The sequence below is a fragment of the Bos javanicus genome, chromosome 3 (genome assembly GCF_032452875.1).
Source record: "Bos javanicus breed banteng chromosome 3, ARS-OSU_banteng_1.0, whole genome shotgun sequence".
Classification (NCBI taxonomy): Eukaryota; Metazoa; Chordata; class Mammalia; order Artiodactyla; family Bovidae; genus Bos; species Bos javanicus.
This window is the reverse complement of record NC_083870.1, coordinates 80,578,630-81,004,339: the sequence shown is the minus strand read 5'-3', so window position 1 is coordinate 81,004,339 and position 425,710 is coordinate 80,578,630. Positions and strand designations below refer to the sequence as shown.

Below are 425,710 nucleotides of genomic sequence, written 5' to 3'. Positions count from 1 at the left end.
GCTTTGTTTTGTGTGTGTGTGTGTTTCTATTATACAGCAAAGTGAATCAGATACACACACACTCACGTTCTTGATTCTATTCCCATATAGGCCATTACAGGGTACTGAGTAGAGTTATACAGTAGGTTCATATTATTTTATATATAGAGTGTGTATGTATCAATCCCAGTCTCCCAACTTGTCCCTCGCCCTCACTTTCCCCCTTGGTAACCATAAGTTTGTCTTCTACTTCTGTGATTCTGTATCTATTTTGTAAATGGGTTCATTTGTACCATTTTTTCTTAGATTCCACATATAAACACTATCATACATTTGTCTTTCTCTGTCTTACTTCACTCAGTATGACAATCTCTAGATCCACCCATGTTGCTGTAAATGGCATTATTACCTTCTGTTTATGGCTGAGTAACCTTCCATTGTGTATATGTACCACATCTTTATCCGTTCCCCCATCAGTGGATGTATTGCTTCCATGTCCTGGCTATTGTAAATAGTGCTGCAATGAACATTAAGGTATATTATCTTTTTGAATTATGGTTTTATCCGTAGATATGCCCAGGAGTGGGGTTGCTGGATCATATGGTAGCTCTATTTTTAGTTGGTTAAGGAACCTCCATACTGTTCTCCACAGTGGCGTACCAATTTCCATTCCCACCAACAGTGTAGGAGGGCTCCATTTTCTCCATACCCTCTCCAGGACTGATTGTTTGTAGATTTTTTGGTGGTAGCCATTGTGACCTATATGAGGTGACAACCTCATTGTAGTTGTGGTTTAGTTTTTGTGTGTTGGGCTGTGCTGGGTCTTCATGGCTGCACACAGGCTTTCTCCAGTTGTGAGTGGGGGCTATGCTCCCAGTGTGGTGCACAGGCTTCTCGTGGTGGCTTGCTGCCGAGCAGACTCCAGGAGCACAGGCTTCACAGTCATTGCAGCACTCAGGCTCAGTGGTTGTGGCTCATGGATTTCGTTGCTGCATGGCATGTAGACCTTCCCAGACCAGGAATCAAACTTGCACTGGGAGGTAGATTCTTATCCACTGCATCACCAGGGAAGTCCTCGTTGTAGTTTTGATTTTAATTTCTCTAATAATGAGTGATGTCAAGCATTTTTTCATGTGCCTCTTGGCCATCTGTATGTTTTCTTTGGAGAAATGTGTATTTAGATCTTCCACCCATTTTTTGATTGTGTTGTTTGTCTTTTTGATATTGAGCTTCATTAGCTATTTGTATATTTTGGATATTAATCCCTTCTCAGCTGCTTCATTTGCAAATATTTTCTCCCATTCTGTGGGTTGTTATGTTGCTTGTTAAGTCTCTCCTGACGTCTGGGAAATGGGGGGGGGCAGGGAGGGGGTCCCATCAATCCCTCTCATTCACAAAGGCCTCTTACCATCTGTAGCCAAACTTGCTTGTCAGCATAGACAACTACCAAGAGCTAAGGGTGTTCCAGGTTACCTTACACAGCTAGACAAGGAATTTCATATTTGTGGTCCCAACAAAACACTGTTCAGACTCATACTGGTTCTTGTGGCAGACAATTATCTGCTTTTTGGATACATTTACTTTGGGGAATGTGGCAGTTTTTCTCCCTCTACTTCTTGATGGAATTTGGATGTTCAACTAAACCCTATTAATATTTTCATTTGAAAGACTTTGTACAGTGTACTCTGACAGGTTTATTTTGCCTGTTAGAGTGACTAGTATGTGGGAAGTCCTGGAAGATCACTTAAGCTCGTTTCTCTGTGGCGATGGCCTGCTGTAATGATTACACTTTTTAGAATACATTTATGCTAGAAAAATCAAACAGAACAGCCTGGGGTCATCTTTGTCCTCTGTGAACAGAGGAGTGGTAATCTTCTGCCTGAAATCAATGCTGTATTCAGAATTTTTTCTAATCTTTCAGTGAAATAGTTGAAAAACATTTCTCTGTGGCTATTACTTATAACTATGTAAGATGATCTGTTTATAGCCAACATGTATGTGTGTATCAATATATGTAGATATATAGACACCTGAGATTATTCTGGTTTTCCTCTAACCTCTCTGTTCAGTCCTAAATTACAAATTAGGGCTTCTTCTTCCCTTAATTCAGTGTTTCTTAACCTTTTTTTGTGAATGACTGTGTTGATGGAAGCTCTTCAGCATTTGTGTATTTCTTTTTAAAAAATATTTATTTATTTATTTGGCTGTGTCAGGTCTTAATTGTGGCATACAGAATCTTCACTGTGGCATCCAGAATCTTTTTTTTTTTTTTTTTTTTGGTTGCAGCCTGTGAAATTTTTAATTGTAACATGCACTCTTCTTGGTGGCATGTGGGATCTAGTTCCCTGACCAGGGATCAAACCCAGGCCCCTGCATTGGGAGCATGGAGTCTTAGTCAGTGGACCACCAGGGAAGCCAAACATAACTTTTTAAAAATTCATTATTGCAACTCTCTTAAAAAGAAAATTTTATTTAATTAAAGTTCACCCTAACAAGAGAAATGAAATACCAGAGGGTAAGATCTGTCATAGCTTTAGAGGGCTGCAAGCCATTGTAATATCTGGTTCCTTTTACTTCACCAAGACTCCATTTTCACCCCTTTGTGGGCAGTATCTACCCTATTTGAGATTGTTCTGTCCTTTGCTTGAGAAGGTACAGCATTGAAGTCGGAGCAAGGAGGCCTGGGGCTCTGATCCAGGTTCAGAACCCCTTGAATGTCCTCATCTCCCTCTCATTTCACATCTGGTCAGTCTCCAAATCCAGAGTCTTTGAGCAAAAAATATCATTCACCTTCATCCATTCTTTTCCTTTTTTTGTGACTGATTATATATATTATTATTGTATATATTATATATTATTATTATAGCTATCTGTATATCTCTGCTGAATCATTGGCCTCTAACCTGGCTCCCTAGACTCTCTTTACCACACGTCTGTACTGCCCTAGGAGCAGGAAGGGATTAAACAGAACAATCCCCTTTCCCAATGAACATAGAGCTGTCAGTGGGTAATGGGGCTAGCTCCCACTCTTCCTCTATTGTGAAGCAATGAATGTGACTGCAGGAAATGACCTAAATCAGTGGGTTGGATTTCCTACTAATCCAACTGCAATCATAAATTCATCCTACTTATTGAGTCATAAGCTTAGACTTAAGGCAACACAGCATAAGGCATTCCTCCAACATAAGGGAAGATGTGATCTACTCTGAATCCCACCCTCCTTCTGGGTCCTTTGTATAAGACCATTTGAGTTGACTTTATAATATCTGCACCTGAGAGCATCAGTATCAGCATTAAGCAGGAAAATACAAAAGTATGAGTCAAATTTCAAATATAACTATTTGCTGTAAAGGCTAAGGAGGGGTGATGGACAAAGTAACCCATGAGGGAGAGTATGGGCCAGGAGAAAATCAGCTTTAGATTAGGTGCTCATGGGGAGCCTTTAAGAGGGTGATGTTGAAGCTGCTACTTAAGAATGGGGAAGAGTGGGACAACAGGGGAAGGGGACAGTGGGCAGGCTGACGTTTCCAGCAGAGGGGAGAGCATCATATCTAGAGCACTGGCCAGCAAAGGGGAAGTGGAATGCGATGAGAATGAAGAGATAGGAAAGCAGGGTCCTGTTGGCCATGGAAGAGAAGACTCTTACTCCCATGAAGTAAGTGGGAAGTCAATAGGATCTTTTAGGGAGAAAAAGGCTATCTAGTCTATATTTGTAAAAGACCATCCTGAGTTTAAAATTATTGTGGGGTAGGGAACAGAAATGGAAATCTGGATAGGAAGCCATTACAGAAATCTAGGTGAGAAATGCAGGTTGATATTAAAGATGAAGGAAAGCAAAGTGGTGGAAAATAATTTTGGAAGAAGAAAAGGAGCAGAGGTGGTTGGTTCTGGAGAGTGATGAGACAGGGGTTCCTGGTTGAACAATTACCACGCAGTGGTGGCATCACTTTCTGTGTTGAGGAGACTGGAGCAGGAGGAGTTTTGGAAGGAGAGTAAGGGATGTTCTGTACGCTGGGTGTGAGAAGGCTAGAGATGTCAAGTTCATCCTACACACTCCCACCCAGTAACCACTGAAGACTTTGACTCACATGGAACATTTGCCCCATGACAGTCACTGTGCTAAGGTGTTCTCATGAGCTACCTCATATGCTTTAGCTCTGATCAGTCAGCACCATTTAAGAGCTTTAAGCCTTACCTCTTTCCTGGCTTCTGTTGGCAATGTGCTCCATAGTTCATATCCTGCTTATATTCAGAACCTCATCCTGCCTTTGTTGTTGTTCAGTTGCTCAGTCCTGTCCAACTCTGTGCGACCCCAGGTTTCCCTGTCCTTCACCATCTCCCAGAGCTTGCTCAAACTCATGTCCATTGAGTCAGTGATGCCATCCAACCATCTTGTCCTCTGTCATCCCCTTCACCTCCTGCCTTCAATCTTTCCCAGCATCAGGATCTTTTCTAATGAGTTGGCTTTTCACATCAGGTGGTCAAAGTATTGGAGCTTCAGCATCAGTCCTTCCAATGAATATTCAGGGTTGATGTCCTTCAGGATTGACTGGTTTGATCTCCTTGCAGTTCAGGGGACTCTCAAGAGTCTTCTCCAACACCACAGTTCAAAAGCATCAATTCTTAGTGCTCAGCTTTCTCTGTGGTCCAACTCTAACATCCATACATGACTACTGGAAAAACTGTAACTTTGACTATACAGACCTTTGTCGGCAAAGTGATGTCTCTGCTTTTTAATACATTGTCTAGCTTGGTCATAACTTTTCTTCCAAGGAGCAAGAGTCTTAATTTCATGGCTGCAGTCACCATCTGCAGTGATTTTGGAGCCCAAGAAAATAAAGTCTCTCACTGTTTCCATTGTTTCCCCATCTATTTGCATGAAGTGATGGGACCAGACGCCATGATCTTAGTTTTTTGAATGTTGAGTTTTAAGCCAACTTTTTCACTCTCCTCTTTTACTTCCATTAAGAGGCTCTTCAGTTCCTCTTCACTTTCTGCCATAAGGGTGGTGTCATCTGCCTATCTGAGGTTATTGATATTTCTCACAGCAAACTTGATTCCAGCTGTGCTTCATCCAGCCCAGCATCTCACATGATATACTCTGCATATAAGTTAAATAAGCAGGATGACAATATACAGCCTTGACGTACTCCTTTCCCAATTTGGAACCAGTCCATTGTTCCATGTTCCGTTCTAACTGTTGCTTCTTGACCTGCATTCAAGTTTCATCCTGCCTATCACTTGTATATACCTCTGCTATGTTCCAGCCAACTGGTCTACTGGCCAGGCACCTGACTTTCTTGATGTAATACATGTCTTTGTTCATGCTTTTCATGTGTGTATGTGTCTGTGGTTTTTATTTTCCCCTTTCAGGTTTACTGCGGTATGCCATGCTAAGTCATTTCAGTTGTGTCCGACACTTTGCAACCCTATGCACTGTAGCCCACTGGGCTTCTCTGTCCATGGGATTCTCCAGGCAAGAATACTGGAGTGGGTTGCCATGGCCTCCTCAAGAATCTTCCTGACCTAGGGATCAAACCTGCATCTCTTAAGTCTTCTGCATTGGCAGGGTTCAGTTCAGTTCACTTCAGTTCTGAAGTGTCTGACTCTTTGCGACCCCATGAATTGCAGCATGCCAGGCCTCCCTGTCCATCACCAACTCCTGGAGTTCACTCAAACTCATGTCCATCGAGTTGGTGATACCATCCAGCCATCTCATCCTCTGTCATCCCCTTCTCCTGCTCCCAATCCCTCCCAGCATCAGAGTCTTTTCCAATGAGTCAACTCTTCGCATGAGGTGACCAAAGTACTGGAGTTTCAGCTTTAGCATCATTCCTTCCAAAGAACACCCAGGACTGATCTCCTTTAGAATGGACTGGTTGGATCTCCTTGCAGTTGGGCTGGAAGAAGCACAAGCTGGAATCAAGATTGCCAGGAGAAATATCAATAACCTCAGATATGCAGATGACACCACCCTTATGGCAGAAAGTGAAGAGGAACCAAAAAAGCCTCCTGATGAAAGTGAAAGAGGAGAGTGAAAAAGTTGGCTTAAAGCTCAACATTCAGAAAATGGAGATCATGGCATCTGGTCCCATCACTTCATGGGAAATAGATGGGGAAACAGTGGAAACAGTGTCAGACTTTATTTTGGGGGCTCCAAAATCACTGCAGATGGTGACTGCAGTCATGAAATTAAAAGACGCTTACTCCTTGAAAGGAAAGTTATGACCAACCTAGATAGCATATTCAAAAGCAGAGACATTACTTTTCCAACAAAGGTCCGTCTAGTCAAGGCTATGGTTCTTCCTGTGGTCATGTATGGATGTGAGAGTTGGACTGTGAAGAATGCTGAGTGCGGAAGAATTGATGCTTTTGAACTGTGGTGTTGGCAGGGTTACTGAGGTATAATTGGCATATAAAACGGTATGACATTTAAAGAGAGCATCTTGGTGATTTTATGTACATATTCATTGTGCAAGGATTTCACCTTAGCTAACTTGCATCACCTCAGGTATTTGTCTTTTGTGAGGGTAGGTGAAGGTAACAACACTTAAATTCTACTCACTCAATAAATTTCAGTTGTTGTGGTCAAAATAGTCACCATGGTACCCACTAGATCCTCAGACATTATTCATCATACAACTGAAGGTTGGTATCGTTTTACCAACCTATTTCCTCAACCAACAGCCCATTGCAACCATCTTTCTACTCTCTTTCTGTGAGTTTGACTTTTTAAAAAATATTTCAGTATTTGTTTTTCTCTGTCTGATTTACTTCATTTAGTGTCTTTAGTAGACAGGCCTTTAAAATGATACCTATATATTAACACAATAATTTTTTGACACCAGTACCTATCTAAGAGCAAAAGTAATTCCTGTTGGCTAATTTATATGAATAGTAACTTATCTAATATGCAGTATAGTTTTAAATAGCATTTCTTTAAGAAAGAGCTTACATCTGGAAGGTTTTCAAATCCTTCTCATAAGACTTCTTGTATTTCTTTCACACTCTTCCCATTCTATTTCTGGGTGCTGCTTGATTAAAGTGTTTTATGTAACACTATACCCACCAGGATTACTGCCTGAGTTCTTACTTTGGCACTGGTGCTTTTGGAAAAAAAAAAAAAATTATGTAACAAGAAGCCTGGCTCTGCGACAAAGGTATGTTCTTGACTTTCAGGGCTCCTTGGCAATCCTTTACCCAGGGCCAGTTTACACTTCAGTACACTCTCCTGAAAACACGTTCAAACGTTTCCACGTTCTCCAGCCCTGTGTTCTGTGGCCACCCTGCAGCGGCCACAATTCTACCCTCTTGTTTCATTGGAAATCCCACAACTTTCACATCAAAATGGCTTTCAGACCTCATTCTCTCTTTCTATAAAATATTTTACTTATGTATTTATTTGGCTGTAGTGGGTCATAGTTGCAGCATGCAGAACCTTTTTAATTGGAGTGTGAGGGATCTGTTAGTTGCAGCATGTGGACACTTAGCTGTGAGACGCAAGACCTAGTCCCTGATCAGGGATTAAACCCAGGCCTCCTGCACTGGAAGTCTTAACCTCTGGACCACTAGGGAAGTCCCCAGACCTCATTCACTTAATGGGCTCTCAGAGGAAGAAAGGTGCCTGCTGCTTCCCAGAGCCAACCCTATGCTCTTCAACCAGTTGTATCCAATATTCATCTCCTCAGTCCCCCTCCCCCAGTCACTGGCCGCCTAGTCTATAATTATAAACCATCTTTAAACTTGCTTTCCCTTCAGATTACTCTTAGCTGATTCTCTATCTGGACCAATATTTCCAAATCGTAGTGTTTACTCAAAACCTCACCCCAGCCTCCATGCTGTCTCCTCATTGCATCCCCTCCTGTGAGTTCATCCTTTGCTGTGACTTCAGCTAGAAGCTGTAGACGCTCTGCTTCCAAGGCTGCACCCTCATCCTCGGCGCTGTCTCTCCTTTCCTGAAATCCTGATCCCCTGTCCATTAGCCCAAGATTTGCCACATGGATGTTTCTCAGGCCATTCCAGCACCAAAGAGCCCACGGTCCCTAGTCCAAGTCATTTTCCTTTCTCACCTGGACTCCTGCAGTGGCTTCACCTCTGTTCTCCCACCTCCATTCTTGCCTACCCCACCCACCATTTACTCTATGTGGAGGTCTGAGTAATACTGTTTTTATGGAATTAAATTTCATGGACCATAAAGGTAACCATTTTGAAGTATACAATTCAGAGGCATTTACTGCAGTCAAAATATTGCATAATTGTCATCTCCTTCTAACCCCAAAACATTTTTGCACCCTCCAAAGGGAAACTGCACCCATCAAGCTGTCACTCTCATTTCCCCCTTTCCTTATCCACCAGAAACCACCAATCTTTGTGTGTCTGGCTTTAGCCAGTCTGAACGTTTTGTGTAAACACAATGTGACCTTCAATACCTGGCTTTTTTCACTTAGCATAGTGTTTTCGGGGTTCACCCATACTGTAGCATGTATCAGTACTTGGCTCCTTTTTTGTGGCTGAATAGCATCCATTCCATTGCATGGATATACCATATTTTGTTTATCCGTTCACATTTGAGGGACCTTTGTGTTGTCTCCATCTTTTGGCAAATGTAGATAGTGCTGCTTGGAGCATTTGTGTACAAGTATTTGTTTGAATACCAGTTTTCACTTCCTTTGGGTATACGCTGCATAGGAATTAAATGGTTTAGTCATCTGGTAATTTTGTGTTTGACATTTTGAGGAACTGCCAGACTGTTTTCTAGAGTGGCATCATTTTACATCCCAACCAGCAAAGTGTGAGAGTTCCAATCTATTAACTTCCTTGCCAACGTTTATTTTCCTTTTTTCTTTTTCATTATAGTCATCCTACTGAATGCAAAGTACTAGCTCATTGTGGGAGAGCGATCCTTCTGAAAATGTAAAATTAAAATCTGTGCTTACTTATTTAACGCATTTTATATTTTGCCATTGCCTCCACTTCCTTTCTGCCCTTGGGCTAAAGTCGCCCTAGTTCATTTGGCCCCCAGCCCCTTAATTCCTGATGTCTTCTCTTAATTTCTTGAATAAGCCTTGCTCTAGTCTGCCTCAGGGCCTTTGTGCATGCTGTTCACGCTGCCTGGGATGATTCCTCTCCAAGTCCATTCTTCCCAGCCCCATCCCTCACTGTCGACCCCTGTCTGTCCTTCAGATCTCCACTTCAATGCCACTTCCTCAGTGACTACCCATGCAGCATTAGCTTCCGCTGTTATATCCCTCTGTGAAGGGAAAAACTGACCATGGCTGCTTCTGCCTGCTAAAAGAGAAGGTAGCATAATCCTTATCAGTGGAAAATCCATCTTTATACTGGCCTCTTCCACTTACCAAGGGGACAAAAGGCTATACTTTTGAATCTTCTGCCAGCTTTTCCTGTGCTGCAAAAGGATGAGTGAGATTCTATTGAAATTGATCTGCGTAGTAAACTGGAGTAAACGGAGCTTCTGAAGGGTTTGGAAGACAAGAAGGTGGGAGATGTCTGGGAAGTCTTAAAGCAGAAAGAGGACACCAAATGGCTCTGGGATCCATGGAGAAAGGTGACTGCTGAAAGGTACACCAGGCACCAGGTGGTCAGAAGGCTAAAGGAGTGTCGGCTTTCAGTTTGCCTGTCACAGGTACACCCCCACCTCCCCACAGCTTCACCGGCGTTGCATAAACACAAGCCTTGGGTGAGAATGAACCAAGTTCTGACCGGTTAGGATGGAGCAGAGAGTGGAGGACAGTTGCTGGCATAAGAGACAAGCGAAACAATGAACTGAGGGGAAAAAGTCAGATCCAGAGGCCACAAAAGCCCCGAGGAATTCACTGGACAGTCACTGGACTTCCTACAGGACCTGGGCTAAAAGCCCCAAGCCAATTTTATTGACGTCTCCAAGCTCAGTTTGACCTCACCTGACATCTGGATATTGTATTGTCTGCTAGGTGTCTCCTTTGCACTCACCACACTTTTGTTTTATGCCTGTCTTCCCTGCCAGACTGAGTGCTACACAGTCCTGGGTATCTTTCTTTCTTCCAGAAAGATGCATCCTGGGCCCATCTCAAGCAGGCACCTAATGATGTTTGCAGAGTGAATAAACTTTTTCTGACCAGAATTTAAGGTGGTTTAAAAGAAAAAAAATGCTAAAATGGGATCACTTCATTTGTAGCCCCCAAACTGGAAGCAGACCAAAAGACACAGTTGAAAATCAGATCATATCAGATCAGTCGCTCAGTCGTGTCCGACTCTTTGCGACCCCATGTATCGCAGCACGCCAGGCCTCCCTGTCCATCACCAGTTGAAAATGGAAGATACCTAATGTGATAGGACTCAGTTTATTTGCTAAAAGATTGGAAGAGATTGGAAATGGCTCATCAGAATGTTTCACGCACATCAGAATCAACCTATCAACTATAAAAAATATCAGAAAGAACTAAAACCCTATGCTTCTGACCTTGGTGAAAGACTTTTTTTTAAAATGGGATCTAAAAAAAGCAGAAGTCATCACTCAAAGATTTCAAATCTCTATACTACAAAAGTAATTTTAAAAAAGAATTTTGATTGCAAAAAAAAAAAATAAAATGAAGGCTTGGCCTTGAGAATAAGAATATGTATTAAAACTAACCAATTAGTAAGGAGAAATTACCTAATGGAAAAAGTAGGCCAGGAGTTCTTCAGTGAAAAGAAAACATAAATAGTGAGTAAACATATACAGAAGTATTCAATCTTTCTAGAATTAATGAAATGCATGCTGAATTGAGGTAAGATTTTTTTCACTTATAGATTGGCAAAAATTTCCAAGTTGTATAACATTCCCAAGTATTAATGAGGTATGTAAATTGGTGTAAGTACTTTGAATATTGAAATTTAAATACACTCTGACTCAGAAATTCTACTTCTCCACATCTGTCTGACTGAAACACAAACTTGAATGCACAAGGAAACTTGACAAATATTTATACTGAAGCTTTTGTTGGAATGGAAAGAACTGGAAACAAGCTCAGTCATGACTAAATAAAATGTGGAATATCTATATTATTAAATACTGTGCAGCAGTTTTAAAAATAAGGTGGACCTCTGCACAAACATGGTTATATCTACAAACATCTTGTTGGGTAAGGAAAGCAAATTGCAAAGAGTTACCTATAATGTGGTAACTACTGTTTTGAAAACCATGATAAACAATCTTACATGTTTTCTCCTGGGATATACACATGTATGTGAATGCATAGAAGGGGGAAGACTAAAATCATCTACACCAACAGATCCCAGGAAGCAGGGGCCGCAGTAGCCAAAGAATATTAGACTTTTTACCTATAATGCTTGAAGTTTTTGCAAGAAAAAAGTATGTTGTTTGTATTATTAAAACAATTTCAATGCATAACAGCAAGACACTACTCAGCAATGGAAGTAATGAACGACTGATATGCCTACATCGTGGGTGGCTCTCACAGGCAGTAACTAAGCAAAAGAAGGCAGACACAGAGTGTTTTCTGAGCAAGTCCATTGTGATGCAACTCCAGAACAGGCTTAACTAGTCTATATGGAAAAAGTAATTCAAAGCTGTAGTTTCTTCTGAGAGTGCAGGAGACTGCTGAGGGGCACTCAGTTCAGTTCAGTCGCTCAGTCGTGTCCGACTCTGCAACCCCATGAATCGCAGCACGCCAGGCCTCCCTGTCCATCACCAACTCCAGGAGTTCACTCAGACTCATGTCCATCGAGTCAGTGATGCCATCCAGCCATCTCATCCTCTGTCATCCCCTTCTCCTCCTGCCCCCAATCCCTCCCAGCATCAGAGTCTTTTCCAATGAGTCAACTCTTTGCCAAAGTGCTGGAGTTTCAGCTTTAGCCTCATTCCTTCCAAAGAACACCCAGGACTGATCTCCTTTAGAAATGGACTAGTTGGACCTCCTTGCAGTCCAAGGGACTCTCAAGAGTCTTCTCCAACACCACAGTTCAAAAGCATCAATTCTTCGGTGCTCAGCTTTCTTCACAGTCCAACTTTCACATCCATGCATGACCACTGGAAGAACCATAGCCTTGACTAGATGGACCTTTGTTGGCAAAGTAATGTCTCTGTTTTTGAATATGCTATCTAGGTTGGTCATAACTTTCCTTCCAAGGAGTAAGCGTCTTTTAATTTCATGACTGCAATCACCATCTGCAATGATTTTGGAGCCCAGAAAAATAAAGTCTGACACTGTTTCCCCATCTATTTCCCATGAAGTGATGGGACCAGATGCCATGATCTCCATTTTCTGAATGTTGAGCTTTAAGCCAACTTTTTCACTCTCCTCTTTCACTTTCATCAAGAGGCTTTTTGGTTCCTCTTCACTTTCTGCCATAAGCGTGGTGTCATCTGCATGTCTGAGGTTATTGATATTTCACCCAGCAATTTTGATTCCAGCTTGTGCTTCCTCCAGCCCAGCGTTTCTCATGATGTACTCTGCATATAAGTTAAATAAGCAGGGTGACAATATACAGCCTTGACGGACTCCTTTTCCTATTTGGAACCAGTCTATTGTTCCATGTCCAGTTCTAACTGTTGCGTCCTGACCTACATATAGGTTTCTCAAGAGGCAGGTCAGGTGGTCTGGTATTCCCATCTCTTGAAGAATTTTCCACAGTTTATTGTGATCCACACAGTCAAAGGCTTTGGCATAGTCAATAAAACAGAAATAGATGTTTTTCTGGAACTCTCTAGAGGGATAGAAAAACGTGGGTCATGTGAATGAACTCATTTGTTAAAATTGGGCAGTTGTGATCTGTGCATTTTAGTGTGTATAAAAAAACATTTAAAAACACATTCAACTATATATAAACTATACATAGTTTTATCTGTCGAGAAACAATGATTAGATTTTTTCATTTTGCCCCAAATTAGATTGGCCCTTCCTCAGACATGCTCATCCTCTGTTTCCCATCTCTGCACTCTCTCACTGATTACTGGTCACCCAAGCTCAACCCAGAGCCCAGATGAGGATGGCCAGGGAACTGTGAGCACACATGGGCGATGTCTGGGGAGAAGAGGAGTGTGCTCCATGTGTTGAATGGTGGTGGGCAAGGGTTTTATTTGTGGAGAACGTGCCATGTGTGCTGCTGGGCCAGCGCCATGAAGGAGACCCAGGCAGGACAGGAGCTGTGAGTCATTTACGCTGCTAAGTAATCAGCACGTGTTTCGTGTTCAGGAATCAGTTTACGGAGACGGGAAGCAGAATAGATGAATAGGAAAAGGATACTAGTTCAGCCTTTTAATTATGAAAAAGTTGGAAAGGGCAGAGGAGCAAAGCAAACAGGCGTGTGCTCTGAAGAGAAAAAGATGCCACCTTAGAGCTGTTCTCTGCTGGCCCCCAAAGGGCCCAGGTCTTGGTCTTTTCAGATATCTTATAAGCAGGGATGCAAATGTGGAATTTCAGTAAAGCGGGGACCTATGCTGGGGGTTGAGAAGATAGACCAAGCAAATATCCTCCTCACAGTCTGATGACTTGAATTCCTAACAAGGGAAGTTAACTTTCAACCAAATTAATGATAAGATTTAAAATATAAAATACTTGAAATTGTTATGAGGGTTCAGTGAATCTTTGCATTAGAAAAATTTCCTGGTATTCAATGGCACTCGTAAATGTTATCTAGAAGTTGTAGCAGCAGCCCAAGCAAACTGAGATTCAGACTATTTCAGCTTTTTTTTACAAACAATTCTTAGTTTTAAAAACTCCAAGCTATCTGAGTTGGGAGGAAAGACAAAGAGAGAAACATTTTTATAACTTGGTCCAAATTGATAGGGGATGTGGTAATTTCCTCCTTTAGAGATGGAGGGTGTAGGCAGCCTGGAGACCCTGACATGGGGGAGGTTGAGGCAGACAGCGAAACAGCATTGAGGCAGGAAGGCTAAGGGTGGCATGGAGGCCAGAGGACCTTGCACCGGACACGTTTGAGCTGTAGGCTCTTCCCTCTCCTCACTGTCTCGTCCATTAATGGATTGGCTGGCTGACCCCTGGTATAAAAGAACTGGGTCCCGATCTATGTGTATACTTTCCTTTTTTTTTTTTTCTTTTTGACAGAAGTATAATTAATCTACGTTGTATTAGTTTCTGATGTACAGCAGTGATTCAGTTACACATGTATGTTCTTTTTCATATTCTTTTCCATTATGATTTATCACAGGATATAGAATATAGTCTACTGTGCTATACAATAGGACCTTGTTATTTATCCATTCTGTGTAGAAGAGTTTGCATCTGCTAGCCCCAAGCTTCCAGTCTTTGCCTCCTCCACTCCCCTGCCCCTTGGCCACTACACGTCTGTTCTCCGTGTCTGTGAGTCTGTTTCTGCTTTGTAGATAAATTCATTTGTGTCATATTTTAGATTCCACATATAAATGATATCATATGGTATTTGTCTTTTTCTTTCTGACTTACATCACTTAGTATGATAATCTCTATGTCCATCCATGTAGTTGCAAATGGTATTATTAATTCTTTTTTATAGCTGAGTAATATCCTCATGCGAAGAGTTGACTCATTGGAAAAGACTGATGCTGGGAGGGATTGGGGGCAGGAGGAAAAGGGGACGACAGAGGATGAGCTGGCTGGATGGCATCACTGACTTGATGGACATGAGTCTGAGTGAACTCCTGGAGTTGGTGATGGACAGGGAGGCCTGGCGTGCTGCAATTCATGGGGTCGCAAAGAGTCAGACATGACTGAGCAACTGAACTGAACTGAATATTCCATTTATATATATATATATATGTTTGAAACATCTTCTTTATTCATCCATCAATGAACATTTAGGCTGTTTCTATGTCTTAGCTATCATAAAGAATACTATTGTGAACATGGGGTATGTGGGATACTTTTCTTTTTTTACTAAAAAAAGTGTATTATGATAAAATACATGTAATATACAATTTGCCATCTTGACTTTTCTTAAGTATACAATTCAGTGGCATTAAATACATCAGCAATGTTAAACAGACATCATGACTATCTATTTCCAAAACTTTTCATCAGCCCAAAATGAGGGTACATTTTACCTCCCCTGCTTGCAAAATAATTCTATAAATGAATACTAGAGCTGAAGGACTTTGGAGGATATCACCAATCACCTCCTTGACACAGATAAATTGATGCTCTTAAAGGTTCATTCAAGGCCACAAAGCTAGATGTTGGCAAAGCTGGAACTCAAATTCAAGATTCTTGATTCTTAATGGAGAACTCAGTCCCCAGGGAGCTGTTACTACCAAACACTCTGTTCTGCTTCAGCTTCTTCTATTTTTCCAGATTAATTAATCTAATGATAATGCCAAATGCCCACCAAAGCCTACAGTCACTTGATAGAAATTTATTAGATATTTTTGAACAAGTGAATTAATATATCTGACAACCTGAAGATGTTAATAAACCCCCTACCTAAATGTGAGTAACCAACTGTAATGTTATTACCATACAGACTGCCAGCTTTAAAAGAAAAGCCAAAAATTTAGATTTGTATGTAAAGTGTTTTAATATTAAACAGTATTGGTGTTTGGAGGCCATAGTCATTATTCATTCAAGCCTCTGTACCTCCAGAAATCCAGTTATGCCATATAAGAATCACCAGAGAAATGAGTCTCCAGTAGCATGTAATAGACACTAGATAGATGTTTACTGGATAAGTGAATTCACTTCATCGCATTTCCTCCTCAGGCTAGGGCCACTGGAGGTAGTCAAGATAAGCCTTTAAGAAAAGATTCTTGTGTTTAATGAGAAGCGAGGAAATTGACCAATGAAGTAACATTTACTTATTCATTGATTTATTGCTTCACAAGTTCACCGATCATATATGGTATACAACACGATGCACTGTGCTAGATACTAGATATATGCAGAACAGGAGTGCACAGCCTCTGCCCACCAGGAACCCACAAGCTCTCATGAACAAATATAGCACTTTGTTGTAACTGTTACTGGAAAGATAGTGGCCAGTGCAAGCATGAGGGAAATGCACAGGTAGGGAGTATTTGAGGGGTCCAAGGTAAGGGTGGAAGGGATCGAAAAAATGAGGAACAGTTTACCAGTGATAGGCTACAAACAGAGAGTAAAAAAGAATAGGCAGTTGGGTGGATGGTGATTATTACTCTAAAATTTAACATTTCTCTTGTCTATATTACGAATGTTGCTCATGAGGGCCAGTAAACCTAGTTGTTCCATTAAGATTTTACTCTACTTCCCTGAGAATATGGATATTAATGTCTCCAAAGCTTTGTGTTTTTCTTTCCTTTCTAATGACTAAATGTAATAATTAGAGAAGTATATCAAGATTATTTATGAAAATATTTACTATCATATTATCTCATGTTTTTCAATAGTGAAAAATCAGAAAAGAGAAAATCAGAGAATTGATTAAAGAAATCATTATGCAATGAACTATTTTATAGTCATTTAAAATTGTTTTTTAAAGAGTACATAATTACATGGGAAAACACATAAGATATAATATTAAGTCTTGAAGACAAACTTATGTTTAATATTAGAGTTAAAATGTATATATGGAGAGAGAAGTTTACATAAACAAAAGAGTTAAAGTAAATATTCTAAAATGTTAGCAGTAGATTTTTTAATGTTGCAAATACAGATATGTTTTCCCTCTATATTTTTCAAACATTCAGCAATGATTATTATTTTCTTGGTTTAAAGAAAAAAGTTAGTTTGCAACATTATTTTGGATACATATTGAGTTATCTATCCAGCCAGATAACTTGTCTTGGAAGTGTTCCCAAACTTCCACCCTAAATCTACCAGGTTATGAAAATGACTCCTGAGACCCAGGAATGTACAAAATAACTTCACCCCCTTGGCTACAGTCAGCTGGTCCACAGGTGAGCATCTGACCCAAGCTAAACCAACTGGATTACATTTCCTGAAAATTTGGAGATAAAAATGATTCCCAAATCTGGTGTCCTTTTGAAGAGAAGGGATATAAACATGAGAGCCAGAGGGTAACCATTTTTTTCTGCTTTGTGAGCTAAGGAGTTGAGAAAGGTAGTCTTAAAAGGAGAAAAGAAATGTTGCTGATGTGCAGAAAGGGAAGGGAGAGACAGCAACCACGTGTGGCCAGATTGCCGTGACATAGGTGACTAGCCTTGAGGCTCTCAGTGCCACCCAAATTCCAAGAGATAGCGCTACGCTTTATAAGAAATTTCCCTTTTTTGCCTAATCTGAATTGACTTGGCTTTTATTTCTTGAAACTCAGAGTTCTATCTAATACAGATATCTCTGGGAGCCTAAGAAGAGAAACCAAGCTCACTAAGAGAGTTTCAAAATGGCACTGCTCGGACTTCCCAGGTGGCCCAATGGCTAAGACTCCAGGTTCCCAATGCATGGGACCTTGGTTTGATCCTTGGTCAGGGAACTAGATTCCATGTACCACTTCTGAAAGATATTTCATGCTGCAACTAAGGGATCGAAGATTTTGCATGCCACAACTATTACTCAGAGCAGCCAAAAAACAAAAAAAACTTTTTTAAAATGACACTGCTACTCTATGAGGCCAAGGACAACATTCCTCAACTCAGGTTCTCATCACCTGACCCAACGTTGGACACAGGGCTGATGCCTGACACAAGCTCCCTAGTGACAGCCTGCAAGAATAAATGTTATATTACTCTTCCTTTATCCTACATTGCTATTTAGTAATTAGCAAGAATGTACCAGGAGTGTTGAAAAGAACATTTGCAACCCATCTCCCCTTCTTTTTACGGGAAAAGTGCTCATGATATACAGAGCCTGGGAAATACCATCCTTTGTTCAATTCCACAATAATTTCATCAACACTCAAATCCACTTGTAATTAAAGCTTAGGCATAGCTGAAAACTTCTCTTTCATTCCTAATGGACAAAAAAAAAAAGCCTCATTTGGAAAACATAGAGTTTCTTATCAAAGGAAAAGAATACACATTGACATACAAATGTAATTAGAAGGCACTTTCTACAAGTTCTTATTCCTTTGTCAGACAGTCAAGAGCAGCCACAGAATACAATTTGCTGCCAAGTCCTTCTCTATTTTAAACACCATAGCGAGTTAGAGAAAGTGCAGAATCATTTGAATGAAGTCTTTTCTCCAAGGCAATAGGATAAAATATGTATGGTATATAAATAGGGTAACTTATAAAAGTTTGGGGTTTTTTAAAACTGTGAAACCAGGTCAAGTTTCTGAAGCTTCCTGTAACTCCCAAATCTCACTTTGGAAATAGGAGCATATGTTTCAAAGCTGCGAAACCAGTGGCATTAACAGCATTACCAAATGTTGGTAACAGTGTGAAGTCTTTAAGAAGTTGTCTGACCTACTAAATTTAAATAGGAGGTTTAAAAGGTTCTGGTAATTGTGTAATGTACAAATTGCAATGTCAGGCTGTCAACTGATAGATTCAACTGCTAATTGAAAACTCTTCTACCACACATATGGCTTATATAACCCTGAAGGGAGACGTTGGTAGGGACTGTAGCAAGAAAAAGGAAGCTGTGAATCACAGCCATCCAAATATTTTAAATGCATCAGCTTTGACTCTTTGGAAAATAGACCTATAATTTTCACTCAAACAGAGCATTAAGAGCTGAGGATTAATACTTGCGTTAAATTCCTCTCTAGAATCACAAAGGTGTAGGCTGAACCCTGAGAATACACTGATAAATGAATAGGACAAGCTCTGCTCTCACATGGCCAAGCTGATAAATGATGTTCAAGATAGAATCTGAAGGATGAATAATAGTCGCACAAACAAGGAACGGGAAGGAGTTCCAGGTGAGGAAAGAGCATACCAGAAGGCCTGAATGAAACAGAAAGCATAATGAGTTATAGTTTTAAATACATGTGTAACTGTATTAATCATATTTTTTATTTTCTCTATTTTGTGGTGATGTGATATCTTGGGGACCAGGGGAGGGACTACTTCTCTCAGTGTTAGCTGACTTCTAGAGAATGCAAAATTGCCTTTGATATAACAAACTAATCAATCCTCAGTCCACGACTCCACCTACCTCATTTTATCAGGCTCCTGCAGTCCACGATACTGTCTGCCTGCCCTAAATAATCCCAGAGCCAGCCACCTCTACAGCCCTGAACCCACTGAAATTATTCAAACTAGCCAGCCAGTACCCTGCCTTACCCTGGCTTTTCCCAGAGAAACCAAAATAAAGGCTCACAGACAGAATCTTCCCCACATTCCTTCTGCCACCTGACCAACCCTGGTGTTTCCCCAGTGGGCCCTGCATGACTTGCTACTTTTCTCGGGAACAGTAACAAACCATATTTTCCTTGTTTTGTTGAGATGCAGTTGACATGTAACATCATGTTAGCTTTAGGTGTAAAACATGATGATTTGATAAATGCAAAGATTACAAAACAACTACCACATTAAGCTTAGTTAACAATCATTGAACTGTCTCTGAATTAGTAGCCATCTCTTGCTCTTCTGGCCTCACCATGTTGCTGTTGTTTAGTCACTCAGTTGTGTTTGACTCTTTGTGACCCCATGGACTGCAGCACGCCAGGCTTCCCTGTCCTTCACTATCTCCCAGAGTTTGCTCAAACTCATGTCCATCGAGTCAGTGACCAACCATCTCATCCTCTGTCATCCCCTTCTCCTCCTGCCCTCAATCTTTCCCAGCATCAGGGTCTTTTCCAATGAGTCAGCTCTTCACATCAGGTGGCCAAAGTATTGGAGCTTCAGCATCAGTCCTTCCAATGAATATTCAGTATTGATTTCTTTTAGGATGGACTGGTTTGATCTCCTTGCTGTCCGAGGGACTCTCAAGGTTCTTCTCCAGCACCACAGTTAGAAGGCATCAATTCTTCCCCATTCAGCCTTTTTTATTGTCAGCTCTCACATCCATACATGACTATGGAGAAAACCATAGCTTTGACTCTATGGACCTTTGTCTGCTTTTTAATATTCTGTCTAGGTTGGTCATAGCTTTTCTTCCAAGGAGCAAGTGTCTTAATTTCATGATTGCACCTGGTGCATTTTAAAGCAGTACCTAACTCGCATGTACTGTGCTGTGCTGTGCTAAGTCACTTCAGTCATCTCGCATATTGTCATAGAATAACCAAAACCATTAAAAAAACCATATCAGAATAAATACTGACCAAAGAAATATTAGTACACACACGACTAAATATATTTTGAATGAAAAATGAGAAAATTCCTCTGGTAAAAATGCCATACAAAATAGAGAGACGGGCATTCATTTATTCAGCATGTATTTGTTGAGCACACTATGCATCGGCAGTGTTCCGGGTAACTGGATACAGTAAAGAACTAAACAAAGATCTCAGTTCTGTGGACCTTGTAATCTAGTGAGGAAGAGAGGGAAAAAAATGTAGCCATAAAATGGGTAGCTATAACAATATGTTGAGTGCTAAGGGGAAAAATATTTCATGAATATGGTGGTCAGGGTGGGACTCATTGAGGAGGTGAAATTTGATCATGATCAGAGATTTGATGGAGATGAGGGTCATGAGGGTATCTGAGGGTAGAACCATTCAAAGGCCGTAACATGGGATCAGATCAGCAAGGCTGGACTGGTGTGGCTGTAACAAAGTGAGTGAGAGGGGAAGGCTGACCAGGGCAGAGGAGTGACAAGGACAGAGAAGCAAGAAGCAGGAGGTGGAGGAAGGGCAGACTGTGGCAGGCTTTGTGCCCCATTTGAAGGACATAGGTTTTCACTCTGAGTGAGATAGAAAGACACCGGAGGGTTTGGAGTGGTGTGAGCTCTGGTTTTTAAAGGCGAACTCTGGATCCCATGTTAAGAATATACAACAGAGTGTGAGAGAGAAAGAAGGGAGCCTCCTGGGACAACTAACTTAATAATCTAGGCAAGAGATGATGGGCATTCAGACGGTGCTGGAAACAGTGAAGACAGAGAGAAGGGATCTGGGATGGATGTATTTTGAAGGTTGAGTCAAGAGAATTTCCTGACAAAGTGGAAGTGAAGTTTGAAAGAGAAGAGTCAAGGGTGATGTCCAGGTTTTGGCTGAACCACTGGAAGGATGGAGTTGCCATCAGTGAAGATGAAACAGATTGTGATATGGAGACAAATGAAGCTCAGATCTGGAGAAGAGAGTGAGGTCCATGTGGGTGATATAAATTGGGGAGCTGTCAGCATATAGACCAGTCGTAAGACTGGTTGAGAATGACTGGAGATGGGGAAGACATAACCAAGGACCTGGGGAGAAGAATTTTCATTCATGATGAAAATTAAGTGATCAATAGAAGGAAATTACGCTTATTGATGTGAAGAGATAGTAAGAATTCATTAAAATATTTACAGCCTACAGAAATAAAAATATTTATTGCCATGGGAACAAAGCAATATATAAAACTGTATCTAAATATTGTTGTGTATATATATATATATAATATACAGTATTATATTGTTATATAATATAAACTGTATACAACAGTATAATGCAGTGTTGAAATATGTATATAGATACGGATATATGGTAAGTATGTATATGAATTTATGAGGAAGAGAGAGGAAAGACATACAAGATCGTTAACATTATTTTTCCCTGGGTGGTAAAACTACAGGTTATTTGCCCCTATTTTCTAATTTACTATATTTTCCACATTTTTTTTTCAGTAAATGTGCATTATATTTGTAATCAGGGAGAACTTTTTTAAAATGCCTTTATTTTCAGGAATAACAAAAATGTCACTCTTCCATTAAAATCATATTTTTTCTTTAACAATTTTTTCAATAAACTAAAGTACCTATGGGTTACTTTAGAATGTTTATGGATAGTTTGTCAATAATTCAATAATAGCTATTGAATTCATGTTATTAAAATTATTTTTAATGGCATGAAACAAATGTCTTTCTCTTAAAGTGAAATTCTGGTGTCAAATCTTGCTTTGAACAAATTATGGAGAGCATCTGATCATTCCCTACCTGAAAGCTAGGCCACATGAAGTCTTCCCATGTCTGTTGATAAGCACCCCATTCTTCTAGTTCTTTAGGCCAAACTTCATTTCCCTGTTTCTCTCACATTCTATCCAATCCATCAGAACATTCTCCTGGGTGTATTTTCAGAATAAATCCAGATCTGATTACTTCTCATCACTTCTGCTGCTCTTTGGTTCAAGTCACCATCATTTCCTCTCTGGATTACTTGAACGAACATTTCACTAGTCTCCCTGTCTCCTGTTTCTTCCTTGATCCCCTGGTATTTTCTCCCCGCAGCCAGAGTGTGTAGAACTAGGCTCAGACAATGGCACTTCCCAGCCTCAAAGCCTACCGTGGCTCCCATCACAGTCGGTGAAAAAGCCCTGCAGTGGTCTGTGTGGTCCCGTGCAATCTGTTTTCCTGCACACAAACTCTCACCCTACTCCAAGTCAAGGTTTTATGTCACTCATGTCCATTGCCCCCCATCTCACTGGCTCTGCGTCAGCCACACTAGCCTTGTGGTTGTTTGAACACGCCAGGCATGCGTCGTGCTCTGTCTTAGGGTCTTCACTGCTTGTTCTTAACAATATTGACTGCTCTTATCCCTTTCATGTTTTTTCTCAAATGTCATTTTCTCGGTACAACCAGTCCCCTCCACCTGAACTCTAAATTCCCTGTATCCTGCTTTCCTTTCCCTCCCCCAAATATTTATTATCTTCTAACATATGATACACTTTACTAATTTATTATGTTTATTCTCTTTTCTGTCTGCCCCTACTGGAATGTAAGCACCACAGGGGCAGAGATTTTTATTTTTGGCCATCGATGTATCCTGTACACCTAGGACAGTGCCAACTTGTAGTAAATATTGATGGTTGGATTACCCCATTACTACCGGGTGCATTTTATACAGGCCGTGTAGCAGACCATCAGTTACCTGTTGACCCCTATGATTCTGTCATGCCTGACTCTTTGCAACCCCATGGACTGTAGCCTGCCAGGCTCCTCTGTCCATGGGGATTTTCCAGGCAAGAATACTGGAGTAGGTTGCCATGCCCTCCTTCAGGGGATCTTCCCAACCTAGGGATGGAACCCAGGTCTCCCGCATTGCAGGCAGATTCTTTACCAACTGAGCCAGCAGGGAAGCCCAGAAAAGAGATAACAGCCTTCAGGTAAGTTAGGATAAAAATAACAACTAGCACAACATTGTAAAGCAACTATGCTCCAATAAAAATTAAATAAAAAATAATAATTACAGTTAAGACTTTCTAGGTGCTCACTGTGGGCCAGACACTGTTCTAAGGGCACCACGTGTTCATTCTCTCAGTAGCCCTATGGGGAGGGTGCAATCATTGTTCTCATCGCAGAGGAGGAAGCTGAAGCCCAGAGAGGTTAAGGATGATGTCCATTGTCAAACAGCTTCTGAGTGGCAGAATTAGCATTTAAACCCAAACAGTCTAGAACCAGAGTCTGTGGTCTTTGTGATTACTCTACACCTCTCAGAAGCCCATGTTTTCAGAGAATAAAGCCCCTACATGATTCTAGATGCTGGGTGTAGCATGACTAATATTTGTTGAATAAAATGACATTCTCTTGGCATCATCCCCCAAGTATTAAAAAATTAATCAGAATTATTTTCATTCATGGAATTTTGAAAAATCAGATTACTAATGATTTTTTTCAATATTTTAACACATCTTAGCTTTTTTCTTACTAGAAGAAAAAACTATTTTCATTTATTTCTATTATTCATTTATTTTATTCAGTAAATACTTTTTCCAAGTCAAATTCTTGATTTTGTTTAATAATTTTTGCATTAGTGAGAAAGTGATTTTTTAAGAAAAAATGGTATTTTTGTTAATAATAATACTAAATTGAATATATATCCTGGGGTATAATTGAATACATATGCCTTAGAACCATTTTTTGACTATGAAGTAAAAAGTGGTAGAACGTGCCTAGCAAAACTTATTTCCACAAAATGGAAAGTGTTTGGAAATTTTTATAACTATACTAGCAGGAGAATTTATATAGTTTTTTCCTTCTGTGTTCATCTGCCATGATGATTAAATATTTAAATAAGTTTGCCAGTAGCCCTGTTTGGCAGCTGTTGTGCCTATTAAATAGAGTGCACCTTTAGAGCATTCCACTCACTGCTAAGCGGGAAGAATTTTAAAGAAAACTAATCCAGCAAGCTTTGCTCACTCACCCACCACTCAGCTCCTGCTGTGGGGCCTGGTTCCTTACAGACCATGGACCAGTACCAGCCTGGGGCCTGGGGGTTAGAGACCCTGATCTATTACCTCAATACTTGGTCCACGTGAAATATCTACATATTGTACAGGTAGGTTATTGAGGATGGTTTTGATGGCATGTAAATAAGATTATAAGGCTTCTTTATAATCTATTTTCATATTCCTCAGAAGAATAAAAAATGCTATTCTACCTTGAGAGAAGCACTATAAATGCATTTAGGAATTAAAAATTTTTAGATAGTAATATGAAATTAATACTAAGAAAAATTATATCATCATACATAGCTAGTGTTTTAATTTGTCACTAGTATTTAAGGTATGATATAAGGAAAATGCTTCTGCTGCTGCTGCTAAGTCACTTCAGTCATGTCCAACTCTGTGCGACCCCATAGACAGCAGCCTACCAGGCTTCCCTGTCCCTGGGATTCTCCAGGCAAGAACACTGGAGTGGGTTGCCATTTCCTTCTCCAATGTATGAAAGTGAAAAGTGAAAGTGAAGTCGCTCAGTCATGTCCAACTCTAGCGACCCCATAAGGAAAATATTTGTTTCTAAAAATGAGAGTTAGGCTGGCTAGATAAGAATCACTCAGAGAGTCTTTTTTTTTAATACAGAGTCCTGGTTCCACTCCCAAATATTCTGATTCCATAGGCTGGGGTGAAGCCTAGGAATCTGAATTTCTAAAAGTATGCCCAACTTGATTCTAATGTAGAACCGTGAAAAAGAGCCCATGTTCAAAGACTTTCATATAGTCACATTATAGACCCCCAATTGCTATCCACTGTGAAGATGGTAGGCAATTTGAGAAGAAGGACCACCTTACCTATTATTACATCCACTTCAGTGCCCAACACCCAAAGGTATGTTGAGTTTATTTGAACTGAATTGCTTTGACATGGGAGGTGATGCCTGGAAGTGAACACATAGTCACTGGAGAGCTTTATCCCCTCTGCAAATTAATTGGCCTTTGGCCCAAAGTATCCTGTTCAGTAGGTGCCCCAGCCTAATCACTCCTTTGGGAAACAGCCTATATTTGAGAGTCATACAGACCTGTGTATAAGCATTGATTCTGCCTTTGATGGTATGTGTACTGTATACTTAACCTTTGTCATCCTGTGTCCTAATCTGTTAAATGGGTATAATAGTAATTATACCATAGGATAGTTATAAGGATTAGGTGAGAAACTATGTTAGGTGCTTGCCATATATTATGTCTCCATTGTCTTCTGTGTGGAGCTGAAAATCATGGTTCTATCATGAGAAAACATGGTGAGAGGACAGATTCTGAACCAGGGACATTCTACCAAATCAAAAGGCAACCTGCCTCTGGATTACTGTAGGAATTGTAATTAAAATGATCTACTAACATGGCTACTATAGCTAACCTGCCTCTGGATTACTGTAGGAATTGTAATCAAAATGATCTATTAACATGGCTACTATAGCTATGCTATGTAATTTCAGTAATGGCTATACACAGAATTTAACTGTATTCATTTCCCAGGGCTGCTAAGTACCACAAACGTAGTGTCTTGAAACAACAGAAATGCATCTTTCACAGTTCTGGAGGCCAGAAGCCTGAACTTAAGGTGCTGGCAGAGGCCCCCACCCTCTGAAAATGCTTGGGGAAGGATCCCTCCTTGCCTTTTCCAATTTCTGCTGTCTCCTGGTGCTCCTTGGCTTACGTCAGCATCATTCCAGGCCCTGCTTCCATCTTCATATGGCCTTTTTCTCTATGTCCTTTCTTTTCCCAGTAAGAAAACCAGTCATGATTTCATCCTGAGGTCCTTAACTAATTATATCTGCAATTTTAATTTGGAGGTTCAGGATGGAAACAAACTTTGGAGGGACACTATTCAGCCCGGTACACTGCAGCATCTGTGCTATAGATTGCTTAATATCCCCCAAACGTGTTCTTCCTTTCTTAGTAATACAAACCTCAGTTTTTAGTTAGATACAGAGCTTTCCAGAATAAAGCCTCCATTCCTAGCCTCACAGCTAAGAGTATGATTGTGTGACGACTAAGTTCTGGCCAATAAGATGCAATTAAAAGTGCAGTGTGAACCCTTAAAAGGAAGGAATGTGCTGTTCTTCCCTTTTTCTCTTTCTTGCTTGTTAGAATGTACACATGATGAATTGAGCAACCACTTTGGACTATAACGTGACAAAGTATGTTGAGGACAAGAACCTGGGTTGCTGACAACATCCTAAAGCTGCTCTACCCTGGACTGTCTCTTATCGAACTTCTGTATACTAGAGAAAAATACTTATGTCTTGCATAAGTCAATGTTATTTGGGATTTTTCTTTTGCAGATAGCTGGACTTAATCCTAGCAAGTACACCATCTGTCTTCTCTTATATGATAGATTTGAGATTTAAAAACTCAGACCAAAAACTCAGAATTATATTAAGCATTTTAGTAAAAATTTGGATGTTTCCAAAGGGATTCAGCCCTTCCTCTTAGGGTCTTCTTGTCATTATAACTATATTGACTTAGTTAATAATTTAGTGAAACACGTTATAGTTACTGTTTTTATTTACTTCCTAACCTTTTTCTTATGAGACAAATCAAATAAAACCAATTTCCAGCTATACCTCTAGCATTTGGCTGAGCCTGGGTACTGCTCAAACCAGGAGTATCATTCACAGTGTAGTCTCCTCAGAGCACCAGTGCAGTGTGAATAGTGCCCCTTCAGTTCAGTTCAGCTCAGTTCAGTTGCTCAGTCACGTCCGACTCTTTGCGACCCCATGAACCGCAGCACACCAGGTCTCCCTGTCCATCACCAACTCCTGGAGTTTACCCAAACTCGTGTCCATTGAGTCAGTGATGCCATCCAGTCATCTCATCCTCTTTCATCCCCTTCTCCTGCCCTCAATCTTTCCCAGCATCAGGGTCTTTTCAAATGAGTCATCTCTTCGCATCAGGTGGCCAAAGTATTGGAGTTTCAGCTTCAACATCAGTCCTACCAATGAACACCCAGGACTGATCTTCTTTAGGATGAACTGGTTGGATCTTCTTGCAGTCCAAGGGACTCTCAAGAGTCTTCTCCAACACCACAGTTCCAAAGCATCAATTCTTCGGTTCTCAGCTTTCTTTATAGTCCAACTCTCACATCCATACATGACTACTGGAAAAACCATAGCCTTGACTAGACAGACCTTAGTTGGCAAAGTAATGTCTCTGTTTTTGAATATGCTGTCTAGGTTGGTCATAACTTTCCTTCCAAGGAGTAAGCATCTTTTAATTTAATGGCTGCAATCACCATCTGCAGTGATTTTGGAGCCCAGAAAAATAAAGTCAGCTACTGTTTCCATTGTTTCCCCATTATTTGCCATGAAGTGATGGGACGGGATGCCATGATCTTTGTTTTCTGAATGTTGAGCTTTAAGTCAACTTTTTCACTCTCCTCTTTCACTTTCATCAAGAGGCTCTTTAGTTCTTCTTCACTTTCTGCCATAAGGATGGTGTCATCTGCATATTTGAGGTTATTGATATTTCTCCCAGCAATCTTGATTCCAGCTTGTGCTTCTTCCAGTCCAGCGTTTCTCATGATGTACTCTGCATATAAGTTAAATAAACAGGATGACAATATACAGCCTTGTCGTACTCCTTTTCCTATTTGGAACCAGTCTGTTGTTCCATGTCCAGTTCTAACTGTTGCTTCCTGACCTGCATACAGGTTTCTCAAGAGGCAGGGCAGGTGGTCTGGTATTCCTATCTCTTTCAGAATTCTCCACAGTTTATTGTGATCCACACACTCAAAGGCTTTGGCATAGTCAATAAAGCAGAAATAGATGTTTTTCTGGAACTCTCTTGCTTTTTCCATGATCCAGCAGATGTTGGCAATTTGATCTCTGGTTCCTCTGCCTTTTCTAAAACCAGCTTGAACATCAGGAAGTTCATGGTTCATGTATTGCTGAAGCCTGGCTTGGAGAATTTTAAACATTACTTTACTAGTGTGTGAGATGAGTACAATTGTGCGGTAGTTTGAGCATTCTTTGGCATTGCCTTTCTTTGGGATTGGAATGAAAACTGACCTTTTCCAGTCCTGTGGCCACTGCTGAGTTTTCAAAATTTGCTGGCATATTGAGTGCAGCACTTTCACAGCATCATCTTTAAGGATTTGAAATAGCTCAACTGCAATTCCATCGCCTCCACTAGCCTTGTTTGTAGTGATGCTTCCAAAGGCCCACTTGACTTCACATTCTAGGATGTCTGGCTCTAGGTCAGTGATCACACCATCGTGATTATCTGGGTCATTAAAATCTTTTTTGTACAGTTCTTCTGTTTATTCTTGCCACTTCTTCTTAATATCTTCTGCTTCTGTTAGGTCCATACCATTTCTGTCCTTTATTGAGCCCATCTTTGCATGAAATGTTCCCTTGGTATCTCTAATTTTCTTGAAGAGATCTCTAGTCTTTCCCATTCTGTTGTTTTCCTCTATTTCTTTGCACTGATTTCTGAGGAAGGGTTTCTTATCTCTCCTTGCTATTCTTTGGAACTCTGCATTCAAATGGGTATATCTTTCCTTTTCTCCTTTGCTTTTCACTTCCATTCTTTCCACAGCTATTTGTAAGGCCTCCTCAGATAGCCATTTTGCTTTTTTGCATTTCTTTTTCTTGGGGATGATCTTTGTTCCTGTCTCCTGTACAATATCACGAACCTCAGTCCATAGTTCATCAGGCACTCTGTCTATCAGCTCTAGTCCCTTAAATCTATTTCTCACTTGTACTGTATAGTCATAAGGGATTTGATTTAGGTCATACCTGAATGGTCTAATGGTTTTCTCCTGCGGGTGTGCGATGCAGTGGCTCTGCTGCTAGGCTTTGTGCACTATGGAGAAATAAAAGAAGTAGAAGATGCTTCCCCTCATTTGAGGACCAATAATGAAATGGCTGGATGGCATTACCAAGGCAATGGACAAGAAGTTGGGCAAAATCTGGGAGATGCTGAGGAACAGGGAGGCCTGGTGTGCTGCAGTCCATGGGGTCACAAAGAGTCGGACACGACTGGGTGACTGAACAACAACAATGATCTCATAAGCTTAACAGTGTTTAGTTTTTAAGCTGTGTGTCAGTGTCATATTCCTGGAAATAATTGCTTGAGGCTCAATCACAGACAATAGGATTTACTCAACACATTTTTAGGGAAAATGAGATGACTTACTGGATCAATAAGATGGCCTGGGAGGTACTGCAATAACAGACATCATTTTTATAAAATAACCAAGGTTTATTTCTCACTCATGGTATGTGATAATCGTGGGTTGACTGGAGAATCCATGCTGTGCCTTCATCATTCCAAGCTATTGGAGCAATTGCTCTCCATGTATGTTCAGTCACTAAGTCATGTCCAACTCTTTGTGACCCCATGGACTGTAGCTTGCTAGGCTCCTCTGGCAAAGATATTCCAGGCAAGAATACTGGAGTGGGTTTCCATTTCCTCCTCCAGGGGATCTTTCTGACACAGGGATCATAGCTGTGTCTCCTGTTGCTCCTGTATTGACAGACAGATTCTTTATTACTGAGCCATCTGGGCAGTACAACCACTCAGAACATTACTCTTAGCCGTTGGCAGAAGGAGAGAGGTGATGTTTATTATTTCATTGGCTCAAGCAAGTCATATAGCCAAACCCAACTCCAAGGGGTCAGGGATGAGCAATCCTACCACCTTACTGGAGAAGCACTAATTGCTTACCTGATCACTGGAAGGACTGGAGGAGGGTGCTCTAGTTTGAATTTCCAGAAATGACTCTCCAAACCACACTGTAGAGCTGACAAGTTAAGGACGCTGCTGCCTCTGACACAGTTGGGAAGCTGCAGCCATGACAGCTGACTCCAGGACCTCTCTGCCTTAGCTGCTCTGTTTTTTAAACACTCTGCTAGGCTTTCAGTGCACATCATTAACCTCCAAATACCCTCAGAGTTAAGGACCAGATACCAGAACTTAAGCTACCACTACAGAAAAAAGTTAAAAGCCTCTAGAGAGAATTGGCAGATGCATGTTCACCATCTCCAGATGGTCAGTTCCATCTTCCAGTCTTTACTTAGATGTATCTACTTGGTGGAAGTGAGGTCATATATGGAAACTGAGCTGTAAGGGGGTCTCAAACCTCTAGCTTTGAGCTTTCCAGCCTCGACTGCTCAGTAAAGACCTGGACGAGGGGATTAGAATGGAGTTGAGTGAGACATTCTCTGTTTCCGTTGCGTGTACGGTATTAATTTATCCTTTCAGACATTCCTCCTATTGTTTCTGGGTACCATATTAGATGGTTGTGGGGGAGCAAAGTTGGGGAGCATGTCAGGAGCTGAGATGAAAATAATGGCCTAGTTTTTAATTATGATCTATGAACATCTTGAGATCAGACTTAGCAATCCACACAACTAAATTTGGAAACAAGTTTGAAATGGAGCTGAGGAAACACATCTTTTTTACACATACCACAGGAAGTTGCTTTAAAAAAAAAATATCCCAAGTTAAATAATTTAAAATGTGTAGAAATCAAAAGGTTCACACATCTGGAAGGGAGAGATGTTTGTTGCTACAGCAAAGTATTAATACTTAAGTGGGAGCTGGAGGACCAAAAAAGCGCTTAGCAGATGAGTTCATTATAAATGACAACCAATACCTTTAGGGGTTTTCCTACTGTAAGCAATGAAATCAACTTTAAAGCTACTTTAATGAGTGGGGTAAACAGTACCAGGATAGCAAGTTAAGACTCTTTTGTTTCCCACCAAGAGAATAGAACTATAGAGAATAGTTTTATTCTCTCTAATAAAACTATAAAACTAAAGGGGTTTGTATATTTTTAGAGCCCTAGGAACTTATCTGTTCTGTTGAGTGAAAAACCACAGCTGCCCAAGAACCATTATTATTCATCAGAGACAGTGTTGCAATTCTTTTTTTCCTCCATCACCAATAGAATGAAGAGTTTCCCACTTCCTACCAGCATCTCTTGAGAGAATTAAATAATCAGGACTAACATCCAAAAAAGATGTCCTTTTCATTATAGGGGACTGGAATGCAAAGGTAGGAAGTCAAGAAACACCTGGAGTAACAGGCAAATTTGGCCTTGGAATACAGAATGAAGCAGGGCAAAGATTAATAGAGTTTTGCCAAGAAAATGCACTGGTCATAACAAACACCCTCTTCCAACAACACAAGAGAAGACTCTATACATGGACATCACCAGATGGTCAACACTGAAATCAGATTGATTATATTCTTTGCAGCCAAAGATGGAGAAGCTCTATACAGTCAGCAAAAACAAAACCGGGAGCTGACTGTGGCTCAGACCATGAACTCCTTATTGCCAAATTCAGACATAAATAGAAGAAAGTAGGGAAAACGACTAGACCATTCAGGTATGACCTAAATCAAATTCCTTATGATTATACAGTGGAAGTGAAAAATAGATTTAAGGGCCTAGATCTGATCGATAGAGTGCCTGATGAACTATGGAATGAGGTTCGTGACATTGTACAGGAGACAGGGATCAAGACCATCCCCATAGAAAAGAAATGCAAAAAAGCAAAATGGCTATCTGGGGAGGCCTTACAAATAGCTGTGAAAAGAAGAGAAGCAAAAAGCAAAGGAGAAAAGGAAAGATATAAACATCTGAATGCAGAGATCCAAAGAATAGCAAGAAGAGACAAGAAAGCCTTCTTCAGCGATCAATGCAAAGAAATAGAGGAAAACAACAGAATGGGAAAGACTAGGGATCTCTTCAAGAAAATCAGAGATACCAAAGGAACATTTCATGCAAAGATGAGCTCAATAAAGGGCAGAAATGGTATGGACCTAACAGAAGCAGAAGATATTAAGAAGAGATGGCAAGAATACACAGAAGAACTGTACAAAAAAGATCTTCACGACCCAGATAATCACGATGGTGTGATCACTGACCTAGAGCCAGACATCCTGGAATGTGAAGTCAAGTGGGCCTTAGAAAGCATCACTATGAACAAAACTAGTGGAGGTGATGGAATTCCAGTTGAACTATTCCAAATCCTGAAAGATGATGCTGTGAAAGTGCCAGCAAATGTGCCAGCAAATTTTGAAAACTCAGCAGTGGCCACAGGACTGGAAAAGGTCAGTTTTCATTCCAATCCCAAAGAAAGGCAATGCCAAAGAATGCTCAAACTACCGCACAATTGCACTCATCTCACACGCTAGGAAAGTAATGCTCAAAATTCTCCAAGCCAGGCTTCAGCAATATGTGAACCGTGAACTTCCTGATGTTCAAGCTGGTTTTAGAAAGGCAGAGGAACCAGAGATCAAATTGCCAACATCCGCTGGATCATGGAAAAAGCAAGAGAGTTCCAGAAAAACATCTATTTCTGCTTTATTGACTATGCCAAAGCCTTTGAGTGTGTGGATCACAATAAATTGTGGAAAATTCTTCAAGATATGGGAATACCAGACCACCTCATCTGCCTCTTGAGAAATTTGTATTCAGGTCAGGAAGCAACAGTTAGAACTGGACATGGAACAATAGACTGATTCCAAATAGGAAAAGGAGTCCGTCAAGGCTGTATATTGTCACCCTGTTTATTTAACTTATATGCAGAGTACATCATGAGAAACGCTGGACTGGAAGAAACACAAACTGGAATCAAGATTGCTGGGAGAAATATCAATAACCTCAGATATACAGATGATACCACCCTGATGGCAGAAAGTGAAGAGGAACTAAAAAGCCTCCTGATGAAAGTGAAAGTGGAGAGTGAAAAAGTTGGCTTAAAGCTCAACATTCAGAAAACGAAGATCATGGCATCCTGTCCCACCACTTCATGGGAAATAGATAGAGAAACAGTGAAAACAGTGTCAGACTTTATTTTTCTGGGCTCCAAAATCACTGCAGATGGTGATTGCAGCCATGAAATTAAAAGACACTTACTCCTTGGAAGGAAAGTTATGACCAACCTAGATAGCATATTCAAAAGCAGAGACATTACTTTGCCAACAAAGGTTCATCTAGTCAAGGCTATGGTTTTTCCTGTGGTTATGTATGGATGTGAGAGTTGGACTGTGAAGAAGGCTGAGCACCAAAGAATTGATGTTTTTGAACTGGTGTTGGAGAAGACTCTTAAGAGTCCCTTGGACTGCAAGGAGATCCAACCAGTCCATTCTGAAGGAGGTCAGCCCTGGGATTTCTTTGGAAGGAATGATGCTAAAGCTGAAACTCCAGTACTTTGGCCACCTCATGCAAAGAGTTGACTCATTGGAAAAGACTCTGATGCTGGGAGGGATTGGGGGCAGGAGGAGAAGGGGACGGCAGAGGATGAGATGGCTGGATGGCATCACTGACTCGATGGACGTGAGTCTGAGTGAACTCCGGGAGTTGGTGATGGACAGGGAGGCCTGGCGTGCTGCAATTCATGGGGTCGCAAAGAGTCGGAACATGACTGAGTGGCTGATCTGATCTAAATGGGTTTGTTTTCCTTCAGAAATGAAAAGTTGCTATTTGAAAACCATTTCATCAGACATATAATCTCTCATTCTCAGTGAATTCCTTTTTATTAGCACTTAAACATGACCAAGTCTCTCATTAAAAAAAAAAAAAATCCTTCCTCTTAACTCCATGCTTCCTTCCAGCGCCACCTTCTCCCTCTCTGCCCTTCACAGCCACAGTTCTGGTGGGTGCTTGCTGTGATGACTGTCTCCCCCTCCTCACCCCCCGCTCACTGTTAGCACTGTTCCCTGACTCCTTCTCCACCCTACTGCTTGGACCATCATCGATGAGCTCATCACACTTTCCCCAACTCCAATGCACACTTTTATACCCTTATTTTTCTTTATCTCTCAACAAATTCAAAAACAGCTGAACACTCATTTTTCTTTTTTTATTTAATTTTTAGTTTATATTGGAGTAGAGTTGATTTACAATGTTGTAGTTTCAGGTGTTCAAAAAAGTGATTCAGTTACATATATATGTGTGCATGTGTGTGTGCGTGCGTGAGTGCATGCATAGTCGCTCAGTCATGTCTGACTCTTGTCACCCCATGGACTGTAGCCCACCAGGCTCCTCTGTCCATGGGATTCTCCAGGCAAGAATATTGGAATGAGTTCTCATTTCCTACTCCAGGGGATCTTCCCAACCCAGGGATCAAACCCCTGTCCCTTGCAACTCTTGCTTTGGCAGGTGAATTCTTTACTATTGCACTTAGAACGCCATAAGCCTATCTTTAGCCCATGAAATGTGGGCAGAAGATACATGTCACTTCTGGGTAGGAGGTTGAAGAGTCAACACAGGTTGGCCAAAGTTTTTTCCACCTGATGTGATCATAGAAGCATGAGTCAAGAGGGAGTCTCTATCAGCCTGGGTTCCTGAATGACTAAGATATATCGGTAGAGTCCCCTACTAACCCATAACACATATTGAGTGAGAGTATATCTCTACTGATTTAGGAACTGTTGTAGCATAACCTGGGCTTCCCAGGTGGTGCTAGTGGTAAAGAACCCGCCTGCCAATGGAGGAGGACATAAGAGACTCGGATTCAATCCCTGTGTTGGAAAGATCCCCTGGAGGAGGGCATGGCAACCCACTCCAGTATTCTTGCCCGGAGAATCCCATGGACAGAGGAGCCTTGAGGCTGTAGTCCATGCCGTTGCAGAGTCGGACATGACTGAAGTGACTTAGCAGGCATGCACATAACATAACCTACCCATCTTGACTTATACAGGAGAGCCGCATGACTTTAAAAACCCAATTCAGGAAGCGGGCTGTGTGGAACTTGGTTACCCAGCAAGATGAAGGTTAAGGGGAATTTTGAGGGATCCACTGGACAATGGATTTTCTGAGTCAAGGAAGAATACACTGTAGAGATTTCCAGATGTTTGGGGGAAGATGAGGGATAAGTATCTTTAGCGAGTTCACGAAGTCCTCACAGGAGGAAAACCTTTTTAACATCTGTCATGGGAGAGGGTATTTGACAGGCACCTACAAAGGAAATACTTTTGTTATATCTTCTCTTATCTCACTTTCCTGCATTAACCTGGCAGGAACCAAGAAATGAAGAGGGGATGGAGGAAATATGGTACAAAGAGAGTGAGAGAACAGACCACACTTTGTCTCTACTAGGAAACTGTGTCATCCTGGAGCTAGAGGAGGGAGAAATCTTGGACTAGAGGTAAGCTTTTTGGGGGGGGAAGAGAGGATTTGGAGGCTGAATTTTTATATTGAAGTATAGTTGATTTGCAATGTTGTGTTAGGTTCAGGTGTTCAGCAAAGTGATTCATATATGTATACATTTTTTATATTCCTTTCCATTATAGGTTATTACAAGATATTAGGTGGAGTTCCTTATGCTATACAATAGGTTCTTGTTGGTTCTTTTATATACAGTAGTAGGTATATTTTAATCCCAAACTCCTAATTGGATGGAATTTTTTAGATGGAAATTTTAATTTATTTTCACTTATTTAATTTAAAAGCCAGATTGATTGATCGATTTTTGGCTATGGTGGGTCTTTGTTGCTGCACACAGACTTTCTCTGGTTGTGGCGAGGTGGGCTATTCTCGTCACAGTGCCCAGACTTCTCACTAAGGTGGCTTCTCTTGTGGAGCACAGGCTCTAGGCACGTGGGCTTCCGTAGTTGCAGCGCGCAGGCTCAGTCGTTGGGGCACACAGGCTTAGCAATTGTGGTGCATGGGCTTAGATGCTCCACAGCGTGTGGGACCCTCCCAGACCAGGGATCAAACCCATGTACCCTGTACTGGAAGGCAGATTCCTAACCACTGGAACACCAGGGAAGCCCCTATTTAAGTTTTTTGGCCATGTCACACAGCCTGCAGGATCTCAGTTCCCTGACTGGGGACTAAACTCAGGCCACAGCAGTGAAAGCCAGAATCCTATACACTAGGTCACCGGGAAACTCCCTGGAAGTTTTCATTTAACTTGGCCTGGACATTTTCGTAAATAAAAATAAAACTATTTGAGTACTAAGAAGTAAAAAAAAAAAAAATGAATGGAATGTGCTTGAGATATTGTCCAAGGTGAAATGGTTTGAAGGCATTGATAGAAGAAGAATAAAGCTATTTTCTGAGTATACCCTTTGCCGTTTTTCAGTTGCTCAATTGTGTCTGACTCTTTGTAACTCCATGGACTGCAGCACACCAGGCTTCCCTGTTTTTCACCATCTCCTGGAGCTTGCTCAAACTCATGTCCATTGAGCTGGTGATGCCATCCAACCGTCTCATCCTCTGTTATCCCTTCTCCTCTTGCCTTCAATATTTCCCAGCATCAGGATCTTTTCTAATGAGTCAGCTCTTCTCATCAGGTAGCCAAAGTATTGGCGCTTCAGCTTCAGCATCAGTCCTTCCAATGAATATTCGGGATTGATTTCCTGGTTTTGTCTCCTTGCTGTCCAAGGGACTCTTAAGAATCTTCTTCAACACCACAGTTAAAAAGCATCACTTCTTCTATGCTCAGTCTTCTTTATCCCTACCAAGTCCAACTAATTCAATGAACAAGCTCTGATTCTTAAAATCTTCACTGCAGATAATCTTCAGGGTTTTCTCTTAGGCCCTCTTCTCACACACTGTTTGCATAGATTTATATGGCTGGAAATTTCCAAGGCTATGCTTTTTCCTAAACTTGTTTTTCAGGCACAGACCACTTTCCTGATTACAGAATTGATAGACACAATTGCATTGGCACTTGAATAGGTCGTAGGAACCCATGCCAACTGGACTTATCATCCACCTTGGCTTCCTAAACCACTCTTCTGCACGGCTTCCTCCCTGATTTCGGTGCCTAAAGTAGAACTCTTGATTTTTGCCCCTGCAAATCTCCTAACAGTCAATCAATCACCAAATCCTTTCTGCTCTGCATTCTAAATATATTTCAAATCTGTTCACTTCTCTCCATTGCCCCTGTGACTACATTGGTCTGAGTCATCTTCATCTCTCATGTGAAGATCTTCCATGGTCTCCATCTAGACTCTCTGCTTCTAGTTTCACTAAATTCCAGTCTATTATTTTCATTGTAACTACAAGTGATCCTTGTAAAATGAATTATTTGCCCAACAAATCTGTATTGGATCCGTGGCATGTACCAAGACATTTTCTAAGTTCTGGGGATGGGAGCAAAGCACAAAATAGAGGCCCTTGGTCCCATGGAATTTACCTCGTAATGGGGAGAAGGTAGTATTAAACACAATTATCTGAAACACTTTAATACATGATTTATTTAATATTTTTTACCTTATTTTGAAGGATAGCTGATTTACAATGTTGTAATAGTTTCAGGCAGACAGCAAAGGAACTCAGCCATACATATACATGTATCCATTCTCCCCTAAACTTCCCTCCCATCCAGGGTGCCACGTAACATTGGGTAGAGTTCCCTGTGCTATACAGTAGGATTTTGTTGGTTATCTATTTTAAATATAGCATGTTGATCCCAAACTCTCTATCTCCTCCCTCCATTCTAACCCCTGGCAACTGTAAGTTCATTCTCTAAGTCTGTGAGTTTATTTCTGCTTCATAAATAAATTCATTTGTATTATTTCTTTTTAGATTCTGCATATAAGGGATGCCATACCATATTTCTTCTTCTCTGTCTGACTTATTTCACTCTGCATGACACTCTCTAGGTCCATCCATGTTGCCACAAATGGCATTCTTTCATTTTTTTAATGTCTAATATTCCATTATATAGACGCACTACATTTTATTTATCCATTCCTCTGTTGATGGAATTTCAACAATTTTGAAAGCTATAATTATGTAGTTAAGTACACCTGGAACTTTTCCATATATTATGTGCATGTTATATTAGGATAAATGTAACATTAATTTAGTGGGTTTAGAAGAATGTGTTGAGCCAATAAGGAAGTGTATACGATAGAGTGAATTGTTTATGTTTTTACAATCACGTAATTGAGATAAACTCAGAGCAGGAGGTTCAGTTCAGGCTCAGTTGTGTAGGAACCACTCCCAGTTGCCTCTGTTGCAGGCCTTGTATCCCTTCACCAACCCCCTTCATATTAATTAATGAGAGTATAGTGAAAAGAACCATGTGCAAGTGAAATAAACTATAGTCAGGGAGGAGCTATCTCCAAAACTGTCTAGTGATTGAAGACCTGTTATATCTCCCACAGATTTGATCATAACTAGTATAAACAGCGGAGAAGGCAAAGGCACCCCACTCCAGTACTCTTGCCTGGAAAATCCCATGGACAGAGGAGCCTGGTAGGCTGCAGTCCATGGGGTCGCTAAGAGTCGGACACGACTGAGCGACTTCACTTTCACTTTTCACTTTCATACATTGGAGAAGGAAATGGCAACCCACTCCAGTGTTCTTGCCTGGAGAATCCCAGGGACGGGGGAGCCTGGTGGGCTGCCGTCTATGGGGTCGTACAGAGTCGGACACAACTGAAGCGACTTAGTAGTATAAACAGACTTGTGCTAAATCACTTCAGTCTTGTCTAACTCTTTGCTCCCCCAGGGACCATAGCGGGCCAGGTCCCTCTGTCCATGGGATTCTCTAGACAAGACTACTGAAGTGGGTTGCTATGCCCTCCTCTAGGGGATCTTCCTGACCCAGGAATTGAACCAGTGTCTCTTACGTCTCCTGCATTGTCAGGCAGGTTCTTTACCAATTGTGCCACCAGGGAAGCCAAAACAGACTAGGTCTTTTTTTTTCTAAATTGGGGTATATTTGCGTTACAATGTTGTGTTAGTTTCTGGTGTGCAACAAAGTGAATCAGCCGTGTGTGTGTGTGTGTGTGTGTGTGTGTTTGTTTGTGTGTATTCCCTCCCTCTCCATCCTCCCTCCTACCCCCTCATCCCACCCATCTAAGTCACTACAGAGTATTTTTAATCTACTGTTCTGCCTGGCAGCATCACTTCCTAGAAGGAACCTTGGATTAGAAAACAGAAAAGCTTACTTTCCTAATGGCTTTAATCAATCAGCTTGGGTTAGAAACTGATACATTGATACCTTATTGCCCTCCCACTGGTACCAACCCAAGAAGTGTCAAGTTTCCCAAGGGGAGTAAGGAAGATACATTAACAGACTAGGTTTGCTACAGCAACCAACTGACCTCCAAATTTCAGTGACTCAACATATGCAAGATTATTTGTTATTCACACTACGCCCGATTCAAAGCAGACAAAGACATCCTCTGTTTTACGCAGTCAGTCAAGGCCCCAGGCAGTGGAGGTTTTACTATCTAGAATCTTCAGTTCAGTTCAGTTCAGTCACTCAGTTGTGTCTGACTCTTTGCGACCCCATGAATCACAGCACACCAGGCCTCCCTGTCCATCACCAACTCCCGGAGTTCACTCAGACTCACATCCATCGAGTCAGTGATGCCATCCAGCCATCTCATCCTCTGTCATCCCCTTCTCCTCCTGCCCCCAATCCCTCCCAGCATCAGAGATTTTTCCAGTGAGTCAACTCTTCGCATGAGGTGGCCAAAGTACTGGAGTTTCAGCTTTAGCATCATTGCTGCTGCTACTGCTACTGCTAAGTCGCTTCAGTCGTGTCCGACTCTGTGCGACCCCATAGATGGCAGCCCACCAGGCTTCCCCGTCCCTGGGATTCTCTAGGCAAGAACACTGGAGTGGGTTGCCATTTCCTTCTCCAATTAGCATCATTCCTTCCAAAGAAATCCCAGGGCTGATCTCCTTCAGAATGGACTGGTTGGATCTCCTTGCAGTCCAAGGTACTTTCAAGAGTCTTCTCCAACACCACGGTTCAAAAGCATCAATTCTTCGGGGCTCAGCTTTCACAGTCCAACTCTCATGTTATTGGTCCCCTTACTCACACTTCATTAGTTTCCACTAGCTATATGCTCTACATTATTTAAAGGGACCCAAGAAGCAGAGCCATTCCTATGCTTGGTTTAGGAGAGCAGTACTGGAAAGATTTTGGTAAGTGTTAGGGAGGTTTCTACCTAAGCCCATAGTCACTTGTTCAGACAGTCTTTTCTTATCAACATTTACCAGTTTCCAAGTAAGAAGTTGCTTTGCTTTGCTTCCATAGTACTTTCACATCCTCTGATATTATCAGCTGTAGTCCCCATTATCCACAGTCTCCATTACCCACAGTCTGAAAATATTAAATGGAAGATTTCAGAAATAAATAATCCATCTATTTACATTAAATTGTGTGCCATTCTGCATAGCATGGATGAGATTTCCAGCTGACCCACTCCATCCCACCCAGGGTGGGAATTATCCCTTTGTCTAGCTGATCCTGCCTATGAGTCCTTTAGTAGCCATCTCAGTTATCAGATCAACTTTTGTAGAATCTCGGGGATTATGTTCAAGTAACATTTATTTCACTTAATCCTGGCCCCAAAGCACGAGAGTGGTATGGCTGGCTGTTGAGATGTACTGAAGAGTAGCCATAAAGTTCTTCCTGTAAGTGAAAAGGTGAAAGTTCTCAACGTAATGAGAAAAGAAAAAAATGTGTATGCTGAGATTGCTGAGATCTATGGCAAGAGCAGATCTTTTATCTGTGAAATTGTGAAGAAGGAAAAGAAGCCATGCTAGTTTTGCTGTTGTGTCTCAAACTGCAAAAGTTCTGGCCACAGTGCCTGATAAGTGCTTAGTTAAGATGGAAAAGGCATTAGATTTGTATTAATACAATAAGATATTCTGAGAGAAAGATTATATTCACATAACTTTTACTACCATATATTGTTAAAATTGTTCTGTTTTATTATTATCACTAATCTCTTACTGCGCCTAATTTAGAAATTAAATTTTATCATAGGTATGTATTTATAAGAAAAAAAACTGTATATATACTACTATCTGCAGTTTCAGCACACTCTGGCGGGTGTTGGAACATACCACCCTTGGATAAGGGGGACCAAACGTACATATTATTTTTACTTCTTGTTTAATTGTTGTCTTGCCTTTTTATATCTCACCCTTACCTACACCCTTCTAAAACACATTTTCATTCTACTTGGTCTAGCTAACTCCTATTTATCCTGTAGTTCTTAGTGCAAACTACTTTCATTAGTCAAGGAGAAAAAATATAATATAAATCATAATTTACCCTAACCATAGTTTTTCTCCTTACACATTTTTTAGATAAGGGAATTAGGGTCCCTTGGAAGGTATCTGATAGCAGATTTCAGAGGAGGAAAGAGCAAGAAGAGCCAAATATATCTTGTTGTTGACAAAAACTGAAGGGGTTTTTTTGTTAATGCCTAATTCCAGTTGAGCTATTCCAAATCCTGAAAGATGATGCTGTGAAAGTGCTGCACTCAATATGCCAGCAAATTTAGAAACTCAGCAATGGCCACAGGACTGGAAAAGGTCAGTTTTCATTCCAATCCCAAAGAAAGGCAAAGCCAAAGAATGCTCAAACTATGGCACAGTTGCACTCATCTCACATGCTAGTAAAGTAATGCTCAAAATTCTCCAAGCCAGGCTTCAGCAATATGTGAACCATGAACTTCCTGATGTTCAAGCTGGTTTTAGAAAAGGCAGAGGCATCAGAGATCAAATTGCCAACATCCGCTGGATCATGGAAAAAGCAAGAGGGTTCCAGAAAAACATCTAGTTCTGCTTTATTGACTATGCCAAAGCCTTTGAGTGTGTGGATCACAATAAACTGTGGAAAATTCTGAAAGAGATGGGAATACCAGACCACCTGACCTGCCTCTTGAGAAATCTGTATGCAGGTGAGGAAGCAACAGTTAGAACTGGACATGGAACAACAGACTGGTTCCAAATAGGAAAAGGAGTCCGTCAAGGCTGTATATTGTCACCCTGTTTATTTAACTTATATGCAGAGTACATCATGAGAAATGCTGGACTGGAAGAAACACAAGCTGAAATCAAGATTGCCGGGAGAAATATCAATAACCTCAGATATGCAGATGACACCACCCTTATGGCAGAAAGTGAAGAGGAACTAAAAAGCCTCTTGATGAAGGTGAAAGTGGAGAGTGAAAAAGTTGGCTTAAGGCTCAACATTCAGAAAACAAAGATCACGGCATCCAGTCCCGCCACTTCATGGGAAATAGATGGGGAAACAGTGGAAACAGTGTCAGACTTTATTTTTCTGGGCTCCAAAATCACTGCAGATGGTGACTGCAGCCATGAAATTAAAAGATGCTTACTCTGTGGAAGGAAAGTTATGGCCAACCTAGATAGCATATTCAAAAGCAGAGACATTACTTTGCCAACAAAGGTTCATTTAGTCAAGGCTATGGTTTTTCCTGTGGTCATGTATGGATGTGAGAGTTGGACTGTGAAGAAGGCTGAGCGCCAAAGAATTGATGCTTTTGAACCATGGTGTTGGAGAAGACTCTTGAGAGTCCCTTGGACTGCAAGGAGATCCAACCAGTCCTTTCTAAAGGAGATCAGGCCTGGGATTTCTTTGGAAGGAATGATGCTAAAGCTGAAACTCCAGTACTTTGGCCACCTCATGCGAAGAGTTGACTCGTTGGAAAAGACCCTGATGCTGGGAGGGATTGGGGACAGGAGGAGAAGGGGACGACAGAGGATGAGATGGCTGGATGGCATCAGTGACTCGATGGACGTGAGTCTGAGTGAGGTCCGGGAGTTGGTGATGGACAGGGAGGCCTGGTGTGCTGTGATTCACGGGGTCGCAAAGAGTCGGACACAACTGAGCAACTGATCTGATCTGATCTGAAATAAATGTTAACAATGATAGGAGAGATTAGTCACCAGGCAAAATGTGATCAGATCAGATCAGATCAGTCGCTCAGTCGTGTCCGACTCTTAGCGACCCCATGAATCGCAGCACGCCAGGCCTCCCTGTCCATCACCAACTCCTGGAGTTCACTCAGACTCACATCCATCAAGTCAGGGATGCCATCCAGCCATCTCATCCTCTGTCGTCCCCTTCTCCTCCTGCCCCCAATCCCTCCCAGCATCAGAGTCTTTTCCAATGAGTCAACTCTTCGCATGACGTGGCCAAAGTACTGGAGTTTCAGCTTTAGCATCATTCCTTCCAAAGGAATCGCAGGGCTGATCTCCTTCAGAATGGACTGGTTGGATCTCCTTGCAGTCCAAGGGACTCTCAAGAGTCTTCTCCAACACCACAGTTCAAAAACATCAATTCTTTGGCGCTCAGCCTTCTTCACAGTCCAACTCTCACATCCATACATGACCACAGGAAAAACCATAGCCTTGACTAAATGAACCTTTGTTGGCAAAGTAATGTCTCTGCTCTTGAATATGCTATCTAGGTTGGTCATAACTTTCCTTCCAAGGAGTAAGCATCTTTTAATTTCATGGCTGCAGTCACCATCTGCAGTGATTTTGGAGCCCAGAAAAATAAAGTCTGACACTATTTCCACTGTTTCCCCATCTATTTCCCATGAAGTGGCGGGACTGGATGCCATGATCTTTGTTTTCTGAATGTTGAACTTTAAGCCAACTTTTTCACTCTCCACTTTCACCTTCATCAAGAGGCTTTTAGTTCCTCTTCACTTTTTGCCATAAGGGTGGTGTCATCTGCATATCTGAGGTTATTGATATTTCTCCTGGCAATCTTGATTCCAGCTTGTGTTTCTTCCAGTCCAGCGTTTCTCATGATGTACTCTGCATAGAAGTTATGGGTGACAATATACAGCCTTGGCGGACTCCTTTTCCTATTTGGAACCAGTCTGTTGTTTCATGTTCAGTTCTAACTGTTGCTTCCTGACCTGCATGCAAATTTCTCAAGAGGCAGATCAGGTGGTCTGGTATTCCCATCTCTTTCAGAATTTTCCACAGTTTATTGTGATCCACACACTCAAAGGCTTTGGCATAGTCAATAAAGCAGAACTAGATGTTTTTCTGGAACTCTCTTGCTTTTCCCATGATCCAGCGAATGTTGGCAAAATGTGATAGGTTTGGCATATAAAATGATCACAATAATTGGAAGGTGTTGAGTCTGTCAAAGGAGCCATGAGTCCATGATAGTTTTCTAAAGGTAGAGGTGATTTAAAATATCTGCTAAAAGGAGGGTACGAGATTTTAAAAATATTTATTTATCCAATGAATGAATGAGTCATATTTTAATTTACATAGAAAACGGTCATTAACATGAAAATAACCAGGGGCAACTTGGAGAATATGTTTTTTATTATTGTTGTTCAGTCACTAAGTCATGTCAGACTCTTTGCAACCTCAGGCTTTGCAGCACACCAGATTTTCCTGTCCTTCCCCATTTCCCAGAGTTTGCTCAAACTCATGTCCGTTGAGTCCACAATGCCATCCAACCATCTCGTCCTCTGTCACCTCCTTCTCCTCTTGCCCTCAGTCTTTCCCAGCATCAAGGTCGTTTCCAATGAGTTGCTGTATTAAAAAAACTTAAGCATTTTTAACCTCTGTATCAGACTTACAATTGAAAAAACAGAGATAAGCTAAAACAAAGGGACTTGTATATTCAAAGAAGGAATTGAAATTCCTGGCTGTTATCATTGTTAAATTCTAGAGTAAGGTTGTTGACTCTTTCTTGGGAAGATTTTTCCTGTCTGGGTGTTTATGTACAGTTCTGCCCGAAGGCAGGAGAACACAGCACAGCTGACTTCCTAAAACTCCTTCAGGCATATAGTTCTCTAAAGTGGTCATTATGAAGCAGATACAGATATGCTTGTGCTGTGTTAGACTCAGTTTAGTGGAACCTTAGCTGAGGTTTGTGAATGGACATTCTGGAAGCGGAATATTTACAGTTGCATTAAGAATGTATTTGCATCAGAGATGTAGGTTTCTATAATTTTAAGCACCTGGGAAACTCACCAACAGTATGTATGGAATTAGCACTAACCTACTTTACTGGGGTTTTCTTTGTCATGCCTTATCTTGGAATCTTTTTCTGTGTGAGAAATGAGTTCACCAGCTGAAAAGTATATTAGGAAAAAGATCTGTGCTCATGTGAAAACTATTCTAGAATCATACAACTTCAAAGGTTGAATTTCTCTTACTGGATGAAGAAAAGCAAACTGCTGCCCATAAATGGACAATTGAGTGCAAAAGCAGAAGGGGTAATGGAATATTACAACCAAAAAAGAAATGGAAGAGCTGGCAAAAGAACTAGAATACAGCAAAATGGAGGGATATAAAATTAGCTGAAAACAGAAACAGTTGTAGAAACACTTCTTTGAGTGGGTAGCTCAAATGCTAATGATTCTGTTAAAAATTCAGGCTTAGAAAACTAGATATTCAGATCCAACAATGTGTTTGGGAAGGTATGGGGCATATTAATTTGAAAACCCCCACCTCAATTGGCTCAGAGGGAAGGTGGAAATGTAGAATCTGTGAAGGGAAGTTTAATATGTTTTTTTAAAGCTGTCTCTTAAATGAGACCAGATGATTTATGCACTGACAGTGTGAAGCATTTGTTAGCTTGGCTTCAAAAGCGGTAATTGTCCAAGGACTGTAATCCATTACTAATCAGTGATAAGACAGTTGTCAGGACTGAGCTAATTAGATATGGTCTTAAACGTGTTTGAATGCCAGATTCCAGTATAGATTGACAAACAGAGCGTGGAAATGTGCCAAAGGCTGGAGACTAAAGGAATAAAGCCGAGGTGGATTAAACAAGATGGCAGAAGAATAAAACAGAAGGATGCACATATATCAAACTTTGTAGGGAGCTCTAGATATACCAAAACTGAAACAACAATTTGTCTCAGTTTGGGTCCTCCAAGAAGCAAGACCTCAAAATAGGATGAGATGGGAAGGAAACGTACAGAGAGACAGACATGCTTGTGAAGGAGGCAGGGAGAAGGAGTAGCTAGGGTGGGCTCCCTGTGAAAGGGGAGAGGAAAGCAAGGAAGCTCTTGTAGAAGAGCCTCAGAATGCAGTGCAGCATGGCTAATGGTAAGTGCCCTCGCCAAGGCTGCCCGTTGGAACATCCTGTGCTGGGGAGAAATGGCCCAGCCCTAGTAGTGCCACTGAGCTCAAGCATTATCTGGGGGGCAGCCTTGGGGGCAGCCTGACTTCAGCATGAATGCTGTGCTGATTTGCAGAATGCAGCAGCTGGAGATGGCCAGGCAACCTCCACCCTCCACAGCAGATTGTTTGGAAGGGAGATCTGATGGCAGACATATCTGCCTGTTCCAGTCTACCCCTTGTGCCTCACAGCTACCCTTCTCTCTTTCAACAAAGAAACTTTCAAGAAGGAAGTTAGGGGGATAAACTACACACCAAGATGCTATAGCTGGTTTCAGCTGTAACTAGTATTCACTGTCTCCCTCCTCCACTGTGTCCTCTGAATCCGTCTCACCCTCAACTCACCTCTGTTGTTGCTGGTGGCTTTTCTGATGGTATAGGGCCTCCCTCATAGCTCAGTTGGCAAAGAATCCACCTGCAATATGGGAGACCTGGTTTCGATCCCTGGGTTGGGAAGATCCCCTGGAGAAGGGAAAGGCTACCCACTCCAGTATTCTGGCCTGGAGGATTCCATGAACTGTATAGTCCATGGGATCGCAAAGAGTTGGACACGACTGAGCGACTTTCACTGTCACTTTTCTGATGGTATAACCCAAACCTTCATTCCTGAGGGACCTGATTCTGTGGGAATCATCTCTTCTCAGGCCAACATGGCTACACATGCCCATTCATGGTTTTAATCAGTCATGGGATTTACCAAGAGGCTTCCAAATGGATTACCTTGTTGAAATGCAGCCTACTTCCTTCATGTGCTCTGAGTTTACTACTCTGGTGAGGATGATGACTTCTCTTCTTGCCTGCTGGTTACTGGATACAAGGAGTCCAAATGCTTGGGAAGCTGCCATGGCTTGTAATTAAATGGAGCCTTCACTGTCCCCCTGGCAAGAGTATGCTACTTGAGGGAAGAGAACCTCACCCCTCTGAGCTCAGAATTGTGGGGATAGGAAGCAGAAAGGCTTCCAGTGTCAGAGAGAGTAATGTCAGTGGGCCACAACTGCTTCGACCCTTGGGTGCCTGCGTATTCTTTCAGGTGGAGACCCAGTGACACACAGGGGCCTCTGGGTTGTTGTATATACTGCATCCTGAATGATGTCCCCTATTCTTGAAGAGTATTGCCTCTGATGGAATTGCAGTGTGCTTTAATTAGCTGTTCTGACATTCTATCAAGCTGGCTACTTAATAATGGTGAGGAATCACTGGATTCTATGGTCAAGGGCTCACTCTTGCAGCTCCTTCACTGTGAAATGGGTTCCCTGGTCAGATGTTTTGCAATGTGGAAATTCATGCCCATGAATCAAGCACTGTATATGCTCTTGGATAGTGATGCTAACTGAGGCATCTGGAATAAGTATCTATTGCTGTGAAGACAACTTCTGGCACTTCCAGGACAAAAGAGCTCATCTCACTGGTACCACGTGGCTCTTGGTCTCCTTGAGGACTAGTGCCATAGTAGGTCTCAGTGTTGGAGTGGGTGGCCTCCACAGTGTCGTTCTCTGCTGCTGGCAGATTGGATGGCTGAGGCAGCAGTAAGTAAGTTAGACTGACCTTAGTAAGTAGATGTTTATGCTGTGTGGGCCCTACATAGACACAGTTGCTTTGATGCCATAGCAATTGCATTCATGTGCCCATTGTGTCTATTCTGGAATGGCCAATAACGAAAGCTGGCTAACATTAGCTAGTCAAGTACTTTTTAAACATTTTTATTGGAGAATCATTGCTTTACAGTGTTATGTTAGTTTCTGCTGTACAGCAAAGTGAACCAGTTACATGTATACATATAGCTCCTCTTTTTCTCATTTCCCTCCCATTTAGGTCACCACAGAGCATTAGGTAGAGTTCCCTGTGCTATAAAGTAGGTTCTCATTAGTTATCTATTTTATATGTAATAGTATATATATGTCAATCCCCATCTCCCAACTCATCCCACCTCTCTCCCCTCCTTGGTATCCATAAGTTTGTTTTCTACATCTGTGTCTCTATTTCTGCTCTGCAAATAAGTTCATATGTACGGTTTTTCTAGATTGCACATATAAACAATAATTATATTATATTTATTTTTCTCTTTCTGAATAGTCGAGTAATTATAACTAATTGGTTCTTCAGTGCCTTTTTCAAAGTAGATGCTCTCTGATGAGTATTAACATGTAATACAAAAATCTTTATGCTTCATGCCCATTGTCATACGTTTGTTCACATGTCTCCACTGCAGACTTTCTCATCCCTCAAATTCCTGGGGTAGGAATGTTTGAGCTACAGACTACACTTGCTGCAAAGCTCTTTTACGCTCCAGTTTCTCTTCAAAACTGGCAGCCTTCCATGTCACAACATCTACCAGCTAGAATATAGTTCATACAGTTCAAGTATTAGGTGTAGATCAGATTGCCTCTAGAACCCCAAATAAATCTTTTTGGATTTGTGCTCCCAGGAGATAGAAGACAGAGCATTTGTCTTTTACTTTAGAGGCAATGTCATGACTTGCCCCTAGTTAAGGAACTCAAAAACTTCCCTGAAGTGGCAGGCCCCTGAAGCTACATGAGTTTTTATCTCCCACCTTCTGACTCTCACATGCCTTCCCAAGGCCTCCAGCATACAAACCAACTTTTGCTCATCCTACCAGATCAGCATCAGACCAATAATGCTTTGGATCAATGTGATGATATAGACCCTTTGATCTATGTTATGACAAAGTATGAAGAGTTAACACAGCCTGGAGCAAAACTTTAAGTTAATCCTGTTTCATGATAACGTGAACTATTTCTGATCCTCTTTTCTGATTAGTATAGAAAAGAATGCAATCATCAGCTCAATGGCTGCTTATGACACAGCTGAGACCTTCACAATCTGCTTTACCATCAACAAGTCTAGCAATGCCACTGCAATGGAGCTACGACTTGGTTAAGCTTGTGGAACAAAATCTGTAGTCATTGTCCAGAATCCATGCGGTTTCTGTACGTGTCAGACTGATGAATGAAATGGAGATAGAATATGGACAAACACAACGCATCCTTATCCTCTCTTTTTTTTTTCTGTCAAATTTTTTATTAGGTCAAAATCAGATCTTTTTTCAGATGTAGTATCTGTGAGATAGTTACTTAAATTATTTTCTTGAGTTTCAGTAGAAGAGTATCTAGGAAGCCAAAGTGAAAATGAAAGTCGCTCAGTCCTGTCTGATTCTTTGCAACCCTATGGTCTGTAGCCCACCAGGCTCCTCTGTCCATGGAATTCTCTAAGCAAGAATACTGGAGTGGGTTGCCATGCCCTCCTGCAGGGGATCTTCCCGACCCAGAGATGGAACCCAGGTCTCCTGCATTGCAGGCAAACTCTTTACCATCTGAGCCACCAGAGAAGACCTAGGAAGCCAAACTGGCAAGCAAATGAGAAGGTCCTGATAAACACCCCTTGGATGGCCAAAAATAATTTGGTAAAATGAAGGAGAAAGGGTAATAAGATGGTAAACTCTTAAACTATTCTTGGAGGTCCCGTAGTACTGTTCCCATCAGTTAACTTTCTCTTCTGTAGTAAAATAAACATGACATTCCCTACCAATTTCATATTATTTTCCTAAGGCTACCATAACAAATTACTACAAACTTGGATGGCTTAAAACAACAAAATTTATTCTCTCACACTTTTGGAGGTTAAAACTCTAAAATCAAGGTGTGAACCCTGCAGGGAAGAATCCTTTCTTGCCCCTTCCAGCTTCTAATGTTTATCTGATGCCCCTTCTTTAAACCTTTAATGGTGGCTGTATTAGTCAGCGTTCTCCAGAGTAACAGAACCAAGAGGTATATGGTTGTTCACTCACTCTTTGCGACTCCATGGACTGTAGCATGCCAGGCTTCCCTGTCCCTCACTATCTCCTGGAGTTTGCTCAAACTCATGTCCATTGAGTCGGTGATGCCATCCAACCATCTCATCCTCTGTCACCTGCTTCTCCTGCCCTCAACCTTCCCCAGCATCAGGGTCTTTTCCAACGAGTAGCCTCTTTGCATTAGGTGGCCAAAATATTAGAGCTTTGGCTTTAGCAACAGGCCTTTATCAACAGTTCCAATGAATATTAATGGTTGATTTCCTTTAGGATTGACTGCTTTGATCTCCTAGCTGTCCAAGGGACTCTCAAGAGTCTTCTCCAGCACCACAATTTGAAAGCATTCATTCTTTGTACTTAGCCTTCTTTATGGTCAAACTCTTAAATCCATACATGACTACTGGAAAACCCATAGCTTTGACTATACAGACATTTGTAGGCAAAGTGATGTCTCTGCTTTTTAATATGCTATCTAGGTTTGTCATAGCTTTTCTTCCAAGGACCAAGCGTCTTTTCATTTCATGACTGTAGTCACTGTCTGCAGTGATTTTGGAGCCCAAGAAAGTAAAATCAGTCACTGCTTCCACTTTTCCCCTTCTATTTGCCAGGAAATGATGGGACCAGATGCCATGATACTAGTTTTTTGAATGTGGAGTTTTAAGCCACCCTTTTCACTCCCCTCTTTCACCTTCATCAAGAGGTTCTTTAGTTCCTCTTTACTTTCTGCCATTAGAGTGGTATCCTCCACATATCTGAGGTTGTTGATATTTCTCCTGACAATCTTGATTCCAGCTGTGATTCACTCAGCCCTGCGTTTCACATAATGTACTCTACATATAAATTATTATAAATAAGAAGGGTGGCAATATACAGCCTTGACATACCCCTTTTCTAATTTGGAACCAGTCAGTTGTTCCATGTCCGGTTCTAAGTGTTGCTTCTTGACCCACATACAGGTTCCTCAGGAGACAGGTAGGGTCATCTGGTACTCCCTTCTCTCAGAATTTTCCACAGTTTGTTGTGATCCACACAGTCAAAGGCTTTAGCATAGTCAATGACATAGAAGTAGAGGTTTTTCTGGAACTCCCTTGCTTTCTCCATGATTCAGCAAATGTTGGCAATATGATCTCCGGTTCCTCAACCTCTTCTAAACCCAGCTTGTACATCTGAAAGTTCTCAGTTCATGTAATGCTGAAACCTAGCTTGAAGGATTTTGAGCATTACTTTGATAGCATGTGAAATGAGTACAATTGTATGGTAGTTTGAACATTCTTAGGCATTGCCCTTCTTTGGGATTGGAATGAAAACTGACTTTTTCCAGTCCTTTGGCCACTGCTGAGTATTCCAAATTTGCTGACATATTGAGTAAAGCACTTTATGAGCACTATGTTTTAGGATTTTAAATAGCTTAGCTGGAATTCCATACTTCCACTAGGTTTGTTTGTAGTAATGCTTCCTAAAGCATGAAATCTTCCTTTGATATCTCAAATCTGAGGTCTCTAATCTTTCACATTCTATTGTTTTCCTCTGTTTCTTTGCATTGTTCACTTAAGAAGGCCTTCTTATCTCTCCTTGCTATTCTCTGGAACTCTGCATTCAAAGGGATATATTTTTCCCTTTCTCCCCTGCCTTTCACTTCTCTCTTTTCCTCAACTATTTGCAAAGCCTCCTCAGACAACTACTTTGCCTTCTTGCATTTCTTTTTCTTTGTCATGGTTTCAGTCCCTACCTCCTGTACAATACATGTTACCAACATCTGTCCATACCTCCTCAGACACTCTGTCGACCAGATTTAATCCTTTGAATCTATTCATCACCTCCACTGTATAATCATAAGGCATTGGATTTAGGTCATACCTAAAGGGTGGCTCAGATGGTAAAGCGTCTGCCTGCAATGTGGGAGACCCGAGTTCAATCCTGGGTTGGGAAGATCCCCTGGAGAAGGAAATGGCAAGCCACTCCAGTACTCTTGCCTAGAAAATTTCATAGATGGAGGAGCCTGGTAGGCTACAGTCCATGGGGTTGCAAAGAGTCAGACATGACTGAGTGACTTCACTTCACTAAAGAGTCTAGTGGTTTTTCCTCCTTTCTTCAATTTAAGCCTTAATTTGGCAATAGGAACTCTTGATCTGAGCATGGTCAGTTCCAGGTCTTGTTTTGCTGACCATGTAGAGTTTCTCCATCTTCAGCTGCAAAGAATACAGTCAATCTAATTTCAGTATTGACCATCTGGTGATGTCCATGTGTGGAGTTGTCTCTTGTGTTGTTGGAAAAGGTGTTTGCTGTGACTAGCATGTTTTCTTGACAAAACTCTGTTAGCCTTTGCTCTGCTTCATTTTGTACTCCAAGTCCAAACTGGCCTGTTATTCCAGGTATCTCTTGAATTCCTACTTTTGCATTCCAGTCCCCTATGATGTTGTAGTGAAAGGGCTTGCATAACTCAATGAAGCTATGAGCTAAGCCTTGAAGAATCACCTAGGGTGGACAGGTCATAGAGAAGAGTTCTGATAAAACATGGTCCATTAGAAGAGGAAATGGCAACCTGCTCCAGTATTCCTGCCAGGAGAACCCTATGAACAGTATGAAAAGGCAAAAAGATATGACACTGGGAAATAAGCCTCCAGGTTGAAATGTGTCCAGTTTGCTACTGGGCAAGAGCAGAGGGCAGTTACTAATAGCGCCAGAAAAAATGAAGTGGCTGGGTCAAAGTGGAAATGATGCTCAGTTGTGGATGTGTCTTGTGGTGAAAGTAAAACCTGATGCTATAAAGAATAATATTGCATTCCAGGTTAGGTTCATGAATGTTAGGTTCATGAATCACAGTAAATTGCATGTGGTCAAGTGGGAGATGACAAGATTGCACACCAACATCTTAGGAATCAGTGAGCTAGAATGGACAGGCATGGGTGAATTTAAATCAGAGGATGGTAAAGAATCCACCTGCAATGCAGGAGGCCTGGATTCAATTCCTGGATTGGGAAGATTCCCTGGAGGAGGGCATGGCAACACACTCCAGTATTCTTGCCTAGAGAATCCCCATGACCAGAGGAGCCTGGTGGGCTACAGACCATAGGGTGGCAAAGAGTTGGACACGACTGCACAACTAAGCCCAGCACATTATATCTACTGCTGTGCCAAGAATCCCTTAGAAGAAGTAGAATAGCTCTCAGTCAACAAAAGAGTTCAAAATGCAGTTTCTGGGTGCAGCCTCAAAAACAATAGAACGATCTTGGTTTGTTTCCAAGGCAAACCATTCAAAATGATAATAATCCAAGTTTATGCCCCAAACACTGATGCCAAAGAAGCTGAAGTTGACTGGTTCTGTGAAGACCTACAACATCTTCTAGAACTAATACCAAAACCAAGAGAATAGCCACAGATGAAGATATACATACAAACTCAGACTTATTCTTAATAAATATATTTCATAAATACAGGTTTAAATTAATGTTTAGAAAACATTTAATGTTTAATGTCTCTTGTGATTGTGGAGGCTTGGAAATCCAAACTCTGATGGAGGAGACCAACAGTCTTAAGGCTCAGGACTGAGTTGCATCTCTAGCCCAAACACAGCCTGCTGACAAACCAGGAAGAGCGGGTGTTGCAGATGAAGTCCAAAGTCAATCTACCGGCATAATTCCCTCTTGCTCAAGAGAGATCAGCTTTTTGTTCTATCACTTTTCAACTGATTGGATGAAGCCCATCTGCATTATGGAGGGTAACCTATTTTACTTAAGCTTACTGATTTAAATCAAAGTCTTATCCAAAAATATCCCCACAGAAATATCCAGAATAATGTTTGACCAAGTATCCAGGCACTACAGCCCAGCCAAGCTGATACATAAAGCTCACCATCACAGTGGTACTAATCTCTGCCTTCATTTCTGGGATGCGATATTACCTTTGATTCAGGATCTTAAGTTGGGAAAGTAGTCGTTTCAGAGGCCTCCTTTTGGTCTTCCCTAATATGATGGTTCCTACTCTGCTTGTCAAGGACTTAAGTAAGTCAGACTGCCAGGAATGGTAATCCTAATTTCCCATAGGATGGGTGAAATTATCGACTGACTTTATGGACCCAGCAGACCCACCATAAACTGGACTTCAGCCAGCCTGCTTATGTTGCTGGGTCCCAGCTCCAACAGGGGATCCTGAGGACACTTTAGGTTTTCAAGTATTAAGACCAGCTTTGAAAATATGTTCAAAATCCTCAGTGTGTGTGCTTTTCCTTTTTCAAGTGTGTAATCATCTAAGTATATGGCTGTAGGTCCCTTTAGAGCAGGACTGGGGAGATCAATTTAGTTAACACTTGTCATGGACTTGCAGTCTTCTTCCTCCTTGAGACAGTCATTGCTCAGTCACCGCATACTGGGTCTCAAAATTTTCTCAGGTCCAAGAACTGAACAAAGAATCATGAATTTTTACTGGGTCAACTACCCTTATCCTCCCATTTCTCTGTTCTTGCCTATTTCTGATTATAGATGTTAAATGGTGTTCTCATTGGTTACCCTTCTATTTTACCCCTAGGGGCACCAAACTATTAGCCATTTCCAAACTTCCTGTGAGTCGGGCTCTCTTGTTGTTTAGTCACTCAGTCATGTCTGACTCTTTGCAATCACATGGTCTGCAGCCTGCCAGGCTCCTCTGTCCATGGGATTTCCCAGGCAAGAATATTGGAGTTGGGTTGCCATTTCCTCCTCCAGGAGATCATCCTGACCTGGGGATCAAACCTGTGTCTCCTGCATTGGCAGGCAAATTCTTTACCCCTGAACCACCAGGGAAGCCCACCAGTTATTCCAGTGTTGCTGGTAGTTATAGTAATGGTTGTTCCTGGTTTCTATTTGCTTGCTTATGCGGCTTATTTTGGAGTGCAATCATCCTCATTGCTATTAACAAGCTGATGTTTGTGATAACCTCATCCCTGGCCTGCAAAGAAGGCCACCACTAGACTTTTAATGATGCTGGTGCATTCCTGATGGCCTTGGAGAATGATGTGTTCTCTGGGCCCTGCTGTGGAAACACAATTTTCTAATGGGACCTCTGGTCCCATGCTATAAATCCATTACAGCTCACCCCTTCACACAGCCTTCCTCTATCATCTGCCATGGCAATGCAGGCATTTTCACATCGGCATGGCCATCACTTTTTCTGAATTTCCAAGAGCCAGACTTCCCTAAAGTGAGTGTGCTCCATCCCCTGGGTCAGGGAGCATCCTTGTAATGGTGTTAAATCCCATTTTCCAAGAAAATGTTCCAAGTCAAACAGGCTCTGTCTCTCACATTGTGCCTGTTCCTGCATCATTACTTCTCAGTTTCTCATGATCACTCCATAGGGCATCAAAAGAAGTTTGAAATAAGCAGTCACCACCACCACACTTGAAGGCACACTCATATCTTGAAATGCCTACATCTTCAAACTAGAAGCCTCTTCCCTTCTCCCAGGACACATTCCCAGGTCATCACCAGTGAAATCTTTAGCAATTGGGGGGGGGGGTCCACCTTTTGCCAAGGACTATCCATTCCCCACATTGCACTCAGGATGTTGTCCAAGTTGGCCAAGTATGAGTAAACAGTCCTCAAACCTAATTTTACTGCCTGCTTTCTTGGGCCACTTTTTGTTGACTGTGTTAATTAGGCTTCCTACATAGCAGACACTAAGCCAAAATTAGATGTGCAAAAGATATATAGGGGAAACACCTGCAAAGTATAACGGGAAGGGGAACAAGAATAGGTAGGACTGGTAAGTGTCCAGAGTAAAGTCTGGACACTTTAAATGACAAAGAAGGTCAGATACTTGTGTAAGGAGAGAGAGAAGGGAGAAGATTGGGTAGGAAGATCCCCAGGTTGCCACTGTATAGCCCTGAGAAAGTCTTGGCCAGGTGATTGAGGGGCCTGGGAAGATTGCCCAGAAAGAGGCATAAAGTGCCTGGCTACAATATCCCCACTGTGTAGTCATTGGCAGGGAGCTTCCTGGGGAGGAGAGTAGCCTCAGTGTGACTGCTGCAGAGCTGGAGGGACAGTGGCTAGCTGGAGGTGGTCAGCCAACTACAGGGCTTACACTAATTGAAGGGAGATCTGAGTGGCACACCTCTACACTCAAGTCTAACTGGCAGGAGCAGGAAGAAAAGAAGCCAAGGCCAGGAGGCCACAAGGAAAATAGAATGAGAGCCTACAAAGGAACTTTGTGGATAATAAGCTTGGGCATGTGCACATTTATCTTTGTTTACCTGTACATGGGTTTGGTGAGCTGGTTAATGTCACCAGAGACATGAATGAGTCCACACAAGTATACAGGCCTCCAGGAGAAATGTGCGTTGACAAGAGAGGAGACAAGAAAAATCTATGAAAAGCAGACATAAAAACTAAGAAGGCTAGCTTTATGGAACCATTTAATTTAGGAGGAAATCATCCTATAAGCCTCAATATGCCTAGAGGGCAATCATGCTATTATTGAAAGCATCAAAAAAAGGATAATTCATGTTGAGTATCATCTGTTTTATGAAGTAAATATATACTCTTTAATATGTACACTTTAATAAGATTTTCAACAAAATGATTTTTAAAATGTCACATAAATGGTAAGTTCCTCCATTCTACACAAAAACCTAATAATAATTTTAAGATTTATTTCCATGCCAGATAGCAGGCCCTTCCATCCATGGGATTTTCCAGGCAAGAGTACTGGAGTGGGGTGCCATTGCCTTCTCCAGGGTTATACTTTATTATCTATCAAATATCATGCTCCCTGTTCTATGGCTTTTTCTATAATTTTATAGCAACCATTTTTTAAAATTACATATTCGATTAAAAGTATACTACTTCCTTAGGCTTCCATTAATTCAGCAAGCAGGGTGACAAGAGAGTCAACTTCAACGGCAAAGAGTACAATTCTTTTTGTATTATTCAATACAATTCAAGGTTCAAGGGAAATGTTTGTAGTTTACATACTAACAATTTTCAAAATATCTTTTGTAACTTTAGAAATAAAAATAAACCTAAATTATAGCAAGTTTGTAAATATTTTAAAGATATGTTTAGAAAAAACAGAAAGAAAGTTCATAAATGCTATGTTGTGGCTACATTAAAACTAAGAAAAATAACTTGTACTAACTAACATCATTTAACTGGTGTTAAATTGTGTTTAACATTTAGGGTGGCTCAATGGTAAAAAATCCACCTGCCAAGCCGGAATGTGGGTTTGATCCCTGGGTCAGAAAGATTCCCCTAGAGAAGGAAATGGCAACACACTCCAATATTCTGGGAAATCCCATGGGCAGAGGAGCCTGGCAAGCTACAGTACATGGAGTCACAGAGCTGGACACGACTTAGCAACCAAACTAAGGGACTGTGTTTTTATGTCATAAAGTTAGACATGAGGCTATGACTTGCAGTTAAATTTGGTGTAAAAACATTAATTTCTGTGGTATCATTTGCACTACCATCATCTGATTCATTTTAGTCATTATTACCACTATTATGTACTTATATGTGAGTAATAGTATTTATAATACTACCACTATTATTACTATCACAACACTTTCACATTCCATTCAGAGGCTACTCTAAATCTAAATGCAGTAAGAAAAGCCATAGAATTAGGATACAGACCTGGGTTGAGTTCTAAATTTGTCTCACATCAGCCGTTTGACTTAAATTCACTATATCAGTTGTCTAATGTATGACACAGGGATAACAATACCCACTCTAAATGGTGGTTGTAAGAATTAAATATATATAAATCACCTGTGTAGACCACGAATTTTAACTTTCCACTAAAATCTCCTCACTGTCAGAAGGTGATCTCCTTTCTGCTTCATGGGGGAAAGTAGAGGGCATAAAGGTTATCTCACCAATTCTTTTTCATAGACTTGTCTCTTGTCTCTACCAGTTTCTTGAAGTTGCTGTCATTTAGAGACACCAGGAGCTTCCCAAATGCCAAATCCAGTTACCTCCTTTTCAGTCCTAATTCTCTGTCCTCTCTGCTGTCTTGACATGTTGACCATTCTCCATTTTGAAACGTTTTGATTTCTTGGCTTCTCTGAAGCCTTTCTTTCTAGTTCAATATATATTTTTTTCTTTCTTATATGGGGTTTCTTTTATGGCTGGTGTGTCACGGAATGTAAGGTCAATAGCAGAAGACAGTGAGTGGTGAGTGGGTTCAGCTTGTAAGCCAAGAAAGAAGTTAAAAAAAAAAAAAAAAAGATCAATCCTGTGAAGACACAGGAGCCAAGAAGAGGACGTGAAGAAGCTGTAAAGGAGAACTGGTGCTACAGAATGGATCAGGAGCTAGAGAGCAGCCTAAAGTAACTACAGAGAGGAATACAGGGAGCTCTACCTAATGCAATCCAACTATTTTTGCCTGATACCTTTTTCACTTTCACCTGGCTTTCTTTTCTTGGCCTGGACACATAAGTAGTATAAGCAGAGACTAACAGGACTACCAAGTACAAGACCTTCCACTTATTTTCCTTGTGGCCTTTAAATACTGTCTTCTTTCTTGGACTATTTCTTGGACTTCCCTTTCAATCTACACACTCAGCCTCAGTGACCTCATCCAACCTTATTTTTAAACTACCTAGGTCTGTTACAAGTTATAGTCGGTCGACTGGGTATTTTTATCTATATGTCCTGCAGTATTTGAAGCTCAGATATCTAGACTGAGTTTATCTTTACTTCCTAAACTGTTCCCTCTTTCAGCTGCAGCATCACCCCCTGCCCCCATCTAATCTCTCATATTAGAAATCATGCTATTCTTAAACTTCTTTCTCTTTGACGACATTCAATGAGACACCAAGATTTTTTTAAAAAATTAATAATTATTTTTATTATTATGAATGCCTTTTTATACAGACCTTGAGCTAAGCACCCTACTAAGCCCTTTATATATATTACCTCATCTAATCCTCATAATGGCCCTTAATAATAGCCTTATGGGGGCTCTTATCTATTTCAGAGATGAAGAATCTGAGGCTTGGCATATTTGAAGTATTTACTCATGCTCCATGTGGGCCTCCCTGGTGGCTCAGATCATAAAGAATTATCCTGCAATGCAGGAGACCTGGGTTCAATCCATGGGTCGGGAAGATCCCCTGGAGAAGGGAATGCAACCCACTCCAGTATTCTTGCCTGAAAAATCCCACGGACAGAGGAGCCTGGCAGACAACAGTCCCTGAGGTAGCAAAGAGTCAGACACAACTGAGTGACTAACACTTTCACTTTTTTTTTTTTCACTTTCTCGTGCTTTAAATAACTCACTCCAGTTGCAAAGAATTGAATTCAGATATTTTAACTCCAGATCCTACTCTGTCCACTGCTGGATTCTGCTTCTACTTTATTCCACTGTGTTTCTCTCAGAAAAATCTTATAAGTGCAGCCCCTCTTCCAGCTACAGTTACATGAGTATACATACCTGGGCTCCAAGTAGATGGATCTGCATTGGAATCCTGGGGCCCCTGCCTACTGTGTGACTTTGGACAGGTTACCCTCTCTGCCTTCCATTCCTCATTGGTTAATAAGTGTGTGCTAACTATGTCATGAGTTGATTATAGAGTTTACAAAGAAAAAAGAAAGCTTAGGTAACCCATGTAAAGCTCTATACACTTAAGACCTACGTGAAAGCTTAATCCACTTGTTATTTTTATTATTCTTCTCCATATAAGTCCTTCGAATGCTTTCACTGTCTCAGAAGGCTTCCAGTTGATCTCCCTGACATGATGCCTCTCCATTGTTGTCAGAATTGTTTTTGCAAAAGCTAAGTCTGATCTGATCATCTAATTTCTCTGCCTAGGAGACTCTGATATTCCTTTTCTCTATGGGATTGCCTTTCATGCCATACTTAAGCAGTGACTTAAAATGAAATCAACTTCTTAAAATGGAATGACATCTGTTACCTTTCTCATATATTTCCTGCTACTCTCCCCAAAGTAGCACATCTTTTATTGGCACCAGACTTACTGTTCCATGGGCATGCCAGTCCCTCTGATGCTTTTTGGTCTCCCTCTGTTCCCTGTTTCAGTACTTGCCCCTTATCATCTAGAAGACTGTTACCTGTTCTTCATAGCCCCTCAAGATATTTTCCCCTACATCAAAATCAGTCATCTCCATTCGGAGAAGTCAATGGCACCCCACTCCAGTACTCTTGCCTGGAAGATCCCATGGATGCAGGAGCCTGGAAGGCTGCAGTTCATGAGGTCACTGAGGGTCGGACATGACTGAGCGATTTCCCTTTCACTTTTCACTTCCATGCATTGGAGAAGGAAATGTCAACCCACTCCAGTGTTCTTGCCTGGAGAATCCCAGGGACGGGGGACCCTGGTGGGCTGCCGTCTATGGGGTTGCACAGAGTCGGACACGACTGAACTGACTTAGCAGTAGCAGTCTATGTTGTTAAGAGTATCATATTCATAGTCTTTTTCATGCTGAATTTACAAATTCTGAATTTCAATGACTTTCCCCAGGGAAAAGGCCTTTTTTTGAATAAAAGTCAATCAAATCTGCTGTGCTGTAGAGTATCTGATACATTGTAGGCCCTCAATATATATCACTGAATAAATAAACGGTCGCTAAAAGTGTATTGTTCTTACAGTTTTCACATATTTGTTTTCATCACATTGTCATATAAGCTTAAGATTTTGTTTGGATACCAGGGGCTGTATTATTATCATTATTAACTGAAATGTATTAAACCTTTCCAACATTTTGCTCAATTGCAGTGCTTTAAAAATAGCCACCAATAATTTTTAAAATAAAGGCAAAAGTGAGCACACGGCTCCTGTGTTAAAAACAAGGTAATTATACAGCTCATGATAATTACCTGTGGGCATTGGTAAATACCTGTGGGTATTGGTAAATATGTTGCAGCTTGATAATTGTACTTCACTGCAGGTTCAGATTAGAGTGTTCCTTAAGTTTATCACAGAAGCTGCTATTTAAAGAGTCAGGCTAAAACCTGGAATGAGAGGAACTCTTGGGACGCATAGCAGCATTTCCAAGTCTTTGCAATTTCCATCCATTTCTTTTATGTGACAGTAACAATCAATTCAGTTAAATATTTTAAAATCAACAGATTATATTATTTCCCTGAATTCCTGGAAAACAGTTGAGCCAAAGTAATGAAGGAAGATAGTTAATTTGAAACCTGGACCACTGTTTAACAATGAGTTAGGACTCATTAGTGGCACATGAAATCAATTTAGCATGTCACCCTCCTCCCAGCAATTTTTAAAAAGTGGAATAGAATACAATAAAAAATACTAGAGTATGCTGCTCCATGGAAGGGTATATTGTTCTGTGAAATCTGTTTCAGTTGTATGTATGTGTGTTTACTGGTTTGTAAAGTAAAATACTTTTCCCAGTGAAAGTGAAAGTCATTCAGTCGTGTCCAACTCTTTGCAACCCTATGGACTTTACACTCTGTGGAATTCTACAGGCCAAAATACTGGAATGGGTATCCCTTCTCCAGGGGCTCTTCCCAACCCAGGGATTGAACCCAGGTTTCCCACATATGTGGCTGGATTCCTTACCAGCTGAGCCACAAGGGAAGCCCAAGCCTATTGGAGTGGGAAGCCTATCCCTTCTACAGCAGATCTTCCCGACCCAGGAATCAAACCGGGGTCTCCTACGTTGCAGGCAGATTCTTTACTAACTGAATTATGAGGGAAGCCCTATATTTCCCAGTGTGGGATATATTTCCCTCTGTGGTATACATGTTTCCCACTGGTTTGAGTCAAAAAGGTTTTAAAGTCATCACTGTATAGGACACAGTAATATTGTTCAAGGAGTGGGATCAATTCCATGTAGCCACTTAATAAAATTGGTTTAATAACTTGATAACATTGAATTATGTATCACTCAGGACAAAAAAACCCAATTATATAATTAAAATCCCAAAAGCATAATCAACACCTGCTTCATTCACCAGACTTGGCTTCAGAAAACATATTATTAGTTCAAAAAATAAAACCCGTCTCAAAGGGATGAACATTCACTACTACAGAAATTGTGCACGAGGATTTGTCATAAATTCTGAAGTCAATACCAAAAAAGCATTTAGAAAAATATTTTCAGCCAAGGCAAGAAACTAAAATTAGACCCAGATCACTATTTTCCAGGGCAGCTCCTGATGTTTCTTCCTGCATATTTATCATATTTAATTCTTGTATAATTTTTTTCTCGAGTCCTTATCATATAGAAACTTTTATTATTTCTGTATTCTTAATGCCTTTGTATATATTGCCTAGTACAGAAGAGACATTTTTAAATGTTTGTCAAGAAAACGGTACTCATTTAGATAAATATATGTTCTCAAACTTAATGACTGACTCAAGGTCCGAGTGAATGCTAAGCCTATTCATGTTTCTTGCTCACTTTAAAGGATATACATCTTAAAGTCTCTCAGCTCTTTGGAACAGCACTTGATTGGAGCTTACAACTCATAACTTTTAATCAAAGAAATAAAATTTAGAAATTCCCTGGAGTCCAGTGGTTAGGACTACTCGCTCTCACTGCCAAGGACCTGGGTTCAACAATCCCTGGTTGGGGAACTAAGATCCCACAAGCAATAAAATTTAAAACCAAAATGAGACATTATTTTGATATCAAATTATCATGGATGCAAGCAGGAAAATGAGCACTCTCATACAGTGTTTGTGATGTGGGGAAAACTGAGAAAGGTAGTTGGAAATACATATCAAAAATCTTCATATATCCTAATTTTATTAATGAAGATATACTGCTTCTAGTTCTTTATGGAAAAATCACAGATCTGCAAATATGGACACAGGATATTAATCTCAGTGTGGTGTACAGTAGATAAAGATGTCTACACATGAACATCACCAGATGATCAACACCAAAATCAGATTGATTATGTTCTTTGCAGCCAAAGATGAAGAAGCTCTATACAGTCAGCAAAAACAAGACTGGGAGCTGACTGTGGCTTAGATCATGAACTCCTTATTACCAAATTCAGACTTAAATTGAAGAAAGTAGGGAAAACCACTAGACCATTCAGGTATGACCTAAATCAAATCCCTGATGATTATACTGTGGAAGTGAAAAATAGATTTAAGGGCCTAGATCTGATAGATAGAGTGCCTGATGAACTATGGAATGAGGTTCGTGACATTGTACAGGAGACAGGGATCAAGACCATCCCCATGGAAAAGAAATGCAAAAAAGTAAAATGGCTGTCTGGGGAAGGCTTACAAATAGCTGTGAAAAGTAGAGAAGAGAAAAGCAAAGGAGAAAAGGAAAGATATAAGCATTTGAATGCAGAGTTCCAAAAGAATAGCACGAAGATATAAGAAAGCCTTCCTCAGCGATCAATGCAAAGAAATAGAGGAAAACAACAGAATGGGAAAGACTAGAGATCTCTTCAAGAAAATTAGAGATACCAAGGGAATATTTCTTGCAAAGATGAGCTCGATAAAGGCCAGAAATGGTATGGACCTAACAGAAGCAGAAGATATTAAGAAGAGGTGGCAAGAATACACAGAAGAACTGTACAAAAAAGATCTTCACGACCCAGATAATCATGATGGTGTGATTACTGACCTAGAGCCAGACATCCTGGAATGTGAAGTCAAGTGGGCCTTAGAAAGCATCACTATGAACAAAGCTAGTGAAGGTGATGGAATTCCAGTTGAGCTATTTCAAATCCTGAAAGATGATGCTGTGAAAGTGCTGCACTCAATATGCCAGCGAATTTGGAAAACTCAGCAGTGGCCACAGGACTGGAAAAGGTCAGTTTTCATTCTGATCCCAAAGAAGGGCAATGCCAAAGAATGCTCAAACTACCGCACAATTGCACTCATCTGACATGCTAGTAAAGTAATGCTCAAAATTCTCCAAGCCAGGCTTCAGCAATACATGAACCATGAACTTCCTGATGTTCAAGCTGGTTTTAGAAAAGGCAGAGGAACCAGAGATCAAATGGCCAACATCTGCTGGATCATGGAAAAAGCAAGAGAGTTCCAGAAAAACATCTAGTTCTGCTTTATTGACTATGCCAAAGCCTTTGACTGTGTAGATCACAATACACTGTGGAAAATTCTGAAAGAGATGGGAATACCAGACCACCTGACCTGCCTCTTGGGAAATCTGTATGCAGGTGAGGAAGCAACAGTTAGAACTGGACATGGAACAACAGACTGGTTCCAAATAGGAAAAGGAGTCCGTCAAGGCTGTATATTGTCACCCTGCTTATTTAACTTATATGCAGAGTACATCATGAGAAACGCTGGACTGGAAGAAGCACAAGCTGGAATCAAGATTGCAGGGTGAAATATCAATAACCTCAGATATGCAGATGACACCACCCTTATGGCAGAAAGTGAAGAGGAACTAAAAAGCCTCTTGATGAAAGTGAAAGAGGAGAGTGAAAAAGTTGACTTAAAGCTCAACATTCAGAAAACTAAGATCATGGCATCTGGTCCCGTCACTTCATGGGAAATAGATGGGGAAACAGTGGAAATAGTGTCAGACTTTATTTTTCTGGGCTCCAAAATCACTGCAGATGGTGACTGCAGCCATGAAATTAAAAGACGCTTACTCCTTGGAAGGAAAGTTATGACCAACCTAGATAGCATATTCAAAAGCAGAGACGTTACTTTGCCAACAAAGGTTCATCTAGTCAAGGCTATGGTTTTTCCTGTGGTCATGTATGGATGTGAGAGTTGGACTGTGAAGAAGGCTGAGTGCCGAAGAATTGATGCTTTTGAACTGTGGTGTTGGAGAAGACTCTTGAGAGTCCCTTGGACTGCAAGGAGATCCAACCAGTCCATTCTGAAGGAGATCAGCCCTGGGATTCCTTTGGAAGGAATGATGCCAAAGCTGAAACTCCAGTACTTTGGCCACGTCATGCAAGAGTTGACTCATTGGAAAAGACTCTGATGCTAGGAGGGATTGGGGGCAGGAGGAGAAGGGGACGACAGAGGATGAGATGGCTGGATGGCAATACTGACTTGATGGACGTGAGTCTGAGTGAACTCTGGGAGATGGTGATGGACAGGGAGGCCTGGCGTGCTGCGATTCATGGGGTCGCAAAGAGTTGGACACGACTGAGCGACTGAACTGAACTGATTCAGTGTTTACTTAGTACTTTCACAATATTGGACAACTGCTGCCTCTGTCCAAATCCAAAACATTTTCATCACCCCAAAAGGAAACCTATATCCATTATGCAGTTGCTTCCCATTCCCTGTTCCCTCAACCCCTGGTAACTACCAGCTCCAGTTCTGTCTCTATGGATCTACTTATCAGAATACTTCATATAAATGTAATTATGTAACGTGACCCTTCTTGTCTGGTTTCTTTCATTAAGCACAATGTTTTTGATGTTTACCCACCTTGTAGCAGTACTTGGTTTTTTAAATACAGCTGAGTAATATTCCATTGTGCACATATGCTGGAGAAGGAAATGACAACCTGCTCCAGTATTCTTGCCTGGAGAATCCCAGGGATGGGGGAGCCTGGTGGGCTGCCATCTGTGGGGTCGCACAGAGTCGGACACGATGGAAGCGACTTAGCAGCAGCAGCAGCAGCAGCAGTGCACATATGCTATAATGTATTCATTAGTAGACCTTTTAGGTGGCTTCTACCCTTTGGCTATTGACAATAGTGCTACTAAGAACATGAGTGTAGTGCAGAATCATTTTAATGATACAAGTATTTGTTGGCAGGAATGTTAGCAATTTTGTGATGGAGATATGACAGGTGAGTCTTTTTATGTTACTAAGAGCGTTGGGCTTTAGAATTAAGCAACCTGCCTGTTGCTTCACGTGTAAAGTGAGGAAAATAAAACTTACCTAATTGAATTATTGTGAAGTGGAAATGAAACATTTGTACTTAGACGTTTGTGGGGACACAAGTACTGAACACATAGAATATTTTTTAAAAACCTTTTTTGTTTTCACTTTTTGGTGACATTTACTGAAAATATTTCACCCCAACGCAATAACATTAATGTTATTAAACAGGCTTTGGTGTTGTTTGAGAGTGTATTTGTATGCCATGAACTTAAGATGCACGTTTCTCTTTGCTCACAGTTATTTGGGCTGGTGCCAGTCAAAGGCTCCCCAGTTGTTTGATGTGATAACATCACTTTGACTTAGTTCTAAAATGTTACTCTCCCTCCAAGTTTCAATTAAAATAATGTTCCAAGTAGCGTTTTCTCCAGCCCTCTGCCATAGATCGTCTCCATTTGTCCTTGTTTCGGCACCCCTTTATGCACTGCATATGCCACCATCCAGGTTTTACGTTTTAGGAAATGTACAAAAGAAACGGAGGGACGGGTCAAGCTTGGGCACACGCTTTCTCATAGGTACAGCCAGGAAAATACTTTGCGATCAGGTTTTTCCAAATATAAAAAATTGCCTCCGGAACATCTTTCTTTGTACTCCCTAGAAAACCTCACATTTTATTTTTCACTGAGAATTCTTAATTTCTTTGCCAAATGTGTACACGTTGAGCACGGCGGAAGGGTCACCGTCCGGGGTGAGGAGGGGCCTCCCCGGGTTTGCAGGGGCTGAAGGCGCGTCGTGAGCCCCGGAGCTATCCCAGCGCGGGAGTTTGGAGGGGAGCTCGGGGACAGTTACGGTGTCACGTGGGAAGGCCGCGCGGGGACAGGCGTTTGGGGCTCGAGTGTCCCCGGGGAAGCCGGTGCCAAAGGGCCGCATACCTAGTGTCCAAACCTGGGAGTTCCCTAGGGCTTTACGAGGAGGGGAGCGCGCCAGCCCGCGCCAGCACAGGTGTCCGCGGGGCGGCGCCGAGGCCCTCGCGGGCGGGCGGGAGGGGCGGGCGCTCCAGTGCTCCGGGGCCCGCGGCCCGAGGGGAGGTCCCCGCGAGGTGGTTCTGGGCTCCTCCTCGGCGCTCAGGTTTCCTCTTCCCGCCCGCCGGTTGCTGGCGGCGGCGCCGCCTCCGTCCCCCTTCTCCCTCCCTCCCCGCGGCTGGGCCCGCTCTGCGGCCTCCTCCCGCTCGCTCTCTCCCTTCCCCTCGAGCCTCCGAGGAGCCCGCAGCCGCGGGGCGCCCGGGAAGATGGCGGCGACGGGAGACGGCGGCGGCGAAGGGGGCGCGGCGGCGCCGGGGTCGGGACCGCGCGGGCCGAGCCCCTTCTCCGAGGCGCGCGGCGACGCCCGGGGCCCCGTACCCGCGGCGCTGCACCCGGAGGAGGTCGCCGCGCGGCTGCAGCGGATGCGCCGGGAGCTTAGCAACCGCAGAAAAATCCTGGTGAAGAACCTGCCCCAGGACAGCAGCTGCCAGGTACGGGGACGGGCTGCGAGGCGACGCGTCCCCGGGGGCTCCGGCGCAGCAGCTGCAGAACAGAGCTGCCCCTTAGGTGTCCAGGCTGGTGCCCAGCGTCTGCGAGCGGTCCGGGGGAGGAGGGGTCGTGCAGAGTTACGAGCACCGTCCGTGGCTTTTGCAGAGCCCCCCCGGTTCCTGAGCCCGCGGTCGCCCCTCTAGGGAGGCACGTTAAGAAACTGAGGCTCGGAGAGGCGAAGGGGCTTGTCCAAGGTCACGGGAACCCGGAGCGCTGTCTCTTAAGTCCGGCGGGTTCCAGGATCGTGTGTCTCGGGAAGGGTTTGGGGGAGTAGATGAAGGAGAGTGGCGGTGGGCTGCGGAGCACAGTTTGGGTTGGGAGGGGGCGGAAACCAAGGCTTTGGGAGCAAGTTGAACGGGCGCAGGGTCCCGCAGAGTCCTCGGGACCTGGGTGTGCCATGGGGGCGGGGTCACGGGAGAGCGAGGAGTGAGTTTTGCTGCTGTTGGGAGCACTTGCCCGAGTTTGTATGAAACAACTCTGTACCCTCAGTCTGCTAAGACCCTGGTTATAGAGGTTATCGTAGCGCTCTGGGGAGCCTTGCTGCCGTCTTACTGACTCCGAGAAGGCTTCGAGATAGGTTTCTCTGTGTCTTTGAACCAAATTAACTGTTGCTTTAAGTTCTACATCTAATTGACTTTACCATCACCACCCCCCACCCCGCCCCCGCCTCCTGGATTGCCAAATTAACATGCTCGTTTGCTCATTGTAAGAAAACTGGAAAACACAAAGAAGCGCAACGCAGGGTGGGAGTGGGATAGAAATCACCGGTATGTTTGATATTTAAAGATAACACCGTTAACGTGAAATACTATCTTTTCATGTGTGCCTGCATTTTTTTTTAAACCAAAAAAACCCCGAATTTCTTTTGACTGTTCAGGGTTTCTTAATTGTCTAGATGTTCACGTATATTTAACATTTAGCTAGAATTTCTATATTTTGTGGGGTTGGGGAGGGTGGGCTGTCCTGGTGGTTGCAGATTTGAGGCAATTAGTGTAGCTCCCTCCTATACTGGGATGCATGGTATTCCGTGTGTGTGGTGGGGCGAGGGGGGGGGCGGGAGGAGAGTGCTGCCTATTGATAATTGCAGCGGTTCTTCCATTAGATCCGTTAAATAATGAGACCAGTGCCTCGCTGCTTTGTAATTAGATCTTACATAGCCATTCACAATAAATGTGAGCATGTAACCTTGTAACCCATATGCATGAAGGGGCATTTTGTTTCAAAAAAGCAATGTAAAAAAGTCTCTGTCAGTATTTGTACATCTCATCCCTCTTTCAACTCCTTCCATTATTGTCCACTTCCCCTCAAGCGGGTAATGTTTTGTAATACTGTAAGGACAACTGCAATGGACTGATTTCATTGAAGCAACTTTCCCTTGCCCACGCAAAGAGAGGACAGCAAGTGAGCTCAGAAAGAGGGAGGCTTGGAAAAGGCAGATGGCATTAAAAAAAAAAAAAATTGAAGTAATAGTTTTATGTGTAGGTAATCTAGAAGAGAGAGGAGTGTCTTGATTTCCTTTGTAGAATGTCAGCTATTTTTGCTATCACATTTCTTTGCATTAATTCTAAAAATATTTGAACCATAAATTTTAGACATTTCTATTTTTTCTTTGTTGTTGGTATCTTTCTCATCTCCTGTCTTAAGAGACTTGGAAAAAATATATCAAAGAGTCCAATAAAAGGAATAGTTAATTACTTGTTAGTGATGGAGAGAGGTTTTATGAAAATTACACTGATTTATATTTTTGAGATAGTCTCCCTCTGTTATGAATTTATGTATAATCTCAATTTTAGGATTTTCTGTAAGATAGATGGAATTTGAGCAAACTCTGGGAGAAAGTGAGGGACAGGGAACCCTGGCGTGCTGCAGTTCATGGAATCGCAAAGAACTGGGCTTGACTTAGTGACCCAACAACAACGATAAGGTAGTTAGCATAAATTATCAAATGAAACTGGTATAAGATCTGTATATGTAGATGAATCTTTTACTGACAAGTAAAGTATCTTAAATTTTTATGTTAAGTTAAATTTTTATGCCAGGTTTTTTGAGAACTGAAGAGTTTCATCTGTAAGCAACAAAACAAACCGTTATTAGCACCTGGAATACTGGTTTCCAGACTTGTCCTAGTCTTTATTTTTTGTATGATCATTTCTATAATGAAATATTTTAAGTATTTCTGATAGTGCAGTTTAAAATTTAAACAGGTCAGTGTTAGATTACAGATAACATTTGCTCGAGTAGTGTTTTTTTCTTTTTTCTATTGTCTTCAGTACTTGTACTGTTCCTAGGTTTTCTGATCACAGTCATAACTATCAATGGTCTGTGTTACATAAATAAGTAGAGTAGGCCAAATATGCTAATTTTTAAAAGCAATTAAAAGACACTTTTCTTCAGAATATTTAAAGTGAAGAATTGCTATTTTTACTAGTCCAATAAAATTAACATTTACTTGATCTACTTCTCAAGTTGGACTATTTCCATGAATATGTTCTGTAAATATTTTATGTTTTATTTCCCATAACCATTCTAATTCTGATTTTACCTAGTGGCTGCATTTTACTGTCAACTTTACTAGTGAAGGATTAAGTTTAATTTTATTTTGTATTGTTTAGCCAGTATCACCTAGATAAACTCCTATTTATTCCTTATAAAGTGACTAACATGGTTAAAAAAAGTTAAAAGACTACTTTTTGTCCAGTTTCTAAGTAATGAGATATTTTAAATACCCAAATTCTTGTTCTTTTCTAGGAGAAGCTATGTTGATTCATTCATTTATTTGGTAATATCACATTAAGGATCAAAGTCATTCCTAACTCGAGTTCTCAAACTGTATAGTCATGTTTCTAGAAACTCTGTGTTGGTGATTGATCAGTAGGAGCCCAATGATTTCTTCTTAACATTTTGAAAACGTGGACATTTTCTTAATTAAACATAGTTTCTTAAATCTTACTCATGTTTTGTTTAATTTTTGGTATAAGAGATTTACAATACCATCCCACAGCTATACTCTTCCTATGATTAGAAGACATACAGTGTTATTTTTAAGTTCAAGCTTTTAAAGGTACAAATATCAAATACCTTACAGTAGTAGAAATACTTGCTCTAAAAAAAGGAACACCTTGAGAACTAATGAGTTCTCAAAAGAATAGTTACCACCATCAGTCAGGTGCTGCCTGGTGACCATCATATGCTTTCTGGAGTCCTCCCAGCCCTCTGTGTTCTCATAGCTTCAACTCTGGTTCATATCCGTTTCATTTCTTGCACAAATTTACAACTTTTCTGTTTGTTGCCTACGCTCATTACTGTGCTATCTTCTATATTTTAGCCCATCCTGTTCCACTTCCCTGAGAGAGCGACCCAAAGCACAAATCTGACCATGTCACTCTCCTATTAAAACAACAACAAATCTTTGGCTCCCCATTCCCATTCCCAACACTGATTCTCAAACTTTCCTTCAATTCTCCCTTATTTGTCTCTCTTCTTCAGATTGTAAGGAACAGTGAACCTGAATTAGCCTACTGCAAGAGTGAAATTCCTTTGAAGCTTCATGTCCTGTCTGAAAAATTCACATTGATTTTATGTTCTAGTAAAGTTGGATTTAATATAAAAACAATGACTTAAATTCAGTTAACTTCCCTCCAGATCTTTTTTTCATAAACTTGACACTGAAGGAAGATCCACTGTCTTTATCCTGTGATTTTCCACACTCTGGTATTACCATGGAGTACTCAGACATCACTTGAGAAGCATGACGTACTAGGATAGAAATGTAAGGCTCTAGCTTTTTGTGACTTGGCCCCTGCCTACACTTCTAGTCTCATTTTTTTATTGGTCCTGCCCTGGATTCAACTCTAATTTTTTAAAGCTACCTCAATCCCTGAGTACTCCATCCCACTGTGATAATGATATTTATAGTTATGTCTTTGAATGTATGTGTTGTGGAATGTAATTGTAGTGATTGATTTATTATGACTAATATTTACAATAATTACTATCATTATTTATAATGAATAATAACGATGCTGTGAACACTGGTTCTTATTCACTGTAGCCATTGTGTATATGTGTGTGTCTATATGTGTGAATAGTCTTTTGCAACTCTGACTTTAGAATTTTGATTAGTTAAGGTAGTGCCCTAATACGTGGATTTTTAAATTGTATTTCTATAAATTGTGTATATTTTATGATTAACCTGATTCTGTTTCAGTAGCATTGTTACTAGGGTTTCAAAATGGAGAAACAGTGGTATTTATTTCCTATATTGTTTGAGTTCACTCAGGTTTCTTTCTTACATATCGTATGCGTGTATTTTGTCTTTGTTGTATTTATTTTAAAATCTGAAAGACACTGTGTAATTAGAAAATGTGAAGTACTTGGGCTAATAGCCAGGATTGGTAAATAGAAAAAACACTCTGTTGTCTCACTTTGGATATTAGTAACTGTCATTTCATGGCAAATAGATGGGGGAAAAATGGAAACAGTGAGAGACTTTATTTTCTTGGGCTCCAAGTCACCACTGCAGGTGGTGACTGCAGCCATGAAATTAAAAGACATTTGCTTCTTGAAAGAAAAGCTATGACCAACCTAGACAGCATATTAAAAAGCAGAGACATCACTTTGTCAACAAAAGTCCGTCTAGTCAAAGCTATGGTTTTTCCAGTAGTCATGTATGGATGTGAGAGTTGGACCATAAAGAAAGCTGAGCGGTAGAGAATTGATGCTTTTGAACTGTGGTGTTGGAGAAGACCCTTGAGAGTCCCTTGGACTGCAAGGAGATCCAATCAGTCAATCCTAAAGGAAATCAGTCCTGAATATTCATTGGAAGAACTGATGCTGAAGCTGAAACTCCAATACTTTGGCCACCTGATGTGAAGAACTGACTCATTGGAAAAGACCCTGATGCTGGGAAAGATTGAAGGCAGGAGGAGAAGGGGACGACAGAGGATGGGATGATTGGATGGCATCACCGACTCCATAGACATGAGTTTGAGCAAACTCCAGGAGTTCGTGATAGACAGGAAAACCTGGTGTGCTGCATTCCAGGGGGTCACAAAGAGTCAGAAACAGCCGAGCAACTGAACTGAACTTTGATTTCAAAGTGCTCTATTATGGTAGTCAATTGAGAAGCTTGTTGGTTAATTCATGGAGGCCCATTTGAAAGCATAGCACTTTTTTAGAATAACAAACCACTAAATGTAGGAAACTCTGGTTGATTTTCTCCTTAAATGCTATTTATTCCCACTTTTTTTTTTAATGTTAGAAACCAATAGAGTTTTCTCACATACTTTGTGTTCTTTAACTGTGGGATTTAAAAATATACCTTATTTGTTTTCTTTAACAATATATTCAATAATTATTGCCTCGCTTTAAGCTGGGGCTGTTAATTCATCACTTTTTCCTGACAATAGCAGGATGTTTTTACATTATGATATCATTCTTTTTCTTACTGAGGATGTCATTTTACTTAATTCAAAAGTTACTTTTCTTAGTATAGTGGTTTCTACTACTTAAAAGTTACCTATCACGTTTTCTTTTTTTAGTGTAATCACAACTGACTATATTGTGGGGTTCTATGTATTTCCTGTGTCCCAGTGTAACAAGGACTGAAAGCTGCTAAAAGAATATATTTCTACATTTCTGGGACACCACTGGCTCAGTGAACTTCTAGTCTTGGCAGAAATTCTTAAAAAGTGTTTCAGCAATGCTTATTCTTGCTCTAAAAACACATTTGAGAAGAGGAGTACTTTGTGGTTAGCATCACAATGCTGAGTGTTAAGGAGCAATCTAGAGAAGTTTCAGGTGATTTATAGACCATTCCCTAATTAATGAATGAGTTATGCTTATAAGGTATTTTTGGACTTGCAATGTGTTTTCCCATAGAAGGGATATAGTAGGTGGTATTTAGCTTTGCTGGTTAGCATTTTAACATTTATTTAAGCTATGATGCTTCTAAAGTGTAAGATTACTCTAAATAGTACAATAATATCTGGTTAGCTTTGTGCTGGAGCAGAGACTTCCAGTTTTCAGTCATTGATAGGCGCACCTGTGTCTTATGTGAGATGCTCAAGAAGGGGCTGCATTTAAGGGAACTGTTCTTTAAATAAATAAGATTCAGAAGATCAGGGCAACATTAAATGAGATCAACTCCAATCAAAGGCTGTTGCTGCTAAGAGGTTTACTAACCCCCTGAGTTTTGTCTCTTGATTCTTCTATTTGCACTTACTGTCCCTATATTACAGCCAGTAACCCTTAAGGGTCTCCAGGGCTCATGTCTCATCTGTGGGCAAAAAGCTTTGTGCTTAGCCCAGCTAGAACAGGCTAATGGAAGAATGTTATAATATAAATACAGAAAACCAGATCATCTATAAATTTAAAGATCTATAATTGCTTATTAGAAATCCTGGGTGTGTTTTTACTTCGTTTGCCTAAGAAGCAGTTGCCTTACTCACAGGGGATAGTGTTCAGTGAGGGTTACTGAATGAGAAGTGGGAAGATCAGACGACTTAGAACATGTGTGTGTGTATTATCAATTTTGGCTCATGATTATCTGCAGAAGACCGTCCTTGGTTGCTATACCGAATATCTTCCACTTGTTTCTCCAGACCTTTCTCCACCCTTATCACCTGCTTTGTGTCCTTGGAGGCTGACTGCTGTGGGTTGCACTAACAGGGCTCTCTCATTCTCTGGTTTCTGATTGCATTTGGCCAAACCTCTAGTGGGAGATCAAAGGGTGGAGGAGAGAAAGAGTGAGGCGTTTATTCACCCAGTTCCCTATCTTCCAGATTACCTGGGGCTTGGTTGGTTCCTCTTTCAAAGGTCACAGTTTCTTTCCAATGGGTCTCTACATGCAACCAGAGGTGGCTCAGCTGGTGAAGAATACGCCTGCAATGCGGGAGACCTGGGTTCAGTCCCTGGGTTGGGAAGATCCCCTGGAGAAGCGAATGGCAACCCACTCCAGTATTCTGGCCTGGAGAATTCCATGGACTTGTATAGTCCATGGGGTCACAAGGAGTCAGACACAACTGAGCATCACTTTTATTCAGCTAGGCTACCTGGGTGGTTGTAGTCACTCCCCTTGCCTAATTAGGCCTGGGGGTTGTAGTGGACTGACTGTTGCTAACCATGGGCTTTCTGTGAATTTTTAAAGATAGTCTCTTTCAAAAATTCTCTCCAGCTGCTTAGGTTTTGAGTGTGCCATCTGTTTCTTGCTCAGACCCTGATGCTGTTGCCTACCTTCTCAGTCTCCTTTTTTCTTTTTGTTTTCCCTAATAGCGCCCAGATCTTTCTCTGAGGACCTACCCCTCCCTTATTTAGAGATGTGATTTGACTGGGTTTGCTCTCTGTCCCCATCTGTGCAAGTGACATAACCAATGAACGGAATTCTTCGCTTTTGCCATTGTAAGTGTTTAAAGGATGGGCAATAACCTGGACCTATGCCAGTCAGCACAGGGGAGTCCTTTGGCCATGGTGATTATTTCAGCCTGGTATAATAAAGAAGCTTAGGACTCTGGTTGTTAAGGTAAGTAATTCTTTCTTTGCATGGAATATGAATGCAGAGACTCATTGCTCTGATTCAGCTGACATTATGAGGACAAAGCAGACATCCAAAGGAGAATTGACCTGAAGAGAAAGAAAGAAAGGAAGGAAAAAGAGTAGAGAAGCTGAGCTAGAACCCTGGTCAAACTGTGTCTAAAACTTGACCTACCTTTGAATTTCTTAGTTATATAAGACTCTAACTTCCCTTCTCCTCCTGCCCTCAGTCTTTCCCAGCATATCAGGGTCTTTTTCAATGAGTCAGCTATTCGCATCAGGTGACCAAAGTATTGGGGCTTCAGTATCAGTCCTTCCAAAGAATATTCACAATTGATTTCCTTTAGGATTGACTGGTTTCATCTCCTTGCTGTCTAAGGGACTCTTGAAAGTCTTCTCCAGCACCACAGTTGGAAAGCGTCATTTCTTTGGTGTTCAGCCTTCTTTATGGTCCAACTCTCACATCCATATATGACTACTGGAAAAAGCATAGCTTTGACTATTTGGACCTTTGTTGACAATTTGTTGGCAAAGTGATGTCTCTGCTTTTCAATATGCTATCTAGGTTTGTCATAATGTTTCTTTTTCCAAGTGGATCTTATTACAACCAATAGTATCCTAAATAATACAGAATTTTAATTTAAAAAACATGAAACCTTAGTGGAAAGGATGTCAGAAGACATTTTATCTAACCCTTTTGTTGAATAGTGTGTTAGTTGCTCAGTCTTGTCTTCACAACACCATAAACTGTAGCCCACCAGACTCTTCTGTCCATGGAATTCTCCTGGCAAGAATACTGGAGTGGGTTGCCATGCCCCTCCTCCAAGAGATCTTCCTGACCCAAGGATTGAACTCGAGTCTCCTGCATTGCATGAATACAATTTGCAGGGTCCTAAACACATGGATTCTAGCACATTTTTAACACATTTAGTGTCAAAGAAATCACTTCTTTGTAAGATATCCTGCTCCATCTTCAGACAGCTTTTGTTGTTATAAATGTCTTATTTATATTAAATATATAAAATCTATTTCCCTGAAATTTTGATTTCTTGATCCAACTTTTCTCCTCTAGTAGCATGGAGAAATTATGATATTCTCTTTTTTAACTTATAACCTTGCTTCCTTCAAACCACTCCATTTAGAACATGAGTCTGAGTTGCCTCACCGTCTTGTTTATTTTTCTCTAAACACACACCACTATCATTTTGTTGTTGGATCTCTTAAAATGTGGCACTCAGAGTTGAATATGGTAGTCTAGTTGAAATCTCCTTATCATCCCTCAGCTGGAGCAAAGTCTCTTTTCTCTGAATTTCTATAATAATGATAATAACCTTTGTTTATTGGAGGCCTGCTGTGGTGGCGCAGTGGTAAAGAATTCGACTGCCAGTGCTGGAGATGTGGATTCAATCCCTGGATTGGTAAGGTCCCCTGGAGAAGAAATGGCAACCCACTCCAGTATTCCTGCCTGGACAATCCCGTGGACAGAGGAAACTGGAGGACTACAGTCCATGGGGTTGCAAAAGAGTTGGACAGGACTTAGCAACTAAACAACTGTTGCTAGGCACTGTGCTGCTTTTGCATTATGTTTAATCCTTTTTCCAAGGCTGTAAGATCAGAATTTTTCAATTCTCATTTTATTGATAGGGAAACAGAGGTGCAAAATTAATGTCAAGCAGTCCGTGCAGTCATTCAGCTTATTGGTAGAGTGGAGAAAAGCTAATGTCTTTTTGATTCCAAAGTTTATATTTTTAAGCCGCACTGTGTTATGATTGTAATCCCCATACATACACTGTATCCTAAGTGTTTCAAAGGACAGGGGTTATGTAATATTTACCTTGGTGTCATCAGTGTTTAACCTAGAAGCTGACACATTGTTCCAAGGGAAGTTTAAAACAGAAGGAGACTGCCCACCTCTTTTTTCTAAAATGCTATGCTTCTGTTAATGTGTCTGGCACATGGCAGGCTTTCAGGATTAGTTTGTAAGATGAACACATTTTGCGTTGTAAGATTGCGTTAGCTTTTTTGGCAGTGAACTCCATTCACATATAATTATTCTATCAGTCAACTGTTTATGGCTTGTGAATAGGTTGAAAGCTGTAAACCCTCTCTCCGGAAAAGTTCTAATGACCATGTGCAGGTCCCTCAGTCATGTCAGGGTCTTTGCGACACCATGGACTTATACAGTCCATGGAATTCTCCAGGCCAGAATACTGGAGTGGGTAGCCTTTCCCTTCTCCAGGGGATTTTCCCTACGCAGGGATTGAACCAGGGTCTCCCACATTACAGGCAGATTCTTTACCAACTGAGCCACAAGGGAAGCCCAAGAATACTGGAGTGGGTAGCCTATCCCTTCTCCTGTAGATCTTCCCAACCCAGGAATCAAACCGGGGTCTCCTGCATTGCAGGCGGATTCTTTACCAACTGAGCTATTAGGGAATCCCCTCTAATATTCATAGGCACATAGAAATCTGCATGTAAGTTAAAGGTGCTATGGATCTCTTGCAATTTACCTCTGATCTCATTCTGGGAGATTTTATACCTATATTGAGGAACACCTTCCCACACTGTTATAGTTTTGATCATGTTTTTGGGACTTCACCTGAGTATGGACCGCTTGAACAGGTCCAAAGCTGCTTCTTGAGAAGAGTTTTCAGCAGAAACTTCTGTGGGCCACATTTATGCATAGGTGGCACGGTCCTCTTTCTGGGCAGGAAATAAATCAGGCTTCTTAATTTTCTTTTTAAGAAAGTCACCTATGTCACTTACGTTTGATGTCAGTGTTCGTTGTTCTCTGCTTATGTAGTATTACTAACATTTTACATAGTATGCCTGGCACAGAGTAGATGTTCAGAATTATTTTTCTTAGAGTCTAAGATACTATAATGTATTATTTCCCACTTAACATGTGTGGATGCAAAGGTTTCTTTTCTAAAAACATATCAAGGCTACTCACAGTAACTGTTGCTCTGATAAATTTCTTCTTTGTTAGATTTCTGAGTCCTAACTTATTGTGTGTCCCTAAATTTGTTTTCTAGGCATTTTATGCTTAATTTTGAGCTTATTTACCATCATTATCTTTAGATTTCCTTCATTCCTATGCTTGTACATATGCCTTATGAGTTTGAAGCTTTCTGTTAAACTTTTGTTACCAAAATAGCATTAGAGTTGCATCTGTTTGAGCCTGTATTTGCACATATATTCTTTGCCTCTTTCCTGTCATCACCTTTCACCCAGCCCCACCTCACTTCCTTTGCCCTAGCCAGTTTTTATATCTTTCCTTAACCCACTATAGAGATTATCTGCTTATAGTTCTCAGTTTGCCTTTATTTCCTGAACTTTGAATCTTCTATTACCCTCAAGTTCAGCTGCTTGCTTTTGATTTCTGATTAGTCTCCATCTCTCTGACTTTATATCTTGTTAGTTTTTTGCATCCTGATCTAGAATAGATGTAACAGCAATAAACAAGAACATGTGAATCTGGGAAGTTTTAAATTTTGAAATAATCACAAACTTACAGAGAAGTTGTAAGTACAAAGAACTTATTTTTCCTGAACTGTTTGAGAGAGTACTGACCTACTTTCTATCAACCTGAGGACTTTTATTGTGTATTTCTTACAAATATGGACTTTCTCCAGCATAAACACATTGTTACCATGAAACTTTGTGAAACTACCATGAAAAAGTTGGCTTAAAACTCAACATTTAAAAAAGTCCAGTTCAGTCACTCAGTCGTGTCTGACTCTTTGCGACTCCGTGGACTGCAGCATACCAGGCCTCCTTGTCCATCATCAGCTCCTGGAGTTTACCCAAACTCATGTCCATCGAGTCAGTGATACCATCCAGCCATCTCATCCTCTGCCGTCCCCTTCTCCTCCTGCCCCCAATCCCTCCCAGCATCAGGGTCTTTTCCAATGAGTCAATTCTTCGCATGAGGTGGCCAAAGTATTGGAGTTTCAGCTTCAACATCAGTCCTTCCAATGAACACCCAGGACTGATCTCCTTTAGGATGGACTGGTTGGATTTCCTTGCAGTCCAAGGGACTCTCAAGAGTCTTCTCCAACACCACAGTTCAAAAGCATCAATAATTAGATTAGTTCTGCATAATTAGATTCATGTTATGTAGCCTTGGCAGGAACATCACAGGGTGGTACATGTAGAATTTTCCCATTGTTGGTAAAGTTATCTTGATCCCTCTGACTTTTTAAAAAGTGGTATCTGCTGGGCTTCTGCAAGCAGATTTGTAATTCTGTTTGTAATTAATAAGGATTTTGAGATGACATACTTCAATTAAAACTCAATTAAAACTGGCATACCTCATCTTAGTGTACTTTGCTTTATTAACACTTCACAGATACTACATTTTCTTTACAAATTGAAAGTTTATCAAGCAAGTCTCTCAGCACCATTTTCCCAACAGTATTTGCTCACTTCGTGTCTCTGTAACACATTTTGGCAATTTTTGTAGTACTTCCAACTTTTTCATTGTTACATTTGTGATGATGATCTGTGATCAGTGATCTTTGGTACTACTGCAAAAAGAGTATGATGTGCTAAAGGCTCAGATGATAGCAATTTTTTAGCAAGTTCAGTTCAGTCGCTCAGTCGTGTCCAACTCTTTGCGACCCCATGAACCGCAGCACTCCAGGCCTCCCTATCCATCACCAACTCCCGGAGTCTACCCAAACTCATGTCCATTTAGTCGGTGATGCCATCCAACCATCTCATCCTCTGTCGTCCCCTTCTCCTCCCGCCCGTAATCTTTCCCAGCATCAGGGTCTTTTCTAATGAGGCCAAAGTATTGGAGTTTCAGCTTCAGCATGAGTCCTTCCAATGAACACCCAGGAGTGATCTGCTTTAGGATAGACTGGTTGGATCTCCTTGCAATCCAAGGGACTCTCAAGAGTCTTCTCCAACACCACAGTTCAAAAGCATCAATTCTTGGCACTCAGCTTTCTTTATAGTCCAACTCTCACATCCATACATGACTACTGGAAAAACCATAGCTTTGACTAGACAGACCTTTGTTGGCAAAGTGATGTCTCTGCCTTTTAATATGCTGTCTAGGTTGGTCATAACTTTCCTTCCAAGGAGTAAGCATCTTTTAATTTCATGGCTGCAATCATCATCTGCAGTGATTTTGGAGCCCAAAATAATGAAGTCAGCCACTGTTTCCCCATCTATTTGCCATGAAGAGATGGGACCAGATGCCATGATCTTAGTTTTCTGAATGTGGAGCTTTAAGCCAACTTTTTCACTCTCCACTTCCACTTTCATCAAGAGGCTCTTTAGTTCTTCACTTTCTGCCATAAGGGTGGTGTCATCTGCATATCTGAGGTTATTGATATTTCTCCCTGCAATCTTGATTCCAGCTTGTGCTTCCTCCAGCCCAGTGTTCTCATGATGTACTCTGCATATAAGTTAAATAAGCAGGGTGACAATATACAGCCTTGACGTACTCCTTTTCCTATTTGGAACCAGTCTGTTGTTCCATGTCCAGTTCTAACTGTTGCTTCCTGACCTGCAGGAAGCAGGTTTCTCAAGAGGCAGGTCAGGTGGTCTGGTATTCCCATCTCTTTCAGAATTTTCTCCAGTTAAATATTTTTAAATTATGTGCTTTTTAAAGACAGTGCTACTGCACACTTAATATATGGCAGTATAGTGTAAACATAGCTTTCATATGCACTTTTTTTTGGAAGGCCAAAAAGAAATGTGTCTCACTTTGGATATTCACTTTATTGAGTGATCTGGAACCAAACCTACAGTATCTCTGAGGTATGCCTGTATTCCCTTTCTAGTGTTCAATATATTAATTTATTACTTTATATCAAAAGTAAACTCTTGGTTTCCTATGTTGTTCAGTGAGTTATGCTCCATTACTATCATTACTTAGTTTTATGCCTTAATTGTTTTACATTTGGATAGTGGGAACTTCTTTAAGCTGGCTCCTATTTCCTTTTTTAAATAAACTTTTTATTTTGCAATAATTTTTGATTTACAGAAAGAGTTACAAAGGTAGTACATGGAGTTCCCATATATTCTCTACCCAATTTCCCTAATGTCAAATCTTGTAATCAAGGTAAACTAGTCAAGACTAAGGAAGTAACATTGGTACATTATTATTAACTGAACTATAGACTTGCTTGGATTTCATTTGTTTTTTCACTTATGTCCTTTTCCTGTTGCAGGTTACAATCCAGGGTACCACATTCAGGTATCACATCTCCTTAGTCTCCATTATACACCTGTTTCTTAGTCTTTTCTTTGTTTCTCATGACTTGATAATTTGGTCAGAAATTTTTTAGAACGCCCTTCACCTTGGGTTTGTATAATCATTTTATTATGGGAGAACAGGGTTATGGAATTTGGGGAAGAATTCCACAGAGGTGAAGTCCACTTCTGATCACGTTGTTTGATGGGGTACATGTCATCAGCATGACTTCTACTGGTGATGTTAACCTTGATCACTTATTTAAAATTATGTCTGCTACATCACTTCTTTGTAAAGATTCTCTTTTTTTTTTCCTGTTCACTGTTCTTTGGAAACAAGTCACTAGTTCGGTTCTCACAGTTAAGGAACGGGTCCTTTTTTTTTTTTTTTTTAATAGTTGATTTGCAATGTTATATTAATTTCAAGTGTACAACAGAGTGATTCAGTATTTTTATAGATTATACTGCATTTAAAGTGATGAAATATTAGCTATATTCTAGCTATATTCCCTGTGTCATATATTACATCCTTATATCTTGCTTATTTAATACATGCTGCTTTGTACCTCTTCCTCCCCTACCCCTGTCTCTTGCAGCCTTTCCCCATCTCTCTCCCCCTTGGTAACCACTAGGATGTTCTCTATATCAGTAAATCTGTTTCTGTTTTGTTATATTCATTTCTTTCTTTGTTTTATTTTTTGAATTCCACATGTAAGTGATAACATAGTATTTATCTTTCTCTGTCTAATTTTCACTAAGCATAATACCTTCCAGGTCCAAGTATGTTGTAGCAAATGGCAAAATTTCATTATTTTTAACATTATTTTAAACTAATTATTAATCATTATTTTAAGCTAATATTCCATCGTGTGTACATATACAGTATCTTTTTTACCCTTTTATCTTTTCATGGATGCTTAGGTTGCTTCTATATCTTGTCTTTTGGTCTGATATGCTTTTGACGTGTCCCTGTCGTTCACTGAGCAGTTCCTTTGTTTTTGACACGGTAAGGTGATGTAGCTTGTTACTTTCTGTGCTTTAGCCCAGGGATCTCAGACCCCAGGGCTGTGGGCTGGTACTGCTCTGTGGCCTGTTAGAAACCGGGCCGCACGGCAGGAGGTGAGTGGTGCACAAGCAAGGGAAGCTTTACCTGTGTTTGCAGCTGCTCCGGATCGCTTCCATTACCACCGGAGCTCCGCCTCCTGTTAGATCAGTGGCGGTACTGGATGCTTATAGGACCACAATAAATTTAATGTGCTGTAATCATCCCCAAACCATCCCCACCCCCTGCCTGCTCTGTGGAAAAATTGTCTTCCACGAAACCGGTCCCTGGTGCCAAAAAGATTTGGGACCACTGCTTTCACCCTTGAATCATCCATTTCATTAGGGTTGTGTTCCCCCAAATTTATGTGTTGAAGCCGTAAGTGCCAGTATAGCTGGGGTCTTTGTGGAAGTAAATAAATTTAAAGGAAGTCATAAAGGTGGGGCTTTGGTCTGATAGGATAATTGTCATTGAAGAAAAGACACCAGAAAGCTCTCTTTCTGCTGTGTGCCTCGCCCCCAGCCCTACCCCAATGAGTGCAATCACCAAGGAGAGGCTATGGGAGGACATAGTGAGGAGGTGACCATGTACGCGCCAGGGAGAAGATCTCAGCAGAAGCCAAACCAAGTAGAACTTTGATCTTGGAGTTCTAGCTTTCAGAATTGTGAGGAAGGTAAGTTTCTGTTGCCTGTGATATTTTGTGGTGACAGTCTCAATGACCATTACAAAGCCTAGTTTTTTTTAGGGGAAATGATGTTAAGAAGCCAGGATCTGGGAGCTAGATGTACTCATTGCCTTTGAGATGTCACTGCTGTCAATTGCTCTTAGTAGGCAAAGCTCAAGAATATACTAGCATATGTATCATGTCGGAGAAGGCGATGGCAACCCACTCCAGTACTCTTGCCTGGAAAATCCCATGGATGGAGGAGCTTGGTAGGCTGCAGTCCATGGGGTCGTGAAGAGTCGGACACGACTGAGCGACTCACTTTCACTTTTCACTTTCATGCATTGGAGAGGGAAATGGCAACCCACTCCAGTGTTTTTGCCTGGAGAATCCCAGGGACGGGGAGCCTGGTGGGCTGCCGTCTATGGGGTCGCACAGAGTCAGACACAACTGAAGCAACTTAGGAGCAGCACCAGCATGTATTATGTACACACATACATTTCCACCTTTATCGAGAGTAATGAGTTCACACTGATGTATTAGATTGCAGTCTAACATAATGGATTTCTCGCTAGCTCTCTCCCAATCCATATTTGTTCCTTCTTTTTCTGACAAGGAGATACCTGATGTTCATGGTCCTTAACATATTTACTTATTTGAACAATTCTCCTGTGAGTAAGTAATCTCCCATCACCACTGTGAGGAAACTGTCTCCTCTTCCATGCAGATGCCCGCCTCATCCAATTTAAGCTCCTTCTTCCTGCACTGGGCTGTTCCACTGGCCAGAAGGCCTTCTCACCTTGCTTGAGTTCTTGACACTCTGAGCTGGGTTTCCCTTCTGGGCAAGTCTCCTTCTCACCTTGCTTGAGCTCTGAAACCTGAGGTATTAAATAAGATGTTTTGTGTAAGTATGTTTAAGGGACAGTTGTTGTTTAGTCGTTAAGTCATGTCGGACTCTTTTGTGACCCCATGGACTGTAACCCACCAGTCTCCTCTGTCCGTGAGATTTCCCAGGCAAAATTACTGGAGTGGGTAGCCATTTCCATCTCCAGGGGATCTCCCTGACCCAGGGACTGAACATGCTTCTCCTGCATTGGCAGGCAGGTTCCCTACCACTGAGCCACCAGGGAGGCCCAAGGGTACAGTGGTATCTATTGTTAGTGATTGTTGTGGGCAGAATTTAGAAATAGCCCCCCAAGATTTCTAATCCATGAAACCGTGACTATGTACATAATACATATGCTCGTATATTCTTGAGCTTTGCCTACTAAGGTGTCACATGTGTGATTGTTACATACATGACAGAAGAGAATTTTTGCAGATCTAATTAAGGTTATTACTCAGTTGATTTGGGATTATCAAAAGGGAGATTATCCAGGTGAGACATATCTGACTATACTAGTCCTTTGAAAGCAAAATTTTCTCCAGCTGTTAGCAGAGGGAGAAGTCAGATGATTTGAAGCACAGGAAGGATTTGATGCACTGTTGCTGGGTTTGAAGATGGAGGGGTCCACATACAAGGATTTTAGAGCCGTCTCTAGATGCTGAGTGTGGTCCCCAACTGACAACCAGCAAGAAAATGGGGACTTCAGTTCAACAACTGCAAGAAACTGAATTCTGCTAACTGACTTCATGAGTGGAAGTGCATTCTTCCTTAGAGCTTCCAGATAAGAGCTCAGCCTGCCTAAGACCTTGATTTTGGCCTTGAGAGACCCTGAGAATTCATTTGAGCTTGCCAGAACTTTTGACCTACAGTACTGAGAGATAACAAATGGGGGTTATTTTTAAACAATTTAATTTTTGATAATTAGTCATACATCCAGGTGATGTTTGAAAAGAAAAACACGTGTGTCAGAGAAGAGGAGATTGTAGTTTCTGTCTGGCTTTTATTTGGGAAAATAAAGAAATTTTCTTTGGTTATCTAAATCTATTAGATTTAACAAATCTATCTACATTTTCTTTGGTTATCTAAATCTATCTATTGGGGATGTCTGTAAGCAAGAACTGCTCATGGAGAACCTCTTATTGCTGCTGCTGCTGCTAAGTCGCTACAGTCGTGTCCAACTCTCTGCGACCCCATAGATGGCAGCCCACCAGGCTCCCCCAACCCTGGGATTCTCAAGGCAAGAATACTGGAGTGGGTTGCCATTTCCTTCTCCAATGCATGAAAGTGAAAAGTGAACATGAAGTCACTCAGTTGTGTCCGACTCCTAGCGACCCCATGGACTGCAGCCTACCAGGCTCCTCCGTCCATGGGATTTTCCAGGCAAGAGTACTGGAGTGGGGTGCCATTGCCTTCTCTGCCTCTTATTGCTAGACATATAATATTAATTAATTTGAGGTATGTTAATATTTTCTTTTAAAGAAGTAAGTTATGTATTAGATTAGTGTAAAGAGAGTAATTTTTTGAGCACTTTATTTTTTCTTTTTGCTCAGAACTTTTTTTAAATGGAATACAACTGCTTTACAATGTTGTGTTAGTTTTTGTTGCACGCTCAAGTAAATCAGCCATATGCATACCTATATCCCCTCTTGGACTTCCCTTCCAGTGCCCCCCACCCAGCCGCTGCCTCAGGTGCATCTAACTGAGCTTTCTGAGCTTTATAGCAGCTTCCAACTAGGTGGTAGTATATATATGTCAATCTCAATCTCCCAATTCGTCCCACCCCCACTCTTTCCCTTATGTCCATATATCTGGGTCTCTATTCCTGGCTTGGAAATAGGTTCATCTGTACCATTTTTCTATATTCCACACATATGCATTAAAACACAGTATTTGTTTTTCTGACTTCACTCTATATGACAGACTCTAGGCTCATCCATGTCTTTACAAATGACCCTATTTTGTTCCTTTTAGTGACTGAGTAATGACTCAGACAGTAAAGAATCTGCAATACAGGAGACCTGGATTTGATCCCTGGGTTGGGAAGATCCCCTGGTGAAGGGAATGGCAACCCACTCCAGTATTCTTGCCTGGAAAATTCCATGGTCAGAGATGCCTGGGGGACTACAGTCCATGGGGTTGCAGAGTTGGACACAACTGAGCGACTAACACACACTCAATATTCCGTTGTATATATGTACCACACCTTATTTATCTATTCATCTGTCATTGGACATTTAGGTTGATTCCTTGTCCTGCCTGTTGTGACTAGTGCGGCAGTGAACATCGGGGTGCATGTGTCCTTTTGAATTATGATTTTCTCAGGGTATATGCCCAGTAGTGGGATTGCTGGGTCATACGGTAGTGCTGTGTTTAGCTTTTCAAGGAACCTCCAAACTGTTCTCCACAGTGGCTATATCAGCTTACATTCCCACTGGCAGTGTAAGAGGGTTCCCTTTTCTCCACATCCTCTCCAGCACTTATTGTTCGTGGATTTTTTGCTAATAGCTGTTCTGACTGGTGTGAATTGATAACCTCATTGTAGTTTTGATTTACATGTCCCTGATAATTAGTGATGTTGAGCAGCTTTTCATCTATGTGTCTTCTTTGGAGAGGTGTCAGTTGAGGTCTTCTGCCTGTTTTTGACTGGGTTGTTTTTCTGATACTGAGCTGCATGGGGTGTTTGTGTCTTTTGGAGACTAGTCCTTTGTTGCTTCATTTGCAAATATTTTCTCTCATCCTGAGGATTGTCTTTTCATCTTGTTCATGATTTCCTTTGCTGTGCAAGAGCTTTTAAGTTTAATTAGGTCCCTTTTGTTTATTTTTGTTTTTATTTTCATTGCTTTAGGAGGTGGATCAAATATTTTCTTTCAAAGAAGTGAGCTATGTATTAGGTTGGTATAAAGAGTAATTTTTGAGCACTTTCAATATATTGGTTTATGTTTAGATTGTAAAATAATCTCAGAAAAGAATGCTGTATTGGAGTTGATCAAGATGATATGTAGAAACAAATATGCATTTAAATATTCAAAGTCTGCTTTTTGCTAGACGTTGGAGACCTTTTTACGAACAAGGTCAGATGCATGGTATTTGCTCTTTACTAAGCCTGCAATCTAAGGAAGATTCAGGTATATAAGCAGTTAAAATACAGATGATGGGTGCTGTGAGTGTTGTGATGGGAAAAGTAAAAAATGCTGTGGGGGCACAGAAGAAGGATATCTACTCCACACTTGAGAGAGTCAGAAAGGCTTCTTAGAGAAATTCATTAAAGTTGAAACCCAGGGGGAGAGAAATAAACTAGGGGAAAGGAGCTAAAGAGAGGGGTGAGGAATATCCATAGCAATACGCAGAGTTTGAGAAGGGTAGTGATTCAATTTAAGGCTAGCACATGAAGCAGGACCAGATGATTGAAAGCTATTTAAGAGAATTTGAATTTTATTTTAAAGAAAATGAGAGTCTATTGAAATATTTAAACAAGAGAGTGATGCATTCAGACGTCTGCTGCTGCTAAGTCGCTTCAGTTGTGTCCGACTCTATGCGACCCCATAGATAGCAGCCCACCAGGCTCCCCCGTCCCTGGGATTCTCCAGGCAAGAACACTGGAGTGGGCTGCCATTTCCTTCTCCAATGCATGAAAGTGAAAAGTGAAAGTGAAGTCGCTCAGTCATGTCCGACTCCTAGCGACCCCATGGACTGCAGCCTTCCTCCATCCATGGGATTTTCCAGGCAAGAGTACCAGAGTGGGGTGCCATCGCCTTCTCCATTCAGACATCTAGCTGTCAAAAAGTAAAATTGTTGCTTTTATCTCCCAAACGTTGTTCTTAACCCTGATCTCTGCTCTAAGGTTAGGAGGTTAGTGATATAGTAAGCGTTAGAAATGTGATGGAAATGAACAGTTCATAGATTTTATTTTTGTATCACTGATACTTAAGATTTAGAATAATTCAGTGTGTTTGGTCTAAAGTATGTCAAATTGTGTTTGAATCCCAGATTGATTATATATTGTCTGTACAAGTTCCTTCTTAGGCCTTAGTAACCTTGGCTATAAACTCCATAATAATATCCAACTTAAAAATCCAGACCAAGGGGTTGTTATGGTTAAACAAGATTATTTCAGTAAAAAGCCTGGGATAAAGTAAATATTCAGTAAATTATTATTATTATTATACTGCTAATAAAAAATTGAAAGTTTACTAATCTTTTTAGGCCATGTCAAAATGTTCCTCTGGCAAAAACTTGGTATTCAAATGAACTTTCCAGCAAAACAGCTGCATTGAAAGCTGTTAAAAATTTAGCTGAGTTAAATTGACACCACATTTACTCAGTCAAGGTGACTTTCCTGGTGGCTTAGACAGTAAAGTGTCTGCCTACAGTACTGGAGACCTGGGTTCAATCCCTGGGTCAGGAAGATCTCCTGGAGAAGGAAATGGCAATCCACTCCAGTATTCTTGCCTGGAAAATCCCATGGATGGAAGAGCCTGGTAGGCTACAGTCCATGGGGTCGCAAAGAGTCAGACACAACTGAGCAACTTCACTTTCTTTCACAGTTTACTCACCCAATATCATGAAACGTATATGGCCTTGTGTTGGGCCAAAAAAAAGTATTATCAGGTGTGTAACATTCAAAGGACCGTGAACTTCCTGATGTTCAAGCTGGTTTTAGAAAAGGCAGAGGAACCAGAGATCAAATTGCCAACATCTGCTGGATCATGGAAAAAGCAAGAGAGTTCCAGAAAAACATCTAGTTCTGCTTTATTGACTATGCCAAAGCCTTTGACTGTGCGGATCACAATAAACTTTGGAGAATTCTGAAAGAGATGGGAATACCAGACCACCTGACCTGCCTCTTGAGAAATTTGTATGCAGGTCAGGAAGCAACAGTTAGAACTGGACATGGAACAACAGACTGGTTCCAAATAGGAAAAGGAGTACGTCAAGGCTGTATATTGTCACCCTGCTTATTTAACTTCTATGCAGAGTACATCATGAGAAACGCTGGACTGGAAGAAACACAAGCTGGAATCAAGATTGCCCAGAGAAATATCAATAACCTCAGATATGCAGATGACACCACCCTTATGGCAGAAAGTGAAGAGGAACTAAAAAGCCTCTTGATGAAAGTTAAAGAGGAGAATGAAAAAGTTGGCTTAAAACTCAGCATTCAGAAAATGAAGATCATGGCATCCAGTCCTTTCACTTCATGGGAAATAGATGGGGAAACAGTGGAAACAGTGTCAGACTTTGTTTTCTTGGGCTCCAAAATCACTGCAGATGGTGACTGCAGCCATGAAATTAAAAGACGCTTACTTCTTGGAAGGAAAGTTATGTCCAACCTAGATAGCATATTCAAAAGCAAAGATATCACTTTGCCAACAAAGGTCTGTCTAGTCAAGGCTATGGTTTTTCCTGTGGTCATGTATGGATGTGAGAGTTGGACTGTGAATAAAGCTGAGCACCGAAGAATTGATGCTTTTGAACTGTGGTGTTGGAGAAGACTCTTGAGAGTCCCTTGGACTGCAAGGAGATCCAACCAGTCCATTCTGAAGGAGATCAGCCCTGGCATTTCTTTGCAGGGAATGATGCTGAAGCTGAAACTCTAGTACTTTGGCCACGTCATGAGAATAGTTGACTCATTGGAAAAGACTCTGATGCTGGGAGGGATTGGGGGCAGGAGGAGAAGGGGACGACAGAGGATGAGATGGCTGGATGGCATCACTGACTCGATGGACGTGAGTCTGAGTGAACTCCAGGAGTTGGTGATGGACAGGGAGGCCTGGCATGCTGCAGTTCATGGGGTCACGAAGAGTCGGACACGACTGAGTGACTGAACTGAACATCCAAAGGTAGTTCTAAGCAAGCAATGGCATACATAGGTGTGGCTCCTCGGAGAGACATCTGAGGTGGAAATAAAATTTGGTGACCCCTGGCATGAAGATAGGATTTAAGTCATTGCAATAGATATAGAAAAAACTACTGATAACATTTAATATCCATTCATAATAAAAACTCATAGCAAATAGGAATAGAAGATTCCCAAACTTAAAGAATATCTCCAGAAACCAAAAAGAATCATATTCAATGGTAAAATATTTAAAAATTTCCCTATGAGATTAACGGCAATACCAGAATCACTTTATGGCTGGAATAATGTAGCTAACTCTAACGGACTAAAAACTAAGTGAATAAAGCATTTTACAACTTTTGGGAAACAGTAAATTATATATAATATTTATATTAATTTGTATTTATATACATACATGAGCAAATATGCCAGCAAAATGTAGTATGCCAGCAAATTTGGAAAGCTCAGCAGTGGCCACAGGACTAGAAAAGGTGTTTTCATTCCAATCCCAAAGAAAGACAATTCCAAAGAATGTTAAAACTACTGCACAATTTTACTCATCTCACATGCTGGCAAAGTAATGCTCAAAATTCTCCAAGCCAGGCTTCAACAGTACATGAACCATGAACTTCCAGATGTTCAAGAATTTAGAAAAGGCAAAGGAACCAGAGATCAAATTGCCAGATGTTCAAGGATTTAGAAAAGGCAGAGGAACCAGAGATCAAATTGCCAACATCCGTTGGATCATCGAAAAAGCAAGAGAGTTCCAGAAAAACATCTACTTTTGCTTTATTGACTATGCTGAAGCCTTGGACTGTGTGGATCACAACAAACTGTGGAAAATTCTTCAAGAGATGGGAATACCAGACCACCTTACCTGCCTCCTGAGAAACCTATATGCAGATCAAGAAGCAACAGTTAGAACTGGACATGGAACAAAATACTGGTTCCAAATTGGGAAAGGAATAAGTCAAAGCTGAATATTGTCACCCTGCTTATTTAATTTATATGCAGAGTACATCATACAAAATGCTGGGCTGGATGAAGCACAAGTTGGAATCAAGATTGCCCAGAGAATTATCAATAACCTCAGATATGCAGGTGACACCACCCTTATGGCAGAAAGTGAAGAACTAAAAAGCCTCTTGATGAAAGTGAAAGAGGAGAGTGAAAAAGTTGGCTTAAAACTCAGCATTCAAAAAACTAAGATCATGGCATCTGGTCCCATCACTTCATAGCAAATAGATGGGGAAATAATGGAAACAGTGAGAGACTTTATTTTCTTGGGCTCCAAAATCACTGCAGATGGTGACTGCAGCCATGAAATTAAAAGACGCTTGCTCCTTGGAAGAAAAGCTATGAGCAACCTAGACAACATATTTAAAAGCAGAGACATTACTTTGTGGACAGAGGTCTGTCTAGTCAAAGCTGCGGTTTTTCCAGTAGTCATGTGTGGATGTGAAAGTTGAAGAAAGCTGAGTACCTAAGAATTGATGCTTTTGAACTGTGGTGTTGGAGAAGACTCTTGAGAGTCCCTTGGACAGCAAGGAGATCCAACCAGTCCATCCTAAAGAAAATCAGTCCTGAGTATTCATTGGAAGGACTGATACTGAAACTGAAACTCCAATACTTTGGCCTGCTGATGCGAAGAACTGACTCATTGAAAAAGACTCTGATGCTGGGAAAGATTGAAGGCAGGAGGAGAAGGGGACGACAGAGAATAAAATGGTTGGATGGCATCACCAACTTGATGGACATGAGTTTGAGCAAGCTCTGGTAGTTGGTGATGAACAGGGAAGCCTGGGGTGCTGCAGTCCATGGTGATGCAGAGTTGGACCTGACTGAGCAACTGAACTGATCTGACATACATAGACAAGTTGATTGGTTGATTGAGGGGGCGGCCTAATCTAAAATCCGGTGAGGCATACCAACAGGTTAGAAACTCAGGCAGGTGTTGATGCTACAGTCTTATTTATTTGGCTGCATTGGATCTTCCTTGTGGTGTATGGGCTTCTGTCTAATTTGGCCCAGGATCTAGAGTGTGTGGGCTCAGTAGTTGCAGCACATGAGCTTAATTGCACCATGGCCTGTGCAGTCTTAGTTCCCTAACCAAGGATAGAACCTATAGCCCCTGGGTTGGAAGATGGATTCTTAACCTCTGGTCCACCTTGGGAGCCCTGATGCTACAATCTTAAGGCAGGATTTCTTCTTCAGAATACCCGTTTTTCTCTTCAGGTCTTCAGTTGATTAGACGGGGCCCACCCATATTATTAAAGGGGATCTCCTTCACTTTAGAGTAAGCTGATTGTAGATATTAACCATATCTATAAAATACCTTTACAGCAACACCTAGATTATTGAGTTTAATAACTAGATTCTTTAGCCAAGTTCACATATAAAACTAACCATCACAATGCCCTGCCTTATTAATCAAGGGAGTGCAAATCAAGAGCACAAGGAAGTATGACTTTATATCCACTAAATTGACAAAATTTAAGTATCTTCTAAGACCAAGCATTGTAAGGACTCTCATATATTGATGGGAATGTAAACTGTAATAGTCATTCTGATAGAGAAGTTGGCACTTTCTTATAAAGATGTATATATAGGACGTTCATGCCTTCAGAAATTTTTGCCCATGAACACCAGGAGATATGTAAAGTTTACAAGAAGGTGATAGTAATTGTAAATACATATATGTAAAAGTAGCAAAACAACAGCAGCCTGGAAACAAATCAAGTATTCATTGATAGAAAAGTGGATCAGTAAATCATACTGAAGTCACAGAATGGAATAAATATTCCATAGTATAAATAGTCACAGAATATTCAGTAGTGAATAAATGCGCAGTAGCCATGTGGATCGTGAGTGAATTTTAAAAACATAATATTGAGTATAAAACACAAGGCACAGAAGATTAAAATAGCATAATACCATTTTTATTAAAGCTCAGAAACAAACCAACAGAATATATTGTTAGGGAATACAGACCTGTGTGAGGACTCTAGCTATGGGGGATGGGTCAGTGAAGGAAGACATAGTGGGATAGAACAGTGTTAAGTGTGCTGTTGAACTCCTGGGTGCTTATTTCATTATAATGCCTCATATTATATGTTACAGATAATCCTTTTGTATTATCAAATCATTTTACATTTTATAAGAACATAAATAAAAATATTGGGTTGACCAAAAAGTTCATTTGGGTCCCATCTTACAGAAAAACACAGATGAACTTTTTGGCCATCCCAATATTTTTTTCATTCCAAAAAAAAAGTGAAATTTTAAAGAAGAGTGTTTTAATATATGAAAAGTTGTTTTTATAGTCTTTCTCTCTCTCTCTCTCTCTCTCTATATATATATATATATATATATATATAGCTGATTTAAAGTCTATGAAGGGCTTAGAAGACAATGTGATTCAGATTTAAAACTAAGGCTGGCTTTCAATCAAGAAGAGGTCCAGATGAGCTGAAACAATGGTTGTTTAACTTTTGGGGGTTTATTGTTTGACTGCTTTGAGCTGAAAGTTATTGAACCTCTTCCCAGAAAACACTTCATATGTGGAAAACTTTTCAGTTCCAGGGAGTGATGGTGAGTCTGGTCTGGAAATAGATTACTAAAGCTATCTAACAGTTACCAGTTTTAATGAGCTCATCCTACTGTAAGAAATGTATAGCAGATATTGCTAGTCAGAGGACAAAGAGTCTTCATCAAATGTGCAACTTCATTCCTTAAAGTTAGTTTGTAAATTCATAGAAGTATCCTAAAGCTACATTAGAAGAGGGAGACGTGATCTTAGTACTTTCAGTTTTGTGTGATGTGTATCAGAGTCGGATTTTGGCAAATGGTTCAGGACTCTCTTTCAGGTTTTAAGTTTTTAATTTGGCCAACTTGCCAAGGCTCAAATTGAGGAGTGACCTACTTTTTCCTGGGTCAGAGCAACCAGGGCATGGGGAAAAATAATTCTTTTTTTCTTTGCAGGAAGTTTTGTAAACTTTCTGAGTTGGCGAAGTTTGTATTCCACATCTGATACATGGGAAAGCTGTGCTTAGAAATATGGGTACTTTAAAAATAAAATTTTCAACTTGCAAAAATGCATCCTTGAAAACTTAAGATCTCTCTCAGGTGGTTCTCTCAGCTAAATGAGTAATATAACATGTCATTGTTTTTGGATACTTGATAAAGTGAAGAGCGGTATCATGTTTTCTTTGGCATTTGACAGCTGTTAACTAGTGAAATGAGAGATTAGAGTTTGTGCAACTGAAAGCATACACTTGATGCCTTCAAACAAAACTGTGTCACCTTCTATATAAAGTATTCAATGAGCCTGTTAGCAAGATGTGTAGGGTATGCTATTGAGAGAGTTACGTTTTCTTAGTGAGTTTCTTATGCTGTTTTCTAAGTCCAATAAGATGTTGATGCTTACAAGATCAAAACTTATCATAGTTATATATAAACTATATATTGATCGTATTACCATATAATTCATCAAACAGTATTTTACACAATTGGTAAGTATATATATTTTAAAATATTGACTAATAAAGAATACTAAATTATCAACTTTACCTTTCTTATCTTTCTTATATAAAAGATGATTGTCTTTTTTTCACCCAGCTTGTTTTATACTATGCCTGTTAGGTCAGTTTCCCCACCCCCTTGCATTGGGTTGAAAGACAAAGTGTTTCTCAATTTGAAACTACCCTCTTATTTATTTTTCATTTCCAGTTGATCCCTTATTAAGGCACTAGAGCTATTGGTCTTTTAACTATCTGTGGCAGTGTACTATTTTTAGATAATCCTAGAAGGAATAAGTCAGTATAGCATAGCGGTTAAGAGTACAGTTCCCTGGAACCTAACCAGTTGGTGAATCTACACTCAGAAATTGACTAAGTGTAAGACTTTGGCAAGTTGCTTGAATTTTCTCTCTTCTGTGGTTTCCTGTGTTTTTAATAAAAGGGTGACTTCAATGCTCTGGTACCTAGTAAAAACTGAGTGAGTGTTAAGTATAAAAATAGCAGTAATAAGAATTATTATTCTTGAATTAATTATTGATAGGTTACAGACTTAACACCCTAGCACTTATGTCTGTCTAGTGTATTTGTTTGTAGTTCAGAACAGGTTGGCTGTACCACTCTCTATCTGGGTCCAAACGTCCAGTAATGTGATAGTTCAATTCCTTTAAAAAGTAATAGTGATATCTGTTGTATATTATGAGTAAACTTTTCAGGGCCTAATATCAAATGAATGGCAAATTATATTTACTTTAATGTTTATGTGAGTGCTTAGTATATTCAAAGCAATATGGGTAATATACAGATAAAATATAGTTCCTGTACTCAAGTAGTATCAATTTAATAGAAGGTATTAGAGAAATTGGGCTTCCCTGGTGGCTCAGAGGTTAAAGCATCTGCCTGCAGGAGACCTGGGTTCGATCCCTGGGTTGGGAAGATCCCCTGGAGAAGGAAATGGCAACCCACTCCAGTATTCTGGTCTGGAAAATCCCATGGACAGAGGAGCCTGGTGGGCTACAGGCCAGGGGGTCGCAAAGAGTCAGACACGACTGAGCAACTTCATCTGATTAGAGAAATAGACAAAATATAGTGTATTTTCCCAGGTGGATGGAAGTTATGATATCAGAATTTAAGAATTCAGAATGGACGAGTAATACAAGCTGAACAAACCAGAAAACCAGTTTAAACATCTTGGGGAACTGAGGGGAAAGAAATTGGGCTGCATACTATAACTTGAGGGTTATTGCTTCATTTCCAGGGATCTCTAAGTTAGGTTTTATTTTATGTTTATTTATTCTTTATATTGGTATTACCATCTACAGATATGTGTGTGCTTAGTCACTCAGTTGTGTCTGACTCTGTGACCCCATGGACTGTAGCCCACTAGGGGGATTCTCCAGGCAAGAATACTGAAGTGGTTTGTCATGCCCTCCTCCAGGGGATCTTCTCAACCCAGTGATTGAACCCAGGTCTCTCACATTGCAGGTGGATACTTTACCATCTGAGCTACTCGGGAAACCCAAGAATACTGGAGTGTGGAGCCTATCCCTTCTCCAGGGGACCTTCCTGACTCAAAGTTCCCCTTTGAGTCCCCTTTGATTTGAACCAGGGTCTCCTGCATTGCAGGCAGATTCCTGAGCTACCAAGGAAGCCCTCTACAAGTGTAATACTCGTTAAAAACTCAGTTTGTAGTACCCAAATAGAAATGTTTAACATTTCTGTAAGAGAGGCATAAAGTATGACCAATGTTAGCATAGAGGTGATGTACTGTGGGAAAGAATTAGAAAAAAAATCTTCATAGAAAAATATTTGAGCTGGGATTTCAAAGGATGCATGTGATTCCAGGTGAATTTGGGATCTGTAGTAGTTGTTTGCCCCATGGAAGTTCAAGGTGTCAGCATAAATTCAGAATGAAGATTGTACATGGTATACTCTTGAGAGAGGAGGTGTTCATCTGAGCAGGAATGTGGGCATATGTAGGAGTATGTTGGGAGATACATTTGAAGAGGTAAGTTGGTGCCAGGTCTGGTGGGCCTTGAATGCCTTTATTTAAATGAGGGATAGAGAACCACAGAAGACTTTTACGTGGGGAATGGTGATGGTAGTGGTGGTAGGCTAATACAGGTGGATTATCCACCAACTGCACTCGTGTGTTCATTGAGTTCATGTTTTGTCTCTTTCAGGAAGTTCATGATTTATTACAAGACTATGAATTAAAATACTGTTATGTGGACAGAAATAAGCGAACAGGTAAGAATTCTGTTCTAAGCACCTGATTTTATTTTAATTCTGCATGTTGCCATTATAGAGCAAAAAAGCTAAGTGTCTTTTTATTCTTAAACTAATCTCTGAATTTCTTAAACATTAAATCATATACATGTTACATAATTTATTTTCTGAAGGTAATATAATTATTCTAAATTTTAGTCACATAAATTAATGCAGCTTTAGGGAGTTCATTCTACCATATGGACACTGGTGCTGGCAAGAACCACTTTAGAATCCTCCATCTAGGTTATTAGTGTCTGACCTGGCCCTGCTCACCAACCTTTCTGGACCACTGCTGGGATGCATCAGGCCAAGGAACTAACAGGGTAGGAACACAGCCTCCCTAATCAATAGGCAGGTTGCCTTAAGCCCCCTTGAGCCACCCTGGTGTCAGCCATCCTGACGCCAGGCCCTGTCCACCAGAGCAACCAGGACCCAGTTCTACATACCAGTAGCCCTGGGACCCCTGGGGCCCTGCAGCCAGCCACCAGTGGGAAGGACCCCCTTGGGCTCTGGCTCTGCCCACCGGTGGGCTGGCTGTAGCCTCTCAACCAGCCTTATTCACCAGTGGGCAGACACCAGCCCCAAGCCCACCGCAGCCCCATAGCCTGCCATGGCAGGACCTAGCCCATCACCAGCAGTCTAGCATCAGCTCTGAGACACCTTGGACCCCTCAACCAGGTTCCCTAGAATCCAGCCCCACCTACCAGGAAGTCAATACAAGCTTTAGGACACCTAGGACTCCAGAGCCAATTGTATTGGGAACCAGCCCCACACACCGATGGACTAAAACCAGCTCAAGGATACTCAGGGCCCTTCAATTGAAGATCCTGGGACATGACTCCATCCACCAGTGAGCCATCACTAGCTCTGGGACCCCTTGGGCCCTGTAGCCAGAGACCCCAGGACACAACTCTGTCTACCAGTTGGCCAGCACAAACCCCAGAACCCAGCTTTACCTACTGGTGGGCCAGCACCAGTCCTGGGAGTCTCTGGATCCCAATCCTGTCCACCAGCAGGCAGGCCTACATCAGCCTCAGGGCCACATCACTGCAGCCTGCCCTGTCAGAATTTAACCAATACACAACAGGATGATATCAGCCCCAGGACCCCTCACACCCTGGCTCTGCCCACCACCAGGCCAATATCAGTTCTGGGACACCTTGTGCCCCTTAGCATGCAGGATCCAGCACCATCCACCAGTGGGTTGACACCAGATTTGGAACTCCCAGGGCACTGCAGCTGAAAAACCTGGTTGGGGGAGAGGGTGATGCCTATCTTTGTCTGCCGATGAGCTGGCACCAGCCCTGGGACACCCTGGGTCCCAGCTCCGCCCATCAGCAGGCCAACACCAGCTCTTGGACTACTTACCCAGTTGCCCAAGAATCCAGGCAGTGGAACAGCACCAGCTTTTGGACACCCCAGAACCTACAGCCAGCCATGTCAGGAAGCAGCCCCTCCACCAGCAGTCCAAAACTAAATCAGGAACCCTGGTCCTGCAACCACCTCTTTCCCAGAACTCATCTTTGCCCATGAGAGAGCCAGCACTGGCTCCTCAGCTTGTGACATGGTCCCACCAACCATCGTCAGCAGCTTCTTCACAATGCAGGGCCTGGCAACCGGCTGGACCAGGTAGCCACACCTACCAGACTTCTGCAGTGGTCAGCCTGCCACAACAGAAGGTTGCATGCAGCTCACATAGGGGGCACCCCTAGGGCGTATAGCTCTGGCGGCCAGACAGGAGTGCACTGTCAGTACACATAGGACGTCTCCTACAAAAGGCCACTCCTCCCAAGTCAGGGTGTAACCACCCTACCAGATATGTAGGGAAAAAAACAGCAAATTAGACAAAATGAAGTGCCAAAAGAGCCTGTTCCAAAAGAACAAGCGAGAATAAAACTCCAGTAAGAGCTATGTGAAGTGGAGATAGGCAGTCTCCTTGAGAAATCAAGGTAGTGATTGTAAAGATGATCAGAGAACTTGGGAGAAGATAGGTTATACAGAGTAAGAAGTTAGATGTTTTTAACAAAGGATCAGAAAATTTATAAAAAGAACCAAACAGAGATAATGCAGTAACTGAAATAAAGAATAGCAGGATGGTGGATTCCTTCTACTACGCCAGAAGGGATCAAAAGTAAATTAAATGATAAGAGGAATGAATCAATGAGCTGGAAGACAGGAGTGGAAATTACTGATGCTTAACAGAAAAAAGAATAAAAAGAAATGAGGACAGTTTTAAAGACCTCAGAGGCAACATCAGGCACACTAACATTATAGAGATCCCAAAAGGAGAAGAGAGAGAAAGAGGCAGAGAACATATTTGAAGACATAATAATTGAAAAGCTTCCCTAACCTGAGAAAGAAAACAAACATTCAGGTACAGGAAGCACAGAGAGTGTCAAACAGGGCCAACCCAAAGAGGACCACAGCAAGACACTTTGTAATTAAAATGGCAAAAAATAAAGATAAAGACAGTATAAAAAGCAGCAAGGGAAAAGTAGTAAGTTATATACAAGGAAACTCCTGTAAGGCAATCAGCTGACTTTTCCACAGAAACTATGCAGGCAAGAAGGGAGTGGCACAATATATTTAAAGTGATGAAAGGGAAGAACCTACAACCAAGAATACTATAGCAAGAAAGACTTTCATTCAGATTTGATGGAGAGATTGAAAGTTTTATGGGCTTCCCTTGTGGCTCAGCTAGTGAAGAATCTACCTACAATACAGGAGACCTGGGTTCGATCCCTGGGTTTGGAAAATCCCTGGAGAAGGGAAAGGCTATCCACTCCAATATTCTGGCCTGGAGAATTCCATGGACTATGCAGTATACTGTATAGTCCATGGGGCCACAGAGAGTTGGACATGACTGAGAAACTTTCACTTTCACAGTTTTACACACAAGTAGAATCCAAAGCACCAGTTTGGATGGGTTCACAGGTATTTTTTATTAAATGTTTGGAGAAGAGTTAACATGTATCCTTCTCAAACTACTGAAAAAAAATTATAGAGGAATGAATATTTCTGAACTTATTCTACAAGGCCAGCATCACCCTGATAACAAAACCAAAGATACCACAAAAATTGAAAAGTACAAGACAGTATGACTGATGAACATGGATGTAAAAATCCTCAACAAAATATCAGCAAACTGAAAGCAGCAATACACTGAAAAGATCATATACCATAAGCAAGCAGGGCTTATTTTGGGGATGCAAGCATAGTTCAAAATCTGCAAATTAATATGATAAATATATTAAATTGAGGAATAAAAATCGTGACCATCTAAATATGCAGAAAAAGCTTTTAACAAAATTCAGCATCCATTTATGGTTAAAACTCTCAACAAAGTGGGTAAAACCCTCAACAAAGAGGGAACAGACTTCAAAATAATAAAGGCCATCTGATAAGCCATGGCTAACATCATATTTAGTGGTGAAAAGCTGAAAGCATTTCCTCTAAGATCAAGACCAAGGCAAGGATGCCCAGTATTGCCACTTTTGTCCAACATGGTATTGGAAGTCTTAGCCACAGCAGTCAGACAATAAAAAGAAGAAAAACCCAAATTAGAAAGGGAAAAGTAAAACAGATGACACATGTTATACATAGAGATTTCTAAAGATGCCACCAAAAACTCATCAATGAATTTGATACAGTCTCTTCAAGAAATGATGCTCAGAAAACTGAACAGTTCTTGTAAAAGAATGAAATTAGAGCATTTTCTCATACCATATAAAGAACTAAACTCAAAATGGATTAAAAATCTAAATGTAAGACTGGAAACCATAAGATCCTAGAAGACAACATAGGCAGAACATTCTTTGATATAAATCCCATAGCAGTATTTTTTTTGGCTATCCCTCCTAAAGCAAAGGAAGCAAAAGCAAAAATAAACAAATGGGACCTAATTAAACTTAAAAGCTTTTGCATAGTGAGGGAACCATTGATAAAATGAAAAGACAACCTACCAAATGGGAGAAATATTTGCAAATGGTATGACTGATAGGTGGTTAATATTCAAAATATATGAACAGCTCATACAACTCAATATCAAAAAAACTAAACAATCCAATTAAAATGAGCAGAAGACCTGAATAGACATTTTTCCAAGGGAGACATATAGGTGGCCAAGAGGCAAGTGAAAAGATGCTTAGCATTGCTAATCTTCAGAGAACTACAAATCAACATCACAATGAAATATCACCTCACACTTATCAATATGACTATTATTTAAAAAAAAAAAAACCCAAAAACAAACATCAGAAATATGATGAAAAGGCACTCTCATACAATGTTGGGGATTTGGATTTATACCAATGTAAATTGGTGCAGCCTCTGGAAAACAGTGTGGAGGTTCCTCATAGAATGAAAAATTGAGCCACCGTATGATTAGCAACTCCACTCCTGGCTAAATAAGTGAAAACACTAATTCAAAAAGGTACATGCACCCCAATGTTCGTATCAGTGCTATTTACAGTAGCCAAGTATGAGGCAACCTAAGCATCCATCAACAGATGAATAGATAAAGAAGAGGTGGTATACACACACACACACATATGTATATACACACACACAATGCAATACCATTCAGCCATAAAGGAAAAAATGAAATTTTGCCTTTTGCAGCAACATGGATAGACCTGCAGGGTCTTGTGCTTAGTGAAATAGTCAGACAGAGAAAGATAAATACTGTATGTTATTGCTTATATGTGGAATCTAAAACTAAAACAAACGAATATGACAAAGCAGAAACAGACTCACAGATATTGAGAACAAACTAGTAGTTACCAGTGTGGAGAGGAAACAGGGAAGGGCAAGATAAGGGTAGAGGATTAAGAGGTACAAACTATTACACATAAAATAAGCTGTAAAGGTACATTGTGCGGCACAGGGAAGTAGCCAATATTTTATAATAATTTAAATGGAATATAATCTGTGAACATTTGAATCACTGACATACACCTAAAATGATACAATATTGTAAATCAACTATCAGTTCAGTTCAATCGCTCAGTCGTGTCCAACTCTTTGCGACCCCATGAATCGCAGCACTCCAGGCCTCCCTGTCCCTCACCAACTCCCAGAGTTCACTCAGACTCACGTCCATTGAGTCAGTGATGCCATCCAGCCATCTCATCCTCTGTCAGCCCCTTCTCCTCCTGCCCCCAATCCCTCCCAGCATCAGAGTCTTTTCCAATGAGTCAGCTCTTCACATGAGGTGGCCAAAGTACTGGAGTTTCAGCTTTAGCATCATACCTTTCAAAGAAATCCCAGGGTTGATCTCCTTCAGAATGGACTGGTTGGATCTCTTTGCAGTCCAAGGGACTCTCAAGAGTCTTCTCCAACTATACCTCAATAAAAACTTAGGCAAAAAATGGAATTTTTGTAGGTTTTTTAAAAATATATATAATATTGCCAGAGCTTTATGAAGTTTTATAATGAATGTCCTAATGTTATAACATTTTAATGAATGTTTTGAATTTGCTTAGTATTGTTCATTTTTAAGAATATATTATTGGATTTAGTGAATAAATTATGTAATTTGACCTTTAGTTATACAAATTGGGAAAATTGTTTAATTTTTCTGCATGTGTTATATCTGAGATTAAAAACCTAAATTAGATTATTTTCTCTGTGTACATATGATATGTAAATATTTAAAAACATCTCTTTGAGATGACAAAAAAGTAAAGAAATGTCTGAAGGATGATATAACCATCAAATGTGTGTGTGGGGGGGAGGTGGGTATTTAGTCTCTAAGTCGTGATACTGACTCCCAAATTCGCAGGTTTTTGGTTTTTTTTCCTGGCTGCACTGGATCTTCACTGCTCTGTAGGCTTTCTCTAGTTACAGCACATGGAGTCTTCTCTAGTTGCAGTGCATGGCATCCCAGTGCTTGGTTGCCCCAAAGCATGTGGGATCTTAATTCCCCAAGCAGGGATTGAACCTGTGTCCCCTGCATTGGGGCTACCCTAAAGCAATGCAGGAGTTCCTGCTTTCAATGCAGGAGATGCAGGAGACTCTTTGCAACCCTATAGACTGTAGCCCACCAGGCTCCTCTGTCCATGGGATTCTCCAAGCAAGAATACTGGAGTGGGTTGCTGTGCTCTGCCCCAGGGTTTGACCCTGTAGCTCTTGCATTGCAGATGAATTCTTTACCTTTGAGCCATGGGGGAACCCTATTATGTTAGATACTTGAAACTAATTTTAATGTGTTGATTATACTTCAATTTAAAAAGACTTTGAAGTATTTTTGTCATTAAAATATTATATAGATGCTAGATCCCTAATGTAGTACTATTAAGTGAATACCTCTGATAGTATGATAAGAAATTCTGCATTTGCTTTTTGTGACTTAGAAATATAGAAAAGAACACTACAGTTAAAAATGAAATCAAGTTTTTACTTCTCTCTGACTCCATTCCCACCATCCCTCCTTGCCAAAGGGCAAGCACTAAAAAATTTGGTGCACAATTTCCATCGGTGCCATTCCATTGTGGTAGTTATTAGAGCTGTTCGCAGATTCTTTTTGTTCCTGTCATAGGGTAAATAGTGCTTCCCTGTCTCTCTTTGAAGTTACCAGTGGACATGTGATTTGGCTTTCGATGAATGAAGTGCAGTGAAAGTGACATGTATCCCCTCCAGGTAGAAGATTTCAGAGCTGGCATGTGATTGACTGCTCACCGCGCAACTTGCTAAAGTGATTGAGGAAGGTTGTATGTCCTCTTTAAACAGTCCTAGAGTGGCTATGAGCAAAGCCTCCTTCCTTCCTTTCAGCATGGGATATGCATGATGAACAAGGAGGAGAAACCCTTCTGTTTTGTTAAGTCTTTGAAATTGTGAAGTGGTTTCTTATCAAAGCATCCCAACTAATGTCTGAAATTCTACTATATGTAAAGTTAACAGTGTTGTACTTGGTGTTTTTTAAACAACATAAATGGTATTCTCCTGTATTTTTCATTTAGCAACTAAATGACCAGATGTGGCATTGTACATATAGCTTTAGTTCATTGATTTAAACTACTACATATTATTCTGTCCTGTGAATTTATCACCACTGATAAATCTGTTCATTACTAACAGGCATTTAGGAAGCTTTAACTTTTCCAGCATTTCAAAAAATACTGCAATGAGTATGCTTTTACTTTCTTTTGATAGACATTGCAGTGGTTTCTCCACAAGTGAATTACTGGGTTTGTAAGTTATGTTCAACTTTAATGTTAAAAATATTGACAAAGGCTTTACAGCTCACTTTTAGCCAGGAATGGTGCTATTCCTACCAGCTAGGATGATAGACATCATGATTCATGGTTGATCAGGAGTATTCAAAAATGTTTTGTTTCAAGTGGAGAAAATTAACTCTAGACTAACAATGCTAAAAATTTTAAAGTGAGACCTGTAAGGATCAAGCTCATTCCCGATAACTTAAACACGACCCAGAAAAAAACCTCAAGAATATTTGCTTGAATATAAAAACATCCAGTACCCAACAAGGTAGAAATTTAGTGTCTGGTATCCAATTAAAAATGACCAGGTATGGCAAAGAAGCAGAAAAGTACAGCCCATAATGAGAAATCAATCAAAACTGACCTGGAATTGAAATAGATATATTAAAACAGTTTATAACTGTGTTTCATATGTACAAGAATTTATAGTAAAAATTGAACATATTAAATAGAGGATGGAAGATGTTAAATATACTTAATTCACACTTTTAGAAATGCAAACTACAATTTCTGGGATGAAAAACGGGATGGGTAGATGGGATTCACAGCAGAGTAGACATTGCAGAGGAACAGATCAGTGAATGTGAATACATGGAAACAGCCAAAATGAAACAGGAAAAAAGAACTGTAAAACATGAACAAAGTTATCCATGAACTATGGCCAACTTCAAAGCCCTAATATTGGAGTAATGGAGTCTCCATATGAGAGAGAAAGTAATACAGAAAAGACAGTTAAAGAATTACTAGCTGAAAATTTTCCAGATTTGGCCAGAACCCAGAGATCCTCAAAGCTTAACCAACCTTAAGCATAAAACGTGAAAAACCTACAATAAGGTACATTTGTAATCAACTTACTTGTAATTAGTGATAAAGAGAAAATCTTAAAAACAGCTGTCCCCACCAAGGACATGTTACATTTAGATGGACAAATAGAAATATGACTACATATTTATTGGAAACAATACAAATGAGAAGACCATGGGGCAACATCTTTCTTTGCTGAAAGAAAAAAGATCAAAAAAAGATCACTTAATAAGACACTTATGAAAGATACTGAAGAAGTGACAAATAACAGAAGGTATTCCATGGTCATGGAGTGGAAGAATTAACATTGTCCACACTACTGAATCTTAAAGGAAATCAACCCTGAATATTCATTGGAAGGACTGATGAATCAAGCTGAAGCTCTAATACTTTGGCCACCTGATGTGAAGAGCCAACTCATTGGAAAAGACCCTGATGCTGGGAAAGATTGAAGGCAGGAGGAGAAGGGAATGACAGAGGATGAGATGGTTGGATAACATCACTGACTCAGTGGACATGAGTTTGAGCAAACTCTGAGAGATGATGAAAGCCAGGGAATCTGGCATGCTGCAGTCCATGGGGTCACAAAGAGTCAGATATGACTAAGTGACTAGCACACCACCACCACCACTCTACTTGATGGGAGAAAATATTTGCAAATTATATCTGATAAGGAGCTAATATCCATAATACCTAAAGAACTCATACAACTCAATAGCAAAAGAATAATATAATTAAAAACCTGGCAGAGGATATCTAAAGAGACATTTTTCCAAATTAGGCATACAGGTGGGCAACAGATTCATGGAGAGGTGTTCAATATCACTAATCATCAGTTCAGTCAGTCAGTTCAGTCGCTCAGTCGTGTCCGACTCTTTGCGACCCCATGAATCGCAGCATGCCAGGCCTCCCTGTCCATCATCAACTCCCGGAGTTCACCCAGACTCACATCCATCAAGTCAGTGATGCCATCCAGCCATCTCATCCTCTGTCATCCCCTTCTCCTCCTGCCCCCAATCCCTCCCAGCATCAGGGTCTTTTCCAGTGAGTCAACTCTTCGCATGAGGTGGCCAAAGTACTGGAGTTTCAGCTTTAGCATCATTCCTTCCAAAGAAAGCCCAGGGCTGATCTCCTTCAGAATGGACTGGTTGGATCCCCTTGCAGTCCAAGGGACTCTCAAGAGTCTTCTCCAACGCCACAGTTCAAAAGCATCAATTCTTCGGCACTCAACCTTCTTTACAGTCCAACTCTCACATCCATACATGACCACAGGAAAAACCATACCTTGACTAGACGAACCTTTGTTGGCAAAGTAATGTCTCTGCTTTTGAATATGCCATCTAGGTTGGTCATAACTTTCCTTCCAAGGAGTAAGAGTCTTTTAATTTTGTGGCTGCAATCACCATCTGCAGTGATTTTGGAGCCCCCAAAAATAAAGTCAGCCACTGTTTCCCCATCTATTTCCCATGAAGTGATAGGACCGGATGCCATGATCTTCGTTTTCTGAATGTTGAGTTTAAGCCAACTTTTTCACTCTCCATTTTCACTTTCATCAAGAAGCTTTTTAGTTCCTCTTCACTTTCTGCCATAAGGGTGGCGTCATCTGCATATCTGAGGTTATTGATATTTCTCCTGGCAATCTTGATTCCAGCCTGTGCTTCTTCCAGTCCAGCGTTTCTCATGATGTACTCTGCATATAAGTTAAATAAGCAGGGTGACAATATACAGCCTTGACGTACTCCTTTTCCTATTTGGAACCAGTCTGTTGTTTCATGTCCAGTTCTAACTGTTGCTTCCTGACCTGCATATAGGTTTCTCAAGAGGCAGGTCAGGTGGTCTGGTATTCCCATCTCTTTCAGAAGTTTCCACAGTTTCTTGTGATCGACACAGTCAAAGGCTTTGGCATAGTCAATAAAGCAGAACTAGATGTTTTTCTGGAACTCTCTTGCTTTTTCCATGATCCAGCAGATGTTGGCAATTTGATCTCTGGTTCCTCTGCCTTTTCTAAAACCAGCTTGAACATCAGGAAGTTCATGGTTCACATATTGCTGAAGCCTGGCTTGGAGAATTTTGAGCATTACTTTATTAGCGTGTGAGATGAGTGCAATTGTGCGGTAGTTTGAGCATTCCTTGGCATTGCCTTTCTCTGGGATTGGAATGAAAACTGACCTTTTCCAGTCCTGTGGCCACTGCTGAGTTTTCCAAATTTGTTGGCATATTGTTATCAGAGAAATGAAAATCAAAACCACAGTGATATATCACCTCACACCTGTTAGAATATACCTGTTACCAAAAAAGCAAGACAAAGTGTTGGAGAGAAGGAGTGAAGGAAACCCTTGGACATTGTTGGTGGGAATGGAAATTGATACAGTCACTATGGGAAACAGAATGGAGGTCCTTCAAAAAATTAAAAGTGGAACTACTATATTGTCCAGCAATTCCACTTTGGGATATTAATTTGAAGGAATTAAAAACATTATTTCAAAAAATATAGAAACCCCTGTGCCTATTGCCGTGTTATTTACTACAGGCAAGACATGGCAACTCCCTAAGTGGTTACTGATAAATGGATAAGGAAGATGTCATATATGCATAGACAATGGAATATTATTCAGCCTTAAAAAAGAATGGAATCTTACCATTTGTGATAACATGGATGGGCCTTGAGAGCATTATGCTAAGTGCAGTAAGTCAGAGAAATACAAATACTGTGTGACCTCACTTATAGGTGAAATCTAGAACAAAACCAAAAAACCCTGAGCTCATAGACACAGCCAGAGGCTAGGGATGGGATGAAATGGGTGAGGAGAGTCATAAAGTACAAATTTCCATATAAAATAAGTCATGGGGATGTAATGTATAGCAGGATTACTACAAAGAACAGTACTGTAGTGTGTATTTGAAAGGTGTTAAGGAAGTAGATCTTAAAAATTCTCATCCCTTTCCCCTGAATTTTTGTAATTATGTGTGGTGACGGATGTTAACTAGACTTATTTCACAATATGTACAAATATTGAATTATTAAACACCTGAAACTAATGTTATTTGTCATTTATACATCAAAAAAATCCCATGGAATTATTTACCCACCAAAAATATACTTTAAAAGTAAGGATGATTAAAGATATTTTTTAATCATATAAAAGCTGAAAGAATTAATTACTATCAGACCTGCTTTATAAGAAGTATTTAAAGAAGTCCTTTAAGCAGAGAGAAAATGGTGCTAGATGGAAATCTGGATCTACACACAAAAATGAAGAATATCAGATGTTTTCTGTGTGTGTATAAAAACTGTTTTGTTAATATTCAGTTCTCTTTAAATGGTTTAGTAAAAATAAGAACACTGTTGTGGAGGTTATAACACCTGTAGAAATAAAATGCATGACAACAATACAAAGATTGAGAGGGGAGAAATGGAAGTATGCTGTTGTAAAGTTTTTGGACTATATGCAGAAAGATCAATATCATTTGATGGTAACTGTTAAGTTACAGATGTATACTACAAAGCCTGAATCACCCACTAGAATAATACAGGGAAGAAGCTCAGTAGTTATATTAAATGACATTGCCTTGAATTACATTACCTATGGTGGTGTTTGAGGAAACAGATAATAATAGTTTAATAAAAGTGGCTGCAGTTATAAACCTTAAAATCTGAGCTTTCTGTTGTAGATAAGAAGAAATAATTGTTTTAGAATAGGATACATCAGATGTTTAAGCTGGTTCTAGAAAAGGCAGAGGAACCAGAGATCAAATTGCCAACATCCGCTGGATCATTGAAAAAGCAAGAGAATTCCAGAAAAAATATCTATTTCTGCTTTATTGACTATGCCAAAGCCTTTGACTACGTGGATCACAATAAACTGGAAAATTCTGAAAGAGATGGGAATACCAGACCACCTGACCTGCCTCTTGAGAAACCTGTATGCAGGTCAGGAAGCAACAGTTAGAACTGGACATGAAACAACACACTGGTTCCAAATAGGAAAAGGAGTACACCAAGACTGTATATTGTCACCCTGCTTATTTAATTTATATGCAGAGTGCATCATGAGAAACGCTGGACTGGAAGAAGCACAAGCTGAAATCAAGATTGCAGGGAGAAATATCAATAACCTCAGATATACAGATGATACCACCTTTATGGCAGAAAGTGAAGAACTAAAGAGCCTCTTAATGAAACTGGAGAGTGAAAAAGTTGGCTTAAAGCTCAACATTCAGAAAACTAAGATCATGGCATCTGGTCCCATGTCTTCATGGCAAATAGATGGGGAAACAGTGGCTGACTTTATTTTTGGGGCTCCAAAATCACTGCAGATGGTGATTGCAGCCATGAAATTAAAAGACACTTACTCCTTGGAAGAAAAGTTATGACCAACCTAGACAGCATATTCAAAAGCAGAGACATTACTTTGTCAACAAAGGTCCATCTCGTCAAAGCTATGATTTTTCCAGTAGTCATGTATGGATGTGAGAGTTGGACTGTGAAGAAGGCTGAGTGCCGAAGAATTGATGCTTTGGAACTGTGGTGTTGGAGAAGACTCTTGAGAGTCCCTTGGACTGCAAGGAGATCCAACCAGTCCATCCTAAAGGAGATTAGTCCTGGGTGTTCATTGGAAGGACTGATGTTGAAGCTGAAATTCCAATACTTTGGCCACCTGATACAAAGAGCTGACTCATTGGAAAAGACCCTGATGCTGGCAAAGATTACGGGCGGGAGGAGAAGGGGACGACAGAGGATGAGATGGTTGGATGGCATCACCGACTCAATGGACATGAGTTTGGGTAGACTCTGGGAGTTGGTGATGGACAAGGAGGCCTGGAGGGCTGCAGTTCATGGGGTCACAAAGGGTTGGACATGACTGAGCAACTGAACTGAATATTAGAGAACAAGTTTTTGCATACTTGCCATCAAATGTGTGCAAATAATAAATTTAACTAATAGAGCAGCCATGGCAAAGGATAAATAAAATTGTGACTTGTGAAAGGATTGGGACCAATGTTGAATCTTAAAATTTTGGTAGGAAAATGGAAACAGAACTAATTTCCAAATGCCTTATAGTGTTTTCTCTGTAGGGTGACACCTTCCACTTCCACAGAGTCAGTGTGAAAAAAGTCGGACTTTTTTTTTTTAGAGACTTTGTGGACTTGAAAAGAAATGGAAGAAACTATAGAAGAGAATCAATGACCTCTTTTCCCTACTGCCTGGAGTTTTAAATTTGCTTCATTATGTTATATAAATTCTACTACAAAATATCTTATTTGGGTTGAGCAAATGCAGATACCTAAGAAAAGGAAAATGAGAAGTTGTCAGTTTTAAAATGTACTAGTTAATCTATGCATGTATACATTCATCCATTCAGCTGACACACAGGCTCCACTGTGTGTCTGACAGTATGATAGCTGATGGAGATATATTCTATAGCAGCTTAGGGATCTCACAGTTGATAGGATAGCAGACATCTAAACAAAGGTTATAATACATTGTGATATGTGCAATAATCCAGTCAATGTTCAAAATACAGAGGGGTAGTAAAACAAGGATTAACTAACTGGAAGACAGTATCAGAGAATGCTTCCTGGAGATCATGATACATTAACCCCTGGGCTGACTTTGAAAGGCAACTAAAAGATTTGAGTGGCTAAAGATATGGGAGAGATCTTGTAGGCAAGGGAATGACATGTATAGATGCTTGAACAAGGTGATACCTAGGGAACTACAAGCAACTCATTGTCGGTGGAGAATAAAGAAGTGTGGCGGGGAAGGGAAGTTTGACAGTTAATGAGGCTGGCGTCAGATCAAAAGGGCCTGGTAGGGCATGATAACTATGCTGGGTCTTGGCTTCATTTTTCATACTGAATCATTGCATTTTAGGCAGTAGACAGACACAATTAAACTTTCATTTTTGAGAGTTTGCTTTATTGTCATTGAAGCAAAAAAAAAGCTAGAAGAATGAAGGAAAGAGGATGGATCTAAGACCTATTTGGAGGGTGAAATTTGAGGATTCCTTTAAGTGAGGGGTAAAGCAGATAGGGTCTCAGGTAATTCCCAGGTTTCCCTTTTGTGAGTGTGATGCTAGCAGCTAAGACAGAGAATGAAGGAAGCTGAGCCATGTTGAGATTTTAGAGGAACGGAGAGGATGAAGATCATGAGTTATGTTTGATCATGTGTGAATCAGCATGTGAATATATATGGAACTAAAGGACTAGAAATGTAGTTTTGAGAGTTGACAAGAGAATAAGAGGTTTTCTCTGAGTCCCCAGACTAGCCATTTTGCTCTATTTAGTTGCTTTCATAGCCCCCATACTTCTTGGTAATATCACAGTTGTAGTACTGCTGCTGCTGCTAAGTTGCTTCAGCTGCGTCCGACTCTGCGACCTCAAAGAGGGAAGCCCACCAGGCTCCTCCGTCCCTGGGATTCTCCAGGCAAGAACACTGGAGTGGGTTGCCATTTCCTTCTCCAATGCGTGAAAGTGAAGTCGGTCAGTCGTGTCCGACTCTTAGCGACCCCATGGACTGCAGCCCACCAGGCTCCTCTGTCCATGGGATTTTCCAGGCGAGAGTACTGGAGTGGGATGCCATTGCCTTCTCCAATCACACTTGTAACTCTCTGTCTAATCTGTCATCCTCTACTGGATTGTGGGGTCCTTGTTGAAAAGGATCTTACTTGTTTTGTTGACCCCCTCCTTTCCAGTGCCTAACAGAGCCTGGCACGTGAGAAATGAATACATGGGCATGGATGTGAGTGCCCAGGGAAGGGGGCATAGACAAGGATTTATGGCTCAGGGTTGCTGGGTACAGTCACCGGCTGTCACTGTGTGTGCTCCTGCCAGGAAGGAACCTTTAGGATTACTACCTTACAGGTGTGAGTGGAGAAAAATATAGGAAAGGGAAGGAGGAGTGCTTAGGCAAGTATGAAGAAAATCAGGAAGGACTTTATTAAGGAAGTTAAGGAAGGGCATGGTTAACAGTTTCAGATACCCGGAGAATTCAAATCAAATATGAACTGATGAACTTATGAGATAAATATGAACATAATCAATATTTACAAATGATTGTTGACTTGTTTGCTGGTTTTAGCAAAATACCATTAAATGGTATTCTATGTCAGCATAAGGAAAGAAAGGCATAGAATCAAAATAACTCAAGTCTTTTATGAGGGCTTATTGGAAACCAGGAGATAATCTCTCAGTAAGTGCAGCAAAGCCATTTTCCCCCTAGTGCTGGAAGAGTTAGCTATTCCTCTGTAAGTAGTTTCCTTGTATGTGGATATCATGTTAAATAAAAAATGTAATTCTTTAAATATTAGCATCACACTCACTGTGGAGAGATGCTTACAGCCTGAGAGGCGCATGGGCACTAAGACCAGCTAAGGAAGAGCAGGCTGAGTGAGATGGCAGGCAGGACTGTCCATGCTGTTTAAATCCTTTCCCTCTTGCTCTGTGCATATTTGCCATGTTGTTATCTTTGCATCTGGGTAAGTTGGGTACTCCTATGGGCACCTTCACCGTGTGTTCCAAAGAGGGCGAGAAGAAGGAGCGGGAGGAAGGTTGAGAGAATGGTGTGTTTCTAGTTTGTGGTTTGTCCTCTGTTGTTTCTTTTATCTGGGGTTTTAAATTTTTCTTATAATATTGCTCAAAATCTTATCAGATACACATGTGTGTATGATATTTCATTGATTTAGAATTTTATATTTGTATCATGTTTTAGATTTTACAAATTATCATGTCTATTTGTTGCTTAATGCTGGAACAACTTCATTAGGTAGACAGGACATTTTTTTCCCCCCTTTGGTTTGTTCTACAAAGATTTGAAGGTAAGCTACTTGTCTAGTATCATAATCCTGTGATCTTTTCATACCATATTGTTCATCCCAACAGTATACAAATTATATGTGTATGTATTGTTTCAGTGTAATTAATTTTATTTTAAGGAAACATGTACATCAATTGGAGAAAGATTTGGCTTCCTCTGGGCATCTTGGTGTCTTTTGGTTTTGCCTTTGTTCTTTTAGGTATTCTATTTTTAAATAATTTAAAAATTACCTATATTTTAGGTACATTTTAGGTATTCTTATTATCAAAGAGGGCCTTTGAGAACTCTCTGAGAAGAAAGAATAGTTCATAAAATTTTATCACATATTATTGATGGAAAATATCAAATCTGTGTGTAGTTTAAAAAGACTACCATCACCCCTCCCACAAGAAGTGGAGCTCCTAAAATATGTTGTCTGTTTTTTGAGCTACTGGTCATGAAATTGTTTAAGTGGGAGTATCAGCACTTAAAAACAATGAAATAGCATAGAAAATATCAGAATACATTACACATGATAGGTGTTTTGCTTCCTGATACTTTTGTTTCAGAAATACATATATCTGTGTATATATGTGTGTGTGTGTGTGTGTGTGTGTGTATATATATATATATATACACGCGCATATGTGTGGGCTTCCCTGGTGGCTCAGAGAGTAAAGAATCTGCCTGCAATGCAGGAGACCTGGGTTTGATCCCTGGGTTGGAAAGATCCCCTGGAGAAAAGAGAATGGCAGCCCACTCTAGTATTGTTGCCTGGAGAGTTCCATGGACAGAGGAGCCTGGTGGGCTACAATCCACGGGGTTGCAAAGAGTCAGACATGATTTAACGACTAATGCACTTACATATGTGTACTGAGGCATAGGTATAAAATCTGTTTCTTACTGTGGGTCATGATCAAAAAAGCTTGAAAACACTGGCTCAGAAAACTCATTCATTTTATCTTCTTCCAGCTTTTGTTACCTTATTGAACGGGGAACAAGCCCAGAATGCAATTCAGATGTTTCATCAATATTCTTTTCGAGGAAAAGACTTAGTAGTCCAGCTCCAGCCAACAGATGCTTTGCTATGTATCACCAACTTGCCCACTTCTTTTACATTAGAAGAGTTTGAAGAACTTGTTCGTGCTTATGGAAATGTCGAGAGATGTTTTCTTGTCTACAGTGAAGTTACTGGCCATTCCAAAGGCTATGGATTTGTAGAATACATGAAAAAGGACTTTGCTGCAAAGGCTCGATTGGAGCTATTGGGTAAACAGTTGGGAGCATCAGTTGTCTTTGCACAGTGGATGGATGTTAATCTACTGGCCGCAGAGCTCATTCATTCTAAGTGCCTTTGTATAGATAAACTCCCTAGTGACTATAGGGATTCAGAGGAGCTGTTGCAGTTTTTTTCCAGTATCCATAAACCTGTGTTTTGCCAGGTATGTATTTTTAAGGTATTATTTGAAATATTTGAAAATATCTACATATGCATCAGCATGCACTCACATATTTATTATACCTATGTAAATATCACCATGCATAATCTCATTCTACTTTAGTTTGTAATGAACACTTTAATATGATGGTAAATTTTAAATTAATTTTTTTTGTTGATGGGCCAGACTATATTGTTTTTATATAATTATGTCTTAGCAAACCCATCACTTAATGCATCCACCTTCTCCTTCCATCTGTTCTTGACCATTCATGCGTTTATCACTTCATCCACCCACATTTGATTTGTCACATTCTCAGTGCCAGATACCATACTGCTAAATGTCAGAAATATAACAAATGGAAAGATATTCTCTCTATACCTCACAGTTTTGTAGAGTACACTGACAGATAAGCAAATAACTGTACATCCCATATGAAGAGTGAGATAATGCAAAACAGAAAAATGTTACATGGTGTAGAAAGAATGCTTTATTGTGTCTTAGTGGGGTCATGGTAAGTGAGACATTTAGAGAAGATCCCTGAAAACTGACAACATTGGTAAGAATTTTCAAGCACTTTATCAGAATAAAATTGAATAAATTCTACCAAATAGACAAAAATATATACTGTATACGGCTCCTTCCCATACAGATTTTTATAGCACCTGATGAAATCTTTCTCTTTCGCTTCCCTTCATTTCTTCCTTCTATTTATTCTCTCCTCCTTTGCTCCTTCTTATCTCCCATCTTTCCTCTGCCACCCTTATTTTTCTGTTATCATACATGTATTGAATCTCTACTCTTGCAGTAGAAAGTTTGAAATTTATTATAGTTTATTTAATTAAAATGAATGCTACATCTTACTTTTTCTTACATTTTTGCCCCTCCAATCCCAATATAATCATCAAAGAAAGTGTCCATGGAGCTTCAAAAAATTAGAATACTTTGTGACAAATCTTTGCCAAGTTATTGAAAGTTGTGTTACTGATATGCTGTTCTTGAATACTAAGAATTATATAGTGATATCCTGTGGCCAAACATAATTCTTTGTAGCTTTAGTTGAGGCCTTTGAAGCAAATATAAGGGGAAAGCTGTTTTTTACATATTGTATTTGAATTATGAACCTTGGTGTTAGAAGGGACTTAGGTTATCTGGTCTTGTTTTCCATCTGGTTAAAAAAGAAAAAGATTTGTTACAATCATTGTAAATGATCATTTAGCTTTTGTTCAAATATTTTTAAGTAATGGAAAGTTAACTATTAATAGATCATAAGTCATGCCGTTGCATATTTGAATGGCTCTCATATTGAATGGAAATATTGCTCTTTAAAATTACCAGTGCTATGAAACTGTAATGATATTTTCTTTTGAAAGACTTAAAATGATTGTATAATTTATTTGGCATGAAGATTATATAGTAAACTAAGAATAATAAAAATATTTTAGAAATTTTCAAAAGCTTAATAAAGCCACTTTAAATGCCTTTATCAGTAAATCTGTTAAAGTCAGGCTCTCCCGTTTGGTAGGTTGACATAGACTATACGGAAGACACAGTCTTCTTACCTTGTGATCAAAAAGGACCAAAGGGACTAATGGCTTTTACAAATCGAAATTTAAGATTTGGTTTGGATAAAAGGAATGAGGTTGTAGGAGAAATATTTGGAAGAGGTAGATATTTTCCCTTTCTCCCACGTGAATGGAAGAATGTTTTATGGAGGAAAAGACATTTGAGGACAGTTTTAAAAGGAAGAAAGGATGAGAAGGGAAAAAAACAGAAATTTGGTCTATATGAAAAAGCTTCAAAAATAAGAGAAAAGAAGCTAAAAAATGACTAAGAAATGATGGAATTGTATACCAATTTATGAGATCCCAAGTCCAAACAGAAGTTTTGTAGATATTTCTATTGAACTATTTCTGTATTTCGGAGACATACAAAGCTAAATTTTATCACATTTATCACTAGATACAAATGTGTTTAAGATGATTCAGATATGTTCAACACTTAGAAACTTTTTAGTGTTGTATTTTTTTCTTACTTTTGTTCTTTGTACCAGTCTTTATGGATCCAGGGCTTTAGTATCTTCCTTCACACTCTTACACATGGGTGACTGGAAATAAATTGAGTTCTGCATTGCAGTTTATTTAGGGCACATTCAGGAAAAGGTTGTGTCCTGCATATGGTATTTTAACAAACCTGGGGCACAATTTCCTAAATCAGGTTTACTTTAGTATACTTGACCAAATTCCTGGTATCTACCTAAAATATTGAAATAAAAGTTGAATATGTTTCCTTCTACTTTTGTTCTCTTGATAACGTGTATAGATACATGATCAAATGTATCTATTTGATCAAATAGATACATGATCAAATTCAACAGGTTTCATCTTTAAAGAACAATTGTTGTGTCCCCACATTTTTCTATAGATTATTAATTATATATATATATATATTAATACATAGGAACTATGATCATTTGAACATTGACTTTTAAAATAAATCAGAGATTCAAAGAAGCAGAAAGAAGCTTGACAGAATCTTACTTATCTTCCCATCTTCTAGAAAGACTGTACCTACCCAGCTCGTAAACTTTTATTTTTGGAAAAAAAAAAAAGGAATGCAATATTTTCACCAGTAACATGCTTTGAGACATTTGTCCTTGAATTTACAGATGATATACTTGTAAACACATTCTAACTAAATGTTAGAATTCCCTTTTTAATAATTGTATCACATCAGCTTGCACAGGATGAAGGTAGTTATGTTGGTGGCTTTGCAGTGGTTGAATATAGCACTGCAGAGCATGCTGAAGAGGTTCAACAAGCAGCTGATGGTATGACCATCAAGGGAAGCAAAGTTCAAGTTTCCTTCTGTGCCCCGGGAGCACCAGGGCGAAGTACCTTAGCAGCACTGATAGCAGCTCAACGTGTGGTAAGTTGTTCTTTTTTAAGAACATAGAGAAATTCAAGTATCCAAACTAATCATTGATTGGACTTCCATTATATTTTTATTACATGAAGACATTCTTCTTCTTTTAATTGACTAAATAATACTTCTGCCAAATCAAGCCAGGAGTCAGTAAAATACAGGAAACTGTGTTTTGTAAAGTGTATTCATCTCAAGAATTGAGGAAATTTTTATTTATTCGTTTAATGTTTGAGTTCCTGTTCTGCAAGGTTTGATTGCAGCATGCCCCCCTTTTCAAAAACTGTTCATAAGTGTGTATGTTGGACTGACTTCTTTATTGGAACTGTCTCTTATTACTCCCCTCTCTACTTCTCTGGTTGAAAACTCCTTGTAGGGAGCAACTATTCCTGCTTCACAGTTTCTTACTCCTTGCACCTAGAATAGTAAATACCCATTGATCAAATGAAGGGAGAAACACACTTTTGAAGGGTCCAGGGAAGACTTCAGAATTGCAAAGGTGACATTTGAATATAACGTTAAGGTACAATTTTGAAATGTTGATGGGGGTGGAGAATAGGATTGCCAGATGAATACAGATTTTGCATGAGACATACTTACATTAAACATTATCCATTGTTTATCTGGCACCCTCTGTTTTCACTTGCTGAATCTGGTACCCCCAAGCAGGGAAAATGAGTGATTGAACATCCTCTGGTTGTGACAAAACCTTTCCAGCAGTAGGAGGAGACGAATTTTCATGCTTAAAAAGTGGAAAAGGTCTAGGTAGGCTGAGTGTGTAGAGATGTGTGGTGAAATGGTAGCTCGATACAAGCAGAGGGAGGGCTGGGGCACTCACAGCTTAGGTGGAACTTGATAAGCGAGGTCAAGTTTACAAATTCCAAAGGGACTTTATAAAGTATATATACACGGTATTGACAAGATCATAGTTAAGACAACAAGAAATCACCTAGTCTGGAAGTGGTTTGTAAATGAAGTGGAGAGAGAAGGACAATCAGGGGAGAGAGGGCGGGCAGAAGAGATGACAGATTTCACTGGTACCCTACCATCATTTCACTTGCCCTCCTCCTCTTATTCTTTGATCTCACCTCTGGTCCTGGATGTCTTCTCCCTTTTTGTTTTTTCCTTCCCTTCTTAGGTTCTTCTGTCATCTGCCGGGGACCAGCCCCGGCTGATCCAGGGTATTCGAAGGGGAGACGGAGTCGGCGACTATTTACATATTTATCAAAGATATAAAGAGTAATAGAATGAGGATAGCTCAGTAGGAAAATTCAGTGGAGAAAAGAGGCTGAGTAGCTTGGTTTACGCGGGAGACCAATAAAACTTCAAGACAAGTTTGCACCACTTAGGTAGGCCGCAGGCGCCCTCTCGAATAGCGGAAGGTGCCCCACCCTAGACACCTTCTCGAGTGGGTCTTAGAAGCCCAGGCATAATTAGTAAGCATGGTGGGTTCCACGCTCCAGGTGGAGACTCAGCTGGAAGTTAAAGGGAAGAATGACATGGGGAGACCAAGCGTTGGTGAGCAAGGCCCGTAGCTTTATTTTTAACAGGGGCTTTTATACCCTAAGTTACACATAGAGGATAATAGGGGATGCAAAGTCAGCAGTTTTTGATCCTTATCAAAAACCAGGGTTTCTTTCCTGCAAATTTATCGTATACAAATGGTTTAGGTGATTTACATCATCTTCTGGCCAGAAGGCCTATTAACATTTTATGACTCTTGACAAGGACTTATCAACAAAGACTTCTTTTCTCTAAGAGTAATTATTTTAAGGTTTGGCGCCATCTTCCAAAGATAAAATTGCATTCCTATAGGGCGGATGTGTAATGGGTTTACAACAAAGGAAAGAATTTATTACCTTAAGGGTCTAAAGTTACTAACACCAAGGCCACTACTTATTTTTTCTACATACCAACTATTAATTAATACACATTCAAGGATACAATTCAGTGGATGTAAAAACTTGGCAACAAGCCTTGGCTCATCAATGAAATCCTTTACTAGTCTTATTCTGACAGTTTCTAACTTACTGAGAGGCTCTAAGCTATTTGAATATCTTAAGCTTCCTGTGCCTCTCGAGGCTGGGAGACTGTAAACAATCGTATGCATAGCTGTAGGAGTCCCAGTAAACTTGTCAGGTGAGTTAGAGAGCCATCTGAGGGGTTTGGATTTAAACACTCCTAATTGCCCAGGAACTTTATTAATTGGAGCTGTAAGTTATCTCTTTGACAGAGAGAGCGAGATGGTGGTGGGGGACAGCCCCCAGTAAAGTCAGAGGTGAAAGCACAAAGCAATAAAGTAGGCAGACTCTGGTTTTTGAGGGGAAGATGCTTGAGAATATCCGGGGAGACTCCCGAGGCTCAATCCCGCCTTTGCGTATGCCGAGCCTCCTTCCTCATGACCTTTGTCACGACTGGAATGCCTCACTGGCTCCCGGCAGTCATCCTCATATCCTTGACTGGCATAATTCATGACTTCAGCCATTCTTTCATTGTCAATTTCATTGCCTTTAGTCAAGTTGTCTCTTGATTGGATTGGATTTGCGGAGTTTCTGAGTCTGAATCCATCCAGTCACCCACTTTTGCAGTCAGCATACTCTGTCTTCTTGGAGAAAAACAGACAACTAGGTGACTTAGTGCTTCTTCAAATGTCTGACATTCTAGTTCAAATCTTCACTCTTTTCTAGTCTTTGTCCTTCTTTCTATCTGATGGTCGTGGCTGCTACTTTATAGAAATATACAGGCCATGTGCTGGACTCATTCATTACTTTCTCTCACACTCCCTGAGCAAAAGTGCCCCACTTTTTACTTCTTTTTTTTCTTTAATAGCATGCATTCCATAATTACTTACTGGTACATATTTAATTACTAGTACATACGAGATGTACTAGAGGTATTTAGGATTCACCAGTGAACAAAGGTCCATCTAGTCAAAGCTATGGTTTTTCTGGTAGTCATGTATGGATGTGAGAGTTGGATTATAAAGAAAGCTGAGCACAGAATAATTGATGCTTTTGAACTGTGGTGTTGGAGAAGACTTCGAGAGTCCCTTGGACTGCAAGGAGATCCAACCAGTCCATCCTTTGTCTCTGTCAAGGACAGGAAAATCCCTAACCTAATTCTGAGGTCCTCAAATTCCACAGGCATTGGTTTGAAAATGTTTTATTTAGGAAGCCATGTGGTAAAGTTTTCAATAAAACTGTTGCTCCCCAAACAGTAAAAAAAAAAAAAAAAAACCAAAAGGAAATCAGTCCTGAATATTCACTGGAGGCTGAGACTCCAGTTCTTTGGTCACCTGATGTGAAGAACTGACTCATTGGAAAAGACCCTGATGCTGGGAAAGATTGAAGGCAGGAGAAGGGGATGACAGAGAATGAGATGGCTGGATGGCATCACTGACTCAATGACCATGAGCTTGAGTAAACTCTGGGAGCTGGTGATGGACAGGGAAGCTGCAAGTGTGCTGCAGTCCATGGGGTTGCAAAGAGTCGGACATGACTGAGCGACTGAACTGAGTGAACAAAACAAAGATCCTTGCTCTCATGGAGGGAGTGCTCTGTTGCCCTCCCACCAAAGCAGGGGCTCATGCCCCCGCCCATCCTCAAGGATCTGCCTCCTCTACTTTCTACTTGACCTGTTGTTCACAACCTCCATCCCATTTGCTTATAAACACACTCAAATCTTTTCCTTTCTAGATGCAGGCCTTTGTAATACTTTTTCTTCACAACTGGAGCTTCTTGAACAATTAGATCCCACTAATCACCTTTTTTTTTCTTTCCATTTCTCATTTCCTTCCCAGCCCAATGCAGTGTAGTTTCTGCCTCTACTATTAAGTGATCTGTTCTCTTTAAGATTGACAGGAATTTTGTAATCAAGTCACATAGGTACTTTTCAGTCTTTCTTTGCCTGGTTTCTTTGCAGCATTTATTTTATTATTATTTTTTTAATATAAATTTATTTATTTTAAATGGAGGCTAATTACTTTACACTATTTTATCTTTGCAGCATTCAAAACCAACTGCCTACTGCCTTGAATTCCACCTATCATTCTTTTCCTCTGAACCTCTCCTTTTCTTTCTAGTCATGGATCAGTTTGTATATAGTAGGGATTTTCTGTTCTTTGAAAGTTTGAGAGCCTCATCTATGAAACCATGTAGACCTAGTCCTTATGTCTCTCCCAGAAGGAAATCATTGATTACCACTTAAGTTTCTTCTGTGAATATTAGATATATTAGTTTTATTTTTCTCTATGTGGTATATGTGGCATTTGATTGTAGTCTACAAATTTATCCATGTAGTCTGAGTTTTAAAATTTACTGACACATAGCTATTTATAAAATTTTATTTTTTAAATGTGTCATGTCTAATCTCTTCTTTTTCATTGTATGTCTTACTTATTTGCATTTTCTTTCCCCCAATTAGTCTTGCAGACTGTTTTGCCTTTCAAAGAAACAGTTTTTATTATTTGTTTTTTCTATCTGTTGCTTATTCTTGCCCTGTCTTTATAATCTTCTTGCTTCTTTCTTTGGACTTACTTTTTCTTTCCCATCTTTATTAATATCAGTAGTTAGCTCCTCTGTTTTCAACCTACCGTTGTTTCCTGATGAATGTAGTTAAAATAAGTTTACTTCTGTAACTAATGCTATACCTATGTGTCATAAATTTTATATTATGTTTCAATTTTTTAATAATTTCCTTTTAGTGTAATTAATAGTTTTTCGCCAGGTCATAGCTACCTAAGAATTTTTAAAAGCTATTCTTCTGGTATAGATTTCTTTTGATATATAATTGACATACAGCATTATATTAGATTTTAGATGAACTTCTAATGATTCAGTATTTACATATACTATGAAACGATCTCCTCAGTAAGTCTAGTTAGCATCCGTCACCACACATAATTATAGATTTTTTTTTTCTTGTGTTGGGAACTTTTAAGATCTGTCTCTTGGCAGCCCTCAAACGTGCAATAGAGTATTATGCATGGTAGTCAGAGTCACTGTGCTGCACGTTACATTCTCAGGACTTGTCTTCACACTAGAGTTTGTACTTTTCACCCCCTTTGCCATTTCACTCACTCTTCCCCCAGTCCTTCTGGCAGCCATCAGTCTGTCCTCTGTATCTGTGGTCTTGGTTTGTTTTTGTTTTGAGATTCCACATATAAGTGAGATCATACAGTATTAGTCTTTCTCTGTCTGACTTATTTCACTTACCATAATGCCCTCCAAGTTCATCCATTTTGTTACAAATGACAAGATTTCGTTCTTTTTGTGGCTGAGTCATACTCCATTGTCTGTATACATATACATACCACATTTTCACCAGGGCTTCCCTGGTGGCTCAGATGGTAAAGAATCTGCCTGCAGTGTGGGAGACCTGGGTTCGATCCCTGGGTCAGGAAGATCTCCTAGAGAAGGAAATGGCAACCCACCCCAGTATCCTTGCCTGGAAAGTTCCATGGATGGAGGAGCCTGGCAGACTATAGTCCATGAGGTCTCAAAGAGTTGGACATGACTGAGCAACTTCACTTTCACCACGTTTTCTTTATCCATTCATCAATTTTTAGGACACTTATGCTGTTTTCATATCTTCAGTTCAGTTCAGTTGCTCAGTCGTGTCTGACTCTTTGCGACCCCATGAATCACAGCACGCCAGGCTTCCCTGTCCATCACCAACTCCTGGAGTTCACTCAAACTCACGTGCATTGAGTCGGTCATGCCATCCAGCCATCTCATCCTCTGTCGTCCCCTTCTCCTCCTGCCCCCAATCCCTCCCAGCATCAGAGTCTTTTCCAATGAGTCAACTCTTCGCATGAGGTGGCCAAAGGACTGGAGTTTCAGCTTTAGCATCATTCCTTCCAAAGAAATCCCAGGGCTGATCTCCTTCAGAATGGACCGGTTGGATCTCCTTGCAGTCCAAGGGACTCTCAAGAGTCTTCTCCAACACCACAGTTCAAAAGCATCAATTCTTCGGCGCTCAGCTTTCTTCACAGTCCAACTCTCACATCCATACATGACCACTGGAAAAACCATAGCCTTGACTAGACAGACCTTTGTTGGCAAAGTAATGTCTCTGCTTTTGAATATGCCATCTAGGTTGGTCATAACTTTCCTTCCAAGGAGTAAGCATCTTTTAATTTCATGGCTACAGTCACCATCTGCAGTGATTTTGGAGCCCCCCCAAATAAAGTCAGCCACTGTTTCCCCATCTATCTGCCATGAAGTGATGGGACCGGAAACCATGATCTTCGTTTTCTGAATGTTGAGCCTTAAGCCAACTTTTTCACTTTCCTCTTTCACTTTCATCAAGAGGCTTTTTAGTTCCTCTTCACTTTCTGCCATAAGGGTGGTGTCATCTGCATATCTGAGGTTATTGATATTTCTCCCAGCAATCTTGATTCCAGCTTGTGCTTCTTCCAGCCCAGCGTTTCTCCTGATGTACTCTGCATATAAGTTAAATAAGCAGGGTGACAATATACAGCCTGGATGTACTCCTTTTCCTATTTGGAACCAGTTCTGTTGTTCCATGTCCAGTTCTAACTGTTGCTTCCTGACCTGCATATAGGTTTCTCAAGAGGCAGGTCAGGTGGTCTGGTATTCCCATCTCTTTCAGAATTCTCCAAAGTTTATTGTGATCCTCACAGTCAAAGTCTTTGGCATAGTCAATAAAGCAGAAATAGATGTTTTTCTGGAACTCTCTTACTTTTTCCATGATGTTTCATATCTTGGTTATTGTAAATAATGCAACAATGAATATGGGGTTCCATATATCTTTTTGAGTTAGGGTTTTTTTGTTTCTTTGGATAAATACCTAGAAGTTGACTTGCTGGGTCATATGGTAGTTCTATTTTAAATTTTTTGAGGACCCCTGATGTATTTGCTAACACTTGTCATGTTGTCTTTAAACTTTTTTCCTTTATTTTTGTTTCCCATTTACTATTGAAAAAATTAGAATTTTCTTCTGCTTTAAAAGTGACATGTTTTCTTTTATCCTATGGGTGATTATTCCTAGCTTATTAACACCCAAGGCTGATCAGTATCTCTTTCTTCCTTCCCACATAGTTCATTCTAAATTCCATCCTGCTGCTTCCTTCGATTCCACCTTCCACCATATTGAGAATACATAAAGTACATCTTTAAGATTGCCTTAATTTGTGTGTTTTTTTTCTTTTTGAGGGGGTGCCTAATACCATGCAGCTTGCAGGGTCTTAGTTCCCTGACAGGGATTGAACCCAGGTCATGGCAGTGAAAGCACTGAGTCGTAACCACTGGACTGCCGTTCAGTTCCCAACCTTAATGTTTTTGCTTGCTTTTATGGTCTTGGTTTTTGTATACATGATTCAAATTAGCTGCAGTATTACATATCTTAATTTCCACATATCATGTAAAGTCATGCATTTATTCTTATTTTAAGAAAGCATATGCATGTAGTAAAACTTTTGAGACTGTGTATGGCTGGAAATAGTTTTTATTTCTTTTCCACATTTAATAGCTTAGCTGAATACAAAAATCTAGATTCAAAGATTTTTTTCCTGCAGCACTTTGAAAATATTAATTTGTTCCCTTCTTAAATCCAGTGATGATACATTGAGAATTAAAATGATATTAATCTGCTGCTTGTTTTGTTTTGGGTTTTTTTTTTTTTTTTTTTTTGAGATATGTTCTTCCTTACTGGAAGTTTTTACTGTTGGGGGCGGGCAGGGCTTTGATGTTCTTAATTTTATGCCATAAAATGTGAGCAGGTGTGTTTTTTTCTGTATCGTAATTGGAACCCCTTCATTTTGTGGTCTTGAGTTTTTTTTTTTAATTCTGGGAAATTCTCAGCCATTATTTCTTCAAAGATTTCCTTCATTTCTAATCCTTCAGATACTCCTTTTATGTAGGTCTTAAGACTTCCAGTCTCTTCATTGCCTTGGTTTTTTCTTTTGTTTGCATTTTTCATTACCATTTTATTTTGTTGTTAGTTCCTGCTTTATCCTTTGCTCATATATTCTTTGATCTTTATCTGACCTGACCTTTCAGATCACTGTTTTGTTTTTCAGTTGCATATATCCTACTATTTAACATATCTATTAAAGCACAGAGTAAAGGTTAAGAATAATTCTTTATGTGTTTCTTCGATTCCCTCACCTGTAGAATGGGGGTATAATACCAACCCTGTAGAGTTGCTTTTGGGCATTAAGTGATTTAGTCCATGTAACAGGCTTAGAACAATGCCAAGTATATACAGTAAGTGATGGCTGCTATTATTTTTTCCCAAACAGTTGTGCTTTTTGTACATCATATTGCCAATTGGTATTCTTTATAACTGCTTCTCCATGATTCATGTTACCAATAAAAATCTGTTATCTTTTTTTAGGATATCTGCTTAGTTTAGTTAACATTCTTACTATTTCCTATCATCTCTTATAGGTGCTTCAGTTTGTTGCCTTTAGTTTTTGTGGCTGCATTTTCCAAGTATCTACTGTGATTACATATTTCTTTTGGTAGTGGGGTGGCTATTGGATTCCTTGTATATGAGTCTGTAGATGTTGAGGGGCTAGAGGATGGACAAGGAGAGCTGATTTTTAAAAACTGAGAACAATGTCATATATTTAGCTACCCAGTTATATGTATATAAAGCCCATCCATCTTTGTTTCATATTAGAAGATTAACGAATCAAGACCTTAATTATAAGAAGACATTGCTTTGTAAAGCATCCCACATTATTAAACTTTAGATCAACATTATAGTAAGGTTCTTCTGTAGTATCAAAGAATTAATGTTGTGTCAGGGCACCTCCCTGTTAGTAAATTCAGATTCCCTTGATATCTTGCCCCTTGCATGAAGAGGTTTATCTGACTAAATTGTTAGTTCTCTTAAAGCTAATTTCTATTTCACTGAAACATTCTAAGGATTTTGGTGTATGTTGCATGAATATCTTAGAATGCTATGCTGTGCTTATTTGCTCAGTCGTGTCTGACTCTTTGTGACGCCATGGACCGCTGCCCACCGGGCTCTTCTGTCCATAAGCATTCTCCAGGCAAGAATACTGGCGTGGGTTGCCATGCCCTTCTCCACAGGACCTTCCCTACCCAAGGATCAAACCCAAGTCTCCCGCCTTGCAGGCGGATTTTTTACCAGCTGAGCTACCAGAGAAGCTCATATCTTTTTATAATTACGAATTGTGGTAGAATGTATACAAGTGTATGACTAGAAATAAAACAAGTTGTGTTTATTATAAAATAGATCTAATTAGACAAATGAGAATTTCCGAAAAAAAAAAAAAAAGCCTTTACAGTTTCATCTTTGTGCTTACCCATGTTCTAATTTTTGTATTTCTGTATTCATCAAAGAGGCACAGTAATCAAAAGGGCTTACTTCCAGAGCCAAATCCAGTGCAAATCATGAAAAGTTTAAACAACCCTGCCATGTTGCAAATTCTTCTACAACCCCAGCTCTGTGGGCGGACTGTTAAACCAGGTAAGCATCACGTGTACTAATGACATGTAGAATATTGGCATGAGGTTAATTGTACATGAAAAACACATTTAAATTAGTCCACAGTATTTATTTTTTCTAGAATTTATCAATGAATTTTAATTAATGACCTGAGGTGAAAATATGTTTTGACTCTTTTTGGTAGGCACAAATTGCTTATGGATTTCCTGATTTTTTTAAAACTAAGTATTAAATATTAAACCTTCAAGTGTAGATACTGGTTGCCATGAATTTCTAAACCAGGTTTCACATGGTTTAATAAGGTAATGTTTGACATACTACATTGTTACAGCTCATTTTAGCAAAGGATATCATACTTTTCTATGTAATATTTTTGGCAGAATTACTTTGTTGGAAAGTGCTAAGGATCAGTTTCCTCTCTGCTGTTATCTTTTTTTTTCATTGTGAAATTGTTTTACTTTGTTGAAAATGATGAAAACAATATCATTTTCTTGAATTGTAGAAATTGTTATAATGTTGGCATGCATTAAATATCTGTCTATTTAGTATTCATTGGAGGCGTTTGTCTTTGGAAATGCATAGCTGTACATACACAAAATGTATACTTTATCATTAGGAAGTGAATGCCTGTATTCAACATTAAGCTTTATTACAAATGTTTAGATTAAATGTATCATTCTGTTTCAGCTCCATCTGGTCTAACACCAACTAGCATACTACAGTTCTATTGTAGCACTAACTGCCTAGAGTTAGGACGGATGCTATGAGTGAGGGCTTAAGTCCCCAACAGGTCTGCCCCTACTTCATACACTAGCCACACAACAGAGGTCTCCAGGCCTGTTCTGGCTAACTCGCTTCAAATTTGGGAGTTCCTGTGACACTACAGGTTCAATAATGTGTTCAGTTCGTTCAGTTGCTCAGTCGTGTCCAACTCTTTGCAACCCCATGAATTGCAGCATGCCAGGCTTCCCTGTCCATCACCAACTCCTACAGCTTGCCCAAATTTATGTCCATCGAGTTGGTGATGCTGTCCAACCATTTCATCCTCTGTTGTCGTCTTCTCCTCCTGCCTTCAATCTTTACCAGCATCAGGATCTTCTCCACTGAGTCTATAGACTCCCATAGCTTAGGAGAGCACTGTACTTAGTAGTACAGTTTTGTTACAAAGGATGTAACTCAAAAACAGCATAATCAAGAGACTTAGGGCTGTGGCTTGTAGGTCCAAACTGCAGAGGTTTTATGTTCTTTCCCCGTAGGATCAGAGCATATTTGCCTCCCAGCACACCAGTGTATTAATTAACCAGAGATCTCTACTGAACTAGCTTCAGTGTCTAGAGGTTTTATGGGGGTTTTATATGTAGGCATGACTGGCCATGTTATTGAACTCTTATCTGCAGTTCTCTTCCTCTTCCTGGAGGTCAGGAGGCTAGGCTAATACTTATCTTGGAGAGACAGCAGTGAGCAGTCCTGAAGAGAGATCTTAGTTCCCTGCTCAGGAATTGAACCTAGGAAACCTAAATGAAAATCAGGAATCCTAGCCACCAGGCCACCAGGAGCTAGGTGCTAGAGGCAAAATGGCCCTGTCTCTTGCCCCCATTTGAAAGCAAGAATGTTTCAAGGAGGCAAAAACTATTAAAAACAGGTATAAAGTTTATTATTAGAGTCACAGCACAATGTATGGGAGAGCACATGGAGAAATAGTGTATTTAAGACAGAAACAAGGCAGAAGTACACATCCAATGAGGAGTGCAGTGAAGACATTTAAATCACATAGAACATTGTTTCCCGGTCTTTGTTTACATCTGGCCAATTATTATTATTTTTTAAATTAATTTATTTATTTTAATTGGAGGCTAATTACTTTACAATATTGTAGTGGTTTTTGCCATGCATTGACATGAATCAGCCATGGGTGTACATGTGTTCCCCATCCTGAGCTCCCTGCCACCTCTCTCCCCATCCCATCCCCCAGGGTCATCCCAGTGCACCAGCACTGAGCACCCTGTCTCATGCAGCGAACCTGGACTGGCAATCTGTTTCACATATGACAATATACATGTTTCAGTGCTATTCTCTCGAATCATCCCACCCTCGCCTTCTCCCGCAGAGTCCAAAAGACTGTTCTTTACATCTGTGTCTCTTGCTGTCTCACAAATAGGGTCATGGTCATTGTTACCATGTTACCATCTGACTGATCCTTGGACCCTCCCCCAGATGTGTGAGCACCTTTTTGATAAGATGGATCCTACCACAGAGACCTATGGGTACATGTCCACAGTTATTATGGGGTGAGGCCCTCTCCCTTTTTGACCCCCTAAGAAGCCTCCCTGCACACATGCAGATAGGGAAGTCTTCCTTGACCTCAGGCACCTTATCTCTTTGCTTTAGCAGAATTCAGCTTGTGCCACTAGCTTTGTCCTTGCGTGTCTGGGTAAGAGCAAGGCTTGAATTTTACTCTACTTGACAAACACCAGCTGCCCACCTACAGGCCCATCTATCTTCTACCTCAATATCACATGGCTCAAAGCCCCCATTCAATAATCACGTTAGGTCTTTTAAGTATGACCAGTCCCCATTCCGAAGCCATGTAGGGGCCTACCCTGAGTCACCTCATTCATTAGCATAACAAAAACATTCCTATCCACTGGGGATGTTCCAAGGGTTTGAGTTTCCCCTCTAGGAACCAAAGACAAAGACCAGTTAAATTTTTTATTATACCAATAATGTTCATATTAAGTACTTAATATAATCATCAATTATTATTTTGTAAGAAGTATCTTCAGAGGTGTCCAGCTCAGCCTATTATGCAGTCAATTATCCCTCCTACAATTTTTTTTTTCAGAATTAGATGAAACTTTCAGTTCAGTCACACAATCATGTCTGACTCTTTGTGATCCCATGGACTGCAGCACGCCAGTCTTCCCTGTCCATCACCAACTTCCGGAGTCCATCCAAACCCATGTCCATTGTGTCGGTGATGCCATCCAACCATCTCATCCTCTGTCATCCCTTTCTCCTCCTGCCCTCAATCTTTCCCAGCATCAGGGTCTTTTCCAATGAGTCAGCTCTTCTCATCAGGTGGCCAAAATATTGGAGTTTCAGCTTCAACATCAGTCCTTCCAATGAACACCCAGGACTGATCTCCTTTAGGATGGACTGATTGGATCTCCTTGCAGTCCAAGGGACTCTCAAAAGTCTTCACCAACACCACAGTTCAAAAGCATCAATTCTTTAGCACTGAGCTTTCTTTATAGTCCAACTCTCACATCTGTACATGACTACTGGAAAAACCATAGCTTTGACTAGATGGACATTTGTTCGCAGAGTAATGTATCTGCTTTTTAATATGGTGTCTTGGACTGCAAAGAGATCCAACTAGTCCATCCTAATGGAAATCAGTCCTCAATATTTGTTGGAAGGACTGATGCTGAGGCTGAAACTCCAGTTTTTGGCCACCTGATGTGAAGAACTGACTCATTGGAAAAGACCCTGATGCTGGGAAAGATTGAAGGCAGGAGGAGAAGGGGACAACAGAGGATGAGTGGTTGGATGGCATCACCAACTCAATGGACATGAGTTTGAGTAAACTCCAGGAGTTGGTGATGGACAGGGAAGACTGGTGTGCTGCAGTCCATGGGGCCGCAAAGAGTTGGACACAACTGAGCAACTGAACTGATGTACTCCTTTCCTGATTTGGAACCAGTTGTTGTTCCACGTCCAGTTCTAACTGTTGCTTCCTGACCTGCATACAGATTTCTCAGGAGGCAGGTCAGGTGATCTGGTATTCCCATCTCTTGAAGAATTTTCGACAGTTTGTGGTGATCTACAGTCAAAGGCTTAGGCAGAAGTAGATGTATAGTCTATAAGGCAGAAGTAGATGTTTTTCTGGAACTCTCTTGCTTTTTCAATGATCCAACAGATGTTGGCAGTTTGATCTCTGGTTCCTCTGCTGTTTCTAAATCCAGCTTGAACATCTGGAAGTTCATGGTTCATGTACTGTTGAAGCCTGGCTTGGAGAATTTTCAGCATTACTTTACTAGCATGTAAGATGAGTGCAATTGTGCGGTAGTTTGAGCATTCTTTGACATTGCCTTTCTTTGGGATTGGAATGAAAACTGACCTTTTCCAGTCCTGTGGCCACTGCTGAGTTATCCACATTTGCTGACATATTGAGTGCAGCACTTTCACAGCATCATCTTTTAGGATTTGAAATAGCTCAACTGGAATTCCATCACCTCCACTAACTTTGTTCATAGTGATGCTTCCTAAAGCCCACTTGACTTCACATTCCAGGATGTCTGGCTCTAGGTGAGTGATCACACCATCGTAATTATCTGGGTCGTGAAGATCTTTTTTGTATAGTTCTTCTGTGTATTCTTGCCCCCTCTTCTTAATATCTTCTGCTTCTGTTAGGTCCATACCATTTCTGTCCTTTATTGTGCCCATCTTTGCATAAAACGTTCCCTTGGTGTCTCAACTTTTCTTGAGATCTCTAGTCTTTCCCATTCTGTTGTTTTCCTCTATTTCTTTGCGTTGATTGTTGAGGAAGGCTTTCTTATCTCTCCTTGCTATCAAATGGGTATATCTTTCCTTTTCTCCTTTGACTTTCACTTCTCTTCTTTTCTCAGCTGTTTGTAAGGCCTCCTTGGACAACCATTTTGCCTTTTTTCATTTCTTTTTCTTGATATAGTCTTGATACCTGTCTCCTGTACAATGGCACAAACCTTTGTCCATAGTTCATCAGGCACTCTGTCTATCAGATCTAATCCCTTGAATCTGTTTCTCACTTCCACTGTATAATTGTAAGGGATTTGATTTAGGTCATACCTGAATGGTCTAGTGGTTTTCCCTGCTTTCTTCAATTGAAGTCTGAATTTGGCAATAAGGGGTTCATGATCTGAGCCATAGTCAGCTCACAGTCTTGTTTTTGCTGACTGTATAGAGCTTCTCCATCTGTGACTGCAAAGAATATAATCAATCTGACTTCGGTATTGACCATCTGGTGATGTCCATGTGTAGAGTCCTTGTGTTGTTGGAAGATGGTGTTTGCTATGACCAGTCCATTCTCTTGGCAAAACTCTGTTAGCCTTTGCCCTGCTTCATTCTGTACTCCAAGGCCAAATTTGCCTGTTACTCCAGGTGTTTCTTTACTTCCTACTTTTGCATTCCAGTCCCCTGTAATGAAAATGACATCTTTTTGGGGTATTAGTTCTAGAAGTCATGTAGGTTTTTATAAAACCATTAAACTTCAGCTTCTTCAGCATTACTTTTTGGGGCGTAAACTTGGATTACTGTGATATTGAATGGTTTGCCTTGAAAACGAACAGATCATTCTGTTGTTTTTGAGACTGCATCCAAGTACTGCCTTTTGAACACTTTTGTTGACTGTGATGGCTACTCTATTTCTTCTAAGGGATTCTTGCCCACTGTAGTAGATAAAATGGTCATCTGAGTTAAATGAGACTTTAAAGATAAAGCTTTAACTTCCTGCAATTTTAATGGCATAGAGATATCCTTTGTATGTCTTGACTACTCAAAGCACAAGCAGCTCATTATTTGCAAGGCAACTATTCCCTGGTTTGACAAATTTAATTACTAGGTTTTTTCTTATATTAGATGGTAATTTCTATCACTTTTAGCTGCTTATTCTAGTTCTTCCTATGAAGAAACATAGAATAAATCTATCCTTCTTCCGTAAGAATAGCCTTCTGATGTTTGGAGATAACTATCATGAAACTGTAGTCATCTTTGATTTTCTTTGTTTTCTGTTCTGCAGACAAGTGGTGTCCTTTTGTTTATTTTTTGTCTATGCATTCTATCAGTGAAGTATATTTTTAGTGGAACCCCAGTATATACAGTTTACGTATCACATGTGTCAATTACATAAACGCACCTTTGTCAACCCATATATTAAGAATTGATAAAACTAAATATTTTTATATTTTAAGATAAAAATATAAATAGTCTCTTTTTAGAAGCATTTTATTTATTTTAATTTTACTTTTTTATTCAAGTATAGTTGATTTACATTGTTGTGATAGTTTCAGGTATACAGCAAAGTGATCCAGTTATGCATGTGTATCTACTTCTTTCAGATTCTTTTCCCTTAGGTTATTACAAAATACTGAGTGTAGTTTGCTTTATACACCTCTTCTACATCTTCATAACCTATAGTTCCGTACTTGACTTTCCACAACAGGTCATAGGATATGCTCTCCAGAGCCCCCAGTAAGTTTTCCTCTCCTAATATGTTATCTTGGTTGCCTTGCAGAATGGCATACACAGACAAATTTATCCTGTCGATGGGTTCTAATCACCACAAAATGCAGTGGGATTTCCTTCCTATCATCATCATATTTCTGTTAATACAGTCCAAGATTGTATCAGTGTTTAAAGAAGTATATTACACTTGTGGGTCTATTCGAAAGTAATAGTTCATACCTGGGCTATCTTTAGTAACTTCTCCCCCAAATTAATTTTTCTCTTCTTTGTATCTGAGGATATGTATTCTCCCCCTCTGCTTTTCTCCTCAGGTTGGTATATGACCATATGAGATTATACTTTTTCACTTTAGTGCTACTTTTATAGTTTTAAGAAGAATATTTCAGTATTATTCTGATAACTTTTGCTTTATTTAGAATGGGAAGCGAAGAGGGTTAAATACCTTACTTGAACACATGCAAAGCTTCTGGAGAATGTGTGGAAAGTTTGTTGGTGTTCAGGAAAGACAAACTATCTTGTTAATCAAGAAGTTTCATTTGTTTTTTCCTTACTGTGATTGTTACTACATTTTAACTATATTCCTTATATCCTAAACTCTTCACAGAGGCCTCTGAGCAAACTAAAATAGTTACAAAGGGTCATAATTCTCTGAGATTATCCTTATATTGTAAGATACATATATATACAAGTGTGCCTTATTTTATTGTGCTTCACAGACACTGTGTTTTTTTTTTAAAAATTGAAGGTTTGTGGCAACACTGCTTTGTCAGATGATGGTTAGCATTTTAAAACTGAGGTGTATATATATTGTTTTAGATATGTAGCATAAACATAACTTTTTTATATGTACCAGGAAACAAAAAAAAATTGTGTGACTTACTTTACTACGGTAATCACTTTCTTGGAGTGACCTGGAACCAAATCTTCAATGTCTCTGAAGTATGCCTATATGATATATTTGTATTTAAACCCTTGTGTTACTTCTTGCTCATTGTATCATTTTTTTTTTCAAGTAACTGACACATATTTACTTGTTTATTGCCTTTTCTTCCACTAGAACAGAGAAGGCTCCATAAAGGCAAAGATTTATCTGTTTTGTTCCTCTCAGGCACCTAGAACAGACCTGCTATTTAGAGTAAAAAGTACTTAAATATTGTTTACTGATTAAACTCCTTCCTTTACCTCTCTGTTGCATGACTTGTACATACCTGGTGATATATGATCTACTCTGTAAATTTTTAACTACCTTTCTTGTCTGCCTTCTTTTCTGTCTAATCTGTGCACAACCATCAGGTTGATTTTCCTCCCACACCCACTTTATGTTACTTGAGCCATACTGATCTTTTCTTTTCAATCCAGACGTTTGAACTACCTTAAAAAATGCAGTATAATGTAAATATTGTAACTTATAGTCTAAATTGTAGTTTTAGCAGCTTTCAGTTCAGTTTAGTTGCTTAGTCGTGTCTGACTCTGCGATCCCATGGACTGCAACACGCCAGCCTTCCCTGTCCACCAACTCTTGGAGCTTATCAAACTCATGTCCATCGAGTTAGTGATGCCATCCAACCATCTCGTCCTCTGTCATTCCCCTCTCCTCCTGCCTTCGATCTTTCCCAGCATCAGGGTCTTTTCTAATTAGTCAGTTCTTCGCATCAGGTGGCCAAAGTCTTGGAACTTCAGCTTTAGCATCAGTCCTTCCAGTGAATATTCAGGACTGATCTCCTTTAGAATGGACTGATTGTATCTCCTTGCAATCCAAGGAACTCTCAAGAGTCTTCTCCAACACCACAGTTCAAAAGCATCAATTCTTCAGCGCTCAGCCTTCTTTATAGTCCAACTCTCACATCCATACGTGACTACTGGAAAAAACCATAGCTTAAACTAGACGGACCTTTGTTGGCAAAGTAATGTCTCTGCTTTTTAATTTACTGTCTAGATTTGTCATAGCTTTTCTTCCAAGGGGCAAGTGTCTTTTAACTTCTTGGCTGCAGTCACCATCTGCAGTGATTTTGGAGCCCAAGAAAAAAAAGTATGTCACTGTTTCCTTGTTTCCCTATCTGTTTGCCATGAAGTGATGGGACCAGATGCCATGATCTTAGTTTTTTGAATGTTCAGTTTTAAGCCACCTTTTTCACTCTCCTCTCACTTTCACCATGCTTTATTGAGGTATAATTGAGGCACAGTCATCTGCACATATTTAAATTGTACAAATTGGTAAACTTTTCCATTTATATGACCCACGATCATCATAATCAAAACAATGAAGATATTCATTACTTTCAAAACTTTCCTTTTGCCTGTTTTTAACCCACCCTTCTCCTCATCCCCAGGAAACTACTGATTTGCTTTCTGTCACTAAAGTTTGTATTTTCTAGAAATGTCTATAAATGGAGTCAAACAGTATGTACTGTATGACTTCTTTCCCTCAGCTTATTATTTTGAGATTCATCCATGTTGCTTCATGTTATCAGTAGTTTTTTTCCTTTTTAACTCTGAGCAGTATTCTGTTCCACAATTCGCACTTTCATTGATTTGTTGAACATTGGGTTATTTCCTGTTTGGGGTCGTTAGAGATAAAATTGCTCTGGACATTTGCTTTTATTCTTTATTTGGCTGCACTGGGTTTTAGCTGTGGCACAGGGGATCTTGAGTCTTTGTTGCAGCATGCAGGATCTTTAGTTGTGGCACGTGGGACCTAGTTCCCTGATCAGGACAGAACCTGGGCCCTCTGCATTGGGAGTAGAGTCTTAACCACTGGATCACCAGGGAAGTCCCCCACCTGTTTTCTAATGTGTTTTCTGCCCAATTTACATTCTCACCATCAGTGTCCAAGGCTGTAGTTCACTCAGTGTCCTCACCAACATTTGACATACTGACCCTTTAATTTTAGCCTTTCTGTTTGGTTTATATCTTATTGTGGTTTTAATTTGAATATCCCTTTTGACAAATGGTTTTGAACATCTTTTAATGTACTAATTTATCATCTTTATATCTCCTTAGTTAATATATCTTTTGAAATATTTTGTACATTTTTTGTTTATTTATTTATTTTAAATTTAAATTTATTTATTTTAATTGGAGGCTAATTACTTTACAATATTGTATTCGTTTTGCCATACATCAACATGAATCCGCCACAGGTGTACACGTGCTCTAGCTGTTGATCTTCTTAAGTTGTTAGAGTTCTTTATTCTAGATACAACTCCTTTATTGGATATATTTGGGTTTACAGCCACTCTGTAGGCTGTCCTTTTATTTTCTTAATATCTTTTGAAGAAGAAAATTGCTTATTTTGACAATGTCCTGTTTATTATTTTTTTATTTTCTAATTCATATTTCTTATGTCATGTTTAAAAAATCTTTGCCAAATTCGAGATAACAAAAATGTCCTCCTGTGTTTTCTTCAAGAACTTTTATAATTTTACCTCTTAAGTTTAGGTTTATAAATGATTTCAAGTTAATTGTTATTTACAATATGAGGTAAAGGTCCAGGTTAATATTTTTTTTGCAGTTGTTCTAGCATAATTTGTTAAAAAAGATTATCCTTTTTCATTGAATTTCTTGACACTTTTTTCAAAAATCAATTGATTGTATACATAGGGCTCTGTCTCTGGACCCCCTATTCTATTCCATTGATCTAAATGTCTGTATTTATACCAATACTGCATTGTCTTGATAGTTTTATAGTAAGTCCTGAAAACAGTAAGTGTAAGTGCTCCAACTCTATTCTTTTTCTATTTGTTTTGTCCATCCTGGGTCCTTTGTATGTGCATATAAATTTTAGAATCAGCTATCAATTTCTGTGAAAAATGTCTGCTGGGAATTTGGAATTGTGTTGAATCTGTATGCTGATTTGTGCAGAATTGACAACAATTTGCCATAAATATATCTCTCCGTTTATTTAGGCCTTCTTTTATCAACAATGTTTTGTAGTTTTCAGGGTGTAAATCTGACGCATATTTTTTCAGATTTATCCTTAGCGTTTCATATTCCTTGATACTATTTTTTATTGTAATTTTGAGGCAGACGTCACATAACATGAAATTGATCATTTTAAAGTCAATAGTTCAGTGACATTTGGTACATTCACAGTGTTTTGTAATCACAAACTCTGCTTAACTTTAGAAACGTTTTCATGACCTCAAAATAAAATCTGTACCCATTAAACAGTTACTGCCCTATTTTCCCTCTGCCTAGGTCCTGGCAACAGCCCATCTGCTTTCTGTCTTTTGTTTATTCTGGGTGTTTCATATAAACAGAAGTCACTGTGTATCTGGCTTCTTTCACTTAGCATGGTGTTTCTGAGTGCTGTAATATATGTATGAGTTCTTCATTCCTTTTGTGGCTGAATGATACTCCATTGTGTGCATATGTCACAGTTTGTTTATTCATTCATCATTGATGGACAGTTTGAGTTGTTTTCACCTTTTGACTATTATGAAGAGTGTTGTCTATGAATGCTCATGTACAAGCATTTGAACATCTGTTTTCAGTTCTTTTGAGGTTATATACTTAGAGCCAGACGTGGTGGATCATGTGCTTACTCTCTGTTTAACTTGTTGAGTACCTGCAAGCTGTCTCCACAGTGGCTGCACCATTTTACACTTCGAAAGCAGTGTACGAGGGTTCCAATTTCTCCATATCTTCATAGACTCTTGTTACTTTCTGCTTTTATTATTTTAGCCATCCAAATAGGAATAAACTGGCAACTCATCATAGTTTTGATCTGAGTTTTCCTAATGACTATGTTGAGCATCTTTTCTTGTGCTTATTGTCTGTTTTTATGTCATCTTTGGAGAAACGCTTAATCGAGTTCTTTGCCTGTTTTTAAACAGAGTTGTATTTCTTTTTGTTGCTGCATTCTTTATACATTCTTGATACTATTTTAAATAGTTTTACTTTCTAAATTTTGGTTTCCTGTTGCTTGTTGCTAGCATATACAAGTACAGCTGATTTTGTATATTTATCTTGTATCATGCAGACTTGCTTTTTATCTCTAGTAGATTTTGCCCTTAGGATTTTCTGTATAGACTATCATGTCATCTACAAGAAGTTTTACTTCTTCCTTTACAGTATGTATACCTTTTATTTTTCTTGCTGTACTGCAGTAGATAGAAATCTCAGGAAAATTTCTGCATTGAACTTTTGAGAGTGGACATCCTTGCTTTCTTCCTGACCTTACAGAGAAAGCATTCATTCTTTTATTATTAAGCATTATCTTAGCTATGTTTTTTAATTTACAGATTTTTTTTCCAAGATGGGAACTTATTCCTATATTGCTGAGAGATTTTGTCATAATAATTTCTGGAATTTATCTACTGCTTTTCTCCATTTGTTGATATCAGCAGTGTGGCTTTTTTATTTTTGGTCTGTTATCATGATGAATTATGCACACTCAGTTGCTCAGTTTTGTCTGACTCTTTGCGACCCCATGGACAGGTCAAACCCTACCCAGGCTTGATCCCTGGGTCGGGAAGATCTCCTGGAGAAGGAAATGGCAACCCACTCCAGTATTTTGCCTGGGAAATCCCATGGATAGAGGAGCCTGGTGGGCTACAGTTCATGGGGTTGAAGAGTTTGACATGATTGAACAACTAAAGAGCAACAGCATGCTATCAATTATTGAGGGGAGAAGAGGCTGAATGGGAGACCTAGCCAAGGTCTAAGGGTAAAGGCAGCTAGATGGGAGACTGTGAACATTTTCAGAACATTTTAATTCTAGTTGTTACTGTTTTAAATTGGGAAATACTATATTCACTAAAAGCTGTGAAAAAAATTTTAATGTTTTTTAACAAAATGCAGTGACTGGAAAATGAGGGGAGGAGGTATTGAAACCTCTTATCATAACTGTGGATTTGTCTCCTTTTCCTTTCAGTTTTAGAAATTGTTGCTTTATATATTTTGAAGCTTTGTTAGGTGCACAGACATGATTGTTGATCCCCTTGATCTCTTTCTATTTATGAAATGACCATCATTATCCCTCTTTTCTAATAAACAGTATTTTCCTTCATCAGCAACTTATTCTGATGATCTTAATTTTCCCATCACCTATCAGGAAACTGGTTTATTCCAAAGAAAGTACTTTCTAATGGTCAGTTTTCCAAAGATGTAATGATCTGCCTCAATAAGAAACAAAAATTTGAAACAAAGTTTTTAAATCATAGAGTGAATTTGTAGTGATATTATATATAAATTTCAAATATGTTTCATCATTGGATTACATGCTTTTTGAAGTACTTTCTAAGCTTGACCTTCTGTAATTCTAATTAATTGTATATTATGACTACTTACATCTAATAATTAGATGAAATTGCTTCATATATTTTTTATCTCATGAGTCTTTTTGTCTGTATATTGTCTATTCTTAACATGTCTCTTCTGATACGTACTCTGGTCTTTGTACTCTTAGACAATCTTGATAAAAAGCATGCTTATCATTTATTTGTCAACTATGTACAGTATTGTTTCTTTTTTGTTATGAAGTGTTGTTTAACTGTACCTATTAATATAATGTGTTCTCTCCTCAATTGGATTATAAGCTTTAACAACAGGATTGTATATTTTCCTTCCCTTCCCATCCTGACTCTCTGCCAAAATACTCAAAAAAACTGACAGAAACACTGAGCAGATAACATGGGTTTAATTAGTATTCTGTTTATTAAAAGATATCATTAGTTTGCTTGCACTAAGTGCTAAAGAGAAAGACTAGGTTTGGTGTTTTGCTGTTGAGACAGAAGGTATTGGAATTTTAAATTCTAGGGTTGAATGACAAGGAAAGAAACCTGTCACTTTTTGTACAGTGGCAAGATTAGTATATCATTGAACATCCAGTGAATATGTTGAGTGTGTTAAGTAATAGTCATCTACCCTTTTTGGAGTTTATTTTTAATTCCATATATGTATATCATAAAGATAAATTTTTGCTTTTATTTTCTTAAAGCAGTTCTTGGAACACCTCACAGCTTGCCACATCTGATGAATCCATCCATCTCCCCTGCATTTTTACCCTTGAATAAAGCACATCAGGTATACAAATAGCATTGAATTGAAACATAAAAAATTTGGAATGAATATTTTGTTTGTTCTTAACACTTAAAGTTCTCAAGGAATTAGAGTATTTTGTTTTTAAATAAAGTTCTTAGTAATAAATGTACCTACATAAAAACAGAACTCAATGAGGTAATCAAAGCAGCATCGCTTATATATTTATTGAGTCCTATTTGTAGGACATTAAGAAGTAAAGAGGTATATTTTGTGGTTTATTTTTCTAGAAATAAATCAGTAGCTCAAAGCAAGTCTGATATGGTTTTGACCCAAAAACTTACAGAAAGAAAAATAAATGAACAATAGCTCTATTCTTAAAACTTAATCAGTGTTATGCATGAGACAGGGTGCTCAGGGCTGGTGCACTGGGATGAGCCTGAAGGATGGGATGAGGAGGGAAGGGGGAGCAGGGTTCAGGATGGGGAACACATGTGCACCCATGGCTGATTCATATCAACGTATGGCAAAAACCACTACAATATTGTAAAGTAATTAGCCTCCAATTAAAATAAATAAATTAATTTTAAAAATCAGTGTTATAAAGATAATTTATATATGAGTGAAAAATATCTTTCTTACCTTTTTCAGATAAGTATTTTAAATATGTTTGTGTACATAAATATCCATAATATTGGAGATAAATATTACCTACTAATTTCAGGTGCTATTTAAGGCTATATCCATATAGAAGCATAATTACAAATCAAACCTAATATTAGTATGAAATAGATGGTTGTTGTAGTTTGAGTAAATGAATGTCTGTTCCTAAACCCAAGTTTTTTTAAATTTATTTTTTTAATTGAAGGATAATTGCTTTACAGAATTTTGTGGTTTTCTGTCATATGTTAACAGGAATCAGCCATAGGTACACCCATGTCCCCTCCCTCCTGAACCTCCCTCCCTTCTGCCTCCCCATCCCACCCTCTAAGTTGTCACAGATCCCCTGTTTGAGTTCCCTGAGTCATACAGCAAATTCCCATTGGTTATCTATTTTACGAATGGTATTGTAAGTTTCCATGTTACTCTCTCCATACATCTTACCCTCTCCCTCCTCCCCTCCGCCCCGGGTCCATAGGTCTGTTCTCTATATCTGTTTCTCCATTGCTGCTCTCCAAATAAATTCATCAATACCATCTTTTTAGATTCCATATTTAGGCATCAGTATACAATATTTATATTTCTGTTTCTGACTTAGTTCACTCTGTATAATAGGCTCTAGGTTTGTCCACCTCATCAGAACTGACTCAAAGTTGTTCCTTTTTATGGCTGAGCAGTATCCCATTTATATTTTTATATATATATATATTTATATATATATATATATATATATGTAGCACAGTTTCTTTATGTATTCATTTGTCAGTGGACATCTAGGTTGCATCCATGTTCTAGTTATTATAAATAGTGCTGCAATCAACACTGGGATACATGTGTCTTTTTCAGTTTTGGTTTCCTCAGGGTATATGTCTAGGAGTGATCTGGATTGTTAAATCATATGGTGGCTAAACCCAACTTTTTAAGGGAAAGGCCTATTATGTATTTTTCATTCTTAGAATCTAACATAGGACCTTATGCATTACTCATTCATTTACTCAACGTGTACTAGACACTCTGTTAGCCATTCATGCTATAGCATTGTACAAAATATTCACAGTCCATGGGGTCGCATATAGAGAAAACAACCAGTTAATTACAGTAAGGTTTAAAGTGATATGGGAGAAGAGTCCAGAGTTTGACAATACTCATTTTACTTTAAAGACCAAATGTTTAAAATAAAGACTGAAAGAAGTCTTTCTTGGTGGCTCAGATGGTAAAGAATCCACCTGTAATGCAGAAGACCTAGGTTCAATCCCTGGGTCTGGAAGATCCCCTGTAGAAGGGCAAGGCAAACTACTCCAGTATTCTTGCCTGGAGAATCCCATGGACAGGGAAGCCTGGTGGACTACAGTCCGTGGGGTCGCAAAGAGTCAGATACGACTGAGCGACTGACACAAAGACCAAACTGCTTAATATGGCCTTGAGGGCCTGTCCAAACTGGCTTCCCCTGCCTCTCATACACCTTAGGTGTCCCTGTCCCAGCTATAGTGAACTGCTTTTGGTCCTTGAAGGACTTTCTTCTCTTCTCCTTAGGTCTTTGCTCCTGCTGTTCCTCCTGCTTGAAATCTTTCCCATCCCAACACCACCTCATTTCCCCAGACTTCACCTAGTTATTTCTCTGCAGCCTTCAGATCTCTGTGCATGAGTTAGTTACTCAGGGAAACCTTCCTTGAATTTATCAGTCTAAATCAAGTTCCACTACTCTTTGTTCTCATCACTCCTTGTATTTTTCCTTCATACACTCATTGCCATTATTAATTGTATATTTTTATAATTAATGTCTCCCTTCCTCAGGGGACTGTAAGATCCATGAGGGCAGATCATATTGTTTTCCTCTCTATGTATCACAGTGCCTGGCATATAGAAGTGCTCAATAAATTTTTGCTGAATGAATAAAATGAGCAAATAAATGATTGAAAGATACTGATATCAAAGCCAGAAGGGAGTGAGGAAAAGGGAGAAAGGATGAAAGAAAAGAAGGAAGAAATGTGGAATTAGTTTCATGACTGCATGGTCACATCTGGTATGTTACTGAAAGAATTAATTAGTGTTGCCTGTAATTGGAAAGTAGGATAAGAAGCTGTTGCTTGTGCTCAGATCAATGGGGGAATTCAACTTTAAAATGAATTGGCTTACACAACAATTACCTCTTCAAAATTAAGCTAACTTAATGTTTTGTCATTTTCACAGAGCTCACTTATGGGTAATACTTCTAATTTATTTCTTCAGAATCTTTCTCATGTACCACTGGCTCAGCAACAGCTAATGAAGTTTGAGAATATACATACTAATAATGTAAGTATGGAATTTTTTGTTTTGAAATGAGTTCACCCCTTTTCTGTAGTCATGCTGTTGGTCAGGTGGTTTATGAATTTTCACATGTACAGTTTTTTTATTAGGTTATATCTTGCTGCCACGAGCAAAATTCTTTTTTCTTTTGCAGAAACCGGGCTTACTTGGAGAACCCCCAGCTATGGTACTTCAGACTGCCGTAGGGATAGGGTCACCGCTTCCATTGAAAACAGAGCTGGGCCATCTTGGAGAAGTACATAAAAGTAAATGATGTGTATTTGCTGAGACGTCAGTAAACAGTCAGATTTGAGATTTAAAGATAGTGTACCTGTATTCTACTTGTATTTACAGGAAGGTCAGATTTGAGTTTTTTTAATCATTTAAAGTTTCAAGAGCCCTCTGGGCTTTTCTATTTTTAACATTAGAATACTATTGATAAGTTATGTATTGATGGAGTTGCTTCTATGCCAAGATAAGACTTTCTCTGTTGGATATGCGTTAATATTTGATGATGATTCATAGAAGCATGAGGCAAAGACATAAATGCATTGAGACTGACATGCTGCCCACTGGGCTGACAGCACATTGCAGAGTGATCCATTTAACTTTTGCCTGGATGAAGAAACTGTTAGCTTTTATTAAGAAATATCTGGTAATTATAAATTTAAAGTTTGATTATTAAGAAATATCTGGTAATTGTAAAGTTAAAGTTTCATTGTTTGTATAACTTTTAAAATGTGAACTCCAACATAGTAGCAGAAAAAAATGATGTACTATGTACTTCTAAAATATGACAAATTTAAACAGAACAATTATTTTTCTTTTTAGAATAACACCATGGTAGTATACCAAGACTTCTTACTTGAGTGTGATTTTGAAAGGCATTTTCAGTTTGAAGTTTCACTGAAATTTGTTCAAAGTAAGGATGCTGAGGGGGAAAAAAGAGAAAAGCCGTCATGAGTGATTTTTTTTTTAAGTCAGTTAAATATGGGTAGCATGTTGAACCTCTTGTACATGAAGCCAAGTGAAATAGTTAAATGATCAATTCAGACTATTGAAATTGGGCAAAAGTTAAACCAGTATACAGACAGGTATAGAAATTTTTATGGTGTGATGAGTCCTAAAAATTAAATTTTGTATGCTTAAAAGCTTATGCAGATATTTATTATTTATATTGGGTTAAATAACTAGCCAATTGCTTCAGCATTGTTGCTTTAAGAACATTGAAAATTAGAAGTGTCCAAGTAAATATATTGCTCAAAAATAGAACTAAGAATCTATCTACAAATAATAAGTACTAAAATTAAGAAATTTGTTTAGAGAATTTTTAAAGTCTAACTTTGATTTAATTACAATAGTTATCAAAACTAGTTCTTTTCGTTTAGCTTTGACCTATAGATTTTTTAAAAATGGAATGATTCAGAATTTTCCTATTAAAACTTCTATTCCTTTCAGAATTTCTTGTTAATCCCTGTAAATAAAAATGTAAAACTTTCATGTATTAAACTTTCATTTGGTGCTTATCCATTCACAAATATTGATGTTTTTTAAACCAGTGGTGTGCTGATGTTTAAAAACCAACTCTCTGAGTTAAAAAAGAAATCTTGATTTGTAGTGTTTGTGGACTTGTGTTTGTAAACAGTCCAACCAAGGCTGATTTCAGGTTACCCATGCAAAGATGTTGAACTTAGGAGCTGGGAGGAGACAGTGTATTTGACTCATGAGTTGGTACAAGTCAGCTGACTAAATATAATTATTGGATTAATGTAACTTTAATAATTTTTGACTGTCAGGGAATTTTTTTAAACTGAAGGCATATTTAATTATTCCCTTCAAACATAGAAGCTGGCAAATTACAGTGGGCATTTTTTTTTTTAAAGGCACTGATATAACTTAAATGCAAAAATGTACATGCTGTCAACTTCTAAAGTGTGCAATTAAAACTTGGAATGAAAGAGTATAGTATCCTTGAGATTATACTGAAAGTTGCTGAAATAGGAAAAGTGTGATTCCTATTAGAGGTTTTTGTTTTTCCATACAAGATGCTGCTAATCTACAACCTTTAACCTCACATTTTAAATTTAACTGTTTTCTAATAGATTAAAAAATAGGTTTCTGCACATTTTGCCCACAACTTGACAAAATCAAAAGGACTATTGTGAATAAGCCTCATCTAACCAAAATTTTTTGCATTTATGATTCACAGCAGCACCTAATTTGATTCCAACTCAAACAACTATAACAACTGGCATGGGCATGTTACCATTCCTTCCAAATCAGCACATTGCTGGACAAGCTGGACCAGGGCATGGGAGCACTCAGGAGAAACAGCCAGCATTGGTGGGAATGGCAGAAGGAAATTTCTCAGGGTCACAGACTTATCTGCAGAGCTTTCCAAACCTTACTGCTGGTGGCTTGCTCACAGGACATCAAAAGCAACAACAAAGTCAGCCAAAAGGCCTGGAGATAAGTTCAGGGGTAAGAAAACTCTGTGTGTGTGTGTGTGTGTGTGTGTGTGTGTGTGTGTGTGTAAAAGAGAGAGTGTGTGCATGCATGCATACACATATATATAAATGCACACATGTATCTACATGAAGTATATATATGTATACTACATGTGTGTGTATACTACCAAGCAATATGTATATATTCCTTTTTATTTGTATCTTAAATGATTCTAATTCTAGAGTATTTAATTTTTTGGTTATTTTACAGGTGTTATAATTTATAAAGCATCAAGTAATCTGAACTATTTTTGTATTTCAAAAGAAGTTGATAATATACTTAAAGTATATATTACAAACTGCATAATTCCTATGTCAATGACATGCTGACTGTTTTCATAGTGTGCATTTGCTTCTCAAAAGAAGAAAATATTGGACCCTTAAAAAAAGCTATTATTATAATATCTTTTGATAAGTTATGCCAAATGATGTTTGGGATTCTGCTTAATTACTTGCCAGTTTGTAAATAAAATATATGTATAAAATGGTTTTTAAATCTATCATTATAAAATGTTTAAATATGAATTCTTTATTCCTGTAAATGTTTACTTTTCTAAAAGTCTTGGGATGTGCATAATTTTCAAATATACTGTAATATAGGTTCAAAATTTTGTAGTTTAGGAAAGCATAGGAGTACCATTAATACTTATCCAATTATATAATATTCTTTATTATATAATTAGTAAATGATAATGCTATTCTTTAAAATACAATATTATTTCTAAAATATATATATTTTTGTAGCTAATTAAGTATTATTTTAATATTTAAAAGTAGAATAAATTCTAGTTTATCTGAAAGATTTCAAAGCTAGTTATTAATCTCTGGTGTGTTCAAAAGAACCTAATCTTGGTTTTAATTCTGGAGGATTTTACTCGAATTTATTGGTTCATAAACCACTGACATTTGTAAATATTATAATTGGTAGGTAGAATAAAGTACATTTAATTTAATTTTTTATTTGTATCTTAAAATACCATTTTGAGCAAACTTCAGGAGATGGTGAAAGACAGGGAAGCCTGGCATTCTGTAGTCCATGGGGTCGCAAAGAGTCTGACATGACAACAACAAAAAATATTGTTTGATTTAGAAGTGACATGTGAGGGAAAAAATTCTTGTAATTGGCTGTATTCAAATCTCAAAATGATACTATTGACTTTGTAAGAGGTTTTGTTGTCACCTAGTCATGACAGGAGGTATGGGTAGAATACCTATAATTGTTCATTGAGAAAACTAAGGTGGTTCTTCATAGAATGAAGAATTTTAAATGTTTATTTGAAGGATTAATTGCTTAAGTTATTAAGGGAAGTTAACTAAAACTCATATATAAATACTCTGTTTCTTTTTGCACAGACCTCTTAATGCATGGAAAGTACCAGGACAGTGGTCCCTAACCTTCCTGGTACCAGGGACTGGTTTCATGGAACACAGTTTTTTCCATGGATGGGGGAGTGGGGGTGGGTTTGAGATGATCCAAGTGTGTTACATTTATTGTGCACTGCATTTCTATTATTACATCAGCTCCACCACAGTGCATCAGGCATTAGATCCCAAAGGCTGGGGACCTGTGCACTAGAGTCTTTAGAAAAACTGGACTTGAGATATTCACATAATGGACAAGTGAAAGTGTGTCTGGTAGAAGACAGCTGAAGTAGGGCAGAGCCTAGAAAACAAGTCCCACGATGAAGAATTGAGGGAAATAGATATATGGAACTTGGCAAGGGTTGACCAGCTGTCATTTTATTTGACGTTTAAAAAAAAAAAATTCACAAACTAGTCTAGTCACATAGTATTTTATGTTTCTTTAGTGGGCAGAATTAGTCTAATAAGTATGACAAACGATAAAGCTGATTTAGGCTTAATATAACACAGAACAATTGAAGTTTTAAAACAAAGAAAAAGTTCACACTTTCACAAGGATATGAATGCCGTATCACTGAAGGCAATTATGCAGACCCTGGTGAACACCTGTACATATTGTTGTAGAAGTGATTCTTCTCTACTGAAAATAGGGACTTGCTTGGACCAGGTAGTTTCAAAATATGTTTTCTAATTATGTAGCAAGATTTTGGACTTTGTTAAACAGTTGGTTAAACTTGGATGCAGAGTTTTAGACCTGCATCTTTTACATTATGTTGATTAGTGATTCTTGATTCTGTCTTTCTGTCAGAATCACCACTATAGGTGTCGAGGGTTAGACTCTATCTTCTTCAGCCCTGAGAATTTGATTCAGAGAAATAGGGGTGAGATCTGAATTTTAAGTGTACAACTCAGTGGCATTAAGTACATTCACATTGTTTTACAACTGTTGCTACTATCCACTCCAGAACTTTCTCATCATGCCATACTGCAGCTCTGTACCCATTCACCAACTCTCCCATTTTCCCTTCTCCCCAGTCCACAATAAGCACTGTTTACTTTCTGTCTCAGAATTTGACTATTCTAAGTACCCAGTGTAAATGGAATGATACAAGACTTAATGATGACATTACTCTTCAGTGGTCATCCATGTTGTGGCATTAATTGTATTGGAATTTCCTTATTTTAAAGGCTGACTAGGATTCCGTTGTATTTATATACTACATTTTGTTTATCCATTCATTTATTGATGGACATTTGGATTGTTTCCATCTTTCAGTTCAGTTCAGTTTCTCAGTCGTGTCTGACTCTCTGCGACCCCATGGACTACAGCATACCAGGCCTGTCTGTCCATCACCAACTCCTGGAGTCGACTCAAACTCATGTCCATTGAGTTGGTGATGCCATCCAACCATCTTATCCTCTGTTGCCCCTTCTCCTCTCACCTTCAATCTTTCCCAGCATCAGGGTCTTTTCAAATGAGTCAGATCTTCACATCAGGTGGCCACAGTATTGGAGTTTCAGCTTTAACATTTGTAGGCTCTTGTGAATAATGCTGCTATGAACATTAGTATATAAATATCTGTTTGAGTCTTTGTTTTGGTTCTTTGGGGTATTTACCCAGAAGTGGAATTAGGGGAATCACAGGGAGTATCAGTTTAGTTCATTCATTCAGTTGTGTCTGATCCTTGGTGACCCCATGGACTGCAGCACGCCAAGTTTCCCTGTCCATCACCAACTCCTGGGGCTTGGTCAAACTCATGTCCAAGTCAGTGATCCTCTGTCATCCCCTTCTCCTCCTGCCTTCAATCTTTCCCAGCATCAAGATCTTTTCTAATTTTTTGAGGAACTGCCATTCTATTTTCCATAGCAGCTGTACCATTTTATGCTTCACCCTCAAAGCATGAGGGTTTTGGTTTCTCTACATCCTCACCAACATCGTCTCTCATTGTGGTTTTGAATTTGCATTTCTTCAGTGATTAGTGATGTTAAAAGCCTCTTCATATGCATATTGGTCACCTGTATATCTTCTTTACAAAAATGTCTATTCAGATTCTTTGCTATATTTTAATTAGGTTATTTTTTTCTGTGCTATTGAGTTCCTGTATATGGTTTGCAAATATGTTCTCCTGTTAACCTTTTAGTCTTGTTGTTTCCTTTGCTGCAGAGAAACTCTTTAGTTTTTTGTTCAGTCACTAAGTCGTGTCTGACTCTGCAGCCCCATGGACTGTAGTATGCCGGTTTAGCTTTTTAGCTCTTGCTTAGTTCTGCTTTTGTTGTCTATACTTTGGTACCGTAAAATGATATTAAAAAATGATTACTAAGACCAATGTCAAGTAGCTTTTCCTCTATAATTTCTTGTAGTTTTATGCATTCAGGTCTTATTTTTAAGTCTTTAATCCAGTTTGAGTACATTTTTGTGTACATATTGTGTAAGATCAAGATCCAGAGTCATTTTTTTTCCATATTGACATGCAGTTTCCCCAACACCATTTATTAAAGAGAGTATCCTATACCCATGTGTGTTCTTGGTGCCCATTTCAAATGCTAGTTGACCACATATATGTGGCTTTATTTCTGGGCTCTATTTTTTTCATAATTCAGTATGTCTGTTTTTATGTATGTACCATACTGTTTGATGACTATAGTTTTGTAATATAGTTTGGAAACAGGAAGCATGATCCTGCCAGCTTTGAATTTTTCCTCAAGATTGTGTTGGCAAATCAGGACCTTTTGAAGTTCCACATAAATTTTAGGATTGTTTGTTCTATTTCTGTGAAAAGTGTCATCGAAATCCTGACAGGGATTGCTTTGAATTTGTAGATCACTTTGGGCAGTGTGGGCATTTTAACAATATTAATTCTTCCAATCTGTAAATCCAAGATATCTTTCCAGTTATTTGTGTAACTTTCAATTTCTTTCATCAAAGTCATATAGTTTGCAGTATAGATCTTTCACCTCCTTGGCTAAATTTATTCCAAAGTATTTTACTCTTTTTGGTGGTATTATAACTAGCATTGTTTTCATAATTTCTTTTTGAATAGTTCATTGTTAGTATATAGAAATGCGATGGATGCCAACAGAGATGGTTTAATTCCTTCCTTTTTGATTAGATGCCTTTTATTTCCTTGTTCTTGCAAAATTATTCTGGCAGACTTCTAATACTGTGGTGACTAAAAGTAGTAAAAGTGGGCATACTTGTCATGTTCCTGATCTTAGAGGAAAAGCTATCATGTTAATTGTGGAGTTGTCCTTTATATATAGCTTTTATTATGTTGAGGTATATAGATTTCTCTATGCTGGAAAAGGTCAGTTTTCATTCCAATCCCAAAGAAAGGCAATATCAAAGAATGTTCAAACTACTGCACAGTTGCATTCATCTCACACGCTAGTAAGGTAATGCTCAAAATTCTCCAAGCTAGGCTTCAGCAATATGTGAACCATGAACTTCCAGATGTTCAAGCTGGTTTTAGAAAAGGCAGAGGAACCAGAGGTCAAATTGCCAACATCCGCTGGATCATGGAAAAAGGAAGAGAGTTCCAGGAAAACATCTATTTCTGCTTTATTGACTATGCCAAATCCTTTGACTGTGTGGATCACAATAAACTGTAGAAAATTCTGAAAGAGACGGGAATACCAGACCACTTGACCTGCCTCTTGAGAAACCTATATGGAGGTCAGGAAGCAACAGTTAGAACAGGACATGGAACAACAGACTGGTTCCAAATAGGAAAAGGAGTACGCCAAGGCTGTATATTGTCACCCTGCTCATTTAACTTATATGCAGAGTACATCATGAGAAACACTGGGCTGGAAGAAACACAAGCTGGAATCAAGATTGCCGGGAGAAATATCAATAATCTCAGATATGCAGATGACACCACGTTATGGCAGAAAGTGAAGAGGAACTCAAAAGCCTCTTGATGAAAGTGAAAGAGGAGAGTGAAAAAGTTGGCTTAAAGCACAACATTCAGAAAACCAAGATCATGGCATCTTGTCCCATCACTTCATGGGAAATAGATGGGGAAACAGTGGAAACAGTGGCTGACTTTATTTTGGGGGGCTCCAAAATCACTGCAGATGGTGATTGCAGCCATGAAATTAAAAGATGCTTACTCCTTGGAAGGAAAATGATGACCAACCTAGATAGCATATTAAAAAGCAGAGACATTACTTTGCCAGCAAAGATCCATCTAGTCAAGGCTATGGTTTTTCCAGTGGTCGTGTATGGATGTGAGAGTTGAACTGTGAAGAAAGCTGAGCACCAAAGAATTGATGCTTTTGAACTGTGGTGTTGGAGAAGACTCTTGAGAGTCCCTTGGACTGCAAGGAGATCCAACCAGTCCATTCTAAAGGAGATCAGTCCTGGGTGTTCATTGGAAGGACTGATGCTGAAGCTGAAACTCCAATACTTTGGCCACCTCATGTGAAGAGTTGACTCATTGGAAAAGACCCTGATGCTGGGAGGGATTGGGGGCAGGAGAAGGGGATGACAGAGGATGAGATGGCTGGATGGCATCACCGACTTGATGGACATGAGTTTGGGTAAACTCCAGGCGTTGGTGATGGACAGGGAGGCTTGGCGTGCTGCAATTCATGGGGTCACAAAGAGCCAGATGAGACTGAGTGACTGAACTGATGCTCAATTTGTTCAAAGTTTTGATCATGAAATGATGTGAATTTTGTCCAGTATATTTTTTATATCTATTAAGACAGTCATATGGTTTTATCCTTTATTATGTTTATGTGGTGTATCACATTTATTGATTAGCCTGTGTTGAACCATTATTGCGTCCCAGGGATAAATCCCACTTGATCATGGTGTACAACCCTTTTAATGTGTTGTTTAATTCAGGTTGCTAGTATTTCATTCAGGACTGCTAGTACTATGTTGAGGATTTTTGTATATGTGTTCATCAGGGATATTGTTTTTCTTTTCTTGTAATGTTTTTGTCTAGCTTTGGTTTGAGAGCAATGCTGGCCTCATAAAATAGATGAGGAGGTATTCCTTCGTCTTCAGTTTTTGGGAAGAGTTTCAGAAGGATTGATGTTAATTCTTCTTTAAATCTTTGGTGCAGTTCACCAAATTGCACTTGGTCCTGGGCTTTTCATAGTTGTCAGATATTTGATTACTCTTTACTCATTATTGGTCTGTTCATATTTTCTGTTTCTTCTTGATTTAGTCTTGGTACCTTGTATGTTTCTGGAAATTTATCCATTTTTCCCTTTAGGTTGCCCAGTTGGTTGGCATGTATTTGTTGATAATAATCGCTTATGATCCTTTGTATTTCTGTGGTATCTGTAGTTTTAATGTCTCCTCTTCCATTTGTAACTGCAGTTGACCCTTAAACAACAAAGCGGTTAGGAGTACTGACACCCAAGCACTCAAAAATCCATGTAACTGAAACAGTTTGGATAGAATCAGGACTCATTTTTTTTTTTAATTAAAAATATTTTTAATTTCTTTTACAAAAATTTTTGGTTGTGCTGGGTCTTTGCTGTGGTGCACGAGCTCTTCGTTGCTGTACACGGGCTTTCTCTAGTTGTGTGAGCAGGGGCTGCTCTCTGGTTGCAGTATGCAAGCTTCTCATTGTGGAAGCTACTCTTGTGCCTGAGCATGGGCTCTAGGGCATGTAAGCTGAGCAGTTGCAGCATGCAGGCTCAGTAGTTGTGGGCCTGAGCTTAGTTGTCCCACAGCATGTGGGCTCTTAGTTCCTGGACCAGGGATTGAACCCGTGTCCCCTGCATTGGCAGACAGATTGTTGACCACTGGACCACCAGGGAGGTCCCTCAGGGATCCTTTTTGATTACACATGTTGTGATCTCTAATTGAACACAAATTTCCCCACGCTTAGTTAATTCAAAGATCTGTAAAATGAAAATATAGGTATTATGTTTGCTTTTAAGAAATCCATGTGTGAACCTGGACAATTCAAACTCTTGTTGTTCAGGGGTCAATGATATTTACTTGAGTCCTCTCTTTCTCTTGGTTAGTGTAGCCAAATTTGTCTATTTTGTTTATCTTTTCAAAACACCTACACTTAATTTCATTGATCTGTCTTGATAGTGCTATTTCATTTATTTCTGTTCTGATCTTTATTAATTCCTTTTTCTGCTAATTCTGGGCTTAGTTTGTTCTTCTTTTACTAGTAACTTGAGGTGTAAATTTAGATTTTTTCTCTGAGATCTTTCTTTTTTCTTCATATAGACATTTATTGCCATAAACTTCTCTCTTTTTTTTTTTTTTACTTCCCTGGGGCAACATGAGAGGCTCCCTGAGTTCCCCATCATAACTCAAGAATAACCCCAAACTTCCCGCCGCAAGTCGAGAAAAACCCATAAACTTCTCTTTAAAGCTGCTTTTTCTGCATTCCATAAGTTTTGATTTGTGGTGTTTCCATTTTCATTTATCTCAAGATGCTTTTTGGTGTCTCCTCTGATTTCTTCTTTGGCTTATTGGTTGTTCAAGAGTATGTTATTTAATTTGTACATATCTCGGAATTGGTAGTCAGAACAACCCTTGATATGATTTCAGTACTCTTAAATTTGTTAACATTTGTTTTGTGGACCAACGTATGGTCTTTTTTTTCTTTTTTGGCTTCTGGTTTTTTTCATCTCTAAGAAATGGTTGACAAATCTAGTATTATGAAGCTTTTTACCTAAGTTTTTCTTTTAAGATTTTTAGTTTTAGCTCTTACTGTTAGGTCTTCGATCCATTTTGAGTTAATTTTTATATATGGTGTTTGGTGAAGATCCACTTCATTCTTTTATGTGGATATCTAGTTTTCCCATTTTTGTTGAAAAGACTGCCTCACTGTATAATTCTGACACTCATGGAAAATCATTTTATCATATATACAGTAATTTGTTTCTGGGCTCGCTATCCTAATCCTTTGGTTTATATGTCTGTCTTTATGCCAGTATCGTAGTATTGCAATTACTACAGCTGTGTAATAAGTTCAAAATTTACAAAATATGAGCCTTCCATTCTCATTCATCTTTTTCAATATTATTTTTACTGTTTGGAGTCCTTTGATATTTCATGTCAATTTTAGGATTGAATCTTCTATTTCTGCCCACAAAAGTTAGAATTTTGATAGGGGTTATATTGAATTTGTAGATCCCTTTGGTTTGTATTGAAATTTTAACAAAATTAAATCTAATACATGAAAATAGGATGTTCTTTTATATATGTCTTTAGTTTCTTTCAGCAGTATTTTGTAATTTTAAAAAATATTTATTAATATTTATTTATTTGGCTGCACTGGGTCTTAGTTGGAACTTGTGGGATCTAGAAATAAGGTGTGGGATTTGTTTCTTCTTGTGAGCATGAATTCTCTCCTGATTCAAATAAGAAGGTTGTACAAGATGACCTTTAGTTCTCTTTCAGTTCTAAAGTTCTATGGTTCTAGAATGGTTTTTTAAAGAACTAATTGGAAAAATAGTAGCAGGTGAAATGGATCATTTTAATCAGTATCCATAAATATTTCATAAATTTATAGCTTTAAACATTGTTTCACAAATTTTTGTTACACTAAACCACATTTATTGAAGAATAAGTATTTCTCTACACTTTCTGCATTTTAATTTTCTTTTACCTCTCATTAAGCACTCACTCTCTTTTTTTGATAAATAGGCTGCCTCTAAGAATCAGACTTCACTCTTGGGAGAGCCACCAAAAGAAATTCGGCTCAGTAAAAATCCATACTTGAACTTGGCAAGTGTGTTGCCCAGTGTGTGCTTATCATGTAAGTGAGAAGCTCACTATTAGTATTTTGGAGTTGTACTGAATACTTTTCATAATGAATTTTACTTTAATTTTTAACTTAATGAAAGCAAATAATGCCTGTTAACCAGCTAAAGTCTAAGTGATGACCTTAGTCCTTAAATTGAAAGAATAATTAAATTAAAGCTTTTAAAGTACATTCTATTTTATTTAAGGAAAACATCTTTCATAATGTTTTCTTAAACATATGTTTATTGAATTGCTTGATTCATAATTGAATTGCATAATTGATTCCATTATGAATTATGATTACTTTATGATTCCATTATGAGTTATAATGGAATCATGATTGAAAATAATTGGATAAAGGAATTATTTGGCAGTGCTATAATTCTTTATAACACATATAGAATCATATTTCTAAAATATGAAGTTCAATCTTCTACATTATCTAATATATTGAGCGTATTTGCCAAATACGCTCAATATATTAGTTACTAATAATCAGCAAAAGTGGAATTCTCATTTGCATTTTAGAGGACCTCCTAATGCCTTCAATTAGTAAATTAAAACTATTAATTCAAATATAGTTTTAAGGAAAAAATCACAAATGTGTTGTTTTCTAGGCGCTAAGATATTCACTGCAGCATTGGTTTTCAATAATGAAAAATTGGAAAGTGCCTTAATGGTCATCAATAGGGGAATGATTAAATAGTTTGTCATAAAGTGAAATATATAGTTGAGGAAGCACTACATATACTAATATTAAATGATCTCTAAAGCAAATTGTTGAATACAAGAAACAAATGTGTTCATAGATTGATTCCATTTGTTTATTTAAAGCTATGTATTCTTTTATGCATGTACTTGAATGTGTAAATGCATAAAGTTAAATCTGAGAAAATACTAAGCTGTTACTTCTGGGAAAAAGAATAAAATTGGATGAAAAGAGATGAAAGATGAATTTTGTTTTTAATATACATTCTTTGTATTTTATGAAGTATCCTCTTGAACCTAACCATTAATTTATAATTTTTTAAAGCCAGAAAGAATTTAATGTGCTTCTGATATGAAAGAAAGAAAGTGTTAGTCACTCAGTCATGTCTGAGTCTTTGTGACCCCATAGACTGTAGCCTGCCAGGCTCCTCTGTCCATGGGATTTCCCAGGCAAGAATACTGGAGTGAGTTGACATTCCCTTCCCCAGGGTATCTTCTCAACCCAGGTATTGAACTCTGGTCTCCTGCATGGTGGGCAGATTCTTTATCATCTGAGCCACCAAGGAAGTAGGCTTCTGGTATGCCTACTCTATTTTTATCTGGTCTAAAATTTGATGGTTTCAACTGTTGCATTAATAAGAATGGTTAATTTACATTTTGAATGCCTCACTTTAGAGATTAGATGTATACTTTTTAAATGTTTCCATCAAGATTATTACTCATAGAGCAGGTTTCCATTTTTAGTTGTTTTAAACAAACTAGATAATATCATATACTGTATATATATTTTCCCCTAGGAATAATAAAGGGCTTCCCAGGTGGCACTAGTGGTAAAGAACCTGCCTGCCAATTTGACCCTGGGTTGGGAAGATTCCCTGGAGGAGGAAACAGCAACCCACTCCAGTGTTCTTGCCTGGAGAATCCCGTAGACAGAGGAGCCTGGTGGAATGCAGTCCTTAGGGCACACAGAGTCAGACACAACTGAAGCAACTTAGCACACACACAAGAATAATAAATGTAGATCTTTACTGGCAAACTAAAATTTGTGTTCTACTTGAGAATATGCTGAATTAATGGGCTTTGTACTCTGTAATTATTAATAAAACAAGCTAACTAAAATTTATATATTGATTTTGCCTTAAGCCCCTGCAAGTAAAACCACTGTGCAGAAGACTGGAATTGCAAGCAACATTCTGGATACAATCTCTCAGGGAAATGAATCACAACACACATTGGAGAAGTGCATTGCTTATTCTCAGCCTTTTGGTGATTATGCACAGGTACCTCATTCTCAGGTTTTGATGATATATAGAACAATTGCTTCAACTATATACTGAATTCACTGTATATGAAACTGTGATTCTTGTAACGTCATAAGGCAGTAAAGTTGCACTGATTTATGCAGTATTTCTTGCCCACTGTATGTAGCTGTAGGACATGTTCAGAAGATTGCTAAGTATGATTTTGCCCTAGACATTTGTTCACATTGTTTACTCTAGTGGACAGCAAACTGCAGGGCCAATCCAGCCCACAATCACAACCTGTTGTTTTAAAATAAAGTTTTATTGGGATACATCCACATCCATTTGTTTGCATGTTCTCTATGATACTGTTGTGCTACAATGTCAGAGTTGAGTAGTTACAGCAGAGACTATGTGGCCCACGAGATTAGATATTTACTATCTGGCTCTTTACAGAACAATTCTGCTGACCTCTGGTTTACACAGGTGTAGACCTGACTAAGAAACCTAAGGAAATACCTCTGTTCTTATTCACTGCTTATGGATGTGGATACATGATCATAACTAGCACTATTATGACTATTAAATGACTATGACTAGCACTATTTTGACTATTAAAACAGTCAAAAACATTAAAATATTACATTCAAAAGACACACCGTGTCATTACTTAAATATGTTCATTTTTATTTTCGGGCTTTTCTCCTTCAGCTTATTCTTAGTGGTTTAACACTCAGAATGTATAATCATGTATACTATATGACCTTATGTAATAACAAGAGTCTTAAAAACTAACAATTCTGATTCTTTCTTATTTCTCACAGCAGTTACCTCCTCAGCTCTCTCCTGTCTATGGGAGCAATACTTACACTTTGCTTTCTTTAGAACAACTGTGTTGGTCTCTAATAAACTTAGAAAAGAAAACCTATACAAATTCACTTAGAAGAGTTGATGTCTGATTATGTTTTTGTGATAGGATACTAGAAACACAGGTCAAATGAATTCTGTAGAAATAGTGAAGCTGGATATAATAAAGTCTCCTGTATGCTTGTGGAAAAGATGGAGAAATATGAATCGGAAGATGATGCAATTAGATGGCAACATACCTATATTTAAGGAACAATAATGAATTGATGCAGTCTGGAATGCATCCTCTTCTGTGCTTCATAAGGCTTCATCTTTGTTCCCTTATTTGTTAACGTTTTAAGTAATGCTTAGGTAAGGATATTAATTGTATGCTGATTATATTTACAAGTGACAAAGGCAAGAAATCATCAGAGGTGTGTAAAATCATCTATGAATAATTTATAGTTTTGAAAATTATAAATAACCTAAAATCCCAATAGTCTGCAGACTGAAGAAAAAAATTGTCATATTTATATCAGGAACTATAATGCATATATTAAAAATCATGTAAAACTATATATAAATGCATGATAAATTTTCATAATTTATTAATCTTTAAAAATTATAAAATATAGTCCTATACAATTCTAACTTTTTGGGTTTTTTATAAGGAACAAAATTTACTTTCACAAACAAGAACCACAATAAGTTTTTTAAAATTTAGTTAAATGTGTGATTTAATTTTTGAAAGTTATTTTTCATATTTACCTTTTCATTTATTTCAGTTTTGAAACCTGTGTTGCTTTTCTAAATAGCAGGTTTGCTTGTTAGATTATTGTGTTTTATTGCACACTTATATCCGTAGAAAGAAAGACCTTTCCCATTTACTCACGGAGAAATTCTGTGATAAAGATGCCTCTGTGTTGCCAGCCTTCCTCCTCCCTGTGCTCTTGCTTAACCAGAGAAACTGTGGAGATGTGGATCCTGCCTGGACTCAGTGTCTCTTTGGACAGTCCCTGCTGTCTCATGCTTGTTCATAAAGTGAGATTTGTTCTCTCTCCTTGTGTTCTTTCATCCTTATAACTTAAACTTAATTAAATGTTACTAAGTGAATAGCTAGTAAAAAATGGTCATTTTTTAAAATTTATTTTTCAGTTGGAGGAAAATTGCTTTACAATACTGTGTTGGTTTCTGCCATATAACAACACGAATCGGCCACAATTATACATATATCCCCTCCTTCTAGAGCCTCCCTCCACTCGCCTATCTCACCCCTCTAGGTCTTTACAGAGCATCAGGCTGGGCTCCCTGTGTTACCTAGCAGCTTCTCACCAGCCATCTGCTTTACACATGATAGTGTTTATATGTCAATGCTACTTTCTGCATAAATCCTGCTGTCTCCTTCCACAACTGTATCCACATGTCCACTCTTTACATCTGTGTCTCCATTCCTTCCCTGCAGATAGATTCATTAGTACCATTTTTCTAGATTCCATATATATGCATTAGTATATGATATTTGTTTTTCTCTTTATGACTTCACTCCGTATAACAGGCTTTAGGTTAATCCATCTCAATAGAACTGGCTCAAATGCATTCTTTTTTATGGCTGAGTAATAGTCCATTGTGTATATGTACCACATCTTCTTTATCCATTCATCTGTCAAGGGACATCTAGGTTGCTTCCATGTCCTGGCTGTTGTAAATAGAGCTGCATTGAACATTGGAGTACTTGTGTCTTTTAGAATTGAGGCTTTTTCAGGATATATGCCCAGTAGTGGGATTGCCGGGCCATAAGGTAGATTTATTCCTACTTTTTTAGGTATTCTCCATACTGTTCTTCATAATGGTTGTGTCGGTTTGCATTCCTACCAACAGCATAGGAGGATTCCCTTTTCTCCACATCCTCTCCAGCATTTATTGTTTGTAGATTTTTTGATGATGGCCATTCTGACTGGTGTCAGGTGGTACCTCATTTTAGTTTTGATTTGCATTTCTAGTAATAAAAGATTGTCATGTTTTAGGAATTCCCTGTGTTTTCACTGTTTGAATAGAGGAAAAGGTCCAAGGGAAAGGAACCAAGATTTGTTTTTAACATTTACTATATGCTTTGTAATATAAACATTTGATCTTCTTAACGACCTTGTGATTTTTAAATGACCACTTTCATAATATAAGTGGGAAAGCATAAAAGGGTATATCATCTTTCAAGTTTATGCAGCTAGTAAAGGATTTCTCTGGTTCCAAAACCCTCATTATTTTCATTATACTATGGAAAATCTTATTCAGGCATGGAAGTAGTGTCATGTAGAAACTGATTGTTTGCTTTGTACTGGCAGCTGTGCATAAGGAGTAGGAGAGATGGCTATGTTGAGATATATGTTGCTATAATAATTTTTATTTCCAATGAAGCTATCACATTTAAAGAGATGACTATGTCAAGATATATATGGCTATAATAATCTTTATTTGCAATAAAACTATCACATTTAAATATTATAATTGGAATTCCAGTATTGGTGAAATTACTGGTATTGGATTATCCTTCTTGCAGATATTAAAGTTGTATCAAATATGAAACAAAAATATTTGAAGGCTCTGAAGAATAACCAAAAGCAGGCAGAGACTGAAGAAGAGCTGTTCCTTGAAAGAGGAAAACTGTATTGGATGAAATTTATGTTTCTGTGACTTTTTGCCTAGTACCACCCCACCTTATTGCCAGTCTATACAGAAAGATACAGCCTTACCAGCTTATGGAGTCAGAGAACAGAGTTCAGAACTGTTAGCAAGGCTGGAAAGTGAGGGGGAAATCACAGAAAAATCTCTATGTAAATTCAGTCCAAATACACTTGAGTGACTCTTGAACTTTGTGTGGGGGAGACTCCAGGGGACCTTGGCAGCAAACAACAGATGGAAGGCTAAAGAGCTGTGAAGAGATGTAACTCCTTTCCAGAACAGAGGAGGTGATTTGAAGTTTGAGTTCATAAAAGTTGACTCTTTATCAACACAGATGTAAAGAACAGACTTTTGGACTCTGTGGGAGAAGGCAAGGGTGGGATAATCTGAGAGAATAGCATTAAAAGATGTATATCACCATATGTGAAATAGATCGCCAGTCCAGGTTTGATGCATGAGACAGGGTGCTCAGGGCTGATGCACTGGGATGACCCTGAGGGATGGGATGGGGAGGGACGTGGGGTGGGGGGTTCAGGATGGGGAACACATGTACACCCATGGTTGATTCATGTCAGTGTATGACAAAAACCACTACAGTATTGTAAAGTAATTAGCCTTCAATTAAAATAAATAAATATAATAAAAAAAGTTGACTCTTTCTCAATAAAAATTAGCAACCTTCAGAGGAAGATGATATAATCCATAATATCTACAAGTATATCATCCACAATATTTAATAACCAAAAATAATTAGAAAGTTGAAAAAAACAAGAAAACATGACCCATGATTAGGAGGATAAGCAATTAATAGAAACTGACCCCAAGATGACCCAGAAGTTAGTGTTAGTAGGAAAGACTAACTTAAAATAACTATAATAAACAGGACTTGGAGAAGGAAATGGCAACCCATTCCAGTATTCTTGCTTGGGAAATCCCATGGATGGAGGAGCCTGGCAGGCTGCAGTGCATGGGTCGTCAAAGAGTCAAACACGACTTAGTGACTAAATAACAAAAAGCCACCATCTTATGAGCAAATGCATACCCACATTGGAACCTTATGTTTTGCAAGATTTATCTCTTGAACAAGGTACAAGTTAATCCTTTTTGAGCTGTTTTTTTAATTGATTCTTTATCCTGGTGTTTAATAAGATTTTGTTTTTACAAAGTTAAAAACAGAGGACTTGAGGGGAATAGGTAAAAATGAACAGATGGAGACTTTCAGGAAGAAATATAAACTTAAACAATAGAAACTTTAAAGTACAGTATCCACCAAAAAATATGCACTGTATAGGCTTAGCAGAAGTTTGGAGGAAGAAAAAAAAAAAGGTTCAATTAAGATAAAGACAAATCAAAAGAAATAATTCAGTCTGAAGAACAGAGAGAGGATGAAAACCAAATCCTTATGGACCTAAGGGACAATATAATAAGTGTAAGGGACAATCTAAAATAAGTGTAATTGAGTCCCAGAAGGACAGAAGAAAGATAATTGGGCATAAAATATTTGAAAAAATCATGCTAAAAAATTTCTCACGTTCAGGTTTTAAAAAAGTACAGATTTAACAGAGGCAGAGACCTCCCTGCAAAGCAGAATAAGTGGAAACAAAAAATCAATATTATGTTGGTATATCAGTTAATACACTGAAAACCAAAGCTATAAAGAAGTTATCAACCAGATAAAAATAATACATTTTAAGACAGTTTCTCAGCTTTGGCCCTATTGACATTGTACGCTGGATAATTCTTTTTTCAGTGGGCCAATACCGTATGTTGTAGGATGCTTAGCAGCATCTTTGTCTTCTAACCACTAGATTGCCCCTCATTGATTATAATTCTGATTAAACAACTGATAAATATATGGGTAGGACTTGTCTTGTAGCTCAGTCAGTAAAGAATCTGCCTGCAATGCAAGAGACCTGGGTTTGATTCCTGGGTCGGGAAGATCCCCTGGAGAAGGAAATGGTAACCCACTCCAGTATTCTCAGCTAGACAATACCACGGGCAGAGGGGCCTGGCAGTCCATGGGGTCGCAGGAGTCGGACTCGACTTAGTGACTAAACCACCACCAAATATTTGGGTAAAGAAAAAAGACTATATATTTTATCTTTATTAAAGTTAATTAAAAACAAAATTGTAACATTGCATGATGGGGCTTGTAATGTATGTAGATATAACATTTGACAACAGTACTACAAAGGACAGTATGAGGTGAATGAAATTGTTTACAGGGTAATTACATTTTACCTGAAGTAGAAAAATATTAACTCTTCAGTGGAGTGTGGTAAGTTAATGAATGTATATTGTAATCCATAGAGCAAACATTTAAAAATTCAAAAAGTATACCTAAAATGTCAACAGTTGAATTATAATGGAATTCTAAGAACATTTGATCAAGCCCAAAAAAATGTCAGGAAGAAGAAAAAAAAAAAAAAAACAGGATGAATAGAAAACAAATAGCTAAGTGGCAAACCTTGAATGAATGATAATAATAAAGTAAAAATTAACTACGTGCTCCAATTAAAGTAAAGAGATGATCAGAATAGGCAAGACTGTATACTTTTTAATAATTCTATTTGCTTTTACTTTTGGCTGTGTGGGCTTTAGTTGCAGCGAGCAGGGGCTACTCTCTCTAGTTGCAGCACACAGGCTTCTCACTGAGGTGGCTTCTCTTGTTGCGGAGCACAGGAGGCTCTAGGGCACATGGACTTCAGTAGCGTCAGCACACGGACTCGTAGTTCTGGCTCCCTGGATGTAGAGCACAGGCTTAATAGTTGTGGCACATGGGCTTAGTTGCACCACAACATGTGAGATCTTCTCAGATCAGGGATTGAACCCATGTCTCCTGCATTGGCAGACGGATTCTTTACCTTTGAGCCACCAGAGAAACCCAAGACTACACTTTTACCACTTCTATTCAACAATATAAACTTGGAGGTTTTAGTCAATGAAACAAATAAAAATATATATGAAATAGGAAAGGAAAAGTAAAAATGTCTTTCTTTGTATATGACATGACTGTTTACATGAAAAATCCTTAAGTAGCTAAAAAGCAACCACTAAATATAAGAAGTAAACTTTTCAAAGTCACAAGGTAAAAGGGCAGTATGCAAAGTTCAGTTCAGTTCAGTTCAATCACTCAGTCGTGTCCGGCTCTTTGTGACCCCATGAATCGCAGCACGCCAGGCCTCCCTGTCCTTCACCAACTCCTGGAGTTCACTCAGACTCACGTCCATCGAGTCAGTGATGCCATCCAGCCATCTCATCCTCTGTCGTCCCCTTCTCCTCCTGCCCCCAATCCCTCCCAGCATCAGAGTCTTTTCCAATGAATCAACTCTTCACATGAGGTGGCCAAAGTACTGGAGTTTCAGCTTTAGCATCAGTACTTCCAGTGAACACCCAGGACTGATCTCCTTTAGAATGGACTGGTTGGATCTCCTTGCAGTCCAAGGGGCTCTCAAGAGTCTTCTCCAACACCACAGTCCAAAAGCATCAATTCTTCGGCTCTCAGCCTTCTTCACAGTCCCAACTCTCACATCCATACATGACCACAGGAAAAACCATAGCCTTGACTAGATGGACCTTTGTTGGCAAAGTAATGTCTCTGCTTTTGAATATGCCATCTAGGTTGGTCATAACTTTCCTTCCAAGGAGCAAGCGTCTTTTAATTTCATGGCTGCAATCACCATCTGCAGTGATTTTGAAACCCCAAAAAATAAAACCTGACACTGTTTTCACTGTTTCCCCATCTATTTGCCATGAAGTGATGGGACCAGATGCCATGATCTTAGTTTTCTGAATGCTGAGCTTTAAGCCAACTTTTCACTTTCCTCTTTCACTTTCATCAAGAGGCTTTTTAGTTCCTCTTCACTTTCTGCCATAAGGGTGGCGTCATCTGCATATCTGAGGTTATTGATATTTCTCCCAGCAATCTTGATTCCAGCTTGTGCTTCTTCCGGCCCAGCATTTCTCATGATGTACTCTGCATAGAAGTTAAATAAGCAGGGTGACAATATACAGCCTTGACAGACTCCATTTCCTATTTGGAACCAGTCTGTTGTTCCATGTCCAGTTCTAACTGTTGCTTCCTGCCCTGCATATAGGTTTCTCAAGAGGCGGGTCAGGTGGTCTGGTATTCCCATCCCTTTCAGAATTTTCCAGTTTATTGTGATCCACACAGTCAAATGCTTTGGCATAGTCAGTAAAGTGGAAATAGATGATTGTCTGAAACTCTCTTGCTTTTTCGATGATCCAGCAGATGTTGGCAATTTGATCTCTGGTTCCTCTGCCTTTTCTAAAACCAGCTTGAACATCAGGAAGTTCATGGTTCACGTATTGCTGAAGCCTGGCTTGGAGAATTTTGAGCATTACTTTACTAGCGTGTGAGATGAGTGCAATTGTGCCATAGTTGGAGAAGGCAATGGCACCCCACTCCAGCACTCTGGCCTGGAAAATCCCATGAATGGAGGAGCCTGATGGGCTGCAGTCCATGGGGTTGCTGGGAGTCGGACACGACTGAGCGACTTCACTTTCACTTTTCACTTTCATGCATTGGAGAAGGAAATGGCAACCCACTCCAGTGTTCTTGCCTGGAGAATCCCAGGGACGGGCGAGCCTGGTGGGCTTCCGTCTATGGGGTCGCACAGAGTCGGAGATGACTGAAGCGACTTAGCAGCAGCAGCAGCAACAGTGCCATAGTTTGAGCATTCTTTGGCATTGCCTTTCTTTGGGATTGGAATGAAAACTGACGTTTTCCTGTCCTGCGGCCACTGCTGAGTTTTCCAAATTTGCTGGCATGTTGAGTGTAGCACTTTCACAGCATCATCTTTCAGGATTTGAAAAAGCTCAACTGGAATTCCATCACCTCCACTAGCTTTGTTCGTAGTGATGCTTTCTAAGGCCCACTTGACTTCACATTCCAGGATGTCTGGCTTTAGGTGAGTGATCACACCATCGTGATTATCTTTGTCGTGAAGATCTTTTTTGTACAGTTCTTCTGTGTATTCTTGCCACCTCTTCTTGATATCTTCAGCTTCTATTAGTTCCATACCATTTCTGTCCTTTATCGAGCCCATCTTTGCGTGAAATGTTCCCTTGGTATCTCTAATTTTCTTGAAGAGATCTCTAGTCTTTTCCCATTCTGTTGTTGTCCTCTTTTCTTTGCATTGATCGCTGAGGAAGGCTTTCTTATCTCTTCTTGCTATTCTTTGGAATTCTGCATTCAGATGCTTATATCTTTCCTTTTCTCCCTTGCTTTTCGCTTCTTTTCCTTTCACAGCTATTTGTAAGGCTTCCCCAGACAGCCATTTTGCTTTTTTGTATTTCTTTTCCATGGGGATGGTCTTGATTCCTGTCTCCTGTACAATGTCATGAACCTGTGTCCATAGCTCATCAGGCACTCTGTCAGTTCTAGTCCCTTAAATCTATTTCTCACTTCCACTGTATAATCATAAGGAATTTGACTTAGGTCATACCTGAATGTCTAGTGGTTTTCCCTACTTTCTTCAATTTAAGTCTGAATTTGGCAATAAGGAATTCACGATCTGAGCCACAGTCAGCTCCTGGTCTTGTTTTTGCTAACTGTATAGAGCTTCTCCCTCTTTGGCTGCAAAGAATATAATCCATCTGATTTCGGTGTTGACCATCTGGTGATGTCCAGTGTAGAGTCTTCTCTTGTGTTGTTGGAAGAGGGTGTTTGCTATGACCAGTGTGTTCTCTTGGCAAAACTCTGTTAGCCTTTGCCCTGCTTCATTCCATATTCCAAGGCCAAATTTGCCTGTTACTCCAGGTGTTTCTTGACTTCCTACTTTTGCATTCCAGTCCCCTATAATGAAAAGGACATCTTTTTGGGGTGTTAGTTCTAAAAGGTCTTGTAGGTCTTCATAGAACCGTTCAACTTCAGCTTCTTCAGCGTTACTGGTTGGGTCATAGAGTTGGATTGCTGTGATAGTGAATGGTTTGCCTTGGAAATGAACAGAGATCATTCTTTCATTTTTGAGATTGCATCCAAGTACTGCATTTTGGACTCTTTTGTTGACCATGATGGCTACTCCATTTCTTCTAAGGGATTCTTGCCCACAGTAGTAGATATAATGGTCATCTGAGTTAAATTCACCCATTCCAGTCCTTTTTAGTTCTCTGATTCCTAGAATGTTGATGTTCACTCTTGCCATCTCCTGTTTGACCACTTCCAATTTGCCTTGATTCATGGACCTAACATTCCAGGTTCCTATGCAAGATTGCTCTTTACAGCATCGGACCTTGCTTCTATCACAAGTCACATCCACAACTGGGTATTGCTTTTGCTTTGGCTCCATCCTTTCATTCTTTCTGGAGTTATTTCTCCACTGATCTCCAGTAGCATATTGGGCACCTACCGACCAGGGGAGTTCCTCTTTCAGTATCCTATCATTTTGCCTTTTCATACTGTTCATGGGGTTCTCAAGGCAAGAATACTGAAGTGGTTTGCCATTCCCTTCTTCAGTGGACCACATTCTGTCAGCCTTCTTCACCATGACCTGTCCGTCTTGGGTGGCCCCACACGGCATGGCTTAGTTTCATTGAGTTAGACAAGGCTGTGGTCCATGTGATCAGATTGACTAGTTTTCTGTGATTATGGTTTCAGTGTGTCTGCCCTCTGATGCCCTCTTGCAACACCTACTGTCTTACTTGGGTTTCTCTTACCTTTGACGTGGGGTATCTCTTCACAGCTGCTCCAGCAAAGCGCAGCTGCTGCTCCTTACCTTGGTCTAGGGGTATCTCCTCACCGCCACCCCTCCTGACCTTGAATGTGGAGTAGCTCCTCTCCACCCTCCTGCGCCAGCGCCAGCGCAGCCACCGCCTCTTGGATGTGGGATTGCTCCTCTTGGCCACTGCCCTGACGTCAGGTGTGGGATTGCTCCTCTCGACCACCGCCCTAACCTCGGGTGTGGGGTTGCTCCTCTCGGCTGCCGCTCTGACCTCGGGCGTGGGGTAGCTCCTCGTGGCCATGCTTCTGCGGGGTCCGTGGCAGTGGGCGTGCTTCTGCCACGTGGTCTGTAGCAGCCGGCGATCGCTTCTCAGCCTTTTGGCTAAGATCAAGTGTAGTATCAAGTGTAGTATGCAAAAATGAACTGTATTCCTGTGTACTAGCAGCAACAATTGGAAAATAAAGTTTTTAAAAATTTTCCATTTATAATAGCACCAAACATGAAATACATAATAATAAATTAAGAGAAGATTTATAACCTCTCTGCAATGATAACTAGAGAACAGTGCTGAGAGAAAGTAAAGAAGATGCCTATGAGTGGAGTGCTATACCACATTCATGAACTGAAAGACTTAACACTGGTATGATATCAGTTCTTCCTCCCAAATTAATCTGTTCAGTTCAGTTCAGTCGCTCAGTCGTGTCCAACTCTTTGTGACCCCTTAGACTGTAGCATGCCAGGCTTCCATGTCCTTCACTGTCTCCCAGAGTTTGCTCAAACTCATGTCCATTGAGTCAGTAATGCCTTCCAGTCATCTCATCCTCTGTCACTCCCTATTTCTCCAACCTTCAATCTTTCCCAGCATCAAGGTCTTTTCCAATCAGTTGGTTCTTACATCAGATGGCCAAAGTTATTAGAGCTTCAGCTTCAGCATCGGTCCTTCCAATGAACATTCAGGGATGATTTCCTTTAGTATTGACTGGTTTGATCTCCTTGCTGTCCAAGTGTCTCTCAAGAGTTCTCCAACATCACAGTTCAAAAGCTTCAATTCTTTGGTGCTCAGCCTTCTATATGGTCTAACTCTTACATCCATACATGACTACTGGAAAAACCATAGCTCTGACTATGTAGACCTTTGTTGCTAAAGTAGTGTCTCTGCTTTTTAATATGCTGTCTGGTTTGTCATAGCTTTCCTTTGAAGGAGCAAGCGTCTTTTAATTTCATGGCTGCAGTCACCATCTGCAGTGATTTTGGAGCCCAAGAATATAAACTCTGTCAGTGCTTCCACTTTTTCCCCATCTATTTGCCATGAAGTGATGGAAGCAGATGTCATGATCTTAGGCTTTTGAATGTTGAGTTTTAAGCCAGCTTTTTCACTCTCCTCTTTCACCCTCATCAAGAGGCTCTTTAGTTCCTCTGCTTTCTGCCCATTAGAGTGGTATCATCTGCATATGTGAAGTTGTTGACATTACTCCTGGCAATCTTGATTCCAGCTTGTGATTCATCTAGGCCTGTGTTTCACAAGATGTACTCTGCATAGAAGTTAAATAAGCACGGTGACAGCATACAGCTTGTTGTACTTCTTATTCAATTTGGAACCTGTTCATTGTTCCATGTCCAGTTCTTACTGTTGCTTCTTAACTCACATACAGGTTTTTCAGGAGACAGGTAAAGTGGTCTGGTATTCCCATCTCTTGAAGAATTTTCCAGTTTGTTGTGATCACACAGTCAAAACTTTAGTCAATGAAGCAGAAGTAGGTGTTTTTCTGGAATTCCCTTGTTTTTTCTATGATCCAGTTGATGTTGGCAATTTGATCTCTGGTTCCACTGCCTTATTTAAATCCAGCGTGAACATCTGGTAGTTCTTGGTTCACATACTGCTGCAGCCTAGCTTGAAGGATTTTGAGCATTACCTTGCTAGCATGTGAAATGAGCACAATTGTACCATGGTTTGAGCATTCTTTGACATTGCCTTTCTTTGGGATTGGAATGAAAACTGAGCTTTTCCAGTCCCATGGCCACTGCTGAGTTTTCTGTATTTACTAGCATATTGAATGCAGCACTTTAACAACATCATCTTTTAGGATTTGAAATAGCTCAACTGCAATTCCATCACCTCCACTAACTTTGTTCATAATAACGCTTCCTAAGGTCCTCTTAACTTTACTCTCCATGTTGTCTGCCTCTAGGTAAGTGACCATACTATCTGGGTTATTTAAGACCTTTTTTGCATAGCTGTTATATATGTCCTGGCCACATCTTCTTAATATCTTCTGCTTCTGTTAGGTCCTTACCATTTCTGTCTTTTATCTTGCCTATAATGAAATTTCCCTTTGATATCTCCAGTTTTCTTGAAGAGATCTCTAGTCTTTCCCATTCTGTTGTTTTTCTCTATTTCTTTGCATTGTTCACTTAAGACTTTCTTATCTCTCCTTGCTATTTTCTGGAACTCTGCATTCAATTACGTATATCTTTCCCTTTCTCCCTTGCCTTTTGCTTCATTTCTTTTCTTGGCTATTTCGAATGCCTCCTCAGACAACCATTTTGCCTTCTTGCATTTCTTTTTCTTTGGGATGGTTTTGGTCACCGCCTCTTTTACAATGTCACAAACCTCTGTCCATAGTTCTTCAGTCACTCTGTCTACCAGATCTAACTCTTGAATCAACAAATATTGGACCCTAATTTTAAAACTCAAGCCTTAACTGTACTAAATAGAGGAAAGAATTTCCATTTATTATTTTAGAGATCTTAAAATTATCTGATGATAAATGAATTAAATCAATTATTCAAGATCTAGTTAATTAGAAGCCAGTTTAAAATGGGCCACTCCTCCCAATTCTGTAGTTGATCATAATAATTAATGAGAATTACCACTGAGCTACAGTTATCTGTTTTTTCAACAATTACAATTCTTAACTGTTTGAACTGTTGTTGAGAAAATCAGAAATAGAGTAGTTTAAAAGTTTGTTTTGCACACTCTCACAGTGATAATTATAGTCAGCTATATAGTCCTGTTAGTTTGAAAGTACCAGTGAAGTTTGGAAAGTCAGGTTCTGAGGTGGAGATAAATAGGTACATCTGTGTCAGACAGTTGAGAGGAGCCACTGTAAAGGAGAAGCCTTTGAGCTGATTTATTAAATATTTTTCAAACACCTAAATCTAATATCTAATTATAATCTGTAAAAAATAAGATTCTTATTAGGAATATAGGTAACATGCCTCTTAAGCAGCTTTTGTTTGACATAGTCATTAGTTCTAATAACATAAAAAATAACAACTATTTCATGTCTTTCTAAGTTGTGGTTTTGGGTTCTCGTTTAACCCTTGCCATGCTGGTGTGCCCTGAATTAGGGTGGCACCATTTACTTGCATGTTGTACTCTCCTGTTGCCCATGGTTACAGGGATATTTCCTGCCAGGAATCGGACCACCTGTTGTAGGGAATTCACTACAGAATGTATGATGAGATGGTGTGATGAGGGAAGAGGAAACAAAAACAAAAAACTGAGCAAAAAGGCCTGGCGATGTTTTGTCCTTTCATGTAGAGCCTAATGCTGCCCTCTAATGGGCAGATGATGCAGAGACTTGACAAAACGTTTTGTGCAATGTGATAGGTCAGAATTGTGTGACAAACACTAACAATATGAAGTATTTTTAAAAACCTCAACCTACTTTAAACAGAAATTACTGAACCACAGATTATATTAGCCCAAGATAGTAACTTGGAAAGTACATTAAAAATGATTTTTGCTAAAAATTAGAATTAAGGAAAGCAAGTTGTTGAAATGTAAAGTTACTATCATCACTTTAAAATCTTTTTTTTTAATAAAACAGTCTTTTAAGTGTTTGAAAAAGTCAACAAAAGAAGAGTATACGTATGAATAAATCTAAAGAGAGGTTTGAATTGCTATTCTATATGTTAGTCTAAATTTTCAAGGGATTTTAATGTTTAATGTTTGATTTTTTTAAAATGCTTTTTAAATATACTTATACCTAAAATATATAACTTGTACAATTTGATATACTGAAACTGATTAGGTGGTGATCAAATTTTGCTTCATTAAATGTAGGTGAATTTAATTCAGACGACCATTATATCTACTACTGTGGGCAAGAATCCCTTAGAAGAAATGGAAAAGTCCTCATAGTCAATAAGAGTCCGAAATGCAGTACTTGGATGCAGTCTCAAAAACGACAGGATGGTATCTGTTCATTCCCAAGGCAAACCATTCAGTATCATAGTAAACATAGTATCATGGTATCATATGCCCTGGCCACTAATGGCGAAGAAACTGAAGTTGAACAGTTCTGTGAAGACCTACAAGCCCTTCTAGAACTAACACCAAAAAAGATATCCTTTCATCATAGGGGACTATAATGTAAAAGTAGTAGGTCAAGGGATACCTGCAGTAACAGGCAAGTTTGGCCTTGGAGTACAAAATGAATCAGGGCAAAGGCTAACAGAGTTTTGCCAAGAGAATGCACTGGTCATAGCAAACACTCTCTTCCAACAACACAAGAGACAACTCTACACATGGACATCACCAGATGGTCAACACCGAAATCAGATTGATTATATTCTTTGTAGCCAAAGATGGAGAAGCTCTATACAGTCAGCAAAAACAAGATCAGGAACTGACTGTGGCTCAGATCATGAACTCCTTATTGCAACTTAAATTGAAGAAAGTAGGGAAAACCACTAAACCATTCAGGTATGACCTGAATCAAATCCCTTATGATTATAAAGTGAAAGTAACAAATAGATTCAAGAGATTAGAGCTGATAGATAGATTGCCTGAAGAACTATGGATGGAGGCTTGTAACATTGTACAGGAGGCAGTGATCAAAACCATCCCCAAGAAGAAGAAATGCAAAAAGTCAAAATGGTTGTCTGAGGAGGCCTTACAAATAGCTGGGAAAAGAAGAGAAGCAAATAGCAAAGGTGAAAAGGAAAGATACATCCATCTGAATGCAGAGTTCCAAAGAATAGCAGACACAGATAAGAAAGCCTTCCTAAGTGATCAATGCAAAGAAATAGAGAAAAACAATAGTATGGGAAAGACTAGCAATCTCTTCAAGGAAATTAGAGACACCAAGGGAACATTTCATGCAAAGACAAACACAGTCAAGGACAGAAATGGTATGGAACTAACAGAAGCAGAAGATATTAAGAAGTGGTAGCAAGAATACACAGAAGAAATATACAAAAAAGATCTTAATGACCTAGACAACCACGATGATGTGATCACTTACCTAGAGCCAGACATCCTGGAGTGCAAACTCAAGTGGACCTTAGGAAGTATCACTACAAACAAAGCTAGTGGAGGTGATGGAATTCCAGTTGAGCTATTTCAAATCCTAAAAGATGATGCTATTAAAGTGCTGCACTCAATATGTCAGCAAATGTGGAAAACTCAGCAGTGGCCATAGGACTGGAAAAGGTCAGTTTTCATTCTAATCCCAAAGAAAGGCAATGCCAAAAAATGCTCAAACTACTGCACAATTGCACTCATCTCACACGCTAGCAAAGTAATGCTCAAAATTCTCCAAGCCAGAGTTCAACAGTATGTGAACTGTGAACTTCCAGACATTCAAGCTGGATTTAGAAAAGGCAAAGGAACCAGAGATAAAATTGCCAACATCTGTTGGATCATTGAAAAAGCAAGGGAATTTCAGAAAAACATCTGCTTCATTGACTACACTAAAGCCTTTGACTGTGTGGTTCACAACAAACTCATGGAAAATTTTAAGAGAATAGAATACCAGACTACCTGACCTGTCTCCTGAGAAACCTGTATGCAGGACAAGAAGCAACAGTTAGAACTAGACATGGATAGTTCAAGGACTGGTTCTAAATTGGGAAAGGAGTACAACAAGGCTGTGTATCGTCACCCTGCTTATTTAATTTATATGCAGAGTACATCATGCGAAATGCTGGGGTGAATGAAGCACAAGTTGGAATCAGGATGGCAGGGAGAAATATCAATGACTTCAGATACACAGATGATACCACCCTTATGGCAGAAAGTGAAGAGGAACAAAAGAGCCTCTTGATGAAAGTGAAAGACGAGAGTGAAAAAGTTGGCTTAAAGCTCAACATTCAGAAAACTAGGGTTATGGCATCCGGTCCCATCACTTCATGGCAAATAGATGGGGAAACAATGGAAAAAGTGACAAACTTTATTTTCTTGGGCTCCAGAATCACTGCAAATGATGACTGCAGCCATGAAATTAAAAGATGCTTGCTCCTTGGAAGAAAAGCTATGACCACCTAGACAGCATATTAAAAAGCAGAGAAATTTACTTTACTGACAGAGGTCTGTGCAGTCAAAGCTATGGTTTTTCCAATGGTCATGTATGGTGGTGAGAGTTGGACTGTGAAGAAAGCTGAGCACCAAAGAATTGATACTTTTGAACTGTGGTGTTAGAGTCCCTTGGAGACTTGAGAGTCCCTTGGACAGCAAGGAGATCAAACCAGGCAATACTAAAGGAACTCAGTCCTGACTATTCTTTTTAAAAACTGAAGCTGGAGCTGAAGCTCCAATACTTTGACCACCTAATGGGAAGAACTGACTTACTGGTAAGGACCCTGATGCTGGGAAGGATTGAAGGCAAGAGGAGTAGGGGACGACGGGATGAGATGGTTGGATGGCTTCACCAATTCAATGGACATGAGTTTGAGCATGCTCCTGGAGTTGGTGATGGACAGGGAAGCCAGCGGGCTGCTGTCCATGGGTCACAAAGAGTAGGACATGACTGAGCAACCGAACTGAAATGTAGTATAGTACCTTTTTTGCTGTGTGTGGGCTTCTCGTTGTGGAGCATCATGGGCTTTAGGTGGACGGGATTCAGTAGCTGTGACTCCCGGGCTCTGGAACACAGGCTCTGGTGTGGTGCATGGGCTTAGTTGCTCTGCAGCATGTGGAATCTTCCTGGACCAGGGATTGAACCTGTGTCTCCTGCATGGGCAGGTGGATTCTCCACCACTGAGCCACCATGGAAGCCCTGGAGGATCAGTCTTTACATTCACAGTTAAGACTTAAAGTACTCATAAAGAAAGGCAAGTGGCTGAGAGGCAAAAAGGAACATGAAAATTGAACACATCTGCATATATATATACAAAAAAGAAACATTTTATTGTTACTCTTGAGAGTCCCTTGGATAGCAAGGAGATCAAACCAGTCAATCCTAAAGGAAACCTGAATATTCATTGGAAGGACTGATGCTGAAGCTCCAATACTTTGGCCACCTCATGCGAAGAGCCAACTCACTGGAAAAGACCTGACTCATTGGAAAAGACTCTGATGATGGGCAAGATTGGAGGAGGAGGAGAAGGGGACAACAGAAGATGAGATGGTTGGACGGCATCACCGAGTCAACGGACATGAGTTTGAGCAAGCTCCGGAAGTTGATGATGGAGAGGGACGCCTGGCGTGCCGCAGTCCATGAGGTCGCAGAGAGTCGGACACGACTGAGTGAGTCAACAACTACAGTGTCACAGAATGAAGCATGTTGGTTTTAAAACATTTTTTAACAACTAGGAAAAGAATTACATTGTTTAAATAGAACTTTAGAAGTGAACTACATTAAATGCATAGAAGATAATCAAATTAATTCTTATTTCTTTAGTTATGAAGTCTAAAGGCTGGACTGGAAACTATAAGAAAGGTTATTATGGGTTTGACTCAGGCCTTAGGTGAACTAGTGCAACCGGTCATTTCAGGTTTTCCATCCCATCTAATTCCATTCAAGAGTCAAGACCTAGAAAAGATAAAGTGGGGTAAAGGAGAAGGTGACACTGAGGAGTCCTATATGAGCAGAATTTTCTGAAAACCAGTTTGATTTTTGTATTTAGGAATTTATGTGCAAAGTAGTTATATTTATTTTAGGAGAGCATTAAAGGTAAAGAAGTATCTTTAATTTGGACTGTAGTAGATGACCCTAATCAAAATCACACTCAGCATTAACATATCCCAAAGGAATCTCCCTGAGGAATATTCAAGATTCCAGTTTCTCAAATTCTTTCAAGTACTTTTAAAATAAGCCTTTAGTTCAGTGATTGAAATGAGCTTAAAAATTGAGCTTAATATACATTGTAAGTATCAAACTTTGGCTGTCACATGGAAATAAAACAAGTTAGTCTATATTTACATGAAGATAAAAAGATTCACTTTAATAAGGGGAAGAAAATGAGATTTCTTGTTTAATCCAAAAATAATAACTGCATAGTTACAGAATGGGTTTCATAGTAAATGTGTGCAAACTTTGGATTTTTAAGAATAAGGCAGATTAGAATAATGGTGGGAATAGTAAAGTGAGAAAAATTGAGCTGGATTCATAGTCCTAATGTTGCATTGTATGAGTAGTGAGTATTGTCGCAGTTATGTTCAAGTTTTTGTGACCCCGTGGATTCTCTGTCCATGGAATTCTCCAGGCAAGGATACTGGAGTGGGTAGCAGTTCCCTTCTCCATGGAATCTTCCTGACTCAGGGATCGAACCTGGGTCTCCTGCCTTGCAGGCAAATTCTTTACCATCTGAGGCACTTGGGAAGTCTTGTGATTTTAGTCAAGTCACGTAAGTTTTCTGAGCTTTTGTTTTCTGATCTCTTCAATGGAGATAATAATTTCTTCCTGTTTACTGCACAGATCCGTGATACAGTGTAGGACATCATCAAATTACATGTTATCAGTTCATACCTTTCCAAATGTACTATGGTTTGGCTGTTTTGTTGATCTGATTTCTGCCTGAATACTAGACATGCAGAACTAGAGTTATAGGGCTTCTCTCAATGTCTTTATTCTCTTCAAAGCATAAATGCCTGTTGAAATTGTTTTCTTCAGATTTTCTAAGTATGCCACTTTGTTCTTTCTCATCTGTAAATTCCTTTGTAAATGCTAAGCAAAAATTTGAATCACGTGTAATCTGTGTTTGCCCACATGCATATATCTAAAAGCATGGACAAGTTCAGTGGCCTCCTGGAGAGACCTTCTTATGCCTGTCTCCTTCATTGCCACATTTTTTTGTAATGAAGCTGCTTGAAATGAAGGGAAGTGAAGTCGCTCAGTTGTGTCTGACTCTTTGTGACCCCATGGACTGTAGCCTACCAGGCTCCTCCCTCCATGGGATTCTCCAGGCAAGAGTACTGGAGTGGGTTGCCATTGCCTTCTCTGAAGCTGCTTACTAACCTACAAATTCTAAGATGAAGCATGTCATTCTGTGTTTGTAATTAATCAGGTGTTAGCCTAGTGTTTCAGCCTGTCCATGACTTGCTTTTCCAACCTCATTTGCCACTGCTCTCTTCCATGGGCCAGCCACTGGTGCCCTGTCACTGGTGTGTGGTTCATGCCATCTGGTTTGTCACATATTTCCTTTCTCCTGGAGAAGGCAATGGCACCCCACTCCAGCACTCTTGCCTGGAAAATCCCATGGATGGAGGAGCCTGGTAGGCTGCAGTCCATGGGGTCGCTAGAGTCGGAAACGACTGAGCGACTTCACTTTCACTTTTCACTTTCATGCATTGGAGAAGGAAATGGCAACCCACTCCAGTGTTCTTGCCTGGAGAATCCCAGGGATGGGGGAGCCTGGTGGGCTGCCGTGTATGGGGTCGCACAGAGTCGGACACGACTGAAGCGACTTAGCAGCAGCAGCAGCAGCAGCAAACTGGCCATCCTGTGTCTCTTCCTCATATCTGACCTCACCTCCAGATCTTAACTCAGATGCCATCTCATCCTGAAACATTTTCCCATATTGCTCAACACCCCCACTTCCATTTTCCCATCTCTGAAAAAGCTTTAGCACTTCATGTTTCTCTTTTGTATGGTGGCATGTCCTTTCAGAATTCTGTTTTGTTTTTTTCGTTTTATGTGTATATATATATACAAACACATACACACATATTATTTTTATTTATTTATTTGGCTGTGCTGGGTCTTAGTTGCAGGATATGGGTGGGACCTTTGATCCGTGTTGTTGCATGTGGGATCTTTAGTTGGATCTTTAGTTGTGACTTTCAAACTCTTTAGTTGCTACATGTCAGGTCTAGTTCCCTGACCAGGGCCTGAATCCAGGCCCCCTGCGTTGGGAGCGTGGAGTCTTAGCCACTGGACGACCAGGGAAGTTCTTGTTTTGTGCTTTTCTTACTTCCCCTCCTAGGATATGAGCTCTTGGAGGTTTCATTCATCTCGGTAACCTCATAAGAGAGCCCAGTGCTCTCAACATTTAGTCTTTGAAGGAATAGATGTTTTATATCCTGCAAATATGAAATAGAAAGAAAAGCAGATGCTTGCTTGGTTTTATTTTCTCCTTTTTGATGTTTCTTTGATACCAATATATTTCTCCCAGAACACTAAACTTTGTTTCAAAAATCTTAATCAACAACAACAAAAATCTTAACTATCATCATTTCCTATTTAATTCATCAGTTCTTACATTAGAAGATAGATATCTTTGGTAGAGTGTATTAGAAGGATTATCTTTCTTCCCTTATCATATGGGCTACCGTAACATTCATTTTCATTTCCTTTTCTTACTTACAGTTTCCCATGTGTCCTGGTGAAGGTTTTTGCTGAACTCATGCATCCCAGCAGGTTCTTTCTGTGAATGGTATAGCACGATTAGGAAATCCTTTGAATGAAAGTATCTAATAAATTTCCCAGCTGGTTTTTGAGAATGAAGATGGTATAGAAAGAGAGGAACACTCAGGTTGCTGTTGTGCTTTATACTCAGACATGACACATGGATTACTACACTGCAGGAAGAATCAGGGAAGAGAGCTGAGAATGTGAGATTTCCAGACTTCAGAACGACGTATCTGTTGTTTCTTGCCATCTTTGGAAAATGAGTTAGTTGAATTATACAACAGCTAGCTTTTCAAAATTAAACTAGATGGATTGATCATTTATTAGAGGAAGAAGATTAAGGAGGAAAAAAGAGTTCATTATACTGAAGCTAAGGGTGTGACAACGTTAGTGGCTATGGTCCAAAATGCAGAAAGATCACCAGACCAACAAAGGGATGAAAATAGAGAAGACAGCTGAAGAGAATGATGAAGAGGCATGATAGTGGAGAGCGAGGACTCAGAGGGAGGGCGTCCAGCTAAGTCGGGAAGCATGCGGTTTTGTTGCTGGCAGCCCTTATTGAGGTGGAATAGCTTTTTTTTGTTGAGGTGCAGTTGGTGTATAACAGGAGTTTCATATGACAACATACTGATTTGACTTTTGTATATTTTGTGAAATAATTACCACAGTAAATCTAGTTAACATCCATCACTGCAGTTATTTTTTTTTCTCTTGTGATGAGAATTTTTAAGAGTAATTAACTCTTAGCAACTTTCAAATATACAATAAAATATTATTAATTATAGTCATCTTGCTGTACGTTATATTCCCAGGTCTGGTTTATTTTGTACCTGGAGGCTTGTATCCTTTGACCAGTCTCCCCCGTTTTGCCAATCCTTTAATCCCCACCGCTGGCAACGACCAGTCTGTCCTCTGTGTCCACGAGTTAGGGTCAGTCTCTTTTGTTGTTTGTTTTTCAGATTTCACATGTAAGTGGGGGCGTACAATATTTGTCTTTCTCTGACTTATTTCACTTAACATAATGCCCTCGAGGCCCATACATTGTCATGAATGGCAGGATTTTCTTTTCTGTGACTGAATAATATTCCTGTGTGTGTATATCCCACATTTTCTTTAGCATTCATCCATCGGTGAACATTGAGGTTACTTCTGTGTCTTGGTTATTGTAAATGATGCTGCAGTGAACACAAACTTTTCAAGTCAGGTTCCCCCCACCACCACCTTTGAATAAATACTCAGAAGTGGTATCTCTGGGTCAAAGGGCAGTTCTATTTTTTAATTTTTTTGAGGAGTATTCATAGTGTTATCCATAGTCACTTGTTGTTTAGCTGCTGCTGCTAAGCTGCTAAGTTGCTTCAGTCGTGTCCGACTCTGTGCAACCCCATACACGGCAGCCCACTAGGCTCCCCCGTCCCTGGGATTCTCCAGGCAAGAACACTGGAGTGGGTTGCTGTTTCCTTCTCCAATGCATGAAAGTGAAAAGTGAAAGTGAAGTCGTTCAGTCGTGTCCTTCCCTTAGCGACCCCATGGACTGCGACCTACCAGGCTCCTCTGTCCATGGGATTTTCCAGGCAAGAGTACTGGAGTGGGGTGCCATCGCCTTCTCCGTGTTTAGTTGCTGAGTCATGTCCAACTCTTTTGTGACCCCATAGACCCTGCTAGGTTCCTCTGTCCATGGAATTTCCCAGACAAGAATACTGGAATGGGTTGCCATTTCCTTCTCCAGGGGATCTTCCCAACCCAGAGATGGAACTTGCCCATCCTGCATTGGCAGGCAGATGCATTCTTTACCGCTGAGCCACCAGGGATGTCCTCATAGTGGCTACACCAATTTGTATTCCCACCAGCAGCGTATGTTGCTGTAGTCGTTCAGTCACTAAGTCATGTCTGACTCTTTGTGACCCCATGGACTGCAGACACGCCAGGCTTCCCCATCCTTTATTATCTCTCAGAGTTCGCTCAAACTCGTGTCCGTTGAGTCAGTGATGCCATCCAGCAGTCTCATCCTCTGTTACCCACTTCTCCTGTCCTCAATCTTTCCCGGCATCGGGTCCTTTCCAACAGTATATCAGGGTTCCATTTTATCCATATCCTTGCCATCACTTGTTATTTCTTGCCTTTTTGACAGTAACCATTCTAACAAGAATGAGGTGATCTCTCATTGTGGTTTTGATGAGAACCACCCTAGTAATTAGTGATGTTGGATATCTTTTAATGTGCCTAATGGCCATTTGTGTATCTTCTTTGGAAAGTGTCTATTTGGCTCCTCTGCCCATTTTTTAATGTGGTTGTTTGTTTTTTAATATTGAGTTGTATGAGTTCTTATATATTTTGGATAGTAACCTCTTGTCAGATACCTCATTTGCAAGTATCTTCTCTTCTCCCATTCAGTAGGCTGTCTTTTCATTTTGTTAATGGTTTCCATTGCTGAACAGAGATTTTTAGTCTGATTTAGCCCCATTTATTTATTTTGGCTTTTATTTCCCTTTCCCGAAGAGACACATCCAGAAAGATATTGCGAAGAGCATACTAATATGTCAAAAGAAATACTACCTATGTTGCCTTCTAGGAGTTTTATGGTGTCGGGTCTTATATTCAAGTCTTTAATCTGAGTTGATTTTTGTGTCTGGTGTGAGACAGACGCCTAGTTTCATTTTTGTTTGCATGTGGCTGTCGTTTTCTAATCATTTATTGAAGAGACTGTCCTTTCCCCATTGTATATTCTTTTTCCTTTGCTATAAATTAATTGTCCATGTTTGTATAGGTTTATTTCTGTGGTTCCTATTCTGTTGCATTGATCTATGTATGTGTTGTTGTTGTTTTTTAATTACTATAGCTTTGTAATGCAGTTTGAAATGAGGGTGTGTGATATCTCCTACTTTGTTCTTACTTCTTAGGATTGCTTTGGCTGTACAGAATCTTCTTACAGAATCTGTAAAGATTCTGAATAGATGTTTACAGAATCTGTTCCATGTAAATTTTAGAATTTTTTCTTCTATTTTTCTGAAAAGTATCCTTGGAATTTTGATAGGTATTGCATTGAATCTGTAGATTGCTTCAGGTAACATGGACATTTTAACAACATTAACTCTTCCAATTCCATGGGCGTGGAATATCTTTCAATATTTTGTGTCTTCTTCAGTTTCAACAACATCTTATAGTTTTCACTGTAGAGATCTTTCACCTCAATTGTACTTTATTCATTTTGTTGTGATTATAAATGAGATTGTTTCTTTAATTTTCCTTTCTGTGAGCTCATTGTTAGCGTATAGAAGCACAGCAGACTTCTGAATGTTGACTTTGTACTCTGCAACTTTACTGTCTTCATTTATTATTTCTAATAGTTTTTTGTGTGCATGTGGTCTTTTCAGGTTTTCTACTTGTAAAATCATATCATCTGCAGATAATTTTTTTGCATTTTTACTTCTTTCTTTCTGATTTGGATTCCTTTATTTTTCCTTGCCTAAATGCTTTGGCTAGGTGTTCCAATAGTATTTTGAAATAAAAGTGGTTAGGGTGGCCATCCTTGTCTTATTCCTGTAGATTAGCTATATTTTTTTCATATATGGCCAGTATTATTCTGAGGTATATATTTCTGTACACATTTTATTGTGATTTTTTTAATCATAAATAGGTGTTAAATCTTGTCAGATGCTTTTTCTCATCTATTGAGATGATTTTTGAATCTGTGTTCTTCACAGATACTGGCCTTTAATTTTCTTCCTTTGTGTTATTGTCTGGTTTTGATAACAGGGTATTATTAACCTTGTAAAATAAGTTAGGAAGCACTTCTTCCTCTTTAGTGTTTTGGAAGAATTTGAGAAGGATGGGTATTAAATCTTCTTTGCATGTTTGGCAGAATATATCCTGGACTTTTTTTTTTTTCCCCTTGGGCTTGCCTGGTGGATCAGACAGTAAAGAATCTGCCTGCCAGTGCAGGAGACCTGGGTTTGATCCCTGGGTTGGGAAGATCCCCAGGAGAAGGGAATGGCTACTCACTCCAGGATTCTGGTCTGGAGAATTCCATGGACAGAGGAGCCTGGCGGGCTACAGTCCATGGGGTGACAGAGAGTCAGACATGACCAAGCAACTCTCACACACACACACACACACACACACAGAGTCAGACATGACCAAGCAACTCACACACACACACACATGCACGCACGCATGCACGCACACTTCTGATTACTGTTTCAATCTCATGATTAGTCTATTCAGAGTTTTCTAGAGTCAGCATATAGTTGAGTCTTGTTTTTTAATCCATCTAGCCACTCTGTGTCTTTTGATTGATGAATTCATTTATATTTAAGTTGATTATTGATAAATGAGTACTTAGTATTGCTTTTTAAAAAATTATATGTGTGTGTTTTTTATAGATATATATGGCTATATATTTCCATTCTTCCTTTTTCCTTCTGTTTCTGTCCACTATTTTGGTTTAGCGGTTTTCTATGTTTTTCTCACTCTCATCTTTTGTTGTGTTGCTTGTCTCTGCTCTAGATTTGTTTTGTGGTTACTGCAATGCTTGTATACATCGTCTCATAGGAAAAACAGTCGATTTTCTGCTGATAGCGTCTTATCTTCGCTTGCCTAAATAGGTTTCATTCTTGTTTGCTTCCCCTTTTATGTTTTTGTTGTCTGAAATTATCCCTCTTTATGTTTTGAGTTTAACAGATTGAAGTGGTTATTTTTTACTGCTTTCCCCCCTTTAACCTTTATGCTATAATAAAATATTTAAAAAGTTATTCTGATATAGAGTGGCAATTTTCTGATATTGTTTATCCCCTTACTCAAGGATTTATGTACCTTTGCCTTTTTTTCTGGTAGAACAGTTCCTTTCAGCACTTCTTAAAGGCAGGTCCATTGTTGATGAATTCCCTCAGCTTTTGTGTGTCTGGGAAAGCCTTTCCTTCTCCTTCATATCTGAATGATAACTTTGCTGGATAGAGTATTTTCTGCTGGCAATTTTTCTTTCAGTATTTTGAGAATGGCCACTCTTCTCCTGGCCTCTAGAGTTTCTGCCAGGAAATCTACTGATAATCTAATGGGGGTTACTTTGTGGGTTACCATCCTTGTTTCCTTGGCTGCCTTTAAAATTATTTGTCATTGACTTCTGACAGTTTTAAGAGAATGTGTCTTAGGGGAAGTCTTTTTTGCATTGAGGTAATTAGGCATTCTCTTAGCTACATGGATTTGTATACCCAGTTCCTTCTCCAGGTTTGGGAAGTTCTCAGCTACTATTTCTTTAAACTCTCTGCTGCCTTTTCCTTCTCTCCCGGGATACCCGTTATCCTAATATGACCCTTCCTGAAAGAGTTGGATAGTTCTCATAGATTTCCCCAGTTTTCTCTAGATCTTAATTCTCTTCTTTCTTCTATCTGTATCATTTTTAGATTTCTGTCTTCAAGCTTGCTGATTCTCTCTTCCATAAAGTCTGCTCTATTTCCAGTGCTTTCCAAATTCCATTTCTCATCTCATTTATTGAACTCGTCAGCTCCAGACTTTGTTTGGTTCTCTTGTAGAGTATCAGTCTATTTAGTAAAATATTCCTTCTGTTTCTTAATTTTATTCCTGAGCTCACTGAATTTTCTTGAGTTTCTTTGTGACAGCTATTTTGAATTCTTTTATCAGTTAGATCACAGTATTCTATGACTTTGATTGATAGAGAATTGTCATTTTCTTTTTTGAATACATCACTATTGTGGGTTTTCATGATACTTGATGAGTGTTCCTCTGCCGGAGCATCTGAAGTAATGGACATCTTTCTTCCTTAGGTAAAACCTTTTTTTTTTTGGCTTGATTCTAATGATTCAACAATTTAGAAATTAAAGTGCCTCTTTTGTCTTCCAGTAGGTGTCACTATAGCACAAGACTTTTGTTTTCTTCCCTGAGGTGCTTCTGGTTATCTGTGAGTCAGCCCTTTACCTGTCTGTCAGAGGTGACACCTGCCCCCTGCCTCCCTTGGCACTGCTTGTGCCTCTAGGCTCTTGGTGCCCTGCTGCTGCTGGTGTCACCTCCTGAGGACTGGGATGGTAGACACTTCTGCCATGTCCCAGATCTGAACTGTAGGCTCTGCTACTGCAGGGGAGGTAGGTGGAGAGGTGGGGTCACAGGTACCTCTACCATGTTGGGGGCATTGGGTTTCTCGGGTGCACCACTGTGGATGGGAGTGAGTAGGGGGACTGGGGCTGGAGTCATGGGTGCCTCTGTGCTTGAAGGGACAGAACATAGCCCTCACGGCCACCGCTGCCAGGTTACCTGTCGCTGTGAACACCACTGAGGCCAGGAAACTGGAGTTGGGCGTGCTGCCTCCCCTGCGCACCAGGTTTTCCGGGCCTGCAAGCTCACCTGCTGCGGCTGGGAGGCAGGATGGCAGGTGCTGCCTCTGCTGTTCCCTGGTTCCACCTGTTTGTGTTCCCGTCCACCCACCTTTGGGCTTCCCAGGTGGCTCAGTGGTAAAGAATCCGCCTGCCAATGTAGGGGACACAAGAGACACACGTTGGATCCCTGGGTGGGAAAGATCCCCTGGAGTAGGAAACGGCAACCCACCCCAGTGTTCTTGCCTAGAGAATACCATAGACAGGGGAGCCTGGCCGACTACAGTCCATGGGGTCACAAAGATTTGGGCACAAGAGCACGTACACACACCACCCACCTTTAAATGTACAGGTGTGTGGAATTCTCCAGCATCCTGGTGTATTGGGCAGATGTGGCTTTGTTGAGTTGTGGATGTTTTACTGGTTATAGATTAAAGAGGAAAGACAGAGGGAATGTCTCACTCCAGCAGGATGCTGATGTCACTCATGTTTTGTTTTTGATGTCACAATTTACAGCTTATGTGTCCATTACCAATTATTGTAGGTGTTTTCACAAAGTTCCTTTTTTAATGTTCATGCTAGCTTTGTAAGTGACTACTTCAGTGTCTTTACAACATTAGATTATTCTGAATTTTACCATATACTTAACCATTACCCGTGAGATTTGTACTTTCGTATGCTTTCCTATTAACTAAATGGTACCATTTCGTTTCAGCTTAAAGAAGTACCTTTAACATTTCTTGTAAGGCTGGTTTCATGGTAATAAAATCCTGTAGTTTTTGCTGTCTTGAAAATTCTTCCTCTCTCCTTCAATTCTGAAGGACAGCTGTGCCAGGTAGAGTATTCTTGGTTGGCAGGTTGTTTTTTTTCGTTCAGCACTTTGAATATATCATGACACTCTTTTCTGGTCTGAAAGGTTCTGCTGAAAAATCTGCTTATAGTCTTATGGGGTTTCCCTTGTATGGAACAAGTTTTTTATTCTTGCTGTTTTAAAGATCCTCTTCTTGTCTTTAACATTTGATGTTTTAATTATCATATATCTTGGTGTGAGTCTCTTTGGGTTTATCTTATTTGTAACTCTTTGGAATTCCTGGATCTGGATGTCTGTTTCTTTCCCCAGGTTAAGGAAATTTTCAACCACATTTTTTCAGATAAATTTTCTGCCTCTTTCTCTCTCTTCTCCTTTTGATAACCTTGTTGTTATCCTTCAAGTCCCTTTAAGGTATCTTCACCTTTTTTTAATTCTTGTTTCTTTTTGTTGCTCTGATTGGATAAGTCCCATTGCTGTATTTGAGTTCACTAATCTTTTCTTCTGCTTCATGTATCAGATGTTGAGCCCCGCTATTGTATTTTTCAGTTTCATTACTAAATTTTTCAGGTCTGTAGTTTCTGTTTGGTACTTTCTTACATTTTCTACCTCTGTTGAAATTCTCAATTTGTTGATCCATTGTTCTCCTGAGTTTAGTGAGCATCTTTACGATCATTATTTTGAACTCTTTATAGAGTAAGTCACTTATGTCAGTTTCATTAAGGTCTTTTTCTGAGGCTTCATCTTGTTCTTTTATTTGGAACATATCCCTATTTCTTCATTTTCCTTGATTCTCTGTGTTGGTTTCTATGCATTAGGTAAAATCTACGCCTTTCCAAGACTTGAAGGAGCAGTCCTGCCCTGGCTCTTGGTTGTGTCTTGAACATATGATTGTCCAAGCAGCCTACTTTATTCTTAGTGCCTCCAAGGAGTTGAGCGTGTGCCAGACCTGTCACTGTCCCCAAGAGGGCAGATCTTAGCACCTGGATTCAGGCTGATTAGAAGCCAGAACTTCAGGTTGTTGTGGCTGCTCAGTCACTAAGTCGCGTCCAGATCTTTGCAGCCTCATGAACTGCAGCACACCAGGCTCCCCTGTCCTTCACTGTCTCCCAGAGTTTGTTCAAATTCATGTTCATTGAGCAGTTAGATGATATCTAACCATCTCATCCTCTGAATTTCCACACTAGCTATTTTGGGGGCTCATCTCTCAGACACAGAACTTATAAGTTGAAGTGCCAACCAATGTTTAAAGCAGCATTATTTACAATAGTCAAGCCATGGAAGCAACCTAAATGTCCATCAACAGATGAATAAATAAAGAAGAGGTGTATATATACACCGTGGAATACTACTCAGCCATAAAATAAAGAATGAAATAGTGCCATTTCATCAGCATGAGTGGACCAAGAGATTATCATACTAAATGAAGGAAGTTAGACAAATGTCATATGATATCACTTATATGTGGCATTTAAAATATAACACAAATGAATCAATCTATGAAACAGAAACAGACTCATAGACATAGAGAAAAGACTTTGGTTGCCAGGTGGGAGAAGTGGGTAGGGTAGGGGAGGGATGGGAGTTTGGGATTAGCAAATATAAATGATTATATTAATCTATAAAATGGATAGACAACAAGGTCATTACTGCATAGTACAGGGAACTATATTCAATATCTTATAGTGAACCATATGGAAAAGAATATGAAATACAGCACACACACATACATACACATGATAATAACTGAATCACTTTGCTATACACCAGCAATTAACACAATACTGTAAGTCAACTATACTTCAATAAAAAAATTTAAAAAGTTGAAGTACCAGCTTGGGTTCAAACCTTTCACTTCTTAGGGGGATGCTCGGGGTTGTGAATTCCCGCCCAGTTATGAGTTGCTGCTCTGAGGGTGGGGTTTATGGTGAGACAGTCTCTCAGCCTCTCCTCCCCATTGTGGTGTGGCCTGTCTTTCTTTTTTCTCATTTGCTCAATGTGTAGGAGTAACTTATCTCGTTTTTTGGTTTCTTTCAGAGGAAACTGTTCCATATGCAGCTGTAGATTCGGGGTGTCTGTGGGTGGAGATCAGTTCAGGATGCACCTGTGTCACCGTTTTGAACTGGAACTGGTGGAGTTTCTTGTACCCACTGACACAGTTTTAATGATTTATCACCTCACAGCCAGGCTCCTCTCATCTTTACTCCCACCTGTTCCCTTTCCCATTATTTCAGAGCAAACATCAAATATATTATACACTTTATCACCTGGAAAAATTTTGACACAGGAGTTAAAACCAAATTCTTTGCTAATCTGTTTCACTTTGTGAAACATTCCTTTAAATGCCTATGTGAAGAAGGATTTTACTGGAGTGTCACAAGAGTAGACTACATCAAAATAAAGTACCAAGGTAGATGGATTTCTGATTTCCAGTCTTCCATCATCTTTTTAAATTTTTTAAACTTTTATTTATTTATTGGTCGCACTGGGTCTTCGTTGCAACGCACAGACTCTTCATTGATGCATGCAGTTTTGGTGAGGGGAAGTTGCTCGTCCATTGTGGTGTGTGGCCTTCTCGTGGTGATGGCTTCTCTTGTTGGAGAGCGTGGGCTCTAGAGCTCAGGCTTTAGTAATTGTGGCCCATGGGCTTAGCTGTGCGTAGTATGTGAACCATGAACTTCCAGATGTTCAAGCTGGTTTTAGAAAAGGCAGAGGAACCAGAGATCAAATTGCCAACATCTGCTGGATCATCAAAAAAGCAAGAGAGTTTCAGAAAAACATCTATTTCTGCTTTATTGACAACACCAAAGCCTTTGACTGTGTAGATCACAACAAACTGTGGAAAATTCTGAAAGAGATGGGAATACCAGACGACCTGATCTGCCTCCTGAGAAATCTGTATGCAGGTCAAGAAGCAACAGTTAGAACTGGACATGGAACAACAGACTGGTTCCAAATAGGGAAAGGAGTATGGCAAATCTGTATAACATCACCCTGCTTATTTAACTTATATGCAGAGTACATCATGCGAAATGCTGGGTTGGATGAAGCACAAGCTGGAATCAAGATATCTGGGAGAAATGTCAATAACCTTAGATACACAGGTGACACCACCCTTATGGCAGAAAGTGAAGAACTAAAGAGCCTCTTGATGAAAGTGAAAGACGAGAGTGAAAAAGTTGGCTTAAAGCTCAACATTCAGAAAACTAGGATTATGGCATCCGGTCCCATCACTTCATGGCAGATAGATGGGGAAACAATGGAAACAGTGACAAACTTTATTTTCTTGAGCTCCAGAATCACTGCAGATGGTGACTGCAGCCATGAAATTAAAAGATGCTTGCTCCTTGGAAGAAAAGCTATGACCAACCTAGACAGCATATTAAAAAGCAGAGACATCACTTTGCCAACAAAGGTCTGTCTAGTCAAAACTATGGTTTTTCTAGTAGTAATGTATGGATGTGAGAGCTGGACTATAAAGAAAGCTGAGTGCTGAAGAATTGATACTTTTGAACTGTGATGTTGGAGAAGACTCTTGAGAGTCTCTTGGATTGCAAGGATCCAACCAGTCAATCCTAAAGGAAATCAGTCCTGAATGTTCATTGGAAGGACTGATACTGAAGCTGAAACTCCAATACTTTGGCCACCTGATGTTAAGAACTGACTCATTTGAAAAGATCCTGATGCTGGGAAAGATTGAAGGCGGGAGGAGAAGGGGACAACAGAGGATGGGATGGTTGGATGGCATCACCGACTCAATGGACGTGAGTTTGAGCAAGCTCCGGGAGTTGCTGATGGACAGGGAAGCCTGGCTTGCTGTAGTCCATGGTGTTGCAGAGTTGGACACAACTGAGTGACTGAACTGAATTGAACTGAAGGCATGTGGAATGTTATTGGACAGGAGTGAACGTGTGTCCCCTGATTGGCAGGAGGATTCTTAGCCACTGGACCACTAGGGAGCTACCTTGCCTCTTAAAAAAAAAAAAATTCATTATTTTATCCAAGTTTATTGAAGTATAATTGACAAAATTGTAAGTCATTGAAAGTATACGGCAAAATGATAATCTGATATACATGTACATTGTGAAAGAGGTCTCCTCATTGACTAAATTAATGCATTCATTACCTCACTTTACTTATGAAAACATGCAAGTTTTCCATCTTAGCAAGTTTCAGTTGTACAATACAGTGTTATCAACTATAGTCACCATATTACAAATTAGATTTTCAGACTTTATTCATCTTATAACTGAAAGTTTATGCTGTTTTTCTAACCTTGTCCTATTTCCCCCACTCTGTAGCCACTGGCAACCACTTTTTTACTCTGTTTCCATGAGATTGACTTTCATTTTCTTACTTCTTTAAAAATATTTCATTTAGCATAACGCCTTCTGGGTTCATCTGTGTTGTTACAAATGACAAGATTTCTTTCTTTAAGGCTAAATAATGGTCCACTCTGTGTACATATATGTGCTCAGTCACTAGGTCATGTCCAACTCTTTGCAACCCCATGGACTATAGCCCACCAGGTTCCTCTGACCACGGGTTTTTCCAGGCAAGAATACTGGAGTTGGTTGCCATTTCCTACTTCAGTGTATGTATATATACATAGGGAAATGCAAATCACTACACACATGCCACATTTTCTTTATTTTCTTCATCCACTTAGGTTTTCTCTATACCATGTCTATTTGAATAATGATTTTATGAATGTGAGAGAACAAATATCACTTCAAGTTAATTATTTTGCTACCAAAGGAAATCAGAATATGTTCAGAAGTTGGATTGCTGGATCAAATGGTAGTTCAATTTTTAATTTCTGCACTGTTTTCTATAGTGCCTGTACAAGTTTACATTCCAACAGTGTACAGGAATTACCTTTTCTCCCATATTTGCCTGCATTTGTTATCTCATCTTTTTTTTATAATAGACTTCTAACCTGTGTAAGGTGGTTTCAGTTTGCATCTCCCCAGTGATAAGAGGGCAAGGAGAAGTGAGTGACAGAGAATGAGATGGTTAGATGGCATCACAGACTCAATGGACATGAGTTAGAGCAAACACCAGGAGAGGGTGAAGGACAGGGAACCCTGGTATGCTGCAGTCTATGGAGTTGCAAAGAGCTGGACACGTCTTAGTGAATGAATAACAATTAGTGAGAATGAGTACTTTTTATGTATCTGTTGGCCATCTGTATTTTTTTATTGAATCATGTCTATTTAGATGTTTTACCCACTTTTAACTGGGGATTTTTTGGCTATTAAGTTGTGTATGTTCCAAGAATATTTTGAATATTAATCCCTTAACAGATATGTGGTTTGCAAATATATTCTTCTGTTTCATAGGTCGAATTTTCATTTTGTTGATGGTTGTTTTTGCTGTGTAGAATCTTTTTAGTTTGTAAAAGGATTAGGAATACTTAGGAGTAAATCACATTAGGAATACTTTAGGATGTAATCACATTTATTTTTGCTTTTGTTACCTTTTCTTTTGCTGTTAAATACAAAACATCACTGCAAAGACCAATGGCAAGTAGCTTCTTACCCATTATGTTTTCTTATGGGAGTTTTATGGTTTCAGGTTGTACATTCAAGTCTTTAATCCATTTTGAGTTGACTTTTCAGTATTTTGTAAGTAGTGATCCTGTTTCATTCTTTTTCATATGGTTATCCAATTTTCCAAACTCCTTTTATTGAAGAGGTATCCTTTCCGAACTGTATATTCTTGACTCCTTTGTCATAAATTAATTGACCATATAACATGAGTTCATTTTGGGGGTCTCTATTCTGTTCCACATACTCCTTGGAGGAAAAGTTATGACCAACCTAGATAGCATATTCAAAAGCAGAGACATTACTTTGCCAACAAAGGTCCGTCTAGTCAAGGCTATGGTTTTCCAGTGGTCATGTATGGATGTGAGAGTTGGGACTGTGAAGAAAGCTGAGCACCGAAGAATTGATGCTTTTGAACTGTGGTGTTGGAGAAGACTCTTGAGAGTCCCTTGGACTGCAAGGAGATCCAACCAGTCCATTCTGAAGGAGATCAGCCCTGGGATTTCTTTGGAAGGAATGATGCTAAAGCTGAAACTCCAGTACTTTGGCCACCTCATGCAAAGAGTTGACTCATTGGAAAAGACTCTGATGCTGGGAGGGATTGAGGGCAGGAGGAGAAGGGGACGACAGAGGATGAGATGGCTGGATGGCATCACTGACTTGATGGATGTGAGTCTGAGTGAACTCCGGGAGTTGGTGATGGACAGGGAGGCCTGGCGTGCTGAGATTCATGGGGTCGCAAAGAGTCGGACACGACTGAGCGACTGAACTGAACTGATTCTGTTCCAGTGATCTATGTGTCAGTTTTTATGACTGTATCATACTGTTCTTTACAGACATTTCTCTAAATCCATTTTCTGTACACTTTCTCTCCCATTCATAATTAGTTGTGCAGACTGATGAGGCAAAAAAAAAAAAAAAAAAATCCTTAAAGAAAACCTCGATCCTATTTACATCACATGCAAAGTGAGAATTTTAAGTAGGTGTCATGGCAGAACTGGTTAAAAGTAAATACGGTCAAGTGACAGATACCTTTACCTTTCCAAATAGAAGTCCTTCCCCACTCCTCTCTGGGAGAAATAACATTTTCAGGGCATAGACCGTGAAACAGCATGTAATGCAAAGACAGAAACAAATAAAAAATTTTTTATATTTGCAGCTGTTGAGACAATATTTCTGAGAGTTGAGGTTACCTCTAGCAGCAAAACCAGAGCCAGCTATTAAGCAGTTAGAATGCTGTAGTAATTGAGTACATGGCCATTTCTCTTTTAGCACGTTCTTTGGTCTCCTCTTCTAGAAGTTGTAGGTGTCTGTTTAGCTTGATTATCTGTTGTCTTAATGAAGCTGCATCTACAACTGTCAGTCCTCTGAAGTTCCTTTAATAGTTGCGTCCGTATTTGAAATGCCATACATGGAGTCACTTCTGACCAGCTGGCCATTTTGGCTAACAGCATTTTCCACTCACAGAGCGCTCTTTTTAGGCTGCCAGCTACATGACTTTCTTCATTTTGAGAGGTTGGAGGAGGTCTTTCTAAATCCAGAAAATTTAGTGATCTCTCACTTAGCATAAGTACACGATGTGGTATTTTTAGTGCCATAGCCTTAAAGGGAGTTGATTGTATAAGGTCAAGGTCTGCTTGTCTTGAAAATGGAATTCTGGCTACAACAATTCTCTCTCGAACTGCAGAATCACACTAGCATTTGAAACTCCTTCTTGGAATCCTTGTTCCAGGTCAGCATTTGGTGGTGCTACCTTTAATTTTTCCAGGACCCTCATTCACTAATGCCTTCAGTGAATGCCATTTCATACTGAATTTGACTAATGTCTGCCATCTGAGCAGCAGTGGGAGAAGGAAATGCTTCCCTACTCTAAATGTGTACCAACTACTGCTTGCTTTTTGGCACTATCTGCTTCTGTGCCTCGTAATAAATCTTTCGACTTGTCTCAATATGCATATGCTGGATTTTGTTCCCCTGGGCCCACTGGAGGGTCCCTGGTGAGGGCTACCACCTGCTGGCTCCCTGTGCACTCCTGTAGATGGTCTCAGAGGCCGCTGGCCCAGTGCATGGAGATGCCCAGGCAAATCACTGGCCAGAGAGCCAGGTTCCAAATTTTAAGATTTTTTCTATTTCTATGAAAAAAGCCTTTGGCATTTTCATAGGAATTGCATTGAATCTGTAGATTGCTTTGGGTTAGTTCAGTTCAGTCACTCAGTCGTGTCCGGCTCTTTGCAACCCCATGAACTACAGCACGCCAGGCCTCCCTGTCCATCACCAACTCCTGGAGTCTACCCAAACCCATGTCCATTGAGTCGGTGATGCCATCCGACTATCTCATTCTCTGTTGTCCCCTTCTCCTCCTGTCCTCAATCTTTCCCAGCATCAGGGTCTTTTCCAATGAGTCAGCTCTTTGCATCAGGTGGCCAAAGTATTGGAGTTTCAGCTTCAACATCAGTCCTTCCAATGACCACCCAGGACTGATCTCCTTTAGGATGGACTGGTTGGATTTCCTTGCAGTCCAAGGGACTCTCAAGAGTCTTCTCCAACACCACAGTTCAAAAGCATCAATTCTTTGTCACTCAGCTTTCTTTACAGTCCAACTCTCACATCCATACATGACTACTGGAAAAACCATAGCCTTGACTAGACGGACCTTTGTTGACAAAGTAATGTTTCTACTTTTTAATATGCTGTCTAGGTTAGTCAGTATGGACATTTTAATAATAATAATACCTCCAGTCCATGAACACAGAATATCTTTCCATTTATTTGTGTCATCTTTCCTACATTTTCAGTGTACAATTTCTCACCTTGGTAAAATTTATTCCTAAGTAGTCTTAATTTGTTTTTTGGGTAATTCATTGTTAGTGTATAGAGAAGAAGTTGATTTTTTATATTGATTTTGTACTCTACAACTTTATTGAAATTGTTTATTATTCAGTTCAGTCGTTTAGTCGTGTCTGACTGTTTGTGACCCCATGGACTGTAGCATACCAGGCTTCCTTGTCCATCACAAACTCCCAAAGCTTGCTCAAATTCACGTCGATCAAGTCAATGATGCCATCCAACCATCTCATCCTCTGTTGTCCCCTTTTCCTCCCACCTTCAGTCTTTCTCAGCATCAGGGTCTTTTCCAATGAGTCAGTTCTTCACATCAGGTAACCAAAGCATTAGAGTTTCAACTTCACCATCAGTCCTTCCAAAGAATATTCAGAACTGATTTCCTTTAGGATGGACTGGTTAGACCTCCATGCAATCCGAGGGACTCTCAAGAGTCTTCTCCAATACCACTGTTCAAAAGCATCAATTTTTGGCACTCAGCTTTCTTTATAGTTCAACTCTCACATCCATACATGCCTACTGGAAAAACCATAGCTTTGACTAGATGGACCTTTGTTGGCAAAGTAATGTCTCTGCTTTGTCTAGGTTGGTCATAACTTTTCTTCCAAGGAGCAAGTGTCTTTTAATTTCATGGCTGCAGTCACCATCTGCAGTGATTTTGGAGCCCCCAAAAAAGTCTGTCACTGTTTCCATTGTTTCCCCATCTATTTGCCATGAAGTGATGGGACTGGATGCCATGATCTTAGTTTTCTGAATGTTGAGTTTTAAGCCAGCTTTTTCACTCTCCTCTTTTCACTTTCATCAAGAGGCTCTTTAGTTCTTCACTTTCTGCCATAAAATTGATATTTCTTCTGGCAATCTTGATTCCAGCTTGTGCTTCATCCAGCCCAGCATCTTGTATGATACACTCTGCATATAAATTAAATAAGCAGGGTGACAGTATACAACCTTGACATGCTCCTTTCCCTGTTTGGAACCAGTCTGTTGTTCCATGTCCAGTTCTAATTGTTGCTTCCTGACCTGGATACAGATTTCTCAGGAAGCAGGTAAGGTGGTCTAGTATTCCCATCTCTTGAAGAATTTTCCAGTTTGTTGTGATCCACACAGTCAAAGGCTTTGGCAAGGTCAATGAAGCAGAAGTAGATGTTTTTCAGGAATTCTCTTGTTTTCTCAATGATCCAGCAGATGTTGGCAATTTGATCTCTGGTTCCTCTGCCTTTTCTAAATCCAGCTTGAACATCTGGAAGTTCACAGTTCACATACTGTTGAAGCCTGGCTTGGAGAATTTTGAGCATTACTTTACTAGCATGTGAGATGAGTGCAATTGTGCAGTAGTTTGAGCATTCTTTGGCATTGCCTTTCTTTGGGATAGGAATGAAAACTGACCTTTTCCAGTCCTGTGGCCACTGCTGAGTTTTCCAAATTTGCTGGCATACTGAGTGCAGCACTTTCACAGCATCATCTTTCAGCATTTGAAACAGCTCAGCTGGAATTCCATCACCTCCACTAGCTTTGTTTGTAGTGATGCTTTGTAAGGCCCACTTGACTTCGCACTCCAGGATGTCTGGCTCTAGGTGAGTTATCACACCATCGTGATTATCTGGGTCATGACAATCTTTTTTGTACAGTTCTTCTGTGTATTCTTGCCACCTCTTCTTAATATCTTCTGTTTCTGTTAAGTCCATACCATTTCTGTCCTTTATCGAGCCCATCTTTGCATGAAATGTCCCCTTGGTATCTCTGATTTTCTTGAAGAGATCTCTAGTCTTTCCCATTCTATTGTTTTCTCTATTTCTTTCAACTGATTACCGAGGAAGGCTTTCTTATCTCTCCGTGCTATTCTTTGGAACTCTGTTTATTCTTGGGCTGGTCAAAAAGTTCACTGGGGTTTTCCATAAGATATTACAGAGAAAACAACAAACTTTTTGGCCAACCCAATATTTCTAACAGTTTTTTTGTGGATTCTTTAGTGTTTTCTAAATACAGTATATCATCTGCTAACAGTGATAGTTTTACTTCTTCGTTTCTAATTTGAATGCCTTTTATTTCTGTTTCTTGTCTAATTGCTCTGGCTCCCAGTACTGTGTTGAATAAAATTGGTGACAGTGGTGTCCTTGTCTTAGAGGAAAGCTTTCCGCATTGCACCATTGCGTAGGTTGTTTTCTGTGGGTTTGACATATATGGCCTTTATTATGTTGGTGTGCAGTGCCTCAATACCCAGTTTGCTGACTTTTTAAATCACAAATGGTTGTTGAATTTTGTCAAATGCTCTTTCTGCATCTATTGAGATGATGATATGATCTTTATCCTTTATTTTGTGAATGTGGTATATGTCATGTTTTATTTTATTGACATGAACCATCCATGTACCGCTGGAATAAATCCAATTTGATCCTTTTAATCTATTGTTGAATTCAATTTGCTAATACTTTATGAGGAGTTTTGTAACTGTTCATCAGGAATACAGGCCTGTAGTTTCTTTCTTTGTACTGTCTTTGTCTGCCTTTGATAAGGTAAAGCTGACCTTGTAAAAATAATGTGAAAGTGTTATTTCCTTTTCTGTTTTTTTGGAAGAGATTGAGATGGATTAGTATTAATTAGTCTTTAAATGTTTTGTGGAATTCACCAGTGAAACTGTCTGTCCCTGAACTTTTTTTTTTTTTTTTGCTGGGAGATTTCCGATTACTGGTTCAGTTTCCTTACTAGTAATTTATTCTGTTTGCCTGTTTCCTCATGATCCAGTCTTGCTAAGTTTTTTCTAGGAATTAGTCCATTTCTTCTAAGTTATCCAACTTGCTGGCATGTAAGAAATTCATAGTGGTCTTTATGATCTTTTGTATTTTTGTGGTATCAGTTGTAATATCTCCTTTTTCATTTATGTCTTGATGTAAGTTCTCTTTTTCTTAGTAAGTCTGATTAAACGTTTGTCTAGTTAATCTTTTTTTAAAAACAGCTCTTAGTTTCATTAATCTTTTCTGTTGTCTTTTTAATCTCTATTTCATTTATTTCCACTCCCTGTTACTTCCTTCCTCTTGCCTAGCTTGGAGCTTACTTTGGTGGGACTGGGCTCAGTCCACTCTTTGCAACCCTATGGACTATATATAGCCTGCCAGGCTTTTCTGTCCTGGAATTTTTCAGGCAAGAATACTGGAGTGGGTTGCCATTTCCTCCTCCAGTGGAACTTAGTTTATTCCTCTCTAATTCCTCAAGATATAAAGATAGTTGTTCAAGATGTTCTTTCTTCATGTAAGTGTTTATCACTATAAACTTCCCTTTTAGAACTGCTTTTGCTATATCTTGTAAGTTTTGCTATGTTTTGTTTCCATTTTCATTTGTCTCAAAGTATTTTTTTATTTCTTCTTTGATCCAGTGGTTGTTCAGGAGTATGTTGTTTAATGTCAACATATTTGTGAACTCTCCAATTTTCTTCTTACAGTTGATTTCTAGTTTCATACAATCATGTTTGAAAAAGATGCCAGATAGGATTTCAATCATTTTAAATTTATTAAGACATGTGGCCTAACATATGATGTATCCTGAAGAATGTTCTGTGTGAGCCTGAGAAAAGTGCGCATTTGATTCTTGTTCAGATGGAAAGTTATGTCTTTCAGGTTCATCTCGTCCAACATGCAGTGTAAGTCCAATGTTTTCTTGCTGATTTTTCTGGCTAAATGATCTGTTTTTGAAAGTGGAGTATTTAAGTTCCCTGATATTACACTGCTCTTTTTCTCCCTACACAATCATTATTTGCTTTATATATATTTAAGTATTCTTGTTTGGGGCTCATATTTACAACTGTCACATCCTTTTGATTAACTGGCTTATCTTTTATGACCTTTTTGTCTCGTTAAATTTTTTAGGTTGAAGTTTATTTTGTTTAATGTAAGTACAGCTACCTTTGTTTTCTGTTTTCATTTGCAAAGAATATGCTTTGACATCCCTTCACTTTTCAGTCTGTGTGTGTCCTTTAAGCTGGTGAGACTCTCAGTCCACATATAGTTTGGCTTTGATTTTTTTCCATCAGGCACTTTGTCTTTTGATCAGACAATTTAATCCATTTACATTTCAAGTTTAAAAACTGTTTATTGAAGAATAGTTGATTTACAGTACTTAGCTTCCGGTGTATCACTTTGTGAGTCAGTGTTTGCAGATTATACTCTTACAGATTATTGTAAGATAAATCACTATAATTCCCTTTGCTGTACATTATATCCTTGTTGCTTTTCTGTTTTGTATGTATTAGTTTGTTAACCTCGTACCCCTAATTTGCCCCTCTCCCCTTCCATCTCCCCTTTGGTGACCATAGTTTATTTGCTGTACCTGTTAGTCTATTTCTATTTTGCATATACATTCATTTGTATTATTTTTTTAGATTCTATTTATACGTGATATTATATAGTACAGTATTTGTCTTTCTCTGACTTACTTCACTCTCCATAGTATTTCCTAGGTCCATTCACATTGCTGCAAATAGCAGTATTTTATTCCTTTTTATGGTTAAGTATACATATAGTATATATACATTGTATATACATATACATACACACATACATACCTATATGTGTGTGTTTATATATAGGTAGATTTTGTTGGTTTTTTAGTCACCAAGTCATATCCAACTCTTTGCAGCCTCATAGACTTTAGCCCATTAGGCCCCTCGGTCCATGGGATTGCCCAGGCAAGAATACTGGTGTGGGTTGCCATTTCCTTCTCCAGGGTTCTTCCCAGCCTGGGGATTGAATCCACATCTCCTGCATTAGCAGGCAGATTCTTTACCACTGAGCCACCAGGGAAGAGGATAGATAGAGATATGTAGAAAACACATCTCCTCAATCCAATCATCTCCTGATGGGCACTTGAGTTTTGAGTTACTTCCATGTCTTGACTCCTAGTTAAGTTCAGTCGCTCAGTCATGTCCAACTCCTTGCTGTCCCATGGACTGCTGCGCCCTAGGCCTCCTTGTCCATCACCAACTCCCTGAGTCCACTCAAACTCATGTCCATTGAGTTGGTGATGCAATCCAGTCATCTCATCCTCTGTTGTCTGCTTCTCCTCCCACCTTCAATCTTTCCCAGCATCAGGGTCTTTTCAAGTGAGTCCGCTCTTTGCATCAGATGGCTAAAGTATTGGAGTTTCAGCTTCAACATCAGTCCTTCCAATGAATATTCAGGACTGATTTCCTTTAGGATGGACTGGTTAGATCTCCTTACATTCCAAGGGACTCTCAAGAGTCTTCTCCAAAACCACAATTCAAAAGCATCAATTCTTTGGCACTCAGCTTTCTTAGTCCACTCTGAGTCCACTCTAGTCCACTCTAGTCCAACTCTCACATCCATACATGACTGCTGGAAAAACCATAGCTTTGACTAGATGGACCTTTGTTGACAAAGTAATGTCTCTGCTTTTTAATATGCTATCCAGGTTGGTCATAACTTTCCTTCCAAGGAGTAAAGCGTCTTTTAATTTCATGGCTGCAGTCATCATCTGCAGTGATTTTGCAGCCCAAAATGATAAAGTCAGCCACTGTTTCCACTGTTTCCCCATCTATTTGCCATGAAGTGATGGGACTAGATGCCATGATCTTAGTTTTCTGAATGTTGAGCTTTAAGCCAACTTTTTCACTCTCCTCTTTCACTTTCATCAAGAGGCTCTTTAGTTCTTCTTCACTTTCTGCCATAAGGGTGTCATCTGTATATCTGAGGTTATTGATATTTTCCTGGCAATCTTGATTCCAGCTTGTGCTTCATCCAGCCCAGCATTTTTCATGATGTATTCTGCATATAAGTTAAATAAGCAGGGCGACAATATACAGCCTTGGCATACTCCTTTTCCTATTTGGAGTCAGTCTGTTGTTCCATGTCCAGTTCTAACTGTTGCTTCCTGACCTGCATACAGGTTTCTCAAGAGGCAGGTCAGGTGGTCTGGTATTCCTATCTCTTTCAGAATTTTCCACAGTTTATTGTGATCCACACAGTCAAAGGCTTTGGTATAGTCAATAAAGCAGAAATAGATGTTTTTCTGGAACTCTCTTGCTTTTTCCATGATCCAGCAGATGTTGGCAATTTGATCTCTGGTTCCTCTGCCTTTTCTAAAACCAGCTTGAACATCTGGAAGTTCACGGTTCACGTATTGTTGAAGCCTGGCTTGGAGAATTTTGAGCATTACTTTGCTAGCGTGTGAGATGAGTGCAATTGTGTGGTAGTTTGAGCATTCTTTGGCACTCTTGTTTAGTAATGCTAATATGAACATTGGGGTGTATATAACTTTTTAAATTTGTGTTTTTGTTTAATCCCAACCCAGGGAGTGGAATTGCTTGGTCCAATTTTTTATGATAACTGTTCTAACATGTGTGAGGTGATGTCTCATTTTCATTTTGCATTTGTTATATTCATAAATTTTGTGATTTCTATTTAGCAATTTTTAATATTTTCTATCTTTGTTGCAATTCTTTGTTCATGCATTGATCTTTTGACCTCGGTGAGCATTTTTACAACCACTGTTTTGAACTCTCAGGTAAGTCACTTCGTTCATTAGATCTGTTCTGGGTATTTATCATGGCACATCTGGAACATTACCTTTCTTTTTTATTGTCTCTATGCATTATACAAAACAGCCACCTCTTCCAGTCTTGAATGAATGGTCTCTTGTAGGAGATGAACCCTGTTGCTCAGCCCAGCCTGAGCTCTTAATTGGCTTTCAACCTTTTGTGACTATTTTCTTTGAGCCTACTTCTTTGCCTTTAGTGGCTTATTTAGAGGATATGCTAAGACTTGTATATCCAAAGGTGGGGACTACAGTTAGCACCTAGATGCAGGCTGATTAGATCCTGGACCCTGAGGCTGCAGCTGAGAGCATGTAGTTAAGCCCTGTGCAGGGAGAAAAGGAAATGGGCTTTTTTTTTTTTTTTTTTACCTGTTCCCTTTGTGCTGAGCACAGGTGTACAGTCACTAGGGATTAGGGGTGGTGGTACCTGCATCCATTAAGAATTGTATTTTGTTTGCTATAATCCTGTAGAATTCACGAATGCAAGCCCCATTGGCTTTCAAAACCAGATGACCCAGGGACAGTTCCTTGGGTATCAGACATAAAAGTTGGGGCACAGTGTAAAAACTCCTTCCAGGGAGATACTAGTGATTGGAGTGGGCTGGAAGGAGATGGGAGAGGTGTCCTTCAACTTCCCCAGTCTCTGGGGAAGGCTGCAGCTGCCCCTAGCACCTGCTAGATTAGGAGCTAGGTCTTAGGCAGCAGCTTTTAAAGCATGTGGATAAGCCTTTTACAGGGGAAGACAGGGGGATGGACTATTTTACCTGCTTCCTCTGCACCTGGCCCTGAGGGTCAGGTCACAGTGAGCTGTGACCATCAAGAATGTTTATTTTCTATAGCTTTGTGGATCTCATAAACACATGCCCTGTTGGCTTTCAGGGCTAAGGATTTTGGGGAACCTGTACCTCAAGTGGGAGCCTTCAAAGTTAAGAGTACTAGAGGTGGAGTCTGAATGCTTCAGTGCTCAGGGAGAAGCTAAGAACTGGGAGTTCTCTCCTGATGCAGTGCTGTGCCAGGGTTGGGATGTATCATGAGAGTGATCTCAGCCTTTCCTACTATTTTGGTATTTTCTCGTTTGTTTAATATGTAAGAGCTGCTCAGCTAGCTTCTGGATCTTTTTTAGAAGGAACTGTTCTACATGTGTGTACATCTGGCATATCCATGGGAGGAAGAGAGGCGCTCTAGAGCCTCCTTGGTCATCTTTACCTTGGGTGAATTACCATGGGTGATTGAGAATGGCTTCATCTACAACGGTAGACAGACTCCTTGTCTGTCCCCTTTGAAGTTGAATCTGGTTTTAAAAATTGTGGCCATTATTGTTAATTTTAATTGTAATGTGAGAAGGCTCTTCTGCACTTCTAGACGCCTTCCTTATGAGTCATTTCTACATTCTTTTTTTAAATGTTTTTAATTGGAGAATAATTGCTTTACAATATTGTGTTGGCCTCTGCCATACAGCAACATGAATCAGCCATAGGTATATATGTCCCCCCTCTCTTGAACCGCCCCCCACCTCCCCCGCATCCCACCCTTCTAGGCTGTCACAGAGCACTGGGTTGCACTCCTCTTGTCACACAGCAAATCCCCACTGGCTGTCTATTCTGCACAGTAATGCTACTCTCAGTTCGTCCGTCTCCTTCCCCCGCTGTGTCCACAAGTCTGTTCTGTGTCTCCGTTGCTGCCCTGCAAATAGGTTCATCAGTACCGTCTATCTAGATTCCATATATATGTGTTAGTATACAGTATTCTCTTTCTGACTTCCCTCTGTATAATAGGCTCTAGGTTCATCCAGTCTCATTAGAACTGACTCAAATGTGTTCCTTTTTATGGCTAGTATTCCCTTGTATATATGTACCACGGCTTTTTTACCCATTCATCTGTTGATGGACATCTAGGTTGCTTCTGTGTCCTGGCTACTGTAAATAGTGCTGCAGTGAACATTGGGGTACTTGTGTCTTTTTCAATTATGGTTTTCTCAGGGTAATATGCCCAGTAGTGGGATTGTTGGGTCATATGGTAATTTTATTCTTAGTTTTTTAAGGAATCTCTGCACTGTTCTCCATGGTGGCTGTACCAATTTACATTTCCATCAACAGTGTAGGAGGGTTCCCTTTTCTCCACACCATCTCCAGCATTTATTGTTTGTAGCTTTTTTGATGATGGCCATTCTGACCAGTTTGAGGTGATACCTCTTGTGGTTTTGATTTGCATTTCTCTAATAAAGAGCAATGTTGAGCATCTTTTCATGTTTATTGGCTTTCTGTATGCCTTCTTTGGAGAAATGCCTATTAAGGTCTTCTGCCTACTTTTTAATTGGGTTGTTTGTTTTCTGGTATTGAGCTGCATGAGCTGCTTGTGATTAATCCTTTGTCAGTTTCATTTGCAATTATTTTCTCCCATTCTGAGGGTTGTCTTTTCACCTTGTTTATTGTTTCCTTTGCTGTGCAAAAGCTTTAAATTTTAATTGGGCCCCATTGTTTATTTCCATTACTCTAGAGGATCTTGCGTATACGTCAGAGTGTTCTGCGTATGTTTTCCTTTAGGAGCTTTATAGTTTCTGGACTGACATGTAGGTCTTTAATCCATTTTATCTTTGTGTATGGTGTTAGGAAGTGTTCTAATTTTATTCTTTTTACACCCAGTTGTCCAGTTTTCCTACCACCAGTTACTGTAGAAATTGTCTTTTCCCCATTGTTTATTCAAGCCTCCTTTATCAACGATAAGGTACCCATAAGTGTGTGGGTTTACCTCTGGGCTTCTATCTTGTTCCACTGGTCTATATTTGTTTTTGTGCTAGTACCACACTGATTTCTACATTCTTGTGTATTAAATACTATGTGTGACAGACTTACTAAGGAATATCAAAGTTACAACTGGGAGGAATTAGGTGGTCATGAGTTGTGAAACATAATCAGATTTATCGTATCGATTACTGTGACTACTTGTGAGGAACATTTTGGCCCCTCTTATCATGAACACTTCTGGATTAGAATATCTGAGATAGAACTCAGAAATGTGCATTTTAACAGGCTTTCCAGGTGATTATTTTGTAGACTAAAGTTGGAGTTCCTGCGGTCCTCTGGAATGTTTCATTGTGCTATTTTGTTGACATCATTTGCTAGTTTTTGCACCTACTAGTTTATTCTCTTGCCACGTCTTTTGCTACTAGATGAACTTCACATCTAATTTGATATGCAGTTCAATTCCTTAGGCACGCTCCTTCCCCAGAGGAATACTGGTATTCTGATTCTACGAACCAACAGCGGAAGCAATACAGTGTCACTTTTTCTGTCCCGAAAATGTGGGGAGTCGGGGACAGAGGGCATTAAGAAGCTGCTTTGTATTTTTCAAAAGTTCCTCACGTGACTTTGATATAGAAACTTTTGTATAGTTTTTTTACAACTTTGTTATTTATCCTGCTATTCTGTTTTTATACCAAATCACAAGTAGAATTGCTTTTCTTATAAATATCTTTAACAAATCAACCAATTTTAATTTAGATTTTAGCATTAGTTATGGTTTCTTTTTCTAATAGGTCTCATCTTTAAGAAATGAAAAGCGAGGCTCATCATATCTCGTCTCTGCCCCAGAAGGTGGTTCAGTGGAATTTGTTGACCAGCATTCTCAGGGCACAGGAGCATATTACATGGAAACCTACTTAAAAAAGAAGAGAGTGTACTGAGTTAAGTTCTCTCCTTATAAACTCATAAGGTTCTTTGCAGTATCTCTGCTGTTCATCGCTGCCTTAACTACATTCAGACTAGCCATATCCTTTAAATTACGGGTTTATAACTTCCCAGAACGAACTGTGTTGTGCAGCAGGCAGAATTGCCAAGTCAAAAAAGTAAGTAGCAATAAGAGACATCAGTTGAGGACATATTCCACTAGAATTAGACACATCTTAATCAATGTGCTATTAACTTAGTCCATTGGGGAAATTAACATATATTCCAATATTCCTTGTTTAGGACTGGGAATAATTTTGACACCATATATAGAAGTGTGAAGCAATAAAATGGGAAACAGTCTTGGTTTCCCAAGCCTTAGAATAAATTTCTGATAAGCCAATGTGCATTTCAATTTACTTTATCTGGAAGTAATCTCATTCACAAATTTTTAGAACTTTTACTAGAATTAGAGTGCAAGTACAAAAATGCAGTGACTGGTAATATTATACTCTATATGAAAACTTCATTATCACCCCCCCCCCGATACCAGTCATGTGTTGTAAAACTCAAACACAGAGGTGACATCCAAGGTATATACCACTACCGATGCTTTACGCTTAATATATTATTTACCACTAATACCTCTTGTAGGGGGGAAAAGGTATTTTTTTAAGTAGCTTTGGTGATCTAGTAATAATTTCAGGGGTTGGCAAACTACTCCCTGTGGTCAAATTCAGTCCTCCACCTGTTTTTGTACTGCCTGCAAGCTAAGAATGATGTTTACATTTTTAAATGTTTGGAGGAAAAAAAAGTATGACTTGAAATTCATATTTCAGTGTCCATACATAAAATTTTATTCAAACACAACCATGCTTATTCACTTACATATCATCTATGGCTAATTTTTGTGCTACAGTGGCAGAGCTGAGTAGCTGCAAAGCATAAAATATTTACTATCTGGCCCTTTATAAAGTTCACAGACTCCTGATCTAATACCATTCATTCCCTAATCCTTTTATTTTACACCTACAAAAAGACTTAAATTTTGCAAGTAAGTGGCAAGAAACATAGGTTTCTAAGTCTTGTTTCGTATAATAGTGATGATTAATTTACACGTTTTGGTCATCAAATGCCCTATTTCCACAGTAAAGCAGTCAATTCTGCCATTTCTAAAGGGGTCTTATGAGGTAACAGTATTTATAACCATTCTTAGATAATAAGCTATACCTCTCTCTCTGCTTTGTTTCTTATTCAGTTGCAGTGTGTTAGGCTGAAAAATTACCCAGGTGTTTAACCCAGTTTTATCCAGCTTCCTTTCGAAAGAACTGTGTTTACTGCACATAACTTTTGACATCACCATTTCCTGAAGACCTTGGTATTCAAAATGCATGAGAAACCCTTTTGCTATCCAGAATGTCTAAGTTTGTTCTTTGTTATGAGACACTAATTGATGATGTAGAATTGAGGGGTCTCAGTGATCCTAGTCTTTTTGAAATCAGATCTTTAAGTATCTTGTATTTGAGGGACTTTATAATAGAGGGTATCACTCCTGTTTTAGAAGTTTAAAACTGGTATATATGATTTGTAATGTATTGCTTATATTAACTTCTACTGGCAAATGACAGCTAGAAAGTTAAACTAAGATAATTTCCAGTAAGTATACTACCTATAAATAACCAAATCAGGATGGGCATCACTCAGTTCTGACTCAGCAGATGAAAAATGGGTTCCCCATGCTCTGCACTTCTTGTTTTCCTGTTGCACTGAGCCTCTTCAGTGCTTTGTCATAACTCTATGACAGCAGAAGAAAGCGAAGATGGAAATTGTAGAAATATAAGCAGAAAGAGGTTGAAAGAACTAAAAGGTACTTTGAGTTAACAGGTGTGGGTCTGCCATCCATACTGGCCTGTGCCCCACTGGGACATAAGAGACATGACACATGACTCAAGTGGTGTTAGTATAAGGACCATTACCCATGCTCTCCCCACCAGTCCATACTGTTTTTCTATGTAAACAAATTGTTTGTAATGCTTTGAAAATGAACTCTTAATATTAAAAGGCATATGCATGTGAAGGCTCCATATATTTATTTGTATAAAGAGTAAACAAAGTGCATAGAGAGTGGCCACAGGTTTGATACAGACAGAGACATTTGTGATGCAGGGTTGTTGAACAGATTTATAAATGGCAAGTTTATTGCTGCCATCCAATCAATACATAAAACTCTTTTCAGGATCAAGGGGGAAAAATAATGATATCAAACAAATAATAGACAGCATCAACAGAAAGTTTTGCAGACTCTTGGTCAAAAAAGATCTACAGTTCACATTGAATCAGATTTGACATTTTGATTACCCAGCAGTCTCCAAGCAAACTGAAAACCGCCTAGTGGATCCTGAACTCCATAGTCTTCTGGCTGGGTCTTTCAAGTTTTGCACAATAGGGTGATGATGGTCAAAATAGTGATCGACTCTTGTAGATGGATGGTAAGTACTGAAACACTCTAAGAACAGTGCAATGTACATGGTATATATGCAATCATCAGCATCCAGAACCAATGCTGGAACAGCTTGCCCCAAAGTGGTAGAGTTACAAAAGGATATACACTGACATTTCTGAAAAGCATGTATGCAGGTTGTTGGCCTCGGTTCTGATTAAAGGGTATACTGTTTAGGGAAGCACTGGCACAGGTTTAGTTCTCAAGAATTAATGTCATGCAGCAAAGTGTCTATTCCACAGCTGCCCCTCTGGGTATGTATGACCAGTCTTCTCAAAAATGGGTACCGCTGGTCACCCAAGGGGACAGGAGCTAAGCCACTGCAAAAAACAACTCAAAGTTAATGTCCTACTGTTGACAGGAATACACTCATCTTTGTATAGAGACAATAGTATACTAACTGGTATCTATATTTCAAGAATGTTTCATCTATCATGGTATAGATATTGAAATTTGAGGGCATATTAGAGTATTGGCTAAATTCATCAATCCTTATCTTTAGGTGCCAGAAAATATTTATTTCATATCAACTGGCAGCTAAGAAAAAGCAATCATCTTGAGACTCTACTTTGGTCAGCTCCTCTTGTTTTGAGAAATCCCATTCTGGTTTTCAACTGTGATGGTAAACTAACCAAACAGTGATATAGTCTTTCCAAAAGGAGGAGTGCTTAAGTGCTTTCCAATATTTTGGTTGTCACTATGTTACAGGTATCAAATTTAAAGAGGAAGTACTTACACATGTTAAGCATGTGTAATATGCTTAATATGTGCCTTATATATGGATACGTACCCTGGTATCTTTTTAGACAGAATACAAACTTTTTCCAGTAACAATTTTTGTAAATGGCTTGGGTACTGGTTGGGGGTAGGAGGACACATTAGAATTTAAATGTTACTCATGCTTCTTAGAAGTGCTTCAAATCCTTCAATAAGGTTCTGAAAGGTTGTCCGATTAGATGGTTGAAATTCCCAACACTTTCGCATATGTTGATAAACCTATTTAAAAAAAAAAACAGTAAAAAAATGTTTAGGAGCTTTTTTTTTTTTAAGTATAGAAACATCAAGAACATAATTTTGAAAATGTGAATGAGTTTCCTTAAGTCCTACTATAAAACAAGAGTATTTGAATAACTTAAAATATAGAAAATGTGGCACATCTATAAGTATTAAATATTAATACTTAATATTATTCATAAGTATTTTAATATTTGAGAAGTTCATGGCTTAACTGACCTTGCAAAAAATCCAGGCCACAAATTACTGTAAGCCAATTTAAGGGTGACGTTATAGCTCAGTTTAGACTACAGATTTCCATACTGGCTGCTTCATTCTTTGGCTCATACATACTACTCAATGTACTTAAATAGTCTAAAGAATTAGTCTTAAAGCAGTTCAGTTAGAAATACAGAAAACTGATTGTCACAATAAGGTAACGTCAAAATACGCTCCTCTCGGGTGCTCACTGAGGTAAGCCTACTGTTGAAGGGAGTTCCTTCCTTGAACAGTGTGTGGTTGTCATTTCATTTGCCCCAAAGATGGTTTTCTCAGGTGGCCGAAATTCAGCATCAGAAATCTATTTTAAAATGCAAGCAGTGAAAACAGTTTTATTACTGCGAAATGGCCCATAAATACCTCATCTGGACAGTTCGGTGGACATGGCAAGCGTTTTCCTTCTTTTAATGTATTCACGAGTCTTGTTACCGTCATCTGACCATGAGTTGGGCCTATCATTTTCAGGAACAACTATGAAAAATAAAAATCAAATGAAATATTTTACTTTTTGCACATATTTATATAAACTCCAGAGAGGTTAAAGTAGGATTTCTAGAATTGGAAATGAAAACAAACAGGCTTTTCTCCTTAGTAACTCAAAGTCCAGGATGCTTTTCCTTTCCATTACAATACACTGACTGATTCTTTATGAACTAAACTTACAAAGTAGAGGGATGGACACATTTTCATTGGGGGCCAGATTCAAACAAAGGACAAGTCTGACTTACGGCCATGGGACTGGAATCTGAATCACAGTAAGTAAGCAGCTCATGCAGAGTCACTCCGAAAGACCAGACATCAGAGGCGATATAGAACTTACACTGAATTAAACATTCTGGAGCATACCTGAAAGAGAGCAGAACATGAAACTTCATTTCCTGGGAAGGACATACCAAAAAACATGAGAGTAACTCAGCCTAGAGAGCTGACTTCTTAGAATATAACATTCGAAGACACGTAAGTGTATGCTACATGTTAGTCACACATCTGCTGCCCCGGTGCACACCTGGCGTGAACAGTATCCCTGTGGGCCCTCAGTTCACACAGCACAGGCTCTCCCTGGGGAGGGGTGTGGGAGGAGGCGATGACCACAGGCCCAGATTTTATCTGCCTGCAAGGTCACAGTGAGTGAGTAGTGACCTAACTGCCCAGTCCTCTTACAGTATCTGCTGCTTTGGTGAATGTTACCCATTGCCTGAGCCAGAAATTGAGATATTCCCATATCCGGTCTCAGAAATACTTCTCAAACCTACTCACTGCTCCTAAACCCCACCATCACTGTCCAAATCACAGCCCTAGTTCATGCCGTCAATGCCCCTCGCCAAATCAGACTCCCAGCTTCAATCTTGCTCCTCTCCTTCCCATAGTGATCTTTTTATTTATTTATTTTTTCCATAGTGATCTTTTTAAACAGAAGCCCCATCCTTAATCCTTCTAACAGCACCCCAAAACCCCAGCTCCAAAACTCAAGTGTCTAGGGCATTGCCTTAGCAACTGCAGAGACCTTTTATCATCCAGGCACGTCGAGCTGATTCCAGTTCCTGGGACAGCCACTGCTCTCTCTCACTCTTGCCAACACACACATGCCTCCTTCTACCCATCTTTACAACCCTCCAGGAATCTTTTAAGGACTTAGCCTAACAGAACTTCCAGAAAAACCAAGCCCGAACACTTCTATGATTATGGCACCATGAAACTAGCTGCCTCACCCATTAAAGTCTAAACTCGCTCATCTTATTTACCCTCGAATCTCTAGTACCTGGCACCAAGCAGGGCTCCTAGGTAGTCCTTTGAATAAATGAATTCATGTATCCACTGAATATGCAATGAATAAATGGAGGTTTGGCGTCCTTGGGTGGGAGAGACCCAGCTCGCCCATGTAGGATGCACCCACAGTGCTGGTCAGTTCTACAGGACAGGGCAGAGTGCAGGCTTAGCAGCTTCTCCCGTGGACAGTGTTCCAGACTGAGAGGGGTCCAAGTCAGGGTGCGGCCTTCCAACCAGGACCTCCCATGGATTTTCCTCTGCTCTGAGTTCTCCCTGAATCTGCCAAAGCCTCCTCGTCAACTCATACTTGCCCTCCAGGCTTCCTCTGCATGGCTGTGACTACTCTGGCTACTAACAGTTTTAAGAACTGTCAGAGGAATGCCTTCTCAAGGGAAGACAGAGATACTGACTGCTGTTAGGTTTCTTCGTTGGAAGATGTTGTCTTTGAAACTCAGACACTGGCTTTCAGTGAAACAGCTGAAGAGCTGTTTCTTGAAGGCAAAAATTAGTCAATTCCAAATGATCTAAGTCTTTTCTAATCTGGACTAATAAAAGAATTTAACATATCTAAAAAGGACCTATCAGAACAGTGGAAGCCCTTTGAAGCACTGAGGAAATCTGTTTGATTCAGTTACCAAAACACAGGGCTGTCCCGGTCGTCCTTGACTGTGTAGTACTCCTTATCAGTTTCGATGGCTTTGGTGAGACCGAAGTCCCCGATTTTCACCTGGTGCTCACTCTCCACGAGGACGTTTCTTGCTGCTAAGTCCCGGTGAACGTACTGCCGAGAACCCAGATAGTCCATCCCCTGTGGGAGAGAAGCAAGGCAGAGTGCGCTGTGAGAACAAATCAGGCGGGATTTTGTCTCTGCCGCTTTGTAACACACACAGAGATACAAGTGTCATTTCATTCAGGTAGCACTTTGTTTGTTTTCACTTTTACGCAAAAATAGTAAGACCAATCTGATTCAAAGAAACACAGATTTAAAGAAACCATCACTTTCTTAGTAGAGGCTAATTTCAGTCCACATCAAGCAGAACAAAACAAACTCAGTATAATTATCAGAAAGTTTCCCACTTATAGCCTAATTACAAACCAATTACTCAGGACAGACTGCCTGATTTTTAAATTTTTACCATGTTTTTTCTTTTTTCTCTTTTTACCTTACAAATCTGAACGGCATATTTTAATTGCTGTTTGAGGTTAATTTTGTTCTTATTCTTTGGAAGATATTCCTTAAGGCTCCCTGAAGGCAGAAACTCCATGATGAGCTTAATACCGTTTCCACCTGTTTAGGGGGGAAAAAACCCATCAGTTGTTGTTCAGTCACCAACTCGTGTCCAACTCTTCACATCCCCATGGACTGCAGCGTGTCAGGCTTCCCTGCCCCTCACTATCTCCCAGAGTTTGTCCAAGTTCATGTCCACTGAATCAGTGCTGCCATCCAACCATCTCACCCTCTGTCGCCCTCTCCTCCTGCCCTCAATCTAACCCATCAGTACAAGGCAGTCAAATGAAGGAAGAGTACAGGGCACAGGATCTGGAGACAGAGGACCTGAACTGACTTCAGCATCGACCCTGAAACCACAGGCAACCACAGGTTAACCTCTGCTTAATCCCAGAGGTTCCAGAAACTTGGGATCCTCAGGAGTGACCAGGGTACCTACCCCAGGGTTGTCACCATTCACTCAGACAACGTTGTGTTCTGCAAAGCACTCGGCAAATGATTTTAAAAAATCATGAGCCACATCATTTTCACGACAAATTTTCAAGTACAGTAACATGAGCGCTGTAGTGGCTTGTACAAAGATACGTTTACTAGTAAACACTACTTGCCACTTTGATTTAGACAACCAGAAAACTAAATGCCCTGCCTAATGTTGGTCAGAAAAGCAGATAAAGGAGAGGAGTGGGTGTCAGTTTCAACTGGCCTAGTGTGCTGAGTATTGGGACAGGGGAAATCTAATCCCCAGTGTGCGTGTAGTAGCCACCTAAAGAAACAATGCTGGAATCATCCCTGCCTAGGAGGGAGGCTGGGTAGTCTTCTCGGAAGCTCTGCAGCTGCTGAGGGATCTGACAGTGCGTATGGCTTGCAAGTCCTAGAGCTCTGGCGGTTATCAGCTAGCACTCAGGCAGCCCAGATGAGGCTGAGGGCATGGCCTGCTCGGCACTAGCCTTTATGTGACCCCAGACAGCCGTTTAGTCTTTAAACAAACCACATTTTGCATAACATACCATCTTCTGTGCAGATGCCTTTATACTTCACAATGTTCTCATGATAAAGATTTCTTAAGATTTCAATCTCCTTCTTCAGATCAGCGATGTGGTTCCCTCCACTCTCGGGCTTCAGGGATTTGACAGCCACTTGCTCCCCTGTATTGTCCCCCTCAGGGTCATACCTGCAGAGCTCGACCTTCCCAAAGTGGCCCTGGAGGGAAAGATGCACATGCTTGATCAGAGAGGCCCCAGCCTGGGTCAGCAGGACACACTCAAAGATGAGGCTTGTTCCTCTGAAGGCCGGGGAGGGCACACAGAGCCTGACCCGCAGGTAACAAGCTCTAACCTGGTCTCTTCCTACTCCCTGTGCCCTTCCCCCTTAGCTAACATGCCATCCCTTCTTCTGTTATTGCGCTAAGACAAGAAAAGGCTCTGGTGACTGGTGAACCGACACATCAATCCTAGTTTCCGTGAACGTGTAACTCACAAGGAAATGAGGTGTCAGGTGGTGCAACCATGGCATTCTTTGACAGCCCCGGGTCCACGCTACAGGAGGCATCACAATGTGGCTACAAAAGGCAAGGCCTGAGTCTTCAGAAGATGGAGATTAGAGCCCAGCTAAGCCACCTACTGGTGAGGTGGGCCTGGTCACCCAGTCTTCCGAGCGGCTCCAGAGGTGCTCGTGTACACACTGGTGGTAAACCCAGGGATGCTGTGAGGAAGCGGGACCACTGTGCCTGCAGAGTGCCAGCACCCGGCCTTGCACAGGGCACCCGAGATGGGACAGTCTTTATAAACTACAGGAAATCTGTATGAAGATGCAAATCCAGTAGCTTCTCTAGTCACATTTACTGTTAGGGAACTGCCATTCAAGGTCCTGAAGAAAAGCTAGCATTCTATTTCAGTGTTCTGTGAGGTAAATCCACCGTTCATTTAAGCAGCCTCACAGGATACATATTCCCAAAAAAAGTCAGAGGCAGCGATTGTTCTATTTCTACCATATCTATACCCATCCCCTAGGCCTCTCCCTTTATATTCTCTGTCCCTTATTAAAAAAAAAAGGGACAGCGGCAGCTCCTGAGGGTGCTGACTAATGTCCTGTGTGCATGAACAGGCAGGCATGTGCATGCTGCCACTCTTTGTCAGATGGAGAAACACACAATCCCTGAGAAAACACTGGAAGATGCTTCCTCTTATAAACTTTGACCTGAAACGAGAGAGAATGGAGAATGGCTCTAGATGTCCAGAGAGGTGAATGGTCAGGAGTGAAACTTGCCTCTCCCAAGTCACGGATCCTCTTTAAGAACCGCTTTTCAAAATGTGTGGGATCCACTTCAGTTGTTGGCTTTTTTTCTGATACAATGTCTGGATCTAACAGAAGAGAGAAAACATGTTAAAAAAGAGTGAATGCCCCTCCAGGCTTCAAGTTGTCACCCCCTCCCCCGGGCCCTGGCTGGTCTTGGTTAAACAACTTAAGGCAGTCTTACTCTGCTCCTCCAGCTTATTGATGTCTCTCATGATGGCTCGGAAGAAGGGTCTCTGGTTGGGGTCATAGTTCATGCAGCGGGTCATCAAGTCAGCTAGCTCCTTACAAGATGGGGTCACTGGCCTGCACCGGCTTTCATAGAATCTCTCTTTCTGCAAAGAAGAGGACCATGTTGAAGAAACCAAAGGAACCACCCACAAACCTTTTAACCCCAGGTCAGAAAGAGTTACCTAACAATCCCTAATTTAATTCCCAACAGCTCTGCTTAAGGGTAGACTTCATAAATGTGAGTGCTGCTGTTGCCTTTTTTCACAGCTGTGGAAAATCTCCTGATACAAAAATAGTCTGAATTCAAGGAAAATACGCAGTATATCCTACCCAGTCCCAAATAAGCTGTATTCCTGCAAAGTCATGCAACCTTCTGGAATATGACTTGGCAACATGTGTAGAAATCTTCAGATTCTTCAAACTCTTTGACTCATTAATTGCAACTACGGAATGACTCACAAATAAGTCAGATATAAACAAAGATTTATATTTAAAGATATTCCCTGCAAAATTAAACAGAACATTACAAATATGAAAACAACCTCAAGGCCAAGTATCTAATTTTAGTTAAATTAAGTAAATTAGAATTTAATGAAACAATGAACTCTTAAATCAATTTAATCATATAGGATATTACATTAAATGAAACAATTCAGCATGGTCCCAATTCTGTTTAAACTGATAAAAACAGACAGGAAGACAATATGCCAAAGTGTTAAATATTAGTCAAGGGTGACTGGAATATAGTGATTAATATTTTCTTTTTTAAAAATAGTTTTCTCTATTTCCCAAATTCTCATCAAGTGGTTACTTTAAAATTCTGAAACAAATGATTGATTTATTTAAATCATTAAAAAAGTTCAGTAAATTTACTACGCTCCAGACTCTGGTCTGTAGCGGAATCTCAAGGGTACTGGTTTCTCTTGTGGTCCCTGTGGATCCTGCGGTAGGGGTGGGGCGTTGGGCTCCAGAGGAGAGGAGGAAAAGCGAGAGAATGAGGGAGCTGAGGGCTGCCCCTGCCTTGGAGTATCGCTCACTCTTCTAGGCTCCAGTGCAGACCTTTGCTTACCCTGTCTCCATATTCTACTCAGCCCCGGGTAAACACAAGGTGCTCAAACATACTGACAGCAAATGGTATGCCGTTTTGTTTCCAAGGAAGTTAAAATTACTCCCAAAAGTCCTGCCTGAAAATTCCAAATAGCAGATCTACAGAGGTGCTGATTTCTCCATGGGTTTTAGCTTAATTCCTCTTGCCCAAGTCTTGCACCACGTTCATCTGTCAGAAGATTAACTGGTTAGAGGTTCTTTAGCCTCTTTGGTATCTCCTCCAAGCGCACCCTCCACACTGAATCCCCACTGCCACTTCCTGGCTCAGGCTCTCACCATTGAGCACCGCAGGGGACTCAGTGCCCTGCCCTCTCCTCAGCCTGTCCATCTAACTACCGTCTAAGCGCGCCGTGCCGGTGCGGCCTCCAAGCCCTTCACCGGGCCTCCAAGCCCTTCACCGGGCATTTAGGGCCTCTAGAAACCTAACCTCACACAACCCTTCCCACCTGTTCACCTGTCACTCCTCTCCACACTCCAGGCAAATGGAACCACTTACTGTTTCCTGTAGACGTCTGAAATGCCACCTTCCCCTGGACTTGGATCATTCCCTCCCAGCTACAAGTGACGCCTGCCCCGCTAAACACACAAAGCGCATTCCAGAAAGCAAATCAGTGAGTGGGGATCAGTGGTCCTTCACTGTAACTGCTACTGCAGTATCCCTTTAGAGTTAGAAAGCTCTACTAGCTCTCTGCAAGTGAACAAGCAAGAGTTAGCCTTGAAGTTGTGCATCCTAGCTGAATAACCCAGGCCATGAGCCACCTGCATCTCGGTTACCTGACCTGTAAAACAAGAGTAATGACACTACCCTACCCAACACGCATGGCTCTTTGGGTGATGGTTTCAGATCCTTACTGCTAGTGTAGCCCAATTCTCCTTCTAGACCCTAAGGTCACTACGGGCAGGTAAGGCCTGTGTCTCTTTCATTGTGAACCCCTAGCTTCAACTTAGGACAATGCCTGGTACACAGGCAGGACTCATAAATACTTGTGTGTTAATCCTGAGATGCTAGAATCAGCTCCTGAGCTCGTATTGTATACCTGGCACTCTACGTGCATTATTTGATTAATCGTCGTTAACAACCCTGCAAAGTAGGTACTCTTTATCTCCATTTCATAGATGATGAATCCAGGCCCAAGGAAACTAACGTGTGAGGTTACACAGCCAGTAAGCCTGTGGAGGAGAGTCAAACCCGTGACCGTCTCCTCTCACAGTGTGGGGTTTCCTGATAATTCCTGAGACGCCCCTGTGTGTTCAAGGGGCCCTCACTAAGCTCCCAACTGGAAAGCAGGCGCTCACCTCAATCAGCGTCTTGTCTTTCAAGGGGATCTCGCCATTGTAGCAGATTTCCCAGAGTGTGGTTCCAAAGCTCCACTTGTCAGCAGCCACACTCAGATTCTTGGAGTCTTCAACACACTCGGGAGCAATCCAGGGGATTCGTTCTATGCACTCTGGAAAAGCCAAGAGGCGTTCACAGATCAGTGTCTGCAATACCTGGGGAGTGTATCACCACCACTGCAGCAAGAACTGGAAGTTAACAAAGAAATGCCTTCAAGCACTGTTTTCCAAACGTAGGCCGTGGCTGGACTGGGCCTGTGGAAAGCTTGTTAAAGGGGCAGTTTTCCAGCCCCTCAGCCCTGGCCCTTCTGATGCACCTGTCTGAGACAGGGCCTGCAGATGTGTCTGTTTAACAAAGACTCCCCAGGAGGGGGTGGGAGCCCATCTTCTGAAGCTTTGGCTTCAAAAACAGCAAGTCACCCCCGAGTGGAGGAGGTCACATGGACAAAGGGTTAAGAAAGGGAAGGCCAGGGAGAAGAGGCCAACACATGCAGAGTGAGCACAGGCTAACCTCCCCTTCCCCCCACACTCTGCACCATCCAATGTCACACTTCTCTAACGTGGGTTTTCTTTCATTTGAGAAAGAACAAAAGAAGTCACACATCTCTTGCACCCAGCTGCTGACCAAGGCCAATAAGCTGTTTGGACCCCCTGCCACGTCCACAGAAATGGCCCTGAATGAGCTCAGTGGCCTCCTGGAGCAGCCTCTCAGCCCCTGATGGAAACAGGCAAGAAGCCACTCCCGAGCTGGGCAGTGATGCTCAGGCCTGGTGGCCCTCCTTCCCGCCTTCTCACGTCCTTCCTCCTGACAGACAAGTGCAGGCTGGCCCTAGGACCGTGTGCCTACTGTCGCCTTGCTGCCGGCTCACCTCACTGGCCTATAAGGCCCAGATGAAACCCACCTCCTTGCTGATTCACTCTCTGGGCCCCCCGGATGTCGTCTCTCTCCTCTGAATTTTACTGGCCCCTCTTGCAGCATCCCCAGGCTTCTCTACTTGTTCTAGAGTCACCGGTGTCTGTGTCTCAGACCCTTGCTGATAATAGGACCCCCGACAGGTTCAGGGCTGGGTCCGTCTCAGGACTGCTGGACGATGGCCAGGCAGTAAGTGTCAAAAGGTGCCAAAGGATGCTCCCTGCTCCCCTTCCAAAGAGTGGATGATTTGGGTCTTATTTGTGAGGCCTGTCCTTCATCCTGGTTTCCTTCTAAACTCAGTCCATTCCTTGACTGAATGACTGAGCAAAACTCTCACTGCTGAAGACCACAGGCCATGGCAAGTGGGGGGTACCAGGCCCAGGGGCGCTCTGGGACCCCACGTGGGCCTAGAGACAGAGCACGAACTATGCGGTACCACGCAGCGTTTCAGCTGACGGGTCTGCCCACTCCTCTGGAGTTGTCGGCTCAGGGTGACTCATTCAAAGACAAGATGCCTCAGCAATGCTAAGGCACCTCCCCAAACTGCTCACTCGCTATAGGGGATTTCAAAAGGAACACAGGGAGGACCCAGGGCCCATTCCTCCTGACACCCCTCTGACCACCCAGGACCCACAGCCTCCCTCTGAGCAAGGTGCTACCCCTACACCTCAAACAAGCTCCTTCATCACCAGGACCAGATATGTCTTGGCCAAGTGGTTTCTTCTACTTCACAGACAGCTCCTTGAGGTCAGAGACCAACCCTCCCCCGCACAGCATCTCCTCCACCCCCAAGGGCTGGGCAGGAGCAACAGACACCTTTTGCAGAAGTATGCTTTTTAAAAGGAGAGAGAACCCCAGCCCAGCCCCTCCCCAGCTGGCCTGGACCTGCCTGCAGGGGGTGGGGAGGAGATGGGAGGGAGGGGGAGCGCACCTTGCCTGGAGAGCACAGTGATGGGGATGCCAGGGTCACTGAGCTTGATGAAGGGGCCGCACTCACTGTCGATGCCCTCGCGGGCCAGAAGGAGGTTTTTAGTGCACACATTTCCGTGGACCAGGTCTTTATCCTCCTGCGGAGTGAAAAGGCTGACTCAGCAGAAATGGCAGTGCTGCTCCCTCCTTCCCGAGCCCCCTCCTGTTTCCAGCCCTCGGGTCGTAACCCACATTCCCCCAGCCTCAGCCAGACCCGGGCAGCCAAGAGCTCCCATGGATGATCTGTGCAACTTGGGCACGTTCTATAACATCCCTCTGCTCTACTTCCCTCATCAGGGAGACAGGGATGACTAGGGTCGGGGGAGGGAGGTGGTGGGTGGGCAGGCTTCATAAGGCTTTTGTGAGAATTAAAGTGGTGAGAGCCTAAAAACACATGCACAGCTGAAGCATGGTAAGCACTCAATAAATGTGAGCTACTGCTGATCCCAACAGATTCATTCACTCATTCAGCAAGTACTGTAATATTTCTACTCTCACCATACAATGCAGTACCCAAGTCAGTCTTCTGAAGGGATAAAATTTCCCTCTAAGCAGGATCCATACGTAAGCACACAGAACAGCCCAAGATGGTGGTTTTCACTAATCACCAGGCACACCTGTATAAAGGCACACAGCCCGGGCCCTCCAGTCTGCTTGGTTAGTACCTCCCTCCTGCCTCCCCTACTAGGAATTCTGGTTCTTGGCTGAGACGACAGACATCAGAACATACTTACCAAGTAACTCAGGGCGCTGGCCAGCTGTTTGGCAACTTTAAACTTCCAGGGTGTGGTGAGGACGTCACTTTTCCGATGCATGAAGAGGTCCAGGGGTCCCCCCTCCACAAACTCTTCCACCATGATATCTACAAACACAAAAACGGCCACATCTGCAACCTGACGTCCATCTGGGACAGCACCCTCGCCGATTCCCTCACGAGAGCCTGGTTTACTGACTGGTACTCAGCTTGAAAGTCCAAGTGGCACAGTGCTTCAGAGTCGGACAGGCTTGGGTTCAAGCCCTGCCTGACGCTCCTTCTACTCTGACTCTCTGAGCAATGAACTCAGCCCACCCACTCTCCACTTCCAGTGTGGGACCCAGAGCTGGCCAGAAGTAAACATTCAAGAAATCAATGAAAAACAAATGAGATTTACTTCCATGTCCACTACTAGCTTAAGCAAGTGACCTCCTCAGCGCTTTGCATTCCTTGATTACAAAAAGAAAAGCAAGAAGCCTGAGCAACATGAAGTAGATGTCAGCTCCCAGTCATCTTCACAGCAGCCATGCTCCCCGGCCAGGACCACCCTCCCCTTCCAAAGAGAAACACTTACTCTCCACATCTCGGACGCAAACCCCATAGAGGTACACGATGTGTTTGTGGGAGACCTGCCTCATCATGCTGGCTGCCTCAAAGAAGGCCTGTGGGAGAACAGGACAAAGACATGTCAAGGGCAGGCCTCCACTGGCCGGACCCTAAAGTGGCTCAGCTGAGAGGGAAGGCAGTGGATCCCAGGGAAGCTCACCACTGTCCTCGTCCAAAGGCCTGGCCTCAACTGCCTGGAGGCACTGCCAAGCCTCTACTGTGAGTGTCACCTGGCTGGGACATAGGACTTAGGTAGAAACCCCATAGGACACAGTGCTGGGCTGGTGGGCTAGGCTGGCAGCAACTTCCTCATTGGATATTCATGTCCACTGCTGCTTCCTTCAAAGGTTGCGAAGTAACAACGTTTGACACTATATTAGAATAAAAGGAAAACCAAGGCAGCAGATGTCTGTCGAGACTCGGCTTTGTCTCTAACAGGATGTGGGAATCGTGGGTCAGTCATTTGACTCCTCTGGGCTTTACTTTTCCAGACTCTGGGTGATAGCCTGGGCTGCATCAGGGCTTTTGAGACCACTCAGCTAGTGTCCAAGGCGCCACGGCCGCCACGTGGACCTCTAGGAGGACACAGGAGAGAGTGGGACAGACAGGGAGGGACAGGCCAAGGTGGGGGGACTGCTCAAACCACCGTATCTGTACTCCCTCGCTTGCTTCCTATGCCGCGTTAACCCAAGATTCTATTTGAAGAAAGGAATCTTGACTGGAAAACAAGGCCAGAATGGGCAAGGGTTCCTCTCAGCCCACTGTGCTCTACTGGCTGCACAGATGGGGGAGGGCGAGGAGGGTGACACTTGCCAGAGAAATGTCCCTGTGGCTGGGGTCTAAGACCTTCAGGATGACTTTTATTCTCTTCTCTTCAGAAGTCCCTTCATCATCCTTGTAATCCGTGAGGGTCCCAGAGTAGATGTGTGTCCGCGTGCCTCTCCCAAGGTGCTCGCCCTGAAGGGGGAAGCGGGAGGTTAGTGTGACCCTCCCTGGGGCTGCAATGATGCCGGTCTGAGTCCTCTGGGGGGCACACACACACACTGCTCGGGTGGGACAACAGCAAAGGGGCCCCAGCAGCTCACATCTCTCGGGGCCTGGGCCTGTCAGGCCTCCAGAGGAAACAAAAAGCTACTTGGCCCAACACAGCGGAGGCACTTCCTGGGCCCCAGGAGACAATCCTCTTATTCTCTGAACAACAACCCGCTGTATCTCCCTCCAGGAACAGCCTGGGGCCAAAATATAAACAGTGACCTTTCGTACAACTTCCAAGGGTGCCCTTAATAGCCACCAATGCTGGCCCCACCCTGGGCCTCCAGAGCAGGACCTCGCAGGAGGTTCCTCCACCCACAGGCTGGGAAATAGGAGAACAGGCTTGTGAGTCCTGGCCCTACTGCTTATTGGCCTTTGGGGAACTTGCTTTCATCACACTCAGTCTGCACCCGTTTTCTGTAAATAGGTTAACAGTATACCTGTCTCCTAGGGTTGGTGTTAATTATCAAATGAAGAATTAGGTAGAAAAGTTCCTGGCACACGGTGAGTAGAAGTCAATCTGTTGGCCGATGTGTTTTGTCTAATCGCCCCCTCGCACCTATTCATTTTCTACCCATCTATCTGATACACAGGTATACGTGTGCATGCTTTCAAATTAGCAGTACAATTTGTACATGCACATGCCCTAGCAATCCCTAGAGGAAGGTGACTCATAGCAGAGGCAGACTCAGGAGGGACAGGCCTCAGTTTCCCCACATATGAAAAGGTAATAAAACCAAATCAGCAGCATGAGAACTAAATGAGATCATCTGCTCAAGGCCCTGAACATACAACAAACAATGATCTGTCTTTAAGGCCCTTTTGGCTTAAGCTTAGACTCCACCTGCAATGTGGGAGACCCAGGTTCGATCCCTGGGTCAGGAAGATCCCCTGCAGAAGGAAATGACAACCCACTCCAGTATTCTTGCCTGGAGAATTCCATGTACAGAGGAGCCTGGCAGGCTGCAGTCCATGGGGTTGCAGAGAGTCAGACATGGCTGAGTGACTAACACACACACACACAGAGATTAAGTTTTAATAATTCTGAATTAAATACTCTTACTATTTGGAGTGAATCCAAATGTGAGTCACGAATCTCAGGCATTGTCAAGCTAATGATATTAACCCCACAAAACGTGTAACTGGGAGTTCTATCATTCTACTGATATGTATTATTCTAGGACCTCCTCTAAATGCAGAAGATGCTTTGTGGCTGACTCCCTAGGCTGATTTCTGTCTCTCTTAAGAATGTACACAATCGTTAATTTGGTATATTAATTTGCACAAATGCCACCGTTTGTCATCTGTCACAGCAGAATGGTGGTACATCTGCCCTGTCTACTGTATCCTGGCAAGGCCCTGTGGCTATTCATTAAAGCTGCATCTGTCATGAAGCGATTCATCAAGCTTATGGGAAGTTGTGTTCCCAGAACATCCTGTAAAAGCCATATGCTTTCAGAATAATTACTGTTCCCCCAGAAGCGTTGCTTATTCCGGGGGCCAAGTCACAGCACTGTGTGGTAAGGATTCCACAGCAACTGTGTGTCCCACTCCAGCCTCCCCCCACACTGCGCCCTGTCTTTGCTGAGTGCTTGTCCATCCTCTGGGGCTCTGCTTTGATGCCACTTCTCCCAGGACACCACTGCTGTCCCAAGACCAGGCAGCATGGTCGTTTGACAGACCCACACCCTGCCGTACCTCTCTACTCGGGACTTGTCTCCTGATAGTTTAATTATCTACTCAGGATAGATAAGAATCTGCCTCCCCCACCGGACTGTGTGCCTGCTGAGGGTGGCAGTCATGCCTGGCACAGGGAAGTGCTCAGTCACTCTTGGCTAAATGAACACTGGAGGCACAGAGGATGGCACAGAGGCCCAGAGGCTCAAGGGGAAGAAGAGAAGGAAGACCCTGGGTACACATCAAGTTCCAGGAAGAAAAGAGGCTGGGGTGCTGCCCATCTCTGGACACAGCTCTGATACCCTGAGGGACAGAACAGTGAGATCTGCCCTCAGGAAAGCATTTACATAGTGAAGCAGGGCATTTTCCCCTGTGGACTTCCACTCCCTCAAGACCTCCTCAATCACTTCAGGAACTGATTTCAAAAAGCAGATGAACAACCCAGCCTCAGGCCTGCTACCCTTTGCCTGGTCCTCAACGAGTGAGCCCACGACTCGCCCTCCAGCACCTCCAAGATGGGGCAGCCTCTCTGGGGCAGTAAGCGGCCTGCACAGATTTCCTTCCCTCCCAGGCTGCTGGCACACTGGCTTAGTCTCCCCCTGTGTCAGGGGGCTTAGGTGGGGGGTACATAACAGAAAGTGGGGGTTCCCTGGATCTCATACCCTACAAGGCCCAAGGGCAGCTACGAGGAAAACTGGGCCTGCCCAAGCCTGCAGACACTGGGCCACAGCCCTCCGGAGGCTAGAACCCTGGTCTGAGGTGTCAGTTTCTGGGCACAGCTCTCTCCTTCAGGTCTGAACTGTGTGTCTCCTGCTCCCTCACTGTGCTCTGTGCGCCCTCAGCTTTGTTCTGTCTGGAAATGTCATCAGAAAGCCCAGGACTGAAATTCAGAAGCGCCTTGTCACAAAGCATGTTTTGGGGCCATGAGAGTCATCAGCCTATAATCCCCTATGGAGATCTGTCAACATGCCCACCAAATTCTCCAACTACTTCTAGGGCTGGTCCCTACAACTACAGGAACCGGGAATGGAAGGTCTCTGTAGCCCTCGATAACCATTCAAAAATTGACTAAGCCAGGTCCTTCAAGGAGAGAGTCTAGGGTGCATCAGCAAGGCTGGGTGGACAGCAGGGCACCTGCTGGCTGACCAGCTTCACCTATGAAAGGGAAGTCCCCTTGTTCATCAGGATCTCTGCAAACATGACTTTGTTCTCCCCAGGTTCCCCAGGCTTCTCCACTGTGAGGAGGCAGGGCCAGGTCTGTTCCCAGGAATGGCAGCAATGACTCACTTGCGTAATATCTTTCTTGAGGATTCGATCGAAACTCAGCTGGCTCATGGTGTAGACAGGCTGCCACTCCTGGGCTTTCTTGGTGGCCACCAGCAGATTGGAGATTTCTATGGAAGAAAGAAAGAGAAGTCTGAGTGGAGCAATGAAGGTCTAAGGTCCCAGTTGCCAACATCTCCTCGGCCATGGGCTTGCTCAACACATACATGGGCACTTGTTGGCTCCGTCACTCAACAAATATTTACTAAGTACTTGATTCCTGCCCTCCAGGAGCTCATCAGCAAGGCTAATAACAGAGCCAATATGAATCAAATAATCAATCAAAATCTGTGCCACTACTCTTAAAGGGCAGGCACTCTGGGGTTGACACAGCAGGATCTGTACTGGTAAGAGAAGTCAGGGGAGGAAATGAAATGTTAGAAGCTGAGAACAGAAACTCTATAAGGTAGGGCCTGTGTCTGTATTATTTCCTGCTCTGCCTTCACAGCCTGGTACACAGTAGGCACTCAACAAATACTTGTTAAACATATGAATGAAGAACAGAGTGTGGGCTGAAGGATGAGAACTGAGGACAAAGGAAGCACACCAGAAGTGACAGGAACCAAAATGGGAGGGTTAAAACCCCAGGTTCCGTGAAGAACAGGGTGGGTGACCCAAAAAAGAAGGCTGTGCCAGAGGCTTTCTAGTTCCAAGCAGTGCCGACAACATGGAGGCATTTAATGAACTGCTGGCTCAATGTTCAGATTTCAAGCAGACCATCCCCCAGATTCTACTGATTCAATAACAAACTAGACCCCTTATAAAATCTGCTAAGTCAGGGTGAGCACAGGTGGCATGCAAGTCGCCATCCCACCATGGAGCCACTCTGAGTTCCAAGGTTATCGTGAGGGAAGAAAGCACCTTCCAGATCGGACCAGTCACCAGAGTATTCATCCACTGTCCTTAAGCAATGGGCCAAGTGACTCAAATTCTCTATCCTGCCAGGCAGGATTTGTTATTTTCTTTTGTTTTTTTTCAGCTCACACTTTCTGACTACCTTCTCTGTGCCAGCCACTGTCCTAAGGAGTTTTATACACATTAGCTCCTTCCCTTATGACAATCCTATGAGATATATAGTATTCTTATCCCCTTATAGATCAGAAAACAGATTCAGAGCTATTAAATCATTTGCCCAAGGTCAGGCTCTGGATTCATGCTGCCTTCAGGGCTGGCTCCAGTCTCTTGCCTCCACAGCATGCCTGGCCCTAGTGGAAGGGGTACGAATCTGGGAGCCAAAAGCTTGTTCAGATACAGGCTCCCCCGTTATCATACCTTGAGTACCCCGTTTTCAGACTCTCCTCCATTCTGTTATCCTGACTCTAACCCCAGTTATCTGGGAAAAATCAGCTTCAAGCAGGCAACTCTGGAGAAAAGACATGAAGAAAGGGCCACCTGAGTGGTGCCCAAGGGAAGGGTGTAGGCAGTAGGGCCACTGAGGAAATCAGAGAAGAGAGTGGGAACAGGGGCCATTTGTGGGCCACTTCAGAGAACATGGAACTGGGATCAAGAGTGGGGAAAGCTGGTAAACGTCCATGAACCTGTTTCCCCACTACAAAAATGGGGGACACAGTTATGTTCCTCACTGGGGTGCTGTGAGGGATAAACGAGATGATGCTCATGGAGGGTCAATGCCTGGTGGGAGGTGACTGCCCCGTAACTGGCAGCCCCTGTGACTATGAACGGTGTCACATCGGTCAGCACCTTCATCTGTGTTGCACCACCTGATTCCTGGAGCTTTGGCAATGATCTGCTAAGTCCTCAGTGTCAGAGCTGAACCGTGTAGAAATCAAGCTCCAAGATTTGACTGCACGGATGAGAACATGAGAGAATCAGTGGTGACTGGTCAGTAGTTCCCCATCTCTTAACACGGTCACCCTCAGACTTGGAGAGGGACAGCAGCACTGGGCAAGGCACAAGAGAAGTAGACTTTCTTGACTATCACACTCATTCTGAGGGGCCGCCTGATTTTATTTATTCCATGAAGTTTCTTGGGTGCATTGAAGTGTGAAACCCAGGCTGGGCTCTGGCCATCGGAAGCCAGTGCTCAGAAGGGCTGAGGCGCTGAGAAACTCAAAATGACACTCTCCTCAGTTTTCACAATTGCGCCACTTCTCTAATTTGCAGGTGGCAGAGGGAAGACGAGGCTTCTGAGGGCATACGTGGAAAAGCCACCCACATACGCATAGTCTCGCTCTACCCCCCACAGCACCCCCCGCCAAAGGTCAGGAGAACTGACCCTCACCCCAGAGTCTCGGGCTGGTAACTGCACTTGTAACTCTGCAGAGGGTGTGATACAGGGGAAAGAGCACTGTGGTTGGAGTCGGAAAACATGAGTTCAAATTCCCATGCCTCCTCTAACTATCGAAGCAATCTTGAGTAAGTATAATGGATAACAACATACTATGGATCATTATGAAGATTAAACAACTTAAACCATGAAAGAACCTCAATGGGTGGCTGGCAAACTTAAGAATTACTCATGTGATAATAGATGACAGCAGCCATTATCATCACCATTATTATTTACTGCTACTTTTTTTTTTTAACTGCTACTCTCAGTGTAACCACTAGGGATACAAACAGTTGTGTGATTCTGAACAAGTTAGTGAATATTTCTGATTCTCAATTTCCTCATATTTATAATAGCTACAAAGAACTAACTTAAAAATGCAGATAAACTGCTTGGGACTAGTAGGTACACACCAATGTGGTGGCTCCTACTGTAACTATTCACTCGACATGAGGGAGTGCCCATTCTGTGCTGGGGGCTGCCTCTCCCATGAATCATCGTGGTGAGACCCAGATCCTGTCTTAAGAGTTTATAATCAAGTGGAGAGACAAACACTGAGCATCACATTCAGCTCAGTGCTCCAGAAGCCTCAGCAGAAGCCGTGAGGCGGGTTCAGCCCTGTTCCTGTGCTTCTCCCGCCGCAGCCGCCAGTCTCCAGCAAGGTGGCAGCCGCACCAGAGGCCTCCCAGCAAATTCCAGCAGAGAAACCACATGCCCGTCTCCAGCCTGCCGCCACCTTGCCTCCCGGGCCTGCAGTGCTCCATTTCCTCAGCCTCAGCCTGAACCCACTAATCCCTGAACCCACTAAAGCGAAAAGGGCCTCTCATATCTGGAAGGAGAGATTATGCGAGTGAATAGGGTTCCTGGGCTCTAAGGTTAGAGTCCACCCTGAGGTCTCACAGTCAAGTGGCAGATGTGTTTTTACCTTTGCAGAGTATCTTGAAGCACAAAAACAAAGGCTGCAAGTTACACCCCCAGGCTGGCAGGAAACCCTATCTGATCAACAAGCACACAAGTCCTTCCTCTTTCACCGAGTTCAATGACAGTGCCTTGCTAGGAGACCAAAAAGCGATTCAAACATCAAGCACCCAGGCCCCTTTTTGTGTTGGTGTTGCTTCCTCTGCCCACCACGCACGGAAAGACTCACAGACACACTCTGTTAACAGACAGACTAGAGATCTCTTCAAGAAAATCAGAGATACCAAAGGAACATTTCATGCAAAGATGAGCACAATAAAGGACAGAAATAGTATGGAATAAGCAGAAGCAGAAGATATTAAGAAGAGATGGCAGGAATACACAGAAGAACTATACAAAAAAGATCTTCATGACCCAGATAACCGTGATGGTGTGATCAGTGACCTAGAGCCAGACATCCTGAAATGCGAAGTCAAGTGGGCCTTAGGAAGCATCACTGCCAACAAAGCTAGTGAAGGTGATGGAATTCCAGTTAAGATATTTAAAATCCTAAAAGATGATGTTGTTAAAGTGCTACAGTCAATATGCAAGCAAATCTGGAAAACTCAGCAGTGGCCACAGGACTGGAAAAGGTCGGTTTTCATTCCAATCCCAAAGAAAGGCAATGCCAAAGAATGCTCAAACTACCGCACAATTGCACTCATCTCACACGCTAGTAAAGTAATGCTCAAAATTCTCCAAGCCAGGCTTCAACAGTATGTGAACTGTGAACTTCCAGATGTTCAAGCTGGATTTAGAAAAGGCAGAGGAACCAGAGATCAAATTGTCAACATCTGCTGGATCATCGAAAAAGCAAGAGAGTTCCAGAAAAACATCTACTTCTGCTTTACTGACTATGCCAAAGCCTTTGAAGGTGTGGATCACAATAAACTGTGGAAAATTCTGAAAAAGATGGGAATACCAGATCACCTTACCTGCCTCTTGAGAAAATCTGTATGCAGGTCAAGAAGTAACAGAACTGGACATGGAACAACAAACTGGTTCCAAATCAGGTAAGGAGTACGTCAAGGCTGTATATTGCCACTCTGCTTATTTAACTTATATGCAGAGTACATCATGAGAAACGCTGGGCTGGAAGAAGCACAAGCCGGAATCAAGATTGCTAGGAGAAATATCAATAACTACAGATACACAAATGATACCATCCTCATGGCAGAAAGTGAAGAAGAACTAAAGAGCCTCTTGATGAAAGTAAAAGAGGAGAGTGAAAAAGTTGGCTTAAAACTCAACACTCAGAAAACTAAAATCATGGCATCCGGTCCCATCACTTCATGGCAAATAGATGGGGAAACAGTGGCTGATTTTATTTTGGGGGGCTCCAAAATCACTGCAGATGATGACTACAGCCGTGAAATTAAAAGATGTTTACTCCTTGGAAGAAAAGCTATGACCAACCTAGACAGCATATTTAAAAGCAGAGACATTTGACCAACAAAGGTCCTTCTAGTCAAAGCTATGGTTTTTCCAGTGGTCATATATGGATGGGAGAGTTGGACTATAAAGAAAGCTGAGCGCTGAAGTATTGATGCTTCTGAACTGTGGTGTTGGAGAAGACTCTTGAGAGTCCCTTGGACTGCAAGGAGATCCAACCAGTCCATCCTAAAGGAAATCAGTTCTGAATATTCATTGGAAGGACTGATGCTAAAGCTGAAACTCCAATACTTTGGCCACCTGATGTGAAGAACTGTCTCACTGGAAAAGACCCTGTTGCTGGGAAAGATTAAAGGCGGGAGGAGAAGAGGACGATAGAGGATGAGATGGTTGGATGGCATCACTGATGCGATGGACCTGAGTTTGAGTAGGCTCTGGGAGTTGGTGATGAACAGGGAAGCCTGGAGTACTGCAGTCCACGGGGTCACAAAGATTTGTACACGACTGAGCAACTGAACCGAACTGAGAGTGTCTTTGACTACACTTGCTGGGTCCTCAGGAACAACTGTGCTGCCCTTTCCTTAAGGCCTGACTCCTCCTAAGAAAGGAATCTGACGTATGCAGGCCAGTACTGTGTGGCAGAGAAACATCAAAATAATTGGTGTTCAAGGGATCTGGCACTGGAGATAGACCAGGCACTCAAAACCCCTTTGACCCTGGCCTTTAATGAGACCCACTTCACATCTCCAGATCTGTTTTCTCTCCTATCAGACGGGACACTGATCAAGTGACCGTACGTGACCTTCCAGTTCTCACATTCTAAGAGGTGATGAATCTACCAGCAGGACATCAATGACACTGTCGATGGTGCTTAAAAAAGAGCAATCACTGGGGAATGCTACCAAACATACAAAGAAAAACTTACATCGATCCTTCTCAAACTCTTTCAAAAGACTCAAGAGGAAGGAACACTCCCAAATTCGTTTTATGAAGCCACCATCTTCCTGATACTAAAACCAGACAAAGACAACAGCAAGAAAGGAAATTATAGGCCCATATCTCTAATGAATACAGACGCAAAACTCCTCAATAAAATACTAGCAAATGTAATTCAGCAACACATAAAGAGGATCACACACCATGACTGAGATAGATTCATCTCAGGGTCACAAAAATGGTTCAACAAACACAAATCAATCTATGTGATACACCACATCAACAAAAGAAAAGACAAACCACATGATCATCTCAATAGATGCAGAAAAAGCATTTGATAAAATTAAACATCCATTCAAAATGGATAGAGAGGGAACATATCTCAGTAAAACATGGAAACAACCTAAACGTCCACTGACAGATGAATGGATAAAGAAGATGTGCAGTATAGAGAGACACACAGAAATATATACACACACACACAATGCATGTCTGACACACACACACAATGGAACATTATTCAATCATAAAAAGTATGAAATGATGCCATTTGCAGCAACATGGATGGACCCGGAGATTATCAGACTAAGTGAAGTAAGTCAGACAGAGAAAGACAAAACCATATGATCACTTACATATGGAATGAACTTATTTCTAAAACAGAAACAGACTCACAAACACAGAAAACAAACTTATCCTTACCAAAAAGGAAATGGAGTGCACGTCAGGATAAATTAGGAATTTGAAATTAGCAGATACAAACTACTATATATAAAAATAGGTAAACAAAGTCCTACTGTATACACATGGCACTATATTAAGCAGCTTGTAATAAACTATAATGGAAAAGAATCTGAAAAAATATACAGATATGTGAATCACTTTGCTGTACATCAGAAATGTAACACTGTAAATCAACAATAATTCAATTTCAAAAAAAAAGAGCAAGGGGATATATGTATACGTGTGACTGGTCCATTTTGCTATGCAGAAGCTAATACAGCATTGTAAAGCAAGTTTACCACAACAAAAATTAATAATAAAAGTGGCCGAGTTCTTCACCTCTTCTATCCATTTCACTCCGTGATCCACCCGTGACTCCTCACTGCCTGCACAATAAAGTCCAGTTCCATGGTGTGGCAAACAAAGCCTCCAATGATCCTGAGTCTGCACTAGTCGCCTCCTCCTTCCTTCTTTCTAAGTGCACTGAACATATTTAGTTCAGTTCAGTTGCTCATTTGTGTCCGACTCTGCAACTCCATGAACCGCAGCAGCATGCCAGGCCTCCCTGTCCATCACCAACTCCCGAAGCCTACCTAACTTGTGTCCGTTGAGTCGGTGATGCCATCCAACCATCTCATCCTCTGTCGTCCCCTTCTCCTCCTGCCCTCAATCTTTCCCAGCATCATGGTCTTTTCAAATGAGTCAGCTCTTCGCATCAGGTGGCCAAAGTATTGCAGTTTCAGCTTCAACATCAGTTCTTCCAATGACCACCCAGGACTGATCTCCTTCAGAATGGACTGGTTGGATCTCCTTGCAGTCCAAGGGACTCTCAAGAGTCTTCTCCAACACCACAGTTCAAAAGCTTCAATTCTTCAGCACTTAGCTTTCTTTATAGTCCAACTCTCACATCCATACATGACCACTGGGAAAACGATAGCCTTGACTAGACGGACCTCTGTTGACAAAGTAATATCTCTGCTTTTGAATATGCTATCTAGGTTGATCATAACTTTCCTTCCAAGGAGTAAGCATCTTTTAACTCCATGGCTGCAATCACCATCTGCAGGGATTCTGGAGCCCCATAAAATAAAGTCAGCCACTGTTTCCCCATCTATTTGCCATGAAGTGATGAGACCAGATGCCATGATTTTAGTTTTCTGAATGTTGAGCTTTAAGTCAACTTTTTCACTCTCCTCTTGTACTTTCATCAAGAGGCTCTTTAGTTCTTCTTCACTTTCTGCCATAAGGGTGGTATTATCTGCATATCTGAAGTTATTGATATTTCTCCCGGCAATCTTGATTCCAGCTTGTGTTTCTTCCAGCCCAGCGTTTCTCATGATGTACTCTGCATACAAGTTAAATAAGCAGGGTGACAATATACAGCCTTGACGGACTCCTTTTCCTATTTGGAACCAGTCTGTTGTTCCATGTCCAGTTCTAACTGTTGCTTCCTGCCCTGCATACAGGTTTCTCAAGAGGCAGGTCAGGTGGTCTGGTATTCCCATCTCTTTCAGAATTCTCCACAGTTTATTGTGATCCATACAGTCAAAGGCTTTGACATAGTCAATAAAGCAGAAATAGATGTTTTTTTGGAACTCTCTTGCTTTTTCGATGATCCAGCAGATGTTGGCAATTTGATCTCTGGTTCCTCTGCCTTTTCTAAATCTATCTTGAACACCTGAAAGTTCATGGTTCACATATTGCTGAAGCCTGGCTTGGAGAATTTTGAGCATTACTTTACTAGCATGTGAAATGAGTACAATTGTGCGGTAGTTTGAACATTCTTTGGCATTGCCTTTCTTTGGAATTGGAATGAAAACTGACCTTTTCCAGTCCTGTGGCCACTGCTGAGTTTTCCAAATTTGCTGGCAAATTGAGTGCAGCACTTTCACAGCATCATCTTTCAGGATTTGAAATAGCTCAACTGGGATTCTATCACCTCCACTAGCTTTGTTCGTAGTGATGCTTCCTAAGGCCCACTTGACTTCACATTCCAGGATGTCTGGCTCTAGGTGAGTGATCACACCATCATGATTAACTCGGTCGTGAAGATCTTTTTTGTACAGTTCTTCTGCATATTCTTGCCACCTCTTCTTAATATCTTTTGCTTCTGTTAGGTCCATACCATTTCTGTCCTTTATCGAGCCCATCTTTGCATGAAATGTTCCCTTGGTATCTCTAATTTTCTTGAACAGATCTCTAGTCTTTTCCATTCTATTGTTTTCCTCTATTTCTTTGCACTGATTGCTGAGAAAGGCTTTCTTATCTCTCCTCACTTCTTTGGAACTCTGCATTCAAATGGATATATCTTTCCTTTTCTCCTTTGCTCTTTGTTTCTCTTCTTTTCACAGCTATTTGTAAGTCCTCCTCAGACAGCCATTTTGCTTTTTGGATTTCTTTTTCTTGGGGATGGTCTCGATCCCTGTCTCCTGTACAATGTCACGAACACTTTAGCCCTCTACTCCCTCTACTGCTTTTCTGCAGTGTCTACATCTGCTTTCTGCTTTGCCCTGCACATGCGTGCTGGGAATTCCCTTAGCTAACTGGCAGCACTGTTCACTATCCAACACTTGGCTCAAGATGCACCTCCTCTGTGTAGCCATCCACACCATGTGACTCAGGGATCTTGACCGTCCTCTCCTCTGCAACCCCAGGGCTTAATATGTGTGTGTGTATTATGCTGATGATCATATGCTGCAGTGGCCTCATTTATCTGTAACATTTTTTTGTATTAGGCTGGAATCCCTTGGGGCACAGGGACTGCGTCGTGTGCATTTCTCTGCCTCTAACATAATCCTTGGCCCACAGAAGATGTGCCAGGACCATTTCTCAGACTGACATATAAACCACTGACAGGGGAACTCTCAGGACATTGTATCAAAAGGAAGAAAAAAAATTCTTGCTTACTAATCCTAAACATGCCTCTTTCTGCAGCTTAACTGAGACACTGAGAAAAGGTGTATGTCTTTTCTACAGAAAATGCTGACGCCCGAGGAATAGGATGTGAACCAGGGACAGACGTGTAACAAAACCCAATGAAAAACACCCAGAAGTTGTGGCGCAAGAACCACTTTCCTCAACGCGCCCAGTGCCTTTCAGTTGGCCTGAGCTCGGAGCGTGGCGAGGGGTGCAGCCCGCCTCTGGCTCGGAGGCACTGACCTCGGGGCTTGGGCTGGCAGCAGCGCTTCAGCACAAAGCTGATGTTGTCCGTGCGCAGGATCTGCTTCTTTAGGTGGCTCATGAGGTCCCCAAGGCTCGGGAAGCTGCGGTCCGAGCCATGCAGGCTGTAGCGGCCCTTCTGCACCTCGATCTGAAAGTTCTTGAACTGTTTCTGGATACCCAGCACCTGCCATTTAGGAAAATGATCAGAAAGAATTTGTTTTAAAAGGGGTCAGGCAAACCTCTCCTGGGTATGTATGATGTTAACAATAGGAGAAGCCAGGTGGAGGGCAAACAGAAGCTCCATACTATCTCCGTAACGTTTCTGTAAATCTAAAGTTATTTAGAAATGAAAAGCTTATTACATGTAAATTAAATAATATCTAATAAAGGTAAATATTATCTAATAATATATAATATTATCTAATAATAATAATATTAGAAATAATATGTAATAAGGGAGGATCCAGGAGAAGGTGCTGACAAATGGGAATTATTAATAACACCAGGGAAACAGTCTCACACAGCAATGATTTCCACAAGAGTATCACTTCACTTTGGCACTTAAAATGAACTCCATGAAAACACCGACCTCAGTACTGTGGCTACGGTTATATGGCAAGGTGCATGTAAAAAAGTAAGCACTTTATAGGGGCTTTCCTGGTGGCTCAGAGGTAAAGAATCCACCTTCAACGTGGGAGACCTGGGTTGGGAAGATCCTCTGGAGGAGGGCATGGCAATTGACTCAAGTATTCTTGCCTGGAGAATCCCCATGGACAAAAGGAGCATGGCTGGCTACAGTCTAGGGGATCGCAGAGAGTCAGACACAACTAAGCATAGCACAGCAAGTACTCAATAGAGGTTAGCAAATATTTTTACATACGAAATAAGTACTACAGCAAAATGTATCCAGGACTCCCTCAAACTGAGCTCTTCTAAGAACCTGTGGGGACGTGGGAGACAGTTGTCTGGTCTCGTTTCCGGGTTGCATGGTGCCCCAGAGAGGAAGTACAGCAGAAGCTTTCCTTCATGAGAACTTTTGTACAAAGAACACTATTTGAGTGGTTCGAATGAGGGCCAGAAAGATCTGCTTATGGTGTAAACTAAGACAAGATCTTTAACATCTTGATGCCTCAGTTTCTTCATCTGTGCAACGGGATAATGCAACCTATCTTATAGGGCTATAGTAAGGCTTAAATGAGAATATACAGATAAAGTGCTCAGCACAATGTCAGCTGAGCTGAAGCAAACAGTAGGAGTGACCCCATCTCTGATTCCAGATTTCCCCAGGTAACCTGAAAATGGGACTGAATCACTGACATTCTCGGTACAGCCCAGGTCAATTCCACCTGCAAAGGTGGCTGGGCCGTCTCATGCTCCCATCCCTGGTAAAAACATAAAACTTCCTCCAGAGACTGACTGAATGCAGAAGAAAGGAATCCTGCCAAGGCAACAGGCCTGCCAGGTGTTGAGCCACTGCACCTGTGTCAGCCCCAAGGCCGCAGCATCCAGGAGCACCCCAGGCGAGCAGCAGCCCCTCGAGACTTCGCCCAGGACTCTGGCAGCACTGGGTTCCTTCCACCACTTCCTCCCCCACTCCTGACTGAGTCCAGCCCCAGGGATTGTCCTGTACTCTTCCTCCCATGTCCGAGGCCTGCAGTAACACATACGCTGACTCTCACCTTGCTGGCCCCTCCCCCACCTCAGTTCTCACAGCTCATGGTGAACCCAGTCAACACCAGTGTATTTATCTGGACTAATTCTGTAAAACTCTCTCTTTTAAAGTAGTCCATTCCTTGTATTTTTTAAAAAATTACATGAATCACAAAGCACTGTGGTTTAGTGAGGCCAAGTCAGGAATTCAGCTTCTACCTGAGCCAAAATATTAGGATTTCTCTCACATCATTCCCAGCTTCCAACCACACCTGAGTCATTAACAGAAATCTTGTTAAAATGCAGGACAGCAATTTGGTAAAATGCCTGCAGCTTCCATCTGGGGAAAACTGTGTTAGGTCAGGTTTCCAATAGGTCTTATTGGTGCTGGTTTGTACCAGTGAAGGCCACAGACAGACGGAGCTCGGGTCTGTGATAGAGCCGAGTATAAAATAAACCACTTTAAGCCCCTGGGTGCTTTGTGTGAGCTCGTTTTCTGGCCACATTCCACCTTCCAGAGCACAGAGAACCCTGCTGTGGGTCCCCTGAAGGAAGAAACAAAGGGTCTTGAGGACCAAAGGGTCGACTGCCTGCAAGTGGGCTCCGTTGGGAGAGCAGGCGGCCCGCGTCAGAACTGCGGGGGCTCCTCAGGGGCCCAGGCCTCTGACTCCCGCCCCTCACCACGCAAGCTCCTGGGTGGGCTGCGCGCGGCCCGAGCTAGCCCCCAAGCTGACCTCAGACTTTTCGAAGCAGGTGACGGTCATGAGGATGTTGTCAAAGTCGGTGCAGCTCCACCGCAGCACGTACATCCCCTCCTCGCTCCCCTCCTGCCGCAGCTTATTGATGGCATACTCCGTGCTAGGAGAGAGAGGCAGAGAGGGAGCTCACACCAAACAGAAGCACGCCAAGCCCCACGGACACCCACGCTCTCAGAGGCCTCAAGCCTGCTGTCCCCTCGTATTACCTGGCCTGGGTCCTATCCTCTCCTGTGTAAGATGTGAGGCAGGCTGAGGTGCTGAGAAGCCTCAAAACAGACCAGGTCTCCAAGGTCAAGAAGGGGGCTCAGCCCACTGCCCCAGGCCCTGAGCCCACCCATCCCCGACTTCCCCACACACACCATCTCCACTCTGGCCAGAAGAGCTCCCCCAAGGCTGGGACGTGGAGCTGCCTCGATGCTGTGGTAGGGGTCCCTCCACCACCATCCCAGGCTGCACAACTGGAACGTGAGCCTCAGGATAGCAGGAATTTGGGGCTGTCCTGTTCATTGCTGTATCCACAATAACCAGAGCATGCCTGGCTCATAGCAGCTTATCATATCACTTATCAATAGATAAATGAATAACTGAGAAATAAACACTGAATAAAGAAATCAACGAGAACTGAAAGTCTGTGAGTAGAAAACATGCCTGTCCGACACTCCTGTGTCCCCAGGACGGAAGAGTCTCGCACACAGGATGCAGTGAACAAACAGCTGCTCAATAAATCCACACGTGAGGTTACTACATGCAGTGAGTTCTGCTCACTGAGGCTGGTAAGGGGGCTGTGTGGTCAATCTGTGTTAGAAGGGCACCAAGGGCTCCAAGTCATCGGGTGATAAGCGCAGGCAGACAGAATCAAAGTACATAAACTGAACGTGGCAGGAGGCAATAAACGCCACTGAAAACAAATAAAGCAGACTGAAGGAGTCAGGGAGGGTCGGGTACAGAGGGGGAAGAGGTGTCATTATTTTATGTAAGGTGGTCAGGGAAGACTTCACCAATAAGGTGACATGTGAGTGACCCTAAAGGAAGTGGTGGGTGTATGGACTCGGGAGGGAGGGCTTTCCAATCTAAGGGGAGAAGCAGGTGCCACAGCCCTGACGCTTAACTACAGTTAGATATCTGAGGGCCATGCTTTATTATAAAGCTCAGCCCTTGCTCTGCAATTCTGTGTGTGTGAGAGCCTCTCCATGCTGGGACCACACCACTGACAAACTGCCGGTCCACAAGGCACCCAGGATCGGGAAGAAGGTGGGGACCGCTTCGTGCGAAAGGTGGCTGAAGAGGTGCTTCCACAGATACACTGTGGTCTGGAAGAGACTCAGAAGAAACCTAGCAGCTGTGTTCCTTTTCCTGAAGGACGGTCATGGATAAGAGGAAGTTGAATTCCTACCATTCCAAACTGCAGAACTCAGATGAGTAGACAGAACCTACAAGGAGGCAGACCTCAACTCCCCATCAGAAGGGTGAGCAAGTCTGCAGAGCTCCAAGCTTCTCGCTGCCTTGTGAAGCACTAGGGGCGCCATCACCAGAGGTGTCTGAGATGCAGGTGGGACGAGACACCCAGCAAAGCCCTTCCAGCACTGAGGCTTGGTCACCCTCACTGTGCATCTGGCACCAGAGGACAAGCCCACTCGGGATTCTGTTTCTCACTACACCATCTGCTGAGGAGATCTATGCGCTATCTTTCTCGCATCACCCAGAGCGTTTAGCACAGCAAGGAGTTAGGATGTATAGCGCTTCTGGGTCAGCTATGGAGAGGTGAGGGGTTCAACTGTGAGGACACCCACATAACGGAGAAGAGGTGACGGGAAGGCCTGGCCAGGATGGCAGGGACAGTCAAGGGCACCAAGGAAGTGCTCAGCCTAATGCTTGATGATACCCATGCCTGAGAAGGCCACCCTCCCCTTCATCTCTTTGTTCTTTTCACACCAAAGATAACTGGAAAAGTTATCGAACCAACCAGATTGGACCATGACAGCCATTCTGTATGTTGTGGACGATCAATGGGGGAGCCACGTCAGTGCAGAGGTAGTGATGGGCGTCTGCCGTGAGCCGGAAGTAGCCATCGACCAGGGACACGAAGGACAAGGCCTCCTCGTGGGAAGAGAGCTTCAGTTCCTGCAAGAGAGCAGAAATGCCCATGGTTACATCACACGCCTGCCATCTCAAGCAGCAGCTGACTCTCTGGGCAGGTACACAGTGAGAAGATATTCATGTTCAACATAATGGAGGATGCATGACCCCGCAGGGAAGCTCCTTCTGTTGACAGTAACTGCACCCTTGCATTTATAAACAATTCTGACTGTTCACCACACTCTTTTATCTATTACCTCAAACCTTTTTTTAGATGAAGAATAGTGTATATAGGGGGAGCAGGGGACAGGCAGCTGTGTGGGAGACATGAGACCATGGAGAAGCTGCCCCTGGGACCAGATGGAAGAGGAAGGCTGATTCAAGGTGGCAACAACATAAAAGAGTGGAGGCGGGAAGAACAGAGAGTGTGCAGGTGGTACCCTGGTCCTGGCACTACACATTATTCCTGCTTATAGAAAAAGAAAGAGGCACAGGTGCTTTATCCCATCCAGAGCTGGCTCAGAGGGTGAAACTCTGGATTTTAATTCAGGAACGGTCCCAGACACAATGATGAGGTTGTGAGATTAGGGAACTCTGAGGGTCTGGAGGAGGCCCAGTATTACTCACAGCGGGAGAGGCAAAGGCAAGAGAGAAGAGGAGGAGGGAGGGAGTTTTCATGGAAGGAAGAAAAATGCTCCGAGGTAAAGACAGGTGAGGTTTTTGTCTTAATCCTATAACCCTGAGCAGAGATGAGCATTTATTTGAGTTGGAACTGTGGGGTCAACCAGGAACATCTGATGAAGGAAGGTATATAAAGCCGTGATTTAGAGCTTTGGCTCACAAAAATACTAACATTAACACACACTGGAGCCTTAAGAGAAGGGCAAAACGACACTGGAGTATAACACTCTTTCCATAACAATGGAGAAAGAAAAGGCTGGTGGCAGAGAAAAGCAGAGACGAGACCGATGAACGGGTGCGGGCAGAGGGATATAAGCAACCAGCAGAATGGAGGTAAAGGGCTTATAATGAGAGTTAGCTATGATGCCAAAGGAAAGCTGCTTTGGGGCTGTGAGCCAAGGAGGCCAAGAGAGGGCAGGACTACCATAGGGATCGTGATCAGGAAGGAGGCTCTGTGCTAAGTGGGCTTCCTTTAAGGTGTGACCCAGCATCTCCCTGCAGAGCCCCAAAGAGCAAAGGCAAGACAGTCTGGCTTGGGTAGCCCTTCACCCAACTACATACAAATGAAACCATGTAAGTGTTTAAGTTCTCTGAAAGCAGAAGTCTGAATAGAAAGGGGAGATGTCAAGAAGATGCAGACAGAAGAGATAAATCAAGATATGATCTGATAACATGGTCGCATCATGCTTTCCTGAAAGCGGCAACCAAAATACAGCTTGGAAATCCCATGGCTGGGAAGGGATGGGGGATGAAATAAATGAGAAAAAGCATTACACAGGGTTAACCCACCAGCTTCAGGAGCCAGTTTATCTGGGTTCAAACCTCAGTGTTTCTATGTATATTTAAGCATATGTAATCATCATTTTTTGTCAAAAATTATCAAATATCAGCAATTTCAAATGATTTAATGTCACAGTTGTATGACCTTGGCTGTTATTTAGCTTTTTTGTGCCTCAGATTCCTCCTTCGTAAAATGGGAATAATAAAATACCCACTTCATACAGTCAATAAGAAAATGAAAAGAGTTCGTATTTGCAAAGTCTTTACAACAGGAAGTACCTGGCGCATAGCAGGCCTCGTATTTGTAAAAGAAAAAGTAACGAGGAGATCAAGTAAGGGTTTTTTCTCGCCTCCCCCAGCCCCACAAGCACTGCAGCTTGGCACAGAGCCGCCAGCCTGGGTGGGCCCGGGTGGCCAGGGTGAGCCCTGGCCTAGACGGCAGGCGCGCCATCTGGGTGCTGCCCTTGACTGTCAGCTAGGACAGGACAGGGAAGGCTCTCAAAGCCTGCACCCACTGGCTGCCGTTCCTTCTTCTCGGCCATGTCTCCAGGGTTTGCCCATGTTGGAACAGCCAGACCACAGATGTGCCAAGCTCTCCCTCACTACGGAGTCCGCGAGGGAGAGGACACCTTGGAGCCCAAATCAGTACAGGCTGGAGCTGACCCTGTGCAAGTTTCTACAGCTCTCCTGAAGTCTCAGACTGCCCACTGGAAGTGCAGCTGAAATCCTGACAATATGACTTTATATCTATAACATGCTGAATGCTGCTGATGCTACTGCTAAGTCACTTCAGTCATGTCTGACTCTGTGCAACCCTATGGACAGCAGCCCACCAGGCCCCTCTGTCCACAGGATTCTCCAGGCAATAATACTGGAGTGGGTTGCCATTTTCTTCTCCAAATATGCTGAATAAATAGCATTTATTTCTGTTTTCTCCCTCTTGCCATTTTCCATGTTTCCACTAACATCTATCTGGGCTCTTCTATGTCTTCCATCACATTTTTACTACAGTTTTCTTAGGCAATCAATGTATCTTTATTTTGAAAAAAGGGAGGATAGGGAGAATTAAAAGTTAAAATCACTCATAATACCATCATAAACAAATAGTAGTTAATATTTGATTATTTTCCTAACAGCATGTGCATGCTTTAAACTTTTTAAAACAAAATTGGTTCCATTAAGTTTCATATTCTGCTTTTTTCCATTTATGAAGCATTCTTCCAGATTTTTAAAAATTCAGCAATTTGTTTACCTAATATTCTACTTCTCAGATGAGTTGTATTTTATTTTCTCGTTTTCCTATAATCATATGTGCAGGTTAGTTTCAGCATTTTTGACACAGTAACTGCTGCTGGGATAAACATTCTCACTCATCGCCCACTGCCTGCATCTCACTGTTTCTGAAAGACAGATCCTCATTTCCTGAATGGAGGGATATGTAGATATTTTCAAGCCTTTTAATACATGTTATCTTGGACAGCGAGGAGATCAAACTAGTCAATCCTAAAGGAAATCAACCCTGGATATTCACTGGAAGGACTGATGCTGAAGCTCCAAAACTTTGGCTACCTGATGAGAAGAGCTGACTCACTGGAAAAGACCCTGATGCTGGGAGAAGACTGAGGGCAGGAGGAGAAGGCTGATGAGATGCCTGGATGGCACCGACTCAATGGACATGAGTCTGAGCAAACCCTGGGAGACAGTGAAGAACAGAGAAGCATGACATGCTGCAGTCCACGGGGTTGCGAAGAGCTGGAGGCGACTAAGCGACTAAACATAACAAATCAAACTGCTTTCCCAAAAGGTATACCCAAAAGACTAATTACTCTAGATAGAAAAGGATGACCACTTGTCCTAAACTGCATCACCAGATTCTTTCCCAGCACTGAGTGTTAGGATTTTGACACAGTAAAATCTGCCAATTTCAGGCAAAACACGGTACTTCCCTAGGTGACCACCTCTACTGCACGGAGCACTGTGTCTCACCATCCTGTCCTTTCCACGAGCAGTCGGCCGTGACTTCCCTGACACAAACATGTTTGTTTTGGCTGGGCTCCCACTTCCCCTGCCAAACTGGCCTGCCTGTCTAGATCATGTCCTCAAGTGATACCAGAAAAGAGGAAGTGAAGTTGAATACTCCTTCCTCTGTCCGAGAGTCACTTGGGTGTGCCTGACACCATGACGAGGACTGTCACTGTGGCCACAGCCACCGGCCCAACAGTCCACTCAAGTGCAAAGCGGGGCTTCCCACCGACCTCATCCCAGGTGACCCACCCAACTCAGCAGGGGGGCCGTGCAGGAGCCCTTGGGAGAAAATGCTAACCCTCACTCACCAAATTTTTTTTCAAATCCACTAATTTTTGTGAACTGAATATTGATACTGAAATATCTTTGGGAGGATAACAAATCCTGTTTTCATTTGAAGAACAAAGAAAGGCACTAGAACGCACTCAGGTAACTTAAACACAGACACTGATAATGTCAATGTCAGCAACAGGGACTTTCTGGCTTAAATAAGATGATCACAAGATTTTCTCTTGGGGACAGGAACCTTGAAGAGCACGTGCTGCATAACTGTCCTCAGCAAAGTCCCCTCCCAGCACCAAACCCCGGCCGAATCACTTCTGGAGGAAACTTACCATTTTTTTGTTGTCCTGCTTATTAATGCTGACCACAGACTCCTTGATTACAATGTGAGTGATCTCAGGGAAGTAAGAAAAATTGTTCCACTCTTCTCGGATTTTGTTTTTTTCCTCATCCTTCTTGTGTTTATTTTCCAGTTTTTTCCGTTTCAGTTTGTTTTTTTCCTTTTCAACAGGAACAATCTGATAAAATGCATAAGCGACAGGGTGAAGCCAGCTTTCTCATTTTCTCCTGGCATTTCTCATTTTCTCCTGGCAAAAGAACATAGGGCCTTGCAGCCAAGCAAGAGAAAGCCAGAGTGCCTGGACTGATGGAGGAACTGGGAGAGCCAGCACCCATGGGCTTATTCAGGTCCCACCAGGGATTCTTAGGACCCTACCCCTGGAAAAGACCTTAAAGGACACACTGACTAAACTCTTAACATAATCTGTAATGTACAAGCAAATTCAGGAACGGAAATAACTGCCCGCTAGACGTACATCTACAATCAGGTCCCCCCAGCTGAACATGGGCTTTCTCCTTTTAGAATCTACCACTGACTATCTTGACTAGACAGCCATAATCAAGTTGGAATTTTCAAGGGCAGGTATGAATCCCATGCTTGGATAACTTGGGGAGTCATACGTGTCTGTACAAGCTTACATATTTTGTGTAGCAGAGTCTTGGAGACTAGAGATCTGGATAAGATCCTGACTCTGCCAGTTATTTAACTAGTTAGGTCATCTTTTTGAGCCTGCATTTACCCATCCATAAAACAGAGATCTTATGTATTCACAGGGTTCTTAGAGCAGAAGGTAGGTTCTTAATAATAGTACCCATACTACACAGAAAGTGCTTGTTAAGTGTTTGGCATTATTTTAGCATGAGAATAAAACAGGAGTAGAAAGTAAATTTCACCTTTACATCAATAGTAGTAGAAGAAGAAGTGAAGCCGCTCAGTTGTGTCCGACTCTTTGTGACCCCATGGACTGTAGCCTATAAGGCTCCTCTGTCCATGGAATTTTCCAGGCAAGAGTAGTGGAGTGGGTTGCCATTTCCTTCTCCAGGGGATCTTTCCGACCCAAGGATCGAACCTGGGTCTCCCACATTGCAGGCAGACGCTTTACTGTCTGAGCCACCAGGGAAGCCCAAATAATGATGATAGCAGCTATAATTATTTATTGAGCATTTATTATACACCATTTATTATTACATAAGTCTATGCTAAATGACAGTTTTCTCAACAACACTATAAGGTAGTACAGTAAGTGTTACCTTTTTATAGATGAATAATGAATATGTGACTATATATGAAGTAACCCTCCCAAGGCCATGTAAATATAAACAGTGGAGCTAGGATGTGAACCAGGTCTATTTAGCTTTAAAACCCATGCTTTTAAACCAATCTGGTCTATTGCCTCATTCAATAAACACTTCAAAAAGAAGTTCCAAATTGCAAGAAAAATTACCCTATTTCATGGAGCCAAAGACCTAAAATCAATTCTTGGCACAATCACTTATTAGTTAATTACGACCTTGGGCAAATTTCTTAGCTTGTCTGTACCTCTTTCTGTTCATCTATAAAGTAGGGGAAATGGTAGTATCTCTCATAAATTTAAAGAATAAGTGAGTTAATCCATGAAAATTACTTAGAAAAGTACTTGGTACATGGTAAACACTTGGTAAATGTCTGCTATTACTATATTATTACATATTGCAATATGCTACATTTCTCTATTTCCCTACAGAACTCAATATTTATTTAGATCTACTGCTACATGGACACAATAAAAGATGAATGATACACTCTCTCTAGCCCATGAAACAAACTCAGCTGACAGGCGTGATGAACATGCAAAGAAATAATACCAACAGAATACACAGAACACACCACGTGACACAGGATGTTCTAACCAGCCCCTGTCGGCACTTACATGTGGTTTCTGTCTCCACTGGATTCCAAGATTTCCAGTCACCATCACTTCATAGCAGAGAACATTTCCACTATCATTTGGATGGAACCGATTCATCTCATTTTCTGATGAAATCAGTAGCATGGAAGTCTCAAATATTTCAGCACCATAATGTTTTGTCAAAGTTTCCAAGGTAGCCAGGTATTTCACCTTCAGGTCGTGCGTGGACACGCTGCTGTCACAAATGGTCTTGTTGTTAAACTCCTTTAGAAAATCCTTGAAAACATTATTTATCCGCATCCTGGTGAGAAGGTTCCTCTGTCTGATGGACTTATTCAATGTTTCTGGAATATATCGCTTGTAGCTAAAAGAAAGTTTGAAAGAAAAAAATCTCTTTTTTATGTATAGGTTAGCAGAATAGCTCAGAAACAAACGTAAGCCTGTAACCCTTCCTTCTCTGTGTTGCCAAATGAGAAAGGTTCTACTCCCAGAGGTCTTGGAGTAAAACTCAGGATGACAATCATAGGGAGATGGAGGTGAACAGGGACTGAAAGAAGAGAGACAAGTACCTGTTCCATAGATTTTACTGAAATGGAAATTCCTACAGGAATCATCAGATTTTCTGGGTCACAAAAGCAGGCAGCAAAATGGCAGCTTTGTGTTTTTGTTTGCTAACATCACTGTTCCTTCCCACGTACACTGCGTTCACATGAACACACTGTTGCTAAGGTTCAGCCAGAACCTCAGCGGTTAGAAAGCCACCTGGAAGGTGTCAAGAGTGATGGCAGATGCTTCACACGTTCTACTTGCACATCTATTTGACAGTTTTTCTATAAAGATCACAGGTTGCCTTTATAAGAAATAGGAAAAACACATAAAAGCTAATCAAATACAAAAGACCTAGTGTTTGCTGTGTGCAAATGTCCCAGATACATTAAATGGATCAACAGATAAAGTGAAAGATTAGTTAACCATCCAGGTGCTAATGAGAGAGTATCTATGACTAAGAATCACAGCAAATGGATACACTATGAGAACAAGACCCAGCTTTAAGAGGGGTACGAACACCCGAGAAAAAAGAGAGCAAGTCTGCTGGCGGTAAAACAAGTGGGGAGACTCAGCCTGAGAAAGCACCCAGCACAGGGGAATCCCTGCCGCACTGATAGTTTCACAACAGCGGAAAACTGTGGAGCTTGAAATTTGTCCCCAACATATACTGTAACTTCTTTTTTAGATTAATGTAACGGAGGGGAAGGTCAGAGGAGAGCTATTTTTAACTTTAGCCTCATGCAAAAATACAGAGATCCCCAGAGCAAGCGCCACAGAAACAGGAGAAAACAGCGCAGCATGTGTCTCACCAGTCCCTGCATTTCTGAGGAGCACCTTGTGATCTGCTCCAGACTCTGGGCAAGGGCAGGGAGACACAAGATGTAGCCTTACGAGAAGGCGCATGCCACCTATCACAAATAACACTGCTAGAAATAATCCCCTCTTAAAGTGACTGTCTTGGGACAGACATAATAGTGCATTGATTTAAAAAGTATATTTCCAGACTTCCCTGGTGGTCCAATGGTTAAGACTGTGTTTACACTGCAGAGAGCATCAGTTTGATCCCTGGCTGGAGAACTAAGATTTCCCCCATGATGGGTGGGTGGCCAAAAAAATAAAATAAAAATTATATTAGTATTTCATAGATAGGTGGAAGTTATACAGATTGAATATTCCTTCAGAAGGACTTGCTTGCAAATGATAATTTTTAAGTAAATATAATTTTCTTAAGGTAACAGTTGATCGTGCTTCACATTGGAATTAAGAGCTCTCCAGTGAACCAGTACAGGCTGGAAATGATAGCAGCTGCATTAGAGCTACATCAAGAAGGATTTTAGGACAGATCCAGCACAAAAGGAAAAAGTGCAGGGACAGATGCCAATGCCCAGCATGGGCAGAGAGCAAGGGGGAGGGCATGTGGGCCACTCATTTGACTGGCGACCCAGCCCAGAACTTTCACCCTAGTACACATTTCTGAGGTCGTCAGCCAACATTCCAATTCAGGACACAATGATAATTGTACTACCTTTTATTATAAATATTCTTTAAAAAAGCTGGCTCTGCAGAAGGCAGTAGTCAGCCAACCACTGAGGTGTATGAGAATGTATAAAAATAACACCATCCCCACAATCAGTTTTTCAGCCAGCAGGAAGGTTTACCTAATGTCCTTGGGGAGTTCTGGCAATTGCATCTTCTTCATCATGGCGTAATGGGAGATGGCCAGCACGGCCATCCCAAGACACTCGTTCTCAATGTCGTGCCCATCCTGCTCCGTCTTGGGGTCTCGAATGGGAGCCAGGCATTTGACCAAATCATACTGTCCCTTTGGAACAGAGATGAGAAGAAATGAATCACCACTTAAGTTTTAAGCATCCGCCCACATTTCTGATCTTAGGAGGAAGGTTCCCCACACAGGGAAGTGCCACCCAAAATGCAGTACAGCAATGAGACTAATGAGATTTAGTTTCCCTGGCACCTCTTTCTCAACAGTTGGGTATGAAAGGGCTTGGGAAATGTTTTCCCCAGGTTAATTCATTCCTTTAAAAGTCATGAAGCCCCTCCACAGGGCTTCCCATGGAAGTGATGGTAAAAAGTAGCATGTACTAGGCTTGGACTGCACCAGGGCATGGGAGGTGACAGCTGGCTGGGGTTTGATCATTTGTTAGCTCCACAATGAACTGAGCACCCACCTCCCTCCTGATGTAGATTTACAGAAAGGAGAAGGAATCCAGATTCTACACTGGGTTATGACCACATGTGAGTTTTTTCAACATCTGCTGTTAAAGTTTCTAATAGTGAAACGCATCCTCAAAATACAACCCCTCACTCATGGAGGTATGCCACACATTCCAAGAGTCCATGAGAGCTTCAGAAAACAAAAATGAAAACTAAAAAGCAGCGGCCAATATGTACCTGTCTTGTACAGAGTAATGACAATAACATCACTGCTCAGTCCCCTTTATTAAGCCCTGCCCTGAGTGCTAGGCACTGTGCAAGGTTCCTCATTCACTATTTCATTTAATCTTTACAACAGCCCTATGAGGGGGATGCTACCACCATCAACTCTGCCTAACAGATGAGGAATCTAAGGCACCAAAAGGTTAAATAACATCACTCACTCAGTTGGTAATTATTGACTAACAAGAACTAATTATGGGCCAGATATTCAAGGTGCTAGCAGCAGACCAAACCACATCCCTGATCTCATGGAGACTCCAGAAAAGAAAGAAGAACAAATGGAAATACATAACCTCAAGTAGTTACCAAAACCAAAGACAAGTATAAAGACATAGCCCTGTGGGCACCGAGGACCTCATGAGTGTGTGCGTGTGGTGAGGGGTGGAGAGCAATGGGTATCAGACCAGATGTGACTACAGGGCTGCGGCTCTGCAACACGGAGCCACAGTCACACTCGGTCTCTTCTCACCGACTGCAAGTGGACCAAGCTCTCAGGAAGGGACTGTTAGCCTTTCTCCAGCTTGGAAAGAGGCAGACATGAAGTCTGGGGTGGTGGTCCTACATCAGGAAGACACTCGCTTTCCCTGAAGCAACTTTAATGGGTTTTGGATGAAGGGTTCTCACCGCTGCCGTTCTCCTTTTTTCAAGGCAGGACTGCTGGTTTCTGTCAGTGAGAATAGGACACTGACTGCTTCTATAAATTACTTAGGACCAACAACAATCATCTCTGCCAGCAGTGTGTGTGAAAGAGAACAAAATTCGAAACTGTTTCATCTGGCTGTGATTTTCTGTAAACATCACTGTACAACTACCTCAAGTAATTCATTCCCGAAGCTCTGAAATGTCAGATTCTAATGTCATACTCACTCCTGAAGTATGGGGCACTCTTTCTTTACACTTTTTCTTCCAAAAAAGTAAAAGAATCAATCTCGGACATGAATATGTGTAAAACTGGGAGGCTGGATTCAAAAAGGCCAATGTGAAAATCGCCGGTTCACTTTACTTTTTCCACACAGTATCTGCCCAGGGCTGTGCTGTTTCACTTCTCTGCAGTCTCTGAGGCCACTCCTCAAATATGTTATGGAAAGTGCAATCAATAACTAAAGCTGTATAGCAGATGACGACTGTGACACAAAACCCAAATGTGAAAAACTACATCCTAAGGAAATAATAAGGAGAACACATATTCAGAAATACATTTGAGGCTGTTTTGTAACAGTGATAGTGTAACAGGGGGACAAAAAACCACAAACGTTTAGAAACAATGATTAGTTAAATGAAGGCTGGCTTTTCCTCTGGATTCCAGTATCATACTCAACTTCCTACCAGGAATCTCCACTTGCATATCTCACAGGTATCTCTGAAAGAGAGCTCCTTGTTTCCATCCCCCCTTTTCCAACCTGCTGCATCCACTCTTTCCTATGCAGGGAATCACTCCATTATCTGTCAGACACTGCCCAAAATACAAATCTCAAAATCATCTTCGATGCTTCCACCCTCAACCTTTCACATCCAACTTCACAGCAAGTCATATCAAGTCCACCTCCAAAATTAATCGCAGATCCATCCATTTCCCTCCAACTCTACTGCCACAACGATGATGCTACTTGGCACCCAAGGAGCAGGGAGGCCAGGGGTGCACGTAAATACTCCACAGTGCCCAGCGCCTTACAGCAGAGAATCATCCAGTCCCAAGTGTCAACAGTGCTGCCTTTGAAAAACTTTGCTCCTCTCCAAAGAAATACTTTCCCTACTGCTCCCTGAGAAATGCAGACACTTTTTTATTCTTCAAAGTTCAGTACAAATGCCACCTCTTTGGAGAGACCTCTGATTATACTATTTAAATTAGCTCTCCCCATTCAAACCTCCCTCCCCACATTCCTTACAACAAAAGCTTTTTCGTTCATAGAACTTTTCACAATTCCTTGTGTATTATCTATGTATCATTTTATCTGCTTGTTTTGTTTGTCCAATTCAATTAAATATCTGGGGCTTGCAGAGACCATGTCTGTCTTGCTCACCACAGTATCTGCAGCAGCTTAGCAAGAAGTACACAGACACTCCGAATAAGATATTTTCAGATACTACGAGTGCATGGTACATATCTGCAGCCTACCAGGCTCCTCCGTCCATGGGATTTTCCAGGCAAGAGTACTGGAGTGGGGTGCCATTGCCTTCTCCAATGATAAAATCAGGAAGCACACAAATAAAAATGCTAGTTATCTCAAGTTAATATAATTCGGGTGACTTGAACTTCACTTTCTGGCTTTTCTCTAGTGTCTAACCATTCCACTCACCACCGCTATGACTCAGAGCAGCCACCTCCTTGCCCTCTGTGACTGCTGAGAAGCACCTTCATGACCAACCCTGCTCAATGACACCATCCCTCACCTAGAGCTCCCCTCTGCTCTCGGTGCAGAGGCACCACAGAGAGGAATTGAATGGGGTTGGGGGAACAAGGGATGGGGAAAGGCCCACAAGTGGATAACCAGCCCCCACTGGATGCTGAACTGCCTTCCCTTCCCCTCACCGGGAGCAAGTCCAGGCTGGCGAGAACGACCCACGGAACAGGTCATAAAGCATCTAAGCGGCCACCACGGTCGGCTGCACCAGGGAATCTGACCCCTGCCATGTCTTACCCACTCCACGAACTCCAGGCTTCCCTGGGCCCAAACGTCTTACCTGAGCAAACAGATACTCCAGCGAGCTGGCATCAAGGAGAGGTGTTGCATCTGGAACTTTTTTTTTCTCGTAGCCGTTTTTCTGCTTCTTTGGAGAATGTCGCCATACTGATTGTTCATTGTCGTTGGTCCCATGCCAGTTGGTGAAATAGAACCTGAAAGGCAGGAAGATGACGGTTAATCATGGGAAAGAGGACCCTGGCATGCATGGGAGGGGAGTCCTGGTTCTACCCAGGGTGATCAGTGCCGCAGGCTAAACTTCCCTGAGAAGTAAGCAAACAGACAGACCTTTCATCTGGGTAAGCACTTCACTGTTTATAAGGTCCTTTTCTTTCATTCTTACTGCACTCTGTGAAGAGCGTCCTGCTGGAACCTCGCCTGTGACTCAAGGAGATAAGGTGACTTCCTTAAGATCACGGAGATAGCACCTCTGACTTTCCACTATGTCTTCCTAAACAGGAAAACACTGCTGACTAGAACTAGAAGTTGGCCCAGCCACTTGCTCCACCTTTATGATGCCAGCCTACCTTGAACCCAAGACCTATTTCATTCAGTTTAATATTTCTGAAATCTAGCTTCATCACACAGTTAAGACATACAGTTAATATAGCAGTGTTTCCTATTTTTCAGATTGCTGTTACTGATACTTTATCTTACAATGAACAAAGTTTTAAAACAGAAGAAATACATGCACACTATTTCAAGCATCAGCTGCAGTACCCTGACCTAATGAACACTTTATATATGCTACTTAATGGTTACAGTAATTGTACAAGTTATGTTTCACCACTTCCATTTTATAGAGGAGGAAAACTGAGGTTCCAAGAGAGTAGGTGACCTAAGATCAAGAGCATGTTTTCTCCACTACTTCTTTTCTCTGCCACCTATAACAGAAACACCAGGGATTCTGGAAGGTATGAAGGTGAGTAAGCCAAACTGATCCAGGACAGCTTTAAGTTACAGACTCAGCAGGTCCCTGGGTCTCTCTCCCTTGACATGCCCATGTGCTGAGGATAAACCATGATAGCATGAGGAAGGAACAAATAAAATCTACTCCTCAAAAGGAGTTGCCATTGAACCCATGCACCTGTCAGAGAGCTATCCTGGCAGAATGTGGGGCATGCAGGACCTGGCCAGGCTCTGGAAGGCCAGCGGTTCTCAGGCACAGCCCCTGCCTGCTGTGAATCCCCTGTCTAGAGGCAATCAGGCAAATTCAACAGTAATGTCAAAGCAACAGACCAGAGGGCACATCTCACAGACAGGGCTACACAGTGACTTCCATGGACCTCACACAGCTTTCCTTTCCTCCATAACAAAAATATTACAGGTAAATATAAATATAACAACTGTGGTGGTATAAAGTTGAATATAATCCAGGTTGGATTTCTTTTTTTCTTAACTTAAATGAAATTAAAACACTTCTGTGGGGACCTAACAACACTGTGAACCCTAGGCACTGTGCCTCATAGCTAAGTTTTTCTTAAACATGAGAGTCTCGAGTAAGATTCAATGGAGGACCAAGGAGGGAGAAGCTGCCCCCACTGCTGGGGCAGTGGCAGGGAAGGGTAAAGGGTTGGGAAGGGCGTTGGGACTAGACTAAACAAACACCAGGCAGGCTATGGAGTCTAGACCAGGCACAGAAGGCAGAGGCAAGACCGTGAGCCAAACCAACGAGAGGCAGGATCTGCCTGGAAGATGGACTGAAACGAGAGAGGCCGAGAGACAACAGGTTCCCGCGGCAACCACCTGGGCAACGCCGTGAGCTTCGTGGGGCAGAGGCCTCAGCCGTCCTGCTCATCACTAAATCCACAGCGCCTGGCACAGAACAGGTGCTTAATACACGCTTGTTGGATGTATGAACAGCAAATGAATGACCTAATTCAAGAAGTAGTCATTAAAATGGGAAGGATGGGTAAGAAGTTACTTTAAAGGTAAAATCAACATTTTACAACTTTCCAGTGATTCTCTATAACCCGTCTTTTATGTAACTTACCGAAGTGACTAATAACTTGACTGTGGCCTTTGGCATCTCTGTCTCAGGCAGAAAAAAGCCATATATCTACAGAGTCCACATGCAGCATAACTGCAGCTACAAGACTGTCCCCATCTATACCCTCCCACGTGAAAGTAGAAGCCTGTAGCTCTCAGCTGCCCAAGAAGCTGGCATCCATGCTGCCCCCAGGCTGAGAAGCCTGCTCTTCAAGGGCAGAACAGAGCACAGGCCAGGAGGACTCCTCTAGGACTGGCTGCCCTGGGCAGACAGACAGTAGAGGTGAACCAGCCCCAGCGGCTAAACAGGAAATCTGAAGCTGGGACAGAAAAAGAGGGACAAGGCCGTGGCGGACTCCTCGGACCACTGAGGGAAATCCAAAATGGAGCATTCTCATCATTCATACAACAAGCTAATGATCTACTATAAGTTCTGGGTGGTCCTGCCTGGGAGGAGACAGGTGAGAGGTCTAAATAGGATGATGAAGACAGTAACTTAGAGCTTCCAAGTGCTATTTATGTGCCAAGCTCTCCATACACAAAGGCTCAAAGCAGGCCTCTCACAAAGAGATACGATTCCCAGGTGGTGCAGTGGGAAAGAATCCACCTGCCAGTGCAGGACATGCGGGTGTAATCCCTGGGTTGGGAAGATCCCCTGGAAAAGGAAATGGCAACCCACTCTAGTATTCTTGCCTGCAAACTCCCATGGACCGAGGATCCTAGCAGGCTATAGTCCACGGGGTCGCAAAGAGTTAGACACAACTGAACAACTAACATTTCCACTTCTGGGCTCCCCAGGTGGCGCCAGTGGTAAAGAACCTGCCTGCCAATGCAGGAGACATTAAGAGATGAGGGTTCGATTCCTGTGTCGGGAAGATCCCTGGAGGAGGATATGGCAACCAACTCCAGTATTCTCATGTGGAGCCTCGTGGGCCCCAGTCCATGGGGTAGCAAAGAGTCGGACATGACTCTTTGAAGAGACTTAGCATGCAGCACGCGTGGAAGATTACTTGGGATAATGAGGTAAAGGGATGTCAAGGGTAGAGGAAGCTGTCTGAAACAGCAGAATTGATGACAGATTTTCCCTGAACCAGTAGGAACTATGGATTTCCCACATCCCCGCTGAGTTTCTATGATAAAGAGCCACGCACCCAGCATACCACCTTGGGACTGAACGAGGACATTTTCCAAGGTTGCCGTCTTTGAGTGCTGTGAGACCAGCCTTGCCTTGGAATCCTTTTGGTAAGATGTTCAACAAGATAAGGCAACGTACAACGTCTTCACTACAGAAAGGCTGAAGGGAGCCTAAAACAAGGCTGGCTCTCTGGAAATTGCCTATAGTTAGAGACTGATAGCTCTCTATTTAACAAGACACTAAAATGAAAAAAACCTTTAGATTAGTGACTGCCAAAATCAACATCTTCCATAAGTAACAAGGATATATTATGTGGCACAGGGCAATATAGCCATTATTTTGTAATAACTTTAAATAAAATTAAATAAAAAATACTGAATCGCAGGGCTTCCCCAGTGGTCCAATGGTTAAGACTCCACCTTGCAATGCAAGGGACACCAGTTCAATCCCTGATCTGGAAGATTCTACATGCCATGGAGCAACTAAGCCTGTGAGCCACAAGTATTGGGCCTTTGCTCTAAGAGCCCAGGAGCCTCAACTACTGAGGGCTCAGGCCGCAACTACTGAAGCCCGAGTGACTAGAGCCAGCACTGCACAATGAGAGCAGCCACTGCAGCGTGAAGCCCACACACCACAACAAAGAGTAGACCCCCACTCACCGCTAGAGAAAGCCTGCATGCAGCAACACAGACCCACCACAACCAGAAAGTAAAATAAGTAAATCTTTTAAAAAATAGATCGAATCATTACGCTATACATATGAAACAAATTACAAATTCACTATACTTCAAGAAAAACATATAATAAGTGTAACAACGGAAATGTTTCAAGGAAAAAAAAAATCAACACCTACTTAATCACTATTAAGACTAAACCAGTAAGTACCCTCAAGATAGAAATTGTACACTCCTTTCATAATTAATTATTAAACCTGGGCCACCAATTCCTGATATTACAACATGCTAATGGAAAAAAATTAAGGATGACCTAAATAAATGTAGTATGATAATGGACTATATTCCTTTGCAGAATGATGTGGAAGAATACTGCAGGAAGGAAGGAGGGAGGAAGGGATCATCAGACAGATAGACCCATCAATGAGAGATATGCCTTCCTTGTAAGTTTTTGAGAAAATTATACTACAGATGATTACATAGTCTAAGCTTATGTACAGATATTATATACAACAAATTCTCTTTAGGTTTCTATAGAATCTGACTAATGGATAGTGAAATTCATTTAGATTTTCTTAAAAGGAATAAAGAATATGTTTGTCTTATATTAAGCTAAATCATAAAACGATAGCTAAAAAATTATCTGAAAGCAGAAAACTATAATTAAAATACAAAAATACTGCCCCAAATAGAGCTGGGATTCCACTGAAATAGTCACCAACATTTATTTTCATATTACACCTTCTTTAGTGGTGAGATGATGAGGTTTCAAAATTATATAGTTTGTTGTAATGCAAATGTCTTAGCTTAGGGTGGGATCTTTCCAAGTTCAAAGAGTTTGTGGTAACAAGGCAATATCCTGTTGAAGCGCAATGTCAGGTACAAAGTCAAGCTGCCGAAATTGAGGCAGCCGTGAACTTCCTGGCAGCTAACGGGAACGTGTGTGTGTGTATCCAACTCTGTGAGACCCCATGGTCTGTTGCCCACAAGATTCCTCTGTCCATGGGATTCTCCAGGCATGAATACTGGAGCGGGTTGCCATTTCATTCTCCAGGGAATCTTCTCAACCCAGGGATCAAACTTGGGTCTCTTACATTGCCTGCACTGGCGATGGGGGTTGGGGTGGGTGTCTTTACCACTAGTACCACCTGGGAATTCCCAACAGAAATGGGGAGCTGTGAAAGACAGCTTTTCATCATGAGGCATTCACATGACCAACCAAGAGGATTCTAGTGCTAACAAGACGAGTCATTATGTATGTAACTTTGAGTAACTCACTTGTCTTTTTTGGACATCAGTTTCCCCCTAAAAAACAGGAAGAGCTGAATCAGGCAAACTCAAGTCCCTTCCAAGTCCCATATTCTATCATTCTAGAATCTGAGTCTAAAAACCTAGAGGGAAAGAACTAGAACTGAGTGACAAGCCTCCTTCCCAGACTCCGAGCTACAAATACATGCTTCAATGTTGGGTTGCAGAGCCAACCGCCAGGCCACAGAAACAGGATTACACTCTGAAAAATAAATCCAAATTTAGCCAGAAGGCTCAGCTGGGTGGGACGAACATTTCCCTAAACCTGGGGCATGAAATCTCTCATGACACACACCTCTCAAGGTCAGACCGAGGGTGAGTGAGGAGGGAGGAGAAAAGTCAGCCCAGGATGCTTATCAAAGAACGTACATCTGGTTCAGCTTCCGCTGAGAAAAACACCCAGCCACTACAGAATGGTAATAACTCTACTGACCCATCAATGGAAATAGCAGTAAAGGTACTGTGGAGAGCCTCTGAGATCCCCAGGCTGTTCTACATGACCCTGCATTCAAGTAGCACCTGAGCCAACTCACTGACTTAATCCCCTCTAGGTATGTTAAGATTCTTTTCAAAAAGGATTCACCCTATTTATTAGCATCTCTGCTAAATACATTGTGAACCTATGGTTAACTGGTGGTAAGTGGTTTAGTTGCTAAGTTGTGTCTAATTCTTGTGACCCCATGGACTACAGCCCTCCAGGTTCCTCTGTCCATGGGATTCTCCAAGCAAGCATACTGGAGTGGGTTGCCATTTCCTTCTCCAGACAATTTTCCCAACCCAGGAATCGAACCTGGGTCTCCTGCATTGCAGGCAGATTCTTTACTGACTGAGCTAAAGGGAAGCTTGTGGTTAACTAGTATCTCATAAACATACTTCCAATTCAACATACAGATCAAACATGCTTATAAACAAGAGATTATAGTGATGAAGTACTGACTATGCCACCTTAGGAGACTATGTGATACTTCACAAAGTCTACAATATGGGAGGAAAGATAAAATATTCACTAGAAGAAAAATTATAGCCCCACTAGACCAAAGTCCTCAGGCAGTGGGTTGAAACACCTACCTCTTTAGAACAAGACCAAGCTAGGATTTCTAGGTTTCCACTTTAGCAGTGTTTCTCAAGTTCTCTAGTAAGAAACATCTTATTATACAATGAGCTAATACATATGGATTATATATTAAGAAACATTTTATTATACCATGACCTAGAACATACAGATTAATCTCAAACTACAGATCTAAAAACAACATTCTTAAAAAATAAATAAATAAATAAAAATAAAAACAATATTCTTAGGTTATGTATATATGCTGATATTATCTATTCTCATCCGTCTCTCTCTCTAAAAAAATTTCTGGTCATAACTCCCTAAATTAAACTCATAACCATAATTCGCTGAATGAAAAACTCTGCTGTAAGGTACTAATTCTATTCAAAATACCCTCTGCTTTTTAATGATTTCTTTTCTAAAATGCAGCAGAGGAAGGTGATCAAACTCATCTTGAATTGTTTTCCAAATACTGAAGAAGTCTTTTCTCACAGCAAGCAAATACAAAACTTACAGATTACAAAAATGACTACACTGCCTCTTGGTAAGTGACTCAGGCCTCCAGGCTAACCGCCGGGCGCCACTGCACAAGGGAGACGGGCAGGCACCATACCTCATCCGGTAGTGAAGCCGGAGTGACGTTTTGTCGTCGACGGTGACGGTGCGATTCGGAGCATACCAGAGCTTGGTGTTCTCGTCATACAGGGCAAAGAGGTTGTGACACAGAGGAGAGATACCTGGGGAAAAGTAAAGAATGGATAAGAGAGATCCATTAAAGACAGAGAGATCTGGCCATCTTTTTCCAAAGCACCACATATGCAAAGACCAGCAATTCTCTCATTCAAAAAGAATCCAGGTCATATTTGCATCCTCTTAGAGCTAAATACAACTTGAACCATGCACAATCAGGCAGTTTTAAACATAATAATAAAAAATTATGGCTCCCCAGGAATATGGACTATAGCGCCTGGCAAACCAGGTAAAAAACCATTTAAAAATAAAAGTCTAATAGTATTTCTCATTACAGTGTCTGTGACAGTCTTACCAAATTCTGCTTCAAAGAAAAAAAGGCCATCTGAGAGAGTCCCAGACTCCACCTGTTTTCCACCTTGCTAATCACAGTGAGAAGCACTCTTAGAATTTGAGAAATCCTTGATCTATCTCCTACACTCCTAAACTGTGTTTAAGCAGTTCTAACATACTCTGATTACACATTAAACATGCAAATACGTTCCTGGCAGTAGTGTGTGAATTGTGTGTTGGAATAAATAACCAAAGTGATTAAAATCTATTACCATTATACACTTTTAAAGTACTCTGTATAGTTATTGAAGTATTTTTTTACTAGTAGCCAACTAGCAAGAGCATAACTGTTGACCACAGGTGGCCTTGCCTCCCTATTCAACTAAATACCTCCTTTGATGCAAGGATGTTAGAAGAGATTAGGGAGATGATGAAGCCAGGAAAGTACCTTTCCACTCAACTTGAGCCCATGATTAAAATTACACACACCTGTAATCTAAAAGTGTGGGAGAAGGTAGGAGAATGATTACAAATAATCCATTATTGTTGATATTTTCATGTGTGGTCAGGCCTCAAACAAAGATACAATGAACTTGTATGGCAAACAAAAAAAAGGAGGGCGGGGGGGACATGAGGTAGCTGGCACTTGATTCCCAACGCAGATGCGTGGAGAGAGATGGACACTGACGGGGGCCCCCACGGACCCTGCCCAGCTAGGCAGGGACTCTCTCCTATGCATACACTAAGTAGTTACAGGTTTCTTGGCTTCTTCATGCTTCTGCTGAATACCTCAACTTCTGTTTCTCAAGTTATTTGGGAGTTACTTCTTCAGAGTCACACTACTGCATGTAGCAGAGAAGATGGAGCTAAACTTCAAAGAGCATTTTCCATTGGAAACTATGGTAAATGGCTTTTGGATCCAGTATTACTAGGACTATATTTCAGGTAAACAATGGATTTTCATTCATAAACTGGCTTCTGTGGACTGCTCTGGAAACCCAGCTTTTCTTTATAGATATCCATATTTGAATATGAAACACGTATTTGAAGCATAATTTATCTGTAATCAAACAGATAAGTCTACAATTCTATCCCAGGTCTGATTCAGACAATATCACTACTTAAAAAAAGAAGATCAAAGATACCTACATAGTACCAACATTTACTGCGGACTTAGTATCAGGCATCAGGCTAGCATACTCTACATCTACTACCTTTTAATTCTCCTAATACCTCTTGTGGTTAAGTATTATTTCTGCCATTTTACAAAGAAACTCTGAGATTTAGTCTGATTCAAGGTTGTTTAACTAGTAAAATGCAAGACTGGCATTCAAATCCAGATAGAGCTACCGAGGGAGGTAAAATCATGAGAGATAAAAGAACAAAACTCTATCCTATCTATATTGGTAAAACGGAGACGGCAATGGCACCCCACTCCAGTACTCTTGCCTGGAAAATCCCATGGACGGAGGAGCCTGGTAGGCTGCAGTCCATGGGGTCGCTGAGGGTCGGACGCGACTGAACGACTTCACTTTCACTTTTCACTTTCATGCATTGGAGAAGGAAATGGCAACCCACTCCAGTGTTCTTGCCTGGAGAATCCCAGGGACGGGGGAGCCTGGTGGGCTGCCATCTATGGGGTTGCATAGAGTTGGACACAACTAAAGCGACTTAGCGGCAGCAACATATTGGTAAAAAATGAGAATACTGCCCCCAAAACATCATGTACCATAATAATAATAAAAGCTACAAGAATCTGTGGTATTTCATATTCATATATTAATTTCTGCAACAATCCCCTGAGTTGGTTACAAAAGCTAATAATCATCCTCTTCAGCTACTAAGTCACTTCAGTCGTGTCCGAGTCTGTGCGACCCCATAGACGACAGCCCACCAGGTTCCCCCATCCCTGGGATTCTCCAGGCAAGAACACTGGAGTGGGTTGCCATTTCCTTCTCCAATGCATGAAAGTGAAAAGTGAAAGTGAAGTCGCTCAGTCGTATCCGACTCTTAGTGACCCCCTGGACTGCAGCCCACCAGGCTCCTCCGTCCATGGGATTTTCCAGGCAAGAGTACTGGAGTGGGGTGCCATCGCCTTCTCCGCATCCTCTACAGACTGGGCTTAAAAACTGATGCCCCAAACTGACCCTGAGCTCAGAGTAACGGGATATAGGGGCTGAGTCTGTCTTCAGATTCACAGGCTCTCCCTCTTACCTCTTGTAACAGCAATTCCTCAACCTCTCACTAACTGCAGCCTGACAATTCTGCACAAACGATCCTTGCTAACAAACTAAGGTTTAAAGCTGCTATGCTAATGGCAAGACACTTGGCTAAGAGAATAAACACCATAAACCAAATCTTAAGAGAAAGGGGGAAAAATGTTTTTAAAAATGTCTTAGAACCACCAATCTACATCTAGTTGTTTGGCTATTAATAATTACAAATACTTTTAAAGCTGCTGTCACACCAACCTCTCCCCTTTTATTTGAACTCTGGTATTTAAAGAATTTTAAGCAGAAAGACAGATCAGAAAGAAAATGGGTTTTCTAGACAAACCTAACTCAGGGCTGGCTCTGAGACAAGGTAGCTTATTCTGGCAACAGCCATACAATCCCCCCGCTACCCCCATTGTAATAATCCTCAGAGTTGCTCTGAGGAATAAAGATGATGTAAGTAAAGCAACGGATCAGGCTACCTGCCATCATAGTTAGTGAATCCACCATGATGAAATGAGTTATTTTTTAAAAACAGCTTTACTGAAATTTGCATACCAAAAAGTTCGCCCATTTTAAGTGTATAATTCAATGAATTTTCATATATTTACAAAGCTGTATAACCATCACCAAGCTCCAAGTGGATTAGACCTTTCAGTTTCTATCAATTAACTTCACCTGTCATTTAAAAGCAGGTAGGCAAAAACTGCCAATGACCCCAAGTTTAAAGGATAATGAAAAGGGCTTTATTTTGTTAGTTTGGCTTCCCACCTTCTGAGGGCAATGGGCTAACTTTAGTAAGACAAGTCTCACTTAAAAAAAAAAAAAAATATATATATATATATATATATATATATATAAAAGGATTGTGTTGTTCACAGCTTCACTGTCCTTCCTTTTCACAACTTGGCAAGCTGACAAAGCCACAAAGTGACACTTAACTTCTCACTTCAATTTAGCATCACGATATTGCTGGGGCAGGGAGGTGGGTGTCAGGCACAAAAGAGGCAGGCCATGGCAGCATAAGGACAGATCACATTTTTCAGAAGTTTTAAATTATTAACATACTGAGAGATGGTACTTACTGAGCTTGTAGCTTTGTGCTTTATTCATTTAGTGCTGACATTATTCCAATTTCATAGATACAGGGGAAATTAGAAAACTAAGCATCATTTTCTCAGACCCCATTAGTGACAGAGAAGGAATAAGTCACGTTGCAGTGAAGACAGTAAAAAGTGAAATTCTCAGAATTAATCCACCGGCATAAGGTTGAATGTCAGTCAGTGATTGAGGCTGGGCAGAACAGCTGAGCCCCCGAGCCCACTCCTCTTTCCCCCAGTGGAGCTGCCAGGGGCAGAGACCAGGCCCTGCTAGGGCCCTGGGCAGCTGCTGGTACTCACAGCACTCCTGCGCCGCCCGGATGCACAGCTCCTCCGCCGTGTACTCTCCACCGCCCAGCCGGAGAGGCTCCCTATCCGACAGGTAGAAGAGCACCTCCACCCCCGGCTCAGGGGCCTCCAGATTCATCTCCGCCTTCTTGGAGCTCCTCATTTTAGCACAGAAAGCCATGGCACTGCAGTCCTCTTTTATATTTAGATACTGGAGTGGAAGGAAAATGAGATTACATGGTCATTCTAGGTGCTAAAAGTTGGTCAAAGAGTGTTTTGAAGGGAAGCAAGTAGAAAGATATGGTATTAGATAAGGACCTCCCTCCTGCTCCTTCCCTCCATGAAAATCAAATGCATGGGAGCTTACAGCAGGAGCAACCATGGAAGGTAATCAATTATGCACTCTAATGAATAAATTATTGTAATACCATATTCTCAAAAATCAGAGTGATTTAGACATGACCTAAATTTATATTCTCTATTTCCACATAAGTTACAGCTGAAAAATGTGTCTCATTCTGGAACCACTGATGTTAATGTTACTAATATTCCTGCTACCACTAGACCTACTGGCACAAATTATACTGCCTTTTAATTTTATGTCTATCTCCCAGTAAATGACAAGCTCAGTGAGGGCATTAACTATCCTTACTTATCTTCATGCCCCTAGAATCTACCTCGGGGCTGGCTCTGAGACAGTACACACAAAAGGACTACGGACTCATGTTCATAAACTACATGGACAGGTCATGAGAATTAATGAGTGCAGCCAGGCCCCTTCACCCCACAGACGGGGAGGTCAATGGGCTGCACTCTGTGGCACCAGAATGTGAGCCAGAAGCCTTGCTTTCAAAGGTCAGAACCCACGGGTGAGAAGTTTGCAAATAAGTTACTCACCTGAGGCCCCTTAGTGGGGACAGAAACTAGAATCAAAGAGCCAACCTCAGCAACTTAACCTTGGATGCAGAGAGAAAAGAGGGGGAAACTAGAGAAAGCCTTATGTGTTCTTTCTCCCCCTCACCCCAACACCAAAGGCCTCAAACTAACTTCTCTGACCCCAGGTTCCTACTTTCCTCCTGCCTACCAAGCCAACCTTCACTTTGCCCCCAAAGCACACATCAGACCCTCTAAAGACTCCCCATTAATCTAGAGACCAACTCTAAGCTCCTATAGGGGCCTTCCCTCACCTGGCCAGCTAGCTTCACAGGACTCATCTCACATCACCCTCAGTCTCTTACTTCAGGCTTGAAATCCACAAAGCTGCCATCTTCCTATTACCTACCCCCTAGTCCACCCACAACCAATGTAATTTTTCTCATTTTCCTGCCTTTGTTCAGGCTGATCCTCCACCAGGAGTACCTTCGCACCTTATCCCTTTCATGGCAAACTTCAATTTTCTTTAGAACTCAGCTTGGATATTACCTCCTGCAGGAGGCCTCCACTGAACCTCCATCCCACCTCCCCATCTCCTGAGTTAGATGCCCTCTCTCAAACTCACCACACTGCACTGAGCACACTGAATTACTATCCTCTTATTCAAATGTCTGTCTCTCTCTCACTCCCACGTGCTATGAGGTCCTTAAGGACAAGGTCCATGTCGCCCATCTCTGTACCACCAGTGCCTAGTACAGAGCCTGCAGAATGGCCCAAAACAAGTTACAGAAGGAGGGCCACTGGCAATTCTTCTCGTCAAATTCCTGTGCTTAGTCTATTAGCTGCCCTGGTGAAGAGATACTTACAGGAAGGACACAAACCAGATACTCCTCAAGCCACAAATTAAGAGGCATTTGGTTTTACTTGTTTAATCACCAAAGTAAACCTGAAGATCAAATTTTTTCAAAGACCAGGCAGAAAGATAAGCTCGTACTCATCTTAAGGTTCAGATCAACTATCAAAGAAGGTTTTAAAACCCAGCACTGGGCTTCCAACTCTACCCTCCAATGAAAAATAAGAGATGAAAAAACAGTAGCTCAAGGCTGCTTCATAACATAAAAAAAACCTTTCTCTTTAAGACTCTGAACAAAGCAGGGGAAGCATTCAAAGATGGTGTTATACCCTTTTACCGTAAAAATATAATCAGGCAATTCATAATTATATATGTAGAAGATGTGGGACCATCTGAAATAGAAAAAGAAAATACAATGTCCAACAGGAGAGGGCTCAGTAAACAAAATTAAGAGTATCATCACAAAGGAATACTATGAGGCTGTTCAGTTCAGGTCAGTTCAGTCACTCAGTTGTGTCTGACTCTTTCGACCCCATGGACTGCAGCACGCCAGGCCTCTCTGTTCATCACCAACTCAGGGAATTTACTCAAACTCATGTCCATTGAGTCGGTGATGCCATCCAACCATCTCATCATCTGTCATCCCCTTCTCCTCCCGCCTTCAATCTTTCCCAGCATCAGGGTCATTTCAAATGAGTCAGCTCTTCACATCAGGTGGCCAAAGTATTGCAGTTTCAGCTTCAACATCAGTCCTTCCAATGAATATTCAGGACTGATCTCCCTTAGGATGGACTGGTTGGATCTCCTTGCAGTCCAAGGGACTCTCAAGAGTCTTCTCCAATACCACAGTTCAAAAGCATCAATTCTTCGGCGCTCAGCTTTCTTTATAGTCCAACTCTCACATCCATACATGACTACTAGAAAAACCATAGCCTTAACTAGGTAGACTTTTGTTGGCAAAGTAATGTCTCTGCTTTTAATATGCTGTCTAGGTTGATCATAACTTTCCTCCCAAGGAGTTAAGCGTCTTTTCATTTCATGGCTGCAGTCACCATCTGCAGTGATTTTGGAGCCCAAAAAAATAAAGTCTGCCACTGTTTATCCATCTATTTGCCACGAAGTGATGGGACCAGATGCCAAGATCTTCCTTTTCTGAATGTTGAGCTTTAAGCCAACTTTTCACTCTCTTCTTTCACTTTCATCAAGAGGCTCTTTAGTTCCCCTTCACTTTCTGCCATAAGGGTGGTATCATTTGCATATCTGAGGTTATTGATATTTCTCCCAGCAATCTTGATTCCACCTTGTGCTTCATCCAGCCCTGTGTTTCTCATGATGTACTCTGCATAGAAGTTAAATAAGCAGGGTGACAATATACATCCTTGGCATACTCCTTTTCCTATTTGGAACCAGTCTGTTGTTCCATGTCCAGTTCTAACTGTTGCTTCCTGCCCTGCATATAGGTTTCTCAAGAGCAGGTCAGGTGGTCTGGTATTCCCATCTCTTTCAGAATTTTCTACAGTTTGTTGTGATCCACACAGTCAAAGGCTTTGGTATAGTCAATAAAGCAGAAATAGATGTTTTTCTGGAACTCTCTTCCTTTTTTGATGATCCAGCGGATGTTGGCAATTTGACCTCTGGTTCCTCTGCCTTTTCTAAAACCAGCTTGAACATCTGGAAGTTCATGGTTCATGTATTGCTGAAGCCTGGCTTGGAGAATTTTGAGCATTACTTTACTAGCGTGTGAGATGAGCGCAATTGTGCGGTAGTTTGAGCATTCTTTGGCATTGCCTTTCTTTGGAATTGGAATGAAAACTGACCTTTTCCAGTCCTGTGGCCACTGCTGAGTTTTCCAAATTTGCTGACATATGGAGTACAGCACTTTCACAGCATCATCTTTTAGGATTTGAAATAGCTCAACTGGAATTCCATCACCTCCACTAGCTTTGTTCGTAGTGATGCTTCCTAAGGCCCACTTGACTTCACATTCCAGGATGTCTGGCTCTAGGTGAGTGATCACACCATCATGATTAACTGGGTCGTGAAGATCTTTTTTTGTACAGTTCTTCTGTGTATTCTTGCCACCTCTTCTTAATATCTCTGCTTCTATTAGGTCCATGCCATTTCTGTCTTTTATTAAGCCCATCTTTGCATGAAATGTTCCCTTGGTATCTCTAATTTTCTTGAACAGATCTCTAGTCTTTCCCATTCTATTGTTTTCCTCTATTTCTTTCAACTGATCACTGAGAAAGGCTTTCTTATTTCTCCTTACTATTCTTTGGAACTCTGCATTCAAATGGGTATATATTTCCTTTTCTCCTTTGCTTTTTGCTTCTCTTCTTTTCACAGCTATCTGCAAGGCCTCCTCAGACAGCTGTTTTGCTTTTTTGCATTTCTTTTTCTTGGGGATGGTCTTGCTCCCTGTCTCCTTGTCTCCCTGTCTCTTACAATGTCACGAAACTCATTCCATAGTTCATCAGGGACTCTATCAGATCTAGTCCCTTAAATCTCTTTCTCACTTCCACTGTATAATTGTAAGGGATATGACTTAGGTCATACCTGAATGGTCTATGGTTTTCCCTACTTTCTTCAATTTAAGTCTGAATTTGGCAATCAGGAGTTCATGATCTGAGCCACAGTCAGCTCCCAGTCTTGTTTTTGCTGACTGTATAGAACTTCTCCATCTTTGGCTGCAAAGAATATAATCAATCTGATTTCAATGATGACCATCTGGTGATGTCCATGTGCAGAGTCTTCTCTTGTGTTGTTGGAAGAGGGTATTTGCTATGACCCGTGTGTTCTCTTGGCAAAACTCTGTTAGCCTTTGCCCTGATTCATTCTGAACTCCAAGGCCAAATTTGCCTGTTACTCTAGGTGTTTCTTGACTTCCTACTTTTGCATTCCAGTCCCCTATAATGAAAAGGACATCTTTTTTTGAATGTTAATTCTAGAAGGTCTTGTAGGTCTTCACAGAACTGTTCAACTTCAGCTTCTTCAGCATTACTGGTTGGGGCATAGGCTTGGATTACCGTGATATTGAATGGTTTGCCTTGGAAACGAACAGAGATCATTCTGTTGTTTTTGAGATTGCATCCAAGTACTGCATTTCAGACTCCCTTGTTGACTATGATGGCTATTCCATTTCTTCTAAGGGATTCTTGCCCACAGTAGTAGATACAATGGTCATCTGAGTTAAATTCACCCATTCCAGTCCATTTTAGCTTGCTGATTCCTAAAATGTTGACGTTCACTCTTGCCATCTCCTGTTTGACCACTTCCAATTTGCCTAGATTCATGGACCTAACATTCCAGGTTTTATGCAATATTGCTCTTTACAGCATTGGACCTTGCTTCCATCACCAGTCATATCCAGAACTGGGTGTTGTTTTTGCTTTGGCTCCATCTCTTCATTCTTTCTGGAGTTATTTCTCTACTCTCCTCCAGGAGCATATTGGGCACTTACCGACCTGGGGAGTTCACCTTTCAGTGTCCTATCTTTTTGTCTTTTCATACAGTTCATGGGGTTCTCAAGGCAAGAATACTGAAGTGGTCTGCCGTTCCCTTCTCCAGTGGACCACATTTTGTCAGAGCTCTCCACCATGACCTTGGATGTCTTGGGTGGCCCTACATGGCACGGATCATAGTTTCATTAAGTTAGACAAGGCTGTGGTCCATGTGATTAGATGGATTAGTTTTCTGTGATTGTGGTTTTCATTCTGTCTGCCCTCTGATGGAGAAGGATAAGAGGCTTATGGAAGCTTCCTGATGGGAGAGACTGAGGGGGGAACTGGGTCTTGTTCTGATGGGCAGGGCCATGCTCAGTAAATCTTTAATCCAATTTTCTGTTGATGAGTGGAGCTGTGTTCCCTTCCTGCTATGTCCCCGGGGTCAAACTATGGTGGAGGTAATGAAGATAATGGTGACCTCCCTCAAAAGAGGCTGTTAAGGTGATATAAACCTATTTGAACCAATGGCTGAAAGATGTCTGTGACACACTGCAAAATGAAAAAAGCATAGTATGTACATTATGACCCTTCTGGTATTGCATATGTACAATCTGGAAAAACAGACAACAAATTGCTAACAGTGGTGAACATCTAGGAGGAATTATGAGGGAAGTTTGACTTTATACTTCCCATTCTCCTGTAGTTAAAAAAAAAATCTCCAAAGTAGCACATGCAACATTTGGAATGAAGAGAAATTAAAATAACAATTTGGAAAAATGAATGGCTATAGTAAGGTAGTACTACAAGTTTAAGATCAGTTTCATTATTCTTTATAGAGACTATTTTCTGTTTTGTCTTTCTTTTAACGTGCAAATGTACATACCTGCATTTATCCGGCTGTCCAATGTCCCCTAAAATGTAGACTGGATTTTCTTCTCTACTTTCCAAAACCCATTCAGAGCTGAGCTAAAAACAAAGATAAATAAATAAATCAGCTGCAGAGGTAACTGCATCAGAAAAAAAGAGGACACTTTCGAAGCAGCCTAAACCAAAAGCAGGCAGGAAAAAGCATTTCAGAGGAACAAGCTGGGGGAGGGAAATCATTGATGAGGACACAGGATAGAGAGGCATCCTAGGGCATAAAAATCAAACAAGACATTATTCTCACTGCTTCAAGGAAGAAGCAGGGCCTTTCGCTTCGTGGCACAGAGTGCCCTTCCATGTGAATGGGACCATGGACCTTTTCTGTCAACAACCTCTCTCCCCTGAGGCTGTGAAAAACAGTTTAGGATACCCAAAGACATAAACTTTTATTTCCCATTTCCACTTCCTTTAGAATCACCCTCCTCCCAATCCAGTTTACCCATGGCTTCATTTTAATGGTGAAACAGCAGATGGTATGGTGATAGGAGGAGGGCCTGAGAACAAATCTGACCAATGATGCTTTCAATTCACGAAATATTTTTTGAGTCATTTTTATTTGAAAACTTAGGCAGTAAATAAAGGCCCTCCCAACTTCCCAACCTCACCTCAAAGCCTTAATCATACTAAACAAGAATACCATCTTGATTCTGTAGAATTAAAGTGCCTGGTCCCATTCTTACCACTAACCACCAAAACCACCACCACACACAGCTCTGTATTGTTTTAACAATTTTCCTTGGTGCTTCTCACAAACTCTTTTTAAGAGTAAGACTAAACTATTTTTGCAAGTAAGGAGCAACCACTCTTAATGATTTGAAATGGCTGCCAAATTAATAAAGATTATTGTCTCAGTTTTCTGTTGGCCATTCCACACATTTTAGCAGAATCTAGCTTTAGGAAGAGTGCAGTCCCATGCATTACATGGCAGAAGTGGAGGGGTGCCTGGGGAAAGGGAGATGAGTTACCTCTGAGGCTGCAAGGCCAGCGTTCATACAGGACCTTACAGTCGAGGTGGGAGACAGCACAAATGAACACACAAAAGCAACCTAAAATCAGAACAGTGGGTGTGGCATGATGTCACCTTTATGACCATTGCTAATTCGGTGACTGATACTAGACAGGGCTTCTCTGAGAAGGTTTGGTGCAGTATGAGTGCAGGCTCCATTGCTCTGTTGTGTCTTTGCAATCCCATAGACTCTTTGTGATCCCATGGACTGCAGCTTGCCAGGCTCCTCTGTCCATGAAAATTTTCCGGCAAGAACACTGGAGTGGGTTGCCATTTCCTACTCCAGGGGATTTTCCCAACCCAGAGTTCACATTCGAGTCTCTTGTGTCTCCTGCATTGGCAGGTAGACTCTGTACCACTGTACCACCTAGGAAGCCCTCTTTCTGCAGTGTATAAGGCAAAACCAATGACAGGAGGCCAGGCAGAGGATACGATACAACTTTTGATGTGATGACTTTGACTTGGCTATTTTGTCATGAACAATTTTTTAAAAATTCAAACAACAAAACACTATACTTTCGGCTTCAAAATTTTATATAACCAATTGACTTAACTAGATAAATAGATACCCTGCCCTGCAGCAAAACAGAAACCTGAAATGAGCTACATGCTAACACCCTGCTTTGGTTCAGAAGCAGGGATTCAAATCCCATATTTAGGAGACTCATTCAACAATTATTTTTGAGCACTTCTTCATGCCAGAAGCTGAGCTACATCAAAGAGGGTGCAATGAAGAAGAGCAATATGGTCACTGCTCATGTGGAGCTTACAGTCCATAGGACTAACAAAATCAAACAAAGATGCACAGAAAGACGTAATTATAAAGAACTTAAAATGCTATGAAGGAAAAAGAGCATATAATGATGAACATGATCCAGTATGGAACTTAAGAGGAAGTAACACTGAGCTGAGATGGAAGAGCTATCATGCAAGGTCGGGAGACACCAGTTTGGGTAAAGGTAGAGCATGTGCAAAGACCCTATAGAGGGAAGGAGCCAGTCTGTCTCCCCAGCTGCATAAACAGAGAAAACCCTCCAAAATGCCTTTTGTGTGTGAGTAAAGAACAGCACTAACCCATTCATACCTGCTCACAGCAGAGCATGTCTCAGGCCTTGCTACCTGTTTCTTGTAGCATGCTCCCAAAGATGAACAGAAATCAACAAGACAGGCTCCATGCTTTAAAGCAATAAGAAGCTGGCCCCAAACCAGAAAATGGACACACACTCAGAACCTTTTAGAGCAGGAAGGGACCTGAAGTTCCACCAGGCACAGGCTCTTTCAGAAGGGCTAACATGTAAATCTTTTTAAAACTTACAAAGCATTTTAATATGCACCATCTGGTCACATGTTATTTGAACACGGGAATCATGAGGTTGCTCTGGGCCTCATAGAAGATTGAGGATCAGACTAAATCACCAAGATTCTATCAAAACCTATAATCAGAAAGGGTTTCGTTTTTCCCTTATTCTTTCTCTACTACAAGCAACACTATATTGAAATCACATTGTACCTATTTTCAAGCTGACCTTCAGTATTAACTGGACAGGATAACAAAATGGTATCGATTTGTGATGTTTAGCCTAGAGTTTAAACTCTTGAGAAATCAAGATCAGCAACAGAATTTCTTGACAATAAATATTTACTATGCTATTTTTATAGGCTGATTCAGTAAGAACAAAAGATAAAAACTTAAAACACACCCATATAGCACTTAAAAGGCATGCTAAGCACTTAAACCTAAGACTGGTGACCCATATGAAATGATGACTCATTTAGAATGACAAGTGTCTTTTGGTACTACAGCATTTGACCAATGGCTTCATTCAACTAACATTCCCTTCCAAATAAACTAACCAATATGCTCTAGCTACTTAACTCTTAGAACAAGCAAGAAAAGAGCAAGATCAATTATAAATACTTTAGATAATTCCAAGAAATCAATTCAAGTTTCTTGCTACAAGATACAAAAAGTAAATCTTTAATGCTAGAAAAACTGACCAGTAGGAATCACTCAATACCCTTTAAAAATAACATGATCCACTGGATTCCATTCCCAACTCAAATGAATACAAAGAAGCTCAGAAAATAGGAAGGATAAAAGTGAGTAAACAAAGGCTCTTTGATGATATCAGTGAATTCTTCCACCCTAATCTACCTACAAATTTTAAAAAATTTGAAAGAAAACGCCTTTCTTCCAATGATAAAGGATTACTTTAGTGGTTCAATCTTGCAGATGCTACTGCACATGAAAAAAAAAAACAGGGAACTTTTGTAAATTCTCAATTTCTGTTTTTTTACAAAAGACTTTTGCAAGAGACATAAATATCTAATACTTTGTGAATGAGGGGAAAGTAACAGAAACAAAACTAGATTCTGTGAGTCTGAACAGGACTAGCTACAATAAGTGGGATAGTACAACTATTTTTTAAGAAGCAAAATTCCAGAAATCAGTGTCTGAAGATACAGAAAGTCTGTTAAATTTTCAAGGACATCTTTTGAACTACAAGTATCTATTAGAGAACATAAAACTAAATTTTGAACAGTGGAGATGATAGACATGAAGACAGATCATATTAATATTCACAAGTATGATGGTAAGAATATGACTGCCTTGGGCCAAAGGCCATGGCCAGGTTCATATGATAAATAGATTGGATGGTGGTTAAAATCGATGACAAATATATATGTATAACTGAATCACTCTGCTATACAACTGAATCACACTCTTAATCAAATATACTCCAATATGAAATTTTTTTAAACAATTTTTAAAGAAAGGCTTGTCATTAAACAAGGAATAAATGAAAGTAAAATACAAATTTTTTTAAAAAATCAATGACATGACTTAAAATATTTTTATTTTTACTAGAGAAACCAACACAACTACAGTGAGTTACTTTATGGATGCCTTAAAGTTATCAAAGCTTTTGATTTCTGAAGTAGAAAATACAAATAAAAATGTTGATGAATTAAGATATAAATCCAGAAAAATTGAAAAGGAAAATTTACAATTTAGAAGATGTCCTGAAATTAGCTGCTTAATATATTAAGAAATGTTAAAACTGAAGATCTTACACGTTAACCACCTCAGCAGGCACCAGTATTAAGGCTGCTGGGGAAGCCTGATGCGACAGTACAAGCTCCAAGAGGGCAGGGGCTTCTGTCCCTTTTGTTCCATGCTTTATAGTATTAGGGAATCAGGAAGAAGCTAAATGGCTCAACGAAAGATGAAGGGAACAAAGCAAGCAACATTACCCAATGGAAATATCACTGTAATTCAGGGTGTGGTTTTATTGCCTCTATATGCATCTAGCAAGTGGACCTTGAGAAGTCATTTTAATCTGACCCATCCATGAACCTGAAAAGAAGCATCTTGTCCGACAGATCAGAAAGATCTTTCAAAAAAATTTTCCTGAAGCTCCTACAATGCCTTTGTCAAGTGAGGCTACAGAAAGATGTTAGTGCTAAAGTGATACAATGCAGGCTTTAAGGCAGAGGACTGAAGTGGGCTGTCAAGTTGCTTAGAAGAACAAAGAATAAATAAATACGGATTCTGAGCAAAAGCCTGGTCACAAACCAAAGCCCCATTTCATAAGTCTCAGATGACACAGATGAGCAGTTAAAAGTCTGAGCTGGAGTCCTAAGGACCCCAGTTTGAATCCTGCCTTCCCCACTGACTGGCTATTATACTCTTAGGCAAGTTACTTAACATTTCAAACCTCAGTGTTCTCAGCTGTAATTGGAAGGATAAAAAACAAAAGAGCATTTATCTCCTAAAGCTGTTAAGAGTTAACTTAGTTAATGCATATAAAGCACCTAACACAGAGTGCAGCAGGCAGTAAGCATTCCTACTTTGCTTGCAATTTCTGTTAAACTGATTACAGCTTGATGAATGCAGTTCCAGTCAAGGAAAGGGAACTCCAGTACATACCAAGCATCTGCAACATCTCATGCATGAAGCAGGCGTGTGTACTTCATTCTCATAAAAAGCACAAGTTTTAGGCCAATCGGTGGAGGTGTCAGATGTCAAACATGTGACCAATGCTAAAGACCCAGTTCTTTCCACGGGGCATAGAAACTGCTTTTAAGCGCCCTCCCATCACCAACACTACTGTCTTCTCTGGCTTCTTAGCACTTTCCATAGTCTAACATTCATCTAGGAGACTGATCTCACTCCAGGCCACTCCCTCCAGACACTGAAAGGACTGTCATTCTAACTTATGGGTGCCGGGGGAAGGGATAGTTGGGGAATTTGGAATGGACATGTACACACTGCTGTGTTTAAAATGGATAACCGACAGGGCATAGCACAGGGAACTCCACTCCATGTTACGCAGTGGCCGGGATGGGAGGGGAGTTTGTGGGGAGACCATGGTTACACGTGTATGTGTGCTGGGTGCCTTTGCTGTTCACCTGAAACTGTCCCAACACTGTTTGTTAATCGCCTATGCTGCTGCTGCTACTGCTAAGTCGATTCAGTCGTGTCCAACTCTGTGCAACCCCATAGACGGCAGCCCACCAGGCTCCCCCGTCCCTGGGATTCTCCAGGCAAGAATTCTGGAGTGGGTTGCCATTTCCTCCTCCAGTGCATGAAAGTGAAAAGTGAAAGGGAAGTTGCTCAGTCCAACTTGTAGCGATCCCATGGACTGCAGCCCACCAGGCTCCACCGTCCACGGGATTTTCCAGGCAAGAGTACTGGATGGGGTGCCATTGCCTTCTCCCCCCAATACAAAATTCAAAAAAAAAAAAAAAGTTTTGTTAAAAAAAAAAAAAAATCACTACCACTGAAGGGCCCCAGGCCCTGCCTGCATTCCAGCCCATAAGTAACTGCACTGCTCTGGCATGAGGGTAGGGGTGGAAGGTGTGGGGAGGAAGTTCTGATGGGCCTGAAACAGGCCCACCCCAGTGAGCATGAAGCCTCCTAGAGACCCAACACACACACAAACACTGGGAAAGCGTCTTTCTTCCCTCTCAATCTCATCACTGAGGGCTTTGCACCCACCAGAGCCTTGGCAACGACTGTGTCTGTTGCTCCCAGTGCCCCCTGCTTTGCCGAGTCCCAGAAAACTGTTCTGATGAAGGCATCACAAGATGCTATGCAAAGCTGCTGGATTCCAGCCAAAAAGATGACATAAATACAAAATCTGCTTTTTTTTTCCTGTCAGCAAGTCAGAATTATGGCTTTTCTATATGCCACTCCTGCCACACAGAATAACTCACTTCTAACTATAGCAGCAATTCCAGGAATACCCCAGAACCGTAAGTGCTGCTTCATTTACAATAAACTTCTAGGGATGATCAAACAATCAATGCCATCTCGATGGGCTAGGGCTCTCTGCACTGCTCCCCGTGAGCCTGCTTTCCCTGAGAGACTGCTTCTGATCAAAGGAAATATATAATATACGTGTTTACCTAAAAGCCACACTGTATCAAAATGCTTTGCTATCCCCCTTTTTTCTCCTTTTACCGCTAATGCATCTATAGTGTTACTAAAGAGCACAGAATTTAGAGGTCAAAATATGGTGACAGAAGTGGATTCTCCAGAGATGAAAGTGGGGGGTGGGGGTGGCTTGTCTTCACCTTCTGTGCTTTCTACCATTCATTGCTGAAATACTTATAAAACACCTGTACCTTCACAATAAAATCTTGCAGTTGCCTGGTACTTTATATCTTAAAAAGGGCTTTCACATCTATAACCACATTCAAGTCTCACAACTCCTTATAGATGAGAAGACTCAGCTTCAGACATTCCCACGGTCAAGCGACCAGTGAGTGTCAAGACAGGGCTTAGACACATTTCTCAGCCTCCAGCTTCACTGCCCTTTCAGTTTGCCACACTCCTTGAGCAAGGTGCAGGCTTTGGGGGAATCTGGCAAGTAGATGGGGAAAAGTGGAAACAGTGCCTGACTTTATTTTAGGGGCTCCAAAATCACTGCAGATGGTGACTGCAGCCATAAAATTAAAAGACGCTTACTCCTTGGAAGGAAAGTTATGACCAATCTAGACAGCATATTAAAAAGCAGAGACATTACTTTGCCAACAAAGGTCCATCTAGTCAAGGCTATCGTTTTTCCAGTAGTCATGTATGGATGTGAGAGTTGGACTAAAGAAAGCTGAGGGCAGAAGAATTGATGTTTTTAAAGTGTGTTGTTGGAGAAGACTCTTGAGAGTCCCCTGGACTGCAAGGAGATCCAACCAGTCCTGGGTGTTCATTGGAAGGACTGATGTTGAAGCTGAAACTCCAATATTTTGGCCACCTCATGCGAAGAACTGACTCATTGGAAAAGACCCTGATGCTGGGAGGGATTGGGGGCAGGAGGAGAAGGGGACGACAGAGGATGAGATGGTTGGAAGGCATCACCGACTCGATGGACATGAGTTTGGGTAAACTCCGGGAGTTGGTGATGGACAGGGAGGCCTGGCGTGCTGCAGTTCATGGGGTCGCAAAGAGTTGGACACAACTGAGCGAATGAACTGAACCGAAAAAAGTAGACGCTTAAAATCTAAGTCCACCTAAGCCCGCCAGTCCATTGAGAGCTGGCAAGATGAACATGTACATGGGGAACCTGAAGAAATAAGATGCAGAGGGGATGCTGAGACAAGAGTTAAGAACTACAGGAGTCAAGGAGAGAGAGGGCTGTGAAGTGACCAGGGAGAGCAGACTCTGTTTCCAGCCTTGAATAGTCAGTCTAAAAAGAAAAGAAGGTGCAGCTGTCCTGGAAAAGGGCTGGAGGGAGGAGGCACAGGAAGGGCTAGGCAGACCAGGAGGGTTCAGGCAGGAAAGAGGGAGACACAGTGAAAAGGTGAAGCAGGGTCAGACTGAGGAATGTGTGTGTGTGTGTTGCAGACAACAAGTGTGTGTGTGTGTTGTAGACAAGTGTGCATGTTGTAGACAGTAAGAAGAGTGTGTGTGCTGTAGACAACAAGAAGAGTGTGTGTGTGTGTGTGTTGTAGACAATAAGAGGAGTGAGTGTGTCTGTGTGTGTGTGTGTGTTATAGACAATAAGAGAAACTGCCTGGTACTGAAAAAGCCTCTAACGCTTTCTGAGTTCAAATCCCGTGTAATAAGTGTTACACGACCTCTACAGTTCTTCACAGAACAGAAGCAGTTAGAAGCCTAGGCCTGGAGTCACCCTAACCTGGGTTCAGACCCCAGCTCTACTGTCTGTCTGACCTTAGCCAAGTTTTTCAACCTCTTCAAGTTTCTGCTTCCTCTGGGATTATTAAAGTATCTACTTTACAGGGCTGTTGTGAAGATTCTAGATTTCTCTAAACCTTTTCTTCTACAGTAAGTTTTTCCTGGCTCACACTCAAAAAGCTCACAGTTCATTAATCTGTTTTCTGTGAATATAGTCAAGGCTTTTGAAAATGTTTAGATTAAAAAAAAAAAAAAAAACCACACAGAAGTCACAAAGCAAATAAACCCTTATCGTACAAATGCTTGAAATCATATTGTGCTACACCCTAACACAACTAGGTCTTCATCAACTTGTACTTTCAGAGTGTCACGATGCAAAGACACAGAACCTCTTGCAGATATGCCATCTGGCGAAACTTGAAGGTAACTATAACTCATAGGAATATACAGGAAATAACCCTGAATCCCCTCCACCCCTCGCCAACTTTTACTAATTTATTTGTGTGTCTGCTGCATATTCACCTCCTCCGTCTATTATGTACTAAGCTCTTTGGAGATAGAAATCCATCTAATATGTGCCCTGTAATTCTTTAACCACTTAGGGTTCCTGGATACAAACAACAGACACCAGCTCTGTTTACCTTAGGATGAAAATAAATTAAGGGAAAGATTTAGGAACACAGAAACAGTCTGATAACAACATCATTCTAGCATGGCCACCACTGGTTACCAGCCATCACCAAAACTGACTCCTGACTCTGCCGTTTCCACAAATGACCTCAAGCCACGCCTATATATTTGTGCCCTTCCCACCAGATGTAGGTGGCACTAGTGGTAAAGAATCTGCCTGCCAGCGCAGGAGACTTAAGAGACATGGATTCAGTCCCTGGGTCGGGAAGATCTCCTGGAGAAGGGCACAGCAACCCAACTCCAGTACTGTTGCCTAGAGAATCCCATGGACAGAGGAACCTGGTGGGCTACAGTCCATAGGGTCACACAGAGTTGGACACCACTGAAGCAACTTGGCACACGTACACTCCAGATGCAAAGTCTTGCAACAGAGAAATCCAAGAGGCTGGGCTTGGTTCACCCCCCGTTATGTTTCCGTACCTCCTTCAACTTTCATAGCAAAAATGGACGATCACTTCAGAAATGAAGGATGTTCAGATGCTGGAACGTCAATACAAGTTAACTGCTATCAATGGCAACGCCTACCCCAGTCTATACCCTAAAGGAGCTCAGCTAGTGACTCAAAAGATAAGTGACACTGGGGAGAAAAATAAAGGGAAATCTCAAGAAAAGTGTTTCCCTATATGGGCCCCTGCACCTCTACTCAACCAAGAAACTGTCATCAGGTTTTATGTTTAGACTTGAAATAGCCTGCCAACAGTCTCCAGCACCGCACCGCAGGCAAAGCTCCTCTGTGAACCGTGTTTGCACAGTGAGTAATCCACTTGGTCTTCACCAAAGCAGCAGACTTGATCGTGGGGTCAACAGGCTCCTCCCTCCAGAGCATGGCTCCTCTCTTTCCTCCCCATCTGTCCAAGTTCTCTGGCACCAGCTGAGAGGCCAGTAACAGTTATGCACCATTATCTGACATCCTGGGAACCGATGCTAACAGCCATGCTTTACTTTTTTTGGTCTACAGTAAGAAATGAAACACACAGCACATGTGCATATATGATTTATAAAAATGAGCTTCATAGAAAAATATTCTTATTACATGCAATTTGCTATTTTCTATTCTATACTATTTTGTTCTTTAATAATAATAGAGTTTAAACGCTAAACAAGAGCCACAAAATCAGAGTCCACTAACAAGTAATAAAGCACCATTTGAGAAACACTGGTTTAAAGGATTGAACAAGATTACCAAAATAGAATTTACTTTATAATCACTGTTTATAGTCAGTCAGCTGAATATAAAACAATGAAATGTATTTCATCTGGAATCCCTTTGACTATCAGCAGGCCACTACTCTTCTCCCACACAGTGCAGTCTCTGATGTTTTAACACAAGCAGCTGCTCTGAGATCCACGGTACACTGCCACACTCAGTCTTCATTTCACAATACAGTTTCTTCTCAAAGAAAGCTCTTCGGCTGGTTACCTCCTAAATCCATATAATGTTACCAGAGACCAAGAAAATGTGGAAACAATACCTGCAGAGCATGGAAGATTCAGGTTTTAAATTCTGCCATTACCCATGATTTATTCCCACAGTCCCCAGTTTCTAACTATAGAATCACATCTCCTAGTGATATTTTACAGTAAACTAAGAAATTCAAAGTCCATTCTGTTTGCTTTGCATCTGTGCAAATTTTTCACTGTATTTTTATGGAAACAAACATTGTAAATGGAGAGAAGAATTCAGTATATCGCCACCAATGGGTATTGCTAGGGAGAGGGATAGCTTCCCAAGCCCTTAAGATTTCAACAGTACATGGATATGTACTGTTTGATGAATGTACATGGATGAATTGGTGAGGAATCTTCTGTAGCAACTTTATGCTTTTCTACCAGTAACCTGAAAAAAGCTATTCTCTCTCAACATACTTACTTTATCCTCTGTTCATAAGAAGGCAGAACCTCAGTGAGACACTTTTGTGTACACTTAAAGCGAGGTACTAAGTAGGTCCAGAGCATGACTACATCCATAATTCTTTTATCAAAGAGCCTCTGTCTACTTGAATTACACTTGAATTTAGCCAAAACTTGACAACACTTGAATTTAGCCAAACAGGCATCCATTTTATTGTACCAAAATATTCACTGGCAATGTCTGGTCTTCATTCATTCCATTGAATTTTCCTTTTGGTATTTTTGGGGGAAGGATGAGAATGGCACAGATTCCAGGTGCAGAGCTTCTTTGGTCTCTCCTTTAAAGGGAATAAAAATGTAGAAAGAGAAAAGGGGAGGATAATTTGCTAAAAGCACTTCAAAGATAAATATTATGTTAGGATGTTAAAGACAAATTAGACTAAAAAGAAAAACATAAACATAAGTATAACTAGAAGGAGTAACTCCCTTGCTCCTGGACATCATTCATTAGGTAAAATAACCAACCAAACAAAAGCTCATCATGAAAAGCCTGTGAAGCAGAGTTTAGTGGGAATAAAAGAATGCAAGAAAAGATATATGAAAGGAGAGTTAGTCATCCAAGAATGTGACAAAATAATAATACATGATTGGTTGCCAAACACAAGACACACCCAATCAAAGCAAAATAACTGTTCAAAAGAGAACGTGTGAGTGGGGAGCTGAGGTAGCTAATCCAATCCAGAGAATTCAGAAAAAAAAGCACGATGGAGTTAAACATTCTAGCCAAGAAGACATGAGCAAGAACACTGGCCTTGCCACTCAGCTGCCTGGGATCAAGTTACTTTTTAACTTTCTGTGACTGTTTACTCTTTGGCAAATAAGGATAACAGCAACTCTTTGACAAGATCGGTTTCAACTCTGAGAGAAAATATATATATACATCTAGTAGAACACCTGGCTCCCAGTAGGCATATAACAGTATGACCATTCTGGAGCAGGTGGGATTTGAACAGTGCCTTAGGAATGGGGAAGATACAAATAGGAAGAGAACAGTAGCTGACTGAGGGGAACATTCCAAATAATGGAAACCTGAAAAAATAGCAAAAGAAGGAAAGGGGGCAGGGTAAAACCCTTTGGGGACAGAAGGTCTGTGTAGAACAGAAAGAAATGGGGAAAGGGAGAAAGCTGACACCAGCTTACAGCAGATCATAATTGCCCAACTGAGGAGTATGGACTTTCTTTTGAGGAGAGAACCCCAGAGAAAAACTCAAATCCCCAGGCTCACATGAATTCCTCAGAAACGGGAAAGTCTCCCAGCATGTGAAAATGTGCCACGTGGGGGTGGCGGGGACTTCAGACCCAGGAGATGCTGGGGAAAGGCATGGGGACACTTTAAATTCATCTGTGGACAGTAATATCCTTCTTTTAAAACATTTTAAGTGAGTCAACTAGTCCTTGATGAATATACAGGCACTACACTAAGACTGTACACTAAGATTCCCCACCTCCCCCTTCCCCCAGTGTGAACATCCCAAGACAATAAAAGTTAACTGAGTGACCAGCCCCAAATAGTGCCACTGGTAAGAGCTAATTTGAATATACACATGAGGGATCCATACTTTAACCCTGCCTTACTATGTACACATAACTCCCACAAAGAACTTTAAAATAAATAAATAAAATGAGATGCTAGAGGTATTCTTCTGTGAATTACACTGTGAATGAGTCAGAAAGTTTCCCAAAGCTTTTGTCCTCACAGCTGAAGAGGCAGCCTGTCTGGGACGTTTCTAAGAGCTCTGGGGGAGTGAACATGTTGATTCATGATCCCCTGTAGAGCAGCCTCACAGAGGAGTTCATGGGGCTACCCTTGGGAGTCACTCTGAATTATTTTTGTAACATCTTGTCCTTGGATAAAAGGGAATACAGAGTCAGAAATAGGAGGTCAGAAAATCATCTATGACTCAGTAGAGTTGTTTACACAGCCTTGTTTCCCTCATTTCCAGAGTCAATGTTCTAGATAATTAATAGGCACAAGGTACCCATGTTTCCAGGGATCTAAATATGGCAGAATTCACAAAAACCGTGTTAAATGCAAATTTCTCTGCCTTTGATGATTCAGAAGACCGTATCAGACCTTCTCAGACCTTCAAATCATGATTTTGACCAATTTTCGTTTCATAGAACCATTAAGAGGTGGAAATGGAAGAGTAGAGGAATCCAATTAACAGAACTTGCATGAACAAGTTTCCTTGCATGACCATTCATCAAAACAGCCTCCATGAGTTTACATAAACATTTTACCAGCCCATGGAGCTCTCTCTTGTCCAGCCAGGTGTTCCCTGAACATTTCTGTCTTGGCCTAAAGAACTGGCCGTCCAGCGCATCACACCTGTGCTCACCGCCACAAAGCACAGAAATGCAGCACAAACGAGTCCTCGGATGCCACGTCTCGTGGATCCCACGCTGCACTACAATAAATATTAGTGAAGAAACCCTGCCTTTTTAGCCTTTCTCCAAATGAGTACAAAAAAGCAAAGCTGGCGTAACTATACAAAACCATTAACTAATCAAGATCAATAAACGGAAAGTCAATAAACACAATTATATACTTTTTACAGCTTACAAAGCACTTTCAATACATGATCTCCATTAATCCTCATAATACTTTTAAGTATCATTCCTTTTATTTTAATAATAAGCAAACTAGGCCTAGAGATACTAAGTGCCTTGTAAAAGGTCACATGTATTTATTAACTGGGACACATATCCAAGTCATCAGGAGGCAAAGGAACTGGAAACAACTAAAGAAAAAAATGACAAATGATCATGGTGAAAAGGTCAAGTTTCACAAACAAATTAAAATAACAGGATGCTATTTTTTTAATCTGATCAGTCAATGCAGTAAAGTTGTTTTTAAATGTAGATACCATCCTGGATTAGAGTTATATTGTTATCTTGAAGATAACTATTGTTATCTTCAAGTTATAAAAGTTATTTAAACTCATGGTAATAAAAATATACATTCAACAATGTAGAAACATATCACTGAAAAGCAAAAGTTCCTCTCCCTACTTGCCAGGGATAATCACTATTCAGTTTTTTTGTGCATCCTTTTTTAAAAATATTTTATCTTACTTGGCTGGGCCAGGTTGATCTTCACTGTGGCCTGCAGGATCTTAGTTATAACATATGAACTCTTAGTTGCAGTATGTAGGATCTAGTTTCCTGACCAGGGATTGAACCTGGGGCCCCCTCCACTAGGTGTGTAGAGTCTTGGTCACTGGACCAGCAGGGAAGTCCCTACTCAAACCTTCTTGAGGACAATCTGGCTTCATATCAATTTGGACTAAAAATCCTCACATCTTGATTCAGCAACGCCATGACATATTAATGAGAAAAACAGGTTACAAAGCAGCCTGCAGAGGATGACCTATGCTGTATACACACACACACACACACACACACACACACTACCCTAGAGAGAGAAAAAAGATGGAAGGTGGGGAGGACACTGCTGGAAAGATTACCAGTTTAACAGGTGCCTCTGGGATGAATGATTACTTCATTCTGCACACTTTTTAAGATTTTTTTAAAGTATTCTACCACAACTAGGTGTTGTTCTAATCAACAGGAAAAGTAATTTGCGCAAGTTATACAAGGAGTTAGGGCTGGGATCAGAGGTTCAGGAGACATGATTCCTAGTCAAGTGTTGAAGCCACTCTACCTGCTGTAATTTGAAAACAGTCCAACAGTTAGTAACAATCCAAAGCAATTAAGATGTGACAAGGCAAAAGATAATTATTTGTTAATGAGTGATAGAGATATTAAGTGCTACGACTTCAGAGGAGAAAGAGGTCATTGGTTCACAGGATGATTCCAAAGGTGTCAGAAGTCAGAAATTTAGACAGGTAAAGAGCAGAGTTGAACTCTATCTCCAATGAAGATGAAGGTGTGATCAAAGGCATCAGGAAGAAAACCAGTACGTCTATCTGGTGGACAGTAAGCAGACAAGCATATTAATGAAGAAAAGCAGGAAACGGGACCAAGGAGGCAAACTGAGATGGAAGAGGTGATGGTGGACTGGAGAGAGGGCCCAGGAGTCACAGAGTGCTCACCCCTCCAAAAGGTAAATAAGTCCCAATCATCCTCACTCCTCTGTCCCCATCACGCCATCATTTCTCCCTCAAATTAGGGCAACGGTCTCCTAAAAAGTTCCTGCTTTTCTTTTCATCTGCCTCTATTCCAGTCTCCACAATGCAGCCTACTTCTAAACTGCAAATCTGAAAATCTTATGCCTTCTCTTAAACTCCTTTATTTTCTGCGCTCTTAAGAAAGATGGACTTTCACAGCAGCACTTATAAGCCTGCTCAGGACTGTCGACAGAACTGTGTCTTCACTGTCTCTGAGCCTCATGAGGGCAGGGACTCTAGCTATTATGTGGCTATACGCAGCACCCACCAGGGCCCAAGGTACAGCAGATGTTCAATAAATGCTTGTGGAAGGAACAGAAGTTTAACTATTTCCTTTCCCAGCACGCCTTTGCTGACCACTCCCACTTTCCTCTAGAAGTACTCATCCAATCCAGGTCAATGGCATTTACCAGCTTGCATTCAAGAAGCTGTTTTATAAATACGTTAAATGTATAGTTATAGGCCTAACTGAACTGCACAAAATCATGTAACTTAATTTTTTTTTTTTTTTGGTATCTTTCCCCACCTAAGATTTCACAATTTTGGGGGAGTTCCCTAGGTGAAAGGAAGAAGAAAGTTTCAACACAGCATATCAAATCAATTCAATTGGGCCAGGAAGTAAAATAAAACTCAAGTTTATAATAAATATCACCCAAATGATTTGTTATAGAAAAATCAATGATAAATTGTGAACCAGTTCTACAGGCACAGTTTTAAAATATACCCTTACAATATTGCCCTGTGAAAGCACTGAATTTTTTTTAATTAAAAAAATTTTTTAATTGGAGGATACTTGCTTTACAATAATACTTTTTGGTTTCATACATCAAAGTGCACAATTCAGTAACTTTTGGTATATTTGTAAAGTTGTACAACCCTTACCACTATCTAATTCTGGGACATTTTCATGTTCATGCCCATTAGCAGTCATTCTCCATTCTCCCCTACTACATCCCCTGACAGTCATTAATCTATTTGCCTATTGTAGACATTTCATATAAACAGAATCACACATTATGTGGCCTTTTGTTTCCAACTTATTGCACCTAATATGTCAAGGTTCATTCATTTTCCTAGATCTATCAGTTTCAATTCCTTTATAAAATGGGTTTCAACAAATGGTGCTGGGAAAGCTGGACAGCCACATGCAAAAGAATGAAACTTACATCATATTCAAAAATCAACTCAAAACGACTACATTCTTAAACATAAGACCTGAAACCATTAGACTCCCAGAAGAAAACACAGGAAGTTCCTTGATGTCTTGATGACTGGTGATGATTTTTTAAATTTGACACTAAAAGCAAAGGCTATATCTGTAAGGGTTTAATATAGAAAACATATGAGGAACTCATAATTCAATAGCAAAAACAAAACAAAATTCCATAAACAATCCAACTGAAAACTGGTCAGAGAATCTAAATGGACATTTTGCCAAAGAAGACAGATGGTTAACATGTACATTAAAAAGCATTAAACATCACTAATCAGAGAAATGCAAATCAAAACCACAATGACATATCACTTCACATCTATTAGAATGGCTATTATCAAAAAAAAAAAAAAAAAACACCAAGTGTTGGCGAGGACATGGAGAAAAGAAAACTCTTGTGCACTACTGATGGGAATGTAAGTTGGTGCAGCCACTATGGAAAACAGTGGAGGTTCCTCAAAAAAACAGAACTAGTAACGTATGATTCAGGTATTTATCTGAAGGAAAATGAAAACACTAACTGGAAAAGATATTTTCATCCCCTATGTTTAACTGCAGCATCATTTACAATAGCCAAGACTTGGAAGCAACCAAAGTGTCTATCGAGGAATGAATGATGAAGAAAACATATATATACAAACACAATGGAATATCACAAAAAAGAAGGAAATTCTGCCATTTATGACAACAAGGATGGGCCTTGAAGGCAGTATGCTAAGTGAAATAAGTCAGACAGAGCAAGACATAACTGTATGATCTCACTTACATGTAGAATCTTTAAAAAAAAAAAAAAGAAAGAAACGAAGAAGAACTCAAATACCAAGAATAGACTGGTGGCTGGCAGAGGTGGGGGGTAGAGGAGTGGGTGAAACAAGTGAAGGCGGTCAAAAGGCACAAACTTCCCGTTTTCAGATAGACAAGTCCTGAGCATGTAATGTACAGCACAGTGACTACAGCTAACGACGCTGCATTGTATATCTGTAAGTTACTAAAAGAGAAAATCTTACAAGTTCTCATTGTAAGAAAAAAATTTTAACTGTGTAGCGATGGACATTAAATTTACTGTGGTAATCATTTCAAAGTATAAACACACACTATACTATGTTGTACACCTAACATAATGTGTGCCTAGTTGCTCAGTCTTGTCTGACCCCATGGACTGCAGCTCACCAGGTTCCTCTGTCCATGGGGATTCTCCAGGCGAGAAAACTGGAGTGGGTTGCCATGCCCTCCTCCAGGGGATCTTCCCAACCCAGGGATCGAACTCAGATCATCATGAATGAATGATCTATTGACCTGACTGAAACTAGAAGGTCTAAAGTAAACAACATACCAGAAATGTATTTTTTTAATGTGAAAAAGAAAAGAAATAAAAGTTTGCAAGAATTAAAAAAAAAAAAAGGAACTAATACAGCTGCTGGTAATATAAAGTCCTTGTCAGAGATAAGAGAACAAAGTGGTTGCTATCTTGACCATAACTCTAAATGGCACCTTTTCTCATGAAAGTTATGGTGGGAAATTTCCTGGTGGTACAGTGGTTAATACTCCACAAATCCACTGCAGGGGGCATCAGTTTGATCCCTTGTCAGGGAACAAAGATCCCCCATTCTGTGCAGTGCAGCCAAAAATTAAAAATAAAGAAAGAATGAAAGTTATGATGATATAACCCACTCGTGTTCTAGTCCAGACATCTGACTCAGGGTCAGAGATCATGCCCAATATATCACTTTCCTACAGATTATTACAATCAAAATCTAACTTGGGTTTTCTTCCTGGCATATCCCATGCACCTGGGAAAGTCACCAACTTGACTACAAACTCCTAGAGGGCAAGAACAAGATGTTCTCTTCTTACAACCTCAAGGCATAGTTGGCCCAGAGCTCTGAAATTAATAGGTACATATCTGTGCAGTAACACTGAGATGCTACTATGTGCCCGGCACTGTACTAGGAACTATGCCTCTAATGAGAAACAAAGACAAGATTCCTTAATACAGACACAGATACAACTTTTCAAATACTGGTTACGTCAATGCGTCTGAACCACAAAATGTCATAGCCAGGAGTGACATTAGTGTTTAAGTCATTTGATATACTCATTATAAATGTGGACAAAGACCAAGAGCAGTGGCAAGATCAAAATAAACATTTTTTACTACATTAAATCAGTATTTCCAAACCATGTTCTCTGGAACTTTACATTGCTGTACAATAATTGTTCTATACATATATATCTCAAAAAACAGAGAGAAGGACAAAGGAGGTATGTAGTAAAATAAAAAACTGGGGAAACACTAAACAGTATTTTAAACAAGAATGTTCAGCCTTAAAAAAATTTTTATTGAAGTACAGTTGCTGTACACTATTACTTAAGCTATGTGCATGCTAAGTCACTTCAGTTCAGTTCAGTTCAGTCGCTCAGTTGTGTCTGACTCTTTGCGACCCCATGAATTGCAGCACGCCAGGCCTCCCTGTCCATCACCAACTCAAGGAGTTCACTCAAAAGCATGTCCATCAAGTCAGTGATGCCATCCAGACATCTCATCCTCTGTCGTCCCCTTCTCCTCCTGCCCCCAATCCCTCCCAGCATCAGAGTCTTTTCCAATCAGTCAACTCTTCTTGTGAGGTGGCCAAAGTACTGGAGTTTCAGCTTTAGCATCAGTCCTTCCAAAGAAATCCCAGGGCTGATCTCCTTCAGAATGGACTGGTTGGATCTCCTTGCAGTCCAAGGGACTCTCAAGAGTCTTCTCCAACACCACAGTTCAAAAGCATCAATTCTTCGGTGCTCAGCCTTCTTCACAGTCCAACTCTCACATCCATACATGACCACTGGAAAAACCATAGCCTTGACTAGACGGACCTTTGCTGGCAAAGTAATGTTTCTGCTTTTCAATATGCTGTCTAGGTGAGTCATAACTTTCCTTCCAAGGAGTAAGCATCTTTTAATTTCATGGCTGCCGTCACCATCTGCAGTGATTTTGGAGCCCCCCAAAATAAAATCTGACGCTGTTTTCCCATCTATTTCTCGTGAAGTGATGGGACCAGATGCCATGATCTTAGTTTCCTGAATGTTGAGCTTTAAGCCAACTTTTTCACTCTCCTCTTTCACTTTCATCAAGAGGCTTTTTAGTTCCTCTTTGCTTTCTGCCATAAGGGTGGTGTCATCTGCATATCTGAGGTTATTGATATTTCTCCTGGCAATCTTGATTCCAGCTTGTGCTTCTTCCAGCCCAGTGTTTCTCATGATGTACTCTGCATAGAAGTTAAATAAGCAGGGTGACAGTATACAGCCTTGACGTACTCCTTTTCCTATTTGGAACCAGTCTGTTGTTCCATGTCCAGTTCTAACTGTTGTTTCCTGCCCTGCATATAGGTTTCTCAAGAGGCAGGTCAGGTGGTCTGGTATTCCCATCTCTTTCAGAATTTTCCACAGTTTCTTGTGATCCACACAGTCAAAGGCTTTGGCATAGTCAACAAAGCAGAAATAGATGTTTTTCTGGAACTCTCTTGCTTTTTCCATGATCCAGCAGATGTTGGCAATTTGATCTCTGGTTCCTCTGCCTTTTCTAAAACCAGCTTGAACATCTGGAAGTTCACGGTTCACGTAAGTCGATTCAGTTGTGTCCAACTCTGCAATCCCATGGATTATAACCCACCAGGCTCCTCTGTCCACAGGACTCTCCAGGCAAGAATACTGGAGCAGGCTGCCATGTTCTACCTCCAGGGGATCTTCCCTACCCAGGGATCGAACTCTCGTCTCTTATGTCTCCTGCATTGGCAGGTGGGTTCTTTACCTCTAGTGTCACCTGGGAAGCCCATTTAAGCTATAAGTGTGTACAATATAGTGATTTACAATTCTTAAAGGTTATGCTCCATAAAATACTGGTTATATTCTTCATTTTGTTCAATATATCCTTGCAGCTTTTTTATTCTGTTGTTCAGCCACTAAGTTGTGTCCACCTCTTTGCGACCCCATGGACTACAGCATGCCAGATCTCCCTGTCCTTCACTATCTCCCACAGTTTGCTCAAATTCATGTCCATTTTGTCGGTGATGCTATCTAATCATCTCATCCCCTGTCACCCCCTCCTCCTTTTGCCTTCAATCTTTCTCAGCATCAGGGTTTTTTCCAATGAGTCAGCTCTTCGCATCAGGTGGTCAAAGTATTGGAGCTTCAGTACTTCCAATGAATATTTAGAGTTGATTTCCTTTAGGACTGACTGGTTTGGTCTCCATGCAGCTTATTTAATGCCTAATAGTTTATATACTTCGTCATCCCCTACCTTTATATTGCCCTTCCCCTCTTCCCTCTGGTAACCACTAATTTGAATGATGCTCAGCCTTTAATTTGGTAGTAAGTGCAGTGCATCTCCAACTTTTGCAAAATTATTTGACTTAGGGACTTCTTTTTAATGGAATGTATATTTGGAAAAGTCCGAAGTCAGATGATTTCTATGTTCTCTTTCACGTCTCAAATTCTATGAATTTACTTAAGAGTATCAATCTCAGAAAGCTCATTCTTGAACAGATAGTTTAATACATCAAATTCTTCAGAAAAGATATTTATTATTCATTCACCCATTCATTCAATCACATTCACATTGTCTCTCTCTCTCCTCCTCACATGTACACATGCCCTTGAATTAGACAGACATCAACATTGGAATAAAATCTAAAATGTCAATTAAATCAGCTCAAACTTAAAAGGCACTCATAAAAGAGATGGTGAGAACAGAGTATTTTTGTAATGTCACCTAAAGCAGGTGTTCTAGAAGGTTAATGCCTGGAAAAGTTACATTTATTTCCTATTACCCAATAACCCAAACCCCTGGGGAAAGGCTTGTAATTCTGAGAATAGCAGCTGGGCACAAAGAAAACCCAAAGAGAGAAAGGGAAGCAGTCACCTGGGACAGAATGGAGACACCCTGCCCCAACTCCATCCCAGAGGATCCTCTGCCTTCTTGCTTCTCTCTCCTTCACCCCACTTGATTTTCCTTTCATCCCTGATCTTTTTGCAAGTATTCTCTTTTAGTTATATGACATGCTGGCAGCTAGCCAGAGAGTCTTCCCAGAAGAGAGCCCACTTTTCAGGAAACCCTGCCTCACTCCCAGTTAAGGGAAGATAGAGAAGAGAGGTGGCAGAGACTAAGAGATACAGCAAGTACAAACAGGATTGGGGAACTCAAACAGGTATCTGTCCACAAAAACAGATGCCAACCGTATCCAATTCATACTTACTACAGTTACTTTTCATAAATGTATACCTCTCTAGGTATCTCAAACATCAGTTTTAATTTTTTTTAATATGAGACCTCTGTTAATACTAATAGCTCATGATCCCTCTCCCGTATATTTTCTTGGATTGATTTTTAATGATTTTTAAAACAACAGAAATAAAAGTATATTTAAAGCATACATCATGTGGTAGACCTCTTGGAAAATTTTCCACATCCTCCCCACCCCCAGCCTCTCCCCCCAGTTATAGAACCTACACACTGGGAACCTTTGCTACATACCAAATCCACACACCTCATTCAACTCCCTACAAACAGATTTCCAGAAGAAAAATCAAGTGGGAAAATGATTTCCTTAAATAACTTCCCCTACTTCTATATTTATTCATGCAGTTACGCACTTAATAATTTTCAATGTGTGCTGATGTGTAATAAATAGCTTACATGACTCCTGTAACAACTGGAGGCGGTGGGGTGGGGTGGGGGCAGGTTCTATCTAGCTTCCTCCTTTTCAGAGGCTAGGGCTCCTCCACTTCCCAATCTGCAAACGTTGGTGAGCCCTGGACTCCAGCCTGGATCTTCACCTTTCCTCTATCCATACTCACTCCCGAAGCAATCACATCCAGTTGCATGACTGACATAGCACTATTTAAAAAAAAAAAAAAAGGTGCCATTTTAGTCATGCAACTGGATGTGATTGCTTTGGGAATGAGTGTGGGTAGAGGAACTCCACTTGGGGGATAACAACTATCTAAGTCAATATAAAAAACAACACTAGATTCTTGCAACACCACCGCACACCACCTCCCCCTCCTCTGAGCTCAACATCTCAGTAAATGTCGCCACTATTAACTATGTTGTTTAAGCAAAAAATTCAAAGGTCAGTCTTGACATCTCTTTTTTTTCTCACATCTTACATCCAAACCATCACCAATTCTACCAGTATAGCTTCAAAAAGTCACACATTCAACAATTTCTCACCACCTTATTCTCAGTCACCATTTTTTCCTTAATGTAAGCACCAAGAAGGTAGGGCTGTGTCAGTTTTACTCTCTAATATCTGACACACAATAAATGCTCAGTAAATAAGGAACAAATAAATGAATACCTGGTTCAGAGAGGTGACAGGACCCAGAGTAAGGTAATGACAAAAGCCACATGTTGAACTCCGATCTCCACATACATAGGGAAGGACTGCTCCCACTCTTCCATATGAGCTTTTGAAGCTTTAAAGGAAAAGGGAGGGGGGGCTAAATACTACTGCTTTCACCTTTGAACTTCAGTTTTTCTTTTTTCCTTTTACTCTTCTCTCTCAAATGCACATGCTCAAAACTTCTCTTCCAATAAACCTCTACTCTAAACGGTAAAGAAGTGCATACAAAGGACAGAAATGTTTATGGATCCAAAATACAGTCAAATTTTCAGTAATACCTTTGGTCTGTTTCCATAAAATAGTATAAAATGTTTTAAAAGATAATAAGGATGATGGGGGAGGGAACCAGTTCAGATACTTCCACAGCCTAATGCCAATTCTGAACTGAAAATATACACAGGGTTGGGTGTGGGGGTGCTTCATGAACTAAAGCAATATATGTTCACATTTTATCTAAGAGCACTTACACATTCCTACTTGTGTCCTTAAAGAAGAACTACTAGAAAATGAAAGCAAAGAAGAACACTTTTCTAGCATAATAACCTCTCTGGGCCTTTCCCAGACCTGCAGCAAAGTAGAGTTTACTCAGTGTGCCAGGCCCAGAGTCTGCCACAATACATCTCTACCTTTCTGAGCCTCAAGTTCTTAGGTACAATAAAAGCATACAAATAAGATGTGTTACCAGTGTGTGCTCGGCCCTGACATACCATGACTCCCCTAATTTTAAGGAATAGGGCCCCTGAGAAGTACAGGAGCTACCTCCGAGGGCAACTATGAAATGCACACATGTTCCTTTACTCCCAGGGAGTGAAGACAAAAAAGACTAGGAGGACTCCGCTCTCACCAAAACTACTCATTGATTGTAATAAACTGAAAACCTTTACTCTACTAGTCTCATTAGCCAAAATCTTTACAAATCAGATTTCTCCAGTTTGGAGCTTGAAACATATTCAAAAATGTTCAGCATTTTCCCATCTGTCCAAAACAAAACTATTAAGAAACAAAATGACAAAGTAAAGGGTACTACTGATCTCCTTAACAGAACATTTTAGACACTTTAAAAATGTCCATTTATCTCTAAGCAGAACTGGTGATGGAAAGTGAAGTCAAGTCAGCACTGCTCAGGTTAAATATTATGTACTGTAATCACAAATAATTTTTAATCAAATCCTTAAACATAAAACCTAAAATCATATTAAGCCATATAAGGCTAGCTTTTTGGTCCTTATTCTCATAGTGGTGATCCCCTCAAAATGACATACATACTGAGCTGTATCCCTATTAACTGTAACCTGATAGAGGCCCTTCTACTGAGCTACCACTTCCAGGTATTCCTTATTCCTTTTTATGTGTTTCACTGTTCAAGCTCTCAGGTAAGTCTTTGTTTTACTAATTTGTTCCAATTAGTAAAAAATTTCAGTATGCAGATTTTTTAAATTATGTTTTGCTTGAATTAATGCATCTGGGAGAAGGTCCCAAAGACCCCAGAGCAGAAGCAGATGGCTAAGGCTCCTAATCTTTTCCAGTCTTCATGTTTTTCTCCTTTTACTGGCAAAATGCCATTTGAATTATCCTAATAAGATATTCAAATTGCTGTATTTCACTTCAAGCTTGCTAAAATGGAAACACGGCCACAGTTTTTAAAAAATATATACTGTATGTTCATGGCACATACACACACATATACACACACCTTCATACACACACTCACACATATACACAGACATGCAGTGTTTGTAAGTATAACCTTGCTAGGTCTGAATTTTGTGTCTCCCTAAATTCACATATTGGAATCTTAACATCCACTATGATGGTGTCATGAGGTGAAACCCTTGGGAGGTAATTAAACCGAGAGAGTGGAGCCCTCGTGAGTAGTATTAATGCTCTTATAAGAGACCCCCAGAGCTCCCCAGCCCCTTCTACAATGTGAGGTTACAACAAGAAGTCTATGACCCAGAAGAAGGCCCTTGGTCAACCATGCCATCACTCTGATCTTGGACTTCCTGCCTCCAGAACTGTGAAAAATAAATTTCTGTTGTTTATAAGCTACCCAGTCTCTGATACTTTGCTACAGCAGTCCTAATGGAGTAAGACAAACCTTTATGCATAGGTGAAGTTGTATCATTAGAGGTAGCCTTTCTCCAGCTCTAAAATCAAGCATTAAATTCTGAGGCAAGGTCACAGGCTTCATCAAGCTCTAGTTATCCAAAGCCCAGACCACAGAAACATTAGTGGCAACATAAACACCCAATAAGTGACTGCTGAGTCAGTGAATAAATGAATGAATGAATGAACAAAGAACACAAGGACTTAGCTTCTACCGTTACTGCTGGCTGACACGCTAGCTGCTGCCATGTTGTTATTTCTCATTCTACCACTGTGCTGTGCTTAGTTGCTCAGTAGTGTCCGTCGCTGCGATCCCGGGGACTGCAGCCCACTTAGGCTCCTCTATCCATGGGGATTTTCTATGCAAGAATACTGGACTGGGTTGCCATGCCTTTCTCCAGGGGATCTTCCTAACCTAGGGACCGAACCCAGGTCTCCGGCACTGCAGGCAGATTCTTTACCAACTGAGCCACCATGGAAGCCCATCATTAACCAATTATCAGAATGCAGTCTAAGGCATTCCAATCAAATCGATGTGTTTTTTCCCCAAATTATAGTTTTTTTATTTAATGATGTACTTTTTTCCTAGTTTGAGGATAGCTGGTTAGCGTGGGTTGCTTCACACAGGAGCCTGCTGACAAGCAAGCTGGCACATCGTCTGAGGTGGCTAGGAAGAGAGGGTTAAGGGAAGAAGAGGTTGAAATCAGGTAGGGGTGAAGTGGTGTTTAATATTAATACATGCTAGAAGATGACATGGAAAGGAAATTGGCTGGTCATCAAATATACAAGTTTTAGGCTGGAAGGGAAGGAAAGGATAAGATTAGGAAGAAATGGTAGATAGGAACAGTGAAGCTGAGAAAACAGAAAGAAAAAGTCATGATGTAGAGACAAGGAGAGACAGTACCATGAGAAGCACTTAGCAAAAAGAAAATGGATGTTCTAATCCAGGTTGAATTTTTGAACGTTCAATCCTTATCTTCATGTTACTGTTTCAACACAACCATTTTATTGATTCTTTGTTCAAGAGCTTTAACAGCCAACGTGGTGAGCTAATTTGTTTTCACTTCAGTTCAGTTCAGTCGCTCAGTCGTGTCTGACTCTTTGCGACCCCATGAATTGCAGCACACCAGGCCTCCCTGTCCATCACCAACTCCTGGAGTTGGCTCAGACTCACGTCCATCGAGTCAGTGATGCCATCCAGCCATCTCATCCTCTGTCATCCCCTTCTCCTCCTGCCCCCAATCCCTCCCAGCATCAGAGTCTTTTCCAATCAGTCAACTCTTCGCATGAGGTGGCCAAAGTACTGGAGTTTCAGCTTTAGCATCATTCCTTCCAAAGAAATCCCAGGGCTGATCTCCTTCAGAATGGACTGGTTGGATCTCCCTGCAGTCCAAGGGACTCTCAAGAGTCTTCTCCAACACCACAGTTCAAAAGCATCAATTCTTTGGCGCTCAGCTTTCTTTATAGTCCAACTCTCACATCCATACATGACCACTGGAAAAACCATAGCCTTGACTAGACGGACCTTTGTTGGCAAAGTAATGTCTCTGCTTTTGAATATGCTATCTAGGTTGGTCATAACTTTCCTTCCAAGGAGTAAGCGTCTTTTAATTTCATAGCTGTAGTCACTATCTGCAGTGATTTTGGAGCCCCCAAAAATAAAGTCTGACACTGTTTCCACTGTTTCCCCATCGATTTCCCATGAAGTGATGGGACCAGATGTCATGATCTTAGTTTTCTGAATGCTAAGCTTTAAGCCAACTTTTTCACTCTCCACTTTTACTTTCATCAAGAGGCTTCTGAGTTCCTCTTCACTTTCTGCCATAAGGGTGGTGTCATCTGCATATCTGAGGTTATTGACATTTCTCCTGGCCATCTTGATTTCAGCTTGTGCTTCCTCCAGCCCAGCGTTTCTCATGATGTGCTCTGCATAGAAGTTAAATAAGCAGGGTGACAATATACAGCCTTGACGTACTCCTTTTCCTATTTGGAACCAGTCTGTTGTTCCATGTCCAGTTCTAACTGTTGCTTCCTGCCCTGCATATAGGTTTCTCAAGAGGCAGATCAGGTGGTCTGGTATTCCCATCTCTTTCAGAATTTTCCACAGTTTCTTGTGATCGACACAGTCAAAGGCTTTGGCATAGTCAATAAAGCAGACATGGATGTTTTTCTGGAACTCTCTTGCTTTTTCCATGATCCAGCAGATGTTGGCAATTTGATCTCTGGTTCCTCTGCCTTTTCTAAAACCAGCTTGAACATCTGAAAGTTCACGGTTCACGTATTGCTGCAGCCAGGCCTGGAGAATTTTGAGCATTACTTTACTAGCATGTGAGATGAGTCAATTGTGCGGTAGCTTGAGCATTCTTTGGCATTGCCTTTCTTTGGGATTGGAATGAAAACTGACGTTTTCCAGTCCTGTGGCCACTGCCGAGTTTTCCAAATTTGCTGGCATATTGAGTGCAGCACTTTCACAGCATCATCTTTCAGGATTTGAAATAGCTCAACTGGAATTCCATCATCTCCACTAGCTTTTTCGTAGTGATGCTTTCTAAAGCCCACTTGACTTCACATTCCAGGATGTCTGGCTCTAGGGGAGTTATCACACCATCGTGATTATCTGGGTTGTGAAGATCTCTTTTGTACAGTTCTTCTGTGTATTCTTGCCATCTCTTCTTAATATCTTCTGCTTCTGTTAGGTCCATACCATTTCTGCCCTTTATCGAGCCCATCTTTGCATGAAATATTCCCTTGGTATCTCTAATTTTCTTGAAGAGATCTCTAGTCTTTCCCATTCTGTTGTTTTCCTCTATTTCTTGGCATTGATCACTGAGGAAGGCTTTCTTATGTCTTCTTGCAATTCTTTGGAACTCTGCATTCAGATGCTTATATCTTTCCCCTTTTCTCCTTTGCTTTTCGCTTCTCTTCTTTTCACAGCTATTTGTAAGGCCTCCTCAGACAGCCATTTTGCTTTTTTGCATTTCTTTTCCACAGGGATGGTCTTGATCCCTGTCTCCTGTACAATGTCACAAACCTCCGTCCATAGTTCATCAGGCACTCTATCTATCAGATCTAGTCCCTTAAATCTATTTCTCACTTCCACTGTATAACCATAAGGGATTTGATTTAGGTCATACCTGAATGGTCTAGTGGTTTTCCCTACTTTCTTCAATTTAAGTCTTAATTTGGCAATAAGGAGTTCATGATCTGAGCCACAGTCAGTTCCTGGTCTTGTTTTGGTTGACTGTATAGAGCTTCTCCATCTTTGGCTGCAAAGAATTTGTTTTAGTTAGCCCTTATTCTTATGGGGAGGTGACTTCTTCAATGGGTTGGTACATCAATGTATACTCATTAGTATTTTTAGGTACTATAGAGATATCTTTGCCACAAAAGCTCTTGCCTTTTAAACTCCAAACAGTTCCATGAAAATAATGTCAAAACTATAACACTATCTTTACATTTGTTACTTATTACTCTGATTTAATCTGTAAGATTTTAAGGCAGTTTATAAGAATATGTTTAATAAAACAGAAAAATACTAAGAAAAAAAACATTTGTTACTTATTTACTCTGAGTTAACCCACAAGATTTTAAGGCAGTTTACAAGGATATGTTTAATAAAACCGAAATATATTAAGACTAAAAACAAGATTCAGAACCAAGAAAATTATACCAGAGGACAAGAAGTCAAGACAAAGGGAAAATTATTTGCAAGCTACAGCTTTCCAAATATTAAGACTAAAAACAAGATTCAGAACAAAGAAAATTATACCAGAGGACAAGAAGTCAAGACAAAGGGAAAATTATTTGCAAGCTACAGCTTTCCAAATAGATGAGTCACAAACTCTGCTTCCTAGGTGTCGAAAAGAAAAGGGAAATAATACATTATTTTCATTGTCAAAGGGAACAAAGAAAATGCACCAGTTATTTAAGAAATAGAATTTTTTTTCTGTGTTATTTCTAAAACAAATTTCTCCTGACGTGGGAAGTAGCATTTGAAATTTGATCTCCTGAAGCTTCTGTAGCTATCCTAATTACTTAAGAGATTTATATTGCACTTGAGAATATCAACATAAGGATGTATAGTCAAAAAAATCGAGTCAAGCCACCAGCCTAAAAACTTTCTTTCTTTTTTTTAAAGTATTTTCCCACAAAGCCACTTCCCCCGTCTATGATTCATGTCTTCTCCTTGACACTTAGAATGTATTAATACTTCCTTAGGACACATCAGTCAAAATGAGCAATTAAAGTGTATAAAATGCTAAAACCATGACAAATCTAGAAAATTATTCAGGAGTGGAGAATCAAGCAAACAAAACAATTCTTAACCACTGAGAGGGATAAGACTGACGTAAGATTGAAGAAAATTACTAGTAACCATGTTAAAAAAAAATAACAGTAAATTATTTGGGATTTGAGACTGCAAGAATTCCTGTTCCAACAGTAAACAATGGATGGGTGTTATGGACACAGGATGACCAAATAATTTATCACCCAAACTGGGACACCTGAAAGTTTAAGAGTGAGTGAAAGTCGCTCAGTCGTGTCCAACTCTTTGTGACCCCATGGACTGCAGAGTCCGTGGAATTCTCCAGGCCAGAATACTGGAGTGGGTAGCCTTTCCCTTCTCCAGGGGATCTTCCCAACCCAGGGATCAAAGCCATGTCTCCGGCATTGCAGGCAGATTCTTTACCAGATGAGCCACCAGGGAAGCCCAAGTTTAATAGGCTGCTACTAATAATGATACCCAACAACAGGCGTTGTTGTTGGGTAGACCAGAGCCTTCCCAGTCAAACAGGCACACTCTGAGCTCATCATGACTTTACATTCCTATCAAATATACTACTTCATTATATCCCCAACAACTTCATGTAGGATAGAGAAGGCCAATAATATTACCCCATTTTATAGACAAAAAAACACATGCCAAAGAGATTAGTTAAGTAACTCGAGTTTGCAAAGAGAAATATCAGAGCAGGGGCTCTACCCAGGTCTATCAACTCCTAATCCAATACCTTTCCACTAAATAATCTAAGTCATGACCCTAATCAGCTAGATGATACAGATGTGGACCTACATAAGTTCTTCTTTTATTCAATAAAAGCAACAAAAGTTGAAGACATTTTCACATTTAGGGAGAAAACTTCCCTCATAGCTCAGTCGGTAAAGAATCTGCCTGCAGTGCAGGAGTCATGGGTTCAATCCCTGGGTTGGAAAGGTCCCCTGGAGAAGGGAATGGTAATTCACTCCAGAATTCTTGCCTGGAAAATCCCACGGACAGAGGAGCCTGGCGGGCTACAGTCCATGGGGTTGCAAGAGTTGGACACAACTTAGCAACTAAACCACCACCATGTTTTAAGTGCAAACCTTGGTTTATTATGTATTGAGTATTTTACATTTATAACAGGATTTTTTTATTGTTGCTGATTCCACAGTTTTGTTACTTCATTTCTGTCGACTAAAAAAATTAGTCACAGTCTGAAACTGGAGAGTTATTTTATTTGATGGGCATGTTTAGGACCCTGAGCCCAGGAGACAGCATCTCAGTAGCTCTGAGAAAATTGCTCTGAAGAGGCAGAAGGAGTCAGGCTATATACAAGTTCGCAACAAAGTGGGCAGGCAATCTGAACATCAAAGGTTACTGTTAATTAAGGAAGCCAGATATCAAGCTATGGTATTTAGTGTTCTTCTGTGAATGGGAAGATGCAAGCCTCTGGGCTCACTGAATTCATTCCTTTCATATGGACCTCGGCTATCTGGGGGCAAATCCTGTTTCTTGATTGTTTCTATCCTTAATTCCTTGTTCATAAGCGGTGGCAATGTGGCAAACGGCTGCTTCTTGCATCTGCCCTCCTGCTCCCCGCTCCCTTCCAAGGATCCTGGATAAAAACAACATGATGCATGACAGGCTTAAATTCAAAACTTTCATAAAATTTAATTCAGCTTACCTCAGTTAATTTTGAGCTCTCCATTTTAGTACATTAACAATAATCTGTCTCTGTTTTCTGACCCTAAAATGAGTATTACTATGCCATCATCTGTCCTACATTAAGCAGCAAATTATTAGAAAACATTTTGTAGAATTACTGGATAACAGTCACTTAATCTAGTAATTCTCAAACCCAGTTGTACATCAGGATCACCTGGGAACTCTGAAAAAATATACTATTTTTTTAGTACATTATTCCATACTATACCCTGGACCTACTAAATCAGGAACTCAGAGAAGAGTATTTTTTAAATTCTTCAGGTGGTTCTAAGGTCCAGCCCTCTAATTCCAATCCAAATTTGGCCAACCCAAGACTTTCAAGGTAGATGCAGGTAACACTAGACGCCCCTCATTGACCACAGTTACGTCATTCTACTCTCTCCTCTACAACACATATGATTTTTCTCTATTTTCTTTTTTTCCCACTCTGCAATGCAGTGATGAAGGGCAGCTAAGGACTTGCACATTGCAATCACAAAGCTGTGCAGTAGACCCTATTCACTCTTCCCCCAACACCCTTATAAACATCTTCTGAATGAGCCTACAACAAAATATGATGTGTTGTGGTAATAATACCAACAATAAACACTGTTATTTGCCAAGCACTTACTACTGTGCCTCTGGCTGTGCTAACCGCTTTGCATGCCTGACCTCAATCTCCTATTAACCCTGAGGAGGGTTCTCATCTCCATTTCACATTGTGGAAGAGGTAAGCTCTTCTTCCTTTTGCCTTCAAGCTGCACGGCACAGTACAGGACCCCACGGAGTTTCCATGGAGAAAGAATCCAAGAAGGTTTTGCATTTTCTATTATACTGAAACTGATTTATGTTAGCATCAGGAAAGGGAAGCAAAGATGTATTTCTGAAATATAAACTGCTCCTTATAAACGTACTTCTGGAAAAAATCATCGGTCCTTCTGGAAAATGAAACTTTCAGACTTTGAAGGTTCATCAAAGATGACTAAGTACAGTTTGGGACTTTCCTCTCTCGCTGGTTGGAGACAAACAGGATTCGATATTTCAAATGCAATTTCATACCCCAAGTAATTCTTCCTCTTTAGTTGCTCCACTGGATAAAGAAAACTTGGCCTTCACCTGGATGTGTTTGATTGGTAGCTGGCCAAATAGTTTATTGTCCAAACTGGGAGACTTTAAAAGGTGGCAGTGGGGTACCTTTCATAATTATGCTGGGAAAATAGAAATAAGTGTAATATATGGTTACACTATATACAACAGAATTCAAAGACAACAAAGGAAAAATTGCCATGGACTCACAGAGTTGAAAAAGCCAACTGCAGAATAACATGTATGGCAGAATCTGATTTGGATGGATGGGTGGAGGTGGATGAAGAATACTGAAATGTAATGCTGTGGGAACAGAAAGCAGAATCCTCTAACCCTCTATCAGGGTGGATCCGGCAAGGTTTCGCAGGGAAGAATATCCTGGGGCTGAGATTTATGAAAAACTGTAGATACTGAATTGGGAAAAACAAGTGAGAATGAAAACGGCACATTTTACACAGAAATAAAAGCATGTGTAAAGGGCACAGATTCAAGAGCATGTAGAGACTTTTCTACATGTACGGTTGTGCACTACATGTGGCAGTGGGTGGCCAAAGATGGGACTAAAGCGGTGAGGAAAGGCAACCATGGTCAGCCTTCTAGGCCCGGCTAAGGAGCCAGTTTAAAGCAAAGGTTAGAGGAGGCCAATGAATGCTGCATTTGAGAAGGACCAATTTGCATTGGTCATCTTGGGCAAGGAAGAGATAGAAGGCAGGGAAACTAGCAGCTAGGAAGCAAGGCAATGAACCAAAGAAAAAAAATGATATCCAACCAAAGTGTGACAAACACAAATCCTGACCCCAGACAAGGGACTGGGTACTAGGGGATCAAAGATAAACAGGATTACTCACTGCCTTATAGAAAGTGGGATCCAAGTGAAGAGTAAGATACAGGGACAATTTTCATATAAGAGAATGACCACAGCAGTTTGAATAAAAGGCTGAAACAACAGAAAGTTTTTGACCCTCAACCCTTCAAGAACTGCTGAAGGGAATGCTAACACAAACTTCAGAAGCCATGAAGTCCTTCAACAAAGTAGAAATGAACAGCTGGGAAGGAAAAAAACCTTTCTCAGACAACTGTTCAAGGCTGACCTCTCAAGTGTGTTTAACTGAGAAGTAGCTGGGCTAATAAATTCAAAAATATAACTAGAATTAAAGCATTGCAACTTAAGGTCTATGTGATGCAAGGGTTTTTCCTGAGTACAAGGTGAAGCACAATACTATTCAGTGAAATAGATGTCAGAGTTTTAAGCCTGACTCAAGTTCAAGTCCCACTTACTGACCTTAAGCCAAGTATTTTACCTGCCTCTCTTCACTGTAAAAGGAAAATAACCACACTTATAAATTACACCTCAGAATTGTGAAGAGTAAATGAATCTGGATTCTTGGTTAAAACAGCAGACTGAACACAGGTGTTCAATTTCTTTCCCGCTTGAAACCCTACTAAAATATGTGTGTGTGTGTGTGTGTGCGTGTGTGTATAAAGTAATAAATACAGTAAGACATTTTTGTTTTAAGGCTGAAACTACAAAATGAGAGAAGAAAACTGCAGCTTTTAGAAACTGACAATTACAACTATAGAAAAATGACTTTCATGACCCATGAAAACTGAATCCCAAGCTGAGTGGGAAAAGCTGGCAAAAGTGGGACAGTGGCAAGAGCTGAGGACCAAATAAATGTGTATCCCAGTACCATGCAACTAGGGTGAAAGAGAAGACTGGGGAGAGGTGTCTGAGGAACAGAATTCTTTTCCCACTCCTTTACCACAGCACAAGTCTAAACTAGTACTGTCTGCAGTAACAGAAATGCTGTCTATCTGCTCTGCGGGGCAGAATAGCCACTAGTCACATGCGGCTGTTGACAGCTTAAAATGTGACTAGGGCAAATGGGGAATTAATGTCTTAATTTTAGTCAATGTTTGTTAATTTAGTTTAAATGGCTACATGCAGCTAGTGGCTACTGCATTTTAGAGCAGTACAGGCCTAGAGGTGTATTTTCTGGAAAGGATAAGACATGGGATCCTGGGACTACAGATGCCAGGCAATGGAGACATCATGGTGCATGGGGGGACTGTGCCTGCACACACGCACACACAGAAGGCTGAGAAAGAAAAACACCAATACAGTATACTAACGCATATATATGGAATTTAGAAAGATGGTAACGATGACCCTATATGAGAGACAGCAAATGAGACAGAGATGTACAGAACAGTCTTTTGGACTCAGAATAAACCAGGCTACTTCACACACAGAGAAAAAAACGTTACGTCTTCTGAGAGATAAAGGAATATATTTTACCTATGAAGCAAGAATAACATATCTTTTAAGTAAAATTTCAGAGAAGAAGGCATTCTTGAATATTATAAAGATGACAGCAGAAATGAAACGCAGGACTGGAAAAGAGTCCTATGAAATTTTCTAGGTTGATAGAAATGTCCTATATTTTGCTTTGGGTGGTGGTTGCATGAGTGTATACAATTGTCAAAACTAGTGAAATAGGACTTTCCTGGTGGTCCAGTGGTTAAGAATCTGCCTTGCAATGCAGGGGACACCAGCTTGACCCCTGGTCTGGGAAGATCCCACATGCCATGGGGCAACTAAGCCTCTGCACAACTACTGAGCCAGCGCTCTGGAGCCTGAGAGCCACAACTGCTTAGATGACATGCCTAGAGCTGCCCAGCATGCCCTGCTCCACAACGAGCGAAGTCACTGCAATAAGAAGCCTGCGCACCGCAACTCAAGGGCGGCCCGCTGGCCTCTGCAACCAGAGAAAGCCTGCGTGTAGTGACGGAGACAGCGCAGCCAAAAACAGACAAACATCAAAAAAACAAAAAGCTAAGTGAAATAAAAGAGGATTTGTTCACTTTACTGTATGAAAATTATACTTTTATTTTAAAATTTTCAATAGAAGGGCCTGGGGATAAAATTTGGGAAATTGCTCGGCCAAGAGTAGTTTGAAAATAAGAGAGAAAACATAAAGAAGTTAAGGTCAGAAAGTCACACATTTAAGTAAAAGGAGTTACTACAGAAAAGAAAGAGAGGATGGAGAGAAAAAAAAAAATCATCAGCTAAATCATTTAAAAAAGATTGTCCAGAACCTAGAGCCACAAAATGCCAGATTGGAAAGGCCCCAAAATAGAAAGGATGAAAAGATCTGCTCTGGATATTACAGGGACCACTGGAAACAAGAGAGAAAAATCTAAAAAGCTTTCAAATGAGAATAAAAGACGCCACCTTCAAAAGATCACAACCTGAGAGTGTTTTGTGCTGGCTGGCTGGCTTTCTTCCTTTCTTCCAAAACTGAGTCTTTCTAACAGTTGCATGAAGCAGGGAAACAATCAATGCCTTCAAAATTCTGAAGGGAAACAATTTCTAACCTAGAAGCCTTTAACCAACCAAATTATGAATAAAGTGTGAAGAAGGAATAAAGGCATATTTAGACATTCAAGATCTTAAATATATATACCCGCTATATATAGCATATCACTTTGCCAACAAAGGTCCATATAGTCAAAGCTATGGTTTTTCCAGGAGTCATTTATGGATGTGAGAGTTGGACCATAAAGAAGGCTGAGTGCCAAAAAATTGATGCTTTTGAACTGTGGTGCTGGAGAAACTCGAGAGCCCCTTGGACAGCAAGGAGATCAAACCAATCAATCTTAAAGGAAATCAGTCCTCAATATTCACTGGAGGACTGATGTGAAGCTCCAATACTTTGGCCACCTGATCAAAGAGCCCACTCATTGGAAAAGACCCTGAGGCTGGGAAAGACTGAAGGCAAGAGGAAAAGAAGACAATAGAGAATGAGATGGCTGGATGGTATCTGACTGAATGGACATGAGTTTGAGCAAGTTTCAGAAGACAGTGAAGGACAGGGAAGCCTGGTGTGCTGCAGTCCATGGGGTTGCAAAGAGTCAGACATGACTGAGCAACTGAACAACAACAATGTACCTTCAAGAAGCTAGTAGAGGAGAGCTCCAACACAAGAAATAAAGATTAAACAGAGACAAGACAAAGGGAATTTCTAGGGGACAGAACAGAGATCACAGGATGAGAGTTGCAGCCACTTAGGGAATGAACAGTCCACAGTGGGGCCTAAGACTCAAAAAGAGAGGCGGTATCATCAACAAGACCCCCACAGACCTCATCAAGGGGCAGAATGCCAGCTTCTTAACTGAATTTGGCTTCTCTTAATCATACACTGATGAAGTTACTTCTTGTTTTTCATCCCATATCCTGATGCCTGAATCAGTAAAAGACCATTTCACCCCACAAAGTTCATATTCTGCTGCAGCCTACACCTGAGGGATTAACATAAGCAAGGCTGAGAAAATCAAATACAGAGCAGCCACTCCCCTTGATCATACTTCAGGCTCCCAGCAGCTGGATCCACTCACTAGTCTTCCAGATACTCCAACTGTGAGGACCCCCATTTCCCACAACTTTCTCATGACCTTTTCCACTGACTTCCCCAAAAGGGTCCCACAACCTCTCAACTTCAAATCCAGACTTGATCCAGAGATTCTTTTTTTTTTTTTTTGAAATTCTAAAAGAATTTTATTTTTTTATTTTTTTTTATTTTTTTTATTTTTTTTTAAATTTTTTATTCCTTTATTTCTCATGTGTATTTATAATCTCATGATTCAGAGATTCTGTTCAGATCCAGGAGTACTGAATTCAAACTAGGACCATAGAGCCCTTTCTCCTGAGAAGAGTGAGGGGAACACTTCCCTTTCCTTACATAACCAGGCTTGTGCTTGCTTTAGGGGCATCTATTAAGACACTGGAAGGAAGGGAATCATTAATGCAAGAGTCAGAATGGTTATTACCTCTGAGGAAGCTCAGTGGGGAGGGGCACCAGGTGACTTCTAAAACCATGGTCATGTTCTATTTCTTAACTTGAATGGTGACCGCCTGGGTATTTTTCTCAAACTACACACATGGTTTATGTACTCTTCCATGTGTTTGATACATTTTTCAATTTAAAAAGTTCCCTCCCAAAAAGGTTAAATGAGCTAATATATTAAAGCCTCTGATACAATGAGCAGTTCTTTTTAGATATTCATTAATTGTCAATTACCTTATTCTCTCCAGTTATTTGAATCCTGTGCTTCTCTAAATATCATCTCAAATGGTAGCAACATTCTAAAACCTTGACTATACAATAATCTCCTTGACTTTTATTTGCCAGTTTGTGTTACTATTTACTGGTAATTTTGTCTCCTTAGCTAGACTGAGAACAGATATTTAGGAAAAAAAAAAAAAATCATTACTTTTCCTAATGATTGTTTCCTTCTTTTGGCCATCCATTGTCTACTATAAACACAAACGGGTGCAGTGGGGCCTGAGTGGTACTTAAGATTCTCTCAAGAGAAAGTCAAGTTTTTATACAAGGCCCTTCCATCACTGAATGCCTCCCTATTCCAGCACCTACCTGTGCTAGGCCTTACCTAGCACAGGGCCTGGCACAGATTAAGAACCCAAAAGTCTGCTGAGAAACAGTAAATTAAATCAAAAGAAGTAAGTTCTAAGAAGAGTGACAAATATGACTAAACTGATTAATAAAAAAGTAGCCCCATAGAGAAAAGGAGAACTCCTTGTGATCACACCTAGTTAAATGAAATCAAGCACAATTTTTAAGCATTAAAGAGGTGGTGTGGTTTTAAGGCTAATCCTTGAAAATTATTTCCAAATCTGAAAAGGACTGAACCAGAGGCAGTGGCTTAAACTAAATGAGCTGTGATTTTAAATGCAATGAATTGGTGGTGGTGGAGGGGGCCCTCTCAGCCTCTTAGTCAAGGCAGTGACTAAATCCCAGTGGAGTCTATCTCCCTGTCAGCACTGTGACAGACGGGGTGAGTTCTGATCCTGCCTCTGCCCTAATCTAGCTCCTGCCCTCAGTTTTCCCCCACTGTAAAACAAGTGGGCAGAATAAATGACCGGGAGGCTTACTGGGTTGTAGGGATCCATTCCTCCTTTCTGATTCCCTGAGTAAGAGTCACAGCAGTACACGGGGACACAGCCAGTGCAAAGCTGCCTCTCATAATCTGCTGGCAGGAAAACTAAAAGACAGTTTCAAATTCAGGTGTTTCACACAGGGCTTAAGTTCTAAAAGCCTTTTATAAATGCTAGGCTTTAAGACAAATACAGTGACTTTTAACCTGAAAACTGCTAAAGCAGAGAAAAATAAATTGAATCCATGCCCATTTCTATTATGATTCCATTTTTTAAAGTAACTCATAAATGTGCATGATTCACACATCTGAATATAATGAGATGTTCCTTTATCATTTAATCTTCTGCTGCCAGCAACCCCACATTACAGAGTGCCAAAGCCCTTTAGTAAGTATAGCATGTGTTTCTGGCCACACTCCAAAACTCAGAACAGGAGCACTAGGAGAAAACCCAGTGAGGATTTCTGGGCTTTGGATACAGAACATCCAGTCAGTAGCCCCAAAATACGATTCTCTCACCTGTCTGTGTACAGCCACCTAAACTTTTGATACCTGGAACCATAACAACACTTATCCTTCTGACTTATACAGCCCTTTGAAGTTTACAAAGCATTTTCACATCTGTTAATTTAGCTGATTCCCAGTGATCCGCTAAAATACTTAGCGCAGACATCACTGTACCCATTTCACAGATGAAGAAGTAAGGTTTCAGAGTATTTAAGTGACTTGCCCAAGAATATCCAGCTAGTAAGTAGTAAACCTGGGCTCTTCTCACCAAACTGCTGTGTGATCTGGGGATAAGAAAATAAGCAAATCAAATAAAATCTTTTGGAAACTCTTGTGATTTTACTCATAAGACTAGTTCAATCTTTTGTAAACACTGTGGATGAGAAAAATGATTCTTAAACTTCCTTCTCCCTATCTTATTTATCCCCATTGTACTGTGGATTGCCTATGAAAGTGACAGCTAAAGAAAAACAGTAGATGAAAATAAAAGCTACTACCGGTCACTTATCTCTATCCTCAACATCACTAACGAGTGGATCCTTCTATTTCCAAAAAGAACAAGTCATCATGGAACCAAAATTAGAACCAGGCCCAGAGACAGTTCTTTGGCTACATCCAATCCAGTCTGGTCTCCTCACCTTTCTCTCTTGTCCCTCACAAAGTGGGTCAGGAAGCCTGGAAAGGCAGGGGAAGAGAAGGACAGAGCAGGAATCCCAGGGGTGGGATTCCTACAGGCAGTCTCAGTTCCCAACCTCCTGGTCCTTCTGCCATTCCCAACTAAAGGAGACAACTGTTGAAATGAGCCCTCAGAACAGAAGTTGCTAGTTCCCACATGGCTGGAGTCAATGGAGACAAAGAGATGAAGAAACTGGCTTCAAATCACAGAGCTACACAGATACCATGGTGCAGCCTGGGACCTATGATCCTCTCTACACATTAACATTTGGACATTTGGTAAGCCTTTCTGAGAAACAGCGATTTCAATAGTCCCTTCAGTACAAAAATTCCCTCAGCATTCAAAGGTGCTGTTGGGTTCCTTATTTATTTTTAAGAAGGGAAAAAAAAAATACTACTAAATGTCCTCTTCAGGTAGCTACTTGACAACAGCTAGCCAGACCACCTGTTTTAAAAATAAGATTTTTTTCATTGACCAGTTTCATTGGCAGCTGCAACTAATTTCACAATAGCCATATGGGGGCGTGCAAATTCACTCTATATCCTCACCTTTAATTACACAATAAGGGCTGGAATCCCCTGTCAGTTTATTCAGCCAAGCTTACAAGAAGTCACAATGAGGGAATTTCCAAAGCCAGACTAACATCAGTAGTAAAAATACATTCACCTAGGTTTCTCAGTTTACAAACACATTTTAAAAACAGACTAGTAACAATATAAAAGTCTTCCAGACCCTTCACCACTTCAAACATTTAGTATGATTTAGGTTTTTGGTTAACCATGCTTGTCAAACACTTTAAGCTGCTAAATTACTACTGGGCTGGAACCTTCTAACCTTACCTCATTTAAATACAATCACAGACTATATGTCAAAAATTTATAACAAATCTCTAAGTCCTGCGCCAATGGAGATCTGCTTTATAATCTGGGTAGAAAGATGGTGAGTAAACAATTTAATCATGATCACCATCTCTAGAATGAAGATATGGAAAGGCATTGAGGAGTGGTTTTGGCATCTCCCAAATCCTGGCCCTACCACTTATGAGCTGTGTGGCCCTGGGGACTTGAGTTTCTGAACTCAAGTTTCTGCATCTGTAATACCAATTCCCTTTCATGTGTCACCAAGCACAGAGGAAACCATACATAAGGTAGTAAAAAAAAAGGAATTTATTAATTACTATGAAAGTAAACTCAAAAAAAAAAAAAAAGAAAGTAAACTCAAACTACAAGTCAAGGTGACTGCTTGGGTAATAACAGCACGGAATATCAGGGTAAGAAATAGTTACAGCTTTTTTATATTCTATTCTCCTCCCCTCAAGGTTCACACCAATCTAACCTCCTCCTCCACCACCTATCTCCATCAACTTCAGTCTATAAGAATTGATGCAAAATATAGTTAGCTGTTTTCAGGATCAGTACTCAGCTGGCCCTAACATTTATCTGTTTAAGGCCTTCGGGGAAGAGTTCTGCTTCTCTAACTTCCAGTCTCATTACCCTTTCATTACTCCGGCTGATTATAAACTACACTAAGACCACAAGCGATTATGCAACAGTGTTTAATTAAATTGCAGAAGTTTGAAAATGCAAAACTCACTCTCGAGCAGTAACAGATAACTTTCATATTTTAAAAGAACATTCTGATACTCTTTGCTCTGAAACCACTTTGGTTCAGATCACATGGGGACACTCCCACTGGCTGGCTGTGGTGACTGTTGACAAGAATTACAGTCCCTTGGGCTAAGATTCTCAGGCGCAGGGTGCTGTGGACTAAACCACTGTAACCACTTCACATCCATTCAGATACACCCATTTTCTAGAACTTCAAACCATCAGCTAAAAACAACTCTTTATTCAAACGAGTTTAGAATCATGGCTACACAGGAGTTCCCTGATGGCCTAGAGGTTAGGATTCTAGGCTTCAACTGCCATGGTCCAAGTTCAATCCCTGATGGGGGAACAGAGAGCCTGAAAGTCATGCAACACAGCAAAAAAAAGAATCAAGGCTACACATACCACAACTTAGAACAGAGTTTAAACCTCTCTCTATGCCAAATTTAATTAATATGAAACCAATGCACTAGACCAAAGATGTTCAACATTCTCCTCCCCCTTTTTTAAAACATATATTTTATATTGTTCCCTCTACCACCTCAAAATGAACACATATCAACTATTTACATGCAAAATTTCATAGTAATCAATATCCAAATTATACATAAAGGCAAATTTAAAGAAATGTATAAGAATCCATTTTTCAATAAGTAATTGCTCTGTCATAAGTACACTAGCAGATATAATGAAGTAGTCTAATACTTGAAGCAGCAGAGAACCACAAATGTAAAAACTACAAATGCAGATACTGAGTGTTCTTGTCGACACAAATACAAACTCACTGGTAACATAATTTTAAAAAATGGTGAATAGCTGCCGATAAAGTTCCAAACAAAATTAAGTAGTATACTATTTATATAGTGTAGTATATCAATTTATATAGTAGCTGAATTCCTGGAAAACTCAAGAGTACACCAAAATGATGCATAAGATACTCTATGTAAAATGAAATTGGGTTCTAAGCTCATAAAGTTATAAACAGGTTTTCCACCTTTCAAGAATATCTGGATAGAAAAGTTTAAAACTCATGTAAGATAAAAAAATTTAAAAAAGTCACTCAGGGTACAGAAAAATTCCTTTTTGCACAGTACTGTCCCTGTGCACAGGGGAGGATCCTTAGTACTCCGGGCCACGCCGCAAGGACCAAAGGTGCCCACCCCACCGCCACACAGCAAAGCCCCACAGAAATCACTAGCCATCTGTGCCCTGCTGTGAGGCCAAGGAGGGTCTTACTGTCCCTGTGTTTCATATACTGACCTGAGAACTATGCTTAGCTCCTGAGGAGGTGCTTAAGAAGTCTGAGGAACTGAGTGGTAGTTCTTCTAAAACTTCTTTATTCCTTCTTAGATAGCAGAAAAGCAGTCACTATTTTAAGTCAATAGGAAGATGGCATCTATTGAACTGGAATGTAAACATTTCACTCACAATTAGAAGCACTTTAAAGGATGCCATTGCTCCTGCCCATGATGACAGTTTAAGACCAGGACAGCAAATACACATCATGGCATGACGTCCCACTGAGCCTGGGAATGGCTTTAAAATCCATCCCAACATGGCTCCAGTGAGTCCTGCCAACTGTTTAGGCTTCCTAACCTCAGAAATATGGGAAAAGGCAATTAGGCTCAAACAGACTTCCTGTGGTATCGAGAGCCTTCCACCTCGAAATCTAGTAACTTCCACTACAATCATCTGAACATTTACTATGTACCACAGGCACATAGTGCTAAATGCTTACTTGACCCCTACTCAACAAAATGAGCTTCCCTGGTGGCTCAGACGGTAAAGCATCTGTTTATAAAGCTTCACTTCACAGGAAGCTAAATGAGGCCCAAACACGGTCAAAAGCGGGTAACAGAGCCTCAATTCCAGTTCAGCAGGATCAAGATTAGAGGGTACGGGTGGGCAGGTTGTGCATCTCCAAGAGTATCCAACTGAGTGAGGGAGTGGCAGCCGAAATCCCACCTGCCTTCTGTTCCCAGTCCACGCTCCCCAGTGCAGGACTGCCCCACCCAGACAAGCCACTGATTTCTCATCCTCACAAAGGCCAACATGCAGATCACTAGCAGCCCAGAGGACAGGCAATCTTATTTCTCAAGGCTGGGTCTCTATACCACGGGGTTTTTAAGGGCACAAAAGATACTATCAAGAACATCCATCCATATTCCTGTGTCCCTGAAACAGTGACCTGGGGTGAAAGCCTTCTATTCCATGAGATGCTTATGATAAAGCAAAAACAGGGGGAGGGAGCCAGGCAGCTCACTTCACCTTTAATTCAGACTAGTTTATCAGATTAGCTACTATCACTTGTCAGAGCAGAGCAGCCTCAAAGTTGAGTCCTGAGAAGATTGTGTTTTCACACAGCAAACGGTAGTCAGAACTAGGAGTACAGCCAGGAAAGGCAAGCCTAGTCTGTGGACCCCAAACTGCATACACTTCACCCTCTCCTCTGAAGCTACCACCACTCAGGGTATATGGTGTGAGTCCGTGCACACTAGTGCACTCACGTGCCTACACACATGCATACGCAAAACCAGAGGAGGCGGCCACTTACATTTCTCTGCTTCTGACCCCTTGGGGAGCCCTGTGTTCAGCAACAACAAAACAGGATAGAGAAAGAAACAAAGAGACCCAAGTATTCCTCTCTCAGCTTTCCCAGGGACTTGCGGAGTGACCTTTGAAGAGTCACTACCTCGCTCCAGGAAGGACTCAATTTCATCACTTACAAAATGAGTGAGGCTGTAATATACATAACACACAAGGATTTTCAAGTTATCTTCTAAGAAACCGAAAGGTTTTGAGTGCTATATATTACTGAGTAAAAAAATGGATTCAGATTTCATTTTTAAGATATATTTGAACAATTTTTTACATCATAATAAACCCCTACAAATTCAAATTTTATAGCAAATTTTAACCCACTGAAGACTACCAATAAATTCACATTTTCTTTCTGCAGACCTCAGAATAAAACTTTTCTCATCAATTTTCAGCTTATATTTGGACATTTTATAAATATGTCACTGATTCTGAAGGAAGCTGGAATTCTATCTTTCAAATTCAGGCCTATTCTTGTCTGCCATTTTAAAACTGCTCAAGCAAGTATATTACTAGGCACACCTACAGCACGCTTAATTAACATGCCAGGCAAACCTCAAGCATATCTGCTGGGACCATACTTTTATTACAAAGGAATAGTCAGTTATACAGCAACAAATGAATCTCTTAACTAGCTGCAGTGGAATAGAAAGGGTGCACACCTTATCCTCTGTCCTGCTCCATGTCATAAAGAATGAAAGCACTGGTAAAATACTGTGTTTCTACCTTGTGATAAAAGTTCCCTCTATTCTTCTTTAAGGCTTCTGGGTCAATTTAATTGAAGAGTGTCCTGAAACTACAAGGTAAGTTACTAATAAACTACCTGCAATTATTTACCCAGGCAAATCAGATTTTTACATACTTCAACCAAAACTAAATCCAGAAATAAGCAAGGTAGTGAAACTGGCAGATGATGGAGACTGCCACTGAATCCAACTGGAAATTCAGTGCTCATGAAATCAGCTTCAATGTTCTCTGGCCTTTATCATAAGTCAATGTTAACGATATTTGTAAGTCTGAATTTAAATCTTTTTAGTACACTGAGGTTCCATGTGGGACTGGATTTGAAATAGGGTACCCTGATTTCCAAGGAGTCAAAATCCACTGTACCAGATACTCTCAAAGTCTTTGTCAAGCTCTAACAACCATGTGTGTTGTCCTCAGTCATGTCCAACTCTCTGCAGCCCCTCTGACTATAGCCCACCAGGCTCCTCTGTCCGTGTAATTTTCCAGGCAAGAATAATGGAGCGAGTTGCCATTTTCTACTCCCAAGAGAGGAAGGCAATTCCTAATTAGGTCTGTGTTATCTACCCACCCTGTTCTTCCCCCTCCAGCCAACTGCAGCTCCCAGGGGAAGGAGGCCCTAAGCAAAAGAACTGCCTTTCTGTTCCCCTAATCTGTCATACACTGAGGGCGGCTATCAGCAGTCCGCCTTGGCTGTCAGTCACCTCAGTCCCCATCCCCAACCAGAGGGGAAAAGCAACCTAGCCCACCCGAACCACAGCAGTTGGGCACTAGCTATATGCCCCAAGACTGACTGACTGTGTCCTGAGGAATCACATTCTGGGAACTCAGGCCAGCATTCAGAGGGGGCTCAAACTTTAGTGTGAAAATGGCACCTCTTTTGTATAGGGGCTACTCCCCTGACACCCCAATCTCCCATTTCTGCCTGTCAAAAATCTGTTCTCTGCACTGCTGTGGGGAATGGCAATCTGGTAATGGAATGAAAAGACCTAAAAAAATAGGAACCATGTGACTCCCAGAAACACATCCTAAGAAAACATAATGTATGCACACAGAAATTTAGCTGTGAGGCTAAATCAAGGTGTTGTTTATAAAAGCAAAACATTGAAAGCAACTTTTAAGATATAAAAAAAAAAAAAACCTGTATAAGGGTTTAAAAAAAACCACACACACAAAAACAGGGACATCCAAACAACAGACTATTAGGACTATCACTCTCGCATCCAGCAAACATGTATCAAGCACCTACTGTGTGCTGGGCACCTACTGTGTGCCAGTTTTGTTGCTGTACTCTTTCTTCAACTTTTTTCTGCCTTTTCTTTTTCTTAAATTCAAAAAAAAACTTTATTTATTTATTTGACTGCTCTGGGTCTTAGTTGCAGCATGTGGGGTCTAGTTCCCTGACCAGGATCGAATCCAGGCCCCTTGCGTTGGGAGTCTGGAGTCTTAACCACTGGACCACAGGGAAGTCCCTTCGTTTTCTTTTTAAAAACACATAAAATTTACCCTCTTAACAGTTATTAAAGTGTACATTACAGAACTGTTAAGTACAGTTTATTACTGTTTTTTTTAATTATGTTTATTACTGTTTTCACCTTGCATGACTGAGACTCTGTAACCACTGAACTCTCTATTTCCCCCTAGTTTTAAAAACTTTTACATTGAAATAATTTTAGATTTACAGAAGACCTTCAAGGACAGTACAGAGAGCTCTCATGTATCTTTGTTCAACTTTTGCTAATACTAACACTGTGGCATTTTTTAAATTGACCCAAGGGAATAATCATTGATTCTTCATCAAATAATCCCAAGGGCCCAACCATGTGCCAGGCAGTAAGTAACTCCGCTGGTGCCTGTGCCTACACATCTCTGTTACCCCTCTGACTTCTGACTCTGTACTGCACTCTCCCTGGCACTCCCCTCACCAAAGGCAAGGGAATGGAATTCAGAAAAAACTATCCAAACAAAAGTTTCTTCCTCCCAGTAAGAATTCTTAAGTCACTACTGATGAGCCTAAAGCCATAAAAAGAGTTATTTTTAAATGAGTACAGAATCTCTGGGAAATCTCAAATAAGAAAGAATATTAATGAGGAAAACAAATATAAGCAAACACTGTATCAGTGTTAGCTATATACACAGGAACCATGTCAAGCCTTTTACCTATATTACTCTTCATTTATTTATACTCATTTAATCCTGAACCATCCCATAAAGTTCAGTTCAGCTGCTCAGTCCTGTCCGACTCTTTGCCACCCCATGGACTGCAGCATGCCAGGCTTCCCTGTCCATCACCGATTCCTGGAGCTTGCTCAAACTCATGTCCACTGAGTCGGTGATGCCATCCAACCATCTCATCCTCTTTCGTCCCCTTCTCCTCCCACCTTCAATCTTGCCCAGCATCAGGGTCTTTTCCAATGAATCAGTTCTTCGTATCAGGTGGCCAAAGTATTGGAGTTTCAGCTTCAGCATCAGTCCTTCCAATGAATATTCAGGACTGATTTCCTTTAGGATGGACTGGTTGGATCTCCTTGCTGTCTAAGGGAGTCTCAAGAGTCTTCTCCAACACCGCAATTCAAAAGCATCAATTCTTCAGCACTCAGCTTTCTTTATAGTCCAACTCTCACACCCATACATGACTACTGGAAAAACCATAGCTTTGACTAGAAGGACCTTTGTTGGCAAAGTAACATCTCTGCTTTTTAATATGCTCTCTAGGTTTGTCATAGTGGGTAATATTATTATTCCCACTTTATAACCCAGGTGCAAAGAAGTTTAATTTTACAGAGAGATCCACAGCCATTGATAATACTTCCCTTACCTGGGAAGATAAGAATGTAGGGCTCCCTCCCACCCTCTGCTTTGAATGTCTAAATTCAATGGCCATCCTCCAGACGTCAAATCTGACCAGTCTCTAGCTCAGCAAAACTACTGGCAAGTACCACATTTGTCAGTCCCTGAGTAATCTTTGTAAAGAGTGATGTGTCTGTCCCTCTCTTACACATGTTTCCAGGCGAAGTAAAGAAACTTTTGAAGGACTTGCACACACAGCCTAACAGCAGGATTCTGGAAGGCCTTTCACATGTGTTTTCATGATGACCTGGGTCATCACCCACCTCCCACCTGTACCCTCCACTCGGGCTCACTCTTCAATGGAAATTCAATCGTGTCAGACTCCTTGCGGAATTCCACTTTCTTCACCAGAAATACAAAGGACACACTGGGCACTCTTGGTGCTCATGCTGCTCTACCACAGAGACTCTCCACAAAACCATGGCGACGGAATTCACTTCACAGTATCACGTCTCTCACAACCCGGTAGGATGGAGAGTACAAGAAGAGCATCGTGTATTTCTGGCACCACAAAACCAAACTATTTGCTTCACCAAACATGCTGCTCTAAGTTAAAGCTTTTGCTTTAGAAGAATCCTTGGTTTGCCTTCAGACTCGCATTGTTTCATACTGAAGTGACTAACTTCGAATCATTCAAATCTGGTCTTTAGGATTTTCAGGCAGTACAGACCGCACAATTACTATATAAATTCTTTGCCATCTGAACCACCAGGGAAGCCCAAGAATACTGGAGTGGGTATCCTATCTCTTCTCCAGGGGATCTCCCCGACCTAGGAACAGAACCGGGGTCGCCTGCATTGTGGGTGAATTCTTCACCAGCTGAGGCACCAGGGAAGCCCATATATATGGGTACTCTCCAAGGATACAAACACACCAACGAGACGCAGCCAAGGGCCTAACGCAGGTCCACCTCTGAAACTAGGCAGCTGGCAAAAACAACTGAGACACTATTAGGACTCCTAAACAGGAGGAAAGAGAAACACTGACCAAAACCCAGGAAGGACAGAGCATCTTAGGAAGCCAGAAAACACATGGAGAAACAGGAAAGGACCAAAAGCAGCCTCTGTTCCTGGTCACGAACTGAGATCAGGGCGGAAGGGCTTCCGTGGGAGCCGAAGCGCCATCGCTCAAATGCCCTGAACACTGGTCCCTGCTCAATAAACGGCACAAAGGCACAACATGTGCTGCTGTTTAGAGAAAGGGAGGGCACAGGGTGGGGGCAGCCACAAGCAAGGGAATGAGGCAGTAAAGAGCTGGTGTTCTCATTGGCAGTACCTGGTGTCACTGCAAACAGAAGCTGCAGTGACTCATCAAGGTGAACTCAGAGAACAACAAAGAAAAAACAGTAAAGGAAGAGCCTGGCATTTCAGTTACAAGAGGTGTAGGGATCTTGGGTCATGGATCCCCATGAGTGCCTCCTCAACCCTGAAGTTTGTAAGGCTCTGTCCTCTGGAGATTTTTCTGATAGCTTTCCCATCAACTGGACCTGAAGAATTCTGGCTAATTCTCAAAGTCCAGCTCAAATACCCCCCTCTTCTTTGTGAAGTCCTCTGCAGTCACTCTCTTCTCTGTGCTCCCACAGTATTTTATTAAACATGTTAATTACAACCTTAACTTGCTTTTTGCATGTATCACCCACCACACTATACTAGGGGCTGAAACTCACAGTTAGTATTGAGAACATACTAGGCCCTCCATAAACAAATGAATTTTACAAGCAGGACCATCCAAGAGTCCCCAGGGCCATAACAGTTTGCAAGAAGAGTCAGGATCAACTTAAGAAAAGCAACTTGAAAACCAATTAGATCCCAACCATGGGGATGTGCAACCTCTCCCTTCCTAACTCCTCTAAAACAGGACTGAGGGAACTTCTCCCTTGATTGCCCTCTAGAAATGGGAATGAGAATGCACATGCAGCTGACATCTTGGGAGAGGACACCAAACAAATTAAACTAATTTTCAATCTCATAACCACTGTGACCAAACTAAAATATACTTTTAAAATACTTACAAAACAGTTTTCTAATCTTTTTCTTCCTCTGCTTATTAGAGAATGAAACATATAAGACTGATCTTGGTCCATTTTAAACCAAGCCTCCAACAGCTGGTCTCCCCCTCCTACTCAGCCTGAATGGGAAGTCATCTGATCTCTGGCAGTCATCTGCTCTTTGCCCAGCCTTTCCTACTGTGACAAAATACCTGAGATGCTGATGACAGGATCACCTACAACCATGATGGCTCATCTCTGATGCTAAGGGAGAAAAAGAGGGGAAGTCCCTGGAAAACCACTGCATGAGCCTTTATAATTTTGTTCAACAGATGTCAGAGCCATACAGGTGGACAAATAAATCAGGAAAGGCTGCAGTGTGACTTGACAGGATCCAGTAGGACCACCCTAGAACAGATCTGATAGAATAAGCGTGTGTCTGAACACCTAGGTCAGCTGCCCCAGAAAAAGAAGGTCCAAGGATACTCCCCTGCCCTCTTCACACAGCTCCCCTGGGGCCTAATCTCCTGGCCCCCAGCCTTACCCCACCAATATCAATACAGACATGGCAAGGGAGAGCCCAATGCCTAAATTAATGCCCAACAAAGAGGCAATTCCTAAGCTAAACTCCCTTTCGGGCTGAGTCACTTCTTTTACTTCCAAGTCTAAGATCAAAGACGTTAAGCAACACAGAGGAGAGGCAGGCGTTTATTAGAGAACCACAGGATTTCAAGGCTGGAATGGAGGCTACTAAACAAACATTCGCCCTCCTCCCTCAAGATAATAACTTTCGTTATTAGAGCGAACAAGTCTCTACCCTTATTCCCTCAACTCCAGAGGCCAAAAGGCTACAAGAGTATCCTTGTTAAGTCTCAAAAATTCTTGTATTGTAGAAGAACTATTCATCTTTAAGGGAAAATTCAGCTCTTGTTCCCATGAAATAAAAATGAGGCACCTATGCACTTGCCCATCAGCTGCCCAGACACCCAGGACTTTCACAAGCACGTCTGGGGAGGCGGGGACAAACGGAAGTGCTGAGAAGCAGTATAACTTCATGACGAGACTGCCTGGGTATGAATCCAGCTCCATCACTCACCAGCAGTGATCTTAAAAAGAGGGAAAATACTAGGACCAATCTCATGATTGTTAAGAGGGTTAAGTCAGTTTATCTCCTTACAACAGTTAAGTGCTATATCTCCTCCATAAATAAGGAGGTAGAGCCAACATTTCCCTAAACACATGTTATTCCACGAGAAGAATTTTCAGTGTGACAGCATAAAAGGCTGACATGATCTCCAACATTGAACCATTTCTTTAACCTACAAGAATGACCATTTATATATGGTTAAATCAAATAGGTATGAATAAGAACACAAAGCCGTGCATTTTTAACTTACCCTAAGTGCCTGAAAAAGTTCAGGCCTTTTACAGAAAATCCTTCAAATAACTGTGTTAAAAGAAAAAAAAAAAGGTGAGGGGTGGGGAGTGGGAGTGCTAAAATACCTGTGTGAAGCTGATCTTCCTCACCCAGTTTGGTCTGCAGGACCTTATGAAGGTTGAGCTATTTGGGGAGCTGACTGCCAAGCTGGCTCCCAGCCATTGCCTGCTACTTTGACAACTGCATTCCAAGACTACTAGTACTATCTGCAAAACCCCAAGCACCCACAGGAAGCTCAAAGGCTCAAGAGGCTCAAATGGAGTGACCAGAGAACTCCACGGCGTATTTCTCCTTCTAAGGGTGCTTCTGGCTTCCAGGGAACCACTTCATGTTTCTGACAAAGACACAGTCCTGACCAGCGCCATCTGGATTTCAGCCATCATTCTAGTTGTACCTGAAACTATTCAGAAAACTAGTTCCAAGGTTTCAGAGATCCAACACTGAGCATCTTTCATCTTAGAAAGTTTTTCCGTAAGTCTAAAACCTTAAAAAAAAATTAAAGAGAAAAGCACATCACTTATGCTAATGTTCCACTAAACAACACAAGCTCTCCTGGTACTAAATTTGCAACTTCCTGTCACTTTATAGTTATTTCAAAAAATTTTTAAAAATTAAGTTCAATTATGACACCAAAATGACCCTTTAGTAAAGAACTTTATGCTTTCAAACTCTGGTACTGGAGAAGACTCTTAAGAGTCCCTTGGATAGCAAGGAGATCAAACCAGTCAATTCCAAAGGAAATCAACCTTGAATATTCATTGGAAGGACTGAAGCTCCAATACTTTGGCCACCTGATACGAACACTCTGCAGAAGTTTGGAGTCACTATAGTAGTTCAGAGCTAACATACAACACAGTTTAAGGGTAAAAGCATGAGTTCCTGCAGTCAAACAAAAGTTACTCATATATAAGATGAAAAATGTACTTAATTACACCAAATCTTGGTTTCCTCATCTTTCAGTTCAGTTCAGCCACTCAAGTCGTGTCCGACTCTTTGTGACCCCATGAATCGCAGCACACCAGGCCTCCCTGTCCATCACCAACTCCTGGAGTTTACCCAAAGCCATGTCCATCAAGTCAGTGATGCGATCCAGCCATCTCATCCTCTGTCATCCCCTTCTCCTCCTGCCCCCAATCCCTCCCAGCATCAGAGTCTTTTCCAATCAGTCAACTCTTCGCATGAGGTAGCCAAAGTACTGGAGTTTCAGCTTTAGCATCAGTCCTTCCAAAGAACACCCAGGGCTGAACTCCTTTAGAATGGACTGGTTGGATCTCCTTGCAGTCCAAGGGACTCTTAAAAGTCTTCTCCAACACCACAGTTCAAAAGCATCAATTCTTCAGGGCTCAGCTTTCTTCACAGTCCAACTCTCACATCCATACATGACCACTGGAAAAACCATAGCCTTGACTAGACGGACCTTTGTTGGCAAAGTAATGTCTCTGCTTTTCAATATGCTATCTAGGTTGGTTATAGCTTTCCTTCCAAGGAGTAAGCGTCTTTTAATTTCATGGCTGCAGTCACCATCTGCAGATTTCGGACTGGGAATAATTCCATCTAACACACAAGGATTGGGCACATAGTAGATGCATAATCTGTAAGGTCAAGGTCAGGGATATAATCCCCACACAAAGTTTAAAACAAAAAACAACAACAAAAAAACCTCAAAGAAAACCACATGGTTTCAATCTGTACTTTGAAACTCTGATGTATTATACCACGAGTGTATATGTGTCATACAAGTCAATAAAAGGGGGACAGGAAATAAAAGAAAAACAACGTAGACTATGTGTCTCACTGCTGGGTGGCTCAATAGTATTCCTTTCTAAATAAAGACCAGCATGCAAGGATACTCTTTATGGTTTAATGGTGCTAAGCTGTACTATTTTGGAACACACATAAAATATGATTCAACAAAAAGGAATGTTGCAGAAATATCACACAAATAATCATTAACATTACATGTTTCCATGTCTTTTCACTTAACACTAAGTATAAAATGACTAGATGCCAAGAAGTCTGCAAATCCTATAAGAAAACAGGGAAGGTGACAAAAACTATAGAAAGGACAAGAATTCTAGTCCAAATCTAGTTAGAATGAAACAAATACACTGTGTTGTGTATATATACAACTCAATAGACCCTGGAAGATATTCCTATGACAATAATCATAAGAGCCATAATTTAGGGAAGATCTATTTTTTATCAAGTTTTTCAAACTTGTTTCTTAAAAAATTATAAAAGTGAAGTGAGATTTTCTGTTCCAAGGCAACAGAGTCAATAACTGATAAAAATTAAATTTAAACCCAGGTCTTTCTATTTCAAATCCATGCTATGAGCACAGGGCTTACCATAACTTATGTTCATAATTGAACCTGACTAATAAAGAAAAATAAATTGTATTCAGTTACCTCAATGCAAAGGCTGTACAGCAAATATTTTCAAACTTTTTCAAAGTTATGTTTTTAACATATGGTCATTATAACTAAATTCTCACTCATCTAGAAAACTTGTTTATCCCAAAATGATTCACCCCTAAGGGTTCAAAAGAGCTAAGAATTTACTGTAACTTGATCCATATTTGAAAAAAAAAATTATACCTTAACTCTATGGAAACATTTTTAAATACAGAACACAAAGAAATTACCAGAAATTCCTTCATTGGGACTTTTATTGAGGTTTAACTGCTTTTTACCATCTTAATAATCAGACATGAAAGGTAAAATCAGACATAAAAGGTAAAGTTATTTCAAATTGCCCTTGGTTGGAATGCAAAAAAAACTGGCCTCCTTTCAGAGTCCTCTGCTCCTCCTGCCCAAGAAATTGGGGCTGAAACAAGGTATTACATTCAAATTCCTACAAAGGAGCTTCATTTTATAGATGAAGAAACCAAAACTCAGAAGTATGAAATGACTTAAGTATGAAATGACTATGGTCTCAAAGTCAGTAACTATCAGATCTCCATATGAAATCAGGTACCTGACTCTATAAGGTTACTGGCAATGTCCAAATCTAAAGACCACATGAAGAGCCATGTCACGGTCAGCCATGTCCCATCAGTGCCCCAACACACACACGCGCACCCACACGCTCACACACACACGGATTTCCAGGAAACTCTCTTGCCAAGGCAGGGAAGATAGAGGTGGTATGGTATATGGATCTGCAGAAGCTGGATAAGCTGAAGTCCAGTCAGCCTACCTAGACCCACTGTATCAGCTTGGTGTCTTTTACTGGAAACAGGTTGCTAACAAATAAGAGAATGATCCAGAATTAGATAAAAATCCAAAAAGAGAAAAATTACCCCTCAAAAGAATACCTAAATGCAAATAAACTACCAAATTAGAAGAAAAGACTTAAGGTGTTTTATGAAGAACATCTGAACAATAAAATTTGATATACCTTAAATAGAAGCAGATTATTTGGCTATAAGAGATAAAGAGGACAGCAGACCCAGATTTTCATGGGGAAAGAAAACATGTTAACACGTTCTGCAGCAATTTATTGCTGCTTCACAGTGGATGAAAAGAACTATGCTGCTTTCTTCCAGCTATCTGCTGGAGAACCAGAGTAGGCCATTTTGATGCTCAAGGAGAATACATGAAATTTTTGGCACAGCGGAACAGTGGTATTCTCTAGAAACTAATACACTACTTGTAGAAGTCCTAAAGAAGGCTGAGCGTCCAAGAATTGATGCTTTCAAATTGCGGTGCTGGAGAAGACTCCTGAGAGTCCCTTGGACTGCATGCAAGGAGATCAAAGCAGTCAATCCTAAAGGAAATCAATCCAGAATACTCATTGTAAGGACTGACGCTGAAGCTGAAGCTCCAATACTTTGGCCACTTAATGCAAAGAGCCAACTCACTGGAAAAGATGCTGGGAAAGACTGAAAGCAAAAGGAGAAGGGGGTGGCAGAGGATAAGATGGTTAGATAGCATCACCAACTCAATGAACATGAATCTGAGCAAACTCTGGGAGATAGTGAAGGACAAAGGAGTCTAGCATACTGCAGTCCATGGGGTGGCAAAGAGTCAGACAGAACTTAGCAAATGAACAACAACAGAAAGTTCTAAACATAACTGAGCAGAAAACTACTACTGTTTACTTTCTGCACTTTTATTGTAGACTCAAAGCTAGGCTATCTTTCCTTTCCAAGATTATTTCTTCAGAATATTCTTCAGGTAAAGGGACAACAAAACTGGTGTTGACATGGAAGGAACTGTGAAAATGTGGACAAATCACATTCATCTTCTTTAACTGAACAAGAATAGTGGTTCAGTAACTCTTTATTAGCATACACACTCAACTGTAACCCAAATGAAAGTTTCATTTCCCAAATGCAACTATTTAGCATGCTCGACATGAATATGGTTCTTAGACTTTAAGCCAGATTACCAGTCAATGCCATGACTGCCTTAGAACTAATAACAGTAGACGACATAATTAGCTAAATATAATACATTTTTTATCCTAAAATTTTATATTGGGATTGGAGCAGAATGGGAGAAGAACATGTTATGGAGCCCAAACAGTTGCTTATACCACTTTCTTGTTCAAAGTAAAGTAATTATCCTAATTTTTGAAAAAAGAAAAAGACCAAATGAAAAATATCATAATGTGGAAAACATAGCATTACATGTGCTTTCTGTGTTTAATCATTAAAGAAATGACTGTATTTAATCCCTATCAAGATTTTTTTTTAATTTTTTTTTTTTAATGATTCAGTTCTATTTGGCTAATGGGAAATTACTCAAAAGTCAGAGAAGCTCTTTGGTTGGTTTTTCTAATTCTCCCAAAACCAAAATGCAACCTTTTATTATGTTGTGTTACCAGTTTAAGTGTTGTTATACAGCCTCAGGAATTCCTGGTCCCATCCTAATTAGTATTACAAACACTTACTCTCTAAATAGAACTTCATGGTTTATATCCACTTTCTCATCAGATCCTCCTTAGCAACTCTGGTTGAAGGTCAAATATGACTTCACGGAAGAAACTGAGTCAAAGAAAGGGTTAAGCTACCTCCTTAATATCACCCTGGCACCAATGGCCTGAAAATAGCCCAGGGCTCTAATGTCCTTTCTATAGGGCTTTGGTATAAATTTTAGTATGTATAAGAAAACAGAACAATTTTTGAAGACATGGATTTCAAGTCAGTACAAAGAATGATAATTTTTTTGTGGTGAGATAACTGGATAGTAAATTAGAAAAAAATATTAATAAAAATAACATTCATCTTACACCTTATACTAAAATATGTGTTCCATCATTTAAAAAATTCAAATATACCAAACACTACGTCTAAATACAGATAAACACCTACAATTAGGCAAGTCAAAAGGTCTCTCCAAAAAAAAAAAAAAAAAGGTCTCTCCAACATGACATCAAAAGTAGAAACCTTATAAAGAAATATTTGATAGTTTTAAGTACAAAAAATTTAAAATTTCTGTACCAACAGGCCATAAGTATATAAGCAAATAACCAGAAGAAAAATACTTGTACCACATATCACAAAAAATTAATATTCTTAATATATAGCTTATTTTAAAAATAAAGAAAAACACAACCACACCAGTAATAAAATGGACAAAGGGCTTAACAAGGTAATCCATAAAGAAAACATGAGTTCTCAACACGAAAAAAAAAAAATTTAAATATACCAATAACCAACTATCTATAGAGATTTATCATTTTTTTTACTAATAGACTGGAAATTTGCTTTAAATTATAATATCCACAAAATGATGCAACAAGTATTCTCCTTTAGAAATATAAACATGATGTGACTGTGTTAAAGATGGCAGAGTAGAAGGACAACGTGCACTTATCTTCTCCTGTGAGAACACCAAAATCGCAACTAGCTGCTGAGCAACCATCAACAGGAGAATGTTGGATCCCTGGATACCAAAAAAAGATACCCCACATCCAAGGGCAAAGGAGAAGCCACAACAAGATGGCAAACCATCTTTATATTTGTGATTTTCATAAAAACTTAATTCAGAGCATTCAAAACAGAAAAGGGAATGATGATGATGGAGGAAATTCACTTGTTCAAGATACTGATACTCCAGAGGTTGACTTACACCAATTACAGGTGAATACACTTAGGAGATACAAAAGACACTTCACACCCCCAACCAGACCAGGACTTAATAAAGCACAGCTTGTCAAGATAGTTGGTTGCAGTGAATGAAAAAGACATCTCAACGTATTTCATCTACTCAGTGAAGAAAGACAAGAACAAGTAAGCTCTCAAGGCTGATAGTAGTGTTCACTAGGAGAGATGGGTTTGAGACTAAGACTTGGATGTTCAAATGTTAAGACTGCTTACTTCTTTTTCACATGTAGAAATGTTCCTTGTGTATTTTTTCTACAGAAGATTTTCTCTGGTTTTATTTTCTTTGTTTTGACTCTAATAATTAGTTGGAAACTCATGTAAAGTGAGCTTTTCTAGATTAAAAACTATTTTAGATAAAGGTTATAACTATTTTTAAAATAGAAATATAAACATGTTTTGAACAGCAATTTGTAAATGCCATTTGACTTAAAAGTTCTAGCAATTTATTCTAAACAAGTAACAATGATATACAAAATTTAGCTATAAGAATCTTCAAAGTTATTTAAAATGGCTAACAAAACAATCTTAAATATTCATCCAGGAACACAGAATCATGATGAAGCCAATCTAATAGAATTCTATACTGAAAAAAATTATTATATATACACATATATAATTATGTATATATACACAAGTACCCCAAAGACTGTAACCCATCGGGATTCCCCAGGCAAGAATACTGGAGTGGATTGTCATGCCCTCCTCCAGGGGATCTTCCTAGCCCAGGAATCGAATCCAGGTCTCCCACATTGCAGGTGGATTCTTTTATCATCCGAGTCACCATATACAGATATATAAAATTACATATACATGTGTAATTACTGGAACATGGAACAATATTCACGATTTGCTAATAAATGGGGGCAAGGTTATAAAACATCATTCAGTGTATAAACACAATTTATTTTGGGCATGGACACATAAGACTGAGAGGATACTCACCAAAATACTGACTATGGCTAAGGGATTCCAAGTGGTTTTTATTCTTTTGTCTGGATTCTAAATCCTCGATAAATAGGAATAACGTTTGCCAAAAAAAAAAAAAAATGAATATCACTTCTCAAACCTAAGTAACTTCCAGGAAAGGAAGACAGCAGCCAAAATATTCTATGTAGAGAGCAACTGACTGTCCCCCCAGATCTACTTAGTGAATCAGACACACAATACAACCAGTCATTCCATCCTCAGATCCCAAGACAAAAGAGTAGATCAGAACGGCCAGAATGCCTAGGCTCATATCACAGTGTAACTGTGTCCTACTACTCAGGCTGAAAAACACTAGACTTGAACAGCCCACCACCATTTAGGAAATAGGGGATGGGATCTCCTTCCCTTGTACAACTCCCTCCACACTGACAAGCTGTTGTTCAGTCTTGAAGTCATGTGAGACTCTGCGACCCCAAAGACTGCAGCACACCAGGCTCCTCTGTCCTCTACTATGACAAGACAGCAGCTCAAAAAACAGTATGAAGGGTGGGGAAGAGCTTTCTTTAATGCAAAAAAATAAACAAATAAATGCCAATGTATGCAAAATGGTATGAATCCAATGGAGAGCAATTTAATATCGATAAAAATTATTTTTAAAGAAATTATAAATGCACTTATCTTTTAACACAACAACCCTAAGAATTTATTCAACCTTGTACATATGAGATTATACAAAGAAGCACTGTTTGCAGTAGTAAAAGCATAGAAACAAATAATGTATCCATGAATACGAAGACTGGTTAAGTAAACCATGGTACAGAACACAATGGAGCTCTGATACCTACATGCGTACAGGTATACACACACCCACACGAATCAACAGTCTAGTCTACGTCCTAATACAGAAAAGAAAAGCATACACTGTAAAACGAAAAAAGCAAAGTACAGAAAGTATATAGAGTATGCTTTCCTTTTGTATAAAAAGTAGAGAAGAATATATACTTGTGTATAATCATATCTGGACACTAGAAATGAATAAAAGCAGTTACTTAAATGGGCAGGAAAGGAAACTGCCAGTTTCAAAAGTAGAAGCAAGCCTTTCCCATCTGTACCGTTATACTGGTTTACTTTCTGAAGCATGTGAATTCAGTACCCATGTCAAACAGAGTATCAACACTACCACCACCAATAACAATAATTATAATGAAAAGTTCAAAATGCTTGCCAATAAAGCCTTGATAAGAAGGAAATGTGCCACCACAGAGGGAGGAGCATCAGAGCTGAGCAACAGATGTCACAAGGAGTCTCTTCTGCTTCTGCTGCACGGAGAAATGGTGAAACCATGTACAGATCACCTACCACAGGAAAGTTTTCTGCACAAGTTGTCTCATTAATACTCAAATTAACCCAAGCAGGTAAAACCAGCCACATTTCTGCAAATAAGCAAATGGGGGTACACAGTAAATGGCAAGGCATTAGGTCACGTGTCCAAAGTCACAGGGTTATCTATGACTGGAACTCCTGCTCTTACCTGTTGAAACCCTCAAAAGAAAAATATGTAAGTCTCAGTAAAAATAAAAATCCTCTAAGTCAGTCACTCATAACCACACTTCCTTCCGCAGTGTTTCCTCTAGTATTCTGTTTTCTGTTTTGTGAATAAATGTTTGCTAAATAAAACAAATACTACAGTAATAAAAGGATGGTCTGTATTTGCCAATTAATGAGCTCCAAGAAAAGTTAATTATGAGGAACATTATCAGATGATTTTTTTCCCCTTTCACTGAAGATTAACTATTGAAATGCATGTAAAATCTCTGAATGATGAACTTCACAGGAACTATAAATCATCTTTTCCAATAAGATGATAAAAAATGATGTTACTACATCAGGAAGGGAGTGAGGAAACAAATAGCAACTGACATTTATTGGACACTTACATACACCAGTCACTGTTCTAAGTGCTTTGAACATAAGGACTCACCTAATTCTCATAAAACGCTATGAAGTACTACTATTACATTCATTTAACAGATGAATAAACTGTGACAGGGAAAGTTAAATAACCTGTCCACACTGACTGTCCCAACACCACTGCACACACTGCTCCCTCAGTATTTCCGGGCTGGAGCAACTGAAAATGAACCAGAGAAAGCTCTTCACTAACAAATTCAATCGTGTAAGTTTTTATTCCAAGAAAAGGAGGCTTCAACTGACTGCCAAATGAATTGATAAGACAAAAAAAAAATTCAACCCCCTGATTTCAGCTATTTGGGCTACAGTCCAAGCCAGAGACGAAACCAACAAACAGGCGGTAAGGAATGAGGGTGAAAGACAAGGAGCAATGAGAAATGCGCTTCTTTCTCAACTTCTTGTAAATATTAAGTGAAAAGGTATCTCCACGGTCACACATCTGAAAAACAGTTGACTGAGTAATAGTCAACAGTTTCTTATTTTTGTTCTTCCAGAAAAGTAAAAAATAAGCAACATCAAGCAATTCTCAAACTTATCTGACCATAAATTTCTCTAGTCACAGTGCTTCTTGAGAACAAACCATACTTATGGGAAGCTATTGGACTAAAAGGATATTCAGTTGTTAAAAATCTATCAAACTTGGTGACTAATAATCCAGGAGAGATAGTCAAAATAAGCCCCTGCTTATGGCTTAAGTGACCAGTGAAGGTGATAATGACAAGGAGGTTAACATGAAGGGCAGACATTCTATGGAAAAACATAAACTTAGTTCTAGACCTGTTGAAGAGTTGTGTTTAAAAAAAAAAAAAAAAAACTGCCAGTTCACAAAACAACTGAAATCAGCGTCTCAAAGAGATATTTATATATCTATGTTCAGAGCAGCACTGTTCATAATTGTCAAAAGGTGAAAGCGACCCACGTGTCCACTGATGGATGAATGGATGAACAGAATGCGATACATACATTAAATAGAATAGTATTCAGTTTTTAAAAACAAGGAAATTCTAACACACACTGAAGCATGGATGAACCTTGAGAAAATTATACATTAATTACAAAAGGATAAATATTGTATGATTCCACTTAAATGAGGTACCTGGCTTAGTCAAATTCATAGAGACAGGAAGTAGAATGGGGGTTGCCAAGGGCTAGTGGGAGGGGAGGTTGGAGTGGAGAGGTTGTTGGTGGGTACAAAGTTTCAGTTTTACAAGATGAAAAGCATTCTGGAGACAGGCTACACAAAGATGTGAATGCACATAACACTACCAAACTGTAACTTATAAATGGTCAATTTTATGTTGTGTACTTTACCATAATCAACAAAAATTTTAACTGCCAATTCAAGACATTAGACACTTGCTGTCTTTATCTGTGTAGAAACTTCTCATCCCATGTGGTTCTAATGGATCTACGGATCACAGTGTCCTGCCCTGACCCCCACTGATGCCCCGGGTCTGACCAATCACTGTCCTTCTATGAGACCAAAGGGTGACCAAGCAAGAGTCCTTCAGAGAGATTTTACAAATGGAAGCCAGAAGAACACCACGTTGGGGCAGCAAATTGTTCTCTTTTGAGCCGGTGGGAGAAAAACCTCACTGTGGCAAGAAATGAGACCGGTGAAAGAAAAGCAGAAACAAGGAGGACTCCTAATGAAGAGGATCATCCTTGACATCACTGGAGCTCATAGATTCTCCTCCTCTCCCCTTAAGAAGCTCCAGTTACATGGGCCAAGAAATCCCAATACCTTTCCTGTGCAAACCTCCTCCCCCCCATCCTCAGACACCAAAAGAGAATAGGGACATCCAAAAGAAAAGTTCACTGAGCAATACAACCCTGAACAAGAATTTTCTCTCCAAAGCTTCTTTGGAAATTTTATCTGCAGTATCACATACTACAACAGTAGTACACAGTTCCATCATTTAGTAAGCCCAATTCCAAATATAACACAATTTTTGCTGTTGGTAAATACATCAACATGTTAGGTCAAAATACCATTATATTTCAGAAAAAAAATAATAATTGAAAAAACAATTATCAATCTAAATCTACCTAGATTATATAGAGAATGAGAGATATACAATGCATAAAACAGAAATAGATTTATAAATGTAAGTGTTTCTAAATTATCTCAAGTATAACATAAAAGAGAATATCTAAGCATTACTCTGAAAACTGAGGCTTTGGAGGAACATTCTAATACTAATGACAAAGAACAGAACAATACACAAATAAGATCTTTTATCTGTGCCTTATTTGAAGAACTTTGCCCTTTCCCTGTTGTTCAACTCTATGCTCCATAACTACAGGTTCCCTTGGTTTGGTTTTCACTAATAACTGACAAGGTCTAATTTTATTAAATATAAAGCTAATCAATAAGGTTTATGATTGCCTAGGTATAATGACTCTCTTGTGCAAACCAGGAGACATGGAAAAAGCAAATAAAAGGAGAAGAAATGGTGCTAGCTCTGCAGACTTTGTCTGACTTACACAAACGGGATATCTAAAAAGCTGTCATGCTTGGAATTAATGTCAAACCAGTTTCATATCTGGAATATGAAAGGCTCACAACATAGGCTGCAAGAGAGATGCCTGAAGCAAAATTTTACAAATAAACTGTGCTCCCTGGGGAGTGTAGTTGTGAACTTGTTATCACAAGACTTTGCAAAGATAAACTAGCCTTGTTGATTTCACTGAAGCAGACCTGACCAATAAAATAACTTCACAACACTGGGAATACTATCCATGTGAAATCTTTATAACCACTAATCAGGAAATGATCCATCTTCTGAAACTGCCTTGAGCCTCTCTCTTGTCATGAAAGATTAGTAGCCAGCATTTTAATCCTAAGAGGAAAAAAGAAAAGATGACCCTACTTCACTTGGAAGGGTTTTAAAGGTGCACTGCAGCACACGTTGTAAACATAAAAATAACAAAGCTTGTCTCTTCCACAGAATTATTTTCCAGCTATTTAAGGTGGCTTCATCTCACAGCTCCAGAGCAAATCTTGGAACCTGGCAGCCCAAAATGTTTACAGTGCTCTGGGGAAGATCTAACTGTTAGAAACACTGCTCAGGCATCCCACAGCCCACAGAACAATTTATTTGTCAAGAAACCTGCAGAACTTACTGTCTTAGAGAACCAACTGGGCAGCCATGGGATATTTCTGTTAAAGTACTGTGTATGCTTTCCAAATCATGGCATAAATAATACCCAAAATTTTAAAATTTGAGTAACTTTCATGCAACGATACCATATAGTCTCCTAATAATCAGAAAATTCCCCAAAAACGTAAGCACAAGATATATATAACAGGATTACTTATGGTAGGAAAAACAAACAATATCTATGCAACATATTTTAGAGCTAGGTAAACAAACTTTCATTCATTCATCCATCAGATCAGATCAGATCAGTCGCTCAGTCGTGTCCGACTCTTTGCAACCCCATGAATCGCAGCACACCAGGCCTCCCTGTCCATCACCAACTCAAGGAGTTCACTGAGACTCACGGCCATCGAGTCAGTGATGCCATCCTGCCATCTCATCCTCTGTCGTCCCCTTCTCCTCCTGCCCCCAATCCCTCCCAGCATCAGGGTCTTTTCCAATGAGTCAACTCTTCGCATGAGGTGGCCAAAGTACTGGAGTTTCAGCTTTAGCATCATTCTTTCCAAAGAAATCCCAGGGCTGATCCCAACCAGAATGCACTGGTTGGATCTCCTTGCAGTCCAAGGGACTCTCAAGAGTCTTCTCCAACACCACAGTTCAAAAGCATCAATTCTTTGGCGCTCAGCCTTCTTCATAGTCCAACTCTCACATCCATACATGACCACTGGAAAAACCACAGCCTTGACTAGACGGACCTTTGTTGGCAAAGTAATGTCTCTGCTTTTGAATATGCTATCTAGGTTGGTCATAACTTTCCTTCCAAGGAGTAAGCGTCTTTTAATTTCATGGCTGCAGTCACCATCTGTAGTGATTTTGGAGCCCAGAAAAATAAAGTCTGACACTGTTTCCACTGTTTCCCCATCTATTTTCCATGAAGTGATGGGACCGGGGGCCATGATCTTCGTTTTCTGAATGTTGAGCTTTAAGCCAACTTTTTCACTCTCCACTTTCACTTTCATCAAGAGGTTTTTGAGTTCCTCTTCACTTTCTGCCATAAGGGTGGTATCATCTGTATATCTGAGGTTATTGATATTTCTCCCGGCAATCTTGATTCCAATTTGTGTTTCTCCCAGTCCAGCATTTCTCATTCATCCATATCATATACCATAAAAAGGTGTTGCCCTAACCAAAATTTATTACCTGGTAGGGTGAGAAGTCACTTGGTGAGAAAACCAGACTGTAGCACTACATTCTATTATCTCCTAGAAATTTTTTTTAACTTACAGATTCATACATACACAAAACAAAGGCTGAAACCATAAACACTGAAACAGTAACAAAAGTGTTTATCTGAGTGACATCTTAGAAATATTATTTACTTCTAATTTTCATAAAATGCAAATATGTTATTTAATTTCTTTAAAATGCTAAATAAATTTCTAAAGAATTCAGCATTAGCTATAGCAAATTTCTAATGACTGCCTACAAAGAGCCAATGTTAGGCCCTGACTTCTCTAAAAGTAAATCCAAGAATGGTTAACAGTATTCTATTTGAAACTGTAACTACTTTTCAAACATAAATAGGATAAATAAATTATCTAAAATTAATCCAAACATAACTCTTTAGAGAAGCAACTAAAATGCAAAGGCCTAATGTCTCTAGAAAGAAAACCAAATATAGATTGATGTAGATCCCATAAAATACGTACCTTTCTTATATAAAATTTAAAAGTTACAAACAGTTTTCAATTCGCAGCCTGAATGAAGCTTTTTAATGTCTAAAGAAAAAGGTAAAAGGAAAAAAAATGAAAACTATTCTCTCCTCAGGGGCTCAAGTCAGGTTAAGCAGACTGCGCTGAAGCACTGTGTTTCAACCATACACACCTTGATTGAATTTCTTCCCAGTCTTCAATCCCACAGTGAGAATGTGCCAAGAGCAGGCCCTGCTACAAGAACAAGACGAGGACAGGCAGTTCTGACTCAGGTGTGTGGACAGAGCCTTGACAGTGTCCAGAGGCAGCAGGCCTGAGACCAGGCCTCCAGGAAGTTCTGTGGAACCAGGCAACAGAAGCACCTGTGAGCTGCTAGACTCAAGCAGACTGTGGGAGGGGAGGCATTACAGGCTGTGCTGTTTCCTAGAACCGGTTAAGAGCAGGGTGCAGGGGGTAAGGGAAGGGCATGGGGCTAACTCAAAATCGCTTTGCCTCTCTGAATTTCAGTTGTTTAATGTTTCAAATGAAAGTTGTACAAGAGAGCACTTTTTTATCAGTAATGACTTCTCTTTGTTTTTGCTGTTCTTAATACAACTGTTACATCCATTAAGGTCTAATTAGATTTGGTGTACTTTGTAAAGTGGCTTTTCTCCTGACAAAAGAAATAACATAAAAAAGAAATGCCAGTCAAACCACCAAACAGGCTTTCCACAAGTCTATCACCGGTATTCACGTGATCAATAAAACTCTATTATTGACCAGCTGCTCACCTGCAGGCACGAGGCTGACTGAGACTAGAAGTGTAAGTAAGACTGACTTGGCCCCTGACCTCTGCAACTTCCAGTGTGGTAAGGGCCCAAAACAACAGTTTAGTATCTCTTCTCCCACAAGACACTGCCCTTCATAATGTCCAGGGTAACGGGCTGAACCCTACATAATCCTAATTTCTCTCAGATAATCTCCAAATCTCCTATCCACAAATACATCTAGACTTCTCAGAACTATTTGAACAAATGGGTACATATTTAGTTACCCAAGCTCTCCATGTGACTACCTTCTGTATCATTTATGACTCAATCACAAATTGAGCAGATACTAAAGAGGTGGCCCGCAGACGTCTTGGCTGAGTCACTAAGTGCTCTGATTTTCTGTTGGAAAACTGGGAAAGGAAGTGCCCCTGGGTGGCTTTGCTTTCTTTGAACTCTTAAAATTATTATAAGATATTATGGTCATTGTGTAGCTACAAACCATTCAACAACAACTGCTAGAAAATGTCTATAAACTTAGAACTAAATATGCTGGCATTTCATAGCAGACCTGTCTCCATGGTCTCTTAAAACCATCAGAGCTATCAGTTCTAACCTGAGAAAAGTAAACAAGACTCCAAGCCAAGAAGGAACTCGTTTGACAGCTTTCCTTGCCTCCCAATAATCAAAGCAATATTCTCAGAAGTGTCTGGCTCCCAAATACCTTTAAATGTCTCCATTCAGCCTAGCATAAGCAGTATTTTCTTCTGATTGTTAACTGCACGGCAATATTCCTCTTTCAATGTTATCTGACATTGATTTTTTTAATTGAAATATATCTAGCTACAGAGAAGTATAAAAAATCATTGATATTTTTTTAAAGAGGACTAACTAGGTCTCCTCACAGGGTCCCAACTATGTGGCAAACACAATGGTAGCGGTTGGGGATACAAAGGTCAGCCACGGATGAGGACAGACAACTAAGCAAATTAGTGCAATAACGTGTGTACCATAAAGCAAGGCACATAAGCCTTAAAGTCTAGCAATGCGGGGAATATATTCCAACAAGTACACTGGTAGTCTCAAGTTTATAAACAGTTGGGTCTTTATAAAAATTCATTCCCAATTGGTTATTTGAAATTTGGAGCTCATTTCCCCCCAGTACACACTACTGTAAACGTGGTCAGGTTTCCAAGCCAACACACAAAAGACTAATTGAACACAAAATACCGGCAACACTATACAGCTGCCCTGCCAAATAAGCAGAAAATATTGCTGCAGCCAGAGAGAACCATGTTACCCAACCATTCTAAGCCTCAGTTTACGAATCTGAATGACTGGCACAGAATAGGCATTTCATAAATAATATTTGGTACGTTTTTTTCATTTGCTTGAGATTACACACCTTTAATTCTCCTTAGAATAAAAGCATCCATAGTTGGGATTATCATCATTATTAGAAAATGTTTGGGTTTTCACATAAAACAAAAAGAGATTTAAGTGTCTAGGCAAGAAATGTACACAGAAGGAGTTTGATGAAAGTGCACTACACATGAGAAAAGGGTAGCATGAACTAAAATGAAGTGCACAAGAAGAGCTTGGAGACAGAGGAAACAGGTTTATGATGTACGGAGGATTCTCCTGATCAGAGAAGATAGGAGACGGAACCTCAGGAACTTTCCAGTTGACTTATTGGCTGTCTATACAGAGAAGATGGAGGTTAACAAATAATAACAGTAGTAAAACCTTGTAGGATATTGGTATACAATTACACGTGCTCATTTAATCTTTACAATCCTATAAAGTAGGTATGCTATCCTTATTCTGAAGTAGGGAAAACTGAGGTTGAATAACTTACTAGTAAAATAAACTCAGTTTATAAAATCAAGTAGGATTCAAACCCACAGACACTGGTTCCAGATTTGGGAAGTCCGAACCATTATCTTATACTGATGCTTTTGTATATTAGTGGGAACCAGCTATTAACATAAGGGGGTTTCCTGCATTAGAAGTTTATAGCTTGAATAATAAAGTTCCCACTTATATAAACATTACATAATCATTTACAGACTTTTTGACAATGTTCAGTATCTGGGGTGGGAGTAGGTAACTAACATTTATTAAATGGTACTGAATCCCAGGCACTGTCTGAAACGGTGAACTAAGTTATTTAACCTTCACAAAACAGCCATGGTAACAGGTTCTAGTAAATCTACTTCACAGCTTCCATGATAGCTCAGTGGCAAAGAATCCGCCTGCAATGCAGGAGACCCCAGTTCAATTCCTGGGTCGGGAAGATCCCCTGGAGAAGGGATAGGCTACCCACTTCAGTATTCTTGGGCTTCCCTTGTGGCTCAGCTGGTAAAGAATCTGCCCGCAATGCGGGAGACCTGGTTTTGATCCCTGAGTTGGAAAGATCCTCTGGAGAAGGGAAAGACTATCCATACCAATATTATGGCCTGGAGAATTCATGAACTGTATAGGCCATGGGGGCGCAAAGAGTCGGACAACTGAGCAAATTTCACTTTCATAGTTGAGAGAAAGTGAGGATCAATTGGGAGCCCAAAATCACAGTGTCAGAGGAAAGCCTAAGACCAGCTCCTCCTGGTTCCAAGTCCAGAATGCTTTTCATCACACATCTAGAATACTCAGATCTAAACAGGTAATCATGGGACATGTTATACAATAACCAAGTAATATAAAGTAACAGAAAGTCGAGTTTGATTTTAAAATGTCAAAAATATTTCACTGGAAAATACTAAATTATCTTTAGGACTGCTAAATTAACCCAACTCACCCATCTCAATCTAATCTCCCAATTAGCCCATCTCACCTCACCCCTCATCCCCCCACAAAAAACAATCCTTTCAGATCTTCATTACTTAGCATCTAACAATACCAAACACAACACAGGTGGCTAGAGGCACTTCTCCTAAAGCCTGAAACTGCTCCAGAAGCATCAGGCTGGAAAGGAGGGTAGCACCACACTCCTTGGGTTCTCATGTAAATGCCAGAAATAAAAGGGAGGAAGTGACAAGACAATAGAAAGAAGGCCTTTTTAAGAGTTAAAGTGTCTTCCAGTTGGATCTCGGTAAAGCTAGGGGGGGAGAAGGAAGAGTAGAAAGCTTTTTTTTTTTTTAAATCAGAGTGCTGCAAATTTGAATTTCAACTATGCCATTAGCTTTGTTTGCTCATCTGGAAAATGATGCCATTAAGATTCACCTCTCTGGCTATTAAAAGATTAAATTAAATATCAAATGCAAAGCACGTAAACAGCTGACACGTAGTAAAAGCTTACTAATCTTGAGTCTCATCCTCTTGCTCCCCCTCCTTAGCACTTGACAAGATGTGCCACAGGCCCCACAAACCTGGGAGACGTGAGCTACCCGAAGGACAGGTTCCCCAAAAGAGCACAAGACACTCACATCAGGATTCCCGTACTGCCCCAGGGCCTTTTTCCCTGCTTCTTCTAAGATATTCACCATCTTTAAGTCACATCAGGTTGCGTAAAACAGGGGCCTAGTATTTTTTATTTAAATTCCTATTTCTCACCAAAAGTTGGGGCTTCTTATACACATAAACACACACATACACACACACACACATACACCAGAACCGTTCATTAAATGTATTTAATACATGTGACAAGTGATCTGGTGGAAGACTGAGGCAGGGAAACTACTGTGAGAAAAATGAACAGCAGCCTAAAATAAGCAAATAACTTGGCCTTGAGTTTTCAGGAAAGGAAACATGATTTACTGAGCAGTCTTTCTCTTTTTCTTTTATACAAAAGGAAACATCAATTCCTGAAGAGGAACATTAAAACTTATGACAGGACCAAGAATATCACAGTAGTCTTCCAAAATATTTGATCTTTCACAAAACTGTACTACTTCATATAAGAGTCAGGATTTTTTTTTTTTTTAAACTTTACAGTATTGTATTGGTTTTGCCAAATATCGAAATGAATCCACCACAGGTATACATGTGTTCCCCATCCTGAACCCTCCTCCCTCCTCCCTCCCCACACCATCCCTTGGGTCGTCCCAGTGCACCAGCCCCAAGCATCCAGTATAGTGCATCGAACCTGGACTGGCGTAGAGTCAGGATTTAATGTGGTCACATTCCTAGTAAAAATGTTCCCCCTTTGAGCCTCTACAAATCGTTTACACAGGATTTAGCATTTACTGAATAAACAACCATGTACCGTCTGTGAAAGGGGATATTACAGGGAATAAGTCCCTGTCCTCAAGAATCCTGGGACTGCACAGTGGAGGAAAGTCTACAAAGGAACTGCAGCACAAGGCCGAACACAAGGACTGCGCGCAGCCAAGGAACTAAGTGTATATAGCACACGCCTTCTGTTGGGGCTCGAGGCGGAGGGACCCTGATAGTCACAGAAGTGTGACAGACGGAGAGCACAAGGCATGGGCAAAGTCCACAGAGGGTGAGGAAGCAGAAAAAAGTATGAGAAATGTTTGAGGCACAAATGTAAAATAGTGAACCATCTATTTGGGCACAGCGTAGATGAAAGAAATGGGACAATAAGCTGAAAAACTGAGATCTTATGACAGGGACTTTTGAATACTACACAAAGGTGGAATTCGGACTGTTTTCTGCAGACAATAGAGCTTATAAAGGCAGCAGTCCGGGAAATTCTATGACATGAGTCAACTGCATGAAGATTCTCCAATGTCTGTGGGGAAGATAGAAGGCAGGGGAAGGCTGGAGGGAGGGAGACTGGGTTGGAGACTACTGTGATCACCCAGGTAATGAAGGAAAGCTAGGCCAGAGGCAGGGAACAGCAGAGAAGAGCCACACACTGGGAGGGACACTGAGAGGGTCTGGCAAATTGTTGAACTGGGGGCTGGAGGGAGAGAAACCAAGATGAAACAAGGCAGGGGTCAGCACACTTGGGTCCACATGCCAAGCCTGGCCTCCCGCCTGTTTTCCACAGCAAAGAAGTGTACAAATTTTACTTTTTTTTTTTTTGCCATACCACGCAGCATGTGGAACTTTCCCAACCAGGAACTGAACTCACACACTCTGCATTGGGAGTGCGCAGAGTCTTAACCACGGGACTACCACAGAAGTCCCCGATTTTCACATTTTTAAATGGTTGGGGAAAAAATATTTTGTGACAAGTGGACACTCAAATGTCAGCGTCCACACATAAAGTTCTCCTGGAACACAGGCACACCCGTTGGTTTACATGTTGTCTGTGTCTGCTTTAGTTACACAGCTGCCGAATTGTGGAGTTGTCACAGAGTGGCACGATCCTCAAAGTTGAAAATATTCACTGTCTTCCTTTCTACAGGAAAAGTTTTCTAACCACTGATTTTCAGGGCTATGCATAGACACAGTACTAAGAGGAACAGAGAAATCACCCACTGGTTGGCTGGGTCAGAAAAAGATGCTCTCAATTCTGAAGCAGTTAAACGGGAGGTATCAACAAGACATTCAGGTAAGCAAGCCAACCATGGAATGGAAAGCTCATCCCACCATGGGGCCTAGGCACCTGCTGTTCTCTGCCTGGTATTCTTCCTCCAGGTCCTAGCATGGCCTGGCTCCTGCAGTCTGAGCCCAAATGTCATTTCCTCAGAGGCAGCCCCTCTCCTGCCTACCTAAGCATTCTCTACCCATACCATACTGTTTCTTTATCCTCACCCGAAATTATCTTCTTAATTACCATGTTTAAGATCTTTGAATGTTGGCTCCTTAAGAACGAGACCCTACCTCTTATTCCTGTCCCCAGTGCCCTGAACAGTTGCCTAAAGCTGCTCAGTCAGTATTTGGGCAAAGAGGGAGTGGAGAAGAAGGAATATGAATAAAAGAGACAATTGGAACACAGGTGAAAGCAGGTCACTTGCAGTTCTAGGAACACATAAGATCTGCCATTCGCAGAACCTTTAGGAAAGTCTTTGACGGGGCAGGAGAGAGAGAAGAGGAAGGGAAGACACCTAAGAGAAGACAACAAAGACAAGGAGAGAAAGGAAAGGAGTATTGTGTCTCAGAAGCCAGACAGCAGTGGCGTGGGGCATCTTTCAGGAAGGAGTGTTTAGCAGCATCAAAATGTCTCAGATAAGTGCATTAAAAAGGCCTCAGTGTGACAGCAAAAAGGTCACTGGTGACCTCAAACAAGTCTTAAGAGTGTGGAGATGGTAGTCAGATAGCAAAGGGTTAAAGAATGAGTATATGGGAGGAAGTAAGACTTTCAAGGCACTTGGTAGCAGAGTGGGCAGAGGTGCTCCCAGGGGTGGGGTGGGGAATCCTGTGTGTCATACAGTGACTCCAGTCCCACCCTGTAACCCACGTCTTAAAGCCTTCAACTCCCCCTGCCGCGCTAGGCTAAGGCCCTGCGGGCGGCTCCAATTCGCCAGTTGGCCCTCTATCCTCTCTACTCCAGTGTTGGTTTCACCTCAGATCCCTTGTGCAGTTTCCTCTGGCTGGAAAACCTCCACAGCCTCTTGGCCTGGCTAGCTCTTTCACTCTTCATATTGCAATTAAAAAAAAAAAAAAATCACAAAGACCCCCTCTTCTTACTGCCCCCCACCTCTGCTTTACACCAAACTAAAACATCTCCCCAGGTACTCAGCATTCTTGTAACAAGCAGTTGTGTAACTGTTTAAGTATTGTGTCTTTTACTAGCCAGGCAGCTTCTGAGGGCAGGAATCAGGCCCATCATGTTCTCACATAATATACAATCTACAGATAATGGATAAGTAATGGAATGAACATGAAAACCCAAGAGCAATTTTATCTCAAGCAGTTTATGCATCACAAGTGGCTTATTACTTCCCAAATCCCACATCAGGTAGGCTTACAATTTATGTTCAGGCCAGTCTGGCCTCCTCTGATCTCCCCTTCCTACTTCTGAGCAACTAGGTGAAGGTCATTCTAAATATATAAAAAAAAAAGGGGGGGGTGTTTTGAGGTATCATCATATATCAGATGATCTTCCCAATGAGGTAACTGACATACAGTGATTAACAGACTTGCCCATAGTTTTACAGATGACTTTAACTGAACAAAATCATTCAGAATATTAAATATAGGCATTAAAGCATCTTCCTTTTTAAATCTGTATTTTGTGAATTAGCCCTGAAGTGGATTTGCAGATGTACTTGGCCAAACACCCCGAGTACCTCTTTATGATATAATCTCATCTATCTGCCTCCCTGTTGTATGGTCCATTCAGCTAGTTTTACAATAAGATTTTTCGCTGGAAAAATACACATTTGGCAGATTGTTTTCTCCTTGATTTTTTTTCTTCTCTCTTTTCTCCCACTGTAACATAAAAGATTATTTTAAATTCTATTAATTGAAAAATCACTATAAATTACAGCCTTGCTACAGTCTGAGCAAATTAACTGTGCAAATAAGCCTGCAGATAAAACTGTGCTTAACTGAATAAACTGCTGTCAGTTCTAATACCCTTAAGCCCTTTAAGACACCATTTAAAACAAGAGTTGCATTAACTACAAAGTGTTCTTATCTATTTCTGCTTTATACATTCAACTTGTCTGAATTACCCAACGTACCTGGGATTTAACAGACCTAAATTTATTTGTTTTTAATATCTATAGGTCAGTCAGCCTGTTCACCATGTGAGCTGGACTTCCCTACCTTACGCATCACCTCCCCAGTAAAAACTAGGGAGTTTTACTGTCACTTTCCTTGTCAAATGCGAAGACAAGGAGAAGAGACAGCTAACTTCTTTGTTACTCAGAGCACATGGAATGAGCCTATCATCAAGAGTGCCTTTCCAACCATATGACAACTACTGTTCTTAAGAATATGAATAAATGCAACATAGACATTACTGAGAAAGAAATATAGATATATTCACAATGTGATAGGAAGAAGGGCCAACTTTTGTACAATTTTATATTTTAGGTAAGTCTTGCTTTAGGAAAATGCAACACATACATGGAAAAAGAAACTTGATAAAAACAGCACTCAGGGGAAACAACATTATTTAAGAGTTCTCATAAACGTTTATAATTCCTTAGCAGCAAATTCCCTAGGACATTACCTGATTTATAAGATTTTAAGCTTCTACACAACTCTAAAGACACCATTTTACAAACAGGTATGCTGGTGCCCCTCTGCCAACAGCTCACCACTCGCTAAGTAAACTGAATCAGGGAGAGCAACACAGTATTTTTATACTGACTTTCCCAGAAAGCCTAATACATTCCTACCAAATTATATACCTTGGATGGCATTTAAAGTTAAATTAAAAGCACCTTTGTTTCTCATTTTTTCTTAAAAATGTTAAAAATGGGGCAAAACTTAATTTATTTACCACCTTGGGGCTGTCTACATACTGAACTCTTCTAGATTTGAGAAAATGTCTTCTTTAGGTGCCTAAACATTTTTTATTTATCCATTTCTAACTGAAGCCTTTCTAATATTGAATGAATCAGCTACTCTTTGTTTTCTATTTAGTGGGTCCACTTTCCTACCATCTTACAGCATTCTGGACATAATTTGAACTCTTCGTTTTTAACACAAAGCATATTCACCAATTAGAAGGGGAAAAAAAAAAAAGAAAGCGAGAGAGCCAACAAATGTTTAACACCATAACATGTGCCTGGCACCACTCCCAAACCTTTAGGTGTAGTCAGTCACTCAATATTCAAATAATCCTAGAGGTAGGTACTACCTCAACTTCCTTTTATGGATAAGGAAACAGGTATAACCTGCCCACATTCTCACAGCTAGGATCAAACTAAACAGTCCAGCTCCAGAGCCTCCAAAAACACAGATTACATAAAAAACAAGACAGTAAGTCTGTCTGTGTACTATCTAGACGTGTAACTAAGTTGACCTGATTTAGTCTCTCTCCTCTCCTCACTGGTGGGTTCCAGCAATTATCATCACCTTCTCCACAGAAAGCCACAGCTCCCCTCCTTAGGTTTGCAGAGGTAGATCACTCAAGTCACTTTCCCTGAAGAGTGAAAGCTCCTCCTGCCGAGCAAAGATTCCTCACCAGGTTTTCACACTGAAGAAAGCTCTTTCTTCAAGGCTGTCCTATTGCAATCGTGACAGCAGCTTCTTACTCCACCCCCACCTCTGCCTACCACTTGCATATCTCTCAACCCCTAAAGCTGCCCTTTTCTCCTAGAGACCAGAAGTACCTGGCCTCATTTCCATTATGCTCCACAACTTGAACTCTTCTCTTAATGGTTTGCTCATTTTCCATACCAATTACTGTACTGTGTTGTGAGAATGACACCTTCAATATGCTATGGTATTTATGATGGCTCTGCCTCTCCACTGAATGGCCCCACACAGGGTGCTTCACTTTTTGAGTTAAGGTTCTGCTTTTCATAAACCTCTCCTCATTCACTTCCAATATAAAAAATTAACACTGCCTGCCTCAGACAATGGACCTTCCTGTATTCACCCTCTTAACAATTCCCATCTCTTGCATTTGTTGTATTTAATCTCCTACTGCTTTGAGAATCAGTTAGGTTAATTGTCTACAAATCCTTTATAAATTAAAAGCAAAGCAAAATAAAATTTTACTCTACTATAAGGAAAACACACATGGACTTAATGACATCTATTCTGACTCTAAGTATTTCTATTTCCTAGCAGTCTTCTGAACAATTGATAAAAGTGTATAGTAAGGACCATTTTCTGTGATGCAGAGGATGAACAGTTGCACAACGGTCAAATGAAGCTGATCCTTTATAGAACTGTGGGTACTTCCATTTTCTAATGATGCTATTCTGAAGCTCAAAAACTATGAATGGCTTCCCATCTTCCCAGTTCATTCATTCAACATGGGCCACGGTCTCTGAACTCACAACGCTCAGAGACTTGAGTAGTCTTCAGAGCCTGGCCCCATCCTGCACGTCCAAGCCCAGCCTCTTTCTGCTGCCTCTCAGTACCCTGCTCTGGTCACTGTGGCCACCTCCAAATTGGTCACCCACATGTACATGCCCACCTCTGTGCCTTTGCTCATGCTCTATCTCTGCCTCAATTTCCATCCACCCCTAAGGAAAAGAACTCCTACTTACTCCTCAAGCCCAACTCAAATGATTTTCTTAAAAAAAAAAAAAAGCATTGGAGGGACTTCCCTGGTGGTCCAGTGGTTAAGGCTTCTGGCTTCCTCTGCAGGAGGCGTGGGGATAGCCCCTGGTCACTAAAGACCTCACATGCCCATGCTGCGCGGAGCAGCCAGGGAAAAAAAAAAAAAAAAGCATCAGACAAGGGCTCCAAGCAGGATTCAGCTCTCTTCAGGGGCTAAAGTGCTCTTAACTCTGACCTCTACTATAACATCAACCACACTGTGTTATATTTATAGCAGGCTTGTTTCCATATGAACTGTCTTATCCATCTGCCAGGAACTTTGTACCAAAGAGATGTTTGTATATACAAAGAATGAGTTAATGAATCTATAAAAAGTGGGGAACAAGGGGGGAGCTACTTGGTACTCTGACTTTAAAGGAGTACCATGATAGTTTCCAGGAAACATTCTATAATGCAGGATTTACTTATTTTTATGTGCATAACCTGCAACGAAGACTCTATGAACATACAAAGGATCATCCACCAAACTCTATAAAAGTAGAATTTTTGCCTGTTTTTTTCTGTTTACTCCCTCCCTGAGGCTCACAACAGGAGCTCAAAAAGTATTTACTAAATGAATAAAGGAATGCAACAGAGTGCTGTGTGAATATTAACGATAAGTAAATTCAGTTACCACAGATTAAAAAAATCCCAACAAAGACCAGCTCAGTCTTCTGTCTAGAGCAGACTTAAAGAAATTTTCATTGCTTCTAAAGCAGGGCTTGACTGGGCATTCGGCAGTTTACTCAGAGCACCAAGGAAAAATGGTGTGCCCACTGATAGCTGTTAAGAACCACAGATCATAAAACCTCAGAAGTAAATATACCACGGAAATGAACTTAAAACTTTTATGCTTTCTTGTTGCCTCAAACTGCCAAAAAAAAACTGGTGCACTTCAGAGGAAAGAATACTCATAGGAAGTAGTTTCCTGCCCTGAAACACGGTCATTTCAACATGGCAGCTGCTATGTTACCATAGGGTTTTCGAGACAGGAAGCAACAGTGGCACACCTAGCTGAGTGGAGAGCAAGAAGCAGAGAGGAAACAGCATGCCAAACAAGAAGGCGGGTGGAGGGCAGCTGACAAAGTACAAAAACAAAGAACCAATTCCTCTAATGTCTTCTATAACATAACTGACTGTACATAATTATTAGGGAAAAAAATGAAGGGCACAAAAGCAAACAGCACCTTCCCTGGTCACCAGCTGCTGCTTTTTCCATAGTTAACTCTTCTCCTGCATTAATGACTCTAATAGACAAAAAACTGATAAGAACTTGTCCTTAAATGGGTAAGGGAGTGGGCCATGGCTGACTTTTCTCCTATACTTTCTGCTTTATGGTCTAATGTGTTTTTTGTTTTTGTTTTTGTTTTTTTCACAATGTGTTAAATGAGAAAATCTTTACATTTAAAGAAATAATAGAGATAAAAAATTTTATGTTCTAATAATAATAAAACTACATTAAGTAAATCCTCTACCCTATAAAATGAAGGAAGAATTGAATAACACCAAACTATCCAATCTTGGCATTCAACATACTGTACCCCCTTTCCTCCTCAACAACCAGTATATCTAACAATTCATTTATTTTAAAAAATCACATCTTACAAAGAACCAAGGGGGTTCTCTATAAGTGATTGCCAAGAGGGAGCAGGATGGGAAAGTTTGGGATTAGCAGATGCAAACAATTATATGTAGGACAGATAAATAGCAAGGTCCTACTGTATAGCACAGGGAACTACATTTAATAAACCATAATGGAAAAGAATATTAAAAAGTCTATGTGTGTATTACTGAGTCACTGCAGTACAGCAGAGATCAGTACACTATAAATCAACCATATTTCAATTTAAAAAAAATCACTTCTTCACAATAGTTATAATTTGCACAGCACTTCATGGTTTCCATCCATTATTTTTGTAATTTTTCCCAACAGCTTTGTGTGACAGCCAAAGTGGATATTTTACAGATGAAGAAAACAGGTGCCTGAGTGAAGCAGCCTGCCATGACAGAAGCCAGGATCTTGTTACCCACTTGGCTAAAGCACAATTTCTCAAGCCCGACACTACTGACATTTTGAGCCAAAGAATTCTTTGCTGTAGGGGGCTGCACCATGCATTGTAGGATGCTGAACAGAATCCTTGACCTCTACCCACTAGACACGAGTAACACTGCCTCCTCCCACTCCCACCACACCCTGACAGTTCTAACAACTAACAATGTCTCCAGAAACTGCAGATACCTCCTTAGGCGCACAATTATACCCAGCTGAGGGACACTGGTCCAAAAGAATGTACAAGGTTTTTTCTGGTATCTTTATTCTATGATAAGGCTCGACAGAACACTGGGCCATGATAAATCACAGACCATCAGACGCTGCTTGCTCAGCAAGATTCAGTTAATTAATCAATTCTCTATCCACTTAAAATAGTTTTTTTAATGTGAAAACAGACAAGAAAAATTTCCTTGTATAAACACTCACATCTCAGATGATATATCTTCTAAGAGCATATTACCACATTAGAACATAAGTATATACATAATAAAGATATATAAAATAATGTGCATTTAAAGGGTAAAAACTTAATCAAAAAACAGACTTCAGTCTTTGTTAATAAACTTTATGAATGCAGCTATACCTTAGAATCCCCTTTATTAAAATGGGTATAAACCTACACATTCTCAACACTTGCTTCAACTGGGTTTCTGTCCAAACATATACTTCAAGCTATTCAGAAGAAACTGAGTGATAACTTCAAAACATTATTAGAATTTCTGGGCTGCAGTTGAAACCATTAGTGTTTGTGAACCCAGAATCTAAACTTGCAGATTTCATTATCCCATTTAGAAGCATTTCTTCATGTCATTTAAAGAGTCCCTTTTCCTGCAAAAAGCAATTCTGCCCTCAAAATTCCTTACTTTCACCAGCTTTTTAGCAAATGCCTGAATTGAAAACATTTTGCAAGCTAATTCCCCTGAACACTTTAAACCTGCAAAGGGTAGATACCAATTGATCAGAGATAATTATAAACACATATAGATCATTAGCCAAATTGATATTAAGACTGACTAAATTACAACAAATTGAAACATAGTTATATTTTGGGAAATGTTTGAATTATTTTATCTATGTATGTATAATTTATTCACCCTCTATCATCATTTCCCAATAATAATAAGCAATTAGTATATTGTGGAATGGGGAAACTAAACTAGCTTTATTCAATACGAAGTGTCACACTGCAATCCTAGTACTAAAAAAATACATTTTGTATTTAGAGAAACTAAGATACAGTATAAGTGCTTAGCTAATACAACACGGAGAGTTAAGAGGTTGTGATTATTCCTATTCACACTGTTCATAATCTTGTAGGTATGATGCACTTGCGTCTTTAAATGTGATCTGGATCTATACATAGGAGACATTTTCTCCATATTACAATGCCTATTGTACCCAAAGTGTCTGGTACCCTTGTAGCCTCCATTAACCTTCACCACAAAGTACAGAAGAACACATTGATCCTTCAATAAAAACGACTGCCTGGTCTTGAAAAACAGTCACCCAAAGCAAAAGCCAGAAACAACACAAAATGGGGTTTTGGAAAGGAAGGAACAAAGATTTAATCAATATAAAATGTTCATCTTAAATATTTTTTTCCAGTCTGTAAATGCCCATAACGCAAATTTCTTAAAAAAAAAAAAAAAAAAGCCAACAACCAAACACTCCACGATCACATTTGTTTCTCCATTATACTCATCACTTAACTATGTCAGGTTTTTAACGCTTTCATCCACCGAAAAAAAGTAATGACAATTTTATACAGATGTAAACTGCCACAGAGAGAAAACTCCTGGACTCTTAAAAAAAAAAGTTAATAGCATGTATCCAACCAGGGACAGAAAACAGCTCACAGCCACGTATTAAGCGAAGTGGCACGGGGACGGGGTCCTCTTGCCATGGACACAAAGGAATTCACAAAGAACATGCCATACAAAAAAAAAAAGGTGCAGAACACCTGGTAATAATCATACCCTTTTTCTAGTCTCCTACAGAAGTTCCTCGGTAAACACATATCCAAGGCGTCCACATCCCTGGAACCTTGGGGAGTGACTTACAAGGGGGTGTTTACTAGTCCTGCTAAAGCGACGTCTCTTTTCTGATGTTTGACGGCCGCGCGCGGACGGAGTCTGAGGAGTTAGACAAGGAGCCAGAGACCAGCCCCACTTTCGGTTAAGCAGACCCTTTACAGAAGGATTCACTATTTGCCGCACGGCTCTTCACTGTTCCTCTTCCCTGGCCCTTCAGCCCAGGGTGCGTCATTCACACTTTTCGCCGGTTGCCTGGGGCCCGAGTCCCAAAAGAACCTAAAAGGGGAGGGGGCGTCTCCTGAGTCCCCAGACGCCCCTTTGCCCCAAACAGGGCCCCAAATCCTAGAAACTCTCCTTCGCTGAGATGGCAAAGAAGTCAAAGGCTAAGACCCTCAGCATCCGTCCTGAGGCCTGAAAAATCCTCCTCCCGCTCCCCGGCAATTCTGCCAAAAGGCTGGCGGTCAAGTTCTCGGTTCAAGAGCGAGGGACGTCAAACCTCAACCCCGCGCCTGTATCTCCGGGTGGTATAAACAGGATGTCAGCGCGTCCCAGGCTTGTTTATGAAAACTTGGTGTGCACTCTGGGGGAGGGGGCAGAGAACCTTAACCTTTCCCCTTCGGGGCTGGGGGGCCCCGGCCCCCGATCTCCCCGCCGCCAGCCGGCTCTGCTCTGTTGGAAATCCCCCGCCTTCCCAGCCCGCTCCAACCTCGGCCCGGCCCGGCCCCCAGGTCCAGCGCGAGGAGCGACCCAGGGTGCGCGGCGCGCGAGGCCCGAGAGGGGCAGCCGCGTCTCCCACCAGTGCCCGGCTGAGAGCCCCTAGTCTCGCTGCCCACGGCCGCCGCAGGCTTCCCTACCTCCACTCGGTGACACTCACCACTTCCGTGTGCGCCTGGGCCGGGGGGCTCTGGGTCACTGCGAGGGTCAGGGTCGGGCGGCCAGCTCCCTAAGCGGCTAACCCCCCAGGGCCCCGGCGTTTACGCGCCGGGGGCTGAGGAGTGGGCGCAGGGTTGGCAATCACCTTTTCGGTGCGGGCCGGGGTAAGTCTACGGCGGCTAACTACTCGGCGGCCGCCGCGGCCTGCGCTGGGCGACGCACCCGCCTCCCGCCCCGCCCCGCGACTGGCCCCGCCTACCACCCCTCGGCAGGTTCCGCCTCCTCGTGGCGTCACGCACAGCTGCCCCGGAAAGGGGGGCGGGGACCGCAATGGAGGCGGAGGCGGTGGCTCGGCCGCCGCGCAGGACTCTGTGCCTCCAGCCTTCCCGCCCCGCCCCCATCCTGCTTTGCTCACGCCCCCGCCCCTCACTCGCTCCTTTTTACCACGTAGTCTAAAACACCAATGCAGGATGAGAGGTCTGCGGCCAGAAAGTGAAATTGTCAGGATTTGGCCGTAGGTAGACCCCTCTCAGATTTGCAGTGCACTTCACCACATCTTTGTGAACTACGGTGCATTTCTCACAGTTCTTTGCCTCTTGTTCCCACTGAGCAAGAGGCGAGCTAGTGAGGCACGAGGCTAACAGGACCTTAAGAGATAAATCTTCCTACATTGACAGGTTACTTCACATCCTACCCATTCTGTATTTAAAGGTCATAGAAGTTTTTTAAAAAACGTATAAATAGTAATAAACACATTTGTTGATATCTAATGTGTGCCAGCGATTTTAATTTTTTACTAATAATCCCTCGAAGTAGGTTTTATCTACCTTTCATCCATGAGGAAACAAATCAAGACTTAATTATCTTAGTCAAGATAATGCTATAGCCAAGGTTCGTACCCTACAGGCAGTCTATGACCAAATCCTGGTGATTTTGCTTGCTAAGCGTGTCTCCAGTCCATTTGTTTCTCCAAGTGTTCCAACAACATGATCCTGGCTACCCCCATCTCTCATCTCATCTGAAGGACCGCAAATATATCTTGTCACTCTGTAGTCAATGCAGTCTCCAGTTCTACACAGTGAGCTTTTTAAAATTCACATGTGAGTGTTCCACTCATTCCCATACTTAAAATATACCAGTATCTTCTCATCCAAAGAGGAAATCTTTGGATGAGAACCTGCCTAGGCTGTGCATAATTAGACTTCTGCAACTCAGCTCACTGCTCCCTGAGGCTTCCCCATGTGTCCTGACTCTACTAACCCTCCAGGATTCCTGGAGACTTGAGGAGTTACTGCGGCTTACTTCATACAAAGCAAGTGTTGGGTATGGTATGTGGTGCATGAAAATTGCATTTGAATCTGGAGTTCTGGGTTCTAGGTGTGACTCCCACTATTAACCACCTGTGTTACCCTAAACAATTTACAATTTACTCATAAGAGTTGAGGGGCAAACTAAACAATCTCCAGGGTGCCTTCCGGAGGGAGATAGCAGAGCTAACAGAGAAGACAAGAGAATCAGGTGGGGAAGGTCCAGCCAAGCTGCCTACCTTGTGAGTGTTTGAATGTCTTGCCTTACCTGCCACTCAACACTGTTTGCATCATTTTCTTCACCTATCAAATATGGATAATACCTTCTTCATAAAGATTATGCTGAAAGTGACCTAAGATAACGCCAGGCCCCATACATGTGGTAGGCCTTAAAGAACAGGTGGCAGTGATATGAGTGGAGACAGAAACATTAAAGAACCAAATTTCAGGTAAGGCAAAGGGTACAGAAAAGGGAAAGTCAGGAAAGCTGCAATGAACTCACTGGCTTGAGAACAAATCTGGTTGCTCTGCAGGACTCATGAAATGAAATAAGAAGAGGAACTTGGTTGTATTCAGACCCATCCCCTACATACCAAGCATTGCACTGGGTGCTGAGGATTCAAAAAAAGACCCAGTTCCTGATGTTACTGAACCAGGTTCATTGGTTAGAAGCTCAGCAAGTCAAATGTTGAGGCACCAAGATGTGCAGCAGAGAAAGGAGTTATCCACAAGGCAGCCAAGCAAGAAAATGAGAGAATAAATCTCAAATCTGCCTCTCCAAAGGGAGGAGTTTGGGATATTTCAGAGATAAAGAAACAGTGTAGTCTCAGGTGTGGGGAAAGATGACTGAGGGTGGGAAAAGATGAAGCGATCAGGTTCTGAACAGGAGTATCTGAATTACATGCTTCTTCATGGTATGTAGGGCTTCCCTGGGGCTCAGCTGGTAAAGAGTCCGCCTGCAATGTGGGAGACCTGAGTTCGATCCCTGGGTTGGGAAGATTCCCTGGTGAAGGGAACAGCTACCCATTCCAGTATTCCGGCCTGGAGAATTCCATGGACTGCATGGTTCATGGGGTTGCAAAGAGTCAGACACACCTGAGCAACTTTCATGATATGCATATTCAAAAATGGAGGCACTTACCATGATCTGGGGATACAGTTTTTGGCCCTCTGATGTCCAAAGGTTATTTATGGAACACTTGTGCATGCCCAGTTTTAGGTTCAGTGGTCTCAACCAGTCTTAGCAGGCTGGAATTCAGACTAGACCCAGCTGACTCCAAGTTCCCGGAAAACAATTCCGTCAAGCATCTTGTGGTTTAAGCTATGAAGCTTGCTGGATATGCAATTTGCAACAAAATAATTAAGCCTTGCTCAGTGAAGGCAGGCTACAAGCAAGGGGGTTTTTTAGCAAGCTGTAAGATAAAGCTCAAGAATATGGGTTAGTTACCAGCTTCTGTTGACCCTATGGGGCATAGTTTCGCTAACCTCTGGATGCTCACAGTGGAGTGGAGGAGCTAGATAAGCAACAATTCAGTATGATTCATGCTCTTCTAAAAGTGATCAATGGAAGAACCATGAAACCCAGCCTGAAGAAATCAAAAAGAAAAGAAGAAGCTACAAGTAGCAAATTAAGTCATAGGACCCAGGGAGAAAGCGGTACATACAGGCAGTGGTAAGTATATTCTGTGTGACTGGGGAAATAAGATGAGCCTTATGCAAAAAAGTTTGCCCAAAATAGTTGTTTTTGAGGTATGTCAGCAGATTTTATTTGACAAGAATCAATTCAGGGCTGGGTTTCTCAACCTCAGCACTACTGATATTTTGGACCAGAACATTCTTTGTCATGGGGGGTGGGGGGGCAGTGTGCTGTCCTCTGCACTGCAGGATGTTTAGCAACATCTCTGTTCTCTAACTACTAGATGCCAGTAGCAACCCCCTTTGCTCCTCCTCCATTCTCCCCCCACCGCCAGCTCCCTAGTCCCCACCTGATTGTTATGACAACCAAAATGTCTTTAAGTTCAGTTCAGTCACTCAGTCGTGTCCGACACTTTGCAATCCCATGAACTGCAGCACGCCAGGCCTCCCTGTCCATCACCAACTCAAGGAGTTCACTCAAACTCATGTCCATCAAGTCCGTGATGCCATCCAGCCATCTCATCCTCTGTCATCCCCTTCTCCTCCTGCCCCCAATCCCTCCCAGCATCAGAGTCTTTTCCAATGTGTCAACTCTTCACTTGAGGTGGCCAAAGTACTGGAGTTTCAGCTTTAGCATCAGTCCTTCCAAAGAAATCCCAGGGCTGATCTCCTTCAGAATGGACTGGTTGGATCTCCTTGCAGTCCAAGGGACTCTCAAGAGTCTTCTCCAACACCACAGTTCAAAAGCATCAATTCTTGAGCACTCAGCTTTCTTTACAGTCCAACTCTCACATCCATACATGACTACTGGAAAAACCATAGCCTTGACTCAACGGACCTTTGTTGGCAAAGTAATGTCTCTGCTTTTCAATATGCTATCTAGGTTGGTCATAACTTTTCTTCCAAGGAGTAAGCATCTTTTCATTTCATGGCTGCAATCACCATCTGCAGAGATTTTGGAACCCAGAAAAATACAGTCTGACACTGTTTCCACTGTTTCCCCATCTATTTCCCATGAAGCGATGGGATCAGATGCCATGATCTTCGTTTTCTGAATGTTGAGCTTTAAGCCAACTTTTTCACTCTCCTCTTTCACTTTCATCAAGAGGCTTTTTAGTTCCTCTTCGCTTTCTGCCATAAGAGTGGTGTTATCTGCATATCTGAGATTATTGATATTTCTCCCGGCAATCTTGATTCCAGCTTGTGCTTCTTCCAGCCCAGCGTTTCTCATGATGTACTCTGCATAGAAGTTAAATAAGCAGGATGACAATATACAGCCTTGACGTACTCCTTTTCCTATTTGGAACCAGTCTGTTTTTTCCGTGTCCAGTTCTAACTGTTGCTTCCTGACCTACATACAGGTTTCTCAAGAGGCAGGTCAGGGGGTCTAGTATTCCCATCTCTTTCAGAATTTTCCACAGTTTATTGTGACCCACACAGTCAAAGGCTTTGGCATAGTCAATAAAGCAGAAATAGATGTTTTTCTGGAACTCTCTTGCTTTTTCCATGATCTTTAGACATTGTCAAATATTCCTTGGGGAACAAAAATCATCCCCTTTGAGAACTGCTAATCTAGGGATAATGTAGAAGATGGACTAGAAGGCAAGGAGATTAATCATAATATTGCAAAGCTCCAAACTGCAAGTGATGAGACCAACATCTACAACAATGCAACAGGGAGAGATATGGGAAGTTGTCAAAAACCTGAGGAGATAGAATAAACAGTGGGTAATGACTAATTAGATCTGGATGTTGCAGCAGAGGAAGGAATCTCATGTGATTCCCAAATTCTCTAAATTAGTTGACAATGACCAAGGATGCCACCAATTAAATTGGGTGAGGAATTCAACTTTATGTTTGAAAGGAGAAAAACTTTTAAAAGTTACTCTATATGGAATATATAGGGAGAGAGAGAAAGATCAGACGAGATCAGATCAGTCGCTCAGTCGTGTCCGACTCTTTGTGACCCCATGAATCGCAGCACGCCAGGCCTCCCTGTCCATTACCAACTCCCGGAGTTCACTCAGACTCACGTCCATCGAGTCAGTGATGCCATCCAGCCATCTCATCCTCTGTCGTCCCCTTCTCCTCCTGCCCCCAATCCCTTCCAGCATCAGAGTCTTTTCCAATGAGTCAACTCTTCGCATGAGGTCGCCAAAGTACTGGAGTTTCAGCTTTAGCATCATTCCTTCCAAAGAAATCCCAGGGCTGATCTCCTTCAGAATGGACTGGTTGGATCTCCTTGCAGTCCAGGGGACTCTCAAGAGTCTTCTCCAACACCACAGTTCAAAAGCATCAATTCTTCAGCGCTCAGCCTTCTTCACAGTCCAACTCTCACATCCACACATGACCACAGGAAAAACCATAGCCTTGACTAGACGAACCTTTGTTGGCAAAGTAATGTCTCTGCTTTTCAATATGCTATCTAGATTGGTCATAACTTTCCTTCCAAGGAGAAAGCGTCTTTTAATTTCATGGCTGCAGTCACCATCTGCAGAGATTTTGGAGCCCAGAAAAATAAAGTCTGACACTGTTTCCACTGTTTCCCCATCTATTTCCCATGAAGTGATGGGACTGGATGCCATGATCTTCGTTTTCTGAATGTTGAGAGAGAAAGAGAACAGTATAAAAGGAGAAATAAACATAAACATATTTACTTTTAAGGTGATATGTAGCAAGAAACCTACAATCTACTCCAAATATTAATCTAAATTGAACCAAATCAAATGTAATGAAGTAGAAGTATCTTATTAGGAAATTATCTTTTTAAAAAAAGCATCCAACCAACAATCATACATACATAGTTTTCACACATGAATTTTCATCAAAAGAGCATTTGCTCACCAATCTCTCTGCAAAAGCTATTACCTAGATTACCATGGGAAAATAGATTCAAACAGTGAAGTTTGCCTTTAAAAGTTTATACTAAACAAAACTAAATTAAAATACCATTGTACAAGTCATAACATTCAGTTACAGGAAGTTGGAAACTAGAAAAGAGAAGCAAAATCACCTCTAATTTTCTTGTAATTATTTTTTCACTAGCGATATTTTTAATACAAGTATAATTATAGTATACATGTAATTTTATAAATGTTCCCTTAAACTTATTTTAATTTATAAGCACTTTACCTAAATGCTTACTACAGAAGTTTCATAATCAATGATTTTCTTCATGCACATAACCTAAATAATAATTAAATATGTAACATTTATAATAGAAAATACCTTAGGAGACATTCACAGAAATGGGATTATTGAATCAAATGGACTGCATAGTTTTACATTCTTGATTCATAGATTCATATTGGCCTGTCACTTTCCAAGAAGTTTCCACAAATCTATGGCCATACCACCCTGAACATGCCCAATCTCCTCTGATCCCGGAAGCTAACCAGGTTGGGCCGGGTAAGTACTTGGATGGGAGAAGTTTCCACAGATTTACACTGTAAGGCAACGGTACCCCACTCCAGTACTCTTGCCTGGAAAATTCCATGGGCAGAGGAGCCTGGTAGGCTGCAGTCCATGGGGTCACAAAGAGCCGGACACGACTGAGCGACTTCGCTTTCACTTTTCACTTTCATGCATTGGAGAAGGAAATGGCAACCCACTCCAGTGTTCTTGCCTGGAGAATCCCAGGGTCGGGGGAGCCTGGTGGGCTGCCATCTATGGGGTCGCACAGAGTCCAACACGACTGAAGTGAGGCAGTGACCCAGCAGCAAATAGATACAATGTTCAGTTTTGTAACAATGGACATAACTTTTTAAATGGTTAGTTGGACTGTGAAGAAGGCTGAGCACCGGAGAATCGATGCTTTTGAACTGTGGTGTTGGAGAAGACTCTTGAGAGTCCCCTGGACTGCAAGGAGATCCAACCAGTCCATTCTGAAGGAGATCAGCCCTGGGATTTCTTTGGAAGGAATGATGCTAAAGCTGAAACTCCAGTACTTTGGCCACCTCATGCGAAGAGTTGACTCACTGGAAAAGACTCTGATGCTGGGAGGGATTGGGGACAGGAGGAGAAGGGGATGACAGAGGATGAGATGGCTGGATGGCATCACGGACTTGATGGACGTGAGTTTGAGTGAACTCCGGGAGTTGGTAATGGACAGGGAGGCCTGGCGTGCTGCGATTCATGGGGTCACAAAGAGTCGGACATGACTGAGCAACTGATCTGATCTGATCTGAACCTTAATATTTCAAAAATAGTGAAAAAAAAATAGTCAAAGTGAAAGTCGCTCAGTCATGTCTGACTCTTTGCGACCCCATAGACTATACAGTCCATGGATTTCTCCAAGTCAGAATCCTTGGACCTGGGAATCCTGGGATTGAACCCAGGTCTCCCGCATTGCAGGCAACTCTTTACCAGCTGAGCCACAAATGAAGCCCAAGAATTCTGGAGTGGGTAGCCTATCCCTTCGCCAAGGGATCTTCCCGACCCTGGAATCAAACTGGGGTCTCCTGCATTGCAGGCAGATTCTTTACCAACTGAGCTATCAGGAAAGCCCTTAAACAGTTTATAACCTTAATGTTTCAAAAATAGACCCTGTTGCTTTAATTTTGAATTTCCATGGTTGTTAAAGAGATAAATAATTTTCCCTGGGCTTTCTCACTAGTATTTGTTTGTCATGTTTCTCTTAATGTATCAATGTGCTTGGCAAGCAAGGGTGAGTAGGAGAAATAATGTGTTTTTGTTTTTTGTCCACTATTTTCTGGGGTCATACTATCTTCTATCAATTTGTAGTAGTAATAAAAAATAGCAAAGTTATTTAAAGCTTTACTAAAAATAGCAAAGTTTTTCTGACATACTTTCTTCCAACATACTATTTGCTCTTTAAAACACTAAACTTGTTAAAGTTTTCTGTTTTCTCATAGTCAAGTATGTTGAACTGTTGTGGGTTTTTGATTTGTTATCTGTTTGCTTATATTGTGATTTTATGTGTGATTCTTTAGGAAAGTCATCCCCTTTTTAGCTTAAATAATGAATTACAACAAATATTTGGTGAGTACCACTACGTGCCAGGCACTATTCTGTCTTGCAAATACAGCAGTGAAATAAGACAGAAGAGGTTCCTAGTTGGGGAGGATAGTTGAAAACAAGTGAGTGAATAAATAGTTTAAGACAATGCCAGATAGTGATACATGCTAATTTTTTTAAAAAGAGATTTAAGAGATAGAAAATGAGAGGAAATGGAATAAGTGTTCATTCTACATTACTCTAAGTTTTATCTATATAGAGCTAAATGTTTTAAATGTGTAATATTTAAATCACTTAAAATTTCAATGCTCTGAGATGCCTAAAGTGCTATTTTTTTTTTACAGTCAAGACTACATTTGTGTTGAAAATATAGTATTCATAAATGTTTGCCTTTCATTTAACAATCCCTCTCCCTCATTGCACCCTCCTAAAAAAAATAGGGAAAAGTAAAATTAAATGTTAAATCTTTTACCTCAAAACTAAAACGGTAACTGGATTGATCTTCTTCCGTGTGATATCTGGTGCACTGAGTTCGCCTCCATCTATGATGGGGAAATGATTACACTTACAAGAACAAGATCCTTTTCCACTGCTTAGCACTGCGAAGACAGAAGACTATTGAAAACATGAATTCATAAGGACAGATTGAAAGGAAGAAAAAGAGTCTGATTAAATGTAACAAGAAGGAAAAGTAAAATATAATATTTTGCTTAGAAGGAATCATGCATGACATACAATGTAAGATCAATAGATATTTGCTAAAAGTATAATTTAACAAAGAAAAAAGATGAAAGCAAATGAATCATATATGTATACTTATGAGTATACACTTAAAAACCTTTCCAGACTAAAATTTCTGAGAGAATACTGTCCAGAATAGAACTTTGATACTGCGAGGCATCACACCCTTGAGATAGTTTTGGTTCTGTCCTAAAATTATTGCTTGAGATAAACCTTGATCTGGTTTGAAACCTGCTTTGAGTGCCTCAGCTCACTGCTATAAGACATAAGGTCCTTCTTCCTCAGATACTTCGGCTCTCGTAAGATGTTAACTCTGTCCTCAGCCCATGTCCCATGGCCTGGTAGTAAATTTGACTTTGGAGTACATATGGGCCTAAGTTTGCACTTCAGCTCAACTTTGCCACTTCCTAGCTTAGTACCCCAGACAAGTCCTAAATTAATACTTAGTTTCTTCTCAAGGGCTTCCCCTGTGGCTCAGATGGTAAAGAATCTGCCTGCAGTGTAAAAGACCTGGGTTTGACCCCTGTGTCAGGAAGATCGCCTGGAGAAAAGACTACTACCCACTCCAGTATTCCTGTCTGGAGAATTCCATGGACAGAACAGCCTGGCGGGCTATAGTCCATGGGGTTGCAAAGAGTCAGACACGACTGAGAAACTAACACACTTCCTCACATATAAAATTGGAATAACACTACCTACCCATTACCTCAATAAATGATTATGACGGTTAGTAAAAAGGCCTACACAAACTCACTGTTCCAGCTCTATTACAGTGCATGGATCACACTAGATTAGCTAGTCACTAGCAGAGCATACATTATAGGTCCATCAAAAACAAGACGGTGTCCATCAACAGCTGAAGGATAAAGAAGATGTAGTGTGTGTGTGTGTATACAATGGAATATTACTCAGCCATAAAAAGAATGGAATAATGAGATCTGCAGCAACGTGGATGGACATAGAGATGATCATACTAAGTGAAATGTCAGAGACTAACACATATTACATGATATTACTTATATGCAGAATTTAAAAATAGTACAAAGGAACTTACTTACATAACAGTGTTGAAACAGACTCACAGACACAGAAAATAAACATGCTTATTACCAAACAGGAAGAAGGGGAGGGATACATTGGGAGTATAGGATTAACAGATGCACAGTACTATATATAAAAGAGATAAATAACAAGGATTTACTGTATAGCACACAACTATATTCAATATTTTATAATAACCTATAATGGAAAAGAATCAAAAAAAGAATATAGATCTATACACATACAAGGTGATATGCACGCGCGCTCAGTCGTGTCCGACTCTTTAGGACCCCTTAAACTGTAGCCCACCAGGCTCCTCTGTCCATGAGATTTCCCAGACAAGAATACTGGAGTAGGTTGCCATTTCCTCCTTGAAGAGATCTTCCTGACCCAGGGAACGAACCTGTGCCTACTGCATCTTCTGAATTGGCAGGCAGATTCTTCCACTACTGAGCCACCTGGGAAGCCTCATATACATACATATAAGTAAAACTGAATCGTTTTGCTGTACACCAACACTAGCACAACACTGTAAATCAACTATACTTCAACTTAGAAAAAAAAAGAAGACGACAGGATTAGAGGTATAAGAGTTTTATTAGGAAGTGCCTATAACAGATAAGGAGAAGGCAATGGCACCCCACTCCAGTACTCTTGCCTAGAGAATCCCGTGGACGGAGGAGCCTGGTAGACTGCAGTCCGTGGGGTCGCTAAGAGTCGGACACGACTGAGCGACTTCACTTTCACTTTTCACTTTCATGCATTGGAGAAGGAAATAGCAACCCACTCCAGTGTTCTTGCCTGGAGAATCCCAGGGACAGGGGAGCCTGGTGGGCTGCCGTCTCTGGGGTCGCACAGAGTCGGACACGACTGAAGCGACTTAGCAGCAGCAGCAGCAGCAGCAGCATAACAGATAAAGAGGGGAGGGAGTAGAAGGTGAGGAAAACCTCCAGACCCTAATGCAGCTGGACATCTGTGGGAGAGAAGAGGAGAAAAGATTGAGGACAAGGTAAAAAGAGCACAGTTCCCAGAAAGCCTCAGGTAGACCAAGCTGGAGTCCAAAGCCAAAGTGGCCACTGCTCGCTGGAACTGGCCTGCCTTGGCATACGTGCCATGCTGTCATTGGCACAAGTAGCCCAGTCTCCATGCAAACATGGTGCTGGATGCACAGAGGAAATGGCTGGAGCCCTCTGTTAGTCAGCCTTCCCAGAGGAGGAGATCTGAACAGTACATTCTCATGGCAACTGTATTCTACCCAACGTGCTGCTCAGATATACATGCAGGTGCAGGGAGCGGGACCTTCATGGGTCTGCCGACCTCTCCGTCTACAGGAAAATTTAGAAAAGATGGTTACTGAGACAAACTATAGCCAGGTCACTGCTGCTAGGTCTCCAAGACACAGCTGGTTCTCATGCTCTCTCCCTCTTCTGTCTATTCTAAATTCCTCTGACCTGTGGCTATATTTCAGCAGGAGTGATATCATCACTTCCTACGGAAGTGACCCAACTCTTCATTCCTGAGGCAACTGAGCCCTTTGCAATCACACGCTTCTGAGGCCAGGCTGCTGCTGCTGCTAAGTTGCCATCAGTCATGTCTGACTCTGTGCGACCCCATAGATGGCAGCCCACCAGGCTGCTCCATCCATGGGATTCTCCAGGCAAGGGTACTGGAGTGGGTTGCCTTTGCCTTCTCCGTCTGAGGCCAGGAGTGCTATGCATATCAAGACATGGTGTCAGTGGGGCAACAGAGGCCCCGCAGAGGCCCAGGAAAATCTCCTGGGTCCTACACACATTCCTCCCTACCCTACTGTGTAAAAGAAAGGCCACATCCTCCAGATGATGAGGATGGATTCCCCTAGCCAGGAGGTGACTTTTTTCCCCTGCTTGTCCCTGGAGGCAGGAATCCAGCTACATTTTATAGTTCAACAGGACCTTTGTTATAGCCCTGGGCAAGAGCATACCTCTTTTGGGGCCCAAGAAGTCTAACAACTGAAGAATCCAGAATGCGGGGACAAAAAAGACAAAGTCCCGCAGTGGGTCACTGGGAGTGATGGTAAGCAGTACCACTTCTACTTTGACCCCTTTGTTCCTTGATCCATTCATTCTGTAATTGTGGCCCCAGTGCCAGACAGAGGTTTCTGATTGAACACACACCCTGCAGGACTGACAACCTAGCCTTTCAGATGGGTGCCGCTGACCTGTCACCTCAGGTGTGCCTTTCAAAGGCCTTCCAGCACTCTGTGAGGTCAGCTGCCCCTGATGACTTCTTGTGTGATATATGCGATCACAGGACCTCATGGTCATGGCCTACTCTTTCTAGATTTTTTTCTAGTATTTGGCTACATATTTGCCCTAAGGACTCCAGGAGCTATTAATCCTATCTCAGTTCCTACAGAATTCCCCTCGGGCTGCTCTTCTGACCTTACTGGTAATTAAGGTAATTGTGGTTTCTTGGCTCCTAGTAGTTAAATACTCTCAGTTCAGTTCTGTCGCTCAGTCGTGTCCGACTCATAGCGACCCCATGAATTGCAGCACGCCAGGCCTCCCTGTCCATCACCATCTGCCGGAGTTTGCTCAAACTCACGTCCATCGAGTCAGTGATGCCATCCAGCCATCTCATCCTCTGTCATCCCCTTCTCCTCCTGCCCCCAATCCCTTCCAGCATCAGAGTCTTTTCCAATGAGTCAACTTTTCGCATGAGGTGGCCAAAGTACTGGAGTTTCAGCTTTAGCATCATTCCTTCCAAAGGAATCCCAGGGCTGATCTCCTTCAGAATGGACTGGTTGGATCTCCTTGCAGTCCAGGGGACTCTCAAGAGTCTTCTCCAACACCATAGTTCAAAAGCATCAATTCTTCGGCGCTCAGCCTTCTTCACAGTCCAACTCTCACATCCATACATGACCACAGAACAACCATAGCCTTGACTAGATGAACCTTTGTTGGCAAAGTAATGTCTCTGCTTTTGAATATGCTATCTAGGTTGGTCATAACTTTCCTTCCAAGGAGAAAGCGTCTTTTAATTTCATGGCTGCAATCACCATCTGCAGAGATTTTGGAGCCCAAAAGTCTGACACTGTTTCCACTGTTTCCCAATCTATTTCCCATGAAGCGATGGGACCAGATGCCATGATCTTCGTTTTCTGAATGTTGAGCTTTAAGCCAACTTTTTCACTCTCCTCTTTCACTTTCATCAAGAGGCTTTTTAGTTCCTCTTCACTTTCTGCCCTAAGGGTGGTGTCATCTGCATATCTGAGGTTCTTGATATTTCTCCCGGCAATCTTGATTCCAGCTTGTGCTTCTTCCAGTCCAGCGTTTCTCATGATGTACACTGCATGTAAGTTAAATAAACAGGGTGACAATATACAGCCTTGACAGACTCCTTTTCCTATTTGGAACCAGTCTGTTGTTCCATGTCCTGTTCTAGCTTGCTTCCTGACCTGTATATAGGTTTCTCAAGAGGCAGGTCAGGTGGTCTGGTATTCCCATCTCTTTCAGAATTTTCCACAGTTTCTTGTGATCCACACAGTCAAAGGCTTTGGCATAGTCAATAAAGCAGAAATAGATGTTTTCCTGGAACTCTCTTCCTTTTTCCATGATCCAGCGGATGTTGGCAATTTGACCTCTGGTTCCTCTGCCTTTTCTAAAACCAGCTTGAACACCTGGAAGTTCATGGTTCACGTATTGCTGAAGCCTGGCTTGGAGAATTTTGAGCATTCCTTTACTAGCGTGTGAGATGAGTGCAATTGTGCAGTAGCTTGAGCATTCTTTGGCATTGCCTTTCTTTGGGATTGGAATGAAAACTGACCTTTTCCAGTCCTGTGGCCACTGCTGAGTTTTCCAAATTTGCTGGCATATTGAGTGCAGCACTTTCACAGCATCATCTTTCAGGATTTGGAATAGCTCAACTGGAATTCCATCACCTCCACTAGCTTTGTTCGTAGTGATGCTTTCTAAGGCCCACTTGACTTCACATTCCAGGATGTCTGGCTCTAGGTCAGTGATCACACCATGGTGATTATCTGGGTCATGAAGATCTTTTTTGTACAGCTCTTCTGTGTATTCTTGCGACCTCTTCTTAATATCTTCTGCTTCTGTTAGGTCCATACCATTTCTGTCCTTTATCGAGCCCATCTTTGCAGGAAATGTTCCCTTGGTATCTCTAATTTTCTTGAAGAGATCTCTAGTCTTTCCCATTCTGTTGTTTTCCTCTATTTCTTGGCATTGATCGCTGAGGAAGGCTTTCTTATATCTCCTTGCTATTCTTTGGAACTCTGCATTCAGATGCTTATATCTTTCCTTTTCTCCTTTGCTTTTTGCTTCTCTTCTTTTCACAGCTATTTGTAAGGCCTCCCCAGACAGCCATTTTGCTTTTTTTGCATTTCTTTTCTATGGGGATGGTCTTGATCCCTGTCTCCCGTACAATGTCATGAACCTCAGTCCATAGATCATCAGGCACTCTATCTATCAGATCTAGTCCCTTATATCTATTTCTCACTTCCAGTGTATAATCATAAGGGATTTGATTTAGGTCATACCTGAATAGTCTAGTGGTTTTCCCTACTTTCTTCAATTTAAGTCTGAATTTGGCAATAAAGAATTCATGATCTGAGCCACAGTCAGCTCCCAGTCTTGTTTTTGCTGACTGTATAGAGCTTCTCCATCTTTGGCTGTGAAGAATATAATCAATCTGATTTTGGTGTTGACCATCTGGTGATGTCCATGTGTAGAGTCTTCTCTTGTGTTGTTGGAAGAGGGTGTTTGCTATGACTAGTGCATTCTCTTGGCAAAATGCTATTAGCCTTTGCCCTGCTTCATTCCTTATTTCAAGGCCGTATTTGCCTGTTACTCCCGGTATTTCTTGACGAGAAACTGGTGTTTCTCTGACAGAATGTGGTCCACTGGAGAAGGGAATGGCAAACCACTTCAGTATTCTTGCCTTGAGAACCCCATGAACAGTATGAAAAGGCAAAATGATAGGATACTGAAAGAGGAACTCCCCAGGTTGGTAGGTGCCCAATATGCTACTGGAGATCAGTGGAGAAATAACTCCAGAAAGAATGAAGGGATGGAGCCAAAGCAAAAACAATACCCAGTTGTGGATGTGATTGGTGACAGAAGCAAGGTCTGATGCTGTAAAGAGCAATATTGCATAGGAACCTGGAATGTTAGGTCCATGAATCAAGGCAAATTGGAAGCGGTCAAACAAGAGATGGCAAGAGTGAATATCGACATTCTAGGAATCAGCGAACTAAAATGGACTGGAATGGGTGAATTTAACTCAGATGACCATTATATCTACTACTGCGGACAGGAATCCCTTAGAAGAAATGGAGTAGCCATCATGGTCAACAAGAGTCTGAAATGCAGTACTTGGATGCAATCTCAAAAACGACAGAATGATCTCTGTTCGTTTCGAAAGCAAACCATTCAATATCACAGTAATCCAAGTCTGTGTCCCAACCAGTAAACACTCTCAGTTGGTCTCTATTACTTGGGAGAAGCCCCATCATGCCTGTTGCTATTAAGGGACCGCTCACCTGTTTTGAGCCGTGGCCTGCACTTGTTGGTGATGGTGGTACCCCTCTTTGTAGTACATTCTTAATGGTTTAGGTGAATGATGTGTCCTTCAGGCCTCCCATGGAACATAATCCTCTGCTTGGTCTTCCATAATATTTCCCTTCTAGCACACCTCTCCAACTTCTTAATCCTTGCTCTGCCTCCTTCCAGGGCAACTCAGGCTTCTCCCAGAGAAGGCAATGGCACCCCACTCCAGTACTCTTGCCTGGAAAATCCCATGGACAGAGGAGCCTGGTAGGCTGCAGTCTATGGGGTCGCGAAGAGTTGGACATGACTGAGTGACTTCACTTTCACTTTTCACTTTCATGCATTGGAGAAGGAAATGGCAACCCACTCCAGTGTTCTTGCCTGGAGAACCCTGGGGACAGGGGAGCTTGGTGGGCTGCCATCTATGAAGAGTCGGACATGACTGAAGCGACTTAGAAGCAGCAGCAGCAGCAGGCTTCTCCACTCCACTCAGGTTTGGCCATCACTCCTCCAGGCTTCTAACAGCACCCAGTAATGACTTTGTCTCATCCTTTAAGGTCCCAGCTAAATTAAATCTTTCATCTTGAAAAAGGGCCCTCAGCTCTACAGATATTATACTTCTCTTAAGCAAGGTTATTTATTACTTATATAACTGATTATATTTCTCCCTTTGACTATTAGGAAGCCCAGAATCAAATTTCAGTCATATGTGTATTATATACTGAAACTTATAACACATATTTTATATACTAACCTCACAATAGCTTCATCTTTTCTTTCACTTATTTTCACTTCACACTGTCTTTTTCACTTGCATTTATTCAATACACTATCTGCTCAGCGTGTGCTAGGTACATTAATATTATCTCATTTAATCACAGCTTTCCCTCTTGTGGGATCTTAAGCAAGACACTGAATTTCTTTAAGCTTTGATTTCTTACCTGTAAGTCAAGATAATTCTAATGTACACTTCATAGGGTTGTCATGAAGATTAATAATGATTGGTTGTTGTTCAGTCGCTAAGTCATGTCCAATTCTTTGTGACCTCATAGACTGTAGCACACCAGGCTTCCCTGTCCTTCACTCTCTCCCGGAGTTTGCTCAAGTCCATGTCCAGTGAAGTCAGTGATGCTATTTAACCATTTCATTCTCTGCTGCCTCCTTCCCCTTTTGCCTTCAATTTTTCCCAGCATCAGGGTCTTTTCCAATGAGCTGGCTCTTCGCATCAGGTGGCCAAAGTATTGGAGCTGTTAATATCATTAGTAAGTGTTCGTTGCTCAGTAGTGTCTGACTCTTTGTGACCCCATGGACTGTAGCCTGCCAGTCTACTCTGTCCATGAAATTCTCTAGGCAAGAACACTAGAGTGGGTAGCCATTTTCTTCTCCAGGGGACCTTCCCAACCCAAAGATCAAACTCAGGTCTCCTGCTTTGCAAGCATATTCTTTACCATCTGAGCCACCAGGGAGGCCATTAGTTATTAGAAAATATTAAAATGTTTTTGCCTAAAAAATTAAAATATTTGATATAATTTTTATAAAATGTTAATGTAGCAATGTCTGAAAAGATAAACATCAGTTTATCACAAAAACAGTATACAGAGCAGAATAAGTATTACTCATCTTATTTATTATGGCTTTAATCTAATTGAAGGTTTTTGTGGTTCCTGTAATTAACGGCACTATAAAAGAATCAATAAAGCTAAGTTATAATGAATGTCCATACAGAAGGGCTCATTTATGGATATTTTTTAATATAGGGCAAATGAGATGATGCCATCTCAGAAGGCAGTGAGCCCAAGGATACTTTATGACAAAATTTATTCAGTTTTACAGGAATATCAGATTGCTTCAGACTGACTTACTAGCTATAATGATGAGGCTTATTCTACCTCAGGGACTTAGTATAGTGCATTAATAATAAATACATTTAGAAGAAATGCTACTCTGACAAGTACACTTAGTGCCCCAGAAAGACCACTGAACCAGAAAGCAGGAAACGTGGAGACCAGGTAAGCTCTGCAGCAGACTCCAGAAGCATAAGGCAATCTGTGTGACCCTCTCAACTCACATTTCACCTGGGTAAGAGCACATGATCTTATGATGCCTGCCAGCCTCAAAATGCATGTATCTTTATTTCTTAACCTCAAAGTATCCATGTAAAATTTTTGGCCAAGAAATCAGAATAGCTTTTGCAGTGGAAAGCCTAAATTACACGCCCCAAACCAATAGGAAGATAAATTATAGCTTAACAAGAATTATATTTGATTCCTTCCTAATTTTCTGGGATTTTTGGTATGAGAATGATATCTAAGAATTTTATATTTTCAGATGTTTATACTACCCAACAATTCAACTCAATTCAGCAGATAGTTATTCAGTACTAATACTTGCCAAGCACACACTAAGTTCTCAAGTTTCTGAGAACATGATGTAGGACACATATTATCTGTAACAACTAAACAGCGAGCTGTGTATATAAGGTACTATATGTACTCAGCCCTCAGCAAGTATGGGCTCACTTTCTGCCCTCAGGAACTGTAGTATGTAATGAAAAAGGCAAGCCATCCATCGAAAAATAAGTGATCAAGTGTCAAATTTGCTGAATAGGTAGGAAATGTCATAAGATTTCAGAGACAGGACACATAACTGAAAATCCAGGTAGGCTTCCTGGAGGATGAAATGTGAGCAAAATCTTGAAGGATACTGAAAAACAAAGGGACGTTTTAGGTCTATTAGTGGATATTTATAGCCTTCTCAGAATTGTTAGGATTAGATTTACTTTTATGTGTGAAACACATTTGTGTTGTCTTCACTCAATTTTAGGTACCCTGACAGCACAAACGATGTAGCATATTTATATTTGATTCAGTATAACAGATATTTAAGGAGTGCCTACTATATGTCAGGTCCCGTAAGTTGGAAAGGAAGGACTAGGCAAAAAAGAGAAAGGAATTGGAGAAATAACTAGGAAGTCTGCCTCTGAACGATCTTGGTAAACTTGGTTTGAACCTTCAGTCTTCACCTGGACCGTGAAAAGTATACAGCCCTTTCAAGAACTGGGTAACTTCCACCCCCTCACATCTAATCTGTTCTGCACAATGCTGAAATCAAACTCAGCCTGTTCCTGGTTTTCCCATCAAAAGCAATCACACAAAGCTGCCTGGGTTTAGTAGCAGGCACTGGAAATGTAGGTAATTGTGGGGAGGAATTGCAGCTCTCTGCGGGCTGCCAGCTGCTCTCTCCGTGATCCCTCTTCCCTCCCTCCTCTTGTTTCCTCACTCACTCCATCCCAGATTGCACCCCCACCCCCAATCTCAAATTCTCCCCGTCTTAAAACCAGTACATTTCCCCTCCTCCAACATCCAGGTCTTCAAGTCTCAACTCTGCCTCCAGCACTCTCTAACCTATTCCATTACACCTAATTTTCCAAACCTAGATGCTTCTATCCTCCTGAGGAATTCTGGCGCCAGCTATTAAGAGAGAGCGTGATAGTTTCTCCACCTCGTTACAAAGAGCTAAGTGCACTGGTGACTCTAAGAGAAACCCAAAGTGCTGTGGAGGGACAGAAGAAGGAGGGAGAGCAGGAGACGGGTCAGGAAGGGTTTCTTGGCCCCTTTGAAACAGTCTCTCTGTCTCTTCCAAATTTACACACTATTGATTGCCTGCATCACTGCTTGGACTCTTGTCCTCTGCTGCCTTCTATTGTTATTTCTCTTTCCATCTGTCCGTGTGTTTTGTCTCCTGGACCAGATTTTTTGCAACTTCAACACAGCAGTTTTTCCCATTCCTCCCCAGAACTCTCATGGGTATAATGGGCTTCACTGGTGAGTCTGCGGGAGCTGTATGATTTGCCTTGTTTCAAAATACCATCCATAAATATCCCCCCCAAAAGGACACCTAGCAGGAGTCTTTTTTTAATTAAAATAAAGTATCTTTAAGAATATACTGCATATTTAACCAATTTACCTAAGATGTCTGGAGATGCCCATTCATGTTACACCAACCAGCAGCTGAAAAGGACTTAATGAGTACTGAAGTATATTTCTAGGGACCAGCCACCTGCTTCAATTCTCACAATCATCTTTTGAGGTGAGATTAGGGAACTTGCCAAAGGTCACACCACTACAGAGCAGGAATTAGAATTTTAACCCAGGAATACCTAGTTCCAAAGTCCCCAGCCTTTCCACTATCCCACATCTTTAAACTAATCATGCTTGTTTGGAGACATCTCTAAAAATAAATAATGCTTCTTTATCAAAAAGAAGAGTGGTTATTCACTATGATATAAATTAAACAAGATCACCCCAACAGTTGTGGTCCTGAAGTAGTAGAGAGTAGTTGACTCTATGAACTTGAACAAGTGGCTTCACCTTTCTGAGCTTCAGGTTACTTATTTGCACATATCAGAGTTGATGTCAACATGACATTATATATACACATAAGACTTCCCTGGTGGCTCAGACAGTAAAGCGTCTGCCTACAATGCAGGAGACCAGGGTTCAGTCCCTGGGTTGGGAAGATTTCCTGGAGAAGGAAATGGCAACCCACTCCAGTATTCTTGCCTGGAAAATCCCATGGATGGTGGAACCTGGTAGGCTACAGTCCATGGGGTCGCAAAGAGTTGGACACAACCGAGCAACTTCACTTTTTCACTTTCATACAGTTATACATATGTATAGAATTAATAATATAATTAATTATATACATAAAATACCTGGTCAGCAGTGTTAAGTGGAACTGCTTTTCCTTTTACAGATGTAAAATGCAAGTTGACACACGGGCCTGACATTCAGCTCAGTTGGACACGTTTTTTAATTGGGTTAACATTATTTGGGAAGGGCATTAGCTGAATCACACAAGGGCATATTAATCATTAACTTAACATCACCCAACAGCAACCACAGTTCTTGGAAGTAAATTGGCACTGCTGTCAACATCCTTCGAAGTCCTTCTCCACATTAACTACCACTGCCTCCTAAGCAAGGTGCCGTCAGGTAATTGCTACCAGCCCAGGTAGGAGGTAAGTGGGTTTAATGTATGAGCACTATAAAATGGAATGAAGTTCTGGTGGGCTGGTGTCAGGAGAGGGGACCAGTCTTCTAGTCCCTCAACTATACCAAGCCCAGCTGGCTTGTGTTTCTAAGAGCACAGGCTCAATAGTGAATAAGAGCTGGGTTTTAGCTCTGCCCATTCCTAGTTGTGTAACTTTGAGGTTTAAATTTCAGTTTTCTCATCTGTAAAATGGGGATGATAATGTTGACTGTATTCTAAGGTTGCTATGAAGATTAAGTTAAATGATGAATTTAAAGCACTTAGTACAGTATATGGCACATTATAAGCCACGAAGAAGTTGGCTATTCTTTTATTATTAACAGGGACCATGGCCTTAAAGTTCTAAGACGCGGGACAATAAAAAAAAAAAAAGGAAAGAAAGGCTTCCTGTTGCTAGACGATCATGTTCAACGCCATAGTTGGGCATACACGTTCTACTTCATATTCTGGCCCCACGCTCAGCTTTACCCACTCTGCAAAAATCTCTGTAGCTCCCCAAGACACTCTGACTTCCTCCTTTAGTTTCCTAGAGAACTTTGCATATACTTTTGTACTTTCCCTTATCACAATATATTCTCATTATTTGTTTGCATATCTATCTTCACTTTCAGTTCATTTCAGTTGCTCAGTCGTGTCCGACTCTTTGCGACCCCATGAATCACAGCACGCCAGGCCTCCCTGTCCATCACCAACTCCCGGAGTTCACTCAGACTCACGGCCATCGAGTCGGTGATGCCATCCAGCCATCTCATCCTCTGTCGTCCCCTTCTCCTCCTGCCCCCAATCCCTCCCAGCATCAGAGTCTTTTCCAATGAGTCAGCTCTTCGCATGAGGTGGCCAAAGTATTGGAGTTTCAGCCTCAGCATCAGTCCTTCCAATGAACACCCAGGACTCATCTCCTTTAGGATGGACTGGTTGGATCTCCTTGCAGTCCAGGGGACTCTCAAGAGTCTTCTCCAACACCACAGTGCAAAAGCATCAATTCTTCGGCGCTCAGCTTTCTTCACAGTCCAACTCTCACATCCATACATGACCACAGGAACAACCATAGCCTTGACTAAACAGACCTTTGTTGGCAAAGTGATGTCTCTGCTTTTGAATATGCTATCTAGGTTGGTCATAACTTTCCTTCCAAGGAGTAAGCATCTTTTCATTTCATGGCTACATTCACCATCTGCAGTGATTTTGGAGCCCAGAAAAATAAAGTCTGACACTGTTTCCACTGTTTCCCCATCTATTTCCCATGAAGTGATGGGACCAGATGCCATGATCTTCATTTTCTGAATGTTGAGCTTTAAGCCAACTTTTTCACTCTCCTCTTTCACTTTTATCAAGAGGCTTTTTAGTTCCTCTTCGCTTTCTGCCATAAGGGTGGTATCATCTCCATATCTGAGGTTATTGATATTTCTCCCAGCAATCTTGATTCCAGCTTGTGCTTCTTCCAGCCCAGCATTTCTCATGATGTACTCTGCATAGAAGTTAAATAAGCAGGATGACAATATACAGCCTTGACGTACTCCTTTTCCTATTTGGAACCAGTCTGTTGTTCCATGTCCAGTTCTAACTGTTGCTTCCTGCCCTGCATATAAGTTTCTCAAGAGGCAGGTCAGGTGGTCTGGTATTCCCATCTCTTTCAGAATTTTCCACAGTTTCTTGTGATCCACACAGTCAAAGGCTTTGGCATAGTTAATAAAGCAGAAGTAGATGTTTTTTCTGAAACTCTTTTGCTTTTTTGATGATCCAGCGGATGTTGGCAATCTGATTTCTGGTTCCTCTGCCTTTTCTAAAACCAGCTTGAACATCTGGAAGTTCACGGTTCACGTATTGCTGAAGCCTTTACCCAACCCCATCTCAGGCCATGAGTTTATAGGTAGTGGAAGCCATATACCCTCTTTGTATCTGTAGCCATTAGGCACTCTGCAAGTCTTGGTTGGATGGATGGTGGATGGATAGATGGATGGATAAGGAAACGGGACAACATTTGAGTTGGTCAAAGAACTGAAATTTACCGAAGGTACCGAGGGGACAGAGCAAGATAGTCTTTACTTCATAAAGTGTCCTAAGCCTGGATCTGAGCAGAAGTCTAGACACTGTTTAGAACTATTTGCCTGATGAGGCAGATGGGCAATCTATGTGTGCCTTCTAGGGAAAGCATGACCAGGTGGTGACTGTTGTCAGGGTCAGTATCAGGCAGAACACCTTAGTAACCAAGGAGCCAAGGCAGGATGCTGTCTCTAAATTTTCCAGCAGTCTTCAAGGTTAACATGTTAAGCAATCAGGAGCAAGAAGTTTTTCCAGGTGTAGTTAACTGGGGACTTCTCTGGCAGTCCAGTGGTTAAGACTGCCTTCCAATGCAGGAGGTACAGATTCGATCCCTAGTTGGAGAGCTAAGATCCCAGATGCCTCATGGCCATAAAAGCAAAACATAAAATAGAAGCAACATTATATTAATACCAAATTCAATAAAGACTTTAAAAATGGTCCAAAAATCTGGAAAAAAAAAAAAAAAGAAGAAGAAGAAGATAAAAACCGGGTGTGGTCAATTGCCAGGCGGGCAGACAGACTTATCCACACATTGTCCTCCATGTGATTATGTTCACTGTAAACAATGATACAAGATCTAGAGATAGTAAGGAGATATGCAAAGTGATTCCCACAGAGAATAGACCATCTGAAGATAACATTTCAAAGTACCAAGAATATTTTAGAACATAAGGCAATATAGAGGGAGATTTATAGCTTGACTTTTCAGGAATCATTCTATTTTCACTTTATTTAATTCTTTTTGCTAAAGGCAACTGAAATGATAATATTTAATTGTGCTTTGCTGTACTGTGCTAAGTCACTTCAGTCATGTCCTACTCTTTGCAACCCTATGGACTGCAGCCTGCCAGGCTCCTCTGTCCAGGTGATTCTCCAGGCAAGCCTACTGGAGTGGGTTGCCATGCCTTCTCCAGAGGATCTTCTCAACACAGGAATTGAACTCATATGTCTTATGTCTCCTGCATTGGTAGGTGGGTTCCTACCATTAGTGCCATCTGGCAAGCCCAATATTTAATCATTGATCATTTATTATGTACTTCATACCTTTTTTTAAAGTGATATACTGGAGTCAGTTTCCACTGGCTCATTTGAGGATACTACGTGCATTTCTTCTCATCTCCCCTTAGATGACTTCACAATGGCATCTTACAATCAACCATGGCAGGAGTATTTACACCATGGAAACAGCCAAACACTACAAAAATAGGGTTTCCTACTCCCACTTCTTCTAAGAGCTGATGCTTAAACTTTTACCCGTACACCACAGGCTTTACAATGAATGATCCCAATTAATCCTCCCAACACACCAGTTTTACAGATGGAAAACTGATGCCTAGACAGGTAAACAATGAAAAAACTTATTACAAACTATTTGGCAGCAAAAGTAGGCTTAAAATTGACAGCATCTACCTCCGAAGCTGATGAAGTTAACCATGATGGAGGGGACACTTCTTGACTCATTCTGTAAGGCTAGTATTACATGGAGACCAAAAGCAGATAAAGATATCACAAGAAAAAGAAAAAATTACATCACAAGAAAAAAAAAATCCTTTCTGGATGCAAATATCCTAAATAAAATACTAGCAAACCAGATCCAACGACATGTGAAAAGGATTATCTACTATGACCTGGTGGGATGTATCTCAGGAATGCAAGAGTGGTTCAATACAAAGAAACTAATCAATGTAATAAACTACATTAAGAGAACAAATGTAATAAAAAATGATCATCTCAGTGTGGGCTTCCCTTGTGGCTCAGTGGGTAAAGAATCTGCCTGCAATGCTGGAGACCTGGGTTTGATCCCTGCGTCAGGAAGATCCCCTGGAGAAGGGAAAGGCTACCCACTCCAGTATTCTTGCCTGGAGAATTCCATGGACTGTATGGGGTGGCAAAGAGTCAGACACAACTGAGCGACTTTCACTTTCACTTTCAACCACCTTTCACGATACAAACACTCAGAAAATGAAGAATAAAAAGGAACTTATCAAACAAGATAAAGGGCATTTATGAAAAACCCACAGCTAACATGATAATAGTAAAACTGAAAGCTTTTCCCCTAAGAGAAGGAACAAGACAAGGATGCATATTGCGATTCAACATGGGAAGTTCTAGCTAGATCAAGCAGATAAGAAAAATAACTAAAGGACAAACAAATTGAAGAGATAGTAGTAAAACCATCTCTATTCACAGATGTCATGATTTTATATATAGACAGTTCCAAAGAGTCCACAAGAAAGCTACTAGAGCTAATTTTAAAAATTCAGCAAAGTTGTAGGTCACAAGATCAACACACAAAAATCAGTCATGTTTCAATACACTAGTAATGAACAATTCAAAAAGGAAATAAAGAAAACATTCCACTGTTATTAAAATAGCATCAAAAAGTTAAGAATAAATTTAACCAAGGAGGTGAAATATACACTGAAAACTCTGAAACATCTCTGAAACAAATTAAGAAAGACCTAACTAAATGAAACTATGTCCATGTTAATGGATTGGAATGTAGATTTAAATTGTTAAGATGGCAGTACTACCCAAACTGATTTACATATTCAACACAATCTCTATCAACATTCCAACAGCCTTTTTTTTTCAGAAATGGAAAAACCCTATCCTCAAATTCACATGGGACTGCCAGGGTCTCAAAATAGCCAAAACAATATTTGTAAGTAAGTGTAAGTAAGTGTCAGTCGCTCAGACGTGCCCGACTTTGCGACCCCATGGACTGCAGCCGAACAGGCCCCTCTGTCCATGAGATTTTCCAGGCAAGGATACTGGAGTGGGTTGCCATTTCCAAAATTGGAGGACTCACAACTCCTGATTTCAAAACTTACTGCAAAGTTACAGTAATTTGAACAGTGTAATACTGGCTTAAGGATAGACATATAGACCAATGGAACAGAACTGATAGTCCCAAAATAAACCCATACATCTATGGCGAATTGGTTTTCCACAAGAGTACTATATTCATTCAGTGGGGAAAGATTAGTCCCTTCGACAAACAGTTCTGGGACAGCTGGATTCTAGATGCAAAGGAATGAAGCTGGAGGCTGTTCTCACATCATGTACAAAAATTGACTCTAAATGGAATAATGAAACTTTTGGAAGAAAGCATAGGGGTAAATTTTGGTGACCTTTGTTTTAGCAATGGATTCTTAGATATGACACAAAACCATGAGCAATTTAAAAAAAATAGATAAACTGGGTTTCATCAAAACTGAAAACGTTTGTGCACCAAAGGATATCGTGAGAAGAGGTGGCCCAGCTTTCTTAGCTGGGGCAGCAGCCATCATCACAGGGCCCAGCTGAGCACCTGTGGTTCTCTCCCTAGTCTGGTTCCTCTATAGCCCCTCTATCCAGCACTGCGCCCTAGCCATTTGAAATCCCAGATATCAAGTACTCACTGTGGCTTATTGATGAGGAGATTAGCAGCCATAACACCAGTGGTTCTACTTCAACCTGCTATATCCCCATCACATCTTGGACCCCCTCATAAGTCATCACATCTAATTTTCAGTTCAAATCCACCACAACCTAATCACTCAGCCCTACAGCATTTCCAGGCATGATGAAAGGGCTTGATGGACCCAGTGATCAAGGTTTACTTCAAAGATACCCATCCCATGTTTCCTATTGGAAGATGTTCCAGTACCTGGAAAACATGAAGACTGGAGACATCATTGAGTTTCAGCGCCCAATCTGGCTGCTAGCCTACCAGGGCAAAGAAAAGTTTGCCCTCTGTCCAGACCAGAAATTCAAGCTCATTATCAAGAGGTGAAGTCTATTCATATGATCATGAGAGGAACAAGCATCACTTTGATGCTATGGGTGATCCACGCCATCATGAGGGACCTGGATGACCACCCTGTGTGCCAACTGCTCTTTGCTGGTCAGAACAAGAAGGACATTTTGTTGCAGCTGGTTCATAGTAGACAAAACCCCTGAAGCAGGAGACTACACTAGGGCTTTGTGAACAAGGAGATGATCCAGGACCACACTCCCCAGAGAAGGAGCCTTCAGTACTCCTGCCCTGAGCCAGTATGTTGGCCTGTCCAACCCTGACCACATGGGTCATTCCAAGGAGCACTGCTTCCTTTTCTGATGGTGGGGCACTGGCAGGATCATACCTTGAACACTCCTTATGCCCCATTCTCAACCAGTCCTCCCCTGCCGACATTCTTCAAAGCTGTGGCCCCAGGTTCAGCCTGGCCTGCCCATGCCCTGGGTGGTCACCCAGCAGGCCTGATCTGAGGAGTCCCTTTGGAAGCAGAGTTCTGCTTCAGGTGGCAAACTGGCAAACTGCAGGACAAGTTTCCGTCTGGTTCTCTTATCCTTGTGACTCAGTGTCTCTCCCTCCTTGCCCTCTTCTCCCACCACAGGGCTAAGGCTGCCATCACCAGGCTTGATCCAGCCCTCCCTACGAGGGACCACAGACTAGAAATAAACAAGTAGGGGCAGCCCAGGGCTGCAGATTCTACCCCAGTCATGGTCCCCAGACCTTTGCTTGACTCTCTTCACTGTCTGCCTTAGAGTCACGACTTGGGCCTCAGCAGCACCTGATACCACATGAGACTGGAAACATCACAAAGTCCTGGTGGAGACTGGGGCAGGGCACTGGGATGACAGGCTGCCTCCCACCCTAGGGCCCAGGCAGGCCCCAGCCACCCAGGAGCTTAGCACTTCTATGGCTGGAATGGGAAGAAGGTGCTGGCTGAGGGCCCATCAGGCTGTATGTGGGCCATCTTGAAACCCTGGCATTCTCCCCAACTACCCAAACATTCAGGTAATCTTGGGAACTACAAGTTGCGACTTAGCAGAGAGTGATTCACCCCAGGGCGGGGATTTGGGGTGGGAAATTGATAGCAGAGCTCTACCTCTCCTCCTGCCTTCACCCTCAGCATGAAGATTTTGAGCAGAATTTCCTGTCTGGGAGACATTCTCGGTGGCCCACATATTGCCTTTAAATAACAGCTATGCTAGACAGGTAGATATCAACTTTTCAGAGTTGTTTATAAGAGGAAAAATATTGAAGTAAAACTTTTTAAATACTAAAATAAAGTAAGTGAAAAGAGAAGTTTAAGGGAAAAAAATGAAGTAAAACTTTTTTAATACTAAAAAAAAAGTAAGTGAAAAGGGAACCCACAGAATGGGAGAAAAATATTTGCAAATCATATATCTGATAAGGGTTTAATATCTCAAATGTATAAGAATTTCTATGACTCAATAACATTTATATAAAGTGAAAGTCACTCAGTCATGTCCAACTCTTTTGTGACCCCATGGACTGTATATGTATAGTCCATGGAATTCTCCAGGCCAGAATACTGGTGTGGGTAGCCTTTCCCTTCTCCAGGGGATCTTCCCAGAACAGGGATCGAACCCAAGTCTCCCGCATTGCAGGCAGATTCTTTACTAGCTGAACCACAAGGGAAGTCCCAATAAAAGGCAAACAACCCAATTTTAAAAATGCTCAGCATCATTAGTGATTGGGAAATGCAATGCAAAATCACAGTTAATACCACTTCATACCTATAAAGATGACTATTAAACAAAAAACAAAAACAGAAATAAGAGTTGCTGGCAAGGATGTGGAGAAATTGGAACCTTCATATACGGCTGTTAAGAATGTAAATGTAAAATGGTGCAGTCTCTGTGGAAAACTATTTGGCAGTTCCTCAAGAAGTTAAATATATAATTACCAGCAATTCGCTCTTGCATATACTCAAAAGAATTGAAAAGAGGGACTCAAAGAGGTATTGTATGCCAATGTTTATTGCAGCACTATTCACAACAGCCAAAAGGTGGAAACAAACCAAGTGTCCATCAACAGATGAATGAACAAAATGTGGTACGTACATAGAATAATATCCAGCCATTAAAAGGAATGAAGTTCTGGTACATGTGACAACCTGGGTGAACCTTGAAATAAGCCAGAGGAAAGGACAAAGGTTGTAGAAGATACATAGTGACAGAGAGAAGATTAGTGTTTATCAGGGGCTGGAGGGAGGAGTAATGGGAAGTTATTGCTTGATGGGTACAGAGTGCTTGTTTGGGGTAATGGGAAAGTTTTGGAAATAGGTAGTGGTAGTGATTGCACAACATTGTGAATAATTAATGCCACTAAATTGTGCACTTAAAATGGTTAATATAGCATATTTTGTGTTATGCTTATTTCACCACAATAAAAATTCCCTTACTGAACTGTTGTGGTTTGTCAACCCTCCATCTGATTTTCTAGCATCTTATCTTCCTCCTTTGAGTCCTGTGACCTAATGTTTGATACTACCCACTTCTCTCTCAATTGCCTGAAGCCTTTCTCCTCTGTGCTGTAAACCTGGCACCTTGGCAACAAGTTGTACATTTGGCAACAGCTGTGGACGTACCAACCAGCACTGATGTTGGCCCACCCCTCAGTTCAGTTCAGTTCAGTCACTCAGTCATGTCCAACTCTCTGCGACCCCATGAGTTGCACCACGCCAGGCCTCCCTGTCCATCACCAACTCCCAGAGTTCACCCAAACTCATGTGCATCGAGTCAGTGATGCCATCCAGCCATCTCATCCTCTGGTGTCCGCTTCTCCTCCTACCCCCAATCCCTCCCAGCATCAGGGTCTTTTCCAATGAGTTAACTCCTCACATGAGGTGGCCAGAGTATTGGAGTTTCAGCCGCAGCATCAGTCCTTCCAATGAACACCCAGAACTGGTCTCCTTTAGGATGGACTAGCCCACCTCTGCTGCTGCTGCTGCTAAGTCGCTTCAGTCGTGTCCGACTCTGTGTGACCCCAGAGATGGCAGCCCACCAGGCTCCGCCGTCCCTGGGATTCTCCAGGCAAAAACACTGGAGTGGGTTGCCATTTCCTTCTCCAGTGTATGAAAGTGCAAAGTAAAAGTGAAGTCGCTCAGTCGCGTCCGACTCTAGTGACCCCATGGACTGCAGCCTAGCAGGCTCCTCCATCCATGGGATTTTCTAGGCAAGAGTACTGGAGTGGGGTGCCATTGCCTTCTCCGGCCCACCCCTACAATGTGACAAAACTGTTGTCATGGAACATAGGGCATTAGGGAAAAAACTTTAATGAGTACAAGAATATGTACGTATGAAAAGTATATTAAATAAAAGTTCTAGAAAGAACATGTAAACCATATTTGATAGCTTAAGAAACTTGTCCAGGGCTTCCCTAGTGGCTCAGTGGTAAAGAATCCACCTGCCAAAGCAGGAGACACAGGTTCAATCCCAGGTCCAGGAAGATCCCACATGCCTCGGAACAACTAAACTCGAGCACCACAACTATTGAGCCTGTGCTCTACAGTCCAGGAGCCGCAACTATTGAAGCCTACATGCCTGCGAGCCCAGGCTCCAAAGAGAAGCCACTGCAATGAGAAGTCCATTCACCGCAACTAGAGAGTAGCCCCTGCTCCTTAAAACCAGAGAAAAGCCCTGAGCAGCAACAAAGACCCAACACAGTCAAAAATTTAAAAATAAAAACGTTATAGAAACTTGTCCAGAAAGATGAACTTTCTTATGGATCACCTTCCTCAATGGTTCTGGGAACAAAGCATCTTGACTTCTTGAAGCAAACTGCCCCTCAAGAATTAGGCCTCAAAGACTGGGTTTCTTTAAAAGATGCTGATCCTTTAATGTCCTCTTGTTTTCCTAAGTTTAGCAAAATGTTTGATTGATTACTTGGTTTTTCATAACTACATCAATGCTGAAGGATATTTTTTTATGGACCAGGACTTTCTTTTATAAATTGAGATTATTAACATAATAGACCCACCCCTCCCACTACCCCACCATTCTATTCTATAGGTCTGCTCACTTGTTGAGGGAGAGGGGAACTCAAACTAGGTTTTTTTGCTTTGGGGGACTAGACACAATTTTATGTATGTTTTTTAAAAGTTAAACTTTAAAATGTACTTAACGTAAAATCATGTATACCACTGGTGGCTCAGTGGATAAGAATCCGTCTGTCAATGCTGGGGACGCGGGTTCAATCCCTGGTCCTGGAAGATTCCACGTACCATGGAGCAACTAAGCCCACGAGCCACAACTTCTGAGCCCACATGCTGCAACTACTGAAGCCCACGCTCCTACAGTCTATGCACCATAACAAGAGAAATAATCTTGAGAAATAACAAGAGAAGCCACAGCAATGAAAAGCCGGCACATTGCAAGGAAGCGTAGTCCCCCCTCACCACAACCAGAGAAAGCCAGTGTACAACAACAAATACCCAGCACAAACATAAATAAATTAATTAATTAAATAAAAACAATTCTTAAAAAAAAAAAAGAGTTGGGGCGTTGGTGTCCTACATTCAATGTTGGCTCTGCCCCCCGCAACCATGTGTCTTGGACAAGTGTGCCTTCCACCTCTCCCAGCACTGCTGTTCTCATCTGTAAAGTGGGGAGTGTGACACCTACCTCCGAGGACTATGGGCTTCCCTGGTGGCTGAGAAGATAAAGAATTCGGCTGGAATGTGGGAGACCTGGGTTCAATCTCTGGGTTGGGAAGATCCCCTAGAGAAGGGAATGGCAACCCACTCCAGTATTCTGGCCTGGAAAATTCTATGGACAGGGGAGCCCTGGCAGGTTACAGTCCATGGGGTTGCAAAGAGTCGGACATGACGGAATGACCTTCACACACACACTCAGAGGATTATGTTGAGGTTTAAATAAGAGAAGGTATGAGAGGCACCCAGCACAGTGCCTGGCACAGAGCAGGTACCCAGCTTACATAATCTGTTACAGAGAAGCCGTCAACACCCACAGACCTCCTCCATGACATTTTCCCCAGTGAACAGCCCATGATTATTTCTCCTTTCTCTATAGTACTTCATGAAGTATTTTCATGAGAATACAGTCCAAGCTGTAGCCATTTTATACATACACAAGTTTTGATCAAATAAACTCTAAGCCCTTGGGAAGCAGAAGCAATATTGTGAACTCTTGTCACCCTCAGAACCTGACGAAGCCACATTTGTAATGAGGTTGGAAAAAACACTTGTTAAATTGAATGGCTGAGAAGCAATTTGGGGCTCTGGGAAAGGCAATGGATTTACTGCTGTAAGACTTAAGTTCTAATCCTGTTTTCACATGTGCGAGCGTTATGACATTGAACAAGACACTACAAGGCAACTCTGTTCATCATATATATTTTTTTTAATTTTATATTTTGGCATGTGGCATGTGGGATCTTAGTTCCCCAACCTGGGAGTCTTAACCACTGGTTTGCCAGGGAAGTCCCTTAGTTTCTAAATTGATATAGTATGTCAGCCTAATTTCAGTGGACTGAATGTCTCCAAGAAATTTATACGTTGAAATCCTAACTTTTATATGATGATATTAGGAGGTGGGGCCTTTGAGAGGTGATTAGGTCATAAGGGTAGAGCCCCCAGAATGGGTTTAGTGCCCTTGTTAAAGGGACTCCAGAGAGCTCTGTCATCCTCATTCTCCCACCGGAGGAGACAATGAGAAGGTAGTCTGCAACCAGGAAGAAGGTTCTCACCAGAACCTGATCCTGCTGACACCTTGACCTCAGACATCTCCAAAACTGTGAGAAATAAATTTCTATTGTTTATAAGCCACTCTGTCTTTGGTACTTTGTTATAGCCACTTGAACTAAGACACAGACCTACCTTCAGGACTGAATTGCAGAGATTCACATGTGACACCACGCATATGAAAGTGCTTGTTAATTTCTAATTTATTTTCTTTATTATAGGGTGGAAGTAAAAAGGGGTGCAGGATGTGGAACCTGCTGGGTGTTAATCTTTTACAGTCAGGCCATTGTCCCGATCAATTAATCAGTTACACCTAAAGTTAATGCTATTTGCAACCTACTGAAAGGATGAGGAGATGGACAGATTTTTAATGGTAAATTCTTAAGTACACAAAGGCTTATACTCAAAACTCCCATTAGCAATAACACAGGAGTTATGCCTGCCAGGCCCACTGAGAGTTGAATGTGATCCATAATCTATCTTACTTAACGTCATCAGTTTCCCCATAGCCCCTTCAAACAATCAGACGCCAGTGAAATGCCATAAGTGGAAATAATAGCATTGATTTAGGAGAATATTGACAGTCTATTTCAATGAAGCTTTCCAACCTGAAAAGCCTATAGATATTTTGAAATCCTGATGTGACTTTGCACATTGATTTGTTTTTATTTCTTAAAGGGAAAAGGCAATCTTTTAATGTTGAGAAAGTACTAGAAGCGGATAATGAGTGCATGCACGCTAAGTCACTTCAGTCATGTCTGACTCTTTGCGACCCTATGGACTACAGCCCACCAGGCTTCTCCAGGCAAGAATGAGATTCTCCAGGCAAGAATACTGGAGTTGTTTGCCAGACTCTTTTCCAAGAAGCGGATAATATATTTTATAATTAAATAAGTACATCAGTTAAAATATTTCCCCTAATACTAGATTTTTTCCCTTTCTTCTTATCATATAAAAACTGATTACATTTGTTGAAACTTTTATAAATTAAACAATCTTTCATACTATCTTTGGCTTGTGAGAAATGAACAAACCAAAAGAAATTTTAGAATGTTATTGATAACATAAGCACAAATATAATTTCTCTCCAATTTCTACCCCACATTCCTCCAGTTATCAACTCCTATCACACGTTCCTTTAAACATCTGGTATCTGCTCCTTTCCTTCTTGTGCCATCATGCTCTCTCTCTGGCTCTTTTAATGCAGGCCCAGACTGAGACAGTGACTTCCTAAATGGTCTTCCTTTTTTAAATCTCGTGATTTTTCAATCCATTCTACTTCTTCTAAAGTAGAATCTTGCATATTCTACTTTTCATAGAATGTAAAACTTTGAGGGCAGGGACCATGCCCTCTATTTCCTTATATTGTGATCATATTTCTTGAGCCGAAAAATCTAGACACATGGTCTGACAAGTATATTTATAGAGAAAAAGAAGCAGAAATCTAAAATTGGACCCTTTTCTCCAAACCTATGGTTATGTTATCTAATAGATTCATTCTAACAAAATACATTCTGCATTATATATATACACATACATGGGTCAATCTCTTTAGAACAGAGATTGTCAACTGGTAGACCAAAGCTCAAATATGACTCAGGGTCATTTTTTTTTGTCTAGCACTTACAAAAATAAATTTGAATTGATTGCCGACATTTAAAAATTGCTGATTTCACGTAAAAAAATTGAAGCTTTGAGAAATCTGAAGATCTGAGAAGACTGGGTTTTTAGAAATCAACTTAAGCTACAGTCCACCCAAGATGGGGAAACCTAATAAAGCTGGAAAACCCAAAGCAGACTACACTTTTAGTAAATAGATTAACAGGATAAAACCTGCGCACAGGAAAGGACAACAATGAGACTTGCTTGTCTGGACCTCAGCACTGGAGAGAAAATATACATAGCCAAGTACCAAGGAGAGTGTTGCTATAAATTATCAAAAGATAAATACATATACATATATTTTAACATGTATATCTTTTGATAATTTATACCCACAAGCTGATAACCCCACAAATGTGTCTGTAGCCCAATTCACCCTACTTTTGTAGTTAAAAACAAGTAGCAATATTCAGAGAAGGCAATGGCACCCCACTCCAGTACTCTTGCCTGGAAAGTCCCACAGGCGGAGGAGCCTGGTAGGCTGCATGCAGTCCATGGGGTCACGAAGAGTCGGACACGACAGAGCGACTTCACTTTCACGCACTGGAGAAGGAAATGACAACCCACTCCAGTGTTCTTGCCTGGAGAATCCCAGGGACGGGGGAACCTGGTGGGCTGCCGTCTATGGGGTCGCACGGAGTCAGACACGACTGAAGTGACTTAGCAACAGCAGCAATATTAACTTGGTCCTGGATAAGTAGTTATCCCAAGAAAATAGTAAAAGTAAACACAAATGATCTCTGAATGAATGCAACGTCAATCTATATTTCAAAGAATTCCTATAGGCAAAATCCACAGATTATGAGTTCAGAGTCAAAATCCATAAAACACACAAGTAAATGAGGCACAGAGAGTAAAAGGCAACAGAACAAATGACACAGATCAGACCTGTAAAATGCTCAGTTATAGAATGTCAAGACACAGAACATAGTATACTTACTATTGATTCATTCGAATATTTTTGAATACCTTCTGTTTTCCAGGTAATGTTCTAAACTCTAAGGAGAAAGCAGTTAACAAAATAAATATCCTGGCTCTCAAGACTGTTACTACATTTTAGGAGAGACAAGAACTAAAATATGTAGTGTGGCATGCATGCATGTTAAGTTGCTTCAGTCGTGCCTGACTCTTTGCAACCCTATGGGCTACAGCCCACCAAGTTCCTCTGTCCATGGGATTTTCCAAGCAGGGAATACTGGAGTGGGTTGCCACGCCCTTCTGCAGAAGATCTTCCCAACCCAGGGATCGAACCCGCATATGCTGCATTGTAGGTGGATTCTTTACCGCTGAGCCACTAGAGAAGCCCATGTGGTATGGCAGGTGGTGGGAAAAAGAAGGAAAAAAAAAAGCTAGGAGAAAGAAACGGAGTACTACAGTAGAGGCTGTCTCACAGTCCTTAGAGTGACATGGGGATTAGCTCTGGGTGTGAGGGATGACCTGAGAGTCCTGTTTTTTGTGTGTGGGTGACATAAACAGGACACAGGCACAATGGGATTATGATGATCTCAAGGCAGACATGGTGGTTATTAACCACACTGTGAGCATGGGTGCTATGGAGGAAGAAGGCTCTTCACTAAAGCAGTAGAGTCCTAAGCCTCTCTGTTCACTACTGATAATGCTTATGTGAGCATCAGGGAAGAGATGTGCTTATCTAAAGCACAGGTTATTCCAGGCATCCCTCTTGCTTCTGGCTGATGGAGGTAAAGAAGTCAGGGCAAAGACTGACTTTGTTTCAAGAAAATAAAGCCAATAGAAATGATTGAGAAACTATATAGAACTGACCAACAGAATTTCTAGGAATGAAAAAATGATAGAAATTTTAAATTCAAGTTCAGAAGGATTCAACATAGCTGAAGAATTAGTAAATTGCAAATTAGATCCTAAAATACTATCCAAATGCAGACACCAAATACGAAAGAGCGATTGCCAGACTTGGGGAATAGAATTAGAAGGTATAGGGGAGTTCTCTGGCAGTCCAGGGGTTAGGACTCTAAACTTTCATTGCCAAGGGTCAGGGTTCAGTCCCTGGGTAGGGGAATTAAGATTCTGTAAGCCGTATATCGAAAGTAATAAATAAACAAAAGGTCTAATAAACATGTAGTCAGAATTCTTTAAGGAGGCAGCAAAAATGAGGGAAAGGAGGGACTCCTCTGGTGGTCCAGAGGCTGGAGCTTTGACTTCCAGTACGCAGCTAGTGGGTGGGTGCAGGGTTTGTGGGGGGAAAAAAAAAAAAACGAGACATAAAAAAACAGAAGCAGTTTGTGGCCAGTTCAATAAAGACTTTTCTTAAAAAAAAAAAAATGAGGGAAAGGAAATATTCAAAGAAATAATAGCTGAGAACTTTCCTGAATTGTTGAAAGTCATTAGCTACCTGGTCACAGTAGACACTTGAGTTTTGTCTATAAGTAATAGTTTTTCTTAAACCACCATCTATGAAACATGTTTTTGGACTTACTGAAAGTCTTGAATTTGTTTTTGATAGGAAACCGAAGTGATGTCTGGGCATGCACCAGTATTAAAGCCATTCTCTTTAAGGTAAAGAAGGGAAATTTTCTCATGATCAAACTTACTAATGATAACTACACCCCAATCTTAACTGGGAGAAGGCATATGGCACCCCACTCCAGTACTCTTGCCTGGAAAATCCCATGGACGGAGGAGCCTGGTAGGCTGCAGTCCATGGGGTCCTTAACAGTCGGACACGACTGAGCGACTTCACTTTCACTTTTCACTTTCATGCATTGGAGAAGGAAATGGCAACCCACTTCAGTACTCTTGCCTGGAGAATCCCAGGGACAGGGGAGCCTGGTGGGCTGCCATCTATGGGGTCGCACAGGGTCGGACACGACTGAAGCAACTTAGCAGCAGCAGTAGCAGCAGCAATCTTAACTGTAATGGACACAGTAGTAATTACCAATGGGTTTGGATAATTCTATGCAGCTTTCATTTCAAGATGGTTTTAGAATATTTCCTTTGCAAATTTTTCTTTTGTTTTCCTTCCCCAGGAATGATTTTGGGGGTCTACTGAAAATAATATCCATCATTGGGTTAAGTGGTGAAATCCAATTTCATCATGACCTTAGAGGCTCCATAAATCCCTTTCTCTGTTTGCTTTGAGAATAAGGTCCAAACTTTTTAGCATGACACAAGAAGCTATTTCTTAGGCCACCAGGGTTTTGTACAGGAAATTCCCCCTTGTCCTTCTCATTGTGCTTCCCATCCTTTGTCAGTACTCTCCACTAACCTCCTCCCACCTAAAATCTGTCAGTCTCAAGAAAGTCTACTGGTCTTTCATGACCCTCTTCAAACTGGACATCTGGCTACTCAAACTTTATATGACAACATTTAGGGCACCTGTGCTTCAGAGTGTTCATCTCTCTATCCAGGCATGTGTGGCATGTGATGGGTGCTCAATACATTCTTGGTGAATAAACGATATAGAAAATCTGGGAAAACACTGGGCGGGGAGGAGGGGGTAAGTCAAGCTTAAAAGGTCAGTGTAAGGCAGTCTTTATCCCTGGTCTCAGAAATACCACTGGTAGGAAATTTACCTAGGTAAATAATTGAGAATGTACTCAAAGATCTAGCTACAAGGCTCATATTTTATTACTCTTTCATTAGCAAAATCCTGGGCACAATTTTAAGTCCTTCAATTGGGCTTTGGCTAAATGAATGCATAAAGGAATACTAAATAGCTATTTTAAAACAAGTATGGAAAATATTTAGTGGCATGTCACGATATTTTATTCAAAGAAAAAAGGTTGTTCAAGGGAAAGAGCAGTGTGTTCAGTCTGATTACATATAATGCCTTACATCAAATTGTCAACAATATTTTCTGGGTATCGGATTCCAATTATTTTTCTTCTTTCTGGTTCTGAAAAAAAAATTCTAAGTTTTCACAATGAGTACTAATAATTTTTATGATTTTTAACAAGGAGGGTTTCTGTTTTTAAAGGACCTTTCATGGTTCTACAACTTCCCTTTGGAGCTCCAACTCTACTAAGAGACCATTCATATTCCCAACATTCCAAGGTACCCAAGGGAGAGGGCTGTCCAGATATTTTAGCCTCATTTCATAAAATGGAGCCTTGGAAAGGAAAAACATCTGCTCCAGTGAGTAGTGATTTTAAAACCCAGGCAAACAGAGTGGTCATTTCCCAAGATTTTATGATCTTTTAAGATTTTATGAAGTTAGAAAACTTCCATTAGCCTGTTTCACTTTTCAAGATAGACTCCCCTGAAAATTCTGTGCTAATTCTGAAATGATTTGCCATGGAAGGAACTCTATCCCATCTAGGATAGAATCCTAAAGCTAGCATATTCTCTCTTACTTTAATCTACACTTGCTTGGACATTCTACAGCTGGAAACACACACACACACACACACACACACACACACACACATACACACACGCACTTCTGGGCTGCAGCTACTCCTCAAGTTACCAAAGGGGGCTAGTCCTGGCCAACAAAGAGGCCCAGGGGCTGGGGGTTCCCCTCTCCAGGGGCGCAGGCAGGCTGTGAGCCCAGTGACTCGACTTCCTCCTCTAGCCTTCCCGGAGGTCCCCGCCCACTTCACTGCCACCAGGTCACTGAGGAAGTCACGTTCAACTGGCCTCCAGCTGCTCTGAAGCTTCTGAAGGAAAAGCGGCGGGGGGGGGCCCGGTTGGGGGTGAAATGGAAAGAGCCCTTGTAGGGGCCAAGAGATAAAGCCATAGCTTGGTGTCTGTCACTAATTGAATAGTGATTTGTAAGTGATCATCCGTTGAGTGGATTAAATCTTTCATCTCTCAGAAAAGGGGCTGACTTAGAATGACTGCGTCCCCACTTCAGTGCTGACGAGGGTGAGTGCCCCGAGGTTCCCGGGGAGTGCTGCAAAAAGTTAGAATTAACATGTGCTGAATTAACATGTAAAAGACTGTTTTATTTAATCCTCCAGCAACTCCATATGCTAGGTGTCCCAGATTCCGATACAGAGTCTGAAAATAGAGGCACAAGGGCTGAGAAATGCTTTCCAACCTTTTCCACTTCGTGATATACACGGAAAACATTTTTCTTTTTTAACAGCACAGTAGGGAGAATGTGTGAGCGCCAACCAGAAGCAAACTGTCCCCGTCACCTTGGGAAAGGTTCTCAGTGTACCTGTCCCACCTGTTACCTATTTTCTGCTCATTGGAATGAAAGCCACGAAGCGCTTGATTTAAGAGAAATAAGATGTATCTGATTCAAGACAGCCCTAGATTTGAGGCGCAGCTCTGCCCTCTTCGACTAGGCAGATCAAGAAAGTAACTTGATGTTTTGGAGACTTTCCCCACCTCTAAGTGAAGCTCATGACAGTATACGCCACAAAGAGTGACGTGAGTAGTGAATGTGACCAAACGTTTATCCCCGAGCCCGTACCTAGGACCTCTTAGAAATACGGACCTCTTAGAAATGCAGCCCTCGCAGCGCGTCTCCAGTCCCCGCTCCCTGCGCCAAGCGCGGCGCGGGTCTCGGCGGAGAGCCGAGCGGCTCGGGGCTGCGCCGGCGCAGGCAGGCGGGGCCCGCGGCCCGGGAGGTTCCGGGTTTCAGTGCCGACTTCTGCGTACCCCGCCGGCTGCGTCACCACTCGAAAGGGCAGCCGGGCTGGCGGGGGCGGGGGCACGGCGCCGCTGGAAGCCCCGGTGCTCTTACGGAAAGTGCGAGCCCGGAGTTCCCAGCCGCGATCGATGCGGCGAGCCGCGTCCCCCAGCGTCGTCTTGGGCGGCAGTTCCCGCTCGCGCTCCAGCCCGTCGCAGAGTCCCAGGAAGCGCGTGGCGGTGGCCTCTGCCCGAGAGAGGGGGCGGCCCCCACGGCGAAGCGAGGCCGGGGCCACCGGAGCTCCGTGGTCCTGACCGCGCCGCCGCGCCTCGCAGTACCCTGGAGGGGGGTGGCGGGGGAGATGGGGGGGGGGGTAGTTGGCACTGTGGAAGCCTTCCCCACTTCTTTCCACCCCCGGACGCCCGCCCGACTCGCCCCATTGCACAATTCCTGCCGTGGAACTGCCGCGTGACTAGGACGGAGGGAGCCCAGAGAATGTTTCCCAGGTTTCCCCGGCTGAAAAAGGAGCGGTTGGGTGTCCCGCCCTGTCCCTGAGAGCCCTTTCAATTGCATTTTTTCGGGTGACTGGATTGCCCTTTAAAATGCAGAGGTTGCCCTTTACAAAGAACAATTCACTAGCCGGCTGGCGTGCCCACTCGGTTGGCGCCGGGTGAAGGCAGCTGGCACGTTTCTTTTCCTCATGTATATCTTCAGACAGGAAGTGTTTGGATCTCCTTGGGGGAGAATTCAGAAGCTGATTTTAAAGTAGGACGAGGAGTGGATGCTTAAAGGAATTGAAGACAATCTGGAGCTTTCCAAGGATCACGGAGTTAATCAGTACTGAAGGCGCATAGTAGGTCCTGAATAAATGAGAGAATGAATGAATATTTGGAGAAGGGATTTAAATGGCTGCCTGTGAACCAATGCTTTCATTTTGCAGATGAGGAAATCTATAGAGTTTATGTGGTTTGCCCAAGGTCACCCACCTAATTAGTGGTGGAAGGCAGGAATAGAAACTGTCTCAACTGGACGGCAGAGGATGAGACGGTTGGGTGGCATAACTGACTCAATGGACATGAGTTTGAGTAAACTCTGGGAATTGGTAATGGACAGGGAGGTCTGGCCCGCTGCAGTCCATGGGGTCTCAAAGAGTCAGACATGACTGAGCGACTAGACTGAACTGATCAACTGTTTCAACCCCAAATACTTGTAATTACCAGATGGGTGTATTTTCCCTCTTTATGAAAGGAAAACGCCTTCTACCGTAATTAATATCTGCAAAGCCTTATTCCACACACACTTACTACCCATATGAAACAAGCAAAACAATCCCAGATCTAATATATATAGGCAAATGGTTAAATTTGGAAGTGCCAAAGCAAGATAGGCATTTTTGTCTTATTTCCATACACACTTTTTAATCACACAAAACATGCCAGTGAACAGTGCTTCTCCAAGATGGTGCAGAAGATACCAGGTTCCCACTGACTCTACTTATGTAAATACAGGGTTTTGGTGTTTTGCGTGGGAACTGCTAAACCCATGAGTGACCATCAGTGTTGTTCAGAGACTGGTCAGTTGGTTTATTCAGGCTTGGAATAGATTTGTTGCTCATTTTTCAGAACAGACAAGCTGCAATCTGTGAGAACACAAGGGACTTCAATGACAGTCTTGCAGATGGCTGGACAGCTTGTTGTCTTTGAAGTCTCAAGGCTGACCAAGTATACCAAATGTCTAATTTAGGGACCAGAATTGCCAAACAAGTAGATGTGAAGATCAAAGGAATCAAAACTGTAAGTGGCAATCATGAGTAAAACTTGATTCTTTTGTGGGTTCCAAAAATGGTTTCCATGATGATGATTACGATGTAGTTATAGTAATACAATTTGAGTGTAGATTCTTATCCAAGAAAATGGTGAGTTTTCCAGTGATGGACACAACAGCAGATCACATTATGAAATGTCTCATTTTTTAGGTCATTCAGATACACTCTGAAATGGGGCGGTTGTCTTCTCTAACTGTGTTGTCTTCCCTACTCTTCTGTGTCTCTGATATGTTAAAAGTGGGAACAAACAAATACAAATTGCTACAAAAATGTGAAATTCTAGACTTCTAGGTTTAATATATTAATTCTGGTTTGATAAGCCTACACAATGTTCATGAAATCAAAGCATTATCTCCTAACATTCTAATAAACCATTCTATTCTTCAGTAATAAAAATGTTGCAATTTAAAAGAAGCATTATATATTTTTCCCATACAGCAATTTCTAATTTGCCATTTTACTAGATTATTAAACCTGAACTCTAGAAATACAAATTGTTAGGCCCCTATTACTACCTAAGAGATATCTAATCAAACAAAAACATCCTTCCAAGTAAGATATTACAAATAATAGCTTATTTGGATGCAAATAAGTTGGACTGTGAATAAGGCTGAGCACCGAAGAATTGATGCTTTTGAACTGTGGTGTTGGAGAAGACTCTTGAGAGTCCCTTGGACTGCAAGGAGATCCAACCAGTCCATTCTGAAGGAGATCAGCCCTGGGATTTCTTTGGAAGGAATGATGCTAAAGCTGAAACTCCAGTACTTTGGCCACCTCATGTGAAGAGTTGACTCACTAGAAAAGACTCTGATGCTGGGAGGGATTGAGGGCAGGAGGAGAAGGGGACAACAGAGGATGAGATGGTTGGATGGCATCACTGACTCAATGGACATGAGTCTGAGTGAACTCCGGGAGCTGGTGATGGACAGGGAGGCCTGGTGTGCTATGATTCATGGGGTCGCAAAGAGTTGGACATGACTGAGCGACTGAACTGACTGAACTGAACTGGATGCAAATGATACTTGTTAAATATATAACGTATTTCATTCAATACCATTACGTAATTGGTGTTGAGTTTTTTGCAAAGAAAGTATCTCAGAACAATTTCAATTGTTATCAACATTAATTAGTTTACTTCTAAGATGATATTTATCAGTTTTGGCATAGAATTTTGGAACTCGTTAGGTCATTAGAGAAAAATGCAATTATATTCCTCCTTTTACAGATAAGAAACTGAAGGCTATTGATATTAAGCAATGTATGGAGTTTCTGACATGGACAAAAGCAGAACTGAGGATTCTGATTTGCCATGTGTTTTACGAAATCATCACCATAGCCTTCATTTCATAAGTGTGTGGTTTACACCGTGTGTAAGGCATGGTGCTTGAAACTGGGAACATGGAAAGGTATAAGAAGTGCTCAAAGATTTTTTATAATCTAACTGGTGATGTAGGCTAATGCTTCTCAAACTTTAGTCTGTAGTAATCACATTTGTTGTTCAGTCGTTAAGTCGTGTCTGACTCTTTGTGACCCCATGAACTGTAGCATGCCAGCCTTCCTTGTTCTTCACTATCCCCCAGAGTTTGCTCAAACTCATGTCCATTGAGTCAGTGATGTCATGCAGCCATGCTGCGCTGGAAGAAGAATATCCCCATCTACTTGCAGGCATATGCGCAAGAGAGACCAGTCTTCACAGCTTCTTCACCAGGAGTAGATTCCATCCCAAGAAGCCACTAGCAACTCCTCATCTGTTCAGGATCTATCCTGAGATTGCAGCATTTTAATCACATATTCATCAGTTAAGTCACTCAACTGTGTCCAGCTCTTTGAGACTCCATGGACTGCAGCACACCAGGCTCCCCTGTCTATTACCAACTCCTGGAGCTTGCTCAAACTCATGTCCATTGAGTTGGTGATGCCATCTAACCATCTCATCCTCTATCATCCCCTTCTCCTCCTGCCTTCCATCTTTCCCAGCATCAAGGTCTTTTCCAATGAGTCAGTTCTTTGAATCAGGTGGCCAAAGTATTGGAGCCTCAGCTTCAGCATCAGTCCTTCCAATGAATATTCAGAATTGATTGATACATGGCTACTGGAAAAACCATAGCTTTGACTAGATGGACTTTTGTTGGTAAAGTAATGTCTCTGTTTTTTACTGTGCTGTCTAGGTTTGTCATAGCTTTTCTTCCAAGGAGCAAGCATCTTTTAATTTCATGACTGCAGTCACCATCTGCAGTGATTTTGGAGGCCAAGAAAATAAAGTCTGTCACTATTTCCATTGTTTCCCCATCTATTTGCCATGAAGTGATGAGACCAGATGCCGTGATCTTAAGTTTTGTTTTTTTAAAAAAATTAATTAATTTTTTATTGAAGGATAATTGCTTTACAGAATTTTGCTGTTTCTGTCACACCTCAACATGAATCAGCCATAGGTACACATATATCCCCTCCCTTTTGAACCTCCTTCCCATCTCCCTCTCCATCCCACTCCTCTAGGTTGATACAGAGACCCTGTTTGAGTTTCCTGAGCCATACAGCAAATTCCCATTGGCTATCTATTTTACATGTGGTAATATAAGTTTCCATGTTACTCTTTCCATACATCTCACTCTCCCGTCCCCTCTCCCCATGTCCGTAAGTCTATTCTCTATGTTTCTCCATTGTTAGAGGATCTTAAGTTTTTTGAATGCTGAATTTTAAGCCAGCTTTTTCACTCCTCTCTTTCACTTTTATCAAGAGGCTCTTTAGTTCCTCTTAGCTTTCTGCCATGAGGGTGGTGTCATCTGCCTATCTGAGGTTATTGATATTTCTCCCAGCAATCTTGATTCCAGCTTGTGTTTCATCTAGCTTGGCATTTTGCATGATGTACTGTGAATATAAATTAAGTAAGCAAGGTGACAATATACAGCCTTGACATACTCATTTCACAATTTGGAACCAGTCCTTTGTTCCATGTTCAGTTCTAAATGTTGCTTCTTGACCTTCATACAGATGTCTCAGGAGGCAGTAAGGTGGTCTGGCATTCCTATCTCTTAAAGAATTTTCCAGTTTGTTGTGATCCACACAGTCAAAGGCTTCAGTGTAGTCAATGAAGCAGAAATAGATGTTTTTCTGGAATTCTCTTGCTTTTTCTATGATCCAACAGATGTTGGCAATTTGATCTCTGGTTCCTCTGCCGTTTCTAAATGCAGCTTGAACATCTGGAAGTTCCCGGTTCATATACCGTTGAAGCCTGGCTTGGAGAATTTTGAGCATTATTTTGCTAGCATGTGAGATGAGTGCAATTGTGTGGTAGTTTGAACATTCTTTGGCATTGCCTTTCTTTGGGATTGGAATGAAAAATGACCTTTTCCAGTCTTATGGCCACTGGTGAGTCTTCCAAATTTGCTGGCATGCTGAGTGCAGCACTTTCACAGCATTATCTTCTGGATTTGAAATAGCTCAACTGGAATTCCATCACCTCCACCAGCTTTGTTCATAGTGATGCTTCCTAAGGCCCATTTGACTTTGCATTCCAGGATGTCTGACTCTAGGTGAGTAATCACACACCATCATGGTTATCTGGGTCATTAAGATTTTTTTGTATAGTAGCTCTGTGTATTCTTGCCACCTCTTCTTAATATCTTCAGCTTCTGTTAGGTCCATACTGTATCTGTCTTTTATCATGCCTGTCTTTGCATGACATGTTCCCTTGGTATCTCCAATTTTCTTGAAGTGATCTCTAGTCTTTCCCATTCTATTGTTTTCCTCTATTTCTTTGCATTGCATTGCATTGCATTATCTCTCCTTGCTATTCTTTGGAACTCTGCATTCAGATGGGTATATCTTTCCTTTTCTCCTTTGCCTTTCATTTTTCTTCTTCCCTCAGCTGTTTGTAAAGCCTCCTCAGATAGCCATTTTGCCTTCTGAATTTCTTTTTCCTGGGGATGGTTTTGACCACCGCCTCCTGTACAATGTCATGCACCTCCATCCATAGTTCTTCAGGCACGCAATTCTAGTTCTCTTGCTGTTTCCACCATATCTGCAGTTGTTTCCTCCACTGAAGTCTTGAACCCCTCAGAGTCAACCATGAGGGCTGGAATCTACTTCATCCAGTAGATGAATCTACTTCATCCAAAAAGTCATTGGAATCTACTTCATCCAAAAAGTCAAATGTTTATGTTGATATTTTGACCTTTTCTCATGAATCACAAATGTTCTTCATGGCACCTAGAACGGTGAATCTTTTCCAGAAGGCTTTCAATGGACTTTGCCCAGATCCGCCAGAAGAATCTCTGTCTATGGCAGCTATAGCCTTGTGAAATGCATTTCTTAAATAAGACTTGAGAATCAAAATTACTCCTTGATCCATGGGCTGCAGAATAGATGCTTTTTGTTAGCATTAATCTCATTGTACATTCCCATCAGAGCTCTTGGATGACCAGGTGCTTTGTCAATGTTCTATTCTATTTTAAAATAAATTTCTTCTTTCTGAGTAGTAGGAATCACACAGAAATCTTGCTTAAGTGCAGATTCTGATTCATTGGTTCTGAAATAGGGCCTGAGATTCAGTTTTGACACTAATATGCCCCAAGGAGATGCCAGTTCTGCTGGTTCACAGACCACACTTGGAGTAGCAAAGTGTGGGACATATAAATAGAAATAAAACAGTATAGTAACCTGAAATTTTCGTAACACAGAGAAACAACAGTAAAAGCTTCTCAGCAGGGAAAAAACATGTTATAAAACTCAAGCTGGTTACTTCTAGGAATGTCCCTCAGACACTCAGAGTATATTTACTGTTATAAACTAGTAACCTATTTTTGTCTCTGAGAGCACAGCATTTTAGAAATAACATAAATAGTGGGGCAAGGAGAAGGAAAGGAAGTGATGGCTAGAAATAACATCAAAGGAAGAGACAGAAACAATTTTTTTCAAAAGAACTTACCACCACCATACCCAACTATTAATATCAATAGTTCTTGAGAACATCAGTGAAACTGTGTGTACAATGAATTTGGAGTCAGGATGTCTTGATTCAAGTTCTGGTCTGCCCTTTAGTAGCTATATATAATATCTTTAGATTTATCTGTAATCTGTTTAGCTTCATTTTCCATATCAGAAAAAATGAGATAATACCTCCAATCTCCCTGGACCGAATATTAAATGCATTGAATAAGATGATAAAGCACTTGACACAGAAGTTCTGAAGAATGTTCAAATTTCACAATGTATTGTAGGTTCAGAAAATGTCAGCGATTTTATTAAGATCAATTCAGTGACAAATAGGTTCTAATCTTACATAAACTATTTCAGATAATAGAAGAAGCAGGTACCTTCTGTGACACATTTTATGAGGCTGTTAAAATCTAGGTATTATAACCTAATAAGGACAATGCATACAAGAAAGAAAAATAAAAGGCCCATATCCCTCATAAGCTAACTACTAAAATGTATGACCAAGTTGGGCTTTTCTCAGAAATGGAAGTTGATTTAACATTAGAAAATCATTCATATAATTAATGATCTGAACAGATTAAAGGAGAAAATCATATGCTATCTCAATTTCAGAAGAAGAAAGTCTACAGTGAATTTTGTGCATGATGGTGAAATGCTGAAAGTATTTCATCTGAGAGCAGAAACCATATAGGATTGCCTGATACAACCCATCCTACTGAACATTATACTGGAAGTCTTATCCAGTTTTTTATTTTTCCAGCAATGTTTTTGGTTGTACCTTGGCCTTAAAGGTAGGGGGGAAAATACACACACTTACATTCATTAGAAAGGAGAAAACAAGACTGTCACTATTTGCAAATGATTTGATTTTATATATAGAAAATATAAAAGAACCAGTTGGACTTCCCTGGTGGTCCAGTGGTTAAGACTCTACCTGCCAATGCAGAGGATTCCTGGCCCAGAAAGATTCCATATGCTGAGGGGCAACTAAGCCTGCATGCCACAGCTACTGAACTTGCAGGCTGAGCTGCTGAAGCCCACACTCTAAAGCCTGTGTTCTGCAACAAGAGGAGCTACCACAGTGAAAAGTCCACACACAACTACACAGAGCCCTTGCACAGCAAGGAAAACCCAGCACAATCAAAAATAAAAAGTAAATACATAAATTTTTAATAATAAAAGAACCTGTAAATAAATTATAAAAATTCATAAGAGGTTAGTAAGATTACAAGATACAAAGTCAATAATACTGCAGTAGACAGAATGATGCCTTCTCAACTTACAAAGATGTCTAGATATTAATCCCTGAAATTTGTGAAAATACAGCCTTACATGGCAAAAGTGACTTTGCGGATATGATTAAATTAAGGGTCTGACATGAGCAGATTATCCTGGGTTATCTGAATATAGTCACAAGTGTCCTTAAAAGTGAAAGAGGGCATCAGAAAAGTCAAGGTAATGAACCATAACAACTGGACCATTTTTTCTGGATTTAAAGATGGAGAAAGGAGTCCATAAGCCAAAGCCTGTGGGCAGTGCTAAAAACTGGAAAGGGCAAGGTAATTGATTCTCCCCTAGAGCCTCTGGAAAGGAGCACAGACTTTCCAATACTTTGATTTTACAGTGAGACATTTCGATCTTCTGAACTACAGAAATGTGAGACAATAAACATGTTGTTTTATTGCCACTGTTTGTGGCAATTTTTTACAGGCTCCTTAGAAAATACAATTATAAAACAATCGATTTCTAAATACAGAACAAAATCACAGTAAATGTAGTAAGTCAGAAAGGGAAAGACAAATATATGATACCACTGTATGTGGAATCTAAAATGTAACACAAGTGAACTTACCTATGAAACGGAAACAGGCTCACAGACAGGGAACACACTTGTGGTTCCCAGAGGGGAGGTGGGAGGGACGGATTGGGACTCTGGGGTTAACAGATGCAAACTATTATATATAGAATGAATAAACAGCAAGGTCCTATTGTATAGCACAATGAACTACTTCAATATCCTGTGATAAACCATAATGGAAAAGTATATATATATGTATAATTGAATTACTTGGCTGTACAGCAGAAATTAATACAACATTGTAAATCAACTATACTTCAATAAAAAAAGAAAGGGAAAAGAGTAGCATAAAAAATATACAAAGTACACTTATAAAGTAGTAACAGACAAACACAAAGTAGGAGAAGGGGCAAAAGACTAAAACATACTTCATGAAAAGGGAAAGTCGCTCTGTCACGTCCAAGTCTTTGGGATTCCATCCATGGAATCCTCCAAGCCAGAATACTGGAGTGGGTAGCCTTTCCATTCTCCAGGGGATCTTCCTGACCCAGGAACTGAACCGGGGTCTCCTGCATTGCAGGCAGATTCTGTACCAACTGAGCTATAGGGGAAACTCAAATAGCCACTAAACATATGAAAAGATGCTTAACCTAACAAGTAAGGAGGAAAATACAAAGTAAAACCACATTGAAATATTTTTACATACCCATCAGACTGATAAAAAATAAGCCTGACCATTCCAAATGAAATGCTCTGGAACAATGAGAACTCTTATTCACTCCAGATATGAGCATAAATTTGTATAATGCAAGCACTTTGAAAGAGTTTGGCATTATCTCATAAGACCGAACATGTACAATCCTATGATGCTGCAATTCCACTCCCAGTTATTTACGCTAGTCTAGAAACTCCAGCACTAGGAAGCATGTCCATGTGTGTTTGTTGCAGCATTGTTCATAATGATAAAAACTGTAAGCAGTCTAAATATCCACCAGGGTCGAATGTATAATTATTATTATATATTCATAAAAGGAACTACTGTACAGAGATGAAAACAATGAGCTAACAACTACACACGTTGATACTGATAACACAAACACAATGTTGAAAGAAGCAAGCCCGAGAAGAGAACATACAATATGATTCCATTAATACTAAGTTCAAAACAGACAAAACTAAATACTATTTTACTTAGGAACGTACAAAGGTCCTAAGACTAAAGAAAACCAAGGGGATGATTATCCTAAAAATCAAGACTTTGATTTCCCTGGTGATGCAGGGAGAGAGGAGCAATTGAAGAGGCCTAAGAGGGGAGTTTCCTTCCACAAGGTCAAAGCTCATTTTTTTGGCCATGCCACAGAGCATGTGGGATCTTACTTCCCTGACCAGGGGCCAAACCCCCACCCACTGCATTAGAAGCACAGTCTTAAGCACTGGATCAGCAAGGAAGTTCCAAAGCAATTTTCTTAACCTGGGGAAGGTTAGACAGAACACTCACTTTACTTTTATTTTTCAGAATGTACATTTACATCTTACACATTCTCACATGAGTATGATCAATTTTTTTTTAAAAACCACTCAATTAAAAATAAAACAAATCACACTGGACATCTTGTAGGTAGAAACAAGGGGCTTGGCTCTAAACTAAAACAAACGAAATGAGATTACAAGTTTAATGGTACATATAAACTCTCTTGATTGGACACCAGCTATATCCATTTTAGGACATCCCACAACTAAATGTTTCAGCAACCTTGATATCCATACTAACACAGGGGTAAACAATGAGTGTGGGCTTTCTAGCAAGAGAGATTTTGTCTTTTCACACAAGTGTCAGGAAGCAACAGAGAAAATTTTATTTCTTCTCATGGAGAGTTAAGCTTGGTCAAATTAAACCTTACTTGGTAACCTAGTTGATAGGTTTCCAAATAGGGAAAGCAGTACATCAAGGCTGTATATTTTCACCCTGCTTATTTAACTAATATGCAGAGTACATCATGAGGAACGCTGAGCTGGATGAAGCACAAGCTGGCATCAAGACTGCCAGAAGAAATATCAATAACCTCAGATAGGCAGATGACACCAACTTTATGGCAGAAAGCAAAAAACTAAAGAGCCTCTTGATGAAAGTGAAAGAGGAGAGTGAAAAAGTTGGCTTAAAGTTCAACATTCAGAAAACTAAGATTATGGCATCTGATCCCATCATTTCATGGCAAATAAACAGTGGAAACAATGACAGACTTTATTTTTGGGGGCTCCAAAATCACTGCAGACAGTGACTGCAACCATGAAATTAAAAGAGGCTTACTCCTTGGAAGAAAAGTTATGACCAATCTAGCTACTGCTGCTAAGTCACTTCAGTCGTGTCCGACTCTGTGTGACCCCATAGATGGCAGCCCACCAGGCTCCCCCATCCCTGGGATTCTCCAGGCAAGAATACTGGAGTGGGTTGCCATTTCCTTCTCCAATGCATGAAAGTGAAAAGTGAAACTGAAGTCGCTCAGTTGTGTCCAACTCTTCTCGATCCCATGGACTGCAACTTACAAGGCTCCTCCATCCATGGGATTTTCCAGGCAAGAATCCTAGATTGGGGTGCCATTGCCTTCTCCATGACCAATCTAGACAGCATATTAAAAAGCAGAGACATTACTTTGTCAACAAATGTCCGTCTAGTCAAGGCTATGGTTTTTCCAGTGGTCACGTATGGATGTAAGAGTTGGACTATAAAGAAAGCTGAGTGCCGAAGAATTGATGCTTTTGAACTGTGGTGTTGGAGAAGACTCTTGAGAGTCCCTTGGACTGCAAGGAGATCCAACCAGTCCATCCTAAAGGAAATCAGTCCTGAATATTCATTGGAAGGACTGATACTGAAGCTGAAACTCCAATACTTTGGCCACCTCATGCGAACAGCTGACTCATATGAAAAGACCCTGATGCTGGGAAAGATTGAAGGCAGGAGGAGAAGGGGACAATAGAGGATGAGATGGTTGGATGGCATCACAGACTCAGTGGACATGAGTTTGAGTAAACTTTGGGAGTTGGTGACGGACAGGGAGGCTTGGTGTGCTGCAGTCCATGGGGTCGCAAAGAGTTGGAGACGACTGAGTGACTGAACTGAACTGAACCTAGTTGATAAACCATTAAGACTCTGTGAGTGGTTCACCATGTCATAAATTTAGCTTTCCTCTTGGCACAGATTGAACTATTTTACAGTGTAACATCTGAATTTGAAAATATTTTAGGCCTAGGTACTTGCTGTATAGCTTTTCTTTAATTAAAAATTTCCATTTTGAAAGACAGACTCATATCTGATATCATATTTTCCTTTTCAAAGAGGGAGCTCCTTTTATTGCATTTTAGTAGCAGGTGCTCATTATATTAGTTGAACATGTAGACTTACTGAATTACACCTTATATACAAAATGTTTGATCTTTATAATGTTTACTTTGAATCATCCAGAAATGATGAAATAGTAATGCACTCAATTTCATAAGCTAGGAAATTTTTGTCATCTGGCTTAAAAAGATTCAAGATGATTAAACGTTTAAAAAAGGAAAAATGCTGATCTTTATTGTCCTTACCTAGAATCGTTGTTTGCACAGTCATGTTAGATAACCACAATTTTGAAACAAAGTAGCCAAAATAAGTAGTGTTAACTCCAAGTGAATGCACCTAAGAGTGGACCTACCTGGTGCTTACAGGTCAGGCTGGGGTGGTTGAGGAAGTCTCCCGGAATCAGAGTGACTGGGGATCAACATGGAAGGAAGATACAAGGGGATCCACTTTTATGAATGTACATAGGAAGCCCAGTATCTAACAGAATCCAAGGCAGGAGTATAACTGGGTCCTGAAAAGGAAGAAGATACAGGTGCTATTCTGGGAAAATACTTAGACTCCCGTTTCTTGTCTCCTCTGTGCAGGTCAGTCTCATTCTTTTGTCTCTCCCAGACAACTGTGGCTGCATTTCTGGCCCTCATGGACCATAAAACCATTCCACAGCTCCATAGTGACCCAAGTCCGGCTGCCTGGAGACAGTCACCTTCACTTTTGGTCCCAATTCCAAGTTCCCACAGGAGAGATAGTGAGTAGCACAACTTGAAGTTGGTGCCAACTCCCAGTCCAGAGAATTGTGATCAGGTAGGAAGCCACTCCTATGGGATGGACAGACCACCCAATGGCCACCCACAGCTGTGTAAGTCCAGTGAGTTTAACAGGTCATTATCAAAGATATTTATATTCATGAAGTCTCTGAAGGTTAGAAAGTCCATTTAAAAGGTTATGCTTGTGGGTATGTAAATTGATACAGCCACTAGGGAGAAGAGTATGGAGATTCCTTAAAGCATTAGGAATAGAACTACCATATGACCCCACAGTACCACTACTGGGCATATACCCTGAGAAAACCATAACTGAAAGAGACACATGTATCTCAGTGTTCACTGTAGCACTTTTTACAATAGCTAGGATATGGAAGGAATCTAGATGTCCACTGATGGATGAATGGATACAGAAATTGTGGTACATACATACAATGGAATATTACTCAGCTATAAAAAAAAGAGCACATTCAAGTCAGTCCTAGAGGTTGATGAACATAGAGCCTATTATACAAAGTGAAGTAAGTCAGAAAGAGAAAGACAAATAGTGTATATTAACACATGCATATGGAATTTAGAAAGATGATACTGATGAACCTGTTTGCAGGGCAGCAATGGGGACACAGACATAAGGAACAGACCTGTGGATGCGGTGGGGGGAAAAGAGAGAACATGGAAACATATACATTACCATACGTAAAATAGATAGCATGTGGGAATTTGCTGCGCAACACAGGGAGCTCAACCCAGTACTCTGTGATGACCTAGACGGGTAGGACGGGGTGGGAGACGGGAGGGGGTTCAGGAGGGAGGGGACATATGTATACCTATAGCTTATTCACACTGATGCATGGCAGGGGCAAACACAATATTGTAAAGCAATTATCTTCCAATTAAAAAAAAAGTTTATGCTTATAACACAACTGTTTACAATAGTAAAAAGATGGAAAAAACATGGATGCCCATTAAAGAAGAATGGTTAAAGAACTGATGGTATATCTATCCTATAAAATTTAATAGAGTCATTAAAAAGAATGATATAAAGCTATAGTCACTAACATGAGAAGATCTATTAAATTATTAATAGAAAGAAATATAAAGACAATTTTTCTTTAAATAGACAATTTCTGAAAGAACATTCATGAAGCTGTTCAAGTGGTTTCCTTTGGGGAAGGAAGTGGGATTGGTAAGTGGGTGGGGGTAGAGATGAAGAGTGACATTCACATTTTACTATGTGCCGTGTGCTTACAAAGAAAAAAAGTGGAAATATATCATTACAAACTAAATCTTAAAACAAAGTTTATTTCATTTTCAGTTAGACAAGCATGAGAATATATACCTGTCTCAGAAATTAGAATAATAATTTCTTTCTGAAGTGGCCTGCAGTTTATACCTGTTTAAGATAACTAAAGTTAGTTTAAGATAACTAAATCTTGCTATGTTCCAGGCACCTTTTCAGTCCTTTCCAACATTTAATCCTCACCAGGATCCTATGAACTGAGTACTGTTACTCTCCCATCTTACTGATGAGAAAACTGGGGCACAGAGAAGATGAGTTACTGGCCCATGGTCCCCTGGCCAGTAAGTGGCAGAGCTGGGATTTGAATGTAGACCTTGGAGCTCTTGAATCTCACCTTTTGGCCACTTTTGCTAAACTATACTTACACAAAAGCATTTCCGCGTGTATTGACTTATGTGCCTTCAAGCACCTATGGCCCCCCATGTCATATGGGAGAAAGCTAGGACCCACAGCTCAGTGTGCAGTAATTGCCTGTTTTCAACTCATGAACCTACTAGACTTTCAGCTCCATTATGTAAGAAAAATATCTGTTTTGTTGTTAATTTTTGCAGTCTGCACATAGGAAGTGGGCAATAGGATGATTTTAATGCCTTGGTGCTTTACAATGTCCACACATTCTTTGTCATTGCCTTTAAGAGGCAGAGGTCGATTCCTCTCCCTTTGGGTATGAGCTGGACTTCGTGACTCATTTCCAATGAACAGAATAAAGCAACAGTGGCAGTGTGTGACTAGAGACTGAGACATGATAAGCATGACGACTTCCTGCTCTCTCTCACTCTCTGATTACTTGCTCTGAGTGAAGCCAGTTGCCTGTCATGAGACGAGACCCATGTGGCGAATAAACAGAGGCCTCCAGCCAACAGCCAGCAAGTAATGGGGCCTCCTGCTAATAGCTATGTGAGTGAACTTGGAAGTTGATCTTTGCTGCAGACAGGCCTTCAGATGATAGCAGCTCTCATCTAGTCGGTAACCTTCTGAGAGGTCCTAAGCCAGAATCACCAAGCTAAGCTGCTTCAGAATTCATGACTGATAGAAACTGTGAAATAACAAGTATTAATTGTCTTAAGCCATTACATTTTGGACTAATTTATTACACAGCAAAAGATAATTAACACAAATGCTTTTGACTAAAAATAATATATATATCTGTCACTTGGGGATTTATGGAACACATTAATATACTTTTATCTTTTGCATTTTCATGAATATAACTTATTCTTTGATTGGCCTGAAGTATCCATTTGCCTAAGGGTGGTGTGTGGAGGGTGGGGTTATGACTATTAAAGCAGGAATTAATTTTTAAGAGAGTTAAAAATCAGTTTTTGACATCCAAAGTAGGATATTTGATCAAAATACTTATTTAGAAGGTTAAAAAAAGGCAAGAGAAGATATTTTCACATTCTTTTACTACCATTGACACAGCAAGGGTTAAATCTGGTAGCCGAGATCACAGAGTTTCTTTTATAGTATAGGCAAACAGCTTTGTCCACCCATTGTGCTTCTGTCCCAGGATAGAACAAGGATATGATGTTGAAGAAGTGGAATGTTTGAACTTTCTTCCTGTTCCAGGGGACTGTGGGAAGAAGTTGGAGTTGGATTTAGGAAAGCCAGTCAGTGAGAAGTTTTCTTGATCTAAGGAATAAGTCTCAGAGAGAGAAGATGTGTCAGAAGTGTCAAAGGGAAGACTAAGGCCAGCAGGATTCTTCTCTACTTCCCATTTGGGATTCCAGAAGGAAATGAGTGTTTAAGGTGAGCCAGCAACACAGTGGGGTGAGTGGAGAAGAGGAAGGAGAGCAAAGTAGGATAGAAGGCAAAAAGAGCCCAATGTGAGCTTCCCTTAGCTTCTGTGTTGTAAAGAACGGACTCAGCTCTTCCCACATCTCCTGCAGAGGACAAAGAATATGGCTCAGCTGAGAGATAGAAGTTCTGCCGTGAGCAAGACAAAGTAATCCCACAGCAGGAGAGATAAGGTCAATGAAAAAGGGTGTGTTCGAGATTCGAAGAAATCTATAGTGCTGATGAGAACCATGGTGGGCATGAGTCAGGCAAGGCAAACCACCAGGTGCTGGACAAGTGGAGAAACATGACCATCCCATGAAATACTCCAGCTAAGATTAGAGCAACATACAAGAGCAGCAAACCAGAGAGAGCACCTTTGAGACCTCAGTGGACACCAGATCAGGAGGCAGTCTGTGGAGCAGCTCACTCCAGCCACTTGACTACAGAAGTTGACAACAAAGAATGCTGGATTGAGTACAAAAAGTATCAAATAGTAAAATTATTTAAAAATAGTAACTATATTAAAAATATCCAAGTACTAATGACATGGATAAAATCTAAGATTTACTGAGTACTGAAGCCACTTTTGCCCTGAGGGCATTTGTTAATCCAGCCAATTTAAGTATCTCCCTAAAGAGTAAAGTGCAAAAGGAAATCCACCAGTAGATGCTGGGAATTCAAAGGCTACATTTCCCCCAAATCTCCACCCACAGGAGACAACTGAACAGTTCAATAAGGAGACAATTTCATCCTGGAAATTTGCAATCACTTGCTGGTGTTACTGCAGTTATAAACACTTGGTGGTCCAAAATGATTCAAGCCATAAGCATAGTTTAAATGGTACCATATGGCAAAGCCCTTAGAGATTGAAAGTGACAAATACAAATCTATTTTGAAAAGTCATCTTTATCCTGTGTCCAGTATATTTGCATAAACAATTTTTCAAGGTCAATGAGCAGCACACAGTAAAAAAGAACAAAGCACAAACAGCTTGAAAATATTCTCAAGATACTGGAAATTATAAAAAGTGACCCAGAAACTTTTAAGAAGAACCAAATAAAACTTCTAGAAATGAAAATCACAATTACTGATATTAAAAACAAAACAAAAACCAGTGGTTTAACATCACATTAGACATAATTGAAAAGAGAATTAGAGAACAGGAAGTTTATGTCACAAGATTTTGCAGAATACAGCACAGAGATTCAGAGAAATGCCTATATGAAAGACAGATACAATCCATGGAAGACAGTAAGAAAATCTAACATACATTTAGTTAGAGTTCTAGAAAAAGAGAAGAGATGTGATATGACAAAGATAATATGTGAAGAAATAATGGCTTCTACTTTTGAAGAACCAATGAATGGTATCAAATTCCCACCCGCAAAAAGCCTAACAAATCCTAAATAGGAAAAGAGAAAGCAAGAAAGGAGGGAGAGAGGGAACTAATGAGTGAACTTCACACTAGATTCATCATAAAACTAGTGAACACACACACACACAAAAAGATACTGGGTTAGGATGTGGTTGGTGATCATTGTCAAAGGAACAATAGTTAGACTGACAACTGACTGATCCAGCAATGCAGACAGGATGACAGTACGATGATATTCTTCGTGGGGTGAAAGAAAATAACTGCTCACCTATTATTCTATTCCTAGTGAAAATATCTTTCAATACTGAGTGCACAATATAGACACTAAATAAACAAACAGAAGCACAGTTTCCTACTATCCAGACCCTTGAAAAAGAGAATTCTGAAGGATGTAATTCTGAGAGAAAGAATGTGATCTCAGAGGAAAGCTCTGAGATGCAAGAAAAAATGAAGAGCAAAGAAATTGGTCAACGAATAAATAAAAAATCAGGGCTGGTGCACTGGGATGACCCAGAGGGATGGTACGGGGAGGGAGGTGGGAGGGGGGTTCAGGATGGGGAACACGTGTACACCCGTGGCGGATTCATGTGATGTATGGCAAAACCAATACAATACTGTAAAGTAATTAGCCTCCAATTAAAATAAATTTAAATTAAAAAAAAATAAATCTAAACAATGCATTATTGAACATTACACAACACTGTCTTATCAGATCAAAAAAATAAGTTAATACACAGAAGCAAAAGCATGCAAGTTAGAAAGAGAGTAAATGAAGTCAGTACTTAAAGCCTTTGTAGTATCAAACACAAAAATAACATTATTGACTAACTTTTGACTTAATAGATGATACACAGGGAACTCTATACTCAATACTCTGATGACCAAAATGGAAAGGAAATCCAAAAAAAGAGGGGATATATGTACATGTATAGCTGATTCATTTTGCTGTACAGTAGAAACTAACAACATTGTAAAGCAACTATACTCCAAAAAAATTTTTTTTAAGATTATGTATGTATATATAAAAAAATTTATATAACCTCTAAAAGAAGAGACACAGAGACTGTAGCCTATAAATTAGTAGAGGGTCAAAAATGAAGAGGAAAAAATAAACAATATCACATGTGGCGATACAGATTTAAAATACATTAGCTATTAATATTAATTAAATACAATATCAGTGGATTAAATGCATCACTTAAAAGACAAAGGTTTTTAGACTGGACAAAACGCCATATAAATATTCAAACATTTTGAAATTTTAAAGTGGAAATACCTTGCAAATACATATAAAAGAGAGCTGGTATTTTTATATTAAAGTACTCTAACTAAGTTTTAAAGCAAAAAGCACTATTGAAAATAATTTGGCAATTACTCAAAAAACTAAATACAGAATTACTATATGACCCAGCAATTCTACTCCTAGGTATATATCCAAAAAAACTGAAAGCAAATACTAAAACAGATACTTATATAATATGTTCATTGCAGCATTATTCATGATAGCCAAAAGGTAGAAAAACAAAACTCAAGTATTCAACCAATGAATGGATAAATAAATGCTAAAACATAAACATACAATAGAATATTATTCAGCCATAAAAGGATTGAAATTCTGACATATGCCACAACACAATGAACCTTGAAAACATATGATAAGTGAAATAAGCCAGACACAAAATGACAAATATTATATGATTTCACTTATACGAATTATCTAGAATGGGCAAATTCACAGAGATAGAAAGTAGGTTTATCAGGGGCTGGGAGGAGAGGAGCATGGGGGACTTTTGCTTTATGTTTATAGAGTTTCTATTTGGGGTGATGGAAATGTTTTAGAACTATACAGTGGTGATGGATGTACAATATGATGAATCTAGTTAATGCCATTGAGCTGTACACTTAAAAAAGATTAAAATGGACAATTTTGCTTATATATGTTGTTTGTTGTTTAGTAACTAAGTTGTGTCTGACTCTTTGTGACCCCATGGACTGCAGCCTGCCAGGCTTCCCTGTCTATGGGATTTTCCAGACAAGAATACTGGAGTGGGTTGCCATTTCCTTCTCCAGGGGATCTTCCCAACCCAGGGATTGAACCCACATCTCCGCATTGGGTTCGCATTGGCAGGCAGATTCTTTACTCCTGAGCCACCAGGGAAGCACCTCGGGGCACATAGAACTTCCCCAACCAGGGGGACCAGGGATCGAACCCTTGCCCCTTGCACTGGAAGCACAGAGTCCACCAGGGAAGCCCTCTATCAAGTAAGTACTGCAGCCAGAAGGTTAGCTACAAAGAGAGGGTCCCATAGAAAAACCATTTCAGTTCCTGTTTATTAATTTTCATATACATTTTACCAAAATAAAAATTTACTAAGATAAAGATAATTGCTTCTTCTTTTTTGGCCATATCACAGGGCATACAGGATCTTAGTTCCCCATCCAGGGATCGAAACTGGGCCTGGCAGTGAAAAGCTGAGTCCTAACCACAGGACCATCAGGGAATTCCCTGGTTGCTTCCTAATGATACAATATCAATTCACCAGAAAAACATAGAATTTATATGCACCTAATAACACAGCCTCAAACTACGTAAGAGAAAATAAAAACTATAAGGAGAAATAGACAAATTCACAATTATATGGGAAATTTAAAAATACATCTAAGAGAATAGGAAGACCAAAAAAATCACTAAGAGATAATTCAAGCAATGATGCTTAATTAAGTTGACCTAATTGAGATTATAAATATATTACATTCAACAACTACAGAATAAATATTCTGAAGTCCACATAAAACATTTCAAAAATGGACTCATACCAGATCACGTACGTAAGCAAGCCTTAATAAACTTTAAGGGACCAAGGTAACACAGAAGAGGTTTTCTGACCATAACGTAATCAAACTACATCAATAAGAAAAAAACAAACAGAACATCCCCATATATTTGGAAAATTACTCATAATGGAAATTAAAAACTTTTTTTTTCAATTGATTAAAAAAGAAACCCTACCTAACAAAAACATGTAAGATACAGCTAAAAAGTACTTAGAGGGTTAATTTATAGCTTAAATATACCATCTGAATCATCAGGGAAGCCCATATGTTATATTAGAAAATTTAAAAGGCTGACAATTAATAAGCCAGTCATCTACCTCAAAAAAAATAAATAAATAAAATAGAAAGTCATAAAAAAATAGATATTATAAATAAGAACAAAAATACATGAAATAGAAAAAATATATAGTAGAGAGCAACAATAAAGCCAATAGTTGATTCTCTGAAAACACTAATAAGGGTGTCAAATGTCTGGCGAGGGAGAGAAAGGGAGAGAAAGAAGCACACAGGGAGTGCAAAGGGAGGCATGTTACTCAAGATGTTACAGACACTGGAAAGATCAAGAGGATGACTAAATGTAGTTTATATGGACTAATTTCCCAGGGGAATATACTAGCAAAGCCTATGATAATATAAAAAACTTGAAAACTCCAATAACCATTAAATAAATTGAATACTTTGTAGGAAATCCACAAATAAAACTTTAATGTGAGATCAATTTTTGTTAGGAAACAAGGTATTCTAATATCACATAAACATACAATAAAAAGGGAAGCAACTCCTAAACTTATAATAAGCTACTAAAAGTTATCATGGACACTATGATGAAATATAATTATAGATTAATCTATGGACATGAATTTAAAAATCTGAAACAAAACATTAGCAAACAATGCTTGCTATATCCAGCAATATAAAAGGATAATATGTATAACCAAATTGGATTTATCCTAGAATACAAAGTTGGTTTAATGTTAAAAATGAATCAGTGTAATTTGTTATTAATAGATTAAAGCTGAAAAACTATATGACCATCTCTACATATTTAAAAGCAGCAAATCATTAACAAAATCAATATAATTCTTAATTTTAAAATTCAGCATGCTTGAAATAAAAGGAACTTTAAAGTCAATTAATACAGAAAATATACAGCAAATATTTTACTAGTGAAACACTGGAAGCTTTCTCTTTGAAAGAAGTAAAAGTAGAAAGATGACTACTATCACCTTTTCTATTAGAGATTACACTGGTAGTTTCTGAAAGGTTAGTTGCAATGTAGAATCTGAAACCACATCAGTACACTATGTATTCTGTTACAGTACAATTCATTGCTCTCTCTTTTTATTTTGAGGGTAATTTTTAACATAAATCAAGGTTTCTAAATGTCATAAATGGTCATTTGGAAAGTATTAGTAACTGAGTTATGCAGATTTTTCAAATGTTAGAATACATGTTCTTACACAATATCAAAAATCTCACATTTGTTAATATCACTTCTCTCATCAAAAAAAATGTAATCAATGAAAATGCACTTGAGATTTAATAAAATTAATTTTTACTGCTTCATTTATGATATTCTTAAGTGAAAATGGCATTTCCTTTGGTAAGTGGTATATAAGAATACAGTGATTATCAATACAGTTTTGTACCATTGCCTTGATTTGTGCTAGGCTCCCAGAAGTTTTCCCCACTAATACTTTTGCTCCATTAGTGTAGATGTTAACCCAATGAAAAAAAGCAAATAACATACAAGTGTTATTATAAAAGTAGTTTTGTCCTCACAGACTCCCTAAAAGATCAGGGACCTTGAGATGTTCATGAACCATTCTTTGAGAGTCACTGCTCTAGGATACAAGCCTAGAAGTGAAGCTGCCTTGTCAAAAGATACGTATAACTTTATTTTTACTGAACAGTGCCACACCCTTTTCCAAAGTAGTTGTTTTAATTGATATTCTCATCAACAGCCCATTAGAATTCCCACCTCTCCACATTATCACCACCAGTTGGTATCACATTGGTACTTTACTGTGGTTAATGTTGCTTTGGGAATGAGGGGAACCAGGTGGAGCAAGTCTTCCTATATTTACTGGTTTTATGAACTCAGTCTTTTATGAGGTACCTATTCAAATTTGCCTGTATTCAACTGGGTTGCCTGACTTCTGCATAATGACTTGTGTACATTTTTTTTTTTTTTAGTGCTAACAGTGATTTTTATTTATTTTTATTTTTTATTTTTATTTTTTTTAATTTTATTTTATTTTTAAACTTTACATAATTGTATTAGTTTTGCCAAATATCAAAATGAATCTGCCACAGGCATTGTGTACATTTTTTTAACGCTTCCTTTTTAAAATTTTCATTCTTTATTTATCTTTGGCTGCACTGGGTCTTTGTTGCTGTGCACAGGCTTCTCACTGAGGCGGCTTCTCTGGTTGGGTTGCAGGGGCTCTAGGCGCATGTTATCCCAAGGCATGTGGACTCCCCAGACCAGGGATAGAACCCATGTCCCCTGTATCTCCCCATGCTGTGGCTTGAGTTTTCACTCAGGTATCATTTTATGAAAAAGTTCTTTAATGTCATCTAATTTATCAATTTTTTTGGCTTTGCTTTTTACATTAAGAATTCTTTCTCTATTACAAAGTTATAAAAATGTTTCCATATTTTCTTCCTAAAACTTACAGCTTTAATTAGACACATTATTTGTGTTAACATGTAATGAGTTTATTTTTTAGTAAGTATTTGGATTTTGAGTTTTAATTTCTAATGCAATAGACGTTAATAGGAATTTATAAACAAAAACTCTATGGGGGTCCTCAATAATATTTAAGACTGTAAAGGAGTCTTGAAAGAAGAGTTTAAGAAACATTGTCCTAGAGAAACTTTTTATAAATTATTTTATATTTTTGGCTGTACTGGGTCTTTGCTGCTGCATGGGGTGGGGTGGGGGTGGGGGGCTTCCCTTGAGAAAGTTTTGCATTGTGCCCTAGAGGTAACATTGTGCCTAGAGGCACAAGATTTTCTTAGTAGCATTGTTCAGAATAGCCTGAAACTGGAAACAATTCGATCATTTATCAAAAGCAGAATGGATAAATTACAAGTTAAATATAGTTACAATGGAAGAGTAGATAGCTGAGAAAGTGAAAACATAAGCCATGGATGCTGTACCCAACAACGTGGATGAATCTAACATAACACTGCACAAAAGCAAGGCACAGGATAGTGTCTATATTATGACTCATGTATAAGCTTTTGTAACAGGCAAAATGAAACTAGATTTAAAGGATTCAGTATTCTTGCCTGGAGAATCCTGTGGACAGAGGAGCCTGGTGGGCTGCTGTCCATGGGGTCACACAGAGTCGGACATGACTGAAGCGACTTAGCATGCATGCATGCATGCATGCATAAGGATGGATAAACTGTATCCTGTATAAGTCCTGCTGTATAGCACACAGGAACTATGTTCAGTATCCTATGACAAGCCATAATGGAAAAAAATATATATGTATAACTGAATCACTTTGCTGTTCAGCAGAAATTTTTTTCTAATTATTTTAATTGGAGAATAATTACTTTACAATATCATGACAGCTTTTGCCATACATTAACATGAATCGGTCACAGGTATACATGTGTCCCCTGCCCTACCCTGAACCCCCCAACCCCTCTCCCACATTCCTTCCCACCCCACCCCTCCAGGTTGGGTGCCCTGCTTCATGAATCAAACTTGCACCAGTCATCTATTTTATTAATACAATATTGTAAATCAACTACACTTTAATAAAATTTAAAAAATAAAGGATGCTTGCATAGCTGATAAAATATACATTAGTTGGTAAAACACAGAAAAGCAGTGAAACAATTGCCATAAAACACAGAATAAAGGTGATTTTAACTGGAGGGGGGTGGTGGAGTTTGTGCTTTTGGGGAGCCAGCAATGTTCTATATCTGATTATAGTACTGGTTATATAGGTGTTCATTTTGTAAATTACTCTTTAAACTATTTATATGTGTTATGCATCTTTCTAGATGTATTATGTATGCTTCATCTAAATTTCTAGAAGTCATATTCTTCAAAGAAATTTCACACACATTTTAAACAAAGGTCTTCTTTTGATCTTTCAATTACCCCCGTGGTTCTTGTGAAAACCTGTCTGTATTAGTCAGGGCCCCACCAAAAAAAGAAATCACTTATTATATTTGGGTGAAGTTGGTAATTTGAGGAGAGTTTAACAAAGGGACTCTACAAAAATGTGGGCAGGATTTAAGGAACCCAAACGTGTTAATAAAATACCCTGGTATTAGCAACTTAGTAATACCATTACCACATACAGGCTTTTGGGGCAGGAAGAGAAAGGCAGTACGAGAACCAGGAAACAGAGCTCTGTGCAAAGAGCTGCTGGATGGGAGCTAGGACCTCTAGTGGAAGGATGCAGCCTGTTCACAGTGCGGTGACTATAGAAAGAGCGTAAATATGCTGACCTAACTCTTCTCCCTTCCTCTGATCCTCTCTCAGAGCTCCCTTGTTGTTGAACTGGACTAGAAACCAGAAGGAAGCGACGCAGTGCATTTAGATCAACCTCCCCGGGAATAGGCTTCCAAGGTGGCTCAATGGTAAAGAATCCACCTGCCAGTGCAGGAAACACAGGAGACACGGGTTCAATCCCTGGGTGGGGAAGATCCCCTGGAGGAGGGCATGGCAAGCCACTCCAGTATTCCTGCCCTGAAAATCCCATCGACAGAGAAACTGTGGCCTACAGTCCACAGGATCGCAAAAGAGTTGGGTGCAACTTTGCAACTAAGCACTCATGCATCCAGGGAATGCGGCAGGAAGGATAGAGGGTAGATTTGGAGGGAGGAGAAGCTGGTCACATGTTCGCCTGAAGCTAAAATGTCAGCTGCCTCCATTATTTTTCTTTTAAAGCACGGGGTCTAGGGGAAAGGGAAACATGACTAAGTGACATAACACATAGCTTGTATAATCCCTCTTCTGCAGCAGGTCACAGGGCCTAAGCTGGTACTCAAGGCTACCTTCTACCACCTATTTCTTTTCTTGTGATTTTCTATCAGCACTTGACTGAATGTTTTTGCTTGTTTGTTTTGTTTTGACCCCTCTCCTTGTTCAAGGCTGGAGAAATAAAGATGCTTTTGACTGCTTCTCTAAAACCTAAAATTTATATATATGGGATATGAGGCGTGTTAGTCTTATCTTCATTTTAGGCAAATGTACTTTGCCAGTGACCAGACTTGGCCTCTGGGCCACAGAATGCTAAGACGTTGTCCATTGCACTCCTGAGTTCTTTTTTAAAATCTTTTAAAAATTGAAGTACAGTTGACTTACAATGTCGTGTTAATTTCTGCTGTACAGCAAAGTGATTCAGTTATATATATATACTTTTTTTTTTTTTTACAAATATTCTTTTCCATTATGGTTTATCACAGGATACTGAAAATAGTTCTGTGTGCTATATAGTAGGGCCTTGTTGTTTATCAGTTCTGTATATAAAAGCTGGAATCTGCTACTCCCAGCCTTCCACTCCATCCCTCTTCCAACCTCCTCCCCGTTGGCAACCACCAGTCTCTTCTCTGTGTCCATGATTCTATTTCTGTTTCACAGATAGGTTCGTTTGTGTCATATTTTAGATTCCACATATTGAAACATGTAAAATATCATGTATGAAACGAGATGCCAGTCCAGGTTCGATGCACGATACTGGACGCTTGGGGCTAGTGCACTGGGATGACCCAAAGGGATGGTATGGGGAGGGAGGAGGGAGGAGGGTTCAGGATGGGGAACACATGTATACCTGTGGTGGATTCATTTTGATATTTGGCAAAACTAATACAATTATGTAAAGTTTAAAAATTAAAATAAAAAAAATAAAATGATATCATATGGCATTTGTCTTTCTCTGTCGGACTTCACTCTGTGTGGCAATCTCTGGTCCGTCCAGGTTGCTGCAAATGGCATTCTTTTGTTCTTTTCATGGCTGAGTAGTACTCCACTGTATATGTGCACCACATCTTCTTTATCCACTCATCTGCCAATGGACATTTCGGTTGTTTCCATGTCTTGGCCATTGTGAACAGTGCTGCTATGAACAGAGGGGATGCAGATATCTTTTGGAATTAAAGTTTTGTCTGGCTATATCCCCGGGAGTGCACTGCATCCCTGAGTTCTAACCAGAGCCTCGCCTATGCCACCATGGAGCAGCAAGCCAATTACTGTTAACAAGGACCCCTTTTCTATATATTGGCTCTATGGCCTGAGGAACCCCTAAGGACCAGTCAGCTTCCACTTCATGGGTACCATGTCTACTATACTTTATATTTTTCATATGAAGACACTGAAACCAAGAGAACTTGAGATACTTATCCAAGACTGTGTAGTTAGTGTAAGAGCTAAAGCTCAAAAGCTCAGCATCCTGACTTAAGATTACTTTGTTTCCCACACACTGGAGGAGTACATCTGTGTCTTATCACTGTAACAGGTGGACATGGAAAATAGGAGTAACATAACGTTAGACTGTGATAAAGGGGACTCATGGGAGGGAGAGTACATAGTAGCAGATGGCTCTAAGTATTAAGGCACCATAGGGAATGGCAAGACATTTGTCATCCCGCTGTCTCATCGTGCCAAGCTCCAGCACTGAAGATGTTTTTGCCGTGTTTTTCCAAGCAGGGCCTTTTCCAAAACAATTCAGTGTGATGACTACTCAAGCACATTTTAATGTGTTTGCTAATGAATTTCCTTGGTATTGGAAAGTAATACCATTTTTCTTTTGTAATATCTCCTTTCCATTCCCCCAAAGGAATTCACATTTTCTTTTTCTTAAGTTACAGAAAGTCCATACTAGTGAAGCAATAGAGGTTGTTCTGATCCATAAAACCATGAAGCACCATTAACCATTAATATAGTCCTTTCAGTAAACCCGCAGGGATTTCCGGAATCATGGTGGGCAAGTTTGTACGTGACTCTGCAGTTTAGGATTTCCATTGTCTTTCGGGGTTAACTAAACTGATTAGTAGGTAGTAAGTGATAAGGCATAAGGCTGGGATGTGGGATGAGGAAAAGAAAGAATTAAAGGAGTCAGAATGAGTTACCCAAAATAGAAACTTACTTTGTAAGGGTTGGTGGCTCTTTACCTGAGTGATCTGAAGATGGTAATCACTATTTTATTGCTTTCATTATCTTTTTAATTTCTGAATTTTTAAATAGAAGTCACCTGCTCTCTTGAGCTACGTTTGGTGAAATTAAGAATGCTGTCACAAAAATTTTTAAGAAAGGACTGGAAGTTGGAAAGTAATGGTTTATAAATGTTCTCCAGTCTATGATGAGGGATGAGGCCTCGAGTAACTTGGTCACCTTAGTCAGGAGTGGGTTGAGATGACTCCCTAAGAAGGAGGAGAAACAACCTTGCAAATTAATCCTGCATTAACACAGTCATTGGGGGAAATTTAATATAATATGTAATCTATCACTTCAATGCTTTATATTAAAGGAAAAATGGAGGGGTGCAGTCCATTCTTAAGCTGGTGGGGAAAGATGTTTTTGGATAGAAGAACTTTTCATAAATATCAGATCACGTTAAGTCTGGTGGATGCTTTTTTTTCCCTTCATCAGAAATGAAAAAGCAGGAACTTCCCTGGTAGTCCTTCTCACTTTCTCACTTCTGTCACTATAGGTTAGTTCTGCCTGCTCTTGGATTTCATATAAATGAATCACACCACACACTATATTATTTTAGGTCTGGTTGCTTTCATTCAGTGTACTTCTAGAGTCATTCATGTTTTCGCATGTATCAGTAGCTCATTCCTTTTATTGCTGAATATTTATTAAAAAGCAGAGACACTACTTTGACAACAAAGGTCCATCTAGTCAAAGCTATGGTTTTTCCAGTAGTCATGTATGAATGTGAGAGTTGGACAATAAAGAAAGCTGAGCACCGAAGAATTGATGCTTTTGAACTGTGGTGTTGGAGAAGACTCTTGAGAGTCCCTTGGACTGCAAGGAGGTCCAACCAGTCCATCCTAAAGGAAATCAGTCCTGAATACTCATTGGAAGGACTGATGCTGAAGCTGAAACTCCAATACTTTGGCCACCTGATGGGAAGAGCTGACTCATTTGAAAAGATCCTGATGCTGGGAAAGATTGAAGGCGGGAGAAGGGGACAAGAGAGGATGAGATAGTTGGATGGCATCACCAACTCGATGGTCATGAGTTTGAGTAAACTCCGGGAGTTGGTGATGGACAGAGAGGCCTGGAGTGCTGCAGTCCATGGGGTTGCAAAGAGTTACACATGACTGAGCAACTGAACTGAACTGATTCCTTTGTATGATTATATCACAACGTGATTATCCATTTCCCGTTGATGGGTATTTGAATTGTTTTCTATTTTTTAAGCTATCATGAGTACAATTGTTATGAACATTCTCATCCAAGGCTTTTTGTAGACATATCCTTTCATTTCTCTGGGGTATATAAGGAGAAGTCAAATTGCTGGTCACATGGTAACTTTATGTTTAATTATTTGAGAAACTGCAGAGTATTTTCCAAAGCAGCTGCATCATTTTACATCCCCACTGGCAATGCACACAAGTTTCAATTTCTCCATATTTTTGGCAACATTTGTTACTGTCTATATTTTTGATTGAAGCCACCCTAGGAGTTGTGAAGTTATATCTCTTTGTGGCTTTGGTTTGCATTTCCCTAATGACTAATGACACTGAGCATCTTTTCAAGAGCTTATTGGCCATTTGTTACACCTGCTTTGGAGAAATGTCTGTTGTCTTCATCAATTCAGAATGTTATAACAGAATACCATAGACTGAGTAGTTTATAAACAACAGAAGTTTATTTCTCATAATTAAGGAAATTGGGAGATTCAAGATCAGGGCACAGGCAGATTTGGTGTCTGATGAAAGCATACTTCCTGGTTCAGAGAAGGCAGTCTTTTCAGGTGTTCTTACATGGCAGAAGGGGGAAGGGACCTCTCTGGGGTTTCTTCTACAAGGGTACTAATTCCAGTCATGAGGGCTCTGCTGCAATAACCTAAAATCACCTCTCAAAGACCCTACCTCCTAATACCACTACATTGGGGGAATAGGTATCAACGTATGAATTTAAAGGGAATATAAATATTTAGTCTGTAGCATCTATTCAAATCTTTTGCCCATTTTTAATTTGGTTATGAGTCCTAACTGACTTTAACAGTGGTTAAATTTAGCTGAGGAAGTCTGTTGTATCAGGGGCACCTCTTTCAATTAAAACTAGCAGAAAATACAGCCTATACCTAGCTTAAATATAAACAGAATTTGTCATATCACAGAACTGACAGATCTTGGGGGCAGTTTTGGCTTCAAGAATGGCCTGATCCAGTGGGGGAAAAATGACAACAAAACCCCATTTCTCCCTATTCATCTCCTGGCTCTGCTTGTGCTATGTGAGCACCATCCTTGGACAGACTCTTCAATAATAGCAGCAGTGCGGCTCCAGCAGCTCCAGTCTACTTTCCCCCAGGTTTAGATGAATTGGGAATGAGTGCTTGCTTTTCTCCCAGTAGCTTTGGCAAAAGACTAGTTGGTCCTGACTACAAATGAATCAGTAGAAGTAGCCAGGGGAATAGGTACACGCATAGTTCTAGGAGGAGTCATAGGCTCCATTCTTGAAGCCAGAGTTAGAGTCCAACCAAAGCTCATGGACTGCAGTGAGGGAGGGGAAGTTCACCAGAGAGGAATTAGAATACTCTTTACCAAATTAGAATACTCTTTACCAGCATCCACTTTCCTCTTCTTTACTAAAAGAAGGGGAAAATAAATGTTGATATGTCACAAACTAGCAAATGCTCATTACAGTGCTTCCTGGGACTTCCCTGGTAGTCCGGTGGTTAAGATTCCACGCTTCCAATACAAGGGGTGCAAGTTCGATCCCTGGTCTGGGAATAAGATCACACATGTCTTGTGGTATAGCCAAAAGATTCAAATAAAACAAACAAACAACATATCATACAGTGCTTCCCCACCATGGTCATGGTCTGACTGAAAGTTGACATGATTTTATCAAAGCAACTAAGCCAAGAGATGTGTCTACAAGATAAACTTTTTTCTTTTCTTGGCCGCACTGCTTGGCTTGCAGGATCTTAGTTTCCAACCAGGGATCAAACCTTTACCTCCTGCAATGGAAATGCACAGTCCTAACTATTGGACCACCAGGAAATCCCCTGTTATTAATATTAATAGAGGCATATTTATAAAGGCAAGAGAACAGTTAGTAGTAAAATCATGGAAAAAAATTACAATGTTTGGAGTTGGAAGACCTGGTTTGAAATTCTAGCTTTGATATTTGCTAAGCACTATGATCTTGGAAAAACCACTTAACCTTCCACACCACATTTTTCTAAGCTTAAAATATGATTCTGACATCACAGGGTGGCTCCAGATATACAAACACATGGCAGCACCTGGCACGTAAAGGGGATTTACTCTTTTTCACTGGCCCTCCATGTGACCCCAGCCCAGGGTCACTTCTTTCTCAGTGAGTGTTTGCTTTCCTGAGGGATTTGAGAGATTTCCCAGAACATCTTTGGATTCATTGCCTGATTGAGCCCTAAACTGCAAACTCAGCTCCATGATTAGAGTATGATTCACTCAACTCTGAGAATGGTTTCTGGTTGGAATGTCATTGGAGTACAATGAGCTAGATCCAAATGGTGGCCTCTGAGTATAGCCTACCGTGGAAGACAGGGATGCTCTTCTTAGCTGGAGGCCTAGGAAATGTCAGACTCCCATGGTTTGATTTCCAGCAACAGAAAGGAGTGCCTCCTTCCTCCTCTCTGAATGCATGCTGCGTCTTCGGATTCTAGTTTGGTAACTGAGCAGTAGGAGCCTCATTACTCCCAACTGGGTTAAGAGTTTGGAACTTGTCTGTTGGTAACTCCAGAATTTCTATATAAGAAATGCTTAGAGACAGCAGTCCTGACTGAAGTGAGTATCTACAGGAATTGCTTTTGAAATCATTTGCATTTTAATGAGTGGAGAGTTTTACTTGGACTGCATACTATTTAAGATGGCTTTTGGTAGGGCTGATGGCAATTACCTGGAAACTTTGGTTATCCCTTGACACCACCATGGACTGTACTCTTTCCTCATCTCCATGATGCTGTACCTGACTTATGTAGGGAGTGGAGCTATTGCAAAATTTCCTCATGGGCATTTTTGTTCTGCCTCTGTAAGTCTGAATTCTCTAGAAAGCAGACCGACATGAAGATGGCGTTAGAAGTAAAAGCAATTTATTGGGAAACTTTGTGCTTGATTGTATATATTCCCTCTCACCAAAATCACATATATACTGACCTTCCCCTGTCTCTTTGGAGTGGTCTCTCAGAGTTAATCTGAGGTGCTGTCTCCTGGGTTGCAGTCCTATTTTTGCCCCAAATAAAACTGAATTCACACACACACAAAAGAAGTAAAAGAATTTAAGAAAAGAATGGCATGATATATTTAAAGTGATGAAAGGGAAGAACCTCCAACCAAGAATACTCTACCCAGCAAGACTCCCCTTCAGATTTGACAGGGAAATCAAAAGCTTTCCAGACAAGCAAAAGTTCAGAGAATTCAGCACTATCAAACCAGCTTTACAATAAATGCTAAAAGAACTTCTCTAGGCAGGAAACACAAGAGAAGGAAAATACCTACACAAAATTAACCCCAAATACCTAAGAAAATAGTAATAAGATCATAAATATCAATAATTACCTTAAATATAAATGGATTAAATGCACAGCAAGAGACACAGGCTGGCTAGGCTGATGAAAATGTGCATGTATGCACTTCCACTTACCACATCGCTCTACTTAACCCCTCAAATTGCATGTAATTATTTATATTGCTAGGTTAATCATGTTCCCATTATGGCTCGCAACTGTAATTATCTTTTATTTTTTATCTATTGATTATGAAACTGATAAACATCTTTTTCTATTGTGATTATGTAACTATTAGTCACTTAATACCATTGTATTATGATTGGTCAACAAAAAATAAAAGAATTCTATATCACTAAAACTATCATTTAATAGAAAAACCTGTAATCACTTTTTTTTTTTTTTTTTGCTAACACTTGAAATACATTTACTAATTAAGACAACCAACACTTTTACTTTTATTTGCATTTATTTTTTGTGGCATTTATTCCTGGACCATAAGTTTTTGTTTCTTCAGTTTCTTCTGGGATTCTTTTTCTTCTGTGCAACCTCCTCTTCTGGTTCAGGAATAATCTGTTCTTCTTCAGGAAGGATCATCTCAGTGTGGCAGGGAGAGCTCATGCAGGGGTTGATCCGACCATGAGCTCTGTAAGTCCTGCGCCGCATCCTGGGGGCTTTGTTCACTTGGATGTGCTCAATGACCAGGGGATCTACATCTAAGCCCTTAAGTTCAGCATCAGTCTCTGCATTTTTGAGCATGCGTAGTAAAAATTCAGCACTCTTTTTGGGCCACCGACCCTGCATCCAGCCCCGCTGTTTGGCCCGTGCACACCTACCAGCTCCACCGTTGTAACGACGGAATGGCACACGTTGCTTCTTTAAAGTGACATCCTTCAGATACTTGGTGGCTTTTCGGATATGCATACCCTTTATGGCCTGGGCAGTTTCCGAGTGTTCTTAAAGTGAACACGAAGATTTGAACCTCTTGATTTGCATGATTTTGTGGGGTTTTCTGGGTCAAGTGAATAGTGCACCATTTTTAGGGGTCACCTCAGGCCGCTTACTGGAAAAAAAGCTGTCATCACTTTTTAAAACCCAGAAGTAAAAGCTACTTGTTGGGGGGTAATGTCGGGGAAAGGCAAAAGGAGGAGGGGTAGGAGTGAGCAGGGAAAGACTTTAAACCATGATGCAGGGCTGATCCTGGTGCAAGGAGGAGAAGGAAGCGTGCTTTAGTAGGTAGAGCTTCAGACTGTGGTGTAGCTCTGGAAATCTCACAGGCAGCCTAACAGGGAGCCTGGCACCAGGATTGCCCTTCAAGCAGTCCCATAATGCATGGCCATGGTCACACCCATCTTTACCAGGCTCAGTCACTGGCTGACAACTCAGTGGGAAAACACGTTGCATTCTGGATGCTGGGGTAGATGTAGAAGGTGCTACAGCTGGAGGCTGTCAGCTCTCTGTGCTCCCTGAAGCATGTTCCTTTTTCCTTTTTTTTAAAAATAGATGTCTTTTAAAAAGTATATTTATTTATTTATTTGGCTGCAGTTGTGGCACACAGGATCTTCAATTTTTGTTGAAGAATGCAGAGTCTTCAGTTGTGGCAGGGGAACTCTTTGCTGTGACCTGTGGGATCTAGCTCCCTGACCAGGGATTGAACCTGGGCCTGCTGTATTGGGAGTGCAGAGTCTTAAACCACTAGACCACCAGGGAAGTCCCAGCACACTCTTGAAGAGAGGTTCTGAGCTGTAGCTTTTACAGCGGCCACAAGCCCTCACCTCCAGCTGGCCATTCTGCTCATGCCTATATACACACTTGGAGGAGGGAGGTGGCGTGCTGCTGTGCTCCACAGAACTGCCTTAGCTTCCTTCCTGATTCCCTTGGCTGAACCATCAGTAGGTCATCCTCTACCTTAGATTTCTTCTCTTTGAAAGATTTCCTGTGCCTGGAATGCTTCTGCTGCACTCACCCTAATAACCAGCTCTGGCATCTCCTTCACGTCTCTGTCCCCATTTCAGTGAATTCTTCTCTGACCATCTAATATAATAGCAACCCCCTCACAATCCTTATTTCCCTTCCTGGCTTTATTTTTTTTTTTTCATAGCACTTATCATGCACTATCGAAAAAGTCTGTTTGTATATTTATCCTCTGTCTTCTTTGATTAAAAATAATTGATGTCAGCTCAGCAAATTGTATTTGCTGCACCATCTCTAGTGCCTACAATGGTGACTGCACATAGCAAATGTCATTCAGTATGTGACAAAGGAAGGGAAAGAAAGAGGAAGATAGGAAAAAACTGATAGACCCACATGAATGTTCTAAAACTTAGTAAATACCTCTAAACCTTTCTCTTTTTGATGCAGACTTTGTATCTAAGAAGCTCGTCTAACTTCTCTGTGCATGTCAAGCATCTAACTTCCTGAAAGTGAAGAAATTTGCAAAAGAGGGTCACTTAAAGGTGGAATTTTAAATTAAAGACAGGTACTGCTTTCCTCGGAGAAGGCAATGGCACCCCACTCCAGTACTTTTGCCTGGAAAATCCTATGGACGGAGAAGCCTGGTAGGCTGCAGTCCATGGCGTCGCTAAGAGTCGGATACAACTGAGCGACTTGACTTTCACTTTTCACTTTCATGCATTGGAGAAGGAAATGGCAACCCACTCCAGTGTTCTTGCCTGGAGAATCCCAGGGACGGGAAGCCTGGTGGGCTGCCGTCTATGAGGTCGCACAGAGTCGGACACGACTGAAGCGACTTGGCAGCAGCAGCAGCACTGCTTTCCTATATCAGGCACCATGTTACATACCTTCACATACATTATCGCATTTATTGCTCCCACTCCCAACAACACTTTTGAAATAGGCCTAAGTCATGCCTATTTTACAAGCAAACAGACTGAAGTCCAAAGAAGGTATTTCATGTCACACACACAACAGGAAGTATGGAATTTAAATCCAGATTTGTTTAACAGCAACAAATGAGAAACAGTCTTTAGTGCTAAACAAGAGGAGAGTGACCAAATTCCCAAAGCATTTGACAGTAGAAATAAGAATAAAATTAAAGGGTTATATTATAGAGAATAGAGTAAAGAATCATTTTTACTAGACATGGGCTTTAACTTTCACTATCAGAGTTACCTAGCCCAAGAGAGACACTCAGTTCAGCTCAGTCACTCAGTCGTGTCCAACTCTTTGTGACTCCATGAACCACAGCATGCCAGGCCTCCCTGTCCATCACCAACTGCCAGAGTCCACCCAAACTCATGTCCATTGAGTGGGTGATGCCATCCAACCATCTCATCCTCTGTCGTCCCCTTCTCCTGCCCTCAATCTTTCCCAGCATCAGAGTCTTTTCAAATGAGTCAGCTCTTCACATCAGGTGGTCAAAGCATTGGACTTTCAGCTTTATCAGTCTTCCCAATGAACACTCAGGACTGATCTCATTTAGGATGGACTGGTTGGATCTCCTTGCTGTCCAAGGGCTCTCAAGAGTCTTCTCCAACACCACAGTTCAAAAGCATCAAACCTTCAGCTCTCAGCTTTCTTTATAGTCCAACTCTCACATCCATACATGACCACTGGAAAAACTATAGCCTTGACTAGATGGACCTTTGTTGACAAAGTAATGTCTCTGCTTTTGAATATGCTGTCTAAGTTGGTCATAACTTTCCTTCCAAGGAGTAAGCATCTTTTAATTTCATGGTTGCAATCACCATCTGCAGTGATTTTAGAGCCCCCCCCCAAATAAAGTCATCTACTGTTCCCCCATCTATTTCCCATAAAGTGATGGGACCAGATGCCATGATCTTCGTTTTCTGAATGTTGAGCTATAAGCCAACTTTTTCACTCTCCTCTTTCACTTTCGTCAAGAGGCTTTTAGTTCCTCTTCACTTTCTGCCATAAGGGTGGTGTCATCTGCATATCTGAGGTTATTGATATTTCTCCCAGCAATCTTGATTCCAGCTTGTACTTCCTCCAGCCCAGCATTTCTTTCTTTCTTTCTTTTTTTAATTTTTTATTCCTTTATTTCTCATGTGTTCCCCATCCTGAACCCTCCTCCCTCCTCCCTCCCCATACCATCCCTCTGGGTCATCCCAGTGCACCAGCCCCAAGCATCCAGCATCGTGCATTGAACCTGGACTGGCAACTCGTTTCATACATGACATTTCACATGTTTCGATGCCATTCTCCCAAATCTTCCCACCCTCTCCCTCTCCCACAGAGTCCATAAGCCTGTTCTATACATCAGTGTCTCTTTTGCTGTCTCGTATACAGGGTTATCGTTACCATCTTTCTAAATTCCATATATATGCGTTAGTATACTGTATTGGTGTTTTTCCTTCTGGCTTACTTCACTCTGTATAATAGGCTCCAGTTTCATCCACCTCATTAGAACTGATTCAAATGTATTCTTTTTAATGGCTGAGTAATACTCCATTGTGTATATGTACCACAGCTTTCCTATCCATTCATCTGCTGATGGACATCTAGGTTGCTTCCATGTCCTGGCTATTATAAACAGTGCTGCGATGAACATTGGGGTACACGTGTCTCTCTCCCTTCTGGTTTCCTCAGTGTGTATGCCCAGCAGTGGGATTGCTGGATCATAAGGCAGTTCTATTTCCAGTTTTCCAAGCATTTCTCATGATGTACTCTGCATATAAGTTAAATAAGCAGGGTGACAATATACAGCCTTGATGGACTCCTTTTCCTATTTGGAACCAGTCTGTTGTTCCATGTCCAGTTCTAACTGTTGCTTCCTGACCTGCATACAGGTTTCTCAAGAGGCAGGTCAGGTGGTCTGGTATTCCCATCTCCTTCAGAATTTTCCATAGTTTCTTGTGATCCACACAGTCAAAGGCTTTGGCATAGTCAATAAAGCAGAAATAGATGTTTTTCTGGAACTCTTGTGCTTTTTTGATGATCCAGCAGATGTTGGCAATTTGATCTCTGGTTCCTCTGCCTTTTCTAAAACCAGCTTGAACATCTGGAAGTTCATGGTTCATGTGTTGTTGAAGCCTGGCTTGGAGAATTTTGAGCATTACTTTACTAGCATGTGAGATGCGTACAATTGTGTGGTAGTTTGAGCATTCTTTGGCATTGCCTTTCTTTGGGATTGGAATGAAAACTGACCTTTTCCAGTCCTGTGGCCACTGCTGAGTTTTCCAAATTTGCTGACATATTGAGTACAGCACTTTGACAGCATCATCTTCCAGGATTTGAAATAGCTCAATTGGAATTCTATCACCTCCACTTGCTTTGTTGATAGTGATGCTTCCTAAGAGAGACACTATCTTCTTACAATGGGGATTTGTTTTTTCTTTATGAAGCCTATTATGGATTGAACATTTGTGTCCCCCCTAAATTTATTTACCTAAGCCCTAATTCCCCAATGTGATGGTATAAGGAGCTGGGGCCTTTGGAAAGTAATTACTTTTAGATGAAATCACAAGGGTGGCCTGGAGAAGGAAATGGCAACCCACTCCAGTTTTCTTGCCTGGAGAATCCCATGGACAGAGGAGCCTGGAGGGCCACAGTCCATGGGGTCTAAAGAGTTGGACACGACTTAGCGACTAACCACCACCATCATGAGGGTAGAGACTCCATGGTGGGATTAATGCCCTTATAAAAAGAGTGAGAGACGTCAGTGCACCGCCTCCACTGCATGAGGATACAGCGACAAGGTGGATGACTGAAGCCACAAAACGACCTCGCATCAGTTACTGAATTGGCTGTCACCATGATCTAGGACTTGTTAGCCTTCAGAACTGTGAGAAATAAATTTTTGTTGTTTAAGCCACCCAGTTTATGACATCTAGTTATAACTGCCCTAACAGACTAAGACAAAGTCTCAGAAACATATAGCCTCCAGAACCACCATCAGTTCAGTTCAGTTCAGTCTCTCAGTCGTGTCCGACTCTTTGTGACCCCATGAATCGCAGCACGCCAGGCCTCCCTGTCCATCACCAACTCCCGGAGTTCACTCAGACTCATGTCCATTGAGTCAGTGATGCCATCCAGCCATCTCATCCTCTGTCGTCCCCTTCTCCTCCTGCCCCCAATCCCTCCCAGCATCAGAGTCTTTTCCAATGAGTCAACTCTTCGCATGAGGTGGCCAAAGTACTGGAGTTTCAGCTTTAGCATCATTCCTTCCAAAGAAATCCCAGGGCTGATCTCCTTCAGAATGCTGCTGCTGCTGCTGCTGCTGCTGCTGCTAAGTCGCTTCTGTCGTGTCTGACTCTGTGCGACCCCATAGACAGCAGCCCATCAGGATCCCCCGTCCCTGGGATTCTCCAGGCAAGAACACTGGAGGGGATTGCCATTTCCTTCTCCAATACATGAAAGTGAAAAGTGAAAGTGAAGTTGCTCAGGCGTGTCCGACTCTTAGCGACCCCCTGGATTGCAGCCCACCAGGCTCCTCCATCCGTGGGATTTTCAAGGCAAGAGTACTGGAGTGGGGTGCCATCGCCTTCTCCTCCTTCAGAATAGGGCCCAGTAATTCCACTCCTGGGTATTTATGTGAAGAAAATGAAAACACTAATTTGAAAAGATATCTGCACCCCTATGTTTCATTACAGCATTATTTTCAATAGCTAAGATTTGGAAACAACCTAAGTGACCATCAATAGATGAATGGGTAAAGATGTGGCATATATGTGCAATGGAATATTACTTAACGATAGAAAGGAATGAAATCTTGCAACATGGATAGACCTAGAGGGTATTATGCTAAGTGAAATAAGTCAGACAGAAAAAGACAAGCACTGTAGATTTCACTTACATGTAGAATCTAAAAAACAAATGAACAAATGTAATATAACAGAAACAGACTCATATATACAGAGAACAAACAGGTGGTAGCCAGAGCGGTGAGGGGAAGAGAGAAATAGGTGAGGGAGACTAGAAGGTGTGAACTTGCAGTTAAAAATAAATGAGTCACAGATATGAAATGCTCAGTATGGGGAATAAAGTCAATAATTATGTAATATCTTTGTATGGTGACGGATGAAAACTAGACTTATCATAGTGATCAGTTTGAAATGTATAGAAATATTGAATCACTATGTTGCATACCAGGAACTAAGTGTTTAGGATGATTATACTTCAAAAAGAAACAGACCAAAAACTCATAGAAAAAGAGATCAGATTTGTGGTTACCAGAGATGGGGATGGGGAGGACTGGATGAAAGTAGATAAAAAATACAAACTTCCAGTTACAAGACAAATAAGTACTAAGGATGTAATTACAACATGATAAGTGTAATTAACATGGCTGTACATTATAAATGAAAGCGGTTAGAGTAAATCCTGAGTTCTCACCACAAGGAAAAAAATTTTTTTCTATTTTTTAAAGCTGTATCTATATGATATAATGGATGTTCACTAAACTTATTGTGGTATCATTTCATGATGTATGTAAGTCAAATCATCATGCTGTATACCTTAAATGTACATAGTGCTATATATAAATTATAACTCAATTAGACTGGAAGGGAAAAGAAAAATACATAGCCACACAGCATCAGAAAATCTCCTTTAGGAGAGAAGCCTGTCCTCACGGTAAAAGGGCAACTAATGAAAATAGAAGGGACTTCCCTGGTGGTCAGTGGTTAAGAATCCAGCTGCCAATGCAGGCGACACGGGTTTGATTCCTGGTCTGGGCAGATTCCACATGCCGCAGAGCAACTAAACCCATGCACCACAACTATATGCTCTAGAGCCCACACACCACAACTATTGAAGCTGGAACACCCTGCAGCCCATGCTCCACAAGAGAAGCCACCACAGTGAGAAGCCCATGCACCACAACTGCAGAGCGGTTCCCGCTTGCCACAGCTAGAGAAAGCCTGCACGGAGCAATGAAGACCAGGCATAGCCAAAGATAAATACATAAAAAGAAAAGAGAAGGAACAATGGACGTTCCAGATTAGAGACATGACAACCAAATGCAATACATTGTCTGAAAATGGATGCTGGCTTGGGAAAATAAAATAGCTATAAAGGACGTTAAAGGCTTCCCACGTGGTGCTAGCGGTAAAGAACGTGCCTGCCAATGAAGGGGACACAACAGATGCAGAATCAATCCCTGGGTCGGAAAGATCCCCTGAAGCAGGGCATGACAACCCACTCCAGTATTCTTGCCAGGAGAATCCCCATGGACAGAGAAGCCTGGTAGGCTGCAGTCCATAGGGTAGGACACAATTGAAGTAACTGAGCATGCAAGTGACTGAGCACACACACATGAAGGATGCTATTGAGACAATTAATGGAATTTGCCTATTGGATCATACATTATGTAACAGTATTACATCAATATTGACTTCTTGTTCTGATCATTTTGTTGTGGTTATATAAATCATTTTTCCATAAAATCTTCTGAAATATTTAGGGGTCTCTTAACATATGATATCTCTAATTTACTCCCGAAGTTTCTGGAAAAAAAATCATACCTACATACTATAGAAAAAGAGAGGGGGAGGAGTGGGGAAGAGAGACAGAATGATAAAACAAATGGGTCAAATTATAAACAATTGGTAATGCTGTGTATAGGGCTTACAGGTGTTCCATGTATCATTCACTCAAACTTCTAAATTTGAAAATGCGTATCAAAATTTTAAGTTACAAAATGTGCTTTTAATCTCAAACAAGACTCTCTCTGGATGTTAATCAGGGGGCTAGTGAAACACTTCAGGTAATTACCATAGATCTTTTCTTTAAAGCATTTGAATTATTTTACAAGTCAAAATGAGAAACTCAAAAGACAGTTGCGGAAATGCATAGCACTAATTTCTTTTGGAAATATAATCTACCCTTTTTCTCTAAGTGCTCATAAGATATGCCTGAGTTCTGGTCATTTTGTTAGAAGTGATGGTTTGCAATGAGTCCTTTTGCAAAACAGAACATTTTATGATTCCAATTTCGTAAATGGAAATAAAATGTATGCAAAGAATAAAGACTGAAAGAAACAACCATGAATCTACTCAAAATAATTTGAAATGACTTGGCCTCATTTTCTTAATCTTGATGTTAATTTTTTAAGCATTCCATACAGGATGCCTGAATAACAGCAGGGTTTTTTAGGGAGAAGACAGTGGGTATTTTGCTTTTATAAAAATATTTATAAATTAGAAATCACATGTGGCTATTGTCTCTTCAGTTTCTTCATTTATCAGTTTTCTAAACCATCTTTTTCCACTCGCTATTTCTCTGCATTAAACTGTCCACCAGTGGTTATTGAGCACCATTTGGTGTTCAGTTCAATTCAGTCTCTCAGTCGTGTCCAACTCTTTGTGACCCCATGAATTGCAGCACGCCAGGCCTCCCTGTCCATCACCAACTCCTGGAGTTCACTCAGACTCTCGTCCATCGAGTCGGTGATGCCATCCAGCCATCTCATCCTCTGTTGTCCCCTTCTCCTCCTGCCCCCAATCCCCGCCAGCATCAGAGTCTTTTCCAATGAGTCAACTCTTCGCATGAGGTCGCCAAAGTACTGGAGTTTCAGCTTTAGCATCCTTCCTTCCAAAGAAATCCCAGGGCTGATCTCCTTCAGAATGGACTGGTTGGATCTCCTTGCAGTCCAAGGGACTCTCAAGAGTCTTCTCCAACACCACAGTTCAAAAGCATCAATTCTTCGGCACTCAGCCTTCTTCACAGTCCAACTCTCACATCCATACATGACCACAGGAAAAACCATAGCCTTGACTACATGGACCTTTGTTGCCAAAGTAATGTCTCTGCTTTTGAATATGCTATCTAGGTTGGTCATAAGTTTCCTTTCAAGGAGTAAGCGTCTTTTAATTTCATGGCTGCAGTCACCATCTGCAGAGATTTTGGAGCCCCCAAAAATAAAGTCTGACACTGTTTCCACTGTTTCCCCATCTATTTCCCATAAAGTGATGGGATCAGATGCCATGATCTTCGTTTTCTGAATGTTGAGCTTTAAGCCAACTTTTTCACTCTCCACTTTCACTTTCACCAAGAGGCTCTTTAGTTCTTCTTCACTTTCTGCCATAAGGGTGGTGTCATCTGCATATCTCAGGTTATTGATATTTCTCCTGGCAATCTTGATTTCCAGCTTGTGCTTCTTCCAGTCCAGCGTTTCTCATGATATACTCTGCATATAAGTTAAATAAGCAGGGTGACAATATACAGCCTTGACGTACTCCTTTTCCTATTTGGAACCAGTCTGTTGTTCCATGTCCTGTTCTAACTGTTGCTTCCTGACCTGCATATAGGTTTCTCAAGAGGCAGGTCAGGTGGTCTGGTATTCCCATCTCTTTCAGAATTTTCCACAGTTTCTTGTGATCCACACAGTCAAAGGCTTTGGCATAGTCAATAAAGCAGAAATAGATGTTTTTCTGGAACTCTCTTGCTTTTTCCATGATCCAGCAGATGTTGGCAATTTGATCTCTGGTTCCTCTGCCTTTTCTAAAACCAGCTTGAACATGAGGAAGTTCACGGTTCATGTATTGCTGAAGCCTGGCTTGGAGAATTTTGAGCATTACTTTACTAGCATGTGAGATGAGTGCGATTGTGTGTTAGTTTGAGCATTCTTTGGCATTGCCTTTCTTTGGGATTGGAATGAAAACTAAATAAAAGAAGATGGGGACATGGGTCTCTGCAGAGACCACTAGTTGCCTGTTCAACATTCATTTCTTTCTCGAAAACAGACTACACCTTCATTATTCGGTGAATTAATGTACTCAGCTATAAAATATTTCCCAGGATTCCTTGCATATGTGGTGCCCAATGAGATATAAACAGAAGCTGTCTGTTTTCCCTTTTCCCTTCATCTTTTCCTCCACCTTGCCTGGAACAAAGATATGATGGGTGGACTTCCAGATGCCATTTTATAAACAAAAGGACAAGGCTCACATCCTGGGGATGGCAGAAAGTGAAAGTGTTAGTCAGTCAGTCATGTCCGGCTCTTTGTGCCTGTGGGGCTTCAGCCCACCAGGCTCCTCTGTCCATGGAATTCTCCAGGCAAGAATACTAGAGTGGGTAGCCATTCCCTTCTCCAGGGGATCTTCCCGACCAAGGGATCAAACTCCAGTCTCCTGCATTGCAGGCTGATTCTTTACCGTCTGAGGCTTCCTTGGCTCAGACGGTACTTTCCTTTTACCTCAGGAAAGAGGTAAAAGAAGCTAGGACCATAATGCTCCCTTAGGGTCCACGTCATCAGTCCCAGCTGACCTTCTCTGAACTCCTTTTAAGTAAGAGAAAAATCAACATATATCTTATTGAAGCCGTCATTACTCTGAATCTCTGCAACTAGCAGTTGGATACAAGTTTTAAATTATATAACCCCTGATTTTAAGAGACAATTAAGGAGAGAAAACTAGCACACATAAAACACTTAGAAAACACATGAAGCAGCATGGTATTAAGACACAGCTTAAGTGTAAGAGTGAGAGCTTTAGAATCTATCTGTCATCCCTGCAGTTCTAGCCTCAGCTGAGCATTTTAGGATGTGTGACTCTGGGAAAATTATCTAATCTCTCTGAATCTTGGTTTCCTCTTTTATAAAATTAGAATGACAATAACTACCTTGTGTATTCAGTCCATTCTGAAGATCAGCCCTGGGATTTCTTTGGAGGGAATGATGCTAAAGCTGAAACTCCAGTACTTTGGCCACCTCATGCGAAGAGTTGACTCATTGGAAAAGACTCTGATGCTGGCAGGGATTGGGGGAAGGAGGAGAAGGGGATGACAGATGGCTGGATGGCATCACTGACTCGATGGACGTGAGCGTGCTGCAATTCATGGGGTCACAAAGAGTCGGACACGACTGAGCGACTGAACTGAACTGACCTTGTGTAGTTGTAATGAGGAATAGAGATAAAGGGACTGTCACTTAATAGGTGCTCAATAAAAGATGGTAGTAATTTATAAGCTATACAAACTCACAATAGAATGAAATATATATAGGTTGAAATTGTCAAGA

General features: G+C 40.8%; 2 protein-coding genes, 1 long non-coding RNA gene, 1 other non-coding gene and 4 pseudogenes across 10 annotated transcripts; 3 read left to right on the top strand and 5 right to left on the bottom strand.

Annotated features, from left to right (window-relative positions):
- Positions 1 to 66,677: 66,677 nt before the first annotated feature.
- RAVER2 (ribonucleoprotein, PTB binding 2) lies at positions 66,678 to 204,027 on the top strand. 2 transcript variants are annotated; one of them, XM_061411726.1, is made up of 12 exons: positions 66,678 to 67,108; positions 96,032 to 96,098; positions 112,911 to 113,380; positions 116,114 to 116,305; positions 125,635 to 125,761; positions 138,903 to 138,988; positions 141,833 to 141,898; positions 142,047 to 142,158; positions 144,105 to 144,373; positions 153,395 to 153,506; positions 155,345 to 155,481; positions 201,821 to 204,027. In XM_061411726.1, the coding sequence occupies exons 1-12, from the start codon at positions 66,884 to 66,886 to the stop codon at positions 201,965 to 201,967; spliced, it is 2,010 nt and encodes a 669-aa protein (XP_061267710.1). In that variant the 5' UTR covers positions 66,678 to 66,883; the 3' UTR covers positions 201,968 to 204,027. The 2 variants fall into 2 exon arrangements, with proteins under 2 accessions (XP_061267710.1, XP_061267709.1); XM_061411725.1 differs by having other exon boundaries at positions 66,680 to 67,108; positions 141,794 to 141,898.
- LOC133245494 (U2 spliceosomal RNA) lies at positions 166,009 to 166,146 on the top strand (annotated as a pseudogene).
- LOC133244466 (uncharacterized) lies at positions 175,436 to 184,116 on the bottom strand. Of its 2 annotated transcripts, XR_009735409.1 has the most exons (4): positions 182,883 to 184,116; positions 182,576 to 182,695; positions 176,181 to 176,240; positions 175,436 to 175,896 (listed from the first exon to the last, which is right to left on the bottom strand). It is a non-coding gene; the product is annotated as an uncharacterized LOC133244466 (long non-coding RNA). The 2 variants fall into 2 exon arrangements; XR_009735410.1 differs by lacking the exon at positions 182,576 to 182,695 and having other exon boundaries at positions 182,883 to 184,108.
- LOC133244475 (mitochondrial fission factor-like) lies at positions 186,269 to 201,825 on the bottom strand (annotated as a pseudogene).
- JAK1 (Janus kinase 1) lies at positions 204,024 to 343,315 on the bottom strand. Of its 5 annotated transcripts, XM_061411722.1 has the most exons (26): positions 343,069 to 343,305; positions 342,138 to 342,470; positions 263,420 to 263,502; positions 257,380 to 257,578; positions 253,357 to 253,480; positions 246,585 to 246,738; positions 243,104 to 243,267; positions 240,918 to 241,260; positions 239,001 to 239,186; positions 234,788 to 234,945; positions 232,801 to 232,924; positions 230,414 to 230,600; positions 220,921 to 221,027; positions 217,738 to 217,881; positions 216,893 to 216,980; positions 216,299 to 216,426; positions 215,527 to 215,662; positions 213,644 to 213,795; positions 211,194 to 211,344; positions 210,983 to 211,077; positions 209,725 to 209,917; positions 208,653 to 208,777; positions 208,125 to 208,297; positions 206,451 to 206,568; positions 206,083 to 206,193; positions 204,024 to 205,446 (listed from the first exon to the last, which is right to left on the bottom strand). In XM_061411722.1, exons 3-26 carry the CDS (start codon positions 263,423 to 263,425, stop codon positions 205,336 to 205,338), a joined length of 3,477 nt encoding a protein of 1,158 aa, XP_061267706.1. In that variant the 5' UTR covers positions 263,426 to 263,502; positions 342,138 to 342,470; positions 343,069 to 343,305; the 3' UTR covers positions 204,024 to 205,335. The 5 variants fall into 5 exon arrangements, with proteins under 5 accessions (XP_061267706.1, XP_061267703.1, XP_061267707.1 ...); XM_061411719.1 differs by lacking the exon at positions 342,138 to 342,470 and having other exon boundaries at positions 343,069 to 343,315; XM_061411723.1 differs by lacking the exon at positions 342,138 to 342,470 and having other exon boundaries at positions 343,049 to 343,305.
- A 1,921-nt stretch (positions 343,316 to 345,236) lies between these two features.
- On the top strand, positions 345,237 to 369,774 carry LOC133245210 (NADH-cytochrome b5 reductase 3-like; annotated as a pseudogene).
- A 41,129-nt stretch (positions 369,775 to 410,903) lies between these two features.
- Positions 410,904 to 417,633, bottom strand: LOC133244476 (large ribosomal subunit protein uL22-like; annotated as a pseudogene).
- Positions 415,409 to 415,482, bottom strand: TRNAG-CCC (transfer RNA glycine (anticodon CCC)). The gene has a single exon. It is a non-coding gene; the product is annotated as a tRNA-Gly (tRNA).
- Positions 417,634 to 425,710: the final 8,077 nt, after the last annotated feature.

Coding starts and splice junctions, on each gene's coding strand:
- RAVER2 (XM_061411725.1), top strand. CDS start 66,884: ATGGCGGCGACGGGAGACGGCGGCGGCGAAGGGGGCGCGGCGGCGCCG. Junction 138,989..141,793: donor CCTTGAATAAAGCACATCAG/GTATACAAATAG, acceptor TCATTTTCACAG/AGCTCACTTATGGGTAATAC. Junction 142,159..144,104: donor TCTTGGAGAAGTACATAAAA/GTAAATGATGTG, acceptor GATTCACAGCAG/CACCTAATTTGATTCCAACT.
- JAK1 (XM_061411719.1), bottom strand. Junction 253,481..257,379: donor CCGGGCGGCGCAGGAGTGCT/GTGAGTACCAGC, acceptor ACTTTTCCCCAG/GTATCTCTCCTCTGTGTCAC. Junction 209,918..210,982: donor GGATCCGTGACTTGGGAGAG/GCAAGTTTCACT, acceptor CTTTCCCTCCAG/GGCCACTTTGGGAAGGTCGA.